We start from the raw sequence: 560,217 nt of genomic DNA, 5'->3' as shown, positions 1-560,217 counted from the left end.
TTCGCGCGTTATTACCGTCTACTGCGCATGTACGCCAGGTATATCCCGCGTGGGTGGTGTAATAGGTCTACATGAACCCTGTAGTTACAGATATGCACGCTCGGGGCACTGGTGCATAGGTGTACGGTTTACGCGCATCGTGTAATAGGGGCTTAACGAACGAACTAGCCGTGTATTTATTGCCGTCTCCTGTGTTGCGATCAATAAAGCTAATGTTAATTGTTCGAGGGAATGTTTGTGTATTCTGGTTCCATAGTACTAAGCACACGCAGGTCCTAAAGGTTGAACGACATCTGCACAACTTACACCAACAAAGTGGTGACCCCGACATGACTTAATCTGTGTAGTATCATTGAATTTACGAGCGTTTACAGAAGAGATATGCAAAAGAACTGAGGCGAATCCCACCTTGTCACGATTGGTCTTAAGACTACCATCTTTCCAGCCAAATAGCCGAACTTTGTGGTTTGCACAGGTGGAAACCAGTTTTTTCTATTCTGGAACTTCGGAGGACGCGACCAAATTTGCGCTGGTAGTAAGTCAGTTAGGTCACCAGTAGGCCGCGGAAGTGCAAGATATAATTACCTCGCCACTGGAAGCTATCTCATACGACCAGCTTAAAGCAGAATTGATCCAACGAGTTTTAGCATCGCAAGAAGAACGAAGCTGTCAGATTCTCACTCAGGAGGATATTGGAGACAGAAATCCTTCGCTGTACTTGCAGCACCTAAGAAGCATAGCAGACGTGAGAGCGGTTCCAGACAGGTTACTGTGCACGATATGGAGCAGTCGTTAGCCACCGCCTGTCAAAGCACCATTCGAGATAATACCAGAGTTATCAGATAAAATCCAGGACACAATGACACCAGCTGTTTCGCATGCAAATTACGACGTTTTGGCGGCCAAGGTAGATCTATTTACGAAACTGATCTGCGAATGGTTGTCTAGACGCGACCCGAGCAGCGACAGAAGCCTGAATCGATACTGCCGACGCTTGCGCAGCAGATCATCAGCGACCTCTTCCATAAGTGAGCCTGAACAGCAACGTATCTGTTAGTATCACCAGGAATTCGGGGAGCAAGTGCACAGATACACAACCGCTGCGTTTATCCAAATGGCAGCGGCTGTCGGAAGCAGGCGCCGCCTCCTATTGTCGATCAATGTCTGTGTGCCTGTTTTTTAGTGATTGACAGTCCTGCTGGAAGTATTTAACAGACACTGGATCCGATTTGTCGATTTATCCACGCACTATGTTGCATAGGAAGCGACCACCCAAATTATTCTGTCTCAAAACTACAAACAATTCGGTCATAAGAATGTTCAGCACTCTGAACTTGGAACTAGATCTGGGTTTACAGCGAGCCTTCACTGGGGATTTTACTATTGCAGACGTTGCTGAACATATCATCGGAGTGGTCTTCCTCCCCCATTAGAAAGTCCTGATGGACACGTAATTTCTATCACCTTCTCCTGCGACACTGTGCCAAATTAAAAGAGCCATTAAATACAGCGATCACCAGTTCACAGAACTCGCATATAGCATGTACTGATTGCATATGTGTGGCGTTTGAAAATACCAAAAAGAGCATCGCAGATGCCACACTACTGGCACATCCTGAGCCAGCTGCACCTCTGGCACTAGTAGCTGATGTTCGTCAGAAGGTTGTCAGTGTAGCTCTTTAACAACGATATAGTGACACATGATAACCACTCGCATTTTTCTCACACAAACTAGCATCCTCACAAAAGCTGTGGAGTGCCTGAAACAGAAAACTTCTGGCAGTTTACAATTCCATCAAATACTTCAGGCCTCTCCTGGAAGCTAGGGACTTTTTTATCTACAGCGACCACATCTGCTAACTTATGCCTTTCGCCAGGACAGTTTGAACTGTTCACCGAGGCAATACAATCAGCTAATATCCATCTCACAATTTAGTGCACGAACATCCGGCATACCTCCAGTATCGACAATGTGGTGGCCGATTGTTTGTCTCAGGTCAGAAGCATTACTAGCATGATCGATTACGCCAAATTCGCCGCCATTCAACAGTCAGATAAAAAACTACGAGGACTTTTATCAGCAGGACATTCGGCGTTGGATCTCCAACCTATCCAAATTCCAGGGAGTGATATCAAGCTGTATTGTGACATGGGATGTCTTCAGTATGCTACATGACTTTTGTCACAATAGTATTTGGTCGATAACCTGCTTAGTAGCCAATCGTTATGCATGGCCAGGTATAGGAAAGACTGCCGTGAATGCCCAGGTGTTGTCTTAAATGCCAATGCAGCAAGATGCACCACCACTTGCAAGCACCAATAGAGAACATTCTAATCATCATGGCCCATTTCAATCACATTCACACCGATGTTGTCAGTCCGTTGGCATTGTTCGATGGCCAGCATTACATACTTATGATGACAGATTGTCCCAACCAGGGAATGATCAACCAGAATTCCTGGGCTGACTGCGAGAGCACATGGACTGAATCTGCCTATCCCAGCCTCACAGGCACGGTACAGCTGTCACCTTCACGTATCAAGACTTGAAAACCTGTTCACACATCATGTTATACATAGAAGGCACCAAACTGACATTGCAACCGCCATACTCAGGACCCTACCGTGTAGTCACAAGAGAAGACAAGACAATTGACATTTCAATTAATGGAAAGAGGACCACTGTTTCTATAGATAGGGCTAAACTGGCTTGTGTCTTCCAAGAGGCAACAATGCCATAGCTTTCAAGACTACAGCCTCACCCAACAATCGCCTCGTTACCAGCTTCACAGGTGCAGATTACATCAACAGGCCTGCCAACATGTACTTCAAGACCAGGTCGCCGCATCCAGTTTCTAGCCTGCTATTTCGAATAATGCTCCACTTCCACCATGGAGACTGGTGTGGCAACATCGTGCAATTACGTAGTGTTGTGTCACATGCACTGTATGTGTATGTTTACAAACTGTGCTCTGTGATACATTTTGTGCATGACACCAGAGGCGCTGTGTTTGTGTGTGTGTGTATGTGTGTGAGTCAGTGTGTGTGTGTATGGGTGGGTGCGTTTTGGTTTTTTTATCCTTTGATTACCAGTATGCTTTGCATTGTATGTGTCTTCTATGCATTTAGTTATTTCATGGATAGTTATGAGATAACTCTGATGTTTGTTCCCTGAATGTTTAGTTATTCTGAACTGCAAGCTCAGAATGATCTAACAATCTGTGTGTTTATCGCCATGTCCCATGGCTGGGATCAATAATGCTGACAGTAATTGTTCAAAGGAGTGTTTGTGTAGTCTGGTTCAATTGTATTAAGCACATGCAGGTTCTAATGATTGAACTACAGTCTATGCAAGCTGTAATGACACGTATGTTCTTGAACAATTTTGTTTGCTAAACTGCTGAGAAATGAAATAACATTTCAAAACAACAATACATATTTGCTACATATACATACATGTCAAACCATATTCGTTTTGTAAATAAAAATGGCTTCTCTTTCTGCACTGTATTTTATTTTCCCTGACGTGTTTCACCTTTTTTTACTTTAAGGCATAATCAGTGGGCTCTACAATGATACAGTTATGATACACTTTTGTTTTGGTATGTATTATTCGTAGATTACAAAACAGTTCACTTCTCGCTTTTTATGTGAATAAGTGATTACTTACGGTTCTTCCTGTTTTTAGTTGGCATCTGGTCCCCATGGAGGTCGCAGTACCACTCTATTTACGAAACATAAGCACGCTTTTTGTGTTTTGACGTTTTTCGTTCCACTTTTCTTTATGCTCACATTTGTTATTTTGATGCATTATCAGCCATCTGTCTCTAGTATAGACATCACACTAATATAGATATAACTACTTTGCTTTCAATTTCATCTCGTTCTGTTTGGTTTGTTTACATACACGGACATGTTACCAACCTATCGAAGTGTATGCTGAAATCTAATGTCTATTTATTTCTGTTGCGCGCGTTGCGTGCGTGTGTGTGTGTGTGTGTGTGTGTATGTGTTAGAGAGAGAGAGAGAGAGTGCATGCATGGATTTTTTTAGTTTTGGTTTAAATGTTTTGTGGAGATGTTCATGGACAAGTGACTGGAAATGGGACAGAGAGGTATTAATATTACACTCCTGGAAATGGAAAAAAGAACACATTGACACCGGTGTGTCAGACCCACCATACGTGCTCCGGACACTGCGAGAGGGCTGTACAAGCAATGATCACACGCACGGCACAGCGGACACACCAGGAACCGCGGTGTTGGCCGTCGAATGACGCTAGCTGCGCAGCATTTGTGCACCGCCGCCGTCAGTGTCAGCCAGTTTGCCGTGGCATACGGAGCTCCATCGCAGTCTTTAACACTGGTAGCATGCCGCGACAGCGTGGACGTGAACCGTATGTGCAGTTGACGGACTTTGAGCGAGGGCGTATAGTGGGCATGCGGGAGGCCGGGTGGACGTACCGCCGAATTGCTCAACACGTGGGGCGTGAGGTCTCCACAGTACATCGATGTTGTCGCCAGTGGTCGGCGGAAGGTGCACGTGCCCGTCGACCTGCGACCGGACCGCAGCGACGCACAGATGTACGGCAAGACCGTAGGATCCTACGCAGTGCCGTAGGGGAACGCACCGCCACTTCCCAGCAAATTAGGGACACTGTTACTCCTGGGGTATCGGCAAGGACCATTCGCAACCGTCTCCATGAAGCGGGGCTACGGTCCCGCACACCGTTAGGCCGGCTTCCGCTCACGCCCCAACATCGTGCAGCCCGCCTCCAGTGGTGTCGCGACAGGCGTGAATGGAGGGATGAATGGAGACGTGTCGTCTTCAGCGATGAGAGTCGCTTCTACCTTGGTGCCAATGATGGTCGTATGCGTGTTTGGCGCCGTGCAGGTGAGCGCCACAATCAGGACTGCATACGACCGAGGCACACAGGGCCAACACCCGGCATCATGGTGTGGGGAGCGATCTCCTACACTGGCCGTACACCACTGGTGATCGTCGAGGGGACACTGAATAGTGCACGGTACATCCAAACCGTCATCGAACCCATCGTTCTACCATTCCTAGACCGGCAAGGGAACTTGCTGTTCCAACAGGACAATGCACGTCCGCATGTATCCCGTGCCACCCAACGTGCTCTAGAAGGTGTAAGTCAACTACCCTGGCCAGCAAGATCTCCGGATCTGTCCCCCATTGAGCATGTTTGGGACTGGATGAAGCGTCGTCTCACGCGGTCTGCACGTCCAGCACGAACGCTGGTCCAACTGAGGCGCCAGGTGGAAATGGCATGGCAAGCCGTTCCACAGGACTACATCCAGCATCTCTATGATCGTCTCCATGGGAGAATAGCAGCCTGCATTGCTGCGAAAGGTGGATATACACTGTACTAGTGCCGACATTGTGCATGCTCTGTTGCCTGTGTCTACGTGCCTGTGGTTCTGTCAGTGTGATCATGTGATGTATCTGACCCCAGGAATGTGTCAATAAGGTTTCCCCTTCCTGGGACAATGAATTCACGGTGTTCTTATTTCAATTTCCAGGAGTGTATTATTATGATACTAATCCACTTTTGTAGTGTTACTCTATTATTTTATTTATTAGAGTAAATAATGAGTTGTTTGGCATATGTACTTGCTCATTCAAGACAGTTTTCTTTTCTGCCTTGTTTTTTGAGTAGGTGGTAATATTCTTGCAGGGTTACAAGGTATATTTTTTATTGTTGATTCTAATTATTTTCATGTCTTCTTCTCTAGTGGTTGGTTTGTGATTGTGTTCGCTTAGGTATTCTGCAAATGTGGAGTGGTTTGTCCCATACTTCCAGGCTCGCATCTGTTCTTTGTATCTGACATCAAATGTTCTGCCGGTTTGTCCTATGTATTTGCCATAACAAGTGTTATCTGTGATCAACATATACCTGCTTTATGGTATATATCTCTGTCTTTTGGCAGTTTTGGAGTATATTTTTGGATATAATTGTCTGTTGTGTATACTATGTTTATTCCCTGTCTTTTGTAAATGTTGGTGATTTTATGTGAGATTGTGTTTGTATGTCATTGTGTACCATCTTGTGTTTTCTCTTATGTTTTCCTGATTATTTTGTGTAGTGGTTATGGTAATGAGTGATTGTGATCGTATTTGGTTCTGTTATGATGTTGTCAATTGTTTTGTGCGTTCTGATTTGATTTTACTTTTAATTTTGTTGTTTAGCCTTGTGACTATGTTACTATTGTACACATTGTTTTGGGCTACCTGCATTATTACATCCTAGTCTTTTTGATAGGTTTTTTTTGAGTGGGTCTGTATTGAGTCTATGGAGCATATGCCAAAGTGCTGCTTCTGCTTTTGTGAGTGTGGGTAGGTCGAGGATTGGGGGATGATAATGTTAGTTGCTTTGGGTTTATGGCAAATTTCAAACATATGCTTATTGTTTTGCTTTTTGATTTTTATATCCAGAAAGTTAATTTTGTTATTCTGTTCTCTTTCCATTGTGAATTTTATGTCTTTATGTGTCTTGTTCGTGTCAGCATGTAATTTTTCAATTTTTGTTAGTGGTTCTTCTATCTAGCAGAGGATGACAACCATATACCTGAACGAATGTATTATGTTGTATTCTTTTACTACTATTTTTGTGAACATTATCTGTTCTTGTGGTTTATAAAAATATTTGCTAAGGCTCCTGATACTGGGGACCTCATGGGAATCCTTCTTATTGTACTCTGAAATTTTTAGACATTAATTTTATCATGTGTCCTGCAAACTCGTGTTTGGGGGATGTTCTGAAATCCAATACTGGTCTCACAGGAACATTTTGCTTATGGAGCTTTGGTTGGCTTCAGAGGACAGGTGCAGGGGGTTGATCTGTGTCAGATTTCTTATACTGTGTTATCTAGTTTGATGTCTATATTTTTCTGAGTGTTGTGTATGTTTACTTTTGTCTGGAATCTGTTTGTTGGGTCTGATTTTAATTTGCAATGTCATTTTGTGACATGAATTCTTGTACTTTTTCAATGCATTGTTCTTATTTTATAAGTACTGCTCTGTTCCCCTTCTCTGCTTTTGAAATGATGACTTTTGATTTTGAAGTTTTTGGAGTGTTATAGTTTCTATATTTGTGTTATTTTTGTATTTTCATATTGTTTATTATATTATGGATTTCTTTGTTTACTAGTTCTCTTGTTAAATCAGTGTTGGCACTGTTGTTTTCTCTCCTATCTTCCCTTGGAAATACACTTTCTTCTTCTATAATTAGTCGAAAGTCACACAAAAACTGCTGCACAAGGAATGGAAACAGTTCATAGGAGAAAGATTAGTTAACTCAAAAAACTTCAATCACAACACAATAGCTCTACACACAAATCAACAAAAACACACACACAAATTCTACCCAAGATTAGTGAACCTTACAGACACACGAATAAGCAGTAAAGAAATACGACTGTTGGAGAAATGATTGAAATACAATATAAATTCAGAAACAGATGAAGATTATATAAAAAACTAATTATTTTTTTTCATATATATCAGAGCACGCCACCAAGAGAATGGAAGAGCAACAGTATATTTCGTTCAAGCGAGAGGATCGACAGCAAACTGGTAGCAATTCCCAGCTAGTCTGATGATTTCATCTCAAATGAATAGTACAACTACATCTACTTCAATACACATACACACCTTTTGGATATCTCTCCCAAGAGAGTGGTTCATTTGAATAGAATGAATTTTTAGCAGTATGGCATTCGCAGCAACAGGGATAAACTGAACCTTATCATACAAGCATAGACCAAGTGTTAGTTAAAGTGGTGGAGGACCTCATATCACAACCAATCTCTGAGCTTTCCTATCAAAGCTTTAAAGAGACAACAGTAATGTGTCTAGCAGTTCCTAAAGAACTATGTATGCATCACATACTCTATGAAGAAGCTACCAGAAATTGAAGTCCCTCAGAATTGTTAAGACATCTACATATCTTGACAGGGGCAGAATCCGTTTTTCGAAGAAGGATGATATGGCTCAATCATCTCCCATCGATGAACAGTATTTTCTGGGAGGCATACAGGAACCTACTGCTATCGAAATTAGCAGAGAAAGCTGATGCCATATTCCATTTGTCCACTGCTATACTTACTCAAAGTAAGTGCGCTATAGCAATCCTTGCACACCATTTTCTGCAGTTCACAACAGAAGTACAGAGAGCAATGCACCACTGCTGCACATGTGCGGAAGTGGACCTGAAGAAGAATAAGCTTTATGCAGTTTTAAAGGACCTACAACACTGTTCCAGTGTTCTTGAGCACGAGATTATGATCAACGGCTGTGCGAATGATAAAACAGGTTTCACAGCAGGACAGCCTCAGACCGAAGTTCAAGGAAGTCATGCTTCCAAGTGGTGCTGATACCACAAGAAATTTGAAGATCGAGCTAAGAAGTGAGTGCAACAGTGCAGTTACCCAAACGCCAGAAGCGACCAATAAGGGGCGTTAACGATCACAAATAACGTTACAATCGTCTCACAACCACTATATTGAGGAAAGTACATCACAACTCCACTTTGTCACAGGGTACTTCTCTACCAGAGTCACACATACTAGTGAAGCGTGCTTTAGCAAAGGTCACAGTGAAATGAGTAACTAATAATGGACAGTATTTCGGTTACTAGCATCTTGTTTCTGCATTGGACAGAGCCAACATCCAATCATCTGAGTTGCTCAATGAAAGCAGCAAGCGATGGGGTCATTCCAACTTTCAGTACAGTGCCCCTGGCAGTGAACCTCAGCTCACGAATAGACAGCAAATGGTTGTTTGCAGTAGCAGCAGTTTCTCATCCAGTCTTGGGAATAGATGAATGTACACAATCGGCAGCTACTTATGACTCAAGATTCTGGCTGTGAGGATGAAAAGTTCCAACACAGTTGCCGCCGCGAGCGAATATGATGGCCCATTTTATCAGCTTCTGTTGAGTTTACCCAGACTTGGTAACACCAAGCATACCTTGGAAGGAAGCACAACATTCAACAATACATTGCATTTGAACAATACCTGGACCACCAGTTAGCTCCGGAATGTCACGCAGCAGCCAAGCAGCATATCGACAAATGATTAGCAGAAGGCACCACTGCTTCACTTGGTATGTAAGAAAGATGGCACTTACCGACCCTGTGGTGATTTTCGAGCTTTGAATGTGAGGGCAGTTACTGATCATTATGCATTCCAAATATCCGACATTTCACAAGCGCATTACACGATGCCAAGATTTTCAGCGTGATTGATTACGGTAAGGCTTATACCAAAGCGCCAGAGCGCCTGGTGACATTCCTAAAACGGTTCTTATCAACCCATTCTGGATATTCGAATTCCAATTATTCCTTTTAGTTTGCACAACGTAGCTCAGATGTGGCAGCATTTTATAGATGAAGTTTTGAGAGGTGAGTTTTGTTTTGCTTATACGGATGACTCTTTATTTTTTTCACAGAATGAGCAACAGCACACAGAACAATTACAGGTGCTGTTTCAACGCCTCCAAGGATACAGAGGTCTCTTAAATGCAAACAAATGCACACCAAGTAAACCACTGATAAAGTTTTTAGGATACAAGGTTTCAGACAAGGACCTCAAACCTCTCCCAGACAGAATACAGTCAATTGTCATCATGTCACAACCTGAAAATTATAGAGATAAACTTTTATAGACATCATTTGCCAAACATTGCGCAGATTCAGGCCCCCCTAAAAGCTGTTCGCAGGGGAAAACGTACCATTGACAAAGGCTCAATACCTTGGACACAGAAGACGACTGAAGCAGGTAATAAACTCAAGGACACTTTGCAACTGCTACCTTACTGTTTCATCCACAGCACATGATGCAATTAGCTTTAACATTAGATGATAGCAAAACAACCATAGATGCAGCATTGCAGCAACAAATAGCCAGAATTTGGCAGCCATTGGTATTTTTTCCCACAAGTTCATTCAGGCTCAGACCCTGTGATAAGCAATAGACCGTGAATTACTTGCAGTACACAAAGAAGTGAAGTACTTCCTCACCGAGCTTTGAATAAGGACTTCGACGATTTACACCAATCACCGTCCACCGTCCTCTTGTCACGCTTTCCAAAAGGCCAAACAGCAAAGTTCCGCCCCCCCCCCCCCCCACACACACACACCGAAGCAACAGACACTTGGAGTATATAGGGCAATTTAGCACGAATATACGACATTTACGTGGCTTCAGAAATGTTGTCGCAAATTGTCTTTTGCTGGCATACAGCACAATTGGTGGAGCATCATGGTCAGACATCATTATCACGCAGAGCAGCGACTTTTGAACTAGAAAGCTTAGTGCACAACAAGAGCTCCAGTTATAAGTTGCAGGAAGTCTTCATCCCAACTTCACAGGCCATCTTATGGCGTGACATAGACCATGGCCAACCACGCCCATACTTTAAACTGTCACGTCATGATCCGATATGCAAAGTTGTTTATGGTCTTTCCCACTCTGGTGTTCACGCTCCTGCACATGCAGTGACTCAGGACTTTACGTGGTCAAGAGCTGACTATCAGTGCCGCCCGATAGCAAAAGCCAACAAATAAAGATCGATCAGCACACTGTGATGGGCGATGTAGTCAGCCCCATCACAAGATTTAGACATCGACGTGGACATTGTCGGACCACTGCCATTTTCCAATGGGTACAGATAGTTACTGACAATGATAGACCACTACACCCACTGGGCAGAAGCCGTACCAATTATTGACATTTCAGCAGAAAGCATGGCGAAGGAATTTGTTTGCACATAGATCGCCGGGTTAGGAGTTCTGGCCACTGTGACGTCCGTTCGCGGTTGACAGTCGGATTGCTCATGGATTATGAAACTCAAAAAACTGTGTGGAATCTCCCACCTAAAAACTGTGAACTACCACCCCGCGAGCACCGGGATTGTGGAGCATCTACACAGAACCTTAAAAGTGCCACACATGTGCCATGAAGATACCTGGAGCGACGCATTACCAGTGGCGCTACTTGAATTAAGAAAAGCTACAAAAACAGGCAGTTACCTGGCTCTGAGTCAGATAGTCTGTGTTCAACAAACACATGTGCCAGTAGATCTCACAGAGAGCCAGGTAATTACAACATCTCCAGCAACATAATGAAAAAGTTTACACACACACACAGTACTTGGCAATGCGAAAACTCATCCCAGTAGCCGCAGTTCATCATGGTACCAAGCAAGCATTTTGCCACAAGGATCTTCAGAGTTGTTCACATATTTGGTTTTGGACAGATGCAGTCAAACCAACATTGTCTCCTCCGTACATTGGCCCATGTCAGGTACTGCAATGAGGCCTACCCACATTTGTTATTTGGCAAGATGCTAGACCCTACAACCTCAGTTGATATGTCACACATGAGGAGCCTCCAGATTCAGCTCAAGCAACTTCTTCAAGACAAATCCCTTCAGAGGAGTACACAGCTTCGCCGAATCATGACATTGATGATCCCTTTATGGCAGTAACTCCTGCAGGACGCAGCTCACTGACATTCAAAGACCCAGCTGCACCATGCTTCTTCAGTTGGGCAGGTCGGAGAGTCAAACATACCACGCAGTACAAGTCATGATCACCACTCTTCTAACCTACAAAGACACATGCCCAAAGAATGCAACCAAAGGAGCCTCCAAAAAAGCAACCATCCCCAGCTAAAGTTCCATCACCCTCTATGACAACCCACAATCTAAAACACTGGACGCTTCCAAAGGTGTATTCTCTCGAGCAGGACAGAAGATATGCTGGAAATTCATCTCAGTTTCCTGTACCCATGGTTTTGGGCTACAGGCTCGTCAGTCACAGGGAACCAGCCGTTGTTCATCACTTGAAGAGGACCATCCTACAGCTCTCAACCACACTTCAATGAAGGCCCTTTTCCGCTGCACTCTGCCCCTAGAAGCACTGCACAGCTGGTCCATTCCACTCGCAAAAGGGGGGGGGGGAGGGGGATACTATGTCGATGAGTCATCGACATAATCTGATTGATCCAGAAATCGACACATAAACGTTAATGTGCTGCGAGAACTTTAAGAATGTTTTATTCTTGGACAGTTGGTTCTCGTTGTTTTTTATCTCCTGTGAATTAAATAATAAAGTTTCCCAGTAAGTTACCATTATGTGCTTCTTTCGATTTTGTATAAAGTTCAGTAACTACAAGTGAACACTTGAAGCTGCCCAATCTGAGTCGCCTTGCTGCGGTTTGGGTGGTCCCCCTCGCCCCCCCCCCCCCCCCCCTCCCGACGGTACGGTCGGTACCAATGACGTCGGCAGTTTGGTCCCATTGGAACTTACCACAAATTTCCAAAAAAACAGTTGAAACTAGCCAGTAGTGTGGAATGGAACACTTCATTTCACATAAATTTACTGCCTCTGCAGAAAAGGTTAATAAAAGCCAAATTTATTTAGCAAACTAACCAAAATAACTTCATTGTTTTGCGAGATGATTAATGCTTGATTGCTGATAATGTGGAAATAAAATAAAATCAGAAAATTGAAGCTAATAACATATTTTAGTCTCCCATGATTATGAGGATGTAGGGCCTATTTTTTAATTCACTTGATAGCTTTTAACTGCATAAACTTCTTTGTTTTCATTTAACATCAGAGCTGTAAATGAAGATAAAACAGCAAAATCGTGAAATATAAACATGGGTCACATTCAGAGACCTGCCCACTACAGCTCAGACTGCTCTCCATACACATGAATCTGCCAGCCTGGGCACACCAGAAAAATTTTTGCGGGTAACATCCGGTTGGTTGCTGCTATTGCTCATACAGCTAACAGCAATACTTCAAGTAGCCAGAAGGAGGATAGGGCACTCTCATACCTGAGTTCAGCTCTGTGCATGCACATCAGTCCCCTGGCAACTAATGAGATGAACCTGTGATCAAAAACGGATGATGATGTCATCCATCAAAACTTCCTTCCCACGAAATCTTGAAGGTCAGTTCACACTGGCCATCACATCACAGTATGTCATGTCCCATCAAAACATTCTGCATGTCCATTTCAAATGGTGACGTCCACACTGGTTGTTACATCACATAATGTTACTGCACCATCAACGTTACTCAGGAAGAAAATTTTCACTTCTGATGTCATCATCCATTGTTGATCATGTAATGTCCAATCACATTTCCTTCCCACATGCAGCCACATTTCCATATTTCGTTTCATCATGATTCTCGTGGTTAATATCAGTTGTTATTCTATGTCTTTGTTGTTCATTGTTTTTGTTATTTGTCGTAAATTATTTTGTTTCGTTATTTCTTTTGTTCAAATATATAATTTTATAATAAATGACGGTTGATTAATTGAAGCAGTGAGGTAGCAGTCTGAACTGTACAACACGAGCATACTAAGTTACTTACCATCTATTATGCTTATAGAGCATAATTTTATACATCCGGTATTCAATATTTTACAACAAAATAGATTGTAGTATGGCTGCAACTTCAAGTGAAAAAAGTACTGTGGGTGGAATCAGATTAGTTACTAAGTGGGACTTACTGATATGTTGTGAGGCATTTGTAATGTTTGATAAAGAAATGGACAGAATCCTTCAGACAGTGAAACAGTAGCAAAATGATTTTTTGTGAAGCATACATCAAGTAATGTGTTAGAGTTATTTATTTAAATATGTATTTGTGACAGGCTTATTCATTGTGAAGTAACTCTGTGGACTGTATGTAAAACAGTTTTGCAAGCATAAGTGGTCAATATTCATGTGGTTTCACTAGTTAGCCCCAGTATAGATAAGACACTTGAACTATTAAAAGCAAAATATAAAACGTAAAGAAAATTTATAAATCTTGATGGGAAAGTTATTGAGGGAGACAAAAAATTGTATTGCACTGGCAACTAAACTTAACCTTTAAAAAAAAAACAATTTTTTACAGGATGTGATGGCAGCTTGTAACATTGTTTTCCTTTTAGTAATTCTGAGTGCCATTTAATGTAACAAACGAAAATACCGGTGCTTCGACTTTCTAAAACACCTATAAAATGCAGATTCCTCTTCCTCGAGCTCCTCGTATAGTGTGTGACGTTTTCCTTCTGTACCACATAATGAGATCTTTCAGACACAAACTCTTTTTCATGTTGTTCCACACTTATGTCTTCCTTCTCTAATTACAAGCTATCTCTGTAAGTTGCAAGCCATTTGAGTACAATAAATGTCATTTCCGTACAAGTACGAACCCCAGCACCCACAGCACCCACTTATGAGCTACTGTGTTGTGTATGTTCACTTCTTGCGTAAAAATAGTTGAAAATCACCTTGTGAAGATCGCAGTTCCCGCGAAGAAGACAGTTGAGGACAGCCATGTGAGCACAGACCATAGATAACATAGACTGCACATGAGGTCAACATCTAAGTCACGCTACTCGGGACACGAAGCCGAGCTTGTCATTATGCATCTATAGCGCACAATTTATGACATTTCTGTTACAGATCAAATGTTGTGCTTTTTACTAGATGCAGAAGTAAAGACGTTCAAATATGCTCAGATTAGACAGTTCTCTTTTATCCTACAGATTAAGTAAAGTAACGAAAATCTCAGTTGTGTAAGTGAATTACTTTAAAATACTTGCCGAGATATTTCCATAAGCTGAAAGTTAGTATGGATGTTGGTCCTTGGATGTAGAACTTCGTGAATAACAAAGATTTTGAGACGACATGCCGTTAATATTTAGCTCACTACAACAGTATAATCTACGTTTTATAATATATTACGCTTCCTATCTTGATATCGTTTCTGTATCTGTGCTGGATTACGCAAAAGTCAGAAAATATTTGAGCTTACTGTGTGTAAATACCTGACATTGCGTACATAAACGAATCTCCTTTCTTACAAAATTTCACGCATATTCTTGTGGAATCGTTAGAAAACTAATGCTGTGTTCGAAATTGTTATTTTGTCTTCCACTCCCATGGAAACGGCAAACAACAAGAATTCACAGTGAAAAAAAAGGCACCAAGTGTTCATTAAAGAACAGTTATTCTGTCGCTTGTTAGAAGAACTGTCAATACATTTCAGCTTGACCACATGTAAAAACAATAACCACTGCTTTATTATCAGGAACTTCGGAGAAATTAGGTTAACTGCACTACTACATGTGTAAGAGTAGTACTACAGTTCGTTGAATTGTCAAAATCAATACATGATTTCAGCTGTAAATGAGAGAAACTGTAACTATCAGCTCCGATTCCCACAGCCTGTAATGACGGGAACTCGGCTTTCTGTCCCGAGTCACGTGACTTAGATGTTGGTTTCAAGCGTTAAAACGGTAGAGATGGGGACATGTGTGGTCTATTTTATTTATGGTTTATGGTCCATGCATGCGAGTTGAGATCATGTGACCTGAATTGACTTGATGTGACGTGACGTGACAGACGGTGTACATACACATTAGGGATTACGGAAGAATGGGATACAACTTGCCGGCTTTGACCAATGATGTCAGAAGTTACCACAAATGATGAATTCCGCAGACTTAACAGCAAAGACGAATGTCGAGAAACGAGGGAATACAGAACAGAGAAAATAGATGGTAGATCACGTACATCCGTATTTTGAACATAATGTTAAGTATATAGCTTCTTTGAGTATTAGTAGCCTAATCTGCAGGTCAACTGAAGAATGGGATATTAGTGTAAAAAAGAAAGAAGAAATAAAGGGAAAGAAGTAACGTGAGCATGGAATACTTCAGTTGACATATATGAATTGTATCCTGAACTTCAGCTGGTCTGTATCAGTTAACTGCAGTACGGGATACAAATTTAATGTGTGCAGACTTCTTCGCCTTCCCTAGCACTAGAAATCCTATCCTTCAGTTGACCTAAGTAGGTCTATTGAAGTACAGGATACAAATTTTACAGGTGTCGCATTTTTCGCATCCGCTACTACTAGCATCCTATTCTTCAGTTTGTACTAGTACTAGCGAAGGCGAAAAGACCGACATACGTAGAATTTGCAACCCATACGTCAGATGACCTATATAGATCAAAGGAAGAATAGGATACTAATGCTAGTGAAGATGAAAGAATCGACGAATGTAATATTGGCATCCTGTATCTCAGATGAACTACGCGAAGGCGAAAAAAAGCAAAATACACAGAATGTGTATCCCATACTTCAGTTGACCTGTATAGGATATTAGTGCTAGCGAAGACGAAAAGTGACGAGTTATGTAAGATTAATATCTCGTCTTTAGTTAACTTATATAGGTCAACTGAAGAATAGAATTTCGTAGTTCAAATGAGGTACAGGTTGCCAGTGATGTATATGTCGCTTTTTCTTCTTTGCTAGCACTATAATTCGTTCACCATAAGACTAAACCCGATGTAAACATTGCACTTGTAGGAAGCGCCTGTTGACAACGAAATCGCACAGTGGACTTTGGTGTTTATTTTGTGAAGAAGGTTATTTGCGATGTGTTTATTCTTTGGTTTTGTTCTAGCGGTATGCCACCTCTTTTTATATATCTTGGTTTTGGTATTGTTCTTGTGTTCAACGAGATGCCAAAATAAAGTTATATTCTTGAACGCATTACTCTCTCTCGAAAATAATTATTAATTAGCCTCAGTGGCTTTAGTGGCGACCCCAAACACTGAACATAAAGAAAATTACGATGTACAAACAAGAGAATTCAGCGACTTCAGAGAGTTCACAGAGAAATGAAGAGATGCAGCTGGTTAACCTTCAAGAACAGATACATGAACAACTTGAAGCACTTAAGTTAGCGTTGGAGACGCCTATTACTCCGATGTCAAACACGCGTGCGGCCGTACAAACCAACAGCCCGACGGAAAACATGCAGCACGTAAAAATTCGAACACCGTAGTTCCTGCCGGACAAACTGCATCTATGGTTTACAACGGTTGAGCTCACGTTTGTCCAAAGAGAGATCCATGATGAGCAGACGAAGTTCGCGATAACGGTGAATGCGCTGCATGCTAGAGCAGCAACCGCAGCAGAAGATGTAATAATCCGACCTCCAGCAGAACGACCGTACGCGGCGTTGAAAAATGTATTACTCACCAGAATGCGTAAACCGTTAAATCAATGCATACGACAGGTGCTTAAAGAAGAAGCTACAGGTGACAGGACACCGTCGGAATTTTGGAAGCATTTGCGCGGTATCGTCAACGCAGAAGAATTCTCAGATGCGACGCTCAAACACATCTGGCTAGATCAATTATCAAGCACGGTAAAAGCCGCACTAGTAACTCGTGAAAAAGACAACATGCAGAACCTCTTGGAGATAACAGACAAAGTCCATGCGACCATAGGCAATCCACAGATAGTTTGCATGGCAATCTTTAATGGGGAAGAAGCGTCAGAAGTGATTGCAGCAATACAGAAGACTCAGCATATGGACGTCAACAAACTAACGCAAGAACTAACACGACAGATGCGATTATTGCAGCAACATGTCTCACAATTGTTACAGAATGAAAACAGCAAGGCCAAAGGCGAAATTCAACAAGGACGGGTATGTTGGTACCATCAACGCTTCGCGGATAGAGCAACAAAGTGTTCGCAGCCATGTGCGTACCCAAACGTGAGCGGCGGTCAACAGTAGGCGCAGCGGGCCGCGGTAGCACAGAAACGCGCCTTGCAACAACGAGGTGAGATCGACGCAAACTACAGACGGGTAAGTAACGTCAATAATTTTCCTACCACCTCCAAACGGCTTTATTTCAGAGATGTCAAGTCGAACCATTGCTACCTAATAGACTCAGAATCCGATGTGAGTGTGCTCCCCTTTACTATCAAGGAACGGATGGCACTCCATTGATACAATTAACCGCAGCAAATAAGTCGCCCATTGTTGCTCATGGCGCACGTAAAATCGAAGCCGCTTTATGTTTCTCACAAACCTGTAAGTGGACCTTCATTCGGGCAGAGGTGCCAGAGGCGATATTGGGTGCAGACTTTCTTTGTGACATGCACATTACTGTAGATCTTGTTAAACGCACAGATTAAATGAAATCAAGAGATAGTAGATGGCGTCACAGAACGTAACACTTACCGCGCTGGCAAGCATAACTGTGACGCAGTGTCACAAGCCGTAAATGATAACACGGTCGCAGAGAAAAATCCGCAGTAACTCACGAAACTGTACACCACATTTACACTACGGCCGGTCAGCCAATACATCAACGACCGCGGAGGTTAGCACCCGATCGGTTCGTGGCAGCAAAAGCAGAATTCGAGGCATTACTGGCATTAGGTCTCATTCGTAGATCAGACAGCCCGTGGGCGTCACCCATACATTTGGTAGAGAAAAAAGATGGGTCGTGGAGACCATGTGGCAATTACAAGAAGTTAAACGCACGTACTACACCAGATCGTTACCCAGTGCCTAATATTCGCGATTTCACAAATCAGTTATCTGGGGCAACCATCTTGAGCATTATTGATTGTAAAAAAAAGCTTATCACCAGATACCGGTCGCAGAAGAAGACATGCCGAAAACAGCAGTTACAACACCTTTCGGTTTATTCGAACATGTCCGAATGCCTTTCGGGTTAAAGAATGCAGCTCAAACATCGCAACGATTTATTGATGAAGTGTTGCGCGGGTTGAAAGGATGCTTCGCGTATCTTGATGACATATTAATCTCATCAACGACGGCAGAAGTACACGAGAAGCAACTGTTCGCAGGGTTCGCCCGCATAAACCAGTACGGAATAATAGTCAACAAAGCAAAATGCGAACTGCGAAAACGGCAAGTGACGTTTCTAGGATATGAAGTGTCGGCGGAGGGCATACGCCCGCCAGAGGATAAGGTAGCAGTAATCGACAACATGAACCGCCCCGAGACTTACCATCAACTCAAGAAAATTTTTAGGCGCGGTAAATTTCTATCGACAGCATTTGCCGCGAGCTGCACTAGTACAAGCGCCCTTGACAGACGCTCTCTCAGGTAAAAATGCAAATGGCGAACGACCATTGCAATGGAACGTGGACATGGAGACAGCATTTCAACACATAAGGCCGACTTACGAAAAGCAGTGATCATTTCTCATCCGATACCAAAAGCACCTCTGTCAATAGTAGTCGATGGCAGCCAAGACGCGTTGGGAGGCGCGCTGCATCAGAAAGTAAACGACAAATGGCAGCCTTTGGGGATTTTTATCACGAAAACTTACAGACCCACAATGGAGCGCATACGACAGAGAACTAGGGTAGCAGAGTATCTGTCAAACTACTCACGGAACGTTTTGTCTGGCCGAGTATAAGGAAGTATTGCCGTGGTTGGGTAACAATATGCATGCTGTGCCAAAGGAACAAGATTGGACGGCATGTACATAAAACAGTTGGAGATTCTCCCCCAGCAACAAAGAGGTTCTCACACGTTCATTTGGACATTGTGGGCGCCCTACCACCTTTGTAAGGCTACAAGTATTTGTTGTCGTTGGTGGACTGGTATACAAGATGGGCAGAAGCTTCTCTACTATCAGAAATTTCAGCAGAGATGGTAGCTCGAGTATTTTTGGCTTCTTAGATCTTCCGTTTTGTATGTCCACTATACGTGACAACCGATCAAGGACGACAATTTGAACCCACTTTGTTCCAACAATTAGCCAAGCTCTGTGGATTCTGACATCACCGCTTATCACCCAGCGAGCAATGGCATGGTTAAAAAATGGCTCTGAGCACTATGGGACTTAACATCTGTGGTCATCAGTCCCCTAGAACTTAGAACTACTTAAACCTAACTAACCGAAGGACATCACACACAGCCATGCCCGAGGCAGGATTCGAACCTCCGACCGTAGCGGTCACGCGGTTCCAGACTGAAGCGCCTAGAACCGCACGGCCACACAGGCCGGCGAGCAATGGCATGGTTGAGGACATTAAAGACAGCATTGATGTGCCATAAGGGCAGCTGGACTTCAGCGTTGCCAGTGGTGCTGCTAGGTCTCCGAACTGCCTGCAGATCAGACCTAGGTGCATCCATGGCTGAACTGGTTTACAGAGAGAACCTCAGGCTGCCATAAGAATTTTTCGTTGAACCGACAGAGGCGACATGCCTTACGTCTTACAACAAGTCCACAACCACATGGCACAGCTACGACCGACACCTGGTTCTCGACATGGCACCAACACCTCATTCGTTCACAAGCAACTTAGCGATTGTCCTTATGCGTGGCTGAGGACAGACACTATATACCGGGCCGTATAAAGTACTCGCAAGAGATGAACATACGCTGCAGAAAAATCATGACGGGAAGCAACAAACAGTTTTCATTGAGGGAGTTAAACCGGCGCACATGTGGCCACCAGCTGACGAAGACAATTAAAACACCAGTGAAGAACCGCCGCCTACACAATATGACGAAGAAGTGTTGCCCGCAGAGAGCAACACGCCAAGCCAGAAGCAGGAAACCACACCGGAAGACCCACAGTTCTCAGAGAAGCGTTCTAGGGCGGGCAGAGTTATAAAATACAAGTATCCTTATGTGCCAGGAGCTCTGTTCTACAAAGGGGCGGGGGGGAGGGGCTGTGTAGGAACCGCCTGGTGACACAACGAAATCGCACAGTGGCCTTTGGCGTTTATTCTGTGAAGAATGTTATTTACGATGTATTTATTATTTGGTTTTGTTCTAGCGCTATGCCATCTCTTTTTATATATGTTGGTTTTGGCATTGTTCCTGTGTTCAACGACATGCAAAAATAAAGTTATATTCTTGAACGCATTACCCTCTCTCGAAAATAATAATTAATTAGCCTCAGTGGCTATGTATTCTTCAGCGTTTGCTGGAACCTCATTGGATTTCCGTTTCACGTGGGACTGCAGCCAAGCTGTCTCGAGTTCTGTCAAGTACAATAATAAGGGTACGTTTTGTGCTGTGCGTTACGCGCATCGACTTAGCGATAATACGGGACAACAGCTTTACCGGCGCATCAGCCCGTCAACGAGTACAGTTAACCTACAGTGACGTGGCCAGCTGTAGTTCACACGTACAAGGAGACGAGTAGGGAAGCAATACAGCTTCGAATGTCATTTAATTTTTAAGCAAAATGAAACAATACACTGCAGATCTCCCACAACACGCTCCTTAGGCGACTAGACGAAAACTGCAACACGTTACGTTTTTAGCTAACGTACTATTGTGATTAAAAACAAGAATGATGAAAATTCCTGACTTACTCATAGGGTAATTTTTCAGCATAAGCTATGTGTAACGTAAGAGAGTACTGAAGGATTTCAGCGTATAGTTAAATATTGAAGTCACTGAAGGTGTTACAGTCAGTCGTCTGGTAATCCCTTAGCTCCTTCCTTATTCGAATCCGAGAAATACACTTCCGTTCTGGAAGTGGCACCTGCTACATTGATAACCAGCCTATCAATAACAGTATCAACGAAGCCAACCTGACGCAGTATTTTCTCTTCTTTTATGACGAGCCGTTCTGTGTTCCATCAGCGTTCGGCAGTGACATGTGAAAAAGCTGCATGCGTTAGTTCCAGTAAGTCTGGCACCTTAACTGTCTTGTTACTTCTCGGGCCAAATCCCGCAGCTTGACTCCAAATCAATTCTGTTGGGTTCATATTGCAATGGTGCAGTAACAAATGTAACAATGCAGCATTTGAATGGTGTTCTCGATGCTGTGAAAATGATTCTTTTTCATGTTTCTACGATACTTATCTACCTCTGCGGTATAAAACGATGGACATAGTCCAAATAAAGAGGATCTGGTTTTTCATTTTTGCCTTAAAAATTGAATTGTTATGTTTTCTTGATTTAAACAACTTTTGTGAGCAGTCTTTCATAAAACATCGATAATTAAGAATTTGTATTTGAAATGGAAACAGGAATTTTCTCATCCAGTATGTAATTACAAACAAGAAGTGGTGCATTATTCATAAAAAATGATGGTGACTTTTATAATTACGTGATGTAGGTATTTGAAATTGAACAAGAAAAAATGATACTGGTGAGATTTCAACCAACGCACGATTTACTATACATAGTTCACATTTCATTACGCTACAAGTACATCTACATCCATTGATCCTCAACACTATCTGTACTTCAGACAAAACTTTTGTGTTGAGCCTTCAAGTACTCTGAAATCTGCTTTTTGTCACTTTTGCTAAACAGAAAAATCTTCCTACGTTTTTTAATATTTCTATTTACAGCTGAAATCATCGATGCAGTAACCGTTTTATGATCGCTGATTCCTTGTTCTGCATTAACTGTTTCAAATAGTTCGGGTCTGTTTGTCACCAGAAGGTCTAATATGTTATCGCCCTGAGTCGGTTCTCTGTTTAACTGCTCAAGGTAGTTTTCAGATAAAGTATTTTAAAAAATTTCACTGGGTTCTTTGTCCCTGCCACCCGTTATAAACGTTTGAGTCTCCCAGTCTATATCCGGCAAATTAAAATCTCCACCAAGAACTATAACATGGTGGGGAAATCTACTCGAAATATTTTCCAGATTTTTCTTCAGGTGCTCTGCCACAACAGCTGCTGAGCCAGGGGGCCTATAGGGACATCCAATTACCATGTTTGAGCCTGCTTTACCCGTGACCTTCACCCAAATTATTTCACATTTCGGATCTCCGTCAATTTCCTTCGATACTATTGCACTTTTTATCGCTATAAACACGCCTCCCCCTTCACTGTCCAGCCTGTCTCTGCGGTATACGTTCCAATCTGCGTTTAGAATTTCATTACTGTTTACATCTGGTTTCAGCTAACTGTCCCTAGTACTATGAGGGCATTGTGACCATTTATTAATGAGAACAGTTCTGGGACCTTTCTATAGATGCTCCTGCAGTTTACTATTACCACATTAATATTGTTATTCCCTGTTGCGTCTCAGGAGGCGTCTTGTCGGGCCACGTGACATAATGTGACAGTTAATTTAAATTTACTGTAAATTGGCCTTGAGGCAGTGAAGTGCACTGAGTCTATATTCAGGATGAAGTAGTTGGCTCTATCCGGCCACTCTGATTTATGTTTTCCGCGGTTTTCCTAAAGTATTTCAGGCAAGTACTGTGATGGGCGACCACCTGTCCTACCCTCATAAAAGCGTTCTTCCTTTTTATATATTCTGTGTGCGGGCGTGCATGTATATGTTTGTGTTCAGCTACTTATTTTCTTCGAATCATAAGAAATTCTTTATTATTGTGAGATGATCCCTGCACAAATAATAAAACAGTCATGTACAGTATCTTTGGTCACCAGTGATTGCTAAATATAAATATTAAAAGCACACGCGCTACGAACAGATGTACTTGTACTAGCACTTATTAATGTTGGGGTTGTGGTATGAATAGGAAACAACGGCATTTGGGTTGGCGTAGTTAAATATGGTGCTAAGTACATGACATTTTGATATACTATGGGTAGTGCAGATAGATGTCTGCAATTTTCTCGATGTTTTCTTGGAACTGTTTTTAAGGATGTACAACCCTCTTTTGTACCATCCATTAATTTTCGGCATCTAACCACTACAGAAACAAGACAAAACACGAATGCAGGTAAACTGTACTTATTAATCGTGCGGTTAAATGAAAGGAGGAACTGTTAATTTATGGCCACTTACGTAGGGCTAAATGTTTCATTAGTACATTTTTCACACTATCGTTGCACCAAATAACCATCTATCCATTTTTAGCGGATGTTTAAGACTGTTAAGACGCTGCAGGGTAGAGAGATCCTGTTACTTTAAGAGTCTATTTTCGAATCGATACAACATGATGCATTGTGACTTGGGGGTCGTCGTAATTAGTCTGCCATGCGTTTTACAGTGGCTTGCAAAATATATAGACACACACAATACAGCAAAAATATTAAAGCATCAAAAATCTGGTCGATTATGCTTGATGCGGCGTTCAGTAAAGTCTTTACATATGTACACTTACTCATTCACACATTCGTGATCCGTAAATACCAACATGAAAGGGAGCCTTCAGGAATGTGAAGCAAGTTATATAATAACAGCCACAATTAGCTATTTATGTAAAGTGTCCTAACAAGATATCACCAATGCAAATCTATTCACACTGACATTTATGATACGTCCTCGAAATTTACTTAGTAACCCCAGTCTTGCTTAACCCTATCTGTGTTAACCCAATATCACATTGCTACTAAACCGTCATAAATTATTCAATGGAAGTCATATTTTAGAGATTAAGCATTAGTTAATTATAGTTATTACATCACCAGTGCTATGTTTCATACCAAATTAAGTACAAAATACCTTGTTTTTATACTCTGGTGTAAACGGAAATTTTAGGAATGTTTAGTAATCTAGGGCTAAACTCGGTATATATTGGGATACCACAATGTGCTATTTGTAGCAAGATTATGCAAAAATATCAAAATAATTGTGTACTTTAGATGTAAATGGAAAGAGATGATGGAAGAATAGTAGATTCTTATATTTAGAAAGAAGTAGGTTCAATTGCCAGTACTTGCTGAATGGTGAGAAACAATGTTTTTTATGTGGTAGAATAATACACACCCTGGGTGAAACATAAAACCCATCAGTACACTTTACACGGGAATACCACAAGCTGGCTGAGTATAAAAGTGCCAATTGACACTGTCAGTTATAAAAACCTGTACATATATTTTTATTCTGAACAGTCACCAGTAAGAAATGAGGAAGTCTTCCTCAGAATTGAGGAAGAAATGAATAACTTATTTGGAAAATACTGACTAGGAGAAGAGGCATGTGTAGACATCTGTGAAGAGCTACTGTGGTGTAAGAGAGAGTTGTAGAATAAAAGAACTGTCATGCCCAGCAGAGCAATAGTTGGGGACGTAAGGTGCAAGTGCTACTCTGTGATGAAGAGACTGGCTTGGGAAAGCAATTTGTGGTGACAGGCTTCAGATCTGTCAGAAGACTGATAAGTAAAAGCAAATAATCTTGAGCTCTGGTGATGGTGACAGGCATCAGATCTGTCAGAAGACTGATAGCTAAAAACAAATAATCTTGAGCTCTGGTGAGGCACTTCTTGTTGATTTGGGTAGTTGTGAGGAAAGGGCAACCTCTATTCAAAATTCAGTCTCATTCTCAGTGTAAAATATGTGCTCATGATGTGAATTAGTGCATAGGTGATACACTTGATGTTATACATCCTGGACGAGCAGGCATCTGCACATGTAGTTAGGGGTATTTAGGTCATTGAGGCTGTGCCCTGAGACTTTCCTTTCATATTTGTATTATTGAAGAAAACTATAATTTTTAAAGTAGGCCTAAACAAAGTTAAAGGATCCCTCACTGACATTCAAATAGAAAAAAACAACAGAGCACAGAAGGGTCAGGCTGCAGCCTTCGGCAAAAGCAGAGCAATACCCATCTGATAGAAAACTCCAACAGTCTCTTCAGTTGGAGGTATGGACATTCATCATAATATTCTCTAGTAGTGTTAGCCACTGCCGCATCAAATGGTGGAGGGGTGGAAGGGATGACAGCTGTCAAAATGTCACCAGTACCATCAGTGCCTGCATTTTGACATCTGTCACTCCTTTCTCGGGGGGGGGGGGGGGGGAATATTGCTCCTGTAGAGCCTGGCTACATCTGGATGGCATATTTGCAGTGATGAGAAGACCCTCACCCTGTAGGCTGAAGGTCTCACTAGGGCCTTCGCAGACAGGCACTGTCCGCCAAGCCTAGTCCACAGACAGAGTTCCCATGCCATATCCTCACACACCTCTAATCCTCCCACCACCCCAAAAATCAGTACCTGATATCAGCCTGGACTCCAATAACCAAACTGTATCCTTCATCTGGGCTTTGATTATTTGCCATCATGCCCAAAAATAAGGGACATCCTGCTTAAGGTCCTTCCCTTTCTCCCCCCCCCCCTCCCTCCCAAATGTGTTATTCTGATGTCCAACCTACACAACATTCTGGTTCATCCTTATGCCACTCCCAACCCCTTGTCAGACATATACTATCCCCATGAAAGACCCAGGAACAAGACCTGCCCAGTCCACCCAACCAGCACTTCCTACTCTAGTCCTGTCACAGGCTTATCCTATCCCATCAGAGGCAGGACCACGTGTGAAAGTAGTCATGTCATATACTAGCTCTGCTTCAATCACTGCAGAGCTTTTTATGTTGATATGACAACCAACCAGCTGACCATTAGAATGAATGGCCACTGCCAAACTATACTCGAGAACAGAGATGACCACCCAGTGGAATGACATGCAGTTGAGCACAACTTGCTCAAGTTCATTCGCTGCTTCACAACTCAGGCCATCTGGATCCTTCCTTCCATCACCAGCTTTTCTTAATTTCACAGATGGGAGTTCAGCCTACAACACATCCTTTGCTCTCTTAACCCTCCTGGCCTCAATGTACATTAACTCGAGATGCCCCACACCCTCTAGCCAACAGTTTCCCCTTCCTCTTTCCTGTTCGGCCCCTCCCAATCCACAATTCCAAACGACCTTCATCATGTGCCGCACCCCCCTGGCACTGGTACTTGTGTAGCCCACGCATCTGCCAGCCGTCCTTCCCACATGCTTAGCCAGAAAACCTGCTGCCTCCCACCAAGCTGCAAGCTACATGCCCCCAACCCTTCTTCCTGCCTCCTGCTCCTCTCTCTACCCACCGCACCTGGCAACAAATTTTCTTTCTCCTTTGTGTGTGCCTGTTGACATCCCAGAGCGTCTGCCATTCTGTAAGTGGTCTCCTTTATCCTGCAGTATTCACAGTCCAGCAGAATTTTCCTCACTATATAAATGTGAATTTGGATTTCTATAGTTTTCAGAAACCACTTCAGGCAAATACTTGCTTATTTCCTATGATAAGGCAAAGTCTCATTCCTTTTTGCATCCTCTTTGAACAGTCCTCATACTCAGTGTCTTACAACCTTCCTTCAAATTACTCTTAAACACATTCACACTTGAACTCTCGGGTTTTCTATGTGTGATTGATTAACAGTTTTCTTGTGGGCATTAATCTGAGTTGTCATTTCCATTTTATGCACAATATTTTGATGATTGTCAAAATATTGTTCATAAAGTGGAAACAATCGTGTGGCTGAACACTTATAAGTACAACATACACATTTTTAACCTATCTTCTTCTTCTTCACTTAGCGCGTCGTTGGCTACTGTCCACAAGGATGTATTTTTTACATGTTTTTTGTAATTTTAATTAATTTCCACACCCATTTTGATATGTTTAGAATTATTGTATTTTGAAATTACCTCTTGCCCAGAATTTAGAAAATTATTTCTCTGTTAATAGAAAGAAGAAATTATTGTTTGATGTTGCAGTCACTGGTGGTTTTCCATCTAAATATAATCCCAAGGATGTGGAAACTGGTCGATATGATTGGTGGATGAAACATAACTGTTTCTCGTTAGTGGAAACTCCTCGTGTGCCATTCAGTATTCTTTTACCACCTCCAAATGTAACTGGAACTCTACATCTTGGTCATGTTCTAACAACAACTGTACAAGATGTTTTTGCCAGGTGGTAAGTGTTTACTGAACCTGTTTATTTTTGAGATAATTGGTATATTACATTGATAGAGCTGCGGGCTCATCATGAAGTCTTATTACTGGTGCTGTTGTTAATTATAAGCTTAAAATATAAATAACTTGCTGCCATTGAAAATTAATTAAATGAAGGAGTATATGAGGTTCGACGTAATGGCTGTTCATAATAGGTAGTAGCAGAAAAATAATGTCCGTTAATAAAAATGGGTCGACAGAAGCGTCCGATCCCACGCGTCGGCTTTGACCCGTGACGTAAGGGTGTTGTCGTGTGTGACGTCATGACGGCGCGGAGTTTGGTTTGAGTGTGGCTGTCTCCAGTTCTGTTTTCTTATTTTATTTACTTTTCTGATCTGTTCGTTCTATCTCGTGAGATTTTTTTTTTAAATTTAAAAACACTTATTACTTATTTTAATTATGTTTCCTCCAATTTCTGTTTTAGTTTATTATATTTATCTTTCTGATCTGTTCGTTCTATCCTGTGAGATTTTTTTTTTTTTTTTTTTTAAAGACAAAAAACACTAATCAGCTACTGAAGCATCTTTATCTTCTATGGGTTGCAGGGGTTACGACCCCTGGGGAGGTGGGTGGGTATTCATGCATGGCTGTCTTCACTTACATGTAGTAGCTACGCAAGGCGTCTAAATTTGTTTATATTTAGTTTGTCCCCCACCCAAAACACCCCATTTCCCGCGCTTGTCCCGTTAGTGTCATTAGGCTTCTTGTGGAAAGTGTGTGTGTTTGTTTTTGTTTCCGCCATATTTGTGACGTCATGGGTCAAAGCAGACGGGCGGGATCGGACGCTTCCGTATTTCCATAAAAATTGACAGAGTGAGCGAGTGTAAGCAGGAAAAGCAGAAAAATTAACCAAAAAACGTAAATGGGAGAGGTTGAAGAATGAGTAGAGGGGTAGAAGGGTAACAGGACTGCTGTTTTTGCTTTGCTTGATGTTCTTACATAACAAGAACCAGTTGTCGACCACCCATTGACACAGCACCGAGAAAGACTCCTTCCTTTCTTTATTTGTGGCTCAGATGTTAGAGCATGTGGTTCAGCAGACAAATCTGATTCAGAGCAATTCAAACAAAAAACGTGACAAACAACTGGACAAGTTTACCTATAGACAAGTTACAGGTCTGGATTGGAATGAATATCTGGATGGGTATCATTGTGTTGTGAAGAATGATGCACTACTGGATTTCAGAACCTGCTTTAGGTCAGCCTTATATATTGCAGCCTGTGACTCTAAACGTTTCAGAAATTTGTGTGAAAATATTCACGTAAGTGACAATATGCAGAATCCTCCAAGAAGGCATACAGACAATGATAAACTTCATAAGGTCAGATCTCCGATAATCTTTCTGAACAACATAGTTCGTAAGCCTTACATTGCCTGTGAATTATTGGTTGTGGATGAAAGCAAGATATCTTTCAATGGAAGGACATCGTTCAAGTGGTACATACCTTTGAAGCCAGTCAAACAAGGATACAAGACATGGTGTTTAGCAGGCCCAACAACAGGCTATGTCACAAAATTTGATATTAACACAGGAAAATCAGACAATGGATCTAGAGAAAATTCTCTGGAAGAGTGTGTAGTCATTAGCCTAACTGAAGACCTGAAACACAATAACATTTTGGTAACATTTGACAACTTTCTTCACCACTATGAATCTAGCACAGATGTTGTTGAACAATAGCATATATTCTTTAGGCATTGTAAGAACAAACCGGAAGGGGTCACCTCCAATGATTAAAGATAAATGAACCATGAAAAGAGGAGAATTCCAGTTCCAGTGCAAACGTGGTATTGCAACTATAAAATGGATGGACATCAAACCTGTCGCTATTCTGACAACTTTGGATAACCCTAGAGACACCAGATTTGTCTCAAGGAAGAATAAGAATGGTACTGCAAGCAGTATTACTTGTCCAAAAGCTGTAGCAACATTCAATAATGTAATGGAAGTCATAGATCACTTCAATCAATTTAGAGACCATTATGTAACTGGTCGACATTCTCTTAAGAGGCTGCATTGGATTCTCTACTTCCTACTAGACATGATGATTGTAAGTGCATTTCTATTGTACAAAAACTGATACAGGACAAGAAGGATATGAAAATCAATTGAACTTTCGATTACGACTCACAAAACAGTTAATAGATGGGTCCACATCCTGCACAAAGAAAGGCCGCCCAGTAACCCTGCTAACCAAAATGAATACTGTACCAGATGATGTTTGACTGGCGAAAGTAGGAGATCACATGTCTATTTTGGGAAAAACATACAGACAGTTCTGAAAGTGTTCTAAGAAAGTTAAAGACAAGAGAATAAAATACGTTTGCTGCTCCTAAAAAGTGTCCCTGTATATTGAACTATTTTTGTGGCAGTTTCATGGAAAATAAAGAAGATTGTGACAGCCATTTGAACATTTGTTTGAGAAAGAAATATTGCTTGTAAATGAGCATTAAGTTGATCATGTTGAATATAAACTATTTGTAAACTTGAAATGTAATTATTTTTTAAATAAAGTAAAAGAAAACACAAATAAAATAAAAAACACTGTTCATTATTTTTTTTATGTGTAATGGTAACACACAACAGCTCACAAAAGGGAAGTGGGAAATCCATTTACCATCATAGCTTTAATAGCTCACAAAGGTGTCATGGTGATATATGTACTACCACAGTTTTTGGTCCTAAATCACAAAAATAAAATCATCAAAAAATTAATATAGTCAGTTGATCACAGTTCTAACACTATAGCAAACAAAATATCTTCGCTAAATTGCTACAAAAAATGTGCCCGTGGAAGGGTTAAGGTTACACCACAAGACGCAGCCACACATTGGCAGTTCAGGGGATCTTGGAGCCCATAAATGGCACGGTCTTTTAAAATTATACAGTTTCTGAACAGTTGGTGTGCAGCAGCCATCAATATTCATGCTGTGTGACAAGCTGATCCATTGTGCTGAAACAACCATTGTCAGTAATTAGTGTAAATGTCTAGGTTTTGTGCAACAGTGTTTAAAGCATGACGACATTACTATCCAGTGTGACTGTAGTTGCAAGGCTATTCTTGTCCTCAAAAAATAAGTGCCTATTGTGCCCTATGTTGATACAGCACACCACACTGTAACTTTGGTGCCGTGTAATGGACATAGGTGCAGCTGAGTTAGGTTTTCTTCTGCCCAGTAATGAAAATTTTGTTCATTAACAAATCCATTAAGACACAAAAGGACTTTGTGCAGCACCCACAGGTTGTCAACAAACTGACTGTTGTCGTTTACCTTTTCAAGCAATTATCAAAAAGCTTTGATAGGAAAAGCACCTTGCCGCTACTCCAAGTATACGTGTTAACTATCTGGCAAGATGGTGTGAGCTGGTTTCTGTACAGCACAAGTTTCAGAAGTTCTCATTTCTCGGATGACCCTAAGCGATAGATATTCAGTCAACAACAGTTTCTTGTGTATTTTAATCTGAATTCACTACTACTACTACTACTACTACTACTAATAATAATAATAATAATATGAGCATGGGTTCACTAATGGAGAATTGTTACTCTTTGCATTCCATACAGAGTCACATAACTAAGCTAATGGCAGGAGTTAGTAATGCTAGGTTTGTTGGCTTCAGCTTTTTATTTTTTTTCTCCTCATATGGGCTGAATTGTTTTCTACCCACATCATTGCAAAATAAACTGAGAGAAATCTATGTCGCCCGAATGGAAAAACGGTTTTCATGTTTGATAGTGCGATTATGTGCAGAGCCATCATAGAAACTCAATTCTTAAGGGAAAAGAATGTATTTTATAGCACAAAGCACTGATTTGACATTGGGAGAAATGATAGGTCTTCTGCTAAGAAGACAAGGATGTTCACAACTCACCTAAAACAGAGACTTCATACAAGGTGCTTCCCCCCACCTCCTGCCCCCTCTCCTGCCCTTCCCGCAAATTGTTTCCCACTTCTCAAACTTGTTACTGCATGAGATTTGTAGATTATGGAGATATATTCCATTTGTGGAGGAGAAACTGTGTCTTTATGGCATAGATGTAGGATAAGACAAGACCTTTTGTGTAATATTTTTATATTGTTATTCCTTCTTATTATCCCATACAGAAGCTGCAAACTAAGGGTTTTCAGTTAATTTAAATCTGCAGTGGTTCAGCAGAAAAATCTGTATTCAGAGCAATTCAAACAAAAACGGCAGTCTGGCCAGACTGTAAGTGAGGCGACAAACAGCTGGACAAGTTTATCTGTAGATGTGTTACAGGCCTGGATTGGAATGAATATCTTGATGGATATCATTGTGTTGTGAAGATTGGTGCACTTGGTTGTTGCTTGTTTTTTACTTTGGGTTAGTTGTGTGCTTTTGAGTAATGTCCAGTCCTTTTGCAGTAGAAATAGTGAAATATGAGCTTAAATGCAGACTAATTATAAAATGCATGTTACCAGACTTGGAATTCGCTCTGTTGAAGGTTTTGTCAATAAGGAAAACTGCAAACCCTTGAAAATGTATCAGAGGATTTTTTAATGTAAAAAACTGCAATTTGTTTGCAGCATTGCTGTTCATGCTGACAGTCTATAGATCAGCAAGATTCTGTAGTGTGACTGGGCTGTCTGAGTGCTGGGAAGGGGGCACTTGCTTCTAGAAAGTATAGGATGCAGTGATATTGTCATCAGGTAACCATGATGTGTCCTTGGGCAAACTGTGGACCAAACCACATTGTGTCATGCACAGTGGTGTCATAAATGAAAGTTAGTGGCTTCAGTTTAATATTCTGGAGAGCATTTCAGGATACAAAAATGAAAGGAATCACAAATAAAGTGACAGAAATGTTAATCAGGCATGTTCAACATTTAATGAAGAATATCATTACAATGACCTTAATTGTAAGTAGATTATAATCTGTAAAAATGATCACAAGTAGTAATGAGATAAAATGAATGCAACTACAAATTAGATGAGTATGCTAATCAGTGATCACTATATGTAACAATTAGCAACTTGCAATGCAGCACTGACGAACCAAGACACAACGTAAACACACAACATAAAGCATTACAACTTTCTACAATGCACTTTTACTGAGCGAGGTGGCACAGTGGTTAGCACACTGGACTTGTATTTGGGAGGAAGACAGTTCAATCCTCACACCCGGCCATCATGATTTAGATTTTCCGTGATTTCCCTAAATTGCTTCTGGCAAATGCTGGGATGGTTCCTTTGAAAGCGCATGGCCAATTTCCTTCCCCATCCTTCCCTAATCCGAGCTTGTGCTGCATCTCTAATTACTTCATTGTTGACGGGGTGTTAAACACCAATCTCCTCCTTCCTACTTAAAACATACTTTTGTCTTTTCTATGCAGTACCTTCATTGCTTGGGATAATTTATAAGCACAACTTAGAATCATCTTTGACACAGAAATATGTGAAATTGGCATCTGGAAAATGTGTTCACAATCTACCCAGCCTGCCGCTCTGACAGCTGTTCTAGGCACTTCAGTCCGGAAACGCGCGACCGCTGTTGTCGCAAGTTTGAATCCTGCCTCGGGCATGGATGTGTGTGATGTCCTTAGGTTAGTTAGGTTTAAGTAGTTCTAAGTTCTAGGGGATGATGACCTCAGATGTTAAGTCCCATAGTGCTCAGAGCCATTTGAACCACAATCTACCCACAGAAAGAAAACATCTGACAGGTAGCAGAAACATTTTCAAATAAAGATTAAAGATATTTCCCCTTAACAACTACTACACCATAGAGGCAACCTTGTATAAAAATAATCATTTGTTCAGAAAATACTGCAAACTTGTTAGCTTTCAGACAAACTTTCTTAGAGTGCCTCCACACACACACACACACACACACACACACACACACACACACACACACACACACCTCTTTAAAGCTGTGTTGTGCTGGCTGGCTGAATACACAAGCAGGGACTCACACACACACACACACACACACACACACACACACACACCTCTTTAAAGCTGTGTTGTGCTGGCTGGCTGAATACACAAGCAGGGACTGCAGTATTACAGGTTGATAGTTGTGAAGCGTTGTCAGCTGGAATGTGAGAAAGGGGATAGGAGATGAGGAGCGGGAGCTCTAATTCAGTTTCTGCACAACATTCTTTGTGGACATGACCACTAGCCAGATATCCACTTGAATGAATAGCTGCCGCCAAACTGTAGTGTAGAGCAGAGTTGACTAACCAGTGCCAGAACGTGCTGCTGAGTCCAAAATGCTCAATTTCAATGCCTGCTTCACAGTTTGTGCTATCCACAGAAAGAAAACATCTGACAGGTAGCAGAAACATTTTCAAATAAAGATTAAAGATATTTCCCCTTAACATGAGCATTTTTAAATTATGTAGATGGGAGATGTCTTTGCGACACATCTTTCGTTCCTGTAATTTTGGCCTCAAATCTTTGCTAGCCCTCTTTCCCACACCCGCCACCACCATGTCCCAGAACCCCTTCTTCACTCAGCCTGTGCCCACACACTTGTCTCTACAGTTTCCCCTTCCTCTGTTCTGCCACTTCCTCACAGTTCACGTAGTCATTGTCATGTGCTGCGCAAACTCACCGTGCCAGTGCTCATGTTTAGCGTTCTTGTCCTGTCCATCTCCTACCTTTCTGTGCTGCAGTCATATCCTGCCTCCCTTCCCCAATGCTGACTCATTCTCCCTGCCTTGTCCCCATCCCCCTCCCCTACACCCCCCCCCCCCTCCCCCACTTCACTCAGTACAATGTCTCAACCCAGTCAACCTGCGGAACTGCAGTTTTGGCATTGTGTATCCAGCTCAGAATGTAGCAGTACACATGTTACTGTGAGAGGATCGATGTATGTGTGTTTGTCTGCTCTAGCTTGGAAAAGGATTCGTTTGAGAGATAGCAAGTTTTCAACCTTGTTTATAGTGTGTGTACACCCAGTTGACACTTTCTACACTCATGCGTATAAATTAAGGATAATTGCAGACTGTGGTGCCACACAATGTGGCACTACACAAAACTGGCGCTAATACCATAGGCACATAGGGAACACACACGATACAGATCTGTAAGTCCACGGTATTGGTGATAAGTTAAGAAAACCACCCCGAAACACAAGTGCTACAATACGCCACTGTTTCCTGCACATGTACCCCAACATCAGTATGGGATATGTTCACCACATACACTTACACAGGCTGCACAACGGGTTGGCATACTCGGGACGAGATGGTCAAGCAGCTGCTGGGGTATAGCTTCCCATTCTTTCACCAGTGCCTGTCGGAGCTCATGAAGTGTCCTAGGGGTTTGAAGACGTGCAGCGATACGTCAACCGGGAGCATCCCAGACTTGCTCGCTGGAGTTTAAGTCTGGAGAACAGGCAGGCCACTCCATTCGCCTTATATCTTCTGTTTCAAGGTACTCCTCCACGATGACAGCTCAGTAGGGTGTGCATTATCAGCCATCAGTAGGAAGGTGGGACTCACTGCACCCCTGAAAAGGTGGACATACTGCTGCAAACTGACCTGTTACAGTTTCTCTGTCAAAGACATGCAGGGATGTACATGCACCAATCATAACCCCACCCCACACCATCAAACCGTAACCTCCATACAGGTCCCTTTCAAGGACATTAAGGGGTTGGTATCTGGTTCCTTGTTCACGCCAGATGAAAACCTGGCAAGGATCACTGTTCAGACTATACCTGGACTTGTCCGTGAACATAACCTGGGACCACTGTTCCAATGACCATGTACTGTGTTCTTGACACCAGGCTTTACGAGCTCTCCTGTGACAGGGGTCAGTGAAATGCACCTTGCAGGTCTCTGGGCGAATAAACCATGTCTGTTCAGTCTCGAGCAAGGCTACCTACAGTACTCTGTGGCCGTCTGTAGGCCCTGATACTGAGATATCGGTTTTCTTGTGGTGTTGCACACTGTGGACATCCCGTACTGTAGCTCCTGGACACATTTCCTGTCTGTTGGAATCGTTGCCATAATCTTGATCACACTTTGTGGCACACGGAGGGCCCTTGCTACAACCTGCTGTTTGACCAGCCTCCAGTCGCCTAGTATTCTACCCCTCATAACGTCATCAATATGTGTTCTTTGAGCCATTTTCAACACAGTCACCATTAGCACATCTGAAAACGTCTGTGCACTCACTCGCTGCACCATACTCTGATTTGCACCAACACACCTCTGCATATGTGGACTGCTGCCAGCGCCACTGTGCGATGACCGCAGGTCAAATGCACCAAATGGTCATACCCCGAGGTGATTTAAGCCCGCAAACTGCCCACCAGAGCGTTGTTTCACCATTTATCAGCATTATCCTTAATTTACGAGCATGAGTGTACATCAAAACATTTACTGTGAATATGATCTATGTACGCATAACTAATTAGTGAACTACACATTTCATATGTAATTTGTAAAGGAGGATATCGGTCTTGGTTTACACAATTTCACAAGAGAAAAGAACTATTAACATTGAGTGTTGATCCAAAAAGTCTATGAAGTCTTAGGAAATGTTTTCAGAGTAAAGTTTCATTGAAATTATGTATAGTCTTGCTAGTCTGATACCAGTCTTTTAATTCAGTATCACACTGTTGTGACATGAATGCTATTTGAATGTTGTGCAGAGGCAGTTGAATTTAGTGAAACTAAACTTCTAATTGTTGTTTATAGGTCCCCAAACTCCAACTTGAGCATATCTGCTCAAACTAGAGACGGTTCGTGATTCACTTTGTAGGAAGTACCAGAAATTAGTTATATGTGGTGACTTCAATATAAATTTTGTAGGTGATGGTGCAAGAAAAAGGATGTTGGTAGATCTCCTAAATTCATATGATCTGATGCAGACTGTGTTTTTTTCAACTAGGTTGCAGGAGAACAGTAGCACAGCCATAGACAATATTTTTATTCATTCTTCATTACTAGATGGGCATTCTCTCAGTAAACGGGTGAATGGCCTTTCAGACCATGATGCACATATTTTAACATTAAAAGACTTTAGTACTCAAATAAATGTCTCATTTAATTACAAACTATGTAGGAAAGTTAATCCAACAGCAATAGAGAGCTTTTTAAACCTTGTCAAGAAACAAGAATGGCAGGTATTTATAGTGCCGATAACATAGATGATAAATATAATGCTTTCCTTAACACATTTCTCATGCTCTTTGAGAGTTGCTTTACATTAGAACTTTCTAAATGGGGTACTAGCAATAATAGACAGCCCAGGTGGCTGACTAGTGGGATAAGGATATCTTTTAGAACAAATTATATCAAAATGTTAGAAGTAGTCACAATCAAGCTTCAGGATAATATTGTAAGGTGCTTAAAATGTTATTAAGAAGGCAAAGAGTATGTGGTATGCAAATAGAATAGCTAATTCACAGGATAAAATTAAAACCATACGGTTATTTGTGAAGGACGCATCTGGTCAGCAGCACAAGGTCGACGATATAAAGTCAGTTCGCAGTAAAAATATTTTTGTTACTGATAAATCAGGTATATATACAGCATTTAACAATCATTTTCTGAGCATTGCTGGTGAATTAAATAAAAATTTAGTTTCTACAGTGAATCATATGACTTTCTTGGCAAATGCGTTTCCGAGATTGATGTCTGAAATACTCCTCTGTGATACAGACGAGAGGGAGATTCAGTCAATAATTAAATCACTGGAGACTAAGGACTATCTTGGATATGATGGAGTGCCTAGCAGAATATTAAAGAACTGTGCTGCACATGTTAGCCCTGTATTTAGCCATAATTGTAATTTTTCCTTTAGGAATGGTCAGTTTCCTGAACAATTAAAGTACTCGGTAGTAAAGCTGCTTTATAAAAAGGGAGAAAGGGACAATGTAGATAATTTTAGACCTATTTCTATGCCATCAGTGTTTGCAAAATTTAGTGAAAAGGCTGTGTATGTAAGTATAATTGATCATTTTATATCACACGATTTGCTATTAAATGTACAGTTCGGCTTTAGAAGCCATTTAATAAATGAAAATGCTATATTCTCTTTTCTCTGTGAGGGTCTGGATGGGTTAAACAAAAGGTTTCGAATGCTAGGCATATTTTTTGAACTGATTGTGTTGATCACAAAATATTCCTCCAGAAGTTTGACCATTACGGAATATGGGGAATAACTCACAATTGGTTCACCTCTTACTTTAGCAACAGACAGCAAAAGGTCATTATTCATAATGTTCAGAATGGCTGTGATGTGGGGTGTGAGTGGGATACAGTCAAGTGGGGGGGTGCCCCAAGGATCCTGTCCTTATTTATATAAATGATATTCCCTCTACTATTAGGGCTAACTCTAAAATATTTCTGTTTGCTGATGACACTAGCTTGGTAGTAGAGGATGTTGTGCAACATTGGCTTAGTTTCAAATAATGCAATACTTGACGTAAGTTCATGGATTGTAGAAAATAAAATAATGCTAAATCACAGTAAGACTCAGTTTTTACAGTTTCTAACACACAGCTCAACAAAACCCAACATTTTAATTTTACAGAATGGGTATATGATTAGTGAAACTGAATAGTTCAAATTTCTGGGTGTTCAGATAGATAGTAAGCTGTTGTGGAAAGCCCACATTCAGATCTTGTTCAAAGACTGAATGTTGCCATTTTTACTATTTGAATGGTATCTGAAGTGAGTGATCATTTGACATGAAAATTAGTCTACTTTGCTTATTTTCATTCACTTCTGTCGTATGGTATTATATTTTGGGGTAACTCTCCCCCCTCTAAAAGGATATTTTTGGCTCAGAAGTGGGCGGTTCGGGCAATAAGTGGTGTACGTTCACAAACCCTCTTGTCAACCCCTGTTCACGAGTCTGGGTGTTTTGACATTGGCCTCTCAATATATATATTCCTTACTGTCATTTCTTGTTAACAATATTAGCTTATTCCCAAGAATAAGCAGCTTTCACACAGTTCCAGAAATCAAACCTGCATTTGGATTGGACTTGCTTAACTCTTGTGCAGAAAGGTGTGAAGTATACTGCTGCACCCATTTTCAATAAGCTACCACTCAAATTCAAAAATCTTAGCAGTAATCCACACGCTTTCAAATCGAAACTGAAGAGTTTCCTCATGGGTCACTCCATCTATTCTGTCGAGGAGTTCCTTGAAAAATTAAGCTGATTCTTATTGTATTGTTGATTGTGTTTACTTAAACTTACGGACTGACTTTTTTGTGGGTTCGTGAACATTTATTTTTATCTGTTATTACTTTTATGTTGTAATTTCATATACTGACACGTTCCATGACCTTGGAGTATTGCTCCTCAATTTGGTACTACGGAACTTGATATGTAAATAAATAAATTAATTAATTAACCATACATGACTCAGAGAATCAGTATTCACAATGCACAGTTAGGAAAAAATATCTAAATTTTCTTCTAGATGTGGTATGCTTGCAAACCATGTTTTAAATTTGGTATGTGATTTCCTTAGAATGTGTAGTATAGGTTTCATTAAGCCTCCACATTGTGAAGTTAATTAATGTTAATTACATTTATTAATTATGAAATAATTTTTGCATTCACAATCAACAACAAATGAAAGGATTAGATGTGTCAGCTGTATGAAGTTCAATTGCATTTATTACAGTTGTTTCATTTCCTAAAAATATGCCAGTAGTTTATTTTCTCCATACTTTACCAAACAGTTAATTTCTTTCCATCCCATGCTACGACAAAGAAAAAATAAAACAATGACTTGCCTGTTGTGTTAATTCTCAGGGTCACTTTTTCAAGATTTGGTTGCTGATTGTGAAACAGATCATTGGCAGGCAGACTTTTACTGGAGTTCATTAGTACCTTTCCCAGGTGATGCTTGGATGATTTGTTGACATGTTGAATGGCTACACATAGAAACTGGCCAGAAGGTCCAGTAGGGAGGTGTTAAAGCAGTGATTAGATGGTGTGTGGGGGTAGACGTCTACCGGCTCTGGTTCTGACAGACACTGTGCTCAGAACCAAAGTATTGAGCAACCTCTAACCAGTAATTGAAATGCTTCACGTCAGGTCTATTGGTGAAATGTCTTCACATTGATGTCTTTGCCACCAAATCTGCATGATCTGAATCTTGTCAGAACCACCCACTCGTACTAAAACTCCAGAAATGTCTCAGTTTAGCCAATGAGTCTGTAGATGGTGGTATGAGGAGTATAACTGGCCACACTTTCCCACCCCAGTTTTGCAATAATTAAGCCAGTCTGTCCTTGAACTGACTTAGTGAGCCGCCACGTAGAAATTCTTACTACCTGTTGTGTGGAGACGTTCTTGTAGTTTTATGTCCACTTGCAGAGCCGTCGCAGTGTCATCAAATTCTGAAAGTGCAGTAGTACTGTCTATGTTTTAAGTAATGAAGTGCGAAGAAGGTTTTTGTGTAAATAATTTTTACACGGGATGCCATTATGATGTGTTCATTTAAGAAACACTGTAAAATGAACTTGTTCACACCGATTATAAGCTATCTATTAATGGCCAAGAGCACGGTCTACCGCATGACTAGATCGAAAGGCATCCATACAATTGTTATATTTGCATAAGATCATACATATGCCAAAGTTATTCATTTATTAATATCAACATTTCCCAGCATTGTAAAATTATTGAAATATAGTACTTATGACCTGTATACTCATTAGGAGGCAAAAGGCAACTTTTGTTAGCAAATATTTATTAATAACAATTACTTGATTCACGCCAGAATAAATGTAATTTTCCTACATATCTCATTTCTGACATGAGCGATTGCCTTGGCACCTCATCCCACTGGCTCTGAAAGTGCCAGGTGGCCTCTCCTAGCCAGCGTGTGAACCTACCGTTCATTCCTGAGTCCATGTGTACTGCAGTGCTGATGCATAGCTAAACTGGAAATAAAGTAAAATGTGCTCTTATCTGCAAATAAGGGGTGCCTTACAACCTGTAGTAACTCATGTGAAATGCTATCATGCATCAGCTCATTGCCCTAAAACTCATAATTTACAGAATAGCAATGAACCTACTTAATGATTATAGTTGTTCTAATACTACAGCTGACAGATAAAATGAATTCCAAAGCATGGTGCTGCCTTGAGGATAATGCACAACTGCATGTCACATGCAAATCAGTATTAAGATTTGTTTCCTGTATTACTATGTTCTCATCTCTATCCATTATTGAATGGTTACTGACAGTGTCTAACCATATTATGAAAAGAAAAGTTGCCACGCACCATATAGCAGAGATGCTGAGTCGCAGATAGGCACAACAAAGAGACTGTCACAATATAAGCTTTCACTCACTTTAAAGTGTGGCCCAGCTGCCAGAGGCTGCAGTTGTGTGTGTGTGTGCGAGTTGCATATTTGTGCACATGGGTTTGTTTGTGTGTGTGTGTGTATATTTTCAACAAAGGCCTAATTGGCCAAAAGCTTATATTGTGACAGTCTTTTTGTTGTGCCTATCTGCGACTCAGCATCTCCTCTATTTGGTGAGTGACAACTTTCCTTTTCATAATATTGCTACATTCCATCCTGGATTTTCCATTGTTTGATTACAGACAGCGTGTCATTGATTATTTTCAGATTTACACACTACAACAGTTTATACAAAGGGTGAAATTCATTTGTCCAAAAAGATGTTCAGCTGTGCTGTAAGAAATCATATCTCAATAAAAATTGTCATTTAAAAGTGTAATTGCTTCTCATACCTGAATTACAATCATAAACAGACTTGTCGATTATGGCGACCATTTTGCATTGTCAAATTTACAAGTATTTTGTTAAAACAAATTCTTCTCTTTTTGTGTTATTCTGCATTTTCATCATATTTTTTTGTTCAGAATAGAGTAGATTTTCCACATTATTAACAGAGAACAATGTTGTACTGTTTTTCGTGTTCTGTTGTCACTTTGTCTTTTTCTTATAGGCACAGAATGAGTGGGAGACCTGTTGTATGGATTCCAGGAATGGATCATGCAGGAATTGCTACTCAAGTCGTGGTAGAGAAAATACTTTGGCAAAATCTAAAGAAATCAAGACATGATATTGGTAGACAAAGATTTTGTGAAGAAGTTGCACTCTGGAAAGATGAGAAGAAACTGAAAATTAAACATCAGCTTAAAAAAATTGGTGCTTCGTTAGACTGGTCGCGTGAATTTTTTACACTGGATGCTGTAAGTGTAGTAATATAGAGGAGTATGTTGTTTCCCTCCCAGTGAAGGTTTAATATTAATGATGTTTTACAGAAACAGTCATCTGCAGTTGTGGAAGCTTTCATACAGCTGTACAATAATGGACTAATATATAGGAATGAAGCCTTAGTAAACTGGTCTTGCAGTTTACAGACAGCAATATCTGATATCGAAGTGGATCATCAGTTGATAGAAGGGCGAACTAAGGTCATTGTTCCCAACTGTGAGGAACCTGTGGAATTTGGTGTGCTTCATAACTTTGCATATCAGATTTGTGGGACAGGTGCGTAGAATTAACATAAGTTACTGCTCTGGATTTAATTCCAGTGATGTTAAAAGAGAATAATTACTCTTCAACAATATCATGAAAAGAGTAGTTGCTACTCATCATATAGTGGAGATGCTGAGTTGCAGATAGGCACAACAAAAAGATTGTCAGAAAGGGGGTTTTTGGCCTACAAGTCCTTTATTGAAAAAACACACACACAAAACCAAGGTTTCCAGCCACTAAAACCAGACTGCCAATCAGTGACCAGAGACTGTGGTCGTGTGTGTGTGTGTGTGTGCACGCGCGCGCGCATTTGTGTATTTTCGACGAAGGCCTTGGAAGCTCACTTTCTGGTTGTCTTTTTGTTGTGCCTATCTGCAACTCAGCATCTCCGCTTTATGGTGAATAGCAACTACCCTTTTCATAATATTGTCACATTCCATCCTGTCATATTAATTGTGCCTATGGTACATAAATGCGATGACAGTAATAACAATTATGATGAACTCATGTAGAATGTGGCCTGGTGCAAGTCTGTTTTAAATGACACCGCTGGGTTGACTTGCATGTAATGTGTTAAGTGTAATTCTCAATGTAGGTCATTGTAATGGTGTGTGCATAAAGTAGTGTATTGCTTGTGAAGTTGTTATAGAGATAAGGTAGAAGCTCAAAACACAGGGCTGGTTCTTTGCTTCTATGTTTGAATAGCATCAAGGGACACACAAACTTAATGTAGCCATCCAGTGGCCAGATCATCATCATCAATAATTTCATGTGCCCCCGCTCCTCAAAAGATTGTGGAGAGGTTTGGCTTTTGATCCAGAACACTGATCAAATCATGGTGACACCTCAGAAGTACATGTGTGGTGAGCCTAGTGCCACAAGATATTACATCACCTGCTTCCTTTCTTATGCTGCAGTTCCCACCACTGACTATACCTAATCCTCTTTCTTTCTTGTGGTGGTAGCTTTCGATGTTGACATAGCTATTTCCATAGGTTCTTCTTTCTTTCGCCATTGTCTTCATTCTTTTCCCTTACATCAGCTTTTCAGGTGAAGTAATTTTGTTCCCTTTCTGGGTTTGACTACCATACTGAAATTTTTCCTCTTGTGGGGACTGACTGGAGAAAACCTCAAATAGTGATGTTGCCTATAGTGTTGATGACTGTCTGTGCACAGTAACTATGTAGACTCATGTGTGCTTAAAAGTCAATGCTGTAGCCAGTTTGACAAGGTGGGCTTATTATGTACCCATTTGGTAGAGGCCCCTGACAGAACCAGGGTGACACTTCTAATGCCTGAGCTGTAGCTCCCCATGCATGCCAAGAAGTACATGCTTGACTTCCGAGGTATCAAGATGGTTGTCGTGCCATATAATGTTTGCTGTGACTAAATCATGCACATGGGGAGAGCCCTGGATTGGAATATCTGGTATCAGGGTGGATCTTTCACTCATAAGCCGTATCAGATTGAACTAACACAATGATTATTCTGATTCAACCTTCTCAAAAGACAGGTTTAGATACTTCAGCGTGGACAATTACAATTCCATTGCTTTCCCCACGATTGCTATCCCATAGGGAGAGGGATAAACCAGACAAGTCAGAGTGAAATGGTTTATTCAGTATCTGACATGTACTAGATCAGATGGATATACTTTAACAGTGACAAAACCACAGAAGGCAAATTTGGACGAGTCAACTCTTTGGGAAAAATGTGCAGTGGATCACTACTGATTAAGGTCCCCTCTGCTACACAGTGTCGAGCTCCACAGGCATGTGAATGACTGGATGAAATACCAGTGACCACAGTCCCACATAAAACTTTGAGTATAGTGCAGGGAGTTAGACTTCAGACAGACAAAGAGCTCCTACCTTATCTCGAATAGCGAGGTACACATTTTGTCTGATACATACAAGAAGTCCCAAGGATATCCAAAGGCACTTTCATCTTACCCTTTGTAGGAAATGTCCTCCCAGAAAAAGTCAGTTAGGGTGTATAGATGTGACATGAAACCTTATGTCCCACTGCCTATGAGTTGTTTCGAATGTTTAAGCTTTAGTCATATGCCAACCTGGTGCAGCAGCAATACTGTGGATGATCACTCCACGATGCTTGAGTGTTACTCAAAGACTACATCTACTCAGTATCTGCATTTGACTCAAATGTGTCTTTCCGTCACAAAGGTGAGATAGTATGAACATCATAATCCTCAAGTCAGGCATCCAAAGTCTCTTGACAATTTCCAACCAATGAACCTCATCAACATGCTCTGTGAAAACTGCTTGAAAAGATGACTGCCCATGAATTATGTTGGGTTCTTGAATCTTGGGACCTATTGTTCCCCCTATCAGTGTGTTTTCCAGGAGGGACGATCCTCAACCTACTATCTGGTAGGTTGAAAATGGTAATCCAACAGGCGTTTTCAAAATGTTATCACAATACTGCTTAGTGCCATCACATTTTACTTACCATGACTGTGGCTTTCAAGGTTCCCCACAAAATTTTGTCAGTTTTTATCCCACTGGTTGTTCTGGATTAGAGATGGTACTTCACTCAGCTTTCCGTGGATCCACCTAACAGTGTTCCTCAGGGCTTTGTGCCAATTGTCACTCTTCTTCATCACCTTCAATGGGCTAATGACCTCTGCCCTGTTCATCCCCGTGATGTACATTGGTGACTTTTGCATTTGTTACAGCTCCTACTCCGTATCCATATTCATCAACTAAAGACTAGCTGCATGCGGAAGCTTAATGCCCTTTATTTCCTTGCCCAACCTCTTTGGGTGTGTATCGTGCTACTCTTCTCCATATTTACTGGGCCTTGGTCTTGTCTCAGCTGCACTGCGGTTGCCAGATTTATGGCTCAACAGACCCTTCAGCTTTGAAATTGTTAGACCCAGTTTGTCATTGTGGCATTCGAATGACCACTGGTGCCTTCCAGTCTAGTCCTGTTGACAGTCTCCTTGCTGAAGTGGGAATCTTCCCTCTTCAGCTACAGCGGTATCAACTATTGCCCACTTATACAGTCACTATCCAAGAGTGTGCTCATTGTCCTACATACCGCTTTCTTCTTGCATACGAGGTGCATCAAATTCCTGATGCCTGCCTTCAGGTGGGATTACTATTTGCTGTGCCTTGCAACCTTTTGCTGGGGCTACACACACACACACACACACACACACACACACACACACACACACACACACACACACACACACGTGTTTGTTGTCCCCATGACCTTTCAGCATCTGTTCCTTTCAGTTCTCCAAGAGTATCAAGGTACTACTGTCATTCACACTGATGGCTGTAAAACCATGGGTAGAATGGGACATGTTTTTACATCTTCCGCCAGTCAGGAACAACGTTCAGAACATGTAGTGTTTTTACGGTAGAATTGATAGCCATCAGCAGTGCCCTAAATTTTTTTTAATCAAGCCTCCCTTGACTGTGTTTTAATTTGCAGTAAGTAAATGAGCAGTCTCACTGTTATCATCCTGTGATGTCTATTATTCATGATGTTCTCTCTGGCTTCAGTCATATTGGCTGATCAGTTGTCTTTCTGTGGGTCCCAGGTCATGTGGGTATCCCAGGGAATGAAATGGCCAACTGTGTTTAGCTAGAGAAGTGATTACCCACATCACATTCACTTTGATGATCCTAGGTTAGGATTTGCAGGTGTAAGTAAGGTTTCTGCTCACTCATAGATTGAACAACGTATAGTGGTCTACTGCCCCCTCTAATATACTCTTCACTCTGCACTATCGAGGAGACTACTGCTGCATGGCACTCCTCTCCTGCTCCTTCCGGAAGGAATCCATCATTCTGTACTGGCTAGGCGTTGGTCATACCAGCCTAACCAATAATTTTATTTCATACACACATTAAAAAATGTTTTGCATCACCTCAGTTCTGAGAGTTCCACAACCTGTACAGAAAATTGGAATAGAGATCAACATAAACATCATTTCCAACCTTTTTATTGCTCATGAAAACCACGCATTGCATGTTGTACCACCATACAGCGAGACCTTCAGAGGTGGTGGTCTAGATTGCTGTACACACCGGTACCTCTTAATACCCAGTAGCACGTCCTCTCGCATTGATGCATGCTACCTGTATTCATCGTGGCATACTATCCACAAGTTCATCAAGGCACTGTTGGCCCAGATCGTCCCATTCCTCAACGACAATTTGGTATAGATCCCTCAGAGTGGTTGGTGGGTCACATAAACAGCCCTTTTCAATCCATCCCAGGTATGTTCCATAGGGTTCATGTCTGGAGAACATGCTGGCCACTCTAGTTGAGCGATGTCGTTATCCTGAAGGAAGTCATTCACAAGATGTGCACAATGAGGGCATGAACTGTCGTCCAATATGCTGCCTATATGGTTGCACTAACGGTCGGAGGATGGCATTCACGTATCGTACAGCCATTACAGAACCTTCCATGACCACCAGCGACGTACGTCTGCCCCACATAATGCCACCCCTGTTCAGCAGGGAACCTGCACTCGCTGGACAGTGTGTCTAATGTGTTCAGCCTGATCGGGTTGCCTCCGAACACATCTCCAATGATTGTCTGGTTGAAGGCATATGTGACACTCATTGGTGAAGAGAACATGATGCCAATCCTGAGTGGTCCCTTCAGCATGTTGTTGGGCACATCTGTACCACACTGCATGGTGTCATGGGTTAAAGATGGACCTCGCCATGGACGTTGGGAGTGAAGTTGCACATCATGCAGTCTATTGCACACAGTTTGAGGCATAACACAACATCCCGTGGCTGCACGAAAAGCATTATTCAACGTGGTGGTGTTGCTGTCGGGGCTCTTCTGATCCATAATCCATAGGTAGCAGTCATCCACTGTAGTAGTAGCCCTTGGGCAGCCTGAGCACAGCATGTCATCGACAGCTCCTGTCTCTCTGTGTATCCTCCATGTCCGAGCAACATCGCTTTGGTTCACTCCAAGACACCTGGACACTTCCCTTATTGAGAGCACTTCCTGTATCAAAGTAACATAGCGGACATGATCGAACTGCGGTATTGACCATCTCGGCATGGTTGAACTACAGACACCACAAGCTGTGTACCTGGTTCCTGGTGGAATGACTGGAATTGATTGGCTGTCGGACACCCTCCATGTAATAGGTGCTGTTCATGCAAGGTTGCTTACATCTTTGGGTGGGTTTAGTGACATCTTTAAACAGTCAAAGGGACTGTGTCTGTGATACAATATCCACAGTCAATGTCTATCTTCAGGAGTTCTGGGAACCAGGGAGGTGGAAAACTTTTTTGGATGTGTGTATAATGAACCTCACCCACATTGTAGTTGTGGAGCCATGTGGATAGTAGTTCATATCCTGGTGGAATGGCTCCCTCCTTCAGACTCTCCATGCTAGGTGTGGTTTTCTGAATTCTTTGTCCCTAGTATTGGTGGATGATTCACGCAAAGTTCAACTGGTTCTCTGTTTTGTCTGTGAAAGTGGTTTTTATTCTCAGATATAATGTTTTAGGCTACCTTCAGGGTGGGAGTGGGGTGGTTGGAATTGAGGCATCTCCTGCTACGTGTTGGGTCTGGGGGATCCTCAACCCTACTTCTTTGCAAGCTGTCGCTTTCATACCTCATTTACTCTGTTTTAAGTGTTTCTAGATGCTGTTTGCCTCTTGTTCTGGCACACCCTGATTTCCACTGTAGGGGATGCACTCTGTGGAACAGTGGGTGCTGTTTTAATGCCTTGTCTCACAAGGATCACTGGTGAGGCAGCTGTGAATGGGATGGCTTCTGTTGCATGTAGAGCTCCAGGGACACCCATCTGCTTCCTTACCTATTTCTCTCATCTTGTTTTTATTATTGATGGTCCAAGTGATGTCCATTACATTTTTAGCCTTCTCACTTTTACTGTTCTAATGTCCTGACTGGAAAGCATTCTTTACTCTGTAATTGTGCTCTCCCTTAATTGGTTTGGTGGTGGTCAGGTATGGGTGGGGTTTCTCTTTCCATAAGTGAGCCCTGGGAGACTTCTCATCTGCTGTGACTTACACACCAGTCTGATACATAAACTACCCCATAAATTGTAAATAATTTAGGCGTAAAGGAGAACACTCACCGAATAGCAGAAGCATTGTGTCATCGACAGGCACACATAAAATGGAAAAACCTGCTAGCTTTCACAGTGAAACCTTTCAGGAGCCATAGTACAAAACACACACACACCACACCACACCATGTCTGTGCCCCTACAAAGTGTCAGATGGATGCACAATGCTGTTATTGCAGTTCAGCAAAGGACTAAGTGGAGTAGGAGTTCTGTCAGGTGGGTTGGGTAAAGGGAGAAACAGGCAGGAAGAAGTGTTTTTTTTTTTTTTTGGGGGGGGGGGGGTTGTAGCTAGTTGCTTGGAGAGAGACAAGCAGTTTGCTGCTTAGGAATACAGGAGGGAGGGGTGGCAGGTTTATGGGCTAGACATGCACTAGGCATGTGATGAAAAAAGTCATGTCTCCATATGATGTTCTTTGAGTATCAGGCCCCACTGCCTCCAGTAGCTGTGTCTAATGTTCACAGCCTATACAACTGTCACCCCTTTCTCATTCCTAGCCAGAAAATGGATACATAGGTGGATGTAATAGCAGAAGTGAAATAAGATGAATAATATGCTGCAAGGCTGGGGAAAAAGTTTTTTAGATAAGCTGTCCGTTTACAGCACCCAATGAAATATTCATGGTATTATTGAAGATTACTGTTATGGTGTCAAGAATGTTCTTGCAAAATTTCCAGTAAGTTTTTTTGCCTCACCAGAAACTATTCTAGGTATGAAGTTTGGCTCGTGAGTGTGGAGGAAAGTCAATTTTTGGTGTTTATGTCTCAACATACAAAATTTCATTCTGTGCTGGGTAGTAAATGCACTTTACAGATGATGAACACACATTTGTTGTTTCACGATGGCAATAACTGGGAAAGTGGGAAGACAAGTACAAACTAAAATAGATACATACAGGATTGGGTATTTTTTCCCAGTACTAGGAGATGGAAAACATACAGAAATCATTGCCCATGCCCTTAGATTGTTTGTGTGCAACTGTCCTGCAGGAGAATTTTCAGCTTTATGGGGAGTCTGATGAAATGCGGAATGTACTGAAAACAGAATAGGTGACAGTAGACAAAGTTGATAATTCTGATGTAGATGGATAATAAATCAGAGTCTTGCAATAAACCAACACAAATGATGTTGGCACAATGTAACTCCAATTAGACAACAGGCTCAAAACTTATTCAAGGCCTCAACTATCTTCCATCATGTCCTGAACTGAGGAATACCTCCTTAAAAGTTTTCCACCTGGTTCACTTCAACTGTTTCTGACCCAAGCTATCTTTCTTCCTCTGCCCACAGAACACATGCCATTGACCATTGACATCTCTGAATTTTACTTATGTTAACTCTCTTTATACAGCTTTCAATCTTGCAATTCTTTTGCTTCTTTATACCGTAGATCCAGGGCTCCCCCTGCTTCTGTTCTTCCCTCCACCATTTGTCATTGTTCTCATCTCATTCTCTCCTCTCCCCTTTCCTTCCACTAATTGTGTTGTTCTGCCTGCCATATACATAAGTTATGTTTTGTCCCCATGACATTCAGTACTCATTACCGTTTATGGGCCCATTCTGCGAACTTCAATGGTTGGATTATTTTCTGGTAGTGAAACTTTAATTGTATCCACTTTTGGATTATGATATAGCTACATCGGTTTCAGAATTTAGATATCGATATATTAGAATATGTTCTTCTTTCCTTTGAATAAGGTACTACGGCCTGGAAATCCACAGTAGAAGCTGAATGAAATTTGATCTGACTAATAGGTAGCAGTTAAAAACATATTTTTTAATTTCAAAATTGTTTGCAGTTGTGAGAGTCCCTTGAGCCCCTTTTTCCTGTTTGTATTTCAGATGAAGAGATAGTTGTATCAACAACAAGAATTGAAACCATGCTTGGTGATGTAGCTGTTGCTGTACACCCTGAAGATCCCAGATACCATCATGTAATTGGTAAAGAAGTTTGGCACCCTTTTAGGGAAGAGAAAATTCCAGTCATAAGTGATGATTTTGTAGATCCTGAATTCGGAACAGGTATTCAAATCATAGGATTTTAAAATTTTGTAGTTTTAATAGTATTTTGTAGGAAAGTTGTGGTAGAATATTAATACTTGTGTATTGAAGTAGACCATTTATCGAAACGCAGAAGCATTGAGTCATTGACAGGTCCTCTTTCTTTCCTTCTTTCTTTTTGTGTGTGCCTGTTGATGATTCAGTGCTTTATAATAGTCAGAAGTCTTTGATAATCCATAACAAGAGCCAAAATATGATTTCAAAAGGGGAAAAAATTGTGATGCACATTGTCTGAATGCATTAATTCAGTGCTGCAACCCTTTTCAATCAAATTAGTATTCGACTTAGTTCTCAAAAGGAGAATACTTGAAAGGGTGGCGTCTAGGTTCAAGATGATAGCATAACTTAATTTACCATCAAGAAATAGTTCTGAAATGTAATACTACTCCTTTTTCTTATTTTTTGGTCCAAGCACATTTGGATGAATCAGGTTAGGGGGAGGAGAAAAGGGCTCTTAGGTATTCAGCATTGCCTAACTCAGTCCACTTTGAGCACTGGGAGCATCTGGATGACTGTTTCAAGTGGGCCTGAAGATAGTGCATATCACACAACAGTGTAGAGTCAGCACTTGAACAATTAAATATTATAAAGTTCTGTGTTAAACTCAACAAAAATCTTGCCAATACCTGACAAGACTTATAGGTAACTCGAGGTGGAAGAAGAAGTGGATAATGAATGTAATATTGATTGGCTGGCAATCAGCAAAAGTAACAAAAAAGTGTTTCATGTTTTGTGATCTTTTGAACAATAGCTATTGAATCAGCATGTAGATGATAGCAGAGACTCTCATTATTGCAAAAAATAACAGTGCTCAATATTGTTAGTGATAGTTTGAACATGCAGAAAGAATGTGAGAAGTTGGGCCTCAAATGGTTGCCTTATGACTGCAGGAACAACTAAGTGTCTATTGAGTGTGACTTTTGGAATGCGTTCAAATTTAATCTAATTTTTTGTATATAGTAATCACCAGTGATGAAACATGTAAACAGGTTACAAAGTGCCAGATTTCAGAATGGCACACATCAGAGCCCCTCATCCCAAGGAGGCAAGAACAAACAATTTGAAACCTGAAACCATAAATTATTATCCTTTTTTTTTTCACTGTAACAGTGTGACTCAGAAAGAAATTGTATCATAAGAACAGACAATCAAAGCTGCTTACTACGTAGATATGATGGAGGGATTAAAGAGTGTCCAGAAGGTATTGCAATTAAATCACTAAAATTTTTTATTGAAAGTAGTGTTACTAATGTGAAAGAAGGTTGGTGATACCTGGCAGCTGCACCATAACAGTGCTCCCTATCACACAGTTATCTCTTTATATGTGTTGGAGTTCCTGACAGAGCCTACATTGGCAGTGCTGCTTCAGCTCCCTTACTGTCCTGACCAACAATTGGCGGATTTTTTCCCAGGAATCAAAACCAGTGTGAAAGAAGTCCATTTTGTGAACATCAAAGTGATTCAAACAAATGAGACAAAGGTTGTAAATGAGGTTCTTGCTAATTCCTTAAGGGGTGTCTACAGTGCATGGTGGAATTCTAGAAAAATGCATGGATGTTAAGAGGGCTGCTTTGAAGAAATTTAAATGTTTATAGTGATATGCTGAGTAAAAATATAATAGACTTGCTTTCCAGCCAAACCTCGTATAGTATTGATTAAAAGATTGCTCTATATAAATCATCTTTTTCTGAATCATGTATTAAGTACTAATTTTCATCCTGACTTAAGAAATTAACATTCCAGGTGCTGTCAAAATCACTCCAGCACATGACCGTACTGACTATGAAGTAAGCAGGCGACATGATTTGCCAGTGTTGAAAATAATATCAGAAGATGGAAAGCTAAATAAAAATTGTGGCAAGTTTGCTGTAAGTTCAAATTATTTTTAAAGTGAAAGTTCACTGTCTTTTAACATAGAAGATACAGATTTTTCTGTTGTAACTTGTTTGTTTCTCGTACAGGGGATTGGAAGATTTAATGTTAGAAGAATGCTAGTTACTGAACTAGAAAAAAGGAATTTGCTGCGCTGTAGCAGTGATCACAAAATGCAAGTTCCATTTTGTAGTCGGTCAGGTGATGTTGTAGAGTTCATACTGAAACCACAGTGGTATGTTATGAATTGCCTGCATTTATTTCTACCATAGTTCATAACAGACTGTACTTCCACATAAACTGCATTTATAATACAGGTATATTAATTGTCAGGAAATGGCGGAGAGAGCTGTTCTTGCTGTACGTGAAGGAAGACTGAAAATAGAACCTCAAAGCTTTGAAAGAGTCTGGTTCACTTATTTGGAGAATATTCGGTATGTATTACATTGCTGTCTAAAGACTGTGTACATCTAAATCAGTACCACTGGGTCTCTTTTTTTTTGTACCCATGCCTATGTGAACAGTCTTCTAATCAGTAGTATCCAGCATATATAAAATTGAGGTATTTCCACTTGTTGCTCATGATTTCAAGTAAAATCCTATCCATTCCTTGTGCAACTCTCTGCAACTAGACTGTGAGTTACTTTTTTGTGGATTTCCAATCCCTTTACATTTTTTGTTCGCTCTCTTTCAAAGAAATGTGGGAATTTTATATGGTCTCTATATTACATCTACATCTGTACTCTCAAAGTCACTTTACAGTGTGTGGCGGGGTATGTTTTGTGTAGCAGTGTCACTTCCCTCTTTTTGTGTTCCAATAACATATGGTTTGCGGGAAGACCAATTGCTGGTAAGCCTCGATGGGGGGCTTGAATCTTTCTAATTTTATCTTCATGGTCTTTTTACGAGATATTCATTTTAGGAAGCAATATATTGGCTAACTCTTCAAGGAATGAAAGCTCTCGGAACTTTAAAAGTAGACCATGCTGTGATGCAGAACACCTGTCTTGCAGTGTCTGCCAGTGGAGTTGGCTGAACTTATCGGTGATTTAATAAACACATCATCCGAAAACACCTCATGGGGCTACCAAAGCCATCTAATAGGTCATTTATATGTATTTTGAAAAGTAATGAAATGAAGTGATTGTGTGGGATTGATGGCTGGAAGGCCCCATCTGGTGAAGTGCGGGTGCCAGGTGCAAGTCTTATTTCATGTGACGCCACATTGGGCGGCTTGTGCATCGGTAATGGTGATATGATGATGAGGACAATACAACACCTAGTCCACAGGCAGAGAAAATCTCCAACCCGGCCGGGTATTGAACCCAGGCCCACTGCATGGTAGGCAAACACATTAACAGTCTGTTAAGCAGGCGGACTTTAAAGTAACGATCCTATAACACTCCCCTGGAGTGCACCTGAAGTAACCCCCCCCACTCCCACCCAGGGGCTCGCCACTGTTTGGCGGGTTCGTGCTTGGCTACCATGGGGCCACAGCCTTTGCAGCGTTTTTCACTTTCGTGCTGCATGTCTAGGCTCAGCCTCTTGCTATTCTTTTTACCCTCCCTAGGGGAACATGTGTAGGATGTTATTGGGAATGTTCTGCATTGTCTGTCGCTGACAAAAGAACAGTCTCACCTTTGTTTTTCACTCCCTTTTCCTTCATTTGTTTCCCTTCTCCTCTCATTCCTCCACTTTGGCATTTGAGGTTCTGCTTTTTCTTCTTCCTCCCTGTGCACTCCTGAAGGCTGGCCCATGCGTCTGACGCACAACAGGTGACTGGGTAACACATAATTCCCGGTCCCGGGTCAACAGGTAGGGTTCGCACATACCCCCTGGTACAGGCCAGGCCCAGGGAGGGGTGATTGCCTGAGTTGCAACCTTCCCAAATTGTCGATTGATCCCTCTGTCAGATGTTTGGGAGCTGTGACCTGAGGATTGAACATTCACCTAAGCTGGGTGTGCCCCCTTGTGAAGGGAGCCCCCAGTTGGAAGGCGCGTGCCATTAGAGACGCTACCAATCATGGGAGATTTTCTCACAGTGAGTAAATCATCTTCACAGTCAATGTCTACAAAACGTAAATGTAATGAGGCTAATGATTCCCACTGCACCACGGTTCACCATTATTCAGAAAGGTATTGATGCAATTGCTGGCCCTGTGAAATCCTGCTCTCATTTATGTAAAGGCATTTTGCTTTTGGAGAGTGTTTCTGATTCTTGAGCATGACAACTGCTTGCTGCCTCGCTTCTCCACGGCTACCCTGTTTGTGTCGAGGCCCATAGAACTTTGAAGTCTTCCCGTGATGTAATTTATGCCAGGCTGCTCGACGGACTAACAGAGGCCGAAATCCAATCTTACCTCTCTGATCAGGGTGTCATTGCCGTCCATCATAATGAAAAAGGTAGATTCCTCCTTAGTGCCCACCCACACTCTTTTCCTCACCTTTGATAGAGTGGTGCTGCTGTCCAAGATTAAAGCAGGCTATGAAATTATCACAGTTTGGCCGTACATTCCGAATCTGTTGCCGTGCTACCAGTGTCATCGTTTCAACTACTCTTGATCTTGAGCGTCTTGTCAACACCCAGCCAAATGTCTCGCCTCAAGGGGCGAAGCCACCAGCTACACAACCAGTAGGCAGGAAAGGACAGAAGGAGTACTCCCATGAAGACTTCCTCCAACCCTCCAGCCAAACACCACCCAAGTCTTCCTCTAACCAGAAAGGCTCGAAGAAGTCCACCAAAGGCAAATGGTCTTCTCCTTTGCCAACTTGAAGATCCTGTTCGGTGGTGTCGCCATGTGGTACCTTAGCCTGGCCGGCCTCTGTGTTGCCGATGCGAACCACCAATTGTTTTTCAGCGTTGGACTCCATGGACCTACCGCACAAGCAAGCCGATGCTTCTGTGGACCCCCATGGAGCAGGATCCTCCAGTTCCTGTGCCTTGTGGCAGTGACTCTACACCAGCTGTCACTTGGTGGCTGCTGATTTGACACCCCTACATCTCTTTCTCCTCATGACTCTCCTCCCATGGAACTTTCTAGGCATTTGGTCCCACAAAGAGGATTTACAGCTGCTTTTAGCATCACAGCATCCCCTTGTACTCTGCCTTCAGGAAACAAAATTGTGCGCTCATGACTGCTTAGGGCTTTCACATTACTTACCAATTCGCTTTTACCTTCCACCTGAGGTCAGCATTCCATCTCATGGGGGTGTCATGACATTCATAGTCAACCCATCTCCCTGACTACCTGTCTGCAAGCTATTGCAGTTCACCTTTTCCTTCCCCACCTGACTTTTCCCCTCTGTACCATTTATGTACCTCCATCATTCAGTGTCACCAGGGCAGACTTCCTTCATCTTATTGGGCAGGTACCTCCCCCATTCCCCCATTTTTGCTACCTTTGGGGGTTCTCCCAGGACCTAACAGAGAGGTGCCCTCTTGGCTGACCTTCTTAACAAACTTAACCTCTTCTGCCTTAACTCTGGAGCACCCACTTTTCCTTTCTGACTCCTCGCACACCTATTCCCATTTGGACTATCCTTTTGCACTGCCCAGCTTGCCCATTGTCTTGAGTGGTCTGTTGTTTCTGACACCTACTTGAGCAACCATTTCCTGTGTGTTCTCCGTATGCTGACTCCTACCCCATCCACATGCACACCCAAATGGCAGCTTACCAAGGCAGCTTTACTCCTCCCTGGCGACCTTTGAAGAACAAGATTTCCCCAGTTGTGATGACCAGGTGGACTACCTCACCAATGTTATCCTTACTGTTGCACAATGTTTCATTCCTTGTACTTCCTCTTTACCACATCATGTCCCTTGGTGGACTGAGGCATGCCACGATGCAATTCGCGCATGGAGACATGCTCTCCACATTTTTAACTGTCATCCTACAATGGCAACTTGCATTCATTATAAACAGATGCATGCAAAGTGTTGTCTCATTCCGATGTTATCGTGGACTCTATTGCTGTCTCCAACACCTTGCACCACCATTTTGTGGAAGTTTCGAGCTCTTCCCACTTCCACCTGCCTCCATCGGAAACCAGCGGAGGAGGCTCAGGCGATACCCTTCTCTTCTCTGAATTGTGACTGCTACAATGCTGCCTTTACTTTGAGAGAACTCGATCATGCTCTCAGTTTATCCTGATCCTCCATCCCGGGGCTGCACACCATCCACATTCAGATGTTGCAGCATCTTTCTCTTGTGGGCAAGCACTTTGTACAACTGCATCTGCACGTTTTGCGGACTCTGGTGTGAAGCCACCGTCATACCCATACCTAAGCCCGGTAAGGACAAAAACCTTCCTCCTATCTACCGCCCCATCTCTCTTACCAGCTGTGTTTGCAAGGTGATGGAACGTATGACTCATGTCCGGCTGGTATGGTCGCTTGAGTCTCGCAATTTATTGATGAATTCACAGTGTGGATTTTGAGCATGGCATTCTGCAGTTGACCATCTCGTTACTTTGTTCACCCATGTCATGAATGTTTTTCTGCAGAAATCCCAGACTGTGGCCATGTTTTTCGATTTGGAGAAGGCGTAAGACACCTGCTGGAGAACTGGTATCCTTTGTACTCTTTACACGTGGGGGATTCCTTGGGTGCCTGCCCTGTTTCCTTCAGGCATTTGTACAAGATTGAGTTTTCAAGATGCATGTGGGCTCTGCCTTGTCGGACATCTTTATCCAGGAAAATGATGTGCCTCAGTGTTCCGTCCTGAGTGTCGTCCTCTTTGCTATTGCCATTAACCCTATCTTGGCCTGTCTCCCACTGGGCATCTCCGGCTCCATTTTTGTTGACAATTTTGCCATCTATTGCAGTTCTTCAAGGACCTGTCTCACTGAGTGGCGTTTTCAGCAGTGTCCGTTTTCAGCAGTGTCCGTTTTCAGCAGTGTCCGTTTTCAGCAGTGTCCGTTTTCAGCAGTGTCTTGATCGTCTTTACTCCTGGAACATTGACAAAACCGTCTGTATGAATTTCTGGCGACACAAGCGGTTTCTCCCATCATCTTTACATCTTAGGCCTGTTGCCCTTTTGTTCATTGAAATTACGAAATTCCTGAGGCTCATGCTCAATAGGAATCTCTCTTGGTCCTCCCATGTATCTTACCTGGCAGCCTGCCGTACATGGTTCCTCAATGTCCTACCTGTCCTCAATGTTACTTCTGAGGCACTGATCGTACCACCCTCCTCAGTTTGCTTCAGTCCCTTGTCCATTGGAAACTCGACTATGGGTGCTTTGTTTATGAGTCTGCATGCCCATCCCTATTACGCCGTCTCAACACTAGCCATCATAGTGGCATCTATTTGGCCGCGGGTGCCTTTTACACCAGCTCGGTTGAGAGTCTGTATACTGAAGCTGCTGAACTACCACTGTCCTACGGCCGTGACTTTCTCCTCAGCAGTTATGCATGCTGTTTGTCTGCCATGCGTGCCCACCGATCCTATGCCTCCTTCTTTGATGATTCCTTTGATCGTCAGTATGGGCTGGTCCTCCTCCTTCTTTGTTACCTCCTGGAGTCCGCTTTCGGCACTTGCTACGGTGGCTTAACTTCATGCTACCTGCACCTTTCCCAGTGGGTGTGAACCCTTCACCACCTTGGCTTCGTGAAGTGGTCCATGTTAACCTCAGCCTTCATTCGCTTCCTAAGGACACTACTCCAGCCTCAGTCTATCACCTTCAGTTTCATGACCTTCACATGGAACTTTGCGATAGTATCTTTGTATACACTGATGCCTCTCGGACCGACCATGGGGTCAGGCGTGCCTTCGTCATTGGCACCCATGTCTTTCGATATCAGTTTCCAGCACATTCCTCAGTATTTACAGCCGAGCTCTTCGTTTTGTATCAGGCCACGGAGTACATCCGGTGACACAGCCTTTTCAATTGTGTAGTATGCTCAGACTCGCTCAGTGCCCTTCAAAGTCTATGTGCGGCATACGCTGCCCATCCCTTAGTGCAGCATGTACAGGAAAACTGTCAACTGCTCACTCTTGGTGAAGCCAGTGTGATGTTTCTGTGGGTTCCTGGTCATGTCGGTCTGCCAGGAACTGAGGCTGCTGACACTGCTGCCATAGCTGCAGTCCTCATACCTCAGCCCACAAGTACCTCTATTCCCTCCGATAATCTCTGTGTTGCCGTCTGTCAGGAGGTGGTGTCCCTTTTACATCGTCAATGGTCCTCCCTTCATGGGAATAAGCTCCGGCTTATTAAGCCTCTCCCAGTTACTTGGACGACCTCCTCTCGGCCCTCCCGCTGGGAGGAGGTTATTTTAACTCGGTTGCGTATCGGGCACTGCCTTTTTAGCCATCTTCATTTTCTAAGTGGCGCTACCCCCACCACTTTGTGCACATTGCACTCATGTTTTAACTGTTCACCACTTCCTGATGGCTGTCTGAGTTATCGACCATTTTAGCAAATGACACATGGGCTGTCGATTGCATCTTACTTTTTATCTGCCAAAGCAATATGACGAAGGCCATTTAATTTTTAGTTTTGGACCTCCGTTTCTGTATGGTGTCTTTTTTAGACCTTTTCCCACATGCCTGTTTTTAGCTGTCTTCCATTATGTCAATTGGGACTGATGTGTAGTCATCTTTTAACTCCTCTGTCTTCATGTTCTGTAGTTTTGACTTGGGGGATTATGACCCCAGTTGTTTTTGCACCCTAAAGCAAAACAAAACCAAACCAACCTGAAGTTACTTTTATGTTTGAAGACTTCTGTCTGTTCAGAATGACATGCTGTGTTCTGTTTGCCAGAAACTCTTCAGTCCAATAACACAGTTGGTCTGATATTCCATACACTGATATTTTGTTCATTAGGCAGCAGCGTGGATCTGTATCGAATGCCTTGTAGAGGTCAGGGTGCATCGAATCTACCTGGGTGCCTGTCTCTGCTGCTTTGTGTCTCTTGTGGACAAGCAGAGTGAGCTGGGTTTCACATGATCGTTGTTTTCGGAACCCATATTGCTTCCTAAAGAGATTTTTGGCCTTCAGAAATGTCATAAAATGTGAACATAAAACATTCAAAAATCCTACAACATACCGACATCATAGATACAGGCCTATAGTTTTACACATCTCTTTGATGACCCTTCTTGAAAATGAGAATTATCTGTGAATTTTTCCTATCACCAGGAACACTTTGCTCCTCTAGAGCCCTACGGTTCACTGCTGTTAGTAGAGGGCAAAGCTCTTTCGTATACTCTTTGTGGAATTGAATTGGTATCTTGTCGGGTCCAATGGTGTTTCCTCTGTTGAGCAATTTAAGTTGCTTTTCTATCCCTTGGTAACTTATTTTGATATCTGTCATTTTTTCATTCATCTGAGAATTTAAAGGAGCGGCTACATGTGATCTTCCTCTGTGAAACAGTTATGGAAACAGACATTTTGTATTTTGATCTTTTCTGTTTCAGTGCCATTGTGGTTACGGAGCATCTAGATAAATGGCTTTGGACTATGTACTGATTTCACGTAAGACTAGAACTTTTTAGGATTTTTTGTCAAGTTGGTAGCGAGAGTTTGCCTGTCATATTTGTTGAATGCTTCATGCATAACCCTCCTTACACTAATTTTGGTTTTGTTAAGTTTTTTTTTTTTTTGTCTGTGAGGCTGTAGCTACATTTAAATTTGCAGTGAAGCTCTTTGCTTTTGCAACAGTTTCCAAATGTAGTTATCAAACTACAGTGGGTCTTTACCATCCCTCACAGTTATGTTCTGTACATGTTTGTCTAAAACATATTGTACAGTGCTCTTGAAATTTGTCCATTGATGCTCATCATTACCAGTGCCGGATGTGGAATTTTTCTGATGACCTGTCAGATAATTTGAAATCTGCCTCTTGCTGCCCTTGCTAAACTGAGAGATCTTTCTGCCTTTCTTTGTATTCCTATTTACAGCCATATTCAATGATGCTGTAATGGCCTTATGATCACTGATTCCCTGTTGTATGTTAACTGAGTTGAAAAAATCAGGTCTGTTTGGCACCAGCAGGTCTAAAATGTTATCTTCATGAGTCAGTTCCCTGATTAACTGCTAAAGGTAATTTTCAAAGAAGACATGTAGAACTGTTTCACAAGATTCTCTGTCCCTACTACCTGTCCAAATCATTTCAGTCTCCCAGTCTATAGCTGGTAAGTTAAAAGCTCCACCCAAAACTATAACATGACTAGTAAATTTATACAAAATACGTCTCCCATCTTCACCAGATGGCACGGCCTGTGAAACAGACATTGAAATCGAATCTGATATGTGTAGCAGCGTGTTCTACCACTGAGTGTTCAACTCTTCTCTTGGCCACAGTTTGCTAGTGCCCATTCATGAGTGGCCGCTAGTTGGTGGTCGTGCCTACATAAAATTCTGTGCAGAAATTACAGCAGAGCTGGTATGGGGTATAACTGCTGTCATAGATGATCATGCCTGTGATAGAGTCGGAAACTATAAGATAATGCTGTGACTGGACTGGATTAGGACGTATTGGGTAGGAGTACCAAATAATTCCCAAATTTGGGTCTTCCACCCGCACAACAAGGGATTGGGAGTAGGTAGGGAGCATGGATGAACTAGGATAATGCACAGATTGTTGATAGGCTTTTCATTTCAGGGCTCAATGATAAGTACTTGAAGCACTAGCAATGGATGTTGTCAACTTGTTCCAGTCTGCCATGGTATTTGGTGATGAGAGAGATGCTTCTTTGTATTTGGTTCCTGTAAAAAGAGAGGGGGGTGGGATTGGAGGATTAAGACCGTATGTTAAAATATATAGGAAATTCTGTTTGCAGACTAGGTTTGGGAGTACCGCCTGTCTGTGTAAGCCATTGCCCTGTACGCTGAAGATGTGAAGAGTATTTCTGTGGTAGGATGTAAGCCAGTGGTACCATGAAAAAATATACGCTGAAGTGACAAAAATCATGGAATACCTCCTAATATTGTGTCAGATCTCCTTTTGCCCAGCACAGTGCAGCATTTCGATGTGGCATGGACTCAACAAGACATTGGAAGTCTCCTGCAGAAATATTGAGACATGCTGCCTCTGCAGCAGTACATAACTGCAAAAGTGTACACGAGTTGACCTCTCGATTGTGTCCCATAAATGTTTAATGGGATACATGTTGGGTGATATAGTTGGCCAAACCATTCGCTCAATTTGTCCAGAATGTTCTTCAAATCAATTGCAAACAGTTGTGGTCTGGTGACATGTCGCATTGTCATTGATAAAAGTTCTGTCATTGTTTGGACACATGATGTCTATGAATAGCTGCAAATGGTCTCCAAGTAGTCAAACATCCAGAGGACCTAGTCCATTCTATGTAAATACAGCCCACGCCATTATTGAACCACCACAATCTTGCACAGTGCCATGTTAAGAGTTTTGGTCCATGGTTTTGTGGGGTCTACGCCATACGTGAACCCTACCATCAACTTTTATCAACTAAAGTTGGGACTTCTCTGAGCAGTCTAGTTTTCCAGTCATCTAGGGTCCAACCACTATGGTCTTTAGCCTAGAAGAGGCACTACAGGTGATGATGTGCTGTTAACAAAGGTACTTGCATCGGTCATCTACTACCATAATGTATTAATGCCTAATTTTGCCACCCTGTCGTAAGGGATACATTCATCAAACATCCCACATTTATTACTCAGTCTTGACTTAAACAATTTTTATACAGTACAGGAAAATTGAACTGACCAATTAATGACGGCTACTACAATGTTACTGTACATGATATAATTTGTTCACTAAGATCACCAGTGAGCTGACACCAAACACTAGTTACTCAAAGTCTTCACACTTCTACTAGGTCAGAAGTAGGGAGGGAGCCACTGCTCCAGAAAAGCTTTGCAGATAATGGTCACTGGTATTTTGCATAAAATGGATAAATGTATCCTTATGCATGATGTCATGTTCATAGTGTATCATTGTGTACGTGGAGCTTTGCTGGGACAAGTTGCCTGCAGACTTTACAGTCTGCATGAGAGGAAGCAGGCTGGTTCAGTGATCAACAATTTGTTCCATGTAACTCACAGCTGATATCCTGGAAGGATCCAAAATGTAGATTCACAGTTATTGAGTTATAAGTTTTTTTGCCAAATTTTGGTGTTGTAGTGGATGGATATCACTCTGCCTATGGTTGTTATTTTTGATTCATCACTCCCAAAAGCAAAGTGTATTATATCATAAGCTACTCTCTTGTTGGGGGTGAACATTTTTTAACAATCACATTATTCACAGTAGTAGATCTCATTCAGATAGCTTTGAGAATGTTTTCTCCTCTCCTAATCACATGGTTTTCCTTTAAGTCACTCATTCTGCTGATGGGCTCTCTGATACACCAGAAGACATTGCAGGCTACTACTCCAACAGGACATAAAACATCTGTTCATATATGGCCAGTTATTTGTAGACACGAGTGGGACTGAACAAGTAAAAATTGAATTCACCTGCAATTATAGGCTTTGAAAATCACATTTCAGTTCATTTTTATGTTGGTTGAATAAAATACAGGAAGCATCCTTGGGGAGTAGAATCTGCTCTTATTCTTTTCTTTTCAAGTTTTCCCATGGTCCGTCGTTTACTATCATACAATGCTGTGCTCCAAATGTACATTCTCAGAAATTTCTTCTTCAAATCAAGGCCTGTGTTTGACACTACAAGGTGTACAACTTTGCTTCCGCCACTTCTTTCCCCCAACATTTGAGGCTATAATGAAACAAAATGGTTACACATGTATCATTCAAGGTATTTTCCATTGCTGGCCACTACTTTCTCCCATCTTCTGGGCAGTGTATGAATCCCGTGTCGAAAAAATTGTTCATCTTTTGAAGTGATCCACGAATTGATCCAATTTGTGACTTCTTCATGAGATCGGAAGTGTTGGTCAGTCAGGCCATGGGCCATTGATCTAAACAGGTGATAGTCTGAGGGAGCAATGTCTGGAGAATATGGTGGGTGGGGTAGAACTTCCCATTTTAATGTTTCCAAGTATGTTTTGACCTCTTTTGCACTGTGAGGTCGAGCATTGTCATGCTGCAAAAACACTTTATCGTGCCTCTCACTGTATTGCAGCCATTTGTCTTTCAATGCTCTGCTCAGACGAATTAATTGTGTTTGATAATGAGCATCTGTGATTGTTTCACTTGGTTTTAACACCTCATAGTACACGACGCTGAGCTGATCCCACCAGATGCGGAGCATGATCTTGGAGTCATCATATTTGGTTTGGCCATTGATGTGGAAAGCATGTCCGGGATATCCCCATGATTTTTTGCGTTTGGGGTTACCATAATGAACCCTTTTTTGTCCACAGTCACAATGCGATGCAGAAATCCGTTCCATTTTTGCCTCTGAAGCAACTGTTCACAAACATACAAACGCCATTCAATGTCTCTTGGTTTCAGCTCACACGGGAGCCAAGTAGCTTCTTGCTGAATCATGCCCATAGCCTTGAGACGTTTTGAAATGGTTTGCTGTGTCACTCCCACTAATTGTGCCAATTATTCTTGAGTCTGACTCGAGTCTTCACTCAGCAATGTCTCCAGTTCTGCATCTTCGAAAACATTCTCTCTTCCACCACTATGCCGGTCTATGAAGTTAAAATCACCGTTCTTGAAGCATTGAAACCAGTCACAACATGTTCTTCCACTAATAGCATCCTTACCATACATACTTGAGAGCATTCGATGAGACTTGGCCGCTGATTTCTTCATATTGAAACGAAACAGTAACACATCCCAGAAATGACGAGAATTAGGCTCGTAAACTGACATTTTCTATCAAGAACAGCTTTATGATTCAGACACAAATTGACTAATGTTTGAATGATGTTATGTTGACCAAGGTCCAAGCTAACTGCCTGATGTCTGCGATCTGTTTCTTTCGACCGCTACTTACCGTTGTTGCCAGCTATTGGCAAACGGTGGAAGCAAAGTTGTACACCTTGTAGTTCACTCCTCTTTATCAGAAATGCCCTTCCTGCGGTACTAGTTTGCTATTGATATCCTCCATGCTCTTCCTGTAATTGGTTATTTTGCTGCCTTGATAACAGAATTCCTTAACTTCATCTATTTCTTGACCATCAATTCTGATGTTAAGTTTCTCACTGTTCTCACTCCTGTTACTTTTCATTACTTCTGTCTTTCTTTGATTTACTCTCAATCTGTATTCTATACTCATTAGACTGTTTATTCCATTCAGCAGATCCTTTTAATTCTTTTTTCTATCACTGAGGATAGCGATGTCATCAGCGAACCTTATCATTGATACCCTTTCACCTTGAATTTTAGTTCTACTCTTGAACCTTTCTTTTATTTCCATCAATGAATAGATTGAATAGTAATGGTGAAAGACTACATCCCTGTCTTAAACCCTTTTAAATCTGAGCGCTTTGTTCTTGGTCTTCCACTCTTATTATTCCCTCTTGGCTCTTGTACATATTGCAAATTACCCGTCTTTCCCTATATCACACCCCAATTTTCCTCGGAATTTTGAACATCTTGCACCATTTTACATTGTTGAATGCTTTTTCTAAGTCGACAAATCCTATGAATGTATCTTGATTTTTCTTTAGTCTTGCTTCCATTATCAATGGCAACATCAGAACTGGCTCTCTGATGCATTTACCATTCCTAAAGGCCAAACTGATTATCATTTAACACATCCTCACTTTTCTTTTCCAATCTTGTGTATTATTCTTGTCAGAAACTTGGATGCACAAGCTGTTATGCTGATAGTGTGGTATGTATGTGACAGAAATGTCCACATTTAAATAAAATTTGTTTCGTGCAGCCAAAGTGGCCACATTGCTGCTGTCTGTCTTATGCAGTGTAATGACACAGTATTAACCAGTTGGCTATTAGTTCACATACTTAGCAAACAGCTGATAAGCTTGTGTTGTAATTGTCTATTTTGGGAACCACAGTTGAGTTCTGGGGCTGTAGTCTCATTGTTCAGTTTGGCTATATGTCATGAGCTGGGTACCCCGTTACAAGCAGTTAACAAAACAGTAGTCTCCTGCAGTTGCTAACGAATACCGTCGAGGGTTCAACTGGTTGTGGCCTCAAAATATAAGTATGCGGAGGGCCAAGTAACATTATTAGTGGCTGAGTCTACTTTGGCATAAAATATTTTTGGATTGGACAATTTTTCAGTATTTGATTTCCAAAGTATTACATAATGTTAATTTAGTGCCCCAGTCATTCCTTTTCATGGCCTCACATTGCTTTTTGAGTCCCATAAACAGTTGTTTGAGCCAACCTTGGGTAAAGCAAGGGATTTTCTGGCTCTGGCTCACATTCTGCTTAAAATGTCTATGACCTGTATGCAGCTCCATGCTTGTCTTATGCCATTTCCAAGAGAAATATGTAGTTAAAGCTGAATTAGACAGACTATGGGAATTAGGAGTGGGTCAGTAGGCAGTACCGTTAGTAGTGGTTAGAAAAGCCAATGGGTAGTTCACTTGTTTGGCAATTCTTAAGTCACAATTAATGCGCAGAGTGAGGTGGAAGTGTATTCTATTCAGTCTCTCACACCAAGGAGTTCGTGGTCAGGTTGGGTTGGCTGGTGGACAACATCTTTCAAAGATTGATTGGAGTTTCCCCTCGATGCTAAGTCACAGCATTTGCTCATTATTAATTCAATGTTTGGCCTCTATAAGTGTGCCAGATTGCCTTTGGTATTGCATCAGCCCCAGGAATTTTTTAGCGTTCTATAGAGAAGAGAGTTTGCTTTATCTCAAAGTGTACAACTTATGTAGCTGGTTTAATTGTCACAGGTGCCACCAGGAAAGAACATTTGCAAAACTTAACAGGGAGTGCTGCTTCAGGCACTGGTGGACAGTGGTCTACATTGTAAGTTGCAAAAGTGTATGTTTTCTGCACCCAGTGCCAAATATTTAGGGCATGTCTTAAGTAAGGTGGGCATTAAACCACTCAGTGACCATGTTGCTGCAACTGATAAGTTGTCCATTCCTCAGAACTTGAAGGAGCTGCAGTTTTTCCTTGACAGGGTGTTGGAGGTTCACATCCTCTAAATCAGCTCTGTAAGAAAGGTGTGAAATTTGTTTGATCAGATGCTTATCAGCAAGTTTTTCTGCAACTGAATCATGTTTGTGCTGTGCCGTGATACCTATGATCCAAAGAAAATGGCTAATGGCTACTGAAGCATCACATTGTGGATTGGTGACATACTGTCCCACAGAAATCCAGACAAATCAAAACAACTGACTGCTGTTGCATCTAGGATCCTTTTGCCTGCCCAAAAGAATTACTCCCAGATAAAGAGGCACTGGCTGTAATGTACGGTGTTTCATGTTTCCCTGTGCGGCTCCAAATTTCACTTGTTGATGGATCATAAACCAGTGATGTCATTGTTTAATCCTCAGCCTGATTGATAAGATAGCTCAGAGACTACAGCATTCTGCATTACTTCTCAGCATTTATTTTTACTATATCCATTTTCAGTCCACGGCTCAGCATGCTAATGCTGATGTGTTGTCCAGATTGCCCGTGGGTCCTAGTAAGGAGTGACAGGAAAGAAACTGTTTTGTAATTGATGATGCTTTAGAAACAACACTGCAAGAGTTTCCCATCACCACCAAGTAGTCAGCAGTAGCTACAAGTCATGACTCAATGTTGCACAGCGTTGTTGCAGCAGTCCAAATGGAATTGCCTGCACACCTTCCTGACATCCATCCCAATTTCTTACCTTCTTTTGGTATGACAGAGTGGCTCAATGTATGTCAGGGAGTGGTGTTGCTTAAACAGAGGATGAGGATTGCCACGTTGTACTCCCATCTTCACGGTGTCCACTCGTCCATCAGTTGTTGCATTCTTCTCACTGGAGGATGTCTCACATGAAAGCATTAGCTCAACGGTATGTACACTCCTGGAAATGGAAAAAAGAACACATTGACACCGGTGTGTCAGACCCACCATACTTGCTCCGGACACTGCGAGAGGGCTGTACAAGCAATGATCACACGCACGGCACAGCGGACACACCAGGAACCGCGGTGTTGGCCGTCGAATGACGCTAGCTGCGCAGCATTTGTGCACCGCCGCCGTCAGTGTCAGCCAGTTTGCCGTGGCATACGGAGCTCCATCGCAGTCTTTAACACTGGTAGCATGCCGCGACAGCGTGGACGTGAACCGTATGTGCAGTTGACGGACTTTGAGCGAGGGCGTATAGTGGGCATGCGGGAGGCTGGGTGGACGTACCGCCGAATTGCTCAACACGTGGGGCGTGAGGTCTCCACAGTACATCGATGTTGTCGCCAGTGGTCGGCGGAAGGTGCACGTGCCCGTCGACCTGGGACCGGACCGCAGCGACGCACGGATGCACGCCAAGACCGTAGGATCCTACGCAGTGCCGTAGGGGACTGCACCGCCACTTCCCAGCAAATTAGGGACACTGTTACTCCTGGGGTATCGGCGAGGACCATTCGCAACCGTCTCCATGAAGCTGGGCTACGGTCCCGCACACCGTTAGGCCGTCTTCCGCTCACGCCCCAACATCGTGCAGCCCGCCTCCAGTGGTGTCGCGACAGGCGTGAATGGAGGGACGAATGGAGACGTGTCGTCTTCAGCGATGAGAGTCGCTTCTGCCTTGGTGCCAATGATGGTCGTATGCGTGTTTGGCGCCGTGCAGGTGAGCGCCACAATCAGGACTGCATACGACCGAGGCACACAGGGCCAACACCCGGCATCATGGTGTGGGGAGCGATCTCCTACACTGGCCGTACACCACTGGTGATCGTCGAGGGGACACTGAATAGTGCACGGTACATCCAAACCGTCATCGAACCCATCGTTCTACCATTCCTAGACTGGCAAGGGAACTTGCTGTTCCAACAGGACAATGCACGTCCGCATGTATCCCGTGCCACCCAACATGCTCTAGAAGGTGTAAGTCAACTACCCTGGCCAGCAAGATCTCCGGATCTGTTCCCCATTGAGCATGTGTGGGACTGGATGAAGCGTCGTCTCACGCGGTCTGCACGTCCAGCACGAACGCTGGTCCAACTGAGGCGCCAAGTGGAAATGGCATGGCAAGCCGTTCCACAGGACTACATCCAGCATCTCTACGATCGTCTCCATGGGAGAATAGCAGCCTGCATTGCTGCGAAAGGTGGATATACACTGTACTAGTGCCGACATTGTGCATGCTCTGTTGCCTGTGTCTATGTGCCTGTGGTTCTGTCAGTGTGATCATGTGATGTATCTGACCCCAGGAATGTGTCAATAAAGTTTCCCCTTCCTGGGACAATGAATTCACGGTGTTCTTATTTCAATTTCCAGGAGTGTATATTGAACTGCAATAAGTACTCGTATCAAACATGCAGTGAGGCAGTATCAAGCCTGTTCGCAGAACCAAGTGGCCCCACCACAGCAGTTTTTTTTTTCACTGTGGCCTCAACTGGTTCGGCCATGGAATAGAATCGTATGAATTTCACAGGTCCCTTTCTTGTAAAATGTGGTTGATACTGGTGGAAGCCTTGCCCAACTTCCCTTATGTAGCACGGATGTTCACCACAACAACGAGATCCACCATCGTGGTGCTCATAACCACATTTGCAGTGTGGGTGCACCAACCATACTGGTCTCAGATAATGACTCCCACTTTACGACATTGGATTTTCAGGCCTTCTGTCACTGCAGTGGTATCCCAGGATGACAATTCTTCAGGAAAACCTGGAATTCTTAGGGAATTACAGTTCACCTGGAAAAATCGGGGAAATCTCAGAGAATTTCAGGAATTTTGTAAACTCTCGGGGAATTCTGTGATTTTGACCTAAAATTGAAATTTAATTTTCTTGAGCTTTATAAATCAGAAATTTTAAAATACATAATATTTCAAAGTGTGTTAATTATTTGAATGTCCATATAAATTATCGAAGTTCATTGACCATTAATTAACATTTCATTCCACTATTTCTGATAGGTATGTAAAAAATTAATCCTGTCAACAGCAAACTAATATATTGGGTAATTATTACCTCATTTTCTCCACTATGATAATGCACTGCTTTGTTTGTGTCTTAACCCCAAAATGTCAGATGTGCATCATTTTTACTTCTTACAGCTACCAAAAGACCTAAACATTATCCCTCCAAATGTCCATTATGTCTTTGAAAGTTTCAGAAAATACTCCATTTACCAAAAATTTGTAAATTGTGTACATAGATCATTTGATAAGTCTTTCTCAAAGATTGTCACAAATTTGAAATTATGTCCTATACCTACATCACAGTATTTAGGATCACATCATGAATTGTGTGTCAGCTGCACAAATGCATGACAGTTTGAGTGCCAGCTACTCTCCCTGGCCTTGAGGCAGTGAAACAACATGGTTTGCTGCTTCCCTCACAATATTAAATATAAACTTTATGTAATAAATGTTTTCTTATCTGGAGTACGTACTTCTTGTGTCCAAAAAATAAATGATCTAATTGTAAACTTAACTCAAGTCCAGTATAATTAAAGTTGATGTTACTGGTAATATGTCGATCATATGTAGTATATCTCGTATCTCTGTATAATGAAGTTCCAACATCCGCTTGTGTATCTATGATGTGCACTACCAGTACACAAATAGAAACGGTCAATAATTGCTGAAGATAATAAATTTCTGTTAGTAGCACATACTGGTAAAAGGTCTGTGGTAGTAATAGCTTCTAAATTCTCAGTGGTAATTGAAGGAAAAGTCTTCATATGGATGACACAAAGTTCTCAGAAGGAACACTTGATAACAATTAGTCTTTAGCATCTGAGCCTGTCGTATTAGTATTAATAGGCCATGGCCTATTATGTAGTAAACCTGCATTATGTGTACTCACTTCACCATCAAAGGAGTCTCCCATAGTTTGTAAACTGACTAATGGTTGCATATTGTTTCTAATTAATGTAACAGCTCTCACATTTTTAACTATTACTTGATTTAAAAGTTTGTCATATAGCTCCTTATTATGATTAAATCTAACAGACATATCAGTGTTTACCGGCCAGAGTGGCCGAGCGGTTCTAGGTGCTACAGTCTGGAACCGCGCGACCACTACGGTCGCAGGTTCGAATCCTACCTCGGGCATGGATGTGTGTGACGTCCTTAGGTTAGTTAGGTTTAAGTAGTTCTAAGTTCTAGGGGACTGATGACCTCTACAGGACTGATGACCTCAGAAGTTAAGTCCCATAGTGCTCAGAGCCATTTGAACCATATCAGTGTTTATTTGTAGTTTACGTATATACACTTCTGGGGAAGCCTAAGAGTTTTTCTTCTCCATCATTACCTTTATTGTGAACTGTGTTACCTGTGTTGTCTCTGTTTTGTTTGGTATTCCTCCAGTTTTGCCCTGAATTAAAGTATTCATGGCTATTGTTCCTTTCTCTATCAGTTTGTGGATTGCTGTTACTCCTATTTCCTTTTTGCCATTTATTGTTCCATCATTGTTATTATTTTTTTATTATTACAGTTATTGGCATTGTTATTTTGCCAACTGTAGATAACCATTTTATGGTCCGATTTGCTCTAAGTATTCTAATAATGATGACACTTTTTCCAACCTTTTCCTAGTGGCTTATCCTTGACCCTCCAAGATAATCTACTAATGAGTATCTCAAGTAAATATTCTTTCCTAAATGGGTCATCTAAATACTTTGTTTGGATGCCATTCTACAGATTCTCTGAATCCTTTCTAGTTACCACTACTGTACGGTTTAGAATCTGATAATTCCAGGCTTAATGTCTTTTTGAACACCTCTGCTCCAGTATTTAAATACAATTTCAAAACCATTTTAAGCGGTGAAATCTCATAATTGTAACATACCTCATTGTGCTGCGTCACTGTTGACAAGGATTTATCCTCAAAATATCTTTAGGTTTACTGTATGTTTCATCAAGGAAATTTTTGTTTATTATGTATTTCGGTAACTCAATGTTTGTTCCCATTTGAATTTCATTAATCCGAGTTCATCTTCACCTGTGTTCTATTTGGTATACTTTTGTAAAATATTCTTAGTTTTCAATATCTCTTTCTCTAAAACTTTGATTCTTGCTCTTAATTTATTTTGTTCCAGTTTAATTGTGTGTACATGTTCTGCTGCACTAGCTAGCTTTTCTTGTACTTTTTTAAAAGGCATTCATTCATTTCTGCCACATGTTTCAATCTGTCATGTATCTAATTGTTTTTTTTAATCTGTCCATCCTACCATTTAGACTGAAGGTGCAGTTACATTGATGTGTTTACATGATGTATTCTGGATTCCCTGTGCCTAATCTAGTTTCAGTTTGTGTAAATTTCTTATTCATAACATCAAAGTTGTGTTCTGTGAATCTGCTTTGTGTTGCCAAAGTTGCTTTATACTGTATGTATAAATTTTTACATAGTCAGTTTTCCTCCACCAAACCCATGTTCATACAATGGATGATTATTTAGTAAAACAATGTTTAACAAAGAAATATTGTAATTGACATATACTACTCATAACTATACATTTATCTGGTTTTGCTGTGAAGTTAGGATTTAAATGGAAATTACTGTAGTATTTTAATTAGATGTATGATTTAGCAGTGCCTTTACAATCACAAATCACTTCACTCAGTAGGAATGATTGCACCCACCAGGCTTATTAGTTCTGGGTGAAGTCGCATTGCGTGATGTTGTTTCATCTGCTCCCATGACTGCCATTGGTGCGGCTGCTTGACAGTATCCTTGCTGTGGCAGCTGTGTATTGCCAGTGTCATATCATATTACTGCCTGGAACTGCGACCTGGTGGGTGAAAGCTGAATCTGTGTTGGACTGCAGCTCAATTCATGATCACCAACCTGCGATGAATTCTGACTCGGCAAATGACATCCAAATCTGCATAGTATTGTAGCTCAATGTATGGCTGTCAATCTGCACTGGACTGCAGCTCTGTGGATGACAGCTGAATCTGCTTTGACCTGGGGCTCAACTAATGATTGCCAAGTTGCATTGAACTATGCAAAACTGGTTCTGCTTCTGCTAAGTCTCGTTAGTGTGTAATTTGCTTGTGCATGCTTTCACTAATGAATCACAAGTTATTGATTGTCATTCTGTAATTTGTTTTATATAATTTCTTGAACCACTCAAATTGTCAGTGGGTGGTTCTGATGCAGTTTGTATTGTCTATTTTGATTTATAAGCAGTTGTAGAATATTAGTATTTCATATTAGTGTTGATGTTTATTTGCTTGGCAATCTCTTGTTTATTGTGAGATTGAGTGCCTGTGTTTGTCAGAAGTATGATGCAGTATTCCCTGCAGTGACTACAGCCATATGAATTACATGAAATGTATTCTCAGTTGCAGATATGGACAACCATCAGCTGTATAGTGGAATAAAAATTTGTGCTAGACCGGGACTCGAACCCAGATTTCCCGCTTATCATGAGTGGTTCCCTTACCATTAAGCTATCTGAGCATGTCCCACGACCAGACCTAAACTTCCGTATGTCTTCAACCATGCGTCTTCAACCATGCGTCTACAACCTACACTTCTATATCCATTATGTATATTCCCTTATAGGGCAGACATTTTAATTGAAAGTCACTTGCCCGATGTTGGTGAATAAATAAGTATGTATCCACCGACACCAGGCAAGCGACTTTCAATTACAATGTCTCCCATATAAGGGAATATATATATAATGGAGGAACGAGTGCAGGTTGTAGACACATGATTGATGACATACGAAAGTTCAGGTCTGATGATTGGGCATTTTCAAGTAACTTAGTGGTAAGACAACTGCTCATGATAAGCAGGAAATCCTGGTCCAGAGCAAATTTTAATCATCATTATTCCATTATACAACTGACAGTTGTCTGTATTTGCAACTGCAAATACATTTCATATCTTGTTAATTGGACTCCTGAGCAGAATTTCTTCATAATTTTTCTCGTCAATTGGTAATAAATTGTTTGGTTCTTCTTTTTCAACTGTATGTAGTATGTTTTTTGATGTCCAGGCAATCTCTTCTGTAATTTTAGTTTTGTACAGTTGCTAAGCCTTGAACACTGTATGTCAGTGCTTTTACTTGAAATGAAGACTGCTAATTTTTTTCTTGTTAGTTTAGTATTTTGTCTTGTTGCTTATGTTGGTTCTCATTGATAGAGGTTAAAATGCCCCTCTCTTCAAGTATGCTTCTTGGTATGTGATATCTTCAAATTTGTGATGGATAATTTTCATGTTTCCGAAGCCGCTAGATATTCTTGGCACTGACTTATTTTCCTGATGCAGAATTATTTTTATAAGATTGTCACCATGTACGATGATCCAGCAGGATGAACTTATATGTCTTCCGGTCCTGCAGAACACTTGTCCATTCTCTTCTCCTCAATATAGACTTAATGAAGTCACTTGGGTTTACTACAATGAGTAACCAAGGAATTTCGTATAACAACAGGTTTATTCCTGTGTTTTGGATACATAGATCTTTTAGACTTAGTCTTCCACACAACTGACTTTGTCTCATAGCCAAAATTCCATGCAGCTGGAAGCCCTTATTTCGCACTTTCTAGCCATGTACCACATCACCTATTGGGCATAGTCTAGTGGAGCTTCTGCACGTATGATGGCTCCGTATGTTTTTGGATCTCTTGCATCCTATCCCCAGCCCCAGAAGTCATGTTTTACGCTCCGTTTCCAGAAGGTTATGTTGGTGTAGGCCGCACATTTGGGCGTTGGCTGGGGTGGACAGAAGGGGCGATAGTCCAACACAGGGGTCAGCAACTTCTTGAGGTCATCGTTGGAGACAATAGGTGTATGAGACACAGGAACCAAAATAAACCATGACATGAGCATAGCCAGCTGCCACCTAAGGGGCCAACTCCTGGACCTACAACCTGTACGGATAATGCCAGTATTTCTCCTCAGCATATAAGGCAAGGGGACTTTCCACCCTCGCACCATATTTATTACCCGTGGTCACAGCAGTGTTCATCTTTCACAGTGCTGGAAGAGCGACCAATGAAGCTTGAACTGCTACCTCTGATCTCAGCAGTCCATTGAACATGTCGAATAAGTGTTGTATTTTGAGCCAACCATGAGGATACAGATGTTTGTATGGAATCGTTGGCTGGAGTTCCGGCATCTCTCTCTCTCTCTCTCTCTCTCTCTCTCTCTCTCTCTCTCTCTCCCCTACCTAAACATTTAAGAGGTAGCCCTGGGCACTGCCGTTGTTACATGCCCATTAAAAGGGAGGGGGATATGGTATCTGTGCCTGCTGATAATGACATGTAGTGGACGATGCGGACTGGGTACGACAACCACTGATGGAGCATGCCCATGCCATCTGTGTCCAAAGGTAAAGTCGTCAATGACTCAGTTCAGATGTTTGCTTGCAAGGTTAGTGGTCAGACCTGCTAATATTCAGTCACATGTAAACAGTAGCTTGTTTAGGGGTATCTCCCTCTCTCAATTTGCTGTCTTGACATATTACATGTACTGTTGAATATTTGGCTTGCGTATAGTTTCAGTTGGTTTAGTTTTTCAGATATTAGAACACTTGCTATTTACAACTTGGTATGCCCAGGCAGAGTGCCGTGTATTACCCCAGTTACGAGCTTATACTTGCAACTCTGTACCTTGGGAATGAGTTGTAAAACTTTTAGCTTCAAGGAGATCAAGATTGGAGCTACTGAGGATGAAACTACAGAATCCAGATCAGTACTATCCCAACTCTTTTGATCTGACAACCTACAGTAAACTGATGATAAAATTAATGTCAATTCCTCTGCATAGACAATATAAAATCTAACGGGCACTCTATTGTGAAGTGTGATTCATCTCTTGTTGGGGTCAGTGCCATTCTGTGCTTACCTTTCCAAATCTGTATAATGGTGGGTGATTGTACTGTCTAGTTTCCACTGTGAATGCTCATGAACTGCTGTAAAACTAATTCAGAAATTTTCTGGTGACAGCAAGGCACAATGTGTGCCCTGGTTTATTGAGACAAAATCGTATGTTCAGACTCAACGAAACTTCAGAACGAAGCATGGAAGAGATTCACCATCACGCCCTTCAATCCATGCACGACACACAATATTTATTGAGTCAGGGACAGTGTTGGATAAAGGGAGGAGCGGGTGACCAAGAACATCCAAGGAAAACGTCAATCGCATTTTAAACATCTTCACTCGTTCACTATGAAGTCCATCCGCACTGCTGCCAGACAGTTTCAACCACCACATTCAACTGTGCATAAGGTCCTCCACAAGAACTTATGGTTGTACGGTTACAAAGTGCAACTGTTACAGACACTTGAGCCAAATGACAAGCCAAAATGGACAGAGTTTGTACTCAACATGCTGGAACGCCTTTCAGAGGGTGAAGCATTCCTCAAGTGAGTTTGTTTCAGTGACGAGGCAACTTTTCATGTTTCTTGGACATTAAACAAATGCAATGTGTGAATCTGGGGATCTGAGCACCTCCGTGTGACTTGGGAGCTTTACTGGGATAGTTCAAATGTGAATGTATAGTGTGGAATCATGTGCAACCAAATAATTGGTCCATTTTTCTTCAACGAGTCAACAGTTACTGCAGATGTTTACCTCAACCTTCTGACCGAATATTTAGCACCATAATTGATTGACTTACAATGAACTATCATTTTCCAGCAAGATAATGCACCACCTCATTGGGGACTGTGTGTTCGTCTGTTCCTCAGTGAAACATTTCCTGGCATATGGATTGGGAGGGATGGGCCAATTCCTTCGCCACTGTGTTCGCCAGATATCACTCCCTTGGATTTTTTTTTATGGAGGTGTGTAGAAGATATCATGTACCAAACACAGATATGGGACTTTGCTGACTTGAAGCAAAGGATTCGTAACACCATTGCAACCATTGATGACGCTATGCTACAGCGAACATGGCAAGAAATCGAGTACCATCTTGATGTGCTTCGTGCAACTAAAGGTGGCCATATAGAGGACTATTAAACACTGTCAAAAAAACTTTTCTAAACACTGATTACAATAAAAAAATGTTGTTAAAATGTTTCAACAACTGCCATTGTAATAAAATATAGAAGTTGTAAAGGGACTTTATGGACACTCTGTTTATTCATAGGTTCATCACTTAAAGTTGGTTTTAGAAACTTTCTGACTAGGTTTCCACAGAGTAGTTTGCATCTATCTTCAAGTATTTCTCAGTTTAGTTCTTTCAGCATCTTCACACATCAGTCATTCATGTTAAAGTGTTTTAAAGTGAAGTGGAAGATATACTCCACAGATATAAAGTAAAAAATGTCGAGAACAAAGCAGACTGTACACTATTATGGGTCTCTCACCAGGAAAGAAAAAGAACACTGCATTCAAATATTGTGTGTATCAGTTAAAGAATAGAAGGAACTGCAGACAATTGAAGACCATTTCATTGATAAAATTTACATTGCTTAAACATTTTAAAATTGTGTTGATGACATAAAATAAATAATACAAGTCACATGTACTTATTTCTAGAAAGCTTCCTGTTATGTTTTTAAATGAGTATTAATGAATAATACTGAATATTACATACATTTTTCATTTTTACAGAGATTGGTGTATATCACGACAATTGTGGTGGGGACACCAGATCCCCCTTTACAAGTGCCAAACAATGGATAACAATTCTACATGGATTGCAGCAAGAAATATTGAAGAGGCATGGAAAGAAGCAGCAGTAATTTTGAGATGTGGTTTGAAAGATGTGTCTGTAATTCAAGAAGAGGATGTGTTAGATACATGGTTCTCATCAGCACTATTACCATTTTCTGCTCTTGGTTGGCCACACCAGGTACAGATTGATAAGTATTTGATATTTGTTTGGCAACTGTATGTTAACATATAAAGAATTTTGTGATTTGCTTTTTAACTTCATGCTATCGTAAAACTTCAAGTTTGAGAATTAGCCAGATGCACAACTGTGAAAGATGGACATAATTAGGATATGGCTCCATCTACAGTGCTATCTTCTTCGTGGGTCACATGGGAGTCAAGATTTTATAAATATGGAGCCTGTCACTTTGTGTCATATGAATGTCCAGCAATTGATGAATGTAATTTACTTTATCCCTTCCCAAATATGAAGCCTCATGGCAATCTCAGTTGTTGTGAATATTTAGTCTATGTTCATCTCTAGTAAACTGATGAGTACCCACACTTCTACAGTTTGTATCTCTTCCATTTGGAATACACAGTCCTCTATTGTAGTGGACAGCAAACAGTTCTGTTCCATTGTTGTATGCTTCAGTGATGTAACTATTGCAAGAAAACAGGTGTCATCTCATGCTCAATGCAAATGTTTGTTGCAAGCAGTTTTAATACAGTATTGAGCCGCTCAATAAATACAGTATTGAGCCGCTCAATAAATACAATGAGGCTTTCTAATAATGTAAACCTGGCTGCTGCACTACTGACATTGTCCAAAAGCAGAAATTCAAATTCATTGTCACAGATCATATATTCATCAAAAGAATTCCATTCTTAAACTACCTGCCCACAAGTATTCCAGATGCTCATGGTCTTGCCATCATCAAACACAACTACTGTGTTAGGTAAAACAAATCTGCACCACAGTCTTGGGAACTCACCTGATGTCCTTATGCAACAATCTGTTTATGGCCACCAGCAGAATGCTTGCTGGTGTCCTGAATCAAAAAAACCATTACCTGGTTCATGTTCATTTATGATACATTTATGATCTGGTCACAATGCTAAGACTTATCCCTACTACCCCATGGTCTTTACATTCAGTCTCATATCTGTTTCCCCCAATACTCTTTCAAGGTGTTTATCTTATTACCATCTTCACAGACAATTACTTTCATCTGCACTTTTTTCACAAAAAGTTCTCCTATATCATATACTTCCATATTCCTAATACTCCAACTGTACCCTATAACTATCTGAGAGCAGAAACATTTTATTAAAGGAAAACATGATTTGTCAAAATTATAAAACTTCTTAACAAACGAAACAATTTATTTTAGTACAGTTTTACAATCTTTTGCTTAATTTTTTAATTACACCCAATTAAATTGTTACCGCTGATAACAACCTGCCATAATACTCACTGTCTATTTATTTGTTGACATTTTTTGAAAGGTAAATAGAAAAATATTTCTTTGGAAAGTGTTTACACAACCCGATCAAGTACTTTATTTTTGGGAATGAAATCTCTGAAAGCAAGTTTTGCCTTATCTGAGACAAAGACGTTACATGTTGAAAGCATTCACTGTGTTCTAACAGGAACAGCACTTGTGCTGCATATCGTACGTCGTCTATATGTGACTTGTTTTGGCTGGTGTATACTACCTTCCAATATGATGTGTTTGTCTACATGTGGTTTATGTTTACTGAGAGTTATGCTGTTCTGTTCTTGACTTATATTATTGCTGTGGACAATCACTTTGTCATGCAGTCCTTTCTACACTTTCTTAGAAATCTTTGCAGTCACAACCAGTCTCTCACTTTCGATGATCAGAATTGTCAACAAAACTAATGCTTCTAATGTATTATAGTTACTCAGTACACAAGGGCATACCATTACAGTAGTTGATGCATCTTTTCCCTTCTACATCTACATCTACATTTATACTCCGCAAGCCACCCAACGGTGTGTGGCGGAGGGCACGTTAGGTGCCACTGTCATTACCTCCCTTTCCTGTTCCTGTCACGTATAGTTCGTGGGAAGAAAAACTGCCAGAAAGCCTCCATACATGCTCGAATCTCTCTAATTTTACATTTGTGATCTCCTTGGGAGGTATAAGTAGTGGGAAGCAATATATTCAATACCTCATCCAGAAACACACCCTCTCGAAACCTGGACAGCAAGCTACACCGCGATGCAGAGCACCTCTCTTGCAGTCTGCCACTTGAGTTTGCTAAACATCTCCGTAACACTATCACACTTACCAAATAACCCTGTGACAAAACGCGCCACTCTTCTTTGGATCTCCTCTATCTCCTCTGTCAACCTGACCTAGTACGGATCCCACACTGATGAGCAATACTCAAGTATAGGTTGAATGAGTGTTATTGTAAGCGACCTCCTTTGTTGATGGATTAAATTTTCTAAGGACTCTCCCAATGAATCTCAACCTGGCACCTGCCTTACTAACAGTTAATTTTATATGATCATTCCACTTCAAATCGTTCTGTACGCATATGCCCAGATATTTTACAGAAGTAACTGCTTCCAGTGTTTGTTCTGCTATCATATAATCATACAATAAAGGATCCTTCTTTCTGTGTATTCGCAATACATTACATTTGTCTATGTTAAGGGCCAGTTGCCACTCCATGCACCAAGTGCCTATCCGCTGCAGATCTTCCTGAATTTTCTGCAATTTTCTAATGCTGCAACTTCTCTGTATACTACAGCATCATCCACGAAAAGCCGCATGGAACTTCCGACACTACCTACTAGGTCATTTATATATATTGTGAAAAACAATGGTCCCATAACACTCCTCTGTTGCACACCAGGGGTTACTTTAACGTCTGTAGATGTCTCTCCATTGAGAACAACATGCTGTGTTCTGTTTGCTAAAAACTCTTCAATCCAGCCACACAGCTGGTCTGATATTCCGTAGGCTCTTACTTTGTTTATCAGGCGACAGTGCGGAACTGTACGCCTTCCGAAATTCAAGGAAAATGGCATCTACCTGGGAGCCTGTATCTAAATTTTCTGGGTCTCATGAACAAATAAAGCGGGTTGGGCCTCACATGATCGCTGTTTCCGGAATCCATGTTGATTCCTACAGAGTAGATTGTGGGTTTCCAGAAATAACATGATACGCAAGCAAAAATCATGTTCCTGTATCACTTGTGGTGTCACTTGGATCATGCATCAGGTTCACAGTTTGTTTGTCCATCCACATGGTACACCATGATAGCTGATTCTGCTGTCAAAGTCCCCTTGTTTCATCCTTTTATCTTCCTTTGGTTTTGGGAAGAATTTATGTGTAGAATTCACAGTTCCAACTGCAAACATTTTCTTGGCTGTTAGTAGGATGAAGAGATTATAAGATGTGAACAAATTATCCATAAAGCAATAAAAATTTTACCACAAAATTCTTCACATAAATCTCTCACTACCCATGCACCCTGTTCCATTTCAGACTTCTCTTTAGCTAATTTCCTACTATAAATGTGAAACTTCAGATCATATGCAAATTCATCACACAGCATCCTATTTTAAAATTTCTCTTCACAGGGCTTGTCCCTTGTGTACCGTTTAAATTTTACATTTCTGTAAATTACCATCTGATTCATTCCTTCTTTCTTTGGAATGTCATAATATAATATCATCACAGTCAGGTTCATATAGGGTCACTATCAGAGTTCTGAAACAAAGTTGTTTCTCTATCTGAGTCTGATAGAAGGTCCTCAAAAAGAAGTTTTCGAATTTCATTGTAACTAAGACTTTTTCTAACCATACTGGATGAAAGTTGTATCCTAGAGGCACAGTGGTTAGCAGCACTAACTGAGATTAGGGTAACAAAAATATGAAATATATAAACTTGCTTCACATAACTGTTGCACTGAAGCTCATTAGCATGAACTTAATTTAATTATGAAAATACTTGCTTGAAAATAAAAGTGGTAAATACATGCCAAATTTCATCTTCAAAACGTACAGCACTTAAACTGTGTGAAACCGCTGCCAGCCAATAAACAAATTGTATTGTACTGAAAGCAAAATGGATGGTATCCAATGTCAAGCCATCTAAGGAAAACTCCCTCAACTAACTGTATGACTCGCAACAAAAACTACTGCCCCATTCGACCACCAGGTGTCATAAAATAAGTGGTTAACATTGATAACTACCACTCTTGAAAGAGTTGCCAAGGAATGAAGGAGCAGTCCCATATTATCCAGTATCATCCCAAACTGGAACAGCTGAACTACTCTTTACAAGAATTGAACTATTTTTCATAATGTGCTGAAATGAAGAATATGCTCCCCAAATCCATCCCACCTTCTCCCAAGTGGTATTCCAATAACTACTGAATCTACAAAACATTCTGACCCACCCTTTTATATTGCTTACTTCTGATCCCTTGTCTCACAGGTAATATCCAAGTAAAAGACCCAGGTCCTAGACCTGTATCACATAGCCATCTAGCTCCTCCTGTTAGCTCTTACACTTCACTCTCTCCCTTTACTATAGTTAGATTGCAGGTCTGTGGAGCTAATTTCTGCATGATTTTAATTAGCAGTGTTCCTCTCTTCATTGTGCTGCCTTGCCCCTAAATCTACCTAAATCACTATCCACTAAATGCAGAATGCAACAGTCTACTTCTCCTACTCGCACCAGGATAACTGCTCTAAAGCCAAGTTCCCTTTCATTGATCTCTCTCTCTCTCTCTCTCTCTCTCTCTCTCTCTCTCTCTCTGTCTGTGTTCCTCCCTTCTCTTTACGTTGCCATACCTTCTGTGGTATCGATAGCAATGATGCCACGGAATAGTTTCTCAAGTTGGCACTATGAGAGACACCGACGACAGCGCCCTCTAGCCGGTGCTGTCGAGGTCTACGAACTCCGTGACTGCTGCAGCCCTTTTGGTCAGGTGCAGCCAGCCAGGACACTTTGCTTCAGCATTGCACCTATGTACAAAGTTATGTAATTGTTTATCACCTTGTTTTTGCACCAGTAAACCACGTTCTTGCAGTACCGACTTTTATTACCTTTTCTCATTCCTACCCACACGCCGCCTCCCAGGCGGGATACAAAACCTTCCATTTTCCTTTTTCATTTCACTTGCTGTAGCCATCATGGCTGTAGTTCATGTTCTGATAAAACAACACAATCATAATATGACTTGGTATAATCTGTTTATGTACTTAGCTTTGGTCCAACACCTTAACTATGTGGAAAGTGGTGCTCTATTTTCATTCCATCGTTTGTGTGCCACCTAGCATTTTACACTCTTTGTGTGTTGTTAAATTGCATGTTCCCAAGGGATTGATTTTTTAAAGACTGATATAGATTTATTAAAATAGTTCCATCTCCATCCTTCTTCTGCAAAGGCTGACTTACCAAATAGTGAAATCAATCAGAGGAGTGAACTATCTGGACACATTATGCACTGACTTGTGCTAATGCAACAAGCATTCACATGTATTATCCTAACTGAAATATGATTGTACCTAGAAGAAATTGCCCTTGTGAGAAGTTAGTAATGTACTAAAGCTTCATTTTCTAAATTTCTATAAATATCTTTCATCTTATTGTGTTAGAATTTATGTTTTCCAAAAGATTTGCATTATGGAAGTGCTGCTGTACAGGGTTCCCATGTAATCTGGTGGAACCAAATTCCTGTAATTAATTGTTCGTTATGATTTCTGTGTTCTTATTTGTGATCCTCTCTATCTCTAACAATGTCTTTCTTCAAAGAAAATATGTTTGTATTTGCTCAAATATGTTTCACCACAGTTGTGGCATCCTCAGTGTATGTTTGTTTATTTTCTACCGAGCGAGGTGGCGCAGTGGTTAGCACACTGGACTCGCATTCGGGAGGACGACTGTTCAATCCCGTCTCCGGCCATCCTGATTTAGGTTTTCCGTGATTTCCTTAAATCGCTTCAGGCAAATGCCGGGATGGTTCCTTTGAAAGGGCATGGCCGATTTCCTTCCCCATCCTTCCCTCACCCGAGCTTGCACTCCGTCTCTAATGACCTCGTTGTCGATGGGACGTTAAACACTAATTTCCTCCTCCTCCTCTATTTTCTCTTTAGATTATGTTATTTTTCAGTGACTGTTTACTTATATCAGCTACTGATCTACACTTTATGTATTGTGCTATTGTGGTTAAATTGGACCTGTTCTGAGCCTCAGGAGTTTCTTAAGCCCTTGTGCTCATTTAGTTTTCCATTTGTATGCATTAGGCAAGGCTACTTCAGTGTGCAAGTGTTGTTATCCTTTGTATAGTAATAACACAGAATGTAGTGAAGTCTTATCATTCAACTACATATTTGATAAGGCATGGACAGTTAAGACATGAACATTTATGCCATACTGCTGTCACAGGTACTTTATAATTGCTGGTGGCTCTTGTACCATAATTGACTTTGCCAGTTAGCAGAGATCATTTGTCTTTCACCAGCTTCAAAGTTTACACTGCACCCTACAGCTCAAATACAGTAACAACATCTGAATGATCCGTGCCATACCATGCCAACTGACTGCAGGAAACCAGAAGATTGGCAAGCAGGACTTTTCCTTTGTGCTTCCATAAGGAACCTATAATCCCTCAGATCCTTGGGAAGTAGCTGGTCATGTCCACTCTGTGTGTACTGAAAGTGAAAAATGGTGAGCAGTTACATGGTGATTGACAACTCACCACCTGAACTATGCCTGACCTACGTTGTACCACACACTGCGAACTTGTAGCTCCAGAACAAACTTTTAAAAAACTGCTCTCTGCACACCATCTGGATTTACAGAATTCATTCAGTTGCTGTTCAAGTTATACAATGCTGCATAGACATTTCTGTACATAGACAGAACAACTTATGCTCTTGATTTGTGATATCTTCATGTACTTCGATCATATCCAAAGGTTATGCACTTGATTATTCATCTTTGCATCTTTGGAGTAAAAGTAGGTACATGATAAACATGCAAGAAATTCAGCTTCCACAAGACAGATTAGAAGCATTTTCAAAACAGTTTGCAAAATGTGAGTTGTAAATATTTTTAGGTTTAATTAATTTCTGTTGGAAATTTATTCACACCTATGCTCTTCATTCTGCGGTACTCAATGAGTTTCTGATAGGCTGTTTCAGAGGTGGGGGAACCATTAAAGCGGATGACCTAGAGAGACACTGCCTTTGTAAAATTAAAAAGCCACAGTTGCAGAAGCAACACCGTTAGCCCACTCCTCGGCATAAGCCCTTATATCTCTTATGGTGGACACACAATTAAATGTGACTGGAGACATATTCCAGGAGTTAATCAATTATAAGTGACAGCATCTTCCATACTTCTGTCAGAAATTGTCTTTCTTGCAGGGGAACTGGCCAACATTTGACAAGAACTCTATGCAGTCTAGGCTTCCATAAATAAGTTTCATCATATGCTAGAAGGTTGGAAAATAACACTTCTTATCAACCACAAGCCATCAAAGTTCATTCTATTTCAGAAGCTGGAGTAAGGATTGTTGCATAATGTATGACACTTCGACTGCATCCTTCAGTTTACAATGATAGTCAACATATTAACAATGAAAAAAAATTGCCAACAGACAACTTGACCTACATCGACATCATAACAAAAGAATTGGTTTTTAAAGCTCTTGTCCATATTCAAGATGTAATTGGGGAACCTTAGTCATGCCCTGCTGCAACAACTGAACTGCAACTCCATAAAGATTCCCCATACCAAATTGAAACTGTATTGTGATGTTACTGTGTTGAATGTACACTCATTTGTCACACCTGAGTTTTGACATAAGGCCATCACTTCACTTCATAGCTTGTAACTATACAGAGTAAAAGTCATTACATTCTCGGCAAAGAAAGCATTTGTTGAGTTTATCATAGTTAAAGAGTGCAATAGCTTTGTTGCTTAGTATAAAGCTTAGTAATGCAACAAGTGTGCATTTTTGACAGTGTCTACAGCAGAGCTTCTTAGCATGTGTTGACAGTCATTTGTTTGTTATTGTAGTATAGTTTTCCACTGTCTTTATTATGGGTAGGGACTGTAACTGCTGTGTGTGGATATTAACTGAGTTGGTGACACTTGGCTCTCAGCTCCAGGCTGTGTTGGCTTCAATTACACAGCCTAGGGCTGCAGTGGATGGGCATCACAGTTATGGATCAGGCATTGGAATCCAGTGGATGTCCAGCATGACTCCAGAGTCTACCGAGAGGCGAACCGAACCGAAGACTGTTTTATTGGCAGGATGCTTAAAAGATGCAACAGATCTACTAAAGAGACTGCCTACACGATGCTTGTCCGTCCTCTTTTGGTGTAAAACTGCCTGGTGTGGGATCCTTACCATATAGGAGCAGCAGAGTACATTGAGAAAGTTCAGAGAAGGGCAGCACTGACCTACATAGGGAGAAACGATCATCATCATCATAGAATAAGGGAAATTGAAGCCTGCACGGGAAGTTTATAAGTGTTCATTTTTTCCATGCACTGTTCGAGAGAGGAATAATGGAGAACTATCGTGAAGGTGGTTCGATGAACCCTCTGCCAGGTGCTTGAGTGTGATTTGGAGAGCAGCCTTATAGAGGTAGATGTAGAGGATAAGCCACCTTGTTTCAGCTCCACTTTCTGTATTTGTTTTGTTGAACAAGAAGTTTCAACATGGGGACACTGACGTTGTTGTTCTAGTTCTGCCATATGAAGAATATCTGTACCATTTGACAGAAGTTGATGGAGCAAAGATGCCACAACAGAAACAGGTGCTAAAGCTCCTCTTTTCATGTGTCTATTATGTGGTTTCGTGTATCACTCAACGACAGTAGACCAAAGTAGACAGTTTGAATACCGCCTATTTGAAGCTTGTGGAGTACCACTTTGTGCAACCAGGATCTGACGAATGACTTCCAGTCCCCAAACCAGTGGTTTATTGAAATGGCTACTCTAACAACTAAAGACTGCACTAAAATACTATGCCCTGTTCACTGAACAGGATATTCACTTATTATCATAATGGGTTTGCAAATAACTTTCTGACATGACTTCAGTGCAATAACTGCTGAACTTGTCAATGGGCACACGTTACACCTGCTTGGATAAGTTTTTTCCAACACATCAGATACTCAGCTGAAGTGTCATATCTTGTTCATCTGTTTTGGTCTCAGTCCAAAACCTGTGGCCACCTACATCAGAGGTACATGGCAAAAAATAATCATTCATCCTCCTAAACATACAGAACAGACTTTCAAACATGTTTCATTTCATCATGGTGCTATTTAAAAGCCACTTTAGTCACTTTATAATGGCCCGTTCATGGTAGGTACTTGTGAAATAGCATCCAGTGTTGGTAAACATGAAATGCCCACCACAGTCTCCATTGGCAGGCTAAAGTCAGCTGTTAATGGCATCATAACCAATATTCCTGTAACATAGAAGAGGAGCTGAAGTTAATCAGAGGCTGTACCTACGCTGCAAATGTATATTTCCTGCCATGATTTAATGTTATTCATAAAATTCTTTTTCAGTTGAAAAGTTGAAACTTTTGTTTTATATCTTATTTCAGTCATCCCTTGAAGAATACCTGACTACAGTTACAATTTCTCTTTATAACCATTGTTTTCAATGCTCCGTCCAAACTCAACACACTCGACGCACGGTGACCTAGAATTTGAGAGCATGTCTTAATTTTTGGTGTAAAAGTTTATGCCATCAAGGGATTCACTTTGGGTACACAGAGAATCACTTTCATTGTCTTCTGTGCAGTTTCTAAAACTGCTCCCATAATTTAGAAAAGGAATGAGTTGCTTAGTGTATTTGTACTACACATACAGTCTCCCAAACTTGCATTCCTACTTCCTTCCTGTATTTCACAGCAAATTGCAACTCCGTTGTCATAGGTCTGGCTATAAGCTCTTCTTCTGCCAGCACACATTTGGCTTACATCCCATCATTTGAACACCCCCCAGCTGTGCAATTGAAATGGAAGTGATATGGTGTCATTCTCAGAAATGTATCAAACAAATAGTTCACCTGCCTTTCTCATTATCTAATAAGTGAATGCTCATTTGCTTCAGCCAGCCAAAAATGTTATGTTCTCTAGGCACCTTATGAAAGATTGTTGAATGATGAAAGACATTGTCAGTTACAATTACAAAATGTGGTTTAAAAATTTAACAATGAGTTCTCAGACCACCACTGAAAAGTGTTTCCATTCATTTCTTGTTCATAGTTGGTGACTTTTATCCCTGTGAACTACATACAATTTTGCATAAGCTCCATGTGAATACACGGGGAAGAATGAGCATCCTAGCTTATGGTTGTAATGTCATATCAGTAACAAAATACACATCCCAGTGAATAACTAATATCTACAAATCCTATTTCAGTAACTCATTCCAAATATTTAACTCGGAAGTGTTGTGCCTTTAGCTGTCTCTGGATCAAACACAGTCAGTCACTAACCAACTGATTCCTGAACATAATTAAAAAAAAAAAAAAAAAAAAAAAAAAAAGATGGTAATACAGTGTCTACTTTTACCATCAGTATGAGCGACTGGGAACCATATTCAAAAGATAAACACAAAAAACACATATCAGCTTGCCATCATGAGGAAGGAGCACTCTGACCCGATGTACTGCCACTATTGTAAAATATATTTACACTAGAACTTGAAGGTCATCAATTTTGCAAAAGAGTACAATGCAGTTTGAAAAAACACTTGAAATTAATCTTTGAGAATTAGATTTCAGAATGCTGTTAAGTTAAAACATGCCCAGCACTGTCACAAAGTTGCTGAATCCAAGTGCATAATGTGAAATCCTTGTAAGGAGAACTCCTTGTTGGACTCTCACTAGTAACTTCTTTTAAAAATTCTGTATTTTGCACAAAATGGATATTTTAATAGAAAAATACTGAATCATAATTTTTCATATTTTTTATCATTAATCACAAGAAAATAAATTAAATTTTGTTACAGATGTGTGAAATTAAATTGCATACATAATAATACTGTTCAATGTGTAGAAACAAAAAGTATTTTCTGTTTAATGTGCCACATTTTTTCTACCAAATTTTAAGTTTTTGTGACTAATCATAATTTGCATATGATCAGTAATTAAAAGTAAAAAAGATGATATTTTAAAAAATATGATTCAGTATTTTGTTAATTAACATTTCTGTTTCATAATAAGTGCAGAATTGAAATAAAAGTTCTAAAAATATTCCCACTAGCAAGAAAACAGACGCAACCAGGGGCTGGAAACTGAAGAAGAAGAAGAAGAAGAAGAAGAAGAAGAAGAAGAAGCTGCTAATGATGATGATGATGATGATGATGATGATACTAGCAACAATCAGACAAGACTAATAACACAATTCTGGGTGCTTTGTTTTTAGTGTTTTTGAGAACTGTATCATAGTGCATTGGGAAACTAGTATGTGGGTACTGACCTAAAAACTCTATAAATATGAAGTAAATCAAGAAGAGCTAGTCCATATGATCCCTTTGTCGATAAGATTCTCCTACCAGCTTTAAAATCAGTTTCAATATGTTAGTCACATTTTATGCACACCAATATACAACCTAAAGTACATTGCATACAAAAGTACCTATTGACTTAGTGATTAAATTTTAAACTGGAAACTGTTCTAGTTAAGTGGGGTAGACTGGTCAGGAGACTTCTGGGAGAATGTGAATAATTTAGCTGTACAAGTTTGTGTGTGTGTGTGTGTGTGTGTGTGTGTGTAAGAAAGATACAAGAAATAAATCTTTTGAGCTGTATATTTTACTTAATATTGTATGATGAAGACTTCACAGGAAAGACAACTTAAGGATTAATGAATAGTGGTTTTCAAAGTAAATGTTTAAAACAAAACTAACTTCAGAAATAGTTTATTTACTTAAAAATATTTAAAGACACAAACAATGGCATAGAATCTCTCCATATTGGGCTCTCTGCTCTTTGCCTTGAGCAGCCAGATGTCCTGAGTTTTTGTGCAGAAATATAGTATTTTTTGCTAATATTACTTGAGAGAACTACTGCCATAATAAGCTGTTGACAAAACATAATTTGTGACTCTTTCATTTTCCAGTTATATTTATGCCACTTAGATTGACTGCAGTTAGTTTGATGTCTTAACAGTTTTCTCTGAAGAACAAAGAAAAAGAGAGAATTTTTGCTCTTACTACATTTTATATTGCAAAATTAAATAATTGTTTCTTTTCAGATGTGTCTGATATTGTGTAAAGTAGTATAATCTTTTATAATAATTACAACCAAAGATTCGAAAATTGCCTTCTTCAAAATATTTTTGTTTAAAGTGTGTTACTTGTGATTTCAGAATGAAGATATGAAAACTTGTTATCCTTTAAGCATGATGGTGACAGGAAATGACATTTTGTTCTTCTGGGTCGCCCGCATGGTTATGCTCGGAGAGAGGCTGACGGGGCAACTACCATTTAAAGTAAGTCAGTAGTATCATTGCTACTATATATTTTAGTATACCGGTTGATTTGATTTTTTGTAAAAGTTAAATGAATTGATTGACACAGTTTTATTCTGTCACTTTCAGAAAATTTTCTTGCATGGAGTCATTTGTGATGCTCATGGAAGAAAAATGTCAAAGAGTCTGGGAAATGTAATCAACCCTGAACATGTTTCGGATGGAATTTCGTTAAAGGTACAGGAATTTTGTCTTGCACAATATTTGATGAATTAACTTGGTCATTTAGTGTAGCATGCAGTGCAGTAGGATGCAAGATAGGGAGATTAGCCAGACCCAGATTAAGTCTGCATGAAAGATTAACAGTCATAACACTGATGGAAAGACAAACATACATGTGCTTTTAGGTGCTTTTTCTCACTTGTGTAGCAACTGCTGGACTGGTCCTCAATCTCCGCCTCAGAAAATGTGGTGCACAGACAGTTACATGACAACACACAGAACAAAGTTAACACAATTCATAAAAAATTCATACATACCATTTCCCAACATTAGATTAAATGGCAGTTACGGTGAATGGGAGGGCATCCGGTCACACAGTTAATGAAAACAAAGTTGCCAAATCTTGAAAGTAAGGGGACCCTATATGGTAGGATGAATCCTAGAAAAGAGAAAATATTTCATGAAATCTGTTTGTGGATTGTGGCTATTTTTTGTGGTAAAATGACCATAAGATGCTAGTTACTATAAATTTATGTGATGTATGGTTATTGATTAAAACAACACAGCTCCGTAAAATGATGGGACACCTCTTTCCTTTTTATTCTTGGTGGGGCTGAAAGGCAAGTTTATGGACCACCATGCCACTGCATAAAAATCTGTGGTAGAAAAGCTTAATATTTTCAGTGAACTATGTTGCCTGGATCACTGGGAAAACCATAATAAGGAAATTGTTCTGAAGTGAATTTTACCATAAAAAACTACAAATTAGTAAGCAGTAGAGTTTTACTTTTTGCATGTTTGTAAGTACTCATGTTGATCATTTATAAAAGAACATGAAACGTGAAAAAGTGTAGCTAATGAATGTGTTCTCTACCTTTCAAATGACAACACCAAATCTGAGGCCTATCATATTTCCTACTGGAAATATTACTTTTTTTAAATTTGTCTTTAAATGGTTGTGGGATTTGTGCAAGTACCAAAATCCCATAATTGTACTGTTGTTATCTCTCTGTTTTCAAATATGATAATGTGTCATCCTCCCCAATACCATCTCCAAATACTGCAACATGAAATTTTATGAGAAAGATTATCTCAGAGCATTTTTGGAAAGAATGACATTTCTGTTGAGCTGGAGGCAACAATGATTGACTGATTGGAAAACAGTGTAATTATCCAACACATTCACATACATTTCTAATAAAATGACTGGTTTTGGCTGGCATTGGCCATCTTCAGATCATAAAATACAGACAATGGTTCAACTCTGCCTCTGTGGAAACCCATATTTACAGCTTGTTTCCACAGTGGTAGGATTGAATGATGACTTTTATTTTGTCATCTGACGATGACTAATGCTGGTGGAAACCAATAATTTTGTTAAAAATAGATGTGATATGTGATTTTCTTCTGGTACTCATTACGTAAAACAGTGCAGTGTGGTGGTGGTGGTTTTTTTTTCTTCTTCTTTTTTTTTTCTCCATAGCTCAGTTGTGTGGTTATCACAGTGCGGTTACATAATTATCAATGCTATATTCTAGGAATGAAACTCTACTCCCAAAAAATATTTAAAGATGATACGATAAAATTTCTTAGCTTGGCAGTGAAAGGAGGGTAACAATTTACATATTATTTTCGACATTGTCCCATTTTAAGTGAGTGCATTGTCTCCCAGGGTTGTCAAATGGAGTAAGATTCTTGAAGGTCTGCAACATGTCCACCTATGGATGCCATAAGCTTTTCACTCATTGTTTTCCAGACATAAATTCATTGACATGCTAGAATAGATGGAAATCTGAGAGAGTGAAATCTGATAGGTAAGGTTAATGTTCCAGCAAGTCCCCCAGGTTTCCCGTTACCAAAGCACTTTCGGAGGCAGTGGTATTATTCTGATTAAAGACATTCGAGATCTCTTCACGTGTAGCTCTTTCCGTCTAGTTGATTCAGAGCACTCCTAAACTATTTATCAGTTATTGTTTCCTCCTTAACAAGAAATATTCTTTGTGCATCCCAGAAAACAGTGGCCATAGCCTTCAGGGCCAGTTTACGGCCCAAGCAACACAAGCCATCACTATGGGAATCAGACTGAGAGGGAGCCAGAGGCACCACAGTTGTAGGACTTCTGTACAGGATGTATCACAGTTAGTAGTGACCACTTGGGACTCTAAGCTGAAATAGGCACCAGGGCTGATTTGTATACAGTGTGTATCACAGTTGGTAGAGGAAACTGGCGCAGTTGAAAGTGGACGTTGGAAAATGGAGGATGGCGGCACGAAATTATAAAATACTTGTGTGTGAAAATGTTTGTGAATTGGCCCTGATGACTTTTCTGGCAGTCATTTTCTAGTGAAAGCTTCCTGATACTCAGTTCTTCATGTAAAATGTACTTACGCTTTCTTCTGATATGTTTGTGCCATCAAGTATTTCATACACATTTAATCTGTAATTGTACCATACTGAATAAAGCAATTTCTGTATGTTTTTAGTTGCAGCTTTGGAATGTTTCTCCTATGGATCATCCACAAAAGAAATACAGGGCATTTGAAATTAGCCATCCGTTTCTCAGCAGTCAAAATAAACTTTCACAGACTGTGAATAAATTTCTGTTGGCAATAAACTGCCCAAAACGTAGCTTTTTATGGTCGCATGGTATTCTGATTTAACTGTTTTGATGAAACAAATCCAATGTCTGTAGTTTACAAATAAAACAACAAACTAACACTTCAAATACACAACTGCACACCTTGTATGAACGTAACAAACTTTCATTAATGTCAGTGCTATCTCTGTTTCAGGTTGACAATTTTTTCCTTGTCCTCTTAGCCAGTTAAAATGTTGAAAATTGTAATATCAAACCAGAATTACACTTAACATAATCAGGACAATTAAAAGACCTTTACTCAGTAAACCTACACTTGTAAAATGGCAAAGCAACAAATTATGCTACCAGCAATAAAGAAGGTAGAAGTGACTTGTTCCCTCACCATGTGAGTCACAGAGGCAGGAAACATGTTTTCTTGATAAGCATAAGTGAAATAATGTTTTAAGATAGTGATTGGTTAGAAACAGATATTACATGCAAACTACAAGGAATCGTTTGTTACAGAGCTGCCTCTACTTATACTGTGTTATTCTTGTACTTGGAGTTGTTGCAAAAATGTATCTTAGTACTCCCAACAGTTCTACACTCTCCCCTATCATCTGTTCTCCACCTTTATACTAACAGATATCGATTAAAGCCTTTGATTTTATCAATGACTAGCGAACCCGCTTATTCTTTGCACTTGCTAAATATCTAAATATGTCTTCTAATCTTTTCCTCCATTCTCTCTTTGTCCTTCTCCTCCTCCCCCTATCTCTCTCCACTTCCTCCTCCCCCCTCTGTCTGTCCACCTCCACCTCCCCCCCCCCCCCAAATTAATTTGAAAGTTAATCCATAACTCAAAAAGTTAACTTTGTTGATTAACAGTCTTGTGCCCAGCCATGGTTTAAATGTCTGGCTATTGTAATTAAAACTGACTGCGAGAAAGAAAACAGAACTGCACAATGTCACACCACAGCATAGCGCAGCATTTTCTTTCTCTCAGTTTTCTTTTAACAGAAAACCTGTACATGGTTGCTAAAACAATTATATATATGTAGCCTCTGTCTGTCTGAATTTTAATTAGAGTATCTTATAAAACACAGCTAACAGTTTTCCCCCTTTATATATTATATACATATTTATATACCATATGTATTAAAATTATAGCTTATGTCCATGCAAGCATTTATAAGAGCATCATGTAAATATTTGAAGTAAATCGCTCAAGACTTTTTGAGATTTTTGCTAAGAACATTTCTCTGATATATAGGGCGTTACAAAATGATACCAAAAAACTTCGAGGGATTGTAAGAGGGTGTCTTGAGGAACAAATTGAGGATAGGAATGCATGTCTAGTGATGTCATCCTGTGATGCTACAGAGTGTTAAAGTTATAGTCACCAGTCTTGCCACTGGGACAGCCCTTTGGCAGCAAATGTGACTTTGTATGCTACAGTGTTGTTTGTCACTCAGTGATCACGATTGATTGCCAAGATCACCAATGAAGAAAATGAAGCTAGCTGCTGTGTAGACAGGCCTTGTCTCCAATGTATTAGTAGTAGTAGTAGCAGTAGCAGTAGCAGTAGTTTGTTTTTATTTTGGCCCTTAGACCTTTGACAGGAAATATTTCTTGTTTCTTTTCCATTTTATAGGACTTACAGGAAGAAGCACATGAAAACTTCAGGGCAGGACTTTTATCTGAAAATGAACTTCAGAAAACACTTGAAGGACACAAGAAACTTTTTCCCGCAGGAATTCCTGAGTGTGGAACAGATGCACTTAGATTTAGCCTTTTATCACAAAATATTCAGAGTGAGTATGAAGACAGTTTTCCACTTATTTCTAATATTTTAATCTTGTTTCATATCATATGAAGTATTACTCAGTAATGGAGAGTGCTGAAGCACATAAAGAAGTTCAAGAATGTGCAATGTTCTGCCAGCTTCGAGAAGCATATGGGAGTTACGCACAAAGACTTGGTGTAATACAGCAGCCAAAATGACCTAAAATATATCTGTGGTCCCACTCAAAGCAGTGACTCACATTGAGGCACATGGCCAAGTGTAGTTTGTCCATAGTTTAGGTAGGGACTTGCATTTAGTTCAGGTGCCAAACACTTATTGACACTTAGTCCAGCAACCTCACACTCAAATGTAGTTTCTTTGAGGATATGCTGTGGCACAATCAAACCCTGGATGAACAAAGCCACTATAAAGATTAACCAAGAACCGGGGTGCTGCTGACTTTGGGAGGGGCTCACTATGGTGCTGTGCCAATTGCTGTTATTGGGAGTGGGAATACACAAGACATGATCTACTCCTTAACAGAATGGGAAAAAGATAAATTCACTGAACTGATAAGTAAAAATAAAGGTGGAGTGCTGTCATGAGTGGTAGAATTCTGTGCTGTGATTACTGATGTGAGAAGTAAATCTTTTTTAAGACTAAGTACATCATTCGGGCAGACTACTTTGAAAGAAGTCTAGATGAACCAGGAATGTCACATGAAAGAAACTTGTTTGAATAAGCTATCCTTGCTGGATTGGACTTATAGTAGACTGAAAAACAAAGTTATTGAACTTTTTATTTATTTACAAAATGTAGAACATCAAAAGGAAGATGTTATATGTGTCTGAGCACTATGTAAATACAGAAATCAATATGTTAAACAAAGAGGAGTATAAATTAGCAGCAAATTTTTGTAAGGAAAATACCAAGAAAGGAGGAATATGGGGGGAGGGGGGAAACATAAAGTTAAAATGTATTGAAACCAGTAGTTTCTGCTTAGATTGACAATTGGGAGCCCATTTATTGGTGCTGTTGGAAGATTCATTTGTAGTTATTACAGTGCATGGTTCCCAAATAGGAAATTTTCAAATATTGTCAGTAAAAAATTGTGTCACCAAGCAGACAGAAGAAAGCAAAAGATGGCAGAAATTTTAATATTTATTTTCTGAAATATTCAGGTAAAAGGAACAGTTTGAAAATGTTACTTAAAACTGAGTTCATATGCAGCAGATGGCTGACGCTAAAGATTAACAACTGGGATGGCTTGAGATGTATCACTTCATGTGATGCTGAGGTTTTTTTTTTTTTTCTCTGTATCTTCATATTTATTTCACGTTTACAATACATTTGTTTCACAGCAGCGCACACTGTGCTGCAGAGTGAAAATTCATTCTGGAAATAATCCTCCAGGCTGCGGCCAAACCATGTCTCTGCAGTATCTCAGAACGTCTGTGAAGTTTGGGAGGTAAGAGATGAGGTTCTGGCAGAAGTGAAACTGAGAACGGGTCATCAGTCATGTTTGTGTAGCACAGTTGGCAGAGCATTTGCCCATGAAAGGTAAAGGTTCTGGGTTCGAGTTCCTGTGCAAAGATTTAATCGGCCAGGAAGTTTCATATCAGTGCACAATTGTCTGCAGAATGAAAATCCATTCTGTAAAAAATATTCTTGAATTATCACTAATTAAATGCAGGCACAGTTTACAAAAGCATTTCTTATAAATTAACATAAATGACATGATAGGTGTAATATGTAACAAATTGTATGTTCAGTATTAGTGTATTGTGTTGTTAACTAAAGTGATTTGTCATGCTGTTTACTAAAAATGAGTGTAAGGAATTGTCCAATACTTGACCTTCTATTTATTTGGGGGGGGGGGGGGGGGCAAGACTTGATATTGAAAATAATGCATGAGGCAAAATCAATAAATGAAACAAAATATTCTAAATTCTTAGTCAGATGTGACAGAGCCTTTTTGATATCTAATCTGTGGAACTCTTATATTACAGACAATAGTGTATGTCATGCCTTTTCTGTTTTCACTCATGACTGTCTTATGCCATTATATTGCTGAGTAATTTGTCATTGAGAAAAATAGTGTTTGTTGCACACAGTGTGTAATAAGGATATTATGTGGTGCCCACTCCACATCCTCTTATAAACAATTGGGTATTCTGACAACACCCTCACAGTACAGTCATTCCCTTATGACAGTTTTTATCATCACTCATCCACAGTTTGAAAACAATAGTAAAATTTTAAGTATAATACTAAAACGAGAAATGATTCAGACTGTTTGTCACTCAGCGTTAGAATGGAACGGGGTATTCAATCATAACAATTTTTGACTACCTACCTGTATTGGAATAGACTGCCGTCGAGAGCTACAGAAAACCAGTCTTTAGACTGGAGTCTACAACAGCAGTAATAAATATAGTAGTCCTTACATGGAATATTATTGAAGACAGGATATAAAAACTTGGGTGTGTTGTCTGGAGCATCATTTTAATCATTCTCTTAAGAGATCAAACCATTATTACTCTCAGTGTAATCAGTTTTATCAGTTGGTGCCTTGTTTATTGTGTGAAGAATTCGGTATGTTCCAATGTTCTGTTGCCCTTCTGTTAAAGTTTTGTGTAAAAGTAGGAAGTAATGTTTTCAGTTTTACTTTGCAAAAATTTAGATCATTTTTGTATTGTGTTTTTGTTTGGTTTGTCTTTTCAGACATGTCACTTAACTTCGATATTGCAACTTGTCACACTAATCGCCTGTTATGTAACAAGATATGGCAAGCTTGTAGATATGTCCGTACGTTCCATGAAAGTGTGTGGGATAGTGCAAAGGATGACACACTTTCATCACTGTCCATTTGTGATAAGTGGATACTAAGTCGCCTTTCAGTTATGATAAAGGCAGTGAATGATGCTTTCAAGAATCAACAGCTACACCTTGCCACATCCTCCTTGAGATCATTCATATACACAGATTTTTGTGACACCTACCTGGTATGTAGCTTTCCAATTAAATAACAACAAAGCAACTTCAACATTCTGTATTGGTAACAATTTGAATGAGTTTCTCTCATTTACTAATAACAAATAATATAACTATGTAAGCTAAAGAGCATTGTTCCATTGTAAACACTTCAATGATGAAAAGTACATTTGGAAATGCTGTGGCTTCGAGAGACTACTTTTTAAATATACTTGTTTGAATGATCTATTTCTGGTTTGAATACATTAGTTTGCTGTCTGTTGCATACAATAAGCAGCTTCATTGAGATACCGCTTTTTGAGTTTGTATTAAAGCAATGAATTCCAATGTATTACTGACTTCACTGAGATATTGACTTTTTACTGTCTTTTAATCAAGGTTTCCAAGCAGATGTTTAAATTTAGAGAGGAAAGTTTCAATTTTACTTTCTCAGGGATTCTGAAATTTGAAATTAATGTAACACTAGGGCTAATTAATTCTACACAGCAGCTCTCAAATATATGCTCTTCATTAACATTAAAATAGTTTCTCATTTCACAATTTATATTGGAAATAAACAAACAAGCATATGGTTTAATTCAATTGAGAACAGCAGTGTGTTTCCCAGATTTTAAATTTAAAAAGAGCATTAATAGTGTTGTTGGTAATCCTCTGTTCTTTCAGATAATGACATCTATAGCTCTGCTTTCTGAAAGAACAATTTTGAATTCACCTACTTTGTAACTTCTATTGTTTGAAAAATCAACATTTACACAAATAATATTTTGATATTCTTCTTTTCCAATCTTTATCATTGCCAAAATTAATTTTAGTTTCACTTGTTATTTATAATTTTAATTTTACAATTTTACTAGAACTTTTGGGTCTTGGCCTTTTACTATATGTACGAAGTCCCCAGTTTACTCAACATAAAAAGATACTTGTGTTTGGTTACATTATTGTTTTTTTAGTCAGGCAAACACAGTACACTTTGCTTTTCACAGCTTTGTAAAGCTTCCAAACAAATAATCAGCCCATCTACCTTGTTTCTCATTCCCCTGATGTTCTAATTAAATAAGAAGAAAATTGCTCCTTACCTTCATATCTCCAGATCAGTTTCCACTTTCACAACAACTCACTCAGATCCCATTCACTAAGCATGTACCATGTCCTTGTATTAGCGTCTGTCAAGGGAAACTTGCAAACACCCTGAAGGCAATCTTCATGTGAAATGATAAAACAAGAAACCAAAGGGACAACCAATGCTTACAGAAGCAAGGAATGCAGTTGTAGTGTTTAAGGTCATATGTGTTGAAGTGTTTAATGGCTCTTGTTATAGTTTGTAACTGAACCAGCAACTTCACTAACAATCTGTCTGCCCCTGGTAGCTTAGTGGTCAGCGTGACAGAATGTCAATCCTAAGGGCCCGGGTTCGATTCCCAACTGGGTCGGAGATTTTCTCCATTCAGGGACTGGGTGTTGTGTTGTCCTAATCATCATCTTTTCATCCCCATTGCCGCGCAAGTCACCAAAGTGGCGTCAAATCGAAAGACTTGCACCCAGCAATCAGTCTACCCGACGGGAGGCCCTAGTCATACGACATTTACATTTATTTACAATCAATCTGTCACCTAATGTTGTTGTTCATGAGCGCTTTTACCTTATTGAAGATTTATGGTGCCTTGTCATGTTTCTTTGATATAGTGGACCTGCTATGCCTTGCCACTAATTGTGCTGCGGGACTTTGTTTCAACTGCAGAGGGCCAAGCCCTGTAAGAGAACTCACCTCTACGCCAGCTCTTTAGTAAATGACGTAACTGTATTTCAGAGAACTCTGCTGGTTTTAATTGTTCTCATATACAACATTTACAATGTTTGGTGACAGATCTGCTATTACTCAGAACAACATACCTGAAGCAGCACATCACATAAAGGAATAACATTTCTCTCTCTTTCAGCTGTTTTTGCGTGTTTAAATTGTCATCAGATGTGTTTTCTCTATGCTTTCCAAAACACTGTCAACCCACGATGTCAAAGTATAAATACCACCTCCATAGCAGGTAGATACTCTTGACAGCATCACATCTTGCTGATGTACTGTGCTCGAGCTTATCGCATTGTCTCTACACAGACCAAAATCGAAGTGTGCACAATGGAGATTCCCTACATGCTAATTATCTAAACAATATTTTTACATGAACTTCTTTCATCTGGTTCCAAGGAAGAGGTGGAACAACCTGTTACACCACAGTATATAAATATAAGGAACTAGTAAGTGAGGGTAAATTAGAAGTAAAGTTTATAAATTGTCAACCATTATGTGGAGGTATACAGAGGAAGTCTAGAGCTCAAAATGAGGAAATCTATAACAATTTCATTTATGGAGAAGACATAAGTGTATCTAAAGGTTGACTGTCTGAAGTTAGTTAAACATGATATTTGTGTCTTATTAAGAGATATTGTGAACTGGTTCAACATTTACAAAAAACATGACATTATTAAATATGAAGGGTGAGTGGTAATGGTCTTTGAAACAAATTGTGCCTATATGTGTGACATCTTGATTGTGTTCCTACAGTGCAGCTTCTTCACCACAATATTCCTTCAGTACACCACTCTCTTCACTTGCACTTAAGCTTCACACCCTTGGATTACCAGATCTATTCATTTCCTTCCAGCAGCATCGCAGCATATGGAAACGTGACCCCTGTGTTGAATGTAGTATACCATAATGATGTATTCGACTGCTTGGTTGTCATTTGTTGTGCTCTACATATCACTGGTTCAGAAATGGAATACTTTCCAAACAACGTGGGTTTGAATTGATCATCCCATAGGATTTCTTTCTTTACAGCATAACCCCATCTGGATGGATCCTTACACACACACACACACACACACACACACACACACACACACACACCCTTTTTTTTCCGCGCTCTACAATTCAGTTTCTATGGGATCGTCTTATTGAAAGTACAATAAGCTTGGACCCAAGTTCATCCTGCTTCTGTGTGACCTCTGAAATATTCACCGTCTCTGTAGTGTTAGCATTTTTGTCTTTTGCTTTTTCGTTCTTAATTTCCCTTGAAAATTTTTCTGCAGCTTTTTGTATCCTGGTATTTAACATTTGTACCATTTGAGTGTTCTTTTCAGATGAACAGGCTGTGAGTTGTGTGAAGCAATTTCCCTGCATTTTAAATTGCTCGTACAAAGCTTGCCATTGTGTTGTCGCAAAATTATCAATTCTGCTTGAAAATGTGGTGTACTCAGCCCTTGTGAGGCAAATTGAGGAGCTACTTGATTGAGAAGTAGCACCTCCAGCCATGAAAATTAACAGTGGTGTGCTTATCACCTGCCTCTCCATATCCACATCCAGTGACACGTATGACTGATGATGACATGGTGGTTGGTTAGTACTGTTTGATCTTCCAAGAGCTTTTCAGACGGAGTTTAGTTTTTAGCTTGAAAGCAATTGGGCATTTTGGCAGAGTGCAGAATGCGATTGTTTTATACATTAACCTTTTTGGTTAATTTCCACACTTCCTGCAGAATACCTCCATCCACTTTCCTTTGTCCTGATACTTGGCAGTTTTTCTTTTGCCAAGTTAGTCTGTTTTGCAAGTGCAGTAAGCGTGATGCAAGCTCTTCCTGCTTCTGTGTTACCTCTAAAGTCTTCACCGGTTCTGTAGCCATAATGTTCTGGTCCTCAGCTGTTCAGTCACAGCTGTAAACGTTAACTCAAATGTTTTCAGTAATTCAGTCATTGGATCTATCGACCATAATTCCTGCATACTTGTTTCTCCTAATTCAAATTTCAGGGTGACAATGCTGTCAGTCACTACGACCGATGTGTAGTTGTCTGGCAGTCTTTACAATAACCTATATTTATTTAAAAATATTAATATGTAATTAAATGTAATGTCAAGGTATTTAATAAGGCTATCTATTGCCCAGTTATGACTATTGCAGCTTCAACAGTTACGTCACAATCAGTTAACAAGAAAAAACAGTGTAACTAACAAATGCCCTGTCAATGCAGACCGGTATAGTGTATAGGACACGTATTACAGATGAATGAAATGATACTGTCTTTGCATTATGTATCTGGTGGCACATGACCAATCAGAAAGTTAATTCCTTGAGTATTGCAATAAAAGATAACATTTGAATTAATGGAAGGGCACCAGGTTCATGTTTTGCTGTATTTAAAATGAGCATTGAATTCTCGTCTTGTGTAACTACCTTTCCAGATAAGGTCACGTTGTGACTCGCCGATCATTCAAAGCCCGGCTACGCAATTACAAGCGTCCTCTACGTGCGGCGCTGTCTGCCAGCCATGCAGCAGCTGCGCCACCTAAGCGGCCAGCCGAGCAGCAGCCGCTAGACTGGGACTCAGTGCTCATTCGAATGCTAACGTGTACATATGTCTTGCTTGTCAACTTACTCTGTGACTTATATGTGTTGTGTCGTTCTGAAATATATTTGTTAAACTTGACGTTATAACAATTGGCGACAAGGATGGGATTTTTCCTTTTCACCGTTGACCCACAGGGTTCCATGGCTACTGTCGAGCAACTATTGCAAAATCTCCTTGCACAGCAAACGCTTCTAACAGCGGCGATTCGCGATTTCGTCGCGGCGTCAAATGCGGGGCGTTTCTCGTCGTTGGCTGTACCTCCTTTTCCTCCTTACGACGAGACGACGGAAGACTGGTCTGATTATGAAAAACGTCTTCGACAGCACTTCTTGGCATTTCATGTCACGGACGAACAACAATGTAAGTCTCTGTTCCTTTCGTGGATTTCACCTCAAATGTATTGGTTGTTGTCACAATTGGCTCTTTTGAAGGATCCTGCATCTTTGTCTTTTGCTGGAATGTGCCCACTTCTGTCTGTCTATTTTCAAAAGCAAACGCATGTGGTAGCCTCTCGTGTTGCCTTTTATCGTTATCAAAAACAGCCACATCAATCCTATCGCGCTTGTGCTGCTAAACTTCACGGCCTCAGTCGAATGTGTCAATTTCTTACTGATGTTCACAAAGAATCCTATGCCGATTCCATGGTACGGGATGCTATTATCCGGTCGGCGCCCGACAAAGAAGTTCGGCAACGTGCCCTTCAGTTGGCGAATCCGACTCTAGATGAAGTTCTCTCCATTGCGCAGTCTTTTGAAATTTCTCGTGCCACTGGGGCGCAAATAGAGGTGTGGGGTGATGTTGGGGAAATACAACCTCTGTGCGCTGTTGACGACGCGTGCGGCGCGTCCCCGCCGGCCGACGTGGCCGCAGTGCACTCCCACGCGCAGCCTCGGCCTAGCCGTAAACAACCCGCTAAGAAACTGCAGCAAAACCCCCGGCGACTTCCTTCATGTCCGCGGTGTTTTACGAACCATTCACGCGAGGATTGTCCCCAACGTTGGGCTGTGTGTCACAATTGCAAAAAGAAAGGTCATGTGTCTTCCGTTTGCAAATCCGACCGCATACATGATGTTCATGAATGTGACGCTGATTCTGATTCTGTGTTGTCTGTCAATTGCACTTCTTGCCTTTCAGGGAAGTTATTCCTCACTGTCCAAATCCTTGGTCGAGATGTTCGCATGCAAGTGGATACCGGTTCTGCTACCACTATAATTAATTCTCAGACGTATCTTCAGTTGGGTTCTCCACTCCTGTCACCTGTCACTCGGCAATTACGGACGTACAATAAACGGAAGATTTCTCTCTTGGGACAGTTTAATGCGAAGGTATCTTACAAATCCGTCGTTTGCACTGTTCCCATATTTGTGGTCGACCAGAGCAACGCAGAAAATCTTTTAGGTTTCGATGCCCTTCGCATTTTTGGGTTCTCCATAGATGACTCTGTCAATATTGTCTCTGATGCTATTCCTTATGCTCAACTGGATTCGTTGTCGATGACATTTTCGTCCCTTTTTTCCCCTGGGTTAGGCCGTGCAAACGACTTTGAAGCTCATATCACGCTCAAACCCACTGCTCGGCCTAAGTTTTTTCGGGCTCGGCCCATTCCTGTGGCCCTTCGTGATCGGGTAAAATGGGAGTTGGATCGTCTCACTACTTCAGGGGTCTTGCTTCCTGTCACTTCCAATGAGTGGTCCTCTCCTGTCGTTGTCGTTGCTAAGCCAAATGGTGATATTCATCTCTGTGGCGATTTCAAAGTCACTGTAAATGCTCAATGCCTCATCGACACTTACCCTATGCCCCGTTCTGAAGAACTGTTCACTAAACTTGCTGGAGGCCAGTATTTTTCTAAAATTGACCCGTCAGAAGCTTATCATCAACTTCCTCTCGACGCTGCTTCCCGGCAGTTTCTGGTCCTTAACATGCCTTTCGTCCTCTATCAATACCAACGCTTGCCATTCGGGGTTGCTAGTGTCCCTGCTCTCTTTCAGCGATTCATGGAACAATTATTGCTCCCTGTCCCTGGGTGTATCAATTACATGGATGACATTGTTGTCACTGGCTCCACCACTGAAGAACATCTTCAAAATCTCCGCACACTTTTTCATGTCTTACAGACTGCCGGTCTTAAGTGTAATCTTCAGAAATCACAATTTTTTCAGGCATCTATCACATACTTGGGGTTTCAACTCTCTCGGGATGGTATTCGTCCGCTTCAGTAAACTGTCGCTGCGATCGATGCCCTTCGTCGCCCTACATCTGTTAAGGAACTGCAGGCCTTCTTGGGGAAAATAACATACCATCACAAGTTTTTACCGTCTGCGGCTTCGGTGGCTCAGCCGTTGCATCGCCTGTTGCATAAAAACATGCCTTTTCACTGGTCCGCATCATGCGATGCGGCTTTCCAGAAATTGAAGACTATGCTGAAACAAAATCTCTGGCGCGCCGTCATGTGCACTGGCCTGGCATCGACTCTGAAATAGCACACATGGTCGCTGCCTGTGGCCCTTGTGCGTCACAGGCTGCTGCCCCGAAGTCATCTTTGTCACCGTGGCCTTCGTCTGAGAAGCCCTGGGAGCACATTCATGCTGACTTTGCGGGACCCTTTTTAGGTACTTATTGGCTCCTCGTAATTGACGCCTACTCTTACTTTCCTTTCATTGTCCGTTGCACATCACCTACCACCGCGGCAACCACCAGTGCTCTCGCCCGCATTTTTTCTTTGGAAGGCCTCCCCTCTACTCTTGTTACTGATAATGGTCCGCAATTTGCCTCTTCCGAATTTGCGGATTTTTGTGCTCGTCACGGCGTTACGTATGTCACGGCCCCGCCGTTCCATCCACAATCCAACGATGAGGCTGAACGACTGGTCCGCACATTATGGCTCAGATGCGGAAACTTCTGACTTCTTCTGCTGCTGCTGATGCACTTCTCCAGTTTCTGGCGTCTTACCGTTTCACCCCCATGGGCGACCACAGCCCGGCTGAGATCTTACATGGCCGACAGCCCCGCATGCTACTTCATCTTCTGCTGCCTCCCACCTCATGGCCGCAGGTGTCTTCTCTTGGCCGGTTCACCGCCGACGACCTCGTCTGGGTATGGGGATATGGCAGGCGGCCAAAATGGAGCCCGGGCCGCATCTTACGACACCGTGGCAGATGCCTGTATGAAATCCAGACGGACACGGGTGTTGCAGTGCGTCATTCGGACCGGCTTCGGCCTCGTGTGCCAGCAACGCCTGTTCTGAATGCCGTTACACCACTTTTGGCCCTACCTGACGCTCGGGATCTTGGCATCTCTCAATACTCACAACGCAGCCCTCTCACCTTTATCGCGATGCCAGCACAAGAATGGACGCCACCAGGAGACATGCCCATGCAGGAACCGGATGACCATCCTCTGTCAGCAAATCTACTCGCCTCCTCCTCCAACGGACGCCGACACATCGCCGATGTCTCCTGTCATATCAACTGGACTTGCCGCAACGGGCAGATTGGTGCAGGGGGCCCCAGCAGATTCGACCCCTACGTCTCCTTTCATCTCGACCCGTTATCATCGGGGACACTTCCGTCCGTACGGGAAGCCTCCTCCTCGAGACTTTACGGTGAGTCAAACAATGCGTATGGACGTTAACCATCTCCAGGACACCTCCATCAAGACCAGTGCAACAATTTCAAAGGGGGGGAAAGTGTTGTGACTCGCCAATCATTCAAAGTGCCGCCGCGCAATTACGCGTGTCCTCTACGTGCGGCGCTGTCTGCCAGCCATGCAGCAGCTGCGCCACCTAAGCGGCCAGCTGAGCAGCAGCCGCTAGACTGGGACTCAGTGCTCATTCGAATGCTAACATGTACACATGTCTTACTTGTCAACTTACTCTGTGACTTATATGTGTTGTGTCATTCTGAAATATATTTGTTAAACTTGACGTTGTAACAGGTCAGTTCTGCACGTATTGTGTGTCTGTAATTAGTCAGAATCTAATTAAAGATCATCACTTCTTTAAACTGACGTATTTGGTGAACTGGAAGGAATGCAATAAGAACATGGTACATAAAGATATATTTTAACACACAATTATTTTTATTATTGCAAAGCCTACAAGTACCTTTATATTATGACTATTGTACTATACCAGAAAATAAAAATGAGTGGGCTTTTAAAATGGCTGTAATTAATTTTATATTATTCTTTAGTGACCACCAAGTCATGTCAGTGGCACAGATTTATATTTCGCACCACCAATTCCTCTGCAACGTTATATGGTATCTGACCACAGCCAGAGAGAGAGAGAGAGAGAGAGAGAGAGAGAGAGAGAGAGACTGGAGAAACCTTTTCTAAAATACAAAACAGTTTCTGATTTCACCCTATAATGAAATATACTAACTAGGAATAGTCAAAATAAATTAGAAAATCAATTACATACAAAAAAACTAAGCACAAAATTAGATCTGGTGTTATATCCTTTAAAACTGAGGGCCAACCTTTCACTTTTATGAAAATGCAGTTTATACTCACGTATGTTAACAGTAATTAGTCAAAATTGAATAAATGAATTTTAAGGAGGCAGATGGCAAAACAAAAGGGGAAGAAAAAATATCCCAGCTTGCTTCGTCACTAGGTGCTTAACCTTTTTATACTCTAGCCATTTTTGTGTATCCGAAATGTCAGTCTATACCTGGTTTTGGATGCGGTTATTTTAATGTGTTTTGCAAAACATGACTTTGAACTTGTAAGGGACTGTCAATTAAGTTTATCAGTGTTTTATCCACTTTAAGCTGATTGACTTTATCTAGTATGGTTGATCTGCCTAAAGGAGGGTATGTTGTTTGGAAGTCTGTGAAGATTATGAACGGTGTTTTTGTATAGCCTACCCAGCTTTCTCATCTGTTCAAGAGCTTTAATTATTAACTCAAAGCCTATAAAACTAATTTTTGTTAAACATTTAAATATTTGAACTAATTTTTTTTTTCCAGGAAACAACCAAACCTCTCTTGAAGTCACCAAATAGCACTTCTGCTCAGGCTGCGTGTTGGACTCTTATGCACTGCATTGAAACTTTTTTACAGACACTCTGTCCATTTATGCCTTTTCTCACTGAAGCTCTTCACTGTCACATGCAAACTGGAACACAGGGTCAGCCACTTATGCTAGCTCCATACCCACAGGTAGACCAAGTAAGTTATGCTTTTTAATTGCAACAGCTTAAAAATAATGTGGTAATTGTGGTGGAATGGGAAGAATGAAATGAGTGAAGACACCACTCAAGTTGAACATTGCCTCAGTACATTTATGTTACATTTGAACATAACACAACACCTTCCTTTGCTTTTCTTTACTACTTCCACAAAAAGAACACTTACAGGGAACATGGCATAGTTTTTACATATGTTTGCAACTGTCATTTCTAACACACATAAGTGTTTTAACTCTATCTGCTGCATGTGTGCGTGTGCGCATGTGGAGGGTGGGGGGGGGGGGGGAGAGAGATATGAAAGTAGATAAGTGTTGGTATGGCACAGACCAAATCTATGGGAACTCCCTTATTATGTCCTCACAGGATATGAGTGGTTGAAAGAGATATAACATGGTAAGAACATCTAAATATTTGTGTTGCTGCTTATCTTCTACAACATTGTATCCCTGATCATCATTGTTATTATGTACTGTGTGTTGTCATTTTGCTATTTGTATTCTGTAAGATCTTTGTTGTGGTAGTGATGGCATGAAGAAACATGTATGAGAAGTGATTTTGTGTAAAATGGTTTACTTTTTGCTGCGGGAAAGTCTGTTACAGGTGGCTGCAGTGTATGGAAGCGGAGCTATGGGAGGAGGGCTGTTCAGAGCCAAAGATGAGGGATAGGAATTGATTATGAATTGTTTCACATGGAAATTGCACCACAGTCTATAGTTTGTCAGATAGAACATACGAGATTTGATAATATGGGAACTAATTGATACAAGGATTTCTGTTTTCCTCATAATCACCACTATCATAAATGTAATTTTCCATATTGTGCCATTAAATTACATGAGGATTGAATGGAATCAATGCCTCCACCTACATAACGTATGTTTCAATGGCAGTGTTCTGATATATCAAATGCAGAAGTAATCTTCAGATTGCGCTCTTTAATTACCAGTATTGACTTTTCCAAATAATCACTAGCCAATTGAATACACTTCTTCCGGTGATGAACAAGTATTCTGAAGCTGTCAGGGAAGAATTTGACACACTGTCTCTGCAACCAGCCCATGCAGTTCTCACAACTTCATCAGATCCATAGTTATGTTCCTGGAGATCTTTCATTATCAGGAACAGATAGAAGTCAAATGGCACAAACTCATGGTGGGTGTTGTGTGGTGGTGAGCTTCAATCTCTGATGTTATGTAATGGTGGCATGTGAAATGTTTGGTCTGGCATTGTCATGTTGTGTACAAATCTTCAGGTAAGCAAGCAAAGCAACAGTATGTCTCACATATTCTTGAGGAATAACTGTTATGTTTGCAATTTTCCTCTGAGTGTTGGGAAATCGTCCTGAGCCAGACTGTCAATGTTTTGCATAATCAACTCGGAAGTTGGTGTAACAGGTGTCCAACTCTTTCATTCTCACACAAGTCACATCTCGCAAGCTGTAAATTTACTGGACCAGTTACATGTAGTGCTCACATAAATACAGTCACCATAAGCAGCCTTGCATTTTCTGATTGATTTCCTTTAGAGTCACATTCTGCTGCCAAGAATTCATTGATAACATGTCATTTAAATCACATGGACTGACTGACTGCACAGGAGTCTATTCTTTACAATATAACAATTCACTGCTGAAGCATCCCACCAACTGGAGCTGTAGAGGAGAGAGTACTGAAAAGTTGATACCTACAACATAAAAGTGTTGCCATTTGCTGAGGAGCTACAAAGGTGGAGAGATTACTTTCTATTCATCTCTTGTTAAACAATTTGATTATTTTATTAACCCTAACCTTGCACTGTACACAGCATTCTGATTTTCAAATAGCTTCTGCCATGTGTGTGTATTTAACTTTGAGAACATGCGAATGTTGTGAAGAGTAAGATATGGATATATTAAAAATCTGGAGCTTCAGTTGATGTAGTGTGTAATAACTTTTATGTACGGGTTTTCTGTTCAGGATGGCATTCTTTCTCTGTTATCCATGATAAATCCATAATTAATGTTTAAAAATTTACAGTTTTAATGTGCACTGTTCAAATTTAAGACATGAAAGGTTTTTTTAGACCATCACCCCACCTTTTTTACCTACCCTCTTTGTCAGTGTTTCTTTTTTTTAGCTCATTCACAGTTCCCAAGGACTGGGTGTTTGTGTTTTCCTCATCACTTCATCTATTTTATTTATTTATTTACATGTCAAGTTCTGTAGGACCAAATTGAGGAGCAAATCTTCAAGGTCATGGAACATGTCAGTGCATGAAATTGCAGCATAAAAATAATAACAGATAAAAATAAATGTTTATGAGCCCAAAAAAGTCAGTCCATAAGTTTAAGTAAATGCAATCAACAATACAACAAGAATCAGCTTCATTTTTCAAGAAACTCCTTAGCACAATAGAAGGAGTGACCCATGAGGAAACTCTTCAGTTTTGATTTGAAAGCACATGGATTACTGCTAAGATTTTTGAATTTGAGTGGTAGCTTATGGAAAATGGATGTAGCAGTATACTGCACACCATTCTGCACAATAGTTAAGGAAGTCTGATTCAAATGCAGGTTTGATTTCTGGAACTGAGTGAAAGCTGCTTATTCTTGGGAATAAGCTAATATTGTTAACAAGAAATGACAGTAAGGAATATATATATATATATATATATATATATATATATATATATATTGAGAGGCCAATGTCAAAACACCCAGACTCGTGAACAGGGGTTGACAAGAGGGGTTGACAAGACGAACAATCGTCTTTGAATATGTCTGCTTGTGTCTGTATATGTGTTGATTGATATGTGTGTGTGTGTGTGTGCGAGTGTATACCAGTCCTTTTTCCCCCTAAGGGAAGTCTTTCCGCTCCCGGGATTGGAATGACTCCTTACCCTCTCCCTTAAAACCCACATTCTTTCGTCTTTCACTTTCCTCCCCTCTTTCCTGATGAAGCAACCGTTGGTTGCGAAAGCTAGAATTTTGTGTGTATGTTTGTGTTTGTTTGTGTGTCTATCGACCTGCCAGCACTTTCGTTTGGTAAGTCACATCATCTTTGTTTATATATATATATATATATATATATATATATATATATATATATATATATGAACCATTACACCAACAACCTGACAACAGCTTTCGCATCCCGTAACTACCCTCCCGACCTGGTACAGAAGCAAATAACCAGAGCCACTTCCTCATCCCCTCAAACCCAGAACCTCCCACAGAAGAACCCCCTAAGGTAAGTCTTTCCGCTCCCGGGTTTGGAATGACTCCTTACCCTCTCCCTTAAAACCCAAATCCTTTCGTCTTTCCCTCTCCTTCCCTCTTTCATGACGAGGCAACCGTTGGTTGCGAAAGCTAGAATTTTGTGTGTATGTTTGTGTTTGTTTGTGTGTCTATCGACCTGCCAGCACTTTCGTTTGGTAAGTCACATCATCTTTGTTTTTTATATATATGAACCATTACACCAACAACCTGACAGCAGCTTTCGCATCCCGTAACTACCCTCCCGACCTGGTACAGAAGCAAATAACCAGAGCCACTTCCTCATCCCCTCAAACCCAGAACCTCCCACAGAAGAACCCCCTAAGGTAAGTCTTTCCACTCCCGGGTTTGGAATGACTCCTTACCCTCTCCCTTAAAACCCAAATCCTTTCGTCTTTCCTGCTCCTTCCCTCTTTCCTGACGAGGCAAGCTAAAATTTTGTGTGTATGTTTCTGTGTCTATCGACGTGCCAGCGCTTTCGTTTGGTAAGTCACATCATCTTTGTTTTTAGATATATTTTTTCCCACGTGGAATGATATATATACACTCCTGGAAATGGAAAAAAGAACACATTGACACCGGTGTGTCAGACCCACCATACTTGCTCCGGACACTGCGAGAGGGCTGTACAAGCAATGATCACACGCACGGCACAGCGGACACACCAGGAACCGCGGTGTTGGCCGTCGAATGGCGCTAGCTGCGCAGCATTTGTGCACCGCCGCCGTCAGTGTCAGCCAGTTTGCCGTGGGATACAGAGCTCCATCGCAGTCTTTAACACTGGTAGCATGCCGCGACAGCGTGGACGTGAACCGTATGTGCAGTTGACGGACTTTGAACGAGGGCGTATAGTGGGCATGCGGGAGGCCGGGTGGACGTACTGCCGAATTGCTCAACACGTGGGGCGTGAGGTCTCCACAGTACATCGATGTTGTCGCCAGTGGTCGGCGGAAGGTGCACGTGCCCGTCGACCTGGGACCGGACCGCAGCGACGCACGGATGCACGCCAAGACTGTAGGATCCTACGCAGTGCCGTAGGGGACCGCACCGCCACTTCCCAGCAAATTAGGGACACTGTTGCTCCTGGGGTATCGGCGAGGACCATTCGCATCCGTCTCCATGAAGCTGGGCTACGGTCCCGCACACCGTTAGGCCGTCTTCCGCTCATGCCCCAACATCGTGCAGCCCGCCTCCAGTGGTGTCGCGACAGGCGTGAATGGAGGGACGAATGGAGACGTGTCGTCTTCAGCGATGAGAGTCGCTTCTGCCTTGGTGCCAATGATGGTCGTATGCGTGTTTGGCACCGTGCAGGTGAGCGCCACAATCAGGACTGTATACGACCGAGGCACACAGGGCCAACACCCGGCATCATGGTGTGGGGAGCGATCTCCTACACTGGCCGTACACCACTGGTGATTGTCGAGGGGACACTGAATAGTGCACGGTACATCCAAACCGTCATCGAACCCATCGTTCTACCATTCCTAGACCGGCAAGGGAACTTGCTGTTCCAACAGGACAATGCACGTCCGCATGTATCCCGTGCCACCCAACGTGCTCTAGAAGGTGTAAGTCAACTACCCTGGCCAGCAAGATCTCCGGATCTGTCCCCCATTGAGCATGTTTGGGACTGGATGAAGCGTCGTCTCACGCGGTCTGCACGTCCAGCACGAACGCTGGTCCAACTGAGGCGCCAGGTGGAAATGGCATGGCAAGCCGTTCCACAGGACTACATCCAGCATCTCTACGATCGTCTCCATGGGAGAATAGCAGCCTGCATTGCTGCGAAAGGTGGATATACACTGTACTAGTGCCGACATTGTGCATGCTCTGTTGCCTGTGTCTATGTGCCTGTGGTTCTGTCAGTGTGATCATGTGATGTATCTGACCCCAGGAATGTGTCAATAAAGTTTCCCCTTCCTGGGACAATGAATTCATGGTGTTCTTATTTCAATTTCCAGGAGTGTATATATAAATAGGGGGAAACATTCCACGTGGGAAAAATATATCTAAAAACAAAGATGATGTGACTTACCGAACGAAAGCGCTGGCAGGTCGATAGACACACAAACAAACGCAAACACACACACAAAATTCTAGCTTTCGCAACAAACAGTTGCTTCGTCAGGAAAGAGGGAAGGAGGGGGAAAGACGAAAGGAAGTGGGTTTTAAGGGAGAGGGTAAGGAGTCATTCCAATCCCGGGAGCGGAAAGACTTACCTTAGGGGGAAAAAAGGACAGTTATACACTCGCGCACACACACACACATATCCATCCACACATATACAGACACAAGCAGACATATTTAAAGACCATGCCAAATATGTCTGCTTGTGTCTGTATATGTGTGGATGGATATGTGTGTGTGTGCGAGTGTATACCCGTCATTTTCCCCCTAAGGGAAGTCTTTCCGCTCCCGGGATTGGAATGACTCCTTACCCTCTCCCTTAAAACCCACTTCCTTTCGTCTTTCCCTCTCCTTCCCTCTTTCCTGACGAAGCAACTGTTTGTTGCGAAAGCTAGAATTTTGTGTGTGTGTTTGTGTTTGTTTGTGTGTCTATCGACCTGCCAGCGCTTTCGTTCGGTAAGTCACATCATCTTAGACTTGTAAAACGAAACCCACATCCTTTCGTCTTTCCCTCTCCTTCCCTCTTTCCTGATGAGGCAACAGTTTGTTGTGAAAGCTAGAATTTTGTGTGTGTGTTTGTGTTTGTTTGTGTGTCTATCGACCTGCCAGCACTTTCGTTCGGTAAGTCACATCATCTGTGTTTTCCTCAACTCCTTTGGTTCCATCAGATTCACCTGGTCCTACTCCAAATCCCACGCCACTTTCCTTGACGTTGACCTCCATCTGTCCAATGGCCAGCTTCACACGTCCGTCCACATCAAACCCACCAACGATCAACAGTACGTGCATTATGACAGCTGCCACCCATTCCACATCAAACGGTCCCTTCCCTACAGCCTAGGTCTTCGTGGCAAACGAATCTGCTCCAGTCCGGAATCCCTGAGCCATTACGCCAACAACCTGACAACAGCTTTCGCATCCCGTAACTACCCTCCTGACCTGGTACAGAAGCAAATAACCAAAACCACTTTCTCATCCCCTCAAACCCAGAACCTCCCACAGAAGAACCACAAAAGTGCCCCACTTGTGATAGGATACTTTCCGGGACTGGACCAGACTCTGAATGTGGCTCTCCAGCAGGGATACGACTTCCTCAAATCCTGCCCTGAAATGAGATCCATCCTTCATGAAATCCTCCCCACTCCACCAAGAGTGTCTTTCCGCCGTCCACCTAACCTTCGTAACCTGTTAGTTCATCCCTATGAAATCCCCAAACCACCTTCCCTACCCTCTGGCTCCTATCCTTGTAACCGCCCCCGGTGTAAAACCTGTCCCATGCACCCTCCCACCACCACCTACTCCAGTTCTGTAACCTGGAAGGTGTACACGATCAAAGGCAGAGCCACATGTGAAAGCACCCATGTGATTTACCAACTGACCTGCCGACACTGTGATCCATTCTATGTGGGAATGACCAGCAACAAACTGTCCATTAGCATGAATGGACACAGGCAGACAGTGTTTGTTGGTAATGAGGATCACCCTGTGGCTAAACGTGCCTTGGTGCACGGCCAGCACATCTTGGCACAGTGTTACACCGTCCGGGTTATCTGGATACTTCCCACCAACACCAACCTATCCGAACTCCGGAGATGGGAACTTGCTCTTCAATATATCCTCTCTTCCCGTTACCCACCAGGCCTCAATCTCCGCTAATTTCAAGTTGCCGCCACTCATACCTGTCATCAACAACATCTTTGCCTCTGCACTTCCGCCTCGACTGACATCTCTGCCCAAACTCTTTGTCCTTAAATATGTCTGCTTGTGTCTGTATATGTGTGGATGGATATGTGTGTGTGTGCGCGAGTGTATACCTGTCCTTTTTTCCCCCAAGGTAAGTCTTTCCGCTCCCAGGATTGAAATGACTCCTTACCCTCTCCCTTAAACCCACATCCTTTCGTCTTTCCCTCTGCTTCCCTCTTTCCTGATGAGGCAACAGTTTGTTGCGAAAGCTTGAATTTTGTGTGTATGTTTGTGTTTGTTTGTGTGTCTGTCGACCTGCCAGCACTTTCATTTGGTAAGTCACATCATCTTTATATATATATATAATAGAGGGAAACATTCCACATGGGGGGGGGGGTCGTTCCGGTCCCGGGGGCGGAGGGACTTGCCTTAGGGGGAAGGAAGGACAGGTATACACTCGTGCGCGCACGCATGTCCGTCTGCGCATGCACGGGCGTGGACGGACATTTGTAAAGGCCTGTGTCTGCTTGTGTCTGTGTATGTGCGGATGGATATGTGTGTGTGTGTGTGTGTGTGTGTGTGCGAGGGTATACCTGTCCTTTTTTCCCCCTAAGGTAAGTCTTTCCGCTCCCGGGATTGGAATGACTCCTTACCCTCTCCCTTAAAACCCACATCCTTTCGTCCTTCCCTCTTTCCTGATGAAGCAACCGTTTGTTGCGAAAGCTTGAATTTTGTGTGTATGTTTGTGTGTCTATCGACCTGCCAGCACTTTCGTTCGGTAAGTCACATCATCTGTGTTTTATATATAAAAAACACAGATGATGTGACTTACCGAACGAAAGTGCTGGCAGGTCGATAGACACACAAACATACACACAAAATTCAAGCTTTCGCAAAAAAACTGTTGCCTCATCAGGAAAGAGGGAAGGAGAGGGAAAGACGAAAGGATGTGGGTTTTAAGGGAGAGGGTAAGGAGTCATTCCAATCCCAGGAGCGGAAAGACTTACCTTAGGGGGAAAAAAGAAAAAAAGGACAGGTATACACTCGCGCACACACACACACACACACACACACACACACACACACACACACACACAAGCAGACATTTGTATATATATAGACCAATGTCAAAATACCCAGACTCGTGAACAGGGGTTGACAAGAGGTTCATGAACTTACACCACTTATGGCCCAAACCGCCCACTTCTGAGGAAAAATATTCTTTTAGAGTGGGAAGAGTTACCCCAAAATATAATACCATACAACAGAAGCGAATGAAAATAAGCACTAATTTTCATGTCGAACAATCAATCACTTCAGACACTGTTTGAATAGTAAAAATGGCAGCATTAACTCTTTGAAAAAGATCCTGAATTGGGGCATTCCACGGCAGCTTACTATCTATCTGAACACCTAGAAATATGAACTATTCAGTTTCACTAATTATATACCAATTCTGTGAAATTAAAATGTGGAGTTTTGTTGAATTGTGTGTTAGAAACTGGAAAAACTGATTCTTACTGTGATTTAGCATTATTTTATTTTCTACAAGCCATGAACTTAGGTCATGAACTGCACTATTTGAAACTGACCCAATGTTGCACACAACATCCTGCACTACCAAGCTAGCGTCATCAGCAAACAAATATTTTACAGTTACCTGTAATACTAGAGGGCGTAGCATTTACATAAATAAGGAAGCGGAGTGGCCCCAACACTGATCCCTGGAGCACGCCCCCACTTGACTGTACCCCTCTCATACCCCAAATCACAGCCATTCTCAACTTTTGTGAATAATGCCCAGCATTAAAATCTAATGTTAGTTCCGTTACAGCTTGCTGCCTGTCCTGTTTTACCAATCTGCTCAGCCTACATCATCAGACATCTGTAATGAGGGGTGGCCGTCCCACCCAACGACATCTGGACATGGTTTCACCTTGGTTTCTCCACGTGTTGAAAATGCTCGCCACAACACTGCTCGAACACCCGATAAGTTGTGCAGTTTCCAAAATGCTCATGCTGAGCCTCCAGGCCATCACAATCTGTCCTCAGTCTAGCTCAGATAGGTCATATGCTTTCCCCATTGTACACACAGACAGTGCAATCAGTGGTACTACATGCACCGCACTTGTGTCTGACTAGCAGTAATTCCTCGCCAGGTGGTGATGCCATCGCCTGGATGGTTTATATCAATAGTAGGTCAGTGGTATATAGGTGCAAAAATGATAGACATATAAATAAATGAGTGCAGAATTTAGAGACAGCTCTAAGCACTCAATAAAGGAAAGGGCACAGGACATGATGATAGGGTGCCCATTAGATTCTACTGGAATATAAGAAGGAACTTTAGCGTCAGTTTACCATGCATTGCTGGATCAATGGAACTTGCCTACCTTGTGGCATGTATTGTGCTTGTTATTGACGACTTTCCTGCCATTCACTGAACAACATGATGCAGTGGTTAGCATACTGGACTCGCACTCAATATGACTATGGTTCAAACCTGCATCCAGCCATCCAGATTTAGGGTTTCCATGATTACCCTAAATAGTTCCATGCAAATGTCAGGATGTCATATGAAGGGCACTGGAAAAATTGACCATTATCATATGCAAACATTCCTTATGTGCATCAGCTTTGTGTGTGCGCAGCTATTCATATCACATCTCTTGTGGAGAATCAATACCAGTAATATCTTTCCCTTACTAAAGAGACAGTGAAACGAGGAGTCATTATGTTAGGTATCTAATTGTGTAATTAAACAAACTGAATAGCCATTAAACCACCTTCACACAGCAGTTCACACAACTGCATGGATTACCCTGTCACGCCACCCTCCTCAAGCCAAATTCTCACCGCCACCTCTGTTTACTTTAAATTCCCCCTTACACATGAACAGAATTGCCTAGTAAGCAGGAGACTCAAGTTCGATCCCAGACCTTGGTATAAATCTTCACTTGCCACTTCAGCCTATATACGTAAAAATCATATGTGTATGAGACCAGTAACGTCTCTGAAATTATGTCATTTCAACTGAATGGTGAATGTGACAACCAAGAAAGATTGTATAGGACACCAGTGGTACAATGTGCTATTCCTCTCAACTGTCATCATAGTATCAGTCCAGTGTAATGTGCCACTGGAAGAAGGAATGGCTTAACAACAAAGACAAGATGATATACTTGGTGAAGTCCATCATATGATAGCAACATATTACTTTATTGTTCATAATATGGGATGAGGAAATGCTGACAGCCTTCATGTAGAGCATCATTTGCATACATGGGTGAGAGCAGCCTATAAATTTATTGTACATATACCAATAAGTTTTAGTACATTAGTCTTACTACGTGCTGGTCGGGTATGAATTTTAATTTATGGTATGGCACATATAGTAAAAGCTCTAAAATTTTGCTTAATGATAAATATATTTGCTGGATTTCTGTGGAGGAGATTAGTTACATATTTTATAGTGTATGGTCAATGAATCCTTTTTTTTTATATGGGCATCACATTCTGCATTTCTCTTGCACTAATTTCTAACTTAACAGCAGATGCAATAGGGAGCTGAAGTCCTTGTGTTGTAGTTCTACTTGAAAATGTCAGAAGTCAAAGTAGACTCAGGGAATGAGTATTGGAGAGCAGACACAAGAATGCTGCATCACTGTTCTAAGCGAGGTCCAAGTGGAGGCGGTTTGCCATTGCCTTTCTCTGACTTGCTGTATAGTGTCAAATGTGTATCTTTGTTGTATCAACATGTCTATGACAGTACATTGAAAAGCTATGCTGAAAACAGTAAAACTTGTCATTTAAGTTCACATCTGTTTCTGTTCTTGGTTGCCTAATAAGTGCTACTAAAAGGTAATGGTGTTACGAATTGCACTGAAGTAACAGAAGAATGATTAGGATATAAATGTATTATAGGAACGTGGGATGATTCATGTCGCTGGTGAAAGACTAAGTTGTGGAAACTTATTCATATCTACACAGGTAATCTGCAATCTACAATATGGCGGATGGCCTATTTACAGAAATTAAAAATACATTTCCAAGACATTAACAAAATTAATCATGTCTTAAGGAATGTGGAATTAATCAATTGTGGAATTAATCAATACACAAAGAAAATTAGGACAAAGTGACAAGAAGTAAGAATAATCATGACAAAATTGAGCCCAAGAAGTAAGAATAATCATGACAAAATTGAGCCAAAAACATGTACAGTTACTACAAGAATACTCTTGGTGGTGGGGGAACAATACAAATGGTTGTTATACATTGTTTTTAAGATTCTGAAAAGTGCTGGGAGTAACATCCTCAGAGGTACGAAGGAAGATATCACACTTTGATTAGAGTGGTGTACTATTTCATATAAACTAATCATCTTATTGGAGGCTGTGGCTTAGCTTTTGAAAGTGCTTTGTCTTTCATAGCATACACTTCCAGGATTTTACCACAAGTGAGAGAAGTAGTTGTATCATATGGGATGGGTTGAATGAAAGTGGAAAATATGAGGAGTAAGGTGAAGTGAGATGTAGAAAGATAGCAACAGACAAGGGGAAATACATATGTAATGACAGCTTTGACAGGGAGAGTAACAGGTTGCCTGTAGAGCAGCAGAGGTGCAGTCCAGTGAATCAACTGAATGCTAGATATAGACATACCTGGTGAAATTAAAATAGAAAGAGAAAAGTGTACAGGTTCTTAGCATGAGCTCATCATCTTTTACCCTTTTTATTACATTTGACAAATGTACTACAAGGGAAAAACTTGTTTTTCAAAAATGTTATTTTTATTTTCAGTGGATGCAGTGGTACAATGAGAATATAGAAAGAGAATTCAACAAGGCCATTTCTTGTGTTTCTGCTGTTCGTCGAATAGTGTCGCTTTGTGATATCAGAGGTCAAAGACCAAAATGTAAGTTCATTATAATACAGTGTAAAAAAGTAACTAACTAAAAATAAATGAAGTTACCCACAAACACCTCTAACATTTTATCTGCTTTTTAGAATGGAATTTTAGATTAGATATAGTTTTTGGTACTAACTTTTGCCACACTATTTAACTTCTACATCAATATTTAGCTAGAAATTAAAAATATTAATTTGGCAGTAAATTTTTTGGATTTTGTGTGCCCTGTTTGCAGAAATCATGTAGTCACTGGAATTGAGAGCTTTGTTTTTCAGCTGTAAAATAGTGGAAAGAATGACAAAATAATAATTTGTGCTTTAATATTATGAAATAAAATCTCTTAATTTCATAATCTGTGGAAATTGTCTGTTGAACCAAGATTGTATTCATAACTAACAGTTTTGAGACTATATACTGAGAAAAGTATGTAAAATGGTGTGCATATTTAGTCTTCAAGTAGAAAATGCTAAAATAGGCTGTAAGAATAGTTCATTTAGATAAGTGATATTCAGATGGCCTTAGGAGAATCACAAAGAAAATTAAAACTGTAAGTAAGAAACAGTAGAATTGTTAATTAAGATAATGTGCATCATATTGCTCATTTAGTTGCCAAGGTTCTGTCTGAAACAGGAGAGCTGTCTTATACAGTATCTGATTCTGATGTTGCCACTATAATCGGAGGAACAAATGAAAATCATGAGAACAACAGTCTGGACATAATACATGGTTTAATAAACACATACCCAGAGAAATTGCTTATAGCATTCCAGTTGGTTGTGTGTAGATCCAAAAGTAATGAAGATAAACAAATGATTGCACAACTTGTGCTCAAAATTCAAAAACATCACAGTTGTAAAAGAAAGCAAGTTTTGTAGGGAGTGGTACATGTGTCAAGGATTTCATCTGAGCAACATCAGAAGAACATCTCTCTGAGACTGTGCTCCAACAACAAGCTTCATCTACAGTGAACATAACAGTGTGGAGTAGGAAAACTTGTAGAGCCTGCTGGACAATCTGATCAGTTGATCTACAGATATGATCCAGCAATCACAACACAGTTTAAAATTATCCACCAAAACTTTCGAAGCCTAGGAAATAAGCAGAATGGTCTGGACTCCATAGCATGTATTAATAAACAAAATATGTTAGTTATTACTCAGCAATGATATTATGAAAAAAAGTTCACTTCTCACCCAATAACAATGAGTCTCTGCTCAATTTTCAGTAGGGAGATTAAACCTGATCATGGTGGTTTAATATTTTGCTAAAGGTAGTAGTAGTAGTAGTAGTAGTAGTAGTAGTTAGTGTCATAGATGTAAAGTTATTTCAGTGTTGAGGATGTCATTGAACTTCTGTGCTATAAACTATGTTGAGGCACAGCAGTGTTGCTCCAGGTATCTTGGTTTGGAGAGCCATCGCATATGACGAGGTCGCAGCTAGTTGTGATTGAGGGAACTGAAAACACAACAGTACGTCATGGACATCCTCTGTTGTCATGTGTTATCTCTTGTGTGACAGTACCATGGTGCCATTTTTCAACAGGACAGTATTCACCCACACATCACACACATTCTGTGAAATTTCTGCATGATGTTGAGATACTCCCATGACCAAGAATATCTCCAGTTCTGTCTTCTATAGAACATGTTTGAGACCAACTCAGATGTCAGTTCTGTCCCATTGCCAGTACCCAAGTTAAAACAGTTGTGGGCCAGATTGCCACAGAAGTGAATACAACAGCTTTTACCCTTCCTGACTGAATCGGTGCATGTATCTGGGCCTCAAGGAGTGCAACGTAATATTGCTAAGTGAGCTCACATGCGAAATTCTTTGTCAATTTGATTTGATTGTGTAATCGCTGAAATAAAGTCGCATTTAATCTGATCCTACGACGATTCATTTCGCTACCTCCTCCACTCCTGGGTGCTTCACTATTTTTGTCAGGTAGTTTTATTTTGCCCATCTTGTGTTATTACAATGTAATACAATTAAATAAATGTATAATCTACTGCATATAAGCCAAGATTTATCAGGGTCAAGATATTTCTAATAAGTTACCCATTTTTTTACACATTTTATCTGTTCACTGCAGTTTTTAATGGTTACTGGTTACAGTGTTATCTCTCCTCGTATAGAATATTCAGGCAATGTGTCTCTCTGTATCTAGACAGCACCTACTTTAGATATGTCCTTGAATTGTTATGCTCTAAAGTACTTCAACTTTAGAGCAGTATAGACAGTTTACACCACAAACAAATCAAATAATTCTTTGCTTGCCCAACTTACTTTAATTGTGAGGTAAGATGCAGACAGTATAACAAAATTGTTATACATCATTTTTTTTAATAATACTGTGCGTAGTTTCGTTAGAGAATTTAAGTTTTTGAGTAAGATTCTTGCATGTTGGCTCTTAAGTTTTTCAGTTGTACAGCATATAACATTTGTTTCTTTATGTGAGCTTAGAATTTTAAAACTAAAATCATTTAAAAGTCAAGAAAATATTGTTTAAAAACTCAGTTTTGTTTGTAAACCCTTAATTATATGAACAGTGATTGGACGGTCACATTGTATCTGAATAGAAAACTTTCACCTGGCTTTTACAGTCTTTTTGGGATGAATAAGAAGCTTAAAAAGTTAAGTATTTTACTCCACCCCTCCACCTTTTCTGTCTGTAGCCCTGCTTCTTTTTTATTTTTTTCTGTCTGAAATTGATAAGGACCCACTTGTCTTTTAATCTGTATATGATTAAATTACTTATGAGTTGAGAAAAAACTATCCACCAAGCACCAGTTGATGTAAACATTTAAACAAGCATAAAATTACTAGTGCCTGGAACCCGGTGCTCCTTTTTCTAACAGCAAAGTAAAGGATGGGAGGAAAAGTAGTTTAATTGTTCAGGAAAGGTCAGCCAGGATTGCAGTTCAGTGAAAAGCTTCTAGACAGCACACAAGAGAGGATGAATAATCAGTAACAGATAATACATGAAAACCTGAGAACATAGAAGTGGCTGAGAGAGTAATTGGCATATCAGAGATGAGTGGAAGAATATAATAAACAAGCCAAAAAGGGAAGGAAACGGAGTGCAGGGAAAAACTGGTACTGACCAGGAGAATTCAAATGGCACATATGGTAAAACAAAGGCAAGCTCACAATTATCGTGTTGCAGATCATGCTCTGTAAATGGGCAGTGTGTGTTACCAGAATATACCGGGTGATCAAAAAGTCAGTATAAATTTGAAAACTTAATAAACCACGGAATGATGTAGATAGAGAGGTAAAAATTGACACACATGCTTGGAATGACACGGGGTTTATTGGAACAAAAACAAAAGTCAGACAGATGGCGCTGGACAGCAAAACGTCAGTGACTGCGCATGACAATTGTGTATAAAAGGAGCAGTAATGAGAGAGAGAATCAGATGCGCCAGAAGTCGCAGCATGTTGACGTTACCTGAAAAGGCGCTTTTAGTGAAACTGTATTATCAGAATGGGGAATGTGCTAGTTCAGTGTTACGATTCTATCGCCATAGGAAGGGGATTCGAACAGGTAAAGGTCCATTGACAAATGCAGCTGTGGCGAGAATGATTTCTAAGTTCAAGCCCACGGGTTGTTTAGACGATAGACCCCGTAGTGGCCAACCGAGCACAAGGCGTAATGCTGCTGAGACAGTTCAGGAAGAAATGGAGATTTTAACGGGTTCATCTATGCACAGGGAAGTCAGCACTCGTGCAGTCTCACGTCGCACCAGCATTCCATACACTACTGTTTGGTTGGAACTTAGGCGTACCCTCCGATGCTATCCGTACAAAATCCATCGGCATCATGAACTGTTACCTGGCAATTTAATGAAGCGGAGGGCATTTGCAGTGTGGGCATTTCAAAAGATGGCGGAAGATGACGATTGGTTGAGTAACGTGTTGTGGACTGACAAAGCTCATTTCATGCTCCGAGGGTCTGTCAACGCCCACAACTGCAGAATTTGGGCTACCGAAAATCCTAGAACTGTCGTGGAAACTCCATTGCACAACGAGAAAGTCACAGTATGGGTTGGATTTACCACATCTACCGTTATCGGGCCTTTTGTCTTCGAGGAAATGCGTGATTCTGGTTTTGTAACTGCTACCGTGACGGGTGAGAGATATGACGATATGTTACAGAATCCCATCATCCCCAGCCTGGCTGATAAACACCTGCTGGAACATACAGTGTTTATGCAGGATGGTGCTCCACCCCGTATTGCTAGATGCGTGAAAGCTCTCTTGCGCGCGTTGTTTGGTGATGATCGTGTGCTCAGCCACCACTTTCGTCATGCTTGGCCTCCCAGGTCCCCAGACATCAGTCCATGCGATTATTGGCTTTGGGGTTACTTGAAGTCGCAAGTGTATCGTGATTGACTGACATCTCTAGGGCTGCTGAAAGACAACATCCGACGCCAATGCCTCACCATAACTCCGGACATGCTTTACAGTGCTGTTCACAACATTATTCCTCGACTACAGCTATTGTTGAGGAATGATGGTGGACATATTGAGCATTTCCTGTAAAGAACATCATCTTTGCTTTGTCTTACTTTGTTATGCTAATTATTGCTATTCTGATCAGATGAAGTGCCATCTGCCAGACATTTTTTTAACTTTTGTATTTTTTTGGTTCCAATAAAACCCCATGTCATTCAAAGCATGTGTGTCAATTTGTACCTCTCTATCTACATTATTCCGTGATTTATTCAGTTTTCAAATTTACACTGACTTTTTGATCAACCTGTACTCTCCACGTGTATTGGAAACGTCCAGTGTACAAGGCTCGATAGTTTTTACAAATTATTTGATGCTATGACATGACTTGTTTCTCTCTTTGGTGGAACATATCTTGCCAATAACTAGGCTGGTGTAGAAACTGATAGGAAGATGCGTAACATAAATTTTACATTGGGCATGGTTACAAGGGCAAGGAATAAAAACAAAAAGGCAAGGAAATAGTTTCAGAACGAGTGTAGGATGTCACCAGGATATTGCAGAGATTGTGAGGGCAACAAAAAATTTTTCTAGGTAGTGTGGAAGAATATTAGTTAGGATGGATCTCATTTCAGAGCATAGTCCTGTGGAAGGAATAGGTTAATGAATTCTAGACTGGGATAGTGCTGAGTAGTGTGAGGTACACAGCTTAGCATGTGTGCACTGTTTCTTGTGTACATTCTTCTGTATCCCTATTACAAATATTTTCCACTCATTCATCACTATTCGTCAATATGAAAGGGTATTTATGGTATTACTGTTTGCATTTTCTCACAATCTGTTTATGATGATGTTCAGTGGTATAGATTTAGGGCTTTAAGGTCAGGTCAGTGGCTCGAAATTGAAAATTAGGTAGGCTGTTGTATATGGTGAAGATGTGGTAGTTTCTGGAGAGATGGAAAGATGTTATTTTTGAGACATCTAATTCACATTCAGTTATCATACTTGTTCATTTCCTTGTAATCCTTCAGTTCTTACTCTCTAATTCCTCCTGATTTACTTTCACTATGCGCTTCTGTCTTATTACCTACTAGTTCAGCTTATGTTGCATCTTGCAAAGAAACTGTGTTCTTTATTATTTTGGTTTTGAAGAAATGAGCTTTTTTGTGAAATTCTGTTTACTTGTAAATTAATCCTGTGTGTACAACTCCCCCCGCCGCTGCTGGCACCAGCACCACCACCACCACCACCACCACCACCACCACCAGGGGCCTGGGATGGTAGGGTGGGGAAGGGGGCCATTACTGATGTGAGTTAATGCTTTCTGTTCTCCCACATGAGTGTTAAACTAGATAGTCTGCAACTCAATTCAAAGTTTTCCAGTTTGCTGAAAAGCTGCCTGAAAGAAATTTTGCCACATGCCATCGCTCCTTGTCTGTATTTTCATGCCATGAATCAAAGCTTATTTCTTAGTTTCCCGAATGTCTGTATCATTGAAGCTACATACTCCACATTTGGCCACTGATAAATTCCTCCCTTCCTACACACAGTAAACTACCTCTCTCCCACATAATTTGTTGATTATCACTGTCTTTATGGTTAACTCTTAATAAGCTTTGAGAGGAGTAAGATTTATGACAAACTTTTTACTTATCTTTTTTTCTTGTGGTTGGCTCCAGTTCTTCACGTCTAGTAGCTAATTCTTGAAGCTGAAATTTTTGACATTATAGGTTTTTGTGGTTCCAGTTGACGTAATAATTCTGAAGTGATCCTGCACTGTAATTTTTTTTTAACTCAAAATTTTATTCTCTCACATTTTTCTATGTCTCACTGTCTTTACAATTTCCATTTCAACAAAGCCGAAAATTACATTGGCCTTCCAAAAAATAAAAACATGTCCAATCACATCAGAGGCATACCCACTACTACTTCATTCTGTGGTAACAACAATATTCCAAAGGGTTTACAAATTCTCTTGACAAATTAATTTCCACCAATTTATATCATTATTTTATAAATAAATCCAGAAATAAACGTAACAATTAGTGTCAGGTTGTGTAATTAATAATATAAATTTTAAGTGTGCCAAATATTTTGTAATGTCTAATGTTTCTAAAAGAAAAGTAATTCTAACTGTACATTTAGAGCTCATATGTATCGATTGTGACAAAGAAAACAAAGTAATTTCTTTTTATGGATTTTAGCCTGAAATATAATACGTCATGTAAAAAATCATATGAAGTTCTTTTAGAAAAACAGCTGAGATAATATTAACCTATTCAAAATTCGGAAAAATATTTTTGGTATCGATTACTTCTGTTGAGGAAAGGTAATGCTAGAGGGGGGTATCTCCCAACACGCTTTCATATGCGCTCACACACACACCCATCCCTCTGCCATAATATGATATTTGTTTCTGTTTTCCATTTGGCACATTATTTTTTCAGTGGCTGTTACTTGTGGCTAATTGTAACAATTTGATTACTTATTTTTTTTCAGTATACATTGAGACTTCGTCCAATAAGGAGCAAGTAACTTATGAAAAGTTAAAGGATGTTGTGGCTACACTGGGAGACTGTGCAAGTGTCACAGTAGGGATTGCTGTCCCATTAAAACTTCATGAGACCTATCTCAAGGAAAGTCTGAGTCCAGAGTCCTCCATTTTTGTAATTTTAGAGGTACTTCACTGACAGTTACATCTGTATCTTGTACTTCTCAGTCCTGTTTCTTATATGTATGACAGTTTTGCATAAGTTCAATTACTGTAACCATGTGTTCGTTAAAGTTCAAGTTTCCCGCTCAGTTTGCTCTGTGGCATCAGTAACATATAAATATCATTTCTTTCCTTCTACTGAAACAGTGCAATTAAAGTGAAAATTTAGAACTTTAACTATGCTATAAAATTTAAATAAAAAACTTATTTTTGTTTAGTGTTTGTTACATTAACATTACTTGTTTTGTCTTATTGAGAAGAGTATACTTTATACTTACTTTACATTGAGTCATTGAATTACACATTTAGAGTTTGCCATTATTGTGGAAATGTAAGACCGAAATTTTAATTACAAAATGCAGAAATTGAAATTTCTTGATGTTACTGATATGTTAGATGCCTCTGTTAAACGAGTAAAAGAAAGGCTACAGTTCAACTCCCAGAAGGTTCTAGTATTGATGTGAATTTTAAAATTTTCCCGGCGAATTGACTGTTCAAACAAATTTCGGGTTTGCAGCCGGTCGTCCCTCAGTACCTAGCACGATATTTCAACTGGGCACCTGCCAGTCATCTTCAGGTGAGCGATCGCAGACTGGTGAAAATGACTTCCATTCTGCAGTATATAGTGCACTGTAACTATTCTGCGCATGTGTCGAAAACTTGATAGATGGACAACACTGCCTGCCGGCAGCGCCATCCCTGGTGGAATAGCGGAACTCAGTCGCCCTCTGCATTGCTGTTTGCCGCGGCCGTTGGCGCACTCTGTCGTCTTCAATTTGAGCAAATCGTGGAGATGATGGCATTCCGTGCACTGTCCAGTTTGTAGCCGCTGTCACGGTTCAACAGATTTTCCACCAGGCATATTTCTACGGATTCTTTCATAATGGAGTCCCAGAAAGATGTTGCTGTGGACAAAATCATTCTTTTCTCATATTCCATTGAATGTCCAGTGGAAATACAATGTTCAGCAATAGCGAACTTGCTTGGCTGCAAAAGGCGGGTGTAACATTGATGTTCAGTGCAGCGTTCTTTCCTTGGATATAAGCCATACCACACTGGCACGGTATCTTGTAAATTCTGGCCTTTGATAATAACAGATTGTCCTTTACTGATCCCACAAGGCCCGGAATCTTCGATGGTGGGTTTTCAGAGGATTCTTGCTATTTTAAACAAAGTGTTGCCACGAAAGGAAGGAAAGCTAAAGGTTGTTCCGGCATGTTCTCCTCTGTATCCACTTCCTGCTTCTTAGTTTTAACTGTTAGTGCCCTGTTAATCTGCCAGATAGAATACCCATTTTCGTTGAATACTGTCTTTAGATGGGCGAGTTCTTGAGGTAATCTTTCTAGATCTGAAACAGTATGAGCTCTATAAATAAGTGTTTTAAGCACACTCATGGTTTGTGATGGGTGATGGTAACTCAATGCTTGCAGGTACAAATCAGTGTGAGTGGGCTTACAATATACTGAATGCCCTAGGGAACCATCATTCTTCCTTCGAACCAGGACATCCAAGAAAGGCAAACAACCATCTTTCTCTATTTCCATGGTGAACCAGATGTTGCTATGAATGGAGATGAGGTGATGTAGAAACTCCATTAATTTGCCTTCTCCATGAGGCCACACAATGAAGGTATCATCCACATACCTCCAAAAAACTGTTGGTTTCAGGGCAGCTGATTCAAGCGCTCTCTCCTCAAAATCCTCCATAAAAAGGTTGGCGACCAAGGGAGACAGTCTGTTCAAAATCTTCTTGATTAAACATAAAATAAGTTGAGGAAAGAGCGTGCTTAAACAAAGCAGTGATATCAACAGGAAACATGTTACCAATCAGTGTCAAGGAACCTGCAAGAGGAACTTTTGTAAAAAGTGAGACCACATCAAAACTTACTAGAAGGTCTACACTGCTAAGACGAAGAGCCCCCAGTCTGTTGATAAAATCAGCTGAGTGCTCACATCAACAAGTGCTCACATCACATACAAAACTCAGCTGAGTGAGTCACAAATTTCAAGTTTTATGGTTCGATTACATAAACATTTATCTAGCTTTTTTATAACAAGCCAAATATTTATTTCTTGAATATTTGCTAATTGCTTAATGTCTATGTTTTTACAACAGAGTGCACTGTAATGATACAGTACACAGACTTACCTGTGATCCCTACTTCATATCTACCGAGCTGCTTGTTGTGTGACGTGCAGTTGCTTTGCATCACCTGTATAAATGTAATATTGCAGTGTTTTCTGCTGTAGTACTTCTTTATTTTAGGATACGTATTTCATAATTGTTGCTTGGGTTTGTACAAATTACATTGTGATTATAATATACTAATTGATGGCCAAAATTAACAGAAATAAGTTGTGTGAAATTATCTTCAATGCAAGGTAGACTGGATGAAAGAATGTATATTTTTTAATATCATCAGTGTGTAAGAATCCAGGTCAGTATACACCATATACCCATGTGTTGTTACAGAATGGTAATCCTAAGGATGATATTCTTCACACTATGTTTAGGAAATATTGGTTTAATTCCTCCTAGCCTTCCACTTCAGATGAAAACACAGGTATTGCCATACTGCTTCTTTTTCACACTAGCAACATCCAGGCAGCTTGTCAACAACATCACAGTTCATTCATTAAATTACAATATTGTCTCTGGTGTGCACCAGATGAATGTACAATGAGAATCACACTCTACTCTAAATTAGTATGCATCCATGTACAGGACACTGTGCTCCTGGGCAAGACACCAAATCTGCCAATACATGCATTGCACTTGTGTGACGAGGAATGTCTGTGACACGCAGCCACATGTAATGTTGCCCAAATATATTTACTTGCAGTCCCATTTCTGTACATCGCTAATGCTGTATAATTCCCCCCCCCCCTCCACCCCCCCCCCCCCCCCCCCCACACACACAGTGAGTTCTTGCATGGAGGAGTATATATCAAACAAGAGATTGCTTCAGGGATATGGTGACGTTTTCAGTGGAGAAGCTCAGACAATTGGAGTATTTTGATGGCTACATCTAAAAATCTTTTAACATCTGTACTTGAAGTTATTAACCATCCTAGTTGATATTTTTCTAAGTGTATGTTTATTCTGTTTGTTTATGACTTCAACCACTTTGTTGCAGAAAACCCAAATAACTGAAAAAATGTGGCTTCATATAAACAAAAAGCAAAAGAAACTTGCATCAGAATTACAGAAAATGCAGGCAGTTGTTTCAGCAGATGGTTATAAAAGCAAAGCAGCACTTGTAGTGCAGGAACAACATGCTGAAAAGGTAATTCATTTTCATTTTTGTGCATGAGTCTGCCAATGTAATTTCAGCTATATAGGTAACATTAGTTTCCATGTAATTTAATGCCATTGTTAATAATTTGTAATTTCACATTTGTGGAAACAAGAATCTTAGTGTGTCAAAAAAACAGAAAAAGGAAGAAAAAGATTGTTGTATGTACAAAAACGGAGTTGGGTGGGGAAACATGAGGTATGTAGAAAATTAGCATTTGGTGGGTGTGTTATTTCTATTATCACTGAAAGAAAGGAACTAGGTTTCCATCACACTCCTGTAAAAGCCGAACTTCATCTTTCCTGCATGTTAAGTGTTTTTTAGAATTCATAATAAATCTGTTTGTAGTACAAGAGAGGTTTACTTTTTGGCAGTTAAAATATACTTCTTTCTGTTCACCATCTTTCCGAGAAGCTAAATTATTATATCAAACATTAGCTATCCTAAACCTTTTATTACAGGATGCGAATGATATCTTATGTATTTACTTTGCGAGCAGTGTTCAGTTCTACATTACTATTTTGTTTCTTCCTTGGACTGTGTAGTTCATTGTGTATAAAAGTTTTCTTCTGCTGAGTAACGTCATATAATGTGAAACAAAGAAAATAATCAGAGTTCCTTGTTGTAACACTTTTACTTTATGATTCATAAAAAGAAGCTGATCTGTTTTTCAAGGACTTCTTTGCGGAGTGGGGGAGTGGCCATGTACGCCAAAAACAGTATTCCATTTGATTCTGTAGATGTATCACAGCACTGCACTGAATAGGTATTTGAATGTTGTGCAGAGGCAGTTGAATTTAGTGAAACTCAACTTCTAATTATTGTTTTTTATGACTTCAGAGCATTTCTGTTCAAGCTAGAGAAGGTTCATGGTTCACTTTATAGGAAGTACCAAAAATTAGTTATATGAGGTGACTTCAGTATTAATTTTGTATGTGGTTGTGCAAGAAAATAGATGTTGGAAGATCTCCTAAATTCATACTGTCTGATGCAGATTGTGTTGTTTACAACCAAGATGCAGGGGAATAATAGCACAGCTGTTCTTAAATAATAGATGGGCATTCTGTTACTAAAAGGGTGAATGGCCTTTCAGACCATGATGCACAAATTGTAACACGAAAAGGTTTTTGTACTCAAACAAATGTTATGTATAATTGCAAACTCTGTAGAAAAGCTAATCCAATGGCAATAGAGTTTTTTTAAACCTCGTTAAGGAGCAAGAGTAGTAGGATGTTTATAGTGCTGATAATACAGATGACAAATATAATGCTTTCATTCACACATTTCTCTTTGAAAGTTGCTTTCCATTAGAACATTCTAAACAGAGTACTAGCAGTAAAAGGCAGTATGGGTGGCTGACTAATGGGTTACGGATATCACATAAAACAAAGTGGGAATTATATCAAAGTATTAGAAATAGTCACAATCCAGCGACAGTAGCCAATTACAAACAGTACTGCAAGATGCTTAAAATGTTATTAGTTAGGGAAAGAGTTACGTGGTACACAAATAGAATAGCTAATTCACAGGATAAAACTAAAAAACATGATATAAAGTCAGGTCATTGCAAAAAAATTTCTGTTACTCATAAGTTGGATATATGCACAGTATTTAACAATCCCTTTCTCAGCATTGCTGGTGAATTAAATAAAAGCTTAGTTTCTTCAGGGAATCGCATAACTCTCTTGGAAAATGCCTTTCCAAGACAGACGTCTGGAATACTCCGCTGTGATACAGACAAGGGGGAGATTGAGTCAATAATTAAATCACTTAAGACTAAGGACTCTCACGGATATGATGGAGTATGTAGCAGAATGTTGAAGTACTGTGCTGCACAAGTTAGTGCTGTACTTAACCATATTTGTAATTTTTACTTTAAGAATGGTCAGTTTCCTGAATGATTAAAGTACTCAGTTGTAAAGCCACTTCATAAAAAAGGGAGAAAGGGATAATGTAGACAGTTTTAGACCTATTTCTGTGCGATCAGTGTTTGCTAAAGTTATTGAAAAGGCTGTGTATGTAAGGGTAATTGATCATTTTATTTCACAAAATTTCCTGTGAAATGTATAGTTAGATTTTAGAAGGGGTTTAACAACTGAAAATGCTATATTCTCTATTCTCTGTGAGGTACTGGATGGATTAAAGAAAAGGTTCTGAATGCTAGGCATATTTTTTTATTTAACTAATGTGTTTGATTGTGTTGTTCACAAAACATTTGCTTCAGAAGTTGGACCATTGTGGAATACGGGAAGTACATCACAATTGGTTCACCTCTTATTTTAACAACAGACATCAAAAGGTCATTATCCACAGTGCTGAGAATGGCTACGATGTGCGTTCTGAGTGGGGCATGGGCAAAAGGGGGTTGCCCCAGGGATCAGTGCCGGGGCTGCTCCTGTTTCTTATTTACAGTCCCTAGCCAATTTATTTGGCGCACTACAGTTTTTAGGCAAATTTTGATTTATGTCTAATGAAATTTGTTTTTTAATATATAAATTGTGATAAAATGATTATGTGTAGTCTACTTCATAACTAAGGTGATGTAACAAATAAATAAAATGTAGTATTTGTTGAAAATATTTTATTTCAATAATTACAACAAAAATTAAAATATTGCAAAAGTGAAAACATTAGTTTTAATATCATGTTGACCCACCTTTTGCAGCCATGAGAGCCTTAATACGACATGGCATGCTGTCAGTGCAGGACTGTACTGTGTCCTGCAATTGTGGAGACCACACATGGATGATCTTCTCTAAGAGCTGTGTTTTTGTTGTGATGACATCTTTTGCCACCTCCCTCTTCATTAGTTCCCATACATTTTCTATGGGATTCATGCCAGGACTATTACCTGGCCAGTCTAACAGAGGGATATTTTGTTCCTTTAGAAGGGGTGTAACTGGCCTGGCTGTGTGACAGTGAGCTCCATCCCTGCGTAAAAATAAATGGTTCCCCATTCAGGAACCATTCTCTGAGCTGTGGTATTAACTGTTTTTGCAGGACTTCCTTGTACTGGTCTTGCCTCATTATGCCTTTAACCACATAAAGACGTTCTGTATCATTGCCACAGATGACAGACCAAATCATCACCTTAGTTGCATGTTTTACGGTCTTAATAATGCAGACGGGATGAAATTTTTCTCCTGTTCGACGGCATACATACTGAGATTTGTTAGTTAAAATTTCAAATGTTCTTTCATTGCTGAAGTATACCTGAAAAAATCAAGAAACATAATTAATATACTGTGAGTAAATGTACGTGGGTTATATCATATTGTAAATAATAATTTTAAAGTTAAATTACTGCTCTCCCGAAGTCCATATCCTCATTACACCACTGTTCAGCCCACTTCAGATGCTTTGCTTTCATTGTGGCTGTTAACTTTGGTTTTCTAGCGGGTTGACAGGCCTTGAAATCAGTATCCTTCAACTTTCTGCAAACAGTGCATTCAGATGCATTCACATTAGCCTCTTCTAGTTGAGATTTTATCTGTTTCATTGTTGCAAATCTGTTCTATGGGCAAATTCTGTTGAGAAATCCTTCTGACCTTGGGGTGAATTTTTTTTTTTTCCGCATTTATTCTTCCTTCTGGGGCTCAATTCTTCACCTAAATCAATTTTCTTCTTTATGTCCCTCATGCTTTTGACATTTCCAACCTTTGTGAAATTTCCCTATTGGAATACATTTTTTATTAATGAGGGCTTTGACCCCAGCTTTTTTACATGGTGAAATGTCCCCTCTTTTACCCATTTTTAAAGGTGATACTTAGTAATATCTAGCTGTTAAACAATCAATTGTAATGTCGCTATTACGAAATTGATAATTAAATAAAACAAAGTATCACACCCTTTACACGCGAAAATGTCACTGAACAGTACCTTTCCTGTATGCTGTATTCTGCACATTGATACCTACGAGGGCAGTTCAATAAGTAATGCAACACATTTTTTTTCTGAAACAGGGGTTGTTTTATTCAGCATTGAAATACACCAGGTTATTCCCCAATTTTTAGCTACACAACACTATTTTTCAACGTAATCTCCATTCAATGCTACGGCCTTACGCCACCTTAAAATGAGGGCCTGTATGCCTGCACGGTACCATTCCACTGGTCGATGTCAGAGCCAACGTCGTACTGCATCAATAACTTCTTCATCATCCGCGTAGTGCATCCCACGGATTGCGTCCTTCATTGGGCCAAACATATGGAAATCCGATGGTGCGAGATCGGGGCTGTAGGGTGCATGAGGAAGAACAGTCCACTGAAGTTTTGTGAGCTCCTCTCGGGTGCGAAGACTTGTGTGAGGTCTTGCGTTGTCATGAAGAAGAAGTTCGTTCTGATTTTTGTGCCTACGAACACGCTGAAGTCGTTTCTTCAATTTCTGAAGAGTAGCACAATACACTTCAGAGTTGATCGTTTGACCATGGGGAAGGACATCGAACAGAATAACCCCTTCAGCGTCCCAGAAGATTGTAACCATGACTTTACCGGCTGAGGGTATGGCTTTAAACTTTTTCTTGGTAGGGGAGTGGGTGTGGCGCCACTCCATTGATTGCCGTTTTGTTTCAGGTTCAAAGTGATGAACCCATGTTTCATCACCTGTAACAATCTTTGACAAGAAATTGTCACCCTCAGCCACATGACGAGCAAGCAATTCCGCACAGATGGTTCTCCTTTGCTCTTTATGGTGTTCGGTTAGACAACGAGGGACCCAGCGGGAACAAACCTTTGAATATCCCAACTGGTGAACAATTGTGACAGCACTACCAACAGAGATGTCAAGTTGAGCACTGAGTTGTTTGATGGTGATCCGTCGATCATCTCGAATGAGTGTGTTCGCACGCTCCGCCATTGCAGGAGTTACAGCTGTGCACGGCCGGCCCGCACGCGGGAAATCAGACAGTCTTGCTTGACCTTGCGGCGATGATGACACACGCTTTGCCCAACGACTCACCGTGCTTTTGTCCACTGCCAGATCACCGTAGACATTCTACAAGTGCCTATGAATATCTGAGATGCCCTGGTTTTCCACCAAAAGAAACTCGATCACTGCCCGTTGTTTGCAACGCACATCCGTTACAAATGCCATTTTAACAGCTCCGTACAGGGCTTCCACCTGTCGGAAGTCAATGAAACTATACGAGACGAAGCGGGAATGTTTGAAAATATTCCACAAGAAATTTCCGGTTTTTTCAACCAAAAATGGCCGAGAAAAAAAATGTGTTGCATTACTTATTGAACTGCCCTCGTACAATACGTCAACAATCCAGTAGGACAACAACATATACAAAATTCAACAGTGTAATAAGTGCCCTGAATAACTGTCATAAATTTTCCAATTAATTGCATTAAATGTAGTACTCAACATGTAATTATTACAAATAACATTAAAAATGTGCAGTGCGTCTAATAATTTGGTGAGCGACTGTATATAAATGATATGCCCGGTAGGGTTACAGGTGATTCTAAAATATTTCTGTTTGCTGATGATACTAGCTTGGTAGTAAAGGATGTTTATGCAACATTGGCACTGTTTCAAGTACTGCAGTCCATGAGGCAAGTACATGGCTTGTAGAAAATAAACTAACACTAAATCACAGTAAGACTCAGTTTTTACAGTTTCCAACACGCAATTTATCAGAACCCGGTGTTTTAATTTCAGAGAATGGACATATGATTGGTGACACTGAACAGTTCTAATTTCTAGATGTTCAGATATAAAGTAAACTGTTGTGAAAAGCCCATGTTCAGGATCTTGTTCAAAGACTTAATGCTGCCATTTTTACTGTTCGAATGGTATCTGAAGTAAGTGATAGTATGATGTGAAAAGTCGTCTACTTTGCTTATTTTCAATCACTTATGATGTATGTTGTTATACACTCCTGGAAATTGAAATAAGAACACCGTGAATTCATTGTCCCAGGAAGGGGAAACTTTATTGACACATTCCTGGGGTCAGATACATCACATGATCACACTGACAGAACCACAGGCACATAGACACAGGCAACAGAGCATGCACAATGTCGGCACTAGTACAGTGTATATCCACCTTTCGCAGCAATGCAGGCTGCTATTCTCCCATGGAGACGATCGTAGAGATGCTGGATGTAGTCCTGTGGAACGGCTTGCCATGCCATTTCCACCTGGCGCCTCAGTTGGACCAGCGTTCGTGCTGGACGTGCAGACCGCGTGAGACGACGCTTCATCCAGTCCCAAACATGCTCAATGGGGGACAGATCCGGAGATCTTGCTGGCCAGGGTAGTTGACTTACACCTTCTAGAGCACGTTGGGTGGCACGGGATACATGCGAACATGCATTGTCCTGTTGGAACAGCAAGTTCCCTTGCCGGTCTAGGAATGGTAGAACGATGGGTTCAATGACGGTTTGGATGTACCGTGCACTATTCAGTGTCCCCTCGACGATCACCAGTGGTGTACGGCCAGTGTAGGAGATCGCTCCCCACACCATGATGCCGGGTGTTGGCCCTGTGTGCCTCAGTCGTATGCAGTCCTGATTGTGGCGCTCACCTGCACGGCGCCAAACACGCATATGACCATCATTGGCACCAAGGCAGAAGCGACTCTCATCGCTGAAGACGACACGTCTCCATTCGTCCCTCCATTCATGCCTGTCGCGACACCACTGGAGGCGGGCTGCACGATGTTGGGGCATGAGCGGAAGACGGCCTAACGGTGTGCGGGACCGTAGCCCAGCTTCATGGAGACAGTTGCGAATGGTCCTCGCCGATACCCCAGGAGCAACAGTGTCCCTAATTTGCTGGGAAGTGGCGGTGGGGTCCCCTACGGCACTGCGTAGGATCCTACGGTCTTGGCGTGCATCCGTGCGTCGCTGCGGTCCGGTCCCAGGTCGACGGGCACGTGCACCTTCCGCCGACCACTGGTGACAACATCGATGTACTGTGGAGACCTCACGCCCCACGTGTTGAGCAATTCGGCGGTACGTCCACCCAGCCTCCCGCATGCCCACTATACGCCCTCGCTCAAAGTCCGTCAACTGCACATACGGTTCACGTCCACGCTGTCGCGGCATGCTACCAGTGTTAAAGACTGCGATGGAGCTCCGTATGCCACGGCAAACTGGCTGACACTGACGGCGGCGGTGCACAAATGCTGCGCAGCTAGCGCCATTCGACGGCCAACACCGCGGTTCCTGGTGTGTCCGCTGTGCCGTGCATGTGATCATTGCTTGTACAGCCCTCTCGCAGTGTCCGGAGCAAGTATGGTGGGTCTGACACACCGGTGTCAATGTGTTCTTTTTTCCATTTCCAGGAGTGTATTTTAGGGTAACTCTTCCCATTCTCAAAGGATATTTTTGGCTCAGAAATGGGCAGTTCGGGCAATAATTGGTCTAAGGTTGCGAACATCTCGTTGACTCCTTTCACTAGTCTGGGTATTCTGACATTGGCCTTTTAATATACATATCCTTTACTGTTGTTTCTTGTTAACAGTATCAGCTTGTTCCCAAGAATTAGAAGCTTTCACTCAGTTAATATTGGGCAGAAATCTAATCTGCATTTGGATCGTACTTCCTTGACTCTTTTGCAGAAAGGTGTGCAGTATACTGCTGCATCCCTTTTCAATATGCTACCACAAAAATTCAAAAATCTTAGCAGTAATCCATGTGCTTTCAAATCGAAACTGAAGTGTTTCCTCATGGGTCACTCCTTCTATTCTGTCTAAGAGTTCCTTGAAAAACTAAGCTGATTTCTGTGTTATATTGTTGACTGTGTTTAGATAAACTTATGGCTTGTCTCTTTTTGGGTTCATAAACATTTTATTTGATGTGTTATTACTTTTATGTTGTAATTTCATACACTGACATGTTCCACAGCCTTGGAAATTTGCTCCTCAATTTGATCCTATGGAACTAGATATGTAAAATAAAAATTAAAGCAAATAAACAAACAAGTGCAAATTTCAATACACAGTAAGAAATAACAAATTTCGATCCATATTGTTTATTTATAGCTGAATGATCATTATGAATGTATGATGTACAGATAGAAATGTCAGTTAACTTTTATCAGTTAGTTGTTACAAGAGTGAAACAAAAGCTTTGCAGTCAGTCAGTAATGAGAAATATTATTGTCCCAAGTTGCAATACGCGCATTTCAACAAGGCTGTCTACTGTTAACATGGTGCTGATCCATGTTCTGTATTGTGTGTGAAGAGCATTTGTCAACTCCTGTAATGTCTGTGAAAGAAGGGTAAAGACATCAATGCATCTGTTCAGAGAATTTTGCATATGGTTTTAAATATGCTTTCCTTACATTATTGGCCACCAGATAATATTGCATGTGGCCACTTATGCACTTTATCTTGCTCGTCGATGAATCTAACAAAAAATAAATTCATTCCTGTATCTTCAAGCCTTGATTACACATGTGAAATGAAATATTTTCATTTTAAAGTTTATACCAAAAGAAAGATAGTAGTCTTGGTATCTGGTAAAAGTTGGATTAATGCATGCATCTGTTTTATCATCACTCCTATCCACATACCAAACATTAGTGTTCAATGTTATTCATATTTGGTATTTATTGTGATGTAGTATGACATCGTTAAGTCAAACTAAATGTCATTGACAACCCATATGAGAGCAAGGTGAAAAGTTCTTGTTCTGGCAGTGAAAGACTGATTTTCTTCCCAGTCAAAAATGCATTAATTTTTTGAAGTAGACCAACTTTAAATCAGTCTTCATTTTCCAACATTTTTTCATCGATTAGATTCTTTGTCTGAAGTTTGATCCTGGAATATCTGCTGAGTACCCATCTACTGCTACTGTAGCATCTTCATTGTACTCCGTAGCTTTACCAGCCACAAATTTCTTCATGCACAGGAATCTGTGGAAATTGGAGGTATCAGATCTGATGATATGGTGGATTTTTCAACAATTCTTATTCCAGATCACTCATATTTTGGCAAAGCATATTTCCAGATAGATACTTTCATCAAGGGCAAAGATGATTTATTTACCTTATTCTATTCAGATTACCTTTGTGTGTATGTGTGTGTGTGTGTGTGTGTGTGTGTGTGTGTGTGTGTGAATGAATGTGGTCCAGACTACTAGTGTAGTATGGCACTTACTGCTTTAATGTTTGCAAAGATAGTAGTCTTGGTATCTGGAAAAAGTTGGATTAATACATGCATCTGTTTTATATCACTCCTATCCACATACCAAATATTAGTGTTCAATGTTATTCATATTTGGTATTTATTGTGATGTATTATGACATCGTTAAGTTAACCTAAATGTTTGATTACTGTTTTGTTTCTGGCATGAAGTAATAGTTTGACATCTCCCCTCCAGTAACAAATCAATGCACAAAATTAGAGGAATCTCATTAAGATATTGGCAGAAGGCAAGTGTCTACTAGTTATGACTGTGTCATAGTGTGTGACTGGGTCTGCAATAAATGAAAGTTGACAATCTGTCAATCAAAGAAATGTCATTACCTTGTAGCTTCAGATGATGTTTCCTCTACATTGTCATGAAGACGCGTACCATCCCTGTTTATTTGGTAGATGGTACCAGCTAAACATTTCTTGTGTGTCAGACTGGAGCTCCAATCCTGAACCTTGCCTTTTGTGTGCAGTGTTCTTTCTGACTAAGCTATCTGAGCTTGCTTGATTCACAGTGTGCCTTCACAGCTTCAGTTCTTCAAGAATGTGTTCTACTGTGGGAAAAACATTGCCCGTTAAACGCATGAGTCTGTATGCGAACCGTAGCTCAGCACGCAGTTTCAGTTTGTCCAAAAGTTTCACTATAGTGTCAGACTCTTTATGATCAGTGAAATACAGTGCCTGACAAACAAGCCCCCCCCCCCCCCCCCCCCCACACACACACACAGTCAGCAGGTAAGTAAATGATTAGAGTTGGAACTCTCTGTTATGGGTAGAATGGACACCAGAGTGCATTAGTCTTGTTTATGTTTGGTCTTGTTATCAGGTCTGGTAGGGAATACACTGAGTTGACATTTGTCACGGGATAGTGATGTGAACAAATCCAAATGGCAGTTGTATCGTGTACATTAGGTATAAAAGGACATTGCATTGGTGGAGCTATCATTTATATTCAGGTGATTCATGATAAAAGGTTTCCAATGTGATTATTACTGCATGATGAGAATTAAGATTTTGGATGTGGAATAGTAGATGGAGCTAGATGCACCAGGCATTCCATTTCAGAAATTGTTAGAGAATTCAGTATTCTGGGATCCACAGGGTCAAGAGTGTGCCGAGAATACGAAATTCTGGCATCACCTGTCAGCATGGACAACATGGTGGTTGACAGCCTTCACTTGAGAGCATCAGCATTTGCATGTAGTTGTCACTGCTAACAGACAAGCAACACTCCATGACATAACTGCAGAAGTTAATGTGGGATGTATGATGCACATACCTGTTAGGACAGTGTGGCAAAATTTGCTGTTAATGGTCTATGGCAGAGGTGATTGATGTGAGTGCCTTTGCTAATGGCATGACATTGCCTGCAATGCCTCTCCTGGGCCCATGATCATATCGGTTGGCCCTAGACAACTGGAAAACTATGGCCTAGTCAGATGAGAGTCCCAGTTTCAGTTGGTAAGAGCTGATGGTAGGGTGAGACTGTGGTGCAGGCCGCATGAAGCCATGGACCCAAGTTTTCTGTCACACACTGTGCTAACTGGTTGGTAGTGGTGGCTCCATTGAGATGTGGGCTGTATTTACATTGAATGGACTGCCCTCTGGTCCTACTAAACTGATCATTGACTGAAAATGGTTACATTCTGGTACTTAGAGACCATTTGCAGCCATTCTTGGACTTCATGTTCCCAAATAACAACGGAATTTTTACAGATGACAATGCACCATGTCACCAGCCTACAATTGTTTGTGATTGGCTTGGAGGTCATTCTGGGCAATTTGAGCAAATGATTTGGCCAACTAGATCACTCAACATGAATCTCATCGAACATGTATGAGTCAATTGAGAGGTCAGTTTGTGCACAAAATCCTGCACTGGCAACACTTTTGCAATTATGGATGACTATGGAGGTAGTGTGGCTCAGTATTTCTGCAGGGGGCTTTGAATGACTTGTTGAATCCGTGCCCTGTTGAGTTGCTGCACTACACTGGGCAAAAAGAGGTCTGACTTGATGTTAGGAGGCGTCTCATGACTTTCGTCATCTCAGCTTATCAGGTTTGTGAACAGTCACAGATGTTGAGTGATCACTGTGAAGGACACTGAGGCTGCATGCTCACATGAGACAGCACTATTGACAGCTGACAGTTGGCTGGCTGGTCAAATTGTGCAGTATCTAAATTTGTGGGACATTCTGGTGTGATAGTGGCCCAGTATTGGACTGAATAGGAATGCGACAGGTGGCATATTTGTTATCAAAATTTCAGTTGAACACATCTTCCCATCACAAGGGAGGATCACTCTGTTGTGCACCACACACGTTGTAACCCCTTGACATCTGCACCTGCTATTTCAGAGGTGAAAGAATAGCAACAGCCAGACTAGGCAATTACAGTCACACATCTAGGCTACCCTTAACACGACAACACAAATGGCTGCATTTAGAGTGCTAGTGTGTCAAAAGCAATGGACGGCTGATGAATGGCACTGCATTGTGTTCAGTGATGAATTGCGGTTCTGCACTGTCCTGGATGACCATCATCAGTGAGTAAGGTGGTGACCTGCAGAGAAACACAGTAGTGTTGGTCCTGGTATCATGGTATGGGGGGGGGGGGGGGCGTCGAGTATCACTTCAGGTCATGGTGGGTAATGATTGAGGGAACTCTGATGGCACAATGGTACAAACAGATATCTAGCATCCTCGTGTTACCTTTTATGTGACATGATCATGGTGCCATCTTTCAACAGAACAGTGCTGATCCACATATGGCATGTGATGCTGTGAATTGCCCGTGTGATGTTGAGGTACTCTGATTGCCAGTAATTTCCCCAGATCTGTCACCAGTAGAACGCATGTGGGACCAGTTTGGATGTCAGCTCCATTCAGTAGCACTTTCAGGGATATGAAGAACCACTTACAACAGTTGTGGGCCAGCTTGTTGCAGGAAAATGGCTTTATAACACCTTTCCAAATTGAAACAGTGCACAAATCCAGGTCAGAGGGGATGAAACCTCATACTAATGAGTGGGCTAATACTGCCGAGTTTTTGCCAATTTGACTTGGTTTTGTAATCAGTGAAATAACAGCACTTACCCTTTCAACCTGTGTAGTTTCATTTTGTTTCCTCCTCCCCTTCCAGGTACTTTCTTTGCCATGCAGAGCATTTGTGGCATGGAACAGATGTCTGCTTACGTGCTGACAAATGAGAAATAATTGGAGCAGTTCGGATAGACCTTTTCTTTTTGCTGTGTTCCATGTTTACCTCAGTGGAGAATTTTTGAAAATTTCAAAACCTACAAATTTACTGTGATTAACTGTTAAACAGAATTGCCAAAATGAAGTATGACCGCTGAAATCAAGTATTCATGTTGAAGAAGATTAGTAATTTGTTGCCATCCTTTTAATCTGAAATGAAGTGTAAAATTCTTCTCTTGTTTGTGCCTACTCTTTTGTAGTGCTCATACTCTGCTTAATGTGCACTTTCATAAGCAAATTTATGGCTCATATGGCACTGCAATTTTTGAGGTTTTTTTTTTTTTTTTTTTTTTCATTGCTTGCTAAGTAAGCTTATTCACCCTCATATTCTTTTTATTTCATTTCACAGATCAAAGACTTGGAATCAAAACTTACAACACTGCAACAAATACACAGAACACTGGGTAAGGTCACATCTGAATGGCATGATGTGCAAAAATAAAGTAGCATGTATATTATTTTTATTTTGTACAATAAATCAACTAATTTAGGTATACCCTGTTTCCACTGTGTTTTTTTGCCCTGGGATGTGTGAAATATCCAATTCCCTTACGAAGATCCAAAATATTCCTCAACTGCTAGTATTTCTCACATATTAGTAGCTGTCTGAATGTGCTAGTGTTAATACTTTAGTGGTATTTAAATCAAGGAAGATGTGAATTATCAGTTATTTTAAAATAGATAATATGTGAATAGGTTCTGTTTTACTGAAAAAAGTTTGTAAACTGAAAATTCAGGACAGAAACTTTATAGCAAGACTCTTGGGAAAATCTCAGGAGGATGATTACTTAACCATGAATTAAACATGCTTCTCTTGATTAAAATTTTCATTGGTCAGAATCTTTTCTGATTATGGTTTTCATGGTGAGTTGAACCTATGTGCCAGACTGAGATATGCACCTTTACTTATCACAGCCAGAACTGTAAAAATAAAGCTACACAAATTCCCCATGCATCCTTACTCAAAACCTTAATCCAGCAGATCCTGTTTTGTGCAACTTGTGTGGTTACATTGCCCTCTATGAACTTCAGGGAAGAAAGCCAAGAATCACAAACCACTGAAGCTGAGAGCTGCTTGGATTGTAACAAATTTTTGTATGACTGGGTTAATAGTGTTGCATGCAAAATGCAAACTCATACATTAGAATCCTGATGTGGCATAGTTTGAAATTATCTAGCAGTTGAAAAAAAATTGTTTTCATTTCCTTTTTAAGAATTTAAATAATGTCCATTTTGTGGCAAGTAAAGACTGGGTGCCCGATTGGGTCTTGACGCAGGATTTCTGTGTCCATGTACTATGCTATTCCAGCTGAGCCATCTGTCCACACCTAATAAAACTAACTCATGTCAGTAATTATCCTGAGGCTGTGGTCAAGTTAAAATCTAAATTGTTTGTTAACTCCCTGCTGTGTTAACCACATAACATGATGCAAGAACCTTTGTAGAATTAAGAGTTTGGAGAGTAACTAGTGGTAAGTTTACTTTGAGTCAGTGCATGAGATAACAACAGATGTTCTTCTTGAAAGAGTACTTCCTGTAAAAGACAGGTGTCCAGCTTCAAGGACAGCCAGTTGTGCTACTATCTAATTACAAATGTTTGGCACTCTGCTAAAGAGTGAAACATGTCTCCAGAACTGAATTGTTGACCACATTTTACCTGATTAGTTACAGGATTTGGACACACATTTATTCGAAGTCCAGGAGAGTAGGTAGTGATTACAAGGCACTCTCAACAATATTAGTCATACTTTTGAGGGATTGTTATTATTACTGTTTGTTGTCACTCTTCAGTTTTAGGACTGCTCTTAAGTCTCAAGTGGATGCAAGGTTACTATATGCTAGATTTTCTGCATGCTTGTAGAACCTGATTGATATGAAGTTTCCATAGAGACCAGTGTTCCAGTGTTTATTTGCTGACAATGTGTGTCTCTAGAAAACTGCCTTGCATGAAACCAGGCACACTATCAGAACATAAATGTTGCTATCAAGAAAATGTTGTATGATATATGAGATGATTATTTGTCATCTTCAAATGGCACATAGAGTGCAACTGAACCTCTTTCAACAAATAGAGAAAGGATGTAACTAGCGAAATATTAGAGTACTTGTTGCGGGCAGTTAGGATCATTATCCCATAACACCATATAATTGTAGTCCTATTAATGCTACAGCTGTGCTTGTTGTCTATAAGTTATTAAATTTATTGTGCATGTGTGGAGTATGTCAGGTCAGGTAAACAAGGAGTGAGCAACTTTACAGTGTGTTCAAATAGAAAATAGTTTCTGTTGGACAATAAGAAGTTTTTTCCCTTGTACGAATTACAATTGGGTGTGTCCATGTTGGTCTGCAAAGCTACCAGCCAGTCTTGGTAAGGCCATGAAGTGATCACCCTAGAAATGAAATGTTGCCTGTTTAGAAGGTCGGATGAAAACATTTCCTAGTTAGCAGGTTGTTTCTGTAAGAGAGAACTTGCAGCTTGGCCCAGTGCTCTTTGGCCACAGCCAGCAGGCAAAACTCGGTTCCTCCTATGCTTTCCCTATTGGCTGCACATAGCTACTGCAGAGGGAACAAATTTGTTGCCAGTAAGGGAACAAATTGCCTTTGCTGTGATGACATACCTGCTTTGTATGTAGGACACAATGAATTATAATTGAGCAATACAAGATAACATTTTTAAAGGCTAATGTGAGGTGATATGGTCAGATGGGCAACCTATACATCCCTCTCCCTTCTCTATGGACAACATACTACAGGAGAGGAGGGGGCATGTCCTGCAGAGGGCTCATAACTAGGGATAACACGATATAAAACGTTCTTGATTGGCTGACAATTTTTACAATAATTATTCATTTTTTCACTGGTCTTTACAATGGGCAGAAGGCAATGTTGTTGAAGATAGAACTGAGAGATGTGGAGGAATCACTTCCTACAGTCCGCCACAGGTGAGTGCCGTGAGTACCAGGAGCAGATGGTTATAATGTGTAGTGTGAGCACGTCTTCTTGAGAACACAAATCAGTATTATCTCGCTGTAAAACCTGAGATAATTGTGATCCTACATAAAGTGACTGAGCTGGTTGAAGGCTTCTATTCACCCACTCATCGACCAGTCTGGCATGGCAATAAAAAACAGCAAATAGAAAGCTGAAGTTTTAAATTTTGCATTTAAAAATCATTCACACAGGAGGATTATACAGACATACCATCATTCGAACATCATACAGACTCCAGTATGGATGACAGATATCCCTGGTGTTGAAAAGCAACTCTATAAGAGTTCAGTTTTACAGGTAGTACTCTGTGGCATTGGCCCCAACATAACTGGCATTTATCGAGAATCTTTCACCCAGCCTAAAGTCTCAAGTGACTGGAGAAAATCACAGGTGACTCTTGTATCTAAGAAGGTAAAAGAATAGACATGCGAAACTACAGACACACATCTTTAACATTGGTATGTTGCAGAATTCTTGAAGATATCCTACATGTGAATGCAATAAATTTCCTTGAGAGGAAAGCTTCTGTCTACAAATCAGCACTGATTTAGAAAGCATCACTTTTGTGTAACTCAGATTGCCCTTTCCTTGCAACATATCCTGTGAAAGATGGACATATTCCCAGGTGTCCGCAAAGTGTTTGACACAGTGCCCCACTGCAGAATTAACAAAGGTCTGAACATACGGAATACGTTGCTAGATATGTGAGTGGCTCGAGGGCAGCTTAGATATAGAACCCAGTATGTTGTCCTCAATAGCAAGTGTTTGTCAGACAAGAGTATTGTTGGGAGCACTCCAGGGAAGTGTGATAAGATTGCTCTTGTCCTCAATATACATATATGATGTGATGGATACGGTGAGCAGCAATTGGTGACTGTTTGCTGATGAAGCTGTAGTATACAGGAAAATATCGTTGTCAGGTGACTGTAGAAGGATACAGAAGCTCTATCTGAGGTGAAAAATGACAGTTTCTAAATGTAGAAAAATCTAAGTTAATGCGGATGAGTAGGAAAAACAGTCCTATTATGTTTGAATGCAATATGAGTGATGTGTTGCTTGACACATTCACAACAGTTAAAAAATAAATAAATAAATAAATAAAAAGACATCAGAGCAATTCTGAAGCATACTGTTAGATTTGTTACTGGTAGGTTGGGTCAACATGCAAGTATTGTGGAGATACTTTGTGAAGTCAAATGAGAACCCCTGGAGGGATGAAACATTTTCAAGAAAGTTAAGAAAACAGGAATTTGCAGCTGACTACAGAACAGTTCTAGTGCCACCAATGTACATTTCACTCAAGGACTGAGAAGATAAAATAAGAAAAATTAGAGCTCATATGAGGCATATATAGTCATTTTTTTCTCACTCCATTTGTGAGAGGTATGGGAAAGGGTATGACTAGTAGTGGCACGTGGTACCCTCTGTCATACACTTTCTTGCAGTAAATGTGTGTAGATGGAGATTATGAAATATTGGAATGTTTTTCTTTTATATGACAATCTCCTGTAAACATCAAATATTTTGTCTTAGGCACCAAATGATTAGATCCCATTGTGCGGGCAAGTTCGTGCAGAAAAAATAGAACTTAGGTGGTAAAATCTCATATCATGGAGTTAAATCTCGAGTTAGTCCTCATTAAACACAGGTTGTCAAATAGGGTTAATTGCAAATGCTGAGAACTGTAACATAAGAAGAGTCAGGTTCTGTAGAGGTGAAACATAAATCCCCCCCTTGATCATGCACATAGTAAAGGTGAAACAGCAAAACTTCAGTATTCTGGTACCTATGTATTTATCCAAAGGATTTTGACTGTGCTCTTATGAAAGGCATGTACTTACATTTAATTACTAGAAATCTTTACACTGAAGCTGAATCAGTGAATGTTGAAATCAATACAAAGTGTAAAATATAGCACATATCATTGATTCTTGAGTTTTGCTACTAAGAAATTTTAGCTGCTTGGAAGATTATTTTATGTGGTTGCCAGAACATGCAGCAGCCTTCCTATGCCAGGAACTGTTGCATGTAACTAATGTATGCAACCAAGTCAGAAAATGATTGTTTTGCAAGTTCTTCTTTTCAAATAGCTGTGTTAGTAATGAGAACAATGACAGGTCCAGATTGGAATATCAACAATATTAGGGAAAGGATAGCTTGCTACTCACTGTAAAGATGACCAATTAAGTTGCAGACAGGCACAGTGAAAAGACTGTTTCACGATAGCTTTCGGCCAAAACTTTCTTCAGAAAAGAAAACACTAAACACACACACACACACACACACACACACACAAGACCACTACCAGATCCAAACCCCTCACTTTCAGCAAAACATAAGTGTGTCTTGAAATCAAGTATGAACTACTACATTTACATTTAGAACTCTCAGATCAGGCACAACTTTTCAAGTTTGGTATGTGTGCCAATAATATTAAGTACCAAGGATAGTTCTACCACCAGTGAATTGATTTGGACCATGAAGTCAGTGATTTCCAGTTACTCTGTGGATTTATCAAGTGATATTTATAACATTTTTAAGGTGATGTTCCCTGATAGTGTTGCTGAACATTTTTCACTTGTCTAAGAGAATGCATACCCAATACCTGATGCACTGGCACCATATTTCCAGGAACATATCTTAGAAAAAGCATGTTCATCATATTACACATTGAGCTTCAATGAAACTACCAATGTTAACAGTAAAAAGGAATTACAAACAATCATTACATTTTGGGCAGAGAGTAAGTATTGCATAGCAATGCATCACCTAAGAAGTTTCTTTATTGGAAAAGCAGATTGTGAAACATTACATCAGAAATTATTTGAAGCACCTTTGGAAGTCAACTTGTCCCTAACTAAATGCCCTCTGCTGGGATCAGACTGTCCTAAAATCAATAAAAAAATGTTTAAGGTTTTAAATGATGATCTTCCGGTGATGTTAGGTAGGCAAATTATAAACAAAGGAACTTGCAACATTCATGCAATGCATAATGCCTATGTAAACAGCTTGGAGTGTTTAGGTGTAGTACTAACTGAATTTCCCATCAGTAATTACTATTACTTTGATGGTTAGCCTGTTTGCTGGGAAGAATTTAAAGGAATTCATTTAACATTCTACTTCACAAGTTTTTGAGGCATCGAACCACAAGGAAGCTTACTTTACGACCTTCAGCCAGCCCGATTTTGGATCAGTGGGATGATATGGAGCTAGAATCTGGGAGGAGTAAGATGCTGAGTGAAGATAAAATATTAGAACTTACACTTTTTATTAATTTATCCCAGAGGGATTTTTTTTTTTTAATTACAAAAGCAAGTGCTATTTGTTCGCTAAGTTTGAACATAAATTGTTAAGTTCTGTGAAATGCCCAAAATTTATCAAAATTAGCTGACACAGAAAGTGACACACGTTTATACACCATGAAGCAGATAGGATACAGATTAGCCAGTACTAGAAAACACCAAACATTTAAAACAAAATTACAAACATAGCTGAAAAGAAAGAATTATCTCACTAATATGGACAATCAGTGAAAGTAAAATATTAATTAATGTACATATTTGTGAAGCAGGCATTAGCACCTACAAACATCAACCAGAACTTAGAAATTTCCACATACAAAAAATTATAACTTTACATACACGGCTGTGAAACAGCCAAAACAAAACATTTGTTTCATAAATATGAATAATCATAGTAGGCAGTGAATTTAAAATAATATATATATATATATATATATCAAAAAATTTAAAACGTACATGTCTGTGAAGCAGGCTGGGGGCTTTACCAAATCCATATAAACAATGAAATCTTAGGCTGACAAAGGGCCTGTTGGCTCAATTTTGACTGACCTCTCACACGGTAGGTCAACAAATTCTAAAACATACGCAGAAAGTACAAATTACATTTACACAGCAGTTAAATTCAATAGAAACATGGAGGCATACAACTGAGTCCATTTGGCTCACTAGAATCAAAAAAGAAAATATTAAGAGACGCTTAAATGAAGGAAACAAACAACAGACACTGATATTTGAATACATTGAGTCCTGAAACGGACATTCTCTTACAATCAAATGACTATTTATCTTAAATTCTTATTGCCAGCATACTGACCCACACAAAGGCATTGGCCAAACACAGTCAGGAGAATGATCTGAACATGTTTAATGTCAAAGTTACAAATGACACTCAGAAATAACTGCACTGGGAGCGGATGTTGTCTTGCAAATCACGACGAGAATTAAAAAAACAATGTTTCTCACTTTTGTTCCTGCATTACGCCAAGGCCAGGAACACACTCAAAGTTCAATCCCAAAATATGGCCCATCACTGCAGAAGCAGGGTAAAGTTGCAATTCACCAGCAGGTGATGGCTCAGCCTGTGGAATAAACATCAATTGTGCAGACATGATAAGCAACCATCACAGCTCTGAGTTACAAGCTGGTATTCTGCATGAGGTTCCATAAAACCAGTCAAACCCCGGCCAAACAGGTCTGAGCTGCATGCCTGCTTAAATCCCTTGTAAAGTTGCTCTCGGGCTCCACCGCTTAGGATACCAAGAAAGTATTACCTAAGCAACACTAGGCAAAGATTTTTCTCAAACAAGGAATTGATACCTATCAGCATGTACAGGGCTCACAAGAAACCCCTTGAGTGCAAGGCTGCAAAAATCAGTGATGCTTACGGCATTCGACACCCCACATACTGTCTTCTGTGCAACCAGAATAATGGCTGCTAATGGCAACATGGAGCGAGACTGGAGGTATCACATGGTGAGCACAGCGCAATGCTACAGAGCATAGTTGACCTGCTTAGTCAACGATTAACTCATAAAAGTGCTACAGTGCTAGTGGTGTTGTTATAGTGCAGAGTAATGGCAACGATAAACAATGGAAACACTGCAGTATATCTACAACAACAGTTGCCGAAGTTGACATTTTGTCAGAAAGGAACCCAAGGAATTTCACAGATTGAGAAAGAAGTAACTGGTGAAATGTGAGCATATCTCCGAGATAAGTCAGTGGAATGTGTACTGTCATATATGCTCAACTGTGCGGATAATGTAAATGAGGACTACAATGGTGACATAAAAGCTTAAAAAGTGAAAATGATATCGAAACAGGTGTTGAACCATCCTTGTCAGACAGGAGGCCACAAGTACATTCTCCAGTGAAATGCAATAAGGGACAATCATTGTCTAAGGACGGTGTACTAAACATAACTATGTACATGGAAGATCATCCATAGCATAGTAAAGAAACAATTCTTGTTACAAAAACTGGTATTTGCACATTTCAGGGATCTTCGATACGATTTACAGGATGCGCATGATAGAGACCATCTATGCTATGTGGCTCATATTGTGCACGATGTAGATTATAGTGATTTCAAGAGAAGCAGTGAATGGTTGCATAACTTCAAACCATTCTACAGAACTGGAATACATAAGGTAATGAAACTTCAAAGAGAGTGTCAACTTGACGATGAACCACAAACTGCAGAATTGGCCTGAAAATTTGTAGATTTGGTAAACAGACTTATCCTATCGCTGAGTAAGGTATTTTTTTTCAACTCTGACCAGTCAGAATTTGAAGGGGAAACATATATGAAAGGAACCCTGAAAATTAGAGGTACATTGAGAGCTGTATCAAGATCAGTTAACATCAATGTCTCAACGCATTTGTTTACAATTATGCCGACTGTTGATCTGGATGGTAAATTGGCAGGAAAGTTAATTATTGTGCTGTGAGAAGTTGGAGGTGACCTACCTCCTATTCTTCTTCCTCCTGTGTGTGATCTTGCAAGGGCAGTAGGAATATTTATGTCACAGCAAGCAAGAGTGGGAAAATGGGCATGAGAGAACAACTACTATGGTATGTGCACTGCTTTTGGCCAATAGCTGGTTAAAAGAACTTGCTTTTGCTTGATTTCTGGTCTGCGCATAAAAATAATACACCTTTTAGAGCAAACTGCCCCTCCTGAAAAGTGTGGACATGGCAGTCCATACAACATGGAATCACTGTACAATTCAGCCTCTGGATGTCTCTCTCTTGACTGTGAGTGGTGCTTGGGGTCAATATGCTCATTTACTTTCTGTGCCCTTTGACTCAAAACTAATTAAGTACAGACAGCAAGCACATGCAAATTATACTGCTTATCGTGAAGAATGTGAAAGGAGAAGACGACTTGAATTAGAAGAAAAGCAAAATGAGGTAAAAGCATCTTGAGGAGGAGATTAAAAAGACAACATGGAAAAATCAGTTGACTATGAGACAGCTGCTCTGAAAGAAAAAAAGAAAGCACACTAATTATCTAATGATGTAAGGGAAGAATTTCTCTATCATGCTTCAGCTAAACTAAAGCAAGCAATTGATTTTTACAGATCGTACCATGTCCTCTATGAACTTTCAAACTATCAGAATCTTTTCAAACAGTTAGACTCTTCCCCCAGTTAGTTTTTGCTACTGTATATGTATTATTAATTTTAGTACATACCTGTTCAGGACATGTAGCTGATTTTTGGAAGACTGTATCTACCTTAATTACCTTTTTAACTTCATCGCAGCAGGTTATTAATTTTCTCTTTTGAGCACTCTTAAACATGACCTGGTTATCATCTCAATGCAAACATTTAAGAGCAGCCCATATAAGAGAAACCAGTAATAAGTTTTTCATTAATGCAAGCACAGCTTAGGTAAAGTTACAAACAAAAACTTTAGGGATTATATGAACATGTGGTTTAGGGATTGTTAATAGGACAACCTGTTGTTGACAACACCATTTGAAGAAATGGCACAATGAATAGGGTAACGCATTCCAAAGCGCTACTGGGCGTACTGTCCGTTGGTTGTGTAGAAAAAAAGCACTGGTGGAATCTGTGCACTGTGTGCAGTGTTCATCACCACACATTGTAGCATTCCTGTTAATATTAAACAAGAAAAAGATATTTAGTGGTAATGGTGTATGGCAGAGCATACATTTTGTACCACTAAAAGAGCCCCCCACCCTGTTCCACTCATAGTGCTTGGGAAGAATGAGTGTCAATAAGCCTCTGTATTGGCTTTAATTTCTTGAATTTTCTCCTCATGGCTGGTTCAAACGGCTGTGAGCACTATGGAGCAACATCTGAGGTCATCAGTCCCCTAGAACTACTTAAACTTAACTAACCTAACGACATCACACACATCCATGCCCGAGGCAGGATTCGAACCTGCGACCGCAGCAGTCGCGCGGTTCCGGACTGAAGCGCCCAGAACCGCTCGGCCACCAGCGGCCGGCTTTCTCCTCATGGTCATTGCACAAGACAAATATCAGTGGAAGTAATACGTTGTCCGACTCTTCCCAGAAAGTGCTCTCTCAAAATTTCAATAATAAATCCTCTCTGTTCATAGCCAAATTGAACATACGACAGCAGTTCAGAGTCCCTCCTCATTTCAGGTAGATACTGAGATGGCTACTACCATACACTGTGTTCCACATCATGGACATCAAGGATGATGAATGAATCAGGTAATACATTAATAAAATAGCAGCAGCCACTGTAGGCTGCTTCTGCAAGATGTACTGATAACCAGTTATGACTAGTAACAATAGACTTACACAGAGAATCATGTGAATTACATAGGAGAAACTCAGCTAGTTTGGGGAAAAAACCTGCTTTTTCTCCTACATTTCTGAATGCTGTTTTTATCTACTATCTCATACTAAGCAGTTATGTAATTTTACTGACTGCAAAGAACACTATTAGCTGTCTATGTAATGCAAAAGCTGATACTGTTTAATATGAACTGAAGTTTTAATTCAAATTACATTTCCAGATCCAAATATGATAAATTATAGAAAGAATGCCCAATAAGGTACTCTTTTTACTGGGCTTTTTTAATGCTTGAGGATTACCAATTTCCTGTTTGAAGTATGCTGACAGCCTTTTAAACACACCAGAAGAATGTAAAACTCTGTTCTGACCCTATACAATGATGCCTATGTTAAGTGACAAACATTCTTATTGTGGCTGTTAATTTTACAGTCCACCCTAAGCTGACTCTCATTAACCACAAATATCAATAAGAAGTAAATATTGTGTGTGAGTGTATAACATTTCAGGAATAGTGACAGTTATTCTTGTCTGATCATGTTAAAAACGGCACTAATTACTCAGTTACAGAAGTGGATTTAATTCATTCAGTGTTCAGTACATAAGTAGAAACTGCTTTAGAATGTCCTTTTTACCCTGACAGAAGTAACAATTTTCCACGAACATATGGTTACGTAATTGATTAGGATGTTAGTTATATGTTGCATGTGTCATTTTGCATGATAGATTGTAATTATGTGAATGAATAATTTTACATTCACAGCGCAAATTAATTTGTACATATGGTTAAATTCTGAGCATTTCCAAGTTATTTTTTAATGATGAAGAGAAAAAATATATACTTATATTTGTTAGTAATTCCTACCCACCACCTTTTACACATTACAGTAATAGAAATTTTTGTACAGAATAATCTAAGAGAGACTTTCTCAGTTTGTTTACAAATTTTACTTCGTAAGACATTTTATATCACTAGGTAAGCAATCAGACATTTTTATTGCAGCATTGTGCACCCATTTTTGTGCTGAAGACAACCTAAATGGAGAGTAATGAAAGTCATTTTTCCTTACGGAATAGCAGTTATGTACATTTTTGTCCCTTTTGAACTGTAGTGGATTATTTACAACAAACTTCATGAGGGAATAAATATGGTGTGAAGCAGTAGTCAGAATGCCAAATTCCTGAAACATACGTCTCCAAGATGGTCTTGGGTGAGCACCACATTATATTCTTACAGCAATTTTTGCACAGTGAAGACTCTTAAAGATGATTTACCTCAGAACATCATTCCATATGACATTACTGAATGAAAATATGCATAATACGTCAACTTACTGATTTGTCTCTCCCCAAGATTTGCCATGATCCCAGGTGCAAATGTGGTTGAACTAAGTTGTTTTAGGGGTTAAAAAATGTGCTCTTTACCAATTTAAATTCTCATCAATATGGACACCTAAGAATTTTGAGGTTTCCATCCTATTTATAATTTCCTCACCCTGTGTTACACTCATCATTGGTGTAGTAAGTTGTCAAGCTGAGTAACTTTATTAACCTCCAAAATTATTTGTATATTGCAGTGGAATCTCGTTCACTTGATAATCAGAATTTTTTTACCCATGCCTTCTTTAAAGTTTAAATAGTAGGTGGCAGAGCACAATAGGACATTTTTGTTGTTGTATTTATGAGTGCTATGGTGTTTTTAAATATTGATCGACTGCTAAATGGCAAACACCAGTAAGATGTGTACTTTGGTATGTGGAAAGTTTTAAAACCTGCAAGATTTATTGAGAAAGCTTCAAGACAGTTTGTGTTATTTTGGCAAATATTTTAACACACACACACACACACACACACACACACACACACACACACACACACATAGAGAGAGAGAGAGAGAGAGAGAGAGAGAGAGAGAGAGGAGGGGGGGGCTACTATTTCACTCTGTTCTTTTACCCCTTTACAAATACTTAATGAAGTTTCCTACATATACAAATAAATATGTGGCTGAAGTCTATTTAGTGCTTCCATCATGTGCGGTTTAAAAATACAATGAAATTGTTAGGTTTAATTTTCTGCTTTGTCATCAACTTCAATACATATATCATGATACCAGACTTCAGTCTTTCAGAAATACCACAACATTTTCATGGCATGAATGCAGTACAAGATTAGACTGCAGTGGCATGATGCTTGCAATATATTCCCAAACCAACAACAGGATAATTTTTTTTTTTGGGGGGGGGGGAGGAGAAGGACTGGTTGCTGCTTTATTTTATCCATATACCACACAAATGAGTTTCTAGAAGAATTTAAGCACTATTGTGTTATCTTTCACACAAAATGAGACAAATATTAGCTTGTGGTGACTTCAGTATTATTTTCTTGAATACTTCATCATAAAAACACGGAGTTGAAACACTACCTAACACATTCAGTCTACATTAGTTGTACAATTCTGATGGAACAGTTTTTTTAAACATTTACAGATACACTCCTCTCCAGTCTTAAGAGGTGTTCACCAATGAAAGCTACAACCTGGCATCAGTGAAGTCACTGGCAGACTGAGCTGCCCAGCTGTGCTGCAGGGAAAGTTATCTGTACTGAATAGCTATGCAACTGTTCTCTCATTAAAGTGATAAAATTCATAAAAAGAAATAAATAAAAGGTTAGGGTAATATATCCAGGATTAAAAGCAGAGTAGTCAAAAGATAAACTGAAAAGGTACAGCACTTTTCCTTACTCCAAAATGATAAGTGATACATGATAACTCATACAGCAAATGTGAAGGCCTATGGGTCCCATACCAAAGAAGACTAACAGAGGATCCTGAATGTATACGAAGAAGAGCAGAAGAAATTGCCAAGGGTTTGTTTGACACATGGGCCAGCACCAAGGAGATACCACAAACTTGAACTGGCAGAGACTTGAAGATAAGGCACCAGCTATTGCTTGGAAGCACTACAGTTTCAAGAACCAGTAACCAGTTTTGAATGAGGAATATAAGAACATACTGCAACCTCCCTATGTATCGCTCCCATAGGGACCGTGAAGACAATATTAAACAAATAACAGTGTACACACGTTGACCGCAGCATGCATAGTGATGGATGTTTCACAGCCAGGTCACATTCATTAAAAAGCTACTCGTATTGCTGCAGTTATTACAGCATACAAACGTAATACTAACAACTGTGCCCATGAGATATGACCTGGCAGACTGGTCTTGTGTGAACAGAGAAATTCGCCTAACGAATAGTAAACTGAAACACTTTTGCACTAAGTTTACGAATGTGACACTACTGGATACAGACAGGTATGAGAGACACTGCTTCACAAAGCATGGACTACATCTAAATCAGTTTGGCAAAAATAATCTAGCAGCAGACATTGGAAATGCTTTTCATGAAATAATAGGCCTAAACAATAACGATCATGAAAGCAGACCAGTCATAGCCCTAACTAATGAGGGAAACTAGTGAGCTGGGCCAACTCTAGCAGGATTTGGTCCAGTAACAAAAATCTGCAACAAGTAATTAATACACAAACGAAAGTTCACTCAAACAGCAATACAATTAAAGACAAACAAAAGTTAACAGTGTTTCATCAGAACATAAGAGGCCTATACTGCAAGCTGGATCAGTTCACAGCAAATATAGAAGACACAAAAGGGATAAACAGTGCCCACATTCTGTGTCTAACAGAACACCACATCACTGCTGGTATTGAAGTGGTCCCTATTCCCAACTATGTTTTGGCAACGTCTTATAGCAGGAACTATATGGATAAAGGAAGAGTAGCTGTATATGTAAAAAACAATGTCTTGTTCACGGCAATAGATGTACAAAGATTCTGCTTTGAGCTACATTTTGAAGTATGTGCTATAGAGGTGCCAGACACTGTCTCCAGATTAACAGTTGTGACAGTTTACAGGGCACCATCTGGTAATTTTAAAGTGTTTGTTAAACAATTAGATACTCTTTTGTTGTACTTAAGTAGAAAAAAATAGGGGCATGGTAGTTGTTGGGGATTTTAACATAGATTTCTTGGTTAATTCTCCCTGCAAGGTGGAGTTTGAAAATCTCATGTGCACGTACAACCTTGTTCCCGTGGTTAGCTCGCCCACCAGAACCGCAACCTCTTCCAGTACTCTCATTGATAACGTTTTTGTTGATCAGAGTAAAGTCAACCATATTAATATTGAAATGGTTATAAATGGTCTGTCTGACCATGACGGACAACGAGTTACTTTCAACAGCTTGGGAATTCCTCTGAGTGACACCTCACTTAGATGGAAAACAGTAGGGAAAATAAGTGAGGACACTATTCAAACGTTCAGATCATGTCTTCAGCATACTGACTGAACACCTGTTTATCTAGCAGAAACTGCTAATTCAAAATACAATTTATTCACAAATGAGATAGCAGGTACCTTTAAAAGTGTATTTCCAAAAAAGTCATACAGAGTCCAACCTGCTAGGTCTGCAAAAAAACCATGGCTCACTAAGGGCATCATAGCTTCCTGTCAGAGAAAAAGACAACTCTACATAGCATCAAAGACTTCTAACAATCCTGCTCAGCTAAAACATTATAAACTCTACTGTAAAATTCTTGCCAAAGTAATTAAAAACTCTAAAAGTATGTGTATAGCATCTGAAATTACTAATTCTGAAAATAAAATTAAAACAATCTGGAATGTGATAAAGAGAGAAACAGGGACTGTAAACTACACCAAAGACAAAAATATTGTTTTAACTGTTGACAACTCAGAGAAAACTAATAGTGAGGAAACTGCTGAAATCTTTAACCAACATTTTTTAACTGTCCCAACACAGATAGGTTGCCATGGTTCTGTAGATAATGCTGCCTGTATAATGAAAAATAATTTTCCAGAACCTTTCAGTCAAATAAGTGTGCTTCCCATTACTGCCAATGAAATCAAAAAAATCATACAGTCTTTGAAAAATAAACATTCTGCTGATATCGACGATATTTCAAGCAAGCTGTTGAAGGCTTGCTGTAGTGAAGTGACCGAAGTTTTGTCTCACATCTGCAACACATCCATGCAACAAGGAGTGTTTCCAGACAGAATGAAATACTCTGTTGTCAGGCCCCTGTACAAAGCAGGGGATGCTACAAATGTGTCAAACTATCGCCCTATCTCTCTATTAACAACATTTTCAAAAGTCCTAGAAAAAGCTCTGTACAACAGGATTGTGGCACACCTTAGTGACCTGAACATCATTAACAGTCAGCAGTTTGGTTTTCAAAAGGGAGTTTCAATAGATAACGCAATTTTCTCATTCACAAATGATGTTCTAGAGTCTATAAACAGCAAGAGGCTGCCAATTGGTGTCTTATGCGACCTATCAAAGGCGTTCGACTGTGTAGATCACCAGATACTCCTCAAGAAGGCCTTTCATTATGGAATTACAGGACCTGTAGGGAACTGGTTAAAATCATACCTCGAAAATAGGAAGCAGAATATTATTCTAGATGTTTCAAATAGTGTATCACAATATATAGTGGACTCTGAGTGGGGAATTGTGCAGCATGGAGTGCCACAGGGATCAGTGCTTGGGCCCTTGCTGTTCCTCATATATGTTAATGACCTGCCTTTATCCATCAATAAGCAGTGTAAATTTACAATGTTCGCTGATGATACGAGCATTGTGGTGGATAATGTGTCAACTACTGACTTAAAATCCGAGGTCAATGATATCCTTAAAGAAGTTCTGGGTTGGTTTAGTATTAACTCCCTTTCAATAAACCTGAAAAAAAAACAATTTTATCCAGTTCCAGACAACCCACAAAAACCCAAAAGAAATAGTTATCACACAGAATGATCAGATGGTAAAGCAAGTGTACTTATCAAAATTCCTAGGCGTATACGTGGACAGTAGGCTGAACTGGGAACATCACGTTCTACAAACACTAAAACGGCTGACGTCGGCAACATTTGCTTTACGAATTTTGTCACGCTTCAATGACATAACCATCTCAAAGCCAGCTTATTTTGGCTATTTTCATTCAGTCATGTGTTATGGCATCATCTTCTGGGGCAATACACCTGCCGCAAAGAAAATCCTCACAGCACAAAAAAGAGCAATAAGAATCATTTGTGGTGTACCCCCACGAACCTCATGTCGAAATCTTTTTAAACGACTTGAAATACTGACAGCAACATCTCAGTACATATATTCACTGACGTGCTTCATAATAAATAACCCCACTCTGTAAGAAACGAATTGCCTACATCATGAACATAACACCAGAAGAAAAGAGGATTTCCACTGTGAGTTAAAGAACTTGACACTTATTCAGAAAGGGGTAAAGTACACTGGAACGAAAATTTTCAATTTCCTACCCAACAGCATCAAAAGTGTAAGGAGTAGTACATCAGTATTTAAACGTAGCTTGAAAAATTATTTACTTGAGACCTCACTTTATTCACTAGAGGAATTCTTTCAGAGAAATAAGTAAAACCCAGATTGGAAAGATGTTTTTAAATTTTTTGACACTGTTTACTTTTAAACTAATGTAATAATGCCCTAATGTAAAAATTTCTGTTTTTCTCATTTCCATTTTTGGGTCACTTTTAAACCCAAAGTGGGGAGTTTTGATTACTGTTCAAGGTTAAAATAGATGCAATAATGCCCTAAATATGAAACTGCTATCTTCACATTTATGTTGACTAGTTTTTAAGCTAATAAGTATGACTTTTGTGCACTGTTATTAATACTATAACAATGTCTTTATTCTATGTATTTTGTTATGTACATTGACACGTTCCACATCTGAGTGACTTGCTCACATGTACAGATCTATGGAACAAGTATATAAATAAATAAAATAAATAAATAAACATTGTCAAGCGTGAGGCTCTACTGTGGCAGATTGTTAACCAACCATTCTTTCCACACACAGTCCAGAAACTGAACCTGAAAAAACACTAATATTTTGCACAATGGGAAGTACACACTAAAATTCATATCTCTAGGCTGCAGAGAATGAAGGTATAGGCAAACATTCGGGGAGGGAGGGAGGGGGGAGGATATTATATCATACATTCCACAATGCTGAAATTAGTGCCATCAGTTCAAAAGAGGAAAGTGCTACACCACTCATGGAGTTAGTAAAATTAGTTAATTTCTTAGAAAATTAATATCAATTACCTCCCTAAAGTAAGACAAAATTTCAAGCAAAATATAAAGTGCCTGTTCCATTCACAGCTGCTGTATTTTCTTTACTTTCCCAAGGTATTATTCCAGAAAAGGTGCAGTACATTATTGTTAGACCTCTCAAAGGAGAAATGGATTCAACAGATGCCAAATTATTAATACGTCTCATTAATACATCTTGTTTAACTACTGGTAAAAAAAATCTACTTCATTTGCAAAAATAAATAGTCTTGAGTCACAATTTATATTTGAAAGAATGTTCCCACCAAATGTGCTGTCTAACTCACAAGTAAAATAAATGTTTAAAATGACAACCCCCCCCCCCCCCCCCATTTAAAACTTTGATTGCGGTGACATACTGACTTCAAGTATAGCTTGAGGTGTAGGTTAGGTTGAAAGATGATAATCTCGCGAACAAATGTGAATGCCAAATAAAGGTTGTGGTAACTGATTGACCTGTAGTGTAACCCAATGTTTTCATTCACATATTTAAACATACTATTATGTTGAATTCATTTTGCATCATAAAAACTAAAACTGCAAATCATGTTAGATAACAGACAAGTCTATGAATAGTATTTTGATGCAAGTTATGGAAATATATCATAAATAAACTACAAAAATTGCAATGGGGGCTGGGTCTGTTACATAACTCTCACTGGAAGTTGATCAAAGTGAAATATTGTGAACATGTTCAAAGGAAAATGGAGGGGAAAGGGGACAGGGGTGGATGTGGGGAATATCATAATCTCATTTAGGCCTATCTGCTGTTAACTTCTGATTGTCTGTTAAATATAAATGATCTTACAGCAACTTCAACTATTATAATTTCACTGGATAACTTTAGCTGGTGCAAAATTAAAACATTTTCTTTAGTAAAAAGTACATTTCACTATATTATACAAACATACCTGTCACCACCTATGAAATCTTCTTTCTGAAAGACTAAGATGTTATGTGGGTCATATCTCTTCAGCTGGTAAAATTAAATTGTGTCAAGTTTCACATCTACTGTTACAAGACACACAAATGCTTCTGTCCTAGCTATAACTGAGATTCTTTCAGTTGAGTTGCAGTTTACCTTGGGTGGAACATATGCACCTAAAAACAGACCTTTTTTTCTGCAACCTCACAAATGTTATAGTGTGACTATGTTCACATGATGAATATACAGCTTCCCTTATTTGTAAACATTATTGCTTCAACACAGCAATGTGATAGGGTTTCATAATAAATTCCTTTGAACCATACCTTAAAGTTGCAAAACACTGTTTAGAAAACTTGATTGATTGATTTACTTTTCAGTGAGGCAATTAGATTATAGTTGTTGATAGATAATACATTTATTTTACACAGTGGTTGGGAATACTGAAAATAATAGATCATCTACAGTTTAAATCCTTTAATGCCTCCTTTCTCCATTAACAAAGCCATCTAACAAACAAAAATTGTCACACAATAAATGTGCAAAGTTATTACAATGCTTTACAAGGAGATAACGACTAAGCTACAAGGTCACACAGTAAGTCTCCATTATCCTATAAAATCAGCCTACTCCTTTTTGAGCTCTGGTGGAGCCCAGTTCAGGTAAATAAGGCCAGATTGTTGGGCAAATGCGAGCGTGAAGAGCGAGACGACTATGCCGGCCGCCAGATGCATATTGTACTTCCGCTGCTTTGCGTTGTAATCAGCCTGCCACGAACCTTGCGGAACAGGCAATTCATTCATCGTCGGCGGCTTCCAATTCGCTGGCGGCGAACCGTAGTTCCGAACTGCACGCCGGGTGATCATTTGAGCAACCCTTGGGATCATCTTCAGTACTGTCACAGGCTGGCCGTTCTACCGTCACACCCAATACTCCAACAGGTTACCAGTACCACTGTGCGTGGCTGTCACGTTATATATAGATCTTGTTTACTCTTCGCAACGTAGGGCTTCCAGCACTTAAGTGCGCAGCGTTGTCAGATTACCCATATGCGTTGTACTTGTCTCCAAGAGACGGAAGTCGTCAGTGGTAACATTTCCTTTTTTTAAATAAAAATTAACTTAAGTGAAACTATGGAATAATCTATACCGGTACCAGACTTTTGACATAATTTAAATATGTATTTAACTATATTTGAACCTTTTCCACTTCGTTCTTAAATGTACTGATATAAAGCGGTGGAGAATCGTTGCCTTTTTCCAGTTTTCCCTTGGCTCACCGCAAATATTTCTGTGATATTTCTCTTTCGTCTCTTAATATATCCTTCGCCCTTACATATGTTTTTTTAGTTTAATTGCCCTTGAAAATGATTATGGACAATGTATGAAATGTGGCATCACCCAGTGCCATATCATCCGCTGATTAAGCGCGGGAAATACAGTGGTGTATATGGTATTGTGCTCGCTGTATATAATTCAATTATCTTCTAATAAACACCAGCGGGCACATTATACTCTCCTCAGGAATGTAAGACGTCATGAACTTCTTACTTTATTTTCCATGAGATGAACCCCGTCTCTTTCAGAGGCCTGTCAATTCCGATATAGCTGTTTAGCGTTTTGGTATTACGCTGGAAAAGTTAATTAATTTCTCCTTCTTTTCTTATTAAATTTTACAAAGTAAGAGAAGGTGTCAGGGCTGTGCATCATGAAACACAATTTGAAAAGTCCCCTGAGACGAACAGCGAAATTCTTACTATTGTGAAAGTCTGTCAAAATAATAATATACATGACAATGTGCATAACTCTGGAAAGTTATAAATATATAATTATATATTGTTCAACTATTACAAAACTTTTACCCTGTCTACTCTATTTCTCAATACTTTTTTAGGAATGATCTTCCGCACTCATTAATGACCTAATCCCCCGATTAAAAGTATTGAGTGGTCGTCTTTTTTTTTTCCTTCTTTTTCTTCTTTTTGCATTTGGTATCCACAACGAAACACATTGTGGAAACCTTTCAGCTCTCATTCTTTTGTCATACTAATACCAATGTGTCAATCTGTCAGTATAGCAATATACATAATAAAGTGCAAGCCAGATAATGATGAAAAGTTAACAATTTTGCCTCGAATTCGTATTTTTAGGCCCATTGCAGGACTGTACCAAGGGATGTATTATAACATTTCCACTAGCAAACTACAGCCATTACCTTGGGAGATGAGACCAAATGAGATGGCATAATGGTTAGCATACTGGACTCATATTCTGGAGGATGATGGTACAAATCCATATCTGGTCATCTAGTTTAGGTTTTCCTTGATTTCCCTAAATTTCTCCCAGTAAATGGCAGAATGATTCTTTTGAATGGGTAAGGCCGGTTTCCTTCCCCGTCCTCAAAACATTTTGAGCTTGTGCCCCATCTCCACTCACCTCGATGTGCTTTGTACCTGACAATGTCAGGTTTTGCAAAGATGACACTTAACTGTACACTATAGCATCATTAGCAATCAGAAAACAGTCACAGATTGATAAAATTCTTCTCGGGTATGCAGCCGGATCATGACGTCTTCAAGACACAATATTTCTGCGGTCCAACTGTCCGCCATCATCAGGTGAGAGCGCTGGTGCACAATCTCGCCGGAACTGACTTCCCAGCGCAAGCGGCAGCCCATATATAGGCCGCAGAAGGCCCACAACGCGTGCGCGAAAAGGTGCCGTAGCTGCCCTCTAGTGCAGTAAACATGCCGCGCCGCCGGTGGTGGAAAGAGGCGAAATCGAGATATCGCTGTCAAAAATAAAAGAAAATTAAAAATTTCTATTCCGACGATTGAGACGCAGACCGTTGTTTTTTAATGTCGGATAACACCGGGTCCCAAGTCTTACTTAAAAGATAGCCCTTGTCCCTATTAATAAGATTGTCAGATAAACGAATCTCTATTGATTCTTTTAAAATACAGTCCCAATATCGAGATGCAGGGGCAACCATTTGTGTCGCATCATATTGCATTCTGTGTCCCTGGGTGAGACAGTGCTCCGCCACTGCGGATTTCTCGGGTTGAAGCAGCCGTGTGTGCCGCTGATGCTCAACACATCGGTCCTGAATGGTCCGGATCGTCTGACCAATGTAAGCCTTCCCACAGTGGCAAGGGATCTTGTATACACCGGGCTTCCTCAACCCCAAGTCATCCTTAACAGAGCCAAGAAACGCTCTAAGCTTGGCCGGCGGACGAAAAATACTTTTGATGTCATATCTTTTTAGAATTCTTCCTATCTTCGAGGAAATGCTCCCAGCAAAAGGCAGAAAAGCCACCGATTTGCAGGTATCTTCTGGTGGTTCAGGCGATGGTCCAAACTGGAAAGCACGACGGATCTGTTTATCTGTATAGCCATTCTGCTTGAACACAACCTTAAGGTGGTCCAATTCTTGTGTCAAGCTTTCTCCATCTGAAATGGCATAGGCTCTTCTCGCCAACGTTCGCAGGACCCCTGTACGCTGGAACGATGGATGACAGCTAGAAGCATGCAGGTAACGGTCCGTGTGCGTAGGCTTTCGATAAACACTGTGTCCCAGTGTCCCATCATCCTTTCTGTACACCAGAACATCCAGAAACGGAAGCTTTCCATCACTTTCCACCTCCATGGTAAACTTGATGCTAGGATGCAGGGAATTAAAATGATCTAGGAGGCGGTCAAGAGCCTCTCTCCCATGAGGCCACACCATAAACGTGTCGTCAACGTACCTCCAAAAACAGGTTGGTTTTAAGGACGCCGTCTTCAGCGCCATGTCCTCCAAATCTTCCATAAAAAGGTTGGCGACTATTGGGGACAGTGGGCTCCCCATAGCCACTCCGTCAGTCTGTTCAAAATATTTGTCATTGAATAAAAAGTACGTTGACGTCAGCACGTGGCGACAAAGCCTGGTTGTGTCCTCATCCAGTTTCTCACCAATTAATTGCAAGGATTCTTCCAGAGGAACCCGGGTAAAAAGCGACACGACATCAAAGCTCACAAGCAAATCGCAGGGACTAAGAGACAAGGACTTCAATCTCTGAATAAACACCATAGAATTGGGAATGTGATGTTCGCATTTACCGACGTGAGGGCCAAGAACAGATGCTAAATACTTGGCTAGATTGTAGGTAGGAGCACCCAAGTTACTCACGATCGGACGAAGCGGGACCCCTTTCATATGAATCTTGGGTAGGCCATATAGTCTCGGTGGCACGGCAGCACCAGGACGAAGTTTTTTGAGAACGTCGTCAGGTAAAGAACTCTTCTTCAACAGTGAAAGCGTCTTACGTTTTATCCGTTCAGTTGGGTCGTCCTGCAATGTTCTGTATGCTGAGTCCTCAAGTAAGAGATCCATCTTTCCCAGATAGTCATCACGTGACAGAAGAACCGTTGCGTTGCCTTTGTCGGCTGGTAGAACTATCAGATCCTCGTCTTCTCTAATGGATCGGACGGCTGCCCTTTCGAGAGAGGAGATGTAAGACTTGGGACCCGGTGTTATCCGACATTAAAAAACAATGGTCTGCGTCTCAATCGTTGGAATAGAAATTTTTAATTTTCTTTTATTTTTGACAGCGATATCTCGATTTCGCCTCTTTCCACCACCGGCGGCGCGGCATGTTTACTGCACTAGAGGGCAGCTACGGCACCTTTTCGCGCACGCGTTGTGGGCCTTCTGCGGCCTATATATGGGCTGCCGCTTGCGCTGGGAAGTCAGTTCCGGCGAGATTGTGCACCAGCGCTCTCACCTGATGATGGCGGACAGTTGGACCGCAGAAATATTGTGTCTTGAAGACGTCATGATCCGGCTGCATACCCGAGAAGAATTTTATAAATTATTACGCCGGGAAAGCCTTCGTAGTCAGTCACAGATTGCTTGCTCATCCTGCCAGATTTGATTCCAGGGGACACTCCTCACAATACCCTTGTCTCTGATGAACACTCGCCATCCAGGACAACATAATGGATTCTATTACTTAAAAAGTCTCTGAGCCACTCATGTATCTCAAAACCCATTTTGCATGCTCAGACATTCATTAACAATCTACAGTGGACCACTGTGTCAAATACTTTCCAGAAATCTATAAATATGAAATCTGCCTGCTACTCTTCACCAATAGTTTGCAGGACATTATGCGAGATTGGGGCAAGCTGCACTTCGCATTGGCAGTGCTTTCTAAATCATTGCTGATATGTAGACAAAAGTTTGCTTGTCTTGAGTAAATTTATTATATGTGAACTTAAAATATGTTCAGGAATTTTGCAGCAAATCAGTGTTAAGGATATTGGTCTATAATTTTGTGGGTCCGTTCCTTTAGCTGCCTTATATGTAGGAGTCACCTACCTTTTTTTCTAGTTGCTTGGGACTGGGCACTGGATGAAGGATTTCTGAGAAATGCAAACTCAGTAAGGAGACAGTGCTGTAGAGTACTTTCTGTAAAACCAAATTGGAGTTCCATCCGAACCTGGTGATTTATTTGTTTTCAACTCTTTCACTTTCCTCAAAGCCATGGGTGCTTATTTCTATGTTCTTCATATGGAAGTCTGTGTGATGGTTAGATGTGAGTATAGTCCTCCTGTGTGAATGATTTTTTTAATGACAGAATTCAAAACATCATCCTTTTTTTTAACGGCTTCTATTGTGCCATAGAACTGTTTGATGAATGAGTGAGTAGATGCCTTTGACCCACTTCACGATTTCATGTTGGACCAGAATTTTCTTGGGTTCCAAGCAAGATCATTCACTAATGTATGACAGTAGATGTTGTGTGCTTCACACATTTGTTGTTTTATAGACACATGGGTTTCTTCTAATTTTTGTCTGTCAACATTTCTGCATTCTTTCTTAACCTAGAGCAACAGTCTCTTTGTTTCCTCAGCATTTTGTGAATTTGCTCATTAGACCACAATGGGTGTTTTCCGTCCTTAATCCTCTTACTTGGCACATACTTCCCCATGGTGTAGTTTACAACCCGTTCAGATGTTGCTCATTATTCCTCTTTGTCAATCGTATTATAACTGAATATTTATTGCCTAAGTCAGATGCCAACAACTGCTTCGCTTCTCATTACAGCATAAAATCTCTCCTAGCATTCTTGATTTATTTATTAACTTTAGTAACTGTCATTACTGTGATATCATGATAACTAATCTCTGTCTCTATACTGACATTGTCGGTAGGGTCAGGTATGTTTGTAGCTGCAAGAACTAAAATATTTCCATTGTGTTTACATTTTTGAATCCATAAATATGCTAGTCTAAACTCACCAGGTTAAAGTTACCTCCAGCTAATATTGCCTGATCAAGGTACTTTCATGCTACTGAGCATATACATTCTTTGAATGATTCTACAACTGTTACAGTGGATTGAAGTGACTGATAAAAACATCTAATGATTAACTTGAGTTCAAACCTAAGACAGTTGCTTGCTCCAGATAACTTGACAGACTTGTTTTGACCTCAGTATACACAATATTTTTGTCTGTTACAATACATACTCCTCCTTCAATGACATCTACTGTGTCTTTTTGATACATGTTCCATGCCTCAGGTTTCATCCATCTCCTAGTCCAAGTACAGTTTGATAGTGATAGCTTTCCTGTAGGTTGGCAAATTCAGGGACTTCATTGTGAACACTTTATGAATTTACTATTAACAGTATTGACATACAAAATATCTTTACTTTGTACATGACCCAGTTTAACTCTGCATATCAGCTGGCTAGCATTCATCAGAGGACCTCAGATTGTGGCCTTGCTTACAACTATTACAAAACTTTTACCCTGTCTACTCTATTTCTCAATACTTTTTAGGAATGATCTTCCGCACTCATTAATGACCTAATCCCCCGATTAAAAGTATTGAGTGGTCGTCTTTTTTTTTTCCTTCTTTTTCTTCTTTTTGCATTTGGTATCCACAACGAAACACATTGTGGAAACCTTTCAGCTCTCATTCTTTTGTCATACTAATACCAATGTGTCAATCTGTCAGTATAGCAATATACATAATAAAGTGCAAGCCAGATAATGATGAAAAGTTAACAATTTTGCCTCGAATTCGTATTTTTAGGCCCATTGCAGGACTGTACCAAGGGATGTATTATAACATTTCCACTAGCAAACTACAGCCATTACCTTGGGAGATGAGACCAAATGAGATGGCATAATGGTTAGCATACTGGACTCATATTCTGGAGGATGATGGTACAAATCCATATCTGGTCATCTAGTTTAGGTTTTCCTTGATTTCCCTAAATTTCTCCCAGTAAATGGCAGAATGATTCTTTTGAATGGGTAAGGCCGGTTTCCTTCCCCGTCCTCAAAACATTTTGAGCTTGTGCCCCATCTCCACTCACCTCGATGTGCTTTGTACCTGACAATGTCAGGTTTTGCAAAGATGACACTTAACTGTACACTATAGCATCATTAGCAATCAGAAAACAGTCACAGATTGCTTGCTCATCCTGCCAGATTTGATTCCAGGGGACACTCCTCACAATACCCTTGTCTCTGATGAACACTCGCCATCCAGGACAACATAATGGATTCTATTACTTAAAAAGTCTCTGAGCCACTCATGTATCTCAAAACCCATTTTGCATGCTCAGACATTCATTAACAATCTACAGTGGACCACTGTGTCAAATACTTTCCAGAAATCTATAAATATGAAATCTGCCTGCTACTCTTCACCAATAGTTTGCAGGACATTATGCGAGATTGGGGCAAGCTGCACTTCGCATTGGCAGTGCTTTCTAAATCATTGCTGATATGTAGACAAAAGTTTGCTTGTCTTGAGTAAATTTATTATATGTGAACTTAAAATATGTTCAGGAATTTTGCAGCAAATCAGTGTTAAGGATATTGGTCTATAATTTTGTGGGTCCGTTCCTTTAGCTGCCTTATATGTAGGAGTCACCTACCTTTTTTTCTAGTTGCTTGGGACTGGGCACTGGATGAAGGATTTCTGAGAAATGCAAACTCAGTAAGGAGACAGTGCTGTAGAGTACTTTCTGTAAAACCAAATTGGAGTTCCATCCGAACCTGGTGATTTATTTGTTTTCAACTCTTTCACTTTCCTCAAAGCCATGGGTGCTTATTTCTATGTTCTTCATATGGAAGTCTGTGTGATGGTTAGATGTGAGTATAGTCCTCCTGTGTGAATGATTTTTTTAATGACAGAATTCAAAACATCATCCTTTTTTTTAACGGCTTCTATTGTGCCATAGAACTGTTTGATGAATGAGTGAGTAGATGCCTTTGACCCACTTCACGATTTCATGTTGGACCAGAATTTTCTTGGGTTCCAAGCAAGATCATTCACTAATGTATGACAGTAGATGTTGTGTGCTTCACACATTTGTTGTTTTATAGACACATGGGTTTCTTCTAATTTTTGTCTGTCAACATTTCTGCATTCTTTCTTAACCTAGAGCAACAGTCTCTTTGTTTCCTCAGCATTTTGTGAATTTGCTCATTAGACCACAATGGGTGTTTTCCGTCCTTAATCCTCTTACTTGGCACATACTTCCCCATGGTGTAGTTTACAACCCGTTCAGATGTTGCTCATTATTCCTCTTTGTCAATCGTATTATAACTGAATATTTATTGCCTAAGTCAGATGCCAACAACTGCTTCGCTTCTCATTACAGCATAAAATCTCTCCTAGCATTCTTGATTTATTTATTAACTTTAGTAACTGTCATTACTGTGATATCATGATAACTAATCTCTGTCTCTATACTGACATTGTCGGTAGGGTCAGGTATGTTTGTAGCTGCAAGAACTAAAATATTTCCATTGTGTTTACATTTTTGAATCCATAAATATGCTAGTCTAAACTCACCAGGTTAAAGTTACCTCCAGCTAATATTGCCTGATCAAGGTACTTTCATGCTACTGAGCATATACATTCTTTGAATGATTCTACAACTGTTACAGTGGATTGAAGTGACTGATAAAAACATCTAATGATTAACTTGAGTTCAAACCTAAGACAGTTGCTTGCTCCAGATAACTTGACAGACTTGTTTTGACCTCAGTATACACAATATTTTTGTCTGTTACAATACATACTCCTCCTTCAATGACATCTACTGTGTCTTTTTGATACATGTTCCATGCCTCAGGTTTCATCCATCTCCTAGTCCAAGTACAGTTTGATAGTGATAGCTTTCCTGTAGGTTGGCAAATTCAGGGACTTCATTGTGAACACTTTATGAATTTACTATTAACAGTATTGACATACAAAATATCTTTACTTTGTACATGACCCAGTTTAACTCTGCATATCAGCTGGCTAGCATTCATCAGAGGACCTCAGATTGTGGCCTTGCTTACAAAGCCGTGTGCACCCAACAAGTACTATGCTACCTGAATAGCTGCTTGCTCCTTATAGTGCATTCCACATGTATCAATGGGAATTCTTCAGTTATTCATTCCATAATGCAGGTCCAGAAACCTGCAGCCTAGACTATCACAAAATTGATGGAGCCTCTGGTTGAGACCTTCCATTCGGCTCCAACCCAATAGTCCCAATCAATTCTGTTATGATACTGAAACTTGTACGCTCTGCTTACACCCTGTGAGCTGGGCAAGCGTAACCACTTGTTTGAACTGAGGATGAACCCAGAACCCCAGTAACTGGTGTCATCGGTGCCAGAATGTGTCACAACCCACAAATGACTGCACAATGCATCTTTGATAGTCACAGGCAGGGCCTCCTTCACATCTTGGATGAGGTCCCTGGCAGAAATACTGTGTGCACATTGTACTTTCCAGCCCTGGGCGCTATTTCCCTAAGGGGCTTTCTGACATATCTAACACTGGAGCTCCCTATAACTAGCAGATCCCTCCTTCTGTCTGTCTTACCAGGCCCTGCTGAAGAAATGGCCAATTGTCACTTGTAGGGTGAATAGGTGATGTTGGACAGCTGTTCCCCACCTTCACCCTTCACCTCAAGTAATGCAGAGTTGCTACAACCAGCCAATCACCATGAGGTAAGCACAGTTTACCCTTATTGGGTTCGCTGGAAGGAGCCTCAACATCAGAGCCCATGGGTATAACAAGCAACACTTAAGGTGTACCATGAAACACACCAGTTTCCCACCACTGCTACGCCCCAAGATAGCAACCTGCAGACATGTGACCATGGGCAACAAGGTCTTCAGCTGTTTACAAACTGTGGCTAGCTCTTCCCGCACACTCCCTACCTGTGCTACTACTAAAATTTCAATGAAACAATAGATACAGAAAAATGAATACAAACCAATGAACATACATTTCCACTACCAAATTTGTTAAAAACACAAATGCAAGCTACTACACTGAAACTATCACTGACACCACTTCCCTTCGCGCTGACAAAGAAGGCAATGCGTGTATGAGTGGTTGTGCTGCTGCATTTGAAACTACGAGTCTGTGGCACTGCAGAAGCTACACTACAAAACTACAGATGGCACTAAGCTACACTACAGAATTACACTCTACAAAGAATGAAGACAGTAATAAGTGAGCCTTGTTGTCTTTTATATATGGACTTGCATTACTAAACTTACTGGGAACACAAACATAAGCTACAACATTGATACTAACCACTGCAAGCTTGCAGAGAAGGATTGTATGTTTATATGTCCAAAAGCAAACAAAGTTTTCAGTCTTGTTTGTGTGCCTATTGATGACTCAATGCCTCTAATATAGGGTAGGGTTTGAGAAGAAAATAGCTGCTTTGTAAAAAATGTCTCTGCTCCGTCACTTTACTGTTCAGTTGCTGTTATTATCTAATACTTAAAATAAAGTATTACCCATTAACAGACATTTTGACTCTCAACTTTATCTCCAATAAGGTATTTACTTTATACTGACTACTCTTTGTTGTCCATATGCTGTAACAGTGAAGATCTGTTTAAAGGGAACAGTTTCATGAAAATCGTATATGTGGTATTATATGCAAACAGACTGGGTTACAATGCAACATTCTATTACTAGCCCTAAAAGGAAGCTGTGAGTGAGGATGGTTGTGCCACACTTCTAAGAGACAAGGTAAACATCGCTGCACTTCCTGCCAAAGGAGTAAATTGCAAATTTATTTATGATGGGAATTTACATTCAGAATAGTTTCCAACTATATGAACTCATGTTTTATTCAGTTATATTCAATTAATTAACATACATTCTTGTCTACTTTGATCTCTGTGTTGATGACAGCCAGCTAATTCTTCAGGACATGTTGAGCTGATCAGCAAGCAATGCTATTTATACTTTTATGGCAGTCATCGCGTACATGTGCAATACTCGTTATTCTTTGTCTCTGGCATTCGTGCTAAACATATCTAACCTGACACTGAAAGGTTCACATGTCCTTATCAGTGCCTTCACTTTTCATAATTAATCCAATTCAACAGCTTCATTGACAGGTGGATTTTCTGCGTGCTCTTAGCCAACTGCAGACATATTTACTCACCTTGAAAACAGGCAAAGGAAAGCACCTTTTTCTCAGATAATTGTATCCCAGTCTGAAATGCATCAGTCAAATTATCATTTAGTGTCATGATTTATTTTGGAATCCTACCTGCACTGAGTTATGTTGTAACCACCAAGCTTTGTAGCTTTCCATCACTTTCTAAACCTCTGAAATATTCTCTCATGACCCTAATCATCCCTTTCCCTTGACCTGTCATTCTTACTCTTGTGGCCACCTCTCCTGTAATAAGAAACAAGTTTTTGCACCATTCTGTCACGCGTATGCCCAACAGACTTCAAAATATACTCTTTTCTCAAATTGTTAATTGCCTTTTTTGCTTTATTTTCAACTCATACCCAATTCCTGCCACCATCTTCTGACTTTTTCACACACATTTAAGTACTACCGTTTTTTCTTTTGTAGATTTAGCAGCTTTCAGTGTTATATTTTCTTTGGTGTCTTCTCCAGTATTTGTTTCCCTTTTTAGTTTTATCTGTGACTGCCCATTTATGTTTTATTTACTGCTGTACTTCATATGTTCTCAGTTTTACAATCTGTCAACTGCTCTCATTTATACACATAATGTCTTTAAACTCAATTATTTGTGGCATTTTATTGTTGATCTGCTCCTTACCTAACCCATTCATACCTTGGATTGATTTCTTCAATAGAGTTTTTGCAACTACTCTCCTGTGTAATTGATTGGTTCATGCATAATGAATACTTGAAGATACAATTCCATTACTTACTTGAGTAGTCATGTTTTTCCTAGATTTCTTTGCTACATGAATGACTTAAAGATAGAGTTTTGATACTATTTATTCAAGTACTTGCCTTCTGCCACCAAACAGCTACATGTGTTTCCTATCTTTCATGCTTTTGACCTATCACAGTGATTCCCAACATTTATACTAGGTATTTGATGGTAAGTTCTTCTGATATACAGAGCGGCAGTGTAAATTTATTTACAGATGTGAGAGCTGTTAGCAAAGCAAAATACTTCCACTTCAATAAATCTGTGAATGTGAAAGAACACACTTTTAATTTCTTCCATCAAAATGTAAGAAGCCTAATATCCACACAGGAAAGTATAAAGTCAGGTGAAATACCAGCAGATGTGCTGTGCTTTTCAGATCATACGGAAAGCACTGAAGCTGATCAGATACTTTGTGATGGATATAAGCTAATATGTTGTTGTAGAAACTATCAAAGTGTATGTGGTCACATATGCAAAAAATGGAGTAAAGTCCCAGATTCCTGAGATTAAGAACTATTTCATCGAGCTCTGCCACAATGATGGGTAACAAAAAGCACAAGCTAGCACTACAAACTGTTAACAGGCTGTCAGTGGAAAATTTCTTGGGTTTCATTGAACTTTTAGAGAGAGAATTGGTAAGTACAGGAAGACTTACACAACTCCTCAATATTAAGCGATCAATTTTATGCCTGATGGTACTGTTTGAGGTCTACTAGAGTTGTTGGTGTCCAGCTTCGATTATTTTGTTACAATGTATCTCCCAGAAGGAATTGAACATTAGTGCTACATTCTTTGCCAACTGGTTCTGAGACTTAAATACCTTCAATGAAGTAGATATAAAAATCGTACTAAATGGTTTATCTGATAGTGATGGTGGTGGTGGCGGTGGTGGTGGTGGTGGTGATAGTAATGAAGGTGGTGATGGTGGTCATTTGTTGACAGTAAAATTTTCTAAGCTGCTAGGTTACATAATAAAAAAGTGTATAATAGAAATACAGGGTAGGCAAAATAAATCAGACCTGGTAAAAATCAAACAAGGGAAAATCCGGGATGGAATGTAACAATATTGTGGAAAGGAAAGTTGGTACTCAACATATAGCAGAGATGCTGAGTCGCAGATAGGCACAACAAAAAGACTGTCACAAATGATAGCTTTTGGCCAGTAAGGTCTTCGTTACAATTAGACGGCAATCACTCTCTCTCTCTCTCTCTCTCTCTCTCTCTCTCTCACACACACACACACACACACACACACACACACACACACACACATATGACTGCAGTCCCAGGCAACTGAGGCCACACTGCGAGCAGCAGCATCGGTGCACGATGGGATTGGTGACTGCCTGGGGGTGAGGAGGAGGCTGGGGTGGGGAGGGGGAGGGATAGTAGGGTAGGCATGGTGGACAGTGACAGTGACCCGCTGTTGGAGCATGGAGGGACGAGATGGAAAGAGGGTAGGGCAGTTATGAGCAGTTGGGAGGTTAGATGGAGGGAATGGTGAGATGCAGAGAGGGGGGGGGGGGGGGGGGAGAACTGGAAAATAAGTAAAAGGACTGCGTGCAATGGAGGAATGAGGTCTGTGTAGTTCTAGAATGGGAGCAGAGAAGGGCCTGGATGGGAGTGGACAACGACTAACGAAGGTCGGAGCCAGGAGGGTTAAGGGAAAGTTGGATATATTGCAGGGAATGTTCCCACATGTGCAATTTAGAAAAGCTGATGTATGTGGAAAGGAACCATATGGCACAGCCGCTGAAGCAGTCATTGAAATGAAGGATCTCATGTCTGGCAGCATGCTCAGCAACAGGGTGGTCCACTTGTTCCTTGGGCACAGTTTGTTGATGGCCATTCATGCAGACCGACAGCTTGTTGGTTGTCATGCCTGTTGTGACTCGCCGATCATTCAAAGTGCCGCCGCGCAATTACGCGCGTCCTCTACGTGCGGCGCTGTCTGCCAGCCATGCAGCAGCTGCGCCACCTAAGCGGCCAGCCGAGCAGCGGTCGCTAGACTGGGACTCAGTGCTCATTCGAATGCTAACGTGTACACATGTCTTACTTGACAACTTACTCTGTGACTTATATGTGCTGTTGTGTCATTCCGAAATATATGTGTTAAACTTGAAGTTCTAACAATTGGCGACGAGGTAGTGGATTTTTCCTTTTCACCATTGACTCACAGGTTTCCATGGCTACTATTGCAAAATCTCCTTGAACAGCAAACGCTTCTCACAGCGGCGATTCGTGATTTCGTTGCGGCATCCAATGCGGGGCGTTTCTCATCGTTGGCTATACCTCCTTTTCCTCCTTACGACGAGACGGCGGAAGACTGGTCTGATTATGAAAAATGTCTTCGACAGCACTTCTTGGCATTTCATGTCACGGACGAACAACCATGTAAGTCTCTGTTCCTTTCCTGGATTTCACCTCAAATGTATCGGTTGTTGTCGCAATTGGCTCCTTTGAAGGATCCTGTGTCTTTGTCCTTTGCTGAAATGTGCTCACATCTGTCTGTCTATTTTCAAAAGCAAACGCATGTGGTAGCCTCTCGTGTTGCCTTTTATCGTTGTCAAAAACAACCAAATCAATCCTATCGCGCTTGGGCTGCTGAACTTCACGGCCTCAGTCGAAAGTGTCAATTTGTTACTGATGTTCACAAAGAATCCTATGCCGATTCCATGGTACGGGATGCTATTATCCGGTCGGCGCCCGACAAAGAAGTTCAGCAACATGCCCTTCAGTTGGCAAATCCGACTCTAGATGAAGTTCTCTCCATTGCGCAGTCTTTTGAAATTTCTCGTGCCGCTGGGGCGCAAATAGAGGCGTGGGGTGATGTTGGGGAAATACAACCTCTGTGCGCTGTTGACGACGCGTGCGGCGCGTCCTCGCCGGCCGACGTGGCCACAGTGCACTCCCACACACAGCCTCGGCCTAGCCGTAAACAACCCGTTAAGAAATTGCAGCAAAACCCCTGGCAACTTCCTTCATGTCCGCGGTGTTTTACGAAACATTCACATGAGGATTGTTCCCAACGTTGGGCTGTGTGTCACAACTGCAAAAAGAAAGGTCATGTGTCTTCCGTTTGCAAATCCGACCGCATACATGATGTTCATGAACGTGACGCTGATTCTGATTCTGTGTTGTCTGTCAATTGCACTTCTTCCCTTTCAGGGAAGTTATTCCTCACTGTCCAAATCCTTGGTCGAGATGTTCGCATGCAAGTGGATACCGGTTCTGCTGCCACTATAATTAATTCTCAGACGTATTTTCAGCTGGGTTCTCCACTCCTGTTCCCTGTCACTGGGCAATTACGGACGTACAATAAACAGAAGATTTCTCTCTTGGGACAGTTTAATGCTGAGGTATCTTACAAATCCATCGTTTGCACTGTTCCCATATTTGTGGTTGACCAGAGCAACGCAGAAAATCTTTTTGGTTTCAATGTCTTTCGCGTTTTTGGGTTCTCCATAGATGACTCTGTCAATATTGTCTCTGATGCTATTCCTTATGCTCAACTGGATTCCTTGTCGACGACATTTTCGTCCCTTTTTTCTCCTGGGTTAGGCCGTGCAAACAACTTTGAAGCTCATATCACGCTCAAACCCACTGCTCGGCCTAAGTTTTTTCGGGCTCGGCCCATTCCTGTGGCCCTTCGTGATCGGGTAAAATGGGAGTTGGATCGTCTCACTGCTTCAGGGGTCTTGCTTCCTGTCACTTCCAGTGAGTGGTCCTCTCCTGTCGTCGTAGTTGCTAAGCCAAATGGTGATATTCGTCTCTGTGGCGATTGCAAAGCCACTGTAAATGCTCAATGCCTCATCGACACTTACCCTATGCCCCGTCCTGAAGAACTGTTCACTAAACTTGCTGGAGGCCAGTATTTTTCTAAAATTGACCTGTCAGAAGCTTATTATCAACTTCCTCTCGACGCTGCTTCCTGGCAGTTTCTGGTCCTTAACACGCCTTTCGGTCTCTATCAATACCAACGCTTGCCATTCGGGGTTGCTAGTGCCCCTGCTCTCTTTCAGCGATTCTTGGAACAATTATTGCTCCCTGTCCCTGGGTGTATCAATTACATGGATGACATTGTTGTCACTGGCTCCACCACTGAAGAACATCTTCAAAATCTCCGCACACTTTTTCATGTCTTACAGACTGCCGGTCTTAAGTGTAATCTTCAGAAATCACAATTTTTTCAGGCATCTATCACATACTTGGGGTTTCAACTCTCTCGGGATGGTATTCGTCCACTTCAACAAACTGTCGCTGCGATCGATGCCCTTCCTCGCCCTACATCTGTTAAGGAACTGCAGGCCTTCTTGGGGAAAATAGCATACTATCACGTTTTTACCGTCTGCGGCTTCGGTGGCTCAGCTGTTGCATCGCCTGTTGCATAAAAACGTGCCTTTTCACTGGTCCATGTGATGTGAAGCGGCTTTCCAGAAGTTGAAGACTATGCTGAAATAGGCCCCATGCCTGGCTACTTATCGACCTGACCAACATCTTGTTCTGGCCACAGACGCCTCTCACTACGGGGTCGGTGCAGTCCTTGCGCACCGTTTTTCTGACGGTTCGGAACAACCCATTGCTTATGCCTCCAAAACGCTCATGGAGGCCCAACAAAAGTATTCTCAAATTGAGAAAGAAGCTTTGGCCATCATTTATGCTCTTCATAAGTTTGGTGTTTTTCTCTATGGCTCAAAATTTCATCTTGTTACGGGTCACAAACCACTTGTTTCCTTGTTTCATCCATCAACGTCACTTCCCGACAAGGCTGCACACCGCCTCCAGCGTTGGGCTCTTTACTTGTCCCGTTTCAATTATGAGATTCACTTCCGGCCAATGGCTCAACATGCGAATGCTGTTGCTCTGTCTCGCCTTCCCATGGGTCCTGATCAGGCATTCGATAGGGATGAACTTTTGTGTTTCCACCTGGATGTTGCCGAGCAGCGGGTTGTGGATGGGTTCCCCATCACTGGGGACAGGCTGGCGGCTGCTACGGGTTCTGACCCTACCCTCTCCCGGGTTTTACGCTGTATTCAGAAGGGTTGGCCAGATCGCCCGTCCGCTAAGACTTCTGATCCGTTATGGAACTACTACACTTTGCGCTACCGCCTCACGGCTAGGGATGGTGTTATCCTCCTCTCTACTGACAATGCTTTGCCGTGAGTTGTGGTACCTGCGTCTTTGCGTGCTTCGGTCTTGCGCCTCCTTCACCAAGGGCACTGGGGTGTGTCTCGCACCAAATCTCTGGCGCGCCGTCTTGTGTACTGGCCTGGCATTGATTCTGAAATAGCACACATAGTCGCTGCCTGCGGCCCTTGTGCGTCACAGGCCGCTGCCCCGAAGTCATCTTTGTCACCGTGGCCTTCGCCTGAGAAGCCCTGGGAGCGCTTTCATGCTGACTTTGTGGGACCCTTTTTAGGTACTTATTGGCTCCTCGTAATTGACGCCTACTCTAACTTTCCTTTCATTGTCCGTTGCACGTCACCTACCACCGCTGCAACCACCAGTGCTCTCGCCCGCATTTTTTCTTTGGAAGGCCTCCCCTCTACTCTTGTTACTGATAATAGTCCGCAATTTGCCTCTTCCGAATTTGCGGATTTTTGTGCTCATCATGGCGTTGCACATGTCACGGCCCCACCATTCCATCCACAATCCAACGGTGAGGCTGAACGACTGGTCCGCACATTTAAGGCTCAGATGCGGAAACTTCTGACTTCTTCTGCTGCTGATGATGCGCTTCTCCAATTTCTGGCGTCTTACCGTTTCATCCCCATGGGTGACCACAGCCCGGCTGAGCTCTTACATGGCCGACAGCCCCGCACGCTACTTCATCTTCTGCGGCCTCCCACCTTACGGCCGCGGGTGCCTTCACTTGGCCGGTTCACCGCCGACGACCTCGTCTGGGTACGGGGATATGGCAGGTGGCCGAAATGGAGCCCGGGCCGCATCTTAAGACACCGTGGCAGACGCCTGTATGAAATCCAGACGGACACGGGTGTTGCAGTGCGTCATTCGGACCAGCTTCGGCCTCGGGTACCAGCAACACCTGTTCCGAATGCCGCCACACCACCTTTGGCTCTACCTGACGCTCGGGATCTTGGCATCTGTCAATACTCACAACGCAGCCCATTCACCGTCATCGCGATGCCAGCACCAGAACCGGCGCCACCAGGAGACGTGCCCATGCAAGAACTGGAGGACCATCCTCTGTCAGAGCAAATCTACTCGCCTCCTCCAACGGACGCCGACACATCACCCATGTCTCCTGTCATATCAACTGGACTTGCCGCGATGGGTAGCTTGGTGCATGGGGACCCAGCAGATTCGACCCCTATGTCTCCTGTCATTTCGACCCGTTATCATCGGGGACACTTCCGTCCGTACGGGAAGCCTCCTCCTCGAGACTGTACGGCGAGTCAACCAACGCCTATGGACGTTAGCCATCTCCAGGACACCTCCATCAAGACCAGTTCAACAATTTCAAAGGGGGGAAAAGTGTTGTGACTCGCTGATCATTCAAAGTGCCGCCGCGCAATTACGCGCGTCATCTACATGCGGCACTGTCTGCCAGCCATGCAGCAGCTGCGCCACCTAAGCGGCCAGCCGAGCAGCGGCCGCTAGACTGGGACTCAGTTCTCATTCGAATGCTAACATGTACATATGTCTTACTTGACAACTTACTCTGTGACTTATATGTGTTGTTGTGTCGTTCCGAAATATATGTGTTAAACTTGAAGTTCTAACAATGCCCACATAGAATGCAGCTCAGTGGTTGCAGCTTAGCTTGTAGATTACATGACTGGTTTCACAGGTAGCCCTGCCTTTGCTGAGACAGGTGATGTTTGTGGCCAGGCTGGAGTAGGTAGTGGTGGGAGGATGTGTAAGACAGGTCTTGAATCTAGGTCTATAACAGTGGGGAGGTAATGGGTTGCGAGCAGGGATTGTGTGGGGATGGACGGGTATGTTGTGTAGGTCTGGTGGACAGCGGAGTACCACTGTGGGAGGGGTGGGAATGTGTGTGTGTGTGTGTGTGTGTGTGTGTGTGTGTGTGTGTGTGTGTGTGTGTGTGTGTGTGGACGCACGCTTGTGTTTTTGCCATCTAATTCTAACGACGGTCTTACTGGGCGAAAGCTGTTATTTGTTACAGTCTTTTTGTTGTGTTTGTCTGTGACTCAGCATCGCCGCTATATGGTGAGTAGCAACTTTCCTTTCCACAATATTGTTAAATTCCGTCCTGATCACAGAAATATCTTTTCCAAAGGCCTCACTTTTTGCCCCACACCCAAATAACGCAGGACTTGTTAAAACCTTCTTCCTTCTCTCCTTCTCCCAGTTCCTACAGTGGAAAAACTTTTTTGCTACCAACCCTACCAATCAGACTCAACCAAAGACCAATGTTGAACTCTACCTAACCCAGTTCACTCCTCCATCCAACTGTAATCCACCCCACTGCCCCCAAACCACCCCCTGTTAACTTTCCAGAATTTCTTAACCTCGAACCTGGCCTCACCATCATTCCCCAAGTGCCTCAACTTGCAAACCAACCATATATCCTCAGAAAGAACTGCAGTCCACCATCTTAAAATTGATCCCGATCTTATAATCCTACCCGCAGATAAAGGCGCCACCACTGTTGTTTTGGACCGTGACGGGATCTTCTCATGAAATTTCAATCACCAGTTTTCTCCTCTGATTGCGAAAACATTCTGTTGGCACCCACCTACATAGGGAGAAATGATCGTCACAATAAAATAAGAGAAATCAGGGCTTGCACAGAAAAACTTAAGTGCTTGTTTTTCCCGCGTGCCATTCGAGAGTGGAATGGTAGAGAGACAGCATGTAGGTGGTTCATTGAGCCCTCTGCCAGGCACTTTATTGTGAATAGCAGAGTAATCACGTAGATGTAGATGTAGATGCAGATGCAAGGATTATCTGGCAGAAGGACTCCGTCAGCTGTCAGTTACATTACCTACAAACCTTGCCACAGTGACCCCATTCCAGAAATCCAGCAGGATCTCTAGCTACTGCTCAAATCCTTAGGGCATTCCCAGAACCTCTCCCTGGAGCCCATCTCTCTATTCACCCCTACCACTCCCTGCACTCCCACCTTCTACTTGCTTCCTAAAATCCACAAACCCAACCACCCAGGACGCCCCATTGCGGCCGGTTACTGTGCTCCCACTGAGAGAATCTCTGCTCTCGTAGACCAACATCTTCAACCTATTACCCGGAACCTACCCTGCTACATAAAAGTTACCAACCATTTCCTCCACTGACTCTCCACAGTTCCTGTCTCTTTACCACCCGGTATCCTGCTCGTCACTATTGATGCCAACATGAGTAACATAGAAGTAAATATCCTCGGAGTAGTGAAGCGAATTAAATCACTTAATAAAAGCAAGTCTTCTGATCCAAACTGTATACCAATTAGGTTCCTTTCAGAGTACGCTGATGCATTAGCTCCATACTTAACAATCGTATACAACCGTTCGCTGGATGAAAGATCTGTACCCAAACACTGGAAAGTTGCACAGGTCATACCAATATTCAAGAAAGGTAGTAGGAGTAAACCACTAAATTACAGGCCCATATCATTAACACTGATATGGAGCAGGATTCTGGAACATATATTGTGTTCAAACATTCTGAATTACCTCGAAGAAAATGGTCTATTGACACAAAGTCAACATGGATTTAGAAAATATCATTCTCGTGAAACACAACTAGCTCTTTATTTGCATGAAATGTTGAGTGCTAATGATGAGGGATTTCAGATAGATTCGATTTTCCTGGATTTCCGGAAGGCTTTCGACACTGTACCACACAAGTGGCTTGTAGTGAAATTGCGTGCTTATGGAATATCATCTCAGTTATGTGACTGGAATTGTGATTTCCTGTCAGAGAGGTCACAGTTTGTAGTAATTGATGGAAAGTCATCGAGTAAAATAGAAGTGTGTTCCTTATGTATATAAATGATTCGGGAGAAAATATGAGCAGCCATTACAGGTTGTTTGCAGATGATGCTGTCATTTATCGACTAATAAAATCATCAGAAGATCGAAACAAATTGCAAAACGATTTAGAAAAGATATCTGAATGGTGCAAAAATTGGCAGTTGATCATAAATAATGAAAAGTGTGAGGTCATCCACATGAGTGCTAAAAGGATTTCGTTAAACTTCGGTTACACAATAAATCAGTCTAGTCTAAAAGCTGTAAATTCAACTAAATACCTAGGAATTACAACTACGAACATCTTAAATTGGAAGGTATACAAAGAAAATGTTGTGGGGAAGGCTAACCAAAGACAGCATTTTATTGGCAGGTCACTTAGAAAATGTAACACATCTACTCAGGAGACTGCCTACACTACACTTGTCCATCCTCTTTTAGAATACTGTTGCGTGGTGTGGGGTCCTTACCAGATAGAACTGACAGAATACATCAAAAAAGTTCAAAGAATGGCAGCACGTTTTGTATTAAAGCAAAATATGGGAGAGAGTGTCACTGAAATGATACAGGATTTGGGCTGGACATCATTAAAAGAAAGTCATTGTTCACATTGTTCGTTGTGACAGAATTCCAACCACCAACATTCTCCTCCAAATGCAAAAATATTTTGTTGGTACTGACCTATAAAGGGAGAAACAATAACAAAATAAGAGAAATCAGAGTTTGTACAGAAAGATATAGGTATTCATTCCTTCCTCACACTATACGAGACTGGAATAATAGAGAACTGTGAAGGTGATTTGTTGAACTCTCTGCCAGGCACTTAAATGTGATTTGCAGAATATCCATGTAGATGTAGATCTCCATTTACACTAACATCCCTAATGCCCATGACCTTACACTACCTTTCCCAGCGCTGGACAGATTCCAAACCAACTACCTCCTTCCTAGGAGGTGCACCTATGGGCACCCGCATGCCACCATCCTATGCCAACCTATTCATGGGCCATGTAGAGAAATCCTTCCTAAACACCCAGGATCCGAAACCTCTCACCTGGTTCAGATTCACTGATGACATCTTTGCTATCTGGATTGAGGGTGGGGACACCCTGTCCACATTCCTCCAGAACCTCAAAAACTTCTCCTCCATTTGCTTCACCTGGTCCTACTCAACCTAACAATCCACCTTCTTAGATGTTCACCTCCACCTCAAAGATGGCTACATCAGTACCTCCATCCATATCAAACCTACTAACGACGAACAATACCTCCACTTAGGCAGCTGCCATCCATTCCTACCAAGAAGTCCATTCCATACAGCCTAGCTACCCGTGGTCATCGCATCGGCAGTATGAGTGGCCCCCCTTGAAATATACTGAGGATCTCACTGAAGCCTTCACAAACTTTGATTATCCTCCCAACGTTGTGCGAACAAAACTACATCTCCCGTGCCTTATCTTTCCAGTCTGCCACCATCTCACAATGTCTCACTGTCCCGCCACAGAGGAACATTCCCCTTGTACCTCAGTACCACCCAGGACTGGAGCAATTGAATTACTTTCTCTGCCAGGGTTTCGACTACCTCTGGTCATGCCCTGAAATGAGAAATGTCCTGCCCACTATCCTTCTTATCTCTCCCACAGTGGTATTCCATTGTCCATTAAACCTATACAATATACTCATCCATCCATACAGAACCCCTGCTCCCAACCCCTTACCTCATGGCTTATCCCCACTGTAATAGACCTAGATGGAATACCTGTCCTATACATCCTCCCACCACTACCTCCTCCAGCCCAGCCACAAACATCACCTATCCCAGCAAAGGCAGGGCTACCTGTGAAACCAGTCGTGTAATCTACAAGCTAAGCTGCAACCCCTGTGCTGCATTCTGTGTGGGCATGACATCCAACAAGCTGTCTGTCCGCATGAATGGCCACCGACAAACTGTGGCTGAGGAACAAGTGGAGCACCCTGTTGCTGAGCACACTGCCAAATATGACACCCTTCATTTCAATGACTGCTTCACAGCCTGTGCCATATAGATCCTTTCCACCAACATCATATTTTCTGAATTTGCATAGGTGGGAATTTTCCCTGTAATATATCCCACATTCCCTTAACCCTCCTGGCTTCAACCTTCGTTAGTCATTGTCCTCTCCCATCCAGCCCCTTCTCTGTATCCATTCCAGCACTATGCAGCCCTCATTCCTCCATTGCACACAGTCTTTTTACTTCTTTTCTTTTCTAGTTTCTGCCCCCTCCGCACCTCTCAACTCTGTCCATCTAACCTCCCTACTGCACATAGCTGCCCTACCCTCTTTCCACCTCATCCCTCTGCGCTCCCCAACAGCAGGTCACTATCTACCATGCCTACCATACTATCCATACCCTGTCCCAGCCCCAGCCTCCTCCTCACCCCACCCAGTCGCTGCTCCCATCGTGAACCGATGTTGCTGCTCGCAGTGTGGCCTCAGTTGCCTGGGACTGCAGTTGTGTGTGTGAGTTGCGTTTACGTGCCTGTGTGTGTGTGTGTGTGTGTGTGTGTGTGTGTGTGTGTGTGTGTGGGTGGGCGCGCTGTCTAACTCTGACAAAGGCCATACTGGCTGAAAGCTATTGTGGTTTGTGACAGTCTTTTTCATTGCGCCTATCTGCGAGCCAGCATCTCCACTATGTGGTGAGTAGCAACCTTCCTTGTTGTTACTGACCTGGTAAATATTTATAAGACTGATGTGGAATTGACCCTTCTTAAAGAACAGGGGAACAGCCTAACCCAGAAAATACTGAAAACCATGACTTTAATGCACCAAACAATGGCTGTCACATGTCTCTGCTTGCACGTAGCCTGCATGCTCTGCTTCGAGCCCTATGCTGTGTCAACATGTTTGAGGGAATGAGAGGTGCAGACATTTTTAGTGAGTATTTGAATGCAACATGAAATGGAGTTCACGATAAAACAGTGTTTGCAAACTGCCTATTGGCTTCTGTCTCGGGTTCTTCAGCCGACGTTCATCTAATGATTTTTCTGACATTTCGCCAGCACGGGTTGCTGGCATTGTCAAAGCTTCACCCTCCATTGCCGGTGGTGAACTGGAGCTGAGCTTGCGGGCGCAGACTATATCTACTTGGCGCGTCAACGTCCGAGGGCTTCTCCGCGGTCAGTTCCGGTGCGGTTCTCCTCTTGCTACCTGCGACGGTCGTTCGCTGCAGTACGGGAAGCCAGGATCCGTTTACCTTAAGGCTTTCCTCTTTCTTGTTCAAACTGTTTGTGTGTTTTTGTATTTCTACAGCTTCTCTGAACAAGCGCGTGTGATAATGCTTCTCTACAGCCAGAACTTCCGTGTCAGCGAATTTTATTACGTGGTCAGTCTCCTTCAGTGCGTGCTCTGCCACGTCCGATTTCTCCACATGCCCCAACCTGCAATGTCGCTTATGCTCTTTGATCCTGGTGTTGATGGATCGTCCAGTCATTCCGACATAAACTTTTCTGCATGTGCATGGTATACGGTATATTCCCGACATTGCAAGTGGGTCTCTTTTCTCCTTCGCCGACCTAAGACACTCTTTGATCTTCCTTGTCGGTTTGAAAATCGTCTTTACGCTATGTTTGCGCAATATACGGCCGATTCTGTCCGTCACTCTGGGAATGTATGGCAGAAAGGCCGTACCCGACACTTCTTTTTCTGGTTCCTTACTTCGCCGAGTGTTTGGCTCTGTTACACTTCTAATATAATTTGTGGAGTACCCATTGCTCCTCAGGACAGTTTCCAGGTGTTGCATTTCTCGTTTGAGGTGTTTTGGCTCACATATTCGTCCTGCTCTCGTTACGAGCGTACTAATCATGCCTCTTTTCTGGCTTGGGTGGTGGTTTGACAATTTGTGCAGGTATCGGTCCGTGTGTGTCGGTTTTCGAAACACGCTGTGTCCCAGGTTTTCGCCGTCCCTTGTGACCAGCACATCTAGAAATGGCAGTTTCTTGTCCTTTTCTACTTCCATGGTAAATGTTATGTTGGCATGGATGCTGTTCAAGTGTCTTAGGAAGTCACCGAGCTGTTCTTCACCATGGCTCCACACCACAAAAATATCATCGACGTACCTGTACCACACCTTAGGTTTGCAAGTCGCCGAGTCCAGTGCGTGTGAGACCTATTAGATCCGACGACGTACCGAAAACTAAGCACAGATCCGACACAGCGTATCACACGGAATACGAATCGATTAATCAAGGCATCTCCTCTGCCGGCGGACATACAGAGAAACCTGCGCAACACAGAAGCCCTACCATCTCGGCTGTATGGATTACCCAAGATCCATAAGAACAATGTTCCACTGAGACCGATCGTTAGCGCTCCTGGATCACCGACATATAAACTGGCAAAACACTTGGCCTCTCTGCTCCAGCCACACGTGGGGAAGACTGACACATACGTTAAGGACTCAGGACATTTCATTGAGAAGCTGAAGAAACTGAAACTTGCACCAAACGACATCTTGGTCAGCTTTGATGTTGTTTCGTTATTTATGAAAGTGCCACTCAGTGACGCTCTGGAGCACATCAGTTCCATTTTCCCGCAGGACATCAGAAAGCTCTTCCATGCATGTCTCACCACGAGCTATTTCAAGTGGAATGGCGATTTGTACGAACAGTTGGAAGGCATCGCCATGGGAAGTCCTCTCAGTCCAGTGGTGGCCAACTTCTTCATGGAACAATTTGAATCACACGCACTGGACTCGGCGACTTGCAAACCTAAGGTGTGGTACAGGTACGTCAATGATACTTTTGTGGTGTGGAGCCATGGTGAAGAACAGCTCGGTGACTTCCTAAGACACTTGAACAGCCTCCATGCCAACATAACATTTGCCATGGAAGTAGAAAAGGACAAGAAACTGCCATTTGTAGATGTGCTGGTCACAAGGGATGGCGAAAACCTGGGACACAGCGTGTATCGAAAACCGACACACAGACCGATACCTGCACAAATTGTCAAACCACCGCCCGAGCCAGAAAAGAGGCATGATTAGTACGCTCGTAACGAGAGCAGGACGAATATGTGAGCCACAACACCTCAAACGAGAAATGCAACACCTGGAAACTGTCCTGAGGAGCAATGGGTACTCCACAAATTATATTAGAAGTGTAACAGAGCCAAACACTCGGCGAAGTAAGGAACCAGAAAAAGAAGTGTCGGGTACGACCTTTCTGCCATACATTCCCAGAGTGACGGACAGAATCGGCCGTATATTGCACAAACATGGTGTAAAGACGATTTTCAAACCGACAAGGAAGATCAAAGAGTGTCTTAGATCGGCAAAGGAGAAAAGAGACCCACTTGCAATGTCAGGAATGTACAGTATACCATGCACATGCAGAAAAGTTTATGTCGGAATGACTGGACGATCCATCAACACCAGGATCAAAGAGCATAAGCGACATTGCAGGTTGGGGCATGTGGAGAAATCGGCCATGGCAGAGCACGCACTGAAGGAGACCGACCATGTAATAAAATTCGCTGACACGGAAGTTCTGGCTGTAGAGAAGCATTATCACACGCGCTTGTTCAGAGAAGCTGTAGAAATACAAAAACACACAAACAGTTTGAACAAGAAAGAGGAAAGCCTTGAGGTAAACGGATCCTGGCTTCCCGTACTGCAGCGAACGACCGTCGCAGGTAGCAAGAGGAGAACCGCACCGGAACTGACCGCGGAGAAGCCCTCGGACGTTGACGCGCCAGGTACATATAGTCTGCGCCCGCGAGCTCGGCTCCAGTTCACCACCGGCAATGGAAGGTGAAGCTTTGACAATGCCAGCCACTCATGCTGGCGAAACGTCAGAAAAATCATTAGATGAACGTCGGCCGAAGAATCTGAGACAGAAGCCAATAGGCAGTTTGTCAACAAGTGGCCACGAAAGCCTTAACAATTTTTAAAACAGTGTTTGTTCATTATCAAGTGTTATGCGAAACCGTTTGCTCGAAAGTTGAAGACTAGAAATGTTTTTGCAATACCTCCGGTGAAGTCTGAAATGCAAAACTTAGTGTAAAAATTGGCACAAAACAAGCTCTGTACTGCACAGAAACCATAACTATCTGAAGAGAGTTCAATCATTAGAAAACATTGTTGGAGTGAAGGAAAGTGAAGTACAAAGTCTAAAAAAACCCCAATGCTCTTTATCTGTGCAAAATGAAAATTAAGAGATCATTGTGTCAAAACATTATCAAGAAGACCTGCATCTGTATGCTCACAAATTTACTGTTGTGCATTGAGTTAAAGTGTCCAGACAAACTTCCACACTTTTGAATTCTGGCTATGGTTTCTCAGTGAAGTGGAATCGGGACTTTTGGATCCTCACTGCTTCATTTCTTCAGATGAGGCCTGATTCAGCCTGTCAAGGTATGCGAATTCACAGAACATGTGCCATTAAGCATCAGAAAATCCCCAATAGTACTGTGAACAGTCTTTGCATAGCCTCAAGATCGGTGTTTTGTGTGCAGTGTTTGGTGTCCACATTGTAAGAATTATTTCACCAAGTTGTCAGTGCTAACTGGTATATCTAAAAAGTGTTTAATCCCTATGTCAATCAGCTCAGAGAAGATGAGACTGTTGGATATTTTCAGCAAGATAACTTACGGCAAACGCCACCTTAAGACAAGTGGGGGGAGGGGGAGGGGGTGGGGGTGGATATTGTTTAACGAGGAGAGGACAATCAGCAGAAGCAGTGCAGTCTTCTGGCCGCTTCAATCACCTGATCTCTTTCCGTGTGATTTTTACTTATGGGATGAATAGAGGGGCCAAGTGCACTTAAGTAATCCTCACACATTGTAATAGCTACAGCAGAACATTGAAAATTCCATTTATTGCTCCTGTCCCTCAGGCACAACTGCTAGCATGTCTCACAGTTTGATAAGTTGATCTCAGCACTGCATCTTCATCAGTAGTAGTCACTTTCAGTGTCACCTTTCATGTTTATTAACATGGGTCAAACTCATGTCAGTCTTTTTGCAAATATTTTCCAAGATAATTTTGTTTTGCCCACCCTGTGTAACCAATGAACTGGTGCTCTCAATCAAAGGAAACCTATGGGAAGAGTACTGGAAAGGAAGCAGACAGTACTGCCAGAACATTTGACTCTTTTTTAAAAAAAAATTTCGTCATTGCCAATTCCGCCACTGTCTTCTCTGCTGCCTCCATCACCATCTGCCTATCCATATTTGGATATAAGTGCAGCATCATCATCACCAGTGCTCCCTTATGGTCTCTCATGGGGGAGTGAGCACTGTGCTTGCCCGCATCTGCACCATTTCAGACCATATTCTCCTGTGATAGAACGACACCTGGTCCAACAGTCTTCACTTACAAATGAAGGCATGGACATCTCCATAGTGAACACTTTTCCCCAAAGGTGGAGAGTGTTGTAACCCTGTAGTGTGAGCACATACAATCAAACAGCACGTGATAGAAGTGCCTCACCAGCAGACCTAGGGAGGTTGCCTCGCAACCTGGACAGATGGCGCAGCAACTGCTGTGTGCACAGCAGCCCAATATAAAACTGGTGTACTGGGACCTCAGCCTCAGTTATGTTTGCTTGCTTTTTGTGTGCTTACCTACAATAATGTATATTGATGTGTTCTATGGTTATGTGACTTTGTACTGTTCTATACTTCATTCAGTGTTATTGTGGATCTCTTCATGTGGCAGCAGACTAAAAGTTGGTTGGTATTAGTTATGAGATCGCATCTGTACAACATCACAATAGTAAATTAATGCAGTTTTACAAAATTACAGTGATGTATGAGAGAGTCTGATTTTCAACCAGTTTTTCCCACCTGGGAAAACTGGCTGATCCTCAAGTACCAGAAATGAATTAGATGTTTTACTTACTCGCACTGAGGATGTGAATCTCTTGCCCAGTACAAAATCGAAGTGACTGAAAAAAAGTGCATGTGACTCCTGTATATATGAAGAGTAAAAAGAATGGACTCGTGAAATTACAGCCCAGTAATGTTAACATTGTTTTACTGCAGAATTCTTTAGCATATTCAGAGTTTGAATATAACAAATTTCCTTGAGGCAGAAAAGCTTCTGTCCACAAATAAGCAAATATTTTGAAAGCATTGCTCATGTGAAGCCGAGCTTACCCTTTCCTCGCATGATATCCTGTGAACCAGGGATGAAGCGCAACAGGCAGATTCCATATTCCTAGATTTCCGACAAGCAATTGACTCAGTGTACCACTGCAGACTGTTAACAAAGCTTCAAGCATGTGGAATAGGTTATCAGATATTTGAGTGACTCGAAGGCTTCTTAAGCAATAGAACCCAATACCTTGTCCTGGATGGTGAATGTTCATCAGAGACATGGACATCATCAGGACTGCTTCATGGGCGATAGGACTGCTCTTCTTCTGTGTATATGGAAATAATCTGACAGGTGGGGTGAGCAAGAATCTGAGATTCTTTGTTTGACACTGTTGTATATTGGAAATTATTGTCATTGAGTAACTATGGGACAATAGAGAATGATACAGACAAAATTTATATTTAATGTGATGAACATCAGCCTCCTCTAAGTGTAGAAAAATGTCAGTTAATGCAGATGAGTAGGAAAAACAATCCATTAATGTTCAGATACAGTTTTAATGGTGTGCTGCTTGACACAGTAACATCAACTATATATGTAGGCATAACACTACAGAATGATGTGAAATGGAATTAGCAGATAGGGTTTGTGGTAAGGAAGGAAATTGGCCAACTTCAGTTTATTTGTACAACACTGCTCAAGTGTTTAGGATCCCCACCATGACTGATTAAAAAGACATAAAAACAGTTTGGTAGCATGCTGGTAGATTTGTTAAAAGTAAGTTCACTCAACATGCAAGTATTGCAGAGATTATTTGTGAACTCAAATGGGAATATCTGGAGAGAAGACAATGTTCTTTACAAGAAAAGGTACTGAGAAAATTTAGAGAACTAGGATTTGCAGCCAACTGCAGAATGATTATCCTGCAGCCAGTGTACATTTAAAATATAGTCTGTGAAGGCAAGATAAGAAAAATTGGGAATCATATGGAGACATGTTGACAGTTGTTTCTGCCTTTCTCTATTTGCAAGTGGAAAAGGAAAGGAAATGACTAGCAGTGGTACATCGCACCCTCTGCCATACACCATACAGTGGTTTGTGGAGTATGTATGTAGATCTAGATGCATAAATGCCACAAGTGCTCCATGAAGTGATCAGTACTTGAGGTCACTACTGTCGTTTCCATGATTATCTTTCTTGCAGAAAGAAAACTTTCATTGCACAGAATAATGTTGTACTATGGAGTGCTCACCTTTGGTAATCACACAAACAGCTGGGGACTTCTTCATTGAAAACAGTTTAGTGGCCACAGAACCAGACTTACTGTGAAGGAAGGAATATGTCATGTGTAACCTGTGAATGTTCCCTTTAGGTGAACAGTCAGTCAGTCACTCGTCGATGTTGGTCAGTTCTTAGCCCACACTAATCATCTCACCTGTATTGATTCTCCTCTAACAATGCTCCTAGTAAAGTTTTAATTAGCACTCTTCTTATTTAACTTTAATCAAGGAAGTTGACAAAGTTTGGGCCGGCCAGAGAGGCCGAGCAGTTCTAGGCACTTCAGTCTGGAACCGAGCGACCGCTACAGTTGCAGGTTCGAATCCTGCCTCAGGCATGGATGTGTGTGTCCTTGTGTTAGTTAGGTTTAAGTAGTTTTAAATTCTAGGTGACTGATGACAGCTGTTTAGTTCCATAGTGCTCAGAGCCATTTTTGGCCAAGGCCGGCCATTCAAAAATAATGTACAGGTTGCCTTTTAATATGAATCAAAATAAACAGCCACTATAATAAAATCAAAAGATTCATCTTGCTTACTTATTTCAGTTTATAGACAGTGCTTGTGAAGACAGAAACTGGAATACATACAACAAATAATTGAGGATGTAGGTTGCAACAAGTGCTACGCTGAGATGAAGAGGTTGGCACAGGAGATGAATTCATGGCGGGCCACATCAAATGAGCCAGAAGACTGATGACAAAAGAAAAAAAAACATAGCATGTGGAGCTCTTCTTAACTTTCAAACCCCCAAGACAACATCATATATATCATACAACGTGCCACATTCTCAAATTCTATAAAACCAAAACAGAAAAACTTCATAGGAACTCTCAACACAAACTCTCTCTTCAAAGTAGGTGAACTCAAACAACTCAGAAATACTATGGAAAAATTCCACATAAAAATCCTTGAGATTCAAGAAACACGATTTACGGACGAAAATCATTTGGATTCAGGAAGCTTCAGAATCTACAAAGGAAAACCTGCAGTCCAGCTGAACAAGGGACCCAAACAATTTGGCACAGCTTTTGTTGTGCATAAATCAATTATAGTCTCAACAATAAACTTCCATTCAACATCAGAAAGAATATCGACAATCTCAGTAAAATCTGGAAACAAGACATACACACTGATAAATGCATGTGCCCCCACTAATGATTACAATAGAAAAGATCCACAGGCAATAGATGACTTCTGGGAACTACTCAAGGAAACCTCAAATAAAATCCCTACTCATCATGTGAAAATTATGTTAGGAGGTTTCAACGGACAACTCAGCAAAGAGAAAAAATTCAGGAAAACAACAGGAATTCATACAGCTCACAAGAGAACAAATAAAAACGGCGAGAGACTGATAAACTTTTGTGAAAATTTTGATCTTAAAATCATGTCTACACAATTCCTTAAACCTATAAACAAACTTACAACATAGAAATCACCAAATTCAACTTTGGGTGAATTTCAGATAGACCATGTTGCCATATCTAATAAGAATACCAAAGAAATACTCAACGTACGAACAAGAAAGGGATTTTTTGAGTCAGACCACCATCTGCTGCAAATAAAGATTAGATTTCAACCTGACAGAAAGAAACCACCAACGAACAAAACAGTTAGAATTGATCCATAATACTTTCAACTTAACAAGAGGGAAATTCTCCAGGAAATTGGGCAATTAAATGCAATGAACTGGAAGGAACTTTCAGAAGAATACTATGAAATTTGGCAAACCTCCAAGAAAGAGAAAACACAGATGGTGGAACAAGGCATGTGATCAAGCAATAGAAGAAAGAACATAAGCTTGGAAAACTTTCAGTAGCAACAAAACTACAGAAAAATGGCAGGAATTTTTGAGAATATGGAAGAGTTCATCCAAGGCAATACGAAGAGAAAAACATAGATATGATATAAGCCTGCTTAAAGAAATTGAACAAGAATTTATCAAGAACAACACCAGAAATTTTTACAAAATTTTCAAAGAAAACCTAACAGCGTATCAACCACAACTAGATTTCGAAAAACCCACATCCAATCCTGATTCAAATCCACCATCACTTAAAGAGGTAAAGGAAATGATCAATTCTTTGAAGAACAACAAGTGTCCAGGGGAAAACAGAATCATAGCAGAAGTATGGAAATTAAATGACAATAATCTCACACAAGCAACCCACAGAATTATATCAAATATTTGGGAAACTGAACAAATACCTGCAGAGTGGAAATGTGCATTAATTCACCCTCTTCACAAAAAAGGTGCAAAAACTGATCCAAATAATTACAGGGGAATTTCACTGTTCCCTGTAAATTACAAAATTCTTTCAAAGGCCCTGTTAAATAGACTAGAACAACAAGCGGACCAGTTAATAGGGGGGAGTATCAGGCAGGGTTTCGCAGAAGTCGATCTTGCGTCGAACAGATATGGAACTTAAAAACAATTTTGCAAATGAGAAGATGTAGAAATACTGTGGTAACTTTTGTCAATTTTAAAAAGGCTTACGATTCAATAGATACACAAACATTATTTCACACATTAGAGGAGTTCAGGATTGACAGGAAAACAAGGTCAATTATTCAACAGGCATTAACAGATACAACCTCCAAAGTTAAATTCATGGGAGAAATATCAGAAGCATTTCATATCAATACTGGTGTTCGCCAAGGAGATGGAATGTCCCCCCTTCTGTTTAACATGGTTCTGGAAAAAATTGTGAGGACATAGGAAAATAAAATAAAAGGAATTCAGCTTGGGATTAAAAAAGATCAGAGAATTAGGGTGAAGTGTCTGGCTTTTGCGGACGATCTTGCCATTCTAATGAACAATAGAGAGGAAGCCAAACTTGCATTGGAAAAACTACATGAAATCTCACAGAAAATTGGGCTACAAATCTCCTTCGAGAAATCACAGTATATGGAAAACAAACCTGCATGTAATCTCCCCATTGCTACTCAATACGGGAAAGTGGCACAAGTTGCCCACTTCAGATATCTGGGAGAGATAATCCAACCATCAGAACTGAACTCAATAGCCAATAAAGATAGAATCTCCAGATTACAAAAAGCATATAAGCTCACTTGGAATCACTATAATAAGAAATCTATTTCTGTCAATGCAAAACTAAGGCATTATAGCACAGTAGTCCTACCAGAAGCACTTTATGCTGCAGAAAATACAGTGATTCATGGTCATATGAAGATCAGAGAGATTGAAAAGCAGGAGAGAAAAATTCTGAGGAAAATATATATACCAGTGTTTTGGGAAGGAATTTTGATGAAGAGGCCAACTAGAGAGATTTAAAAAGATATAGAAACAATAACAGACACCATTAGAAAGAGAAGGATGAAATTTTATGGACATATCAGCAGGATGAATAAAAGCAGCCTCACAACACAAATCTTTGAGATAGTAAACAACAGCAAAAACAAGACAAAGTGGATCATTGAAGCAGAAGAAGACATTAAAGAACTAGGGATCACACAAGACAACATAAACAATAGAGAACAGTTTAGAAACATCATAAAGAAACACGCACTTAAACAAGAACATACAGAGAACAGAATGGGAAAAAGATGGTTGGAAGAATGCAAGAGAGAACATAGTGAACGTATGAAGAGAATTTGGGAAGAATGAAGAAAAAAGAAGAAATCATGACTACTCAAGTTCAATCACTCTCTCGAAAGGGAATAATCGATAATAATAATAATAACCTGCCACATATAATTGTACTTGTTTAAATTAAAGACTAATATTACACTTTCTGGTCACACCCTCGTGGTTCAGAATTTTAGATAATTTTAATACAGGGGGCACCAGGTTAAATCTTCAGCTAGTAGACCACTTCGTACAAATGGACCATGTGCCATCACACACCACACCCACAGCAGCAACGAGCTCCATCAGTACTGACCCCAGTGCCTACTTAGTTCCATCTGTAGTGACTATAGCCAGGTCAGAATGGAGCCAGCTGTGATCTGATCTAGTTCATTTGACCCAAGTCAAAACACCAGGATCCCAGAAATGAACCCTTAAAACTCACTGGCAGTTCCAAGTTCACAAGGTATGAGAAGTTGACCTACCTGAAACACAGTCTACAATTAAAGTGGCCACAGTAGAATATAGTACTGCTTGCATTTTATATTTCACTGAGTAGAGTGCATCTATCCACAACACATTCAATGCTGAAAATTCGAGTATTCTCAAATATTTGAACCAAGATTTCATTGAGAAACTTGTTTTCAGACGTCGATAGTGCCAGTTGCTAAGCAGAATTCCTGAACAGAAGAGATCCAGGTACCATCATAAAAAGTCACACCACTGTGCTGTCAACCTTCATATGTAGACAATTGCGGATGGAGCTCACAGCGACAACTCCCACACTGTACTGTCACCTCAGATCCTTCCTGTTCATAGGCTCACAAGCGACAGGCTTTGTAACTGACATAAATCCATCTTATAATAGGCTGCTCTGGCCTACCTCCTTGACTTTGGCACAGAAGGGGCGCCACCACGCAGAGCCAAAGATCACACAGCTCGCATCAACGACAATGTGTCATGAAGCAGCACACCTAAAAGTTTGCATTTAATGTACACTGCATTACCTGTAAGCCAAAGAATGATAATAATAATGACAAATTCTAGTAGATGTGGGCATTGACAACGTCTAGTTTGACACCTTATCTGCAGGTGAGATTTGCAGCATGGAGAAAACACTGTTCGACTATGCCTAATAGAAATTTTTATTCTGGTGCTTTCTCAGCATGATGTCTCTGAGTATGCACATACATAGTGGAAGACATCTACAGGTTGCAAATTTGATGTAGCATAAATTACATCTCCTTTAAAAAGGTAGTTTAGTACAGTTTCACAGTACATATATTTTCTAATGAAACGTGTTGTATCTGTATATAATACCCCACACTTTGAAAGGTGATGATAATACCTTAAATTTTAAAATAGATGGAACACTGAAAGTAAGTGCTTTCAATTTTCACTCAGAAAGTGATGAATTATACTGCAATCAAAGTTTTGAGTCATTTGACTTATGCCTCAAATTACCTGGCAGATACCAAAGGTAACTTTTAAAAATATACTAAAAATCTTGTTTCCTGTATATTGACAAAGAATAAACAATAATGTATTTACTTGGTGTTGTCAAACTGAAATATTTTCTTTGTTACATACACTGATGAGCCAAAACATTAAGACTACTGCTGGTTGCAAGATTGAATGATAGCTGGTGGCATTCTGGGTGCATGATGTGGTAGGAAAACTCTGTAACTGGAACAGGAACAAATGGTAAAACAACACAACCATTACGTGTTCCCATGTTGACTTAATGACATTTTCTATTATAATTGCAGTGGGCATGTTATCATCAAAATGGAACGTGTTGCCTGGTTGGATAAACTATGTTTCTCAATACACCTGGTTAGTGGTCATGTCTGGATATGCCATCATCTAGGTGAAACATGCAGCCTGCAGTGGATATAGACGAATGTTATGCTACGGGAACATTCACTTGGTCTTCTGTGGGGTTGGTGGTAGTAATTTTAGGAACCATGACAGCTGTGGACTATGTGGACATTATTGCAGATGACCTGTATCTGTTAGAGACTGATGTCTGCCCAGACAGCAATGGAGTTTTCCTGGAGGATAACTGTCCATGGGAACATGCCAGAATTGTGCCACAGTGCTTTGAAGAACATGTGAGTGACCTCATGTTGAAGCCTTAACCACCAAATTTGTCCAATCTGAACTTGATGGAACACATATGGGAGACTATGGGGCACCAGTCCCATGTCCACAGACCACTAGCCCATAATTTACAGGAGTTGCATGTTCTGTGCATAGATATCTGGTGCTACATATCTTCAGAAAATTGTTGAATCCATGCCATACAGAATCACTGCTGTGGTTTGTTTCAAAGATTGACCAACATGACATTAAGCAGGTGATCATGATGTTTTGGATCATATGTATAAATTAACAGTGTTTACCTGTACATAGAAATAAATTATGCTAGGAGCCTGTAAATTGATTTGTTCAATATCATTATGGTATGTCACTGAAATCGTCTAAGGAATATGTAACTACACTCATGCTCATAAATTAAGGATAATTGCAGAATGTGGTGCCACACAACGTGACACTACACAAAACTGGCGCTAATAGCATAAGCACATAGGGAACACAAACAACACGGATCTGTAAGTCCACGGTATTGGTGATAAGTTGAGAAAACTGTCCCAAAACACATGTGATACAAAACGCCACTGTTTCCTGCGCAAGTACCCCAACATCAATATGCGTTATGATCACCATGCACACATACACAGGTCATACAACAAGTTGGCATACACCTGGATAAGGTGGTTGATGAGCTGCTGTGGTATAGGCTCCCATTCAGGCACCAGTGCCTGTCGGAGCTCCTGAAGTGTCGTAGGGATTTGAAGACATGCAGCCATACGTCGACCAAGAGCATCCCAGACGTGTTCAATGGGGTTTAGGTCTGGAGAACAGGCAGGCCACTCCATTCACCTCATATCTACTGTTTCAAGGTACTGCTCCATGATGGTAGCTCAGTAGGGCCGTGCATTATCATCCATCAGGAGGAAGGTGGGATCCACTGCACCCCTAAAATGGCAGCCATACTGGTGCAAAGTGTCGTCCAGATACATCTGACCTGTTACAGTTCCTCTGTCAAAGACATGCAGGGATGTAAGTGCACCAATCATAATCTCACCCCACCCCACACCATCAAATCACAACCTCCATACAGAGCCCTTTCAAGGACATTAAGGGGTTGGTATCTGGTTCCTGATTCATGCCAGATGAAAACCTGGCGAGAATCACTATTCAGACTATACCTGGATTTGTCCGTGAACATAACCTGGAACCACTGTTCCAATGACCGCGTACTGTGTTCTTGACACCAGGGGCTTTATGGGCACTCCTGTGACCAGGGGTCAGTGGAATGCACCTTGCAGGTCTCCAGACAAATAAACCATGTCGATTCAGTCGTCTGTAGACTGTGTGTCTGGAGAGAACTGTTCCAATGGCTGTGGTAAGGTCCCGAGCAAGGCTACCTGCAGTACTCTGTGGCCATCTGCAGGCACTGATGGTGAGATATCGGTCTTGTGGTGTTGTACACTGTGGACGTCCCGTACTGTAGCGCCTGGACACATTTCCTGCCTGCTGGAACTGTTGCCATAATCATGAGATCACACTTTGTGGCACACGGAGGTCCCGTGCTACGACCTGCTGTGTTTGACCAGCCTCCAGTCGCCCTAATAATCTACCCCTCATAACGTCATCAATATGTGTTCTTTGAGCCATTTTCAACACACAGTCACCATTAGCACGTCTGAAAACGTTTGCACACTTACTTGTTGCACCATACTCTGACATGCACCAACACACCTCTGCATATGTGCACTGCTGCCAGCATCACCATGCGACGACTGCAGGTCAAATGCACCACATGGTCATACTGTGAGGTGATTTAAACCCACAAACTGCCCACCAGAGAATTGTTTCACCATGTATCAGCATTATCCTTAATTTATGAGCATGAGTGTAATTAAAGAACATAACCTTCATCTGAAGCAACTGTTGAAAATGTGCACTAGTTGATGAACGCTTACATCCAGCTGTTGTCTCTTCACAGGAGTAGCACCAGTGCAAACAAATATAAACAGAGATTTTGTCTTTGTTACCGTATTGATCATCAACTGTGTGATATCTACTGCTGGGTAAAGGCCCCCGTCAGGCACTTCAATGCCTTATAGTATTAAGCCATATGCATTGGTGGTCCCATTTAGCTATGGGAATCAATCAGAATACTTGACTGGTCCATCTGCCATCCATTTTCCTGGCAACATGTTCTGCTTACATCCATGTCAGTTTCATTAAGAGTTGCAATTATGACTTCCACTTCAAACTGTTTCTCTGGTCTATTTATTGATTTTTCCAGTGTCTGTTAGTAATTCCCATCAACAATATTAAGAAAAGGGTGGATTGTTACTAACCATATAGAGGAGATGTTCAGTCGCAGAAAGACAAAATGAAAAGACAGCTACAAATTTTAGCTTTCGGCCAAAACACACACACACACACACACACACACACACACACACACACAAAGAGCATATTACCATTCTCTCTGGCCCATCACGTATTCCCCGATTGTTCACTAAGTAACCCTTAATTTTGTTATGGTTTTAGCCTTTGAAGGCCATGTATCACTCTGATAAGTAAAAAACAGTGATGCACACTGATTGTAAGCCTTTTGATTCAGACAGAAAGAACCTTCCTTTTGGATATTCTTTAATTTATGAAAAGCATTCAGTGTCATTGTTACTTCTGTTTATTTCCTTTACTGATCATCTAGCTGCCTTCATCTGCCATAAATACGAAAACTCTTCACTTGGTTCTAAAATTCAATTCTTAATATTCACTGTTTTCTTTTTAATGTGTTGGGGTTACATTATATTTTATGCTTATTATGTCTCATTTTCTGGGCTACTTTCAAACGTTGTTGGTCAAGTTATTCGATTTGTTGCCAAAGTTTATCAGCATTAGAGGCAAACAGCACAATGTTAACAGCAAAACACACATGGTTAAGGATTGTGATGTTTTGTTAAGTAACTATAAACAGCCATTTTTAACCATCAGCTGTTTCTTTTAAAACCTATATGTCTACCTGCTTTGGTCATGGAGCATCTTCATAGAACATAAAGTGAAACCAGATCACTTAAAAGCAAATTTCATGTTCCTTTTAGGCTGACACAATCTTATAGCTGTCATAGTAAGAATCCACAATCAGTAGTCAAATGCTGCACTTCCAGTAGTAACAAACATGCTTCACAGTGATTAATGGTTCAGGTGTGTATCATTAACACATATTCCTTCATCTTTTCCCTGTTTAGAGTTCCATAAACTTCCTCTGTGGCCACTGAAAATAGTTTTGATGATGTGGAAGATGTTTACCTGACTCAGACAGTTGTGAATTTCTTACTACCATGAAGAATTCTGATGGAATCTGCAGCACTGATGCAAGTATATTCATTATTGTGACATAATTTGCTTTTTAGCAAGGGCTGTTAATACAAATTTTATTGAATATGAGTAAAAAGCTTTTTCAAAATTTATGAATCTGAAGCAAAACATAATTCACACTCAATGTTCTATTCTATGATTTCATTCTCCACTGCCAAATGGTCCATTGTGCTTTTAAAACTAGCCTTTCGATTTGCTTTATTAAACTCCAGTAGGTTTCTTATATTTCTCTCTTTGATTGGTAACAATGTTAGCAAATTTTTATTACATTACAGAGAGAGGGCTGTAAGCCTATAGTTTTTATTCCTTCTCTATCTCTTTTCTTGTAAGGTAGAAAAATCACAGATTTATTCCAGCCAGGTCAGTTGAATTATTTTACGTTATAGACATTCAATAAATAATATTGCAAGTTTCTTGTGCATTACTTTGTCTCTAGCTTTAATTACTCATATTCAGGGGCGCCGACTTGTAAAAAATATTGGGGGGTCCATACTGGGGGTCTTGCCCTGGGAAGTTTTTCTAAATTTTAAATGAAAAATAGTGAGTTTTAAAGTTTTTTGAGCATTTTAGAGTCATATGATCAACATTAGAACCCAAAAAAACTTGACTCTCGATAACTCGACACGCTGGGAAACTTGACAAGCCTGACACAGTTTTTGGCATTGAAAAAAGAAACAAAACACAAACACGCATGGTATTTTAATAAAAAGCTAATTTAATTTACAGTAATAATAGTGCTTATAGACTATTACAGAGCAGTGAATATATAGCTCTGAAAAGATTGAAATTATATTCAAATAAATCCTAAACTATCATTAAAAGAATAAAACATAAAATATTGCTGTTGCACAGTAACAGCACTTTGATTAATAAGTGAAATAGCTAATTTAAGCTTACTTTCAGTAAGGCTCATGGTTAATTAAATAAAAACAATATCTCAAAGTTAATGCTTTAATACAGTTAACAAAGTTAATACAGTATGCCTAATACTTTCAGTCAAAAAGTATGTAAATATCAGGTTTTAAATGGGTCTTACGCCCTAAAATATTTAAGTATTTGAAAATAACTAATATAATACTATAGTAATATAGGAATACAACACTAAACTAGTACTAATATTTCAAAACTGAAAATTTAACATTGTGTATGTATTTAATTCTCTATTTTATAAAGATTTTTAATATTGCTCTAAATGCCATTATTAGGGCTAGAGTGTCCTTAGAAAGGTGCAAATGTTGACCTTCTGACTTGATTACTGAATATGAAGTCGTTGATGACTGGTCAATTATCCAATTCCTCCAAAACATCTCGGTGGGCATGAAGAAAAGCCAAATTGTTCAATCGCTTCTGTCCCATTGTTGATCAGAGATATGACTTCAGATGTCTAAGGGTGCTAAATGACTGTTCTGCTGTTGCTGTAATGATTGGAACTACTTGGAGAAGCTTAATGCATTTCACTACTTCACATAACATTTTCTCCAACTGCAGGCTCTTGTGTAATGTACTTTCTTACATCACGCATGTTTTTTAAGAATAGTTGTTTTTTATTAGGGATGTTGGCTAACATATTCAAGTGTAAGCTCCGTCTCTCAATGTTTAGGTCATTTTTGAAAAACTCTGTTGATTTTTCCAAATTTGTTTCACCTCTGTTTACTAAAATCAAGCACTCTTGTTCAACTGCAATGACCCGTGTGAATCCAGTTGAAGCAAACTGCTCAGTAATGCAAGACTGCGCTGTTTCACAAACTTCAATGTAAATAGCTTAGTAGTATTCCATTGGGGTTTGAAAGTGTGCAATGAGCTGGATTCATTGTTTTCATACTTCTTTGGTATACTTAGATTCCGAGGAAGCGAAGGATCATCAACTTGTGAAGGTTTTTCTTTTGAACAAAATTCCCAAAAGTGTTCAGAACTATCACACCTTCCATTCAATATATGAATTAAGCCTTCATATATTTTTTCCAGATCAGCAACACTTAGATGAGGGTATTGAATTTTTTCATTGACATCCTCTACTGGGTTCACTGGATGGCAATAAAGATGTTAAAAGAAGTAAGACTTGAATTGTAACATTGTCTCAAGGTAGCCTGCACATTTGTAACCTGCCACTGTTTTGTCTTCTGCAGAAAATGTTTCAAAAAACTCTAGAAGTTCTTCAAAGTATTTCAATATTCTCATGATAATAGAAGCTCGCATAGCCCATCGAGTTGGGCAAAGGGGTCATCGACCAGCATATGCTTCTGAAAAGTCCCATTCTTTTGTTGGATTCCCTTATGGTGTTTATTAAGTACTTGGCTAAAGCCATAATATCCCTCATAGATGTAAGATGGCGGAGACTGTCTACAACTGCCAAGTCTAAACTGTGAGCAGTGCAGTGCAGTGCAGTGCACATAACATGCTTTAGTTGTATATCCAAAACTAACTTTTTTAGTCCTTTGAACTTACCTCTCATATTCGAGGCACCACTGACAAATCAAGATGACAAAAACGTCTTTTAAAATACTAAACAGAGTTTATGATTCAGTGTTGGATGTCTCGTATAAGCCAATAAAGTCTTTGTTGATGATTAAGTAATCATTTACAGTACGAATACAAAATGACACTTGTTCATGAATCAAAGAATCATTTGTTTCATCAACCATAATAGAAAAATGTTCAGTCTTCTTGACTGAAGCCAATACCTTTCTCAACACACTTTCCTAGTAGGTCAACGATCTCATTTTGAATATTGTGGGACATCCACTTATACCCCAAACGCCCCAACCAATCTTTAAACTTAGGTATGTCATTCTTTCGGAGTTCCACCAATTGAAAAATATTTGAGTTTACATCTTCATGCCCTCTAATTGCTAGTCCTTGTCAGCATAGAAATTACACCATAGTAAAAATTGCGTCAAGAGCTAAACGGTCTTTCTTCATATCACTATCTAACTGTTCATTCAATTGGGAGGCCGCACTTCTGTTAGTGATAGAATTTAGTTTCAGAACACCTTCTTTATGCGTAAACGTATTTTCATGAAGACTGAATTTTTCCAAAGCCTTTTTCCATCTACCTCTTCACAGGGTAGATGCTTCATATTCTAGCCATGTATATTTGATCATCCGAGACTTCTGAAATGATCTTCTCTTACTGGATTGTCCAGGTTTCAGCTGTGCACGGTTCTCGCCTGAAGACGATGAAGCAATTGACAACAAAATAATTGTTGGAGGTTGACTTGCAGTATCATCAACTTCCAAGCACGCCTTTTTGGTAACAAATTTATCCATTGCAAACTTAATTCACAATACACTAAGAGACTAAAGTAAATGAATAAAATATAGTCATATAAAATAGTCCACTAGACTCTAAAGTCAGAACACTAAACACACCTGCAGCATGTGCCGAACGAAACTATCCACACAGAATGACTGTGACAGCAGGGTGGGTTTTATATAGTCATGGTGTCGTAATGTCTCGAAGCGTCAAGGCAATGTGAGGTGGAGGGTTCCAGGCATTTCTGCTCCAGTCCTTTTGATGTCGCCGTGGCTGCAGCGTTGGCCTGCTGGTGCCAGATTTTACCCAAAGGTTCGCGCACCGAGACAAATTCTAAGTGTGCCCGTAGCACCATAACACTATCATGATTCACACTACTCTTTTTCAGGTAATCTGCTTACTACCATAATAATTATTTGTTTTAACTCATTACTGAATGTATTTTAAAAGGTAGCTATTGTCAAACAAGGAAAAAAAATCCAACATAATTATGTGACTCTACAAGGCATAATATAACTTATAATTTTCTTAAATTATTGGGGGGGGGGGGGTGGCTCTGTCCCCCAAACGAATTTTTGAGGGAGCTCAGGTCCTCTAAGGCCCCATGGAGTTGATGCCTGTGCTCATATTGAAACGTCATTGTCTTCAAGCACTATTATTTTCCTTGTACCTCAAATGATTTTATACACCTCATTTGGTGCTACTTTCTGACTGTCAATTTTTATTATTAACTGTCTCTTTTTTTTATCTGTCTCCTGAACCACAAAAACATTTTCAAAAATCTTCAAATGTCTGTGCAATAGTCTCTCTGTTGTTAGTTACTGTTCTTATTGCCATTTTAACTGGTGCAATGTAATTTCTACACAACGTAAGATTCTGTTTTTCTCATACTCGTATTATTTTTGTAATTTCTCATATCAAAGTTTCATTGTAACTCCTCACCTTCTTTGAGATAGTTCCACATACTTTTGTTCAGCTCAGCATAAGTTAAAATATGAAAGTAATAGCATTGCTCTTGTGCTCAGATACATCTAAAGGACAAAATAGAAACTCTGAGCCAGCCAGAGTGGCCGAGCGGTTCTAGGCGCTACAATCTGGAACCACCCGACTGCTACGGTCACAGATTCGAATCCTGCCTCGGGCACGTATGTGTGTGATGTCCTTAGGTTAGTTAGGTTTAAGTAGTTCTAAGTTCTAGGTGACTGATGATCTCAGATGTTAAGTCCCATAGTACTCAGAGCCATTTTTAGAAACTCTGATTTCAGTTCAGTGTATTTTTTTCATGTGGAAAAGTGAAAAAAATGGTACATAATTGATCATAAATTTATACTTACTATATTTGCTTCTGCAGAATATTACATTCTTAATTGTAATTTTGTGTTTAAATTTCATATAGTTACGAATAATGCTGTATGGTACACGTGAGATTTACTGGACTAAATACTGTGCAATAAATATTATGCTAGAATAATAGAAAATAAGGTACTGGTACCAGTAACTTAGCCAGATAACAAGTATTAGTTGATTTTATCTGTGAGGAAACAAAATACAAGATTTGATGAATGGGCACACACGATTTTCAAAGGTATTTTTGAAAACACTGTTGCAGCTACAAATTGATGACATGGAAAAAAACTAACTGGTTCAATGTTAAACAGTTTTTTATTAATTGAAGAAAACTTTCTAAATGAGCATAAGCTGTGTGTGTGAGTGAGTAAGTTTCATCTTTGAACTTCCATCATCCATATGATGCATAATTTTAGATGGGTGTCAGTTTTTACTTTGGTTCCAGTATTCTAAAATCATAAAGGGATAGAAATGTTTTCTGATACTGTAGTGAATGTGAAGCTTTATGGGGACTGGGGTCTCTTTGCTGTGTAGTGGGACTGGGTCAGGAGGCCAATAGTTCACCATCCTGGGTGGGGTAGCAATGGAGTGGATGCCTGGTAGCTGTTCAGCATTTCATCATGAAAACATCATTGTTAAACATTCATTTATTGCTCATCAGCTACAACAATGAGGATGATACTTGGAGAGGCCAATGTCCTATGGGCGTAACCAGTAGGCAGCCTGCAAAAAGATGTGACCATCAGGAGACAGCACCCCAGTAGTGTGAAGTGTCGTACTGCTGGTAGAGTGATAATGGCAATGACTCAGAAAGGGTGTTGTTCACAGCAGTGGGTGGTGGCCCATGATTCAGGGTAGGGGCAGCCTGGCTTCACAGGGCCGCATGTGCCGAGGTGCACTGAATCATGCCTGGACCTGGTGTGGCTGAGACAATTCACAGCTGCAGCATCTGCCCACACAAGCAGAGGCTGGCAGCAAGGAGTTTGCCTGCACACAAGCTAAAGCGGCTGAGTGGCTGCAACACCCCAGGCTTGAAGTATAGGCTACCAGGTGGTCCACCACTTGGAGAGCACTAAGTCCACAGCAATGGTATCAGTGTGAGCGGCAGGGCCACAGATAGTAGTGGCAGACTCCGGAGGTGGAGTCTGGTTGATCTATGTAGATTTGTAGACCACTGTAGGCCCCCCTCAGAGCTGGTGGCTGCCAGACTTATAAGGACTTGGCCCATCCTTGTTTTGCTAAAGCATCAGTTTCTATCATGTAACCCATAACAGAACCATGGCTCAAATCTCAAGTAATCAGGTCACCCATGCTCTAGTGGCCTTGCCTTTCTGATGCATCAATGCTATTATGCCTCAGCCTATCTGCTTGGATGCAGCATGTGTAACTCGATGCCTTAGACACAGTACTTGTCATATAAGCAGGTAGCTCACAATGCAATTTCACCTGGCTGGTCTAAACTGTCCTGCTTCTGCCACCACTAGCATTAGTCATGGAAGATGTCTCAGTTTTACTTATTTGTGCCACAACAGCTTAAATAACATGTAAGTTCTACCCAAAATAATGGAAATTAAAAGGAAACACACAGGAATGATTCCAAGATAAGCTAGTAATCCTGGTAATTGTATGTAAATCATTGTTTTGTATGTATTTGCTATGAGAAACAACAAAAATTCGCTCCTGTAAAATACTGTTTTGGACATATACTATTTTTTAAAATTTTGTGAATACTTTGTACAAGGTATATTATTTAGAGAGCTACAATAGAAATACTTCTTTTAGTAGTAATGTATGTAATTCATGCATTAGGTACGTTGTCACAACACCTCGAAGTGTTCAGTGAAATTGTAACAATACTTGGTAATGTAGGTAACTGTGGGTTTGTATGAAGCTCAAAATTTCTTTACCTCTTTAGAAGTTGTATGTTCCAAATTAGTACTGAGACCATATTCAGTTCACTCCATACTATTATGGCATGGTTTTCTATTACAGGTTAATATATTGTTTCTTTTTCTCCATTGTAGTGACTCACTATTCATTTGCAGTGGTGTCATTACTATCATGGGAAACCCCAGTCATTGTTATTTTAATTATTTATTCACACATTCATTTTGAGTAGCTGTAAGTTTTCTCATTGTTTCACAGTATTTTTTTTTAAATTTTCTCTATTGTAAAGCTCAAGACAGACCAGATAGCCAAGCATGCCCAAGTCCCTACTTCCAGGTCACAGGGAGGTGCAATGACCCCGAATCGAATATGCCTCGTAGATTAACGATGGTGTTCACTGTGCAAGCCAGCCTGAACGTAGTTTTTAAATGATTTTCCTCATCCACTTTGGTAAATACAGGTCTGATTCCCAGGTTTTGCCTCAGTTACATTACATGCAAACACTGTGCTGTGAGAAAACAGTGTCACATTTGGCCAACAAGTATGGGTCTCCAAGAAGTTGGAGATGTAACGCACAAGTCATGACCCTACAGTGGCAGGATACAAGACATTGGAAAGGATGGAAAGCACAACACAGAAGTAAATTGTTCATAAAGTTAAAAACTAAGCTTTGTGGTACTATAGTCCATATAGGATCTTGGTTTGCAGGCAAACTTATACTTCATTCTCCGCATTAAGCATGATATGGATGTGGTACTTGAAAGACATATAGTCAGCAGACCATATATCCAGTCACTTTTGACAGCTTACAAAACTGAAGGTGCTGCTGCTTAATAAGTTGCCTCTTAACTTATTAACCCTCAGGATTTTTTATCTGAACAAATTGTGCTGAAAAATAATGCCACCATTTTTTTTGGTGAACACTTGTAAGGGTTTTTAAGTAAAACAAACATTATTAACATTCATATTTATATTTCAGCATAGTCACTCTGGCAAGGAACACATTTCTTCCAACAAAATACCAGTTTGTTGATACAATCAGTGTAGAATGTTCGACTTTGTTGGTGGAGCCACACCCTCACTTCTGCCTGCACTGCTTCATCACTATCAAAGTGAAGTCCTTGAAGGCATTCTTCAAGTTTTGTAAACAGATGAAAATGTGATGGGGGCTAGGTCCAACAGTATTTAGCATGATCGATAATAGTGAACCCGAGGTGTCAGATTGTTGCAGATGTCCACAGCACTTGTGTGTGGTCTGGCATTGTCATGCTGAAGGGGAGGGCAATCCACTTGTCTACAAATTCTTCAAATTCAAAACTTGATTACAACACACTGTTTTTCACACACCAACATAGTTATGTTACAGACTACCATGTTCCACGCTACAGTTCAGAGCCCGCAAGTGGCAGAGAGCTGCAAATGTGTAGAAATGAAGAATAAAGGTGTAGAGTGATATTAATATTTTCTTTGTTTAAAATGCCATGAAATTTTGAAAGTGTAGAATTTCTTCATTTTCTGGGAATTTAACATGTCTGAGAGACCTCTTCTTCTTTTTGTTCACTTCTCTTTTTCCCCCTTATCTGTTTAGTTCTTCGTGGCAAATTTTTAATACCAAGGTTTTACAGTTTGGTATCAAAGTTGTAATTCTCTAATAAATTTATCAAATTTACACTGTCCAGTCATATTAATGTGACATCTTTCAAAACACTGAATAATCGTCTTTTGCAGCATGGACTGCTACAAGACATGCAGAGAGAATCAGTAAGGTTCTGACAGGTGGTGACAGGGATGTCAAGCTACGCTGACTCCAGTGCCGTGGGCAGCTGCCCTAGGTTTCTCAGTTGAGGATATGTGGCTCGAATAGCCCATTCGCAGTGCCCCCACAAATTCTTGATTTGGTTGAAATCTGTAGAGTTTGGTGGCCAGTTGAACATTGTAACTCATAATGGGGCACTTCGAACCACACACATACACTGCAAATTGTGTGACATGTTGCATTGTCCTGGTAGTGGATGCCATTGTGCCAAGGAAAAACAAACTGCACATAGCAGTGATCATGGTCGCGAAGGATAGATGCATACTCGTGTTAATTCATTGAGTCTTCCAGAACCGTAACACTCCCTCCTCTGGCCTGGACCCTTCCAATGGTAGTTCCAAGATGTTTGCTTTCATATGTTCCATGTTGTCCACGCCAGTGGCTGTCTGTCTGATGGAACATAAAATGTGATTCAGACTAAAAAGGCCACTTGTCAACTCTCAATGGATGCCCATTTATGGTGTTGGCATGCAAACTGCAGCCTTCATTGACGATTAACAGCAGTCAGCATGGGTGCATGAACCAGGTGCCTGCTGAGAATGTCCATATGCAGTAACATTCGCCGAATGGTCATTAAGGAGATACTGTTGGTAGCCCCTTGGTTAATCTGTGTGGTCAGTTGCTCAACACTTATATGTCTATTTGTCTGTACATGTCTCCATAGCCACCATTCACCCCTGTCATTAATTTCCTGTGTTGCACCAGAATTGCCTTGGCACTGGTTTTGGATAGTGCCATGCATGGAATACTTCAACCATAATAGCATGTGAACAGTTTACAGACTTAGCTGTTTTGGAAGTGCTTCCATGCCTCGCCTGAAAGCCAATGATCATGCCCTATTGGATGTCAGAAAAGTTGCTCTATTTTCACGTAATGAGGAAGACAGCACTGTTTTCCACATCCTCCCAGCACTTTATATACCCTCCACTGCTAATACTACTGCCTGCCATCTGTGAGTGCCTATTGCATGTTGACATTGAACATTCTTTGGTGGTCACATTAATGTGACTGTATCATGAATGTTGTTTGTGACCTATCATAAGGTGCGTGGTGGAGGGTACCTTGTATCACTATTAGTTATTTTCTTTCTGGTCTCACTTGCATTTAGGGTGAAGGAAAAATGACTATGTGCCTTCATATGAGCCTTAATTTATCTTATTTTATCTTTAAGGCCCTTATGCGAAATGTACATTGGCAGAAGCTGAATCAATCTCCAGTCAGCTTTAATTGCTTGTTCTCTAAATTTTTTCAAAAGCATTCCATGAAAAGAATGTCGTCTTCCCTCCAGGGAAGCAGCTCCATAATACTTGCATGCTGATCAAACCTACTAGTAATACATTACTAATGCTGTGTTCAAACATCATGAGATTGTTTGTCCTACTTGTGCAGGGAGGAGACCCCCCAAGAGGGATCACTGCCAACAAAATTTTATTAAATAAAATTTTCCATGCATAATGTTCGGCCGTAGCTGGCTTGGGCATACTGTGGTGGAAGGTGCTGGCCGGAAGACCATGGTCGGCACATTCCTGCCACGTGCTCCTCGGTCAGATTCAAGTCCCACGGGTTGGTTGCGCTGACGGGGGTACGCTACTAGCAAGGCGCATTGGCAGAATCAATCCTCCAATCAGAGACTAATCATGTGATCACGTGGGGACGCGGCCGGGAGTGGCGAGGGCGGCTTGGAAACAGCTCCGCGCTCTCTTAGCTTCAGACCTTGGCCCCGAGTAGTCGCTCCTCTAGGCTCTGCCTCTCTGATGAGCAGACGGCAACCCCTCTTGGGGCTGCTCAGCCCTACGTAGACACCATTGTATCACCGTTACAGGAATAAACTGGGTCCATTCCACTTCATTACTTTTCATTTTACAACGCCCTCCGCTCCTGACCTCTATCCTGACGAACATACTCATCTGCATTAACTTACATTTTTCTACATTTACAGTAAGCTGCACACCATCTGTAGATTTTTTCAAGTCACCTTGTGTCCTCCAACAGTCACTCAGTAAAGATAATCAGCATCATATACCCTTCCTTGCACCATTTACTTTTTTGACATACTTATATAGCTTAACATAAAGCATGCTAACTTCTGAGAAAGGGTGGTGAGCCAGACCTGGAACGAGTTCATACAGCAGATTAATAACTTTTTTTACTTCCCTGCCTGAATGAACAGACATTAATGGCAATTGAGAGCCATCCAAAATTAATTCTAAATAAATTAACTGAATTCAAATATCTTGTCGTTGGCTGTGTTGTGTGTAGATGTACTACCTATTAGTGACATATGAAAATTTGTTCCAGACTGGGACTCAAGCCTGGGTTTACCACTTATCACGAGCGGTCGCCTTGACCGCACTGCCTATCCTTGCATTCCTGTCAAAATGACCAAAACTTCCATATACCACCATGTCTGCATCCCTATACCATGGCCCCCAACATTGATTACTAATGCTCACAGCTTTACTCTGTATTCCTGCACCAGTGAGAACAAGACTAAGAAGGATTGAGACCCATGATATTATTGTCTTGTACCCACTTCAGCATTTAATATTTACTTGCATGTCTCAATGACCAGACATTAACAACAATTGACAGCCACCCACAAGTAAATATTATGTACTGTGGCAAGCACAAGACAGTAATTTCATGGGTCTTGATCCCTCTTAGTCTTGTTCTCACTGGTGTGGGAATACAGAGTAAAGCTGTGAGCATTAATTGATGGTGCAAGGATGTAGCCTTTGTGACATATGAAAGTTTGAGTTAGTCCATGAGGCAAACACAGATAGCCAAAGTAATTAAGATGACCGCTTGTAAATGGCAAATCTGGGCTTGAGTCCCAGTCTGGCACAAATTTTCATACTTCACTAATAGGTGGGACATTTGTACCTACGACAATTGATGCCAAGATATTTGTGTTCAGTGAACTTATTTAGAATTAATAACTGTTGGTCTGGTAGTTCAGGCAGCCTGGTTGTGGTTCTTATGCAAACTTCTTAGGTTGCATGGACAAACGCTGGATGATCTCAATGTCCACCCTAGAAAATACAATGCACAAACAGATAAAATATGGAAACAGGCAGAATATAATAATGTCCCCCAGTGAACATGATCAATGGCGGATCAGAGGGACCACTGCTATTATCTGTCAAGTGCTACCAGAGGCTCACTCATTAGGTCACATAAGCCTATAACAGCTTAATTATAGTGGCATGAGCTCAGTTTAATCTCTTGTGACTGCTATTTGGATATCAATCCTGCTTTGGACATTGGCTTTGTGGCTTACATTGTTGGTGTTTATACTGGGCTCCATTCAGGACAACCTCGGTTTTGTTCACAGACATTTTAGTGATGATGATTTCTTACCCTATTGTGTGTTCAGTGATGTGTTCAGCTCCAGTTCCTGTGTTATGGACCCCAAGTTTATGGAACTTTGTCAGCAGCAGCAGCAACAGCAACAGCTACAGTTTGCAGCTCAAGAGTAATGGCAAAACAGCAGCAGGCCTGTCTTCTCCAGCTCATGCCTCAGCAACAACAAACACACCAGTCGGTGGTTGTGGCTGTACCCTCGCCACCATTTGTTGACCATTCAACAAGTCATCTGAGAGCTGGAAATATAACTCCAGCATTTTGAACTACACCATTTTGCTTATAACATTTCTGGTTTGTGGCAAAGTTCTTTGTTTTTGTCATCTACTAGCTCTTTATACAAAGTGGTGTACAAATTGGAACCACTTTCGGACCCTAGTCAATTGTTTTTCAATGTGTGGTCTGTTAACTAAATACTATGGCCAGCATATGCCTCTTGTTGTGGCTAAGCTCCAGTTTAATCAATTTCCTAAACAACATGGGCAGCTTGGACCACTGACTTGTAGAGTCTTGCAAGCATGTACAATTTACAATCGGGACTGTACAGTGTCCCGATTTATTTGAGGTACAACTGGGTGCCTTACCCCTGTCAGGGAGGTCACCACTAAAACTTTATCTAAATCTGAGCCTGGGAAGTAGGATATACAAGATTATTCATAAGTACCTCCAAGATTTCAGAAGACGACAATGCAAAAACTACAAGATATACTGAAAACAGACACACATAAGTGGACAGAGCATTTTGCCAGGTTTGTAACTCACACTACAGGTGCTCATTATGGACTTTGTTTGTAATGTGGCAAGCATCAATTTGCAGGTGCAAGTCATTGATACAATGTATCCAGGCAGGCGCAAAGGCCCCTTCGGGAATCTGGTAATTGGGTTGCCTATCTACAGCAGGGAACTAATTTGGTGTGACAATATGGTGATAAGGGTTAACAATGAAACTTGAGGAGAGTACAGATTACAGGTGAAGAGTGTAGTTATAAGAATTCTGCTAACCAGCTGTAGGCTTCCCTTTACCAGCAGTAGGATGCTGATACATAGAAATAACAAGCAGCAAATTGCAATTGGTTCTCTGATATCTTATAATGGGACACATGTTCTGTTGGTAGTCTAAAGATTAAGGACGGTCTCAAGGTGGCTCTATGCCTGATGCCTTACACACATGTTCTGCCACTGTCACTCACAGCGGATGTGTCCCTGTAGGGCATTGTGGCCATTTTGTTGCACAAGTTTTCAGATGGTTTGGAGCACCTGATTGCCTTCACTTACAAAATGTTAAAAGACTGTACAGCTCAAGTATTTGAGCATCAGTCTAAACTCCTGGATAAGACAGGCACAGTGCAAGGGAGAATACTCACCTGTCATTAGAGGCCAAAGCAGTGATTATCAAAAAATCACAGGACAAGGACTCAACAGACCCATATGCATATAGATCAATCTGTCTACTGAATGCACTAGGCAAGGTCCAGGAGAGGCTACTATGTGATAAACTACAGTCACACAGACAGCTTCTGGGCCTCAGTCCACATCAGTATGGGCTCAGGCTGCACACGTCTATCAACAATGCAGTAAATAGGGTATTACACATAACTCAGAGCTCACAGAGCAGGTATGTGACGGCAATATTAATTGATATATCTGACTTTTTGACTACTTTTGGTGGTATACACTATTTTGCAAAGTTAAGACAAATGCAAATCTCAACAGCTTTATGTAACACAGTGTTTCTACAAGTTATGGAAATCAGGGAATATGAGGAAATTTCAAACATGTCAGGGAAATCAGGGAAATTTGTAAAAAAACACTGGAAAAAATCTCATTTTTATCTCAATAGATAAAATGGTTTGTTTACTGAGATGTCATGCTTCATCACTGGCTGGGTGCAGCACAGTATGTGTGCCGCTTCCCTACTCCCTCACTCTTACTGCTTCTCCCATTCCTACCACTCCCCTCAGCTTGCACTCAGTGCTGCCACCACTACTTGCCACTAGCCTAGTAGCTGCTGATGAGAGGCAGGGAGGTGTGAGGAGTGGTTTGTTTGGATCTGATTCTTAGAGATTGTTGTCGCAGCAGTCATGTGTGCATGAGTTGTGTCTGTGTGATTGTCTGAATATGTGTGTGCTCTCATTTTCTGACAAAGGCTATGGCTGCAAATTTAGTTGTGAGAGTGTGATTGTCTTTTCTACAAGCCTGTCTGTTGCTCAGCGATCATCTTTACAGTGAGTTGCTATGTAACCTCATTAGTATTGATTCTCAGAGTATTCGCACAAGTTATCTGTCGCATGGATTGATCACTGCAGTCTCATTGCATCAACATGGTGTCTGTAGCACGTAAGTAGCTGGCCACATGAGCTGAGTTCCATGACGGGCCAAAACCGTATGCCAGTTCTGTGGGTATCTCTACTGGATCTGAAGCCCCTTGTTTCCCACTAATGTAGAGGCCCTGTCCATTAGATCTAGTCTTGAAGGAACGATTTATGTTCCCTTCTATACACCTAACGGGCGTACATGCATAAGCAGTTTGCTAGTTAAGAAAATGGCAATATATGATAACATGTGCTGGAAGAGCCACACGGCCTGGTTCTAACATATTAACCCAAAAGCTAACGAATACAGTAACATTTGAAATGAGCTAATACCTATTGATTGAAGAGGGTCTGTACTGGTGGACCATGGGTGACTTGCAACCTTTTTTCGGCATTGTCCAGCAGCTTGGGAAAACTGCTTCAATGATGCACTTGGTGGCAAAGGTGTGCCAAAATGGCTGGGGATAGAATAGTAATAACTGAGCTGGTAGTCCTGGTGTGCATTACACTTCACTGCAGTATTTGAAGTACACTGCATGCAGTATTCCAATTGCTGATACTGGGAAGGATGAGCTGGGCGTCCGGCACCAGGCTTTGTACAGCTCTGGTCAGTAGAATCACCTTGAGAAGACACAGCTCAGGAAGGCGGCATGAAAAAAATGCAGTAGCATTCCTCTTATTAAATGGACTGTGACAGGACAACGATTGAGAGCACGGGATAAGAATACTGTGGTTTGCTCATACCCCAGTGAAAGGTGACGGATAATGATGCAGACCTTGTTGCGTTATGTGGGTCAGCTGCCAAGAGCACAGCCGGGGATGTTGCCTCATCAGAGCAGAACAAGAGACTGGTTGAGCAATGGTTTGCATGCCTAGCATCAAGAATGTGTGCCATCTAAGTTCTCCCTCCAGTGGAAGTGACCAGCGAGTGTGTTGCGGGGCTGGTTTCTGGTCTACGCAGCCCATTGTCTGCTGCTACAGATGGAGGCAAGCGAAGGAGTCACCACAGTCTCACCATTCTGCCCATGGATCAGGTCTGTTTGTGGCATAATGCCATGGATTTTAATGGTATTTCCATGGAACAAGGACTGTGGTGTTCCTCAGCAGGCTAGAGGGCATGGGTGGTGGATTTCAGGAATTGTGACGATCTCACCACAAGTACATTGTACAATTCAGTGTTTTATAGACATTTTATTTATTCTAGTACATTTTATCACTTCAAAAGTAGTTTATATATTAGAAAGTATGGACGATAAGACGAAGAAAATTGTGGCAGAAACTGGTGGCTTGTATGCTATGTACTCATATATTTCTCAAAAGAATAATCACACAATACTTGTAAAATAATAGACATAACACAATGGGTAATAACTGACAATAATGAACATAGTAGAACCAACATTTTATTGGCAGTCACCTATAGTCTTGGTTTACTATTACTGGTTTACACAACTCTTCCACACCTTATACACTTCTTTCAAGAAATCTACTTTTTTTCTGAGGTTATTTCTGAAATAAGTGAAGGTATTTTAAACCTGTCTTGTGACACCAAGGAAATGTGTATTTTTGTCACCAAATGCATTTCATTTTATTGAAGTAAAATAACAATAGTGGTCTTAATGAAACACATACACAATTTGGATTGCTTTCTCCATATAAAAACAGTTCATTAAAAAAGATGTTGATGTTATTAGTTAAGATTTTTACCCACACAGGGGAGAAATACATAAGTCCTTACATTTTTTGTCAACTTATGTCTTTAGCTATTCTTGAGATCTCAAAATTTGCCAAGGAAAAATGCTAAAACTTGCCTAGAAATCAGGGAACTACCAGAGAATTTCACTTGGGAAAACTAGTGGCAACCCTGTAACAGCTTTCTCAACTACTGCAGAGACACAGTTGTAGAACAGCGAGTGGGCCACTGAAGAGTTGTCAAACCCACAAGGGTTCATATGTGGACCCATATACTGAGAAATTGCTATTGAGCAACTGATAGACAACCTAGACAGATATGACAGAGCAAAGAGGATAGTAGTGTATGCTAATGATTTGTTCATAGTGGTATCGGGAAACTCAAGAAGACACTTACAACAAAAGGCTACACAGCTCCCCGTAGACATCAATGAATGGTGTAAGACCAATAAACTAACAATTGCAGCTAATAAAATGGACTACTTACTACTGAAAGGTGAACTGAAAAGAAACCCCAGCATCAAGATAAATAACACAGCCTCGCAATGCACAACAGTGATGAGATATCTAAATTTACACATTTACGACTAACTGAAGACCACTGAACATACCAGACTTAAATTGACAAAGCACTGACAATAATGCATAAATAAGCAAGACTAAATACAACAGAATATAGCCTACCCATAAAGATAATACATACATAATCATCTCACACTACTGGAAATGTGCCTGAGTGCATCAACTGAAATTTGCAGCACATAAAATCATTGTGAGATGTGGCAAAAGAAGTGTTATTTTCAGGATGTCAGGGGCCTCCAGCACATTATCAGTGGAGGCACTATGCGAGGTGATGGGAGTGTGCCCCATTGACATCACAATCTGTCAAAGAGCAGGAGCATACTAATTGAAGAAAGGCAAATGTGACAAGTTATTTGAAATTGTAGGAGAGGACATCACAGAAAGGCACCAACTAAATCACTGGTGAAATAATATCTGGCAGTGAGAATGGGATTTGACAGAAAAAGAGCATCACGTCTATATCTCTTTCTCAAACATTGAGGAATGAATGAGGCCAAAACATATAGATCCTGCATGTGGCATGGTCTGTTTTCTCAGGGGCCGTGGTCCATACTCAGAACACCTCCATCCATTTGGACTCAGCTAAAACTTGTGGAGAACTAGAAACTCCTGAACATGTCACTTTACACTGTGACAGACTCACACACATACAGCTGATCATAACAACATAGGACGAAGTCTATGACAGACAGGTGATTGGAGCATATTGAATGACATAACTGATAATTTGTCACATATATTACACGAATTATACAAACATTAACAAACATGTTCACAAACAAGAAAAAACAAAGGAACAGGATATTTGGAATGACTCAGACAATAACATAGATGCTGAAACAGATACAAACAGAGGATTAATTTACATAACTAGATGTAAGATAAGATTAAATTAAGGCACACAAAAACAGATTGTCATTTTCATATCTGTAGATAAACTCAGTAATAAGTTAATCCAAATTATATAACTGTTACTAAGCTTAGGTAAAATAATAACTGCAATGAAAGCGGTGCAATATGTAACTAAACTTAAATAAGTCAAACAATGGAAAATCCAGAATGGAATGTAGGCCCATCCCAGAACCTCTCCCCAGAGTCCGCCTCTCTACTTACCCCTACCACTCCCCTCACTCCCAACTTCTACGTACTTCCTAAAGTCCATAAACCCAACCACCCAGGACGCCCCATTGTGGCCAGATACTGTGCCCCCACTGAGAGAATCTCTGCTCTCATAGACTAACACTTTCAACCTATTACCCGGAACCTAACCTCCTATATAAAAGATACCAACCATTTCCTCGGCCGACTCTCCACAGTTCCTCTCCCTTTATCACATGGTGCCATGCTCGTCACTATTGATGCCACCTCCCTGTACACTAACATTCCTGATGCCCATGGCCTTACTGCTGTTGAACACTACCTTTCCAGACACCCTATGGATTCTAAACCAACAACCTCCTTCCTAGTCTCCATGACCAACTATATCCTCACCCACAACTACTTCTCTTTTGAAGGCATTACCTACAAACAAATCTGTGGTACGGCTATGGGCACCTGCATGGCGCCATCCTATGCTAACCTATTCATGAGCCATGTAGAGGAATCCTTCCTATAAACCCAGAACCCTAAACCCCTCAGCTGGTTCAGGTTCGTTGATGACATCTTTGCTATCTGGATTGAAGTTGAGGACACCTTATTCACATTCCTCCAGAACCTCAACAACTTCTCCCCCATTTGCTTCACCTGGTCCTACTCAACCCAACAAGACACCTTCCTAGATGTTGACCTTCACCTCAAAGAGGGCTACAGCAGTACCTGCGTCCATATCAAACCACCTAACCACTAGCAATACCTCCACTTCGACAGCTGCCACCCATTCCATACCAAGAAGTTCCTTCCGTACAGCCTAGCCACCCGTGGTCGTCGCATCTGCAGTGATGAGCAGTCCTCAAAATATACTGAGGGTCTCACTGAAACCTTCAATGACCATAATTATCCTCCCATCCTTGTACAAAAACAAATCTCCCATGCCTTATCTTTCCAGTCTCCCGCCACCTCCCAAAGTCCCAGTCTGGCCACAGAGGAGTATTCTCCTCGTAACTCACTACCATCCAGGACTGGGGCAACTGAATTACATTCTCCGCCAGGGTTTCAATTACCTCTCATCATGCCCTGAAATGAGAAATGTCCTACCCACTATCCTTCCCACTCCTCCTACCATGGTATTCCGCCGTCCACTGAACCTACACAATATACTCGTCCATCCTTACATAACCCCCAATCCCTTACCTCATGTTTCATACCCCTGTAATAGACCTAGATGCAAGACCTGTCCCATACATCCTCCTACCACCACCTACTCTAGTTTGGTCACTAGCATTACCTATCCCATCAAAGGCACGGCAACCTGTGAAACCATTCATGTGATCTACAAGCTAAGCTGCAACCACTTTGCTACATTCTATGAAGGCATGACAACCAACAAGCTGTCTGTCCCCATGAACAGCCCCAACAAACTGTGGCCAAGAAACAACTGGACCACCCTGTAGCTGAACACGCTGCCAAACATGATACCCCTCATCTCAGGGACTGCTTCACAGCCTGTGCCATATGGATCCTTCCTACCAACACCAGCTTTTCTGAATTGCGCAGGTGGGAACTTTCCCTGTAGTACATCCTACGTTCTCGTAGCCCTCCTGGCCTCAACCTTCGTTAGTCCCTGTCTTCGCCCATCCAGCCCCCTCCCTGTTCCCATTCCAACACTACACAGCTGTCATTTCACTGCCACACCCAGTCTTTTAATTTCTTTTATTTTTATTTTTATTTCTCTCTTTTCCGCTACTTACCCCCTGCCTCCTCCGCACCTTCTCTCCTACCTTCCGTATAAACTGCAACACTTCACTGTCTGCCACTCTCACCATACTATCCATATCCCTCCCCCTCCCTGCCCCAGCCTCCTCCTACCCCACCCAGTCGCCACTCCCATCATGCACTGGTGCTGCTGTTCTGAGTGTAGTTTCAGCTCTCTGAGACTGCAGATGTGTGTGCAAGTTGCACTTGCATGTGTGTGTGTGTGTGTGTGTGTGTGTGTGTGTGTGTGTGTGTGTGTATGTGTATGTGTGTCTACTGCTGACAAAGGCCTTAATGGCCGAAAGCTATGATTGTGTGAACCTTTTTATTGTGCCTATCGCGGCTCAGCGTCTCCGCTATATTGTAAACTTAGATAAGGCACCATGCACACAACATGAAGAAATAAGGAAGTCAGAGATGTACAAATAATGTGTCGATTACTTCCTTGTGTAAAGCACAAATGACCCATAACAAATGTAATATAAGAGTAATACAACAAATATTTGTACACATAAATTTATCAAAAGAGTATTAAAGATATTTTTTACACTACCTTGAATGTGACCAACTCAGTGATTTGCCAAGCTGTCACACCTGAGATTGGTAGATAGTGGGATCTGTAACACAAATCTATGTTCTTTGTGTTATATTTTATTTCTCCTTCTTAAATGCAAGATTGTTGTTATTTTAGAAACTTTTCCCAAATTTACAATATGTCATAAAGCGATAATTTGTCATAACCTCTATCTATCATAAATTTCTCTCTTCTATTCATAAACCAATAATTTTAAGATCTTCATTCTGTAATTGCTTTTGAGTCTATATAAGTATTTAAAGCTGTAGTGTTATTAATCCTTATTACAAATAAGAAATATAAAATAAATTTCACATTCTGCACATGTACAATTTCATATCATGAAAATGCAACCTGTCTTAGTAACTAAATGACAGGCCATTTATAAAATAAATAATGATGCCTGCAGTGCTGGGTGTTGTTTTTAAGGGCATACCATTACAAAACCCATTTTCATGCCACTATCCAACACGCCAATGTATATGCCCTATCCCACCACTCTCTTGGCCCTGTCATGGAATTTTATCACCAGGGAATTGTTTTGCTGTCAACCAACAACTGCAAACAGCCTAGGACAAATTCCTGCTGATGTGCAAGGTCACCTCAGTGTTGTCCTACAATCTAGTCCTGTGCAAGGTTTAGTTGGCAGTCCAAAAGTGCTCGAAGACTCAAAACAACATTTGGGTCTTTGAAGATGAAGACACACCCATAGCTCTCAGAAAATCCTGATTAGTAAAGAAGAAAATAATAGCTGTTTACTTTTTTTTTCAAATCAAGTGTAACTGTGGAGCCTGTTGTTTTGGACACACAAAAGACAGTCACAGCTAAGTGTTACACTGAGCAGTGCCTGCCCAAAGTTATCCAGTCTTTGAAGAATCTGCGACTGAAGTTAAGAATGGATACTTGGTTCCCCTGTCACAACAACGCTCCATCTCACTGTGCCAAAGCATGCACCGAATATTTGTAAGGTACAGGACTGAAACTTCTTGAGCACACTCCTTACAGTCAAGACCTTGCTCCTTGTGGCTTTGCACTTTTCTCACATGTGAAAATAAATCTGAAATGAGTACAGTTTTCAAGTGATGAGTACCTCCTGAGGGCTTGGGACAACAAGTGTGCCTTACTTCCTATAGAAACTTGGGAGAACTGGCTTAGGGATTGGTTTTGGAGGATGGAGGGGTGTATTCAATGTGGCAGAAATTACTTCAAAAAATTAAGTAAATAAAGCTGTATTGCAAAACTTTCCAAGTAATCTTTGTAACATGAAACTATAGTCCCAAAATATTTTGTGTTAAACAATTCACATGGGGAAAAAAGAATTGTGTTTTTGATCTCATCAAACATTACTACAGTGCAGTAATTTGATTTCCTGTGAAAATTTACCCTTGTATGAGGACACGATACATTGAAAATCTGTATACTGCATATTATTGTTGATTGGAAAAAAAAATTATTTTTTGCTGTATCTTGTTAAGCATCAAAGTTTTGACAGCTCGTTTGAGAATGTTCCGTTATTTTATCCCTTTACCATTCAAACGCATATCTAAATAGCTGTGCTAACATTTTATGGTTTTTAGTATTTCTAAAATAATGGGAACAGGTACTGCAATGCCAGTATCATAATCAGATTCAGTGTTCTTACCTTTTGAATGAGATCTTTTGATCTCTGAGTGGTCTTTAAATAGTCTTGGACTCTTATAATCCACGCTATACACACATCATCATCATCATCAGTTACAGCAACAAATTTGTCCAGTTGTACTATAAGACAGTCCAGTAATGTTGATATTATCCTAGACATTTCATTGAATGCTGGCTCAGTTTCACTATCTGCCAATTTTTTACATGCCTAAAAATTGAACTTGGGAGATTATTGTATGGTGAAAACAGTTTTCAGTTGTCTTTGGCAGTATCAAACTCCATCCATAAGTCATATGTAATACATGTAATAAACTGACAGAAAAATCTTCAGTTGTAACTAAATATTTTCAGAGTGGTTTTTTTTTTTTTTTTTTTTTTTTTTTTTATAGCGAAATTTAATGCTTTGTATAGTACATCGACCTCACAGCTGTAATAAAAGATTTGTGGTTTTTCAGAAGCAAAAGTGTAATCTTTTTAGGTTTTACTATAGTATCTGGTTCTACCAGAGACTTATCAACAAGTATGAGTTTATGCTTTTCTCTTAAAACTGCATATCCTGTGAACTGGAGATAAAAACTGAAAAAATTCCAAAAAGGTTGGACATTAAGGAGATAGGACCTGTTTAAGTTGAAAGAAACAGAGCTTATTGAAAGTTTGAGAGGGAGCATTAAACAGCAATTGAATGAAACAGGAATTAATACAGTAGAAGACGAATGGGTAGCTTTGAGAGGTGAAACAATGCATGTGGCAGAGGATGAAATAGGTAAAAAGACAAGGGCTAGTAGAAATCCATGGATGTCACAGGAGACACTGAATGTAATTGATGAAAGGATAAAATATAAACCTATAGAAAATGAAACACGATAGAAGTAATATAACTAGGAGAAAGATAGCTATTGCCTACAGGAAAAATAAAGAGGTTTTTGGTGAACAGAGAAGCAGCTGTATGAATATTGAGAATTTATATGGAAAACCAGTAATAAGTGAACAAGGGAAAAATCAAATGTGGAAGGAGTGTATATAGGGGATATAAAAAGGAAATGGACTTGAAAGCAATATTACAGAAAGGGAAAAAGACATATGGGAAGATGAGATGGGAGATACAATACTGTGAGAAGAATTTGACAGCACTAAAAGGCCCAAGACAAAACAAGGCACCTGGAGTAGACGGTATTCTGTCAGAACTACTGATATCTTTGTAGAGCAAGCCATGACAAAATTATTCCACTTGTTTTGCAGGTTATATGAGACAGGGAAAATAACCTCAGATTTAAAGAAAAACGTAATAATTCCATTTACAAAGAAAGCAGGTGTTGGCAGGTATGAATATTATCAAAGTTTAATTTTAATAAGTCACGGTTGCAAAATACTGACACAAATTATTGACAGAAGAATGGAAAAACTGTTCTAAGCTGACCTCAGTGAAGATCAGTCTGGATTCCAGAGAAATGTAGGATCAAGCAATGGAACACTGACCTTACAACTTTTCCTAGAAAACAGGATAAAGACATGAAAACCTACATTTATAGCATATATAGACTTAGAGAAAGGTTTTGACATTGCTGATTGGAATACATTCTTTGAAATTCTGAAGGTAATTGGAATAAAATACAGGAAGTGTAAGGCTATTTACAACTTTTACAGGTGCTAGAAGGTAATTATAAGAGTTAAGGGGCATGAAAGGAAAGCACTAGTTGAGAAGGACATGAGGAATGGTATTAGCCTATCCCCAGAATTATTCAGTCTGCGTATTGAGTAAGCAGTAAAGGAAACCAAAGAAAAATTTGTAGAAGGAATTAAGGTTCAGGAAGAAGAAATAAAAACATTGACGTTTGATGATGAAATTGTAATTCTGTCAGAAACAGCAAAGGACTTGGAAGAGCAGTTGAGTGGAATGGACACTGTCTTGAAAGAAGGATATAAGATGAATGTCAACTAAAACAAAATGAGGGTAATGGAATGTAGTTGAATTAAATCAGGTTATGCTGAGGGAATTAGAGTAGGGAAGGAGACAGTGAGTTATTTTGAGTATTATGACAGTAAAATAACATGATGGTCAAAGCAAAGAGCATAAAGTGTAGGCTGCCAATGGCAAGAAAAGTGTTTCTGAAAAAGAGAAATTGGTTTGGCATCAAATATAGATTACTCAGTAGAGTGTGAGGTGGATGAAGTGGGTATTATACAGTCATCAGACGGTTTGTTTTTCATTATTGACCTGTGGAACATTACTCTGAAAGCATTTTTAAATGTGAATAACACTTACACTTTTTGTAATATAATGTTTCACCAGCTGTGACATAGTCGCGTATACAAACAGTGATCCAATACTGTCAAATGTTTTTTATTCCAGTCTTTGATCACAATATCAATTCTTTTGACAATGACCGGTTTCAGTATGTAATGACTTCCTCATATCTTTTCTACATCTTATCACTTTAGGACATGGTGTAGAAAAGATCTGAGGATGGTCATTAGATACTGAAACTGGTCATTGTCAAAAGAATTGATATTGTGATCAAAGACTGGAATAAAAAACATTTGAATACAATGTTTGTTGATGTCTTCATGTCTATTGCCTTTTGTATTTACAGAGCACTTTTAAAGAAAAATCATCAAAGAAACTGATTTCATGGGCACTAAGCCAATATAATACATTTATTTACACAACTGTGAGTGCTGCTACATTTATTCTGATACTGAAACATGTTTTTGACACACATTTATTCATACAAAAAATGAATTTTAAAAATAGCCATTTAATGGCTCAGTCATTGATGTGTATATAAATTAACAACAAATATTTACATTTTCTTACTATATAATGATAACTTGTGATATAAAAATAAGTTTTTGGTATATTGTGAAACTTATATGTTCTGTGGCATCAGTCAGATATTATAGAAGATGATATTATACAATGTTTAAATTTTAAATACAGTATGCATTTATTGTGCTGTATTACACTTAAAACTGGAATACTTTTCAACTATCAGACATCATGATTGTATATTAGGCATCAAACCCTGAGATAAATTCTATTGCATTACTTATGATGTTTGATGGTGATTGATACTATTGCACTAAATGATACTGTAAACTCAGTGATAAAAATATTTAATGATGATATAAATAGAATGAGTTATTTACAGAGTGAAATTATGCTCTATTATCTCTGTTCGCTACAGATTATTTACACTGATAATCTGATTAATCCAACCAATGAAGGAGGAAACTTTCACATAGACACCTGGGACATCAGCTCGGCCACATCCAAATCCCCAAGATACCAAACCTGCTAGTTCATAAAATCCATCATCTTGACAAACCAGTGGCCCACCTCCATCTCCCTACAAGACAGAAAAATGAAACAAATAACTTTTCATTGTAAATACTAAACAGTCCAACAATACCAGAGATCCACATATGGCAGATTATAAGATTACATTAATCTGGAAAAAAACATACAAGAGAAGACAATGAAATAAGTTAGTAGTAACAATTTTTTCCTGGTGTTAATTTTGGTGGTAAATTAGGCATCATGTATTTTTGATATTTAGACTTGTCTTTTGAGCAGTTTTGTTAATGGTCATCTTGCTTGCGTGTCCCTGGAGACTAAATTTTGCTGGCACTGCAGCTCAGTTAGAATGGGGGTGTGTTAGGTGGATTGAGCGAGGGTCGGAAGGAGGTGAGGAGTGGAAGGCAAGGAGGGATGGATGGCTGGGAGGAACAGAAAGCAGGCATATGAGATAAGGCTGTGGCATTGGTGAGATTTCTCTCACATAGGCAGAGGGAGTTGGCTGTTGAGAGTGAATTAGAAGGGGAAATACAACAGAGGAAGAGAGAGTCTACAGTGAGGAGGATGTGAGTATAGAACGAGTGGTTTGGGGGTCATGAAGACAGGGGTGGAAGTGGGTAGAGGAGAGGGGTAGGGTAAATTAAGGCCGGGAAGATTACACGATCAAATGATTTGTTGCAAGGACAGTTCTTATGTATGTAATTCAGAGGAACTGTGGTGGGGGGAGAGGGGGTGATCCTTATGGTGGGGGCCTACTGAAGATGAACTTGGTGTGGTCAGCAGCATGTTCCACCACTGGGTGGTCAACTCTGCTTTTGGTCACATTCATGCATTCAGGTGGACAGCATGTTGGTGGTCACTTCCACATAAAATACTGTGCAGAAGTTACAGCGAGCTGGTGTATGTTGTGGTTACTTCCACAGGTGGACTTGTGTCTGATAGGGTAGGATACACCTGTGACAAGAGATGGAGTACAGTGTGCTTGTTGGGGGCAATGAACAAGTCTTTCACCTTGGTCAAGGGAAGATAATGTTAATTTAAAGTATGTGTATACAGATGTGTGCCTCTCATGCATGTCATCCTGTGATATGAATCAACTAGGAAAGAAGCTAGTAAGTCTCATTCTCATCTTGATGGCCGATCATCTCCTTTAAAACTCCAAGTTTGTCCTTCTTTATATGTCTATAATACAATTGTGTTTTCAGTTTCAGCATCTGGTTATTAATGTGTCAATCCTATGTGAACAGAACAAGCTGTGCAAAATCTAGAGATCAGATAGCATTTTTTTTAATACACACAAAAAACCTCTCCTTCCAAGCATCCTAGATGCAGGACTAATTATTTGCACAGCATACGAAGCAATGTAATACTGGATATTTTTAGTACAGATAATTTTTCTATGCCCATCTGATTAGACTATCAGTTTAGTGGTGTAAGTGTGAATATGAAATTCTGAACATAACTTGAAGATGAGTTGGTAGATCAAAGGTGTGGTCTGACAAGTCATCTTTTCCTTGATAACATGTTTTGGCATTGGTTGTTCCTGACATTATGCCACTTGCAGGGCACATAGGGTAGGTTTTACAACCACTCACATGGATAACAGTGAAGGGAAAACTAAACAAAATAGTGTGTTTGTATGCTTTGTGAAATATATTACAGTTGTTGAATCAATGGTAGCCATCTACTCTGTGGGAATGGAGAGAATACATTAGAAAGGGTTTTACACAGCTTTGTTTGTTACCTGATAAGTAGACATTTGGTAGGATCATAAATTTGAAGCACTTTTACCAATTAAAACTTATTATCTTTCTGCAGCATGTGCTAAATTTGCAGAACTGCTAAATATCTGTGCCCAGTTTGCAAACAGTTTAGTTGAAAACTGAAATCTCATTTCTTTAAATTTTGGTTTGTAGGCGCTTCCTAAACCTGCTACTACTTGCCACGTCTGCCTTGTGTAATGTGAACAACATAACCATGTTTTTCCATAGTTATTCTATAAACAACTTTGAGCTAACTATCAAGAGTCTTATATGACTAGTTCCTCATTAGTAGTCTGCCACTGGGTAAGTCAGTATATTTGCAACACTGAAATATAATTAGAGAAAAAAATGAGATATTTGACTCATAGCTTCACATAGACTATTTGTTGACAAAACAGATCTTACCTGACATGCATCATTTCCTTCTTCTCCACCAGCACAAAAACTGCTTGCTGGAAGGATAAAGATTTTTTCTGTAACTGCATTGATTTTTCTTATGCATTCTGCATCACTCACAATAGGTATTTCAGCTTCTCGGACCCTCAATGGGATAGGACCAGCTGAAATAATAAATTTTTATTATTCAGTTTACATTATGAAACTGAAAAAGAGTTACAGGAAAGTAAGTGTGTTGAAATAATGAACTCCTTTGGACTACATATATTTTCTGTAAGTCTTTAAAAAAACAAGTATTATATGGTCTATTTTGTTTTATTTTTCCACCACAAAAAGCTTATTTAATCACTTCTGTCCAAAGTAGTGTATATTTCTTCTTGTTTGTCTTAATTGTATTCTTGAAAAAAGACTATTCTTATACAGTTGAACAATATTTGTGTCAGGTTCTGCAACTGATATTTCTCTTGGTTCGGTGTCTTCTCAGTACTTTTTGGAATGCAGCAGCTCCACTTACATGGATTTTGTCTGTTATCTGTAGAAGAACTTCTTCCTATCACTAATTATTGCATATAACCTGATATGCTGCTTTGAGACAGATAATAGTGTTATGTATGGGGGATATGCAAAACGCTTAGAAGCACAGAACATAGTGCCAATGAAAATTTATTTTCATTTATATTGATGTAAAACCCAGGTGTCATTAATAAGTTGACGTTGAAGTGTCGAAGCACATAAGTTCTGGTTGGCCAATGGAAAATCTTATGGTGATCGTAATGGATGTCTGTACCTCATCAGTGAGAATCATTGAGGGAAAGTCATAGTGGCAAACTGTTACATTAAAGTAAAGTAAAGTAAATGTAGCAGTGTGAAAATATCAGTTCTTGTAATTGCAATGGACCATTCAGAACACGTTGTGTTAGGTGTTAAGTATGGGTGTGTTTGATAGTTGACAATCCTTACCTACAGATAACTTAAGGTGGGTGTCATTAAAATAGAGAAAAAAAAGAAAAAAAGTTTTATATATTGTTTGCAGGGGTTGCATAGGGAGGTGTTTGACCATCCATATTACAATTCTCATCTTATTCCCAATTATTTCTATCTTTTGCTGCACCTGTCAATGTTATTGTTGGAGTAACATTTTCACAGAGTGACGAGGTATCTGTTATGCTCTAGTTCCAAGCCTTGATGGCAAACTTCTGTGAGGCAGAAATACAGAAATTTATCTCACTGTACAAAAAGCATCTCAACTGTGACTATGCAGAGAGGTAGCTCAACCATTCCTGCATCTGTTGCAATAAATATTCCCAACAAACAATGTTTCCTTTTTGTTTGCAGTCCTAAGGAAACTCGCTTCCAGGACAATTCTAGAATTAAAAAGTACAGGAGAGTTAGGCTTGGCAACATTATTCAACATTTATGATTGAATCTGTATCTCATTGTATATTACTAGTCTGGGAAGTTGAACTATTACTAAGTTTCTCAATTCAGTCAGCATTAATTTTCACTGTGTTTATGAAATGAAAGTGAAAATAAAAATACCTTAATTACTTTATTACTGTATTGCTTCAAACACAACTTGTGGTGGGAAGCACACAAATCTCACTGGATACTTCTTACAAAGTTATACTCACTCTCTCCCATATATCCATATCCTGTGACAGTGCAGCGCTTTCCAGCTGCTTGGCTAACTCCTCTGGCAGGCAAGCAGACTAGACACACACCATCCTTGAGCTCAGCTTGTCCATGTAACTTCAGTAATGCTATGTCATTATCCAGGGTTTGGCTGTTATGGTTGTGATGGATGTATGTTGTTGCTACACGCAATGTCTGTGCACCTGGGCTTCCATATTTACGTGTCAAATCATGGTCACCAACGCGCACATAGATAGCATCACCAGATCTCACAATGCTGGAATGAAAATGAACTGTACTGTGAAGTTTGATATCAGAATTCAACTACTACATTTATCATTGAAGTTACTAAAGAGCTAACTGGATATGGCAGTGAATAAGGCATAATGTCTTAGTTTGTTTATGCAATTGGAAATGATAACTATGTATCTTAACAGCAACTTGTGCATCTATAACAAGTGATATGCATGAAGCAACAGCAATTTTTAGAATTAGATCATGGCAAAATGTCTTTCAGAAAAACCTTGGACACTCAGTCATTTATACAGTAAATCAATGGATCAAATTCTCCATCCAGCCTGATGTTGAAACTACAGGTAATATACCAACAAAGGAATCATTAAATTGTGCATTTAAATACACACTCTTTCTTGAGGAGCCTCCTACTGTACCATTGTTTGACCATCATACAAACTCACATACTGATGATACTCTCATATGGAAAGAAACAGTTCTGACTATTCAGTGCAAACAAGACACATCATCATGATAGAATTCTACTTAATTTTACTTTGAATACACTGTGAAAATAGACCCTTTATTAAATAATATTTATTAACAGTCTCTTGTGCAGTGAATAATACTTTGTAACTGTAAAAGAGGATGTCATGACAACACGTGGACCCCTTTCACCTTGGGGTATCAGTGATCTGTCTTTCCTTTCTGTCATTTCTTGACTTATCCTTCTTTTCTCCCTGAGAAAGCAGCTGATAGTTTCAAAAGTTAGGAATAGTTTTTTTCCACTTTTAAATTTATCTTTTGACAGTTCTGGAATTTCACCTCCTGAAGGTAATTTACAGCCAGATCATACTATCTCTTTGTGACACAAAGAATAGTGGGATATAAATGTAAGGATTACCTTCACAAATATACTCTTGACTCATAAATGTTGGGAAAATAGATCCCACTAATTATACAATGCACAGTATAACAGAGGTATCTACTTGTCAGAAAATATGTGAGCAAATGTTCAACAGAAACAAAAGTAACATTGGGTGTGACTGAGGAAAGCTTTACAGCACTCCTGATGTTCTCCATACACTTAAAGAATTTATCAGATGGGGTTAGCAGCACTCTCAGGTAGTTTGTAGCTAATGCTGTTCTCTCTAGGAAAATATTGTCACTGATTGATGGTAAGGAAATGCTGAATAACTTAGGCAATATTTCCATTTAGTATATTGAATGGCAACTTTCTTTAAATGTGAATAAATGAAAGATAATACCCTTGACAAACAGAAAAATATTGATAATACCTGATCACCAGATCATAACTTCTGAAGCCCTTCACATTGTTCAAATACCTAAGGTAATATTATAAAGCAATATTAGACAAGATGCACTCATGAAATTAGCAGCAGAGAAGGTGAATGGAAGGCTTGGATTTACCGTTGTGGTACTGGGAGAGTGGGAGGCACCTGTAATGAAAATAGCATATTATGTGCTAGTGCAACCAAGTATAGAATGCTGCTTTGGTATTTGGTGTTCTTCTCACATAGGCATGACACACATATCAAATTCATAGACATGCTGCTAGGATAAAAACATGTTGGTACAGCTCATATGAAAGTGTAACAGAAATACTCATATAATTTTAATGGGAATATTTGGATGAAGCATAGCTACATTATTGCAAAACCCTATTGGGAAATTTTTGATAACCAATGTACAAGGCAGATTGTGTGGCAGTTCTATTACCTCCATGCTTTATCTTGTGAGGAGACCTTGAGAATGATATAGGAGGGATTATGTTGCATACAGAGACACAGAGAGGGTTTTTTTTCCCTTCTCGTTCCCTATCTGAATTGAATACGACAAAAATTCTAATATTGATACTGATATCTAGATTGCTGTTATGTTCAAAAGAACCAATTTTTTGTGTATAGACATTCATTCTAAATCTTAAAAAAAGTTAGCAGCAGTGAAACATTATTGTAGTTTGTAATGGAGTGAGTAAAGCTGGTGTAACCTTCTTGAGATTGTGCACATATATAGTTTCATTGACAAATATTTATGATTATTTAATAATTACTTTGCTAATGAAAGTCATTGTCACAACCAGTTTTGTAAACCAAAACTGGTCCACAGGATAAGTATATACTTTATAATATCTGAAGTTTACATTATTATTGATGAATATCATAGTGTTCTACCAAGCAGTGACAGAACAATCCAGTAACACCACTATCAATAAAAATATGCATCCTTTACTCAGTAGAATTACCAATGACTTTTGATAATGAATACTGTCAGTAATACTACTATATCCTATGTGTACTATACATTCTGACAAAGATTACCATAAGTTTATTGACATAATTTTTGACAGGAAATATGCACTTTCATGTAATACATAGTTAATTTTGAAAACTTGCTCCACAGAATGACACATATTTCATATTATCTTTGTACCAAGAATTTATTATTGCAGTGTTAATAGTTTACCACTTTATGTATCTGGTAACAATGATCATAATGCAGTAATAATATTTTTGTAATACACTCCTGGAAATTGAAATAAGAACACCGTGAATTCATTGTCCCAGGAAGGGGAAACTTTATTGACACATTCCTGGGGTCAGATACATCACATGATCACACTGACAGAACCACAGGCACATAGACACAGGCAACAGAGCATGCACAATGTCGGCACTAGTACAGTGTATATCCACCTTTCGCAGCAATGCAGGCTGCTATTCTCCCATGGAGACGATCGTAGAGATGCTGGATGTAGTCCTGTGGAACGGCTTGCCATGCCATTTCCACCTGGCGCCTCAGTTGGACCAGCGTTCGTGCTGGACTTGCAGACCGCGTGAGACGACGCTTCATCCAGTCCCAAACATGCTCAATGGGGGACAGATCCGGAGATCTTGCTGGCCAGGGTAGTTGACTTACACCTTCTAGAGCACGTTGGGTGGCACGGGATACATGCGGACGTGCATTGTCCTGTTGGAACAGCAAGTTCCCTTGCCGGTCTAGGAATGGTAGAACGATGGGTTCAATGACGGTTTGGATGTACCGTGCACTATTCAGTGTCCCCTCGATGATCACCAGTGGTGTACGGCCAGTGTAGGAGATCGCTCCCCACACCATGATGCCGGGTGTTGGCCCTGTGTGCCTCGGTCGTATGCAGTCCTGATTGTGGCGCTCACCTGCACGGCGCCAAACACGCATACGACCATCATTGGCACCAAGGCAGAAGCGACTCTCATCGCTGAAGACGACATGTCTCCATTCGTCCCTCCATTCACGCCTGTCGCGACACCACTGGAGGCGGGCTGCACGATGTTGGGGCGTGAGCGGAAGACGGCCTAACGGTGTGCGGGACCGTAGCCCAGCTTCATGGAGACGGTTGCGAATGGTCCTCGCCGATACCCCAGGAGCAACAGTGTCCCTAATTTGCTGGGAAGTGGTGGTGCAGTCCCCTACGGCACTGCGTAGGATCCTACGGTCTTGGCGTGCATCCGTGTGTCGCTGCGGTCCGGTCCCAGGTCGACGGGCACGTGCACCTTCCGCCGACCACTGGCGAGAACCTCGATGTACTGTGGAGACCTCACGCCCCACGTGTTGAGCAATTTGGCGGTACGTCCACCCGGCCTCCCGCATGCCCACTATACGCCCTCGCTCAAAGTCCGTCAGCTGCACATACGGTTCACGTCCACGCTGTCGCAGCATGCTACCAGTGTTAAAGACTGCGATGGAGCTCCGTATGCCATGGCAAACTGGCTGACACTGACGGCGGCGGTGCACAAATGCTGCGCAGCTAGCGCCATTCGACGGCCAACACCGCGGTTCCTGGTGTGTCCGCTGTGCCGTGCGTGTGATCATTGCTTGTACAGCCCTCTCGCAGTGTCCGGAGCAAGTATGGTGGGTCTGACACACCGGTGTCAATGTGTTCTTTTTTCCATTTCCAGGAGTGTAATTTTTGGCATATGTATAAGGAAAACCAGGTATATAGTCCTTTTACTTTTATTGATTTTCATACATATATAAATAACATATAAAATGCATATTTGAACCATCAGTTGTTTTTATTTTAAACAGGATTTCTACCAGTTTCGGTCTTGGACTGTCATCACGGATGAAGGTTTAAAATGGTTTAATCCACCATATTGTATTAGTCATTACTTAAAATGTGAAGTACGTTTCATGAATATAAATATATGACACAGGGCTTTAAAGCAAACATCCAAATACAAATTGTATACAGAGCACTATATAAATAAAAAATATAAAATTCTTTATATTCTATTTCAAAGACATAATTTTATGTTGTAAAAGACTGCTACCATCTGGTGGCACCTCAAAACATGATGTTGTCCATTTATTACCTCATAGAGGTTTCCTATGAGATGTCAACAAGACACAACATGAAAACATGTCATACATGTCCAATCTACAGGGTAATTATAATTAAAGTTATTCTTTCAAAACGCTGTAGAAATAACACCAGTGGTCAGAATGACCTCAAATTGCAATAGAATATTATCAGAGAAGGGGGAAAAGATATTTATTTATTTTATTATCCATCTTTAGGCAGAAGAAAAAAAATAGTGTGAAAATTGATCAATAGATGGCGCTGTATGTGTCAGAATACATAAATTAAAACACCTGTCTTGCGCATGACCCACTGAAGTTGGCATAAACATGCCAGATACATGGCTTTTTCTCCTTTCTTGTCTGTGACGTTCGCCATGACAGTCTCAATGCTGGATCATGCTCTGCTTGTAAAACTGCATTACAAGAATGATGACTGTGCACACATCGCTCTGCAGAAGTTCTGGACACTGAAGGGTTTGAAAAAAAGCATTGGTCCGATGACTGCTGTGGGTCAGGAGGAAATGATTCGGAAATTCGAAAAGACAGGTTCTTTTGGTGTGCAACCTGGTAGAGGGAGGAAACTAATTGATTCAACGTCAGTGGTAGCAATGGTCACAGTAATGCAGGAGGACACAAGTGGTGGTGTGCAAACATGCAGTGCACAGAGAATTACCTGAACATTGGACATACCAGTGACCACAGTGCGTAAAATCCTGCAAAACATCCTTCTTTGCTATCCATTCAAAATTACGCATGTGCACAAGTTGCTTCCTGTTGACCTGCCAACAAGAGAGACCTATGCTTTAGAATTTCTTGCTTGCATGGAAGTGGACAATGATTGGCCATGGAAGATTTTATGGACAGACGAAGCCCACTTTCATCTGACAGGACATAATACACAGAACTGTCGAATATGGGCAATGGGAAATCCACATGCAAATCAACCAGTACCACTTCATCCTGAAAAGGACACTTTATGGTGTGGGTTTAGGGCATCATTTAACATAGGGTCATATTTTTTTGAAGAGACAGGTGCTACCGTTCCTGTTACCTGTACTGTCACTGGTAAGCGCTATGCGTGTCTTTTGTGAAACCATGTCATCCCAGCTCGCCAACAGCATGGATGTGTGGATGGGATCATTTTTATGCAAGATGGTACACCTCCGCACATTGCAAATCCAGTTAAGCAGCTACTGAAGCGCCACTTCAGAAATTCTAGAATTATCAGCCACCATTTTCCTACAGCCTGACTGTCCTGATCATCTGATCTTAATCCGTGTGACTTCTGGCTGTGGGGCCATCTGAAAGATGTTGTGTTCAATGTTCTGCTTGCGAACTTAGTAGCACTGAAGGCATGCATTATGCAACACATTCTGAATGTGACCCTGGAAACACTTTGATCAGTTGTGGAACATGCTGTTTTTCAATTTCAACTTGTTGCAGAAAACGTTGAACAGCACAGTGAATATGTTTTGTGCCAGTCATACAGAAATTAATAACCCGATTTGATTTTCACTGATGCTTTTTATGCAGTTTTTGGCATCAGAACAATTAAAAACTGATGTGAGTGATGCTTTTTATATGATTTGTGGTCTCAAGACAATTACAAACCAATTTTTCCCATCCGATATGATATGACCTTGCCTTGGTGGATGGACTTACATAACTTATAGTATCACAACTGTACACCCCTGCACACTGCGTAGTACAGTTTGTTCAACATCAAACGTACACCTTAGGCATTGTTGTATGATTCATTTGTCATTTGTAGTCGACTACTACTAAATTCTGATGCTTACAGTGCCATCTATTGCTACATTTTGTAACTATTTATTTTTCTTCTGCCATACATTTTTCCCCTTCTCCAATAATATTCCATTGCAATTTGTCGTCATTCTGATCAGTGGTGTTATTTCTACAGTGGTTTGAAAGTTTAACTTTAATTATAATCACCCTGTATTTTATCTGTAACTACTGTGCACTCAGCTATTGTGTTATTGTATGACAAAGAGGGTACTGTGTAATGTCATCTCTATAAGGTATGTTTACCTTGAATTTGCAGTTTATGTTGGTTTGACATTAGAATTTTTCATAACTGTACCTCCATATACATTACAGTTGTATCCAATTAATGTCAACAGTCTACATCATGGATTGGTTAAATAAAAAAATTTTTCTGTGCATATGATCTGAAGGTGGTGATTTAATTATGCTGAAACTAGTAATCATTGTGTATTTTTCTGCAAGCTGGGCAAATAAACTTCTCTTACAAGACCAACAACTGTGTCTATATATTTCATACATAATGCTGGCAGGTCGACAGACACACAAACAAACACAAACACACACACAAAATTCAAGCTTTCGCAACAAACTGTTGCCTCATCAGGAAAGAGGGAAGGAGAGGGAAAGACGAAAGGATGTGGGTTTTAAGGGAGAGGGTAAGGAGTCATTCCAATCCCACTTACCCTCTCCCTTAAAACCGACATCCTTTCATCTTTCCCTCTCCTTCCATCTTTCCTGATGAGGCAACAGATTGTTGCAAAAGCTTGAATTTTGTGTGTATGTTTGTGTTTGTTTGTGTGTCTGTCGACCTACCAGCACTTTCATTTGGTAAGTCACATCATCTTTGTTTTTAGATATATTTTTCCTACGTGGAATGTTTCCCTCTATTATTTCATACATAGAATATACACGTCTGTAGCAACACTGTCCACACTAGCTGTGTGTATTATTATCCAAGGCATCCTTGCCACACAATAATATGTTGAACATTAAATCATTCACCAGTTTAATTTTTGGTGAAATACCTTCAAATCAAGTTCGGGGAACAACACATTTTCATATTCCTAGAACTCATTCCATATTATTGAAGAATGACACTGCCTTACCATCAGTTTTAGCAAGTATTATATTATTGTGTATAATTTTATAATAAACAATGGAAAATCCAGGATGGAATGTAACAATACCAGAGAAGCAAAGTTGCTACTCACCATATAGCGGAGATGCTGAGTCGCGATAGGCACACTAAAAGGATTCACACAATTAAAGGTCTCGGATATTAAGGCCTTTGACAGCAGTAGACACACACACACACACACACACACACACACACACACACACACACACACACACACACACACACAAACGCAACTTGCTCACACACCTGCAGTCTCAGAGAGCTGAGACCACACTGCGAACAGCAGCACAAGTGCATGATGGGAGTGGCGACTGGGTGGGGGTAAGGAGGACCTTGGGCAGAGAGAGGGAGGGATAGTATGGTGGGAGTGGCGGACAGTCAAGTGTTGCAGTTTAGACGGAGGGCAGGAGAGAAGGTGTGTGGGGGTAAGTAGCGGACAGGAGAGAAATAAAAGAAATTAAAAGACTGAGTGTTGCGGTGAAATAACAGCTGTGTAGTGCTGGAATGAGAACAGGGAGGGGGCTGTATGGGTGAGGACAGTGACTAATGAAGGTTGAGGCCAGGAGGGCTATGAGAACGTAGGATGTACTGCAGGGAAAGTTCCCACCTGCGTAATTCAGAGAAGCTGGTGTTGGTGGGAAGGATCCATATGGCACAGGCTGTGAAGCAGTCATTAAGACGAGGAATATCATGTTTGGCAGCATGTTCAGTAACAAGGTGGTCCACTTGTTTCTTGGACACAGTTTGTTGGTGGCCGTTCATGTGGTCAGACAGCTTCTTGGTTGTCATGCCTTCATAGAATGCAGCACAGAGTTTGCAGATTAGCTTGTAAATCGCATGACTGGTTTCACAGGCAGCCCTGCCTTTGATGGGATAGGTGATGTTAGTAACCAGACTGGAGTAGGTGGTGGTAAGAGGATGTATGGGACAGGTCTTGCATCTAGGTCTATTACAGGGGTATGAGCCATGAAGTAAGGGATTGGGGGTTGTGCCAGGATGGACAAGTATATTGTGTAGGTTCAGTGGACGGTGGAATACCACGGTAGGAGGGGTGGAAAGGATAGTGGGCAGGACATTTCTCATTTCAGGGCATGATGAGAGGTAATCAAAACGCTGGCAGAGAATATAATTCAGTTGCTCCAGTCCCAGATTGTACTGAGTTACGAGGGGAATGCTCCTCTGTGGCCGGACTGTGGGACTTTTGGAGGTGGCGGGAGACTGGAAAGATAAGGCATGGGAGATTTGTTTTTGTACAAGGATAAGAGGATAATTACAGTCAGTGAAGGCTTCAGTGAGACCCTCGGTATATTTTAAGAGGGACTGCTCGTCACTGCAGATGCGACGACCATGGGTGGCTAGGCTGTACGGAAGGGACTTCTTGGTATGGAATGGGTGGCAGCTGTCGAAGTGGAAGTTTGATATGGATGGAGGTACTGCTATAGTCATCTCTGAGGTGAAGGTCAATATCTAGGAAGGTGTCTTGTTGGGTTGAGTAGGACCAGGTGAAGCAAATGGGAGAGAAGTTGTTGAGGTTCTGGAGGAATGTGAATAAGGTGTCCTCAACTTCAATCCAGATAGCAAAGATGTCATCAACGAACCTGAACCAGCTGAGGGGTTTAGGATTCTGGGTTTTTAGGAAGGATTCCTCTAGATGGCTCATGAATAGGTTAGCATAGGATGGTGCCATGCGGGTGCCCATAGCCGTACCACAGATTTGTTTGTAGGTAATGCCTTCAAAAGAGAAGTAGTTGTGAGTGAGGATATAGTTGGTCATGGAGACTAGGAAGGAGGTTGTTGGTTTAGAATCCATAGGGTGTCTGGAAAGGTAGTGTTCAACAGCAGTAAGGCCATGGGCATTAGAAATGTTAGTGTACAGGGAGGTGGCATCAATAGTGACGAGCATGGCACCGTGTGATAAAGGGAGAGGAACTGTGGAGAGTCAGCCGAGGAAATGGTTGGTATCTTTTATATAGGAGGATAGGTTCCAGGTAATAGGTTGAAGGTGTTGGTCTACAATAGCAGAGATTTTCTCAGTGGGGGCACAGTAACTGGCCACAATGGGGCATCCTGGGTGGTTGGGTTTGTGGACTTTAGGAAGCATATAGAAGGTGGGAGTGTGGAGAGTGGTAGGGGTAAGTAGAGAGATGGACTCTGGGGAGAGGTTCTGGGATGGGCCTAAGGATTTGAGTAGTGACTGGAGATCCTGCTGGATTACTGGAATGGGATCATTGTGGCATGGTTTGTAGGTGGAAGTATCTGACAGCTGATGGAGTCCTTCTGCCATGTAATCCTTGCGGTTCAAAACAACAGTGGTGGAGCCTTTGTCAGCAGGTTGGATTATAAGGTCGGGATCAGTTTTTAGATGTTGGACTGCAGTTCTTTCAGTGGATGTAAGGTTGGTTTGCATGTTGAGGGATTTGAGGAATGATGTTGAGGCAAGGTTCGAGGTTAAGAAATTCTGGAAAGTTAACAAGGGGTGGTTTTGGGGCAGTGGGGGTGGATCACAGTTGGGGGGAGGAGTGAACTGAGTTAGGCAAGGTTCAGTCTGATTGGTCAGGTTGGTAGTGAAAAAGTGTTTCCACTGTAGGGACCGGGAGAAGGAGAGAAGGTCTTTAACTAGTCCAGCATGGTTGGAGTGGGGCAAAAGGCGATGCCTTTGGAAAGGACTGATATTTCTGTGGGACTAAGGCTTTTGGAGGAAAGGTTCATAACCGTGTTGCAGGTCTGTTTAGGTTCTGGGTTCTGTGTGGTGGTGGGAGGGAGTTTTGGAGGGTGGGGTAAATATAGTAGGTCTGCGAGACAGGGTTTGTCAGCTATGAGGGGGCGTGGGGGAGGTTTGGATGTGGTTGTAGAAGTGGTGGACAGTGGTACTCCGAGGCACACTCTCCGTACCTTCTCTCCTGCCCTCCGTCTAAACCACAACACTTGACTTTCCGCTACTCCCACCATACTATCCCTCCCCCTCCCCACCCCAGCCTCCTCCTTTCCCCCACCCAGTTGCCACTCCCATCATGCACTGGAGCTGCTGTTCTCAGTGTGGTCTCAGCTCTCTGAGACTGCAGATGTGTGTGCAAGTTGGGTTTATGTGAGTGAGTAAGTGTGTGTGTGTGTGTGTGTGTGTGTGTGTGTGTGTGTGTGTGTGTGTGTGTGTGTGTGTATCTACTGCTGACAAAGGCCTTAATGGCCGAAAGCTTTAATTATGTGAATCTTTTTATTGTGCCTATCGCGACTCAGCTTCTCCGCTATATGGTGAGTCACAACTTTCCTTCTCTGGTATTGTTACATTCCATCCTCGATTTTCCATTGTTTGATTTTTACCTGACAGCTTTTCTTCTATCCTAACCCTGTGCTGTTTTCCTTTGTAACTACATTCTTTGCATCCGCTATACTCAATGCATTCCTTCTTTCTTTTCTTTCCTGTGTTTCTCTTGTTGTCTTACGAACTGCACTGCATGCTCTACTTATGAGCCACACTGTATCAACCGTCTCGGCCATGCACAACAGATGGCTTCAAGACCACGCTGATTTTTAGTGCAGCATCTTGGGTCCCACAATACTTCCGCCGATATAATGAAACCTATACCTTCAAACTGATCACGCTCCCTGTGTCAATTCCCGGATTTTTGCATGTTATCTCCCGCACTTTTCCGGTGCCACACAATCTTACATCTCTAACTGCAAACCTCTCCCCACCCCCTCCCCACTTTCCCCGTTCTATGCTTGTTCGCACCCACTAAATCCACCTCCTCCAGTCACATCTGCCATCCCCTTATGCTTATTCGCCCTTAAACCTGCTGCCTGCAGTAATATACATATATTTATTATTGATTAGTTATTTTCTAATTTGACCCTTGTGACTTCTCGCTAGTTTTAGTGAGTTTTAACCTTACACTATCGTCGTCTTCCTCAGATTTCATCTCTTTTTTTTCCCCCTTGTCCATCCATTTCGTACTTTTCACACGTATTTGGGTGTATTTTTGCGTAGATTTTCGGACATAATTCTACTTTCTTAAGTAATTTTTCGCATTTTTTGCACCACCATGAATCCATGCTCCTTCCATCTGCATCAATCTAGAAAAGTTTCCTTATTCCTAGCCAGATCCCAGTCCCACATACTGTTCCTGCATTGCTGCTTGGCTTATGAAATCCCCACTAATGGCCTTACCATAAAATTACCCATCTCTGGTTGCCACCACTCCTTCCACAATGACCTCCACCTATTCAGATTCCGTCAATCCTTGGCCCTTACCAACATAGTCCTGAAAAAGCATATCAACCAAGCCCAATCCTCCTTGCAGTACCTTCTCTCCATCCACAAAATTCTCCTGCTCTGCAATACCAAATTCCTGGAACCCATAACACACACTGAAACCCTTGCACTGCAGGAACTTGAGCAACATGTGCAACACCACCTCAAAAAGCTCTCCATCCTACTCACTTCCTACTGGACCTGAAACACAGTCATCAACCTTTCTTCCAGAAGCCTTAGCCACACAGAAATATCTTTTCCAAAGGCCTCACTTTTTGCCCCACACCTAAATAACACAGGACTTGTTAAGACCTCCTTCCTTCTCTCCTTCTCCCAGTTCCTACAGTGGAAAAACTTTTTTGCCACCAACCCTACCAATAAGACTCAACCAAAGACCAATGTCGAACTCTGCCTAACTCAGTTCACTCCTCCATCCAACTGTAATCCACCCCCGCTGCCCCCAAATCACCCCCTGTTAACTTTCCAGAATTTCTTAACCTCGAACCTTGCCTCAACATCATTCCCCAAATCCCTCAACATGCAAACTAACCTTACATCCGCAGAAAGAACTGCAGTCTAACATCTAAAAACTGATCCCGACCTTGTAATCCAACCTGCTGATAAAGGCTCCACCACCGTTGTTTTGAACCGCAAGGATTACATGGCAGAAGGACTCCATCAGCTGTCAGATACTTCCACCTACAAACCATGCCACTGTGATCCCATTCCAGTAATCCAGCAGGATCTCCAGTCACTACTCAAATCCTTAGGCCCATCCCAGAACCTCTCCCCAGAGTCCATCTCTCTACTTACCCCTACCACTCCCCACACTCCCACCTTCTATAGGCTTCCTAAAGTCCATAAAACCAACCAGTCAGGACGCCCCATTGTGGCTGGTTACTGTGCCCTCACTGAGAGAATCTCCATCCTTACACAAACCCCAATCCCTTACCTCATGTCTCTTATCCCTGTAATAGACCTAGATGCAAGACCTGTCCCATACATCCTCCTACCACCACCTACTCCAGTCCAGTCACTAACATCACCTATCCCATCAAAGGCAGGGCTGCCTGTGAAACCAGTCATGCGATTTACAAGTTAATCTGCAACCTCTGTGCTGCATTCTACGTAGGCATGACAACCAAGAAGCTGTCTGACCACATGAACGGCCACCAACAAACTGTGTCCAAGAAACCGGTGGACTACCTTGTTACTGAACATGCTGCCAAACATGATATCCCTCGTCTTAATGACTGCTTCACAGCCTGTGCCATATGGATCCTTCCCACCAACACCAGCTTTTCTGAATTGCACAGGTGGGAACTTTCCCTGCAGTACATCCTACGTTCCCGTAACCCTCTTGGCCTCAACCTTCATTAGTCACTGTCCTCACCCATACAGCCCCCTCCCTGTTCTCATTCCAGCACTACACAGCCGTCATTTCACCGCAACACTCAGTCTTTTAATTTCTTTTATTTCTCTCCTGTCCGCTACTTACCCCCACACACCTTCTCTCCTGCCCTCCGTCTAAACTGCAACACTTGACTGTCCGCCACTCCTACCATACTATCCCTCCCCCTCTCCGCCCAAGGTCCTCCTTACCCCCACCCAGTCACCACTCCCATCATGAACTTGTGCTGTTGTTCGCAGTGTGGTCTCAGCTCTCTGAGACTGGAGGTGTGTGAGCAAGTTGCATTTATGTGAGTGTGTGTGCGTGTGTGTGTGTATGTGTGTCTATTGCTGACAAAGTCCTTAATGACTGAAAGCTTTAATTGTGTAAATCTTTTTATTGTGCCTATCATGACTCAGCATCTCCGCTATATGGTGAGTAGCAACTTTCCTTCTCTGGTTATGTCAATTTTGTATTAGGTACTTGTTATAAATGTTAAGCTGAATCATATAACCTAAAGAAGATTAGCATATGCATGTACTGGATACTTAGTCCATTTGAAGTGCAAATGAGAATAATTTTACCATTAACATATATATTATGGAAAACCTTCAAGATACATAGACACACTGAATAGTGTGACAGATGTTACATGCATTTTATGAGCATCATATGTAGAACATGCTTAGCTTTCACAAGGAACCAGGAATTTAAAGAACTAAATTTTAACAGTCAGCATTATCTAGTGATAAATGCATAATCTGTACTCACTTTGTGACACAATGTGCAGCTGTAAGAACCCACTGAGTGCCAATGAGTGCTCCACCACAGAGATATTGGTTTAGGGAATTTATGAGAGCAACTTGCCAGCACCATTCACCAGGATCCCCATCCTCTCCACCTACAACTCTACCATGACGTGCTGTACCCTTCACACCACATACATACTTGCTGTAAACTGGTGGTCTTGTTGTTGAAGTGGTAGTTGTGGTAGCCACACCTACAGGAGAAAATACTGCTTTGCATTTATTGTGATTAGCACAAATTAAAAAAGAATACATGTGAGAATATTTCTGTACTAATATCATATCATCCAATTCCAAAAAGGTAAGATAAGCATTATTTTTCAAGGGACAACTTCAAAAGATAAAGATGTGACACAGACATAAGTGTTTAGACAATTCCAAATGAAAAAGGTGTGGTGGCAACACATGTGTTTATTATTAAGCATTAGGATTCTCATCAGTTATGTTTCCTTCATACCTATTATGTATGAACGCTAAGTACTGGAAAAGTAGAGACTGTTGTTGTGGTCTTCCATTTGAAGACTGATTTGCTGCAGCTCTCCACTCTTTTCTATCGTCTACAAGTATCTTCATTACTGCATAACAACTCCAACCTACAGCCACTTGAACTTGCTTATTGTGTTCATCTGTTGGTCTCCCCTTATGATTTTTACTCACCCCACTTCCCTCCAGTACTAAACTGATGATACTTTGATGTCTCGGGATGTGTCCTGCCAACCAATCCCTTCCTTTTGTCAAGCATTGCCACAAATTTCTTTTCTCCTCAATTCCGTTCATTATGTCTTCATTAGTTAATTGATCTATCCATTTAATTTTCAGCATTCTTCTGTAGCATGGTATTTCAAATGCCATTAGTCTCTTTTTGTCTGAACCACTTATCATACATGTTTCACTTCCATGCAAGGCTACACTCCACACAAATACCTTCAGACAAGACTTCCTAACCCTTAATTTATATCATATGTTAAAAAATTACAGTTAAAAAATTCTTGCTATATTTTATATCCTCTTTACTTTGGCTATCATCAATTATTTTGATGCCCAAATAGAAAAATTCATCTATTACTTTTACTGTCTCATTTTGTAATTACCTCAACATCACTTGATTTAATCTGACTACTTTCCATTACTCTGATTTTACATTTGTTGATGTTCAACATATAACCTCTTTTCAAGACACTATCCATTGTTGATCTCCTCTTCTAAGTCCTTTCCCATCTCTGTCATAATTACAATGCCATTAGAAAAACTCAAAGGTTTTATTTCTTCTCCCTTGGTTCCTTTACTGCTTGCTCAATGAGCAAACTAAATAACACCAGGAATAGGCTACAACTCTGTCTCACTCTGTTCTCAACTACTGCTTCCCTCTCATATTCTTTGACTCTTATAACTGCTGTCTGATTTCTTTATAAGTTGTAAGTAAATGTTTGCTCCCTGTATTTTACTCCTTGTACCTTCAAAATTTCAAAGAGTGTATTCAATTCAAAACTGTAAAAACCTTGCTCTGATCTATAAATGCTATGAACATTGATTTGCCTTTCTTTAATCTATCTTATAAGTTAAGTAGCAGGGTCAGTTTTGCCTCTTGTGTACCTACATTTACCCAAAACCCAAACTGGTCTTCCATGAAGCTGAAATTAATCAGACGAGGCCCAGATAAACTGAAAGAACCAGGTATTGTTGATAAATCCAACTGGGAGCAATGACAATGTTATGAAGAGGCTAGGAGATGTTGAGTTGCCTTCAGGCATGCATTTGAGCTTTTGGTCAAAAGACTTTCTTCAAAAGTGAAAAACACACACAGTCACATGAGCACAACTCGCACACACATAAACACTGTCTCTGGCTGCTGAGGCTGGACTGACTACAGCCAACGGTGCCTGATGGAAGAAGCAATCCATGGGTGGAGGGAATGAGGAGGCTGGGGTGGGGAGGGGGAGAGATAGCAGCATAGGGGTGGAGGGAAGGTGTAATACTGCTTGTGGGAGTATGCAGGGATGTGATGGGGACAGGGTAGGGTTGCTAGGTACTGAATGAGAGGGGGGAGAGGGTGGGAGGGGAGCGGAAAAGGAGAGAAGTAGAGTAGGGACAATAGACTAGTGGGGGTGTTGGTCGAATATAAGGTTGTGTAATGCTGGAGTGGGAGCATGGAAGGGGATAGGTGGATTCCCACTTCAGCACTACACAACCTTCTGTCCCACTCAGTACCTAGCAACCCTACCCTGTCCCCATCACTTCCCTCCCTACTCCCACAAGCAGCATTACATCTTCCCCCACCCCTATCCTGCTATCCCTCCCCCTCCCAACTCCAGCCTCCTCCTTACCCCCAACATCCATGAATTGCTTCCTCCATCAGGCACAGTTGGCTGCATGCAGTCCAGCCTCAGCAACTGCTGATATTACACTATACTCCTTAATCCAAAGTCCTATTCATCACAGATGTTTGAGACTTGGAAAGGGCTGTGGAACAATGAGGTGCTACTCAAAATTTTCAGGACTGGTGCTGCCATCTGTTAAAAACGTTACCTTTGGACTAATGGTCACCACCACCCTCGAAGTAGTTCTCATCTGCACATACTCACCAGTCCCAGCACTTCTGCCACTGGTCAAACGTTTTCTGGAAGTCCTGTTCTTTGAGTGTGTTTGTCACCACCAGCGATGCTTCTTGAATCTCTAGAGTGTCGAACCGGTGGCCTTTCAACTTGATTTGCAGTTTTGCGAATAGCACGAAGTTGCAAGGTGCCAATTCTGGTGATTATGGTGGGTGGGGTACAACCACCATATTGTTTTTTGCCGAAAAGGTCCTGGTGAGCAATGATGTGTGACAGAGCACATTGTCGTGATGCAGCAGCCAGTTCCCTTGATGCCAAAGTTCGGGCTGTCGTCGCCACATGTTTTCACAGAGCCATCACAAAACATCACGGTAGCATGTGGAATTCACTGTTTGGTTGGGTGGGACAAATTCTTTGTGCATAATTCCTTTGGTATCGAAGAATACGATGATCATGCTCCTCACTTTGCTCTTCACCCGTCTTGCTTTTTTGGGTCTTCGAGAGCCCAGGCTCTTCCACTAGGATGACTGTACGGCTCATGCTGTGTCCCCCAAACACTTGTTGAATCATTGCAAGGGTCTCTGTGGCACTTTTCCTGAAATTCGCACAGAATTTGATACACACACACTGTTCTGTTTGCAGATCCATTGTAAAATCGCCACACACCAAACACAGAGTATTACGGAAATCACTGTGGACATGCAACACGTCCTCCCAACTGAATGCTACTCCGCACACTGACTCATCAGATATGCAGCTCTTGCCACCCAGCAATGCAAAGATCTACTACTCCTACTTTCCAGATGGCAGCATCAGTCCCGAAAATTTTGGATTCCACCTCCTATGTAGTTTCGTTTGATTAAAGCACATATGCCTGGGTTTCAAGGAGAATCTCCCATTTCATTTTATGCTGAGGTGCTATTCCAATACAGTCAGAGAGCCTCTGAAAAACTATTCAAGTTTAGGGGGAGTACCAAGTGGGTTGAGGCGTGAATGGGAATTTGGATTGAGGAAGAAGGCATGCTAGGGTAGTCCATGCAGCTGTGCAAAGCCACTGTGCCAGGATGGTGTAGTGGTTAATGCATCTACCTAGTGAGCAGCAGACCTGGGTTCGAATCCTGGCCTTGACACAAATTTTCGTTTGCTGCTTCAGTCTGCTTATAAACCTCATAGATGTTTGAGACTTTAAAAGGTCTCTGGAGCCATATGGTTCACCTGATTTTGTGTTTTTTTCATTGTTGTTGTTGTTGTTGTTGTGGTCTTCAGTCCTGAGACTGGTTTGATGCAGCTCTCCATGCTACTCTATCCTGTGCAAGCTTCTTCATCTCCCAGTACCTACTGCAACCTACATCTTTCTGAATATGCTTAGTATATTCATCTCTTGATCTCCCTCTATGATTTTTACCGTCCACGGTGCCCTCCAATACTAAATTTGTGATCCCCTGATACCTCAGAACATGTCCTATCAACCGGTCCCTTCTTGTTATCAAGTTGTGCCACAAATTCTCCTCTCCCCAATTCTATGCAGTACCTCCTCATTAGATACATGATCTACCCATGTAATCTTCAGCATTATTCTGTAGCATCACATTTCGAAAGCTTGTATTCTCTTCTTGTCCAAACTATTTATCGTCCATGTTTCACTTCCATACATGGCTACCCTCCATACAAATACTTTCAGAAACGACTTCCTGACACTTAAAAATCTATACTCGATGTTAACAAATTTCTCTTCTTCAGAAACGCTTTCCTTGCCATTGCCAGTCTACATTTTATATCCTCTCTACTTCGACCATCATCAGTTATTTTGCTCCCCAAATAGCAAAACTCCTTTACTACTTTAAGTGTCTCATTTCCTAATCTAGTTCCCTCAGCATCACCCAACTTAATTCGACTACATTCCATTATCCTCATTTTGCTTTGTTGATGTTCATCTTATAACCTCCTTTGAAGACACTGTCCATTCCGTTCAACTGCTTTTCCAAGTCCTTTGCTGTCTCTGACAGAATTACAATGTCATCGGCAAACCTCAAAGTTTTTATTTCTTCTCCATGGATTTTAATACCTATCCCGAATTTTTCTTTTGTTTCCTTTACTGCTTGCTCAATACACAGATTGAATAACATCGGGGAGAGGCTACAACCCTGTCTCACTCCCTTCCCAACCACTGCTTCCCTTTCATGCCCCTCGACTCTTATAACTGCCTTCTGGTTTCGGTACAAATTGTAAATTGCCTTTCGCTCCCTGTAGTTTACCCCTGCCACCTTTAGAATTTGAAAGGGAGTATCCCAGTCAACACTATCAAAAGCCTTCTCTAAGTCTACAAATGCTAGGAACATAGGTTTGCCTTTCCTTAATCTTTCTTCTAAGATAAGTTGTAAGGTCAGTATTGTGTCACATGATCCAATATTTCTATGGAATCCAAACTGATCTTCCTCGAGGTCGGCTTCTACAAGTTTTTCCATTTGTCTGTAGAATTTGCATTAGTTTTTTTGCAGCTGTGACTTATTAAACTCATAGTTCGGTAATTTTCACACCTGTCAACACCTGCTTTCTTTGGGATTGGAATTTTGGTTCTTCTTCATGTAACTGAATTGCAGTAGCTGATTATTATTTTTTTAAAGAGCCTTCAAAATCTTGTAATCTGCCATACATTAATTTTGAAATTTATTGACTACATAAACATTCACACTGCATGTATTCCATTGATTTTACAGTGGTTTAAATGTGAAAGTTATTTCTTATTGGAAAACTGGTTATGTTCCCTTGATACACAAAATTGATTGTTGAGGTTACAAATGCTTCTAGACAGGAGACATTGGCAGATAGAGTGAAATTAAATTTAACAAATCTCCATTTGTGACCATATATACACAGAAACTGCATCCTTGTGAAACTGATAAACAGTACAATTATGGCAAATTGATGTAATTATATTTTTCTAAACAAACATCTGCAGAAAATGAAATTAAATTGTAAAGGAATTTGCAGGCAACATTTAACAGATACAAAGACACAAAAAACCACAAAAAGGAAAGATATAGGACTCACTTGTTGTATATGGGTTGTGTGGTGCTGGATGATGTGATGGCCTTAAAGTTGGATGATACGGTTCAACTGCAGTAACAGTATGGTTCTGGTCTGACGAATGCCCTGATTTCTCTTCAATTGTTTCACGGATGAGAGTTTTTGATGCACAGCATTGTGTGCCAGACTTACGGCACTTGAAGAGATCTGTCATTTCTGCATTACCTGCAAGACAAGTTTTTAATTAATATTTATAATATTAGAAACCATAAAAATTGAATAAATGCTCTTCTTTGAACCCATTGAAGATGCTAGCTATACCAGTACCACAAATTCTAATAAGTTCCAGAGGCTGGTGATATTCTGTTTGAAAAGTGGCTTGAGATGTAATGGATTTTTAGTAATTCCAGATCATCTAGATCTACATGATTACTCTGCAGTACAAATATAGGTGTTTGACAGGAGGTGCATAGAACCACATTTAGTCCATGTCTCTACCATTTCACTCTCAAATAGCATGTGGGAAAAACGAATACCTGTATCTTACTCTGTGAGCTGTGATTTCTCTTATTTTATCATGATGGTCATTCCTTCCTATGTGGGATGGAATCAACAAAATATTTTGTCATTCTGATGAGAAAGCTGGGGACTAAAATTTCATGCAAAGACCTCAGCACAATGAAAAATGCCTTTCTTTTAATGGTTGCCACTTTAACTCCATCTCACTCCATGACACACTCTCCACTATTCTGAGATAAAACAAAGTGAGTGAACTTTTATGATGTCCTCCATCAGTCCCATTTCGTAAGAATCCGACACTGCACAGCAGTGTTGGAGAATAGGATGGACATCTTAGTGGAGGCCATTTGTTCAGTTGAATTGTTGTACCATCCAAGTGTTCTGCCAATAAAATGCAGTGTTTGGTTCATCTTTCCCAAAAATGTTTTCTCGTTATGATGACTCCATTTCAGTTGTTCATATTTGTAATCCCTAGACACATGGTTACAGCAAGAACCTTTAAATTTATGGCTTATCATGTACCAAATTTTAACAAAAATTTTTTAGTACTTGCATGCAAGACGTCACACTTTCTATTATAGAGAGTCAAATGGCACATTTTTTGCACCTTGCAGATATCTTGTCTAAATCATTTTGTAATACATTTTGATCTTTTAATGACTTTACTAGGTGGTAAACGATGGCATCATCTGAAAATGATATAAGACGGCTACCGAGATGGTCTCCTAAATAATTTATGTAGATTAACAACAGCTCCCTTGAGGAATGTCAAATAAAACATGTATTACCAGATGACTTCTCATCAGTTACGACGAACTGTGATCTTTCTGATAGGAACTCATGAAACCAGTCACGTATGTGATATGATATACCACAGGCACACAATTTTATTAGAAGCCTTTTGTGAGGAACAGTGTCAAAAGCCTTCTGGAAACCTGGAAATGTGGAATCAACTTGAGACCTCCCCTCAGTATCACTCATTACTTTGTGCGAATAAAGAGCCGGTTGCACTTCACAAGAACACATTTTCAGATTCCATACTGGTTCTGTGTATGTTTATGGTATTTTCTTTGAACCATTTCATAATGTTGGAATACAAAATCCTACAACAAATGTGTCAGTGATGTGGATCTACAATTTAACAGAATATTCATATTTCCTTTCTTGAGTATTGGGGATATTGGTATGACCTGTGGAGTTTTATGGTTTTTAGGTATGGATCTTTCATTTGTGTGCAGTTGTAAATGATGGCTAAAAATGGAGCTGTTTCACCAGCATACTCTGAAAGGAACCTTAATGGGATGCAATCTGGACCAGAAGACTTTTGTTTGTTAAGTAACTTAAATGCATTTGTTGTACTGAGGATATCTACTTCTAAACTGCTCAAGTCGACAGCTATACTTGATTTGAATTCTGTAATGTTTAAAGCATTTTATTTGGTGAAACAATTTTAGAAAACTGAGTTCAGTAATTGAACTTCAGTGGTGATGTCTTTAGTAACATTACCATTGCTATCACAAAGTGACATGATTGACAGTGTGTCACTGGTGGCATACTTTACATATTAGCAGAAGCTCTTTAGATTTTCTGCAAGACTTTGAGACAAAGTTTTGTTGTGGAAACTGTTAAAAGCATCTCACACTCCTGTCTGTGCTAAGTTTTGAGCACATATAAATCATTGTCAGTCTTGGAGATTTTGTGGTCTTTTAAATCTAGCAGCTTGCCTCTTCTGTCCATCACTGGATGTGCCCATATCCCATCATAGATCATGGTATCACACCATGATGTTGTTATTCTACATTTTAGTGCAGAATTTCGTAAAAAATGTCCTAGCTTGACATAAATCATTCTGCAGAAAGTAATAGTGCTGCCCCAAGTATTATATACTGAAGTTTCTAGCATTTGTCAATATGATGTAGCATATAATGGCAGCTTTTATTTGTACATTCATTTATTTTTCTAGTCACACATTATATTCTGTAGGGTCCAGTATAACTGAGAACTCTTAGGAACATAGACACCAAATTTCTGCAACTCACGTTTAACAATCTCTACACTTGGAGTAAATTTGTATATGGTATGGAATTTGTTAATGGGAATACCTTGTGAGGGGGCAAATTGGTTAAAACATAGGTCTTATATGCATGATGAGCAGAGTTCATACATCTCTGGAAAAAAAAAAAAAAATAGAAACACCATCAAGGGCTCTGTTCATTGGCACCAGAGTATAAGATGTGCATATTGAGAGGTTGAAATGTTAGTGCTTTTTTGTCACAGTCATCGGTGATCATATGGTGCACAGAAGGCCTGAGTTTAGATGTGAACAGTGTTTCCAACATTAATTCTAGGGCGCAAACAAACCTCACCAATGAGTTCTTTCTGCTTCTGAACAGCTTTAGCCATTTGAGCAGGGTTGCTTTTTGGGCCTACGGGAAGCTGGATGGATGTATCAGTGGATTTCTGCACATGTTGGGCACAATGTGTCAGTGATGTTTCACTGCTTTCAACAGAGACTGCTTTCAAGTGAGACACATCAAGATCAATGGATTGTGTGAGCAGCGATGGCTGACTGCATATCATTGAAGGACAAAATCTGGGTACACGTCATGGCGTTGTGTCATCAGGAATCATTAGGAAGCATCTGCTTGCAGTAAGATTGAGATCACATGTGCCTCTGGCCAAGCTATCACTCAGACAACAACAACAACACCAAGAATGACTTCTCTGATGTCATGAAAGATTTGACTGAAGTATGGAATTATGCTCTGTTGTCTTCACTGATGAAAGTAAATTCTGTCCGTATGCGAGTAATGAATGTACATATGAATGGAGTAGACATGGTGAACTGACAATTCCAGAGTTCATTTGCACATGACACACAGGTTTCGTGGGATGGAGGTACAACTCATAGTCACATTTGGTGTTTCTGCAGGGTAAAATAACCAGTGACCACTACATTGCACAGTCTGTTATCCCCATGCTACTGCCACTTCTTTGACAGGAAGGTGATGTACTTTTACAGCAGTACAGAGCAAATCCCCATTGGCCACAGAAGCAAAACATGCTTTTTATGGTGTACAGAAACTGCCCTGTCCAACAAAACCACAGATCTCTCACAAGTTGAACATGTATAGCACATGATGAAGTGGGAACTTACTTGTTCTTCAGGTCCCACAAGAACCATTGCTGAATTGCAACAAAGGGCACAAGATGCTTGTAGCAATCTGTCACAGGATGTCATTCAGCACATCTATGACCGTTTGCGTGCAAGAATACACATCTGCATTGCCACCAGAAGTGGTTACACTGTGTATTGATGTGACAGTTTGGGCACTCTTTACTGTGACATGTGTTTCATTTGGTGTTGTGCACTATTACAATGATGAACTATCTGTCACTTCTCAATGAAATGACCTTGTTCTTGAGGGTGTTCCATGGCTTTTATTCAAGTGGTGTATATCCTTAGGTTTTGCATTTCTTCCCTAAAATCACATATGGCAAACATTGGGATGATTTATCTAGCAAGCCACTGTAATTACTTCACCAGTCTTCATCCAACAGAACTAGAGTGCCAAAAAGCTTTCCGGCCAATAATGTGTTAAAAACTGTAACATGCTTTACATCCTCTTATGAAGGCAGTGGTGACTGAACCCCTTAAACATTCTAATGTCTTTGGCATCCAAAATGTAAGATCAGCAATATTATATTAAGGTTGTAAAAGATGACACAAATGAAACACACTGTAGATTCAAACTATGTGCTGGACTGAGACTCCAACTAATGTCCTCAATTTTGTGGGAAAATTTATTCCTGACTGAAATATTCAGATATACTTAAGGGGTTCAAATTCCACTTTGGCACACACTCACTTAAGTGAAAGATTCATTCTGGAAACAATTTGTGAGCTCAATTTTTCCTAGTGATGCTAGTCCAACAATGGAGGAGACAAATCTGTTTATTAAGAGGAACAAACGTATTGCATTTTTGTGCATCTTGCAAAATGCTTTTTGCTGTAGTGAATGATACCTCAGTGAGAATTTCTGTGTGTTGTTTACCTGTCTTTCAGCAAATTTGTTCTTGTTGTTTGACTGTCGTGTTGTTTGTTGCATTATAGGCTTCATGTCACCAGAGGGCAGTGAATTCACTTGTCCCCACTGCACTACAGTGAGCACCCCAGAGCACTCCTTTTCTCTGGGGTATATTTAGAACAGCGTCTCACAAACACTGCCATCGTGAACACAATCGGGCAAACTGCTTTGTTGAGGGGACAAGTGCCAAGTGTGATGGTTTGGGATGCCATTGCGTACAGCATGTGATCTCAACTCCTAAGTACTAAGGACAATTTGACCACTGTCGATGCTTTGTGAACACACCTACAAATCGTGCGGCATTATATTCCCCAGCAGCATAACAAGGCCCATTATGATTCCATGCCACAGTGTCTAGAGACTATGATACCAACATTGTATCGAATTATCATGCTCAAAGCACGGGTACACTACTGTAACTGTAATCATTTGTGTACTAAGATGGTCCTGATCTGTAGAATATATACCAATCGAAAAAAATCCTAACACCAAGAAATAATTAATGTAGAGCACTGAAATTAAGGTAATACATTTGTCTAGGTAATATATTTAAGTCATTAACATTAGAAGATCACAGGTTATTGTAAGTGTAAGAAAAGCCATTGCAAATGTGAAATGCTGGTACATTGATAACCAGTTTAACTGCCAGAATGTTGGGTGCAAGCATGCAAATGTGCACGCATTGTGTCATACAGGTGCCTGATGCCAGTTTGTAGGATGAAGTTCCATGCCTGTTGCACTCAATCAGTCAGTACAGGGATGGTTAATGCTGGTTGTGGGTGACGTTGGATTGTCATCTGAAGATGTCCCGTATGTGCTCAACTGGAGACAGATCTGGTGATTGAGCAGGCCGAGGCAACATGATGACACTCTGCAGAGCAAGTTGGATTATAAAAGCAGTATGCGGGCGATTGTTATCCTGTTGGAAAGCACCCCTGGAATGCTCAGCACAACAGGTTGAATCATCAGACTGATGTATAGATTTGCAGTCAGGGTGTGCAGGATAACCACGAGGGTGCTGCTGTCGTATGAAATTGCACCCCTGACTGTAACTCCAGGTAGATCCAGTGTGTCTAGCACGGAGACAAGTTGGCTGCAGGCCCTCAACTGACCTCTTCCTAAGTTGTTCATAATGACATATTTGTTGTCTCAAAGGCATTCTTGACTAACATCAACTCAGGACGTCCAGTCTCAAAGGTAACTAATGCTCGAGACTGTTACAACACATTTGTAAATCAAATCTGAATTGGGAAATACGGAAGCGTCCGATCCCGCCCGTCTGCTTTGACTCATGACGTCACAAATATGGCGGAAACGACCATAAACCACGATTCCAATTTGGCGCATATAAAGTCGTTACGTACACATTATGAGGACAAAAATACATCGAAAAACAAACACACACACGTTCCACAAAAACCCTAATGACACTAACGGGACAAGCGCGGGAAATAGGGGTTTTTTGGGTGGGGACAAACTAAATATAAACAAATTTAGACACCCACCCCCATACAAAACCACGCAAAACGACGAAAAAAACCGACATCACGAAACTCCCCAAATACCACTAAACATCTGGAATCGGACACTTCCCTTGACCTATACAGCTCAACAGCAGCTCCCGATCCCATAAATGAGGATCGAACACTTCTCTTGACCTACATAGCTCAACAGCAGCTCCCAACATTCACAGCCACACATTGGGATCGAACACTTCCCTTGACCTGTTATCCTTACGACATCTCCACATACAGCCGTCCCTGGTCCTAGACGCCGGAACTTTAAGTAAGACTCATTTCTTCACGACATACTCAACACTTCACGACTTCATCCAAAAATCCGAATAGTTGAAGAAATTTTATTAGAGACAACGCACTGTCCCCCATCATAGCCGACAACCGAAAACTGCTGACCCTGTCAGTCATATCCATACTTACCAAAGACATAAAAAAAGCAATTTACCAAAATTCACACACGACGCCACACTCGCAAACTAAACCAAAAACACCACCATAGAGCACCACCGATCGCATCAAAGCGACACCTACAAACACGCCACTCTCACAAACTAAATCCCGCGCCGTCGTGACGTCACACACCACAACAGCCTAACGTCACGGGTCAAAGCCGACGGGTGGGATCGGACGCTTCGGTCGACTCCTGAATTGCATCCTCGTAGTGGCGCTAATAGCGCCATTCTTATGCGACTGGCGCGAAATTTTAATAGGCATTCTCTTGAAGATGCAGAAACACGCCTACCAACTTTCATTTATGTCACACAACTCCTTCTTGGTACTGCGAGTTTTTTGTTTCGTCGGTGTATTTCATTGTAATCCCACGTCTGCTCCTCGGCGTTGCATTTTTCGCAAGCAGTAGTGCAGCTTGCTGGCCGGCGAGTACTCACGGAAGCAGGTGAAGGAGAGGTAGGAGACGATGCAGGAGCCGGGGCAGTCGGGCCGCGGGTCGGGCGCCGCCGTGGTGCTGGGCTGCGGGGGCGGCGTGGGCCGCGGCCGCGGCCTGGCCGGCCGGCTGGTGGTGGGCGGCTGGCGCGTGTTGTCGCAGCACACCGAGTCGCGGCCGCACGTCGACGTGTGCGGGATCACCACGGCCGGCCGCTCGCACAGACCCGACATCAGCCGCAGCAGGCAGAAGCCCGGGCACCGCGGCAGCGCGTGCGTCGACTGCAGCAGAGGCGCCGTCACCATCTCCGTCGTATGTGGTTTACCCCAGACAAGTTAGTAAAAAAACACAGCAAATGGCGGAGTAATTTATAAACTTTTGGAACTTCGGAAAAATACTCGTATGGGGTGTAGTAATGAGAAACAGAAAAGTCTCTCCCCCCCTCCCCGCCATAGGGGCGGTGCGTCCCTCCTTCCCCCCTCACCCCACCATAAGTAAATTTATTCCAGTTTTGCACAAAATGGTTCATTCTTATAAGAGAACTGTATCTACAAAAAAATATTCCTATTACAATTCTATGCAAAAAACAAACAATCCTGTCGGAGGGATATCCGCAACTGAGCATTATACCAGATGTTCATAATACCGGTACAGTTGTAAGTTTCTTTTATTTAGAACACGACCAGTTTCGCACTCTTACAGCTCATCTTCAGGTGTTATTAGTTCATGCTGTGACCACGAGCGCCGCGGTGGACGGAGTGCTCTGTGGTCGCTGGTGGTACACCGAGTCCTGCACTAGTCCACCGCAGTGCTTGAGGTCACAGCACGAACTAACAACACCTGAAGATGGGCGCATAAGAGCCCGAAACCGGCCGTGTTCTAAATTAAAGAACCTTACAACTGTGACGGTATTTTCAACCTCTGCTACGCAAAAAAGGTCTTGTACATATTTTAAGCCAGACTAACAACTTTAGAAATATAAGAGTGGGAATAGGATTCTGTTAACGCATAGTTTTTGCAGCTTGCTTGCCTAGTGACTTTCATAAATGAAAAGTGTCTCGAAATATTTCGTATAATTTCAACTAGATAAAATTTCTTGTGTCTTTAGTATTACTGAAATCAGGATTAAGTGCCAGACAATGAAAACGTCAAGTTCCTCTTTCCCACTCACTCACCGCTCCCCTACCACTGTCGCTGCCGTTTTTCCGTAGACGTGTCCAGTTTAGCTGACTATGTCATGAACTTTTAAGGCTGTGTGGAACACTTCAGTTTGTTGTGTTGCGCAGTGTTCCTTCATACTCTGTTTTCTCTTCTATCGACTCTGAGAAAAATACCACCTGTTTTTCTTTTTCTTTTTTTTCCAGTAAGTCTCTTTTGGAAGGAGAGACATTAAGAGTGATGAAGGGGTTGGTAGCTTTGATAAGGAGAGATGACGCTCACAGTCTTCCACAAATGCTGGAATGACTGAATTGCGTAAGGTATGTCGACGTGAATATGTTAAGCAACATGAGTAAAGAAACAAATTAACCAGAAAGCTACACAAGCAATAGAAGCTAAACATCTTCTTCGTCTTATTCAGTCAGTTTCAAATATTTTTATCTTGTTGTGAGTCAGGCAAGCAATACTGTCACACTCTCTCGTTTGCTACCCACTATTGACCCAGCATCCCTCCACGCCTACTGAGTGTAACTGCAGCTAAGGCCGAACAGCTTGGACTCTAGAAACAAGAGCTGGAGGGAATCAAACGCATCCATCTCTCCAATTCACATGAAACGACCACCAGCTTCAGACAAGATATTACTACTGGTTTCATGCGGTTGAGCTCAAGTTTGCAGAAGAAAATACAAGTTTGTGAAGGCTGAGTTACACTGCCCAAAAACGTCTAAAGGCAGTGAAGACAAAGCTGCACTAACGTGGCTCGCAATGATTTGACGGAAGATTTGGAGAATGGTTTGCTGTAAACAGTTGTGTACAATAGCTTATTTATTAAGCAGATATTGTTGTATTTTAGTTGCTTGGTTGTACATATTATGATTGTAAATGCGTTATAATGCAATAATTGTTGATTAATGCTTAATGCTTAATTCTCATTACAAATTATTTTGACTCCAGTACAAATATTACGGTGCACAGTACTGAAAAAAATAAAAACTGTAAACCAGTATTGTTCTGAACCAATAAATGTGAATTTTAAAAGGAATTTCACTCTGTTTTTTTACTTTCAAATTTTAGTGCTAAAAATTATATGCTACATAAATGTTTCTATACGTACAAAAGGTAAGTATCTGTGAAGAAACAGAAGAAAAATTTAACCGAATTGAAATAGAAGTGAAAACCTATGCCAAACTCATAGGCTAAGGGGTTTTTTAACATTCCATATAACATGTCTCAAAAACTGGATAACTTGCTTAAGACGTGGATATGAGCTGCTTTGAGCATAATTTCACAAGAAATATTTTTCTCATTACAGATGTCTTCGAAAAAAAAATTGAAAGAAGGTAAAAAAAAAAATTGAATTAAGGGAGTGGGAGCGCAGAGGAGTTGCTTGCTCATCCGTTAGGTGAGGAAGTGTTCCTGTTTCTTATTACTTCCTCCTCTATGAGTGTTTTCCCAAAGTTTCAAAACTTTACAAATTATTTCCCTCATTTTTACTGGTTTGCTTTGGGTAGTTAGCAAGATATGTATTTACATGCACAACGAATTTTCAGTTTGATGTTTGAATTTGACGACCAGATTGCAGCACAAGGTGTCACCTCATGTAAGTCTTTCACAGCTCCTTTAAAAGTATGGATTGAGCATTTATCTACATTTGCATCATTACAGCTGACTGTTGTGACTTGGACTACTTTCCACGCTTTCTCTTCTACTCAGCCCCGTAACTGAAGTTTAATAAATTTTCTTCTTCCATTTTTAAATTACACTATCCACTTTTTGTGTTTTGCAGTCTTTTCCTGAAATTAAAAAAATTACTCCAGAAAAGTCAGTTTTTCCAAACGTGAAATAAATGTTCCACAGTACAACATGGTTATGTAAGTAGGAACAAATATTCTATTAAAATTCAAAAGTATTGCAATCCATAAATTCTTGTCAATACAGTATATAATAGTCTCTCTACCAATAATAAATGAAGTCAAATTAAATACAAATATTATCAAAAACCAGTTATAAGTCAAATACAATTTGAAATAGAAGCTATTGCAAACTAACGGAAACTTCTGTTTGAAGACCGATAAATTTATCAAGACATTAAAGAACCTCAATTTATTTACAAATATCTCATTTTACACGGTAAAAGACCTATTTAAAGATACGAGAAGGTGCACGACTGACGAAAGATGGCTTAACTGTCCACACGTTATACAACTGGTTTTTAAAAAAAATGCTTAATTATATATATTAGCATCTGGAGGAGAAAGTTAATGATTGAAAATGTCTTGAAAATATCCGGCTACAACGAAAAACGCTTGTTCTTAATGATTACCACCACATCTCGCTTCTCATATACGTGACACCCTCTCACCTATTTGGTGTTACAATGGGACTTCGTTTATCCACCCGGCATTAATTTAGATTTCTAGTTCATCGGGTCGATTTTTTTAGTACAGTTCCTATATATTGTTTAATATTTTGGACGTAATATCAGCAAAAATGTTCTGCGAGGATAATTAAAGTTAAATTCAAGCAACCGCAATGCAGAAATCCTCGGAAATGTGTCATTTAACTAGTTGACACTGAGTTGTAATGTATTGTATGCTCCCGCATGTTGCGAGTGTAAAATGACAGCAATGAGAAAGAAGGTAGTAGTGTTTATGGACAAAAAGTTACAGGCACTGACAGGATAGATAAAAGAAAAGTGCTGAAAAAAATTGTTGCTGAATTTGATGTTGACTCCAACAGTGTCAGAATGGAAGACTAGTAGTCCATAATTCTCAGACAGGTGTTAACGACATGACTCACTGGCTGCGAAGTTATTTCTGTCGTCGTTTGTTCGGCTGGAGATAGTGATGATGGATTAGTTGATGAAATTGGGGCTAAATATGAAGACATTATGCCACACTCAGAGACAGCAACACAGTTGCACAAAATGACTGTTTATTTAGAAACCCAGGCGGAAACGACTTCAGCTGAACTATTGATGGTGAAATGTCTACGTACGTAGTCTTGCTACATATAAACGACATACGATGCTGGCTCAAAAGAAACTCACTGATTATATCAGTGAATAAAACTCACCGTTTTCTTGCAATATCTAGTCATCATTTATGTGAAAATAATGTATAATTTGTTCTTTATGTGAAAATAACACAGCTGTGTTTATAGCATCGAATCCATGTCATCCTATTTTTTCTGACTTTCCGGTTTATCCACATTTTCGATCACACGGATGACGAAATGAATTGCTATTGTTTGAATTTTTGCCCTGTTCTCCTTCAATCCTTTTTGATAAGAATCCCATACCGCGCAGCAGTATTCCAGAAGAGGACGGACAAGGATAGTGTAGCCTAGGCTATTTCTTTAATAGATCTGTTGCACTTTCTAAGTGTTCTTCCAATAAACGCAGTCTTTGGTTCGCCTTCCACCAAACATGTTCTACGTCTCGGTTTCAATTTAAGCTGTTCGTAATTTATTGCAAACCCTAGGTTTTTAATTGAATCGACAGTCTTTAAATTTGTGTGATTTATCATATAACTGAAAGTTAACGGAATTTTTTAGTACTCACGTGGAGAAACAGTTAGTTTTTATCTTCTGATGACTTCACCAAACGGTGAATGATGGCATTATCTGCAGACAGTATAAGAGGGCCATTCGGGTTGTTTGCCAAATCGTTTGAACAGTAGAGGAACTATGACGCTTCCTTGAGGATGACTTCCCGTCATTTACTACGAACTGTGAAGTTTCTGACAGGAAATCGCGAAACCAATCGCACAGTTGAGACGATACACCATAGACACACTATTTCATTAGAAGTCGCTTGTGAGGAGCAGTGTCGAAAGACTTCTGGGAATCTGGAAATACGAAACCAACTTGAGATACCCTGTCGATAGCTTCATTACTTTCTGGGAATGAGAAGCCAGTTTTGTTTCACAAAAACGATATTTTCTACATCCGTACTGGTTATTTTTCGATAGAGCATTTTCCTCGAGGTGTTTCATAATTTGAAACACGGTTTGGGTTTGGATTACAAAAATAATACAATTTATGGATGTCAATGACACGGGTCTAAAATTCAGCAGAATATTTCCATTTCCTTTCTTGTGCATTGGTGTCACCTGTGCAACTTTACAAAACGTTTTAGAAATGCGAAGACGAAAAAAAAAATCGAATATGGCATTACGTGAACCATCTATTTTGCAACTCTACACTGATGAGGCAGAACATCATGAGAACCTAACTAATAGCCGGTATGTTCAACTTTGGCACGAATAACACCGGCGACACGTCGTAGCATGGAAGCAAAGAGGCCTTAGTACGTCGCTGGATGGAGTTGGCACCACTTCCGCAAACAGAAGTTACAAAATTCCCCTAAATTCCGGGGATGGCAGCGATGAGCTCTGACGCCACGTTCAGTCGCATCCCAGATGTGTTCGACAGGTTCACATCTGGCGAGCTGGGGGGCCAGCTTTTCTCCTTCCCGCAGTACAGGTGTCAAGGACGTGTTCCCCTGGAAGTCGATGGATTCGCGCCCTCCCATAGGCATGATAAAGAAGATATCGGGATTCATCAGACCATGCAGCGCTCTGCCACTGCGCCAACGTCCAGTGTCGATGGTCACGTGCCCATTTCAGTCGTAGATGCCGATGTTATGGTGTTAACATTGACACAAGCATGGATCATCGGCTGCCGAGGTCTATCGTTAGCAGTGTTCGGTGCACTGTGAGTTCATCCACACTTTTACTCTTCCCTGCGTTTAAGACTGATGTTAGATCCGCCACAGTTCGCCGCCTGTCCTGTTTTACCAATCTGCCAAGCCTGCTACTTCCGACACCTGTAACGAGAGGTGGCCGCTCAATCCCCCGATGTCTGGACGCGGTTTCATCTTGGCTTCGCCACGTGTTGAGGATACTCACCACATCACTCTTCGAATACCCGACAAGTCGTGCAGTTTCCGAAACGCTGCTGCCGAGCCTCCGTGTCATCACAATCTGCATCGGTCAACAAACGTGATCGCGCTCCTTCCCCATTCTACACACGGACAGCATGCTCACTGATACTACATGCGCCGTGCGCATGTCTGACTAGCAGTCATTCCTCGCCAGGTGACGCTGCTATCGCCTGGACAGGTTTATATCGATATTAGGTCTGTGGTCTTGATGTTATGGCTGATCAGTGTACACTTCGTAGCTCCATGTTTATAACCACTACAACGCTATGTACTCCAAAGATTTCGGCCATTTTTGTGTAACTTGCAAGGGAACCTCCCCATCGCACCTCCCTCAGATTTAGTTATAAGTTGGCACAGTGGATAGGCCTTGAAACACTGAACACAGATCAATCGAGAAAACAGGAAGAAGTTGTGTGGAACTATGAAAAAAATAAGCAAAATCTACAAACTGAGTAGTCCATGCGCAAGATGGGCAACATCAAGGATAATGTGAGCTTAGAAGCGCCTTGGTCCCGTGGTTAGCGTGAGCAGCTGCAGAACGAGGGCTCAAAAAAATGGTTCCAATGGCTCTGAGCACTATGGGACTCAACATCTTAGGTCATAAGTCCCCTAGAACTTAGAACTACTTAAACCTAACTAACCTAAGGACATCACACACACCCATGCCCGAGGCAGGATTCGAACCTGCGACCGCAGCAGTCCCGCGGTTCCGGACTGCAGCGCCAGAACCGCTAGACCACCGCGGCGAGGGCTCCTTGGTAGTCTTCCCTCGAGTGAAAAGTTTAATTTTTTATTTTCAGACAATTATCAAAGTTCAGGCACTCACGCATAATCAACTCCGCTCTGCAAAATTCCAGGACATGTTCAGATTTGCTTGGATATATGCAGGATTTGACGGTCTACACACGGAAAAATTTGAAAACGTTAAAAGCATATGTTTTGACAGAGCACAGGGAAAACTGTGCGACTGTGAAACTGTTACATTCATTTGTTGCAGTTTATGTGACAGACTCTTATGTTTTTATCGCTTTTTTGGGAGTGATTATCACATCCACAAGAAAACCTAAATCGGGCAAGGTAGAAGAATCTTTTTACAAATTCGCCAAGTGTACAAGTTAGGTGGATCGACAATATATTCCTGTCATGTGACGCACATGCCGTCACCAGTATCGTGTAGAACATATCAGGCGTGTTTTCCTGTGGAGGACTCGGTTGACCTATGGTCTTGCGATCAAATGTTTTCGGTTCCCATTGGAGAGGTACATCCTTTCGTCTAGTAATCGCACGGTTTTGCGGTGCGGTCGCAAAACACAGACGCTAAACTTATTACAGTGAACAGAGACGTCAATGAACGAACGGACAGATCATAACTTCGCGAAAATAAAAAAATAAACTTTTCCCCCGAGGGAAGACTTGAACCAAGGATCTCTCGTTCCGCAGCTGCTCACGCTAACTACGGGACCACGGCGCTCCAGAGCTCACATTATCCTTGATGTTGCCTATCTTGCACATGGACTACTCAGTTTGTATAGTTTGCTTATTTTTTTCATAGTACCACACAACTTCTTCCTGTTTTCTCGATTGATTTGTGTTCAGTTTTTCAAGGCCTATCCACTGTGCCAACTTATAACTAAATCTGAGGGGGGTGCGATGGGGATGTTCCCTTGTTAGATCTTGTGAAGGTTCAAATCGTACCAAGTAAGACGTGTTTTTATAAATCTTCAGTGTGCCATTGGCCTGAGACGGCATACTTTCACAATACCCAAGTTGTGATACGAAAACTATCGACTACGGAATCCGATATGTTGTCTCCCAAGCAGTCCGCATCGAATGCTAACAGAAGCTCATAGCAGTTCCTGCCATGTTTGATATTTCCGTATGACGTGAAAGTGACGCCACGTGTGCACGAAGTCTTGTGAACTGTAGGTTAGCGCAGCATTTACGGTGCTCTTATTCTAGACTCTTATAGGTACCTGCGGCGGCGCCGTGGTGGTGGTGCTGAGAGGCGCGGGAACCGGCGAGGAGGGCGCCAGCGGGGAGTAGTAGGTGACGCAGCAGTTGCCGTCGTCAGGGCACGTCGCCTCGGTGTCGATGTCTTCGCAGAGCAGCGCGAGGAAGCTGCCCACGCACTCGCCGCGGCAAGGCTTGGGCACGCGCTTGGGCGGCGGCGGCGGCGGCGGCTGCTTCGGCGCCGCGGGCGACGGGGACGGCGACGGGTGAGCGCCGGCGGGGGGCGGCGAAGAGGGCGTGGGCGGCGGCGCCGTGGGCCGGCTGGCGTTGCGCTCGGCCAGGCTGGGCGGCGGCTGAGCTTCGGGGAAGGCGTCGCGGGACACGCAGCAGCGCATGCCGGCGCCACACAGCTCGGCCGCCTCCAGCACCGCGTCGCAGTACTCGGCGATGCGCTCCGCCACGCACAGGCCCGGGCAGGGCTTCACTGCGGACACCGGCGGCAGGCTCAGCCAGGGGGAGGGCGCAACAATATCTGACAGCTAACGACAACTTCTAAAACAACGACACAGTCACTACCGGGTGGTTATCATTAAAATACTCATGGAGATCCAGTGTGGACCGTACTTATCTTATGGCAGCGAAACATGGTAGATAAGATAATGCCTTAATACGGTACAGATTTACGCTGGGAAAAAATTAGTTCCAGTTTTGGCCACTAGGTGCAAATATGGCGTTGTACACTGTTCGTATGACGTTATGACATCTACGCTGTCATTTCACAAGAATAAACGTGAATGAACAGTATGGCTACGGAGAAGAGACACCGTGCTCTGTTAGTGAAACTGTTTTATCTGCACAGTAGCAATTAACGGTAGCATTGAGAGAGTATTGCCGACTGAAAGGTCCGATGTCATTAAATAGTTTGAAAAAGATGGTAATGAAATTCGGGAACGTAGTTGCACTTCTTGATGCAATAATTTACCAACAGCCGTATGTATTGTAGAAATTTATTTCATTTTATGAACTTCTATGTGCTACCAGTTTTGGCATTACATTGATGCCATCTTCAGGCCCCACTCGTCATAGTCGTAAAACCGCTATACACGGAACGAGCCATATAACTGGATCCGTGAATCAATCGTCCTGCAACAGCTCTTGGTTTCACGACTATGACGAGTGGGGCCTGAAGATGGTACCAATGTAAAAAATGGTTCAAATGGCTCTGAGCGCTATGGGACTTAACATCTGAGGTCATCAGTCCCCTAGAACTTAGAACTACTTAAACCCAACTAACCTAAGGACATGACACACATGTTTGCCCGAGGCAGGATTCGAACCTGCGACCGTAGCAGTCTCGTGGTTCCGGACGGAAGCGCCTTGAACCGCACGGCCACCGCGGCCGGCTCATCAATGTAATGCCGAAACTGGTAGCACATAGAAGTTCATAAAATAAATTTCTACAATATATACGGCTGTTGGTAAATTATTGCATCAAGAAGTTCATGCCAGCCGTCGTCCCACGATCCATAATGGATCAACGAAGATAGTTGCACTTGGTGTGGTCTCCTATCGTGTTGGAAGTTATTGACGAGGTTGCTGTTGCTGTAATTGAAAAATACTGCACGTACCCCGAGCAGTGCTAGTGCTCGTGCCGTGTCACAAGAATTGTATATCCTACGGTCAACAGTACGGAAAGTTTTGTTGTCTGTTTTACACTGGTACCCGTACAAGATCCAGACAGAGTAGCAACTGAAACCTTATGATCCGCAGCAATGTTCTGAATTTGCTGTTCACTTTCTGGGATGCATCGAAGTTAATTACGTGTGTCCGGCAATATTCTATCGAGTGACAAGGTACATTTTACGCAAAAGAGTGCAATGCATACACACAACTGCCGAATTTGTTAAATCACGTGTTGTGCACGAAGTAGCCATTGCACTCGCTGTATGTGACTGTGTGGTGCAGATTCACAAGCACCTTTAGTCTCCGTCGGCTCTTCTTTGAAGAGAATGCACCAAGGGGGCGTCTGCACGTTATCGAGACCTCCTTGTACAGCACGTGACTCCTGCTTAGAGAGTTCAACTGCGTGGAAACCATTGTTTTCTTGCAAGATGGGGCAACACTTCAAGTCGTTCGCCCAGTGAAAGATTTTAACAGAACCTACCCCGAACATTTTATTACCAGAGGTTTTCCTTAGGAATGACCTGCAAGATCACTTGATCTGAATCCATGTGACTTATCGCCCCGTGGACATGTAAGAGAACGCGTTTACCAGGGACTCGTTTGGTCACTACCTGATCTACAGGCCAGTATACAGGAACATGTCGCTCAGATCCTATCAGAACTGCTGCGAGCAAGTGTTGATCACGTTGTTTTACGGATACAGCATCTCGTCGACGTCCCCAGTCCCCATCCTGAACAAACTGTGTAAGTTGCGGTTAGTAATAAAATCAACGTTACGTCTGTCTCACGTGCATGGCCTTTTCTGCCCACGTCCCATTCCTAACCCATTACATGCGGAAACATTTCTATACGTCTTTCTTGCATTTATAGCGCGTGATTTACGCCTGGCGGCCGAAACTGGAACCAATTTTTTCCAGCGAACACGGTTCCGCATTAACACATTAGCATATCTATCAAGTTTCGCTGCCATACGATGATTGTTACACAACACCCACTGGACCTCTGCGAGTAGCTGCACTTTAATTATAACCACCCGGTATATTTGAACTGCAATTTGTGGTTCATTGCTACTATACTGGACACATTTCAGAACGATTACAGTAAGCTCAGCAGACCAAACAGTAATTACCTCCTCAAAAGAACTCACTGATCGCTTTAGAGTGCTGTATATGACGTAGAACTGGTACCAAGATGTCATATGACCTCCCACCGTGGTAAGGATGACAGTGAAATAGTGTGAATGTGCCAGTCGGTTGTATGGAATCAGCGCAGTGACGTAGGTCGACGAGGATGCTTGACAATATGGGAGGAAGGAGCTGTCGCCTTTGGACGCGTCCATGATCACATCGTGAATAAAGATGCCTGATTTACTGGTGTTCCGCGCGGTCTACGGCGCCTTGTCACGGTCAGCGCGGCTCCCCCCGTCGGAGGTTCGAGTTTCCCCTCGGGCATGGGCGTGTGTGTTGTCCTTAGCGTAAGTTCGTTTAAGTTAGATTAAGTAGTGTGTAAGCCTAGGGACCGATGCCGTCAGCAGTTTGGTCACTTAGGAACTTACCACAAATTTCCAAAATTTACTGGTGTATCAACGCATACAGTCTAACGCGTGTACAAGTAATGGTGTGCCACTCGCAGCCATGTTACGCAAACATACTAACCAACGGGGGCCAGAGACAAGTGTCACACGTTGTTAATGGGTATCTAATCGGGACCCAAAAGGAACCGCTACTATTAATGAATGCCGGTCCATCTCAATCGGTTTCCGAGTGAAAATTACGAAGGGAACTGCGTGGAATGGACAATGGTGTTCGGTACCTTGCAAGAGGCCATAGCTCACAGCAGCACATAAAACTGTACATCTTCAAGGGTCAAACATAAAAAAAATTCGGCATTAGCTGTCTGGAGGTGTGTAGTGCGGCCCACGATTAGCGATTTTGCTTCTATTAAATGGCGAATAGCGCTGAGTGCATCGACGGCCCCATGACACCTTTAACCCACAGCATGTGGAAGGCATAGTTCAGGCCGGAGATGGTTCTGTGGTGTAATGGGAGTGTTGTTCGTACCATGACAAGGATCAAGTCATTGAGGTTACCATGACTATGGACCAGGATGTTCATTTCAAGATTCTCTCTGTTGCCCTCGGTTCTACACCTTCGTACTGACTATGGTCACTTCCACCTTCCAATACGACAATAGCGGTGTTCACAGGGCTGAGGGCATACCTTCCTGTCTTGACTAGTGCTCTGGCACTGTATAGAACTCGACTGGCCCTCTAAACCACCGTATCCTAACTTCATAGGAAACGTGCGCGAGTATTCAGAACAGCGGGTGAACCATAGCAAACAGTTTCATCGCATTTTGGTAGCTCTGTGGGATCTAATCGTCAGTGAGATGTTTCAGCCTTGAAACGTAACGTTTTTTCATAAAATTTCGAAGCTGATTTGGATCGCTTGTTTAATTGTTAAGTCATTAGGTAGGGCCCATATACTTAATTTCACCTTTTGAGCTCTGCAATGTGATTTTCAACAATTTTATGGCGGAGTTTTGGCTAATATTACGTCCATACATTGGTAGGAACATGTATCTTCGAATCAATTAATTGCAATTAGGACTTCTTACATACAAACCATTCGATAACAAAAAAGCACCAAATATACTGTATGTTACATTGTTAGGAATCTGTAACAACACTGTTTGTCATACAGTCAACTTGCTATACTGTTGTTTCACATAGCGGCATCTAATTACTTCGTAGTCGTGTAATTAGCAACGTGAAACTAACTGACAATGCAAACGAAGTTTTTATTTAGGCTACTGGATTATATATTGAAATTCCATCTACAGTAAAAAATAATGTACCCACATTTTTGAAACAGTTCACTTATTTTTCCATGAAAACGACAGATGTTTATTTGACTTTGGATCCTATTTCATCTTGTTCTGTTGTAATCCCCGAATGATAACATTTTTTGCAATTTTGAACAACTTCTTTGATTGTAATTAACGACATTACTGTATGCAACAATGTTCGAATTGTTAGCGAGACGATACAAGACCCACGAGAAATTGTGTGAGGGATCCAGTACAAAGTGAGATGTTGAACTGCACCCGTCCAATTTCAAGAACTTTTATTTCATCTTGGTTTTTCAAGATTAACATTCTAAAAGACTTTTACTTTTACTGACTTATTTGACAAGTGTTTTCCCCAGAAAGGTGGTTACATCGAAAAGTTTATACGGCATCCCTGAAGAAACTTATGGACTTTCATCTTCGTTCAGTCGAGACAATTATCAAGGCCAGAGGCGGAAAGACGGTATTAACCTGAGGTGATGTTTGGAGGGGGGGATTGATTTTATGTCCCATGTGCTTATCAACATTTAGCCTGTCCAAGACATAAGTACAAATAATGAATCGTTTAAAGATTGTCTCCACTTACAAATACATGTTATTATCTGAATGCAGACTTAGGTGTGTGTGGATAAATTCCGGCACCTCGGGACTACACATCTTAGAGCATGTGTACTGAAAATATATGTTATTAATTTTTTTATGCAAGTAAGTTTGCACTTAGAGCTTAACACACTTTTATATATCGAGATATCGGTAAACTCTTCTTCATGGGTATTAAGGTTTTGAGCAGGATGGCTGTTGATAATGAACTTATTCCGAAACATGCTCTGTATATGAAAAACTAGCTAAAAGGCTGTACACACGTCGGCTTTAAAAAAAAATTGATTACATCATTAGTGCTAATCTTACGAAGCGTATCAGTTTGTTTGGATATTTAGGGATAACGCTTATAATAATAAGCAAAGGAACAAACACATGAATTCAATGAGGAAGGAGAATGGAAAACGTACAGGTTTTCCGTGATCTATAACATGTAAAGATACTGTGCAACCTGTTCTAGAGAACTGTTTCCAATATTTGGAGAGTTTATGAAGGGGGTCTGTCAGGATCGTAACAGCACGATATAACCCATGTGAATGTGTAACATAGAAGCTTCGTCCACCCTCTATTGGGGCATAGGCAAATGGTATAGTACGGAGAAGCCTAATATTAGTGTTAAGGACCGTTAAGGTGAGCGTTATGCAATAATTTGCAAAGATATAGAATGAAGAACCCAGAAATGTTGATAATAACACACGATAGTAGTTACAAAATAGAATCTATAACAGAGACCTCCCAAGAACCCAATTCAAGTTTGATTCTGGTCGCAACTTGGACCAAAATTTGACTTTAATGTAAAGTCTTTTCCTACTTGGTGTCACCACATAGTCACAGCGTTTAACTACGTCACTTTTTGATTTAAGAAAACGCCTAAAAGTATTTTACGCTGTTTTGTATTAATAAGGACGCGAACGAAATCTGATTCTGGAACACTGACGCTGACAATGAGTAACAATGTAGAACCCGTACTCGAGTCTCTTCGAGAAGATTCCAACTGAGTGTGTTTTTACTGTCACTGAATTGTATGTCAGTTGTAGATATTAGCCATGATTGAAGGAGAGGGACACATTGTGTGCATTCTAGATCTACTGAAGCAAAAGTTTGGTGATACATTTTGCAAAATAGTGGTAGGATTGATTCTTGAACGAAGATAAATCCAAACAATCGTCCCTTTTCTGGCTACGTCAGAGTCAGTGCGATGTTGAATAATAATAACAATAATAATAATAAAACAAACATATTTACGAACGCATTATTTACCACCCGTGTCTGATGGCGATAGCTAGTGAACTTTGTCGTAAGATGAAGGTAGGGAATAACTTAGCTGTTCCAGAGCGAACTCGGGAGTAGAACAAGCAATCCTGCTTACCGCCTAGAAGTGTTATCGAGGTCACACACACGCTTCTGATTGTTGTGTGCGTTGCCTTCAATGCACTATACTACAACAGTCAAGTACGGAGCATAATACAACGGTAAATCGTTTGGACAGGGTGAACAGCTATTGCCAGCGCAAGTTACACGCAGTTCGTCTGTATACTGCCAAGATATAATAATGTGGAAAAAATTATTTCCTGGTCAAAATCTAGAGACGTCAAGCTACAAGTAAGAGTGAGAATGTGTCTGCTACTGGTATAAGGCATTTTCCAGAGTATTTTGAGAGGATTCCAACAGAAGAATGGCACGGGAGAAAAGAATACAGCAGTAGGAGTTTTACCTCATGAGCGAGAAACCATGTTGACATCCCTCTGTGATGTCAGGTTGAAAATTTCGTTTTACCTCTCAGTGATTCTTTCCATCATAACATTACTTCTAAGTAATTCGTTCAACCATAATATTACCTAAGATATAACGTAACGAATAGTGCCAGATACAAACCGTTTTCGCAACAGAGGGCATGCACCTTTATTTCGCCTCCACCCTGTTGTAACGGCATTAATAACAGAAAGACAGTTCTCGAATAAACAAACAATGTGAAAATGCAAGCTTCAGTAGCGACTTACAAAATGGAAAAAGTCAAAAGACCTGAAAGCATAACGCAGGATAATATAAAAGATAGGTTTCCCCTTACCCGTGTCCTTTTTGTCCGATGCTGTGGGGGGCGAAGACGTCGTAGAAGATTCGGACTTCGATGGAGGATCTGAAGACTGCAACAAGATGCACACAACATTCACTGTCAATACTGAAATATGCTACACTTACAGAACGTGATCTGTCTTACAATAGAAAAATGTTATCTAGCTGAAACATCTATCAGATTATTTGAAATGATAAAATAAACCCAACATAAAAACGAAACGCTGAAAGCACTTTTAAAAGCTAGGTAACATGGTTGATCAGTAAAGGCCAAACGATAATCCTTTCTATTTAGGCTCTTCGGAAAGATAAACAGAAGCGGTTCATTTATTGCGACAGCGTTTAACATCCCCAGTCTCCATGTTATCAGTCATCACTATTATAACATGACAAGCTCTCGAAGTGCAGCGTTCACAGTAAACTGCAAAACCACTTCCACATTATGATCTACGCGGTCTGACGAGACTGCTGTGCTCTGACACATAGGCAGTGTAACGATGGCAACTGATCAGCTATTACGGTTGGAGCAGGAGTCGCTTTCCTTTAACTTTAGGCAGCTTTTTGATGCAACGGAAGGAATGACATCAGAGACACGGGAACATCCCTAAAAACATGGTTGACATCCTCGTTTCTTATTCGTCTGCTCAAAATTTCTTTTGTATAAAGTCACCTATATATTCTCGTTTTCTTATTTTTAAACAAAATTGCGCTAGGTGAATCGAAAAGAAGCAATGTATCTTTTGGTTCACACTGCAACGGTTTAGAAAATTCTGTTTGTCCCTTTCATGGAATTCCAGAAAATGCTCCTAACGAATGCGGACACAATCTACGAGTAATCACTGTAACTTCCTATGTAACAATAAAATAATTTTTGGTCAAAAATTTGCACTCACATGTCGTTTAGTTTTGTTGTATTGATTTTAATTCATTCTTAATTCGAAATGTACATAGGAAATGAAAAATTCGATTGAATGGATTGTGTACTAAAATATAACAGAAACACCATAGAAAAAATATAGAATAGGTATACTTTACTTGGCTTCAACCAAATGCGTTTGAAGAATGAATTTTTCACTCTGCAGCGGAGTGTTCACTAATATGAATATTTCTGGCATGTTAAAACTGTGTACCGAACCGAGACTCGATGTCGGGACTTTTGCCTTTCGCAGGCGAGTCCTCTACCGACTGTGCTATGCATCCACGGCTCAGGACCCGCCTTCACAGCTTTACTTGGGCCGGTACTTCGTCTCTTACCTTTCCAACTTCACAGAAGTTCTCCTGCGAACCTCGCAAGACTGGCACCACTCAAGAAAGTAAGAGACATGGCTTAGCCGTAGCCTTCTGTGGCGTTGGGAAGGTAGCATACGAGATACTGGCGGAAATAAAGCTGTGAGTGGAGGTCGTGCGTCGTGCATCGTGTTTGACTCGCGAAAAGCAAGGGCCCCGAGTTTGAGTCTAGGTTCGGCAAATGGTTTTAATCTGCCAGGAAATTTCGGATGTGTTAGAATTCAAGTTACGCCATCATCGCACTTATCGCGAATGTTAAGCTTCACATAGTTGTTATTATGGATATCGCACTGTATTTTGAAACATGTGAGTTTTGTTACAAGTAACAAAAAAACGGCGGCGAGAAAGCATAGTATGTTAATTCGGAAAAGAAGCTGTGAGCATACACTGTGTGTACAATTGATCGGAACAATTTCAGGACGGCAAGGATGCTAATTCTCATGTTGCGCCATCTTCGTGTCGACCGTAAACAAACGTAACGATAGACAGCTTTCAGCAAGTAAGAAAGATGTTGGCATAAAATGGGCGACTGTCTCACAGATTGATATCACAGGAACTAGGGTTAGCAACGACGGTGTTGTGATTGCTCACAAAGACTTGATAACAGGAATCTGCGTTGCCCATATTTGAGGCACAAATTGACTGAAATGGAAAAGGCACGACGGCTAGAACTGTTGGAGATTTCATTGTAACGTTTGATCGAAATCCGCCTGATGTGGTAACTATCGCCACAAGGGATGAGACCTGGTGCTACCAGTTCGATCCTAAGTGATGGTGACCACTGGCCCAAAAAGAATCACTTCCAGCTGTCGAGGATCAATACAAGACTGCTACCAGTTACCGCGCTCAAATTATTCTTGGGAGCGAGAGCTGGCTGAAACCCGAGGTGGAAAGCTCTTGAGATATTTAGCGAGTCGTGGAACGTATATCGGAAAGACAGATTAGAGGCCATAGGAGGGGGACTGCTGTTCATTGCAGTTGACAAAAATATCGTCTCTATTGAAGTCGAAGTTGAGTGTGACAATGAAGTCGTCTGGTCGCTTATAACAGATGTAGGTGAAACTAACTTAATTGCTGGATCTTTTATACCGGACACCCGATTCTGCTGTGACAGTTCTAGAGCCGCTCAAAGAAAGTCTACGGGCAATAGCACGTAAATATCCAGGACATGCAATGCTAGTTTGAGGCGATTTTAACCTGCCCAGTACAGACTGGGGCGTCTATAGATTCATTGTGGGGCTACAGTAGCAAGCTCGGCAGCCCACACGCAATGGAAACATCTTAGACCCAGTACCTACAAATAGGCCGGACCTTATCGAAAATGTAAGTATAGAAACTGGGATAAGCGATCATGATGTCATTATAGCAACTTACTTACGAAAGTTAATAAATCAGTCAAGAAGGCTAGGAGTGTGTTTCTGCCAGATAGAGCAGATAAACAGTTATTAGCATCTCACTTAGACAGTGAACTGGTATCACTTAGTTCCAGTAAGATGTATGTAGAGGAATTATGGGCAAAGTTTAAGCAGATTGTAAATCGTGGTTTGGAGAGTTATGTGCCTAGTAAGTGGATAAAGAATGGAAAGACCCACGATGGTTTAATAACGAAAATGCTGAGGAAGCCGAGGCTGTTGCACACTCTGTTCGAAATGGAACGTACAAATGACGACAAGCAGAGGTTGGTAGAGATTCGTACGTCTGTGAAAAGATCTATGCGCGAAGCATACAACTACCACCATCACACCTTAGCGAGAGATCTGGCAGAGAACCCGAGGAAATTCTGATCTTACTTAAAATCGCTAAGCGGGTCTAAGCCTTCCATTCAGTACCTTGTTGACCAGTCTGGTATGACAGTTGAAGATTGCAAAACGAAAGCTGAAGTTTTAAATTTCACTTTCAAGAAATCGTTCACACGGGAAAATTGCGCAAACATACCATCCAGTATGGACGACATAATAATAAGCATACTTGGAGCAGAGAAACAACTGAAAGATTTGAAACCAAATAAATCACCAGGTCTGCATGGAATCCCAGTTCGATTTTACAAAGATTACTCTACGGCATTGGCTCCTTACCTAGCTTGCATTTATCGTGAATGTCTCGCCGAGCACAAAGTCCCAAGCGACTGCAAAAAAAAGCAGGTGACTCCATTATGTAAGATGGAAGAAAGGACTCACAAAATTACAGGCTAATATAACCTAACTTCTGTTTGCTGCAGAATCCTTGAACATATTCTCAGTTCGAATATCAAACTTTCTTGAGACTGAGAAGTTTATGTCCATCAATCATCATGGTTTTAGAAAGCATCGCTCGGACGAAACTCAGCTTGCCCTTTTCTCACATGATATACTGCGAACACTGGACGAAGGGCATCAGATAGATTCCACATTTATAGATTTCCTGAAAGCATTTGACACGGTGCCCCTTTGCAGGCTGTTAACGAAGGTACGAGCATATGGAATAAGTTCACAGATATGGTATGAGAGTGGCTTAAAGAACAAAACCCAGTATGTTGTCCTCGACGCCAAATGTTCATCAGAGACAAGGGGATCGTCTGGACCAGGGAATTGTGATAGGATCGCTGTTGTTCTGTATATGTATATACATAAGTGATTTGGTGGACAGCAGCAGCCTGCGGTTGTTTGCTAATGATGCCGTGGTGTACGGTAAGGTGTCGAAGTTGAGTGACTGTAAAAAGATACAAGACGACTTAGACCAAATTTCCAGTTGTGTGATGCATGGTATCTATCACTAAATGTGGAAAAATGTAAGTTAATGCGGATGACTAGGAAAAACAAACCTGTAATGTTCGGATACAGTATTACTAGTGTCCAGCTTGACACAGTCAAGTCGTCTAAATATCTGGGCATAACGTTGTAAAACGATATAAGGTGGAACGAGCATGTGAAAAGTGTGGTATGGAAGGCAAATTGTCGACATCGGTATATTGGGGGAATTTTAGGAAAGAGTGGTTCACCTGTAAAGGAGACCGCAAATACACTCCTGGAAATGGAAAAAAGAACACATTGACACCGGTGTGTCAGACCCACCATACTTGCTCCGGACACTGCGAGAGGGCTGTACAAGCAATGATCACACGCACGGCACAGCGGACACACCAGGAACCGCGGTGTTGGCCGTCGAATAGCGCTAGCTGCGCAGCATTTGTGCACCGCCGCCGTCAGTGTCAGCCAGTTTGCCGTGGCATACGGAGCTCCATCGCAGTCTTTAACACTGGTAGCATGCCGCGACAGCGTGGACGTGGACCGTATGTGCAGTTGACGGACTTTGAGCGAGGGCGTATAGTGGGCATGCGGGAGGCCGGGTGGACGTACCGCCGAATTGCTCAACACGTGGGGCGTGAGGTCTCCACAGTACATCGATGTTGTCGCCAGTGGTCGGCGGAAGGTGCACGTGCCCGTCGACCTGGGACCGGACCGCAGCGACGCACGGATGCACGCCAAGACCGTAGGATCCTACGCAGTGCCGTAGGGGACCGCACCGCCACTTCCCAGCAAATTAGGGACACTGTTGCTCCTGGGGTATCGGCGAGGACCATTCGCAACCGTCTCCATGAAGCTGGGCTACGGTCCCGCACACCGTTAGGCCGTCTTCCGCTCACGCCCCAACATCGTGCAGCCCGCCTCCAGTGGTGTCGCGACAGGCGTGAATGGAGGGACGAATGGAGACGTGTCGTCTTCAGCGATGAGAGTCGCTTCTGCCTTGGTGCCAATGATGGTCGTATGCGTGTTTGGCGCCGTGCAGGTGAGCGCCACAATCAGGACTGCATACGACCGAGGCACACAGGGCCAACACCCGGCATCATGGTGTGGGGAGCGATCTCCTACACTGGCCGTACACCACTGGTGATCGTCGAGGGGACACTGAATAGTGCACGGTACATCCAAACCGTCATCGAACCCATCGTTCTACCATTCCTAGACCGGCAAGGGAACTTGCTGTTCCAACAGGACAATGCACGTCCGCATGTATCCCGTGCCACCCAACGTGCTCTAGAAGGTGTAAGTCAACTACCCTGGCCAGCAAGATCTCCGGATCTGTCCCCCATCGAGCATGTTTGGGACTGGATGAAGCGTCGTCTCACGCGGTCTGCACGTCCAGCACGAACGCTGGTCCAACTGAGGCGCCAGGTGGAAATGGCATGGCAAGCCGTTCGACAGGACTACATCCAGCATCTCTACGATCGTCTCCATGGGAGAATAGCAGCCTGCATTGCTGCGAAAGGTGGATATACACTGTACTAGTGCCGACATTGTGCATGCTCTGTTGCCTGTGTCTATGTGCCTGTGGTTCTGTCAGTGTGATCATGTGATGTATCTGACCCCAGGAATGTGTCAATAAAGTTTCCCCTTCCTGGGACAATGAATTCACGGTGTTCTTATTTCAATTTCCAGGAGTGTAGAACGCTCGTGCGACCTATTCTTCAGTACTGCTCGAGTGTTTGGGATCCTTATAAGGTCAGATTGAAGGAATACATCGAAGCAATTCAGAGGAGGGCTGCTAGATTCATTACCAGTAGGTTCGAACAAAACGTAAGTGTTACGGAGATGTGTCGGGAACTCAAATGGGAATTCCTGGAGGGAAGGCGATGTTCTTTTCAGGAAACACTATTGACAAAATTTAGAGAACTTCCATTTGAAGCTAACTGCCAAATGATTCTACTGCCACCCACATTTGTTGCGCGTAAGGACAATGAAGTCAAGATACGAGAAATTAGGGCTCATACGGAGGCATATAGATAGTCGTTTTCCCTCTCTTTATTTAGGAGTGGAACAGGCTTGCAGAGCATCCGTGTAGATGTAGATGCAGAGGACTGAATTCTACAACTAAGTTTTGGAACGGCCAGTGCTACGCATCTGGCAAGTTGGACCAGGTGTGCATCGGCGGGAAAGTGGAGTCTCTGATCCTTACTAGCCTGTAAGCCAAGATCTGCAAATGCAGTCACAGGTTTAAGCGCCCCGTAAGAGTAACTGTAAGTTCATAGCTGATAAAAACATGAATCAATATGTACTTCCTGACACCTGCACAATTCTTTTCGGTCACTCGCTTCAAGCGAATTGTGAAAAACAAGCAATGTGTTAATTGAAATTGGCCCATCAGCTCCCTAGCTCTGACTCGGCACAAGTTGGCAGAAGTGTGAAGGTTTCGGCTGGTACTCATTTGTTCTGTAGGCAACGTTACCTAGCTGACATTACTGCGTGAGGTAGCCATCGTTGTCTGCTGTTTTACTGTGTTGTGATTCACTCTATTCCATGCTGTTTCCTGTCCTTGCGATAAGCGTACGTAATTGTTGCAGTTATAATCTTTATTAAACATGTCAGTACATAAGACGATTTCAGTTTCGATGGCAAACAACACTTATTCGACTTTTTGATCCCTATGTGAGTTCCGTTTCTGAGGAAGCATGTAGCTAAGACGGCATAGGCGTCAGCAACGAAGGAGGGCGGGGGGGGGGGGGGGGGGGATGGCAAGAGGTGTTTGCTGTTCCCTCCTGAAACCAATGAAGAGACTTTTTGTTCATCGCAGAATTCTCACGTATTGCTGCATACGATTAACGGTGACTGCACTAGACAGTAGCTCTAACATTGAAAAGAGCCTTAAAAGCTGCGACTGTATGGGGTGATTCAGTTGCCCCTATCGATTCGCTTTATGCAACCCAGACTATGTCTACATCAGGAATTGTATCAGCACAGGCGACAACCACATAACCGATTATGCTCCCCCTCAGAACATTGGGCGACTATAAGCAAAGGGAATCATAGTCTAAAAATACAAGCTAGGGTTGGTCATGCGTTACACGGTATTTTTGGACCAAGCTATACCTTAGTGCTGCCATACTTATCCAAGTGTCTCCACTCTTTCTTTGTGTAATAAGCAGCGCAGTCATACAGATTTTAGACGTATCTGTAAATTTATTCCGTTTATAGTTCTTAACCTTTCGTAAATAGTTCAGAAACGTTGTCTTATAACGTGTGTTTCACCATCGAAGACAACGGAATAAACAGGAGATATCAACATGGAAGTAACAGCTTTCCAGTATATAACCTCTGACCCACTTATGAGAGAATAAGTACTACAAACGAATAAACTTACATATACATCCAAAATCTGTATGACTAAACCGCTAATTACATAAAGAAATACTGGAGACACTTAGATAAGAATAGCAGAGGTAAAGTATATCTTGGTCCAAAAATACCACGAAACTTATGGACAATGCTCATTTCTATTTTTTACAATATGACTCTGTTAACAGTCGCCCAAAGCTCTCAAAGGACCTTATATTAACTACGCGGCTGCCGCCTGTCTGGATACCGTTTGATACAGCTGTAGTGCGGGTTGCATGAAACGTATTGGTAGGGGTTGCTGAATCACCCTGTATAACTTGAGTGTTTCGTTGTTTGGCTGGTCAAGGGGAATTATGCCTTTTCCTTTGGGTAGTGGTGATTTCGGCGCAGTCTTGCAGTCATGTCAAATGTGAAGATTTACAGAACTTTAACAAAATTCATCTTCTTCAGCACTTCAGCCCTTGGTGGGCCTTGGCCTCCTCAACAATCTTCTTCCATATCTCTCTGTTCTCAGCTATTTTCTTCCATCCACGCATCCCCATCTTAGCAAGGTCAGCCAGCACATTGTCCACCCATCTAGCTCTTGGTCTGCCCTTCCTTCTGGTGACAACAGTCTGGCAGTCATGATTCGTTTGGGTATCCTGTCTTCCGTCATCCTCTCCACATGTCCTAACCAACGTATTCTTTGAGATTTGATAAATTTCACTATATATTTCCCTTGGGCTCCTATATTTCATGGTTGTATCACACTCTCAAACCTTCTGCCTCTCTCACAGGCACATGTATTTTTTAAGATTTTCGTTAATAATGCCCTTAGGCTGTTACTGTCTGCTTCTGTCACTGTCCACGTTTCTGATCCATATATGGCAACAGGTCGCACAAGGGAATAGTATACTCTCAATTTAGTTGTTCTTGTAATTAGAGAGTTCTTGAATATCTTTAGGCTTGCATAACAGGCTTTAATTCCTGCCTGTACCCTTTCATTAATAGATTTTCTCAAACTATTACCATTGGTTAGGAAGGCAAATAAATAATGGAAGCATCTAACAGCTTTGAAGCATTTATCAGAGATCTTCAGGTCCTGTGGTGTTCTTCTAGCTTCAGAATTGAACATAACCATATATTTTGTCTTGATTTCATTTACAGTAAGTTCCATTCTTGTTCCTTCTGCTTCCATGTGTCCATATATTTCTTTAAGCGACGTTATATCCCTTGCCACGATGGCAATATCATTTTCATATGCGCATATCTGGCTGGACTTCATCATTATTGTTCCTCTTTTATCTAATTTTTGTATGATACTGTACAGTACTATGTTAAACAGGACTGCAGAGAGGCCATCACATTGTTTCACTCCATCCTCAAAGTCAAATTGCCTGGTCGTTCTGTTAGTCACTTTTGCTTTTTTATCCTTCATTGTTAGCTCGATTAACCTCCTCAGTTTATCACAGATGCCCAATTCTTTCAGCCCTTTATACAATTCTGGTCTATTAGTACTATCAAAAGCTTGTTTAAAGTCAATGAAAAGGAAATCGAGATCTATACCATATTCATAAATTTTTTCCATTATTTGTCTAACAACAAACAACTGGTCAGAGCTACCTATGTTTGGTCGGAATCTACACTGGTATTCTCAGAGTATCTTTTCGGAGCACTTCTTTATTCTTTCGTTCAGCACTCCAGAGAAAATCTTATATACTGTATTCGGTAGGGTTATGCCTCTATAATTTTCACAATTGAGCTTTTCTCCTTTCTTATATACTGGACATATTATTCCAGTATTCCACTCCTCCGGTATGCTTTCATTTACCCATATGTTCTTTATTAATTTAAATATTTCATGTCTTAGAGGTTGCCCCCCCCCCCCATCTGATTTTATTAGTTCTGACACGATACCATCTTCACCGGGTGAACGGTTATTTTTAATTTATTTATCACTGTTTTACACTTCCAGAATTGTTGGGTTTTGTGCCTCATACCTTTCAATTTCTCTTGCCTCTGTGTTCTCTTCCTGTTCCTGTGTGCCTCTTGGGGCCTGATCTGAGCTTTGGTGAGCATATCTTCAAAGTATTCTGCCCACGTCTGCAATATTTCTTGTTCATCTCTTATTATCTCACCATTTTTGTTTTTGCATGCATTTTGTTTCGGTTGAAATTTTTTTCTCATCTTTCCCACGGCATAATAAAATTTCTTCGATTCATTCTGTTCCTTTAATTCTTCTACCTCTTTAAACTTTGATTTCAGCCATTCCTTTTTTTCTAGGATATTCTTTGGGCATTGGATCTTAATTCTTTGTACACCTCCACGTTTCTTCTTGTTTCTCTCCGACTTTTACGTTCTATTACTAGCTCTCAGAGGACATTTTACCGATTACTTGGCTGTCGCCAGTCTGGATATCGTTTCTGATACAGCTGTAGTGCGGGTTGCATGAAAAGAATTGGTAGGGGTTGCAGAATCATCCTGTGTAACTTCAGTTTGTTTCGTTGTTTGGCAGGTCAAGGGGAATTATGCCTTTTTCTTTGGGTAGTAGTGATTTCGGCGCAGTCTTGCAGTCATGGCGAATGTGAAGATTTACAGAAATTTGCCAAAATCGTCTCGAATATGTTATCTACCCCTTATCGAGCTACAGAACGGGACCATTCCAACGTGCTGTCGTGCGGATTCTGGCAGCTATTCCCTGCATAAAATAAGCATGGCCGCAGCATAACTTCCCAACGTGTGTCTCCACAGCATAGCTGCCCAACGTGAGCCCCAATTTGCACAAGGTTTTCCCCCTTCCCCCTCCTGCTGTACAACTTAATGACAACAGTGGTTTACCATTTGTCACATAACATATATTAAACAATCCACGAAAAGAAACAGCAAAAATTATGCACAACTCTGTTGAAGCCGATACTACGAACTGTAAGCTACCGATGCATGCCTTTATGGCGTACTTCAACTTTATCTTCAGTCCCATAGTGGGCTTCACAGCCAGTGTATGAGCGCTCCTGCAGCAATTCGAGAACTGCAGATGCATCTTCAGACGAGCGCAGATGTGCATATGCCTCAGGCTTACTGAGGTCTTCGGTACAACACCTGTAGAAGTTACGCTATTAATAATGGGGGATCTTCCTCGTTGACCTTCAGATACGATATACAGCAGCGAGCTACTGGTTAGGTCGAGGCAGCTCGACTCCGGATCTGGAGAACATATGAATGGTAACGCGAATTGAACGGCAGGACCACCAGTAGGCTGTGTATAACTTTTTCCTAAGTGTTACAGACTATGAGCTTGCCTAGATGACCGAAAACGGGAATGGTCTACTTCATCACTGGACACGGTCCTTACCCCGTCTACTTACATAGAGTAGGGAGACGGGCAACAGCTCTCTGGGACTGCGGAGAAACAGGACCCCTAATCACGTAGTGCTTCGTTGTACCTTATGCCAAATAGAAAGGGGGAGCGGAGTGGATGATTTGAATTTGGACAGAGTAAGGCATTAATATGTCATGTTATGATGCCAAAGAGGCTGCTTTGTTTGATTATATTGTTTATTACTATAGGCCTATTTCGGCATGATTGCCAACTTCAGGATATGTCAGGTGGTCTTGATAACTAAATGATATCGATGTCTCAGTTGCTGTCATACTATTGTATAAATTTGCTCCTTTGATGCTATCGGAGCTAAACTAAATGTAAATGGTTTTGGGTCAGTTTTTTATATAGTTGTCGAATTATAAAAGCTTATTTCATAATTACGTTCCGTGATACTGTACTGACTTTTATAAATCGAAAACTACATAAATAACTGTTCCAACAAGAAATTTAAGATCTACTATTGCCCCAACGGCATCTAAGGAGCAAACTTATAACATAATGTGACAGCAACTGAGACACCAATGTCATATGGATATCAAGACCATTTGATGTAACCTGAAGATAGCAATCACGCCGAAAGAGGCCTATAGTGATTCACAGTATAATCAAACACATTAGCATCTTTGGTTTCATAACATAATATAATAATGCCCTTATATGACATACATGACGCAGCGAGCCAGAATGTGTACAAATTGGACAGGACAGCTCAAGATAACGAAGTCTGATAGTTACTTAACTCTGTTGCCAACAGAATAGCAACAGCCAGTTTTAGAACAGGGAACATACGGATATTGATGAGGAAGTACGGGCTAATATACCTGGTGACAAAATGGATCAATATCAACGAAGCTCTGAGCGTTTGCATACAAGAATAACAACTGCAGCAGGACAATCTCGAAAATGTGTTCAACAATGTGACATGAGAAGGAATGCTGATTGGTCTTTCTAAGTTCGGGAGATGATGATTTTTCCAGACTATGATCTCGAATATTAGTAGATGTGTACGTGAATGTTGGTTTCAATATACTGAAACAGAAACAGGATGTCAGTAAACGGTTGGGTCATTAATCGTGACCGTTGCAACAGAGCGTAGGAAACCTATGTTTAGGCATCTCGCATTGCCTGCTGACAGGAGCAGTTGCCTAACCAGCAGGCGCTAACAACTCCCATTCCTCTACACGTCACTCGGCTCAACCGCATCGCGGGGTAGCGGTGTCGTTTCGAGGAGCACGAACCGAGTTGTCATACCTCGATTGGAATGTAGGTCTGCGTGATGACCACTCGTGGACATCAGCTGGAATATGATTTTTACCAACACTAGCTCACCTAGGTGAATGAGAGACTGATGCACCGTATAATATACTTCACAAAGAGAATACACTCACTTTCCACTAATCTGTTAATTTCACTAACTGAGGTGATACTGCTTTCAAGCCTATACGAGACTGTAGTAACAAAAGCTCTCTCGAGCAATGATTTGTCTTTCGCACGCAATTTACTTGGTAAATCAAACGATCTATTTGTATAGAACGCATAGTTCTTATGTTTGGGGTATGACCCTAGCGAAATATACTCGATCATACAATGAATCATTACAAGCAAAATTAACAGAATTTTGGCTGAAAAGAAAACTAAAAAAGAATTCTACCGGTACATAGGAAGCAGTATTAAATACACCTGACTAATGCAATACAGCTAAAAGCTCCAAAATGCTACGAGGAATAGAATAAAAACATTGTAAAATGCTTCCGATTTAGATTTTAAAATATGAATTTTAGCATTCACGGTCTTGCTTTTTCTTGATAATGTAATCTACAAAAACAACCTGTACATTCCTGCACAGTGAGCAAGGACGTGTTATTCAAGTGAAAGTCTTTCTCCATCTAGTCAATACTGCAGTTTCTTCTTAATAGTTTTTATTGTTAATCATATTTTAGAATTCCGAGAAGCTGCCGGCCGGTGTGGCCGTGCGGTTCTAGGCGCTTCAATCTGGAACCGCGTGACCGCTACGGTCGCAGGTTCGAATCCTGCCTCGGGCATGGATGTTTGTGATGTCCTTAGGTTAGTTAGGTTTAAGTAGTTCTAAGCTCTAGGGGACTGATGGCCACAGATGTTAAGTCCCATAGTGCTCAGAGCCATTTGAACCATTTTTGAAGTGAGACGGCAGTTAATTACGATCGTTCTTTTCTAGGACAAAATATCTTCTGTGGATGAGATTGCGAAAAGTATCAAGAATTTATAGGACGCGAGTTTTGTAAGGGAGTTCTACGAGGGTGAATTACCGATACTAAAGATTCTTCGCTTAAATCTCTGTCCAGCCACTGCCTTCCCCAACGATCGATTTATATAGCAGTTCCAGCTTAAAATTGCTAGGGACAAGTACGCCTTGACAACTGACGATTATGATTCTAGAGGTTGAACGCCAATAGTACAGATAAACAAGTCGGGTCTGTTCATCTACAGGGTGTCCCAAGAGGAATGCTCAGTTTCCAGGGATATGACAGGAACCATCATTCGAAGCAAAACAGTCTGGTAAACGTGTGCTCTAAATTGCGTACCGGCACATTAAAAGCTATAAGCACTTCTTCATTTCGATAATATGAAACAAATTTCTTCTACTGCAAGCTCTTCGCTTTCCACATATTGGTAGGAGGTAATACGGATCGGCACAGGAAAAAATTGTTCAGTTAATATGTGATCTAAAGATCATAACTTAAAGACCTAAGGACACTTGTTCAGTAGAAGAGATGTGTTTCACATTAACGAAGATGAAGAAGAGCTCACAGCTCTTAATGTGTGCATTTTACACCGTAAGTTTACTAAACTTTTTGCTTCAAATGATCGTTCCTGTCACATCCCTGAATACTTATTATCCCTCCTGGGAAACCCCGCACACTGAGGTGGCAAAGCCATGGATTAGCGATGTACACATATACAGCTGGTGGTAACATCGCACACACAAGACATAAAAGAGCAGCGAACAGGTGGAGCTATAACTTGGACTCAGGTGATTCATGTGAAGAGGCTCCCGACGTGATTATGGCCACACGACGGGAGTTAACAGACTTTGAACGCGGAATATTAAATGAAGCTAGACGTATAGGCCATTCCATTTCGGAAATCGTTAGGGGATTCAGTATATCGAGACCCACAGTATATAGAGTGTGCCGAGAGTACCAAATTTCAGGCATTACCTCTCACCACGGAAAATGTAGTGACCGACGGCCTTCACTTAACGGCCGAGGGCAGTGGCATTTGTGTAGAGTTGTCAGTGCTAACAGACAAGCGACACTGCATGAAATAACCACAGAAACCAATGTGGGACGTACGACGAACGTATCCGTTAGGACAATGGGGCGAAATCTGGCGTTAATGGACTGTGGCACCAAATGTCCAGCGCGAGTGCGTCTGCTAACAGCGCCTCTCCTAGGCTCGTGACCATATCGGTTGGACCCTAGACGAATGGAAAACCGTGGCCTGATCAGGTGAGTCTCGATTTCAGTTGGCATGAGCTGATGGTAGAGTTCGACTGTGGCGCAGACCCCACAAAGCCATGGACCGAAGTTGCCAACTGTGTCAACGGGTAGTGGCTTCATAATGATGTGGGCTGTGTTTACATGTATCATTGACTGGAGATGCTTATTTTCGGCTACTTGGATACCATTTCCTGCCATTCATGGACTTCATGTTATCAAACAACGATAGGATTTTTGTGGATGGCAATGTACCAAATCACCAGGCTACACTGTTCGCGATTGGTTTGAAGAAGATTCTGGACAAATTGAGAGAGTGATTTGGCCTCCCGCATCTCGTGGTCGTGCGGTAGCGTTCTCGCTTCCCACGCCCGGGTTCCCGGGTTCGATTCCCGGCGGGGTCAGGGATTTTCTCTGCCTCGTGATGGCTGGGTGTTGTGTGCTGTCCTCAGGTTAGTTAGGTTTAAGTAGTTCTAAGTTCTAGGGGACTTATGACCACAGCAGTTGAGTCCCATAGTGCTCAGAGCCATTTGAGCCATTTGGCCTCCCAGATTGCACGACGTGAATCCCATAGAACGTTTATGGAACGTAATCGAGAGGTCACTTCGTGCAGAAAATCCTGTAACGACAACACTTTTGCAATTGTGGATGGCTGTAGGGGCAGCATGGCTCAGTATTTCTGCAGGCGACTTCCAACGGCTTGTTGAGTCCATGACACATGGAGTTCCGGCACTAGGTCGGGCAAAAGGAGGCCCGACACGATGTTAGGAGGTATCCTATGACTTTTTTCACCTCCCTGTATATGCACGCGCTATACTGCGTTGATCTGCGTTGCAGGTTAGGAGCCGTGCTCTTTAGCTAATCATATTCCAATCTTAGTGCGCTTCGTAACAGCTTTATAGTGACTTGATCTTACAACTGTCTCACATATCAGTCATTCTGAAAGTATCATTTTGAGGTTGCGCTGGCATCAGAGCAAGTTTAACGATTCAGTAGAATGTGAACAACATAAGTAGTGAAATGTGTCGCGTCCTCACACAGGACACCGGGAAGACAACAGGCTTGAGGTCAGTCTGCAATTTTCGAGCGGTGAGGAGCAAATGCAGAAAGATAAATTCCCAGTGAAGACAGGTTGATGACTTGCCACAACACTGTCACAGGGTACCTACGAGAGGTTCGGATTCTGCAACTCGACAGGATTCTTGCAGCAGGAGACTCATGGAATTCAGGGGTCTGATTAACACTATTTATTTGCGATCAGACTGACTACTACACTGAAGGCTAAAACTAAACATTAGAAAAAGCAAAGGAGGCAAATGGTTGCGCAACACAAGTCATGTTTAAAGCCACGGGGTGGGCGCTAACAGAAGTAGCGAACACTAGCAGCACGTTAAGTACAAACTTGAGAGCAGCACTCCAACTGAGAAAAACGGACATGCCCGGGCTTACCGACGCTGGCCACGAGTGACACGGAGTCGGCGCCCCAGCGATCTGACTGAGAACTCTCCCTGCATACAAAAACACGGATTTTTAAAGAATCGTGGCGGCGCACCATTTCTTCCTTCTTATACTCGACCTAACAATCCACCGACACTTAACAAGCTTCGTCCAATCTGGCGAGTCCCTCTGCACCTCCAGGGCACCTCTGGCTACTCGCAGTTAGATTCCTTCCCTACTCCTAAGCAGTGGGTATGGATGTTTCTGGAGTTTACTTTAACAAGCTCCCAGTTTGGTATCAACAGCGTTCGGGTGAAAGCTAAACCTCTGTACCACTCCTATTATGGCCAACAACAACATTGTTTCACGTCGCAAGGCCCCACCCTCTGTCCTTTTGTGGGAGGGGGCTGCTGTAGTAGCACACCAACCTGTGTAAACCCACTGATGTTGCAGTTCTGAGGATGAAGTATGAAGCTTGATGCCTCTGCTAAGCAGTGCCCTTTCGTTGCTATCTTCTACCTTGACGCCATAGAACAGCGTCTAGGCGGTGGATGGAGTTACCACGTAATTCTATGAAGTGAAACTTCTCCCCGAGAAAGCTGCCGAGAGCGTCTGCAATTTGCAGGGCTCTAGTGTTACTATTTAGCTCCGGTAGCCTGCTCTCTGTATTGCGTCCCTTATTTCCTACCTTGGAGTGCCCTTGATGGCTCCCAACAGTCTTGAGCGTAACAAAGTAGAAATCATTAAGTTGTCAAAGTATGCCGGCCGCGCTGGTCTAGCGGTTCTGGCGCTGCAGTCCGGAACCGCGGGACTGCTGCGGTCGCAGGTTCGAATCCTGCCTCGGGCATGGGTGTGTGTGATGTCCTTAGGTTAGTTAGGTTTAAGTAGTTCTAAGTTCTAGGGGACTTATGACCTAAGATGTTGAGTCCCATAGTGTTCAGAGCCATTTGAACCATTTTTTTGTCAAAGTATGACAAATGGAGTCCTATTATTCAAAGTGGAAATGGCGATTATGATAGTTTGCTACGGTGTAGTCAATGGATTTAATCGATAATCGCATGTCATGTAAATCGAAAACATCATACGCGCAGCATCCGACAAAAAGAGTTCAATGGATTGCTCCAATGATTTACAGAGACCTGGTATCATTTGCAAGAAGCACGACAGCTGCTATGGGTCTCGCAGAGTTTGAACACTCTGGACGTGTAGGAGCGGCTGTCGCGATCGGTGGAAGATGATCCTGAAACAAAGGTGACAAGGAGCGGAGCTGTTGAAGGCTGAAAGCACACTTTGCGCTTTCAGTTCGGTACGAGAAGTTGTTTCAGGAACATCGGCACTTACAGCGTGTGCGATCTCTCAGATGGTCACCTCGTCAGACTACAGTTCTGACACCGGATTCTATGGAGGAGTGCTGAAGATCAGAGCTCAGTGCTGGCATGTTATTTAGAAATGAGGTGATATACACCCAGGGAAAGATAATAAATCACGGGAACGACGTGTCGGTAGGTAAAAAGTGCTCGAGCAGTCATGGAAGTAAGACATCAGGTTCGCTCCGGTATCAAAGGATTGGCAGGAACTGCGGGTAACAGACTAATAACGCCATAAACTTTGCTAGACAAATTGCTAAGTAATGTTTATCATCAATTTCTGCCCGACAGCCGGCCGGAGTGGCCGTGCGGTTCCAGGCGCTGCAGTCTGGAACCGAGCGACCGCTACGGTCGCAGGTTCGAATCCTGCCTCGGGCATGGATGTGTGTGATGTCCTTAGGTTAGTTAGGTTTAATTAGTTCTAAGTTCTAGGCGACTGATGACCTTAGAAGTTAAGTCGCATAGTGCTCAGAGCCATTTGAACCATTTTTTTCTGCCCGACAAATTGCCAGCGTTATGGGAGAATTTTACCCTTGCAGAAAGAAAAAGGGTGTGGCTTACGCAAAAAGGGACACTACTTCTCATTTCCTACGCCTCAGGTGACGGTACGTAAACGTTTATGGATTGGTCAGTGGGTCCAGTAGCATTGTATCCCCGTTCACCTAGCATTGAGCCTTCAGACTTCTACCTATAGACACATTTAAAGTTATTGGTTATTACATCCCCATCGATAACATGTACACTTTCCAGGAGCGTGTGTCCACAACATGTGACCAAATGAGTGGGCAGCCATGTGTGTTTGCTCCTGTTCGGAATTCTTTCAGGAGGGAGGCTGATAGATGTGTAGGAAAGATCACATTGAGCACTTCCTGTCGATGGCAATCATAAGACTGAATGGTCTGTAGCTCAACAAATAATTCTTTCCGGACCTACGTTTAATAACACCTTTTTTTCTTGTCTCGACAGTACTGCTACGAGTAATCTTAAAGCTTTAATTATCTCGAAAAAATAAGGTCGCGTAATTAATTATTTGATTATTTACAGTTGTATGCCTGCCGTCCTGGTACACATTGAATCTCCGCAGAATGCTACAACAGGACCCAAAATAAAATGGATCAGCCCGTTGATAACGTGCGGTAAGTCGCAGTCATTTGTTTTATGCGTTTGAAGGGGAGATGATGAAAGTGTACAGCGACAGTGCATCACCATAGGACACAGTGGTTAGGTGTCTCAGACTCAGGTCGGTCAAATAAATCTAAAGAAGAGCGAAGAATCGCAAGAATAGTGGAGGCCTTCGTGCTCGAAGATGAAAGTATCGCAGTCAAGTTGACTGTGTAAAAAGTGAAAAATCAGTTTTCAATTAGTTTTCAACGTCTTGTACAACATTTGAAACACGACAACGGTCACCGTTCGCTGATTTGCGTGACTGCACACATCCATTAAAAAGGTCCGCCGAGCCGAGGCAGCAGCGGAAAAGCTGCAGCCGTGTCAGGACACCTCTTTAGCCGCTTAAACACTACGAGTGTATGCTGCGTGCCTCGCTATGACTGATACAAAGGCGCAAAGCAAGCAGTGGAAACTTGTGGATTCACCACCGCCGAAAAAGGCAATGACCTAATCATCATCAGGCAAGGGGCTGCTGAGTGTTTTTTTTGAAACTGCCGTGGTGTGGAGCTAACAAATTAAGCTCGTTAGGGACAAACCACCACAGCAGCGTACTATACCAGTTACTCTTGCCGAGGTTATAGGAGACTGTCAAGACGAAGTGTCGCTGGAAGCTGTCCGGGGGAGTGCTTTTGTTCCACGACAAGTCCCCAGCTAATTCTGCAGGGAACACAGTCACACACGCTGGTTCTACGTGAGAAGAAATTTTGACCCACTCCCCCATATTCTCCTCACATGGCCTTCACTGACTTTTTCCTCTTTCCTCGGATGAATAAATCATTGAGTGGCAGGAGTTTCTAGAAAGACGAGCACGTGGTGTTCGAGGTGGGTCGTTTTCCTACAGGCCAAAATGCAGACCTGTACAGCTAGGTGTCCGCCAAGTCATACATCATTAGGAAAAATGTCGCATTGAAGGGTGAATGTACAGGGTGTCCCAGAGGAATTGCCAATATTCAGGGATATGACACGAACGATCATTAGAAGCAAAAATTTCTAGCAAACATAAGCTGCAAAATGCATACCTTAAGAGGTATGAGCATCTCTTCATCCTCAATACCGTTAAGCAAATCAGTTCCACTGCGACCTCTTTGCTTTCCATGTTTTGAGAGGAGGTTGTATGGAGCAAAACAAGGGAAAATTGCCGAATAAACGTGGTCCTTAAAATGCATACCTTTAGGGCTATGGGAACTTGTTCAGTAGAAGAGATGTGTTTCACAGTACCGAAGATCAACAGGTGCTTATAATTCTTAAGATATGCACTTTAGAGCCCATATTTACCGGACTTTTTTTCTTGTTTTGGTCCGTACTACCACCTTTCAAAATATGGAAAGGATAGAGCTCGCAGTAGAAGAGATCTGTTTCATAGTATCGAAAATGAAGAAGCGGTCATAGCAGTTAATGTACATAGCCGGCCCGGTTAGCCGTGCGCTCTAACGCAGTGCTTTCCGGACTGGAAGGTGTGCCGGTCCCCGTCACGAATCCGCCCGGCGGATTAATGTCGAGTTCCGGGGTGCCGGCCAGTCTGTGGATGGTTTTTAAGGCGGTTTTCCATCTGCCTCGGCGGACGCGGGCTGGTTCCCCTTATTCCACCTCAGTTACACTACATCGGCGATTGCTGAACAAACACTTTCTCCACTTACACGTTCACCATAATTACTCTACCATGTAAACATTCGTGTTCCACTCCTCTGGTTTCAGACGTTCCCGGCGCGAGGAAACCTGGGTTCGTTGTGGGGCGGCTGTGGGGTGCGTGTAGCCAGTTGTCGGGTTGTGAGCCGGCCGGAGTGGCCGTGCGGTTCTAGGCGCTACAGTCTGGAGCCGAGCGACAGCTACGGTCGCAGGTTCGAATCCTGCCTCGGGCATGGATGTGTGTGATGTCCTTAGGTTAGTTAGGTTTAATTCGTTCTAAGTTCTAGGCGACTAATGACCTCAGAAGTTAAGTCGCATAGTGCTCAGAGCCATTTGAACCATTTTTTCGGGTTGTGAACCAATGAGGGCTACATACAATACAACAATGTATGCAACTTAGAGCCCATGTTAACTACACATTTTTGCTTCGAATGATGTTCCTGTCATATCCCTGGATATTGACAATTCCTCCTGGGCCACCCAGTGTACCAGATTTCATTGTCGCACTTGATATTTTCGTGGTGATAATTAAAACTTTACGACTGCTCATCGTATTTCTTATGAAAATATGGGCCCTTCCTTTTTAAAACACCCTGTATAACACCGGAACGTCTCGGAAAAGCTTCAAGGAGTTAAAACCGTCGACTGTGGGCCATTTACATACATCGAGAGCAAAATGGTTAAAATCGATCTGAGCACTATGGGACTTAACGTCTGAGGTCATCAGTCCCCTAGAACTCAGAACTACTTAAAACTAACTACCGTAAGGACATCACACACATCCATGCCCGAGGCAGGATTCAAACCTGCGACCGTAGCGGTCGCGCGGTTCCAGACTGAAGCGCCTAGAACCGCTGGGTCACACCGGCCGGCCATCAACAGCGCACTCATACTTCAGTGAAGTAAGCTTCTGATGAGGTCTCTACAATCAGTAAGATATTCAGAGTACTGTAAGATAGGACGCCTTTGACGAGTATACGCTGAGGTGCACACTTGTGGCAAGTTAAACCTGGGCACCTATCCGGAACTCGAACACACATTCACGGCTCTCGTGCCCGGTTCCTCCATCAATAGTGCTACTCGAAAACGACCCACAGACAGACCCAAAGTGAGAACATATTAGATTGCGTCCTGATTAATTTGTCACAAAGGCCCACACACGTATTTTGTTTCGTACTTGTCGGGGGCAGTGTGCTGCTGGCAGCAAATATAAATCAAGTAAAGAACGTGGAAGTGGGGTGTAGGCTGGAGGCAGTCGCACCTGTGGGCGTCGCGTGGTGGAGGGCGGCGGCTTGGTGTGCGGCTGGTGCTTCGGGGGCGGCGGCGGGGGCGGCGAGGGCCTGTCGGCGGCCGCGGGCGGCTGGGCGGCGGTGGCGTTGCCCGGCTCCTCCAGGCAGCAGCGCATCGTGGCCGACGGGCACGCCACGTCCTCCAGCACCTCGTAGCAGATCAGCGTCGCCCACTTGTGCACGCACATGCCCGGGCAGTCCCTCGCCTCCTCCGTGCTCGTTATCGAGTCCAGCAGCCCTGCGCCCAAACACCACAGCTCCGGTCAGCGAGCACCACTGCAAGTTTTACGTACCTTCGGAGAAGTGTTATCTGCTACACCTTTTCCAATACGTGCTCCGCCATCATTACAAACTTACTAATAAGGAATGTGGCATAAAAAGTGACGAAATTAATACAAGAAACTTTTAAATTTTACACAAGTTTATTATGCAATAACCAGGGTGTTGGGATTATAAGTGCAGATATTGTGATCATTGGTACCCTTAACATGTATCCACTTCAATGTGTTGGTTATTTTTTTTCTTTGCGTCTAACAGTCTTCCCGCAAACATGCCACATAATTTACTACATCGTGCTTTCTCTACGGTCGTACCTGCACCACTAACGAGGAGAACACGGCAAATGCCATAATCTTATTTCCCAGAAACTTCACTCAGTGGAAGAGGCTTCAAAATAAGCGAACACGTGTCTCAGTTTACCAGTTTCTGAAAAAAAATAATCAAAATTTTTGAGATACTTTCCAGGTACCCTGTGTGCCTCATAAGACGCGCTGTCTTCAGACGAAGTGGTCGCTCATTGGTTAGCGTCGTGGGGTGTTAATTTTACACCCCTTGTTCCAAACACGATTATTACTTTAATTTTTGTTTTTCATTTATATACCAATGTCTGTAGAAGACTGCTACACGAATTTTTTCGAGTGTATATTGCTATAATGTTGTCGCTATTCGTCTACTGCTTGCATGTCAGATGAATGACTTTAAAAAGAAAAAAAAAAGTATTTGAAATGGTTTTCGATGAAATTCTTCTAGTGTATCTTTATTTATAATCAGTTACAAGCTCTAGTTCTCTTAAAAGTGATCCGTTATCAATGGTTTTCCGCGAAATTATTGCTACCGCGCGAAACATTCACCAGTGTTAACGACGTTTCTTTCTCGAGTAATATTCGTACGAAGAAATGTCACTGTGGTAAACCTGCATTTGCGCGATGCTCGTGGTGTTCGGGATATCCGTGTTTCGAATGTTTCTACGATCGGTATCATCCGGGGGAATGCACCAAATCTTCCTGAAGAATAAACATATGAAAAAATATAAGAATTAATCTAAGAATTGATAAGAGAATGAAATATCAGACTAAGAGAATTTAAAAAGATTATAACCCCTCAACGTAGCATACACACATATATATTATACAACAAATTTTTGACATTTACTGTGAAAGCCAATTGTAATTTTACAGCTAATGTAACGCTCTTGTGTCCCCTAATTTAATAAGAAAAATTTGTGTAGTAACCTTCTACGGACTTGTGTAGATAAATGAAAACAATGAAAATAAAATAAATAATAACATTAGTCGGGTTTCGAACACGGGGCGCAAAACCATTCATCTACCATTTCGTCTGGGAATACTGCACGGTGAAAGCTACATAAAGTGCCTCGGAAATACCTCGAAAATTTTTACCGTCGTTTTTCCAGAAACTGAAACAACTGAGCGAAGTTTCTGGGAAATCGGATGATGCCGCTTGTCTTGTATTCCTCATAAGTGGACTATACCTGTCAGTAGGCCGGCCGGTGTGGCAGAGCGGTTCTAGGCGCTTCAGTCTGGAACCGCGCGACCGCTACGGTCGCAGGTTCGAATCCTGCCTCGGGCATGGATGTGTGTGGTGTCCTTAGGTTAGTTAGGTTTAAGTAGTTCTAAGTTCTAGGGGACTAATGACCTTAGCTGTTAAGTCCCATAGTGCTCAGAGCCATTTGAACCTGTCAGTATAGACCAACCGCTTTGTGCCCACGCTTCCACACCTGACCTGCTGCCCAGGGGAAAATAGCATTAATGGCTTGCTCTTGCCACATGTACTTGAAGGTACTAACCAACCAGAAGACATGCTACTCCTAACAGCTGTAATTATTAATCTGTAAATGAAGTACATACTGGTGTAGTATTGTTCAGTACACTGACCTCAGTCACCAATAAAAATTTGTGCACTTATTTCCCCAAAACTCTGCACAGAAATCCACAGATAGCATCTCTTTCCATGTGTATTTCAACCCAGTATACATCCAGTATAATATTCTTAAACTTTGTATCCTCTTATCAGTAACGAGCCCCACTATTTTTCATGGACATGCCTGAAATAAGTTGTCCAATTTTTGTAAATAGTTAATTTTCAATTTTTGCCCGTCGAAGTCGATTAGAACTAACAGGTCTTCAGCTTGCATCCTATCTATAAAAAAATTCACTCGAGTATTCTATTATCCTACGCATACACGTTGGAATATTCACCGCTGAAATGAGTTTCTAACAGCCCAAGTATGTCTTCATCTCATAAGTCCTATCTCAGTCAACCTACTTTGAAATCAGAGGAGAATTGTTAACTGTATCTTCCATCGGATTTTGGTAGAACATTATAATAAATGAAAAGCGCTAGTTTGCTTTTGTTCTACAGTATTAATTTACTGTGTTAACATGTTTTCGGCTTCCAAGGTCATCTTAAGACATTTACTGACTATAGTCAGCCGAAAACCGGTTAACACAAAAATTTAATACTGTAGAACAAAAACAGACTGAGGAGAATTAACTGTTTTTTACTGTCTAAGGTTTACTGCAGGTAGCTGGTCAAGGAATGTAGATTTGTCATAAACTGCTGGAAGTTTTACAGTGAGAGTGGGTCCGTTGTTACAGTTACAAGAACTGTGTTGTCGGTGTCATTGTTTGGTTTCTGGCAATTCGTTTAAATAATAACAACTAAAATGAAATAACGTATTCTTACACGACGTTGAGCTGACAGAAAAGAAAGGCTGTTTCATCAAATCACGCATCAAGTTTCCGTTGTTCTACGATCCGATCATCGTTTCCGTCACAACTTGAGCCCTTAGTGGCAGTGTCGTCGAGCAAAGAAGGACAGACATGTTGATCATCTAGTACGGGATCCCACCAGCACCAAAGTGTATCGCAACATTTTGCTTTCTGCAGCACTCTGCTACTCTCTCAGCTGGATTAAAAACAACCATCGGTTCTGTTCATATGAAATAAGGAAGTTGCCTACGACCGCAGTCTTGTTTAGCTGCCAGCATCCAATGCTTGCTCCTCTGTTATCAGTTTTAGTACTAGACCGCCAAAAGTCAACGAGCCTCGCTGTATCTGTGACATGCTTTATCAGTGAGTTGCGCCGTTTTGTGTCGGTCCTCTAGTGGCTTGCTATGGTACTATAGCGTGGGGATGTAAGTGTGTAGCGGGACTGCAGACATGTAAAGAGAAAAAAAAATAACTTTTTTTTCGATTTAGGCCTCACATGTAACCATTTAAATTCTGGTACCCTAATAATTTTTTATTCGATCTGAGTACTGTTTTCGAAATTCTGACGAGCTCCAGTTTTCTTTTTCGGTTTTCTCTGGAGATGAAATTCTAAAACTTTCTTTCGAAACGTTTCTCTGTTCAGAATTTTGTTTTCTCCAGTCTCAATTTTTTTTCAGATCACTTCTGATTTCTTGGAGCGCATTGAACAGATGGGCGTGTCACGTGACTGGGACATCGTCAGAACACGACGGAGTAACAGCTGATCGAAGGACGGGTAAGACGTGAAACTTCAGTGCTCGCAGCCAGATTATGGATGGTGGATGCTTGAGATACTTCGAGGCCATTCAGCCAGGGAGCCTTTTATGTTCGACAGTATTAAGCATGCACCGCGAGTGCCTCAATTTGTCAATATCACCTGCAATAGGCAACAACTTACGGATTTCAAGGGTCGCTGTCGACTGTCGCGGATTGTAGCAGGGATAGAAGAGCAACAGCGCAGCATATCACTGCCACACTATGTCGAGGACTGTTTCTGAAGTACATAAACCACCGCTTTGGACGCGTACTACTTCTTGCGAAGCGTCAGGAGTTACAGACATTAACATGGGCGCAAGATCTCCGACATTTGACACTTGAAGAGCGGAGAAAGGTTTCCTCCACAGATGAGTAGCGGAACCCACAATACTCGCCGAAGGTAGGTTATGAGGACGTCTAAGACCTTTGAAGCATGTGGTGGAGGTGATTTCGTGTGGAGGATACTTACAGGAAGTGAAATGAGGCCGCCAGTACATCTGTCCTCGTCTCTCACCTACGGACGATCGTGTCATCCATTTGTTCGCTTATAGCATACCGCAAGCGAGCCGCACCTTCAGCAAGATAATGCGCCACCATCGCTCTCAAATTCTGTCATAATGATTTGAGGAACGCTCCACAGATGTAAGAATGTTCGAATTGTGCCACAAGTCACCTGACCTCAGTTCTTACATGTGCGACTCCATGGGACGAGGTGAGAGCGTCTTGGACTCGTCTCCGACAAATCTCCCTGAGTTGTGGACTGCAGATGAGCTATCATGGATCTGGATTGCTCCCCTAATTATTCGGTGTCTCGAGTAGTCCCTGGCAAGGCATGTCACCACCGTCATAGTCGTGTAAAGGAATGCACACACTACTAAGCAAGTCTCTAATTCAGTTGTTGAGAAGCGCATATTTCATTATGATGAGAACAGCACTTGTTACCATCTACAACTTCAATTGTTGTTTGAAACAAATGTACCAAAATCTTACAAAAATATAAATGTCTCCACGATTTACAAACCGTGACACTTCTATGGTGAAATATATGCTCGGGTGTATGAAGCGAAAATTTTCTAAGAATGAAGGAAGCGTTGATGTGCCATATGGCCATACCAGAAAGGTATCGTCTACATATCTCCAAAAACATTTAGATTTCAAAAGTGCCAACTAAAGTGCTTTATTCTCAGATTCTTCCAAAAGAAGGTTATCTACTAAGGGAGACAAGAGCTACCCAAAGCAACACCGTCTGATCCCTCAAAATATTATTCGTTCAATAAAAAGTAACTTGAAGTAAGCACATGTTTAAAAAAAAGTAAGATGTTCTCCTGGAGATTATCTCCTATGTGTAGTAGTGAATCGATCAGTGGCACTAGTGTGAACAAAAAGACAACATTGAAACTCATTAATACGTCGGCTGGTTCGAGACGCAGATTCTTCAGGCACCGTATAAAATCTTTTGAATTTCCTGTGTGATGTTCAGATTTCCCGATCAAAGGGCTCACAAGAGAAGCAGATGTTTATGCTAGGTAATATGTTGGGGTTCCTATAGTGCTGACAGTGGGGTGAACTGGAAGCCGTTCTTTGTGTATCTTTGGCAGGCCATAAAATCTTGGTGGAACTGGCGTTCGTACTCGTAGGCTCTTTTTCAGTTGGTCAATAAACTGACTGCCTGAGAAGGGAGGAGTTAGTCCATTCTGGAGATGACGATACGCTGACTCTTGCAGTAAATCCATCATATTGTCAAAATGAGATGTTACAGACAGGAGAACAACAGTAATTCCATTGTCAACAGGTAAAATAACTATTTGTGTTTTCTCTTAAAGATCCGGGCGCTTTTCTTTCATGAGTGATGACGCACTGTTTGGGTGCGGGCATCCTACTTATGACCTTGCAAGTCTCTCGCCTTATTCTCACTGGGAAGTTTCAAGAGACCTCGCTCAACGGCGCTGATAAAATCTTTTATGGGCAGAGTCTTTAAAGTGGAAGGAAAATTTAGTCACTTTTCTAGCACTGATATCGCAGCGTCACTCAGTGGCTTATCTGTGAAACTGAAGATAGTGCATCTACATGGCTTATCTTCTTGCGATGATAGGCATGTAAGGTTATGGACGTTAGCTGATTAGTTACGTATTCCATAGAACATTTTCTTTCAGCTACCACTTTTTAAATAAAAATTTTATCGGGGGAATACAAGGAATTGTGCAGCAGAAATTATTTTAAATTAGATTTAAAACTTGCGTTGCTACCTGTCAGACATTTCATGTTACTGGGCAAACGATCAAAAATTTTTGTTGTTGCATACTGAACTTCTCTCTGAGCAACTGACAACTTTAAAAATGGGTGATAAAGGCTATTTTTCCTCTATTGTTGTAGAAATGTACATCACTGTTCTTCTCAAATTATGATAGATTATTTATGACGAATTTCATTAGCGAATATATGTATTGTGACGGCACAGTTAAAATGCCTACTTCCTTTAAGAGGTACCTACATGACGTCCGTTGGTGAACACCACATATTATTCTTACTGCTCGCTATTGTGGAATCAATACTTCCTTTCTGAGTGTTAAGTCACCCCAGAAAATTATTCCGTACGACGTTAATGGGTGGAAATATGCAGAATCCGTCAGGAGATGAATACGTTTCTTTCCAAGATTAGCATTTGTACGAAGAGCGTAAGTAGCTGAACTTAATTAAGAAGCTCAGGAATATGCTTCTTCCAGTCCAAGTTTTCATCAATATGCACACGCAAAAATTTGGAGCTTTCCACCCTATTTGCTGACTCCTGTTTGCGTGCTACATCAGTTGTTGGTATGACTATTTTTTGCACAAAACTGGATATAGTGAGGCTTTTTTCAAAATTTAGGGAAAGTCCATTTTCAGAGAACCACTCAATAGTTCTTGGAAAATATCACTACCAACTCCTCTGTTGCTTTTTCTCTAATCGGATATATTATAACACTAGCATTGTATGCCAAAAGTACCAATTTTGCTTGTTGAACGTTCAGTGGACGGTATATAAGAAGTAGGAGTGGACCCAAAATTGAACCCTATGGGATTCCGTTTGCAATTTTCTTTTTTCCCCAGTCACTAAAATTTGCTCCCTTTCCAACACTGTGTGAGCTATTCATCATAACTTTTAGCATTCTGTTTGTTAAGTGTGATTAAAACCAGCTGTGTGTGAAGCCATCAATTTCATACAACTTGAGTTTTTCTAAGAGATAATCACGATGTAAACAATCAAACGACTTGGATAGGTCCAAAAAGTACCAACTGCCGATGTAATATTGTTTAAGACATGGCTATTTGATGAGTGAATGTATAACTAGCATTCTCAGTCGAGTAATCTGGACTCTAAATTGTGACATGCTAACCAAATTGTTTCCACTTAAGTGTGTGACTGATCTCGAGTACAATACTTTTGCGAATATTTTCGAAAAATGATGCAAATAAGGAAATTTGCCTATGATTGTTTAAGTTTGTCTTTTCACCTTAATGTTGGAAATTTAACGCGCCATGACCTGCTGCCACGTCCAATCCGAAAACGACCACGTAGCGCTGTCTACCCACTTTCCAGAAATGATGGTCAGTTCAATATGTTCCAGATGTTCCTAGATACTTCCTGGGGCACGCTTCAAGTGACTTTTACTTCTGTCGATGAATCTCCATCCAAGAGAACGTGCTACGTACTCACAATCAAGTAGGATAACAACAGCGTGGTCAGCCGACGGAAATATCGTTAATAGGTACCTAGCCTACGGGCTCACGCAGGGCGCAGTAGGCGCAGAGAGGTGCGGAACACTACAGGTGACCGCCTGTGTGGGCAGACGCCGCGGCGGTAGCGCACGACGCGGCCGGCTCTTAGCACTCAGTGGCAGGAAGGAAGAGGCGGCCCTGCCCGGAGCCTGTCGCTGTGACGTAGCGAGTGAGCCCGGCCGGCCGCCGATGCGGGTGACCCGTTAGGCAGGAGTGGCGCCGTTAGCCGCCGCTGCGGCAGCGCCTGCGGGTAAGGCACGGCGGTGGCAGGTGGCTGATGGCTGCCGCTGCAAGGACGGCCAAGGCCCAGCTCCAGGCTCTCTCTCCCCACACCGAACTTAATTTCGGTCACAGCTACTCTGTCTGATCAAGAGTACCCCGACACACACATACATAATGCGGAATTCACCATTAGATGTCACGAGAGACCGATCTTCCAGCATAAAAGGAAGCAGGGAGTATTGTGTTGTCAGTAGAGAAGCAGTAACAGCAGGCATGGATGTCCGAACGAACATTGCATCCTACTCCTTTGTAACACAGGCGCTGCTGTTTCGTATTTATTCACCAATGCCAGGCCCTCGACTCTCAGTAAATATTTCCTTTCTGGACGAGAAAATACGTAATGTAGGAGTACAGGTTGTGAAACGTGAACGACGACATATGAAAGTTTGGGTGTGGCCGTGATTCGTGCACGGATAGCCGAAGCGATTAAAGTGACCGCTCACGTAACGCATGAAATCCGGACCTGAGTCCCGTTCGGGACAATATACAGCCAATGGTGCTTCATATTCGCAATTGCGAAGACATTTCTTGCCGGCCGGAGTGGCCGTGCGGTTCTAGGCGCTACAGTCTGGAGCCGAGCGACCGCTACGGTCGCAGGTTCGAATCCTGCCTCGGGCATGGATATGATGTCTTTAGGTTACTTAGGTTTAACTAGTTCTAAGTTCTAGGGGACTGATGACCTCAGATGTTAAGTCCCATAGTGCTCAGAGCCATTTTGAACCGGGGGATTATAATTAAAATGAGGTGTTACAAGTGCTGTAGAACGCGTAGTATACATTGCGGGACGCTGAAACACCGCAGGTATGTTCATTAATCGGTGCGCTCGTGGAGTTGCTGAAAAGAAATAATATTTAAATGCGAACATTGTAAGTTAGGCTTTACCGTGACTGTTATTGACATTAAATGAAACAACAAGTTTACTGTTACCAGTCACCGTTTTATTTATTTCCACGGCGCTTTTCAAAGGTTTAAACCTCCATCATCGGGTGGATTTACATTAGTCAGTATGACATTTGTGTGTGTGTGTGTGTGTGTGTGTGTGCGTGTGTCTGTGTTGTCTTACTCTTTTTCGGAGGAACCTGTGGCACTGTCTCCAGTGGTCACAGGTTCCTTTCGCTGTCGTAACACATCACATGTGTACTGTCACATTTGTAAACAAATATGGCGTCTGGAATCGATATGCCATATTTGTTTACAAATGTGACAGTATACATGTGATGTGTTACGACAGCGAAAGGAACCTGTGACCACTGGAGGCAGTGCCACAGGTTCCTGTGGAAATAAATAAAACGGTGAATGGTAACAGTAAACTTGTTGTTTCATTTAAAGAAATAATAGTTTAGTTTCTGGCACCAGGTGAAAATCAGCAATCCGAATATGGCGTGGATGCAGGAAAAGGGGAAGAAAGATCAAACACATGACAACGGAGGTTCTGGCACGATTATTAGCCTATGGTCGCAAGTTACAATATGTTTTCGATATGGTCTCCCGACTCAGCAACTTACCGCATCCGCAACACGGTATGATCAACAGTTGCTCACAGCATATCCGGTGTAATTAGAGCGATATGTCGTCGTATGCTACCCTTCAGGAAGAGATCAGATACATTCCTGATACATACGAGCTTTCTGATATCGCCATAACCAGAAGTCACATGGATTTAGGTCGGGGGATGTGGAAGGTCACAGATCTTGAAAGTGCTTGGAGATGGCGGTCATTAGAGATCGTTTCTCGAAGCAAATCTTTCACCTGACAAGCGACATGTGTTGTGGCACCATCTTGCATGAAAATAGCGGTGTCGACACAGTTGCATTCTGTCAAAACTAGGATCACATGTTCCACAAGGAGGTATTTATAATGTGCAGATCACACATTACCGGCCCGCGAGGCGTAATCTCAAAGAAAAACGGACCGAGAATGATGGAGCTTGTGAAACCGCATGGTTTCATAAGTCACATAGTCACATAAACTGAGTGCAGTGGCCCGCATCTCGTGGCCGTGCGGTAGCGTTCTCGCTTCCCACGCCCGGGTTCCCGGGTTCGATTCCCGGCGGGGTCAGGGATTTTCTCTGCCTCGTGATGGCTGGGTGTTGTGTGACGTCCTTAGGTTAGTTAGGTTTAAGTAGTTCTAAGTTCTAGGGGACTGATGACCATAGATGTTAAGTCCCATAGTGCTCAGAGCCATTTGAACCATTTTTTGAGTGCAGTGGATGTTCCTGCACAACATAGAATGGTGTAGGACCCCATATGCGACAGTTCTGTGCATTCACGCCACCGTGAAGGATAAAATGTGCCTCGTCCGTCCAAAGAATATTCCACAGCCACAATTCAGAAGTAATAGATGTACTTTGCTTCATTGGACACCACATAAACACAAGGAGGGAAAAGCTAAATATAAGGAATTACAGATTAGCTTCATTTAAGTGTAAAGTTAACAGAAAAAGGAGGAGTTGCAACATATGTAAAATTTGGGAACTAAGTCAGAATTATTGAAACAAGCCGTTTATATGTAGAATAGGATCTAGAAGCATATATTTGCAAGTTACTACTGCAGAACATTTGTCTTGTAATCGTAAAAGTCTGCAAAACCCCTTTAGGAAACCGAGCTGTTTATGAGAAATCTAGATGCATTACTGAGCTAAAAAGAGCAAGAAAAAGTCAGTAGTTTGTGGTGATTTAAATGTAGATATCATAAAAGATTATAATAGGAAAAATGAAATGGAATAATTAGTTGGGTGTTTCAATCTAATTTCAGTAGTCAGTCGTGTGCACCAAGTTAGGAGTACAGATGAGAACATTTTCATACGCAGTGCTCAGGCTGAAAAAATTAATATACAGCCTATAGTTAATGGGCTATCTGATCATTATGCACAATGAATAGTAATAAAGAATGTAGCATCTTACAGCCCTGAGGCAGGTTCATACAAAGCAGTGAGGCTTATTACTGAGAACAGGACGCAATGATTTACGAGTAAGTTAACAGAGGTGTTATTGGGTGAGGTATACATAGAAAGAGATGCTAATACAATTCAATCTATTCCATGGTAAATTTGTGTCAATTCTTGAAAGTTGCGTTCCTAAAAAGTTGTCCAGAAGATCCATAAAAAAGAAAAAAGTAAGTCGTGGATAACTAAGGGAACTAAAATCTCTTGTAAGAGGCAGATGGCAATTATGTAAAGGTCAGAATAATTCAGTATCCGACATTACTTGAATAATACGAGGGACTGCTGGAAAGTAGTGTCTCCGAATTTTTTTATGTGAAAACTTTTAAAGCTTCTTAAATAAAACAAACGGCATTAACATTCTACATACTATTATTCATGTCTACATATTTATTTCTCAAGTAGTCACCCCGTTGATGAACACATTCCTCCTAATGAGAGAGCAGTTTGTCGATTTGACTTTGTTGACGGAGCCACAGCCCCACCTCTGTTTTGCACCATTTCGTCACTATCAAAGTGAAGTCCTTGAACATGTTCCGTAAGTTCTGCAAACAGATGAAAATCGGATGGGGCCAAGTCGGAAGTATATGGAGGATGATCGATGACGGTGAACCCAAGGCGTCCGATGGACGCAGATGTCGCATCGCTTGTGTGTGGTCTGGCGTTGTCGTGCTGAAGGACAGGGTGCTCCATGTGTGAACGACCGTTTCAAATTCTGAACTCGATTGCAGCACATTGTTTCTCGGACACCGAAATAGTTACGATACACACAGCCATATTACACGCTACAATTCGGAGTCATCTAGGGGCAGACGGCTGTAAATATGTAGACATGGAAAACAAGGATGTAGCACGTTAGTAACTTTTTTCACGTAAAAAATTCTGAGGCATTACTTATCAGCACACCTTCGTTCAAAAAAATACTGCAATTTTTTAAGGTAAGTCATTAAAATTTAAAGACGTATGCACATACTCACAGAAATAAATAATGCAAAAAATTTTCAAATGGCTCTAAGCACTATGAGACTTAACATCAGAGGTTATCAGTCCCCTAGACTTAGAACTACTTAAACCTTACTAACCTAAGGACATCACACATATGCATGCCAGAGGCAGGATTCAAACCTGCGACTTTAGCAGCAGCGCGGTTCCGGACTGAAGCGCCTAGAACCGCTCGTACACAGCGGCCGACTAAATAATGCAGACAGTAAGGTATTTTGGATATTGTCAAATGGGGCACAGGACGGGCAGTCCGTGTACAAGATACCATAATACCTAAACTAAAAGACTCACAATTCACAAGCTAATAGTACTCTTAGAAATCACTGTCTAAATGTGAGAGCAAAAATAGTGTTGAAGCTGAAAAAGCAAGAGAATATGTTAAAAATATCAGCCCACAAAACTTACATCTAGAAGTAGCACCAACATCTTTCACTGAAATTAATAGAATTATAAAAATTAAAAATTCTAAAAGACACACTCATATGGTGATAATGGAATTCCAATCAGAATTCTGAAAAAAATATTCCAATTTAATAAGTAATGGCCTTAGTGACACATGTCATGCATCACTAGCACAGATAATTTTTCCACACACGCTAAAATATTCAATATTTCCAAAATGTTGGAAAAAGTATTTTCTGAAGAGCAGTCTCACAGTTCGGGTTTCAGAAGGGTTTCACGACTGAGAATGCTAGTTACATATTTACCCATCAAATAGTACAAGTCTTAAACAGTAAAATGTCGCCAATTGATATTTTTGTGGTCATTTCAGAGCGTTTATAAAAGTTGACGTTTTGTGGAACTGATGGCTTTACACATTCATATTTTACAGACAGGGCACAAAAATTTGTGCTGAATAATTTAAACAATGCTGGAAGCATAAAAAGTTTTAGTGGCTGAGAAAATGACAAAGGGGGTCCGACGTAATTCTATTCTAGATTCACTCCTATTCCTTGTATATGAGAATGACTTTCCACTTAACGTTCAACAAGCAGTACTGGTACTTTTTACAGACGATACTAGTGTTATAATAAATCTTATTTCAGAGAAAGAAACAGAAGGGATTGTAAATGATGTTTTCCAAATAATTATTATCAAGGCATTCTCAGAAAAGTAACTGTCTCTAAATTAAGAAAAAACACAATATATTCAATTCTATACAACAAATAAAGTCGTCCAACAACTGATGCAGCACACAAACAGGAGGTAGTAAATAGGTAGAAATGTTCCAAATTTTTGGGTGTACATGTTAATGAGAACTTAAACTGGAAAAAGTGTGACACTGAGCTTCTCAAACAATTAAATTCAGTTACTTTTGTTTTTCGTATAATTGCTAATCTTCGAAACGAATCAGTTACCCTCCTGACAGATTTAGCTTATTTCCAGTCAATGTCTTATGGAACAATTTTCTGAGGTAACTTACCGCTTAAAAAGAAAGTATTGATTGCACAAAAGCGAGCAATAAGAGTAATAAATACGTGGTGTTCATTTACGGACGTCATGCCGCGAGGTGATAAAAGTCATGGTATACCTCCTCGTGTCGTGTCGGACATCCTTTTGCATCGTGTAGTACAGCAACTTGATGTGACAGGGACTCAGCAAGTCGTTGGAAGTCCCCATCACAAATATTGACCCATGCTGCCTCTATAGCTGTCCATAATTGCGAAAGGGTTGCCAGTGAAGGTTTTTGTGTACGAACTGACCTCTTCGTCATGTCCCATATATGTTCGATGGGATATGGGTGAATAAATCATTCTCTGAACTGTCCAGAATGTTGTTCATAACAACCGCGAGCAATTGTGGTCTGATGACATGGCGCGTTGTCATCCACAAAAACTGCGTCGTTGTTTAGAAACATGAATGGCTGCAAAAGTTCTCCAAGTAGCTGAACGTAACCATTTCCGGTTGGGCCAGAGAGCCCAGTCTATTCCATATTAAAGAAGCTCACGCCATTGTGGAGCCATCACCAGCTTGCACAGTGCCTTGTTGACAAATTAGGTCCGTGGCTTCGTGTGATCTGCGCCACACTCGAACCCTATCATCAGCTCTTGCCAATTGAAATCGGGACCCATCTGGTCAGGTCACAGTTTTCCAGTCGTCTAGGGTCCAACCGACATGGTCACGAGCCCAGGAGAGGCGCTATAGGAGATATCATGCTTTAGCAAACGCACTCGTGTCGGTCGTCTGTTGCAATAGACCATTAACGCCAAATTTCGCTGCACTGTGCTAACGGATACGTTCGTTGTTCATCCCACACTGTTTGCTGCTGTTAGTTCACGCAGTGTTGCAGCTATAAGCAAACGATGCTGCTCTCGGTCATTTAGTGAATGCCGTCGGCCACTGCATTGTCCGTAGTGAGAGGCACTGCCTGAAATGTGGTATTCTCGACACACTCTTGACACTGTGGATCTGAGAATATTGAATTCCCTAACAATTTCCGAAATGGAATGTCCCATGCGTCTAGCTCCAACTATCATTCCGCGTTCAAAGTCTGTTACATCCCGTCGTGCGACCAAAATCACGTCGGAAACCTTTTCACATGAATCGTATGAGTACAAATCACTGCGAAGCTAATCCAATGCCCTTCTATACCTCGTGTACGCGATACTACCCCATGACTTTTGTCACTTCAGTGTATATACAGCAAAGAAATCCAGCCATCTGTTTGGTTTTAAATATACCACGTTTTTAGGGATTACTACGAGCTGCTAGTGGTGACGCGGCATTTTTCAAGTCACCTGCCTATCGGTGTTTACAAATATTTTCAGAGAGATGAGTCCAACGACTGAAGTACTGAAGAAAAGGAAGACAAAAGAACAGTGCATATGTGCAGCTACTAATTTTGCTTCATTTTTCGACAGAATTGAACGATATCGGGGGCAAATTCTAAAATGTTGAAAATAAAATGTATCCGTTTTCATGAAGATTATAAAGGGCTATCAATCAACTACGGCATTAACGTATAATTGACGGCGCTGCAAGTCTAGGCAGCTAGGCCTGCAGCGAGGAACGAGTGATGTGTAAGGAAGCTGCGCGTTTCCGCTCTGGTTATTGTCTGCAGCTTGTGGCTCCTGGTTTCTCGCCGCACACCAGCGGTAACCTACATTTTCCTCAAGATTCGTATTAGGACTTCCTTATTCAGTGGAATGTTAGTACGAAGTATTTAGAACACTAAGTGCGTTTCTGTGAAGCCATGAAAATTCAGCAACGGTATGGGAAGAATGAGAGCTTGCCCGCCGGCATCGGCATTTATACACCGTACACAAAGTTTCGAGACTTATTTTATTCCTGGCGTATAAACGATGTCAACGCAGTAAGCAAGGTGGCAGCTTGAACTAACAACTGTAAACCACAGATGTACATTCCACCTGTCAGTTGTGGGCAGGCTGTATTAAGTAGTGCATGTGCGACTGCAATGTACCAACGTTGTTGAGCCACAAATCGCGATGGTGCAATATGTCTAGATTACGTGTGCAGTACTTCCTCCAGAATGTTTTGAAGAAGGGAAAAGTGTGTCAAATTTGTTCCGCACATCTTAAGTCCCGAATAAAACCAACAACGCGTGAACGTCTGCCGAGACTTGGTTTAAATGTAAAACATGGATGATTCTTACCTGGAAAAAATCATCACGAGTCATAAAACTTGGTATTATCATTGAAAATCTACCACAAAACAACAAACCGCTGGAATTTGCACTGAAGGTAACGTCTTGACGATATAACAGACATTCGAGCCATGGTGATTTGCGAGTTGAACAATATTCCAAAGATGGAGTTTTCTGTGACATTGTTGTATGAACATTTTGTGCGTTGAGCTCAGGGGGTGTGTTCTGGAGACAGAACACCTGAACCATTAAAACCACCGCCTTAACTTTTCTCTATATTTTTAGTAATCCAGTCTCGAAGCTTTTAGGACTGACGGGTTAAAAAAGAATTATAGCTCAGCTGGAGCACGAGACTGAGAAAGTTTACCGAGGTTCAAATGGCTCTGAGGACTATGGGACTCAACTTCTGAGGTCATCAGTCCCCTAGAACTTAGAACTACTTAATCCTAAGTAACCTAAGGACATCACACACATCCATGCAGGCAGGATTCGAACCTGCGACCGTAGCGGTCCCGCGGCTCCAGACTGTAGCTCCTAGAACCGCACGGCCACTCCGGCCGGCTTTACCGAGGTCCTGTGGAAGGAATCATCTAAGCATTCCCCTGATATGATTTAGATAAATCACTAGAAACCTAGACGAGGATGACCAGTTGGGGATATGAACCCCGCTGCTACCAAAGCAAGCTGGTTAAAGTTCAACATGCCGCTGATGTCGGAAACTAAGCAGTATCTCCAATTGGTCAAGGCTGGGAAAGTAAATCAGTCATGGTTTTGTTCAAGTAGATATTCCGTTATTTAGGGAAACTACAGAGAACCTAAATCATGATGATCGTATGCGACTTTAAAGCTACACCTCTTCAAACATGCGATCCCATTATCTTGGTCACTGTTCGATTCTGCGTAATCGGCGTTTTTCTACATCCGAATACAAAATCCAACTATGATCAGCAACTTCACGCTTTTGGATAAGCAGTACTTCTGGAGCTTCGTTACTACATTAGGGGTTTTTTGTGTGTGGGACGAGCAAAAAAAAAAAATGGCTCTGAGCACTATGGGACTTAACTTCTAAGGTCATCAGTCCCCTAGAACTTAGAACTACTTAAACCTAACTAACCTATGGACATCACACACATCCATGCCCGAGGCAGGATTTGAACCTGCGACCGTAGCGGTCGCGCGGGTCCAGACTGTACCGCCTAGAACCGCTCGGCCACCCCTACCGGCGAACGAGCCCACAGATTCTCAAATTTGTGAATGCTGACCTATGAAAGAACCGTTCAGCACCAATAAATCTAATATATTTCCGACGTACAGAAGTGACGACTCTGTCTTTTTTAATGTCGCTTAAGCCTAGACGTCGTATCAGTAAACATGTTTAAGAAGCCTGGAAACTGAAAGTACACTTCCATCGATTGCATGAATAGGGAGATGTACAAAATAGGCGGATAATGAGGATAACAGTCACCGTGATAGACCTAAATCTGACAGAGTTTTGTATCATATCCGTAGTTATCTAGTAAAACGTGTTTGTAAGTAGGAAAATCAAAATTTAAAAGGAGTGAGGTCGACTGTTTATTTCTGTGGAAGGCGACACTGGGTCAGTCCTGCAAAGGTGCCTATCTATCGGGACAGGTCGTCAACGCTTAGCTGCAGGGATCACGTCTGGAGGCAGCTGGTTAGAATCTTGGTGGCTGGTGAACTGTACGTCACAGGGTTTTGAGTGTCAACTGAAGGAGAACTGATAGCGCTCAGTTCATGATCACGCCAATGTTCTAAGCTACATTGCAATCCTACTTGCTGATCTCACGAAGTGAGGCCATCTTGACATTTTCGATGGGGGCCCGCTTTGGGACTGGGAATTTACGTTCTTCTGCTCTCTCGGTGCTACTGGAGGGAGCACGTAGAGTGCCGCGACCTGGGTGTTTAGCCTCTCATCAAAACGCTGACGCAACCAGGATTCTTGTACGCTAAGCAGATACACTCGCAAGACAGATACCAGCGGCCTCGACGTCAACCACACAATATCGCCATTCACATCTTTGTATTGCTCGGCAGTCAGGTCCGTGCAATAACACCCTAGCTCCATGGATATAAGCTAACTCATTTTGCGGCGCCCGCGACGAATTTTACTGCTTTCCAATCTTCTTCTTACAGTCATTTAAAATATATGTGTTGCAAGACAGAAAACGGCTAAACGCTTTTCACAAAATGAATTGCGATTTACTAAGATATACCACATTGCAAAAGATACGACACTCTCTTGGCGACTATCACATTAGCTTTGTCCTCTTAATTTGAGCGTGTTTCCATAGCCAGTAAATAAGATTCATTTACTCAGAAGGCCACACTGATGCTGTCCGTCAATGCTGTCCTGACTCACAGTTACTTTGTCCGTTGTATTAACGAACTAAATAATCTTCAGTAAAAAAAGTAGGAACACAAACGAGTTACTATCACGTTTCGTGACTGATACTATTTTCAGTGTTACATACTATTCTTCTATGAACCACAAATAAGTTAGTTAGAGAAGTACATTGCAAAGATATTACAAATGCACAGAATTTTGAAATTCAATCGCTGCGTTTTCATTCTTCTGTAAATGTTGGCACAGAAAATGCCTAATATCGTTTTGGGCCCCCACGAGCACCCAAAAGTGACGCAACACGGCGTGGCATGGACTCGACAAAATGTCTGAAGTAGTGCTGGAGGGAAATGACACCATGAATCCTGCAGGGCTGTCCATAAATCTGTAAGGGTACGAAGGGATGGAGATCTCTTCTGAGCAGCGTGTTGCAAGGCATCCCAGATAAGCTCAATAACGTTCATGTCTGGGAAGTTTGGTGGCCAGCGGAAGTGTTTAAACTCAGAAGAGTGTTCATGGAGCCACTCTGTAGCACTTCTCGACGTGGCAGTGATGGTGGTGGTGGTGGGGGGGGGGGGAGGGGGGCGGAGGTTCGCATTGTCCTACTGCAATTAACCAATCCATCGGTATGCACAACGGACATGAATGAATGCCGGTGATCAGACAGTATGCTTAGGTACGTGTCACCTGTCAGACTCGTATCTAGACATATGGGGCTCTTCTGAGCAGCGTGTTGCAAGGCATCCCAGATAAGCTCAATAACGTTCATGTCTGGGAAGTTTGGTGGCCAGCGGAAGTGTTTAAACTCAGAAGAGTGTTCATGGAGCCACTCTGTAGCACTTCTCGACGTGGCAGTGATGGTGGTGGTGGTGGGGGGGGGGGGGAGGGGGGCGGAGGTTCGCATTGTCCTACTGCAATTAACCAATCCATCGGTATGCACAACGGACATGAATGAATGCCGGTGATCAGACAGTATGCTTAGGTACGTGTCACCTGTCAGACTCGTATCTAGACATATGGGGGCCAATATCACTCCAAACGCCCACGCCACACACAATTACAGAGCCTCCACCAGCTTGAACAGTCCTCTGCTGACATGCAGATTCCATGGACTCATGAGGTTGTCTCCGTACCCGTACACTTCCATCTGCTCGATAAAATTTGAAAAGAGACTCGTCCGACCAGGCAACATGTTTCTAGTCATCAATAATCCAATGTCGATATTGACGGACCAGGAGAGGCTTAAAGCTTTATGTGGTGCAGTCATCAAGGGTACACAAGTGGGCCTTCGGCTCCGAAAGCCCATATCGATGATGTTGAATGGTTCACACACTGACGTTGATGGCCGAGCATTGAAATCTGCAGCGATTTGCGAAAGGGGTGCACTTCTGTCACGTTGAACGATTCCCTTCAGTCGTCATTAGTCCCGCTCTTGCAGGATCTTTTTCCGGCCGCAGCGACGTCGGAGATTTGATGTTTTACCGGGTTCCTGATATTCATGGTACACTCATGAAATGGTCGTACGGGAAAATTGCCACTTCATCACTGCCTCAGAGATGCTGTGCCCCATCACTCGTGCGCCGACTACAACACCACGTTCAGATTCACTTAAATCTTGATAACCAGTCATTGTTGCAGCAGTAACGGATCTGACAACTGCCCAGACACTATTTGTCTTATATAGGGCCGACGGCAGCGCCATATTCTTCCTGTTTACACACCTCTGTATTTGAATACGCAAGCCTATATCAGTTTCTTTGGAGCTTCAGTGCATTAGTTACATAAAATGAACCAAAAATCCACCGAAAAAATTGTTGGGATTGTTCAGAGACATTTTCCGAGAATTTTGGTGTAAGGTAGGTATTTGGTGGCTAGATATAATAATGCAGTTACAGTTTATTCGTTTTGTTATGTCAATCACCTTCGCTTTTTTTGTAAAATTTCCTTCATAATAATGAAAACTATTGTAATATAAAATCGACAAAACGTGCAGCACAGAACACACACGTTCCTTTCACCCGTTCTTCAGTGCTTCCGTGGTGTCGCGCGAAGTCACAGCCTCGACCGCAACCAGAACGCACGCATTCTTGCCGATGTGCAGCGCTAGGGACAAATTACGCGATGTAAAGCTCCGCGGATGTAGTTGGAAACGTTAATTGGCGGAACAGGATTAATTTTAATTACTGATACACTACCAAATCAGTCTTAATAAAGGTCGCCAGCTTTCCATTTGACCCGCGACGCAGAACGAAATTACTCACGACTCCAAAGTCAATGGTTAGAAGCCCACTAGCTACATTACTACTTTCATGAAAGTTTCCGAGGTCTGACCACTGGACTGGAATATGTACACCGCTAACGATTCGTGCGCCGCCTCTAATTAGCCAGACTCACATTCGGGAAGACGACGGTTCAAATCCCCGTCCAGCTATCCAGATTTAGGTTTTCCTTGATATTCCTAAATCACTCCAGGCAATCCTGCAATGGTTCCTTTGGAAGGGGCACAGCTGATTTCCTTCCCCACACTTTCATTACCCGAGCTTGCGATTCGTCTCTAATAAACACGCTGTCTATGGAAAAAAAGAAAGAAAGGAAAAAGGACCGAGAATGGAGGAGCTTGTGAATGTGAAAACACACAGTCACATAAACTGAGTGCAGTGGATGTTCCTGCATAACATATGGTGGTGTAGAACCTCATGTGCGACAGTCCTGTGCATGATAGGCTAGCTAATGGCTCCACGTTCTTCTCTGAAGACTCTTTCGACCGAACAAGTACATGCCACTATAATAATTCGACATACTCGCAAAGTATAGGATAGAATGCCAAGGAGGAATTTCACGGCCAAACACAATTTGGAATGCTACATTGGCTTTTCGTCCTGGATACGCAATCCTGTTGACCACAAAGGATCACTAACGTCACACTTTCGAAATGATAGCCAGTTTACAACCCAAACTCCGCCCCGAATGGCTCAAGAGTTGCCACGTGTATGTACGAGGGCTACCGGCCGGCTGTCCGCTTTTACGAGTTCCAAACTGCTCCATGGTATTATTTCACAAATGGACCTCTCAGGCAACGACAATCAGCAACAGATTAACGGCATTCTCACTGGCCACTTCCTGTCCCTGCTTACAGCACTTCTGTAAGGCTATGCCTCCTGGCAGCACCTTAAGAACTTTTTCTGTAACGAGATGGAAAACACCAGTCGTTATGAGGAAATTACTCGGCCTCAAGGACAACACAGTCGGCTCCAATAACTACCACATAGGCGGATTAGGATTGGTTCAAATGGCTCTGAGCACTATGGGATTTAACATCTGAGGTCATCAGTCCCCTAGAACTTAGAACTACTTAAACCTAACTAACCTAAGGACATCACACACATCCATGCCCGAGGCAGGATTCGAACCTGCAACCGTAGCAGTCGCGCGGTTCCGGACTGAAGCGCCTAGAACCGCTCGGCCACAGCGGCCGGCGCGCGGATTAGGGAACCCCGGTCCATCAGCTTCAGTCGAACGAAGAAAACCTCTTTCTCCCTGCAAGTGGAAACTGGCAGAGGGGACTACACTTGTGAGGCACAATGCCCAGGATATGATATGTTACAATGTAACAACTCTCAGACGCAAAAGTACTGAGAGGAGGTGACCGACATTGCGGATAGAGTTCAGCATATTGTCCCTGTCCCCCTCTTCCATCGCATTCGGCGAGCCCATGCACGACTTGCTAAGTCATCATCAGTAAACCTATCCATACTGGTCCATACGTTGCAGGAAAACGAACTGCGAGGCAGAACCGTACGGTACTGACTGCACGTTTAAGGGCGAGGGATAAAATACGCATTGCTATTGTCAACAGCAAATGTCGTGAGTGAATGGAACACCTGTGTTTTCAGACAAGACACACAGCACATGAATTCGACTTTTGCAGAGCAGTGCACGTATTTACAGTGCATTGCGAAGATGAACTGATGTAACAAATCAAATTAGGTGCCAATACACTATAACGAGCCACTAGAGACGAAGGGTCCCTGACACCAAACTTCTCAGAAAAAATTCCTATACAATCTCCCAAATTTTGTCTGTGGAATCCAGGTCCCCCTGCATAAATGCTAGTTGGTGTCTGAAACGTGTGCATGAGAAAGGCATTATCACTTCTCAGAACGTTTTGTCCACACACACAGATCAGACGTGGCTACCGCGCTGGTGTACAGCAAGGACAGCGGTCCCAGACAGGCGGGCTCCTGCCGCAGTGCTCTGTCTGGTCTGGTCTGGTCTGCTCTGGACTTTCACTGTCGGCAGTCACGAAACGGGGCGGACGCGCCGCTCCACTTGCCGCCTCTCCACACAGCACTCTTCGTACGCTTCTGCAGCCACTGTACCTGCTGGATTCTTCTTGCAGTGCCTGCCGTACCCCTACACACCGCCGGCGGGTATGTAAATGATTTAGAGTTGCAATTCTCAGTGTGAGGTAAAATGGCCACCAGAGTGCTTCATCGTTCGTCTTTAGTATTCCTAACGGGTGTGGTAGGCTGTACAAAGGGCGTCATACGTTGAGTGATCACTGTGAAAGACACGGAGATGCCGAGCGTTTGTGTGAGACAGCGTTACCAGCACATAACAGAGTCCGCATTTGGCCAACTGGTCGAATCGCGTAATGTACATATTTGTGGGGTATTCGGATGTGACAGTGGCCCCATCTGGCACAGCATGCGAACGTCAGGGCAGGCATACTCGTCGTCAAGACTCCGATCGAACTCGTCTGACCACCACAATAGAAGATCGCCATACTGTGCACCAAGTGCATCTCATCCCGTTCATATCTTTACCTGCCGTTTGTGCCGTGAGCGGTACTATTGGCTTGGATGGCACTATTACGTCGAATCATAGGTTGCTTATGCTTTGTGACCTTTTCTCTCTGATTGCGGGCCGGCCGCTGTGGCCGAGCGGTTCTAGGCGCTTCAGTCCGGAACCGCGCTGCTGCTACGGTCGCAGGCTCGAATCCTGCCTCGGGCATGGATGTGTGTGATGTCCTTAGGTTAGTTAGGTTTAAGTAGTTGTAAGTCTAGGGGACTGATGACATCAGATGTTAAGTCCCATAGTGCTTAGAGCCATTTTCTCTGGTGGCGGAAGTGTTTGTTTCATGGCAGTCTGGGCAAGGAAGTGGTTATTCAGTCGGCGCACAGAACCACGGAAAAGCGGTTACTTGAGAGGAGCCTCGCCGCAAGCTCTGAATGCGGTTTGCTTTGCACACGCTGAGCGATTGCGGGCCTGCGGTAGTGTGGATTCTGAAGCCGGGGCAGCCTGAACTTACGGCAGTGACTATAGTCTGTCTACTCAGGTTTGACTCGCGACGTGAATTCTAGTCACGATCCATGTATGCTTCTAAATGAAATAGGTTCTGTGCTTTGATGTGGCCGTATCGCCATTGTCTAGTTACCAATCACGGAGAGTGCCCCGATAGATTGCGCTTAAATTGTGTTTAAGACTTTGGCTATAGATTGTGTTCGTGTGGTTCTACACTGAAGAGCCAAAGAAACTAGTACACCTGCCTAATATCGTGTAGGGTCCCAGCGAGCACCCAGAAGTTCCGCAACACGACTTGGCGTGAAATCGACTATTGTCTGAAGTGATGATGGAGGGAATTCACGCGATACATCCGTAAGAGTACGAGGGGGTGGAGATCTCTTCTGAACAGCATGTTGCAAGGTATCCAAGATATGTTCAACAATGTTCGTTTCTGGGGAGTTTGGTGGCCAGCGGAAGTGTTTAAACTCAGAAGAGTGTTCCTGGAGCCACTCTGTAGAAATTCTGGGCGTGTGCGGCGACGCATTGACCTGCTGGAATTGCCCGTCTGAATGCACAATGGACATGAATGGATGCAGGTGATCAGACTGGATGCTTACGTACTGTCACCAGTCAGAGTCATATCTAGACGTATCAGAGGTCCCATATCATTGCAACTGGACACAACCCACACCATTACAGAGCCTACATCAGCTTGAACATTCCCCTGCTGACATGCAGTGTCCATGGATTCATGAGGTTGTCTCCATACCTGTACACGTCCATCCGCTCGATACAATTTGAAACGAGACTCGTCCGACCAGGCAACATGTTTCCAGTCTTCAACAGTTCAATGATGGTGTTGAAAGGCGCAGGCGAGAAGTAAAGCTTTGTGTCGTGCAGTCATCAAGTGTACATGACAGGTCCTTCGGTTCCGAAAACCTATATCGATGATATTTCGTTGAATGGTTCGCAGGCTGACACTTTTTGATGGCCTACTATTGAAATCTGCAGCAACTTGCGGAAAGGTTGCACTTCTGTCACTTTGAACAATTCTCTTTGGTCGTCGTTGGTCCCATTCTAGCAGGATCCTTATCCGGCCGCAGCGGTTCGGATATTTGATGTTTTACGGGATTCCTGATATTCACGGTACGCATGTGAGATGGTCGTACGGGAAAATTCCCACTTCATCGCTACCTCGGATATGCTGTGTCCCATCGCTCGTGCGCCGACTATAACACCAAGTTCAAATTCACTTAAGTCTTGATAACCTGCCACTGTAGCAGCAGTAACGGATCTAACAACTGCGCCAGACACTTGTTTCTTATATAGTCGTTGCCGGCCACAGTGCCGTATTCTGCCTGTTTACATATCTCTGTATTTGCATACGCTTGCCTATACCAATTTGTTTGGCGCTTCAGTGTATTTGTATGAGCTGTAATGGACTGATGTTCATATGCTGAAATACATATCATAATAAAATGAGCGTTTGTGACCCAACGGACGATGCCAGGGAAGTTACAGTTGATTTTATGGTTCTATGTAAATTGAGATGTGGTACCGAATGTGTGTTTGTCTAAAATGCAAAATACAATTAAACAGAAATGTTTTGGGTTCTAAAGTAAACTAGTGATTGTCATTTTAAGGAGTGCTATTAGGCAGTGTTTGGTAAATATTGGTAGTACTTGTCAACTGTTCGTTTTTGCTTGGACTTAATTTCTTGTGGTGCTAAATGTTGTAGATTTTTTTGAGCCTTAGTACTAAATAAATTTGCTCTTCTCAATTTGGTTTCTATTATTAGGAAGATTTGTGCCGGTCGCTGTGTCCGAGCTGCTGCTACGATGGCAGGTTCGAATCCTGACTCGAGCGTGGATGTGTGTGATGTCCTTAGGTTAGTTGGATTTAAGTAGTTCTAAGTCTAGGGAACTGATGACCTTAGATCTTAAGTCCCATAGCGCTTAGAGCCATTTGAGCCATTTGAAAGATTTGTTGTTGAATTAAAAATGCATTTTTGTCTTTCACTGAAATGTTAATAAATGAGTAAGTGTTCATGTGTTAACCTAAACTCAATCAATCAATTCCACATTTTATCCTGTTAACCCGCACCAGTACGTAACACATCTGAGAAGAAGTAGCTGATTTCCTACACCATTGGTCGTAGACTAGCAGCAGTCAGACTAATACTATCCCACGCGCAGGCTGCTGTTAACACCGCAATACGAACGGCTGTGTTTAGAGTGGTGCCGTGACTGGGAAGCATGGATGAATGGTGTCGCGCTTTGTTCAACGATGAATAGCAGTTCTGCTCTATCCTGAGTGGCCATGTCGAAGAGTATTGCGGAAACCTGGGGAGAGGTCCCATTCTTCCAATATTTGAAGAGGCACAGCGGTGTTACAACTGGCATCATGGAGTGGGGCGCCGTCGGTTGTGACTTCAGGTCACGGCTAGTAATGAGTGAGAGAACTCTTAAGGCACGACGGTACGTCCCGGACAACCTGCGTTCTTATGTGTTACTCCGCATGCGACAAAATCGTGGAACTACTTTTCAACAGCACAATGCTCATCCACACATGGTACTGTTTGGGTGATGTTGGGGTTCTACCGCCGGCCGGGGTGGTCTCGCGGTTCTAGGCGCGCAGTCCGGAACCGTGTGACTGCTACGGTCGCAGGTTCGAATCCTGCCTCGGGCATGAATGTGTGTGATGTCCTTAGGTTAGTTAGGTTTAAGTAGTTCTAAGTTCTAGGGGACTAATGACCACAGCAGTTGAGTCCCATAGTGCTCAGAGCCATTTGAACCATTTTGGGGTTCTACCACGGTCAGCAAGATTCCCAGATCTGTCCCTGACAGAACATGTGTGGGACCAGCTCGAACGGTAACTGCGCCTCAGTGTCAATGGCGAGGATATCAAGGACTAGTTATAAGAGTTGTGAGTCAGCTTGCCTCAGGAGACAATACAACGACTTTCATGCATCAATCCCAACCGAATCAGTTCAGTCATCCAGGCCGGACGGTGTGCAACGTCGTAGTGATAAGTGAGCTCACAATGCCAAGTTTATTGTATATTTGACTCGACTTTGTAATCACTGAAATAACATCAGCTACTCGGTCGACCCTTGAATTTTTAATTTCCCAAATCAGAGACCGGATAACGTAACATGTCATGTCAATGTAGTGATAAGCTACTGCCTCAATTTCTTAGAAAAAGTTCGCGGCGATACGCTGAGCTAGGAGGAAGGAGTAGAGCATACAGTACTTAATAAATGGGTGCACATGAATTCTGTGTTCTGAAACAAACATTGGCTCTGTCAGTTGAGACTGCGAGGCGACAATTTCAAACAGAACACCAGAGTTAAAGAGGATCGAACAGTGCTACACTAAATTGGGTGACGAAAGCTGTTTGTGGCGAATTCTTCGAGGCGCGAGCGAGGAAACAGACTTAGGCGAAAACGATTATTAGGAGACTCGAATTAATTCTCTGCTCTTCTACATTACTAAAACGAGTTAAATAAGGATACCCAGTGTCACTCTGACTCGCGGAGACTGAGTTAGAAATATCACTACTTCTACACCACTAATAAACTCCCTGTTACAATCTAAATCTTTAACAAAGATCTCGAGATCCGATCATTCGAGTACACCGTTAACAGTTCATACAGCGCCCTCAGCTAGCTGCTAGTAACTTACACCGATAAGCACCACCAAGAACAAAACAAGATAACAGCTAAAAGCTAGTAAGGGGAAAAGTGACACAAAACAACTACAAATCGAGTTGACGCGGAAACATAATGTAATTTATTTGTTTCAGTTAGCGCTCGCCAGGTCCGGCACTTCTCTCAGACACTGCCTGCAGGAAGCGGCTGGCTCCGCGATCTGATGTGAGGATTCTTCCTGCCGAGCAAATGCTTGCTCAGTGAGCCACCAAACTTGCATAGATGTCTGGAAAGTAATTAATGATTTTTCTACCCCCGCACATGGTATCGCACTTGCAAATTCTTTCAAAGCTTTCTTTACAAGTGTAAAATTTTCGCAAACAGGAGAAAAGACATGGAACACAACCTAGATAAATTACAGGAGGAATACAAAACATGGGGACTAAAGATTAATTTCTAAAAACAGAGTACATATGTACTGGCGAACAAGCTTAGTTCTCGAAGATGAAATTTGTTTTTTTTTTGTTTTTTTTTTTAATGTGATGAATTTAAAAATTTAGGTTCTGTTTTATGCAATATCAGCTCCTGTGACAGTGATATTGAGACGAAAGTATTGGTGGGTAAACGAGTGAAGAAGGCCGTAGATGGAATGATTTGAAGCAACAGCATTAATCAACAGACCACAAACAGGATATTCCAAATATTAGTGAAAATAAAGTTAATTATAGTGTAGAAATGTGGCAACATACTGTTAACATAAGGAAGAAGAAAAGGACAGTGGAATTTGATTATATGGAAAGATACCTGCAGGTCAGCCGTTAAGGGAAGAACAAATCATCAAAGGTATGGGAAAAATGGAAGTAACACAATCCATAACGAACAGAATAATTTTATCAGGCGAACATCCGCAACAGAGTATCATATTAATGGGACAAAAATACGCCTAAGTTACAAGTAATTTATCTTTTCTAAGCACTACGGGTGTCATAAGCTTAAAGCTCCATCATCAGGTGATACCAATTTTCCTCTATAGCGTGTTATTTATTCGTGTAGTCTCACAATTTTTTTCATGTTTTATTACTTCTTTTGTTTGCAGAATTTATCTAGTCACCCTTCTGTTGACTATGCACTGATTCTTTCCGCGACCAAGTAGCTTTGGCTCATATCGACCCACGGAAACTGGTAAGTAAATTTCTCTCACAACAGAAGAGATTCTCATCGCAAAAGCGCACCCAAGTCAACTTGAGGACATGTACTAGTTCCGGCAATGAGGAACTGCGTTATAAGCGACTGTTATACGAGTGACTTTGTTTAAACCGACCACTCGAAACCGAGTGACGTGACGCAAGCGGTTGGCACTCTGGTCTCGGATTCTGAGAGACGAAGGTCCAAATCCACGTCCAACCATCCACATTTAGGTTTTCTGTTCAAAAATAGCTCTGAGCACTATTGGACTTAACTTCTGAGGTCATCAGTCCCCTAGAACCTAGACCTACTTAAACCTAACTAACCTAAGGACATCACACACATACATGCCCGAGGCAGGATTCGAACCTGCGACCGTAGCGGTCGCGCGGTTGCAGACTGTAGCGCCTAGGACCGCCCGGCTACTCCGGCCGACAGGTTTTCTCTGATTTTCCAAAATCGATCCAGGCAAATGCCGCAATGGTTCCTTGCAAGACGGCAAGGCCGATTTCCTTCCCGAGCGTTTCGTAATCGGAGCTTGAGCTCTGTCTCTGATGATGTCGCTGTAGACGGGACATTAATCTCTCAATCTTCCTTCTTCGACCACTCGTGTCAAGCGAGTCTCAGTGCAAACCAATACTCAAGGGGCGCTCCTATTGTCTCAGATTCCACGCATAATCGGTCGAGACAAGGAAGTCACTCGTGTAAGAGCGGCTGGAAGCACAGAATCCCTCAGTGTGGGAGCCGAACGTCTCCCGCTGACGCGGTGCTCGCACGCTTCGGCGTGGGCGGCGGCGGCGGCGGCGGCGGCGGCCTTGCTGGGCCGACCCGGCCTTGCCCGCGCGGACAACGACCCACCGGCGTGGGCCGCCTCCGCATCTGCCTGTGGTAACACCACAGTCCGACACCACCTCATCCGCTGTGCATCTAGTCTTTCAAGAAGCAAGTACGTTGCTGGCCGCTAAAACTGCAACACCAGGAACGACAGGAGATTTTACTGATGGTGCGAATGCAGTGTAGTGGGAAGAATACGTGATTCAGTTTCTACGTTTCTTTTGCAGGTATACAGGTATGTAGACAGAGCTGTCACCTCTGGCAGCAGAAGTCGCTTCAACCCTACTAGACATCGAGTCGGGCTGAGCTTGGATGCCGGACGGGGGGCCGTCATTCTACGTCTACATCTACATCATACGCCTCCAGTCACCTAATAGTGTGTGGCAGAGAGTACTTATTTTACCACTAATTTCTCGAATTTTCTCCTCGTGGTCATTACGCGAGGCGTATGTTTGGGGGGGGAAGTAATATGTTATCCGACTCTTCTCGGAAAGTTCTGTCTAGAAATTTCAATATTAAATCTCTCCGCGACGCACAATAACTCTTGTAACGTGTGCCAATGGAGTTTGTTGAGCAACTCCGTAACGCCCTCGCAGCGGCTAAACGACCCCGTGACGAAACGCGCCGCTCTTCGTTGGAACTTCTCTCTGTCTTCTACCAGTCCTCTCTGGTAGGGATCCCAGACAGATGAACAATACTCAAGAATAGGTCGAACAAGCGCCTTATAAGCCACTTACTTTGTGGATGAGTAACATTTCCTTAAGATTTTTCCTACAAATCTGAGTATTTTTTCCTGCTATTTGTTTTATGAGGTCATCCCACTTAAGGTCGCTCTGGATGGTTACTTCTAGATATTTTACGCTACATACTGTTTCCAGCGGTTTGTCATCAAAATGTAGCTGTACAGTAGTGAATTTATTTTCCTATTTATGCGCAATATGTTACATTTCTGTACGTTCAGGGTCAACTGCCAGAGCCTGCACCACTCATCATTTCTCTGGAGGTCATTCTGCAAATCGATACTATCTTCTTGCGTTGCTACTTTCTTATAGACAACTGCATTCTACGCTGATTCAGTGCTGTGCCGCGAGTTCGTCAATCGCACTTGCCTGCGAGCTGGTGTGCCAGTCTCTCGGTAATCCACAACCAGTCATTTTCACTAGTGAAAGGTCCGGGAAACGTGCTGGCCGTGGCAATATTTAAACACCACCACTATCGAGGGAGGTGAAGGTAGCGCAGACAAAACGCAGTCTTCGGTTATCCTGGACCATCAGCGAGTGTCAGTGTGCGAACCTTCAACGAAACATCGTCGATATGGGCTTTCGGAACCGAAGGTCCACTCGTGTACCCTTGATGATAGCACGACTCAAAGCTTTACGCCTCGCACCGACATTGGATTGTTGATGACTGGAAACATGTTGCCTGGTCGGACGAGTCTCGGTTCAAATTCTATCGAGTACATGGACGTGTACGGGCATGGAAAAAATGGTTCAAATGGCTCTGAGCACTATGGGACTCAACTGCTGAGGTCATTAGTCCCCTAGAACTTAGAACTAGTTAAACCTAACTAACCTAAGCACATCACAAACATCCATGCCCGAGGCAGGATTCGAACCTGCGACCGTAGCGGTCTTGCGGTTCCAGACTGCAGCGCCTTTAACCGCACGGCCACTTGGGCCGGCAACGGGCATGGAGACAACCTCATGAATCCATGGAATCTGCATGTCAGCAGAGGACTGTTCAAGCTGGTGGAGGCTCTGTAATGGTGTGTGGCGTGGGCGTTTGGAGTGATATTGGCCCCCATATGTCTAGATACGAGTCTGACAGGTGACACGTACCTAAGCATACTGTCTGATCACCGGCATCCATTCATGTCCGTTGTGCATTCCGACAGACTTGAGCAATTGCAGCAGGACAATGAGACACCCCACACGACCAGAATTGCTACAGAGTGGCTCCAGGAACACTCTTCTGAGTTTAAACACTTCCGCTGGCCACCAAACTTCCCAGACATGAACACTATTGAGCATATCTGGGATGCCTTGCAATGTGCTGTTCAGAAGAGATCTCCACCCCCTCGTACTCTTACAGATTTATGGATAGCCCTGCAGGATTTATGGTGTCAGTTCGCTCCAGCACTACTTCAGACATTAGTTGAGTACATGCCACGTCGAATTGCGTCACTTCTGCATGCTCACGGGGGCCCTACACGATATTAGGCAGGTGAACCAGTTTCTTTCGCCCTTCAGTGTATCTCTTATGTGCGGGATATAGATGACGTTACTGTTATGTGTTCTGTGCGGTTGCACTGGCATGCTAATCATTTGCTTATCCAAGCTCATAGTATACTCCATCCCAGTTACACGTCGGTCACATGTCGTCTTAATGGAATTCCAATCTTAATGGGCAGCACTGTATCACAATGAAACCTACAGGAAAACTTCAGCAGTTGGAAATGTATATAAAACCTTGTTGCAAATTAATAAATGGTTCTCTTAAATGTACTATCACTCCACTCGAATAAAACACAGTAAATGGAATTTTAAACCTCAAAAGTGCTGAGCACAATATTAGAAATCCCGCATGACGATAAATTAACAAATGAAACAGAATATTGAAAAATATTTGATATTCAAACGTATCAGAACCGGAACTTGAAGTCAAATGTTACAGGTTATCTTAAGCGTCTAAACTCTGAACCCTTTATACATTTTTTTGCATTATCGATATAAACACTGCGTCTGTAATGAATAAAGTTTTTCAGAAATAACTGCAACCAGTCTCCTTTTGTGATGCTTCAGTTTTTAGTTATTACCACGACCGGCAACGAATCGCCCTAATACAAGTCTTTGAACATTAACTTCACTCACACTATGCGGGGGGGGGGGGGGGGGGGGTGGCAAAGTTTGTGTAGTGTGTAGGTTTAATCGAAGTGGAAAATATGGATTATGTTTTCCACTGTTACGTTTGCACCAGGAATAGACCCATTGATGGTAATAACAGTGACTAATGTCACAGCTCGATCTTATGATGTAAATAATCCTCGCTATATTCAGTGGTTCATTGTTTCGTTTTTTCTATCTTGGCACAGCCACAAAATTTCCACAGTGCTCCAAATATTCATTAAAGGTGTATACCAACTAATGATGAATGGCTAGGTGGTTCGAATCCGGCCATCGCAAATAAATAAATATTGAAGCATCACAGAAGATGACTGCAGTTATTTCTGGAAACCTTTCTGCACCTTTTGCTTTACGCATAATAGCAGACAACGGAGATGATGTTGTCAAAAATTGGAGTTACATCTAGGCTTCCGTACCTCAGTCGGAAGAAATCGAACCAGTTGTGAAATGAATATATTCTTTATAAGTGAAGAGTTGCCATAAGAACATAATGCCATAAAGCATTACAGTAATGATTGGAAATATGCTACAAGTGGTAAGTTTATTATTTTTATGCAAACAGATCAGGAAATAAGTGGCCAGCACGTCTTTTCTGTCTTGATTATGGAAACCGTCTGACATAAATGACGATCGGGAAAGAAATGGCCTACAAGTCGTTTACTTCCTGATGATGGAAGCTGTCTGACTTACACGACCTGCACGTTACATATTAGCACACGAGTTGCAAAGGGAACGTATGACTCAAAGATTCTACTACAATCGATGTTTTCGTCTGCTGGAGTAGCCTTATCTTTGGTTGGGTAGTGCAAGGCATGCCTGTGTTATGAACGTGGAGTCTAGCCAGCTAAGATAATGCTTGGCGCCGAGTTCGATTTCGGAAGAGCAGCGTGGACGGGCAGACAAGGCCCTCTTAAAGCTACGAACATCGTTTTGTCTGCCGCCGGTGATGGATCAGAAATGGGGCGAGTATGAAACTTAGCCGGTAGCATACTCTACAAATCAAGGCGCCTGTGTAGGTCAGTGCTATACCGCCTTCCTTCGTTCCCACTGTAGTTGCTCGAGTATAACGAGTCTGAGAACTGTGGCGCTGCGGTCGCTTCATATTTGTCGACTCGTTGTCTCTAGAGAAGCGTGCAGGCGTGTAAGGTTATCGTGACGTAACAGTACGAAAGTGAGTACGCGAGGTTGTTGTTGTAAAGTAGCACTGACAAGGCGAAATTATCGACTGACATTTAACGAAGCTGCATGCTGTGACACTTTGGATGGTGTACGATGAAAATTAATTGATATACCCAACTGTAAGTGTGTTCCATTAGAAGAAGACTGATGGCTGGAATAAGTTCGATGCTACAGTTCGCGCTTCAAATGCAAACCATTCAAATTTCATCCAACGCAAACAAAGTGCTAGTATTCTTGTTCATCACCCCCTCCGGCATCAGAAAACATAACTGCTCTGTCAGACGAAAACTAGGCACAGAGCAACGTCACTTTTATTTCCCGATGACCAAGAAGGGCAATTTTTCCGTGTTCTTTTGGGCATCGCAACTTCTGTTTATCGATTAACAGCTAGTGTGTAGCTTACCGTTCATTTCTGTAACTTTTTAGAACACAGTTGTAAATTTATTTTAATAATTGATTACCATTTAGAGAATTCCCTTCACCTCGTGCCATGTTTTCTTGTACTCTCACTTTTTACCCTAGATAGCTGATGCCAGTAGGAACCAAAATTACTATTTTTGTGTAAGTCGACAACGCACAATTTTTAAACTACGGAAACTTGGAGCCACGCGCTCCGATTGGCCGCGGGATTGCCCTGTTGCCGGATGCTCTGGACAACGCATGACCGCGAATGCTTTGCTTGCCGCAGATCGCGATGAAATCCAAAGTGGCCCGCTCGCTCGGTGTTAGCGCGCCAGCCTTCCCCTCTGGTGGCCTGGGGGCGCATCCGCTGGGGTCCCGACATATCCACTGTAGTTTCATGATAAGACGTGCCGGGAACAGCTGTTAGTTCGCGTACAGAAAGTCTTTTACAAATTATGTTGGCCCTGAAAAGGACCTTTTTTGTAACAAGGACATTGTTTACTTAAAGCAGGTGCTCGAAATGGCGATCCTCTGACGCGACACAAGCTTGATAACGTCAAATAGTGTTTTTCCGAACTCTTTCAAAGATTTCTGGTATTGTCCTGATGTGATTGGCGGCATGTTGAATGCGATCCATTGATTCCTCTTCGTTTGTAGGTGGTTCCCGTCCAGGTGAGTGAACTAGAACCTTTAAGAATCCCCACAGGAAAAAGTCCTCTGGCGAGAGGTCTGGTGATCGCGGGTTGCTTGTCCTACGAGCAAGTCTGCCAATTGCCGGCCGCGGTGGTCTAGCGGTTCTAGGCGCGCAGTCCGGAACCGCGCGACTGCTACGGTCGCAGGTTCGAATCCTGCTTCGGGCTTGGATGTGTGTGATGTCCTTAGGTTAGTTAGGTTTAAGTAGTTCTAAGTTATAGGGGACTGATGACCCCAGATGTTAAGTCCCAGAGTGCTCAGAACCATTTGAAGTCTGCCAATTACCCGGATGTCGAAGAGTTTATTTAAATATCCGCTCACAGCACGACTGTTATGTGCGTGCGCCCCATCATGCTGCAACCAAATGCATAGCTATATGTCCAGGAGAACATCTTCCAGGAGGCCGGGTAGGGTTTCTTGCAAAATGTTAAGGTAATTTGCCCCGGTAAGTCTTGGAGGTAGGCAGACCGGCCCACAATGCTGGTGTCCGTGGACGTATGTGATGTGACGATTTCCCCTTGTCCAGTAATAAAAGTTTCGAGGGTTGCAAAGGCCATTCCGATGGAAGGTGCACTCGTTGGAAAACAACAAAATGACAGGGAAGTCGAGATCTCTTGCAACATGTCGCAGAAACCACCGGCAAAACCCTAGCCTGTGCTGATAGTCCGCTACAGGATTTAGGTCTTGGACAGGGTGTAAACTAAATGGATGCTGGCCGTCATCCCTCAAAACCTCACAAACTAACCGATGTGGCCTCCATGTCGTGTCCAACCACTCGAGTACTTGTCGTAGGTGCTTCCTCGAAGCGCTCGAGAACAGTCTCTTCAAATGCAGCATCCAGTCGTGTTCGAGGTCTTCCAGCATCACCATGATATTCCACTAACGAGCCTGTTTCGCCAAGTCGCCGGTGAGTTGCTGTAAACGTTTGCGAGTGTGGGTGGCGTCTTGCTGGGTACCGTTCCTCATACAACCGTCGAGCTTCATGCGCATTACCGTCGGCTACTCCATAAACAAAAAACATATCTCGTTGTTCTTCAGACGAATACTGTGCCGTCATGCTTACTCTATGACTAAATCGCAGGTGACATGTGTGTGCTCCGAAGCGTAGCTTACGTGTGAATACCTCTGACGTGAGGTGGAGACAAACAGCAAGACCTGTTAGACAAACGTGCGTATCACATTGGGGCAGTGACGGGGTGAGGAACGTTTGTATGTGTGAATAGACAACCATAGCGCTGTCCGTCAACCGACGAACGGCTACAGGGCAATCCCTCGGCCAATCGGAGCGCGTGCCGCCAAGTTTCCGTAGTTTAAAAATGGTACGATGTCGACCTATACGACATTAGTAATTTTGGTTCCTACTGGCATCAGCTATCCAGGGTTGAAATTTCGTGACACAGTTTTTCTCCACCCTCTTGAAAAGTACTTACAAGCTAGACTGGCCAGGCTGAGAGCCAGAAACGAGAACCATATCCTGAACAAAAGCCCAGACATGGAAGACATTATCACAGTAAACCACAGAATAAACAGGAAACCTAAATTCAAATACTCAACATTCTCCCGCACAATCGCACAAAACACAGCAAAGATATACCCCGATCTCGCTCCCATCTTGGCACCACATACAACAAATACCACCATCTTCCCGCACCAGGACGAAAGGACACACGAATAAAACACAAATACTACAATATAGACAAGAACATGGCCCATTAAAAGAACCGACAACCACATACCAAATAAAATCCCGACTCCTTTCCACTCCCCCCTCCCTCGCTCTGCACTCTAATCAACAAAAACTGAAAAAAGACTGATTGTAAGCACAAAATGTAATGTACAACTACATGTAACAAACTAAAAGGAAAAATACCACTATATACGGATACCATCCTTCCAACCACCTATTTAGAGTCTAATATCCTCTTACTATTACTATTGTTACTATTATTGTTCTTCTTTTTATTTCAGCGTCCTGTGTTTTGCTTCTATCTAGTCCCCTTTGAAAAAATCAAAACTGTAAAATATATGTATTATAAAATTAACAAATTACTTGTATTGTAAACTACTTAGAAATACGAATTATAAATGTTAAAGAACAAACTGCTCTGTAAAATAAGTTAAAAATATCATTGTAAAATGTTAAAGAACCAAAGAAAACTTGCACTTTATAACAAGACAAATGTAATAAATGTATGAAAATGGAATTGTTAAACACTATGTCTAGAAACGGCAAATAGCAAGTCCTCAAACAGTCCGCTCTGCCCCCTCAGGAGAGAAAATGAAAAGCGCGCAAAGAAAATCCTATATACAGCGTGACTATAAAAACCGTTTAGGAACTGGGGATAGCAAACGCCACGAGTTGGCGCAACCGTCAACAGGCGGTGGCAGGGGGGGGGGGGGGGGGACATCTTCGGAGTCTGTTTAATTAGGTCGTACATTCTCTAGGACTGATTTGATGATCACACCTATCTCCTATTCCTGCGAGAGGCTCTGCCGGACATGCTGAATCATGTTCCCGTGCCTACTCGCCGCAGCATTCGGTTTCAGTACGACGGAGCTCCTACGCATTTCAGCAGATAAGTGAGAACACATCCGCAGCACACAAAACTGCCATGTAAACTGTACTTGAATCAAAAGTAATTGCCTTGGCTGCGTAAAAGCGGAGAAGTTAAGCGATCAACAAATTTTTATTACTCATAAAATACAATTTATATTCTTTAAGGTTATAAAATACCCAGCGAACTAACACTGAATATGTGCATTTCTGATTATTTGTAAAACAAACACCCAAACAAACAAAAAACAAAGAGAAGTCGTCGGCTCCCAGTTTCTTTCTTACACATTCATTTATGTTCATTTCCAGTCTGGAACTGCGCGACCACTACGGTCGCAGATTCTAATCCTGCCTAGGGCATGGATGTGTGTGATGTCTTTAGGTTAGTTAGGTTTAAGTAGTTCTAAATTCTAGGGGACTGATGACCTCAGATGTTAAGTCCCATAGTGCTCAGAGCCTTTTGAACCGTATATTCCTTTCCCTACCAATGTTACCAATACTACAGGTAGTCCTGTCATTTACTACGTCATTTATGTAGTGTATTAAAACTACCGAATTGTAATTTTGGTAGAGCGTAGCTCTCCCGGCAACGGCCTTGCCGCAGTGGACACACCGGTTCCCGTGAGATCACCGAAGTTAAGCGCTGTCGGGCGTGGTCGGCACTTGGATGGGTGACCATCCAGGCAGCCATGTGCTGTTGCCATTTTTCGGGGTGCTCTCAGTCTCGTGATGCCAATTGAGGAGCTACTCGACCGAATAGTAGCGGCTCCGGTCACAGAAAACCATCATAACGACCGGGAGAGCGGTGTGCTGACCCCACGCCTCTCCTATCCGCATCCTCCACCGAGGATGACACGGCGGTCGGATGGTCCCGGTAGGCCACTCGTGGCCTGAAGACGGAGTACCTCTCCCGACTATCATTCTTCCCACGCGCCAGTCTCAACAGAGAAGAGGGAAGGTGGCACTTGAAGAACCCTCCGGAAACACCATAATGTGACTTGCGAAGTATAGATGCCGATGCATACGAAGCGGAAAGGAATCATAATGAGCGGTAAAACGGTAAGTACTGTCTGCCAGTCCGCCAAGCACTTCCCTGTGTTAGCAGCGCATACAGGGTGAAAAGTATTTAAACCGACAAACTCTGGGAGGTTGTAGGGGACATCAAAACAAATATTTTTCCCTAATGTCATTTTTTCCTATGAGGAGTATTTCAACCGGTAGAGGAAGATTTATCTGGGGGAAAATTAATTAAACCAACAAACACTTTTCCAAAATTTTAATGACCAAGAGACAACACATTAACACAACCCAATTTAAACTATAGTAGATTTTCAAAAATGCCTCCATTGACACGTAAACAAAGGTTACACCGTCGAATCATGTTCTGTCTGACACGGGCAAAAACCTCAGGAGTATCCTCAATTGTTCCTGCTGCTGCTGCTATCCGAGCAACCAGATCCTCTTCTGATGCAACAGGAGTTACGTAAGCAATGTTGCGCATCTCTCCCCACACAAAAAAGTCCAGAGGGGACGTATCTGGGGATCGAGCAGGCCATGGTACAGGACCACCTCTGCGAATCCACGTTTCTGGGAACCGTCGATCCAGGAATCGACGCACACGATGACTGAAATATGCCAGCGCCCCGTCATGTTGAAACCACATGTGTTGTCTTGTAGAGAGCGAGACGTCTTCCAGCAATTCTGTCAATGCTCTGGCGAGAAATTTGTAATAGCGCCTGCCATTTAATGACCTAGATACGGCCCAATTAAACAGTCCCCAACAACACTGACCCACACATTAACGAAGAACCGCACTTGATGAGCGATAGTAACTGTGGCATGTGGGTTATCCTCACTCCAAACGTGCGAATTGTCCATGTTCAAGACTCCATCCCCCCCGAACGTTGCTTCATCGGTAAACAACTCAGAGGATGGAAATGTTGTGGACACGCTGTAAGTGAAATGGACGTAACAATTGCTCTCGATGGACTGTTCTTACATTCGTCTGATTCGTCCCCATGTTACGTGCAATTGCACGAGTGCCGATTGAAGGATCCCGCGCCACATTCTGCAAGACAGCTTCCTCAAATTGCAGCGTTCTTACCGTGCGACGGCGTCCCTGTCCAGGTAATCGCTAAATGACCCGGTCTCACGCAGAAGTTGGTACACAGCAGCAAAGGTCGTATGATGCGGGATACGGTGATTAGGATATTGTTGTTGATAAACCCGCTGTACAGCTCGTCCGTTGTGGTGTGCTACGTAGTACGCACCAACCATATCAGTGTACTCACTCCAGGTGTATCGATCCATTAGTAAACAGAGACAATGCACTACTACACTGGTGGACAGCAGTTGCCTACAACTGAAGAGCGTAATACGCCCTCTAACAACTGAAGATCTAACACGGCCTCTAACAACTGAAGAGCGTAATATGGCCTCCACTGGTTTAAATAATCCTCATAGGAAAAAATGACATTAGGAAAAAATATTTGTTTTGATGTCCCCTACAACCTCCCAGAGTTTGTCGGTTTAAATACTTTTCACCCTGTATATGTACTCGTAGATGCTGGTACAGGACGCACCCCCGCCCCCGGGCTGGCCTCCGGAAGATGCCGCGTGCCTGGGTGCCCCATAGCTCGGCGGGTCTCGATACCGGTTTTGGCGGCGCCGTCCGTCAGACTGGGAACGTAACGGTGCCACGCCGCGCCGCCAGGTAAACACCTGCTGCGGACCCCTGCGCCACGACACTGCAAGGCACTCCCGTCCAGAGGTCCCTCGTCCACTACTCGCCCGCCACCTGCTAACTCGATCAAATCACTGCAGGATATGTTTCCACCAGAGCAAGTCACTAATCGTTGCAGTTTAGTTTCCTCGCAACGTCAGTAACTGACGTACGTCTCATACGGTTCTGAAAGTGGATCACTCGTGTACAGGGTGTCCCATTTATCTTGACCACCATAACTAACTGTTTGTCCAGATGCAAATTACAAAATATTTCAAGCAAATGTTCTTTAGCCGTCAGGGGGACATCAATCAGCATGATTGCCTTCGTTGAAGCTTTGTTTTTTACAAAGATATGAACAGCGGTATGACTTTTTCAAATGGCACCCTGTATTTTTTTATTCGGTAATTCATTTCTTCTCCTAAAGACCTATTCATAAATGAATCACAGTGTACCATTCACTGAAACACAACGTTATTAATTACATAACACAACACTGACTTTGAGCCCGGGATCACAAACACGTCCACTTGCTGGAGTTGTCAGAAAACAAATGAAAACCAAGTAAAAACACAACACAAAACTGACTTTGACACTCCTGTACCACTGTCCAGGAGTAGAACATTCAAAGGTGCTCAAAGTGGTGACCCTGGACACGCACTCGTTGAATGAAAGAATTATTTACTACTTCCAGTGTTGCCTGCTGAAGAGAGTTAAAGGCAAGCACGATACATTCCTGCATGTCCTCTGGAATTGTTGGAATATCGCGATAGACAACGTCTTTAAAGCATCCCCAAAGAAAAAAGTCCAGTGGATTTAAATCAGGAGACCTAGCAGGCCAAGTAGCTGTTTCTCCTCGATCAATCCATCTGGCAGGATACCTTCGATTCAGAACACGATGTGCATACAAGGCATTATGTGCTGGACATCCATCGTGTCGATACCACATTAACCATTCTGGTTCTTAGCGGCACTTCATCCAGAAGAGGAAGAAGAATTCGTCTGAGGAAGTTGGCATACGCTGTACCGTTTAGGCTACCATTCATGAAAAAAGGGTCAATAATTGTAGTACCAACTTTCCCAGAGCAAACGTTAACTCTCCGTTGTCGCTGATGTTCCACCTGTCTAAGCCATCTTGGGCTGTCGCTGGACCAATAATACATGTTCTTTTATTTACCTGTCCTTTGTTTGAGAAGGAACATTCATCGGTAAATAGGACATTAGAGAAGAAGTTCGGTTTGGCGAGGATTTGATACTGTGCCCACTGACAGATCTGTACACGATTCTGGAAATCATTCCCATGTAATTCTTGATATAGGTGTACATGGTAAGGATGGAACTGGTGACGTGTAAGAATACGATGTACACTGGTTTTAGGAATGCCCATCTCGTGTTCAAGTTGTCGTGTACTCACATGTGGATTCATAGCAACGGAAGCGAGAACAGTAACTTCGGCAGCTTTGTCTGTGCGGGCGCTACGACGATTGCGTTGTCGTGGGTGTAAACTTCCCGTTTCCTAAAGCGTCGCAACAAGACGAGGAAACATCCGTCAGGAAGGTGGCTTCTTGTCAGGATATCGCTCTCTGTACAGTTCCGCTGCCTGCGTAGCATTTCGCCTACCTTCAACAACAAAAACAACAACAACAGCCGGCCGCGGTGGTCTCGCGGTTCTAGGCGCGCAGTCCGGAGCCGTGCGACTGCTACGGTCGCAGGTTCGAATCCTGCCTCGGGCATGGATGTGTGTGATGTCCTTAGGTTAGTTAGGTTTAAGTAGTTCTAAGTTCTAGGGGACTGATAACCACAGCAGTTGAGTCCCATAGTGCTCAGAGCCATTTTTGAACAACAACAACAATAAGAGAAACGTTATGTCGATGCAGGTTGTAGGGAGGACAGCCTTAGTGTATGCCCAGTGTGCGATTTGGAGGGGGGGGTGGGGGGGGGATTTCCCCCCCTCTGCATTAGACCATCCCCTCCTCTGGTTTTAGTTTATGCATCCCAACCTGGGATGTTTATTTCCCACGCACTGGAGTAAAACTTTACATATAGTTTAAATTTGTGGAGCCGAACACTGAAGATTTTTGATAAGTCTTACTATTAATATGTTTCAGTTTTCTATCATCAGAATAAGTACAGCTTTTCACAAATGTGCCTCTACTTTTTGAATTCCCCTCGTATACCTGTATGTAGATGATTTTGTAAATAAGCTATACCTATAATGGACTTTTAAAGATGTAACAAAGGATGGCTTTTCTGATAGTGCATACGCGTGAATAGTGAGTTTCGGCATTAACATCTATTTATAAATAGCTATTTAACCATGCGTAACGTCACGGTCCAAGCTAGTAACATATATAATTCTACTAACCCCCTAAGACATCCCCCCCCCCCCCCCCCACTGGTAAAAGCACAAATCGTATCCTGTGTATGCCTACTCTACACAACAGTATTTAAAAAGACTTAACTACTTTACTAAATGTACCCGTACATAAGAAAACAGTATTGCAATTACTGTTCTGCTAACTTACATTCCACATAGATGAGTAGCATTTCTACCTTCTCTTCATTCTACTCACACAACTCTTCGACTGACGATGGTTGTCGGAATGACGGGTGTACATTCTACTTATGTTTTCATTTGTCCCCTGTCAACGTCAACACGTGGGTGTATTCAATTATCCCGAGTACCTGCACTAAGCACTGGGAGCGTCAACGTCAGTGTTGTGTTATGTAATTAATAACCTTGTGTTTCAGTGAATAGAACACTGTGATACATTTTTGAATAGGTCTTTAGGAAAGGAAATGAATTACCGAATAAAAATACAGGGTGTCATTTAAAAAGTCATACCGCTGTTCATATCTTTGTAAAAAAAAAAAAAAAAAAGCTACAACGAAGGCAGTCATGCTGATTGATGTCCGCCTGACGGCTAAAGAACATTTGCTTGATACATTTTGTAATTGGCATCTAGACAAACAGTTTTTTTAGGATTGTCAAGTTAAACGGGACACGCTGTATACAGGATGTATCATAATAAACAGCGAAAACTGGCACAAGTGGAAGGAAAACGGTTCCAGTAAACATATGTCCGGAAATGAGCAATTTGGGAAATATTTGCGAATGTGATGTTACGAACCTTGGTGACTTCGGTATGAAATACATTACCCGATCAAAAGTTTACGGACACCTCTTACTGGACATCGATATGGAGTACCTCCACCTTTCACGTTTGCAACGGAATGAACTCTGCCAGGAACACTTTCAGTGTGTCTGAATGTCTGTAGAATGGCAGTCAAGTCTTCCTCAAGAGCCGAAACTAGAGAAGGTGGTATTGCCGGATACTAGGATCTGAAGCAAAGTCGACGTCCTACCTCATCCCAAAGATGTTCCATGGTGTTCAGGTCGGGACTGTCGGCAGAGTAATCCGGTTCAAGAATGTTAGACTACTGTCCACGAATCGTTGCCTCACAGATGCTGCTTTATGACAGAGTGCACAACCATGCTGATACAAACAATTATCACCTCCGTACTCTACTGTATGCAGTACACAATCCTGTAAAATGTGTTCATAGCCTGTGGCGGCTGTCGTGTAAGAGCACAAGAGCACGTGAACACCCTAACTTTCGATGCCTTGCGGATTTATTGGTTATTTTTCTTTGAATGCTGTCAAACATAATGTAGATGCGGTAATCTGTAATTCACGACACTAAATCTACCGCACTGTGCTACATTGCTCCTCTAGACTCGGTGAAACTTACAAGAGAACCTCCCCATCGTACCCCCCTCAGATTTAGTTATAAGTTGGCACAGTGGATAGGCCTTGAAAAACTCAACACAGATCAATCGAGAAAACAGGAAGAAGTTGTGTGGAACTATGAAAAAAATAAGCAAAATATGCAAACTGAGTAGTCCATGCGCAAGATAGGCAACATAAAGGATACTGTGAGCTTAGGAGCGCTGTAGTCTCGTGGTTAGCGTGAGCAGCTGTGGAACGAGAAGTCCTTGATTCAAGTCTTCCCTGGAATAAAAAGTTTAATTTTTTATCTTCGCAAAGTGATGAAAACATAAGAGTTTGTCACATAAACTGCAACAAATGAATGCAACAGTTTCACAGTCGAACAGTTTTCCCTGTGCTCTGTCAAAACATATGTTTTTAACGTTTTCAAATTTTTCCGTGTGTAGACCATCAAATCCTGCATGTGTCCAAGCAAATCTGAACATCTCCTGGAATTTTGGAGAGGGAAGTTGATTATGCGTGAGTGCCTGAACTTTGTTAATTTTCTGAAAATAAAAAATTAAAAATTTCGCTCAAGGGAAGAGTTGAACCAAGGACTTTATGGACCGCAACTGCTCACGCAAACCACGAGACCACAGCGCTCCTAAACTCACGATATTCTTGATGTTGCCTGTCTTGCGCATGGACTACTCAGTTTGTATATTTTGCTTTTTTTTTTCATAGTTCCACACAACTTCTTCCTGTTTTCTCGATTGATCTTTGTTCAGTTTTTCAAGGTCTATCCACTGTGCCAACTTATAACTAAATCTGAGGGGGGTGCGATGGGGAGGTTCCCTTGTTAGCATCGGGTTGCGAGCACACCTTCAGTTGCGCACGTTTTAAGGAGTTTTTCGCGCATGCGTAAGTGGCGTGTCGTAATTGCTGCGCGGACCAAATACACACCGATTTGGTAAACAACGTGTACAGTTCACGGCGTACACACTTAGCCTTTGCCACTAAACTTCAAGTATACATCATTGTCACTAGGTGGTAGCATACTGCAGCAGACTTTTATCCCCATTCGCTTGGCATAAATCCTGCTAGACGCTAGCACATTCCAAAGATATGCCAATTCATTCACTGTATAGGAAAATTAGATTATACTGATTGAAAAACCTATTTTGTCGGATTCTGAGAGAGATACAGTGTATTCAGTTTTGGTATTACCATACAGTCATCCATTTGAGGCGCTGAGAACCATAAAGCACATCGTCGTCTACTGTGAAACTATAGCATTTATTCATGCTTCTCACATCTGTTGACCTTATGGTGGGTAAAGTTTATCTATTGTTGGCCCATATTGTATGCACCGGCTGACTATAATTAAACTTTCCCTATTCAACACGCTATAAGAAGGAAACTAATTACCGCACGAGTGCCAAACTTGGTATCATTGAAGTCTAAAGTATAGGGTACATGATTTCCATGCGTCACAGCGCCACCGTCCACTTCCAATTATGGCCACCAGTTGCCTTGATCAGTCATCGTGATTCATAGTCCACACACCTGACCAATTACAGTGCATTTGCTGACGTGTCAGCATGAGCTTGGACAAAAGGAGCAGAGCATTATTGGTGGAGCTCTATTATTTTTTTAAAAAAACAGTAATGCTGCAGCTGCACTTCGAGAATATCACCGGCTGAAAGGATTACGAAAGGGTCCTCTTTCTCCACCTGGTGTGCGGAGCATGATGAAGAAACCCGGAGGACTCCGCGTCGCTCCGGGAAGAGGCCGACGACTGTTTGCACCACAGGTGGTTGATGAAATCGCTGTTGTTATGGCAGACAACGCTGCGCGCAATTCCCGATCGTCAGGCAGTGCGTGTGCCGTGGCACGACAACTGATCATCACGTGGTCCACTGTACGGAAGGTGTTTCGAACCATTCTCAAATCGTATCTGTACAAGACCCATCTCGTACAGCACCTTGCACCACAGGACGCACAACGACATGTTGACTTCGCTGTCCACTTTCTCACATGGATTGAAGTTGACGAGGGCTGTCCCTGGACTATCCTAGGGATAGACGAAGCTCATTTTTCTCTGACGGGAGAAGTGAACACACAGAATTGCTGAGTGTGGGGATCTTCTCCTCCAGTCACTGTGCACGAAGTTCCTCCGCAAGGTGATCATGTTACCGTATAGTGTGGCTTCACCGTTACATCATTGACCCATTATTTTTTTAACAGGTCGGCGTTCAGGGAGCAAAGACGTGCAGTGTGACTCGCCAGCATGTTATACCCACCCTATAGGAGAGGGACGCACTGAACTCAACAGTTTTCACGTAAGACGGGGCCCCCCGCACAGCGCTAGTGAAGTTCATCTACTTCTCCGAAACACATTTGGAGGCGATCGAATTATCAGCCAATAGTTTCCAAATGCCTCGCCGGCACGATCACCTGATCTCTTTCCCTGTGATTCCTGCTTTGGGGCTATTTCTGCTTGTGTGGCTGTCTGAAGGACAGGGTTTACCAGGGAAACATTCACACATGTGCCGATCTGAAGTGCAGCATATCAAGAGAGATTGCCAGCATACCTTCGGACATGCTTCGTTCTGCTGTATGGAAAGGAATTTCTTCGGTTTCAGACTCTCCTGGACACTGGCGGCTGCCATATTGTGCCCCTTTTGTAGCAGTAATGGTACCGGTGTGTAACAGAATGCTAGACTGTCGCAGCAAATTAAAATTGTTTCAATTCAACTGATTATGCATTATTTCTCTTCCCCATGTCCTTGACTTTAATACTACCAAGTTTGGTACCCATACGGTAATTAGTTTCCGTGTTGTATTGTGTTAAATAGGAAAAGTTTAGTTATAACTTTTGTGTCGTTGTTGCCCCTGTAGAGTCTTGTAGCAGGGGAAGCAAGGGAGAGGATGTTATTTGGTGGTCGGTATCCTCTTTCTAAAACACAACTGCACACATGTATTAACAGGGTTCTTTATTAACAAGAACAATAAAGCTACTTATCTTTAAGCTAGTGCATGTGTTGTGGTACAAGATCTTCCGTAGTAGTCCACGTTAGCCTCACTGCAGGTGAGGTACAAATCGCGCTATAAACACTACACTCTCGTAGCCATGACATGAACTGACAGACACCAACTAGAATAGTAACTGCGCTGACTGCGACTGGACTAACTGAATGTCGGTCTCTGTGACTAACTGGAACCTCCGGTCCGCCACGGCGATCTAAATACTGGTGGTTGAGAGGGCGTTGGCGGCCCGTTGCTTGCGAATCTGTCTTTGGCCTCTCTCTTGATAGGCGCGCTTGATTCAGCGTCTGTTGTCGAGCTTCTTGCAACTTCTTTGCCGACCGGTGTTCTGGCGACAGCTTATGCCAGCACAATAATCACCCAGTATATATGAACACTCAGGAAAACCTGTCTCACTGGTTATTCTGACATTTCATTTCCAAAAACGGCAGTTTGTTTTCAGAGTTGGTTGTTTACTGTGCAGGAATTGGCTTTTGTGTGCAGTGTCAACCAGAACTATGTTGAATCTGTTTTAAGCGCTTGCACAAAAGAAAATTATTGGTAAAAGTTAGTCACAAATGAATTAGGGCCGCCAAAACCGGATTCGTTGTCTGAGAAAGTGATTAAATCATATAAGCATGACTACAAACGAGTGGTTAACAAAGAAGTGTATATAATAAGCGTAAGATGTTATGTGAATGGAAATTAAGAACGTCTGATTTAAAGCCTGGAAGTTAATTCTTTAAGTAATACATGTATAAGGAATATTGTGCAATTGTCTGGCAAAATAAAAACACCACGAAAACTCCCTCTTACACAAACATGCGAAACAGAGAATAGTGAAAGTTTAAACATTATTTCGTTCTTGCGATAAACTGTACTTAATTGTGTACAAAATAACAAAATTCCACAAAAACTATTCTTCCTTTTTTCAGACAAGTTATGCATATTACTATTACTATTATTATTATGATTGTTATAGACAGCAGGTGAACTTGTATAAATATGCTGATAAGTGTAACTGTTACACAGCAGTTGCTATTAATTTCACACTCTCACATTTATCTGAATTTAAAATTTTGTGAACACCCAGAATGTATACTTACGAGCCGCCACTTTTCATAGCCTTCCTCGTTTAACATTTTCTTAAGTACAATAAGGGGACCACACCTTAATCACGAGAAACTGCTCTGCACCGTGACACCACCCCCTCCGCACTTCACCTTTGGCACTACACTTTATGGCAGATAACGCCCTCCGGGCATTCGACAAACCCAGACCCTTCCACGGCAGTGCCATCTCTCCCAGCCACTCGTTTCCAGACATCCACTGTCCACTCGTGTCGCTCAGTACACCACCTCAGGCATCGCTTAGCGTTGACTACAAAATGTGTGGCTTATGAGAAGCCGTTGAATCATCGTACCTCACTCTTTTAAACTACCTACGCACAGTAATTGTATAGCTACACCGCTGGTAGCACTTTGGAACTCATGAGTCATTCCTTCCGCTGAACTTATGCGATTTTTTACAATAAACTTCCACTGTTCGAGTCATTCCCTGTCCATCAGTATGTGTCTGCTGAGTTAGCTATGGTTGTTCCTTCGAGTTTCCACTTCACAGCCATACCACCAACAGTCAAAATGGATAGCTTTAGACGGGATGAAATATCCCTGATGGATTTGTTACTTAGCCTTGCTGACCGACCAGTTCTACCATTGCTGCTTGTCTGGTGACAACACAACACTGCGCGCTTGTTTTTATATTGGCGGGCCCAACTCTCTTGTCATCTAGTGGTCAATTCCGCATTACATAGATGTGCACGAATACTTTTGATCAGGTAACGTATGTCCTAGTTAGTTCAAATTTATTTGAAATGCAAACTTTTTGACTATATCCCCACCTAACTGGGGTCATATTTCGCACTGTCGATAGCTTTAGTTTATTTTATTAATTACTTTTTTTGTTTTTGGTGGCCTGATCAACTCAGCCAGCTTCCGATACATGACAGGCTAGATAGTGAATGGCACTTATTTGAGCAAATAAAATATGTGCTCTCTCTCCCTCCCTCCCCCACTCTCCCTCTCTCTCGCACACACACACACACACACACACACACACGCACACACACACACACACACTCACACACACACACACCTATGACTAGATTAGATTTTAGATTAGATTTGCTTTCTTTCCAATTGATCCGTACTGAGGAGGTCCACCAGGATGCAGAACATGTCAGAAAAACAATAATACATGACAAATATTTACAACTCAAACAAATAAGTTAATGTTCCTTCCACAGGTCCCAAGTGGAACGATCGTCATTTTTTCTTAATGAGCACTATATGAAAGAATCATTTTACAAACACTCATTTACTAATATTGCATTAAAAATGTTTTATTCTTATTTGTAAGGCAATAAACATATGATAGAACTACTACAATGCATTCCAAGCATATGATAGAGTACTTACATTGGTTGTAAACACTACCAACAGTAACGCTACTTAAAATACTGTCGAACTAGAGCTTCTCCCGCCATATAGAATGTTAAAATAACTTACGGGAATGCAGCTGGGTAACGTCCTCGACAGCAGGTGCTATTTTGACAGGTCAACATTCGGTCATTTTCAAGGCGCATACGAAACGACAAATCGCCGTGCATGGTAACTTAAACCATTGACGGCGGGGCTACGTCACGTGGGAAACAGAATGCAGAAAGACAACACAAATCACAAACAACCAGCGTCACCACAGAATCCAAGATAACCGACATTGGATGTTATCGATTGTCAAATAATAATTAACAACGGAAGAGCAAGCAGCGCTAACTTTGTTTCATTGTTGTTTAACCTCGGAGAGAGCAGACTTCCAAACATAATTTAGGCAAAAACTTCCTTCTCTATTTACAACTTCACTTGCCATTGTAATTTTAACAGCTTCCTTAATTACAAAATCCCAGTAACTGGACGCGCACGCTAGAATGTTTCTGTTGTTACATTCCGTCGGATGGCCGCTGCCATGGCAATGTTCTGCAGTTACTGGTTTGCCCGATTGTTATTAGCGTGTACAACGGTTGTGCTCTATACACTGACCTCGCGACCCACCAGTGCACGTATGCCACAATTGCGAGTCAAAAAATGCAAGGACAAGGAGAGTTTTTGGACGAGCACCCAAAATGATCGCAAGCAAGTGTCACTGGAAACTCCGGAGGACAGCAAAGAATGATTCTGGTATACCCACGTTACTTACGTGATTCCTGTCCAGAAAATGCCGTTATCCGTGAGCGCCGCAAAAAAAAGCACTGCTTTATTCGTGTCTCACTTCCGTGATGAAGTGAGAAGGCCGGCCGGGGTGACCGAGCGATTCTAGGCGCTACAGTTTGGAACCGCGTGACCGCTACGGTCGCAGGTTCAAATCCTGCCTCGGGCATGGATGTGTGTGATGTGCTTAGGTCAGTTAGGTTTAAGTAGTTCTAATTTCTGGGGACTGATGACCTCAGAAGTTAAGTCCCATAGTGCTCAGAGCCATTTGAACCATATTTGAAGTGAGAAGCGTTGCCGGCCGCGGTGGTCTCGCGGTTCTAGGCGCGCAGTCCGGAACCGTGCGACTGCTACGGTCGCAGGTTCGAATCCTGCCTCGGGCATGGATGTGTGTGATGTCCTTAGGTTAGTTAGGTTTAAGTAGTTCTAAGTTCTAGGGGACTGATGACCACAGCAGTTGAGTCCCATAGTGCTCAGAGCCATTTTTTTTTAGAAGCGTTAGTTCAGACGTCTCTCAGGAAACTACCGAGAGAGAGGCGGGAGAGACTTAGTTTCACCCTCTGGCACACTTTACTTGTCAAAATACGCACATGTACTGGAGTGTAGATGGCAATGTATTAGCTGTATTTGTTCGATTAAAAAAAATGAAATGAGTCACGCACTGATTTGGCCATAATTTATTTCTCCTTGGATGACATGTCATTTTGGAATCACGAGAGCACTTTTTTTTTTTTTTTTATACGGAGATTTTGCGAAAACAAATCACGAACGAGAAAGTCACTGAAAGCAAACCTGAACAACACTATGAGAGCAGTGACATTGCTCGTACTAACACTGATCTACAGTATTCTGAACGTGATGAAAGGCTACCGTGTGCAGATGGTGATCAGTTACAACGCATGTTGTAGGCTAATACAGTATGTTAGTCTTCGGTTTTCATATTGCAGCTCCAACTGCTTCAGACTTGTTAAAGGAATACGAGGCTCGGTTCGAAAAAGAGATATCTTGATAAGCTGTATGTTCTCGCTAGCCTGTGAGTATACGTCCTCATTCATCTGGAGCGTCTGAAAGACTAAAGCAAGAAAAACATCCTGGTCGTAATATGACCAGCTGAACAGAAATGTTGTATCTCCGTGAACTGCAGGACAGAGGAAATTGCTTTCGTGGTACAGTGACGCAACAGGGCAAGACTTACGCTTTACCAGTCTGACTTTCTCTGTGACGCGCGGGCCTGTTCACGACCCGGATGTGAAGGTGGAGCAGCTGCTTCTTGGAGATCTTAGTTTCCGGTGACGCATGTTACATCAATACGTAAGGTAAGTGCGTGGCTTTTCAGGGAAGTTTGCCGCGTCATTAGTAACATTATCACTTCTCTAAAAATGCGACAGTTATGCTCCCAGAAAGATTCGAGATGAAATCTGTATGCGTTATCACAACAGCGCTAGCAATTTGCGCAGCATTTTAGAACATTTCAGTTCAGACCAATATTCGTTTCTTTATGGTGGAAAAGGATGTTTGCCTTCCCTTCCTTGATTTGTTGGTCAGAAGGAAGGAAACTGCTATGTGTAGAATTCCGTCTCACACTGATTTGCATCTCAAGGCTAACAGTTTTCTTGCCCTGTTGCGTCATGAAGCTTCAGGGGGCCCATGTCAACTCACCCTAAAGTCTGTCAACTAACGTTGCCCATCTTGACGAAAATTTTTTCGCCAGAATGGGGAGATTGGAAGACAAATCAGATGTGTGCTGCACTGCCGACCACCCGTGAATCAGGTGAGTGATGAGGATAACGACGTGAAGCCTCAATCCCCAATTTTCTTACCATATTCAGTTGGTATTTCCAACTGGATTGGTCTTATTTGGAGGAAAAACGATTTTAGTGTGTTTTTCGGCAACCATCTAAGATTAGGGTCCTTTTAGGGTCTGCAAAGAATGACCATAGTATGCGTAAGGTGGATGTATACCGTATCCCGTGCAACTATGGACACTGATCTACGAGGTTCTTCAGGAAATAGAGACAACTGTTTCTAATTTTTCATGCACTCTGACGCGTTGCCTAACAAGATGACCAAAAACGGTCGTATTGTGTAGGCTCGCAAGCCGCTTGGAAGGACCGTGGTGAGATTAGTACAGATAAAGCTAAACTGGCTAGACATGTTAAGAACATGTCCCATCCTTTCTAGGCGCTTCAGTCCGATACTGCGCTGCTGCTAAGGTCGCAGGTTCGAATCCTGCCTCGGGTATTGATGTGCGTGATGTCCTTAGGTTAGTTAGGTTTAAGTAGTTCTAAGTTCTAGGGGACTGATGACGTCAGATGTTAAGTCCCATAGTACTTAGAGCCATTTGAACCATCGTTCCTCTGTTTCAAATGGCTCTGAGCACTATGGGACTTAACATCTATGGTCATCAGTCCCCTAGAACTTGGAACTACTTAAACCTAACTAACCTAAGGACAGCACACAACACCCAGCCATCACGAGGCAGAGAAAATCCCTGACCCCGCCGGGAATCGAACCCGGGAACCCGGGCGTGGGAAGCGAGAACGCTACCGCACGACCACGAGATGCGGGCGTTCCTCTGTTTAACAGGGGTGTCAGCATAGACATACTTCATTCCACACGTAGCGAACGTATTATGCGGGCACTTCTTCGATGTCATTGTTAGAGAAGTGTGGAAAGCAGAGAAGCGAGCAACACCACCAATTGTAGCAAAATGCAGGCAGACCTGCATATGATCGGCACTTCGTGCAGACTGGCAGCTAACTGTCAAACAAATGTGATAGTGCAGGCTATAGGCGGAAAGACCAATAATTATTACTGTTCGATTATACGATTAGCCATTACGTCAGTTCATATGTAAATAAGTGCTACGTAATTTTATTTTTCGACATGTTCTGTTTCTAAATTGATTCAGAAGGATGTAGGTTGCAGTAAGTACTGGGAGGTGAAGAAGCTTGCACAGGATAGAGTAGCATGGAGAGCTGCATCAAACCAGTCTCAGGACTGAAGACAACAACAACAACAACAACATGTTCTGTTCATCAAATGTCTGCAGATTGAACCGTGTATACAGTTTAATGTAATCTAATTTCAATCTGCGAAAACAGTCACAGCTGTTAAGTACCTGGAAGTATCCGTTAGGAGCGTTCTGAATTCGAACGATCACGGAAAAATAATTTAGGGGAAATGGATTCCAGACCGAGATACAGTGGAATAATCCTATGGACATGTAATCCACCCAAAGAGAATCTGCCTCATAAAACACGCGTTCGACCAATTCTCAAACATTGATCATCACTCTGGCATCTTCATAAGAAAGGTTTAACCGAGAATATTCAAACAAGAGCAACGTGCTTCATCACGTGTTTGTTTAAGTGCGAGAACAATACGGAGATGCTCATCAAATTGCAGTGACGAGCACTACAAAAGAGACAATGTACTTGCTAGAGAGTTTTATTATTAAAATTTCTGACAACGAACATTCAAGCAGAGTCAAGCAAATTTTACTTCGCCCCACGTGCGGGGTGCCCCAGGAGAAACGGTCAGTATTCAAGGATAAGACAGGAACGATCATTCGAAGCAGAAAAGTCGAGTAAACATGGACTCTAAAATGCATACCTTAGGAGCTATGAACACTTGTTCGATAGAAGAGACACATTTGAAAGTAGCAAAGATGAACAAGTGGTCAGAGCGGTTAAGATAAGCACTTTAGAGCTCATGTTTACTAGACATTTTCTGCTTGGTTTGGTCCATACTATCACTTTTCAAAATACGGAAAGCAAACAGCTTACAGCAGAAGAGTTTTAAAGAATCGAATATGAGGAAGTGGTCATAACTCTCAAGTTATTTTACAGCCCTTGTTTACTGGATTCTTTTGCTTCGAATGGTCTTTCCTGTCATATACCTGAATACTGTCAATTCCTCCGGGACAACCTGTATATCTCGCACAATGGCCATGGCTGCAAAAATCAGTGAAATTCGAATCCATTCGGTTTATCTACAATTTCGAGGACCCGACTTAATTTGGTTCTCCGTTTCGGTGTCTCATAGTATCTCGATGTTCACTGCACACGTAAACAGTGATGGGCCAGATTTTAACACCGTCACAAAAGTAAGGATCGCACGTATTTTGTATACTATCGACGATGTAACGATCAAGAGTTTCGTTTGTGGCTTCCTTCACTTGTCTCACAATAGATTACAGTGTAGGTTCAAATGGTTCAAATGGTTCTAAGCACTATGGGACTTAACATCTGAGGTCATCAGTCCGCTAGATTTAGAACTACTTAAACCTAACTAACCTAAGGACATCACACGCATCCATGCCCGAGGCATATTCGAATCTGCGACCGTAGTAGCAGCGCGGTTTCGGACTGAAGCACCTAGAACCGCTCGGCCACAGTGGCCGGCACAGTGTAGGTTTTAAGTCCTTTTTCTGTAAAGAGCCTCAGGCTAATACTGGGACTGTTCCTTTAACGAGTACTCAATGCATTTTTGCCTTTCCTTGTGCAACTGTAAAAGCGACCTGTCTCTCAGCCGATAAGGCGCTGTAACTGCCCTCTGTTCCTTGCTGCTTCCAACTGCCGTCTCTAGGGCTCAGTTCAACGTGTTGGTTCTGATTCGATAAATGTCAAGGGAAAGTTACGAGAATTGTTACGTTACTTATGAAGTTTATTAATATTATTATTCTTATTATTATTATATGACATTACAGAACACACACTTACGCACCCATATGCGCAATGAATTTACAGGTTAACGTTGAAATTTGGGAATCAGATAGCAGCACTTGGTGTCATCAGATGCAAGTCTCAGACCCTCTTTAAAAACAGAGTGGGCAGTACTCTATCATCTGTCACCACAGTTACACGCAGCACTTTCACAATAGCCCAGTTATCCTAGATGTGGGCACAGCTTCCCTGTCACTTTCGGTGGAGGTTGATTCTTGACCATTGGCGATGGGGAAAGATCAAAACCTGAAACCTTCGTAGTTTGATGCTGAATTATATGGATGGTCATTCCACGGTCCTTTCCACTTCTCGGTGACATCGAAAAAGATTCTTGCACGAATATCGAACCAAGGTCGCTTGGGTGAGTTCAGACGTGTACCTGGTGGATTCCGAAAAGCATTTCTTAGAAATTAATTCTTATGTAATACTTTCTTTTTAAGAATTTGCACCTTATCAGTTATCCTTCTGAGTCCTGGAGGGAGAATATGGGATAGGATAAGCAACCACAGAATGGTAGCAGATCTTACTATGTCAGTAATGGTCTTCATGGTTTCATTCAGTTATACGTCTGTCTTAGATGTGTGTCCTCTTTTTTTTATACAGGGGCACAATATGCGGTAGCTGGGTACATAAGTGAGATTGCAGCATTGCTTAGCGGGATCGAAGGTGGTTGTTATGATTTTCGATCCGAAAACTGGTTTGATGCAACTCTTCACGTTACTCTAACCTGCGCAAGCTTCTTCATCTCCGAATAACTACTGAAACTTACTCCTTCTGAATCTGCTTACTGCAATCACCTCTCTCGGCCTCCCTCTAGGATATTTACCCTCCACACTTTCCCCCAGTACTTAATTGGTGATCCCTTGATGTCTCAGAAGGTGTCCTATCAACTGATCCCTTCTTCTAATAAAGTTACGCCACAAATTTCTTTTCCACCCAATTCTATTCAGCATTTCCTCATTAGTTACTTTATTTACCCAGATAATCACCAGAAGTTTTCTGTAGCACGGCGTTTCAAAAGCTTCTATTCTCTTCTTGTCTAAAATGTTAATCGTCCATGTTTCACTTTCATACATGACTACAGTGCATACAAATACTTTCAGAAAAGACTTCCTGACAAATCTATATTCGCTGTTAACTATTTTCTCTTCTTCAGAAACGCTTTCCTTGCCATAGCCAGTCTACATTTTATATCCCCTCTACTTCGACCATCATCAGTTATTTTGCTGCCCAAATAAAAAAACTCATCTATTACTTTAAGTGACTCTTTTCCAAATCTAATTTCCTCTGCATAGCCTATTTAATTTGACTACTTTCCGTTGTCCTTGTTGTGCTGTTGTTCATGTTCATCTTATATCCTCCTTTCAAGACACTGTACGTTCCGTTCAGCTGCTATTCCAAGTCCTTTGCTGGCTCTGACAAAATTACAGTGTCATCGGCAAACCGCAAAGTTTTTATTTCTTCTCGCTGAACTTTCTATCCTATTCCAAATTTTTCTTTGGTTTTCAAAGGTAGCACCTAGATACTTAGGGACGTAGTTATAGAATACTTCGACCCCGTGCATGCTACATGTGACTTCCTGAGGGCCTTTGTACTATGAAGTTGGAATGCTGTGACCTTGGGCGTCCGCGTGTTGTTGTGGTCTTCAGTCTGGTTTGATGCAGCTCTCCATGCTACTCTACCCTGTGCAAGCCTCTTCATCTCCCAGTACCTACTGCAACTTACATCCTTCTGAATCGGTTTAGTGTATTCATCTCTTGGTCTCCCTCTTCGATTTTTACCCTCCGTGCTGCCTTCAGTATTAAATTGGTGATCCCTTGATGTTTCAGAATATGTCCTACCAACCGATCCCTTCTTCTAGTCAAGTTGTGCCACAAATTTCTCTTCTCTCCAATTCTATTCAGTACCTCCTCATTAGTTATGTGATCTACCCATCTAATCTTCAGCATTCTTCTGTAGCACCACATTTAGGAAGCTTCTATTCTCTTTTTGTCTAAACTATTTATTGTCCACGTTTTACTTCCATACATGCCTACACTCCATACAAATACTTTCAGAAAAGACTTCGTGACACTTAAATCTATACTCGATGTTAACAAATTTCTCTTCTTCAGAAACGCTTTCCTTGCCATTGCCAGTCTATATTTTATATCCTCTCTACTTCGACCATCATCAGTTATTTAGGTCCCTAAAGAGCAAAACTCATTTACTACTTTAAGCGTCTCATTTCCTAATCTAAATCCCGTAGCATCACCCGATTACAGGAAAATTAAAGAGACCTTTGGAGAAAGGAGAACCACTTGCATGAATATCAAGAGCTTTGATTGAAAACCAGTTCTGGGCACAGAAGGGAAGGCAGAAAGGTGGAAGGAGTATATAGAGGGTCTATACAATGGCGACGTACTTGAGGACAATATTATGGAAATGGAAGAGGATGTAGATGAAGATGAAATGGGAGATATGATACTGCGTAAAGAGTTTGACAGAGCACTGAAAGACCTGAGTCGAAACAAGGCCCACGGAGTAGACAACATTCCATTGGAACTACTGACAGCCTTGGGAGAGCCAGTCCTGACAAAACTCTACCATCTGGTGAGCAAGATGTATGAGACAGGCGAAATACCCTCAGACTTCAAGAAGAATATAATAATTCCAATACCAAATAAAGCAGGTGTTGACAGATGTGAAAATTACCGAACTATCAGTTTAATAAGTCACAGCTGCAAAATACTAACGCGAATTCTTTACAGACGAATGGAAAAATTGATAGAATCCGACCTCGGGGAAGATCAGTTTGGATTCCGTAGGAATGTTGGAACACGTGAGGCAATACTGACCCTACGACTTAACTTAGAAAATAGATTAAGGAAAGGCAAGCCTACGTTTCTAGCATTTGTAGATTTAGAGAAAGCTTTTGACAATGTTGATTGGAATACTGTCTTTCAAATTCTGAAGGTGGCAGGGGTAAAATACAGGGAGCGAAAAGCTATGTACAATTTGTACAGAAACCAGATGGCAGTTATAAGAGTGGAGGGGTATGAAAGGGAAGCAGTGGTTGGGAAGGGAGTGAGACAGGGTTGTAGCCTATCCCCGATGTTGTTCAATCTGTATATTGAGCAACCAATAAAGGAAACAAAAGAAAAGTTTGGAGTAGTTATTAAAATCCATAGAGAAGAAATAAAAACTTTGAGGTTCGCCGATGTCATAGTAATTCTCTCAGAGACAGCAAAGGATTTGGAAGAGCAGTTGAACGGAATGGACAGTGTCTTAAAAGGAGGATATAAGATGAACATCAACAAAAGCAAAACGAGGATAATGGAATGTACTCTAATAGGGTCGGGTGATGCTGAGGGAATTAGATTAGGAAATGAGACACTTAAAGTAGTAAAAGAGTTTTGCTATTTGGGGAGCAAAATAACTGATGATGGTCGAAGTAGAGAGGATATAAAATGTAGACTGGCAATGGCAAGGAAAGCGTTTCTGAAGAAGAGAAATTTGTTAATATCGAGTATAGATTTAAATGTCAGGAAGTCGTTTCTGAAAGTATTTGTATGGAGTGTAGCCATGTATGGAAGTGAAACATGGACGATAAATAGTTTAGACAAGAAGAGAATAGAAGCTTTCGAAATGTGGTGCTACAGAAGAATGCTGAAGATTAGATGGGTAGATCACATAACTAATGAGGAGGTATTGAATAGAATTGGGGAGAAGAGGAGTTTGTGGCACAACTTGACTAGAAGAAGAGATCGGTTGGTAGGACATGTTCTGAGGCATCGAGGGATCACCAATTTAGTATTGGAGGGCAGCGTGGAGGGTAAAAATCGTAGAGGGAGACCAAGAGATGAATACACTAATCAGATTCAGAAGGATGTAGGTTGCAGTAGGTACTGGGAGATGAAGAAGCTTGCACAGGATAGAGTAGCATGGAGAGCTGCCTCAAACCAGTTCAAATGGTTCAAATGGCTCTGAGCACTATGGGACTTAACATCTATGGTCAACAGTCCCCTAGAACTTAGAACTACTTACACCCGACTAGCCTAAGGACATCACACAACACCCAGTCATCACGAGGAAGAGAAAATCCCTGACCCCGCCGGGAATCGAACCCGGGAACCCTGGCGTGGGAAGCGAGAACGCTACCGCACGACCACGAGCTGCGGACGCATCAAACCAGTCTCAGGACTGAAGACCACAACAACAACAACACCCGATTTAATTCGACTACATTGCATTATTTTCGTTTTGCTTTTGTTGGTGTTCAACTTATATCCTCTTTTCAAGACACTGCTCTTCCAGGTCCTTTGCTGTCTCTAACAGAATTACAATGTCATCGGCGAACCTCAATGTTTTTATTTCTTCTCCATGGATTTTAATACCTACTCCGAATTTTTATTTTGTTTGCTTCACTGCTTGCTCAATATACAGATTGAATAACATCGGGGAGAGGCTACAACCCTGTCTCACTCCCTTCCCAACCACTGCTTCCCTTTCATACCCCTCCACTCTTATAACTGCCATCTGGTTTCTGTACAAATTGTACATAGCTTTTCGCTCCCTGTATTTTACCCCTGCCACCTTCAGAATTTGAAAGACAGTATTCCAATCAACATTGTCAAAAGCTTTCTCTAAATCTACAAATGCTAGAAACGTAGGCTTGCCTTTCCTTAATCTATTTTCTAAGTTAAGTCGTAGGGTCAGTATTGCCTCACGTGTTCCAACATTCCTACGGAATCCAAACTGATCTTCCCCGAGGTCGGATTCTATCAATTTTTCCATTCGTCTGTAAAGAATTCGCGTTAGTATTTTGCAGCTGTGACTTATTAAACTGATAGTTCGGTAATTTTCACATCTGTCAACACCTGCTTTCTTTGGGATTGGAATTATTATATTCTTCTTGAAGTCTGAGGGTATTTCGCCTGTCTCATACATCTTGCTCACCAGATGGTAGAGTTTTGTCAGGACTGGCTCTCCCAAGGCCGTCAGTAGTTCCAATGGAATGTTGTCTACTCCGGGAGCCTTGTTTCGACTTAGGTCTTTCAGTGCTCTGTCAAACTCTTTACGCAGTATCATATCTCCCATTTCATCTACATCCTCTTCCATTTCCATAATATTGTCCTCAAGTACGTCGCCCTTGTATAGACCCTCTATATACTCCTTTCACCTTTCTGCTTTCCTTTCTTTGCTTAGAACTGGGTTTGCATCTGAGCTCTTGATATTCATACAAGTGGTTCTCTTCTCTCCAAAGGTCTCTTTAATTTTCCCGCAGGCAGTATGCAATGGTTACTCAGGAGATGTCAACTCAGATGTTGGACAAGAGTCCGTGTTTGACGAGCTGCTTTCCCGAAGAAGTAGGCACTGTGCGTTGCAGCGGACTTGGAGGCTGCTCCCGTAGTACTTGGCATTGTTTTCAACGTGGCCAAGTGTGTGCGTCAGCGGGAGGCGCCTAGAAGTGCAGTGCGAGCTGCAGCCGGAGCAAGTAGCGAGCAGCGAACAGCGGCCGGCGTGCCTTGGACGGCGCGTGACCCCGTTCCGTGAAGGAAGCAGCGTTAACGGTCTGACTAGCGCCGCACCGCAGTAGACGCATCGGGTATGCGACGCCCGCCGCTCTTACTCACTCCTCGGGAAATTTCGCTCGGCTGGGGCTGAAGCCGCGTGGCGGTCTTCACCGAGAAATTCTCACCTTTTCCGAGCACGCAGCCGATGCACGGCAATGTGACCACAGCGGTTGTCGGGAGAGTAAAAGCGTTCATGGGACAAGCAGGCAACTAGCTGCAGTCACACAAATCTTCGATGAGCAAGTATCATCACGATTAATTCGAAAAACAGATCCGTTACAGGGGCTGAAAACACCGTGACTAACAGCTGAAAAAAGACCATTTCCTATCATGCTTCTGACTTGCATGGATTTTTCTCTTTTTTAAAAATTCGGAAACCTCTTTCTCAACACTTTTCTGATCACAGGCAGTCGCTACGTTCATCCTCTGTAATGGAGATAGAAATAGACCTCCATTCTCAGTGCCGTTCTACGTGTTCGGCGGAAACGTGGGCCGGCCGGAGTGGCCGCGTGGTTCTAGGCGCTACAGTCTGGAGCAGAGCGACCGCTACGGTTGCAGGTTCGAATCCTGCCTCGGGCATGGATGTGTGTGATGTCCTTAGGTTAGTTAGGTTTCATTAGTTCTAAGTTCTAGGCGATTGATGGTTCAAATGGTTCAAATGGCTCTGAGCACTATGGGACTTAACTTCTGAGGTCAGCAGTCCCCTAGAACTTATAACTACTTAAACCTAACTAACCTAACACCCACGCCCGAAGCAGGATTCGAACCTGCGACCGTAACGGTCGCGCGGTTCCAGACTGTAGCGCCTAGAACCGCTCGGCCACCCCGGCCGGCGCGACTGATGACCTCAGAAGTTAAGTCGCATAGTGCTCAGGGCCATTTTTTTGAAACGTGGGTCAGTCATGTTTTGGGCGTCATGTATGGTTGGCGGACGCCTGCAGTTTATTGTTCAGTCTCTTATTCAACATTGTGGTGATAAGCAATAGTATACAAACACCACGCCCTTCTCTGGAACACATTGCTCCGAGAAATGGGAATCAATTTAGGGGAGTAGCGTACGATGCCTCCTGACATGAACCAGACTTAGCATAGCTTAGGAATGTTTTTGTTAATATTATGGCGTCATCAGTCTTAATATTTGACTCTCATGTTTTATTCCAATGCCTTTCAGAGTTAAAACTCCATTCTCACAAAGCCTGCTTTGGCGTGTTTTGGGCGTTACATGTGCTTCAGTTTATCAGCTAGTAGTAAATGAACGATGTAGTTGTCAATGTGTAAACATTCCCGAAGCATTAACTTATAATTTTCTTGTCGGGTCAACAGCTGGACCATAGAATCATCTTGACACGATATTTCAACGGTCACCCTTTATATTAGCAATCAGTCCTGGAGAGATATGGAAAACAGCTTTCTCTCCTGAAGTAGCGATTAAATGGACTGCTGAAATATCTGTCTAGATGATATTATGACTCGGATGGAAACGTAACAAGAGTATTATCGAATAATGTAGATGTTAGTTTTCCATGAAAAACCATCTCAGATAGAGAAACGAAATCAGTAATTCAAAAATGTTCAAATGTGTGTGAAATCTTATGGGACTTAACTGCTAAGGTCATCAGTCCGTGAGCTTACATACTACTTAACCTAAATTATCCTAAGGACAAACACACACACCCATGCCCGAGGGAGGACTCGAACCTCCGCCGGGACCAGCCGCACAGTCCATTACTGCAGCGGCTGAGACCGCTCGGCTAGTCCCGCCCGGCGAAATCAGTGATTGATTAAACGACATAAATAATTATTTATTTGTTTAGTTTATCTCATCCTGTATGATAATTAAACGAAATAGATACATAAATTATTAAGTAAATAGATATTTATTAGTAATTAATTAATTTTTGATAAAATTAATTATTATTCGTTTATTTCGTTTATATCGTCTGAGATATATTTGCCGTAAAACAAAGAACCATATCGTCCATTTATAGCTAGGTGATAAACTGATGCAGACGAAACGTCCAAAAACCGTCAATGTAGTCCTTCAGAATGGATTTGTTACTCAGACAGGCGTTGGACTGAAATGAGAGTGTACCTGTAAGTTTCAGCCAGAGTTAAAGTGTTTGTCAATAACGGATGAGTGCGCTTGGTGCCAGCTGGAACACGTAGTGTGTCGTCGCAAGAATACTCCAAACAAACTGGATGACCTCAGTAAGCGCACAACCAAGAGTGGGGCAGGTTGAGCAGCAACGTCTCGAGCACTCTGTGCGCAGACAGCGTGCCAAGGAAGAACCAAGCGTGTTAAAATTCACGGTGACGATTGATATGGGGGTAAACGTTACCCAGCAACAGATTCTGATGTCACAGACGTCTAAAGATGTGCGCTTCAACCAACTCCTATTATTGTTGTTCTTCGCAGTAATGTACTATTTTATTAGTTCATCAGGCTTATTATTTCATTCCCCGCTACTCTTCAACCCAGGCCAACACGTGGACGCTGGTAGCGCCTGTGCAACTCTAGTAAATGCTTAAGAAGGTCCAGGTTTGTGATGCGTCAAGTTTAATTACAACTGAAGATGGGGTACATCTGACCTGAAAGGTTCTTGCATCTCCGATCCTCCTTCATGTAATTTCAGAGATTAACGTTACTTGTAACACTGTCTGTCTGCATGATAGTTAGCATAGATCTCCAAAATGAAAACTGGTGTTTCAGTTGCTGCGTGATTAAGATTATTTTAGCGGCAGGGGGAACGGGTACAGAGGTAACTTAGATTCTGCAAACTGAATTTAAATCGGTATATTGCTCTCAAGAACAACGAAAAAAGAACATGAAACAACCTTCACAGCCGCGCAGGATTAGCCGAGCGGTCTTAGGCGCTGCAGTCATGGGCTGTGCGGCTGCTCCTGGCGGAGGTTCGAATCCTCCCTGGGGCATGGGTGTGTGTGTTTGTCCTTAGGATAATTTAGGTTAAGTAGTGTGTAAGCTTAGGGACTGATTCAAAGAATCAACGATCAACTTGAACGGATGTGTTGTGACGTCCGCCCAGAGCAAACGCAACGAACAATATAAAAAATAAAAAATAAAAATGGTCAGCGTGACGGACTGCCGTCCTGAGGGGCCCAGGTTCGATTCCCGGCTGGGACGGGGATTTTCTCCGCTGTTGTCTTCATCATCATTTCATGCCCATACGGTGCGCAGGTCGCCCAATGTGGCGTCGAATGTAATAAGACCTGCACCAAGGCGACCGGACCTGCCCCGTATGGGGTTTCCCGGCCAATGACCTCAAATGCTCATTTTTTTCCGGTAGTTCTCTATCTTGGGAAGACATTTGTCACTTCAGAACTGCCGACTAAAAAATTATCACTGTCAATTTTATTAGCTGATTAATTACGCACGCTATCTCCCTGAGATTTACGTACCTCTTTCTTTGGAAGGTTGATCGAAACGGTTGTCGGCATGTCTCACATGTGTGCTGATCTGCGCCGGGAGAGTCATTTCCACGCTCTGCGCCGAACTGTCCATCAATCACACCCCGTCAGTTTCTTGCAGGCTCATTGATACTGACAAAAATCACTCAGTTTTACGGAAGACCACCTCGATACCGTGTTTTCAGGGCAACTAGTATCGGTGATAGCCGACGTTCGCCAGACAGATGAAGAAATCACTGTTTCTGACAAGGGAACCTCCCCATCGCACCCCCCTCAGATTTAGTTATAAGTTGGCACAGTGGATAGGCCTTGAAAAACTGAACACAGATCAATCGAGAAAACAGGAAGAAGTTGTGTGGAACTATGAAAAAAATAAACAAAATATACGAACTGAGTAGTCCATGCGGAGGTAAGCAACATCAAGGAAAGTGTAAACGCAGGAACGCCATGGTCCCGTGGTTAGCGTGAGTAGCTGCGGAATAAGAGGTCCTCGGTTCAAGTCTTCCCTCGAGTGAAAAGTTTACTTTCTTTATTTTCGTAAAGTTATGATCTGTCCGTTCGTTCATTGACGTCTCTGTTCACTGTAATAAGTTTAGTGTCTGCCCGCATCTCGTGGTCGTGCGGTAGCGTTCTCGCTTCCCAAGCCCGGGTTCCCGGGTTCGATTCCCGGCGGGGTCAGGGATTTTCTCTGCCTCGTGATGGCTGGGTGTTGTGTGCTGTCCTTAAGTTAGTTAGGTTTAAGTAGTTCTAAGTTCTAGGGGACTTATGACCACAGCAGTTGAGTCCCATAGTGCTCAGAGCCATTTAGTGTCTGTGTTTTGCGACCGCACTGCAAAACCGTGCGATTAGTAGACGAAAGGACGTGCCTCTCCAATGGGAACCGAAAACATTTGACGGCAAGGTCATAGGTCAACCGATTCCTCCATAGGAAAACACGTCTGATATATTCTATACGACACTGGTGACGGCATGTGCGTCACATGACAGGAATATGTTGTCGACCCACCTAACCTGTACACATGGCGAATGGGTAAAATGATTCTTCTACCTTGCCCGATTTAGGTTTTCTTGTGGATGTGATAATAACTCCCAAAAAAGTGATGAAAACATAAGAGTTTGTCACATAAACTGCAACAAATGAATGCAACAGTTTCACAGTCGCACAGTTTTCCCTGTGCTCTGTCAAAACATATGTTTTTAACGTTTTCAAATGTTTCCGTGTGTAGACCGTCAAATCCTGCATATGTCCAAGCAAATCTGAACATGTCCTGGAATTTTGAAGAGCGAAGTTGATTATGTGAGAGTGCCTGAACTTTGATAATTGACACGGACGGATAATTTGTCTGAAAATAAAAAATTAAAATTCTCACTCGAGGGAAGACTTGAACCATGGACCTCTCCTTCCGCAGCTGCTCACGCTAACCACGAGACCACGACGCTCCTGAGCTCAGACTAACCTTGATGTTGCCTATCTTGTACATGGACTACTCAGTTTGAATATTTTGCTTATTTTTTTCATAGTTCCACACAACTTCTTCCTGTTTTCTCGATTGATCTGTGTTCAGTATTTCAAGGCCTATCCACTGTGCCAACTTATAACTAAATCCGAGGGGGGTGCGATGGGGAGGTTCCCTTGTGAGTGCAGCGGTTATGACGTTCGCAGCTTCAGCTGTGCGACCCTTTGGTGTGGCAGGGCAGCGCGGCCAGGGGCGACCTTGCAGCGAGCGGTGGCCGACCGCCGCCTGAGTCGCAGGCGCTGGCCGCCACCGGCCGTGACACTTGCGGCGGACGACCGCAGGCACGCAAATTGCTTCCTGCCGCCACTGGGTCACTCCGGACAACGGTCCGCCGCTTCCTGCGATAACGCCGCCGGCCTGCCCCACTCTCGCCACCTATCGCCTCTCCGGTCCCTCACAAAATGATTCGGTCAGTGCGGGGGAAATCGGGAACCGCGTCGCAGCGACGGTACGTTCGGTTCCTGAGTAGCCGCCTGTCTTCCTTGAGTCCTCTTCACTTTTCGCACTTCTCCTTATTTGTCTCACAAGGGCACCGCGTCCAGTCGTCATCACCGATTTTGTCCTGACTTACGGGGTATGCTACAAAAATGAAAGTGACGAAAGCGGCCAAGCTTTAAAAAAAGAGAAGAAAAAAAAATAAAAAAATTTACACTAATCGGGTGACACATGAACCATGTACGCTAGCGCAGTTTTCAAAAATGTGTGAAATCTTATGGGACTTAACTGCTAAGGTCATCAGTCCCTAAGCTTACACACTACTTAACCTAAATTATCCTAAGGACAAACACACACACCCAAGCCCGAGGGTGGACTCGAACCTCCGCCGGGGCCAGCCGCACAGTCTATGAGTGCAGCGCCTCAGACCTCTCGGCTAGCACAGGTTTCAGGTGGCGGATGGCGCAGAGGAAAAAGTAAAGACCAGTATGCGAGAGGGCCGTGGAGTGGAATCCGTACGTGGAAACTTCTTTTTTCTCTTTTTTATTTTCAGTTTTTACGTCACTTGTACTGCATATTAACTGAAATAATGCCCATGTATTGTATTTACTGATATTTTCATAAAAGGCATGAAAAGGATTGGCAAAGGAAGATTAAGGATTGCAAATAAATTTCCAGGAATGAATTGTAAGGCACGAAAGAGAACTTCATATACAAAATTTGATTCTTTCATTACATTACAACTGACAATTTAAACTTGCTGGGATGAAATTCATCGTAAAAGAATTAACAAACACGAGAATTTATCACAGCGTGCAGCTGCTGATGGCCGCTCGAAGTTCAAAATCAAAGTAGCCGGCCGCTGTGGCCGAGCGGTTCTAGGCGCTTCAGCCCGGAACCGCGCTGCAGCTACGGTCGCAGGTTCGAATCCTGCCTTGGGAATGAATGTGTGTCATGCCCTTAGGTTAGTTAGGTTTAAGTAGTTCTAAATCTAGGGGACTGATGACCTCAGATGTTACTGCTTAGAGCCATTTAAACCATTTTTGAAAATGAAAGTAACGGAATGCCTGTCCGCCTTAATTACAGTCCCTTCTCGAAAAACTATATGCAGAACGCTGGTGGACGCTGTAAGTGCAAAAGTGCAATGCTCTCTTGGAAATGATTTGCAGTCTCAACTTTTCTTTTGCCTTTCCTTTTCATGACTCTTATGAATATAATAAATGCAATATTCTGAGCATTACTTCAGCTTATTTACAGGGTAAGTAAGGTAAAAATTGTAAATAAAAAAATAAAAGTATTTTCTGTAGGGACTGCACTTACGGACTCTCGCATTACCGTTCTATATTCTTTCCGGTGCCCGAGTGGTTCTAGGCTCTTCAGTGCGCTACCGCGCTGCTGCTACGGTCGCAGGTTCGAATCCTACCTTGGGTATAGATATGTGTGATGTCCTTAGGTTAGTTAGGTTTAAGTAGTTCTAAGATTAGTGGACTGATGTTCTCAGATGTTAAGTACCGTAGTTCTTAGAGCCATCTTTCCGGTGCGCCGACCACTGACTGGAAACCTTCTAAGATACGTGGCTCTGTCTTGCCCAACCCGCGCCAAATATGCTTTTTACTCTCTAAACGCGTGCCCATCCGTATCTCCCACTTTTATTACTTTCATTGCTGGCCTAGTCCTGCATATCGGTAGGACGACCAGGCTGGGTTCCCTCTGTTAGTCACTGGAGCTCCGATCTCAACAACGCGTTACGGCACAAGGAAAAGAAACACCTCAACTGCATGAAGTAACTGTCTTTTTGCAGTCTTTCTTTTATAATGACCCTGAAACTGGAGCTGTCAATGATGGTCTCTTTTTACAAGCAAGTGTTTACAAAAGCTGCTTCTACATCTAATGGTTACTCTGCAATTCACACTTAAGTGCCTGGCAGAGGGTTCATCGAACCATTTTCAAACTACTTCTCTACCATTCCACTCTCGAATGACGCGTGGGAAAAAGCAACACCTAAATCTTTCCGTTCGAGCTCTGATTTCTTTTATTTTATTATGATGATCATTTCTCCCTGTGTCAACAAAATATTTTCGCATTCGGAAGAGAAGGTTGGTGATGGAAATTTCGTAAATAAATTTCGCCGCAAAGAAAACCGCCTTTGTTTCAGTGACTGCCACCCCAACTCGGGTATCATATCAGTGACACTCTCACCCATATTGTGCGATAACACGAAACGAGCTGTTCTTCTTTGCACTTTTTCGATGGTCTCCGTCAGTCCTGCCTGGTAAGGATCCCATACCGCGCAGCAGTATTCCAGCAGAGGACGGACAAGTGTAATGTAGGCTGTCTCTTTAGTGGATTTGTCGCATTTTCTAAGTGTTCTGCCAACAAAGTGCAGTCTTTGTTTCGCCTTTCCCACAATCTTTCCAATTTAAGTTGCTCGTAATTGTAATTCCTAGGTATTTAGTCGAATTGACAGCCCTTTGATTTGTGAGATTTTTCGTATACCCAGAATTTACCGGATTTCTTTTAGTACCCATGTGAATGATCTCGCACTTTTCTTTGTTTATTGGTAATTGCCATTTTTCGCACCATACAGAAATTCTCTCTAGATCATTTTGTAATTGGAATTGATAGACTGATGATTTTACTAGACGGTAAATTACAGCGTCATCTGTAAACAATCTAAGGGGGCTACTCAGGTTATCACCTAGATCATTTATATAAATCAGGAACAGCAGAGGGCCTATGACACTACCTTGCGGAACGCCAGATATCACTTCTGTTCTACTCAATGATTTATCGTCTATCACTACGAACTGTGACCTCTCTGAGAGGAAATCACGAATCTAGTCACACAACTGAGACAATACTCCATATGCACGCAATTTGATTAATAGTCGCTTGTGAGGGGACGGTATGAAAAGCCTTTTGGAAATCTAGGAATATGGAATCGATCTGAGATCCCTTGTCAACAGCACTCATTACATCATGGGATTAAAGGGCTAGCTATATTGCACAAGAACGATATTTTCTGAATCCGTGTTGGTTACGTATCAATAAGTCATTTAATGTGATTCATAATGTTCGAGTACAGTATACGCTCCAAATTCCTACTGCAAATTAAAGTCAGTGATGTGAGTCTGTAATTCAATGGGTTACTCCTATTTCCTTTCTTGAATATTGGTGTGACCTGTGCTACTTTCCAGTCCTTAGGAACAGTTCTTTCGCCAAGTGAGCGGTTGTATATGATTGCTAAGAAAGGCGCTATTGTGTCTGCATACTCTGAAAGGAACCTAAGTGGTTTACCATCTGGACCGGAAGACTTGCCTTTCTTAAGTGATTTGTTTCGCAACACCTAAGATACCTAGTGGTATAGGAAAAAACCTGCTAGAAAGTGATCGGACTATGCATATTAAGGTTCATATTTAGCAACGCAAAGAACAGGCTTTTCCTGGCATCTGCTCAGTGATACCCTTAAAGCTCGGTCAAATTGAGAGTAGGCTGGCTGTGCGGGTAGAACGCGCTTTCGGTTTCTGCCGACTTTTCTCGCACTATTCCATCGCGGTCTCTGCAGACAATCACGAGCTGCTAGCTGCCCGCCACCAGCAAGGGCGGTACAGCGCGAGCACACGCCTTCCGTTAGACCGGTAAGGTCTCGCAGCGCGCAGCCCACAAATAGCGGCGGCCTATCCGCTGCTTCTTTGTTCCAGTGTTCGTACGCTTCTCAACAACAGATTCGGTGACCGATGGATTGGTAGAGGCGGACCAATTCCATGGCCTCCACGCTCTCCTGAGCTCAACCCTCTGGACTTTCATTTATGGGGGCATTTGAAAGCTCTTGTCTACGCAACCCCGGTACCAAATGTAGGGACTCTTCGTGCTCGTATTGTGGACGGCTGTGATACAATACGCCATTCCCATGGGCTGCATCAGCGCATCAGGGATTCCATGCGACGGAGGGTGGATGCACGTATCCTCGCTAACGGAGGACATTTTGAACATTTCCTGTAACAAAGTGTTTGAAGTCACGCTGGTACGTTCTGTTCCTGTGTGTTTCCATTCCATGATTAAAGTGATTTGAAGAGAAGTAATAAAATGAGCTCTAACATGGAAATTAAGCGTTTCCGGACACATGTCCTCATAACATATTTTCTTTCTTTGTGTGTGAGGAATGTTTCCTGAAAGTTTGACCGTACCTTTTTGTAAGACCCTGTATATTGAGGAAGCAGTAAAGGAAACAAAAGAAAAATTCGGAGTAGGAATTAAAATCCATGGAGAAGAAATAAAAACTTCGAGGTTCGCCGATGACATTGTAATTCTGTAAGAGACAACAAAGGAGCTGGAAGAGCAGTTGAACGGAATGGACAGTGTATTGAAAGGAGGATATAAGATGAACATCAACAAAAGCAAAACGAGGATAATGGAATACGGTCGAATTAAATCGGGTGATACTGAGAGCATTAGATTAGGAAATGAGATACTTAAAGTAGTAAATTAGTTTTGCTATTTGGGGAGCAAAATAACTTATGATGGTCATAGTAGAGAGGAAATAAAATGTAGACTGGCAATGGCAAGGAAAGCGTTTCTGAAGAAGAGAAATTTGTTAACATCGAGTACAGATTTAAGTGTCAGGAAGTCGTTTCTGAAAGTATTTGTATGGAGGGTAGCCATGTATGGAAGTGAAACGTGGACGATAAATAGTTTGGACAAGAAGAGAATAGAAGCTTTCGATTCAGAAGAATGCTGAAGATTAGATGGGTAGATCACATAACTAATGAGAAGGTATTGAACAGAATTGGAGGGAAGAGAAATTCGTGGCACAACTTGACTAGAAGAAGGGATCGGTTGGTAGGACATATTCTGAGGCATCAAGCGATCACCAATTTAGTATTGGAGGGCAGCGTGGAGAGTAAAAATCGTAGAGGGAGACCAAGAGACGAATACACTAAGCAGATTCTGAAGGATGTAGGTTGCAGAAGGTACTGGGAGATGAAGCTTGCACAGGATAGAGTAGCATGGAGAGCTGCATCAAACCAGTCTCAGGACTGAAGACCACAACAACAACAACAACAAACAGTGACAAATACTTCTCCGGTCCAACGCTGCCGCTGCGGAGGTAGGGAGTCTGTGAGGATGGTCAGTGTGCCGGTTACTCGCGTCGGCCCGTGAAGGAACGGTGCGCGGGACGTGGTGGGTGCGGCGTCACCCGCGGTGGTGACACAGCCGGCGGCAGCGGGGGCGCGCGGCCTCACCAGCGCTGAAGGCCGCCGCTGCGCAGCGCTGGCCGCCGCGCCGGCTGGGCTGGGCGTGCCGCCCTTGACCGCAGCACCACACACCGCGCCGCGCCGCACCAGGAAGACGCCGCTGCCGCCGCCGCCGGCTGGCTGGCCTCATTCCCGGCAGACACGCCGACACTCAACCGCGACGCAGGCCCTCCCTCCCTCCTACCGCGGCCGCGTCGGTGAGCGACAGACTTGCAGACTCGGCGAGCCCCTCACCCAAACCTCGAACGGTGGACGTCAACAGACGCTAGCGACAGTGGTGCCAACTGACCTGCGGCTGACGCAATTCGTACCTCGTGGGCTTTGTTTCCCCCAATTTATTGGCTTTCGGTTCGTGCCCATTCATCCAATAATGGAAAGACGATACGATAGTATAATGGAGACGATTATCTTGTCAGTTACGACGATACGAACGTAAGGACAACACAACACCGCGCCCCGAGAGAAAAAACCCTCCGACAGGATAAGGAATCGAACCCGGGCCCCTTCCGTCAGCAATCTGGTGCGCTAACCTTGCTCCTATCGCGCTGGACCTGTACCTCATGTTGGAAGCACGTGAAAACAGACTGTCGTAAGGTACTCTGATTTGTACTAATGTTTATGGAAGTTTGTGACGGTTCGCATATGCCGATGAGATCATAACGTAATGATAACTCAAGAACACTACACTAGCCAAAATCGCTAAAAAAGAATTTTATTGGACGACCGGTTCCCACAGAGCTATGCTGTCATCATCGGATCTGTCCGCCCCGATACCTGAGTGGTCAGCGTGACGGATTGCCGTCCTTTAGGCCCGGGTTCGATTACCCGCTGAGTCGGGGAGCCGGCCGGTGTGGCCGTGCGGTGCTCGGCGCTTCAGTCTGGAACCGCGTGACCGCTACGGTCGCAGGTTCGAATCCTGCCTCGGGCATGGATGTGTGTGATGTCCTTCGGTTAGTTAGGTTTAAGTAGTTCTCAGTTCTAGGGGACTGATGACCACAGATGTTTTTGAGTCGGGGATTTTCTCCGCTCAGGGACTTGGTGTTGTGTTGTCTTCTTCGTCATTTCATCCCCATCCGGCGCGCATGTCGCCCAATGTGGCGTCGGATGTAATACGACCTGCACCAAGGCGGCCGGACCTGCCGCGCAAGGGGCCTCCCGGCCAATGGCGCCACACGCTCATTTACATCATCAGATCTGCAAGAGTATGAACGGAGTTGATGGAAAAATTTTACAGTCACGATATTACAACTCGACAAACTTATTTCGCTGACTGGAAACGGTTATTTGCGGCAGGTTGGAGACTATCTGCACCCATTCATGGACTTCTTATTCCCAAAGCACGACGGAATTTTTATGGATGCTTCATGCATAAAATTTTTACAAAATGTTGACCACCAAAGTTACAAGTTTCTTTGCATTGCATATACACTTCCCAATGCCATGAAGATCACTACACACTAAGGTAACAGAAGTCACGGGAAGGCGATAAACACATACAAAAATGGCGGTAGTATCGCGTACCCTGGGTATAAAAGAGCAGTGCATTGACGCAGCTGTCATTCGTTCACAGGTGATTCACGTGAGGAGGTTTCCGGCGTGGTTGTGGCTGCACACTAATTAACAGACTTCGAATGCGGAATGTTAGTTGGAGCTAGACACATGAGAAATTCCATTTCCTAAATCGTTAGGGTATTCAATATTCCTAGATCCACACTGTCGAAAGTGTGCCGAAAATACCAAATTTCAGGCATTACCTCTCACTACCGACAACGCAGTGGTCGAGGGCCTTCGCTTAACGTCAGAGAGCGGCGGCGTTTGCATAGAGTTGTCAGTGCTAACAGACTAGCAACACCGAGTGAAGTAACCGCGCAAATCAACGTGGGTCATACGACGAACGTATCCGTTACGAGAGTGCGGAGAAAATTGGCGTCAATGGGTTATGGCAGTAGACGACCGACAAGAGTGCCTTTGCTACCAGAACGACATCACCTGCAGTACCTCTCCTGCGCTAGTGACCATATTCCTTGGACCCTAGACGAATGGGAAGCCGTAGACTAGTCTGATGAGTCCCGATTTCAGTTAGCAGGAGCTGATGGTAGGGTTCGAGTGTGGTGCAGACCCCACGAAGTCATGGACTCAAGCTGTCAACAAGGCACTGTGCAAGCTGGTGGTGGCTCCGTAATGGTGTCGGCTGTGTTTACATGGAGTAGGCCGACTCCTCTTGCCCAACTGAACAGATCGTTGACTGGAAATGGTTATTTGCGCCTGGTTGGAGACTATCTGCACCCATTCATGGACTTCTTATTCCCAAAGCACGACGGAATTTTTATGGATGACAATGCGCCGCCGGCCGAAGTGGCCATGCGGTTCTGGCGCTGCAGTCTGGAACCGCGAGACCGCTACGGTCGCAGGTTCGAATCCTGCCTCGGGCATGGATGTGTGTGATGTCCTTAGGTTAGTTAGGTTTAACTAGTTCTAAGTTCTAGGGGACTAATGACCTCAGCAGTTGAGTCCCATAGTGCTCAGAGCCATTTGAACAATGCGCCATGTCACCAGGATATGATTGTTCGCGATTGGTTTGAAGAAATTCTGGATAATTCGAGCGAATGATTTGGTCACCCAGATCGCCCGAAATGATTCCAATCAAACATTTATGGACATAATCGAGAGCTCTGTTTGTGCACAAAATCCTGCACCATAACTCTTTCGCAATTATAGATAGCTATGGAGGCAGCATGGCTCAGTATTTCTGCAGGAGACTTCCAACGACTAGTTGAGTTCATGCCACGTCCAGCTGTTGCACTATACCGGGAAAAAGGAGGTCTGACACGATATTAGGAGGTATCTCACCTCAGACTACACCAGCGTCTCAAATGTAAAATTATTATCTACAAACATAAATGGAACTATATTGCTCCGACTACAAGTATTCATGTTCATCACCAGCTGGAAACTGACATAGTGGCGCAAACACAACGATCAATATGAAGTAAGTGATGAGCTACCCCAGAAATTTATTCCCTAGGACATTATTGAGTGAAAATGTGAAAAATATGCCAGGAAGTTCATTTGTTTGTTTCCAAGAAAGAGCACAAGTAGCTGAGCTTGATTGTTTGAGCATCTCGGTAGTATGCTTCTTCCAATTCAAATTTTAATCAGTATGTGAACTCCAAAATTTTGAATGTTTTCTCGGACTTTAAGGATATGGACCACTTTCAGAGAACCACTTAATACGAGGGTTATTCGGAAAGTAAGGAATGATCGGTCTCAAAATGGAAACCACAGTGAAAGTCAAAACTGTTTTATTTGCAACAGGTAGCTACATCTTTCAGCTGCTTCTCTAGACAGTCGCCACTTCGACTTGGACATCTGTCGTAGAATTGTACCAACTTTCCAATGATCTGGTCATAGAAGGCGCCTCCTTTGCCTTCCGACGATTTTCTACGTTGGACTACAGTTTGTTGTCTGTGCCAAAATGTTGCCTTCATAGATGAAAATCACAGGGAGCCGAGTCCGGGTTGTTTGGTGGGTGATCAAACACGTTCCATCAAAAACGCTGCACGAGCGTCCTCATTGCGCCTGCAGTGTGCGGCCGAGAACTGTCATGAAGGACATGCATGACAGGTATGTTATGTGGGGCTGCATGAAATTTGACGAAATCTCTCGGCAGACACCCATATTTTGCCGGAGACACTGTTTTCTAGGCATCTTTATGCGCTCACTGTACGCTTGGAACTGAGAACAGTGATGTGACGCTGTCTATGAGCACACTAGAGACACTGCCAAATACATTTGTGCAAATGTAGACAACACAACACCCAGTTCTCGATCAGAGAAAATCTCCGACCTGTCCAGGAATCGAACCTGGGCCCACTGCATAGCAGTCAGAGGCACTGAACACTCAGTGAACGAGGCGTTCTTCTTAAGGCAGTTAATAGAAAGGTAATTCACATACACAAGGAATAGAAGTGGACCCAGAATTGAACCTTGTGGGAATCCGTTTATGAGCAAGTCAAAGCCAACGTCCAGTGTCGGTAGGTTCAGAACACCCGGCATGTGCATTCTTTTTTCGAAGGATACGTAGTAGCACTGTTTCAGTGCCCTGTTCATTCGTTTGACTTGTCGGTTATCGAACATATCTGACAAAATTTAAAGAAATCATACTTCATTTTGACATTGCGCTTACCCACAAAGAATGCACTGGTAATGCATCGAGAACCGTTTGAGCTTTCACCCTGTTCTCTTTACAGCATGTATCTTGTTTGTCTGACAGATGAAACAGGAGTGGCCATCATAAATATCTGACCCTTTATTGAAAACTTCTTCAGGTTCTTCGTTTTGAAATCCTATTGGATCCACTTTGTCAGAAACAGTTGTCGAAATAGTAACTACATTAGCAACGTTTTCATCGTTCTACTGAAACAGCAAGAGTTCCGAAACATGTTAGCATGAGGTTTCCAACTTTGCCAAGAATTCATTCATAATTCATATTGTTGGGCCTACGAGGTCTTGAGGTATGAACTCCAGACCTTAGGATTGATAGTTCGGCTTTTACCCACTTAGGCACAGAGTCCTACACTACACAAGTGCAGATATGTGACGCTTGGCAAGAAGGTCCTAATCTCAACTTGTGGGTGTGTGTTGTCGTGCAGAGTGTAAACGCAGAAGGGGAACCAACAACCGTCGGCCTCGAGAAATTCAGCACTAGTGAACGGTAAACAGTGTAGAATTATTTATATTCTTTCTACAAATTACATAACAATGCATTCGTGATCCGCTTTTGCCACTAATATTTTGAAATAGTCCTCAAAGCGCTGTTCTAGATATGACGGTCATTAAGGGGAATACTGTTTCTAAAAATGTGGTACAACACATTCACAAATCATTGATAAAGTTTAACAAAATTGTATCTTGATCCAGTAAACGTTATTCCTCGGTATGCTTAGAAGAACAACATGTGTCACAACCTCCAGATTCAGCAGAAACTGCATAGTACACATCCGAAATTTTACGTTTGCAGTATCTGGCAGAAGAATGACCGACGTTACTATGGCTTATAAAACAGTAATTACCCTGAAGTGACAAATGTTCACAGGCACGTAATATGAAGCTTCCTGAAACATGAATGAAATGGGTTCTCTTAACTGCTTATATAATAAGCGGTATATTTTTTCCGCTTTGCTCTTTCGGGTTAGGGTGGTTTTCACAAGTTGCTCTCTGGATGAGTACCAACGCCCGCAGAGAAGTCAGGCGAGATTTAAGGGTTGGCCTAAATGTCAGGAGATTCACATTGCACCATGGAACTTTTTCTGGTCCTTAGCAGGCAAATTATAGTTATTACAGACTCCTTCAGGAGGCAACACGTTACCACAAATGGAAGCAATGCCAGCAAAAACAATAATTTATGTGGCAAAAGCTAGTCAGTTTCTAGCGTGTTGCTAATTGGTCGAACCATCAACAGGTTTTCGAGTTAGCTCTGGATGAGTGATGGCTGGAAACACTTGCGGGATGAAGATCATGTACTCCTTGTAGCCTGTGGGACACTCACGAGAAGGCAGTCATTTTCGGCAGGTTATTCAGTGACTAAAGCAGAACGTCGTCATTCGTAGCGAATGGCGGAGATGCAATTCAAAGACACGGACGTAGTAGGAAGCCACAATTATGCCCTTCTCTGTGGCCACATTCTAATGGTAGACTTAGTTTTCGAAGGTGAATGTTGTGATTTACTATAGGCGCCCGTGACTTGACGTTGGTAACTTTATATTCAGTAAGAAGGAATTAAAGTGAAAACTGTCCTTGTAGTGGCTATTTAACATCAAAGCGATGTTTTTAACTATCATAAAAATAATTTTACGAATTTTGGGGAGCGATCCGGATCCCACAGTAAAATTACTTCTTCAGCAACAGTGGCACAGTTACATCACGTGTACCTATTCTTACTTTGGGAAGTGGATAACAACTGTAAAAATTTCTTAAAGACTTTGTGCAAATGTGACGAGAAGGAACATTATAGGATATACAAAGAACACGGTCTATAGAAAAGCTATTCGGATGGAAGCAGAAGTTGTTGGGAAATGGCGAAAATCATACAGGAAAATATTTAATTTAAGATCTGAAGGAGTAATATAAATAAAATTATGACAGTGGTAAAATGTTTAGATATGTAACATGGTTTAGATCAGGGGCGGGCAGGAATCCTGCACATGTGCGGTGCACTTGCACGCGTGCAGTTAACAGGTCTTCCGCGTGCACACAGGGGCAAGTTGGCCACCCGCTTATCTCCCATCCCCACCATACCTTCTGTCCGCTCCGTCCTCTGTAATGCGTTTTGTTTCCTAGCTTGCTTTATTGAGTGAATCAATAAGGTTAGTAGGAGTGCTTGAAAGAAATCATGGTTTGAAAGAGTACCTTTTACCTACGATACGTTTTATTTAATTATCACAAGTGGAGTTTACAATACGTTTAATATCTGGAACAAAATTTCTACATACAGACAAACACAAACAGTTACGTAAATTTTCATCACTGATGTTTGCTCTTAACCGAGACTTATTAATTCAGCAAATGGTTTTCCAGCTCTCGCTATATTAAGCGCAATCTTATAACTTGCACATACCGCTGGGCTATTATTGTTGTCGTCCTGAAAACTTGAAAACAGTGCTCCATAAAATGTTAAATCAGTTAGATGAGAGACATGACGAGAGAAAGTCGCAGATATCTCGTGACAACAGCAACTACGACAAATTCAAATGGCTCTGAGCACTATGGGACTTAACTGCAGTGGTCATCAGTCCCCTAGAACTTAGAACTACTTAAACCTAACTAACCTAAGGACATCACACACATCCATGCCCGAGGCAGGATTCGAACCTGCGACTATAGAGGTCGCGCGGTTCCAGACTGTAGTGCCTAGAACCGCTCGGCCACTCCGGCCGGCCATCTACGACAGATTCATCTGGTATCGTCAGATCGCTCTTCTTAAGCTCAGTCAATTCCCCATCCGCTCAGAATCCGACAATAAATTGTACTCGTCCTTGTGAAATTTATTATAATGGCCTTCAATACTAAACTTCCGTTGACCAGCGAGAATACTGCCACATATTAAACATTTCGAATTTTCACGTTTTTGCACAAAAAAAAATGATTCTCCCATTACTTTTTAAAAGATAGCAAATCTCCACTTCTCCGTTTCTTGACATACAACGTTCACTACATAGTGCTCGCTTCGCATCAACGTCCGCAGCTTAGCCTGGCACTACACTGCCGCAGCCGGCCGAAGTGGCCGTGCGGTTAAAGGCGCTGCAGTCTGGAACCGCAAGACCGCTACGGTTGCAGGTTCGAATCCTGCCTCGGGCATGGATGTTTGTGATGTCCTTAGGTTAGTTAGGTTTAACTAGTTCTACGTTCTAGGGGACTAATGACCTCAGCAGTTGAGTCCCATAGTGCTCAGAGCCATTTGAACCATTTTTTTTTTTTACACTGCCGCAACCTGCCGGCTGTCGCCACAGCCCCGGTCGACGCCTGCACGCGAGCAGCACACGTGCAGCGCTGTGCGCTCATGAGCCGCGTGCAACGTTTGCCCGCCCCTGGTTTAGATTATGAAAAGCGTTGGGTACAGAAAGTATGTGCAACCAAAAGGTAAATATTATAAGGATGAGACGGAGAACTGACTCAACACTGCGAAAAATATTGATAACTGTAAAAGATTTCCATGATTGTCTAATGAACAATTTTCACACTAGAGTATTATTTAAAGTGAGAGTGGCCAGTGAAAGTACATAACGGATGGGTACAATCTATTGATAATCACTGACGGATTTGACGCTTGAAGTAATGAAGTTATAGCGTTTCACGTCATACATGCGCGAACAGGAATACATCAGAACACTGACAATATTAATTTTTCTTCTGCAGTATTTTTGGACGTTTAAGGTTTGTTGACGGAGTGGGCTGCAGGGTACACCAGGGTCTAAGTGAGATCTGAAGGCGACAGTTTGTAAGTTGCCGATGCCGAAGAATGTGAATGTAAAATCTTGTTTAAGATGACATACCGATTTTCAGAGTGGCCGAGCTCTAGGTTAGGATAAAATGTGACAGTTTGCTTGTGAGGCGGACGAAGCTACGTTACAATTTTTGTCATGGTACGTATTTTACGCCTATTGTATGCTGATGAGTGGTTTACGTCCGTCATTTTCATGACTGTGTATGTCAAAGTAGACAGTTGGTATTGGCAGGTTCAGTATTTTCGAGTAATATAAGGCAACAGGAACGCAGAATGAAACCTGAAGCCGGCCGAAGTGGCCGTGCGGTTAAAGGCGCTGCAGTCTGGAACCGCGAGACCGCTGCGGTCGCAGGTTCGAATCCTGCCTCGGGCATGGATGTTTGTGATGTCCTTAGGTTAGTTAGGTTTAACTAGTTCTAAGTTCTAGGGGACTAATGACCTCAGCAGTTGAGTCCCATAGTGCTCAGAGCCATTTGAACCATTTGAAACCTGAAAGTCGGTCATGCAACTTTTCCCAAGATACGAGGTGTGGCTAGAAAAAAACCGGACTAGTACTGGTGAAACAATAAAACGAATGCAATAAGGCTGAAAGTCGCGTGGCCTGTCACGTGACTCTCGCTCCGCCTACTGCTCGAGTTTCATCTGCCTCCTGCACTCAGTCTGCCCGTGGCGTCTGTTTTAAGTAGTTGACGTTTTGTCTGTGCGTCGGAAAATGTTGAGTGTACAGAAAGAACAGCGTGTTAACATCAAAATTTGTTTCAAACTAGGAAAATCTGCAAGTGAAACGTTTGTAATGTTACAACAAGTGTACGGCGATGATTGTTTATCGCGAACACAAGTGTTTGAGTGGTTTAAACGATTTAAAGATGGCCGCGAAGACACCAGTGATGACACTCGCACTGGGAGACCATTGTCAGCAAAAACTGATGCAAACATTGAAAAAATCGGTAAACTTGTTCGACACTTTCCTTGTCAACTCCTGTTAACTCAGACACTGCTCTGATTGTTAAACGGCGATCTTGTCGAACAAGTTTACCGATTTTTTCAATGTTTGCATCAGTTTTTGCTGACAATGGTCTCCCAGTGCGAGTGTCATCACTGGTGTCTTCGCGGCCATCTTTAAATCGTTTAAACCACTCAAACACTTGTGTTCGCGATAAACAATCATCGCCGTACACTTGTTGTAACATTACAAACGTTTCACTTGCAGATTTTCCTAGTTTGAAACAAATTTTGATGTTAACACGCTGTTCTTTCTGTACACTCAACATTTTCCGACGCACAGACAAAACGTCAACTACTTAAAACAGACGCCACGGGCAGACTGAGTGCAGGAGGCAGATGAAACTCGAGCAGTAGGCGGAGCGAGAGTCACGTGACAGGCCACGCGACTTTCAGCCTTATTGCATTCGTTTTATTGTTTCACCAGTACTAGTCCGGTTTTTTTCTAGCCACACCTCGTATTGCCACTCCGGCACACGTTTGACACTTCATCCGCATTATACCGACTGAAGCACTATTCCAAAATTAAATTTTCACTCTGCAGTGGAATGTGCACTGATATGAAACTTCCTGTGTGCCGGACCGAGACTCGAACTCGGGACCTTTGCCTTTCGCGGGTAAGTGCTTTACCAACTGAGCTTCGGCGAAGTTTGGAAGGTAGGAGACAAGGTATGGCGGAATTAAAGCTGTGAGGACGGGTCGTGAGTCGTGCTTAGGTAGCTCAGTTGGTAGAGCTCTTGCCCGCGAAAGGTGAAGCACTATTTCTTACAATCGGCGGAAGGCCTGGAGCGGGCTAGGCACCTGATTGTGTTAGATGAACACAAGAGGTTGAAGCCTGTGGAGCCTTTGAAACTGTGTCACTGATCTATTAGAATGTGATTGGAGATTCAGAGGCCCGTACGGGAAAACAAGAAGGTCACGGTCGTGCGGAAACGCGTTTTCCGCCGGAGCAGCGGCGGGCGGTCCAGCGAGGTTCCCACAGTAACGGAGCGGGGTCGGGAAGTTGCGTAAAACGACCGGACCTGACACGGATGCTCGCCGTGTGGCTCTGCTGTAACGGTGTTGAATAAGAGGCGAGCGCGGCGCAATTACGCCAACTGGGTCGCGGGGCGCTGTCTGTACTGGCGCAGGGGCCGGCAGCCGCGCGGCGCACCCACCACGGAGGAGGCCCGCAGCACTTGGCAGTTTCTCCTTCACTGCTGCGCACACCGCGCATAACAGTGCCGTACCTGACTGGCGCCAGCAACCTGGGCCTCACGTGAAGCACATTTACAGTCTTTACTTCCAACTATTTCGCCGGCCGCGGTGGCCGAGCGGTTCTAGGCGCTACAGTCTGGAACCGCGCGACCGCTACGGTCGCAGGTTCGAATCCTGCCTCGGGTATGGATTTGTGTGCTGTCCTTAGGTTAGTTAGGTTTAAGTAGTTCTAAGTTCTAGGGGACTGATGACCTTAGCAGTTACTATCCCATAGTGCTCAGAGCCATTTGAACCATTTTGAACCAACTATTTCGACGCTAACATTAACAAGCGTAATTAACCCACAAATATCTCGAAGAGCCTGATAAATAAGAGTGCCACTCCAGGAGTTTCCAAGAGCGCCTTATCTGGTGTTTCTGGACAGGGTTTCGATAGCGATAGCCAGAAAAAATTAGTACACCTGGAAAGACGACGTCAATGTTGATTCGATGACGGTATATGCCACCTGTGGAATAGTAGATATACTATGAATGGTTACAACGTCGTCCGTCAATTGATAGCGTAGTGGCATAGCTGCTAGAGCGCTATCTGTATCTACCCTTTAATAAGGAATGCTCACAGCCAGCAGACTCAGTGTGGTGAAAACATGTGAAGCAAGCAGGCAACCCATGCCACGGAGATGCACTCGTGCTTCCTACAGCCAAATGAGCGAGTTTGAAAGAGACAAAACTGTGGACTTCCGCGTGTCACCAATCGAGCACGTGTGGGATATGATAGGACGAGAAATGACTCGTGCGATTTGTCAACCAAAAATTCTTACAGAACTACTTGAACAGCTCGAGTTAGCGTGGCATAACGTATCTCTGGACATTATTCGCGGTCTGTACGATCGACTGAATGCAGGAATAAGCGCCTACATTGGTGCATGTGAAGGCTACACCACACACTAATATGAGTGTATCAGCATGGTTCGATACCTGATACCTGACAATCGCTATTGCTATTGATATGTAAATATAATCATTTCATTTACTTCATATGCACTGCTGCAACAATAAATTTTGAGTGAATTGGACACCTCTAAAAGAGTATAGTAATTTTTTCCGCCAGTATGTTTTCTGCACAAAATGTCCGACTCATTTTTCCTCTAGGACCAATAGTTACCGCGTTGCAGAGGATGGAAAAATCGCTGATTATTGAAAACAGTGTTTTAATGATATGGAATTACTGTTAAATGAAGTGGGTTCAGAACAAACATTAACTCTGTGCACCAATTGTAAGTGCATTATAGCGGTATTAAGGGATAAATTGTGTTCTGGCGGTGTAATACGGTGGAGGGGGAGTTTAGTGGGAGGGGGGGGGGGGAGTTAGAGGCGCGAGGGAAGGTACGTCGCCGGATTGTGGTCATAGATTCATAGACTTTCTTCCTCCATAGGGTTGCAGACTGAAGAACGAGCAGGTGATTCCTCACTCCAGCTACGTCACAATAAGCAACTGCAGGGTGTTTCTCAAAGTCACGCCGACCCTCCATAGCGCGCCTTATGGATTACTGGCGACGCAGTGGGCAGACATGCCCGGGGTGGTTTGTTCCCCTCTAAATGTATCAACACTACATGGAATACAGATATGAAGTACTAATAATACTAAAACAAAAAACGCATATGGGCAAGATCTACATAAATCTCTGCATACTATTCTACACTATTAGAGGAAAATTAATTTTTTTGTGGTAAGATCCTATGGAACCAAACTGCTGCGGTCATCGGCCCTAAGCTTACACACTACTTAATCTAACTTAAACTAACTTACGCTAAGGACAACACACACACCCATGCCCGAGGGAGGACTCGAACCTCCGAAGGGGGCAGCCACGCGGACCGTGACAAGGCGCCTTAGACCGCTCGAAATTGATTCTTACTTAACCTGTGTGGCAGCTGTAGCGTTCTTCCAGGAAACGCTTCTTCCCCCACCACGAGTGTTACTCCCTTTTCATTTTGCAAACAGACAACATCTCACCAACACTTCCTGTGCAGTTTTCTTATGTGAGTAGACAAAATAACTCCACTGAGCTCATGTTTACATAGTGGAGTGATTTTCAGTTTATTAAATGAGTAGTTCTTTCCTGTTGTTAAGTGATCTGTTACGTAAAAAAGTTCAACAGCTAGAGGTATAAACTGTTTACCACACCGAAGAGCCCTTCCCAAGAGTAACATGCTGTCAACACGTATTCGAAAACGTCGATTTCATTGTCTTCGGTACCAGTGGCAGAAATACTGTTCACAGCATCAGGGATATCAAAAGCATCCCCCCAGGCTCAGATATCCCAAAATTTGAGAGACTAACAGGTTTAAATTGTCTTCCTTTGTAACATAAGTAGGCAACCTACGTGCTGCGGAACTTCACATTTTCAGTGCAAGTCAAGCAGTGTATTGCATCAGATTATTGTTCTAGATATATTCACACCCATCTTGGAAGACATACTATGGTTCCGCTCTGCAACTCACAGAAATTCTTGAACGAAAGAACAGACACCATGCAGAATCCGCAGCTGTGAAACATTATGTAAATTGAGGGAGGACGGGGCAAAACGGAAAGGAATGGGAAGAAATTATTGATATCAGCTGCATCAGGATTTGCGTGGCATCAGCGGCGACAAGTGAAAAATGTGTGCCGGACCGGGATTCGAACCCGAGATTTCCTGCCTACTACTTTCGCTCGTCGCCGCTGATGCCGCACAAAGTCCTGATGCAGCTGATATCAATGAACCCTTCCTTTTCCTTTCCGTTCTTCCCTGTCCTCCTTCAATTTACACAATTACACAGCTTTAGAACATGCTGGCAAAGACAGTTAGCTGCAAGATGCCATATTTACCAGTCCAGTCCGTTTCCCAACAACACGCAAAGATCACTGACATCATCACACTTACAAATTATAGCCTCTCAGCCATTGTTTGTAGGAACATATTATACATAAAATCTCAGTTAACAACTGCAAATAAGTACTCATCTAATAAACTGAGAATAACTCGACTATATAAACATGACCTCAGTGAAGTTATTTCGTCTGCTCATAGAAGCAAATTGGACAGGAAATGCTGAGGAAGTTTAGTCTGTCTGTAAACTGAAAATTGAGCAGCGCTCGTGGTGGGGGAAGTTGCCTTTTTAGGAAGAACGCTACAGCTGCCGTACAGGATGACAGAATCAATTCCCCTCTAGCAGCGTGGGTCACTAGTTCTCCACATCTGCATTCCATGTAGTGTTGATACACTAACTGGAAAATACCCCCCCCCCCTCCAAGTATCTCCGCGCATGGCGTCGCCAGTGATACACTGTGGAGGGTCGGAATAACTTTGTGAAATACCCTGTAGCTGCTTCTTACGACGTAGTAGGGTAGATTGAGTGGGGAGTCACGTGCTAGTTCTTCAGTGTACGCTCCTTTTCTATTAACCCAACTTGGAAAGAGTCCCAGACTGATGAAAAGTAATCAACAATCGATCGATCAAGAATTTTGTAAGCCATTTCTTTCGGAGATTTACTACATTTGGTCAGTACTTTTCCACTGAATATCAGCCGAGTATCTGCTTTTCCTACAATTTGTTTTATGTGGTCATTCCACTTGAGAGAGCTCCGTATGGTTACTTCGGTAGGTGCTGATTCCATTGATTTGTCGCCAATAGCAATATTTGTGGATATCCTTGCCTATTCATGCGCAGTACGTTATATTTATTGACGTTTTACACACACGAAGTGTTGAGTGCTCTTGACAAGGGATTTCAAATTGATTCCGTATTTCTAGATTTCCAAAAGGCTTCTGACACTATATCGCACAAACGGCTTGTATTGAAATTGTGTGCTTATGGAATATCGTCTCCGTTTTGTGACTGGATTCGTGATTTCCTGTTAGAGACGTCACAGTTCGTTGTAACTGTCGGAAAGTCATCGAGTAAAACAGAAGTGATTTCTGGCGCCCCCCAGAGTAGTGTTATGGTCCCTCTGCAGTTCCTTATCTATACAAACGATTTAGGAGACAGTCTGAGCAGCCGTCTGAGGTTGTTTGCAGATTATACTGTCGTTTATCGTCTAGTAAAGTACAGAAGGTTAAAACAAATTGCAAAACGATTTATAAAAGATATCTGCGTGGTGCGAAAATTGGCAATTGGCCCTAAATAATAAAAAGTGTTAGGTAATCCACATGAGTGTTTAAAGGAATCCGTTAAACTTCGGTTACACAATAAATCAGTCTAATCTAAAGGCCGTAAATTCTAGTAAATACCTAGGAATTACAGTTACGAACAATCTGAATTGGAAAGAACACATAGAAAGTGTTTGGGGGAAGGCAAACCAAAGACTGCGTTCTAGAAAATGTAACATTTAGAAAATGTAACAGATCTACTAAAGAGACTGCCCACACTACCGTTGTCCGTCCTCTTTTGGAGTACTGATGCGCTATTTGGGATTCTTACCAGATAGGATTAGCGTAGTACATCGAGAAAGTTCAAAGAAAAGCAGCACGTTTGCTATTATCGCGAAATATGGAAGAGTTCACGGACATGATACAAGATTGGGATGAACACCATTAAAATAAAGACATTTTTCGTTGCGACGGAATCTTCTCTCGAAATTACAGTCACCAACTTTCTCCTCCGAATGCGAAAATATTTTGTTGACGCCGATCTACATAGGGAGAAACGATCATCATAGGACAATAAAGGAAATCAGAGCTCGCACGGAAAGACATAGGTGGTCGTTTTATCCGAGCGCTGTTCGAGAGTGGAATAATAGAGAATTATTGTGTAGGTGGTTCGATGAACCCTCTGTGATTTGCAGAGTATCCATGTAGACGCAGATGTAGATGTTCAAAGTTATCTGTCAGAACCTGCATCAATCGCCGATCCTCTATAGGCATTCCTGTATTCTGGTACACTCTTCCGGCATAAGAACCTTATAAAGAAAAATACCATCTGCGAATAGTTTGACAGAGCCTCCAACGTTATTGTCTAAATCACCAGTGTAAAATGTAAACAGTAATGGCTCTATAATACTCTTGAGACACTCATGAAATTACCCTTACATCTGTCGATTATGTTGTGTTAAGAACGACGTGTTGATTTCTGTCTTCAAGGAAGTCCTGAAACCGATAACAAATGTGGTCCAATACAGGGTAACCTCGAATTTAGTTGACCAAACGACAGTGTGGTACTGTTTCGAAAGCCTTCCCGAAATCGAGAAACACGGAATCGACCTGAGCACCTTTGTCTACTTCGCTCTGGATCTCAAGAACGAAAAGAGCGAGCTGTCTTTGCAAGGTCAGAGCGCAGAATACGTCTAGATGCACACTTACGTTTTAACCAACATTTCATATTACTTCCGGAATACTGGTTTCTTTCTACTGAGATAGTATTTATAGCCAGACGCACTTATGGTAGACGGACTAAGGAAAAGAAAAAGCTTCTGGAAACCTCGGCGTAAGTCACGATCTAGACAACAGTGTGACTTAATATGGGTACATGACAGCAGTGCCTAACATGAGCCAACTAAGTTGTGTAAGACTGTGATACGTGGAAGAGCCTGGAAGGAAGCTTTATCCAGCAGCGGGAAACATTGCTGGCGATGAAGGTGACAGATGCCACCTGTTCCCGGTAACGCTGAGGTCGTGCCTGGTGTGTGGAGCCGCTGCCGATACGGCCGGCGACCTCGGGGTGCCTGCTCCCTGGATGAGCCCCTGCGCAGCCTGCAAGTGGGTCAGCGGCTGCGTGACCCCTGTGGAGCTGGAGCGGCGGCGGCGGCGGCGGCAGCCACCAGCTACCTGTTGTACCTGCCTCTGGACCCGGCCAGGCGCGAGCCCCAGCGCTACGGCTCACGCGACAGGGCAAGGCTGCAGCGAATGGTACGTATTCACTGCTGAGTAACGGCTGCCCTACGTCTACAGATCCGACGACACTTCCGGAGATTAAAGTTGCAACATCGTGAAGGCAGTACACAACATACATGAAAATGGCATAGAGAATACTACGCGCTTGGGGTACACAAAAGATTAACGTTTCAGTACAAACACAGAAAGTACACAGGAGGAACGCCATCCACATTCCGTGTGGAAGGAAAAATTACGCAGCGGACTTCTCGTACAGAAATCGCATTGGAATGTTGGTTGTTTGTGAAAAGATCGTGTTACGCTTCGTGTGAGGAGGAGAAACGCCTGCCATTACGTGTCAGAATTCGACAAAGGTAGAACTGCAGCCAATCGAGATAATGCTTTCCCGTCACGCGAAACTGCTCTTCGCATTGCTCGGGATTCGAAGACTGTCATGTGAATATGGAGTTGATGGGTTCAGAAGGCCTTATTCAATCCCTCGAGGAATCTCAGCGGTCCCACGCGACTAGCACCCGAGAGGACAGACATACTTTCCGCTCAGCTGTGTAGCCACTCGCGTACCTAGAGTCAAGAAATGGTCTTCTTTCAAGCGAGTAGAGTACCCACACGAAAAGTTAGACAACGTCTGGAACACCACGAACTGTCAGCAAGGTGACCATTGCTGCAGCTTCCCCTGACACGTCGCTGAGAGAAACGTGCCGACAGTGGTGCGACCAGCCACAACATGGATACGCTCATGTGAATATGGAGAGGCGGGCGTTCAGGAGGCCAAATTCAAACCCATGAGGAATCTCAGCGGTCGCCCGCGACTAGCACCCGAGAGGACAGACATACTTTCTGCTCAGCTGTGTAGCCACTAGCGTACCTGGAGTCAAGAAATGGTCTACTTCGCAGCGAGTAGAGTATCCACACGAAAAGTTAGACAACATCTGGAACACCACGAACTGTCAGCATGGTGACCATTCCTGCCGCTCCCCCTGACATGGCAATAGAGAGAACCGTGCCGACATTGGTATGATCAACAACAACATTGGACACCGGTGTGTCTTTTCAGACGTGTCCCAAATCTGCGTAGAGCATCGCTATGAATGTGCACCGACACACGCACCCAGCCTCTTGTGTGATGGTATGGGGTGCCACTGGGAGCACAACACGATCACCTCTGCTTCGCATAGAGGTAATTTAGTCAGCAGGTGTCACATCTCTAATGTGTTAAGACCATTGCTGTTCCCTATATTCAAGGTCTCCGTGAAGATATAGCATTTCAATAACAGAAAGCAAGACTGTATGTTGCCCGCTGTCCCGATCTTTCTAGATTTAGAGGGTGTTCAACTGTTTCCATGGCTACCGGCTTTATTTAGATCTCTCATCAGTTGAAATCATCTGCTAATATGAAACTTCCTGGCAGATTAAAACTGTGTGCCAGACCGAGACTCGAACTCCGAACCTTTGCCTTTCGCGGGCAAGTGCTCTACCAACTGAGCTACCGAAGCACGACTCACGCCCCTTCCTCACAGCTTTACTTATGCCGGTACCTCGTCTCCTGCCTTCCAAAAGGCAAAGGACCCGAGTTCAAGTCTCGGTCCGGGACACAGTTTTAATCTGTCAGGAAGTTTCATATCAGCGCACACTCCGCTGCAGAGTGAAAATCTCATTCTGGAAACATCTGCTAATAGGTTGCCGAGAGGCTGGTGGGCCACCACTCGGCAGCCGCTAAGACTGACGAACTCTAGCATAAGTTGAAGCAGCATGGAATGACCTGCTCGTGTGTGTCATCCAAGTTTAATTCGACTCGATTCTCAGCAAGGATAGAGTGATTGTTGCTGCCACAGACGGAAGAACTGCGTACAAAATTTCGCTTTTTGTATACTCCCAAATCACCTACAAAATTAATGACGTATTCTTCCTACTATTCTGTACAGTGTTTGGACAAAAATATGAAAATACTGTGAGAAATGAATGCTTCAACATAAATGCAGGTGTTAGCCAAGCCTGCAGGTTCCGCTGCTGTGTTTGACCACGAACACTACCTGTGAAATATCCTCGATATGTTGCAAGTGCCAGTCACGATCAGAACAAAGTTCTGTGTATTTGTGACTGTATCATGTCGAAGTAAGTGAACTCTAACGCAGGCGGATTGTGGGTTCCCGTGTGGTGGGTGCTTCCGTAACCAAGGTAGCCGATGTGTTTGGTGTTTTCAGGAGGCAACGTATCGAAGATTTGTAGCGCATACAGGGGGAGCGGAGAAACGGCCTAGTCGCAACGCAGAAGAAGTGTGTGTGGAGTGATCTTCATTGAAGAGAATTGTGACGAAAAATAAGACGACGACAGCTGTAAAAGTCTCCGCAGAACTGCCTGAGGCACCCGCTAACTCTGTTAGCACCAAAAAAACACGGAGGTAGCTCCATAAGCAGGGATTTTCAGGGCGAGTTCGAACCCAAAACTACTCATAAGCGATACAGATGCCAATAACAGGAACACATGGTACCGAAGCCATAAAATCTGGAGTATGGAGCAATAGAGGAAATACATTTGGTCGGATGAGTCTCATTTCACACCGTTTCCAACTTCTGGCCGAGTCTATGTCCCGAGAGTGACACGGGGCATGGTTCGGTGATGATGTGGGCACGCATATTGTCGCATCCCATGGGAACCATGGTTACTCTGCAAGGTCTCATCACTGCCAAGGGTTATGTGATCGTTTTGACTGTTCAGGCCCATCCCGTGGTTCAGTGTTTCTTCCCCAATGGTGACGCTGTGTTCGAAGACGACGTGGCCCGTGTAACACAGCTCACATCGTCCAGAACTGGTTTTGTGAGCAAGAGGATGAATTGTTGCGTCTCCCCTAACCACCTCAGTCACTATATATTAATATTACTGAGCCTTTTGTTATATTTCGGACAGCAGCTTCCTTAACCGCTATCCACTTTCATCATCCTTACCTGAACTTGCCACTATTTTGCAGGATGAATGGTATAAGATTCCCTTGAAAACCATATACGACCTGTAATTTATCCATTCCGAGACGACTCGAAGCGTTTCGAAAGCAATGATTTTCCTACACAATACTAGGCATGGTAATGTGTTACGTTTTTGGTGATTCAATATTTTTGTCCACCCACAGTATATGCACAATAAATAAAATTTCGTTGCTATGCATTCTGATACCGCAATTTTAATGGTGATCAGTATAACTGCGCAGGCTCCACGGCCGGAATCAGTAGACATAACAGTATTCTGGGCGTAGAGAAGCGTCAATTGTAAAACTCAGTTGATAGTTTGCAGTGCTGGAAGGAGTGTAAATCTGCTACTGACTATTGCCTCATTTAATATAAGCGACGACTGGCTGTCGTCAACGAATAGGATGTTCACTGCGAGCGATATGAGGTGCGGCGGCAGTTCCTCGCCGTTAGCCGTCCCGTGTCAAGTTGTCCCGTGTCAAGTTGTCAGTAGGCCAGTTGTACAAATCAAGTTTTCTACGAATTTCAACAAAGGAAACCAGTTAAATCAACATTTTTTAAAATTTTGACGTGATATCATTTGCGTTAGAAGGACTGTGATGAAATATAAGTGGACCCTCGCTAATAAAATACACTCCTGGAAATGGAAAAAAGAACACATTGACACCGGTGTGTCAGACCCACCATACTTGCTCCGGACACTGCGAGAGGGCTGTACAAGCAATGATCACACGCACGGCACAGCGGACACACCAGGAACCGCGGTGTTGGCCGTCGAATGGCGCTAGCTGCGCAGTATTTGTGCACCGCCGCCGTCAGTGTCAGCCAGTTTGCCGTGGCATACGGAGCTCCATCGCAGTCTTTAACACTGATAGCATGCCGCGACAGCGTGGACGTGAACCGTATGTGCAGCTGACGGACTTTGAGCGAGGGCGTATAGTGGGCATGCGGGAGGCCGGGTGGACGTACCGCCGAATTGCTCAACACGTGGGGCGTGAGGTCTCCACAGTACATCGATGTTGTCGCCAGTGGTCGGCGGAAGGTGCACGTGCCCGTCGACCTGGGACCGGACCGCAGCGACGCACGGATGCACGCCAAGACCGTAGGATCCTACGCAGTGCCGTAGGGGACCGCACCGCCACTTCCCAGCAAATTAGGGACACTGTTGCTCCCGGGGTATCGGCGAGGACCATTCGCAACCGTCTCCATGAAGCTGGGCTACGGTCCCGCACACCGTTAGGCCGTCTTCCGCTCACGCCCCAACATCGTGCAGCCCGCCTCCAGTGGTGTCGCGACAGGCGTGAATGGAGGGACGAATGGAGACGTGTCGTCTTCAGCGATGAGAGTCGCTTCTGCCTTGGTGCCAATGATGGTCGTATGCGTGTTTGGCGCCGTGCAGGTGAGCGCCACAATCAGGACTGCATACGACCGAGGCACACAGGGCCAACACCCGGCATCATGGTGTGGGGAGCGATCTCCTACACTGGCCGTACACCACTGGTGATCGTCGAGGGGACACTGAATAGTGCACGGTACATCCAAACCGTCATCGAACCCATCGTTCTACCATTCCTAGACCGGCAAGGGAACTTGCTGTTCCAACAGGACAATGCACGTCCGCATGTAACCCGTGCCACCCAACGTGCTCTAGAAGGTGTAAGTCAACTACCCTGGCCAGCAAGATCTCCGGATCTGTCCCCCATTGAGCATGTTTTGGACTGGATGAAGCGTCGTCTCACGCGGTCTGCACGTCCAGCACGAACGCTGGTCCAACTGAGGCGCCAGGTGGAAATGGCATGGCAAGCCGTTCCACAGGACTACATCCAGCATCTCTACGATCGTCTCCATGGGAGAATAGCAGCCTGCATTGTTGCGAAAGGTGGATATACACTGTACTAGTGCCGACATTGTGCATGCTCTGTTGCCTGTGTCTATGTGCCTGTGGTTCTGTCAGTGTGATCATGTGATGTATCTGACCCCAGGAATGTGTCAATAAAGTTTCCCCTTCCTGGGACAATGAATTCACGGTGTTCTTATTTCAATTTCCAGGAGTGTAGATCAGTTTCTTCGTTAGTAGACCCAGAAAAGACGACTCCAACCGTAGCCGTACCGTTGGTTTCATTCACACAGTGATAGTTATTTTACAACGCGATGCAGCTCTACATCTTGAAAACTTTTATGCTAATTCTGCAGTATGTTTTGCTGGTCGTACATTTCTTCCTGCCGCAATTCATTTCCGTCTCGGTAGTTTTCACGGCTCAGTGGCTCAATGATTTAAAAAAAAATGTGATTGAGTGCCAGACTTCGAATCCAAAGACTTCATCTACAGCTACATCATACTCCGCAAGCCATCTAATGGTATATGGCGGAGGGTACATTCTGTACCACTAACTCAGCCTTACAAGCCTGTTCCATTCGCCAATAGCGCGTGGGAAGAATGATTGTCGGTAAACCTCTATATCGGCTGTAATTTCTCGAATTTTCTCCTCATGGTCATTACGCGAGACGTATGTGGGTGGAAGTAATATGTTGTCAGACTCATTTTCGAAAAGCGTTGCCTCTAAATTTCAATAGCTAAACCTTCCATGATGCACAACGCCTCTCTTGTATTGCCTACCAATGGAGTTTGTTGAACATCTCCGTAACGCCCTCGTGCCCACTAAACGATCCCTTTGTTGGATCTTCTCTATCTCTTCTATCTTCTCTATCTCTTCTACCTGCTCTATCTCTTCTATCTTCTCTACCTCTTCTATCTTCTCTACCTCTTCTATCTTCTCTATCTCTTCTATCTCTTCTATCTGTTCTATCTCATCTATCTGCTCTATCTCATCTATCTGACAGAGATCCCAGCTAGATACAATACTCAAGAATCGGTTGAACAAAGCGCCTTATAAGCCACTTCCTTCGTGGGTGAGTTACATTTCCTTAAGATTCTTCTTATGAATTTGAGTCTGGCGTCTGCTTTTCCAGCTATTTGTTTTATGTGGTCATTTCGGTCGCTCCGGTTAGTTACCGGTTCTTTTACCACAGATACTGTTTCCAGAGGTTTGTCATTAATAGTGTAGCTATGCAGTAGTGGATTTCTTTCCCTATGTATTCGCAGTATGTTACATTTATTTACGTTCAGTGTAAACTGCACCATTCATCAATTCTCTGAGGGTCATACTGCAAATCGTTACTATCTTCTGGCGTTGTTACTTTTTTATAGACAACCGCATCATCTGCGAACAGCCTTAGAGAACATCCGACGCTTTCTACTAGATCATTTATCTATAATGCAAGCAGTAACCGTCCTATCATAGTTCCTTGGGATACACCGAAAATTACCTTTACGACTGTCGATTTTGTTGCGTTAATGGCATGTTGAGTTCTGCCTGCAATGAAGGCTTCAATCCAGTCATAAATTTGCTCCGTTACTCGACAAGCTCGTATTTTTTTCACTAAACGGCAGTGCGGGACGATGTCAAATGCCTTCCAGAAGTCAAGGATCAGGGCATCAACCTGAGCGCCATTGTCTACGGCGCTGTGGATCTTATGGAGGAACAGAGCGAGCTGAGTTCCGTAGCATCTCTGTTTGCGGAATCCATGTTGATTTTTATAAAGGAGATTTTCCTTCTGCAAGAACATCATAATTCTTGAGCTTAAAGCATGTTCCACAATTCTACAATAGAGTGACGCCAACGATATAGGTCTATAATTGGGTGCGCCTGTCCTACGGCCCTTCTTAAAATCGCGAATGACTTGGCTTTTCTTCCAGTCGCTAGGTACCCTCAAGCTCTTTTCGGTAAATTATAGCTAAAAGGGGAGCAAGTTCTTTCGCATAATATTTGTAGAGCCTTACAGGTATCTTATCTGGTTCTGACGCCTTTCCACTACTAAGTGATTGCAGCTGTTTTTCTATTCCACGATCGGTTATCTCAATATCTACCGTTTCGACGTTCGTACGACGACTGAAAGGAGGGGCCGTGTTACGATCTACCGCCGTGAAACATTTTTGGAAGGCTAATTAAGTATTTCGGCCTTCTTTCTGTTATATTTCGTTTCGGTGCCAGTATAGTCACTGAGTGAATGAATAGATGATTTTGACCCACTTACTGATTTTCCATACGACCAAAACCTCCTAGGGTATTTACTCATATTGGTTGACAAAGTTCTATTTTCAAAGTCATTGAACGCTTCTCTCATTGCTCACCTTACGGTCATTTGCGCTTCGTTCAGCTTTTGTTTCTCAGCTAGTTTTTTACTCCTCTTGAATCTGAGATGAAGTTCTCTTTTTTTACGTAGCAGTTTTCTAACACGGCTGCTAAGCCATGGTGGGTCTTAAGACCTTACTTGGAATATACCTGTCTAAGGCATATTGAACGATTGCTCTGAATTATTCCGTTTATTTCCTACATCTTCGTCCTCATCACACCATATTTGATGTTGACTGCTCAGGTACTCTGAAATTTGTATTCTGTTACTTTTGCTAAGCAATAATACACTGAAGAGCCAAAGAAACTTGTACACCTGCCTAATATCGTGTAGGCCCCCGCGAGCACACGGAAGTACCGCAACACGACGTGGCATGGACTTGACTAAATTCTGAAGTAGTGCTGGAGGGAATTGAAACCATGAATCCTTCAGGGCCGTCCATAAATCCGTAAGAGTACGACGGGGTGGAGATCTCTTCTGAACAACACGTTGCAAGGCATCCCAGATATTCTCAATAATGTTCATGTCTGGGGAGATTGGTGGCCAGCGGAATTATTTAAACTCAGAAAAGTCTTCCTGAAGCCGCTCTGTAGCAATTCTGGACGTGTAGGGTGTTGCATTGTCCTGCTGGAATTGCCCAAGTCCGTCGGAATGCACAAGGAAATGAATGGATGCAGGTTATCGGACAGGATGCTTACGTACGTGTTACTTGTCAGAGTAGTATCTTGACGTACCAGGGGTCCCATATCACTCCAACCACACCATTACAGAGCCTCCACCATCTTGAACAGTCCCCTGCTGACATTCAGGGTCCATAGATTCATGAGGTTGTCTCCATACCCGTACACGTCCATCCGCTCGATACAATTTGAAACTAGACTCGTCCGATAAGGCAACATGTTTCCAGTCATCAACAGTCCAATGTCGGTGTTGACAAGTCCAGGCGAGGCGTAAAATTTTGTGTCGTGCAGTCATCAAGGGTGCACGAGTGGACCTTCTGCTCCGAAAGCCCATATCGATCATGTTTCGTTGAATGGTTCGCACGCTGGCACTTGTTGATGGCCGAGCATTGAAATCTGCAGCAATTTGCGGCAGGGTTGCACTTGTGTCACTTGGAACGATTCTCTTCAGTCGCAGTTGGTCCCGTTCTTGCAGGGTCTTTTTCCGGCCCCAGCGATGTCGGAGATTTGATGTTTTACCGGATTACTAATTTCACAGTACACTCGTGAAATGGTCGATTGGGAAAATCACCACTACCAAGTTCAAACTCAATTAAATCTTGATAACCTGCCATTGTAGCAGCAGTGACCGATCTAACAACTGCGCCAGACACTTGTGGTCTTATATAGCCGTTGCCGACCGCAACGCCGTATTCTGTCTGTTTACATATTTCTGTATTTGAATACGCATGCCTATACCAGTTTCTTTGGCGCTTCAATGTACCTTCCTACCTTTCTTAACATTCTTTGTCAGACCCGTTGTTATAGATGTTATCACAGCCTTATGATCAATGACACCTTCCTCTACGCCATCTGATTCAAGTCCAGGTCTGTTTGTTGCCAGGAGGTCTAAGACGTTACCCTCGCGGGTTGGTTCCCTACCTGCTCAAAGTAATTTCAGGACAAGACATCCAGAACAATGTCAGACGAATCCCAGTCTCTGGCAGCAGTTTTGATAGCATGACACTTCCAATCTATACCGGGTAAGTTAAAGTCATCCGCTATTACAACGGCACGGGCAGGAAAATTATTGACGATGTTCTGCAAGTTGTGTCTGAATCGCTCTGCCATCTATAGCTCCGGACTCAGGCGCTCTATAAAAGCGTGCGAATACCATTTTTTACAGGCCTTTGAGACTTAACTTCACTTAGATTAATTCAAAATCGGAATCCGTGATAACCTCGCTAGATTTTATAGAATTCTTTACTGCAAGAAACACGCCCCCACCATTGGCGACTAACCTATCCTTACGACAAGTATTGCAGTCTGAACTTAGAATTTCGTTGTTATGTACGTCTGGTTTCAACCAACTTTCTGTTCCTAATACTATTTGTGCATCATAACCTTCAGTAAGAGACACAGTCCCGAAATTGATTGTACTGCTTCGTTGAAATTCCTCTCCAATTGCTATCATCGTATCTGGTGGTCCGTTCAGCATGATTCACGTAATATTAGGCTGCGTTTTCCAAACATGGTGAATTGGTAATACAGAATATTTGGACGACTGTCTGCTTGCCTGTGTGGAGCTCGATCCAAAAGTAACAAAAAAAGTTGGGAATAAATTGGATAGCATTGACAGTATCGCAATGTGGTTTACGCAAAAACGCACAGAAAAACATGGGATATTTTTTAATTATGAAAAGAGATTATTGCTAGAAAAGTTACATCTTACGTCGTCACGAGGCGCTGTAGCATTGTCAGAGATTCTGGAAACTTCCTATAATTTCATTTTTTACAAAACAGAAATATTTCAGATGGGCTGTTAAGTGTCTTATAGGTGGACATGGTTCACCTTGCACATAATGGACGTGTAAACATTCCTGTGCTACACCAATGTACAAACCACATACTCATTTTAAGCTCCTTCTGTAGGCGAGAATGTGGCTCAAAGGGATATAATTTATCCATTCAATGAAATCCTATATTTACTGTGTATTTCCGCATGAGCCGTGTAGCTTCACTGAGAACAATTAATATTATTGTTTTTTTTTTTAATTTTGATTTCATTTCTGGATTACCAAGTACTTTCGTTCTTGCAGAAAATCCAAGCATAAATACTGGAAAAGTACATTCAGCTCATCGCGCTGCATGAAGCTTTTACAAATAACAGCTGTGTAGTTCCGCAGACAACACCAAACGCAACGCCCACCTGTCGGAGATTTTCGATGTGCAGGTTGAGTTTTTACTCATGTTTATCCGCCCCTTGACACGAACACTGATCAATAATTAGACTGCAACAATTATTTTATTTTCTTAAATTAAACTTTCTCTCAGAAACGAAGGTTATTTTATAATGAGGCTATGTAGTAGATGTAAAATGTGCCGGAAAGGCGCTCCTAGTCAGACATTTTACATTAGTCAGAGCTTAAAACAAAGAGACAGATGCCAGAGGATTGGTCCCTAGATATCATGCGTTCATACTGCAACACAAATTAGCTACGCGAGCATTTAGTGCACAGGAACGGGATGCAGGAGAGAGACAAGGAGAGACTGGCAGCTGACCCCACCCTGCCGGCTGCTAACGGTGACCGCTACCAAATCCGTGTTAAGACGTACATCGACTCATGCCATTTACATACAATGTGTACAGCGAGCATCTCATGTCGCACTGTCGGAACGGCGTCTGTGGGATGGTTTATGTGGACAAGGTGAGTGCCCTCGCACAATTGCACTACCTTAGGGACCTTGAACTGAACTTTAAGGCAAGATATTTTCGTCTTCTTATTTGATTTGGGTGAATGACGATGAACTATTAAACACACTCATATTGATCTAGGGACAGCGCTCTCTGCGTTTTGCAAAACAATATCTTTGGTGGCAGAAGTGGAGTGAGACTTTCTTTTACACTTGAATATAAGAAATCTGCCGCAGAGTAAAAGTTAAGCGACTGACGCTGTGCAGCATATCCCGGATTTTTGTAATTTAAACGCAGAGTATACACTGATCAGCCAGAATATTGCGATCACCTACTTAGTAGCGGGTATGGCACAGATAACAGCGGCAACGCATCGTGGCATGGAAGCAAGAGGTCTTCATACGTCACCTGGGGGAATTGGAAGATGTGATCGATCGGGTTCAGATCTGGCGAAATGGAGGCCCAGCACATCAACTGGAAGTCGCTACCTGGAAGTGTTGCTCGAACCGCTCCATCACACTCCTGGTCTTGTGACACGGCGCGTTATCTGGTTGAAAATGGCGTCAATTCTAGTGGAATCGTCCACTCGTTGGCGTAGAGCAACGACGTCATACCTAAGGCGAAGACACTACGTAGAGGCAGTCTTTGAAAGCAACTGATCACATTCGTAAACAAACGAATGTAGCTTACTATAAAATTACGAACACAGCACACGTGATTAATTACTTAGCCACAAATTATACCCACAAGAATTAAAGGTAACGAAAATAAGAACAGAAAAAGAGAAGTATACATGTCTGAACAAAGTTATTATCGTAATTTATGTGAGTAAGAAAAGCACAGAGAACCTTTTAATCCAGTACAGTATAGCGCTTGGTAAAGTCACAATATTATGAATCAGCGTTAACTTTTAATACTAATTGTTAAATCTAACGGGAGAAAAAGAAGTAACGAAAACTGACAAAAGTAAGGTCCTAACAAATATTGGCATCGGTAACTCTAACTGACCTATACAGGTTAATTCTAGTTACCGATTCCAACCATTCCACGGTTCGTTATTTAGATCGTTTTAACAACAAGTGTGTGCACTAAAGTGTACAGAATTTCTGCGTTTGGTATTACTTTCTTCATTAATATGAAAAAGAGAAAAATTTGGAAGCTGTACCTACAATATGTAGTAGTTCTGAGATCAATAAGAAATCTAAAAATCCTAGAAAAACATAGTCCACATATTTACTGCAAAAATGTCCAAAATTATGAACCATCGAAAAGTTAGAATCGGTAACTAGAATAGACCTCCTATATAGGACAATTCTAGTTACCGATTCCAGCCAGTCTAAGGTTCAAATGGCTCTGAGCACTATGGGACTTAACTTCTAAGGTCATCAGTCCCCTAGAACTTAGAACTACTTAAACCTAACTAACCTAAGGACATCACACACATCCATGCCCGAGGCAGACTGTAGCGCCTTTAACCGCTTGGCCACCACGGCCGGAGCCAGTCTAAGGAACCACGATTGTATCCAGGCGTGCGGCTCAAATGCCACCAGTTGTTCTGACTACGCTGCAGAAGTTTCACTGGCAACCCCTTAGACACCCCCCATACAGTCCCGATCTCTCCCCATGCGAGTTTCTTAGTCTTGGAACTCTGAAGAAGACATTCGTGGCCGTCATCCACGCATGAGTACTATCACCCCCAGTAATAGTTTTTAATTTGATGTAATCCAGCTTCCCTTTTATAAAGTTTCGTACGCTGTACCTTTCAGAGTCTGCATAGTTGACAACATTTTAGTTATTACAAAGTTATTGTCAATATCTCTAATAAAAATAACAAATAATTAAAGCCCCACAAAACCAATAATGAGGAAAAATGAGGTAAATTTGGTAGCAGTTTCTCTAAGAATAGATTTTAATTTGTCATTTACACTATGTGGTCAAAAGTACCCGGACACCCCCTAAAACATACGCTTTTCATATTAGATGCATTGTGCTGCCACCTACTACCAGGTACTCAATATCAGCGACCTCATTAGTCATTAGACATCGTGAGAGATCAGAATGGGGCGCTCCGCGGGACTCACGGACTTCGCACATGGTTTAACTTAGATCGAAGTTGGTGTACCAGAATTTTGCGTTGAACGGGATTATATATCGACTTAACCGTGGTTCACCGTTAATCGAGATTGGTGCACTCGGACATTAGTGGTTGATTTTGACCAGAAAGTGGCTTGTGTAAAACTAGCTTATGGGGCGTTAGTGATTAGTCAGACGAGGAGTGGCGCTACTTTCGCCAGGTGTGAGTCACGAGCGCCCGCGACGCAGGCGTCCCGGTGCAGCGACCCGAGCTGCCGGCTGCCGGCTGCTGGGAAAGTATGCGGCGGCGGCCGTGGCCGCGTCTGCGGGCGTGGCGTGGCGTGGGTGGCGCCGGCACATCACACCGCGCACGGCAGCCGGCGCTGCGGGCACCTGCTCTGCGGTCTTGTCCTCTCTCTTCTCCTCTCTGTCTCTCTCCTACGCGATTACTCTGTGCCCGGAGTTTGCCTATCGTTAATTGTTAGCAACAACCTTGTCTGACAAAAAAAGTGAAGCACCCAGAATGCGAGAAGGAAAAAAAAAAAAAAGGAAACTGCACGGTTTGATTTGATATGTAATATTTCAGTGATTACAATATGCAGTCAAATTTACAAATAACTTCACAGTATGAGGCCACTTATCCGTATTACGTTGCACCCCCTCTGGCATGGACGCATATATTGATTCGGTTGGGAAGAGTGTCATAAGGGCGTTGGATCCTCTCCTGAGACGAGCTAGCCACCAGCTGTTGTAACTGGTCCCTAATTTCCTGGATACTCCACTGGGACTGTGTTGATGCCCCAACTGGTACCACACATGTTCTGTCGCGGACAGCTCTGGAGACTCTTTTGACCACGTGAGTACCTCAACATCATGCAGACAGTTGACAGAGACACACGTGCCATCTGTAGACGAGGACTGCCCTGTTGAAAAATACCACCATGGCACTGTCGCTTGCGACGTAATACATGAGGACGCAGGATGTCCGTGACGTACATCTGTGCCGGCAGTTCCCTCAATCACTACCAGCTGTCATCTTAAGTCATACCGGTGGCCTACCACACCGTTACGCCAGGTGTAGTGCCTCTCTAAAACATTGAAAGAATGGCACCTCGCCTCAGGTCACCGACATACCTGCCGCCAGATTCATCGCTGAACACAATGTAATGCCATTTATCAGCAGTCAACGCTTCCCGCTCACGTAACCTCCCCAAACGTGGCGTAAACGGCAGCCTACGCATGGGGCACTAATCTCCCGACTGCAGCTAGCCTCCGAATGGTTCAAATGGCTCTCACCACTATGGGACCTAACATTTGAGGTCATCAGTCACTTAGGACTTAGAACTACTTAAACCTAACTAACCTAAGGACATCACACACATCCATGCCCGAGGCAGGTTTCGAACCTGCAACCGTAGCGGTCGCGCGGGTCCAGACTGTAGCGCCTAGAACCGCTCGGCCGCATCGGCCGAGCTGGCCTCCGAAAAACGGTGCGGGATGACACAGAATTTTGAGAGTCGATTAGTTGTTCTCAGATGGCAGGCGCAGATGAGAAGGGAATACAGTGATCCTCTCTAGAGATGGTCAGACGTAGTCGACCGGAAACTTCACAAGGAGCACGGCTGTCGTTCCCATGAAGTATAACATCGGGCCAGTGTCATATCCGAATGCGCCGTAAATATGTACCGTGCAATATTCCAAAAAATGGTTCAAATGGCTCTGAGCACTATGGGACTCAACTGCTGAGGTCATTAGTCCCCTAGAACTTAGAACTAGTTAAACCTAACTAACCTAAGGACATCACAAACATCCATGCCCGAGGCAGGATTCGAACCTGCGACCGTAGCGGTCTTGCGGTTCCAGACTGCAGCGCCTTTAACCGCACGGCCACTTCGGCCGGCTGCAATATTCCACCTCCGCCCAAATTGAGACCTACAACGAGGTCCTTTGTAGCTCTGTCACGATCTAATACACCTGGCTTAAACTAATACGAGGCGTCTACGTGTCCTCCGCAGTGAGCACTCAATACCTGACGCTGTTCATACCAGTTATATACACTACCAGGTCTGCTAACACCACTAAACGCGAACAATAGTAAAGCACTGTGGTGGAAATACTACCTGTTACAGGGAATTGCAACTCTAATTATTTATGTACACATCGATGGCGTGTACGTCTAAGACACTGACATCCGACCATGTCTTCTGGATTCATATTTTTGTCAGGCAGTGTATGTAGATAACTAATATAATTATTACGTCGTACAAGCAACGATTCCTGCATATTCGGCGGCCCGAGATAGCCTCTAAAATGTTTGGCTCCGAAACTACCGTTTGGGTCATTTCCAACTCATAGCACCTTGCCTCGAATCTATTCACTTTCCATTCTTCATCTTCCCTGAACGTTTTATCATTATCACAGGAATCCATTGTATAGTGGACTATGCTACAGAAGTTTCACTGAGAAGGCCTTACACATCTTCCACACAGTCCCGATCTGTGATCGTGCGATTTCCAAATTTTTAACCCCTGAGGAAAAACGTTCGTAGCCTTCGATTTGCTTCGGACGAAGAGGTGCACGCATGGATACAATCGTGGCTCCGTAAGCAACCAGGAAGATTTCTCTACGAAGACATTGACCTCCTGGTCTCACAGTATAATGTACACTGATGAGCCAGAAAATTATGACCACCGCCCAGGCGATAGTAGCGTCACCTGGCGAGGAATAACTGCTAAGCAGACACACGCACGCTGCACGTAGTACCAGTGAGTGTGATGCCAGTGTGCAGAATGGGGATGGAGCGCGATCTATCTGAGTTTGACCGAGGGCAGATTCTGATGGCCCGGAGGTTTGGCGAGAGCATTTCGGAAACTGCACGACTTGACGGGTTTTCGAGGAGTGCTCTGATGAATATCTTCAACACATAACGGAACCAGAGTAAAATCATGTCCACAAGTCGTGGGGTTGGGCGGCCGCCCCTCAATACGTATGACGGACGACATAGGCTGGGCGGACTGGTAAAACAGCACAGGCGGTGAACTGTGGCGGAACTAATATCACACTTTAATGCTGGGCAGAGTGCCAGTGTGTCTAAACACACAGTGCACTGAACACTTCCAACGATGGGGCTCCGCAGCCAATGACCCATGCATATGCATTAACACCACGACATCGATAACTGTGACTGAAATGAGTAAGTGATCATCGGCACTGGACGTTGGCGCAGTGGCAGAGCGTTGCATGGTCTGATGAATCCCGATACCTTCTTCGTCATGCCGATGGGAGGACGCGATTCCGTTGTCTTCCAAGGGAACAGCTCCTTGATACATGTATAGATGGACGGAGACGAGTGTCATTTCTTTTAGTTATTAATTACAGGTCAGTAATGGTTCTATGGTGGCTTTAACTTTTCTTCCTCCATTAAGTCTCCAGTTTCACTCGTTCACAATAAAATTTGTTGTTAAAGCTACTGTGCGGCTGGTCCCGGCGGAGGTTCGAGTCCTCCCTTGGGCATGGGTGTGTGTGTGTGTTTGTCCTTAGGATAATTTAGGTTAAGTAGTGTGTAAGCTTAGGGACTGATGACCTTAGCAGTTAAGTCCCATTAGATTTCACACACATGTGAACATTTTTTTTTTGTTAAAGCTAAAAAGCTTATCTGGTGTGTTTTTGAGGCTGAATTCAGGTACAGTAAGGAAAATGTTCACTCACATGCACATTTGACACAAACTGACAAGTTCTGTGAGATATCCAAACTAGTCTACAGTACGTAATCGTAATAACACTGGTGTTGTTTTGTCGTGTCATCTGCTATGAAAAGTTGTTTTATTTCGTAGTCTGTAATACAGAGAGCTTCCAGTTGGACAGTCTTGCAAAAGATCCAGAAAAATCTGGCCAAGAAGAACACCTAAAGCTGGAGGGGAGAAACGTCCTATTCGATTCTTTGGAACCAAAAAAAAAAAAAAAAAAAATAACTTCTGCCTATACTTCATATAACACCTGAAATTATGAAACAGCTTACTAAAGCCTTACCAAAAGATGGAGCCAGTTTCAAGTATGTGAGGTTTCCGTGGCTGTCAGAAGCAAAGCCGAAAGGAGAAGTTTTCATCGCACTAACTAATGAAAAACGAAACATTTGAAGATACGGAGCGTTGCCCAGAAAGTAATGTATTGCATTTTTTTTCTCAGCCGAAAACAATTTTACGAATTCGAAACGGTATGTATGTATTATTTGAAGCCTCCTGAGTGAGCACGCCAAGTTTCCGTCACTTCCGACAGATAGCGTAGCTCTGAACAGTTTCAAAATGGCGTCTGTAGATGTACGTTACAAGCAACGTGCCATCATTGAATTTTTCACTGCAGAGAAAGAAACGGTGGGGAATATTGATAAACGCTTGTGCAAAGTCTACGGAGCGTCTGCTGTGGACAGAACTACAGTTAACAGCTGAGCACTGAGGTTGAGGTCATCAGGAGGCGGTTCGGCGGAGCTCCACGATTTGCAGCGGTCGGGGAGACCACCCACGGCTGTCACACCTCACCTAGACCCCTCGGACTTCCACTTGTTTGGGCCATTAAAGGATTCCATCGTGGAAGACATTTTGAGGACGATGGGGAAGTGATTCACACAGTGGAGCAATGGTTCCGCCACCAGGACAAGGATTGGTGCCGACAGGGCTTACACGCCCTTGTTTCGCGCTGCAGGAAGGCCATGAACGGGATGGAGATTACGTGGAAAAATAGGGTGTGTAATCAAACACCACTTTTTCCTGTGTGTAGTTCTTATTATGCTCAACAAAGAACTGACGGAGAAAAAATAATGTGATTTGAAGAGAAGTAATAAAATGAGCTCTAACATGGAAAGTAAGCGTTTCCCGACACATAACTTTCTGGGCAATCCTCGTGACATTAAAGACATCAAAATATCAACTTGGCTATGCCTTAAAAAGTTATCAACAAGTAACGTGGGGTCTACGAAGACTGATTACGATGATACAGTAACATGCTATATAACTTCAAAATACTGGTGCCTCAGTGAGCTTGAAGTTGCGCATCCTAGACTCCTTATGTCAACTGTTCGCCAGAAAATCTGTCCGCCCCGATAGGTGACTGATCAGCGTGACGGACTGTGGTCCTCAGGCACTGGGTGTTGTATTGTCCTCATCATCATTTCATCCCCATCCGGCGCGCAGGCCGCCCAATGTGGCGTCGAATGTAATAAGACCTGCACCAAGGCGGCCGGACCTGCCTCGTACGGGGCCTCCCGGACAATGACGCCAAACGCTCATTTCCATTTTGCCAGAAAATCTAGGTGCTGTGAGTCAGAAACAGGGGTAGAGGTTCCATCAAGAAATTAAGGAAATATAACGGAGGTACTAGGGCCAACAGCATATCGGCATAATAACTGACTGTTGCCGGACGCTGCACGGTGGGTGCCTTCAAGCACTGCACGAAAGGAAAAATTCGAAAGTGGATTCTGAGAGTGAAAAGAAGAGACAATAAGATTTATACTTTTGTGTTACTACTGAAGAACATTTACGTCTTTACAATGTTAGGAGTGGCGCATTGTAGCGTTTCTTTTTTGTAGTAAGTTTTTTTGAATATACATTGCCGGAGGAAGGTAGTACACCTGGAAAGACGATGTTGACATCGAATCGATGACGGCACATGTCACCTTAGGGATAGTAGATGTACTGGTAATGGTTTCAACGTCGTCCGCGAACAAATAGCGTAGTGGCCCCAGCTACTAGAGCGCCATCTTTATCTGCCCTTTTATAGGAAATGTTCACAGCCAGAAGTTTCAGTGTGGTGAAAACATGTGAAGCAAGCAGACAACCCATACCATGGAGATGCACTGGTAGTTCCTATAGTTTGAAAGTAGTAAAAGTGTAGACTTCCGAATGGCGGGATGGTCCTTTCGAAGAACTGACACACAAATTGACCGTGCTGCATCAGTTATGCAACGATTCTGAATCAGTTGTCAGGTGAACATTCTCACACTCGTGGACGAGCTTCTGGACGTCAATGTAGCATAAACGTCCGCCAGCACCGTCGTATTGTAAGGGCAGCAGTGACAGATTTTACAGTTACCACACCACAGACAGGGGGCTTGTGTGTACGGATATGTCACATGAAGTGTTGCGAACCGGTTATTAGGAGTGAGGCTTCGGGCACGCACACCTCTATCGGGCCTTCCATTCACGCCACAGCATCGACGTACACCGCTCGACTGGTGTCCTCAGAGGATCGCTTGGAAGACGGTCTTCAGCGATGGGAGCAGAGTCTGCCTGCACGCAAGTGACTGTCGTTTGCTCGTACGACGCGGACTTGGTGAGTGCTGTCTCCTAAGAGTCCACTTGTCCCAGACACACTGGCCGCACCACACGCCTTATGGTCAAGGGTGGGATAAGGTGCGACTGTTGTTCACCTTTCGTGTTTCTGAAGGGGCCACTAACCAGCGCTCCATGCATGCAGAATGTTGTTAGACTCATTCTTTGTCCGCTCTTGCAACCGAAGGTGATGTACAGGATATTGGTCGCCTACACACTGCCGTTGAAACTCAACATACTCTGTAGGACGTGCAGCAACTTCCCCGGCTGACACGATCTCCGAATTTGTCTGCAATTGAACACATGTGGGATATGAAAGGACTAGAGCTGACTCGTGTGGCTCGTCCACCAACAACTCTTACAGAACTATTGAACAGGTCTAGGCGTGGCTTAAAGTATTCCAGGACAGTATTCGCCCTCTGAACTATCGACTTGATGCCTGCGTCAGCGCCTGCATTGCAACCCATGGGGGCTACATCACGTGCTAATACGCGTGGTTCAGCTTGGGTCGATATCTTAGAACAGTTTGTGCTATTGATTTGTAAATTTAATCATTTCGTCCACTCCATACACATTGATGAACCAATAAATCTTGAGTGAATTGGAAACCTCTAAAAGAGTGTACCAATTTTTTTTCCAGCAGTGTGTGTGATTAGTATGAATTTTGTGAATCTTCGTCATGACTTTGTGAGAAAACCTTACGTGACAGAGGAAAAGTGTAGACGTTTCTGAACTTAGTATAACTATAAACATTAGTATTACCCGAATTCATTCAAAAAATTGCAAAATATACATTTGTAGACCTGTACTTGTTCCTGTTCTAACGCATACTGCGAGCAGTTTACAAGCTCTCCTATAGTTGAGCGACGCCGGAACAAAACCAGATATATCCACTTTTGCTGTATTCGCGTATTTGAGCTGTAGTGGGGAGATACGGGGGTAATAACACACGCTGCCACAACGAGACATCAAGTGTTTTATGGTGTGTTTCTTCTTCTTATAGCTTGTGGAGCCATTTAGAGATCACTATTTGTTGCTTTCTGTTCTCTAATTTGGTTCAAATGGTTCTGAGCACTATGGGACTTAACTCCTAAGGTCATCAGTCCCCTAGAACTTAGAACTACTTAAACCTAACTAACCTATGGACATCACACACACCCATCCCCGAGGCAGGATTCGAACCTGCGACCGTAGCGGTCGCGCGGTTCTAGACTGTAGCGCCTAGAACCGCTCGGCCACTTCGGCCGGCTTGTCTAATTTATACGCTTGCACGGTGTTCGGTAATATCATGATACTGATTTTCTGGAAATCTGTCGATCTGTTCGATAAATTTTGGACTACAAATGATATAATATTTTAATTCATGCATCTGTTTACTACGATGTAATTTTAAATTGTGGTAGCATACGTCGAAAAAACATCTTTGATTTTCCTATCAATACTCTTCGAACTGAGGATAAGAGGTACAGTTGTAGCTGTCGCTTTGCATGTTACGGTTTTCGTCTCTGAATAGCTCTACACAATGCGGAGTGAAAGTTGGCGACCGCATTCTTCCTTTGTTGTTGTCTCTGCGTCCCACCGCCCTGTACCGTGGTACCGGCAGTAGATGTTCGTGACTCCGGCCACTCGATTCCGCGGCCGGGACAAAAGCCCGGATGTGCATTTCTCGTGCCGGCGCGAGACGCGGCTCGGCGCGGCCTGCTGGCACTTTCGCTGTGTGACGCGGCGCGACGCGACGCGACGCGTCTTCCGGCGCTGACCGAGTTCCGGGCCCGCATCCTGGACAGGCCAGCCGCGACGCGACCGCCGCGCCACCGTGCCGGGCCAGCCCGCGGCTCGCAGCCCCGCACACCTGTGCCGCAGCCACTGCCACACACTGGGCAGTAGGCTCACCGCAGCAAATATTCATCACCCCTTAAAAGAGCACGCTGCTCGCTCTGGAGCGCTGTAGAGGACGTCGAACGAGTAATAGGCGGCGGTGTTGACTCTCAAACGCTGACGTAAGTCATGGCAGTGAAGTCACTTGTGTGTTTACATATGGTTCAAATGGCTCTGAGCACTATGGGACTTAGCATCTGAGGTCATCAGTCCCATAGAACTTATAACTAACTACTTAAACCTAACTAACCTAAGGACATCACACGCCGGCCGAGCGGTTCTGGGCGCTACAGTCTGAAACCGCGCGACCGCTACAATCGCGGGTTCGAATCCTGCCTCGGGCATGGATGTGTGTGATGTCCTTAGGTTAGTTAGGTTTAAGTAGTTCTGAGTTCTAGGGGACTGATGACCTCAGATGCAAAGTCCCATAGTGCTCAGAGCCATTTGAACCAATTTGACATGACACGTCCATGCCCGCGGCAGGATTCGAACCTGCGACCGTAGCAGTCGCGCGGTTCCGAACTGAAGCGCATAGAACCGCTCGGCCACAGTAGCCGGCGTGTGTTTACAAGCTCTCTAATTTATCCGTTTGTATGGTGTTCGGTAATGTCATCGTACTGATTTTCTGGAAAGCCGTCGATAGATCTTCTGTTCGATAAATTTTGGACTACAAATCATATAAAATGTTAATTCCTGCATCTGTGTACTACGATGTGATTTTAAATTTTGGTAGCATACAGTCAGTTGTATCGAACCAGCGCAGTAAGATGAGTCGATCTGCAGGCCTGGCAGGATGGAAAAAAGGAGTTATCGTATTTGGAAATGCTTACGGTCACACTACGAATGAAGCTGAACAATTTCTTGGTGTATCAAAGTGGACTGTCCGAACCGCCACCAGCTTGTCTCTGCTCCGCAATAAATGTGCCAAGGAACTGTTGCCCTGAAAGACGACGGATTCGCTCCCTTCCATCGGGATGATGAAGAAGGTGTTGGGATTCATCAGAACATGCAGCACTCTGCCACGGCCAGTGCCAATCGTCACATGCCCATATCAATTGCAAATGCCGATGTCGTGATGTTAAAATTGGCACATGAATGGATCATTGGCTGCGGAGGCCCATCGTTAAGACTGTTCGGTGCACTGTGTACTCAGACACACTTGTACTCTATCCAGTACTGAAATCTGATTTTAAGTCCGCCACAGTTCGCCGAAATGAAAATTTGTAAATAACATATTAATATCATTTGGTCTTAGACCTAAGCAAATTTCTGCTCCATCTGGGGTGGGGCTGGCTCGAAGTTGTCCCGGTGCCCTCCCCCCCCCCACACCCCCCCCCCACCCCACACCAATCTGGAACTGCCAGGTAGTGGATTACTTTCTTCCATTAAAAACCCCTCCTATCATCTATTAGCTTCTTCTTAAATTTTTAAATTGTTTCTGTTTTGTTTTCCTCAATTTACGTTCATTTTATTGCAATACTAACTCATTATTGTTACTGTTGTTTCATTGCTCAAGAAAAAATATGTTATAAATATGGAACAATATATTGTAACATGCAAAACTGAAAAATGTACGACCTGTTTTTTAAAATAGGCAGCAGGTCTTTCAATATGCAATAAATGAAATGAATGAAAGTTCCCCGCCTTTAATGTCTTACGAGTCTGCCCAGCCTACGACGTCCAGCATCTGTAATGAGGTTTTTGAATGTCCATCATTCTGACTGGAGGATTTAGGGATCTCCGTAGTTCACTTATGTAACAAAATGGAACACCTACGGGGTCCTTACGATGTTATTTACTACATGACTGTCGGTTTCGGGACCTCAGTGTACCATCTTCAAGCCTTAAGTGACGCTGAAGGGCCAACATCCAAGAACTGGTTTTCGCAGACTACCTGTAACAACGATGTTGTGTCTCCAACAGCATCGTTGGAGACACGATAAGCTCGCTCTCTGTGATCCGCGCGGTAATGTGTAATCAGAACTACAGCACCTGAAGTAAAATGATCTGAAAGAGACAAACCAATAGCAGACGAGGTTAAATCGTCAAATTTTGAAAATAACTTTCCAGCCACACCCTCCCCCCCCCACCATAAATCGAAATCTATAAAAATGCATTTTTTCTTCGACATAGTCCTCTTTTAGGCTAATGCCTTACGCTCAACCTTTTTTCCAGTGCGTGTGGTGCACACCTAAAGCGTCGTTTTGGAAAGTTTACAAAATGCTCATCTACTGCTGCCGTAAGTTCCTTGTCGGATATGAAAGTTTCCTAATCGCAAATTTCTATGTGTGTGGGACCTCACGATTGTTGCATGGCGCGTAATCTGATATTTAAAATTCTACCACACCTCGCCGACTGCCGAAGCACTTTTACAGGCAGGTGTGCTGTGCTAAGGAAGATGTTTTCAAAATTCTAATTGGCAATCCAAGTACGTTGTACGTAATTTTCCACACAATTATGGGAGAAGATTTGCGTTTCATTCACAGCTTAGCGTTTACGCCTTGTACGATAGCCAAAAGTAAATAATCCCATTTCCATCACAGAAAACATTCTGGCGCTTAGATTAGACATCATCGTTTTCTTGCGCTGCGCCTCCGGCATCCGTCTATTTCTTTATTGCTAACTTGTCTTCTCGTGAATTAATTGTTTTGCGTCTCATCCACAGCACCAAATTGAAAATAAAAATTTCATCCAAGCACTTGTTACCACACAAACAATTCTCATAATGACTTTTTGTTGTAAAAGGAATGATACACTTTGTTCTGTTATGTATACGTGTTCAACTATACCACATCCTTTCCACCTCCGTTCATCTGATAGTATATATCGCACTTTATCCACATTTTCATATCAAGAAGTAAATTTTTATAAGCTTTTATCAACTTTGGAAGATCTTCCTTTGATGGTAGACTGTTCAACACGTATAACTTCATGGGCAATAGCGAACCTGCCGATGCAGCCCATCTGCTTTATCTGCTTTGACCTGTAATGTCGACAAAGTGACGATTATGAACCTCTTATAGAAATCCGATGTACGTAAAATATGCGCCATAAGTTTTTTTTAATGGCATTACCTTCGTTAGCTTCACCGACACACAATCCTAGTGTCACTTTTAAGTCTAACCTACACTCTAGGACACGTTACAGATCACTTTGTAATCACAATGTACTTAAGAAATTTAAAAATAGTAACAAAAGAAACTTTTTTTTCTATCTCTGTTTGCGCACACTGACGTCACAAATCACATTATGCCACGGATTCAAGAAGCGAATACAGTATTAGTTGTGTGCTGGTTGACACAGTCACGTCTGTTAAATATCTAGGCGTAAAACTGCAAAACGATATGAAATGGAATAAGCTCCTGACGTCGGTTGTAAGTAAGGCGAACGGTCGACTTCGTTTATTGTGAGAATCCTAGGAAACTGCCACTCATCTGTACACTAATACGACACATTCTTTAGTACTGTTTGAGTGTTTGGGTTTCCCACTAGGTGGCATTACTGGAAGACATCGAAACAATTGTCCGCCCCTGGTAGCTGAGTGGTGCCGGCGCGGTAGCTCAGCGTGCTCGGTCAGAGGGTTAGCTACCCTCTGTAATAAAAAACTGAGTGAATGGGTAACTAAGAATGTAAACGGGTATCTTCGGACGTCCACCCCGAACAAATTCAACGAACAATATAGAACAAAATGAGAGAGAGAAAAAAATGGTCAGCGCGACCGAATGTCATACCTAACGGCCCGGGTTCGATTCCCGGCTGGGTCGGAGATTTTCTCCGCTCAGGGACTGGGTGCTGTGTTGTCCTTATCATCTCCATTTCATCTCCATCGACACGCAAGTCGCCGAAGTGGCGTCCACTCGAAAGACTTGCACCAGGAGAACGGTCAATCCGACGGGAGGCCCTAGCCACACGGCATTTCCATTTTTATCGAAAAAATTGAGAAGCGTGTAACTAGATTCGTTACCGATAGGTTATTACGGAGGTTCTTGAGGATCTCAAATGTGAACTCCTGGAGGGAAGACGACATTCTTTTCGAGAAACTCTACAGAGAAAATTTAGAGATTCAGCATTTGCAGCTGACTGCAGAACGATTCTACGTCCGTCAACGTACATTTCGCGTAATGGATCGCGAAGATAAGATAAAAGAAATTACGGCTCGTACAGAGGCGAATACACAGTTGATTTTCCCTCGCTCCATTTGCGAGTGGAACAGGAAGGGGAATAATTACTGGTGGTACAAGGTACCTTCTGCCATGCACTCTATGGTGACTTGCGGAGAATGTATGTAGATGTAGGAAGACGACGCCTGGTATCGGTAGGTTGAAACTACCCCTTTTCATGACGGTACGTTTCTCGAACCAAACACGTAAAATGGTTCAAATGGCTCTGAGCACTATGGGACTTAACATCTGTGGTCATCAGTCCCCTAGAACTTAGAACTACTTAAACCTAACTAACCTAAGGACATCACACACATCCATGCCCGAGGCAGGATTCGAACCTGCGACCGTAGCAGTCGCGCGGTTCCGGACTGAGTGCCTAGAACCGCTAGACAACCGCGGCCGGCCAAACACGTACATCAAGTGGCTGATTTTAAGTGCCGTATAAACGGCGCTCTGCCGTTGATTAAGTGACGATGTGATTTACGTCTTGGTGCTGCACGTACAAGCGTAACGAAACCAAAATTTCATTGAAATCAGCCTCTTCTCTGTGTCAAGCTTACAACTTTTGCCGTTTTCTTCACAGTTAGACGAAATGTCGGGAATACCTAATCGTGGGAGAGACTGGGGACTGGACGGTGGAAAGCCCAGGCTGGCATCCAGTCAAACGAGCGACCCACCCACCGTCGGCCTGAGCGACGACCAGAGCTTCAGTTAGGCGTCGCGCCTCCTCCCGCGCACGGCACGCAGCAGAGGAGACCCGGATAAGACGTCAGGTTTGGCCGCGGCCCGGCTAGCGGCTCAGCAGCTAACGCAACGCAGCGTAACGGCGCGCGGCAGGCCCAGGAATGCTGCAGCTTATACGCCGGCACACCGCGGCCCTGCGTCGCGCAACACAGGACCGTGGCGTGCAGTCCTCTCATACACTAAAGTGACAAAAGTCATGGGATAGCGATGTGCACGAATACAAATGGCGGTTGTACCGCCTACACAAGGCGATTGATACGAAAAGGTGTCCGACGTGATTATGGTCGCACGACGGGAACTAACAGCCTCTGAATGTGGAATGGTAGTTGGAGCTAGACGCATGGGACGTTCCATTTCGGAAATCAATAGGGAATTCAATATTCCGAGATCCACAATGACAAGAATGCGCCGAGAATGCCAGATTTCAGACATTACGTCTCTCGACGGACAACACAGTGTTCGACGGTCTTGACTTAACGACCGAGACCAGCGGCGTCTGCAGTATGACATCGCCTGCAGCACCTCTACTGCGCTCGTGACCATATCAGTTGACCCCCCCATCTTTTTTTCTGAATCATCAGTTTTCTGACTGGTTTAATGCGGCCTGTTACGAATTCTTTTCCTGTGTCAAACTCTTCATCTCAGAGTAGCACTCACAACCTACGTCCTCAATTATTCGCTGGATGTATTCCAGTCTCTGTCTTCCTCTACAGTTTCTGCCATTTACAGCTCCTTCTGGCACCATGGAAGTCATTCCCTAATGTCTTAACGTATGTCTTATCATCCTGTCCCTTCTCCTTGTGAGTGTTTTCCGCGTATTCCTTTCCTCTCCGATTCTGCGCAGAACATCCTCATTCCTTAGCTTATCATTTCGCCCAATTTTCAACATTCGTCTATAGTACCACATCTAGAATGCTTCGATTCTCTTCTGTTCCGGTTTTCCCACAGCCCACGGTTGACTGCCATGCAATGATGTACTCCAAACGTACGTTCCCAGAAATTTCTGTCTCAAATTAAGGTTTCTGTTTGATACTAGTACTCTTCTCTTGGTCAGGAATGCCGTTTTTGCCATAGCTAGTGTGCTTTTGATGCCCTCCTTGCTCCGTCCGTCATTGATTATTCCGCTGCCTAGGTAGTAGAATTCCTTAACTTCACCTACTTCGGGACCATCAATCCTGATTTTATGTTTCTCGCTGTTCTCATTTCTGCTACTTCTCATTACTTTCGTCTTTCTTCGATTTAATCTCAGTCTATATTGTGTACTCATTAGATCGTTCATTCCATTCAGCAGATCATGTAATGCTTCTTCATTGTCACTCAGGATAGCAATGTTATCATCGAATTGTACCGTTGATATCCTTTCACCTTGAATTTTAATCCCACTCCTCAACCTTTCTTTCATCTCCATCATTGCTTCTTCGGTGTAGCAGATTGAACTGTATGGACGAAAGACTACATCTGTCTCTTACAGCCTTTTTAATACGAACACTTCGTTAAACGTCGTCCACTCTTATTATTCCCTCTTAGCTCTTGTACATATTGTATATTACTCGTCTCCCCTGCAGCTTACCCCTATTTTTCACATAATTTTGAACGTCTTGCAACATTTTACATTGTCGAACGCTTTTTCGAGGTCGACAAATCCCTTGATTTGTCTTTGGTCTTGCTTCCAGTATCAACCGCAAAGTCAGAGTTGCCTCTCTGGTGCCTTTACCTTTTCTGAAGTCGAACTGATCGTCATCTACCACAACTTCAATTTTCTTTTCGATTCTGCTGTATATTATTCTTGTCAGCAACTTGGATGCATGAGCTGTTAAGCTGATTCTGCGACAATTCTCGCACATGTCAGCTCTTGCAGTCTTCAAAATTGTGTGCATGATATTTTTCCGAAAGTAAGATGGTTTGTCGCCACACTCATACATTCTACACACCCACGCGAATAGTCGTTTTGTTGCCACTTCCCCCAATGATTTTACAAATTCTGATGGAATGTTTATCTATACTTTCTGCCTTATTCGATCTTAAGTTCTCCAAAGCGAATGGTTTGGGCACCCTGATCGCCCGGCATGAATCCCATCGAACATTTATCGGACATAATAGAGAGGTCAGTTATGCCCAAAATCCTGCACCGGGAACACTTTCGCTATTATGGACGGCTGTAGAGGTAGCATCGCTTAGCGTTTCTGCAGGTAACTTTCAACGACTTGTTAAGTCAATGCCACGTCAAGTTGTTGCGCTACGCCGGCAAAAGGAGGTCCGATACGGTATCCCATGGCTTTTGTCACCTCAGTGTATATAAAACTTCTGTACGGATCACCAGTAGCTAAAACCCGAGGAGTGACCGCCAATCGGGCTGTATATGTTATACACTCTCTCGTATTTGTATCTGTTTCAGCAGTTCTCGCACCAGTTGCTTGTACGAGAATCGACCAAGCAACAGTCGGTATTGTAGTCGTAAATTGTCGTAGCTGTGTTGGAAAAGTACTAGAGCTTCAAGCGCTGATAGAAAGCACTGAAGCTGAAATCGTTATAGAAACAGAAAGCTGACTAAAGCCGGAGATAAATTCTGCCGAAATTTTTACAGAGGCGTAAACCGTGCTCATAAAGGATAGATTAAATAAAGTAGGTGGTGGTGTGTTTGTGTCTGTTGGTAGTAGTTTATCTTGTAGTGAAGTTGAAAGAGAGAGTTCCTGCGAATTACTATGGGTAGAGGTTATACTCAACAGCCGTACCAAAATAATAATTGGCTCCTTCTACCGACCCCCCGACTCAGACGATATATTAGCTGAACGCTTCAAAGAAAACTTGAATCTCATTAGTTGGCCGCTGTGACCGAGCGGTTCTAGGCGCTTCAGTCCGGAACCGCACTACTGCTACAGTCACAGTTTCGAATCCTGCCTCGGGCATGGATGTGTGTGACGTCCTTAGGTTAGTTAGGTTTGAGTAGTTCTAAGTCTAGGGGACTGATGACCTCAGATGTAAAGCCCCATAGTGCTTAGAGCCATTTGAACCTTTTTTTTTTGAGCTCATTACAAATAAGTACAATTGGTGGAGACTTCAATCGACCCTCGATCTGTTGGCGAAAACACATGTTCAAAGCCGGTGGTAGACAGAAAACATGTTCCGAAATGGTATTAAATGCTTTCTCTGAGAATTAATTCGAACAATTAGTTCATGAGGCCACACGTATTGTAAATGGTTGCGAAAACACATTTGACCTCTTAGCCACAAATAAGCCTGATCTAATAGAGAGCGTCATGAAGGATACATGGATTAGTGAACACAAGGTCATTGTATCAAGGCTCAAAACCATATCAACCAAAACCACTATAAATAAACGCAAAATATATCTATTTGAGATAGCAGAAAAAAATTCGCTTGATGCCTTCCTAAGAGAGAGCCTCCATTGCTTCCAAGCTAATTATGTACGTGTAGACCAGATATGGCTCAAATTCAAACATAATGTGTCAACAGCAATAGATAGATTCAAACCGCATAAGTTAATGACAGACGGGACCGATCCACCATAGTATACAAAACACGTCAGAACACTGTTGCAGAAGCAACGAAAAAAGCATGCCAAATTCAGAAGAACGCAAAATCCACAAGATTGGCTGAGTTCCACGGATGCTCTAAATTTAGTGCGGACATCAATGCGAGATGCTTTTAATAGTTTCCACAATGAAACATTGTCTCAAAATATGGTAGAAAACCCAAAGAGATTCTGGTCGTATGTAAAGTACACCAGTGGCAAAAAACAGTCAACACCGTCACTGTGCGATAGCGACGGAAATGTTAGCGATGAGACGGCCGGAGTGTCCGAGCGGTTCTAGGCGCTTCAATCCGGAACCGCGTTGCTTCTACGGTCGCAGGTTCAAATCCTGCCTCGGGCATTGAAGTGTGTGCTGTCCTTAGGTTAGTTAGGTTTAAGTAGTTCTAAGTTCTAGGGGACTGATGACCTCAGAAGTTAAGTCCCATAGTGCTCAGAGCCATTTTTTGTTACCGATGATGGTGCCACTAAAGCGGAGTTACTAAATACAGTTTTCCTAATTCCTTCACGAAAGAAGATGAAGTAAATATTCCAGAATTCGAAACCAGAACAGATTTTAGCATGGTTCAAATGGCTCTGAGCACTATGGGACTCAACTGCTGAGGTCATTAGTCCCCTAGAACTTAGAACTAGTTAAACCTAACTAACCTAAGGACATCACAAACATCCATGCCCGAGGCAGGATTCGAACCTGCGACCGTAGCGGTCTTGCGGTTCCAGACTGCAGCGCCTTTAACCGCACGGCCACTTCGGCCGGCTGTTAGCATGAGTGACATAAAAGTAGATATCTGAGGTGTTGCGAAACAACTCAAATCACTTAAGAAAGGCAAGTCTTCCGGTCCAGATGGTATACCAATCAGGTTCCTTTCAGAGTATGCAGACACAATAGCGCCTTTCTTTGCAATCATACACAACCGCTCACTTGACGAAAGGTCGTTCCCAAAGGCTGGAAAGTAGCACAGGTCACACCAATATTCAAGAAAGGAAATAGGAGTAACCTATTTAATTACAGACCCATATCACTGACCTCAATTTGCAGTAGGAATTTGGAGCATATACTGTACTCGAACATTATGAATCACATTAAATGACTTATTGATACGTAATCAAAACGGATTCAGAAAATATCGTTCTTTTGTAACACAGCTAGTTCTTTATTCCCATGAAGTAATGAGTGCTGTCTCAGATCGATTCCATATTCCTAGATTTCCAGAAGGCTTTTGATACCGTTCCTCACAAGCGACTATTAATCAAATTGCGTGCATATGGAGTATCGTCTCAGTTGTCTGACTGGATTCGTGATTTCCTCTCAGAAAGGTCACAGTTCGCAGTGATAAATGGTAAATCATCGAGTAGAACAGAAGTGATATCTGGCGTTCCGCAAGGTAGTGTCATAGGCCCCCTGCTGTTCCTGATATACATAAATGATCTAGGTGATAATCTGAGCAGCTCCCTTAGATTGTTTGCAGAGGTCGCTGTAATTTACCGCCTAGAAGAATCATTAGACGATCAATTCCAATTACAAAATGATCTAGAGAGAATTTCTGTATGGTTGGAAAACCGGCAATTGGCACTAACCAAAGAAAAGTGCGAGGTCATCCACATGGGTACTAAAATATATCCGATAAATTTTGAGTATACGATAAAACGCACAAATCTGAGGGCTGTCAGTTCGGTTGAAAATCTAGGAATTACAAGCAACTTAAATTGGAAAGACCACATAGATAATATTGTGTGGAAGGCGAAACAAAGACTGTGCTTTGTTGGCAGAGCAACTGCTCGTAGAAATGCGACAAACCCACTACAGAGACAGCCTACATTACACTTGTCCGTCCTCTGCTGGAATACTGCTGCGCGGTATGGGATCCTTACCAGGTAGGATTGTTGGAGAACATCGAAAAAGTGCAAAGAAGGGCAGCTCGTTTCGTGTTATCGCGCAATAGGGGTGTGAGTGTCACTGATATGATACGCGAGTTGGAGTGGCACTCACTGAAACAAAGGCGGTTTTCTTTGCGGCGAGATCTATTTACGAAATTTCCGTCACCAACTTTCTCATCCGAATGCGAAAATATTTTGCTGGCACCCACCTACGTAGGGAGAAATGATCATCATAATAAAATAAGAGAATTCAGAGTAACCATGTAGATGTAGATGTAGATATTCTAAATCGTGTGTCGACATTGTGGTAAAATTTTGAAAACGGTATGTATCCAACATCAGTACACGATTTCTATTTTATGCTGCATTACGCTTACTTATAAGGAGCGATCAAAAAGTTTCCACTTCAGGGCGTTGCTGTAGAGTATATGTAACGTATCGCGACTGCGACGCGGGTATATAACTACCAATATGTAGGCAAGGGATTAGACTGACACTCGTGTCTTTCCGACGTGAGCGCGATAAATGTGGAAACGTGAACCGTGGCGAGGTTATGGCGTCCAAACAGGACCAACATGCTGTTATTCTTTTCTTGGCTGCCACCGGTAGGCATCCTCCGCCGAATGCAGACTGTCTATGGAGCAGTATGATTGTCGAAAACCACCGTTGAGGGCGGTGCGCCAAGTTCCGTGCTGGTCGCGATTCGACAGAAGACGCCGATCGATCTGGAGGCGAGCATCATTCATTACGGACAAGTGGGAGACATTCGAGCACTCGCCCTTTAGACCTAGACTCTCACCATGCGATTATCACGGCTTCGTTCTCTTAAAAAAGGCCTTGAGGGTTGACGATTCCTGTCATACGAGGATGTGCAGCAGGCAGGACATGGTGTTTTACCAAAAGGGTATCTTCAAATTCGTGCATCGGTGGGATAATTGCCTCATGCCTGATTCTGGACTGAACAGCCTTCGGATGAAAACTCCTTGATCGCGCTCTGTAGATGCCAAATTTCTCTTGTTTTTTTTTTTTTTTTCGTTTATTACTTGTGTGATGTGAGAGCACTGGAACCGCGCTCACTTCCACCTCATTGAAAGTGGCGCCAGCAAAGTTGAAGCTATCCTAAAGGCGAAGGGTGGACGCTAGACGTCTGGATACTTGTGATCAAATCGTCACTGCGTGGGCGGTTACTGTAAAGAAAGTCGTTCCTGCCGCCAGATGAGCACTGAAACTGGCCTTATATCAGCTTCTTTTGGTCAGTGACGGCAGTACTGATGGCCGTGGGGCACCGAAGGCGCTTTCTGGTGGACGTGGGAACAGGATGAGACTCTCGAATGCCGGGACGTTATCTTCAAACAAGAGAATTCCGTATTTTTTGATCCACCCTTACACCACTGAGCTAGCGATCTGTCAGTAATGACGTCGATGAAGACAGGTTGTTAAGTTCTGTTCTACTTTCCCCTTAATCAAGAGCAAGTAACGCTGATCGGCGACTGGTTAATTTAAAGAAAGAAGATAATGGTAAGATTTTTTTTTCTCGAGACGTGGCAGTACTTCTCCTGATCCGAAACCGTGAATTCAAGCACATCAAAGTCATACATTCCGCTTGCCTTTCCCTAAGAACTGAGATGATTTACCTAACCTCTTCCTACTCTTCACCGTCTCGTGTTTGAATCGGCTATCATCCTTAGGACCGTATTTCTTTTCAATAAAGTAAATCGTAGATCCGTTTCAATGTCGATACGCAGGAAAACACGTGATAAGTATAGTACATCTTCTTCTTTATAGGTAAGGCAGGAAGAATGTAAAGTTGCAACTCATTTCTTTCCGTACAGATTAGCCGAGCGGTCTAAGGCCCTGCAGTCATGGACTGTGCGGCTGATCCCGGCGGAGGTTCGAGTCCTCCCTCCGGGATGGGTGTGTGAGTTTGTCCTTAGGATAATTTAGGTTAAGTAGTGTGTAAGCTTAGGGACTGATGACCTTAGCAGTTAAGTCCCATAATATTTCACACATTTGAACTTTTTGAATTTTCCGTACAATGCGCGAATATGGTCGGAATTGTGCAAAAGGTAACATTGTATGTACAGGAGACCTGCAAACTGCATTGAGGTCGCAGAGGCAGGATTGTTATAGCAGGTTGTCCGCATCCGTAGCTGCGCCCTCAGCAGGACGGATTGCCACCCAATGGGGCCCAGGTTCGATTCCCAATCGGCTCGGAGATTTTTCACCCTTCGGGCTGAGTGTGTTGTATTGTCCTCACGTTCGTATCGTCATAATTAACATTCTGCTTCCCCACTTTATTAGAGATAATCTTCCTTGCGAAAAATTTACAATACGTGCAAGTCCGTGAAGTATACTTTTTCTTGTTGCATTTCATTCATATGGTAATTAGTTCACGACTGTATTAAATATTTGGTTAATACACGTAAACACAGAACTTTATGCTACTCTAGAAGAAAAAAGCTACTGAAGATGTACATGTCTATGGTTAGCCGTCAGAAGAAGTGTCGATTATTAAAGGAGTTCACCAGTACAGCATACTTTCCCCATTGTTTTTCAACGTCTTTAAGGAAAGTATCATGGAGTGGTTAATGGAGGTATTGGGCATTTACCGCAGTATTAGATAAGAAACTGGAGAGCGTGCTGGAGAATATCAAGGATAGTATGGACATATAAGATTAGAAATTCTTATTACTATCAAGCAAATAAAACTCGAATATTTTAACCATTAATGCGCAACAACGAATACCAACTGTTCACGTGTTTCGCTTGAAGGAAAGATTGATGTCAGACGTTGTCCTGGACGTAGGAGATTATCGAAGCTGAAGAACTTAAGCCACTGGCTTGTACTGAGCACAGAGTCGCTGTTCGGAACGGACAAACAGCAGATCATGATACCGGTCGCCATTGTTCTTGGAAGACGAGGCACTTAAAAAGATGAACGAAGTTGGGACTTGTAATAGACTGTGCTTGTACAGCTGCCGAAGTTGAATACCGCGGAAGACTGGAAACAGAGGGCGGCCCACTGTAGACAGAGAGCTGCGTGATCAGTCAGAGAGCGCGTGAGGCAGTAGCGTACGCGCAGGTGCCGGGGGTCAGCCGTCCATTCGCACTGTTCTCCGCTAACAGGCGGGCGGCTGGGCTCGTGCGTTGTGCAACACGCGTTCACTGTACCGTTCTCTTCTGTTCTGTCCCTGCTCCTACGTTGTTGCAGGAACGGCGCCACGTGTTTTCGCGGAAATGGTGATGGCGCCGCCACTTCGTTTCTCACATCATTTGCACGCATCAGTGTTAAACAGTCCCCCGACCGTATAGCGTAACGCGCCACCGTACTGGATGGTGCGTCGAAACCTCGTTGAATCCGCACACCAAATTATTTATCGTTGGTGTGCTATACTAGACGGCCCACAGCTGCTTACAGGGGGACGTTGGGTTCACGGATTTACTTCAAACTTTGTACACCTTTAGTAGGGTACTACAACAACATAATGTGCAAGCAGAAAGGTGCACTACTCAGGCAACTACGGGAAAATCGTAAGAGAAGTTTTACGCGTCTTTCAGGTGGCTTATGTATCTGTGCGTAGGTCGTGGACGCTAGAACTTATGGTGGTCAAGCGATTAGCGTTAGAGTTTCGTAAGACGCGAACGTGTGTTAGGCGATGGTTCGACTCTCGCTCAAACTTACTTATTAACCTATTTTTTTCTGGTCATATTATTTAATTTATATGAGATTTTAGAGATATTAAAAATGAAAAAAACACGAATATTTGCAATAAGTTTTAGTGAATTTCATGTTATTTTACTACTCCGATTTGCCAACCATGCGACCTTTATTTCTATCTGAAAGTAAAAAACTTTGTCAATCGCGTTAAAAACTGTTCATTTCTGACTGACAACGTAAAGTTATGATTAGAATCCATTCTATCGTACATCACTAATTGTCAGCACCTATTTGCCAAAATGTTGCGCGACGCGTCGTTTGCATCCAAACTATCAAAAGAAAGATAAATTTTACAAAATGCCAACGAGATATGTTTCCCCTTAGATACTATGGAGACTCCCAGTAAATATAGGAAAACTGAATTCATTCGATGTAGTAGATGGCGTTTATCGAGGGCACACCAGACGAGTAATTGTACATTAATCTTCTGGTCTGGCACATTGTGACGTACTATATTACTGACTATGAATAACGTTATTCGCATCATTATTTATCGAGGTTTGGCGTGAGCTTTCCAAGCCTGTCCCTCATCTTAGAAAATTTAATTAAAAGTAGTAAATTGTAAAATAACATATGAAATTCACTACAATTTCGTGAAATTGCACGTGGTTTTTTTTCGTTGTATTACCTCTCCAATGTCATATAAATTAAATAATGTGACCAGCGATGAAAAAAAAGTAGATTAAAAAAAAAGTGCTAGCAGGATTCGAATCGTCTCCTCATGTTAAGCGCAAACGCTAATCACTTGACAACAGTGACTTCTTACGTTCAGTATCTTCACATAGAAACATCACATAAATAGCCGGCCGGGGTGGCCGAGCAGTTCTAGGCGCTTCTGTCTGGAGCCGCGCGACCGCTACGGTCGCAGGTTCGAATCCTGCATCGGACATGGATGGGTGTGGTGTCCTTACGTTAGTTAGGTTTAAGTAGTTCTAAGTTTTAGGGGACTGATGACCTCAGAAGTTAAGTCCCATAGTGCTCAGAGCCATTTGAACCATCACATACATAACAGACGCGTAAAACTTGTCTTGCGATTTTGTCGAAATTGCCAGAGTAGTGTACCTTAACTTGCACATTATGTTGTTAATGACCTGCTAAAGGTGTTCAAAGTTTGAAGTAAATCTGTGAACGCAACGTCATGGCCTCCCATTGTTAGACAACAATCGAGCCGTTTTTAGGATTCCGTAAATCAGTCGGTAAAAGCGGAACCCTCATGTGATCACTTTGCTTCCATCCGTTTGTCTGTCTGTCTGCCTGTCCGACTTTTAAGACCCCTATTTCTCAGGAACGGGTAAATGCAGCAAGTCGAAATTTAGGTCGCATACTAAGGTCTATGGTCCCTTGGCTGTATAATAAAAATTTGCTTCTAGCTCAATGCAATCAAAAGGTATGCCCATTTATGTCGCATAAGTAATTTGGTACTCTCAAACTCACTCATCAAAACCTGTTGGATTCTTCCCGTTGATCTAAAATCATGAAATTAGGAAAGAAACAAGATTTCACAGTCAAATAAAGGAAAAAAATCAGAATTATTTCACAAGTAAAAAATGTTTCTTTCGTCATTTGTTATGCAACTTCAAACTTCAAATTAAAGCATTGTCGGGAGTCTTGGAATCCCTGGAATCTCTATCTTGGAAGAAGCAATGTCAATTTCCGGAATGGATCAACTGTTATACAAGTAATTAAGTTTTTACGTAATACTCAGAACACTAATCCTACACGCACCTGGCCAATTTCGCCCATTTAGATTCATTAACAATGACAATACGAAAACACAGAGAATAGTGTTCACACGATATGTGAGTGGCAGGCATAAACGACACTGTCCCCTCCGACATCAGGAAAATAGTGCGGCAGCAGGAACAGCTGTTAGGTCAACGGTGAAGACTACGAAACTTTGCTCCGTATCCAGACTCTAACGCCGAAACTTACCTTTCGCCTCCAGTGCTCTTACCGACTGAGATATCCAGACACTACTCGAGTCCCAGGTTAGCAGCAGGAAAGGGCGAGTCGTGAGGCAAAAGGCAAGGCTCTGTGTTCGAATCTTGGCCCAGCACAAAGTTTTAATCTGCGAAGAAGTTTCAAAACCGTGCACACGCCGCGGCAGAGTGAAACATTCATTCTGGATGAATATGAATTTTGTACCCCTCGGTGAGAAGTATCATTAGAGATGGAGCACAAGTTCGGAACTGGGAAGCATGGGGAAGGTAACCAGCCATGTTGAAGTAAAAGGAGCTATCCGGGCATTCGCCTCAACCGATTCAAGGAAGGCACCTACATCTAGATGGTCGGACAGTGTTTTCACCCGCCATCCTATCGAAAGCGACTCCAGTGCATTACCACTGCAGCACGACGCTCGGTTTTGCGTTCAGCTGATGTATAGTGTGCATCCAGCGATTCTATCAAAGCTTTATAGTTACATAGACTGCAGAGTAGCCGTCAATGAGTACTTTGATATAAGGAACTAATGCTCGAAAGTTGCTACTGAGTTATTTATTGTCATAAAGAATTAACGCCTTATAACACCAACTTACCCTCACGGAAACTTGTTATCGATTACGTGACATAGTCAGTCTTGTAGGAGATGATCTGAAATTGTAAGTGTTGAAATCTTCTCATACGAGTACTTAATTGGCCAAGATCGCAATTGTTTGTACAGTGATGAGTGGTTTCGCCAAATCTGAATTGCCATTTTCAAATCACATTATTACAAGCAGTAACGCCACAACGACCATTGTAGGTAGACACTTTGTATTAATCGATGATAATTTTACTCACAGTATAGGTAATACTATACAAAGTTCTATTAAATTTCGCTGATTGCCATGGAACGTTATATAGTGTTAGCTGTACTGTGAGTAATATACCATTCCGACAAAGTGTCTACCTATTACGATCGTTGTAGACGTTACTGCTCCTACTAACGTGATTTGAAGATGGCAGTTCAGATTTTCCGAAACCACTCACCACTGTACAAACTATTGCGATCTTGCTAAATAAAATGTTCGTACAAGAAGACTTCAGTATTTACTCACATCAGCTGTTTAAATGGCGATCGCGAGTTTCTATGCTGGATAAGACAACGATAGACCAGACTCATTGTTTGTGTATGATGGGGTTGTAAATGCTGCTTCATTCGCATCCGTAGCCAACGCTGTCCACGCACGACTGTGTGGTGACGATCGACTAGAAGACATCCATTTCTGGTGTGGGAAAAACTCTTTGGCCAGCGAGGGGAGGAGAGGAGGTGCTGTATCACCAGACTATGGTCCGGTCTCGAAGATTAAATTCGAACCTCTCCAAAGGGTGACATGGAATGACGGCACTCAGCACTGTTGGACCAGAGCGCAAAGCTTGACGGCTCACTTGGTACTATTCGAGAGGAGTAGGCCATGTACCGGCAACTGGTTGCAGTATCTCCCTTCTCTCATCATCACACAGAACAACACTACTGGGTAACAATTATAGAACTACATGAAAAAAAACGTAAATTAGTTACAAACTTCGGTGTGCACATACTTTATTCAATATGTAAACGTCACTACAGATGTTCGGATTTATGTTATCGAATGTTCGAAAAGTTTGCCATCATTGGCGATGATGTGGTACAGACGAATAGCGAAATTTCTGCACGACCCGCAGAAGTGCCGATGACCTGCTGAACGGCTGTTTTCAGCTCAGCAGTGGTTTCGGAGTTCGTACTGTACACTTTGTCTTTAACATAGCTCCACAAAAAAGAGTTTCGTGTGTTCAGATCCGGAGGGTGTGGCGGCCAGCCGAGGCCCATGCCAGTGGCCTCTGGGTACCCTAGAGTCAGAATGAGCCCCCCAAAAGTGCTCCTCCAGGACGTCAAACATTCTCCTCCTTCGATGAGGTCGAGCTAGGTCTTGCATGGACCGCATCTTGTCGAAATTAGTCACTTTGGATAATGGGTATGAAATCATCTTTCAAAACTTTCACGTATCGTTCGGTAATCACCGTACCACCAAGGAATATCGCACCGATTATTCCGTGACTGGACATTGCACACCGCACAGTTGGCCCGTTGAGGGTGAAGACACTTCTCGATAGCGAAATAAGGATTCTCAGTCCCACGAATACCCCAATTTTGCTTACTGACGAACGCATCCAAATGAAAATGGGCTTCGTCACTAAACACAATCGTACTAATTCCCAGCATGCCACGCAGCCAACCGCCCATTTTGAACATCCTAACGCAAACCGTTCAGAAGTTATGACGAGTTCATCTCATATAGTTCAATAATTGTTACTCTGTAACATCACATTATGTACACACCTACTGCAATCGCCTTGTGGATAGGTGGAACCGCTTGCGCAGCTATACGGCTTTTCAACTAGCACCTACTACCCCCCTCTCTGTCCTGAACAAGCCTAAGGCAGCGAATTAATTTCTTACTACAGGCGTCATTCGACACTGTGTACGGGACCAAGGGGAGAAGGCTCGGCAAAATAATAAATTAACGACAGATGGAAAGCAGGATTAGTGTTTAACGTCTCGTCGACAACGAGGTCATTAGAGACAGAGCACAAGATCAGATTATAGAGAAATGGAGAAGTAAATAAGCTGTGTTCTTTCAAATGAACCATCTCAATATTTGCCTAGGCTCATTTAGGCAGTGCCCTTTTTGTAAAAATAGGGCTTTGGGGTACTCCCACACGTCCAGAGATATGCGGACATGGAGACTTGCGAACACCAATGATTTGCGTACACTTAACAATATACAGCGAGTACAGGCTCAAGTGGTACTGTTGGAGCTACATACAACCGTGACTTCCGAGCTCGCTCCTGCATGATTAAGACGGATACATAATTACGCGACATGAAAAAAGCAAGTTTTTCAAATGCTTCTCTACTTTTTCTAGTCTATAAACAAGCAGGAAGCATTGTTCAGCCTCATAATGTGACTGAAGTAGCTGTATATGCGTCTATGCTTGTCTTTGTACAACACACTTCAAAAAATTCAGTCCGCGGAAGTAGGTTTTTGCTTTGTTTTAGTAGTATTTTAATACAGAATGCTCAGGTAGCATACATCAGGGTACTAATAATTATGTTTAAGACTTCGAATGTGGTTAATAAATTATTCCCTGGGAAATTGCTTTCATTTTAAGTATTAACATAGTTTCGGCTCCTCGAATTAAATCACAGCTGTGATATTGCACATTGCGTCAGCGGAAAATTGCTTCCACTTCGAACAGCCCGCCGCATTTATATAGTAACTGGTAGTATGTAAAATGCACGTTAGTCTAACGAAATTATCACAAATGCTAAAGGAATCCGGACATCCATCTCTAAGATACTTAGTTACGAACTGATGAAACTCTAATTCTCTAAATATTTAAGACTTTTATCCCTATTTGTTCATAAAAGGTGCGGTAGAAACAATGACCTATTTGAAATTGCGCGCAATTGTTGAACACAGCCTCCGCCTTACAAAGGCGGTGTCCGCAAATCTCTGGCGAACTCTGCTGACAGCGTATCTCTGTGTCCGCATTTCTCCGGCATTCATATATAATGCAGTGGTAATTACTGAAGCTTTCAATATAGCTGATTTTTTATTAACTATAAATCTACACTGTAATTATCGTTACCTACCATAATAACCATTTCCGAATTGTCATCAGTTGATGGCTGCTGTAGTTTCCACACCTTCATACCTGACTCTTATCAGTAGCAAGTCGTCTACCTTTCATAAACCAAGAGCGTGCATATCCCACAGATTGCACTGACATCGTTCATATTGCAATTACTAACATGAAATAAGTGAAGTAAATCCGATTTACGTCTGTAAAACAAATCGTCGGCAAGCTTATAAGTTCTCCAATATCGCAAAGAAATTACTTTGCGGAAAGAAAAGTTTAGGACAACGAATTCACCAGCGTTCCCCCAGAAAAAGAGCACTGAATTTGAGGAAATCACGGAAAATCTAAATCTGAATGGCCGAGCGGGGATTTGAACCGCCGTCCTCCCGAATGCGAGTCCAGTGAGCTAACTACAACACCATCTCGTTCGGTTAAGGACAGAAGATGGTACACAACTCTACTGAAATAATAATCAACTACAGACTATTTTCAATATGTATAATTTGAAGTGAAAATACCACCTCTTCGTCAATAATGAAACTAACATAACGTCGAAAGGTACTGAAATCGTTGCCAAAAGTATCTGGATAGAAGACAATGATTACAGGGCCTGGAGGTTACATCCAGTAAGTCAAGATCAACTACACACATAAATTATTAGAGAACACCTACAAAAGGAAGAAATACAAAATGTAAATAAGGACGAGCGAGAGAGATACAGTCTAATGATGGCACGCAGGAGTACACGACACAGATTACCTTGGCGGCTGGATGGCAGTGTCGGTGGTCTGATTGCGATCGTAATTACGAGTAGCCATCGTAATTTCAGATGGTCAGATCGTCGCAAATAGCTGGCAAAAATACCATGTATTTATACTCCGTACAACCGGTCTTACTATAAGGGGCAGTCAAATGAAATAAGACAGATGGAAAAAGTAAGTAAACTGTTTATTATTCTAAAGGCAACCGACGTAACTGTTAATGCTGTAAATTTATCCCTCTGTGAGACAAGACGGTGAATGCCTTTCATGGAAAAATGTTGCGGTTCCCTACGGCCCCATGATTGTACCCAGGGTGCACCTGCCGGCCGAAGTGGCCGTGCGGTTAAAGGCGCTGCAGTCTGGAACCGCAGGACCACTACGGTCGCAGGTTCGAATCCTGCCTCGGGCATGGATATTTGTGATGTCCTTAGGTTAGTTAGGTTTAACTAGTTCTAAGTTCTAGGGGACTAATGACCTCAGCAGTTGAGTCCCATAGTGCTCAGAGCCATTTGAACCATTTTGAACCAGGGTGCACCTCTTCGTCAGATGCAAATCGACGGCTTCGAGTAAGTTTCTTCAGGGCTCCAAAAATATGGAAATCGCATGGGGTGACATCAGGACTGTATGGAGGACGTGTGTAAAGGCTTTCCAGCGAAACTTCTGCAGCGTAGTAAAAACAGTCTTGGCAACATGTGGACCCGACTGTCCAGTTGCCGAGGTTTTCAGAGTACGCTTCAGAAGTTTCGCTGGAAAGCCCTTACACACGTCCTCCATACAATCCTGATGTCTCCCCATCCGATTACCGTATTTTTGAGCACTGGAGGAAGACATTCGTAGCCGTAGATTTGCTTCGGACGCAGAGGTACATACCTGGGTACACTCATGGTTCCATTTTTTCCATGACGGCATTCACCGTCTTGTCTCACAGAGGGACAAATGTATTAAGAGTTATGGCAATTTCTCTTGAAATAATAAACAGTTTACTTACTTTTTTTCTATCTGTCTTGTTTTCACGTGACTGGTCCTTATAGATCCAGTTCCCGCCGCCTGTAGCACTCAGTTAAACTATCTCTACAGGGATCTTTAAACGATAGCACCATGTGGTATTGAGACTGTACCGGCCACGGAGACATGTCTTGATTATAAACAAAACCTGGTCCGAATGTGGCAGGGCTCTTGTCGTGGGGGCTATTTAACGCCTCGGACTTTGGAGAAAACGTCCGACTGCGCGGAGGGCTCTACTTTTTACTGCCCATCTAACAATGCTTCTTTGCACAGTATTTGGCAGTCTACAAAGTTCACAATGGTAATTGGCAACAAATCTATACACTTCTTAGATCTCACCACTGACATCAGCACACAGACATTGTTTCAAAATTTATGGAAATATTACAACTACAGACATAGTAATTCCTTCTTGCTCACAACACCCCATAGCTCCAAACACACAGCTGTCCACTCAACGGTACATCGTCTCGTATCCATCCCCTGTTCACAGATGATTTTAAAGCAGAGTTGGACACAATAAACTTTGTTGCCTCGACCAATGGCTGCAGTCCAGTCCTGATTGACTACATCTTGCATAGGAAACAAAAACTGAAAATTAGATCCTTCCCCTATGTCCCATCTGCGCCCCTTCCACTGACTGCAAGAAGTGGTGTACATTACCATACCTGGGAGAAGTACCACAGATTGTAGCGACAACACTGAAATCCTGCAAGTATAGGCTTTCCTGCTATGTTAAGAACACCACAGCCCAGTGTATTTTCAATAGTAAAGATAAGATCGAGTTATTAGCCAATAATGGGGTATACAAAATTAACTGTCCTGATCGTGACGAGTTTTACGTTGGTCAGTCTGACAGAGACATAGCAGGTAGGCTGTCTGAACGTGAACGCTGCTGGACGTTGCAGAATTCTGATTCGACATTTGCCGACTGCGTACTGAGTGAGGGCCACAACTACCAGCCAGAGTCCCATGCCCTTCACTTAGCAAACAAAGGCCAAAAAGTCAACCTGCTGAAAGCCTTGGAAATTAACAAACATCTAGCTCACAGTCCAGATCTTATCTTAAATGACCGGACACAGCTTAATACTTCCCATCTCCTAAACTACACATAATCCTGTCAGTTTTCATTACTTCCCACAGTGTCTATTCCTAAATATTCCCCCATTTTCCTGTATTCATCGAGTTCTTTTATTTTATTGGAATTGTCTATGTAATCCATATAGACTGTAGTTACAGTCGTTAAGTCTTCCTTTAACTGGTACTTGTATTACTTTCCCTGTTTAATACCTCTTGAAGTTGTCTCATCAAGTATTGTTTTTGTTTTACTTGTTTCATTTATTTAATGCAAACTGTTACATAGGTACAATTTTTAGTATAATGTTAATAGTGCCCTGTTTGATTCTTTTATATTTGCATATTGTTCAGCTTTTTAAAATGCAATAACACCATACTCTCAAAGATGGCATTTACTGTATGTTCCCTCACACAACTCCATTTTCCTGCATTTATTCATTTCCGTTTATCTTATCGATATTGCTTAAGTTCCTCATATATTCTGTAGTTACACTGATAATTCTTTCTTTTAATTGGCTCGTGTATCACGCTCCGTGTTTTATCCTGAAGTAGCCTTGTCAAGTATTAATTTAATTTTATTTTATTGGTTTTGTTTATTATTGTGAAATGTTACGTTGGCTTGCTGTTCCAGTCTTGTGCTAACATGTTTCCTGTTTTCTCCCTTTATATTTATTCGCTGTTCAACTTTTTTTACATTGCATTGCTATCACACTGTCAAAGATCTTATTTACTGTACTTTTCTGCTTTAATCTAGATGTGTAACTTTTCTTCCAGTGTCATTTACAAACATTGTAACTTCTTTGGCGACAGTAGTCAGTAAATGTCTGGAGACGGCCTTGTAAGCCGAAAACCAGTTAACACAATAACATTAATACTATAGAACAAAAGCAAACTAGCCCTTTTCATTTATTACTACAAAGTTAAGTTAGGTTGGCAAGGACTGCCTTCCGCTGACAGTCAAGATCGCTTCTCTGGCGTCTCTTTGATCTACCCATGCGCCAAGGACCGGCCAAACTCAGCTACAAAGGGCTCCCTTCCGGAGGAAAAAGCCATCTAGGGAGTAAATTACCAACTTATGAATTAATAGCAATCACGACGCAAAATTTATGGACAAGACTTCTAATCATCTAGGGAGTAACTTCCTGGCAGATTAAAACTGTGTGCCCGACCGAGACTCGAACTCGGGACCTTTGCCTTTCGCGGGAAAGTGCTCTACCAACTGAGCTACCGAAGCACGACTCGCGCCCGGTACTCACAGCTTTACTTCTGCCAGTACCCAGTCGGGCACACAGTTTTAATCTGCCAGGAAGTTTCATATCAGCGCACACTCCGCTGCAGAGTGAAAATCTCATTCTGGAAACATCCCCTAGGCTGTGGCTAAGCCATGTCTCCGCAATGTCCTTTCTTTCAGGAGTACTAGTTCTGCAAGGTTCGCAGGAGAGCTTCTGTAAAGTTTGGAAGGTAGGAGACGAGGTACTGGCAGAAGTAAAGCTGTGAGTACCGGGCGTGAGTCGTGCTTCGGTAGCTCAGTTGGTAGAGCACTTGCCCGCGAAAGGCAAAGGTCCCGAGTTCGAGTCTCGGTCGGGCACACAGTTTTAATCTGCCAGGAAGTTTCATATCAGCGCACACTCCGCTGCAGAGTGAAAATCTCAATCTAGGGAGTAAATTACCAACTTGTGAATTAATAGCAATCACGACGCAAAATTTATGGACAAGACTTCTAATATCACACAATTATCACTATCTTTTGGCACCCATGTCCACCGTCGCAACACACATAAACAGCAAGTAAGTTTTTTTAAAAATATATTAATCAATTTATACAGACGAGATACCCTCTGCCATGCACAATACGGTGGTTTGCGAAGTGTATAAGTAGAGGTATGTAGTTGTAGAACTATCTTACATAGTCTCAAGAGTTGCTTAGCTGCAGTCACCCAAATCGAGACGTGGCGATAATTGTATGCCGCCCTTGGAGAATGTATCATCATCACATCCTACACTCAACAAATTTGATTAAGACGCAAGTTTCACACTCGTCGAGGAAGGGGAGCTTTGTGCACGTAGGAAGAACAACCTTTGTGATTAGGCGCCCAGGACGACCACTCGGGGTGGTAAAATAGTGGTAATTTTCTCACTTCCGCATTGACTCTATCGATGCCAGTTCCGCTGTTAATGAATCCCTCGATACCACTTTTTGCCGATATTTGCGTAAGTTTCGGTGTTTTGCTGAGATGCCGCTGTTTATTGTATTTATTCACTATTTCTATTGCTTTGTTCTATTGGATGATTACGAAAATACGTAGTACGCTTTATACATAAAAATATGTACATTCTGTAAAACTAGTCATCCAGATACTTTTACGTTCAAATTGAACCAAATCTGGTAATAATAATTACTGGATTTAATACAGGTTACATTTTACAGTAATATGTGGAACTCTATTTTTTCTAATGAACAAAATTGTCACAGAATCTATAAATGTAAAACTTCTTTGAAAATCATTTTTTATATTTGAGAGTCTTTGGTTGTGTAAGTTGATTCCATGTGCAGGAGTCTGTGTTTTGTCTCTGGTGCAGTCTGTTAAGTTATGGTTATGGCGCACTCTGTTAAATTTCGTCTGTTTGTAAACTGATGTCGAGCGTTAAAGATATGAATCTGATCCGAAGAACAATGCGATGAAAAGTGTGTCAAATATTCATTTTGGAACTGAAGAAAGACGGTGGAATAAGTCAGTAACAGTAAAAGAAAATGAGTATTTCGGCCTTCTCGTAATAAACTGGGATCTCGTTTTTGGACTGTCTGAAGGAAATTAGTTGCCCCTGGACTCTGACGGCGAAACAAGACAAGTTGGAATGATCTTCTCTGTTTTCCATCGCCGCTAATTTTATAATATTCAGATCATTGTAATAAATGTGGTAGACACATGGTACGCAATGCTACTAATTCATCTTCGCAATTCATTGTTAATAATTGGTCAACAGTAGTAGTGGTTTTAGAGGTCTCCTTACCAACAATGTCATACGGTTCTTTCTTTTTCCTTTTCCTGCTCAGCAGCCGTTTCGACGTCGCATTCTTTCCCGTGTGCATTTCACAGGCAAGCAGACAGATGCTCACTGATAAATCTTCTCCAACACAATCTAACACCATCTCCTCGAATTCTATTGTGCAAATAATTCTTGGTCAGCTCTTTGTGTCTTCAGTCACCCAGTTTCTCGTATGTTTCTATCCGTGGCGATGAATTTCTTTCCATTAGAATGACGCATATTGCGAAAATATTCTCAGTATGTTCGTTAGACTTTCCACGCACTACATCCGGCTGCACTATAAACGCATGCATCTGTGTTTTTGTAATGAACAATGCTTCATCGTCAACAACTAGTCAGCGAATTTTAAACGGTAGTAAAGTTCAACATAGACATATCGCAAACAACTGTGTATTGGTTTTCGAGATAGCGTTGCCATTCGTCGGTGCAGCAAGTATTTGTTGTTATAAAACATAAATGCTTTACAAAGATGTCCCTCATATGTACTGCTTACTCAAGACCTAGACCCGCTTGAAGAATTCTCAAAATGCTCAGACTGTGACCATCTACGACTATAATTCTGACCCTAAAGATTTGAGATAACCGTGCACACTTAATTATTCCACAACTGACTTTATTAAGCGTTTTTATCGAACTACCCTTAGCTCCATTATATTCCGTTTTCATCATAATATAGACATTTAATAAAGCTTACGAATTTATAAGCTTGTGATGTCACTCCCCGTCTCGCTGTTCCGAAGCTGCCCAGGAAACGACGTCTGCCGCAAGCCACGTGCTCCACGCGAAATGTGGCGTTGACGTTAAGTTCACTACACCGCGTAATTACGCCTCCGTCGCTGGAGCAACAGTAATCGCCGGATCCGGACGAAATTGAAATTAAAGTTTTCTGAATATCGTGCCGCGTCATCAGGTCAAAAAATTACTGCGGGAGAAACCAACGTTTAGGCCCTTGTACCAGTGGCCGAAACGTTGGTTTCTCCAGCATAGCTTTTTACATTATGACGCCGAACGATTCTCAGAAACTCTAATGGCAACTAATTCTGGTCACAGAAGCCTACGTAATTATATTAGCAGCCGCTTGAAATTGTTGCACTCCTCTATTTGTGATGCAGTTTTCGTTTAGGATCTTCGGAGTAGACCCGCGAGGCTAGATTAAACTGTCAGAATTTGGACGCCTGTAGCAATCTCATTGCACACTGACAGACTTCTGATTCGACCACTGGACTGAGAACCAACGCCACAAAGAGTCTCCAGGTGAACCCGAAACTGGTTCCTCCCATCGTCTTTCTGGAACCTAGGAAAAGTCTCAGGGTAAGAATTCTAAATGAAAGGAGTCAAACAGCGACATAAAATCAGACACTTCAGCCCAAAGCTGTCGCCAAATAATCACGCGCGCTTAACGTGGGATCACAAGTGTCTAACGGCCAATTTTACACGATATACAGCACTCCAAATTCACCAATGTGATCTTTTAAAGTGATAGCTGATGTCTTTCCAGTGAATTTATCAGCTTGTGTGTGTGTTTTGTTCAAATGGAGTAACCGAAATATCTTGCAGGCATAAACATTTCTGCTTTGGTTGGTTCATTGTCAACATAAATTCATCCAAACTTGCTAAACCTTTACAAAGACGCTGGTTCGTCATTTAAGTAACGGGTGGCTGGATTCAAAAAAGAGCTTACTCACCTCGGTTATGGTCCACATGAATGACTTTCCAGAACTGAAGTACAAATGGAAACCTCGAGGAATGACACAATATGGTTATAGGCGATGGGTGGAAAAATGTCTACGAAGTAGATGACGATATAGACTCATACATCGTAAGGATACAGTACTTTTACATGAGAAATTAACTTTTGGGAAATCTTTTTTCAAGAAACGTGCCAGTTTTGTTTAATAGCTACTAGAAGCATCGCGAAAACAAATTTATAAGCAACGTTTGCGGTATAACACAGAAAAGCTTTCGCGGCCGGTGCTTACTTCTAAAATTACCGAACTGAGAGGCTGTGGCCCTGCATAAAACTACATACAAATTTAAATCACCGTATGAGGGACGGACATTGTCAGTGCTAAAACATTGTGATGCACTTTAAAATAAGGCTCACGCAATTGCCAGTATGTCATCTTCGAAAATGCCCCCCCCCCCCCCCCCCCCAGAGGCGCGGACGAATCGTTAGTGAATCAGTTAAGATGAATGCTAGAATTTCGTAAAGGAGGCCTTCGCTCATTGGCTTCTTAAAATGACAATCACCACCACAGCGCAGCTGTATACTAAGTATAGTCTTGTTTCGAATAATATGTCTTTCCCTCCGTGCATTCTGTGAACAAACTCATCTATTCAATTATATAGAGACCTGTAGATGGTGTGCCACTTGACGTTTTTAGCTTTCTCAAAGTGTTGCCAATAATGCAAACTTCCGTAAGTGCCAAAACACACGCTAAACGAAAGCGAGGGCGAAACGCCTGTGGCCGGCCGCTGTGGCCGAGCAGCTGTAGGTGCTTCAGTCCGGAACCGCGCTTCTGCTACGGTCGCAGGTTCGAATCCTGCCTCGGACATGGATGTGTGTGATGTCCTTAGGTTAGTTAGGTTTAAGTAGTTCTACGTCCAGGGGACCGATGACTTCAGATGTTAAGTCCCATAGTGCTTGGAGCCATTTGAATCGAAACGCCTGTCTTCACCTTGAAGTCTGACATATACTCGACTTTCACATCCACCATATCATAGAACGCCCTTCACATTTCGTGTGTCCTTGTTTCGGCAATGTTACAGCTGCATTTCTCCGAACGTAAACAGCTCTTATTGGAAGTGGGCACTACAGTATATTCGTTTCCCTCTCATAAGATTCGCAATGCCAATTTTCAAAGTTTCATTTTGCTCCAAAATATCACTAGTCTGATGTAGAGCAGACAGAGGGGGTGTATGGGGAACTGTTCATCCATTAGAAAGCTGGCAGATAATTCGTAACTCAGTCGCAACTGACGAAATGTTTTTAAGGGTATTATTTTCCTTCTAGTAGTTTTGGCAGTGTGGCATCAGTTAGGCTTGTGCATTTTGTTGAGAATTTCGCAGCAGTGTCCCGTGAAGTCGCTGCCCAGTGGTTGCGTCGTTCCTACGTGGTACGTCGCGCTGGTATGGCTGACAACCATGACGCCGGTGGCTACAGGCGTCCTGTCTGTAGGGGATTTTGGTCTTCTTCAAGATTCTGTTCACCTCTATTATTTTACCTTTGCGGTAGCACAGCTGTCTAACCAAGAAGGCAGCTCGCAGATGCGATGGTGTTCCGCTAGTGCCAGTCTGTTGTATTCTCGCAATCGAACATTACATCCGTATTCTGTTCTGCAGTTGCTAACAAGCTTTCCAGTTTAGTCAATGTAGATGGCACGTCACTCACAATATAAACAGCTCACACAAAGATTTTTCACCACTGCATATCTGGTAACAGGTATGGCCATTGATACGAGGAAAGCAGGGAACAAAGGAATAAACCTTACGAAACTAAAAAAAAAAAAATACTGGCAAGGTGCGAGTAGGATTCACACTCTGAGGGTTCAGTGCAAACTTCATTACTTTTACAGGCAGTACATCCATTTTGGGACTCGAGAATCTCGACGATTTTTGCCTGTTATTGACACTGATACTGGCAAGATATGGGTCCCGAGAATTCCAAGACTTGCGAGAATGTTTTAATTTTAAATTTTATGTCGGATAACAAAACGACAAAAGAAACATTTTTTGTGTGAGATAATTACAAACGAACACTTTTCAGATATTATCCTTTACTTGCACTGTACTTGAAAAAGATATTTTTATGTGATAAAATATAAATTAACAATTTTCGGATTTTTTCTTTAGTTGTATTGTGATACATTGCTTCTTGCCAAATTTCATGATTCCAGGTCAATGAGAAGTACCTCATAGGTTTTTATTGGTGCGTTTGCGAGCATCACAATATGTGGCATGAACGGCCGTATGTCTTCATTGTTTTCACTTAGAAGCTTCAAGGTTTTATAGCGTCAAGGGAACGTAGGCCGTAGTATTTGGCCCAAATTTCGATATGTCTTCCCATTCCTGAGAAAAGGGTTTTTAACAGTGAAAAAAACAGACAACATGTAATCCTATAATTACGATAGTCATCGCCCATCGGCTTCAAACACAACAGGAATTGCTGATGTCGGTGAACTAGATCCGTCTTAATTGTCTTCGGAGCGAAGACTGGGAAGGAAACTGGATGCAAAGTAATCTGGAGTTGTTTACCTCGATAGATGTACGGCTCCAGCGGGCCAAACAACACAAAAACTCGATGGTAGTTGACTGGAAGCGTGTATTTTAAATGATGCAAGGCGTCGACTGCACTGGTGGTCTAATGAGACGTCAAGTCGGACGTGGTTCTATGATGTTTTGGGGTGTTGTTTGTTCGACATTGTCAGTGACCAAGGGTTGCTCTTCCTTCTATCTCTTCATGATAAGTATGTTGTCGACACTCGTATCTTCCAAGATGACAACAGTCGTGTTCACATGGTGTGGCTAACACTTAGGTACCATGTCGCATCTAAACTGGCCAGATATTGAGACTTTTTTAAAACCGGTTGAGACGTAGCAGTCTTCGTAGTTGGTAACTGCATGGGGATTAGTCATTAATAAGTGGCTTGCGCTGGGTAAGAAATACCTGAAGAAACTGGACGACTGTCTTCCTTGCTGAATAGGGTTTGTTACCAGGGTTGGAAGCGGTGTTATGGAGTATTAGCGCAATGCCTCCCTTAGGTGACTATTTTTACTTACTTTAAGAAAAGCAGGAACCAATCACTTTTTATGTATTTTCATTAATGACAATACGTGTTTCGTGTTTTCGGCCATCTTCAATTGGCTTAATAAGTACAGGGTAGCCCAGTCAAAAGTAGCCCCCTCCCCTTTGAATGTGAATGCAATATTTCGACTTCTGAAACCTACAGCAACGGACGTTTTATACAGTAATCGATTGTTAGCATTCTTCTGTCAGCATTTCAGTTTATTTCTTCAGTGAACTTAGACGTTTCTCTTTGCTTCCTGTAAAAAATGACTTTCTCGATAGAAGAAAGAATTGATATTGTGGAAGAATATGTAAAAACAAGAGCGTGGCGTACCAAAGCATTGGAAAAGGGCACAGGTTATCCCCGTTTTCAAGAAGGGACCTCGAACAGGACCTATATCTCTAACGTCGATCAGTTGTAGAATTTTGGAACACGTATTATGTTCGAGTATAATGACTTTTCTGGAGACTAGAAATCTATTCTGTAGAAATCAGCATGGGTTTCGAAAAAGACGGTCATGTGAAACCCAGCTCGCGCTATTCGTCCACGAGACTCAGAGGGCCATAGACACGGGTTCACAGATAGATGCCGTGTTTCTTGACCTCCGCAAGGCGTTCGATACAGTTCCCCACAGTCGTTTAATGAACAAAGTAAGAGCATATGGACTATCACACCAATTGTGAGATTGGATTGAAGAGTTCCTAGATAACAGAACGCAGCATGTCATTCTCAATGGAGAGAAGTCTTCCGAAGTAAGAGTGATTTCAGGTGTGCCGCAGGGGAGTGTCATAGGACCGTTGCTATTCACAATATACATAAATGACCTTGTGGATGACATCGTAAGTTCACTGAGGCTTATTGCGGATGATGCTGTGGTATATCGAGAGGTTGTAACAATGGAAAATTGTACTGAAATGCAGGAGGATCTGCAGCGAATTGGCGCATGGTACAGGGAATGGCAATTGAATCTCAATGTAGACAAGTGTAATGTGCTGCGAATACATAGAAAGAAAGATCCCTTATCATTTAGCTACAATATAGCAGGTCAGCAACTGGAAGCAGTTAATTCCATAAATTATCTGGGAGTACGCATTAGGAGTGATTTAAAATGGAATGATCATATAAAGTTGATCGTCGGTAAAGTAGATGCCAGACTGAGATTCATTGGAAGAATCCTAAGGAAATGCAATCCAAAAACAAAGGAAGTAGGTTACAGTACGCTTGTTCGCCCACTGCTTGAATACTGCGCAGTGTGGGATCCGTACCAGATAGGGTTAATAGAAGAGATAGAGAAGATTCAACGCAGCGCGCTTCGTTATAGGATCATTTAGTAATCGCGAAAGTGTTACGGAGATGAGAGAAACTCCAGTGGAAGACTCTGCAGGAGAGACACTCAGTAGCTCGGTACGGGCTTTTGTTAAAGTTTCGAGAACATACCTTCACCGAAGAGTCAAGCAGTATATTGCTCCCTCCTACGTATATCTCGCGAAGAGACCATGAGGATAAAATCAGAGAGATTAGAGCCCACACAGAGGCATACCGAAACTCCTTCTTTCCACGAACAATACGAGACTGGAAGAGAAGGGAGAACTGATAGAGGTACTCAAGGTACCTCCGCCACACACCGTCAGGTGGCTTGCGGAGTATGGATGTAGATGTAGATTAAGGAAACTCACGAAATTTTTGGGGTCAAGTATCCGGATAGAAGATTACCAGCAAAGAGATTAATAAGAAACTGTATAAAAATTCGTACACCTACGGATCTGTGCAAGTTGTAGAACGACAAGTATTTCTCAGTTCTCACACCAGAAATAATTTCAGACATTCGCCGTAGAATTATTGAGATACCAAAGAGGTCAACATGTAAATTGGCCCGTCAAGCGTATTTAAATAGGATGAATTGCCAGCGGATATTGAAAAGTCTTAATTTGAAGCTATATCATGTGACTGATTACGGGAGGGTGACTGTCAGAAACGTGGCTTTTGAATAACATCAACGATGGTTTGTTAGATCCTTTCCATTTCATCACTCAGTTTCATCTTTACAGTCATGTGAATTCATAGACCACGAGGTACTGCGCAACGGAGAACCCTCACATTGTGTGTCACTAACTACACCATGATGAAAAGTCGACTTTTGGTGCGGCGTAACAGGAGCGCGCATCATTGGACCCATATTTTTTGACACCACCCTCAACATGGTTGCATACATGAATATTTTTGATACATTTTGTGCTCAACTCATTGAATATGAAAGATAATACTGCTTCTTCCAGCAAGGTAGGTCAACGTGCCACACGTCAACGATATCCCTGGAACGAGTCTACAATGTCTTCGCTGAGGAACGAGCTGTCAGAAAACATTTATGGCCACTACGTTCGCGGGATCTAACAGCATGTGATTTTTTTTCCTGTGGGGACACTTTAAGAGCAAGGTCTATGAAACAAATCCACACACAATACAGGAACTGGAAGACAACGTCAGCTGTGAAGTTACCGCCATCGCCATTCGAACTTTACGCCGGGTGTATCTGAATATGCTTATACGTGCACAGCTGTGTATTGATGTTGCAGGGGATTATTTTCAACATCATCAGTAAATATATTTTTTCACTGTAAATAAATGGTAAGTCCACTTTAGCTCTTCGTTTATGTGATTTCATTGCATTTCCTTTATACTTGCCAGGGCAACTTTTATTTGCGCCACTCTGTATTTAAATCTTAAGTTAGTACATTGTTAGAAACATAGATTGTAATTTGGATGCTACAGGTCCTCTATGCAAAATAAAAATTTTGTCTCTCCACTTCATTTCGCCAGTTGTATATTTGCAATATACGAGGCATGCTCAACGAGTAATGCAATATATTTTCCTGGAATTGCGTCGTGTTCATTCTGGATTCTGATACACTATATTATTCTAGACTGTTTTGGCTACAAACCGTTAAATGCGACGGCCTTACACCGCCTTACTGGGAGAGTCTGTATGCCCGCATGGTTCCACTCTACTTCTCGACATCTGAACCAACATTTTGCTGCATCAGTGACCTCCCATCATTCACGCACGGCTTCCCACGGAGTGCGTCCTCCATTGTGCCAAACAGTTGGAACCGAAAAGTGCACGATGCGTAGTGTAGGGTGGAGGAGGGAGAACAGCCCTCTGAAGTTTCGTGAGCTCCTCTAGGGTGCGCAGACTTAAGTGAGGCCTTGCGTTGCCATGGAGAAGGAGAAGTTCGTTTGCATTTTTTGTGGCGACGAACAGGCTAAAGCTGTTTCTTCAATTTCCTGAGGGTAGCACAACATACTTCAGAGATTATCGTTGCTTTATGACAGAGGGCATCAAATAACCCCCTTAGAGCCCCTGATACCGTCACCATGACTTTACCGGCGGAGGGTGTGGCTTTGAACCTATTCTCCGGAGGAGAGGTAGTATGGCGCCACACCATGCATTGCCGGTTTGTTTCCCTTTCGAAGTGGTGAAACCATGTTTCATCGACTGTGGCGACGTTCGACAAAATATTGCCACGATCAGCCTCGGAACGCACAAGCATTCCCGCACAGATGGTCCGTCATTCTTCACGGTCTTCCGTTAGGCGGCGAGGAACCCAGCAAGTGGACTACTGCGCAAGCACTATCAACAGAGATATGTCCAGTTGCGCAGCGAGGTGTTTGTCTACGAGCCGTCGATCACCTCGAATGTGTCCGTAAGTTCCAAAATTGCAGGAGTCAAAGCTGTGTGTGGCTAGCCGGCACACGGGAGATCGGTCAGGTATGCGCGGCCTTGTCGCGATGATGGCAAACCCCTCGCCCATCGACCCACCGTGCTTTTGTTCTCCGTAGATATTCAGCAAGCGCATATGAATGCCTGAGATGCTCTGGTTTTCAGCCAAAAGAAACTCGTCACAGCTCTCTGCTTGGAACCCATCTCCGTTCCTGACGCTATTTTGAAACGCTACCTACAGCACCGCCACCTACTGGAACTTCATGAAACTACATGGGCTGACGCGGGAATATTCCACCATGTTCCACAACAAATTTCGCATATTTTCAACCGAAACTGCCCGAGGCAAAAAATGTGTTCCATTGCTTATTGAACGCCCCTCGCATGTCTACAGTCAAACTTACAGTTTTCTTACACAAACGAAATTGTTATTTTGCAAAGGGCAGGAGCAGCATGCCAATTTCAGTCGACGTTTTTAACGATGTGTTAATTGAAAATTTAAATATGTAGTACGGCAATTGATCGTGGACAAAAGCGCTAAATGCGTTTTGGTATAAATAGAAATACATAAAAAGTGGCTGGTTCCTGTATTTCTTAAAGTAATATAATCCGCAGCCACGGAGATCAACAACCAGAAAAATGTATTAACTAATGTTAAGACTAATTTTTGTCTGGTGTTCTTACTTTAAAAAGCCATACATATGAAGTTATTCTTTACATCAAGTTAAATTTCCCTCACGGTAATATGACGCCTACTGTGTACCAGGCCAACAAATGTTTTCCTTCGGCCTCGTCACATGGGACGAGACAGCTAACGTTGATGAGCACGCAGACGGGACATCCAACGTCAGGGAGACACGGCGAAGACTTTTTTTTTTTTTTCCTTTATTGTAATTTTTATCACCTTACATAAGGCGGGCTGGCAGCAGCTGGGTACGCCGCTCTTCAGCCTTGAGATTTACAATAAGTAAGAAATAGAGGGGACACAGAGAATACAATCAAAAATGGCGGGCAAAACAATGGAGACACCAACAAACAAAAAACACGGAGCCGTTCACGCCTGACGAGAAAACATCACTGACACTCGTGGACACGGCGCACAAAACAGGGACGATGGCGATGGTACACGTGAACAGTGGCGGCGTTCCGGCGAACAAACACTAGACACAAACGAAGACACACACACGAGACACTGATGGCGATGACCTCCCAACGGCGAAGACGGCACACGAGACTATTTAATGTGATTTTGCGCTCTCAGCACTCTCCAGCGGCCGTTGTCGGCTTTATTTGGCTCGTAAACGATACAATGGACGCGCATAACATTGCTACGTTAACTCTATTAAAACGCATATTTCTTCCCTCGTCCATATGATAGTCATGTTGTTCTGTCTGTGGTATACATGAATAGGAACTTCAATATCCATGAATATGTAAAACAAAAAGGAAAGATTCACGTCCAGTCAGTAAGGCCATCAGCTTATAAAAGTTCACCAAATCGAACAAACTCCCTCCTGACAGAGAATGCACTTACATTTACAAAACATCAGGTATTTCGTAAATTATTTCGATTAACTTCTTGAGGAAGTCCCAAAACGTTTTGTAAAACGCATAGATGAAAAAAAAATTAGTTTCAGCAGGAATCGAACACTCTTTCATACACACGGTGCCTCTTCTCACTACGCAACACTGTATCTTTCTTCTGAGCGACAATGCATTTCATTTTATAGTCTCGTATAGGTTTTAACGGCCGAAATGTTATTAATTTACATTTAATTATAACATATCCTAACAAGAACGACAAGTTTTTCATGAATCTTCAATGTACCGTTGTCTTAAAACGGCTTTCTCTCATAACAAGCGAGTTAAAACGCGATAACAATTAAATACAAAAATTCCTTAAGCACGAACATTACCTTTCCCGTCGTTTTGTTACAACAAATCGAACCAATAACGATTCGTTGCCGAGACATTCAAAAATATGGTGCTAAGAAGCAGTATATATTCACGGAGTGTAAGGCATAAAACAAAACCTCTCCTACTGGAGACGACAAGTACAGGATGCGGCGCTTAAATCTGGACAAGTTTCAATTTGAATTTTCCGCCTTATAGTAGTTCCACCGGAGATAACGATTGGCATTCCTCAAAGGCATAGGCATCTAGTAAACAGTCAAAACCTCAAAAAGGCCGAAATGTTACGTACAAGTGCGGAGTACAACCGAAGAGGGCGAAAAAATTGTTCAAATGGCTCTAAGCACTATGAGATTTAATATCTGAGATCATCAGTCCCCTAGACTTAGAACTACTTAAACCTAACTAACCTAAGGTATCACACACATGCATGCCCGAGGCAGGATTCGAACCTGCGTCCGTAGCAGCCGCGTGGTTCCCGACTGAAGCGCCTAGAACCGTTCGACCACAGCGGCCGGCTGAAGAGCGCGAGTACCGAAAGTCTTCGTACTGAAGTAGTTCGATTCTTCCGGTACCCAAGTTCAAGATATTGTGGCCAAGTATAATGCTTCGGAGAAGTCTGGAGAAGGTTTCCCTAATCCGGCGAGCAAACCTTATTCGAGGAAACGCATCTCACGAACTGTGGCAGTCAGCGAAAAGACTCAGGTGATGATTTCGGAGGACCCGGTGCAGCCGCTGGAGTAACTAGTGGCAGTGCTCAGTCAGCGATCGAACAATGCGTCGGATGACGGAGGAGGATCTTACACAAGCCATTTAGTCCAAAACTGGCTCTTGGATAACGTTGGCATGTTCTGGTCAAAGGAGTTCCGGGTCCCGAATAGCCCGGACTTGAGCCCCCTCGACTACTATGTTTGGAGCGTAGTCGAAAGAGTTACCAATAAGACGAGGCACCTAATGTTACACATCTACGCACCGCTATCGAAACAGCATTCGCGAATATGGACAGGCGCTGTTTTAAAGAGTGCATGCGATCGCTTCAGCTCAAGATTGGAGGCAGTCATTGCGGCTGAAGGGGGTTACATCGAGTAACGTCACTCGTGAAAGATACCATTACTTATAAGTAAAAGGATTTTCATTTGTATTTTGTTTTAGTAAATTTGCTTTTGAAAAAGTTATTTGTCCGGATTTAAGCACCATAACGTGTACAATACGGCATATTGATGGTGGCAGGGGTAAAATACAGGGAGCGAAAGGCTATTTACAATTTGTACAGAAACCAGATGGCAGTTATAAGAGTCGAGGGACATGAAAGGGAAGCAGTGGTTGGGAAAGGAGTGAGACAGGGTTGTAGCCTCTCCCCGATGTTATTCAATCTGTATATTGAGCAAGCAGTAAAAGAAACGAAAGAAAAATTCGGAGTAGGTATTAAAATCCATGGAGAAGAAATAAAAACTTTAAGGTTCGCCGATGACATTGTAATTCTTTCAGAGATAGCAAAGGACTTGGAAGAGCAGTTGTACGGAATGAACAGTGTCTTGAAAGGAGGATATAAGATGAACATCAACAAAAGCAAAACGAAGATAATGGAATGTAGTCGAATTAAGTCGGGTGATGCTGAGGGAATTAGATTAGGAAGTGAGACACTTAAAGTAGTAAAGGAGTTTTGCTATTTGGGGAGCAAAATAACTGATGATGGTCGAAGTAGAGAGGATATAAAATGTAGACTGGCAATGGCAAGGAAAGCGTTTCTGAAGAAGAGAAATTTGTTAACATCAAGTATAGATTTAATTGTCAGGAAGTCGTTTCGGAAAGTATTTGTATGGAGTGTAGCCACGTATGGAAGTGAAACATGGATGACAAATAGTTTGGACAAGAAGAGAATAGAAGCTTTCGAAATGTTGTGCTATAGAAGAATGCTGAAGATTAGATGGATAGATCACATAACTAATGAGGAGGTACTGAATAGAATTGGGGAGAAGAGGAGTTTGTGGCACAACTTGACTAGAAGAAGGGATCGATTGGTAGGACATGTTCTGAGGCATCAAGGGATCACCAGTTTAGTATTGGAGGGCAGAGTGGAGGGTAAAAATCGTAGACCAAGAGATGAATACACTAAGCAGATGTAATACAATCCCTGTGTTCAGACTGTGAAGCTGTCCTCATTGAATTCATCGACAGAATAATAACAATTTTCCACCAGAAGAGTAAAGAGCAATCTTTTCAGTGAACCAAGCTCCATCTTAAATATATTACAGCCTTTTATTTTATTGAAAATGTTTAACCCCATATACTCTGGCATTTGGGCATAAAGTTTTAATCGATGTGTTTGAAGTTTGTAGTTATGTCTGTGGCAACTGCTGTAGTTGTGGTCAAAACGGAAAGTGTCTGGTGTATGTTGATTTTTATATAGTAAAGTGAGGGGATACAGTATTTTTAAATTTTTTAACAGTGGTCGACACGATTCCCATTTTTTTCTTTTTTTTTTTTTTGCAACACTCATGGTTCTAATTACTTTCTTTTGTAATACTAGGAGCCTAGTGACATTTGCTGAATTTCCCCAGAAGATTATGGCATAACGAATAACTGACTCAAAGTAGCAGTGATAAACTATCTTTCGTGATGACTGGGTGTTGTGTGATGTCCTTAGGTTAGTTAGGTTTAAGTAGTTCTTAGTTCTAGGGGACTGATGACCATAGATGTTAAGTCCCATAGCGCTCAGAGCCAACCATAAACTATCTTTCTGGTATCCATGTTTGAGGCAGCTGACAAAGTACACTTTGCAAATGCTAAATTGTTCAGTTTATTTGCTAAGTAATCTATGTGTCCCTTCCTTATTTTGAGTTTCCCGTGACGAAGTGGGTCCTCAACGTGAAATAGCAGGAAGTGAGGTCGCGAAACGCGTAGAGCGCCGCGTCGACTTTGGCTTACCCGTCCAATGTGCCGTCGCCTTTAGGCTAGTGCGAGGCCCACGAGAAAGACAGGCCGCGACGCATACGTCAAGAACGTAGTCCTTAACTCGCTCGCTCATCTCAGCAGACAAAATGCGTTTCTAAACCCGTTAACTCGCAGCTGGACGTGTAAGTACTAACGAGAATTGCATCTTCCACTGGAATCTGCTATTATGAAGTCTTACTGATTAACAGTACTACAGCAAAATTTAATTTAAGATCAATACTCTACATAAATGGCATAACCCACCGGGGTATCCGAGAGCGCTAATGCGCTGCTTCCTGGACTCGGGTAGGCGTGCCGGCCCCGGATCGAATCCGCCCGGCGGATTAACGACGAGGGCCGGTATGCTGGCCAACCTGGATGTGGTTTTTAGGCGGTTTTCCACATCCCGCTAGGTGAATAGGGCGTTGGTCCCCAAGTTCCGCCTCAGTTACACGACTCACAGACATCTAAAAATGTTCTCACTATTTCATGACTTACAGTAGACGCAGACAGCTGGGGTACACTACTTCCATCCCGGGGGGTTCGGGGTGGCGTCAGGAAGGGCGTCTGGCCACCCTCTGTAATTAACACTGCTAAATCCGTAATAAAACCGACCTCACGTTGGAGTGGGACAAAGGCCCCGAGTATGAAAGAAAGAAAGACTCGATATAAACGGTATGTTTATAGCATTTAGTCTCTTCTGCTCAACAGTACTCATTACATGCTGGAAGTGGTGCCTTATGCAACTGATAATCGATTTGGCATGATTTTATTTTATTGTACGCCAGTACAGCCGTGACAAATTATAAGTAGGCCCATGGACTTCCCATTATTATAGGACTAATAACAGTAAGATTCCATAATAGCGGATTCCAGTAGAAGATGCAGTTTTAGTTTGTAAGGACACCCCTAGTTACGAGTTAACAGGTGTAGAAATGTAGTTTGTCTGCAGGACTACCTTCGTGACGTACGCGCCTCGGCCTGTCTTTCTCGTAGGCCTCGAGCCTAGTGCGAGTGACAGGAATCGTTAGCGCCAGGATTTCATCCGGAACAAGTCCCGCGCACTCACCCTCGGTTTTCCCGGTCTTTGTTCGGCGCCTGGGCATCGTTTCAGTTGGCCCACGTGGTCTACCGCGTTCGGCTGCACTTAGAGTGGATGTTAAATTAATATCTTGCTAGGTCTTAAAATTCTGCGAGATGGCTAAAAGACAGTTACAATAAAAGTGCACAATTGGCCTCAGCTGTGCCAGGTACTTCCACAGCAAACATAAGGAAAAACAATTTAGCACTGAATTCTTTAAATACGAGAAGTCAGTATTCAGATGAATAGCCTATGAAGAAACATACTTCTATGTGAGAAAAAGCACCCAAAGCTTCAACAGGAAAAACCTAGCCTCAAAGAATAATTTTCTTAGAGAAAGAGGAATCAGAGTACACTTGACACTTAAGTTTCAGAACTCAGCCAGGATATGTGAACCAAGCACCAACGTTCACTATACTTCCAGATGGCATCAAAATTACTTTGTTCTTGCTAGATCGATCCAAGCTGTTTTTCCGTGTTATTCACTGAATAGTTTTGCTGATAAGTTTTAGGGGTGGAAGAAGGACTACCACAGCATGAAGGACGTTTTACAGCCGTCAAACATTGCAGCATTTATTTCCTCCGTAACTGCTCTGTGATAAACATAAACATCACCACTATTATTTTTAAAAAATGGTTTGAATAACATTTACGAAATAAATAAATCTTTTGGTTAAAAACAGAAAGGACAAAGAGTAACGACAGATTATTTTCCTGAGACGTTTCCAACAGCATATAGGACACTAATCACACAGAAACAGCCACAATTCTTTATAACCTCGTTTATAATGCGCAGGTTTCGCATTGGAAGAATTTACAAGTTAAAATTCACCCATTACCCATGCAAATACTAACGAAATATGGTATATATGCAAGTATCTTACTGCTTTCATTAGGCATTTCTACTTTATGGCATTCTTATATTCTTTAATTTTCGTGACCTACTATGAGGGCCTACATAAACAAAACGACTTTCACTTATTTCTATATAACGTTGATTTTAGACAACAGAGTTAGTCGACTGCATCCGTGGCTTTACTACCGACATGACAGATTTAAGACCATTGTTTTCGCACTATATGTTTGCTCTGCTGTTTCCTTCAAATAAACGTATTATAATAAGTGAATTAGTTAATGAAAATTTGTCCTTGTTGCCCTTAAATAACATCACGTTATTTTTTGTTTTCTATTGCTGGCGTTTCAATTCTTATAAATTCTTTTATTTCTTTAATAATGCACATTCATATTATATTACTATCCAGAAAAACTTAAATTTCTTATCATTACTGAATCTCATCTACATCTACATCTACATCCATACTCCGCAAGCCACCTGACGGTGTGTGGCGGAGGGTACCCTGAGTACCTCTATCGGTTCTCCCTTCTATTCCAGTCTCGTATTGTTCGTGGAAAGAAGGATTGTCGGTATGCTTCTGTGTGGGCTCTAATCTATCTGATTTTATCCTCATGGTCTCTTCGCGAGATATACGTAGGAGGGAGCAATATACTGCTTGACTCTTCGGTGAAGGTATGTTCTCGAAACTTTAACAAAAGCCCGTACCGAGCTACTGAGCGTCTCTCCTGCAGAGTCTTCCACTGGCCGGCCGGAGTGGCCGAGCGATTCTAGGCGCTTCAGTTTGGAACCGCGCGACCGCAACGGTCGCAGGTTCGAATCCTGCCTCGGGCATGGATGTGTGTGATGTCCTTAGATTAGTTAGGTTTAAGTAGTTCTAAGTTCTAGGGGACTGATAACCTCAGAAGTTAAGTCCCATACTGCTCAGAGCCATTTGAACCATTTTGAAGTCTTCCACTGGAGTTTATGTATCATCTCCGTAACGCTTTCGCGATTACTAAATGATACTGTAACGAAGCGCGCTGCTCTCCGTTGGATCTTCTCTATCTCTTCTATCAACCCTATCTGGTACGGATCCCACACTGCTGAGCAGTATTCAAGCAGTGGGCGAACAAGCGTACTGTAACCTACTTCCTTTGTTTTTGGATTGCATTTCCTTAGGATTCTTCCAATGAATCTCAGTCTGGCATCTGCTTTACCGACGATCAACTTTATACGATCATTCCATTTGAAATCACTCCTAATGCGTACTCCCAGATAATTTATGGAATTAACTGCTTCCAGTTGCTGACCTGCTATTTTGCAGCTAAATGGTAAGGGATCTTTCTTTCTGTGTATTCGCAGCACATTACACTTGTCTACATTGAGATTCAATTGCCATTCCCTGCACCATGTGTCAATTCGCTGCAGATCCTCCTGCATTTCATTTTCCATTGTTACAACCTCTCGATATACCACAGCATCATCTGCAAAAAGCCTCAGTGAACTTCCGACGTCATCCACAAGGTCATTTATGTATATTGTGAATAGCAACGGTGCTATGACACTCCCCTGCGGCACACCTGAAATCACTCTTACTTCGGAAGACTTCTCTCCATTGAGAATGACATGCTGCGTTCTGTTATCTAGGAACTCCTCAATCCAATCACACAATTGGTGTGATAGTCCATATGCTCTTACTTTGTTCATTAAACGACTGTGGGGAACTGTATCGAACGCCTTGCGGAAGTCAAGAAACACGGCATCTACCTGTGAACCCTTGTCTATGGCCCTCTGAGTCTCGCGGACGAATAGCGCGAGCCGCAACCCATGCTGATTCCTACAGAGTAGATTTCTAGTCTCCAGAAAAGTCATTATACTCGAACATAATACGTGTTCCAAAATTCTACAACTGATCGACGTTAGAGATATAGGTCTATAGTTCTGCACATCTGTTCGACGTCCCTTCTTGAAAACGGGGATGACCTGTGCCCTTTTCCAATCCTTTGGAACGCTACGCTCTTCTAGAGACCTACGGTACACCGCTGCAAGAAGGGGGGCAAGTTCCTTCGCGTACTCTGTGTAAAATCGAACTGGTATCACATCAGGTCCAGCGGCCTTTCCTCTTTTGAGCGATTTTAATTGTTTCTCTATCCCTCTGTCGTCTATTTCGATATCTACCATTTTGTCATCTGTGCGACAATCTAGAGAAGGAACTACAGTGCAGTCTTCCTCTGTGAAACAGCTTTGGAAAAAGACATTTAGTATTTCGGCCTTTAGTCTGTCATCCTCTGTTTCAGTACCATTTTGGTCACAGAGTGTCTGGACATTTTGTTTTGATCCACCTACCGCTTTGACGTAAGACCAAAATTTCTTAGGATTTTCTGCCAAGTCAGTACATAGAACTTTACTTTCGAATTCATTGAACGCCTCTCGCATAGCCCTCCTCACACTACATTTCGCTTCGCGTAATTTTTGTTTGTCTGCAAGGCTTTGGCTATGTTTATGTTTGCTGTGAAGTTCCCTTTGCTTCCGCAGCAGTTTTCTAACTCGGTTGTTGTACCACGGTGGCTCTTTTCCACCCCTTACGATCTTGCTTGGCACATACTCATCTAACGCATATTGTACGATGGTTTTGAACTTTGTCCACTGATCCTCAACACTATCTGTACGTGAGGCAAAACTTTTGTGTTGAGCCGTCAGGTACTCTGAAATCTGCTTTTTGTCACTTTTGCTAAACAGGAAAATCTTCCTACCTTTTTTAATATTTCTATTTACGGCTGAAGTCATCGATGCCGTATCCGGCATCACAGTGTAACATGTGTTGGACTGTGACGATAACAACTTTGATGTAGCTTCCAGTTTGTGGAACTGGCGGCTGTTTAGGGGAGGGCCTTACACTACGGATATGCGTGGAGGGGGGTTAATGGGCGGGACTTGTTCCGTGTGAAATCCTAGCGCCAAGGGCACGTGCGAGTGACGCGCTACAAGCGCGTGCGGCTGATCCGGCTGGAAGCGGGATCCACCTGCACCGCGGGCGAATGCGGCCCTCAAAGTCAGGGGAAGCGGCGACGGCGGCGGCCGCTCCGGCCGAGGCTCGGAATATTAATTGGCCAGCGGGCTACCGTTAGCGCCGCCGCCGCCAGCAACGGGCGGGCTTTCCGGGCTACATATATGTCATACGCCAGCCAGCAGCTGTCCCACTGCCGGCGCGTCCTCTCGGCCAGAACTCAGAAAGCGGAAACACCCGTTACAGCTCGATTACGCGACTGTCCGACAATTGCCTTTGGAAAGCCATCCGTTAAATGTCTGGGCGTACGCGTACGGAGCAGTTTAAGGGGCTCCGGAACGCCCTATACTTGCAATGTTAAAATAACGCTTATAAATTACATCTTTCCTCACAAAGTATTTCAGGTAGGAAGTTGAACTTTTTACAGATTATTTATTGGAATATGGGCTACAACTTAACACAGGGATTTTACAAAATTTTAGTTCAGTTATTAAAGATGATTTTTTTCAATTGTAATGAAAATTCACAACATTTTTTTGCAATTTTTTATTTATATATTCAAAAATACAGTTTTTTGGAAAAAGGCTGTGTTAAATTATGCAGAAGGCACTGTGTAACATTTACTGAAAGTTTGAAACAAATATGTTTGGAAGATCCTTAGAAAACATGTAATTAGTATGAGAAAATAAAAGTTTTGGGAATCGAGCGACAAAGATTGGATTAACTTTTTAGTGCATTCCAGGTCCATAGGATGGATTATCTTCATCCTCTGCAAACTCCTCCTCCAGCTTCCTCTTGTTCCTCCTCCTGTTTACTCTTGCTTGTATTTCTAGACTCTTTACAGCCCTGTCTGCAGCCCGAAGGCGTTCCTTGTCTAAAGCAAGCATCGCTCGTACCATGTTAGAACCTATCTTCATTCCCATATTTCTAAATACCTTGCACCTTACAATGTTGCCATCATTGAAAGTCGCAACATCATCATACACACCAAAGTGAAGTGTTTCTATTCCAACAAATACAGTCTTGGGGATTCTCGACCATATAACACTATTTACACTTTCATTGGGGTTTTGAGTTTTTCCGTGAATACACTTTTTCAGAACCGACATATCAAATATTTCATTCACATCCGATTCGCCCATAAAACATTCATAGTTTTCACTCATTGAACCAAGCTTCTTCTGTGAAGTATTTTCTTTCCCACTTTGACTGCTATGGGCAGGTGTACTTGAGAGGTTAGGTTCACTCACTTGGTTATCGTCTTTATTGTTTACAGTAATAAGACATACCTTTGGCTTTCCAACATTTCTCCTTTTCTTAAAAGCCTTCAGAGGATTTCTAATAACTTTACTTTTACTCATTATTATACTTCAACAAAACAGAGACTCAAGAAACAGAATTAATTACGAATATTTTCGAGATAACGACAGAGTAAATAAACATGAAACAATCGACAATCACACCAGCGATATATATTGAACCATCACAGGTTAGCCACAACACATACTTTATCTCACATCACTAAAATGTACCTGATGAACACGGACGTTAATAATAACACCATTTGACAGCAGTTTAACAGCGCCACAGTGGGTCACGCCCATGTAGAACACATTTCAAAAAAAATTTAAAAATAGTTGTAGTCTTCGGAATTGAATAAATTATATATCTATTAAAAGGTAATAGTCTGCAGATTCAGAAAACGCAAAAAAGTAAAAATTGAACTTTTCATGATTTTGAGCCTTTCCGGAGCCCCTTAAAGCGGAACGGCCACTTAAACCTAACTGCAGCAAAAACAGATGCCAGACTACGATTCATTGGAAGAGGCTTACTGCGTAGGATTCGTGGAACTATGGTTTCCATTATACGTTTGTTTAGTAAGCGAGAAAGGCTCACGGATATTCTCATATCAAGTCCAGTGGCAGACTCTACAAGTTAGGAGTTGCGCATCAGGCTGCCGTTTATCGTACGTCCGTAGAAGAGTCATCCACCACGCACACTATCTGATCAAAAGTATCCGGACACCTCTAGGTAATGCGGAATTGACCCCTACACGTCAAGAGATGTAGACCTGCCAGTTTAAAATAAAGAGGGGGGAGGGGGGGGTCATTGTGTTGTCAAAAGAAAAGGATTGACTGTTGGTAATGATACTCTGAAGCAGTTCATGAGACCCAGAAAATATTAGATACAGGCTCCCAGGTAGATGCCATTTTCCTTGACTTCCGGAAGGCGTTCGATACAGTTCCGCACTGTCGCCTGATAAACAAAGTAAGAGCCTACGGAATATCAGACCAGCTCTGTGGCTGGATTGAAGAGTTTTTAGCAAACAGAATACAGCATGTTTTTCTCAATGGAGAAACGTCTACAGACGTTAAAGTAACCTCTGGCGTGCCACAGGGGAGTGTTATGGGACCATTGCTTTTCACAATATATATAAATGACCTAGTAGATAGTGTCGGAAGTTCCATGCGGCTTTTCGCGGATGATGCTGTAGTATACAGAGAAGTTGCAGCATTAGAAAATTGCAGCGAAATGCAGGAAGATCTGCAGCGGATAGGCACTTGGTGCATGGAGTGGCAACTGACCCTGAACATAGACAAATGTAATGTATTGCGAATACATAGAAAGAAGGATCCTTTATTGTATGATTGTATGATAGCGGAACAAACACTGGTAGCAGTTACTTCTGTAAAATATCTGGGAATATGCGTACGGAACGATTTGAAGTGGAATGATCGTATAAAATTAATAGTTGGTAAGGCGGGTGCCAGATTGAGATTCATTGGGAGAGTCTTTAGAAAATGTAGTCCATCAACAAAGGAGGTGGCTTACAAAACACTCGTTCGACCTATACTTGAGTATTGCTCATCAGTGTGGGATCCGTACCAGGTCGGTTTGACAGAGGAGATAGAGAAGATCCAAAGAAGAGCGGCGCGTTTCGTCACAGGGTTATTTGGTAAGCGTGATAGCGTTACGGAGATGTTTAGCAAACTCAAGTGGCATACTCTGCAAGAGAGGCGCTCTGCATCGCGGTGTAGGATGCTGTCCAGGTTTCGAGAGTGTGTGTTTCTGGATGAGGTATCGAATATATTGCTTCCCCCTACTTATACCTCCCGAGGAGATCACGAATGTAAAATTAAGAGATTCGAGCGCGCACGGAGGCTTTCCGGCAGTCGTTCTTCCTGCGAACCATAGGCGATTGGAACAGGAAAGGGAGGTAACGACAGTGGCACGTAAAGTGCCCTCCGCCACACACCGTTGGTGGCTTGCGGAATATAAATGTAGATGTAGATGTAGAAATGTGAAAGAACAACCACAGCTAAACCAACATCAGACAGACCTCATGTCGTGACGGACACGGACCATCAAGCATTGCCGAGAGTGCTTGTATAAAACTGCATGAAATTAGTGAGTTCTAAAGTACTACAAAGAGTCCAGATAGCAGAATATTTGTGCATTGGGATTTAAAAAGAATGGGCTACAATAGTCGAGCAGACCTTCGTAAGTCACACTTTAATATAGTCACTGCTAAGGTGGACAGTGGATGACTGGAAGGGAGTCATTTGGAGTGATGAATCCCGTTATACTCTTCGACAACCAGATGGAATAGAGATATCCAGTCTTTCCACGTAAAGCGCAGCCACCGAACATGTTTTCGATGCTATCCCGTTGCGTACAGTCTCTGGTTGAAGGCGGATAGCTTCGTATAATTTCATAAAACTGGAAGTGTTACTGCACTATGTACCGATATGCAGAGTTTTCTGTATTTTTGTTACTACAATATTTTGTTACTGGGGCAACCTGTATAGAAAAACGTAACAATACTTACCCATAACAAATGATAACTTAGAAAACTAGTTTATCAACAGGATAAGAAAATCATGCATGAAGAGGTTTCTCCGCCGGAGAGGCGGAAGTAGCGTCATTGATCACGTTCGTTCGAAAGTGGACAAGTTGGCGTATATCCCTGTAACATATTTGCATGAGATTCATAATCAAATGTGGGAGGAAAAAAATAATAAAGGGAGCGAAAATTTTATCCAGTTGTCCATTAGTAGGTTATGTACTCTCGTGATAGTGAAGAGTGTAAACGAGACTATAGTCTGAAAGTAAAAACCGCGGTCATTCACACCAAAACTGCTACGTACACAACCACTATGTGTGATTGCAGGAGCGAAGGATGTTGTAAAAAGTGTAATGAACGCAAGAGTATAAGACACGGAGTGTTGCATATGTATAGAGGATTACAGTGCCTATGTTGATGGCAACTTGCACAACTTGTGTTCGGTAAACGCCCGTTACCTACCTTCATGTGCAGTGCCAACACCGAAGTACGGAAGACGTGGTGTCACGTCGTGACGGTGTTTTTCGTGTTTAGGGTGTGTTCCTCTTATTCCGCTACAGAAAACGCTAAATACGGACGGATGGGAATGTATTTTACACCACTGCGAACTGCGTACAGTAGTTGTGTCAGCGTGACAATATACAGTGTCCTCTGTGCTTCGGTGACTCGTGGACAATAAAATTCCTGAAATCGACTAGCCCGGCCACAGTCCGCACTTTCTGAATGAGAATGTCTACTTAGCTCCACACGCCAGCGTCCTACATCGTACCTTCCCTGGTTTCGACTCTTGAGGAAGGACGGCCTGCCATTCCTACACAGACATTCAGACACTTCACTGAAAGTGTCTCCAGCAGAGTTTAAGCCGTCGTAAAGGCGAAAGGTGAACATACTCCGTATTAATGTCTACTATTAACCTTCCAGGACACGTTTGATCAGCTAATGTGTTTCTTGTTAATACTTTACTTTCGTTTTATACAGTCACAAAACGCATCGAAATTTTAAAATGGTATCGGCCTACACCACCGATCACCAGAATCATAAAATAAAAGTCGGAAATGGTGAAGACAACGACACATAATTATATTGTAAGTAATAGATTTGTTATGTGTCGTCCTTTTTAAATTTTGTTGGCAGGTCTAGATTTCAGCTAGGAACTAGCCATTCTCAATGCACTATCATTTTTGATCAATGTATGTAATGCCTGTTGGTCGGGCTTCATCTACCTTTCACCAGTACCCACAATTAAAGAACTTTTGAGACTGGTGAACCTACTGAGCCAAGTGATGAGGTTGTGTAAGCTGAAGATCAGACTGATTTGCAGACTTTACGCTTCAGGAATTGAACCTACTTTCGGAAAACGATGCAGAAGTGCAGTGACCTAAAAGGTGCCTACATCGATTGACAAGCGCATTCTCGCGTTAACAGAAACACATTCGTTCATTGTTGCCGGCAATGTCTCTCCTTGCCGTCGTATTACTCTTCGCCAAAAAATATCTTGTCACAAGTTGTGCAAGTTGCCATCACCATAGGCACTGTAATCCTCTATACATATGAAGCACACCGTGTCTTATACTCTTGCATCCATAACACTTTTTACAACATCCCTCGCTTCTACTATCACACATAGTGGTTGTGTACATAGCAGTTCTCGTGTGAATGACCGCGATTTTTACTTTCAGGCTATAGTCTCGTGTTTACGCTCTTTACTGTCATGAGAGAGAAGGGCCAGTACATAGCCTACTTATAGACTACTGGATAACATTTTCTCTCCCTTTATTATTTTTTACCTCCCTCATATGATTGTGAATCTGATGCAAAGATGCTATAGGGAAATACGCCACCTTGTCCACTTTCGAACGAACGTGATCAATGACGCTACCTCCGCCTCTCCGGCGGAGAAACCTCTTCAAGCATGGTTTTCTTTTCCTGTTAATAAACTAGTTTCCTGAGTTATCATTTGTTGTGGGTAAGTATTGTTACGTTTTTCTATACAGGTTGCCCCAGAAACAAAATTTTGTAGTAACAAAAATACAGGAAAATAAAAGGTACTCACTTTCATGAACTTTTCACATATTTAGCTTATAGGACGAATATAATAGAAGAGCAGCGTTCTGTCCCTTGAAGTGGATTTAGCCTTGAAACTATCCATTTAAGCGTTACAATTGAATCTGTGGATAATCTGAGATCGATTACTATGATATTTACGACCCGCATTCAGTAGCAAATGGTGAAAACGAACTATGCATATCGGTACATATTCATAACGACCGGGAAAGCGGTGTGTTGACCAACGCCCCTCCTATCCGCATCCTCAACTGAGGATGATACGGCGGTCGGATGGTCCCGATGGGCCACTTGTGGCCTGAAGACGGAATGCTTTATATCGGTACATAGTGCAGTAACACTTCCAGTTTTATGAAATTATACGAAGCTATCCGCTTTCAACCAGACTATGTACGCAACGTGATGGTATCGAAAACATGTTCGGTGGCTGCACTTTAGGTGGAAAGACTGAATATCTCTATTTCACAATTGAGTTTTCGATACAAGGAAGGTAGTTTAATACACTGAAGTGACAAAAGTCATGGAATATCTCCCAATACCGTGTCGGATCTCCTTCTGCCCGGCGTAGTTCACTCTTTCGACGTGTCATGGACGGAACAGGTCGTTGGAAGTCCCTTGCAGAAATATTCAGTGCAGGATATTGTGCATGAACAGACATCTCCCATAAAAGTTCGGTGGGATTCGTGTTAGGTAATGTGGGTGGTAAAATCATTCGCTCGAACTGTCCAGAATGTTCTTCAAACCCGTAGCGAACAGTTGTGGCCCAGTGACATTGCATATTGTCATCCATTAAAGATGTTCCATTGTATGGGAGCGTCACGTCCATGGATGGCTGCAAATGGTATCAAAGTAGCCGAACATAACTATTTCTAGTCAGTGATCCATGTACACATCGCCCACACCGTTATGGAGTCTCCACGAACTTGCATAGTGTCTTGTTGACACCTTGGGCTCATGGCTTCGTGGTCTCTGCGCCACACTCTGTCCCTACCATCCGCTCTTATCAACTGAAATCGGGACTCATCTGACCAGGCCACGATTTTCCAGTCGTCTAGGGTCCAACCGATATGATCACGAGCCCAGGAGATGCGCTGCAGCCGATATCGTGCTTTCACAAACGCTCTCGCGTCGGTAGTCCGTTGCAACAGCCCATTAATGCCAAATTTCGAGGCACTGTCCTTACGGATACGTTTGTCACGCATCCCACATTGATTTCTGATATTAGTTCAAGCAACGTTGCCTGTCTGTTACCACTGACGACGCTAGCAAATGCCGCAGCTCTCGGTCGTTAAGTAAAGGCCTCCGGCCATTGCGTTGTCCGTGGTGAGAGGTAATGACAGAAATTTGGCATTCTCAGCACACTCTTGACACAATCGATCTGGGAAAACGAATTCCCTAATGATTTACGAAGTGCAACGGCCCATGCGTCTAGCTCTAACTCCCATTCCGTGTTCAGAGTCGTGCTGCCATAATCACGTCGGACGCATTTTCATATGAACCGCCTCAGTACAAATGACAGTTCCGTCAATACATAGCCCTTTTATACCTTGAGTACGTGGTACTACGTGAATATCGCTATCCCATGACTTTGTCACCTCAGTGTGCTTCGCTACTGTGACTCAAGTCTGCTTATGAACGTCTGAGGTTACTAAATGTTTAAAAGTAAATAGAACTTGAAATCATCCTCATGCCAGTTCGATACGCCGCAGATTGGCTGTGTGTGTCCTCAACAGAATTTCTACGAATTATTCAAACTTACTTCTCGAAAGGAATCTTTTCGATATGCAATAGGCTCAACGAATTTCCTGAGGAATCGTGCAAAGTATTATCCACGGTTTCAAACGACATACGTTTAGGAAAAGTTCCATGAATGTGAAATACATACGAGCTTTTGTTTTCTCAGTAGAACTCATTTGAGGCTTTGGTGGACGGCTGTTAACTCCTCCTTCCCCGCTGTTCGCCGACTTGCCCGCAATGGAGGCGCCATACGATTCTCTAAGCTAATCTAGTCGCTCTCTACCTGTCGGATACGTAGACTAACAATGATGCAGCACTGTACGTGAATCAGTATTTCAGGAAACAGAAACAGTAGTGACATTAAATAACGAAGTATTCCTGCTAGGTCATTTAAAGATTCAGTGGAACGCTTAGGGGCTAAACAGGGTTTTAAGCCGGATTTTTCAGAAGAAACGCCAGTTGTTTCACATCGCTTGATAATGTATGATTCTGACGCCGAATGTCTTTACTACACAGACTGTGTCGAAAAAAGTGGGAACTTCATAAGCATCTTATTTTTCGTGTAGAAATAAGAAGAAAAGCTTACATCAATATGGGTTTGCGGGAAATGAGACTGAGAGAAATAGTATCTTATCTGAAGCATCTGTTCATTATGCTTGCGAAGGACTGGCAAAATACAGTCAACACCAGGCATCCAATGTGTCCACCTTCCACCTACATATAGGCTTCTTTAATATGTGGCATGGCCACGCGTCATAACTATTTACTTTTAGTTTCGTGATTTTATGTGATGTTTTTAAGCAATTTTATGTCTGCTACCATCTCATTTTCAGTTGTGTTAAAATATTCGTAAATTAAATATGCTTCGTCACATGTTATTCGTCTTCTCGTGATGGATGCTGAACTGTACGGACGCAAACAGAGAACACCCTCACGTTTTTTATAACAGATTTGCTTAAATAAATGGTAGGTGCCAAAACACTTTGGTGTCGACTACGTTCATTAACAACCTATTCAATTATTTTATGTGTGTTCTGTTAGGACAAGGAAAGACAGTTATTCTGAAGGGAACAAAACTACGTTGTGTGTTATGTTGCTGTACGTTATATGTGATTTCAAACGCCACTACTGTGAATTTCGAGCACGCTGGAATATGACGTAATGTAATGTGCTGTGCCTCACAACTCGAGTAAGAAGAGATGCTTCATCGATCGCATGTATTGCGCGAATCGTTGACATGCCATAACCCACAGAAAGACATCCAGTACATTAATGTTGTGTAAGGCTGGAAGCCTAGGAATTGGTCCACCTGTACCTCTCTGCTAACTATGGTCATACACATTAATGCGCTTTCGAACTCACGCAATGGAACGTACAGGATCACCATCGTGCATGAAAGAAATATCTCGGTGGACTGTTAACGGTACGTCATTCAGTTAATCAGTTGGCGAACGTACAGGAAGCAATCCAAACATACAAGCAAATGAACAATATCCATGGCTGTCTGTTTTATAACCAAGAAACTAATTTTTTCCGTATCCATGTTGAACTCTTTAGTTTTATATTACTAATCCGATTGAAGAAAATTATCCATTAATTTCGGTATTCCTTCAAAAGTTCAGTTTAATTCGTTGTAAAAAACAGAAACCTCTACATCACTAAACCTACTAACGAATCCAAGCAACAGAATTCAGTTTGCAAAGTCACTTCTTTTTTGTAAATGTTTACTGAAGTTTTCAGTTAACTCTCGTATTTCTAATTTTTTTGTGACGTCACGAAAACCCTTATTCTGTTCCTTATCTCCTTATATGTAAATGAACTATAGCAGTCATGTAATCAGAGGTTGATTCGATAACCACAATATTGCCTTTCGTTATAACTGAGAACCAGCTGAGCTGAACAGTTATCGGGAGGCCCACTGTTTAACGTAGAACACCAAAAGCAATGTGACGGGGGATTTAGCTTAGGCAAAGCTGTGTCAATAATGAAATACAGGTTTAAGTGCCAGAAAGACAGCCCAAGCCAATCGCCAACTTCCTAATTTTAATATATTGATCTATCACTTAACCACTTCATTACTAGGCTAGAAATGTATTTTCACAAGAAGAATTATATGACAATATACATAACTTCAGATTTCTTGCTGTGAAGTTCATCAAATCATTTAGATGGCTAATTTGGGCTGACGCTTCTTTTGCAATGCGTGCAGCTATCGATATAATGTGTACGAGCACTGGAAACTTGAAAAAAAAAGTAGAAGCAATAAATTATGTTCGAATAGTTCTTAAAGTGTCGCTTTTGAGTAGGTGCCTTGAAATCACAGGAGGTCATCTTCGAGCGTTCACTTCCGTTTCAGCACACAAGAGTGCATTAGCTACGTTCATAAGCTAATCAATGGGTCGCCACGACAATAGTAGGACTGTATTCGAATTAAGCATTACCTAACTGCATTCTTGAAAACTGATCCGTCCATAAAATACCCACAATAAGTAATTTACATTAACAAAGATTCAATAAAATTCTTCTGAGTTTACTGTTGCGATATATGACTATGTAGCCGTTACTCACTCAAAAGAATTCGATCTAGAATAAATAGCTGTACACAAATCAGTGACAAGTTTCAGTTACGTTCGTTCGATGTCCTCAGTCCTCTACGGGTGTCACGTCTACTCACTGTACGTAAAACTGTCAACGTGTTATTTAAAATTTTTCGCAACGAACAGAACAGTCGCAATCTCAGCTGCGCCGATTATCTCTACAGTAACGCAACAAGCTATGTGGTCACACGCCGGATGAAGCATCAGAGTAAATGAGGGAATTAAATCAAACGTAAAGATCTTTTGCTAGAATTAAACATATTAAACCAAAATGTCACATTTCTACAGAGAACAACGCGAGCGTTCAGTAACAGTACCAATTATTGGCTTGTTGCAGGGGATTCATGTCTATGAGGGCAGCAGTTTAAGTGTCAATGACTAAATAAAAATTAATGTACTTAGTAAGTTGAGAAGATGTCATTTATAGACCCTACGGTGAAATCTTGGTATATGCTTCATATAGTCGTCAACGACGCGACTTCTGCTGGTAGAAATATAAAAATAGTTGCGATCAGGCTTTCGTTTTCGATGTGCATTTTATCACTACGGTGCAACTGTATTCTTGGTTGAATGTTCCGAACGAATGCGTATCCTGTTTACAGCCGCAAATAGATATAACGGAGTACCGAGCGCTATGTTGATTTCTGCCCATGGCGAAAGGTGTCAGGATTTATTCACCTGTAAAAGAAGCGAAAAGTCTTAGAGGCTTTGCGAAACGCCAGTGACGTAAGGAAATAATTAGATGAAATCTGTGTCATATTTTAGCGAGCTTTACCTATTATTAAGTTCACGGCTGAAGAGTAGGCACTACCCACAATTGTTTTTCGGAAGTACAAAGCGTGTGCATAAACCAGGACTGACTTAATTCGACACATATGTGTCACAGAAACATGGCGTAAAACACCAGTACAAGTTCCAACGAGTCACTGTCGGGCTGTGAGTGGTCTGACTTCCCTCCCGCCATCTACTCTTGAGCTCTCTTCGAATTTTTGGGATTCTCTTTATATCGAGTTAAAGAGAGTTTCAAAGAATACATCTGGAAACTCCCGTGGAGCTCGCCCAAACAAATGTCACATTTACTCGCAAAAGACTGTGACGAAAGTTACAAAACCAGTACTTGGTAGAATGAACAATTCTGCTGTTCAGCAACATATTCCGGGTTGTGACCGAAGGGACGTAACAATGATTACGGCGTGGACAGAGGTTTATCGATGTCATTTTTTTCTACTTCCGTTCGCAAATTGTGCTATAGCGGCGTGATTAAAACTGCTGCGAAATGTTCTCCGTCACGCTCTGCACTGAGTTTAGATGCAAATATAGGACGCTGAAGGCTAATGGGCACGAGGAGTTCATTAGAGGAGGCCAAAGGTTAGTAGCTGTTCTGTGTGCTCTAGAGCTATGTCATAAAACTACTGTGTATTCTTCTCTAATGCAGGCCGCTTCTGTAATCCTTCACCAAATACCTCAAACTATTGCGTGCAGATTGTTTCATCCATACGCTTATGAAGAAAAATGAGTATCAACTATCCTTGATCGTAGATAATAATGCACAGCCTTATACGAAAAACTAAGAATTTGTCGACTATAGATGGGAAAAAGCACAGCTGGGTAGTAAACAAATGAAGTAAAACATCTACAGCATAACTAATGTTACACTTCTTTTTTCAGTAGAAATAATATCTTTACAGTAATTTGTCCGACCACATTTTTCAATTTACACCGTTCACTGATCTGTTGCGGAGTAAGATTTGGTACGTTTTAGCCAGTTAAGTACATTATGACAGTTAAGATAACGTTCCTCATTCAGCTCCGACACGGCGTATTTTAGTATTTTAGTAAACCACGCCATTAGATAGTTTCATGTGATAGTAAGTACATTTTGTTACACTGTTGCTAATAACGTAGTTGACCTACTCTGTTGCACTACTGTTAAATAACCTACTTCTATGACCCCTCAGCCGCGTACGTAACGATATGTAACGCCTGCAATGGTAGACAAGCCCGTATTACACAGCAGAACTACTGGTTGGCTACGAAACGTTAAACTTGCTCAAATCCCTAACCCACTTCAGCCTTTTAGCTTGCCTTTCTGTGCGACATGAACAGTAAATCACTCATTAAATGCTGAGCGGAATTAGTATAGCACAGTCGACGAATGGCAAGTGACCACGTTCGAGTTACACACTTTAGATGTATCACTAACACTCAGAGCATTAATTGCTCTGGGCCGGCCGAAGTGGCCGTGCGGTTAAAGGCGCTGCAGTCTGGAACCGCAAGACCGCTACGGTCGCAGGTTCGAATCCTGCCTCGGGCATGAATGTTTGTGATGTCCTTAGGTTAGTTAGGTTTAACTAGTTCTAAGTTCTAGGGGACTAATGACCTCAGCAGTTGAGTCCCATAGTGCTCAGAGCCATTTTTTGAATTGCTCTGCTAAAGACCAAGAAACTTCATCTAAAAAGTAAGTACAGCAAAGATTTTGAAGCTGAATTAGATAAAATTGTGATGATATTAGTTATTTGTTCATACTTTCGCCAATAAGAGCTACATACCTAGAGTCTATATACCTAGAGATTACAGTGTTTTGTTGAGTATAACATAGAGCTCTTGTAAGTTGAATGTGTGTAAACATTAACTGAATTTTCCTTCGGTACTTGGCAGAACATGATAATATTAAATAGGTAACGCTTTCCTAATGACTTGCAAAACATTATTTATTTGGTGATAAATAAGAATTTTTGGCAGCCAAGATCGCGTGTTGAAATATTTTTATTTTCTCAATGACCGGTTTCGACAGGTCTAGCCGTCACCTTCGGTTTTTCTGGAAATAATATTTCTGCACATGAATCGTGCATCCATGACAAGAGCGCACTCCATTTAAAACATAGGAGTGTGCTCTCGTTATGGTCGTACAATTCATGCACAGTAATAACATTTCCATAAGATCCGAAGGTGATAGCTAGACCTGTCTAAACCGGTCACCGAGGATACAAAAATATTGCAAGTCTCGATCCTGGTTGCAAAAATTCTTATTTATCACTATAGATGAGATCGCCCCCGGCAACATGTGCAACTTACATTATTTATTTGGTCACGAACCGGATTTTGGCTTGTCAGGCCGCATCTGTTCTTTACTTTTATTTTTCTTTAATCATCGTCTTGAGGCTATAAGTATTTCTTTTCTGCTCAAAAAACAATGCATACATTGTCAAAACAGAGAGAGATTACACAAAACATTACGAGATACGTATTTTTCACTCTTAGCAAGAACCATATAGCACGTCACGCGTGTCAGTGCTGTTGTACAACAGTCGTTGTCCTCCATCCCCTTGTAAATCAGGGATTAGAGGGTGGAAGAGCAGTTCAGTTTTAGCTCGCGTAAAACGGGCTTACTCAACTCGAAGTACTCGCCCAAAAGAAGAGTTCCTAGGAAGATTGTGCAAGCCTGATGATGGCATCGACGGTACGTACGACCGAGAGGAGTTGCTAGGCTACAGCGGCCGCTCACCAGAGATGAAGCTGTCAGCGATGCCCTGCGCATGGACGGCGGGCAGCCCGGCGGCGATCGCGAGCGCAGCAAACAGTAGCGGCGACCTCATGGCTCGTAACCTCTGCTGTCCCGTCCCGTCCTGTCCGCCTGACAGCTAGGCGCACACTGCCCGCCGGACCACAACTGTGCCGCTGCGGCGCTCGCCAGTTGCAGCCAACGACCGCGCGAGGCGCCACCGGCGAGCTGGTCTCGCGTAACCCTTTGAGGCCCATGAATAAACATAAGAAGAAAACTATAACAATTTCTTTCAAAATCTACTTTTACTGTCTCAAAAAGCGATAACATAGTGTAATAACAATAAAATTTATATTCCATAATAAAATATTCTAGGTGGTTTCATGGTGAAACCACTGGGCTGTTAAGACAGTTTTCGTGGCTACATTTTCTTATGAAATTCAGTGCAACAGTTTTTTGTTTTTGTTAAGCACAAACCCACATTACACGTTTTGCAGAATGATCTTGTTCGATGTGGCTCTTTAGGAGTACTACAGTGTGCACATCTTCGAGACGGTCCTTTTTCTGGCATATGGGATGCACTGTCAAATCGCTTTTCTGGTGCAACAAATGGCTTGAATTTGTTCCGCTGGATCTGAGATCTCTTGCGATTAGAAGTTGATTACAAAGTTGCTCCAACTACACCAGCAATTACAGACAGTCAGAATTGCTTCAAAGTTTTCTGATCATTATCACAATGTTCATTATAAATGATGCAGGCATTTACATCAGTGACATCAAGAAAGTGCCAGGAAATTCTATGCCACTATTTCTTGCTTTTTCTATCAATCTTATAGATGGATTTCAACATGTCGGATTTATCTACAAGCTCCATACAGGTATTGTAATCCTTTACAATATCTGGGCACGAAATTTCTGTGCGAGAACCATCTTTGGATTTCCGAGATGCTGTGTTCACATTTTCAATGTTGTGGAAGTTTGAAAGAAACTGTATTGGTTTACGATCTTTCCAAACCAATGCTGTGATACCTTGACCACTACAACGAAACTGGAACTCTCCTCAGGCCATGTTCTTTTTATTTTCGAAGTCTTTTGGGAACCCAACTCTGCCTTTCAACACTGTCCCACAGGCATATATTCCTTGTTTCTTCAGATCGAGTATCAGGGGTACAGGAGTAAAATAATTATTAAAGTACAGCTTGTGATGCTTTCCTGCTAATTCTGAACTAAGGTGTTTTACAACTCTGGCACCTAGACACTTTTCTACCTCCTGACCAATTTTTCCAGTATAAAGCTGAAATTTGGAAACGTAACCAGTTTCATTTGACAGTACCCAAACTTTGTACCCACAATTTATGGGGTTTTGTGGCATATACTGCTGGAGACTGGATCTACCTTTGAAACGAATCATTGATTCGTCCACAGCAAGGTGTTCTGTTGGCTTATAACATTCTGCGCACCTCTTGCTAAGATAGTCCAATAGTGGGAGTCAATTTATCGAAGCCTTTTTCTCCCTTTTTTGATTGCTGGCTGTCATCATCCGCATGAATATAGCCTAGCAACCACGAAATTCTATTCCGAGGCATGAGATCTGAAATGTATGAATCACGGAGAACTGGATCAGAGGACCAATAATCCCTATATGAAGGGTATTTTTTTTGTAACCATTAGTAAATTTATGGCAAGAAATTTCTTCATTTGGTTTGAAAGCTGTGGAACCTCCAAGCTTTTGAGTTGCATATAAATTTGTTTGATACACTCGATGGTCTAATAAATCATCACCAAATGTTTCAGTGGGACTTGATTTGTTAGATGGGATATTTGAACCATAGTCCTGTGAAAACTCAGTTGTTGCATTTGACAGTATCTGTTGCACCCATTCAATATACTCATTTATTTCTGTATTGTCATCACACACATCACCGTCATTGTTGCCACTACTAACGCGAACAGAGTCACTCTCAGCACAAACACCTTCATTCACATCCTCTTCAAATTCAACTACGCTCTCATGAGGTAAAAGAAGTCGAAGTTCTTCATCAGTTTCCCCTGATTCACTTCCAGTATCCGAAGCAGCCAACTCAGTATCACTTGGAATTTCTGCAGGTATGTCCATTAGCATATTTGTGGTAAGGTCACAAGCTCTGAATTGCTGATTTACTCTTGATGGTGGTCTATTATCCATAATGACACCCTGTAAAGAATAAAAGAATTTACCGTTTGAAGGTCGTTATGTCCCAGTGGTTTCATTCTGAAACCACCTACATATTCGTAAAAAAAACTAAACTTTACATTATAATTATCAATAAAAATATTTTCCAAATATCATAAAATGAAGAATAAGAATAATCCATTATCTGAAATTCTTATTATCTGCTGTATATACGTCACAAAATAATTTTATGTGAAGGCTGTGTCGAAAGCACTACACAAATAATGATTTTACCTGACAACAATCACTTCGCTATTGCAACAAGTAGCTGGCGCTGACACTATATGTCACCAGCAATCAACGTGGGGTGGTGGTTTCAAGAATGAACCTCTGGATCACAACAACAGGCAAAGTAAAAATGTGGTTTCAGACTTAAACCACTTGGCTGGAAAGGGATAAGCTGTACGTTTACGCCAAGTGGCAAAAGTCATGGGATAGCGATATGCACAATTACAGATGACGGTAGTGTCGTGTACCTGGCAGAAAATCCAAAGAGATTCTGGTCGTATGTGAAGTATGTTAGCGGCAAGGAACAATCAATGCCTTCTCTGCGCGATAGCAATGGAGATACTATCGTAGACATTGCTGCCAAAGAAAAGTTACTAAACACAGCCTTCGGAAATGCCTTCACAAAAGAAGACGAAGTAAATATTCCAGAATTCGAATCGAGAACAGCTGCCAACATGATTAACGTAGAAGTAAATATCCTCGGAGAAGTGAAGCAACTTAAATCACTTAATAAAAGCAAGTCTTCTGGCCCAGACTGTATACCAATTAGGTTCCTTTCGGAGTATGCTGATGCATTTGCTCCATACTTAACAATCATATACAACAGTTCGCTCGACGAAAGATCCGTACCCAAAGACTGGACAGTTGCACAAGTCACACCAATATTCAAGAAAGGTAGTATGAGTAACTCACTAAATTACAGGCCCATATCGTTAACGTCGATATGTAGCAGGATTTTGGAACATATATTGTGTTCAAACAGTATGAATTACCTCGAAGAAAACTGTCTGTTGACACACAGTCAACATAGTTTAGAAAACATCGTTCCTGTGAAAAACAACTAGCTCTTTATTCACATGAAGTGTTGAGTGCTATTGACAAGGGATTTCAGATCGATTCCGTATTTCTGGATTTTCGGAAGGCTTTTGAAACTGTACTACATAAGCGGCTCGTATTGAAATTACGTGCTTATGGAATATCGTCTCAGTTACGTGACTGGATTTGTGATTTCCTGTCAGAGAGTTCACAGTTCGTAGTAACTGACGGAAAGTCATCGAGTAAAACGGAAGTGATTTCTGGCGGTTGTTTGCAGATGACGCTGTCGTTTATCGACTAATAAAGTCATCAGAAGATCAAAACAAACTGCAAAACGATTTATAAAAAATATCTGAACGGTGCGAAAATTGGCACTTGACCCTGAATAACGAAAAGTGTGAGGTCATCCACATGAGTGCTAAAAGGAACTCAAACTTCGGTTACACGATAAATCAGTCTAATCTAAAAGCCGTAAATTCAACTAAATACCTAGGTATTACAATTACGAACAACTTAAATTGGAAGGCACACATAGAAAATGTTGTGGAGAAGGCTAACCAAAGACTGCGTTTCATTGGCAGGATACTTAGAAAATGTAACAGACCTACTAAGGAGACTGCCTACACTACGCTTGTCCGTCCTCTTTTAGAATACTGTTGCGTGGTGTGGGATCCTTACCAGATAGGACTGACGGAGTACATCGAAAAAGTTCAGAGAAACGCAGCACGTTTTGTATTATCACGAAATATGGGAGAGAGTGTCACAGAAATGATACAGGATTTGGGATGGACATCATTAAAAGAAAGGCGTTCCACGTGCGACGGAATCTTCTCACGAAATTCCAATCACCAACTTTCCCCTCCTAATGCGAAAATACTTTGTTGACACCGACCTACATAGGGAGGAACGAACACCACGATAAAATAAGGGAAATCAGAGCTCGTAATAAAGATATAGTTGCTCATTCTTCCTGCGCGCTATACGAGATTGGAATAACAGAGAATTGTGAAGATGTTTAGATGAACCCTCTGCTAGGCACGCAAATGTGATTTGCAGAGTATCCATGTAGATGTAGATTTAAAAGGTCAGTGCACTGACAGAGCTGTCATTTGTAGTCAGGTGAGTCTTGTGAAAAGGTTTCCGACGCCATTACGGCCGCACGGCGGACATAACAGACTCTGAACGTGCTCCCTGTGGTAGTTGGAGCTAGATACATGGGACATACTGTTTCGGAAATCGTTAACGAATTTAATATTCCGAGATCCACAGTGTCAAGAGTGTGCCGAGAATACCAGATTCCAGGCATTACCTCTCATCACGAACAACCTAGTGCCGACGGCTTTCACTTAACGACTGAGAGCAACGGCGTTGCATAGAGGTGTCAGTGCGAACAGACCAACAACACTGCGTGAAATCACCGCAAAAATCAGGATGGAACATATGACGAACGTATTCGTTAGGACAGTGTGCGAAATTTGGCGTTAATGGGCGGTGTCAGCAGCAGCAGACGATCGACACGAGTGCCTTTGCTAACAGCACGACATCGCCTGCATGACATCGCTGTAGCGCCTCTCCTGGGATCGTGACCATATCAGTTGGACCCTTGACGACTGGAAAACCGCGGCTTGGGCCGATGAGTCCCGATTTCAGTTGGCAAGATCTGATGCTAGGATTCGAGAATGGCGCAGACACCACGAAATCATGTACCCAAGTTGTCAGCAAGGCAAAGTGCAAGCTGGTGGTGGCTCCATAATGGTGTGGGCTATGTTCACGTGGAGTGGATGGGTCTTCTCGTCCAACTGAATCGATCACTGGCTGGAAATGGTTATGTTAAGCTACTTGGAGACCATTTGCAGCCATTCATGGAATTCATGTTCCCAAACTACGGTGGGACTTTTATGGGTGACGATGTGCCGTGTCACTGGGCCACAATTTTGGCGTTTGGTGTGAAGAACATTTTGAACAATTTGAGCGAGCGATTTGGTCACCCAGATCGCCTGACATGAACTCCATCGAATATTGACGGTACGTAATCGAGAGGTCAGTTCGTGCACAAAATCCAGCGTCGGCAAGACTTGCGCAATTATGGATTGCTATAGAGCCAGCATGGATCAGTATTTCTGCAGGGAACGTCCAACGACTTGTTCAGCCCATGCCATGCCGAGTTGCTGCGCTACAACGAACACAGGTGGTCCGACACGACGTTACGAGGTATCCCATGACTTTTGTCAGCTCTGTGTGTATCTCTATAGGCTACAAAGCAGAGGGGACTTCACTGTCCCTACACGGGAGATACACAGCACTCTATAGTAGAGGGGTGTCCAGCCTTTTAGCTTACCTGTGCCACAGTGGAAGAGGACGAGTATTTTTGAGCTGAACATAACATACATAACACTAACAATAACCTCTGAGAGAGAGAAAAAAATAAATGTTGGAGGACATTCAGTGGTATATAACTGACACATTTAAATGGTTTATGATATATAAATTTATGATTCTTTATTCTAAAGAGGTGTACTGTAATCAATTTTACTTTTTGTGTATGAGATTTCACTAGTAATTTTATATATAAGTAATTACAAGAGTTAATATGACATTTGACTTTGAATTTGGGAAACTAATGTATCAGCATCAAGTTCAGTCGAAGTGGCTGCAATTCTCAGGCTGTTACCCTGGTGTTCATCTGATATTTTGGACTTATTTTTACTCGTTGTGTGCTTTACCCTTGAAAAAAAACTGTCCACAAACGCACATGCTTCCAAACAAAATTGACATGCATAAAGTATGACTGTGCAGCAAGGGATATTTGTCTCTGGTCAGGTATGATTTGTAAAAGTCCAGCAAAGATACGTGAGCAAAATTTTTCCTTAAGTGTGATGTCAGACTGCAACTCTAATTCTACACATTACATCTGAAAATCTTTTGGCAACGTAACTACACTCCTGGAAATTGAAATAAGAACACCGTGAATTCATTGTCCCAGGAAGGGGAAACTTTATTGACACATTCCTGGGGTCAGATACATCACATGATCACACTGACAGAACCACAGGCACATAGACACAGGCAACAGAGCATGCACAATGTCGGCACTAGTACAGTGTATATCCACCTTTCGCAGCAATGCAGGCTGCTATTCTCCCATGGAGACGATCGTAGAGATGCTGGATGTAGTCCTGTGGAACGGCTTGCCATGCCATTTCCACCTGGCGCCTCAGTTGGACCAGCGTTCGTGCTGGACGTGCAGACCGCGTGAGACGACGCTTCATCCAGTCCCAAACATGCTCAATGCGAGACAGATCCGGAGATCTTGCTGGCCAGGGTAGTTGACTTACACCTTCTAGAGCACGTTGGGTGACACGGGATACATGCGGACGTGCATTGTCCTGTTGGAACAGCAAGTTCCCTTGCCGGTCTAGGAATGGTAGAACGATGGGTTCGATGACGGTTTGGATGTACCGTGCACTATTCAGTGTCCCCTCGACGATCACCAGTGGTGTACGGCCAGTGTAGGAGATCGCTCCCCACACCATGATGCCGGGTGTTGGCCCTGTGTGCCTCGGTCGTATGCAGTCCTGATTGTGGCGCTCACCTGCACGGCGCCAAACACGCATACGACCATCATTGGCACCAAGGCAGAAGCGACTCTCATCGCTGAAGACGACACGTCTCCATTCGTCCCTCCATTCACGCCTGTCGCGACACCACTGGAGGCGGGCTGCACGATGTTGGGGCGTGAGCGGAAGACGGCCTAACGGTGTGCGGGACCGTAGCCCAGCTTCATGGAGACGGTTGCGAATGGTCCTCGCCGATACCCCAGGAGCAACAGTGTCCCTAATTTGCTGGGAAGTGGCGGTGCGGTCCCCTACGGCACTGCGTAGGATCCTACGGTCTTGGCGTGCATCCGTGCGTCGCTGCGGTCCGGTCCCAGGTCGACGGGCACGTGCACCTTCCGCCGACCACTGGCGACAACATCGATGTACTGTGGAGACCTCACGCCCCACGTGTTGAGCAATTCGGCGGTACGTCCACCCGGCCTCCCGCATGCCCACTATACGCCCTCGCTCAAAGTCCGTCAACTGCACATACGGTTCACGTCCACGCTGTCGCGGCATGCTACCAGTGTTAAAGACTGCGATGGAGCTCCGTATGCCACGGCAAACTGGCTGACACTGACGGCGGCGGTGCACAAATGCTGCGCAGCTAGCGCCATTCGACGGCCAACACCGCGGTTCCTGGTGTGTCCGCTGTGCCGTGCGTGTGATCATTGCTTGTACAGCCCTCTCGCAGTGTCCGGAGCAAGTATGGTGGGTCTGACACACCGGTGTCAATGTGTTCTTTTTTCCATTTCCAGGAGTGTATATTTTTTGTAAAAGGTGTCACATAAATACAAAAATTTTGATATTTTTTCTAAAATATTGAAATCGGTTTTCAAATTCTTACATCATATTGAAAACTATGGCTACGTATTTCATCCTGTCTGTAGGATTATGTTTGTCCAACGTGCTGAAATGAAAAACAGTGTTTGCATTTACATGTGCTTCCCATAATTTCAGTTTCATTTGGAAAGCGTTTATTGTTCGAAAGATGGTACTGATCATCAGGTTTCTACATTGAAGACGCGTTTTCAAGTCACATAAATGAGCAGCCAAATTTACCAAAAATGCTAAATCTGCCACCCAATTGGCATCGTCAAGTTCTGGTACAGATTTTGCTTTTGTTTTCATGAACGATTTATTTAATTAACTACGCTGTAAAATCTTTATAAGAGCTGGCCTCGAGTGAGCCACCTTATTTCTGTAAAATATACGACACCGTCATAATCAGCATCCAAAGTTCTGAGGAATTCCTGAAACTGATGATAATTCAGTGTCATAGGAGGTTAGTCCATGAGCTGTCAAATGAAGAAATTGAATTGAATGAAAGCTCATCTCTGTGTACCAATCATCTGCTATGGTAGAAATTACACATGAAAGTAAGAAGATTTCGTGAAATCTCATAATAGAAACGTTCATGTTCAAATGTTGTTCTTATTTGTAGCGTAGGAAATAATGACATTAAAGCTGTTGTAACAGACTTAAGGTTCTGTTCGATAGCAGACATTGGTAGTAATCGCAATCCACACGAATATTTGTAACTTCTATCGGCTTTCAATGACCAGAACTACGGAGAAAACAGGTTCTTTATCACATATGTACAGAAATAACACAGAATTTTCTTGTATTTCCATAAATTAATTTCATGATACGTCTCTAAACCTCTAGTTTCATAGTTGCAACTGAAATAGCCGTAAGATAACAGAACAGCACGCCTGACGAATTGCTCGGTTATAACAGTGGTTTCAAAACTTTCTTAGACCATTACCCCTGAATGCAAGTAGGTATTAGGTAGTACCCCAGCCCTTCCCCCCTTCCCCTTCACAACGTCTGTTGCGCCCCGCCTCCCCCACATCATGACCAACTTTAGCAAGTAATTAAATTGTAGAATGAAAGATTTTTCTTGGAACACTTTTAGTTTTAAAATGATAAAAGAAGAATAATATTTAGTTTGTGTATGTGAGTGTATGTGCGTGTTAGAAAGAATGACGAAGGAATTTGTGGTGCATCGCAAGTGCTACTCACAACTCATTCTCAGATAAGAAAGCTAGCTATCCACAGTGACGGTAGACACTTGTTACAAAACATACTTTCCCTGCATTACTCCTTTCCATTGCGGCACTTGCTTGACCTGCGCACTGCAACCCCATTTAAAATCAATCAAGTTAAAATGTGTGCTCTATACTTACTGTTCGTAAATCACTTGATTGCTGCACTCGTTACTTCTGAACTGGCAAAAATTGTAAGACCAGGCTGTTAATGCTTTCTGTCTCACCATAGCCACTAACTGTAATAATAATAATAGTACTGAGTACACCACTATAGTAGCCCTTTTGCTGTGTCGTGCTGTCAATTAATTCATTTATCTATCTCAAATCGAGTACTGAAGCAATTTCTTGACTTCTGCAGGACTTCTACAGGTACTATCTACAACTTGGAGAAGACATTTTCTTGAGATGTGTCCCACATTTATCATCAGCGGTACACAGGACAAAGCACACATGTACGTATTGGGTGGACTATGTGAGGAACCTGTGTGCAAATATATATAAATATATATATAGTATAATAAATGTTCTTCTTATTATTATTAATCGAATTAATTGCAAAGTCTTAATTTACAAACCTTGTAAATTGTAAGTCAGTGGTGGCGTAAACTTACGTCGATTTTGCTTGCTTTACGCCGTTGAGATTTACGGAATTTGGTTATATGCTTCTTCTTCCGCTATGACTACTTCTCATTTTTGACCGTGAATACAATACTGATTTTTATCGGACTTACTCTTCAGATGCACGCAGCTACAGTGACATGACATTAGCATAGTGCGCGGAAGAAAAAAAAAACTTTCGTGATTTTGCACTAAAAAGTACTCTCACACTTCGTACTTTCATAAGAATTATTATTCAGGTAACACAATGTCTACTACACACTTCTCACATGAATACGTCTTCTCTCCACGAGAACTAAAGACAGAGTCTTCTACATAATTGATAAAAAAATTGAATGAAGTTTCCATCATTTGTCATTCGCCTTCCGGCGTAGCAAAATACATCTTTTCCGACGCTTACAGCGGTCGCGCTACTGATTGGGGCTTTTCCTTATGTATCTGTACACCTGTAACCTAATAATTTAGAAAAAGTAATTATTGATAACATATACAGGGTGACACACGGGAGACGGTCGGTTTTGAACTGCGTAGTACTGAGGGCGCGGTGGTGAGAGGTGGTCGTGGTGGAAATAGTTCTGATCCACACCAGACGCCATTTCATTTACTCAGTCATTATGGAGCAGTGGGACTTGCAACGTCGAGTGTTTGTCTATGACAGTTTCGTGAAAAGTGGTGAGTCTATTATTGCTACGCAGGGATTGTTTCGTGCGCGGTTTAATGTCGGTCGACATGGAGCTGTTCCGAGCCGTAACACAATCCTCAGATGGGTGGAAAACTTCAGATCAACTGGAAACATACTGGATAAGAAGCATCCTGGCCCGAGACGCAGAGTAACCACACCAGAAAATGTTGAAAGGGTAAGGCAAGCGGCAGTCAGAAGCCCAGGACGGTCAGCTAGACGTCATGCTAGTGAGTTACGAATCAATCCTGAATCGGTTAGACGAATTTTGCATAAAGAATTAAAATTTCATCCCTACAAAATGCTCTTTGTCCAAAAACTTAGGGAAACTGATTTTGCTGTACGAGAAGACTTTGCTTACAAAATGCAAGTGATTTTGGGATCGAATGAAAATGAAATTTTATTGATGAGCGATGAAGCTCATTTTCATTTAAACGGGACCGTGAATAAGCAAAACCTACGTTACTGGACTCCAGAGCATCCACGCCTTTCCACCAGCGTCCTCTACACTCAGAAAAAGTAACAGTCTGGCGTGCTCTTGGCTCTGTTGGCATTATTGGACCTTATTTTTTGAAGAGAACGGGGCCACAGTTACTGTTAATTCGGTTCGTTACATTCGTATGATTGAAACATTCTTGAAACCAGAACTAAGAAGACGACGAATCCCTTTAAAATGCGTTTGGTTCCAGCAGGATGGGGCAACATCGCACACCGCAAACACTTCAATGACAGTTCTTAGACGCATGTTTCCTGGCCGGATTATCTCACGTTTTGGCAGTGTTCCTTGCCCTACCACGTCTCCCGACTTGTCAGTATGTGACTTTTTTCTGTGTGGGTACCTTAAGAACTGTGTCTATAACCACAAACCACGAAATTTGAACGAGTTGTAGGATGCAATCATTCAAGAAATTGCTGCCATCCCTGCAGAGATTGTAGTCCGTGTGATGGAGGCATTTGAGAACAGACTTGAGACCTGCATTCGAATTGATGGACATCACCTTGATGACATTATTTTTCACAAATAACTTTGTTAACTAAAATGGCAAATAATGAGTTTTGATTTTGTGTAAATAAACATGCATTAATTTTACAGTTGGCTGAGTATTATTTCATTAAAAACCGTCCGTCTCCCGTGTGTCACCCTGTATAATCAATATCAGTCTTACAAAATTGTGATAATAATAATAATGATCTTTTGAAAATAATTTAGTTTCGTGACTGAAACGGAGTCGAATCGTTTAGTTTTTACCCCTTAGAAAATTTCATTTTACCCCTCAGGGGAGTAATTACCCCTACGCTGGGAATAACTGTGTTATAAGAAATGAGAAAATAGCATTGGTCGGCTGGAGTTTCAAATTGAAAAAAATCACTTTATCTTAATTGTATTTAAAGAGAATTATATGGAATCAATTAACTTTTTTACTTCTTTATTTTTTTATTTTATTTTTTTATTTTACCGATCGTGTGATGGATGCTCACTTCTTGAGCCGCACTGATACTTGTAGGTTGGACATCCCTTCTGTAGTATATTGTTATATTCGTCGCTTAAAACTGATTCTTGAATCATGTTGCGTTTTTGACTCTTGGAACCGTTATTTCATTGTTATAGATTACACTTGAACCGAAGGAGTCTATAATACCACTCCCGCTGTTTCCGCCTCCATTACTTCTACAATCGTCCGTTTCCTCAAAAAAGAGAGCGCAAATGTTGACAGCCAAAAGTAGAAATTCGTGTATCTGTAAGAAAAGCAATGCTCGAAGCATACAACAAATTCCACCAGCGAAAGATGTTGTCGAGTACCCGAGAAAATCCGAAAAAATGGTTCAAGTGGCTCTGAGCACTATGGAACTCAACATCTTAGGTCATAAGTCCCCTAGAACTTAGAACTACTTAAACCTAACTAACCTAAGGACATCACACACACCCATGCCCGAGGCAGGATTCGAACCTGCGACCGTAGCAGTCCCGCGGTTCCGGACTGCAGCGCCAGAACCGCACGGCCCCGCGGCCGGCGAGAAAATCCGTGGCAGGCAAAATCACTAAGTGGGTCGAAGGCTTCTATCCAGTCATTCGACGACCAGTCTCGGGTGGCAACAGAAGACACCTCGAATTTTAAATTTCGCGTTTAAGAAATCATTCACGCAAGAGGACCGTACAAACATATCGTCGTTTGACTAACGTACAGAGTCGCGCGTGAGGGCACAGAAACTGGCACCCGGGGCGCAGAGAAGTAGCTGAAAGAGTTGAAAACAGTCAAGTCATCAGGTACAGATGGAATCTCAGTTCGGTTTTACAGATAGTAGTCTGTGCCTCTGGCCTCTTGCATAGCCTGCCGGTCTAAGGCGCTACAGTCATGGACTGTGCGGCTGGTCCCGGCGGAGGTTCGAGTCCTCCCACGGGCATGGGTGTGTGTGTTTGTCCTTAGAATAATTTAGGTTAAGTAGTGTGTAAGCTTAGGGACTGATGACCTTAGCAGTTAAGTCCTATAAGATTTCACACACATTTGAACATTTTTAAACTTAGCCTGAGTTTATAGCGCACCTCTGCGAAAGGTCCCAAGCGCAAGGAAAAAAGCGCAGGTGACTCATGTATATAAGAAATGTAAAAGAACGGAGCCACAGAATTACAGACTAATATCCACAACATCGATTTGTTGCGGAATGTTTTAACACATTCTGAGCCTGAATGTAATAAATGTCCTTGCGACGGAAAAGCTTCTGCCCATAAATCAGCGCGGATTTAGACGGCATCGCTCGTGCGAAACTCGGCTTGCCCTTTTCTCACATGGCATCCTATAAACCACGGATATAGGGAAGATTCCACGTTCACAGATCTCCGGAAGTCATTTGACACGAGGCACCACTGCAGATTGGTGACGAAGGTCCGAACATATGGTTTAGGTTCCCAGATATGTGAATGGCTTGAAGGCATTTTAAATAATAGAACCCGGTACGTTGTTCTCGACGGCGAGTGTTCATAAGAGACACGGATATCGTCAGAAGTGCCACAGGGAAGTGCAGTAGGACAGCTCTTATTCTCTATGTACCTAAATGACCCGGCGTATAGGGTGAGCAGCAATTTACGACTCTTTGCTGATGATGCTGTGGCATACGGGAACGTGTCGTCATTGAGTGTGTGGTGTAAATATTCCCTACTGCCCTTGCAAGATCACGAAAACTTGAAAGAATCATAGGGGCAGAGCATCTCCAACTACATGCAGCACAATAAATAACTTTCTAGCCAATTTACCATCCAGATTAACAGTCGGCGTAATTGTATACGAATGCGTTAAGGTACTGATGATCTTGATACAACTCTCTTGGCACCTCAAATTTCCAGGGTTCTTTTCATATGCATTTCCCTTCAAATCCATGTTGGTCAGAGTTGAAAACAAATTCCTTAATGAACGATGTGATAAGTTTGTCTGTCTCATATACAAATTTCGATCCGATTCCGCACTTTGCTGTGCATCGTCAAGTTGACGTTTTGCTTGAAATTTCGTTATCATACGTCTTCCAATTCTGTAGCACTATTTGGAGTTATGCAACATCCATTACTTCCCTTGACATCATTGTAACCTATGTCGCGCGCAGTTTCATGTTCACAACGTAATAGGGCACTGTCGTGCACATCCGGTAAATTGTATTGAGCATGAAACGCACAAACACCAGTTTTTGTAACAAAAGTGCCTTGTCTTCCCTTGAATAGCCGTAGTTTTTCTTATGCACTGCACGGTCATATTGCTGCGAAGTTATCCGAAATCTGTTCAAATTTTTTTGGCTATGCTTCGGATGTTCTTTTTATGTACGTAATTATGTTTAGTAACAAGTCCTTGTAAACGATTGTCTTTTCCTGCGTTTCACTGGAGACTGTATTTGTGGCTCCCTGTCCCCCAAGGCTGATGAACTGTGTGGCTCGACACATGTTTCAATATCACTTTCACGTGTCAAGCACGTATCGTCATAATTTTACTCGTCATATACTGTACATTGTACGCACAGTCGAGCGTATACGACACCACACTTTCCACTGACTCATCTTGCAGAAACCTAATATTTCATCTGCCACTTCTTTCTCTATCTGCGATATTTCCTGGGTTCCTTTCTGACGAAATGCCAATTTCGGCAAGTGTTGTTGTAGATATAATGCAATGTTTCCTTTTTTCATCGCTGCCGTTGCTGAACTTTGTATTAACACCACTAGCACAGTAGCAATGTTATGTGTTACACGTCGACTACGCAGCTCATCTATGCTCCCTAGCCTCATGCTGTGCTCATCAACAGATATCTTCAGTTCCGCCCTCTGCTGCCATTAGCAGCCGATATTGTGGTTGCAAGGTAACCAATCGAATGCCGTAAACACTGCTGGCCTTTCGCAACCTCGCACTCAAGAGGTTCCTTGTTAGTAACGCCAAGGGCATGTCGTCTACTCCAGAGGCCTTTTTCCGATTTTAGTCAAATAGTGCTCTGTCAAAATCTTCTCGCAGTGTCAAACTGAAAGCCCGTCATTCCTTTTGGAACTGAAACTCGTTTGTGCCCTCAAATATACCTCCAGGCACTGGACGTGACCCATTAATAACGTAATATGACTACTGATAGGTAGTTTCAGAGATGGCAGAACTTTCACGCAAAGCGGAAAGGAAAAAGGGGGGGGGGGGTACTCGGAAATAACATATCTGAGATTTGAGTTAGAACATTGACTGTCAACATCGTACCATGCTGCCTAGAAGTGCAATAAAACTGGGCCTCATAGACTCAATTTGTGCAGGACAAATGTGTTTGTCATTTGTAGCCTACGCTTCCTAATTACCTGAAAAACTAGTTACTTGTGTCGTGGAAAAGATAAGTTTCGATGGGGCCGTCTTTGTCGCCTCCTGTATCAAAGTACGGTACTGCAGTTAAGTCGCATTACCTGACATACTGTACAGTTCTAACAGATGATAATTTTAAGTGCTGCTTATGTATATATAGCAGCCCCTGAGCAGAGTGTAGTGTGAGTAGAGCGCGTTTCATAAAGAAAATTTACTCAGATTTGGAGATAAGGGACTCGTGGTGGAATTCGTGAACAAAGGAAGATTTGCAAGATAATAAATTCGCGAAGACCAAATTTATGAGGGCTATTTATTTATTTATTTATTTATTTTCAACTTCCGATCGGTCGTGAAATTAAAACCACAGTGAAAATCTGATGAAGCTTTCCACATAAGTGTTGTGCAGTGTCTCGTCAATTGCATCATGTCGAATTTTTCCTTTCTGATCGCACAGGGAACAAATAAAGATGGCTGCAACTCAGTCTCCAGCCAAGTGTGAAGTGCGTGTTGTCATTCGCTGATGGGCTTCCGCCCGATTTCATGCAGCCTACATGACGTAACTGTCATGCACAATAGCAAAGAGTGGCAATGTTGCAGGAACTCACTGCAACTGCCACAAAGACGCTCCTGCAGCGTTTTCGGTGGGAAGTGTTTGATCACCCATCATACAGCCCGACCATGGCTCTCTCTGATTTTCATCTCTTTGCTCACATGAACCGCTGGCTATGAGAACAACATTTTTATATGTACAACGAGCTGCAGAACAGTGTAGGAAATTGGCGGAAAGCGTAGGTGGCTGTCTTCTATTATGAGCGTATTGGAAAGTTGGTACAACTCTACTATAAATGGAGTGGCGACTATCTAGGGAAGTATGTGGAAGGTGTAGCTAAATTTTGCAAATAAAACTTGTGTGATTTCACTGTGGTTTCTATTTCGCATTCTATCGTAGGTTGAAAAAAAAATAGTCTTTATACGATAAAGGCAGTATAATGTTGGAATAAACAATATAAACAACGTTACTCATCATGGATCAAACCGTTTAACATCCTCTCCGAACATCATAGCACAATAATACTCAAAATAAATTTGCAAACTTCTGAAGCATGAGCTTGCAAGTGAGAGAATCTGTTTGTAAGTCACATGAATTTACGGATGGTTAACTCTGAAACGGACAACGATGAGATCAAAAACGGTAGAAAAAGCCTAGCGATTTCCACGTCAAATTCGAATGTAAAATGGAATCCGAAATGACACAATTCAAGTCCAAAGAACACGTAAATTCCAACCATATAAACACTAGTGCAAAAATGCTTCTATCGGAGCACAAAAAATGCGAATATGTTCTTCTTTATGCCAAAATATTTGGAAATTTTTTAAAGATGCTGAGGGAGATAGAATGAAGCAGCTAATACCACACGTTTCAATCACAGTCTTTTAAACAGGAGCATATTCCCTTCTTTTGTGATCCGACAGGAGTATTTTTCCGCTGGTTCTCTTCTTTTCCCTGCTGCAGCAGGGCATGTAGCTCTTATGAAAAGAAAAGTATTGGTCAATAAAACTTGGATAGTTTACTTACGTGAAACGGAAATAATCCAAAACTAATTTTACACTGCAGAACGGATTTTATGTGGAAAAGTTTTTGCATATGCTTCAGTTCTACATCGCGGGGTTCCCAGCTGATAACGGAGACACTTAACAGCACATTTCTCCGTGCTACGTCACTTTACAAACTATCTTTTTACCTCTCACCGGATTTTACATGCGTATTTCATGTGTACAAGTAGGGTAACATTGAACCTCTGTACCTCGGAAACGGATAATGATATGAAGAAAATTTTCAAGATTGTTCGAGAACGGGATCTTAGGAATACATCGTAGAACTTACAGTCACTCGCTGAGCATGGCCGTCTCTGAATCAACGGCTGGGTTTTGGTACCAAAAAAAGAAGTTTTTGGGGTATTCCTCGATGACTCGGTTTTTGAAAACAGCGAGATGGTCTTTTAGACATATTACCAGAGAATATACCGTTCAAATTTGAGCAATTTACTGTGATTAAGTATTATTTGAATTTCGCCTCATACCGGAAGTAAGGTAACTTGGAACCTCTGTATCTTGTAAATGGACAAAAATATCAAGAAAATTTTTCACGTTGTTCGATATCGATATCTTCGGAACATAGCTAAAAAATTTCAACTATTTGTTGTGCATAGGCGTCAGGGTTTTGGTTCGCTGGTGATGGCAAAAATGTAGTAAAAAATCCCTTTTGTGGACTTTTTCCGAGGAACCGCCCATGAAGTAACACTGCCTCCATAAGTCCCATCAAGCCTGCCGTAGACCTCATCAAATACAAAAAGAGCCAACCGATTTGCTCCATTTGCCAAAGCAGTAGGAAGTGTGTTGTATTAATGCCTTCACATTGTACTATAGGATAGTGACACTAAGACGATCCTCCTGTTGAGTATACAAATAGTTTGTAGTCCAAGGGCTATCCCAAAAAAACACTTGACTCTATCTTTTTATCACCAATAGAACCCGAGGCATGAGCACCGGACAATGGCGTTTTTATTCGCGGTATTTTAGAACATATTAGACACAAATTCTGTCGCATGCATACCGCTAACTCGAATGTTCGGCGCTTGCTGTAATCTCACCATAATGCTGCAAGTTGTCGTTCGAATGCACCCGTCTGGAAAGAAAAAGACAAGTGTCCACATCGTGTCCGCTTGATACACTGCCAGGAAGGAGGTGTTTTCGCAAACAGAGATCCTGCGGAACTCAGGTCACTCTGTTCTTCCATGAGATCCACAGCGTCATAGACAACGGCGCTCAGGTTGATGCCGTGCTTCTTAACATCAGGACAGCGTTTGACACAGTATCGCATTGCCGTTTACTGAAAAAAATACGAGGTTACTGAGTAGATTTGCGACTGGATTCAAGACTTCCTTCCAGATAGGACTTAACACGTTGCTCTTAACGGAACAAAATCGACAGATGTAAAGGTAATTTCCAGTGTATCCCATGGAAGTGTGATACGTAAGTTACTGTTTGCAATATACACTCCTGGAAATGGAAAAAAGAACACATTGACACCGGTGTGTCAGACCCACCATACTTGCTCCGGACACTGCGAGAGAGCTGTACAAGCAATGATCACACGCACGGCACAGCGGACACACCAGGAACCGCGGTGTTGGCCGTCGAATGGCGCTAGCTGCGCAGCATTTGTGCACCGCCGCCGTCAGTGTCAGCCAGTTTGCCGTGGCATACGGAGCTCCATCGCAGTCTTTAACACTGGTAGCATGCCGCGACAGCGTGGACGTGAACCGTATGTGCAGTTGACGGACTTTGAGCGAGGGCGTATAGTGGGCATGCGGGAGGCCGGGTGGACGTACCGCCGAATTGCTTAACACGTGGGGCGTGAGGTCTCCACAGTACATCGATGTTGTCGCCAGTGGTCGGCGGAAGGTGCACGTGCCCGTCGACCTGGGACCGGACCGCAGCGACGCACGGATGCACGCCAAGACCGTAGGATCCTACGCAGTGCCGTAGGGGACCGCACCGCCACTTCCCAGCAAATTAGGGACACTGTTGCTCCTGGGGTATCGGCGAGGACCATTCGCAACCGTCTCCATGAAGCTGGGCTACGGTCCCGCACACCGTTAGGCCGTCTTCCGCTCACGCCCCAACATCGTGCAGCCCGCCTCCAGTGGTGTCGCGACAGGCGTGAATGGAGGGACGAATGGAGACGTGTCGTCTTCAGCGATGAGAGTCGCTTCTGCCTTGGTGCCAATGATGGTCGTATGCGTGTTTGGCGCCGTGCAGGTGAGCGCCACAATCAGGACTGCATACGACCGAGGCACACCGGGCCAACACCCGGCATCATGGTGTGGGGAGCGATCTCCTACACTGGCCGTACACCACTGGTGATCGTCGAGGGGACACTGAATAGTGCACGGTACATCCAAACCGTCATCGAACCCATCGTTCTACCATTCCTAGACCGGCAAGGGAACTTGCTGTTCCAACAGGACAATGCACGTCCGCATGTATCTCGTGCCACCCAACGTGCTCTAGAAGGTGTAAGTTGTAAGTAGGCTGTTTAGGTTTTTTTATTGATAACGCCACCTCAGTATGAAAATCAACGGCTGTGCCGTGTGCAGTCTGTGGCTGCTTTGCATTGTTGTAATACTCAACCATTGTAGTGTTAGGCAGCTGGCTGTGAACAGCGCGTAGCGCTGGGCAGTTGGAGGTGAGCCGCCAGCAGTGGTGGATGTGGGGAGAGAGATGGCGGAGTTTTGTAATTTGTCATGATATCAAGGTAAATACATTGTTTGTTCTCTATTAATATCTTTCATTTGCTAACTATCCCTATCATTAGTTAGTGCCTTCCATAGTTTGAATCGACCCTTAGCCTAGGGTACCTCACTGGAATCTTCTGATTTTTTTTTCTTGTAGTTTGTGTAATTAGTGTAGATTTTGTTTATTGCTAGCGCGTAATTGTAGAGAATTTCCATTGTAGTTGTAGTTTTTTCATTGTTGTACAATAAAACAGTTGTGGCATGCATGTAGATTTGCACCAAGTATTTCGCAGCTGCAATTAACTAGATATTATTTTCAGTGTTATGTTAATGTGTTCTCTTATTTTTGCTCTTGAAATTGTGTTTTTCTGTGTTGTCGTGTGAAACACTGTGACAATAATGGCGTGTGAAAAACGTAACACTAGGCTCCAAAGTAAATTGAGAAATGACAGCGAAGACGAAAGCAGTATGTTAGCGCCGCAGAATAATGAATTAACTAATGTTAATAGTAGTAATTTGGTAATTGCGCATAGGGAAATGGAGCGGGTTTCAAACAATAGCGTGGACAGTGAAACAATTAGTGAAGAGGGAAGCATTATCGATTGATCGGTCGGCAATAGCTCGCCTCAGGAAGCCGAAATGACACGACACGATCTCGCAAATACTGTAGATTCAGGTTCTGGGTCATCACCGTTTTCTCAAATGAGTCAAGACACATTTTCTGCTTGTCAAAATGTGAATGTTGCCGGTGAAAATGCACTGCCAAAAAGCATAGAGAAACAGATTCCAGACACTAATACATTATTATTGCAATTAATGCAACAAATGGAACAAAATCAGAGACAAATTGAACAAAATCAGAGACAAATACAACAAAAGCTTGAAAAATTAGACACAATTGAACAAAATCAGAAACAAATGTTAGACAGAATGGAACAAAATCTTCAAAAGTTAGACACCACACTTGAACAAACACGTGAAGATTTAACTACTGAGTTACATCCCATTGAATCGAAATGTCAAAATGTCTGTAACGACGTAAAAACACAAATTTGTGAGCATTTCCAACCTATTTTTTCGCGTCATGAAAATGCACTACAGAATCACGAAGCAGCTATAAAAGAACTGCAAACCATTGTTCATGAAAATCACGACACATTGCAAGCTAAAATTGACTCAGTTGCATCTACCGATTCGGTTACGCAACTTGCAAAAACTCAGGAAAACTTAAAGGACACAGTAGATACTCTGAAACTTGGTTCAGAAAAACACACTGAGGAAAGAAGTACACTATCGGAGAAAGTAGCCGAACTTTCGGAACAGTTCACTAACTTATCTACAAAGGTAGATGATGATCTGAATGACACAACACCTGTAGCCTTCACTGACACTGAAGAGTATGAGGAAATTGGAAAATTCAAACAAAATCAAAATCGATTCAATACACAGTGCAAAGGAGAGGTCCGCGAAGTACAGGATCAGCTGACACAGGTAATGCAAGGGTTGCGTATTTCAGAGGACGCTCGCGCCCCAATACGGGAAGAGGGACATAGAAATACGGAACACCCACAAGATAATAACACAGGACACTTCGGAAATTATGAAAGAAACTGGCAATGTGCACCGAATTTTGAGATGGAACGGCCGATACGACCTAACAATGACAGATATGCTACTCGCCGACACGATGATTTTGACTATAAGCTATTTATTACTACACGTAAATTCAAAACATTTAAGAATTCTGCCAACGACATTCATCCACAAGCATGGCTCCATCAATTCTCTCATTGTTTTCCCCCCAACTGGTCATTAGAACACAGATTAGAATTTATGTGTGGCTATTTAGAGAATGAACCAGCTGTAAGAATGCGTTCGGTCATTCATGATTGTCATAGTGAAGGAGAATTTTACCATGCCTTCCTCTCAGCATATTGGTCTCAAGCCACACAAGACCGAGTAAAACATAGCATCATAATGATGAAACGTTTCGAACAATCTGAATTTTCCAGTATTATGAAATATTTTGAAGACATGTTGCATAAGAATCAGTATCTTTCAAACCCATACAGCCCCTCAGAACTCATCCGCATTTGCTTAATGAAATTACCTGAACATTTACGACACATTATTTTGGCAGGACGTTGCAAAGACGACATTGAAGCATTTCAGGGACTCTTACAAGAATTAGAAATTGACACTCACAATCGCGGAACGCGAAACCAGGAACACAACAATTACAGGTCACATCCGTCGCAATTCCGCGATGAAAGAAGTAATAACGGGACACGACAAGGCTATTCTTTCAACGTAAATCGAGACCGAAACAGACACCACCCGTATGACAACCGTTGGCAGAGTAGTAATAATTACAGGGAAAGATCACCTCTCCGCGGTAATGACTATCACAGAGATAATCAGAGAAACAGACAATATGGTAACCAGAACAAAAAAGAAAGGGGGCAGAATAACTTCAGACGCAACAGTTCGGCGCGCACTTACGATTCCGGGAGAAATTCTCCACCACATGACCGACAAACAAGAAACTATGTAAACTACCGATATAACGACAGACCTGAGTTTCATCAGAACTGGCGGGATTATAACAGAGCTGGGCCCTCTCGGCAAGGCGAATTTCTAGAGGTTCGGTCTCCGAATCCCATTAACGACGCGCGCCAACAGACAATGACCCGCACCGCAGGGAACCGCGTGCGCTGGCTGGCTCCGAGAAAAATATCATAGACGCTAACCTTGAGAAAAATTCCAGTATTCTTTACCGACGTATACCGCACGATAATTGCATTCAAGTTCACACTCTGAGTACTAGGAAGAGTAAAGGTTTACACCACATTTCACACGTAAAACTGTTTATTGAGAGATAATGTGCTTTTTTAACTTGAGATTTTAATGCAACATTTTGGTTTATTTGAAAATACATTCTGAATTTAAAGTGCTTTCTGAGAGATACCAGATGACACAGTGGTTAGTTTATTTGACAGCTACACGACTATATCACTACTAATGAGTGACAGTTTACAATGTTGCTTTTGCGGTGTATCTGTTTTATATCTGCAGAGTTTTTCGGCATTATTCAAGAAATTAAAACATGTTTTAGTAGTAACTTTTGTGGTATAGCAACAATGAGGCAGCCTTTTCCGTAGCACAACAATACGTTACAGCACAGTACTTTCTTCATCACAACAATAAGCGTAATAACTAAGATATCTATACGGAAAGCATTTCACTTTTGTGTATCATCAGGTAAGTACATTGACTTCTGCAGAACTTAGCTTTCGGAGGACGATAACTACAAGACTTCCACAGAGATTATCTTACAACATGACGCACAGTTTAGCGCTACAGGACACGTATTTGAGTGATTAATTTTGTACTTAAAACATTTATTTTTAAAGATTTTTAAATTGCAAAGAAAGTTTTCCGAGAGATATTTCATTCCATTGCTGTAATCTGTAACACCTGAGGGTATAATTACATTAATCCTCAGGGGGGTACACGCTTACTTTGTGTACCATGTGTGTGGCAACCACAAGGAACCCTAGCTAATATGGTATTTGCTTATACAACTTTACACATCGGTACCATATTTCTCCAACACAGTATTACACAGCTATCAGATCATTTAACTGAGAGAGACAAACATTTTTTTTACTGCATTAGTGACAGATGCTTACGTAATTACACAGTTGAATAACTTCACACTTATGAAATTGTATTTTGTTTGTACTTTGTAAACTGTTCATTTTTTTTGGAACCATTGTGATACTATGTGAGCTTTGAATGATGTGTTTGGTATGGAATCATGATTTTTAAAGTACGTTTGAGGCAGATGACACTTTTGACATAAGCAGAGAATTTTTTTTAGGATTTGAAATTATTGCAGAAAGCTACGACGTTTTTGAGAGTTGACTGAGGTGTTATGATGTTATATTTACGACGACGATGTGTATTATGTTGTTGAGGTATGTTTATGATTAATAAGCTAATGTTATATGAAGAATTTGATTATGCTATGTATCTAATGATGAAGTATTGAAGAAGCGTCGACGAATTTGTATATGTGTAATAAGGTAAGGAGTAATGAGTAGCGGTTAGGAACTCTGCCTTGTGAAGACGTATGTTGGAAACCGAGAATCGTACTTTTAGAATTATGAAATGTGTGTAAATGCGTGAATGTATCACAATGCCGACGAAAATTTTTTGGACACTGTTATATTCATAGGATTTTGTTTTTACAGATTTGTAATCCAAATTCTTGACCTGTGAAATATTTTTATGTAACACTGCCATTGTAGCGAAAACTGTTGTCGTAAATATTTCCGTACGAAAGTTAAGTGACCACCTGCACGTAATGCGTCGCGGGCACCCACCTGGGCGACAGCCGCCCGAAAAAAAAAAAAAAAAAAAAAAAAAAAAAAAAAAAAAAAAAAAGGGCCATTAGCCTTCCAGCGGCACAGGTAGAAAAACAAAAAGGGAGGCCATTAACCTCGCTTCTGACATTCTTTTGTAGAAAGCATCGCAAAAACGACACCGTCGAACTTGAAAACATATGATTACACTGGATGCCTAATGAAATGACGAGAAATATTTTTATGTCTATACACCTGATTATGACTACTGTCTCTCTAGTTGAGAGATTTTTCCACTAACTTATGAAATGTCACATGACTATTGAATGATATTTTTATGCTTTGCCTTTCATAGTTGCTTATTTCATTTGATATCTAGTTTCCAGCTGTGTTGCAGCATAGGTTTTATAAAAAAAAAAAATTCATTTGCTAATGTGGACACTTTCTGTCAACAGATCTATTAAATAATTATTTTATGACCCACATTCTTCGAAAAAGGAGCTCTTGGAATGGAAAGACCAATAAGAAGGGACTAATAACAGGAACTGCATACATAATTTTCTTTTCAACTACTTGTTAATTTTTTTCGTAGAGTAAGTTTTTGTGATGCATCACTCTAGTGTTAAGATGTGACGTAAGTTTTAAACATGGCCATTTTTACTGTAATATTTTTTCTGCTTGAGCTATGTCATGTTTAGGTATAAGTTGCTGCTGTTTGCCAGGCATAGTGTTATTGAATTTGACTTTGTATTATTCTGTTAAGCCAGTTTTACTAATGATTTCTTGTTATTATTTGTTGCACATTGCCTTAGATTAGTTGTAATATTACAATTGCTTTGCTAATTTCTTAATGCTGCTTGCTTCGCAAATCTGCGTTTTTTTATTGTTGTTTATATTAACTGTTTTATGTGATGCTGCATTGCCTCGTCCCTTAGTTTAGCATCTGAGCTCAGTAGATATAAGTTAGCTTAAGAGGGGGTAGACTATATAAGAAACTAACTATGATGAATTGGAAGAAATGCATTGAGAAGCCACAAGAAACAGATATGGCAAAAATGAGTATTTTGCACTGAGAAATAATTATTTTGAAAGAAATATGAATAGAATACAGGAAGGAGGTATAGATAGGACTTTTTGGAAATAGTGAGGAACGAAGGGAGATCTCCGAAAAGTAAAGAAAGTTTTTGTTTGCAACATACTGCAGTAAAAGAAACCCTGTCCTTTCCTTGTGTTATCCCACTATGTGTTTGTGTTCCCTTGTGTATTTGTGTACTTCCTATCTTTAGTTGTTTATCTGATAAGACCTATGTTGTAGAATTTTTCTAATACCATGTTATTTACTTTGTAAAGATGTTTATACAGTATTTGTTCTGTTTTGTTTTAATGCTCATGTGGAAGTTGATATTCCAAAAGTTATTCTGATCTTTATGTATGTACTTATGTCATTATTTTTGTAACACTGATGTATATGTTTATTTCTATTCTTTTGTAAAGCCCCTATTACTACGAATGTTATCTCTACTATTATGTTTTTAATGATGTTTTCTGTACCCTTGTAATTGTATTCTTATGTTATAAAATTGTAATTGACACCAGGTCATCAAATTAAGTAACTTGTAAGTTACATTTCACTGCACACGTTTCTGTTGGTCATAGTATATGGACAATATGTGAGAACTAGGGAGTGATAGTGTTTGCATGTGATTTAATGATTCAGCAAGGGACTGGATAACAGCATTGCTGGTTCTGAGGACAATTCCAAAAACTTTGTGAGTGCACAAGTGGTGGTTATGGACTTGCTACATTATCCGCAAGACTCTTCGATGGTGATTGTGCACCTGCACAGTCACAACAGATGGTTGCTGGCCATCTCTACAAGGACTACAGTGGGTCTGCACCTCTGGTGGCCCACCAGTACCGTCATTTCTACAAGGACTACAGTGGGTCTGCACCTCTGGTGGCCCACCAATACCATTATTTCTACAAGGACTACAGTGGGTCTACACCTTTGATGACTCACCAGTACCATTATTTCTACAAGGACTGCAGTGGGTCTGCGCCTCTGGTGGCCCACCAATACCATAATCTCTACCAGGACTACAGTGGGTCTGCTCTGTGATGACCTACCCACCAATACTCTTCAAAACTTCGACTGACTCCGCTGTGGGTTTGCTCTCTTGTGGCCCATTACCTGTCAGCATGTCGAGAGTCAGCACTGTCTTTCCGTTGGAAGGACAACGATACTTCTTCAAGACTGCATGGAAATCCACTACTTCCGTGTGCATTTTCTTTTACTGCTCAGACTTTGAGAAAAACACTGCAATGTGATGAATGATCAGGACTGTCTTTATGGACTGTGAGAAAATTTTAGCTTTTGACCAACATTGTATCAATAAGTGTGTGCATTTGATTTCTTTGTTATTGTAATTGTGAAAAAAAATTTTAACAAATATGTATTGGCCAGTGCCCAACAAAATTTGTAAAATTTTTTGTGGGGAGCATGGGGGCTATGTAAGTAGGCTGTTTAGGTTTTTTTATTGATAACGCCACCTCAGTATGAAAATCACCGGCTGTGCCGTGTGCAGTCTGTGGCTGCTTTGCATTGTTGTAATACTCAACCATTGTAGTGTTAGGCAGCTGGCTGTGAACAGCGCGTAGCGCTGGGCAGTTGGAGGTGAGCCGCCAGCAGTGGTGGATGTGGGGAGAGAGATGGCGGAGTTTTGTAATTTGTCATGATATCAAGGTAAATACATTGTTTGTTCTCTATTAATATCTTTCATTTGCTAACTATCCCTATCAGTAGTTAGTGCCTTCCATAGTTTGAATCTTTTATTTAGCTGGCAGTAGTGGCGCTCGCTGTATTGCAGTAGCTTGAGCAGCGAAGATTTTTGTGAGGTAAGTGATTTGTGAAAGGTATAGTTTAATGTTAGTCAGGGCCATTCTCTTGTAGAGAATTTTGAAAGTCAGATTGCGTTGCGCTAACAAAACATTGTGTGTTGAAAGTCAGATTGCGTTGCGCTAAAAAAAAAAATATTGTGTGTCAGTTTAAGCACAGTCGTGTATAAATTATTAAAAGGGGACGTTTCAAAGTCAACTACCCTGGCCAGCAAGATCTCCGGATCTGTCCCCCATTGAGCATGTTTGGGACTGGATGAAGCGTCGTCTCACGCGCTCTGCACGTCCAGCACGAACGCTGGTCCAACTGAGGCGCCAGGTGGAAATGGCATGGCAAGCCGTTCCACAGGACTACATCCAGCATCTCTACGATCGTCTCCATGGGAGAATAGCAGCCTGCATTGCTGCGAAATGTGGATATACACTGTACTAGTGCCGACATTGTGCATGCTCTGTTGCCTGTGTCTATGTGCCTGTGGTTTTGTCAGTGTGATCATGTGATGTATCTGACCCCAGGAATGTGTCAATAAAGTTTCCCCTTCCTGGGACAATGAATTCACGGTGTTCTTATTTCAATTTCCAGGAGTGTATATAAATGATCTAGTAGAAAGCGTCGTATGCTCTTTAAAACTGTTCGCAGATGATACTGTTGTCTATGACAAAGTAGCTACGTTAGAAGATAGTAGCGATTTGTAGAATGGGCTCCGGTGAATTGATGAGTGGTGCAGGTTCTGGCAATTGACATTGAACGTAAATAAATGTAACAATTGCGCATACATAGGAAAACAAATCCACTACTGTACAGCTACACTATTGATGTCAAACCGCTGGAAACAGTATCTACCGTAAAATATCTAGGAGTAAGTATCCAGAGCGACCTTAAGTGGAATCGCCACATAAAACGAATAGTGGCAAAATCAGATGTAAGACAAAGATTCGTAGCAAGAATCTTAAGGAAATGTAACTCATCCAAGAAGAAAGTGGGTTATAATGCGCTTGTTCGACCGATTCTTGAGTATTGTTCATCCATCAAGGATCCCTACCTGGTAGGACTGGTAGAAGAGATAAAGAAGATCCAACGAAGAGCGGCGCGTTTCGTCAGGGGGTCGTTTAGCTGACGCGAGAGCGTTACGAAATGCTCAACAAACTCCGTTGGTAGACGTTACAATAGAGGAGTTGTACATCACGGAGAGATTTACTATTGAAATTTCGGGAGAGCACTTTCCGGGAAGAGTCGGACAACATATTTTTTCCCTTCCATACACGTCCTGCGTAGTGACCATGAGGAGAAAATTCGAGAAATTAGAGCCAATACAGAGGCTTACCGACAATCATTTTTCCCATGCGCTGTTCGCGAGTGGAACAGGGTTGGAGGGCTCAGTTAGTGGTACGAAAAGTGCCCTCCGCCACACGTCATTAGGTGGCTTGTGGAGTATGACGCAGATGTAGATGCAGATGTTTTGTGAATAAACTGCACGATGCGATCTCATTGAAAAATACCCACCAGTGCTCTGATTGGCCTGCACCTGTCGAAGTTTTCGCGTCTCCCTAAGCGATGCCTTTCCATTCCTACTGCAAAGATGCACCTCTCTAGCAGAAAGAGTCGGGTAGTGTAGCATCGTCCTCTAGTTGACACGTGACTTACACGTGGCGAAGCTCGAGGCAATGCGACCGTCTTTCAATACCCCCTTAAAAGTCATCATAGTCGCCATTGACTGTAGAAATTATTTATTTTCACTATTGCAGTTTCGGCCTTAAGACTATTATCAAGTGGCCTACAGCAAAAGATTGTGCTTTAGCACATTTCAAACTTTAAAAATCTTCTGACATGTACACATGGCATCGTCGTATCTGTGCATTTTAACTTCTGTAACATAAATCCCAACAAACCACCGCTCTTGTATGCTGTTTACATGAGACATGTCTACATGTTGGGAATTTTTTAAAGTTGAACATGTGCTAGAGTACAGTCTTTTGCAGTACACAACTTGGTAATGGCTTTTAGGCCGATACTGCAATAGTGAACATAAATAATTTACATGACTGTGAACCCGTACCATGAGAAATTAAACAGTATTTCAATAACTCTCAACTCATCTCCCTTATATGGCCTTTCTGTACTTTCCTCCCCTCTTTCAGCCTTCCTTCTTTTCTTACTACAGCCGGCCGCGGTGGCCGTGCGGTTCTGGCGCTGCAGTCCGGAACCGCGGGACTGCTACGGTCGCAGGTTCGAATCCTGCCTCGGGCATGGGTGTGTGTGATGTCCTTAGGTTAGTTAGGTTTAAGTAGTTCTAAGTTCTAGGGGACTTATGACCTAAGATGTTGAGTCCCATTGTGCTCAGAGCCATTTGACCCATTTTTCTTACTACATGTTCGCCACTTGCGCTCCTATCTTCTCTCGAAAGATCTCTTTAGCTATTCTATTGGCGGAATCTATCTTTCCTTGCTTTTTATTGTCTACCCATTCCTGCTTTGCCATTTTGCATTTCCTGTCGATTTCATTTTCTGGACGTCAGCGTTCCCATTTGCCTATTTCATTTTCTGCATTTTTAAATTTTCTCCTTTCGTCAATTAGATTCAGTATCTACTGATATTCGAGGATTTTTACTGAGCTTTAATTTTTTCTTCATGTGATCCTCTGCTGCTTCATCATTTCATCACTTAAGGTTACCCATCGTCTATTGTTGTTGTTTTCTTTACCCCTGTTTCAGTCAATCGTTGCCTAATTCTCTCTTTGAAACTTCCAACGTTCACTTATTCTTTTAACTTACTCAAGTTCCATCTGTTTAAATTCCCGCCTTTCTACAGTTTCGTCAATTTTAATCTGCAGTTCATAACCGCTAAATTATGGTCAGAGCCCACATACGTGCGTTGAAACGTTTTGCAATTTAAAATCTGTTTTGGAATATCTTTCTTACCATTATGTAATCAATTTGAAACCGTCCTGTGTCTCCAAGTCTGCTCCACATATACACCCTTCCTTTATATTTTTAAAATCAAATATTAGCGATGATTAAATTATGTTCTGTGCAAAATTCCCCCATGCGACTTCCTCTTCCGTTATTTCCCCCCTGAACGTATACAACTTTCCCCTCTCTTCCTTTTCCTACTATCGAATGCCAGTCCTCATGCAACTTGTGGAACATTTTATTTTCTGGGGAAGTCTTTCAGTAAGAAAATCATTTGAAGCTCACGAGCTTTGTCCGTATTCGCTTAGTAACAAAGCACTGTGACTATGCAGGCGAGACAAAAGCACAGACTTCTTGCCTTTTACTTTTACTCAAACGTGTTTCGTGCTGCTGCCCTATCGTCAGTGAGTTTTATGTACTTATTAAGCATCACGTTCGGTTAGTTGCGTAGCTGTTTACACCTACAGGAACATTTGAACTCGGAAGCTACCGCACGATGTGTGGCAGAAGGTAGATATTCTACAACTCTCATTCCTCCTCTCCTCCTTCTTATTAATTCACGGATGGCACGCGGTAAGAAAGACTGCAGATAATGCGTGTAATACGGATTATATGAGGAGGGTCTCTTAGAAGCGGCGTGGAAACTAGTATATGGAAAACAAAAAACAATAGGAGAAGGAACAGTACGATAGAACGTGTGAAGGCATAAGGAAATAACTTTCATGATACCGGGGGGGGGGGGGGGGGGGGGGGCTTAGAGCTCAAATATTGTACAGGAAGACAGACACTGAACATACGAATATCTAACGAGCAGTTGAGGACGTTGGCTGTAACTGTTACTCCTAGGGGGAGAGATCTGCACGGGGTAGGAAATCATAGCGGACCGCATCGCATCACTCAGAATGACGGAAAAAAAGGAAGGAAAGGGATTTCGCTGAGAACCTCATCGTTACGATACAGATTGCTTTTGAATGCGTAGTAATATTTAAAAATGTGAAATGAGAAATTCTTGTGGTAGGCTACAGATGTGTAATTTTGAAATTCTCTAGGACGTTCAAGCGGGCTGCATCGTCCGATGCACTATTTGGACGACGCCCCCGGCTATTTAGCGGAAACCATTTCAAGGTCAGTGCAATTGTTTGAAGACCCACGTGCCGTTATATTCTTACAGCAGTTTATATCTTGGAGACTGTGTGAGTCCCATACCTGCGAATAATAATTTCTTTGGAAAAACAGAAGAACAACTTCAAACAGGCAATACCGCCGCTGTACAGTATTTATTGTGATGAGCTGTTTCAGCAAACTACATTGCCATCGTGAGATACAGTAAAATGTACTGCAGGTCAGACGATTTGCTGAAACAGCTCATCACAATAAATACTGTACAACAGCGGTACTGGCTGTTTGAAGTTGTACTTCTGATTCTACATTGTTCTAGATTGACCCCTGACTTGACCATATCAGGTATATATAATTTCTATGCATTTCTTAACATACTATATGACGCGTTGCGAAGCTGTAATGTTATAACTTTATGGTTCACCATGTAGGCTCTTTGTGGTATGGTACTGCGCACAAAAATCATCGGTACTGCTTTACCTAGGATAGGTAAACTTTTCAGAGGCCTTTGCGTTTCATAAATAAATTACATTTACACTAGATTTGGTAAAATTATTGAATATAGGGTAATCGATAATCCTTTCCCTGTGTTTTTCTCTTAAATGTCGATGTATCTCAGCTGTGTTCAGCAACGAGCGTGCTCCGGGGACGTTCCTACAACAGAAGGTAATAAAATGGACCAACGCGGAGACATGCTTTAGGGATGCGGAGCACTCCAGCATTCTGAATCCGCTTCTGGGTCTGGCCTATGACACCAAGGAGTTCATTCAAATAGTCTTCTGCATCCGTGTGTACCACCACTACCGGTACAGTTCAAGCAACTAGGAATGATCGTACCTCGAAGGCTCGATGACTTGTAATTCATTGAAAACAGATAGCCTTGAAAAGGAACATTTCCCTACGAGTGAGAAGAGGAAAGCTGTACAAGATACACTGAAGAGCGAAAGAAACTGGTACACCTACCTAATATCGTGCAGGGCCCCAGCGAGCGCGTTTGGCATGGACTCGACTAATGTCCGAAGTAGTGCTGGAGGGAATTGAGACCATGCATCCTGCAAGGTTATCCATAAATCCGTAAGAGTACGAAGTGGTGGAGATTTCTTCTGAACAGCACGTTTCAAGGCACCCCAGATATGCTCAAAAATGTTCATGTCTGAGGAGTTTTGTGGCCAGCGGAAGTGTTTAAACTCAGAAGAGTGTTCCTGGAGCCACTCTGTAACAATTCTGGAAGTGTGGGGTGTCGCATTGTCCTATTGGAATTGCCGAAGTCCGTCGGTATGCACAATTGACAAGAATGGATGCAGGTGATCAGACAGGATGCTTACGTACGTGTCACCAGTCAGAGGCGTATCTAGGCGTATCAGGGGTCCCGCATCACTCCAGCTACACACGCCTCACACCATTAAATAGCCTCTGCCAGTTTGAAAAGTAAGCGGGGTCCATGGATTCATGAGGTTGTCTCCGCACCCGTAGACGTCCATCCTCTCGATACAATTTTACACGTGGGTCGTCCGATCAGGCAACATGTTTCCGGTCATCAACAGTCCAATGTCGGTATTGACAGACCCAGGCGAGGCGTAAAGCTTTGTGTCGTGCGGTCATCGAGAGTACACGAGTTGGCCTTCGGCTCCGAAAGCCCATGTCGATGATGATTCGTTGAATGGTTCGCACGCTGTCACTTGTTGATGGCTCATCTTTGGAATCTGCAGCAATTTGCGGAAGGGTTGCACTTCTGTCACGTTGAACAATTCTCTTTAGTCGCCGTTGGTCCCGTTCTTGCAGGATCTTTTTCCGCCCGCAGCGAGTCGGAGATTTGATGTTTTACCGGATTCCTGATATTCACGCACACTCATCAAATGGTCGTAGGGGAAAATCCCCGCTTCATCGCTACCTCAGAAATGCTGTGTCCCATCATTCGTACGCCACTATAACATCACGTTCAAATTGACTTAAATCTTGATAACCTGCCATTGTAGCGGCAGTAATCGATCTATCAACTGGGCTGGACATTTTTAGTCTTATATAGCCGTTGCCGACCACAGGGTCGTATTCTGCCAGTTCACATATCTCTGTGTTTGAATACTCATGCCTATACCAGTTTCTTTGGCGCTTCACTGTAGAATGGGTTGTTAGAGGATCCTGCGATTGAGAAAGGGAGATGGTTGGAGGAACTGTTTGTTTACTCACGTAGTCACCAGGTAAGTGTCAAGTTGGGACGTTCAAATCGTGAATTCGTCAGGCATGCGGACTTATTCAAACGCAGGGCGGCCACTAGTGCAGCACACATTGGTAGATATCGTCGCCATCGTATACCAAGACTTTTTAGCAGCAGGTACTACCTACTTCAGCCAACGTTGCGGGTCAAGACACTGAACTGCCCTTAAAAGGCATTTGCTGGGTTGCCAACGATGCGTTATCTATCCAACATCCTGAAACCCATAGCCACTGACAATCTCTTATGATGATAATTAGCGAGAGGTGGCAGACGAAATATTTTTTTCTTGTGTTTAGCTCAGAATACTTTATTGAGTTTACATAAAAATATTTTCTTCTGCCTGACACTGCTGTACGTTCTCTGCCCGAAGGTGACAGTCCGTACCAAAATTGACCAGCTGAACGTAGATGACAGTCTCCCTGTGAACAGAATAGGTACAGTTGTTGTTTGATTTGTTCCCTTTTTATGTAATTATGCATTTCTTGTACAAACAAACATTTGTCAGCTTTTCTTATATAATCGTTACAAGAGAATGAAGAAGACGCATAAATGGCACAGAAAAATCATGCAGACATTGCAGTGAAACCTCAGTTCTAGGAAGTGTTCAAGAAGACTAAGTTGTGAATGCAGAGACCAACTGAATGTCTGAAGGTCAAGTTGTGGAGAATGTACAGAGCTTCCGGCATCCGTGAAAGAACGTAACATGTCAGGTACTGACGAACATCATGACAGACACGTCCCAAATACTTCAGAAACTACGATATGTCTCACTGAAAACTTATTGAAAGAAGGACCGATCCAGAAACGCCAAATATTTGTTATACCTCGACAATTAGGTATATCCTTTAGGAAAGTGAGGAGTTAAGAAGTCTTGAGAGACGTATAGAGCACGAAAACCGGAGTGAAGTTTGGATATATAGATCAAGATTTTAATAAGCATGAGACGGAAGAGAAGACTGAGATTTTTAAAGCACATCATGACGATGGAGGACATAGTTTTGACCATGAACATGTGGTACGCAACATGCCTAACAGAGAAAATTTGGATGAAATAAGTCAGGGAGGATGGGAAAGCAACAGGATTAATGGAAGATATCTGTACGTAGCAATGCACTAGAGTTACAAGACAAAAGATGCACGTTGCACAGTCCTACGGTAAAAATGTTCAGGATTAATGAAACTGCTGATTTATTTCTTGAGTCACTTCAGTAACTGTCGTAGTCTCTCCCAGCAGAACTTCTCAGTGGCTGCTGCGCAGCAAAGTGAAGCTTTGGAGTGAACATCCCTGTCACAGGATCGTTTTATCTGGCGGAACAGCGCGACACTGAACGAAAAGCCTTGTATTCCGGAGCGTCTATGAGATACTGCCTCTGTGGCGAGCTCCTGGGAATCCAGTCGTCAGTCTGACGTAAGATGTCAACACCGCAAAAAAAAAAAAAAAAAAAAAAAAAAAAAGTAGATCTGTCAGGGATACGAGAATAAAACGGGACGCTGACGCTAAAGCGATGGTCCTCCACCGATGGTTTGAGTTCGATTCGTCAATGGTTCTAAATCGTTTCATGGCTCTTGACGTTTCTTTCGTTTAGCTTTTCGCGATGCCTGACACTGCAAAATCAAAGTTTTACTGTAGTTCTGACTTCAACGAAAACTACAGATACTCCTATGCGAGGCGAGTTTATTCACAAATCAAAGCAAGTCAACCTTCAAATAACATCATTCATACTAAAGTTGAGCGGCCTAACATCAAATGAATTGTACCTACTGCATTTATGTGAAAGAAAAATCTATGCAAACAAAGTAGTCAATATTTGTATAGCAGGTGAACGAATGCTTCATATCACATTTCTTTCTCGTGACTTGTTCGAGCTCTCGCAGATGACAATTTCGTTATTTACATACGCTCAATATATTGTGTATGTTCAACCTTAGCTGCGTATACACTATCAATCTCTATCACATCATGTTTTGCAGTCTTTTTCCAAATATTTTGTATTAAATGTCGAGAATTTTAATCACACAAGCGTATCGCGTTCGATAATCATTCCTTATGGTCTCGTGTGCTAGAAAGATTAATTTCACTATTTTTGTACTTAACTAGTATTGCACAATCTTATTGTATCACTCCTTACCGGGCACTAAGAATACAGCTCTATCTCTACTTACATAAAATCCTTCTTCAACCTATGTGTTTTCCCATATTTATCCGTAAACTTATTTGTGCATTCTTTCAAATTATGCAGCCAGTATTAGCATATATCTTCTCCAGTTCCATTCCCATATCGGTATTGAGATGCCTCATTTTATCAGACAAGTACCATGTAATTGAACCCTAACAATATTAGTTTTTCGGAACTTAATAGCGTGCATTTTGTACGGTTTTTAGTAATTTCGACACAGCTATCTCTTACACAGCACATTAAAGAATAAATTTGATCACTACACCAACGGAAATCACTTAAAGTGTTCGCATTCAGCAACACTGCACGTTTTATCGATTTGCCAGCTCTGAGTACGCTGAATAGTCCACAGTTCATCATTGTTTTTGTCGGCCTGTACCACATATATATCAGGTTACAGTCACTCCTCGCATATTTGAATTATGGCAACAACACTTTCTAATGATTTGTTTACTAGAAAATGTAGAGTTAATTAAATACAAGATGCAGTATCGGATTAGTGCGAGGACAGATTTTTTTCAGTGGTTTCCAATTATACTCACCAGTCTTTTTTTGGAGAACCTTACTACCAGCTGTTCGATTAGCACGTTTCTACCGGTTTTTTTCCGTCGTGCAGTCGAAGGCTACATCGAGCACTTTCACATTTCTTACCACGTATTAAGCGTGGACTTCATTGTTTTCTCCGACCCAATGTTCAAACAACCTCACACCGCTTTTGACTCCAACTATGTTTCTACATGTTTCAGAAATACACTGTTGCTCATTAAAACTGAAACACCATGAAGACGACACGTAACAAACATAAAATTGGTATGAAGTATACTAAAGTGTTTGGATATGCAAATTATTGGCATTTCATCACGAGCATACAATGTAGTTAGAAATAACACCATCTACATTATACACTCCTGGAAATGGAAAAAAGAACACATTGACACCGGTGTGTCAGACCCACCATACTTGCTCCGGACACTGCGAGAGGGCTGTACAAGCAATGATCACACGCACGGCACAGCGGACACACCAGAAACCGCGGTGTTGGCCGTCGAATGGCGCTAGCTGCGCAGCATTTGTGCACCGCCGCCGTCAGTGTCAGCCAGTTTGCCGTGGCATACGGAGCTCCATCGCAGTCTTTAACACTGGTAGCATGCCGCGACAGCGTGGACGTGAACCGTATGTGCAGCTGACGGACTTTGAGCGAGGGCGTATAGTGGGCATGCGGGAGGCCGGGTGGACGTACCGCCGAATTGCTCAACACGTGGGGCGTGAGGTCTCCACAGTACATCGATGTTGTCGCCAGTGGTCGGCGGAAGGTGCACGTGCCCGTCGACCTGGGACCGTACCGCCACGACGCACAGATGGACGCCAAGACCGTAGGATCCTACGCAGTGCCGTAGGGGACCGCACCGCCACTTCCCAGCAAATTAGGGACACTGTTGCTCCTGGGGTATCGGCGAGGACCATTCGCAACCGTCTCCATGAAGCTGGGCTACGGTCCCGCACACCGTTAGGCCGTCTTCCGCTCACGCCCCAACATCGTGCAGCCCGCCTCCAGTGGTGTCGCGACAGGCGTGAATGGAGGGACGAATGGAGACGTGTCGTCTTCAGCGATGAGAGTCGCTTCTGCCTTGGTGCCAATGATGGTCGTATGCGTGTTTGGCGCCGTGCAGGTGAGCGCCACAATTAGGACTGCATACGACCGAGGCACACAGGGCCAACACCCGGCATCATGGTGTGGGGAGCGATCTCCTACACTGGCCGTACACCACTGGTGATCGTCGAGGGGACACTGAATAGTGCACGGTACATCCAAACCGTCATCGAACCCATCGTTCTACCATTCCTAGACCGGCAAGGGAACTTGCTGTTCCAACAGGACAATGCACGTCCGCATGTATCCCGTGCCACCCAACGTGCTCTAGAAGGTGTAAGTCAACTACCCTGGCCAGCAAGATCTCCGGATCTGTCCCCCATTGAGCATGTTTGGGACTGGATGAAGCGTCGTCTCACGCGGTCTGCACGTCCGGCACGAACGCTGGTCCAACTGAGGCGCCAGGTGGAAATGGCATGGCAAGCCGTTCCACAGGACTACATCCAGCATCTCTACGATCGTCTCCATGGGAGAATAGCAGCCTGCATTGCTGCGAAAGGTGGATATACACTGTACTAGTGCCGACATTGTGCATGCTCTGTTGCCTGTGTCTATGTGCCTGTGGTTCTGTCAGTGTGATCATGTGATGTATCTGACCCCAGGAATGTGTCAATAAAGTTTCCCCTTCCTGGGACAATGAATTCACGGTGTTCTTATTTCAATTTCCAGGAGTGTATATAGAAAAAAGATTACGCAGCTGATTTTTCATTCAGGAATCGCATCTAAATGTAATTACGCCTCGTGTATGAAGGAGAAAAGTGTACAGGGGCAAAACCGTGGCCTTTATGCTTCCGCGATACTGCAGCTCGCGCTGGGTGGAATCTCACGATTGCCATACAATGTGAAGTCAGTGAGTTCAGGAGGGCCATACTAAACTCCGTACTGAATGTCAATGGCCCCACGCGACATGCTCCCGAGAGGACAGACATATTGTTCGCTCAGCCATGCAGGGCCGTATGACCATTGCATTACTTTGAGTCAGGAAATGGGATTCTTTGCGGTAAGACTAATGTCTATTTTGCTGATGTGTTACGGCCGGTTGCTTTGTGCCATCATCGAGACCTTTGTGTCACAATATTTCAACAAAATAACAAAAGACTGTTTGTCACCCATGGTGTCCTGACCACCTCGATACAGAGTATGTTTGTCTGTTGCCCTGGCTAGCATGTTCTCAATTGGCAATATCTGGCCATGGGTTGCCAAGAGACTGGCACCGCACTTCTCATCCTATTTTCCTTTGGGACTCACTGAAGTACGTTTAAAACTATCGCGACATCAGAACAAGTGACGAAAAAAAGCGAACGCATAATGTTCACACAGTTCATTTTTTACTATGGAACGACTAAGAGATACAAATTTTACAAATTTATTAAGTAAGGCTCTTGAATAGAAACGTATGAACATAAAAGAAATTTATGATTCTTATGCAGGAACACAGTAAAGTAAACATTAACATCGGAAATATAAAAAGTCATTAACTTAAAACTAGTAAGACACTTGTTCCTAGAGATTTTTGCAAAGTAAATCTGTGTGTGGACGAACTCTTGACAGATACACTCTCATCTCTCCGTCCACACCAAGGAGGCGAGACCTGTAGTCACATTTTATGTTCGTCAATCTAAAGAATCCTGAATCGCATAAGTAGGACGTTGAGATGGGCAGCAAAAGAGATGCTGCTTTCTTCGCGATAACCGGATACTCACTTTTCATTTGGATCGAAAAATCAACGGAAGCATTTACTTTTAATTTCGATCTCAGGACAGATTTCATTGATATTTCGAGAGGTTGCAATTCTTCAGTGTTGTCTAATTATGATTTGGATAAGTTCTCCTCGTTAGATGCAATCAATTACTCCCAGCCAGTAGTCTATATCGAGGGAAAGTGTTTCGTTATTCCTTCTGCAAGGCAGGTAGTTAACCTGTTATGTGTTCTTTTATGTGACTTTTTTTCTGTATGCAACTCATTTGATGCGATAGCCGTAGCTGGGAAAGCAGTTAGAGCGTTCTCTCATATGACCGAGATCCAAAGGACGAGTTTTTTTCGAAAATGCGCTGATTTTATCAGTTAATATGGTCGTTCCATGCCGTCCCTGCGATCCTGAACTCAACGCATTAAGTTTGTGGAAAATATCGCGAAGTTATGTCAAATCAGCACACCAAACTGCGTTTTAAGACAATCACAATAATCAAACTTATTATTGTCATTAGTTTCAAGCAATGCAAGTAATTCGTCTTCAGCACTTTCAGACCTGAATTATTTTTCTTAAGGAAAGAATTTCCCTTAGGTGATTTTTTAATGACTTTAGGTGCAAGGTTTCTACAAAAATATGAACCATTTTCAAAATATGGTTTGTGCACTTGGCTTCATTATATGGACAAAAATAATTAATAACGAAATATTCTCTATTGTAATAAATAGTGAAACAATAATTCAATAATTGCCATGCAAAATAACAATATCAGTAGTCAGTTATACAGTGGAATACAGTGAACCAATCACATCTGTGTATTCTGGTGGTCATGAGCTGCTGCGCATTTCTACGTTGACTTGCTGATACTGGGTGACAATTATTGAACCATATGAAAAAAACGTAAATTAGTTACAAACTACTGCGTGCACATACTTTATTCAACATGTAAACGTCACTACAGATATTCCGATTTATGTTATGACATGTTCGATATGCGTGTCATCATTGGCGACGATGTGGCGCAGACGAATAGTGAAATTCTGCATGATCCGCTGAAGTGTCGGAACATCGATGCTTTCGATGACCTCCTGAATGCCTGTTTTGGGGTTATTGCTGTACACCTTGTCTTTAATTAGCTCCACAAAAGGGAGTCTCATGTGTTCAAATCCGTTGAATATGGTGGCCAATCGAGGCCAATGCCAATGGTCTCTGTGTACCCCAGAGCCAGAACGGGTCGCCAAAGTGCTCCTCCATGACATCAAACACTCTCCTGCTTCGATGGGGTCGAGCTCCGTCTTGTATCAACTACACCTTGTCGAAATCAAGATCACTTTGGATAATGGGGATGAAATGATCTTCTAAAACCACCACGCACCGTCCGGTAGTCACCGTGCCAACAAGGAATATCGCACCGATTACTCCGTGACTGGACATTGCACACCACACAGTCACCCTTTGAGGATGAAGAGACTTATCGATCGCGAAAGGTGTATTCTCAGTCCCGCAAATGCGTCAGTTTTGCTAATTGACGAACCCATAAACGAAAGTGGGTTTCGTTGCTAAACCAAACCATACTCATATACGAATTCCCGTCATGCCCCGCGGCATGCAGTTTGAACGTCCTAATGCAAAGCGTTCAGAAGTTATGATGATTTTATTTCATATAGTTCAATAATTGTCACCCTGTATTTTCATAATGTTGCTCAACAGTTGGTAGCACTTGCACAAGATGAAAAAGTTGAACATTCACAAATGTGTACCTCAGGTTTCCGTTGGGAAAAAATACTTCCGTCGCAGCTAAGGCACAGAAAAGTTGACTTATACAATTGTAGACAGAGGGTCTGAAAGGATTACGTTCTAAAACTCTGGTAAGTATTTTTACTTTGGAAGATCAACGGATTTTACTGTGGAATAAAAACGCTGCACCCATTTCTTTACCTAGTTTCTCTAACACTCTCGGTTTAACAGAACGAGTTTTTACATAGTTCATCATTGAAAAAACCGTTTCAATAACTTTCCCCAAACGATTCCCTTGCGTAGTCTTCAACGTTAGAGCCTTCTATGTTATTACTGATGTGTTTTTATTCCGCACAAAAGTTATAAACCCCTCTATATTTCCTGTCATTGCAGCAGCGTCCAGTTGGGTCTGTAATCTTCTACGAAACTCTGAACAGCAATAAATACATCAGCCCCAGTGGTTGTTTTTCAGTTCACAACAAAACAGGTTACGCTCAATCATTTCTGTTCCGCAGACAAAGCTCACAGAATATAATAAATGAGCTTTTCCGCAAATGTCAGTACTTTAATCTAAATGTAGAGCAAGTAGCGTGTTTTTTAAGTCTTCTATAACTTAACTGACAAGTCCGTAATGCGCCGATTAACTGTTTCACTTAACAGAGGTTCTTTTGAAATATATTCAGCTGCTTTCGGTCCCAACATAGTAGCAACGGTTTCTTTACATACTGGTAAAATAAGCTCTTCGCCGGTTTTATGGAGTTTCTGTTTCTTGCCATTTATTTCAGAAATTTTGCATGATGCCAGAGAAACTTTATCTGAAAGCTTTATTCATTTTCACATCTTGACAGAAGACACTTGTATGGAAGTGTACAGGTGCTGAAAATAACACTCTCGCAGTTTTTTAGTGACGCTGTGGTGGTTTCGTTCCAAATGGTTCAAATGGTTCTGAGCACTATGGAACTTAACATCTGAGTTCATCAGTCCCCTAGAACTTAGAACTACTTAAACCTAACGAACCTAAGGACATCACACACATCCATGCCAGAGGCACGATCAGAACCTGCGACCGTAGCGGTCGCGCGGTTCCAGACTGAAGCGCCTAGAACCACTCGGCCTCAACGACCGGCGTTCCAAATGCCTTTCCAACTTGTTCAGTATCATAGACTAATTTCACACACTGAGCCACATACCAAATGTTTAGGTGTAGGCGTTCTATCCTCACATGTCCGCGTAAATGCGAAATTCATACATTCTTCTTTATAGTGGCCGTTGGGTCTTGCTCGATCTTGGTTTTACGCTTTTCTAGTACTCTTTGGAATATTAGCATGTGGAGTATCGTCTCATTTGTGTGACTGGATTCCTGATTTCCTCTCAGAGAGGTCACAGTTCGTAGTGATAGACGGTAAATCATCTAGTAGAACAGAAGTGATATCTGACGTTCCGCAAGGTAGTGTCATACGCCCTCTGCTGTTCCTGATTTATATAAATGACCTAGGTGATAATCTGAGCAGCCCCCTTAGATTGTTTACAGATGACGCTGCAATTTACCGTGTAGTAAAATCATCAGACGATCAATTCCAATTACAAAATGATCTAGAGAGAATTTCTGTATGGTGCGAAAAGTGGCAATTGGCACTAAACAAAGAAAAGTGCTAGGTCATCCACATGGGTACTAAAAGAAATCCGATTAACTTAAAGTATACGATAAATCGCACAAATCTAAGGGCTGTCAATTCGACTAAATACCTAGGAATTACAATTACGAGCAACTTAAATTGGAAAGACCACATAGATAATATTGTGGGGAAGGCGAAACAAAGACTGCGCTTTGTTGGCAGAACACTTAGAAGATGCGACAAACCCACTAAAGAGACAGCCTACATTACACTTGTATGTCCTCTGCTGGAATATTGCTGCGCGGTATGGGATCCTTACCACGTAAGATTGATGGAGGACATCGAAAAAGTGCAAAGAAGGGCAGCTCGTTTCGTGTTATCGCGCAATAGGGGTGAGAGTGTCACTGATATGATACGCGAGTTGGGGTAGCAGTCACTGAAACAAACGCGTTTTTCTTTCCGGGGAGATCTATTTGCGAAATTTCGATCTCCAACTTTCTCTTCCGAATGCGTAAATATTTTATTAACACCCACGTACGTAGGGAGAAATGATCATCATAATAAAATAAGAGAATCAGAGCTCGAACGGAAAGATTTAGGTGTTCCTTTTTCCCACGCGCCAATCGAGAGTGGATGGTAGAGAAGTAGTATGAAAATGGTTCGATAAACCCTCTGCCAGGCACTTAAGTGTGAATTGCAGAGTAACTGTTGTGTTGGCTGAAGAGCCAACACCGTTTTACGAGAGGAGGCCGAAATGCACGCGTTTTAGCTCACGCAGCCTGGCGTGAGGAGGGAAGGACTATACTGACGTGAGGTCTGGAACATGACAAGGAATTAGAATTCAGAATTCGGACGTAATTAGTTTGATACTTCACTTTAATCCATTAATGATGGACGACCGCTCTTGACGGTACATGAGTCACAATATTATCTGTTCAGAAGACATAGTAACTGAATATGGCGCCTTGCTAGGTCGTAGCGAATGACGTAGCTGAAGGCTATGCTAAACTGTCGTCTTGGCAAATGAGAGCGTATGTAGTCAGTGAACCATCGCTAGCAAAGTCGGCTGTACAACTGGGGCGAGTGCTAGGGAGTCTCTCTAGACTAGACCTGCCGTGTGGCGACGCTCGGTCTGCAATCACTGACAGTGGCGATACGCGGGTCCGACGTATACTAACGGACTGCGGTCGATTTAAAGGCTACCACCTAGCAAGTGTGGTGTCTGGCGGTGTCACAACAGTAACCATGTGTAGATACTGGACCCCATTCTCCTCAGATGTAAAAGAGCTGTGAATGTCAAAAGCTTTCTTTTTTCTTATTAGAAATATGATGAAGAGAGCTCACTAGCAACTAGAGAACACACGAAACCACTGAATCTGGTGAAAAATTGTACCGAGAAGCGAAACAAGATACGCGGCGACTGATTACCAAAAAATAAAACGACTGAGGAATTGATGTCGGCACTCCTTTAGACTCTCTAAGCCAAAACACTGTCGCACCACGAAGAAATTATCCGAATGGGAGATGTGAAGTGTAAGTACAGAGAAACAAATGACAACTGTTTCGGAAGAGAATGGATGATTTATTCAAGAGAAAAAGTTTCACAAACTGAGGGTTGGGTTGGGTTGTTTGAGGAAGGAGACCAGACAGCGAGGTCATAGGTCTCATCGGATTAGGGAAGGACGGGGAAGGAAGTCGGCCGTGCCCTTTGAAAGGAACCATCCCGGCATTTGCCTGGAGCGATTTATGGAAATCACGGAAAACCTAAATCAGGATGGCCGGACGCGGATTGAACCGTCGTCCTCCCGAATGCGAGTCCAGTGTGTCACAAACTGAGCAACTCAATAATTTGTTGGTATACATCTGGATATTATACAAGCAGTCAGTCGACTTGACATTGATAGACAGACTTGTTGTATGTCCTCCTGAGGGATATAGTCCCAAATTCTGATCGACAAAATTCCGAGCTGGTTGGAAGACCCTGACTCTAATACTCCAAACGATCTCATTTGGGGAGAGATCTGGCGACCTTGCTGACCAAGGTAGGATTTGGCAAGCATGAAGACAAGCAGTAGAAACTCTCGCCGTCTACAGGCAGGTATTATCTTGTTGAAATGTAAGGCTGAGATGGCTTACTGTCAAGGGCAACAAAACAGGGTTTCAAATATCGTCGACGTACCGCCGTGCTGTAAGGGTGCCGCGGATGACAACCAAAGGGGTCCTGCTATGAAACAAAATGGCTCTCCAGACCATCACTTGTGGTTGTGGACCGTATGGCGAGCGGCAGTCAGATTGCTCTGGACATCAGGGCCTGGAATCGCACTGATTAAAGTAGAATTGACTTCAGTGATGAGTCCCACTTGGAACTGAGTCTCGATGACCAGCGAAGATGTGAGAGTTTCTACCTTGCTGAAACCTACCTTGGCCAGCAAGGTCGCTGAGTCCCTCCCCTATTGAGAATTTTTGTACCATTATAGGTAGGCCCCTCAAACCAGTTCGGTATTCTGACGACCCAGGGCGCCAACTGGACAGATTTTGGCATGTTATCCCTCCGGTGGACATCCAACAACTCTTTCAGTCAATGCAAAGTCGAAAAACCGCTTGCATAATGACCAGAGTTGGACGAACGCGTTGTTGACTGGCTCAATTTGTGAAACTGTTTCTCTTGAATAAATCATCCTATTTTTCTGAGACTGCAGTTATTTGTTCGCCTGTACATGTACGTCACATCTACCGATTTCCGTCCCATTCGGTTAATTCCTTCGTGGTGCGTCCCTTTTCTTCAATCCAGAATTTCCAGATATCCTCTTTGAGTATCCACGGACATTTTTACTGACGCTACTAAGTCAAAGATACCGGCAGCCGCGCCGACAGTGGATCAAAGAGTGCTGTCCGCTGCAAAAAGTTGGACTTCTTTGGTAAAGTGTTTTCGTGGAATGAGAGATCGTTCGTTTTACAGCTGAATGCAAAAAATATGTAATTATTACGATGTGGATAATCAATTATAATGATAGGCAGTTTCTTGAAAATTGGGCTACTCGCAGAAACGATTTGGAGATAATTTGTTTTATTCTAGGTATTTTATCTGTGGGAGATTAAAGACATTAAGAATCTCGTGACACACTTACATGTATTCGTGATACAACAACGTTTCGTGACACAGTGGGTTGAGAAACGATGGACTGGAAAACAATCGCTCACCAGCCACTCTAGCAAAGAGTTGAAGCAGCATTGAATGATGTACCCATATCCGTCATCCAACTAAGTCTGTGTTGATGCCCAGATGGATTAGGATCACTGTGCTGCCTCAGGTTATAACTTTGTATACTGAATTTCGCACACTCTGTACCCCCAGATCATCAACAAATTTTAATCATATATTCTTTCTACTATATTTTATACAAACAATACCTAATTCCGTTATTTGCTGTCATTCTTGGTCATGCAATTTTAATGTCCAGCAGAGTAGAATCAAGTGTTGTACCATAATCAGGCGACTCCATTAAATGTAGTTATTTGGGAACTTAGGAGCAAGGACCCGCAAATATCTTGCTGATTTTACGGAGATTAGTATTTAGCCGATTCACAGATGTCATTTATTCAATCAAATTGCAATATTCCAATGGTGATCTGACAGTTAGTGATGCAGTTCTCCACATTTAGATAAGTAGATAAACTCATAGATGGAATGATGAACACTGTGCATCGTGATGTGGTCAGAACTGGCAGCACTGGATTCTTAATGTATTCAATATGGTAGACTAATATAAGGTTGCATAAAACCCTCGCTGTTTGATCGTCAAAACCGTCACCTAACTCACAGATTACGCATGTTTCAACCACACATACTTCCTGATTCATATTATGGTTTAACGTTCCGTTTACGATTAAGTCATTAGAGATGGACCACAAGATCAGACTGGGGAACGGTAGAGATTTCCTTTCCATGGGAACCATCCTTTTCTTAAGAGATTCAGGGAAATCATGCAAACCCTAAATCTGAATGGCCATATGCGGACTTGAACCGCCATCATCCCGGAAGTAACTCTGGTATCTTACTTATGCTCTATACCATTTAGTTTATTATCTGTATAAAGTCGTATAGAGGTGGCGCAGTGGTTAGCACACTGGACTCGCATTCGGGAGGACGACGGTTCAATCCCGTCTCCAGCCATCCTGATTTAGGTTTTCCGTGATTTCCCTAAATCGTTTCAGGCAAATGCCGGGATGGCTCCTTTGAAAGGGTACGGCCGATTTCCTTCCCCATCCTTCCGTAACCCGAGCTTGTGCTACGTCTCTAATGACCTCGTTGTCGACAGGACGTTAAACAACACTAACCTAACCATAAAGTCGTATATTTCCAAAAATTCTTTACCAGTTACTTTGAAATGTTGACACAATGCTGTATACGAATCCGCACATGTTTTCACACATAGGTAAGCGCCATATATATATATATATATATATATATATATATATATATATATATATATATATATATATATATCATCTGACACTGAGCCATACACCAGATGTTTCGGTGTAGGCTTGCTGTCCTCACCTGTCCACGTAAATGCGAAATTTATGTATTCTTCTTTATAGTGGCCGTTATGTTGGACCTTGCTCGATCTTGGTTTTATGGTTTTCTGGTTTTCTTTCGAGTATTAGTATAGTCGACCCATTCGCCTCAGATGTAAAAGAGCTGTCAACGTGTAAGGTTTCTTTTTTCTTCTTAGAAATCTGTGCATGATGAGAAGAGCGCACTAGTTGTAGCGTCCCAAGTTGTTCCGAAAGAACATTTGTTTAAGGATAGCTTGCTGCATGCAACTTCGGTGGCTGACATCTAGCGATCTACCCGGGAGACACACGCGCATCTGTCACTGCCTGCCGTGGGAAAGCTATTCAATGTGTCTTACTAAACGCGTATATTCACCACCTATAAGCACCTAAATAAACGATATTAAATATTATTCAATCATTTTCAAGATCGGTACACTACCTTTTGTTATTCAGGAGAAGATTGTATAAAAATTTCAACATTGTAACTATCATAGTTTCGGAGATGGAAAAAATTACTTAAGAAGTCAAATACCGACGCTTAGTGAATTAAATTCAGTTAGGAATTATAATAGCTTATCTTTTGGTATCATTTGAAAACATAAGCAGAACTCTCGGTGTGCAGAATTAATTAATTAATTGAAATGTTCATATTAAAACTTTAATTATTTTTCGTTTTCGTAATATATAAATCAGACAAAATTATTATTTGCGTCTCATATTGTTGTGGGAGTAAATCTAAGTAAATGAGAGTGTGTATGTGAGACATTCGTTACATTTAAATGTTGCATTATATACCGTCTTAAGGAATCTGCAAGAATTACACAAGCCTGTCGTGAGAAAATGATACTAGGGGATTTACCCACTTTGCTGATGACATAAGTCTAAGTGTGATTGCTATTGTAACAGAGCAGCCAGAAATTCAGCTGGAGTAAAATCTGTATCTAAAGAGTATTTCCAGAATTATTATCTTTTCATATTTGTTTATTAAACATTACTTTAATATTTGTATGTCAGATTGACGCAAATGCGTCTGTGTGTTACGATTGGCGCAGGCCAGTTTTGGTGCGAGTATGATCATCAGCGAGCATTCTGATTGGCAGCGAGTATGGTCAGCCAATCAGAATTGAGACGGTTCCCACTCATTACCTGATAGTTATACAGGGAGTGAGGCTGGAAGAGGGTCACTCGCTACCTTTGAATGCGGATGGTCATATTGCTAGTGCCAGTCAAAATAATGTGTAAGATGAAGAATTACTTAGTGTTTGAGTTATTGCAGTTGTTGTTGAGGACTGCTTGGCAAAATTTCAGAGATTTTGACTTATCTGTTGGATATTCGCATGTGAAATGTTGGTCTTCATAGCATCCGCGTGGGATGTTTCAGTATTCAACCACTGAGCATTTTTTGGCGAGCAGTTTCTTTCTTTTAGAAATCCAGAAGAAGGACCAAATGTAATAACTCATATTAGTGGTGAGATTAATGACTGTGAAAACGTTATTTACTTCAGGTCGGGTTTGAACAGATTTCTGGCTGCTGTGCATGTGAAATGTGTGTATGAATTGCGAACTGGAAGGAAATAGCCAACAGTTTAAATGTGGACTGAATAGTACCTTATCTTTGGCTATCAAGGACAAAATAAACATTTTTGTATGGAAATTTCGGACATTATTTTCCAGAAGTCAATCCATTTTGTTACCACCTGATAAAGTTTTTAATACTGTATTTCTATAGAAATTTCTTTCATAACTAGTTGCGAGGCCTCAGTGATTGTAGATATTAGGTGGTGTTTTTCATCAACGCTGTTTTCACATCATCTTGTAAGTATCTACATTACCGAGTGAAGGTACATTAAGCAGACGCCGTTCTGAGGTAGGTGAGTTTTAATTTGCAGCTTGCTTCACTCAGTGCTAGCGAACATAATAAAACTCCGCCACGCCGGACAGTAACTAGCAAACTCAAACTACTGGTGTAAAATTGTACCGAGCAGCGAAACAAGATACTCGACAACTGATTACAAAAAAATAAAACGACTGAGAAGTTGATGTTGGCACTCTAAGCATAAAACTGTCGCACCACAAAGAAATGATCGGAATAGTAGATGTGAAGTGTAAGTACAGACAACTATTTCGGAAAAATATGGATGATTTATTCAACAGAAGTAATGTGTTGGTCCACGTCTGGACCTTACGCAAGCAGTAGTCCGACTTGGCATTGATAGACTTGTTGTATGTCCTCCTGAGGGATGTAGCCCCAAGTTCTGTCCGACTGGTGCCTTAGATCGACAAAATTCCAAGCTGGTTGGAGGGCCCTGACCATAATGCTCCAAACGATCTCATTTGGGGAGAGATTCGACGAACTTGCTGGCCAAGGTAGGATTTGGCAAGTGTGAAGACAAGCAGTAGAAACTCACGCCGTCTACAGGCAGGTATTATCTTGCTGAACTGTATACACATATAGAAACACGTATGTATTCAAATGCAATGTTCTTGCAAAATTTTGAAAGCAATCACTGTAGAACTTTCGGAGATTTAAGATTTTGAACAAAGAACATGAGATTCTTGCTAACTGTGTGTCCCCTTTATATATTACATACATATGTTTATATGGACCAATGGCACTTCAGTACGTATATAAAAACACGCGCATTTTCGACTGCAACACCGTGTAGAAATTTCGAAGTAACGGTGAAGAACTTTTAGAGATTTCTGATTCTGTGCAAACGAACATTTCGTTCAATACAAATGAAAATATAAATATTCATGTATTCAAAACCTTAGCTCTCCAAAAGTTCTTTAATAACTACTTTGACGTTATGACACAACACTGCATCTGAATACGTGCATGTTTTTATGTACCCACTGGAGCATCACATACAATATATAAATATATATGTAATACTTGTATGGGAAATCTGTATCAACATTTAAATGTTTCAGAAAGATATTCACCGATTGCTTGGAAATTCTGACATAACATTGCATTCGAATATGCATGTGCTTTTATGTAACATATTTTAACATATGTAATTCATTAATAAATATGTAATGTATAAAGGGAAAACTTTATTACCAAAAATCTCGAAGTTCTTGACCGATTTACTTCAATTTTTTACGTGTTTGGACACACACACACACACACACACACACACACACATATGGTCCAGCAATAAAACCTCCTGCATTTGACGTAGCCGGCGTGCGAGCTGCCGTGAGGATACTGATGTGGTGTGTGTTTTGTCTGAAAGCAGTGTACGTGGCATTTTCAGTGTGCACCATGGCGTGGCCTGATGGGCATCGTGCGTTTGTTATGGAGGAATTTATTTGTCATGGTGGTTCCGTGATTGGTACTCAGCGAGAGTTTGGGAGATGATTCGAACTTGGCCAACATTATCGTGTCCGGATAGAAAAACTATTCAACTGTGAATGCCAAACTTTAGAAAGACAGGTTCACTACTGAAAAGAAAACCTACTGGCCGTCCTCGGACTGCAACAACGCCGGTGAGGACGTCTGTGCAACAATCACAAATGCGTTCAGCACTTAAAACATGCACCTTCCCTGGGATTATCTGATAGGAGTGTAAGAAGAATTCTTCATCGAGTACTTCATATGCACCTCTTAGAAATGATGGTTATCCAAGAATTACGTGAAAGAGATTTTGAAACTTACAGAGCTGCATGTGAGGAAATTCTTCAAAACATCCCACCTAGAGCTTTGTTTGTTTCTTTGGATGAGGCCCATTTCCACTTATCAGGAACTGTAAACAAACAGAATTTCCGCTATTCAGCTGCAGAAAACAGACATGATCGTGTCTGGATAGAAAAACTATTCAACTGTGAGTGGCAAACTTTAGAATGACAGTTTCAGCACTGAAAAGAAAACTTACTGGCCGTCCTCGGACTGCAACAACGCCAGAAAATGTGGCGCGTGTGAGAACGTCTGTGCAACAAACACAAATGCGTTCAGCACTTAAAACATGCAGCTGCCCTTGTATTATCTGATAGGAGTCTAAGAAGAATTCTTCATCGAGAACTTCTTATGCACATCTTAGAAATGATGGTTATCCAAGAATTACGTGAAAGAGATTTTGAAGCTTACAGGCCTGCATGTGAGGAAATTCTTCAAAACATCCCACCTAGTGTTTTGTTTGTTTCTTTGGATGAGGCTCATTTCCACTTGTCAGTAACTGTAAACAAACAGAATTTCCGCTATTGAGCTGCAGAAAACCCTTCTGAAATTCATCAGTGACCACTACACAGCACTCATGTGACAGTTTGGTGCGCCGTTGCTGAATGTTTTGTGTGGGGACCGTATTTTTTCGAAGAAGGTGGCTACACGGTAACGGTTAATTCAAACCGTTATTGTCACATGCTAGAGACTTTCCTCCAGCCTAGGTTAAACCTTTTATTGCAGGTCATGAAGATCAACAAGTGTGGTTCCAGCAAGACGGAGCAACACGCTACACCTCTGTTGCGTGAGTCGGTTCCTAGTCATCTTGTCTCTTTGTGAGGAGACATCGCGTGGCCCTCAAGGTCGCCTGATTTGTCGCCTTGTGACTTTTTCGTTAGGGACACTTACAGGCTCTAATGTACAAACATCATCCTACAACACTGAAAGCACTTAAAGAGAAGTGGCAGCGATTCGAAGAGAAATGACACGAAGATGTATGGAGCACTTTCGAGGATAGGCTTTGTAAATGTGTCAACAATGGAGGATGTCATTTATCAGATATAATTTCTAAAACCAAATAGTCCAAAATGGCAAACTATGTATTTTTCATAAATAAAAGTAATTTTTCTCTATCATATTTAGTTTTTCTGTGACACCTATTAAAATGTGGAGGTTTTATTGCTGGACCGTGTATATAATAGTGAAACGTTGTTAGCAAACAGGAAAGTTGTATTTATGGCTTATCGGATTATGATTAGAATACTACTACAGAATCTCAATTTACAACAACAATAAAAAAGACTCAGCTACAGAGAAGGGGGGAGAGATAAGGACAGGGGGTGGGGAAGGAGGAGATAAAGAGGGGAGGGAGAAGATCGACACAGAAAGGGGGGGCAGGTGATATACAGAAAGAGTGGGAGAGAGGAGGGCCAGGAGGAGATAGCCAGAGGGGACGGAAGAGGATATAGATAGAGGAAGAGGGGATGGATAGAGACAGTGGGAGGAATGGATGGACAGAGAGAGGGGAGGGAGAGGAGGGGTAGGGGAAGATGTAATGGATGGAGAGAGGAGGGAGGAGGAGATGGACAGGTAGAGGGGGAGAAAGAGATTAAGAGGTATATCCAGTTCCCTTACATATTGTATACGTGTGCTTTCCCTTTTCTTTCTTTTCCATTTAACCAGACTGAGCCACAGCAACACTTGGCTGAGAGCTGGTAGTTCTCAATAAATCTATTGAAAAGTTTGGGAGACAAACACAAACACACACACACACACACACACACACACACACACACACACACACACACACACACATGGCATGAGTGTTAATGAACCAACTGTATCCCTGAAATAGCATTAGTAACTGGTTCTTCTATCAATGATGCCTCACTCTTGCAGTCTTAGTTTTTCATTTTGTTTATATTTCCAACAAAATTTAAATTACCTTAAGCATTATTGGTATGTCTTTCATCACCACTCCTCATTTTCTGAATTAATAATCCCTGTCATGGGTTACACATGTTTCATCTGAATTTTGCTAAGAAGAGTTTTGAGTGATAACGACAGTGACTTTTAGGAAGTGCCGTACTTCCAAAACATCAATGTATCATTACCCAGTACTGCTATAATCGAAGGTCTCTTCAAAAACATTTACATTTTCTCCTCTGGAGTTTTCAACGTTTCTTTTAGGGGTCTAACAGTTTGGAATAAAATAGGAATTCAGATAATCTTTAGCATCAACTCAGGAGCCGTTAGTGAAGTAAGTACTAGTACCCAACAGTCATTCAGTGTAAAAAGAAAGGATTCTCTTTGTTTTTGAGACACACACCATTTCCTTTCAGGCCCTGTCACTGTATCTATCTCATGGCTCTTACGCACATACGTTAAGAAACACCTGTTTTCACATAGATATATTTAAAAATGATTATTAACATTACAAAATAGCAAGTAGCGAGGTGACGCTGCTGTTAGCACACTGGACTCGCTTTCTGGAGGACGACGGTTCAAATCTACATCTGGCCTTCCAGATTAAGTTTTTTGTGATTTCCGTAAATTGCGCTAGGCAAACGCCAAGATGGTTCCTCTGAAAGGGCAGGGGCTATTTCCTTCCCCATCCTGCCCTAATCAGAGCTTGTGCTCTGTGTTTAATGACCTCGTTGTCGATGGGATATTAACCACTAATCTTACTTCTTTTCCTAAAAAAGGAAAACCTTGAAGAGGGTTCAAGGACATTGCCACTGTAAATTAAAGGTGCGCAGACATTTGCCACGCAAGACATTTGCACACCGGACATTTCCCACGATTTTACTTGCTCCAAAGGGTTGGGTCCCTTGGCTCCCCCCAGGGAAAGCTGCTTTCGAAGAACTGAGAAGCGTTGAATGTATTATAACATCTCTGTGGACCACCTGACGATGCGGCTCTGGAAGTGAGAAACCAAGTGGAAAGGGCGAAGAGAAGGTCTCGAGAAGAAACTACACAGTTATCGGAGATATATGAGGATGAAATGGGAAATCTACATAATAAAGGTTATGACTTTGTTACAGTGATGCCTATTTCAGAATCTATGAAGAGAACCATGTGTTGTTGACAGAGTCAAGTGTGGGGGAACCAACAAGAGCCTAAGAACTCTTATGAAATTGATCTTCATGAAGATAAACTGGGAGATGGCAGTAGTTTTCTTCTAGAAGACAATAGATTAGATGAGAGAATAATGATTTTTAGTGGAAGCAAAGGAAAACAAAGTTTAAAGAAATGTTCCCATTTTTTGATGGATGGAACATTTGAGAGCTGCAGCAAGCAGTTTGCACAAATCTACATCATACACTTAGACTTAGGAGACCCGATTAAAGAAACAAACATTCTTCCTACTGTATTTATACTGCTCCCTAATAAGAAGAAAGACACGTATGTTCATCTGTTTCGTCTGCTAAAACAGGCAGTTCCTGAGTGGTGTCCTAAAGAAGTGAATGTCGCGCTGGCATTTGTGAAACCAGAGGACGTAAGCAATGGATGGATTGAGATTCATGCAGAAGCTCCTGATAACGGAAGGCTCTCTCAATTTTTTGACTACTTTGTTGACAACTGGCTAGAGAATGAGGATATCCCAATAGAAATGTGGAACTGCTATGGAAAAAGGCACCGAACGATGAATGCTGTTGAAGGGTGGCACAATAAAATAAATAACATTTTTGGAAACCCTCACCCTAGAATCACCTATTTGGTGGAGTGCTTGAAAAAGGAAGCAGAGCTCACAAACTGCATGTACATGAAATTGGAAATGAATCTTGAAGGTAAGAAGAGGAAGAAGAAGCACTTGAAGCTGGACGACAGGATAGAGAGTCGTAAAGAATTATGGAGAGACTGGCAACATTAGGTCTTGCTTGAAAGCGATTGCCCATATTCAGAAACTGGACTAAAATACGTTAAAAATAATGTATTAAAAAACTATGAAGACCACTGAGTCCTCGCAGGTTACTGAGTTAAAATTATTGAAACATTGAAGCAGCATTATCGGCGCTAATATTAAGTTGTAATTGTAAATAGAGTGTACACTAGTGCAGCCTGTTTAGGATGATTTTATACACTCCAAAATGGTAAATGGTCATTTATCATTTTGACAGTCCAAAGCCTGTGCAAAGTGTGATGGGAATCAGCCTTTACTGTAAAAATTAAAGAGTATCCCTAAATAGCTTAACGACGTAACTAACTGGTCCCAGCTCGGTTCACTAGCGCGTAATCTAGAAGCAGTGAAATTTGGCTTAACGAAGCCAACATTAAACATCACTCAAGTGATCATCATGTAACCAGAATTTACAGTTACATCTAACCTTTTTCAATAGCAATTACCTATTTAAGGAAGGGCTCCTACTGTTGTCACGTTAACTTTTCCCTACCTTCTAATATTATGGCCATATTATTAAATAATTGTGAGTTCTAAAATTATTTTCTGAAGCTTCAGAGTCGCAACTATCACCTAAAATAGCATGGTTTGTTAAACTGATAGTATACGCTTTTGTAAAAGAAAATGGGAACTGAACCTTTGAACTGCACCTAAAATTGACATCCCAAAACTGATCTGATCCTAAGGTTGACAATTTTGTGACCTCAAATATTTTTTTTTATTTAAATTTAGCTGCAAACATATATAATAGATGTAAATCTACTTAAGTACATTTAGATATACTCCTTTAAAAATTAAAATTCCTTACTAAATTGTTGATTATCTTTAAATGGGCAAGTAAAAGAAACTGAAACTAAGCAAGGAGATTACAACTGAAAATTAATTGTTACTAAAGAAAATCAGAAACAAATGTATTAGACCTACATTTCTTATACACTAGAGATTTTTTGAAAAGATGTTTGATCATTTCCTCTGTCACTGACAGTTCAAAAAAATGGTTCAAATGGCTCTGAGCACTATGGGACTTACCATCTATGGTCATCAGTCCCCTAGAACTTAGAACTACTTAAACCTAACTAACCTAAGGACATCACACAACACCCAGTCATCATGAGGCAGAGAAAATCCCTGACCCCGCCGGGAATCGAACCCGGGAACCCGGGACTGACAGTTTAGGCACCTCTGCAACATCAGTTACTTGATAGTGTAATTTGAGTTACTTTGCAACACCAGGGATTCCTACTTCTATATTGTATTTGCAGCTGTTGTCATTTCGAAATCTGAAATATTTACTTCGTCTTCTTTGGTGAAGGAATTTCGGAAAACTGCATTTAGTAACTCCACTTTAGTGCACTGTCGCTGTCGCCTAGTAAAGGTACTTACTGAGTCTTTCCGCTGGTTTACTTAACATGGGACCAGAATATCTTTGGGTTTTCCGCCACATTTCTAGAGAGAGTATCGTTGTGGAAACTATTAAACGCATCTTGCATTGAAATCCGCACCAGATTTCGAGCCTCAGTAAAACTTGGCCAGTCGTGGAGATTTTGCGTTCGTCTAAATTATACGTGCCTTTTTCGGTGCTCCTGCAGCACCTTTTTGTCATGTTTTGTGTACCATGTGTTCCTCCTCATTAATTTATTTGGTATGAATCTCTCGAGTGCTGTTGATACTGTTTCTTTGAATTTAAGCCACATATGGTCTTCACTTACATAGTTTGGAAGGATTGGAGACTGTCTCTTAGAAAGACGTCAACCGAATTTGTAGGTGCTTTTATAAATAGATATATTTCGCGTTTAGTTTTGGTAAATTTCTTTGTTACGGAATTGCGTCTCACTACGACTGTGTGTTCACTAATCCCTGTATCCGTCGTGATCCTCAAGATTATTTTTGGCTAAGAGGTCAAATGTGTTTTCGTAACCATTTACAATTTGAGTGGCCTCGTGAGCTAATTGTTCAAAATAATTAAAAAAACATTTAGAACAATTACGAAAGTTGTTTTCTGTCTACAATAGGACCTGAAAATGTATTTTTGTCTACATACGGAAGGTAGATGGAAGTCACTTCCAACTATAATTGTATGAGTAGGGTACCTATTTGTGATGAGACTCAAGTTTTCTTTGAACTGTTCAGCAGCTTTTCCATCTGAGACCGGGGGTCGGTAAAAGGAGCCAGTTATTAATTTGTTCCGGTTGTCGAATATAATCTCTGCCCATACTAAGTCACAGGAACCATCTGCTTCAATGTCGCTTGTGAGCTGGAACATACATTACCTTATTTTTCCTTAAGTTGTGCTTCTTGTTTCTGTTGTAGTGCAGATCATTAGAATTACGGCTTTTCCCTCCAAAACCTAGGATGCTTTCTCTGTGAAACTGTAGATACCAGAGCTAAGCAATGTAGAACAACAATGTACGTTACAAGCATAGAATTCTGTATTACTTCATTTTCTTATTTCTAACATTTTAGATGACATATCATAGATGTTCTGATCTTTATTTAGTGAACGTATTTTCAGTCATGTTTTGATCATTGTCCTGTTACACTTTACTAACTAATGTTTCGCCGCAAGGGATATCTGATTTTAGAGAGTAAATTAATATGGAGTATGTCGTTCTTCTTTTCAAACATTCACAAACCCATTTCTTCTTTCCTTATAGTCTTTTGGGCATGCAGTTGTAGTAATTAAAGTAGGCACAAATGCAGTGACCAAAAAGAAATGATTAACGTAAATTCGCATTCTCTTTACATCGTTCCTTTCCTGTTGCTCCCATGGCGATGGACTGTTTCTATCGCAATCAGTAAGCGTGAAAGGAAACTACCGTACAAACAGAGGGATCTATATTTGTACTTGGCAGAACTAATTACATACTGACAATCGTCGGTACTGTTTTAGTTTCCCAAAAGTTATAAATATTTCGATTTCGGAAAACAAGCTCTGTATTTCGCCACGATGTCGAAGAAGAAGGTCCCTTACGTACTGGTTTTATCGAGTAAAATGTGGAGACGGTGGTTTGAAAGCGGACAGAAGAAGTACGAGGAAGGGCGTCCCTTACCTGAGGGATCGCTTCTCAAGCTACCTGGCGAAGGGGCAAGTGTGGCAAATGTCCGGCGTGGCAAATGTCCGGCGTGGAAAATATCCGGCATTCAAATGAAAAGTTTATTAGCGTTAGCGCTAAACTGTAAGTACAGCTAAACATCCTAAGAGTTCAATTACAGGTGCAGTACTGGCTACCAGACGTGCATGAAAAGTGGTAATTTCTGTAGTTCACCTGTCAGAGCTCACTGTGACTCACAAATAAAGTTCACTGACGCATACGACACGAAAGTGTAAATGCCTTTCAAAGTACAAACTCCCTGCATCGCTCGTGTTGTGAAGACAGTTTGATGCACTTTGTGAAAAACACTATTGCTTCATTATTTTATTTAAAAGTTTAGTATTAAATGCTCGTGTTTTGAAGATAATAGAACAAGTGTCCTAACGGTTTCCAAGGGCTCCAGCTGTAACAATGACAGTATAGTCGCATTGTCACCACATGGGTTTGAGACTTCGGTTTACAGTAATTTCACTCCTTCTAAATATCCCATTATGTCCACACAACTGCAAATTAGAGGCAATGAAGAATGGTACTGTTCAGACTTTCGTCATTACTATACTATACTTCTAAAAGTTATTTCCTTCATTGCTTTCTCTTCATACAGTTGATGAACTATGGCAAATACAAAGTTCCTGAATTTTTCGATTCACCTTGCATACTTAATGAAATTCTTCATCTATTCCGACCCACATGTATCCGTATATGTCAAGTCCTTTTGATTTTAGTTGCTTAAATGCTTCATTCTGCTACGATTTCATGTCCAGATATATCTTTCATTTTGTGTCAGTAGCAAAGCGTAATTTGAGAAATGAGTAGATAATTACGTTGAGACATAACATCAGTCTCTATTACATATCTCATTGGATTCACGTCAGACCTATAACATATCATAGCTGATACATACATCTGTCTCTTTCACACATTTCAGAGCTCAGTATCAGGCTAGATTGCTGAACAGTGCCTTTATTTTACAGTAACGAAGTGACCGAGCGAGGTGGCGCAGTGGTTAGCACACTGGACTCGCATTCGGGAGGACGACGGTTCAATCCCGTCTCCAGCCATCCTGATTTAGGTTTTCCGTGATTTCCCTAAATCGTTTCAGGCAAATGCCGGGATGGTTCCTTTGAAAGGGCACGGCCGATTTCCTTCCCCATCCTTCCCTAACCCGAGCTTGCGCTCCGTCTCTAATGACCTTGTTGTCGACGGGACGTTAAACAACACTAACCTAAGTAACGAAGTGTAACACATCTGCACTGTCTGACAAAAAGAATGAAGCATTTGGAAGGGGAAAAGGAAACGAAACGCAACATCACGGGTTGAGATTGTATTAGATGTTATAGCTATGATTGCAGAATCGAGTCACTTTTATAGTGTGAGTCCACTTATCAGTGTGACATTGCTCTCCTGTCCTGGATACATACATCGAAAGGTGTCTTAAACCCGCTGAATGATCTCTCGAGGCAAAGTGGCCCTAAACAGTAATAGCTAATCCTTCGTATCATGAATACTACCGAGTGAGTTGGTGCAGTAGTTAGCACAATGGATTCGCATTTGGGAGGACAACGGTTCGAATCCGCGTCCGGCCATCCTGATTTACGTTTTCCGTCATTTCCTTAAATCGCTTCAGGCAAATGCCTCATGGTTCCTTAGAAAGGACACGACCGACGTCTTCCCCCATCATCCGATGGGACCAATGACCTTGCTATTTGGTTCCCTCCCCCAAATCAACCAACCAACCATGAATACTGGTACCAGTACAGAGCTAACGTCCGAGCTGGTCACTCGTGTGTTTTATTGGGCGGAGGTCTGGCGGTCTGGCAGGCCATGGGAGTGTCTCAGCATCACGCAGACAGTTCATAGAAACATGTATCATGTGTGGACGAGCATTGTCCTGTTGGAAAATGGCACCACGGCACTGTTGCATGAGAGATAACGCATGAGGATTCAGGGAGTCCATGATGCAGCATTGTGCGATCGGAGCTGCTTCAGTCACTAACAGCAGTGAACTGAAGTCATATCCTGACGCTAGGAGTAAACCTGCTGTGCCTCCCAAAACATTTTAAGAATGGGACGTCTCTCCAGGTCGCCACCATACTTGCCACCAACGGTCATCCAGGGTAGTACTGAACTGCAGTTCATCACTGAACAAATGTGATGTCATTCATCAGCAGTCCATGCTTTCTGGTCGTGGCACCAGTCCAAATGCAGCCATTCCAGTTAGTAATGGGGCCAGAACAGTTTCACGACAGCCCACAATGTTGTCAGATTTTCCCAACTCCCTCTTCCCTTCCTCCTCCACACTCCTCAACCTCTGCTGATTTAATACAATATTTGGTAGCAAATTATTCATAGTATTTGATTCTCCATGAACACCTCTACAGTTGTCAATCTGTTCTTTATGCACAGCCATCACAGTGGAACAGTCTTTCAGTTTCACTGTTGCAGTGTCGTCTTATATTTAGTTGTTGTAACGTTACAGCTGTCATTCTTGTTGCAATGTTAAAAGACAGACGCATTATGGGAAACACATAATACTAAAGAACTAAAGATCCGGATAACTAGCAGCAGGTCAAACAATTAAAAACTAATGAAACTTTGTAGTATGAACTCACACACACACACACACACACAGAATAAGACATGCACCATTTTTCTGACATATAATACATACAATTTACATGTACTGATAGTGTGCAATCAGTTCACACACACATAAACATACATATTTGCATATCTATTTACTCTATTGCAAATACATTCACATATCTACACAAACGTTATTTACAAATAAACACGTCCAGTACCTCACTATCATACAAGTGAGTATGTATTGTAGGGTTTAGGTCCCATCAGCACAAATTACCCATTTGTTGTTGTGGGGGAACAGGGAAGTTTTCAGCTGCGATAGAATGTGTAGAATGTGGTCTTGTGATTGAATAATAACTTGCTGCGCTATATGCATAAGAGAAGGCAGAGTGCTACTAACACTGCCATGCATGCACTCCAAGTAATCTTCAATGAAGAGAGCCACTGAGGCCGTGTGATGCACACCATTCACTTACCTCTAGGTGTCAAATGTCACTGAATAGTATGTACATATTTTTAATCTATGACTTACAAACTGTGACCCATTTACCTGCTCTCTCATTAGTCTGATAACCTTAGTGATTGCAGGCGTTATGCGATATGAACTACTGGCTATACATCCAGATATGTCAAATGCATTGGGGTGGCACGTTGTGGATTGGAATAGTTTGCCAAAGAGGTGAAGTTGTCCGTATTGGGTCTACAAAATGAGTTTTCTATATTTCATAAAGGACCTGGTACATGTGGAGCTAGGATAGGTCCGATGTACATAACCCAACATAAACAGGTTTCGAGAGTTCTAGCGTCTTCTCCAGAGTGACAAATTCTTCGCTGAAAATCGTGGCCAGCTTAAGCTTTGGCCTTGCGATATGTTTCACGCCATAACGCCCATCCCATTTAGTTCTTAAGAAAATTTGGAAGTTCTCTCTACATTCTCTATTCTTTTGTCGAAAACTGCATTGTTCATAAGTTCAAAAGAATCTTTTTCGAAATCACATCTCATGAAACACTCTTATTGCTTGAAAGGGGACTGGATCATGAACACAACGGCAAAGCTTGAAAAATTTGTCAGTTTTCTAAATAGTGTAGCTCATAGAATAAGAGTTGTAAGCCCATGTAATGCTTAACATCTTTTAATAGAATTTTAGAGAAAAGTTCTATGAATGAATCACAGCTTTTGGCCTCATAAATTTTTCAGATTTTTTTTGTGTTGCAAGTGAAATAAAGTATGGTAATTGTTTATTAACAGCGAAAGTACACATATCTCGAAATAAAAACAAAGTAGAATCTTGTTTCTTCGTCTGGAAGTGATTTACGCTATTATTTTTAAAGCAGATTTTTAAAAACGTGTTGCTGTCATAAATTATGGTTCAAAAATGTTTAATAATGATTATCAAAAATTTCAATAATGAACTCATAGTGTTCCTTTAAAAAAAGTGTTCAATTTTCAAATTTAAGTCAGAAGAATAATCAGTTTTTAGTGAAGCATGTTTTAAGATAGTATACAAAATTTCAACCCTCTATCTTTATTAGTTTTTAACCAATGTGTACCAGAACATCAAATTAATTTCTCAAAAATTCAAGATAAAGTTAAAGTTTGTTTCTCTGCCTACCCTTCATAACAGTCCCAGTTCCATATTCATCTTGTTTGTGGTGTTGTTCTTCCCCCTTTCCTTTTTTAGATTTCTTCTTCTTATTCTTGCTTCTCTAGTGGTTTTCAACACCGATTTCTCTGCTCCAAAGAGTCCCCTGAGGTTAATGGCAATTAAAGCTCTTTGTGTATTTGTGTCTACCAGGCACTCCCATCAATTCCATTACCTTAGACCTTTACATTCCACCATCACTGAAACATTGCAGAACATGCAGCAAATTTATTTTCAAGGTATTTAGTTCTACCAGAGCAGTTTTTTGAATCTGTTACCATATACAGTTGTTAAAACTCTCATTTGGGTTTTGAGTCCTACCATGAAACTGAATTTCTAATAATCTTGTGTCACTAAGGCACTGGACAATAAAAGTCATAAAAAACAAACAAGTGAGAACAAAATTCTGTTGCAACAGAGTTGTCTGTGTGTCATGGGGGCTTTGTCATGTGTGCAGACACTTTTAAATTCGTCTAAGTTTGGGGCTGTCTTAGGTAAAGTTTTGTTGAAGTATACTTTTTCTTGTTCCAAAAACTACAGAGAATTTTTTAAGACAAAAAACCAGTTGTTTGACACTTGTATCAGTCCCCTTAGTGTCAATGTATTCCTTTACCCAACATGACTGGTCAAATTGAACAGCATGGGTAACTGTGAGCAGTTCCATTTCTGAACTGTGACATTGCTGAAGACTCCTATAATGGATTATAGATAGCTGTTTATCTGTCAACCATTCTGCAAAACTCGACTCCCTGGATATAATGATAATTCACCATCGGCATCCTGCAAATTATTAGGATATGCCTGTCCACATTATGACACATTCTACACCAGAGCCCACTGCCAAATTTTTAAAATCACCTAATCTAATGAGCTCTTTATCAGACAGCCATTGAAACCCTTCAGTTGGTCAGGGACTGTTGCATGGCACGCTAGTATCAACTGTTTACATTCAAATAGAGGATGTATCCCAAATCGTAGAATTGTTTAACGCAGACATTCATGGGTGATTTGCTTTGGTGTTATGACTAGATGCTTGTGATGCTAGTATAAATTTGTAAAAAATTTTGCTAGTATTACTTTGTAAGAAAGATCGGTGGTAGGGAGCCAGATTGGGTTTGTCTTCATCACTTTGAAGACGAGTATAAGAAGTTTGAATCTTACATGGTAAAGAGATAATATTTTGTAACGTAAAAAAGTAGCTTATGCTATTATTGAATGTAATGACCCATGAGCTACTCCAAGCTTTTAAAAATTAACAGAATTAGAATCGAAACTGTAGAGAAGTGCAGGGCGAGTTCTGATTGGACGAGATGGGTGGCGTCCATTGGTGGTGTGTGCAACCCTAGTGGAAAGGCAGAGCCTTGATGTGAAAGGACCTGTTGCTCATGGCTGTAGTAATAGTAGTACTAGTTGCTCATGGCTGTAGTAATAGTAGTAGTAGTAGTAGTTCAAATGGTTCAAATGGCTCTGAGCACTATGGGACTTAACTGCTGAGGTCATCAGTCCCCTAGAACTTAGAACTACTTAAACCTAACTAACCTAAGGACATCACACACATCCATGCCTGAGGCAGGATTCGAACCTGCGACTGTAGCGGTCGCACGGTTCCAGACTAGCGCCTAGAACCGCTCGGCCACTCCGGCCAGCAGTAGTAGTAGTAGTAGTTGTAGTAGTAGCTTTATTCATCTGTAGATCTCTTTTTACAAGGATATAGGACATGTCAAAGTATCTACAAGTTTACATCAATTTAAAGTAAGCTAATTCGTACACACATATATTTACAGACTTCTAGTTAGACATAATCATTAGATTTACTCCTGGTATACAATATTTCTTTACAAATAACTTATTAAAATAATGCAATGCCACACTGTTCACTCATATCTCACTATCAGTCACACCACACACTAGACTACACACGCATTGTTTCATAACACTTCACTCACTACACACACACACACACACACACACACACAAACACACACAGGCGATCTCTGAGCCAGTTTTTGTACCGCAACTTCTCATTTGCTATCCTGAAAAACTGAGTCAGCATGCCTTCACAATGAGCGAGATGTTGAGCTCAGAAAGATGAAGAGGTGTTAGTATTCTGCTATGCATAGCTTGGGTGTAAGTATTTCTAGAAAGGTAACAAGAAGGAAAAAAACCTAAAGTGAAGGTGTTATGTGAAATGTTGGATGCTTTATAATCATTATTATCACTATTATTATTTATCTGCACAACATTTTTATCAAACTCCTACACTGTTTTATCTAAATAATCCTTCAATGTATAAAATGTACTGCATAACAGGTACTTTTTAGCTGTCTTTTTAAAGAAGTGTAATTCTGCAATTTCTTTAATCTCTTTTGGTAATTTATTGTACAGTTTTATTCCTTGGTAGAACATTCTGTTTTGAGTTTTATGTTTGTTTTTTCTTGGTAAGTATAAGTTGAGTCTATTTCTTGTTGCATGGTCATGGACAGAGCTGTTTGTGCAGTAATTACCGTTATTTTTGATGTGTACAACTGACTGGTAAATGTATTCACACGGAGCAGTTAAAATCCCCAGTGTTTTGAACAGATCTTTACAATGAGCTTGACTAGTGTTTTTGGTTATTATTCTAATGAGTCTTTCATGGAGTTTGAAAATTGTGCTCTTGATTTGTGCTTTTGTTCCCCAAAAAATAATGTCATAGTTAAGAATTGAGTGTACATATGAATAATATGTAACTAAATGACACTGTATGTTACACACTGATGATAGGATTCTAAGGACATAACATGCTGATGACATTCTGTTTGCAAGTACCTTTGTGTGTTCACACCACTTCAGCTGAGAATCAATATTCATCCCTAGAAATTTTGCATTTGTTACACAGTGAATATAGGTACTATCTACATTTAATTTAACATTGTCACTTCTCCTCTTCAAACTGAAATTCATGGCGTTAGTTTTCTATATGTTCAATGTCACTTTATTGCTTACTGATCAATCATAAAGTTCGTTGAGAGTTTCATTTGCTTTCTCGACAAGGGGTTCTCTTGTTCTCTCAGTGACTATAATATTTCTGTCATCAGCAAAGAGGATTTTTTCACCATGAGTAACACTATTGGGAAAGTCATTGATGTATATGGTCCTAATATGCTACCTTGCAGAACCCCTATATTAATGTATTTTGTTTCTGATAAGTATTTTACTAAATGTTTAGATCTATTTGAAGTATATGTTATCTCTACTCTTTGTACCCTATCTGCTATGAATGATCGAAACACGTCATTAGCTATCCTTCTTATTCCTAATGCTTCTAATTTATTTAGTAGAATTTTGTGGTCGACTGTATCAAATGATACAAAAATATGCCGTGACACACTCATCTTTATCAAGAGCATCAAGTACAACTTTTGTGATTCTGCTATGGCTACCTCCGTATTTTTGCCACTTTGGAAACCAAACTGTGATTCCATAAAAGATTGTATTGATTCAGGTAATTCATTAACCTGTCTTAAATAATTGCTTCTATTATTATTGAGAATGCTGACAGCAGGGAAATTGGTCAGTAATTTTCTGTCTTCTGCATTACTTTTCTTAAGCAAAGGTATAACTCTTGCCTGTTTTAACTGCTCTGGAAATGTCCATGATGTGAAGGATTCATTTATTATATTTGTTAAAGGGCCTTGTATAATCCCTGTGCATTGTTTCAGTACACACATTGGTACTTCATCTAAGCCTACTGACTTTATATTTTTTAGTTTTTGAACAGTTTTATTGACTTCATTCTGTAAGGTTGGAAGTAATATCATTGTATTTAGTGCAACATTATTTACAGGTTTTATATTTGTTTTGATGAATTTTTGCTGTAACTTCTCTGCAATACTTGAAAAATGCTCGTTTACATAGTTTGCTAAGTGCTGTGGATCATTTTTTACCGTATCCCCCTCCCTTAGCAGTATGTTATTCTGCGATTGTTTGCCTCTCACCGTTTCCTTTTTTACAACATCCCAGACTGCTTTGCTTTTATTCTCTGCATTACATGTTAATTTATCATTAAATTACTTTTTTTCAGCAATAAACACCTTCCCATAGATCTTTTTGTATCTGTGATAGAATTTAACAATTCTGGATCATTGTGAGTCTTTTTCATGGAACTGAGGTGTTTAATTGTTTGGGAGGACTTATTAATACCTGCTGTTATCCATTTCTTTTTGTGAGATTTTGATACAGACATGCATGCTTTTGGAAATGCCTTTTCAAAGTTCAATTTAAACAATGTGGAGAATTTAGAGAATTTCGTATTCACATTGGTTTCCTTATACACTTAATCCCAGCTTTGTTTTCCTAGTTCTTTTGAAAAATATTTTATTTTGATTTCTGATAGATGTCATTTGTAGGCTTATAGTTTAGGGCATGATTCAATGCTTGATTTTACTGTTGTTATTTGACAGTGATGGTCTGATAGTCCGAGATCTTTTACAGCTACATCACATTTTTCTTTGTCCATATTTGTGGCCACATTGTCAATTACTGATGCAGTCATTGTAGTAACCCTTGTTGCATTATTGACCAATAGGGACATGCCAAAAATTTGAAGGATGTCAATGAAGGTTTTAAGAGGTCCATGACTAAGGAATTTATTGCTAGGGCACTCGAGCAGATGTAACTTCGATAGATTGCTCAAGCGCTGTATGTGATATGTATACTACAATAGAATCGCAGACCAGAGAGCAGCGTCAGCAGTAGTAGCAGTAGCTCTCAGTCGGGCGGTTGGGTCAGGTTGCTCTTAGAGAGCAGTTGTCTAGTTGTATAGCTCACAGAGAGCACTTATGTCCTGTATGGAACTACCATGGCCGGTCGTAGAGAACGATGGTGGTGTCTGAGCGATACAGTATAAGGTGAAAGCAGAAATTATTATTATTTATTGCCATGTGCATATGTAATTTGCAACAACTCATTTTGAACTATTGTTATATCAAAGTCACATATAAATAATTTTTAATAATTTTTCAATAATAATCTTTCTTATAAAGGTAACTTTTGACAGTCATTCATCTGAATTTAAAGTTTTTACTATCCACAGTCATGCCAATTATCGTAAATAAAATCAGTTTTTTTCATACACAACAAAATCTAGTGGCCAGCACTGCACTGAAATGTACCAGAAAAATTTCTTATAGGAACAGATTCATAAGTGTTATCCGACAGCTTGATCGAGGTAAGAATTTTCGGTTTATTCAGAATGACTTTTCAGGGCCATGACACAGCATTGCTGACGTCTAGATTTACCAGTTTAGATTCACAATCAGTTAATTATTGAAAGGTTATATATGAGTCACATTTTTACTGGGAGTTTAGTCACCATCTTTATTGTGAGGTTACAGAATTTAAACTGTTGGGAGATTACACTGTTTAGTAGGTAGTGATTAAAACGTTCGTCAATTTGGCTGTTCTCTGCAAATTTCTTGTTGGCTTTCGCATCCATGGTGCGTGAAAGTTCTGCTGACATTAATTTAAACTTGTCGCGTAACTGTGTTGCGTTTTCTCACATTGTTTAGCGACTGCACTGATTTCATCTCTAAGTAATTTCGTTGTGTCTGCATGTGTATTACGTAATTCTTGTGCAACAGATCTAATTTCTTTAATACTGTTCCTAACACAAGCCTTAATTTCCTTATGTATTAGTTCTTTAGTCTCATAACATTGCACGGCAATGGCTGTAATCTGTTCACTAAGTTGTTTGCTCGGTGCATTAAGTTGTCTGTAATTGTCGTCTTGTTTTTTATTCGACTGTTTGGGATTTTCATTAAGTTGTAGAAATACTGCCCTAACTTTATCCATGCCAAAATTAGCGACTCTGTTCTCTGTGCTGTGTGATGGTGTATCCGCATTTGTCACGTTTTGTGTAACCAATTCGGGAATCAGGCTAGTCGTTATATAGGTTTAGAGACTTATCTGGAATGTCATCTTGAACATGAGGATGCCTGCAGTCCTCATCACACTCAACAGATCGATTAGCGCTGATGATAACCTCGGCACTGGGCACTCGTAAGCACCAACAGATCGATTGTGAACAATGAGTAGTAAGATTAATACTGATGTGAAATCAACTTGTGTGGCTGTGTCCACTGAGGTTGAGGAAGGATGCACACACATATGTCTTCTGTGGATGTATCCATGTAACCAACAGGATAACAGCCACAGAATTTCACACCAATAGACCTAGAGGATGGGAGGGGGGAAGCAGGTGTATCTCCTTGCCAGCTATGTCAGTCAGTCCTTGAATATCTAGACACTATGAATTCCATATGTCTCGAGGTTATACTACACTACTGGCCATTAAAATTGCTACACCAGGAAGAAATGCAGATGATAAGTGGATATTCATTGGATAAATATATTATACTAGAACTGACATGTGATTACATATTGATGCAATTTTGCTGTATAGGTCCTGAGAAATCAGTACCCAGAACAACCACCTCTGGCCATAATAACAGCCTTGATACGCCTGGGCATTGAGTCAGAGCTTGGACGGCGTGTACAGGTACAGCTGCCCATGCAGCTTCAACACGATACCACAGTTCATCAAGAGTAGTGACTGGCGTATTGTGACGAGCCAGTTGCTCGGCCACCATTGACCAGACGTTTTCAGTTGGTGAGCGACCTGGAGAATGTGCTGGCCAGGGCAGCAGTCGAACATTTTCTGTATCCAGAAAGGTCCGTACAGGACCTGACATGCGGTCGTGCATTATTCTGCTGAAATGGGATCGATTGAAGGGTAGAGCCATGGGTCGTAACACATCTGAAATGTAATGTCCGCTGTTCAAAGTGCTGTCAATGCTAACAAGAGGTATTCCATAAGATTTCGGGATTGCAGCCGGATCTCATCGACTTCTTTCCACGATATTTCGGCTGCCAACCTTACAGCCATCTTCAGGCGAGTGTTTGACACTGGAGATTGCTAGTGCAAGTCGCTCTATTTATACTTAAAAGTGCCGCAGGCGCGCATGCGCAAGTTACCGTAGCATGCGCGCCACCTGTCGATTCCAAGGCCCTCTACAATATTACTGCATCTATGGAGCGCCAACGAATGCATGAAAAAATTAAAACATGCACACAGGTGTGTCCAAAACAATAAAAGGAAAATTTCAATATTAAATTTAAAATTACTTGTCGCTCGACAAGTCAGAAGCCATAAAAAGTTTTCTTTTGGTTGAAATTAAAGAAATCAACGGGTCCCAGGCCTTATTCAATAAAAAGCCGCCATCACGATTAATGAGATTTTCCGCTAAACGTATTTCGATGGATTCCTTCACAACTGAATCCCAGAAGGATCTCGATGGGGCCAAGATTTTCGTGGCCGAATAATCCATAGTATGTCCTGTGGATATACAATGTTCGGCTATGACCGACTTACTGGGCTGTAAAAGGCGAGTGTGGCGCTCATGTTCAACGCAGCGGTCGTGTACTGTGCGTGTGGTGAAGAGTGAAACGACATCGAAACTTACTTTCACTCTTCACGAGGGTCTCTCTTTTGGATTCATTGTCACTTATCGGCAATAAGTTTACGGCCGATATAACGGCGCTGTTTCACCATGCCCTGTCCTCTACTTACTTTCTATTTAATAATGAATATTTTGAGCAACTTGACGGTGTTGCCATGGGCAGTCCTCTGTCCCCTCTGGTAGCCAACTTTTATATGGAAGACTTTGAGGAGAGGGCTCTCGATTCGGCGATGTTGAAACCAACAGTCTTCTGGTGGTACGTGGACGATACCTTTGTAGTGTGGCCTCACGGTGAAGAAGAGCTTTCACGGTTTTTACAACATCTGAATTCCATCCACACAAACATTCAGTTTACAATGGAAGTTGAAAAGGATGGTTGCCTACCATTTCTGGACGTCATGGTCAAACGCAGGGTGGATGGGTCATTGGGGCATTCTGTCTATCGAAAACCCACGCATACGGATCTGTACCTACAGGCGTCAAGCTGTCATCACCCGTCACAAACTATGGGTGTTCTTCGAACGTTGGTGCATAGGGCACATGTCGTGCCTGATAAAGACAGCCTTGCAGACGAATTAGAGCACTTGAAATCGGTATTTCAACATAATGGATATTCTGCACATCAGGTCAGTACTGCTTTAAGGAGGAAAAATCGTGACCACCCACGAGATCAAGAGGATAAGGAGGTTTTTAAGTCCAGAGCATTTCTCCCATATGTCGGGAACATTTCATCGAAAGTAGGCAGAATTTTAAAGAAACATCGTGTGAAAGCAATCTTCCGGCCACCTACAAAGACTCGTGCTCTTCTGGGCTCAGCCAAGGATGATCTGGGATTACGGAAGGCTGGAATTTATAAAATACCTTGCGAGTGTGGGAAAGCCTACATTGGTCAAACCACACGCACAGTACACGACCGCTGCGTTGAACATGAGCGCCACACTCGCCTTTTACAACCCAGTTAGTCGGCCATAGCCGAACATTGTATATCCACAGGACATACTATGGATTATTCGGCCACGAAAATCTTGGCCCCATCGAGATCCTTCTGGGATTCAGTTGTGAAGGAATCCGTCGAAATACGTTTAGCGGAAAATCTCATTAATCGTGATGGCGGCTTTTTATTGAATAAGGCCTGGGACCCGCTGATTTCTTTAATTTCAACCAAAAGAAAACTTTTTATGGCTTCTGACTTGTCGAGCGACAAGTAATTTTAAATTTAATATTGAAATTTTCCTTTTATTGTTTTGGACACATCTGTGTGCATGTTTTACTTTTTTCATGCATTCGTTGGCGCTCCATAGATGCAGTAATATTGTAGAGGGCCTTGGAATCGACAGGTGGCGCGCATGCTACGGTAACTTGCGCATGCGCGCCTGCGGCACTTTTAAGTATACATAGAGCGACTTGCACTGGCAATCTCCAGTGTCAAACACTCGCCTGAAGATGGCTGTAAGGTTGGCAGCCGAAATATCGTGGAAAGAAGTCGATGAGATCCGGCTACAATCCCGAAATCTTATGGAATATTCGATACACCGGGAAAATTTCAAGAGTCACATCAAACAAGAGGTGATGGAGATGTGTAACCAATGGCGCCCCATACCATCACGCCGGGTGATACGCCAGTATGGCGATGACGAATACACGCTTCCAATGTGCGTTCACCGTGATGTCACCAAACACGGATGCGACCATCATGATGCTGTAAACAGAACTTGGATTAGTCCGAAAAAATGACGTTTTGCCATTCGTGCATCCAGGTTCGTCTTTGAGTACACCATCGCAGGCGCTCCTGTCTGTGATGCAGCGTCAAGGGTAACCACAGCCATGGTCTCCAAGCTGATAGTCCAAAAGTCGTCGAACTGTTCGTGCAGATGGTTGTTGTCTTGCAAACGTCCCCATCTGTTGACACAGGGATTGAGACGTGGCTGCACGATCCGTTACAGCCATGCGGATAAGATGCCTGTCATCTCGACTGCTAGTGATACGAGTCCATTGGGATCCAGCACGGCGTTCCGTATTACCCTCCTGAACCCACCGATTCCATATTCTGCTAACAGTCATTGGATCTCGACCAACGCGAGCAGCAATGTCGCGATACAATAAATCGCAATCGCGATAGGCTACAATCCGACCTTTATCAAAGTCGGAAACGTGATGGTACGCATTTCTCCTCCTTACACGAGGTCATCACAACAACGTTTCACCAGGCAATGCCGGTCAACTGCTGTTTGTGTATGAGAAATCGTTTGGAAACTTTCCTCGTGTCAGCACGTTGTAGGTGTCACCACTGGTGCCAACCTTGTGTGAATGCTCTGAAAAACTAATCATTTGCATTTCACAGCATCTTCTTCCTGTCGGTTAAATTTCGCGTCTGTAGCACGTTATCTTCGTGGTGTAGCAATTTTAATGGCCAGTAGTGTACCTAGACCCAAAATATCACATTTCTAGATATTATACTGATTTCTGGGATTTTTTTCTTGGCATTTCTCTGCAATATTTTAAAAATGCTCGTTCGCCAGTTTTGTTAGTGTGGATAATTTATTACTTTATCTCCGTCCTTTATGTGTATGTTATTATACTTCTATTTGTCTCCCAATGTCTTGTTTCACGACATTCCAGAAGCCTTACTTTTATTCGCTGCCTATTATATTATATTCTCATTAGAAGGTAGTTATGCACCGAACAGTACCTTCCTGTAAAACATTTTGTACCTGTGGTAAAAACTTCAGCACTCTGGCTCGCAATTATTCTTGAAGGTGAGTTGCCTAAGCATCTGGGAGGACTTTATGAAATCTACTGTTATCCATTTGTTCTCATAAGACATTACTACAAAATGTTAGTTTCATGTTGTTGTCTGTAATACTGTAAGATTCAAAATATTTTAGCATCGATACATGCTATAAAGAATAAAATACCTTGCCTAAGTTATAGGAAGTAGCATAAACAGAGCACTTGTTATTTAATATTGGAAAACACATTGCACGACAACACCTGTCACTTTTACAGTAGACAAGAATAATGTAAGACATTTTCGAACTATCCAAGTAACTGGTAGTAAATTGAGGAATTACACAGCTAAACTTGGGATGTAGAGGATTCTCCAACATTATATTTGACTGCCCCATCCCAGTTGTTGAGACAGGGATTCACTCATACCAATATGCATTTTTCCCAGTGAGATCAACAATAGATCAGATCTTCATCCTAAGACAAATTTTAGAAAAGACAATTGAATTTGGGATTGGCATACTTCATCTTTCCATCCACTACGAATCAGAATATGTCATGTCCTGACTGAATTAAGAACATCTGGAAAACTGTTAAGGCTTATTAGAATGACAATGACTGAGATGCTGAGTAGTATATGAATGAGAGGAATTGTGTTTGATCCACTGGATACACAAGATGATGTTAGGCAAGAAGATGGGTGTATTGCATCATATTATTTTTCTTCCTTTTCTTATCTTATATGTAAGCTATACGTAAATTGAATGAGCTGTAAACCAAAGACACCGCCAAAAGTAAATTAAAAAGTTGTTTTGTGGCAAGGATAATGTTTTTATACATAGTTAAAAATCGGTATGAAAAAGTAAGAAATGCGCTATTCAGTTTATTAATTCAAGTCTCTTTCCCCTTTTGTTTCGGGAAGTGGTAGCATACATACATATGCTTGGATCCGTCGCACCAGCATTTGCTAAAAATGTATAGTTTAACCATTCATTAAAAGCGTTATAAAACGTTATTGGAAAAGGAATATTTATTCACATAGTTATAAGTTCATCTCCTATCTATTCACCATTTCGCACGACGCCGAGAGCCTGAATAAAGAAATTCAGAGCAGACAAGAATAACTAACGCTATATCTGGAGGAGCGTTCTTGCATTGACATTGTCACATTCAAGACTAAGCACACTGGAACTAATGTGAAGATAATGACTCAGACATGATAGGCACCAATTGAACATGGTTTACTTATAATAAAAAACATTGTGCTTCGTGTGTTTAAGAACTTATAGACAGATCGACAATTTCAATGGTTGTGGTAATTATTTGGTATTGCACACTACTGGAAGCAGCAGTACATAATGCAAATTGCGTCTGTCGACCTTGAATGTAATGATATTCAAGGTCTGTTGACAGTATCAGATAAAGTCCACCCATGATTGTGCACAGATTCATAAGTTACCTTCAAAATTTTCTCAACTATTCTTTTTAATCAATTTTTCAAATTGTTCAAGTAATTATTAATCCATTTCCATTTACACATTCACATTCAATGGCGACCCCTTAAAGGACAGCGCTGAGCGAAATATGAACAGACCTTTCAATTGTTGAGATAAATTTTTTTTAAGTAAATTATTCATATTATTGTTACAAGGACCCAATGAAACTTTCATTTTATCTGTTACATGTCCACGAGATTGGGAATGATAAAACCATTGAAGGAGCAAATTAAAATAAAATTCTGGTTACAAACGAGATGAGCCATGAATGCTGATTTCAGTGGTAAAGGTAGGAACCTGCTACACTGCATGCTTATATGGCCAGACTTGAAGCCGTCTCTCTGGCAGTAGATAATATCTTTTCCTTCGAATTAATATCCTTTGTGGATAGTGCATTTCTACAGAAAAGATGAAAACTTGTACGAAGTCATCATTAAATTGCAATATAAGTCATTTAAATTCTATAAGATTGTGTCAGATAATAACCAGGTTAATTAGTGAACACGCAGCTAAACCGTCTTTAATTGAAAAGTACCAATACATACAAAGTTTCATTCTTGAAAAATTTTATTCATACTTTTGTTAAGAACTATTCACAATGGAGTCAAAGGAAACGGACATTTTTGAAAATTCATTACAAAATGCAATATGCCAAGATGTCGGAAAAACCGAGCTTGGCAACAGTTGAAGGTAATGCACCAACTCGTGAACTGGCCAATGGCAAGCAAAACAACAAGTTTGTCGTCCCACTATCAATAAATGATGACATTGGCAAAATAACTAATCATAATGTCACTTTTATGACGCTAGATGAGACAATTTCTCAGTTCTTACCGACAAACTTTTTTTCAAGTAGTGAAACTGAACAGTGGGACAGAGAAAATTCCTTTCATTAGTTGCTCACGACATCGCGAACGCAAATACAGGAAACAGTTCGTAAAAACAATGTAAATACTAGTGAGATACACAATTTGATACAACTCATGCATCAATTAACACAACAGTTTACAAAACAACAGAAATTTCTGGAAAGTGCAAGACAACAACTTAAGAGTATGGCACAGCAGTTCACAGAACATCAGGAAATTATAGGACAACAGTTTACACAGCAAAATCAGGCATTTAACAACTTCAAGAATAGTATTAATCAACAGTTCAGTGAGCCGGCCGAAGTGGCCGTGCGGTTAAAGGCGCTGCAGTCTGGAACCGCAAGACCGCTACGGTTGCAGGTTCGAATCCTGCCTCGGGCATGGATGTTTGTGTTGTCCTTAGGTTAGTTAGGTTTAACTAGTTCTAAGTTCTAGGGGACTAATGACCTCGGCAGTTGAGTCCCATAGTGCTCAGAGCCATTTTTGAACAGTTCAGTGAGGTGAGCAAAGCTATATGCACTGAATTATCTGACGAACTATCTGGGAAGTTGACAGAGCTAGGTAAACAACTGAAACAAGAAATAATTGTCGACATACCCCGCAATATAAATACGTTAATGGAAAGAGTATCATCCGTAGTCCATAAACAGGAACATCTTGCAGCTGAGTTACAAAACCTTAGTGAAGCATATTCTCAAATTCAGGAGACGCAATTCCAAATGGATGCGTCAGTAAAAAATGTGACAGACGGAATCAGTGAGCTGCAAGACGTGCGCAAAAACTAAACTACGGAAGTACAAAAGTGAAGTCTAAGAGTGGACCAATTAAGTTCAGAGTCAAAATTTGCCAAAAAAAAAAGAGAGATAAGATATGTGCAGATGTAAAGGAAACAACTGAAAAAGCTGAAGCTGGGATGCTGGATAAGGGCAGTACCTTTGCTGAAAAGATAGCATCAGAATGCAAGATTAATGTAGATACTGTAGAAGAACCTCTAAAAGAAAAAGAAAGTCAATATTTAGCTAAAATAGATTCGGGTTTAAAGAAAGCAAAGGAAAGGTTGCAAGGCAGTGTTGCTAAATTACTGACACTCCAAAACATCGCTTGACAGTAAACAAACCCATGCTTTTAGAGAAGTTAGATACTTTCACTGGTTACTCACAATACATGGCTAGCTCATCGAAGTAAAATAGAGAATGTTGCAGAATGCAACAACACTTGCAGGCAGCTGTAGCTGTCGAGCAAGTGCAGTTGCCATGAGCTACACCACAAACGAACATAAACACGCCTGTCACTCACAGTGCGGGGCTTTGTCAACATTACTTGCGGATGAAGGATTACTCAGGCGTCAACAATTTCCGGTATTTACCTCTGAAGGGAAAAGAACTAACCCAGTGGTCTTTATCAAAGCATTTCGAAATGTTTTACCTCGCACTTGGACAGAAGCACAGAAAATTAGATTTGTTGGTGGATACATACAGGGTGCCGTTTTGCTATGAGCTACAGACATGGCGGAACGTTGCCACTGCGATGGACAGTTTGAGATAGCCATTTTGGATAAATATTGGTTTGCAGCCGTACAAGAGAGGCTCATACGTGAACTATTCAACCCAGCTACATTCAATAGCAGACATGGAAGCTTAAGGTGCTATTTTGGAAAATATTTGAATAAAACCAGATACTGGACGAACCCAGTATCTCAAGAAGACATGGTGAAAATTTTAAAGAGCTGTCTACCTGTCCACATTAGGGAAAAACTCATTACGATTCTGAAACATGACACTGAATACTTTCTATCCATGCTGGACTCAATAGATTTGATATACGAAGAGAGACCAGCTCAACCCAAGCCTGTTGATATGCACATACCACCACAGGGATTTACAGACCAATAAGTGAACCATGGATTCGTAGTACAACATGGATGGCAACCTTACCCCACACAGACCTACGGTAATGGTAATGGTAATCAAATTGGCAATGGCAAAAGCGGTTAATTCAAGGTCAGATACAAAAGAAATGGGCAAAAATTTATCAAAAGCAACTATAAGAGGCAAGTAGCCTATGGTCAGCCTGTACAACATGTACAGACCCAAGCTACTGGCAATAATCAGCCGATCTCTTGGCAAACACAAAACAATACCAGACAGCTGAATAATCCACAGACAGCGGAATTCGACCAGCGAAGTAATGCATGTATGCCAAATAACAAGCAAAGGGAAAGAGAATTTGAGTCGAGAGCCTCACAGGATACTAACTGGCATAATCAAACGCCAACAGTCAATATAGAAGAAGTTATGCCTAACCCAGAGACCGATGCCACCGCAAGACCGGTAAACTTGAATCGGTCAGGGTAAGCCCCTGTTCTGTGACCTGGAAGGAGAGTGGAGGTATGAGCTTGATCAACACTTGCTTCATCAGATACGATGAAGGTAGTGATATGAAAGATGATGTGTATCAAAGTAATAAGGATACACAGGAAAACTTGATAGAGGGCAAAGTACAAGCTACTATTAAAGCCAAAATATTTGACCTTGATATACCTATTGTGCTTGACACAGGTGCTACGACGAATTTGATTTCACAGGGATACTTTCGAGAACTGAAGAAACGTGGGCGTATCCCACACTGCCAGTGCAAAATTGAAAAGTTCAAACGGCGACTGGTCAGAAATCGATAGGAGTTAAAACACAACCTTTAATTACCATCCAATTAAGACAATTTTCTGCATGATGCAATTTTTTATGGTAGAGAAATTAATAGTTGACTGTTTAATCGGTATGGATAGATTTAGGATATACTAATTACAAATTGATATAGGCAATGGCCAATGTCCTTTCACAATAAATAACCAATTATTTGCAATAGACCTAATTGGGGGAAGTACTGATAGACGTAAAACTGAAGTTAATCACGACTTTAGGCTTCAATTGGAAAATCCCACAGTCATGTTTATCAACAAATACAACAACGAACAGTCGGCAGCAGAAGAGGTAAACGCTGACACAATAAACACAAAGGTAAATGAATCAAAGTGCTTGTCCCAAAAACAGCAAGTGGAACTTAGGAAACTGATGCTTGCTAATAGACATGTATTTGAGAAAAGACAGGTATCATTAAGGGTTTAGTGTGCAAAATGGAAGTATATCCTCAAGATACTTTTTGTTCTACTTCATACCCTATAATATGGACAAAGGGCGAAGCAGTAATAAAAGAGATTAACAGGATGCTTGAATGAGGCATAATACAATTATCATTTTCCCCACATTGTAGTCCTATTTCAGCCAAGAGTAAGCCAGATGGCAAGGTGTGCTTGGTTCTCGACGCATGTAACATTAATAACGTTATTGTAGCAGTATGAACACATCCAGACAATTTAGAGGAACAGTTTATGAAATTCCCTAAAGCTAAATTTCTTAGTATAATCGACCTCCATCTCTCTTATTGGCAAATAAAACTACATGAAAAAGGCGGGAGTATACCGCCTTTGTATGTGGGGGCAGGAACTCAGAAGTTTAAATATTACCATTGGGATTGAATGTAAATGCAGTTGTATCTATCTCTGCCCTGGACAAAGTGCTAGGACCCAAACTTTTGAGTAAGATAACACTATATGTGGACACCCTTTTAGTCACGACACCCTCTTCGGTAGAATACTTAAGATTAATTGAACAAGTATTGAAGTGCTTTTCCAAACATGGAGTAACAGCAAATCTCAAGCAATCTAATTTTGGACGAGAAAAGGTAAAATTTTTTGGACACACAATCTCTTTGGAAGGCATACTGCCAGATCCTTGATACCATTAGGAACTGTCCTGTTTCTCAAAACAAGGAGCAGTTATAGGCATAGTCTCATTTTTCAGGAAATTCATCCCTAATTATGAACAGTGATGCTTTAAAAAATCTTCTCTGGTAAAACAGACCTTGGTTATGGGACAATCAATGTCAAACCGATTTCGAACACATCAAGCAAGCCTTATTAAATGCTAACATTTTATCTCAACCAGACACGAAGAAGGATTTTTGCTTATGCACCTACACATCTTCTCAAGGTTTACGTGCATGCCTTTTTCAAATGCTAGAAGAAGAGGGAAAACTCATCCCTAAAGTAATTACCTTCGCCAGCCGCACCTTATTTGAAGCTGAACGTTCATATTGAGTTACGAAGTTTGATGGTTTGGCTGTAATTTGGTCCTTTAAAAAGTTTAAATATTTCCTTTCAGGTAAACACACGAAAGTATATTGTCACCATCAGTCCCTATCGTTTTTGTTAACTTGTAAATTGCTACACCAATGGATAGCCAGGTGGTGTATGTATCTTCAAGAATTCTGTTTTGAAATAGTGTACACAAAAGGAAACCAGAACATATAAGCTGATGCTCTTTCTCGATTACCACAAGGCTTAGGGGAATTTAACGATCTTTTAGAGCAGGAAGGTGAAATAATAGATATGCTGATGGAAGGCTAAACACTCTCACCATACTATGTCCACATGTATAAACATATGGAGCAATTACAGCAGGAAGACACGCGCTGGAGTAAGGTAAGAGTGAAACTTATGCAAAACGGTCATGAAAAGTTAAAAAGGTTTTCTACTATTCACAAAGGAGTTCTGCTCCATTCTGAATAAGAACAATGGTGCGTGTGTTTGCCTGAGGAATATGTGGATGAGTTCATCTTGTACACACAATACTTGCAGCCATTATGGCACTGCAAAGTGCACTGTCAAAATATTGTTATTTCCCCTACCTTAGATGAAGAGTGCTACAAGTGATAAGAAAGTGTATTGTCAGCCAGAAAGCAAAAGATTCTAACATCTCCAAACAGATTGAAGTACATCGCATTGTGGCTCAAAAGCCTCTAGAAAAGCTATATTTGGATGTGACTGGACCCTGTTCCATAGATAAGGATGGTGTAAAGTACATAGTAGGTCTGTATGATATTTTCACCAAATACTCAAATTGTATGCCATACAAAACACTACAGCCAGTTCAATTATAAGATGAATCAAAGAGGATTATTTTGCAAGAGTAGGAAAAGCAGAAGTCATGTTAACAGATAATACATCATATTTTGTTGGATGTAAATGGAAATAGTTTGTAGATTCTAACCAAATCAAATATATTTTAGTATCCAAGCTGCATCCCAAAGCATCCCTAATAGAAAGGGTGTGTAAGGAATTGAACACTTTTGTAAGAACCTACATACCTCGTAAACATACCACATGGATTGAATATGTCACTCTGTTCTTACACGTTGTTAACAATCTTCCCCATACATCAACTGGTTTTACACCAAATGAGCTGAAGTTCAATTGTGAACATGTAGATAAGTGGGAGAAACCTTTGCCCAAGACACCGACATGAGAATTATCATTAGACAATAAAACATGACAAGCAGTAGTCAACCTTGAAACTTGAGCTAAATACAGGAAAGGAATTTGTGACAGAAAGCTGAAATGTACAACACAGTTTTGTATAGGACAAAAGATGTTACTTAGAACACATCCCAGACCTACAAAAATTGGAAAACTGAATAATAAGTGGCAACTATTATACATCAGACCATAAATAATTACTAAAATCTTCTACCTTGGCGCATACAGATTGGTACATGCAAACATGGGTAAAGACAAAGGACTATACCCACACAAAGACTTGAGAACATTTATATATTGAAGAAGGACTGTATACCCTCTAAGTTGTATATATGTATAATAATATTAGATTTAGGCCACTGGAAAGTTACATTCCAGAATTTATGTTGTTATAGAAAATTTTTGTTTGTATTTTCTCTGTTTTTATTGTCAAATGTGTAACCGATGAGTTGTAACAAGGAAGAATTTTACTTTTATATGTCTAGAGATGACGATACCCTAAATACAACACTTCACATTGCACGCAGCCCAGTTGTAAACAAATAAATGAACTTCTTAATACAATAATTTACCAACAGCCGTATGATTTATAGAAGTTTATTTTATTTTATGAACTTCTACCAGTTTCGGCATTACATTATGCCATCTTCAGGCCCCACTCGTCACAGTCGTAAAATAGCTATACACAGAAGGAGCCATATAACTGGATCCGTGAATCAATCGTCCTGCAACATCTCTTGGTTGCTGGTTGGTCAACAGCTCTAGGTTGCTGGTTGGTCAAGAGGTGTTGCAGGATGACTGATTCACAGATCCAGTTATATGGCTCCTTCCATGTATAGCGATATTACGACTATGACGAGTGGGGCCTGAAGATGGCATCAATGTAATGCCGAAACTGGTAGCACATAGAAGTTCATAAAATAAAATAAACTTCTACAAATCATACGGCTGTTGGTAAATTATTGCATTAAGAAGTTCATTCCAGCCATCGTCCCCCGATCTATAATGGATCAACGAAGAATAAATGAACTTGTTAAACACACGGTAACATGCAATGCAATACATAACTCGCCATGATGCAGGTGGTGTCAGAGCGCCACAGTGCATGTGCATTGGGGAGCAGGCTAGTCAACAAACCACAAGATCGTGCACGCCATACAGCCACAGCTGAAAGTGTTGCAGTGCACAAAATAAACAAACATGACCAGCTGCAGCCTGCACTAAAGTTTGTAAAGCCTATCGAATAAACAGAGACATTGAAAATTATGAGAGTGTCTATACTACAGCTATGACTATCTATACAACACACACACACACACAAAGATGAGCTAAGGGATAATATACAAAGGAAAGGGACCCTAACTATGAGATCAGCTACTCTAATATATACATTATATCTATATATGTACAATATTACAAATTTAAGTATGGAAAGTGCACACACTGATCATACTTGATAGACGAGAAAAGTATTGCTGAAGGTAAATAAGCAAGTACAGTACAAGTGGCAAACTGAATAAGAGGTGGCACCATGCCTCTAATACTCTTTACTTTTCAGATTTATAAGATAAGTAGAGATGCACACATGACATGAAATAAGTTTTGTGATAACACTACTGCACACTAAAGTGAATGAATACATGGTTGGATATATGAACAAAATATTAGCAGCCATTGAGCCACTATACACACATCTATAAAGATTTACTTTCAAGTTAGTATTAAGTTTTTTTCTTCCAGGGACATCGACACATCCTAAATTGAAGAAAGATAAATGCTAGTAGAGTGTTAGGTACCATATTAACATAAGAATGGACCGCATCGCAAGTAAATATTGTTGTAAGATATGATACATATGAATGTGATAGTGTGAAAGAAAACAGTTGCAGTGCATCACATATCACGATGCTGAACTAAGGTCAAATACTACCAAATAATCAAGGTGTCAAAACCTAACTATTGTGAGTGTTGACTACCCATGAAACCGTCAAACACCTGAATTACATTGAAATTTTTATGCACGTTTGTTACCTGTATAAACATTGTGTTATGCTCATTATACATAACATATCGTATTGATGATACAGCTCTGTAAACCAGCACATGAAATGCTTATCCTTTATACAATGATCGTAACAAATAAATACTGAGTTGCACTTTTAAACTCTGAGTAACTATTTGGTTCTTGGGAACACAGCTAAGTCTATTAATGAGACGTAACTGAGCACATACATGCCTTTCTGTGTCATTTCCACAACACTGTAGTATGTAGATCCTTCCTGAAGAATGCTAGAGAGGTGAGGCCATGCGTAATTATCTGAGGAGCACTTATTATCTACTGTAGCGAGTATTACTTACTTCTTTGATTCTTTTAGAATTGATAACAAGAAGTCACTGCTAACCGAAATGAAATGTATGTCAATATATGCCATAAATGAAAAAGGAATCTATTATTATATGCATCTTATGTGGAGCATTTATAGCCAAACGAGAGTAATATGTGTACTCCTATAACTGGAATTGAATAATGTAATGAAGATGAAATCTGACAAAATATACTAAAACCAAACGACAAGTAACGACCCTACATATAAAAAGGGTAGAGAGTATGTTACAGACTATAATGTATATGAGCAACGAGAATGGTATGTCAGCAAATGAATAGGATAAGTGTATTTTGTAACTGTATTTGTATTTTATTATGTTATATGTACATTATGTGGAATGGACAATAGAGAAACGTTATGCAATGCAACGCTCAAAAATAAAGCGCAAAAACATACGAAACCTGGCTGCAAAATGTTAAGTGTATGTGTGTTAATACAAATTGTGGGTGTGCACATGGTAAACTAAAAATGGCAATACTTCATGTAACATAACTTTCTGTGCTCCACAATCTCGTAAAAGTATCTAGGACCTTACCTTGTCGATGGATGCCAGGTGTACGGCAAGTGAGGGTAATGAGGTGAAATAAATTCCTTGAACTGCTGATATGGAGACTAATTGTCACCACATCGAAGGTTTCACAAAGGATTACACCACTGAACACGAGCTTCACGAATTTGTACTGTGAAAAAACACTGTAAATGCATGACATGGATACTCTGGCCTCGTACTGGACATGTGAGCGTGAACTGTGATGATAACAGATGACACACTGCGGGCATGTACTTTGCAAGCTAAACACTGTGCAGATGCTGACTGACAATAATGGAATTATGTGGTTACAGCATGCACTTTGTTAGGAGCGAAAGCTTATCATAAAACTTGATTTCTTCAAACCTTCAAATATTACATACATATATATATATATATATATATATATATATATATATATATATATATATATATAATATCAGTGTGTGTGTCTTAAAAGAAGCTGACATGCCCATATAAATTGATAATCATTCAGGATAATTCCATTGGCCAAAAATAAAGGCTATGCCTGTACCAGCCAGAATTTCCAAAACTCAAAAAAGGAAATAAGCTCAGCCAATGCGCACCTCCATATGTCTTCAGTGCACTGTGAGGGCTCATTGAATTGAATTATATAATTTTTATTTCTTTTTTTTTTCTTGTATATAGGTTATAAGTAAACCGAATGAGCTATAAACAAAAGACACTGCCAAAGGTAAATTAACGAGTTGTGTTGTGGCAAGGACAATGTTTTGGTATATCGTTAAATATCTGTATGAAATAAAGTAAGAAATAAGCTCTTCAATTTATTACTTCAAGTATCTTCATCCTTTTGTTTCAGGAAGTGGTAGCATGTGGATGTATGTTTTGCTCCGTCGTACCAGCAATGTTAAAAATGTATATTTTAACCATTCATTAAAAGTATTATAAAAAGTTATTAGAAAAGATATATTTATTCACACAGTCATAAGTTCAACTCCTATCTGTTCATCATTTCAATCGCCCCCAAGATCCTGCAGCTAGAGGTTTGGTGCAGACAAATATAATTAACGATGTATCTGGAGAGGCATTCCTGCATCGACATTGTCACACTCAAGACTAAATGCAATGGAATTAATGTGAAGCTAATAACTCAGAATTGATAGGCACCTATTGAACTTATACTAAAAAATACTTATACTTTACTTATACTAAAAATATTGTGATTCATGTGTTTAAGAACTTATAGACAGATCGACAATTTCAATGGTTACAGTGATTATTTGGTATTGCACACTACCGGAAGCAGCAGTACATAATGCAAATTTTGTTTATTGACCTTGAATGTAATGATATTCAAGGTATGTTGATATTGGTATCAGTTATAAAGTTAACCAAGATTGTGCACAGATTCATAAATTGCCTTCAAATTTTTCTCAACTATTCTTTCCATTCAATTTTTCCAATTATTCAAGCAATTATTAATCCATTTCCATTTGCACATCTCTATTCATGGGCTGGCATATATCCTTCTTAATGTTGCCTAGGAGAAGGTTATAAGGTAATGAATTTTTGTAAATCAGAGTAGATACTACCAGATATCTCAGTATCACTTATTGTCTACGCAGATGTCATGGCAATAGGCTCAGAACATGCAGAAGAACTCCAAGGGATCCTCAACAGGCTCATGTTGGAGGGGAGGCGGGTGAGTGGGGGGGGGGGGGGGGGGGAAGAAATGAGTTGCAAATAACCCACAGCAAAACCAAACAAATGACTTTTAGGAAAGAAGGGAAAAATGCTCCCAAAACCTTTAGAGGTAGAGCCAAAATTGTATGTTAGAGTCATCCTGCAAACCACCTTGTGATCCTTCAGTAACCATGTCAAAGAAAGAGTGACCGCAGCAATGAGAGTCATCTTCCACACCCAACACCCTCAACATATATCACTGGATACAGCAGTTTCACTGTTCAAGCATCATATGGGAAAATCTCACCCTAAGCGACCTGATAAAATAGAAAAAGTCAAAGCTCGCTACATGAAAAGTATTCTAGGCATTGGGAAGGCTAACAAATGTATTAACCAAGGAAAACTACTTCATCGACGACATGAAAATGCAGTTTCAGCTACCAAATACCAAGCCCTATGAGAAAGCACGTCAAACCTTCTCCGAGAAGTGCAGAGCCATCTGGCCCAATTCCTACCCCACAGACGGCATAATGACGGACGAATGGAAAAAAAACAAGCTACAAGCTATGATACATTGTAACGCATTATGTCACACATGGATTTCACCATAAACTCTGCCAAAACAAGAGATTTCACCAGCTGAATGATGACGGTGTTTGTGATTTGTGTAAGAAAAATTGAGAGAGATACCACGCACAAAACTGCAAAATGAGGAAAACCTCAATTATAATACTTGCCTTGGAATAGCTATTCAGTTATAATTCGTAATTTCTCTTTGCACATTGTGTGCTTTTCAATTAATGATACTACATTGTGCGAGTGACATAGACGTAGTTACAAGAACTAGGAAGGCAATGGAGGAGACCTTCATTTTGTCACACTTGAGCAAGCTAGTAGGAATACTGGTCCGAACATCAACCAACAGAAAATATATGACTGATGGAAAAGTATGCAAAGTGAACATACCAACCTCACTAACATTAAGAGATTTCACTTTTGAGAGATCTGAGTAGTTACCACGTCTAGGATCGACAGACATCCACTCAAATGACACCCTCTATGAAATTAAACACTGATTTATTTGCAACCAACTGTGGGGCGGCGGGTGGTTAAATTGTTATATTAGTGTTGTTACATAATTTGAACGTAGAAACACTTCATTTCCCGGCCGATTAACCATATGTGCGGCGGCGGGTGGAATTATTGTTGTTAAACGTTCCTATTATTTAGAATGTTATTTATGCTGTCTTTCGCCGTTCTCAACACTGGCTCTCTAACTACAATATTGGCAACCAGAAAGTGATTAGGAAAACATGAAGCCTGTAATTAGAATTCCTAGTGCCCACTTAATCTGAGAATACACTTATAGTTACAGCTTATAGCTCTGAGGAATTAGGAGATTGTCTGGGATTTATAATCAAAAAACAGTCGTGAAAAAACGTCCTGTATTCTGAAAGTCACAGATGAAAACAAAAGAATCCACACAATCTAACTAACAGAGCAGTTCAGAGTCTAATGCGCTGATGCCACTATAACTGTCCAAATTAAATATTTAAATGAATGCTCGCCATAATTTGATGATAAGGTTCATCAAACGCCACGCTAAATAATGGTAGAATGTTTGTCCCGCGGCGGCACGTGAAAATACGACAATACGCAAACTGAAGATCAATAATTAAAGTCAACCCAGAATTAACACTTCACTCGAAAATGATTTCATGGTTACACGTATCTCGAGTAACTTAATACGGCATCCGAGGCTGTTTGTAGCAATGATACCAACGCGACGCGACTCCCGACACAGATGGCGTACTATTCAGCGTCTGGAGAGAACTGGGGCTTTCCTTCCTCGCGCAGCGTTCTTATATATAAAGCCGCGGTGCGGACGGCTAAGGGAACGCCTGATCAAATCGGCTCTCCCAACTAGCTGCTGGGCTAGTAATGCACCACATTAAGATACCTAATAAATCATAGCTTCTCTTGCTGATGGCCGATGAAGCTCTTAATTTAAATGTGCATTCAGCACGCAGGTAAGTATTGATAATAAAATTTTGACGTGGCTAAGTTAAATATTTTGGGCGAGAGAATTAATTTAATTACACTGCACGCAGTAGACGAGCTCTGAACTGGCCCTTTGGAGATACGTTATCGCTATAGTTTTATAGGTATTCAAATGAAACTTCTCACATCTTCATAGTTATAGCGGATCTCCAACCTACTTAAATATAAACATCCTAGCCTTATTTATTAGCCTACTTAATCTACCTTGCTTCCTTAAGTTTTAAGACAAAAACCAGAAAATATTGAATTTCACCTAAAATCTTAAATTGTGAGATCCAGAAGACTGTTTCTATTAAATACATGTATTTATGAAAAAGGAATGTAATTATAAATTTTGAAGTCTCTAGCTCTTTTCTGTTGCGCCAACGAATTTTACAGAAAAACGTCCAAATTTCGAAAATGGCGAAAGTTATCGAACTGATATTCAACACTTATTAATTTAGTATTACTCCTGACATGCTAGAAATGTTTTAGGTTATTTGCATGATTTTTAAAGTATTGCGCAATATTTATGACGTCAGAGCTAGTTACAGCAGACTGGCTGGCACAAAATGGAAAGACTAATGTGAATTTACTACAACGTGAGTAGGCTGCTTCCCTACATCACCCTCTACTTAATTTTTGTTTGTTTTATGAATGTTAATGAATGAAAAAAAATTAATTACAAAAAGGGAAGCAAGAGTACAGCTTAACTTCCTATGAAAATTTAAAATTGAAATGTAAACCTGTAGAAATATTAAAAGAAAACGTGATTATCTACATTAATTATTTAAATTGCGGGCATGTTCACTGCCTCTTAAGCAACATTATTACTCAAAATTTAAGCAAAGTCAGTGAAACACTTTGGCATACATATCGCCTTAGACAAACACATAAAAATATGTAAAATTATGAAAATCTTAAATCCATTAAATACATTTTTACATACACAAATTCAAAGAAAATAACATGATACATAAACAGATGATTATCTCTTAGCAGTCTTTTCTAAACCTGAAAGAAAATTTCACAAATCATTTTTACACACGTGGTTTTAGCCGCTTTGGCTGGCGTCCTACACTTCCATTCACAAGGGTAGAGGAGGGGAAGTTGCTATGGTGTGCGTCCTTCACGTTCACTCTAAATTACATGGGGAAAGGGGAGGGGTCACTGTGAGTTGTGTCCAAGTCACTCCACGCTTTCACGCAGCTACCAGGCTGCCATTATCTGGTTTGTCCTGTAGAACAAACAAAAAGAGTGCCTCAGACTCTATTCACTTAATATCTAAGGGTGGGTCACAATGAAATGGGGATATATACATTTTATCCTTCAATATTTTGCTGGAACAAAGTTAACAGAATCTTTTTTAATTTTACTCTCACGGTTGCTTGACTGTCATAAAATTGGTAAACAAATGGCTTAAAACGCCGTTAGTGACGTACTAGAGAAAATTTATGCTCAAGGCATACAATCATAAATCCTATTTAATCAGAATTTATTATTTCTGGGCTGGAACACTGAACCAATGCTCGGTACATTCCTGACAAATCTGTATTTTATTCACTTAGTTGACTCATCTCCGATTACCTTATTCTCAGAGATAGTATGAGTATATTTGATTAGTAGTTTTCTCAGCTTCTTTGTACATGTGAGTAACTTTTGGTAATAGTACAATTCTGAGTGTTCAAACACACTACTTTTAGTTGACTACAAAATCCACTTATTGGTCCTCTGCTGCTGTGTCAGTTCCACATCTACAATCAGGTACTTACTTACTTTGAAGTGTATTTATGCTGAGCTATCAATAATGTTTCACGTCTGTCATTATGTTACTTATTTACTTTGCTAGTGTATGAACTTAAGTAATACTCACTCTATTAACATTTAAAGCATAGGATAGCACATTTATTGTATACCTATAGTGTATTGCAGCTGATCAGTTTGCTCACGTGGCAATCCATTTCCAATCGATCGGACGCTGAAAGCACAGGTAGTCTCTCTCGACCTACCATTAAAGTGCATCAAGTAATTATGGACGAGCGTAATGCTAAATTCCTTAAACCTATAGGACACCATGAGCTGCTCTGTCTCATCTAACATAAGGGTACCTATGTTCGCATTCACGCCTCCAGCTCATAACCTCAATACATGTAGGTGTGTCATGTCACACACTACACCAAAATAATGGCCAGCTCCAACCTTATAAATACTTCAGGGACGTGTCCTTCACGTCTCAACCACAAACACTGCTCAATTCTATTACACTGCCATTCCTTGCTACACAAGGTGAGTTTATTCTTACAACTTGTCTGCATATTTTTTCATAACACTAAGCAATCTCTTTTACTATTAATTAGTTACCTCTGCAGCATACAATAGGTTTCACTGCCACTTCAGTTCCTGCTTGTACACGAATTTGTATATCGTTTTTAAACATTATTGCGGGACCATTTCCAATAAAACAACACTTTGTACTTATAATATTACCAGGGTTCTATACATAACTGTTACTCAAATACATTTGTATCTTAATTACGTCATACTTCTCTATTGTTTACGTCACTGTTAGGTTTGTCACATTAGGCATTTTTCTTCACTAATCGTTGTATAGAATGGTTCCAGAACTCATGGCTTGATAGCCATGACGGAAAATTTTCATATTGGAAAAAAGGGGTCAACATTTTTGTGGATAGGAAAGATGAAGAATGAGTGAGACCTGAAAAGGAAAGACGATCTCACACAGCTGGGACTGCACAGCTGCCACACTGTGTAGAGGTTACAGAACAACCTCCTCCCTACAGCATTCATTGTTTAATGCTGGCTTGATAACCATAACGGAAAATTTAATGCGTTGGAAAGAATAGGTCGAAATTTTTGGGGACAGGAAAGCTGAAGAGTGAGTGAGACCTGAAATGGAAAGAAGATCTCACACAGCTGAGACTGCACAGCTGCCACACTGTGTGGAGGTTACAGAACAACCTCCTCCCTACACCATTCATTAGTTTCAGAAAATTTTCGTAATGGAAAGAAGGGGTCGAAATTTTTGTAGATAGGAAAGATGAAGAATGAGTGAGACCTGAAATGGAAAGAAGATCTCACACAGCTGGGACTGCACAGCTGCCACACTGTGTAGAGGTTACAGAACAACCTCCTCCCTACAGCATTCATTGGCTTAATGCTGGCTTGATAGTCGTACCAGAAGATTTAATCTGTTGGAAAGAAGACGTCGAAATTTTAGGTGGATAGGAAAGATGAAGAATGAGTGAGACCTGAAAAGGAAAGACGATCTCACACAGCTGGGACTGCACAGCTGCCACACTGTGTAGAGGTTAGAGAACCACCTCCTCCCTACAGCATTCATTAGTTTATTATTGGTTTGATAGTCATACCGGAAAATTTAATGTGTTGGAAAGAAGGGGCCACAATTTTTGTGGATAGAAAGGATGAAGAGTGAGTGAGACCTGAAAAGGAAAGAAGGTCTCACACAGCTGGGACTGCACAGCTGCCACACTGTGTAGAGGTTACAGAACAACCTTCTCCCTAGAGTATTCATTCATAACCTTTGACCACGCCACGTCGATCTAAAAATACCTTATGATGCCTTTTTGAAACCTGTCTCAGTTCTTCCTTCTGATTAGCTGAAATTTTATCGATTTCCTGCAATTTAGCTTCTATTTTGTCCAAAATAATTGCTTCTTCTTCTTCTGTGTTTAGCTTACTGTTACTAAGATTAACACTTTCGTCCCAATATCTCCTATTTTTCAGAATTCGTATAGGCAGCTCCCAATTGTCATCATTAGTTACTACATGTTTATCACTAAAAGGTACTGTAATTACTCCGGTTATTGGCAAGATCATTTTTAACTCGCTTCTTTCAAAGTCAACAACACTCTGATATTTTGACAAGAAATCGATGCCAATTAAAACTTCAATACTGAGATTGTTTACAATTAAGCATGGATGATCAATTAAATTACCATAAATGTTAAAGGGCAGCAAAGCTTCTTGCTTTACCGTTTTTGACACCTTGCCTGTAGCACCAATTATTCTTAGTCCTGATACCCTCATTACTGTAAGCTTGTCTTTACCAGGTAATGCATCAAAGAAGGACTGAGATATCGCACTCACTTCACTTCCACTGTCTAAGAGACAACGTACATTGATACCCAACATATTCACTATTATTATAGGGTGGCTTATTCTAGGTTGTACAGGTGGTTCCTCAAACTCATCCAATAGCTCCCTTTGGATTTGTCTCCAACTAAAGTGATAGACATCTGTCTTCATTACATTTAGGTAACAGTGTGTAGGGGTTTCCTGAATTACATTTTCAGCTGCCTTTTCCAGTCGGTTTATTAATTTCAAATCGAAACACCGTACGACTTCATTACATTTGGTTTGCTGAACATGACCCAAATTACTGTAGTCTTAGCGATTCTGCGCCTCCAGACCGGGCATAACACTAGTTACAGCTACACCACTTTTACTAGTATCGTCGGGTTCCTTCTCAAGTGACAACTGGTCACAGCTACTGGGTTCATCGACCCCCAACAGGCTACCCTCTACATTCTCACATATCTCCTGTCCTAAATCTATTAGTACATTATCAACATCCTGTACAGGCACTTTAGATAAGAGCAATTCATTCTCATCGTAAATATAAGCATGAATTTCTTCTGCTTCTTCACCTGACAATTCAATATTTTGTAGCTCTTCCCTATCGTTACACAGCTGCGCCTTCTCTTTCTCTTCCTGTTTAGAAAGCGTCTCTAACACGGTATCTATTAAATACTGTGAGTGATCTAATATTTCTGCTGTATTCTTAGATGCTACCGACTCTTCATCCACATGTACAGTCTGAGTATTCTGATCTGTCTTACCAATTATTGTAATTACTGGCTTAGGAAAAGTAACCGCCTGGTGAGCGCCAGTGTCCTCATAGATGGGAACTAGTTTTCCTGCCTCGGCCTACTACTGTTTCCTTTATTTTCATTATAGTTAACTGGCATAGCATTGCTTTCCGTACTGTTGCTTACCTGCATAATTTTGTTTGGAACAAAATTACTATCATTTGGATGCCACTGTTGGTTCTGATAATTATTTCTCCAATTCCTACCTCTCTTAGGATGGCGAACACCTACTGTTCTGATGTTTACATCGCCATTTTGCTCGTTCCTAAAATTACTACTATTGTTATTAGCATTTCTGTTATTACGTGCTTGCTCCTCATTGGCAGCAACACGTTCTACACGTTCCAAATACTCAATGAAACGATCCAGATTGTCTCTAGGGGCAGATATAATTCTAGTTTGCCAATACCATGGCAGTTTGGCTTCAAGACCTAGTATAATCATTTCCGGTTTCAGCTTTTCGCCCAAATGTGACAAACGTGAGATCCATGACCTAGCAAATTCTTTAATTGATTCCTTGCCTGCATTGAAGCGTTTTCCACTCCAAAATTCTCTCAACACTTCATTTTGCTTATTACTAGACCAATACTCATAAATGAAAGCTGTTTTAAATTCCGCTAATGTTTTACACTTCAACATAACATCAGCTGACCAACGCATGGCGTCACCTGCTAAATGGCTTCTAATAAATGAGATTTTCTCTCGTTCAGACCAAGCTGGTGGAATCACATCTTCAAAATCGTTCCAGAAATCTAGCGGGTGGATATTTTTATCTGGATCGAACCGCAAGAACTGTCGACACCCAATAAAAGCGGCGTTTGCAGCTACAACTTGTTGTATACTACCATTACCAGAAGTTACTGAAGCTACTTTACTCTCAATGTTAGCAATGTTAGTACTGATATTTTCTTCTCTCATTTCAACATTATCTACTCTTTGTACAATATGAGTAGTATCAGTTTTGATTGCATCTACGTCTGCTTGACATATGTTTATTTTTATATTAACATCTTTAAACCCATCTGAGCACAGTTCAGATTCCGCCTCGATCTTTTCTGTTAACCAGTGCTCCAGCTTCGCATCTTCCATTTGGAAGTCCTTGCGAACCTCAGCAACTTCGGATTTTACTGTTTTATACATTTCAGAAAATTGTTGAGCAAACTTTTTCTTAATATCCTCATGGTTGTAATCAATTTTATAATTCAAACTGTCCAGATCCTCTTTCAAATTATTGCAACTAGCCTTGAAAGAATTTTCTAATTCAGCTTTATTGGATTCTAATTTATTGTCCATTTCCTCAAACCGTTTATTAAAATTGGTTTGGCTGGCCACAATCTCATACTTTAATTCAGCATTGCTGGTAGTTATTGCTTGTAATATAACATTTAAATCAAGAGCCCCTGCATCTTTGGGTTGCTCACTAGCTGGCTTTTTATCACACTCGTGTGACGAAAAACTAGCTCCAACACCAGAATCATCAGAACTAAATGAAACTTCTGATTGATCAGTCATATCTAACTTATCCTTTTTAAACTCTACTACCTCTGATGACTGTTTCGTTTTTAACTCATCAGATAAACTATCATCCAATAAATTTACAATTTCTAATTTCTGCTTTACTACAGGGGTCTCTATTATCTTATCATTGCCCCTTTTTACCCTACTGCCAGGAGACAATACCTCATAATTCACTTTAACATTACTACTTTCATGCATATTTACACTTGAACCGTTGTATGGATTTACAGTTCCCTCAACAGACATAGGTTCTGATATAAGTTTAACCTCAGTTTCTTTTGGCGGTTCCATCGCCGACAGTCTTTTAGTGCAGGTTAGTAAAATTTTTAACAGCTTTTCACTTAACTTAGTTCCTTCTGCACGACGTATGGCGTTGCCGGCGTGGCGTACCAGGATTACTGATGCGACGCAGCTTGCTGAATTGCAGACGGCACTCCGACGGCTGTTGTGTGTTTGCGTGGCCCGCAACTGCAGGCGCGGCTCCAGTTGCTGCGGCGGATAACTGCGGTGAGGCGAAACTGGCTTCTCTTGATGCCGGCAGCGCCGCTAGATTCAGTGCCAGCTCCGTCAATCCAGATGCGTCGTTAATTCAATTGCGTCGTCCACATGCACACGTAATACTTTCACTGTTCTATTACTCAGTTGCGTGTCGCATTTCACTCCCGAATCCGAATATTTAAAAATCACTTTCACTTTACTCAATTGATTTCCCGGGCGATGCACCATATGTGGGGCGGCGGGTGGTTAAATTGTTATATTAGTGTTGTTATATAATTTGAACGTAGAAACACTTCATTTCCCGGCCGATTAACCATATGTGCGGCGGCGGGTGGAATTATTGTTGTTAAATGTTCCTATTATTTAGAATGTTATTTATGCTGTCTTTCGCCGTTCTCAACACTGGCTCTCTAACTACAATAGTGGCAACCAGAAAGTGATTAGCAAAACGTGAAGCCTGTAATTAGAATTCCTAGTGCCCACTTAATCTGAGAATACACTTATAGTTACAGCTTATAGCTCTGAGGAATTAGGAGATTGTCTGGGATTTATAATCAAAAAACAGTCGTGAAAAAACGTCCTGTATTCTGAAAGTCACAGATGAAAACAAAAGAATCCACACAATCTAACTAACAGAGCAGTTCAGAGTCTAATGCGCTGATGCCACTATAACTGTCCAAATTAAATATTTAAATGAATGCTCGCCATAATTTGATGATAAGGTTCATCAAACGCCACGCTAAATAATGGTAGAATGTTTGTCCCGCGGCGGCACGTGAAAATACGACAATACGCAAACTGAAGATCAATAATTAAAGTCAACCCAGAATTAACACTTCACTCGAAAATGATTTCATGGTTACACGTATCTCGAGTAACTTAATACGGCATCCGAGGCTGTTTGTAGCAATGATACCAACGCGACGCGACTCCCGACACAGATGGCATGGTATTCAGCGTCTGGAGAGAACTGGGGCCTTCCTTCCTCGCGCAGCGTTCTTATATATAAAGCCGCGGTGCGGACGGCTAAGGGAACGCCTGATCAAATCGGCTCTCCCAACTAGCTGCTGGGCTAGTAATGCACCACATTAAGATACCTAATAAATCATAGCTTCTCTTGCTGATGGCCGATGAAGCTCTTAATTTAAATGTGCATTCAGCACGCAGGTAAGTATTGATAATAAAATTTTGACGTGGCTAAGTTAAATATTTTGGGCGAGAGAAATAATTTAATTACACTGCACGCAGTAGACGAGCTCTGAACTGGCCCTTTGGAGATACGCTATCGCTATAGTTTTATAGGTATTCAAATGAAACTTCTCACATCTTCATAGTTATAGCGGATCTCCAACCTACTTAAATATAAACATCCTAGCCTTATTTATTAGCCTACTTAATCTACCTTGCTTCCTTAAGTTTTAAGACAAAAACCAGAAAATATTGAATTTCACCTAAAATCTTAAATTGTGAGATCCAGAAGACTGTTTCTATTAAATACATGTATTTATGAAAAAGGAATCTAATTATAAATTTTGAAGTCTCTAGCTCTTTTCTGTTGCGCCAATGAATTTTACAGAAAAACGTCCAAATTTCGAAAATGGCTAAAGTTATCGAACTGATATTCAACACATATTAATTCAGTATTACTCCTGACATGCTAGAAATGTTTTAGGTTATTTGCTTGATTTTTAAAGTATTGCACAACATGTGAATTTACTACAACGTGAGTAGGCTGCTTCCCTACACAATGGAGCCTATTTATATATTTTTAAAAAATATTTTCCTCAAGACTTTTAACATGTATTACCAAATTAACTACTAATAAGACGCTTGGAAGACCAGTGGTTACAAATGTCTCAAAAACTTGGTCATTAATGTCAAAAGACACTGGAATGCTAGATGCCTTTGACAGACTGTTCTTGAGCAAACGAAAGAACCCAGTACAGTGAGGTAGCTAAATGAAACAAACGTAAGAAATATGACTCATAGTATTATTAGTGTAGATTGGAATTCCACTGTGATGCAATCTAACTCACTGGAGCATCTGAGTGCTTCCTATATAATATTATAAATATCTTTAATGAATGTGGCCCACTCAAAACAAAATGAATTGGTTGCAGGCCAAAAAGTAGAAAAAAATCCACCAAATTGGTACACACCTTACCTCCATAGATTGAGGATCCTAGTAAGAATATACACTACTGACCATTAAAATTGCTGTACCAAGAAGAAATGCAGATGATGAACGGGTATCATTGGACAAATATATTATACTAGAACTGACATGTGATTACATTTTTACGCAATTTGGGTGCATAGATCCTGAGAAATCAGTACCCATAACAACCACCTCTGGCCGTAATAACGGCCTTGATACGCCTGGGCATTGAGTCAAACAGAGCTTGGATGACGTGTACAAATACAGCTGCCCATGCAGCTTCAACACTATACTGTAGTTCATCAAGAATAGTGACTGGCATATTGTGATGAGCCAGTTGCTCGGCCACCATTGACCAGACGTTTTCAGTTGGTGAGAGATCTGGAGAATGTGTTGGACAGGGCAGCAGTCGAACATTTTCTGTATCCAGAAAGGCCCGTACAGGACCTGCAACAAGCGGTCGTACATTATCCTGTTGAAATGTAGGATTTCGCAGGGATCTAATGAAGGGTAGAGCCACGGGTCGTAACACATCTGAAATGTAACGTCCACTGTTCAAAGTGCCGTCAATGCAAACAAGAGGTGACCGAGACGTGTAACCAATGGCACCCCAGACCATCATTCTGGGTGATACGCCAGTATGGCGATGGCGAATACACACTTCCAATGCGCGTTCACCGCGATGTCGCCAAACACAGATGCGACCATCATGATGCTGTAAAGAGAACCTGGATTCATCCGAAAAAATGAAGTTTTGCCATTCGTGCATCCAGGTTCGTCGTTGAGTAAATCATCGCAGGCGCTCCTGTCAGTGATGGAGCGTCAAGGGTAACCGCAGCCATGGTCTCCGAGATGACAGTGCAGGCTGCTGCAAACGTCGTCGAACTGTTCGTGCAGATGGTTGTAGTCTTGCAACGTACCCATCTGTTGACTCAGGGATCGAGACGTGGCTGCACGATCCGAACAGCCATGCGGATAAGATGCCTGTCATCTCGACTGCTAATGATACAAGGCCGTTGGGATCCAGCATGGCGTTCCGTATTACCCTCCTGAACACATGGATTCCATATTCTGCTAACATTCATTGGATCTCGACCAATGCGAGCAGCAATGTCGCGATACAATAAACCGCAATCGCGATAGGCTGCAATCCGACCTTCATCAAAGTCGGAAACGTGATGGTACGCATTTCTCCTCCTTACACGAGGTCATCACAACAACGTTTCAACAGGCAACGCTGGTCAACTACTCTTTGTGTATGAGAAACCGGTTGGAAACTTTCCTCATGTCAGCACGTTGTAGGTGTCGCCACCGGCGCCAACCTTGTGTGAATGCTTTGAAAAGCTAATCATTTGCATATCACAGCATCTTCTACCTGTCGGTTAAATTTCGCGTCTGTAGCACGTTATCTTCGTGGTGTAGCAATTTTAATGGCCAGTAGTGTATTATGAAAAAACCTGTGTATATATTCACTCTAAACCTGTTGATAACAAACTAAAAAGGTAACACGGAAAAGTGCTTTAAGTGCAGACAAAATTAATGATTACTTCATAAGTGTTAGTAAATTTTCTTCAACAGATGAAGTCAAGACAAATCATTAAAAAGCAAAAAGACTGCTTGTTTGTTGGAAACATGGAGCTAACGTTAGTTTAGCAACTTTTCAATGGAAAACTGTCTACCCTAAGGACGTAATAGAGCAGACCTGCAGCTGATTAACTCTAGAACAGTGGATATCTGTGATTTGTCTACCTTTATTATTAAAAAGTAGTGAATACAACCATTCAGCCCCTGAGATCTCTTATAAGTTTGATGTATGAAAAAGGTGTATTTCCAGAAAGCTTCAAGTTAACCACCACTTTGCCTCTGTACAAAAATGGAGACAAACTTACCTGAAAACGATAGACCTATTGCAATAGTGCCTATGGTATCTTAAAATTATTGAACCCTTAGCAAAAAAAAAAAAAAAAAAAAAAACAACTGAATGATTTTTTTAAGGTAAAAACATTTTAAACACGTCCCAACATGGCTTTGGAAATGGACTGTTACAATTAAGGCAGTTCAAGATATTGTGTTATGTGCCTTACATTGTTTCAAAAATAGACAAACCCCACCCCCTCTATTGGATTTGTGCAAGTCCTTTAACATTGTTTCTCATAATATGTTAAGTAAGATGGCGGCCACTGAGTGACGCGCGTTTCTTTGGCTCGCGAGTTTTTCCGCTCTTTGAATGTGTTACAGAGAAGTGCGGCAGTCCACAACGTGTGCATCCGACTAAACAAGTGTTACTTGCCGTGGTGTGTTGTTCTCCGTTGATTACCACAAGTGATAAGTGATAAGTGAAGGGCACGAGTAAGCGGCAGCAGGCGAGGCTACAGGGGCGCAGGCAGCGCGGGCGCCCGGTCTCCGGCGGCAGGTGAGGCCTCGTTTCCAGACATCGGGGAGCTCGTCCGGTCCCAGGTGAGCGCGGCGCTGCACAGCAAAGACTCGCTAGACGTAATCGTGCAATCCATCACGGACTCTGTGACGGCCGCGGTCATGGACAAACCGCAAGAGTCTGTCGGGCGCAACAGCACCGAAATCCAGTCTCTTAAAAAGTCCCTGGCCGCACAAGAGAAAAAAACCGCCGACCTAGAAGCTAAACTGTCTGCGGCCACCGATGAAATTGAGCAGTATCAGCGAAGGAACAGCTTGCGCTTGTTCGGGGTAGCTGAAAACGATCTTGAAAACACCGACGACCTGCCAATTAGCCTCGTGCGTGAAAAACTTGGCGTGCAGATAGACGTGGCCGATATTGACAGAAGCCACCGTGTTGGGCGCAGGATATCAGTTGCCATGAAACCCAGGCCCATAATAATTAAATTTGTGTCATACCGGAAAAGAGCTGAAGTGTTTGCTAAGAAAAGAAAACTCGCCAAGAGTGGGGTTACCCTGAGGGAAGATCTGACGCGCGAAAGACTAAAAGTTTTGAACACTGCGATCACACAGTTCGGCCTTCAAAATGTATGGACCCACGATGGCAGGATCGTAGTCAAGACGGAAGGAGGGAGGAAAACGGTGACGAACATGTCCGAACTGAAAGACTGAGCGAAATCTCGCGAGACACAAAGTCTCATATTGTTCTCTGTCTAATATAAGTTAATTTTTATTCTTTCTTTTCATCTTTTTACGTAAATATTGCTTCGTTATTTCTATAAGTACCATAAGTACTCTATTTAAAATCAGTCAATTGTTTCACATAAATATTGCTTCTTTAGTTGTCTATCATAAGTGCTCATGTATATTCATATTGTCAGTCAAACGGGAATTAACATTCTCCATTAACAGGAATCTCCTTAAAACCGCCATTCTATATCTGTTATTTTCATCCTCGTCATTACCACTACTACTACTATTATCTTTTTCGTAACCACTACTGCCACTTTCCATCTTTCTTTTCGCTCCCTGCTCCGATACCTCCAGCTTGTCTTTCACCTTTAGCCCACAGACGCTTGAGTCAGTCACGACCTTGGACACACCTGTAAATATGTCTTCCCCCGCGAAATCCAGCTTTTGTCCCTCTTCCTCCCAGCAGGTAAACGGAGCGCGCTCGGTCCTACAGGCGGCCACAATGGGACGGACCGGTTCCGGCGGCGGGCTCTTTGTGGCCCACGCGAACGCTCAGTCGCTAACGGCTCACTTCGACGAGTTCTGTGACCTGTTCTGCCAATCGCTGTTCCATATTATCCTCGTCTCTGAAACTTGGTTGAAACCAAACATTTCTTCCGACGCTATCCGAATCACTGGTTACTCTCAACTAAGGGCAGATCGTGAAACACGACGCGGTGCCTATGTTCGCTCTGATCTGAGACTTACTATACTATGCACATCGGATGCAAAGGGCAAAGGAGAAGCAGAGTTCTTGTTTTTCGAAATAAATACATCGAATCAGAAACTGCTAATTGGAGTAATCTATAAACCTCCAAACGTCGGTGCTATGTCCTCCTTTCAGTCTGCGCTGTACTCGCTCGTGACACTGTATGAACACATAATCATTATGGGCGACACAAACATCGACTTACACTCAAAATCTCCCTCTGCAGAAAAACTAAGGAGACTGTTCCACTCCACTGATATGAGTTTAACACCGCTGGACCCAACTCATCACACGCCACACAGCCATACACTCATAGATATAATAGCAACAAAGCGACCAGATAAAATAATTCGCGCCAATCAGACATCCGCTCCAGGACTCTCTGCTCATGACGTGATATTCTTAAATTACTCAGTGCATACTACCAAAGAAAAATCTCACCTGGTAACCTACAGAAACCTAAAAAAATGTTAACCATGACGCTCTTCAAAAGGATTGCTCAGACATCCTTTGGCATGATATAAGCAATGAACCGACTTTAGACGGAGAAATTTGGGAATTATGTCGCAAAATTATTGCACTGTATGATAAACATGCTCCTCAACGCACTGTCAAGGTAAAGAGAGCTCCCGCTCCGTGGCTCACCACTGCATTACGCCAGTTAATGAATAAACGTGATGCTGCACATAGAGCCTTCAAGCGTAACCCAACTTCCGAGGCGTACGAAGCTTATAGGAAACTCTGAAATAGAACCAAGCAAAGCGTGATGAATGCCAAAATCAGACATGCCCGCTCTGTCGTATGCGGCATATCAAAACCTGCTGCACTGTGGAAAAAGCTGCGCAGTTTCGGTATAGGGAAGCGAAGAGCTGACGCTATTTATCAAGCGTCTGCATAAGAATTAAACGATTTCTTCTCAACAGTTGTAAACTGCCACGCAGCGACAAATTACCAGCCCCAAGATATCAATCTCTCGAGAGACAAGTTTTTCCTAAAACATGTCACTACCGGCACAGTACACAAGGCAATTATGAGAATCTCTTCCGAGCCAGTAGGAAATGATGGAGTGAGCATTGGCATAATTAAGAACGTCGTAGACACTATTATCCCAGTTATCACAGACATCTTCAACCTGTCTCTTGTCAGTAGTACATGTCCTACTGAGTGGAAGGAAAGTTTAATTCAACCTATACCCAAGACTGACAACCCTAAGTCGCCAGGTGACTACAGGCCGATCAGTATACTACCTGCAATATCTAAAGCCCTAGAATACATCGTCCATGAACAGCTGACGGATTACCTCAAAACTCATAACATCCACGACAAATATCAGTCACGCTTTCGAAAGCACCATAGTACAGCAACTGCATTAATCAAAGTAACTGATGACATTAAACATGCTATGGACAGACGTGAAGCTACTATCCTAACACTGCTTGACTTTAGCAAGGCTTTTGATGCAGTTGACTTTGATATATTACTAATTAAAATGAAACAGCTGAATTTCTCAAACAGTGCAATACACTGGTTCGACAGCTACCTCAAAAACAGAAGTCAACAAGTCATTTGTGGGTCGGAAAAGTCATCATGGAAAAACGTGCACTCTGGAGTTCCCCAAGGCTCCGTCCTTGGTCCATTACTCTTCTCACTGTACATTAATGATATTTCTTCAGTGATTCACTCCTGCAACTACCATCTATATGCCGACGACATCCAACTGTACATAAGTGCAAGCCCCAAGAACATTGCTGACGCAGTAGCGAGTATGAACGCAGATCTTTGCTCTGTTTCTCGATGGGCACAGAACCTAGGTCTGAAACTAAACCCCAAGTAATCCCAGGTCATACTTATATCTCATCCAAAGTTAATCAGTCGGTACTTTCGCGAAGCAGTCCCTCAAATACTCCTCAATGGTACCCAACTACCATACCAAAAAACAGTAAAAGACCTTGGAATAATCTTGGATGAACACCTAAACTGGGAAGAACAAACAGTCACAGCTTGCCGGAAATCGCTCTCCTCCCTACATGCAATTCAAAAATTTAGAAAAATATTTCCAATCCATGTTAAACAAAAATTAGTCCAAACACTAGTCTTGCTTAATCTTCACTACTGTGATATAGTTCAACACGGCACAAATAGTGAAAATTCGAGATGCATCGAGCTAGTGATGAATGCTTGCGTTAGATACGTATGCAATATACGGTTGTATGATCATATCAGTCCTTCATACTCCCAGCGAGGTTGGATACGCCCACATAAGGCACGCGATCTCCACACGATGTGCTTACTTCATCGATTTCTTAGCTACTGGTGCCCCCAATACTTATCTTCTCACATTAAATACCTATCATCATTCCACAACCGCAATACCAGATCGGATACGTCTAGCATCTTGGCTGTACCTTTACATAACACAAAATCTTTCTCCGTGTCATTCTCCATCTCAGCCATACGACTATGGAACGCACTCCCCTGAGATCTGCGTCTTATCCAGAACCACTCAACATTCCAGGGGGAACTCAAGACTTACGTATTAGGGACGGTATAGCCACCATTGTTGTGCCTCTCTCATCTCTTTCTTTCTCCTCTCCATCATAGCTTAGAATTTTACCACCCTATTTCTCTTCCTCTAACCTATCTACCTCTTCTATATCTCTTTCACCCCATTCTATCGTCTTATGTCTCTGCTTGATGACAATAACTCACAAGCTGCAAGAATATAACGAGAAAATTCCCAACTAGCAATAGGACTGACATTCATAAAAGAAAAATATGTTTACTTTCATATACATAGTCATTACTATTATTATTATTATTATTCTTGATTGTTATAATTATTTTTTGATTGTTATAATTATCATTGTACTACGTTTATAATCTCTATTTTTTCTTTAACATTAATACTGTATAACATGTTATATGTCCTTAATGTTCTGTAGAAACTGAAATTTGTTGAATCTGAATATGCCTGGTTAGGTGTAAGGAGGGCCTGAAGGCCCTAATCTTGCCAGGTAAAATAAATGCATAAAATAAAAATAAATAAAATAAATAATATCTTAATAAACAAAATAGGACTTCTGGAGTGAAATGCAATGAACTAGCACTTTTGAGACCATACTTATCTGGCAGAAAACAAATGGTGATCATAAGCCGAAGCAAAAAATTTGATATTCTGAATGTAAGTTATGGAGTTCCACAAAACTCTGAGCTAGGACCTTTCCTGTTTGTTGTACATGTAAATGACTTGCCAAGTCTAGTACCATGCAAAGCAGTGATGTATGCAGATGACACCACCTTCATCACGTCTCATACAGAATAAAAGGCACAGTACAAATGAATTAAAACTTGAGAAAGAGGCGTTTCAGCGGTCCAGTGACAACAGATTAAAGCTAAATGATGATGAAATAGAACATACACTTTTCTCTCTAAGAAAACTTGAGATTGACAGGCACAGTCTCAAGGAACTGTCACTAACATTGTTAGGCACCTGCCTCAACAGTAAATTATGTTGGAATACTCAGAAAAAGTTCGCAATAACTTATCTAGAGTAGTGTACTTGATAAGAAAATTAAAATCTGTGTCAGTCTAGACCTCCTCCTAATGGTCTATTGTGAATTTTTCCATACACTCATGAATTATGGGTTGATACCTTGGGGAAACTCTGCTGGAGCTAAGAATGTCATCTTCTGGAAGATGAAAGTGTTAAAATGTATTTTTGGTCTATGAAACACAACTTCTTGCAAAAAACACTTCACTGAATACAAAATACTCACTGTTCCCAGTTTGTACATACTCCAAAACCTTGTTTATGCCAAAGAGAGTGCACATATAAGATTAGGGCTAATATCCCTACTTACGAAACCAGGAACTAAAACCTGGTAAATGCCCCCTGGACTAGACCATCCAAGATTAAAAATAATTTTCCATGTATAGGAATGGTGTTTCTGAATAAGATTCCACGAAGTAACTACAATGCAATAAATTTGAAATGGTTATGGAATCATGGACAAAATAGGGCCTCTATAGTGTGGAAGAATTCATAGATGGTAGTGTAAATGATTTAATAATTTAATTGTAATGTGAACTAAGTTATGTACATTATAAGCGGTGTACATATGTAAGTTGGCATTCGTATAAATTAAATATGTAATAATCCAAAAATGGGTCAAATGGCTCTGAGCACTATGCGACTTAACTTCTGAGGTCATCAGTCGCCTAGAACTTAGAACTAATTAAACCTAACTAACCTAACGACATCACACACTTCCATGCCCAAGGCAGGATTCAAAATATGTAATACTATATCTTGTTGTAGCGATATATTCTGTGAAGAAAAACTTATAGAAGACGATATTTCATGCAACAGCATCGTTGTCTTCTGACCAATAAAAGGATTTTATTTTATTTGAAAGCTGCTTCAAAGGATTGTTGGCCTAACCTCTGATAGAGAAAGATGGTAGCAGAGGTACAATCATTGCTTTATTTGTGAAAAAGAAAACGGTTCCGCTACTGTGACCTTCCAGGGGATGTTTTTCAGATTTAGACTTTGTAAAACATTATGTTAACGCTTTTCTGAGAATTTTGAAGGTGTAAATACAACAACTGTTTCACATAGCTTCAAATGCAGTAGAAGTTATATTGTTCCACATTTCAAAATCTGCAATTCTGATCTTCTTCTCGTCAGGAGTACCAGTCGGTACTGCCACAAATCAAACACTGGAAATCCACCAACTGGAAGACTATTGGAATGAGCCAGACTGAGATAGGGCCAGGTGAGGTGGGCGACTTTGGTGTGTGTGGGGGGGGGGAGGTGGGGGAGAGAGAGTGACAGGCAGGTATGAGTGATACGGAAGTAAGAAGAAGGATATGCAATATGCATATTATATGGAAATTCAGGGCGTCAAAGAAGATGTGATCGACCGAGAACCATATGAAGTCATGGAGGGCCTGCAGAAAAAAGGCTGCATTATATGGAAAGCTCGAGCGTTGTCTTGGATTATAGTAAAACGTGCTTTTACCTTTTATGCATTATTACTTATTTGAACACTACTTTCTACATTGTCGCTTGAACTCGAGTGACTATAAATTCCTTTTGCTGAGTAATAGTTGCTTCTTTTTTTTATTTGAGTAACTGTGCATTTCGTAATGTTGCCGAGGGGATAGATTATCCTGAGTTGTATGTTCCGGTAAGCGTTTTCCCACACTGGTACAACCCATTTTTCGCGCTATTATGAGATTATGCGTAAGGTTAGTTCGAACTATTTCCATATTTTGTTCGGTAATTTCCAAGAATGATTGCCTATGAAGTCGCACGGTCCAAACGATTCATATCGAACGATCGATCCTAAATCGATCATGCGGCTCTGGTGGCGGGCGTTATGAGTATGTTTACGCTGATCACTACAGTCTACACAGTCCCTCGTTTCCTCTGGAGTTAGCCAGACGCGCGTACACAAAGCTTTCACTAAGTTAAGTGATTAATATTGAAATAAGAGCTGATTTAGTTAATATGACATTTTAGACTAGTGTACATGTTTCTTCTCTAGGCTATCTATTTCTGACCATATTTAGATCGAAGAGGAAGTATTTCGTAAAAGGCCGGCAGTCGCAGGTTATGTTTACGTTTTTTTAGGAGTAAATATCGAGCGAGCGTAGATTTTCGTTTTTGACAAGAGTTATCGCGTCAAAGTCAAATTAATTCCTGTTGGTCATACAGAGTTTAGGCAGTTAAAACTTTCGGAAGTAAGTCTAAAAGTTTGTTTGCATTAGTGTTTATTTACGGATTAGTAGGCTACAGGTTACAAAACTACTGTGGCCTTGTGCCAGCTTATTCTCTGCTTTTGTGTTAAGTTTGTCTATCAAACCATGTTTGACAAATATGGTGCTTTCCATAGAAATTTGAAAGAGGAGGTGTTCTGCGTGGACTGTAAGCTATGGTTTCATTGGGGCGAATGTAGCAGTGAGGAAACGAGGCTAGAAAATGAGGCTCTTACGTGGCAGTGTAGGTTATGTAGAAAGGACAGAAAAATCGCTGAACAGGAGGCAAAAATTTGTGCCTCATGGCTGAATTAGAAAATGCGAACTTGGAATTATGTAGGTTAAGGGAGGAAAAAGAGACTGGGAACTGGGAAAATGTAGCAAGCAACTGGCGGAAAAGGGAAATGCTTGAAAAAACTCCAGAAATCAATTAGTAAATCAGTTTGACTTGCTATCTGAAATGGAGGAAGGGCTTCATCCAGATGTAGTTGAAAGTACGTTGAAGTAGAATATTAGCTTAATGAAAAAAGACAGGTCGGGACCAAACCAGAATAGGAAAAGAAGAATTCTGC

At 41.9% G+C, this 560,217-nt stretch overlaps 2 protein-coding genes and 1 pseudogene across 4 annotated transcripts; 2 read left to right on the top strand and 1 right to left on the bottom strand.

Annotated features, from left to right (window-relative positions):
- Positions 1–23,261: 23,261 nt before the first annotated feature.
- Positions 23,262–141,639, top strand: LOC126253192 (valine--tRNA ligase-like). Of its 3 annotated transcripts, none has more exons than XR_007545918.1 (18): positions 23,262–23,546; positions 27,310–27,511; positions 41,476–41,722; positions 41,795–42,023; positions 49,952–50,131; positions 51,914–52,038; positions 52,132–52,277; positions 52,360–52,476; positions 76,592–76,832; positions 89,030–89,152; positions 89,261–89,368; positions 93,586–93,745; positions 96,442–96,722; positions 106,081–106,281; positions 118,167–118,281; positions 125,230–125,408; positions 126,874–127,433; positions 128,580–128,715. XR_007545918.1 is itself a non-coding variant. In XM_049954362.1 (18 exons), the coding sequence occupies exons 1-18, from the start codon at positions 23,408–23,410 to the stop codon at positions 141,585–141,587; spliced, it is 3,036 nt and encodes a 1,011-aa protein (XP_049810319.1). In that variant the 5' UTR covers positions 23,262–23,407; the 3' UTR covers positions 141,588–141,639. The 3 variants fall into 3 exon arrangements, 2 of the variants coding, with proteins under 2 accessions (XP_049810319.1, XP_049810330.1); XM_049954362.1 differs by lacking the exon at positions 126,874–127,433 and adding an exon at positions 141,495–141,639 and having other exon boundaries at positions 128,580–128,729; XM_049954373.1 differs by lacking the exons at positions 125,230–125,408; positions 126,874–127,433 and having other exon boundaries at positions 128,580–128,713.
- An 82,171-nt stretch (positions 141,640–223,810) lies between these two features.
- LOC126236189 (protein masquerade) lies at positions 223,811–455,366 on the bottom strand. Its single transcript, XM_049945292.1, has 10 exons — positions 455,235–455,366; positions 290,710–290,975; positions 269,634–269,709; positions 262,459–262,919; positions 254,387–254,663; positions 247,400–247,600; positions 241,762–241,990; positions 227,829–228,106; positions 226,207–226,361; positions 223,811–224,090 (listed from the first exon to the last, which is right to left on the bottom strand). Exons 1-10 carry the CDS (start codon positions 455,323–455,325, stop codon positions 223,923–223,925), a joined length of 2,202 nt encoding a protein of 733 aa, XP_049801249.1. The 5' UTR covers positions 455,326–455,366; the 3' UTR covers positions 223,811–223,922.
- Positions 327,761–327,878, top strand: LOC126209517 (5S ribosomal RNA; annotated as a pseudogene).
- Positions 455,367–560,217: the final 104,851 nt, after the last annotated feature.

This window comes from Schistocerca nitens, chromosome 1 (assembly GCF_023898315.1).
Source record: "Schistocerca nitens isolate TAMUIC-IGC-003100 chromosome 1, iqSchNite1.1, whole genome shotgun sequence".
Lineage (NCBI taxonomy): Eukaryota > Metazoa > Arthropoda > Insecta > Orthoptera > Acrididae > Schistocerca > Schistocerca nitens.
This window is presented reverse-complemented; position numbering and strand designations above follow the sequence as displayed.

Bases quoted from the DNA above. Each gene is read 5' to 3' on its own strand.
- LOC126253192 (XM_049954362.1), top strand. From the start codon at position 23,408: ATGGGTAGTGCAGATAGATGTCTGCAATTTTCTCGATGTTTTCTTGGA. The intron at 42,024-49,951 runs GTGCGTAGAATT...TTTGTATTTCAG, and splicing joins ATATCAGATTTGTGGGACAG to ATGAAGAGATAGTTGTATCA. The intron at 128,730-141,494 runs GTAATTCATTTT...TTCATTTCACAG, and splicing joins AGGAACAACATGCTGAAAAG to ATCAAAGACTTGGAATCAAA.
- LOC126236189 (XM_049945292.1), bottom strand. From the start codon at position 455,325: ATGAGGTCGCCGCTACTGTTTGCTGCGCTCGCGATCGCCGCCGGGCTG. The intron at 290,976-455,234 runs GTGAGCGGCCGC...GTTTGGGCGCAG, and splicing joins CGCTGACAGCTTCATCTCTG to GGCTGCTGGACTCGATAACG. The intron at 226,362-227,828 runs GTGAGTATAACT...TTATTATTTCAG, and splicing joins ATATGGATATATGGGAGAGA to CTGGTCCTATCCCATTGAGG.